Source organism: Dendrobates tinctorius, unplaced genomic scaffold (assembly GCF_039654945.1).
Source record: "Dendrobates tinctorius isolate UK_male_01 unplaced genomic scaffold, ASM3965494v1 ptg000045l, whole genome shotgun sequence".
Taxonomy (NCBI): domain Eukaryota; kingdom Metazoa; phylum Chordata; class Amphibia; order Anura; family Dendrobatidae; genus Dendrobates; species Dendrobates tinctorius.
The window spans coordinates 9,602,574-10,179,289 of NW_027361713.1; the positions used below are offsets into that span (position 1 = coordinate 9,602,574).

A 576,716-nucleotide genomic window follows, 5' to 3' on the forward strand; every position below is an offset into this window, starting at 1 on the left:
GTGCACATCCGCCGGTCGCCTGTACACTCCATTCGTATGCAGAAGCTGCAGCGATTGCTCCACCTTCCCAACCACCGCCTCATTATCGACATTGCAACAAGGTGGAACTCCACCCTGCACATGGTTGAGCGGCTGTGCGAGCAGAGGCAGGCCATAATGCATTTGTGGGAGGATACACGGCCAGGCACTTTGAGAGCAGACATGGAGTTGACAGGTGTGCAGTGGTCGAAGCTGAAAGACCTCTGTAAAGTCCTTCAGTGTTTTGAGGAATGCACACGGCTGGTAAGCGCAGACGACGCCATCCTAAGCATGAGCATCCCACTTATGCGTCTGCTCATGCAAACTTTGACGCACCTTAAGGAGCAGGCGTTTGCAGCCAATGTTGACGAGGAGGAAGAGGTAGAGGGAATCCTTGATGACATTCAGCCATTGTCTGCTCAGGGACCTCTCCTGGACGAGGTGGAGGAAAAAGAGGAGGAGGAGGATGATGATGGGGATTCATTACTTAGGGGAGGAGGATGCATCTCGTGGGGCAAGTGAAAATGTTGGCGTGGCAAGGTCTGGTACAGGGTTTGTGCGTGACTGGAGGGATGTGGATTTGCCAGAAAGTGCTCCTCCACCCAGCACTCGCAGTGCATCATTGACACCGGGAACATTGGCCCACATGTCAGATTATGCCTTGCAGATCCTAAAAAGGGACCCACGCATTGCCAAAATGATGAACGATGACGACTACTGGTTGGCCAGCGTCCTGGATCCACGCTATAAAGGCAAATTACAAAACATCATGCCACAGGAGAACCTTGACCTAATATTGGCTACTAAACAAGCAACTCTGGTTAACCAGTTGGTTGAGGCATTCCCAGCACACAGCAGCGGTGATGGTTCTCACACGAGCCGTACGGGCCGGGGGCAGCTTGGCAGAGGTGTTCGTGGTGCACACAGCAGAAGTGGCGTTGGAGACAGGGGTTTCATGACAATGTTGTGGACTGATTTTTCATGGACCGCTCACACAACTGGTAATACTGCATCGATGGAAAGCGACAGGAGACAGCAGTTGTCAACTATGGTTAACAACTACTTTTCCTCCGTTATCGATGTTCTCCCGCACAGGTCATTCCCCTTTGACTATTGGGCCGCTAAACTGGACACCTGGCCTGAATTGGCACAATATGCCTTACAGGAGCTCGCTTGCCCAGCTGCAAGTGTGCTATCAGAAAGAGTCTTCAGTGCAGCTGGATCAATCCTGACAGAAAAAAGGACCCGTCTGTCAACCCAAAATGTGGATGATCTAACCTTCATTAAAATGAACCATGCATGGGTTTCCAAGGATTTTGTCCCACCTTCCCTTGATGACACATAGGTTGCCAGAAAAATGGCTTGCTTTGGTCCTCCTCCTATTCCGTGAACTTGACCTATTTCGCCTTTTGCAGCAGCTGAATGACCCACATCTACATATGCCACTTTGTAAACCTCCCTAAGTGGGCGGCCCACCCCCATGGCCGGGGTCACCACCTAGCGCACAAAACCGTGCGAGTGCCGTTGCCCTGGACAGGTGGATAGGCCGACTCTTGGGCGCGGGCACTGGCATAGGGTCCCTCATAGTGCAATCAAGTGTCTCTGACAGTGGTGGTGCACACCCGCCGTCAGACACACCACCGTACTATGAGGGGCCCAGTGCCAGTACCGATGCCCACGAGTGTGCCCCCCTTGCTTGGGCAGGGCCCCAGCATTCGCAATGTTTACCTCTCCCTGCTCCTCCGCTGTGTAGTCTGGGCTGTCAAATCCTTCACTGGGACTGCCACTACAAATTGATTGAACTGAAAGATGATGGTTAAGATGTAGCTATGCCCTGTCCTGCTGGCCGGGCTCTAGCTCCAGATGATCAGTGGCTTCCATTTCTTATGGACGTCACAATTACATGCAGTGGTGGTTTATCATCAGCTTTCACAGTTTTCCTACTCACAAATGTGTGACATTCCGGCGCACATTTCAAAATGTGCCCTCTCATGCCAATCAAATAGAATCGCCTACGGCCTGTGGCTTCTGTCTTTTGCACTCCAAAGTTACGTGACAGATCATGATAGCCAGTGAGCACCATGTTTACATTGCTCCCTGTGATAAAAATTGGATTGAGATGAGTAACAGTGATGGAATCAACGGAAGTGCGATACAGCAAGACTTTATTCACAAAAAAATGTTTTCACTGTCTCAACACACAAATTAATTGAGGGTCAGCATCGCCTATGAGAATTGTGACGGAAGTTTTTCCCGTGAGTAATAATTCCTAGATTTCTGCAATCAATAGCCTTTATGTCACTAATTGTATGCATCTCATTTCCTATTGCGGAGAGGCTGGACTGTATTACTGAGACATATATATGAAGACTAGCTGAAGAGCCCGGCGCTGCCCGGGCATAGTAACTAACTGTGGTTAGTTATAGAAAATTATAATTATCCTCCATCCCATAGTCCCGTGCCCATATACCCATCATACATATCCTCCATCCCAGAGTTGAGTGCCCATATACCCATCACACATCCTCCATCCCATAGTCCCATGCCCATATACCCATCATACATATTTTCCATCCCATGCCCATATACCCATCATACATATTCTCCATCCCATAGTCCCATGCCCATATACCCATCATACATATTCGCCATCCCATAGTCGAGTGCCCATATACCCATCACACATCCTTCATCTCCTTGTCCCATGCCCATATACCCATCATACATATCCTCCATCCCATAGTTCCGTGCCCATATACCCATCATACATATCCACCATCTCATAGTCACGGCCCATATACCCATCATACATATCCTCCATCCCATAGTCCAGTGCCCATATACCCATCACACATCCTCCATCCCATAGTCCCGAGCCCATATACATATCCGCCATCCCATAGTCCCGTGCCCATATACCCATCAAACATATGCTCCATCCCATAGTCCAGTGCCCATATACCTATCACACATCCTCCATCCCATAGTCCCGTGCCCATATACATATCCGCCATCCCATAGTCCCGTGCCCATATACCCGTCATACATATCCGCCATCCCATAGTCCAGTGCCCATATACATATCCTCCATCCCATGGTCCCGTGCCCATATACCTGTCATACATATCCACCATCCCATAGTCCGGTGCCCATATACTCATCAGACATCCTCCATTCCATAGTCAACCATTATGACATCATAATGAGCGGCAGCAGGGCTTGCAACCTTTGATGACATCAGCGTCGCCATGGCAACCATTGTGACATCATAATGAGGGGCGGGGCTTGATACGCACACACTGCTTCCCCAGTATGCAAATAGGGGCATTGTGACATCACAATGAGGGGCGGGGCTTGACACACACACACTTTTGCCCCCAGTATGTAGATAGGGGCAAAATTGTTTGGTGAAATGGAACGCGCGGGGTTAAAATTTCGCCTCACAACATAGCTTAGGACGCTCTCGGGGTCCAGACGTGTGACTGTGCCAAATTTCGTGGCTGTAGCTGCGACGGTGCGGATGTCTATCCCGGACATACAAACATACACACACACATACACTCACTGGCCACTTTATTAGGTACACCATGCTAGTAAGGGGTTGGACCCCCTTTTGCCTTCAGAACTGCCTCAATTCTTCGTGGCAGAGATTCAACAAGGTGCTGGAAGCATTCCTCAGAGATTTTGGACCATATTGACATGATGGCATCACACAGTTGGCGCAGATTTGTCGGCTGCACATCCCTGATGCGAATCTCCCGTTCCACCACATCCCAAAGATGCTCTATTGGATTGAGATCTGGTGACTGAGGAGGCCATTTGAGTACAGTAAACTCATTGTCATGTTCAAGAAACCAATCTGAGATGATTCGAGCTTTATGACATGGCGCATTATCCTGCTGAAAGTAGCCATCAGATGTTGGGTACATTGTGGTCATAAAGGGATGGACATGGTCAGCAACAATACTCAGGTAGGCTGTGGCGTTGCAACGATGCTCAATTGGTACCAAGGGGCCCAAAGAGTGCCCAGAAAAAATTCCCCACACCATGACACCACCACCACCAGCCTGAACCGTTGATACAAGGCAGGATGGATCCATGCTTTCATGTTGTTTACGCCAAATTCTGACCCTACCATCCGAATGTCGCAGCAGAAATCGAGACTCATCAGACCAGGCAACGTTTTTCCAATCTTCTACTGTCCAATTTCGATGAGCTTGTGCAAATTGTAGCCTCAGTTTCCTGTTCTTAGCTGAGAGGAGTGGTACCCAGTGTGGTCTTCTGCTGCTGTAGCCCATCTGCCTCAAAGTTCGACGCACTGTGCGTTCAGAGATGCTCTTCTGCCTACCTTGGTTGTAACGGGTGGCAATTTGAGTCACTGTTGCCTTTCTATCAGCTCGAACCAGTCTGCCCATTCTCCTCTGACCTCTGGCATCAACATGGCATTTCCGGCCACAGAACTGCCGCTCACTGGATTTTTTTTCTTTTTCGGACCATTCTCTGTAAACCCTAGAGATGGTTGTGCGTGAAAATCCCAGTAGATCAGCAGTTTCTGAAATTCTCAGACCAGCCCTTCTGGCACCAACAATCATGCCACGTTCAAAGGCACTCAAATCACCTTTCTTCCCCATACTGATGCTCGGTTTGAACTGCAGGAGATTGTCTTGACCATGTCTACATGCCTAAATGCACTGAGTTGCCGCCATGTGATTGGCTGATTAGAAATTAAGTCTTAACACACAGTTGGACAGGTGTACCTAATAAAGTGGCCAGTGAGTGTACATACACACATACACACTTTGAGCTTTATATATTAGATTTAAAAATAACACCAAAAGTATATAGTTGTGTACGCCTCAAATGCATTTCCTTTTTTCCACTTTTTAGATTGCTGTGTAATCCATACTGAGAACACGGAGATTTTACATGTTTAAACTATGCTATATTTACCTGCTTTCCAGTGATAAAGTACCCTTTCTCAACTTTGTACAATCTGGTCAAATCCATACTGGGCCTGAGAACATCTGAGTCTGCCTCCTGATCTATAGACATATATTTTTAATGTGTAAACTAGGCTACATATATACGTGTTATCCGGTGAAACTGTACCCTTTATCAACTTTCTGCAATGTTGTTGAATCCATACTGGGCCTGAGAACGGCTGCCGAGCTGTTAAGCAAGCTACAGCACCTGTGGTTTGGACACGTAATTTTTTCAGGAATGACGGTTAGGCCTAACTCCGGAATTGCGGTTGACCTGAACTTACTGGGAAATCATCGTTCACGGGGAATAATCTGAATCCCAGATCCCCATTACTAACGGAGTTCAGCAGGTTATCTGCACCTGTAAGCGACAAAAGCTGGTCCTTTCAGTGTAGCGTGCATGCAGCCCCGGACATGTACTGGAATGCTAGACCTGTTATTGCTCGATCTCACGTGCCACAGCCTTGAGTATCCCTCTAGTAAGCTTGACGCGTACCGCGGGGCCATGCCGGAGTCTCGGTCATTAACAGAATAAAGCTGAGAAATCGCTAGCACAACTACAAACGGACATACCACACCACACACAGAATCGACAAAGCTTGCAATCTGTCCATCTTTTCTGTAGCTTGTATGGTAGTGGTTTCCCGGGTGCAGTCCAATTAAACCACAGGCTCCACTCCTGGTGGTGCCCTTTTGGAGATTCCTTTAAGGGTCAGCTTTGCAATCATACTGCCCCCGAAAGCCAGAAACTTTGCCTTCAGGGACGCTGTTTGGAGGTTCGTGGGAATAACGCCGCCCGATCAGCAGTCGGCATATGGGTCGCCCTCCCAGGGCTGTGGGGTACTCGGTACCGGGCCGGTGTCAGTGGGATGTGTCACAGCAGCGGTGACCCGGACGGTGGCCCTGGGCGCCCATGTAAATGGCGTGGTATAATGGTAAAGAGTTTATATAGATAGTTTGACGCCACCTGTGGTGTTCGGCAACATAGATGTTAGGCTGACGCTGCGTGCAGATCCTCTGGGACTGATGGTGTTGTGCAGCAAAGATGGTGAAGCTCCCCACAGGTGGAGCTGGAGTCCCAGGGAAGTGTAGATGTAGTGATGGGGGAAAGGGACAGGCGGTGTAGGTGCTGGTACCCAGATGTAGCGGTGCTGGAATAACTGTAGGACACCAGAGCGTGCAGTTCCAAAGCTTTACTCACAGTCTGCAGGTTACACAGATGCCTGCCTCCATGCTGTGTCCTCCGGGTCAGGACCTCTGCCAACCTCCGGGACCAGAATAGAAAGCTCCCTTCCAACACTCCGCCAACATGTACCTTCCTGAACGTCTCCTTTCTAGCGCTTGTGGGGGGAAGCACTCACAGGACCGTGGTTCACTGAAACGCCTCCTGTCTAACAGATGTTCCTCAGACTTTACTTGTATGGCAGACAGCTGTAGCCTTTTCCTTCTGCCTCGCACACGTCGATGCTGGGGCCTCCAAGCCTTAGTTGGTACAGAGCATTTATAGCTGCTACTTCCCCCAGTTTCTGCTGCAGGAACGTCAGTGTCCCTACAAACTCGGAGACCGGAATCCAGACCATGCGCTCCAGCTAGGAGTGAGCCTTAACTCTGCTCATCCTCCAGCTCCCCTTCTCACGTCCACACACTTCCCCTTCCCTGCACAGAGTGCCCTAACTTACCTCCTCCCGACCACAGAGAACAGCTCCTCAGCAGTCAGGTTCAGAGGTCTCCCTGCTGGCCTGGAGTGGGAAATGTGTTGTGTGCTGGTTTTACTGCTAGAGAGATCCTTCGTTGCTCCCAAGCTTGACAACACACTCCCTAGGAGGAAGGCAATGCCACAGTGGTGACCGTACTCTTGGGGACGCCACAAGTGCACTGAGGCCCAGCCACTACTGGATGATGCTGCTGGTACATTGACCCAGACCATTACATTCCCCTCGCACTCTACACAGCCAGAATCTGACCCAGAGGAAACTCAGGTTCCCCTTCCCGCATACTATACCACCTTACACGGTGACAAAGAGGAAGGTGCAGATGAAAGTGCAGGTTCCTTGAGCAGGTGGGGGGGCATACTCATGGGCGATGGCACTGGCACAGGGCACCGCATAGTACGCAAAAGTGTCTCTGCCGGTGGGAGTGCCTAAACAGCCAAGTGCAGTGAGATGGAAGTTGGGGACGACAAGGAGTTCAGAGTAGTGCAGGGAATCCCTAGCAAGGAGACTTATGTAATTGTTTTCAATGTTGGGACAGAAATTTTTGGGGAGCACTATACTCTGGTGAATGATATATGGGGCCCACCATACACTGGAGCATTCCAAAGGTGGACATCAGACACTGGAGCAGCATTTACAGGGCCTATTATACACTAGAGCAGTAGAAATGGGGCCCATTATACAGTGGGGAAAAAAAGTATTTAGTCAGTCAGCAATAGTGCAAGTTCCACCACTTAAAAAGATGAGAGGCGTCTGTAATTTACATCATAGGTAGACCTCAACTATGGGAGACAAACTGAGAAAAAAAAATCCAGAAAATCACATTGTCTGTTTTTTTTTCATTTTATTTGCATATTATGGTGGAAAATAAGTATTTGGTCAGAAACAAGCTATCAAGATTTCTGGCTCTCACAGACCTGTAACTTCTTCTTTAAGAGTCTCCTCTTTCCTCCACTCATTACCTGTAGTAATGGCACCTGTTTAAACTTGTTATCAGTATAAAAAGACACCTGTGCACACCCTCAAACAGTCTGACTCCAAATTCCACTATGGTGAGGACCAAAGAGCTGTCAAAGGACACCAGAAACAAAATTGTAGCCCTGCACCAGGCTGGGAAGACTGAATCTGCAATAGCCAACCAGCTTGGAGTGAAGAAATCAACTGTGGGAGCAATAATTAGAAAATGGAAGACATACAAGACCACTGATAATCTCCCTCGATCTGGTGCTCCACGCAAAAACCCACCCCGTGGGGTCAGAATGATCACAAGAACGGTGAGCAAAAATCCCAGAACCACGCGGGGGGACCTAGTGAATGAACTGCAGAGAGCTGGGACCAATGTAACAAGGCCTACCATAAGTAACACACTACACCACCATGGACTCAGATCCTGCAGTGCCAGACGTGTCCCACTGCTTAAGCCTGTACATGTCCGGGCCCGTCTGAAGTTTGCTAGAGAGCATTTGGATGATCCAGAGGAGTTTTGGGAGAATGTCCTATGGTCTGATGAAACCAAACTGGAACTGTTTGGTAGAAACACAACTTGTCGTGTTTGGAGGAAAAAGAATACTGAGTTGCATCCATCAAACACCATACCTACTGTAAAGCATGGTGGTGGAAACATCATGCTTTGGGGCTGTTTCTCTGCAAAGGGGCCAGGACGACTGATCCGGGTACATGAAAGAATGAATGGGGCCATGTATCGTGAGATTTTGAGTGCAAACCTCCTTCCATCAGCAAGGGCATTGAAGATGAAACGTGGCTGGGTCTTTCAACATGACAATGATCCAAAGCACACCGCCAGGGCAACGAAGGAGTGGCTTCGTAAGAAGCATTTCAAGGTCCTGGAGTGGCCTAGCCAGTCTCCAGATCTCAACCCTATAGAAAACCTTTGGAGGGAGTTGAAAGTCCGTGTTGCCAAGCGAAAAGCCAAAAACATCACTGCTCTAGAGGAGATCTGCATGGAGGAATGGGCCAACATACCAACAACAGTGTGTGGCAACCTTGTGAAGACTTACAGAAAACGTTTGACCTCTGTCATTGCCAACAAAGGATATATCACAAAGTATTGAGATGAAATTTTGTTTCTGACCAAATACTTATTTTCCACCATAATATGCAAATAAAATGAAAAAAAAAACAGACAATGTGATTTTCTGGATTTTTTTTTCTCAGTTTGTCTCCCATAGTTGAGGTCTACCTATGATGTAAATTACAGACGCCTCTCATCTTTTTAAGTGGTGGAACTTGCACTATTGCTGACTGACTAAATACTTTTTTTCCCCACTGTATATGGAGCATTATTTGGGCCCATAAGACAGTGGAGCTTCATCCATTGGGACCAACATATACTGTAGCATTTTGTGGAGCTCATCATATACGGTTTGAAACATTATATGGGAATAATGATTCCGTATGGAGAAATATATGGGCCTCATTACTCTGTATAGCGCACTAAGCGCTGGCCATAATACTGTATGGAGTTATATACTGTCCGTTTTTGGAGGTATTGGAGAATTTAAAATGGATATCAGTCATGAGATGTAAGAAGTGAAGTATTTTTCATTGCACTATACTGCTTTTTCTCTGCCGTATCGGAGCATCATGAGTTGTGGTATGTGTTAAAGGGGCGCTCTTTGGCCCTGGGCCCACAAAAACGTGGAGCCAGCCCTCCCCCCGCACAACTGAAGCCAAATAACCCCCATTTTTCAGTGCTTAACTAGTATTATGAAGTTAATTAAGGTTGACAAGCTTCAGTAACAAGAATTTATGCTTTTGGCATTCAAATGGGCACTGTTGGTGTGTTTCCTGTCCTCCTCTCACTGCCGACTTTAATTCTCCATTGACTTACATTGGGTTTCGTGTTTAGGGACGACCCCGACTTTTCCCTATAGTCTGCCGATTTTGCTCGACCCGACTTTTGGAAAAGTCGGGTTTCATGAAACGAAACTCGACCCTAAAAAAACAAAAGTCACTCAACACTAATTACCGGTAGAGTTGAGCGACTTTTGTTTTTTTATGGTCGAGTTTCGTTTCGTGAAACCCGACTTTTCCAAAAGTCGGGTCGAGCAAGATCGGCCGATTATAGGGAAAAGTCGGGGTCGTCCCGAAACACGAAACCCAATGTAAGTCAATGGGGAATAAAAGTCGGCAGTGAGAGGAGGACAGGAAACACACCTACAGTGCTCATTTGAATGCCAAAAGCATCAATTCTTCTTACTTAAGCTGGTCAACCTTAATTAACTTCATAATACAAGTTACGCACTGAAAAATGGGGGTTATTTGGCTAAAGTTGTGGGGGGGTAGGGCTGGCTCCAGGTTTTCATGTGCCCTGGGCGAAAGAGCGCCCCTTTAACACATAATACCACAACTCATCATGCTCCGATACGGCAGAGAAATAGCGGTATAGTACAATGAAAAATACTTCACTTTTTACATCTCATGACGAGGCCCATCTATTTCTCCATACAGAATCATTGGTCCCATATAATGTTTGAAACAGTATATGATGAGCTCCACATAACGCTACAGTATATGTTGGTCCCCATGGATGAAGCTCCACTGTCTTATGGGCCCAAATAATGCTCCAAACATAATGGGCCCCATTTCTAATGCTCTAGTGTATAATGGGCCCTGTAAATGCTGCTCCAGTGTCTGATGTCCACCTTTGGAATGTTCCAGTGTATGGTGGGCCCCATCTATCATTCTCCAGAGTATAGTTCTCCCCAAAAATTGCTGTCCCAACATTGAAAACAATGAAATAAGTCTCCTCGCTAGGGAATCCCTGTACTAGTCTGGACTCCTCGTCGTCCCCATCTTCCATCTCACTGCACAGTATTTCAACCTTGCAAGTGCTGTGATCCTGAGCAAGCAGGGGGGGCCCACTCGTTGGCGATGGCACTGGCACAGGGCCCCTGATAGTACGGTGGTGTGTCTGATGGCGGGTGGGCCGAACCTGCACTTTCATCTGCAGCTTCCTCTTTGTCACCGTGTAAGATGGAACTGTATATGGGAAGGGTAACCTGAGTTTCATCAGGGTCAGATTCAGGCCAGGTAGCGTGTGAGGGGAATGTAGTGGTCTGGGTCAATGTACCAGCAGATTCATCGAGCAGTGGCTGGGCATCAGTGCACTTGTGTCGCCCCCAGGAGTACGGTCGCCACAGTGGCATTACCTTCCTCCTAGGGAGTGTGATGTCATGCTTGGGAGCAACGAAGGATCTCTCTAGCAGGTTAACTGATTGGGCGGCGTTATTCCCACGAGTCATGACCCTCCAAACAGCGTTCATGAAGGCAAAGTGTTTGTTTTACGTGGGCAGTATGGTTGCAAAGCTGAACCTTAAAGGAATGTCCAGAAGGGCACCACCAGGAGTGGAGCCTACGGCGTAATTTGACTCAACACGGGCATCCTCAACCATGCCAGCTACAGAACAGATGCACACATTGCAAGCTTAATTCCGTTAACAAACGAGACTCCGTCATGCCCCGCGGTCCGAGTCTGGCTTACTAGAGGGACACGTGAGGCTCTGGCACATGAGATTGGCCAATAACTGGTGTGTCATGCCCTTACATGTCCGTGGCTGCATGTGCGCTACACTGAAAAGGCCAGCGTTTGTCGCTTACAGGTGCAGATAACCCGCTGAACAACGTTAGTGATGGGGATCACTGATTACAATTATTACTCACGAACGATGATTTCCCAGTAAGTGCAGGTCAACCGCAGTTCCGGAATTAGGCCTAACCGTCATTCCTGAAAAAAATGAAAAACTTACGTGTGCAAACCACAGGTGCTGTAGCTTGCTTAACAGCTCGCCAGCCGTTCTCACGCCCAGTATGGATTGCACAAAGGTGAGAAAGGGTACCGTATCCCCGGATAACATGTATGGATAGTATACACATTCAAAAGATATGTCTATACATCAGGAGGCAGGCTCAGACGGTGTTAGGCCCAGTATGGCTTGCAAGTGATTGCACAAAGGTGAGAAAGGGTACCGTATCCCTGGATAACATGTATGGATAGCGTACACATGCAAAAGATATGTCTATACATCAGGAGGCAGGCTCAGACGGTGTTAGGCCCAGTATGGCTTGCACGTGATTGCATAAAGGTGAGAAAGGGTACCGTTTCCCCGGATAACATGTATGGATAGCGTACACATTCAAAATATATGTCTATACATCAGGAGGCAGGCTCAGACGGTGTTAGACCTAGTATGGCTTGCAAGTGATTGCACAAAGGTGAGAAAGGGTACCGTATCCCCGGATAACATGTATGGATAGCGTACACATTCAAAATATATGTCTATACATCAGGAGGCAGGCTCAGACGGTGTTAGGCCCAGTATGGCTTGCACGTGATTGCACAAAGGTGAGAAAGGGTACCGTTTCCCCGGATAACATGTATGGATAGAGTACACATTCAAAATATATGTCTATACATCAGGAGGCAGGCTCAGACGGTGTTAGGCCCAGTATAGCTTGCACGTGATTGCACAAAGGTGAGAAAGGGTACCGTTTCCCCGGATAACATGTATGGATAGCGTACACATTCAAAATATATGTCTATACATCAGGAGGCAGGCTCAGACGGTGTTAGGCCTAGTATGGCTTGCAAGTGATTGCACAAAGGTGAGAAAGGGTACCGTATCCCCGGATAACATGTATGGATAGCGTACACATCCAAAAGATATGTCTATACATCAGGAGGCAGGCTCAGACGGTGTCAGGCACAGTATGGCTTGCAAGTGATTGCACAAAGGTGAGAAAGGGTACCGTATCCCCGGATAACATGTATGGATAGCGTACACATTAAAAATATATGTCTATACATCAGGAGGCAGGCTCAGACGGTGTTAGGCCCAGTATGGATTGCACGTGATTGCACAAAGGTGAGAAAGGGTACCGTATCCCCGGATAACATGTATGGATAGCGTACACATTCAAAAGATATGTCTATACATCAGGAGGCAGGCTCAGATGGTGTTAGGCCCAGTATGGCTTGCACGTGATTGCACAAAGGTGAGAAAGGGTACCGTATCCCCGGATAACATGTATGGATATCGTACACATTCAAAATATATGTCAATACACCAAGAGGCAGGCTCAGACGGTGTCAGGCACAGTATGGATTCGACGGCCCAGACTACACAGCGGAGGAGCAGGGAGAGGTAAAGATTGCAAATGCTGAGGCCCTGCCCAAGCAAGGGGGGCCCACTCGTGGGCGTCGGTACTAGCACTGGGCCCCTCATAGTACGGCGGTGTGTCTGACAGCGGGTGTGCACCACCACCGTCAGAGACACTTGATTGCACTATGAGGGACCCTGTGCCAGTGCCCGCGCCCAAGAGTTGGCCTACCCACCTGTCCAGGGCAACGGCACTCGCACGGTGTCGTGCGCTAGGTGGTGACCCCGGCCATGGGGGGGGGAGGCAGCACAGTTAGGGAGTTCTAGAAAGTGGCATATGCTGATGTTGGACATTCAGCTGATGCAAAAGGCGAAATAGGTCAAGTCCCAGGAAGAGGTGGACCAAAGCAAGCCATTTTTCTGTCACCCTATGTGTCATCAGGGGAAGGTGGGACAAAATCCTTGGAAACCCATGCATGGTTCATTTTAATGAAGGTTAGATCATCCACATTTTGGGTAGACAGATGGGTCCTTTTTTCTGTCAGGATTGATCCAGCTGCACTGAAGACTCTTTCCGATAGCACACTTGCAGCTGGGCAAGCGAGCTCCTGTAAGGCATATTGTGCCAATTCAGGCCAGGTGTCCAGTTTAGCAGCCCAATAGTCAAAGGGGAATGACCTGTGTGGGAGAACATCGATATGGGAGGAAAAGTAGTTTGTAACCATAGTTGACAACTGCTGTCTCCTGTCACTTTCCATCGATGCTGTATTACCAGTTGTGTGAGCGGTACTTGAAAAATCAGTCCACAACATTGTCATGAAACCCCTGTCTCCAACGCCACTTCTGCTGTGTGCACCATGAACACCTCTGCCAAGCTGCCCCCGGCCCGTACGGCTCGTGTGAGAACCATCACCGCTGCTGTGTGCTGAGAATGCCTCAAGCAACCGATTTACCAGAGTTGCTTGTTTATTAGCCAATATTAGGTCAAGGTTCTCCTGTGGCATGATGTTTTGTAATTTGGCTTTATAGCGTGGATCCAGGATGCTGGCCAACCAGTAGTCGTCATCGTTCATCATTTTGGCAATGCGTGGGTTCTTTTTAGGATCTGCAAGGCATAATCTGACATGTGGGCCAATGTTCCTGGTGTCAATGATAAGTGGGATGCTCATGCTTAGGATGGCGTCGTCTGCGCTTACCAGCCGTGTGCATTCCTCAAAACACTGAAGGACTTTACAGAGGTCTTTCAGCTTCGACCACTGCATACCTGTCAACTCCATGTCTGCTCTCAAAGTGCCTGGCCGTGTATCCTCCCACAAATGCATTATGGCCTGCCTCTGCTCGCACAGCCGCTCCACCATGTGCAGGGTGGAGTTCCACCTTGTTGCAATGTCGATAATGAGGCGGTGGTTGGGAAGGTTGAGCAATCGCTGCAGCTTCTGCATACGAACGGAGTGTACAGGCGACCGGCGGATGTGCACGCACAGTCTTCGCACCTTATGGAGCAGGGCTGTTAACTCCGGATAATTTTTGAGGAAGCACTGCACCACCAGGTTCAAGGTGTGAGCCAAGCATGGTATGTGGCTGAGTTTTGAAAGGGCTATGGCTGCCACAAAATTACGGCCGTTATCACTAACTACCTTGCCTGCCTCAAGATGTACACTGCCCAGCCATGACTCAGTTTGTCGCTTCAAGTACTCGGCCAGCACCTCGGCGGTGTGTCTGTCGCCCAAACACATCATCTGCAACACAGCCTGCTGACGCTTTCCACTAGCTGCTCGATAGGGGGACACCTCGTGGGCAACAGTGGCAGCTGCAGATGGAGTGCTCGTACGACTGCGCTCTGTGGACGAGCTTTCGCTTCTGGAGGAGGAGGAGGAGGAGGGTGGAACGCCTACAGCCAACTGTTTCCTATACCGTGGGCTAGGCAGCACTGTCCCACCACCGCTGTCCCCTGTGGACCCTGCATCCACCACATTAACCCAGTGCGCAGTGATGGACACGTAACGGCCCTGGCCATGCCGACTGGACCATGCATCAGTTGTGAGGTGCACCTTTCCACTCACTGACTGCTTGAGTGCATGGACAATGCGGTCTTTCACATTATGGTGGAGGGCTGGGATGGCTTTGCGAGAGAAGAAGTGGCGACTGGATAGGTCATAGCGTGGTACTGCATAGGCCATGAGTTCGCGGAAAGCTGCGCTTTCCACCAACCGATAGGGCATCATCTCAAACGAGATTAGTTTGGCAATGTGAGCGTTTAAACCCAGTGTACGCGGATGAGAGACTGAGTACTTTCTTGACCTACTCATAGTGTATGGGAGGGTGAGCTGGACTTGAGAGCTGCATATGGTAGAAGTAGCGGTGGACAGGGCGGACTGAGAGAGGGTTGATGATGGTGATGGAGTTGGTGTTCTTTCTGATGGCCTAGATTCAGTATTTCGTTGATATAACAGTGGGATTCCCTGACTGCTTTGGCCTTGCAACGACACCTCAACATTTGCTGCTGTGCTATCCGGTGGGCTTACAGTGGGGGAAACAATGTAACGCTGCTGACTACCTTCTTTGTGATCAGTTGCACATGTGGCACTTGAGGTTTGGTATTGTGTCCACGCTTGCAAGTGCATGCTGGTTAAATGTCTAAGCATGCAACTGGTATTCAAATTTTTCAGATTTTTCCCTCGGCTAAAGGTCTTTGCGCACTCATGAGGATTTTGTTCAAAAAAGTTCCACACTGCACTCTTCCTACTTTGGAAGACATTTTGCGGCCTAGCACGCTGTGATGTTTTGACCCTCTGGACAAGCTGTCCAGCAACTCTTTTGATTTTTGGAACCTGTCTTTGGAGTGCTCCAGGCCTGCCAGATAACAGCTGTTGCGATGTTGATGTCTGCTGTGGATGCTCCTCATCTGAGCTATTGGAAGCAGCACCCTCTTCCCCCAATGGATGCCAATCTGGGTCAACAACTGGGTCATCCATCACCTCCTCTTCAATGTCATGTGCACCTTCCTCTGTGTCACAGTGTATGGTGGTATAGTGTGCGGGAAGGGGCACCTGAGTCTCATCAGGGTCAGAATCTGGCTCTGTACACTGCGAGGACAATGTAGTGCTCTGAGTGAATGTACCAGCAGAATCATCTATCAGCGGCTGTGCATCAGTGCACTCCATGTCAGATTCATCTTGGCCTGGGTAATTCACCATTTCACTTGATAATCCAGGCATGGTATGTGAAAACAGCTCCATGGAGTAATCAGTAGTATGGCCTGCGTCATCCTTCAATCTTGGTTGTGGTGAAGGACACAAGGAAAGGTGTGGTTCATGAACATGAGCCTCCAATGACGACTCAGTGCTTTTACTTTTTACAACTTCAGAAGAGGAGGCGATAGAGCTGGAGGCTGAGTCAGCAATGTAAGACAAAACTTTTTCCTGATGCTCTGGCGTTAAAAGCGGTTTGCCAATTCCTAGAAAACTAAGCCTTCGAAGCCTTATGGAGCCAGACGATGACGCAGGCTCAACACCTCCTGCATTCGGTCCTATTTTGCTTTTGCCACTACCATCAGATCCACCACCAACACCATCATTACCAGCTGCCAACCCCCGCCCAATTCCACGGCCTCTTCCACCAGCCTTCCTCATTTTTGGTAGAAATGTAGACAAAATCCAACAAACTATATAGTAATGTAAAACAAGGTACAAGGTGTCTATAGGACAGGGGAGATTTAGATTTTCTGCACACACTAGTGGACACTGGACACTTTTGGATTGTGTGAGGCCCACTGAATATCAGAGCGCTATGTCACAGGCTCGATGGCACAGGTGTGAAAAAAGTGACTACAGGATAAGGGAGATTTTGCCGGGTAGCGTGTGAGGGGAATGTAGTGGTCTGGGTCAATGTACCAGCAGATTCATCGAGCAGTGGCTGGGCATCAGTGCACTTGTGTCGCCCCCAGGAGTACGGTCGCCACATTGGCATTACCTTCCTCCTAGGGCGTGTGATGTCATGCTTGGGAGCAACGAAGGATCTCTCTAGCAGGTTAACTGATTGGGCGGCGTTATTCCCACGAGTCATGACCCTCCAAACAGCGTTCATGAAGGCAAAGTGTTTGTTTTACGTGGGCAGTATGGTTGCAAAGCTGAACCTTAAAGGAATGTCCAGAAGGGCACCACCAGGAGTGGAGTCTACGGCGTAATTTGACTCAACACGGGCAACCTCAACCATGCCAGCTACAGAACAGATGCACACATTGCAAGCTTAATTCCGTTAACGAACGAGACTCCGTCATGCCCCGCGGTCCGAGTCTGGCTTACTAGAGGGACACGTGAGGCTCTGGCACATGAGATTGGCCAATAACTGGTGTGTCATGCCCTTACATGTCCGTGGCTGCATGTGCGCTACACTGAAAAGGTCAGCGTTTGTCGCTTACAGGTGCAGATAACCCGCTGAACAACGTTAGTGATGGGGATCACTGATTACAATTATTACTCGCGAACGATGATTTCCCAGTAAGTGCAGGTCAACCGCAGTTCCGGAATTAGACCTAACCGTCATTCCTGAAAAAAATGAAAAACTTACGTGTGCAAACCACAGGTGCTGTAGCTTGCTTAACAGCTCGCCAGCCGTTCTCACGCCCAGTATGGGTTACACGTGATTGCACAAAGGTGAGAAAGGGTACCGTATCCACGGATAACATGTATGGATTGCGTACACATTCAAAAGATATGTCTATACATCAGGAGGCAGGCTCAGACGGTGTTAGGCCCAGTATGGCTTGCAAGTGATTGCACAAAGGTGAGAAAGGGTACCGTATCCCCGGATAACATGTATGGATAGCGTACACATGCAAAAGATATGTCTATACATCAGGAGGCAGGCTCAGACGGTGTTAGGCCCAGTATGGCTTGCACGTGATTGCACAAAGGTGAGAAAGGGTACCGTTTCCCCGGATAACATGTATGGATAGCGTACACATTCAAAATATATGTCTATACATCAGGAGGCAGGCTCAGACGGTGTTAGGCCCAGTATGGCTTGCACGTGATTGCACAAAGGTGAGAAAGGGTACCATTTCCCCGGATAACATGTATGGATAGCGTACACATTCAAAAGATATGTCTATACATCAGGAGGCAGGCTCAGACGGTGTCAGGCACAGTATGGCTTGCAAGTGATTGCACAAAGGTGAGAAAGGGTACCGTTTCCCCGGATAACATGTATGGATAGCGTACACATTAAAAATATATGTCTATACATCAGGAGGCAGGCTCAGACGGTGTTAGGCCCAGTATGGATTGCACGTGATTGCACAAAGGTGAGAAAGGGTACCGTATCCCCGGATAACATGTAATAATATAATAATAATATAATAAATTTTATTTTTATAGCGCCGACATATTCCGCAGCACTTTACATTTCAGAGGGGATTTGTACAGACAATAGACATTACAGCATAACAATAATCACATAGATTATAACAAATACCAAGAGGAGTGAGGGCCCTGCTCGCAAGCTTACAGTCTATGAGGAAAGAGGTAGACACGAAAGGTTGGTGGTAACAGTTGCCCTGATTGTATGGATGGCGTACACATTCAAAAGATATGTCTATACATCAGGAGGCAGGCTCAGATGGTGTTAGGCCCAGTATGGCTTGCACGTGATTGCACAAAGGTGAGAAAGGGTACCGTATCCCCGGATAACATGTATGGATATCGTACACATTCAAAATATATGTCAATACACCAAGAGGCAGGCTCAGACGGTGTCAGGCACAGTATGGATTCGACGGCCCAGACTACACAGCGGAGGAGCAGGGAGAGGTAAAGATTGCAAATGCTGAGGCCCTGCCCAAGCAAGGGGGGCCCACTCGTGGGCGTCGGTACTGGCACTGGGCCCCTCATAGTACGGCGGTGTGTCTGACAGCGGGTGTGCACCACCACCATCAGAGACACTTGATTGCACTATGAGGGACCCTGTGCCAGTGCCCGCGCCCAAGAGTCGGCCTACCCACCTGTCCAGGGCAACGGCACTCGCACGGTGTCGTGCGCTAGGTGGTGACCCCGGCCATGGGGGGGGGAGGCAGCACAGTTAGGGAGTTCTAGAAAGTGGCATATGCTGATGTTGGACATTCAGCTGATGCAAAAGGCGAAATAGGTCAAGTCCCAGGAAGAGGTGGACCAAAGCAAGCCATTTTTCTGTCACCCTATGTATCATCAGGGGGAGGTGGGACAAAATCCTTGGAAACCCATGCATGGTTCATTTTAATGAAGGTTAGATCATCCACATTTTGGGTTGACAGACGGGTCCCTTTTTCTGTCAGGATTGATCCAGCTGCACTGAAGACTCTTTCCGATAGCACACTTGCAGCTGGGCAAGCGAGCTCCTGTAAGGCATATTGTGCCAATTCAGGCCAGGTGTCCAGTTTAGCAGCCCAATAGTCAAAGGGTAATGACCTGTGTGGGAGAACATCGATATGGGAGGAAAAGTAGTTTGTAACCATAGTTGACAACTGCTGTCTCCTGTCACTTTCCATCGATGCTGTATTACCAGTTGTGTGAGCGGTACTTGAAAGTCAGTCCACAACATTGTCATGAAACCCCTGTCTCCAACGCCACTTCTGCTGTGTGCACCATGAACACCTCTGCCAAGCTGCCCCCGGCCCGTACGGCTCGTGTGAGAACCATCACCGCTGCTGTGTGCTGGGAATGCCTCAAGCAACCGATTTACCAGAGTTGCTTATTAGCCAATATTAGGTCAAGGTTCTCCTGTGGCATGATGTTTTGTAATTTGCCTTTATAGCGTGGATCCAGGATGCTGGCCAACCAGTAGTCGTCATCGTTCATCATTTTGGCAATGCGGGGGTCCCTTTTTAGGATCCACAAGGCATAATCTGACATGTGGGCCAATGTTCCCGTGTCAATGATAAGTGGGATGCTCATGCTTAGGATGGCGTCGTCTGCGCTTACCAGCCGTGTGCATTCCTCAAAACACTGAAGGACTTTACAGAGGTCTTTCAGCTTCAACCACTGCACACCTGTCAACTCCATGTCTGCTCTCAAAGTGCCTGGCCGTGTATCCTCCCACAAATGCATTATGGCCTGCCTCTGCTCGCACAGTCGCTCCACCATGTGCAGGGTGGAGTTCCACCTTGTTGCAATGTCGATAATGAGGCGGTGGTTGGGAAGGTGGAGCAATCGCTGCAGCTTCTGCATACGAACGGAGTGTACAGGCGACTGGCGGATGTGCACGCACAGTCTTCGCACCTTATGGAGCAGGGCTGTTAACTCCGGATAATTTTTGAGGAAGCACTGCACCACCAGGTTCAAGGTGTGAGCCAAGCATGGTATGTGGCTGAGTTTTGAAAGGGCTATGGCTGCCACAAAATTACGGCCGTTATCACTAACTACCTTGCCTGCCTCATGATGTACACTGCCCAGCCATGACTCAGTTTGTTGCTTCAAGTACTCGGCCAGCACCTCGGCGGTGTGTCTGTCGCCCAAACACATCATCTGCAACACAGCCTGCTGACGCTTTCCACTAGCTGCTCGATAGGGGGACACCTCGTGTGCAACAGTGGCAGCTGCAGATGGAGTGCTCGTACGACTGCGCTCTGTGGACGAGCTTTCGCTTCTGGAGGAGGAGGAGGAGGGTGGAACGCCTACAGCCAACTGTTTCCTATACCGTGGGCTAGGCAGCACTATCCCACCACCGCTGTCCCCTGTGGACCCTGCATCCACCACATTAACCCAGTGCGCAGTGATGGACACGTAACGGCCCTGGCCATGCCGACTGGACCATGCATCAGTTGTGAGGTGCACCTTTCCACTCACTGACTGCTTGAGTGCATGGACAATGCGGTCTTTCACATGATGGTGGAGGGCTGGGATGGCTTTGCGAGAGAAGAAGTGGTGACTGGGTAGGTCATAGCATGGTACTGCATAGGCCATGAGTTCGCGGAAAGCTGCACTTTCCACAAACCGATAGGGCATCATCTCAAACGAGATTAGTTTGGCAATGTGAGCGTTTAAACCCAGTGTACGCGGATGAGAGACTGAGTACTTTCTTGACCTACTCATAGTGTCTGGGAGGGTGAGCTGGACTTGAGAGCTGCATATGGTAGAAGTAGCGGTGGACAGGGCGGACTGAGAGAGGGTTGATGATGGTGATGGAGTTGGTGTTCTTTCTGATGGCCTAGATTCAGTATTTCGTTGATATAACAGTGGGATTCCCTGACTGCTGTGGCCTTGCAACGACACCTCAACATTTGCTGCTGTGCTAACCGGTGGGCTTACAGTGAGGGAAACAATGTAGCGTTGCTGACTACCTTTTTTGTGATCAGTTGCACATGTGGTACTTGAGGTTTGGTGTTGTGTCCACGCTTGCAAGTGCATGCTGGTTAAATGTCTAAGCATGCAACTGGTATTCAAATTTTTCAGATTTTTCCCTCGGCTAAAGGTCTTTGCGCACTTCTTACAGATAACCTTGGCCTGATCATGAGGATTTTGTTCAAAAAAGTGCCACACTGCACTCTTCCTATTTTGGAGGACATTTTGCGGCCTAGCACGCTGTGATGTTTTGACCCTCTGGACAAGCTGTCCAGCAACTCTTTTGATTTTTGGAACCTGTCTTTGGAGTGCTCCAGGCCTGCCAGATAACAGCTGTTGCGATGTTGATGTCTGCTGTGGATGCTCCTCATCTGAGCTATTGGAAGCAGCACCCTCTTCCCCCAATGGATGCCAATCTGAGTCAACAACTGGGTCATCCATCACCTCCTCTTCAATGTCATGTGCACCTTCCTCTGTGTCACCGTGTATGGTGGTATAGTGTGCGGGAAGGGGCACCTGAGTCTCATCAGGGTCAGAATCTGGCTCTGTACACTGCGAGGACAATGTAGTGCTCTGAGTGAATGTACCAGCAGAATCATCTATCAGCGGCTGTGCATCAGTGCACTCCATGTCAGATTCATCTTGGCCTGGGTAATTCACCATTTCACTTGATAATCCAGGCATGGTATGTGAAAACAGCTCCATGGAGTAATCAGTAGTATGGCCTGCGTCATCCTTCAATCTTGGTTGTGGTGAAGGACACAAGGAAAGGTGTGGTTCATGAACATGAGCCTCCAATGACGACTCAGTGCTTTTACTTTTTACAACTTCAGAAGAGGAGGCGATAGAGCTGGAGGCTGAGTCAGCAATGTAAGACAAAACTTTTTCCTGATGCTCTGGCGTTAAAAGCGGTTTGCCAACTCCTAGAAAACTAAGCCTTCGAAGCCTTATGGAGCCAGACGATGACGCAGGCTCAACACCTCCTGCATTCGGTCCTATTTTGCTTTTGCCACTACCATCAGATCCACCACCAACACCATCATTACCAGCTGCCAACCCCCGCCCAATTCCACGGCCTCTTCCACCAGCCTTCCTCATTTTTGGTAGAAATGTAGACAAAATCCAACAAACTATATAGTAATGTAAAACAAGGTACAAGGTGTCTATAGGACAGGGGAGATTTAGATTTTCTGCATACACTAGTGGACACTGGACACTTTTGGATTGTGTGAGGCCCACTGAATATCAGAGCGCTATGTCACAGGCTCGATGGCACAGGTGTGAAAAAAGTGACTACAGGATAAGGGAGATTTTGAATTTCTGCAGACACTTGTGGACACTGGACACTTGGATTGTGTGAGGCCCACTGAATATCACAGCGCTATGTCACAGGCTCGATGCAGCAGGTGTGAAAAAAGTGACTACAGGATAAGGGAGATTTTGAATTTCTGCAGACACTTGTGGACACTGGACACTTGGATTGTGTGAGGCCCACTGAATATCACAGTGCTATGTCACAGGCTCGATGGCACAGGTGTGAAAAAAGTGACTACAGGATAAGGGAGATTTTGAATTTCTGTGAGATTTTGAATTTCTGCAGACACTTGTGGACACTGGACACTTGGATTGTGTGAGGCCCACTGAATATCACAGCGCTATGTCACAGGCTCCGATGCAGCAGGTGTGAAAAAAGTGACTACAGGATAAGGGAGATTTTGAATTTCTGCAGACACTTGTGGACACTGGACACTTGGATTGTGTGAGGCCCACTGAATATCACAGCGCTATGTCACAGGCTCGATGCAGCAGGTGTGAAAAAAGTGACTACAGGATAAGGGAGATTTTGAATTTCTCCAGACACTTGTGGACACTGGACACTTGGATTGTGTGAGGCCCACTGAATATCACAGTGCTATGTCACAGGCTCGATGGCACAGGTGTGAAAAAAGTGACTACAGGATAAGGGAGATTTTGAATTTCTGTGAGATTTTGAATTTCTGCAGACACTTGTGGACACTGGACACTTGGATTGTGTGAGGCCCACTGAATATCACAGCGCTATGTCACAGGCTCGATGCAGCAGGTGTGAAAAAAGTGACTACAGGATAAGGGAGATTTTGAATTTCTGCAGACACTTGTGGACACTGGACACTTGGATTGTGTGAGGCCCACTGAATATCACAGCGCTATGTCACAGGCTCGATGCAGCAGGTGTGAAAAAAGTGACTACAGGATAAGGGAGATTTTGAATTTCTGCAGACACTTGTGGACACTGGACACTTGGATTGTGTGAGGCCCACTGAATATCACAGTGCTATGTCACAGGCTCGATGGCACAGGTGTGAAAAAAGTGACTACAGGATAAGGGAGATTTTGAATTTCTGTGAGATTTTGAATTTCTGCAGACACTTGTGGACACTGGACACTTGGATTGTGTGAGGCCCACTGAATATCACAGTGCTATGTCACAGGCTCGATGGCACAGGTGTGAAAATAGTGACTACAGGATAAGGGAGATTTTGAATTTCTGCAGACACTTGTGGACACTGGACACTAGGATTGTGTGAGGCCCAATGAATATCAGAGCGCTATGTCACAGGCTCGATGCAACAGGTGTGAAAAAAGTGACTACAGGATAAGGGAGATTTTGAATTTCTGCACACACTTTTGGACACTGGACACTTGGATTGTGTGAGGCCCACTGAATATCACAGCGCTATGTCACAAGCTCGATGCAGCAGGTGTGAAAAAAGTGACTACAGGATAAGGGAGATTTTGAATTTCTGCAGACACTTGTGGACACTGGACACTTGGATTGTGTGAGGCCCACTGAATATCACAGCGCTATGTCACAGGCTCGATGCAGCAGGTGTGAAAAAAGTGACTACAGGATAAGGGAGATTTTGAATTTCTGCAGACACTTGTGGACACTGGACACTTGGATTGTGTGAGGCCCACTGAATATCACAGTGCTATGTCACAGGCTCGATGGCACAGGTGTGAAAAAAGTGACTACAGGATAAGGGAGATTTTGAATTTCTGTGAGATTTTGAATTTCTGCAGACACTTGTGGACACTGGACACTTGGATTGTGTGAGGCCCACTGAATATCACAGCGCTATGTCACAGGCTCGATGGCACAGGTGTGAAAAAAGTGACTACAGGATAAGGGAGATTTTGAATTTCTGCAGACACTTGTGGACACTGGACACTTTTGGATTGTGTGAGGCCCAATGAATATCAGAGCGCTATGTCACAGGCTCGATGCAGCAGGTGTGAAAAAAGTGACTACAGGATAAGGGAGATTTTGAATTTCTGCAGACACTGGACACTTTTGGATTGTGTGAGGCCCAATGAATATCAGAGCGCTATGTCACAGGCTCGATGCAACAGGTGTGAAAAAAGTGACTACAGGATAAGGGAGATTTTGAATTTCTGCACACACTTTTGGACACTGGACACTTGGATTGTGTGAGGCCCACTGAATATCACAGCGCTATGTCACAAGCTCGATGCAGCAGGTGTGAAAAAAGTGACTACAGGATAAGGGAGATTTTGAATTTCTGCAGACACTTGTGGACACTGGACACTTTTGGATTGTGTGAGGCCCACTGAATATCAGAGCGCTATGTCACAGGCTCGATGGCACAGGTGTGAAAAAAGTGAATTGTAGAATTGGGCAGAATAGGAATCTCCCTAGAGTGTAGGTCTGTAAGAACGGAACAAGTCCTCCACAGTGACACACAGATAGCTTCACTGTGGCTGTGATAACAGCCGTTACACGGTACTGTGTGAGGAGCGTACACCGCTGTATGGTGTGAATAAATGCACGCTCAGTACCTTAGCAGGACAAAAAAAAAATTGGGATTGCTTTTAAAAAAGCAGTTTGCAGAGCAGTGGGGAAACAGCAATGCAGCTGTCAGGAAGCCTTAGAAGGCAGCCTAACAACCAACACCGCTGATCCACCACAATATAGCCTCCCCTTGCACTGCACACACAGTGACTGGTGTGTTGCACAGGCAAAATCGCTAGCAGCAGAAGCAGTTTTTTTGTCTTCTTCCCTGCCTAACGCTCTCCCTACAGAATCAGCAACCTCTCCCTATGCTAAGATCGGCAGAAGTAAGATGGCGGTCGGCGTGCACGCCCTTTTATAACCCCTGTGACGCCCACCAAAGCAAGCCAATCACTTGCATGCCCTTCTGAAAGATGGTGGCGACCCCTGCCTATGTCATCACGTTGCCCACAGTGTCCGTGGATCCTGATTGGCTGAAAAAGAGCGCTAAACAAACTTTTGAAACGCGACTTTGGCGCGTAAGTCGCCGACCTCGTGGCCGACCTCATCCTAGGGTCGGGTTTCGTTTCATGAAACCCGACTTTGCCAAAAGTCGGCGACTTTTGAAATTGTTCGACCCGTTTCGCTCAACTCTAATTACCGGCTATTCTTCTATATATCTCTCTCTGCAAAATAAATACATATACTGTATGTATGATATTTAGAGCTATATGGTATAAAGTGCCATATGATAGGCCTTTACATTTGGTCATATGTCAGATTGACTGAAAATTAAGGAAAAACATAATGAAAATAGACCCCGGACAGCAGATTCATGTGTCTGGAAAAGTCAAGGAACATTGCTATTAACCCCTTAAGGACCAGGAGTATTTCGGTTTTTGCATTTCCATTTTTTGCTCCCCTTCTTCCCGCGCCATAACGTTTTTATTTTTCCGTCAATATGGCCATGTGAATGCATGTTTTTGGCAGGACAAGTTGTACTTTTGAATGGTATCATTGATTTTACCATATCATGCATGTAGTGGAAAACGATAAAAAAAAAATTCCAAATGCAGTGAAATTGCAAAAAAAGTGCAATTTCACAATTGTTTTTTGGATTTGTTTTTTACCATGTTCGCTAAATGCTAAAACTGACCTGCCATTATGATTCTCGAGGTCATTATGAGTTCATAGACACTAAACATGTCTAGGTTCTTTTTTGTTTAAGTGGTGAAAAAAAATTACAAAGTTTGTAAAAAAAAAAAATGTTGCCATTTTCCGAGACCCGCAGCGTATCCAGTTTTCGGGATCTTGGGCCAGTTGAGGGCTTATTTTTTGCGCGCCGATCTGGCGTTTTTACTGATACCATTTTGGTGCAGATACAATTGCATTTTATTGCAATGTTGCAACAACCAAAAAAATCGTAATTCTGGCTTTTCATTTCTTTCTCATTACGTTGTTTACCGATTAGATTAATTCTTTATATATATATTGCTAGATTGAGCGATTCTGAACATGGCAATACCAAATATGTGAATGTTTGATTTTTTTATTGCTTTATTTTGAATAGGGAAAAGGGGTGTGATTTGAACTTTTTGTTTTTTATTTTTTAATATTTTTACATCTTTTTACTTGCTTCAATAGTCTCCATGGGAGACTAGAAGCTGCGATCATCCGATCACTTGCGCTACATAGAACAGGGCTGCAGCCCTACTCTATGTAGCAGATATGCTCACTTGCTATGAGCGCCGACCGTTGGGCGCTCATAGCTATCTAGCTATGACAACTACATTGGCTACCCATGGTCATGTGACATGGGCGCCGATGGGAGGAGGTAAAGATGTGCTTCCTGCATGTGCATGTCAAATGCTACTGTCATAGTTTGAGTGGCATTTAACATGTTAAAAGCCACAGGTAGACCGCGATTCCAGCCGCGGCTGTCAGGGGCACATGCCAGCTGATCAGATCAGCTGTTATGTGCCGGAAAAGGTGCGGGCTCATCACCGGAGCCCGCACCAAACAGGGGGAGTCATCCAATGACGGATTCTGCCCGTCACTGGACGTTAAGGGGTTAAAAAAACAAAAACAATAGCAGTAATGCCCTAAACTAATATCAAATTATTCAAATAGTTTTATTTAAATTATTTCTTTCAGAGATGCAACCACCTTCTAAGCTCAAAGGGTCATGTATTCTTTCTGGGTGGTATGAGCGCTAAAAACTATTTTTTTTTTATCATCGCTGTCCCTATTGGGGCTCACAATCTAAATTCCCTATCAGTATGTCTTTGGAATGTGGGAGGAAACCGGAGTACCCAGAGGAAACCCACACAAACATGGGGAGAACATACAAACTCCTTGCAGATGTTGTCCTCGGTGGGATTCAAACTCAGGACTCCAGTGCTGCAATGCTAACCACTGAGCCACCGTGCTGCCCGTGCTGCAACTATGCTGTAACTCTAGATTCCCATGTAATAACAGGGCAGAATACTTTTTTTTTACAAGACTCAACGCATTATTAGGTATTGCGTAGACTAGTGTTCCCCAACTTCAGTCCTCAAAAGCCACCAACAGTTCATGTTTTTAGGATTTCCTTTGTATTGCACAGGTGATGGAATTCTTGGAATTCTTGCCTATCCAGGTGATCTAAGAAAATCATGAAGACATGAATGTTAGGATTCTAAGGAGGAACCCAATAGTGGACCCTCTGGGTTATGGCTCCAGAGCCCCCAAGAGCGAGCGGACCAGGTGAAGACCACCCCCTATACAGAGAGTGTTAGAGGCAGGTCAAAGGGAGATGGAACCACAATGGCCGGAATCAAAGGGGCGACTTAGGGTCTATAATGGAGAGACAAGGAGAAGGCCAGGGTGAGGACGGAGAGAAGCTATGGGTCAGTAGAAGGCGGAACAGAGGACTATGGGAGGCAAGATGGATTGGGAAGGCCTGATCAGGCAGGGGCCAGATGCTGAAAGAGAAGAAGGACACAATGAGAATGGGAGACACAGGGCTGGCAGACACAACAGGGTCACAGGACTGATGGAGAAGACAAGGAAGGAGGACGGACAGACACGATAAACAAGCAGGACGGGATAACAGAGGCAGAGGTACAGACTAAGACAGAGATGCCAAACGGTAGACAGGACAGAGACACAGAACACGCTGGCTATAGGATACAGGGGTCTGAAGGACAAAGAGTGACGCTGCACAGAGAATGCAGGCACCACTGCGTGTGACAAACAGGCGTCTTACCTGCAGAGACGCCGAACAGAAATACCCGGTGGGCGCCGCCATGATGGGGCGGAGCCACTGGGTCACAACCTCCCAAGATGCCCTGCAGCAGAGGAAGGGCAAGTGCGTATGCGCGGGCCACTGACGCGCCGAGACCCCGAGAAGGCAGACGGGGAGTGGCATGGGAGCAGACCGGGGATGCGCCGGGGGTGGAGACCCCCAGGTAAGGGTCCGCGGGCGTGACAATGACGTGTTGGTGGCTTTTGAAGACTGGAGTTGAGGAACACTGGTGTAGACCTTCCCAAACTCAGATAAGACTCTTATAGGAATGCAGCTTGAGGTGAAGATATGGCCTTTACTAGAAAATATTGTTACATCAAAGTGAAATACATTGGTTTTAATTGTTTATTAGCTAACTTTGAGGATTTCCTAAACATACATTTTATTTAGATTTCACAAAATCTAGATTTAGATTTCACAAAATTAACCCCTTTACCACTGAAGGTGGTTTGCACATTAATAACCAAGCCAAGTTTTACAATTCTGACCACTGTCACTTTATTTGGTTATAACTCTGGAACGCTTCAACGGATCCCAGTGATTCTGTATTTCATGTTAGTGGTAAAATTTATTCAATATGCATTTATTTGTTAAAAAAATGGAAATTTGGCAAAAATTTTAAAAATGTTGCAATTTTCAAACTATGAATTTTCATGCCCTTAAATCACAGAGATATGTCACACAAAATAGTTAATGAATAATATTTCCCACAGGTCTACTTTAAATCAGCATAATTTTGGAACCAAATTGGAAATTGAAACCAAATATTTTTTTGTAGGAAGTTATAAGGGTTAAGATTTGACCAGCGATTTTTCATTTTTCCAACGAAATATACAAAATCATTTTTTTAGGGACCATATCACATTTGAAGTCACTTTGAGGGATCTATATGACAGAAAATAACCAAAAGTGACACCATTCTAAAAACTGCACCCATCTAGGTGCTCAACACCACATTCAAGAAGTTTATAAACCTTTCAAGTGCTTCACAGGCATTTATGGAATGTGAAAAAAATGAACATTTAACTTTAATTCATAAAAAATTTAATTCAGATCTAAATTTTTTATTTTGACTAGGGTAACAGGAAAAAAATGGACCCCGAAATTTGTTGTGTAATTTCTCCTGAACATGCCGATACCCCATATGAGGAAGAAAAATATTGTATGGGAGCACAGCAGAGCTCGGAAGGGAAGGTGCATCATTTGACTTTTTGAATGTAAAATTTCCTGGAGTCATTAGCGGACATCATGTCCCGTTTGGAAAGCCCTGATGTGCCTAAACAATCCCCCACAAGTGACATCATTTTGGAAAGTAGACCCCTCAAGGAATGTATTTATATGTGTGGTGGTGAGCACCTTGAACCCCCGGTGTTTCACAGAAGTTTATAATGTTGAGCCGTGAAAATAAAAAAAATACTCCACAAATTTCTCCTGAGTATGCTGATACCCCATATGTGGTAGGATACTTCTTTTGAGGCACAGTGCAAAGCTCAGAAGGGAAGAGGCACTATACTAGAGTTCAGATTTTGCTGGAATGGTTTTAGGGTGCCATGTTACATTGGCAGAGCCCCTGAGGTGCCGGAACAACATAAACCCATATGTGTGAACTCATTTTACAAACGTCACCCCCAATAAATTCATATTGGGGTGTAGTGATCATATTGACACCACATGTGCCTCACATAATTTTTTACAATTGAGCGGTGAAGAAAGAATAAATTAATTTATTCTAGGGCTAATAGGTAATTTAATTTAATAATTAAATTTTAATAATTAATTTAATAATTAATTTAATTTAATAATAGGTAAATTAATTTATTCTAGGGCTAATAGGTAATTTTTTTAAGAACAAACTGAGGTCCATTTTCTCCTGACTGCGCCAATACCCTACATGTAATCGGGAAATATTTTTCAGGCACAGTGCACAGCAAAGAAGGCAAGGAGCGCCTTAACTTACTGTTATGGTTTGCAGGTGCCATTACCCACTGGGAGAGCCCATGAGGTGCCAGAACAGTAGAACCCCACCTCATAACTGATCCCATTTTACAAACTACGCCTCTCAATGAATTCCTCTAGGGGTGCAGTGATCATATTGACACCACAAGTGTGTCACAGAATTTTATACCATTGGGCAGCGAAGAAAAAATAACTACATGTTTACCACCAAGATTTTGTTTTAGCCCCAGACTTTCCATTTTCACACATGAAGTGGGTAAAAATAGCACCATATTTTATCCCAATATTTCTACTGAACGTGGCAATATCCCATATGTGGCTGTACAGTACTACTTAGCCATATGGAGAGACTCGGAAGGAACGGAGCACTATTTGCCTCCTGGAGCGCAGATTTTCCAAGAACAGTTTGCGGACTCCATACAGAGCCCCTAATGGCTAGAAGAGCAGAAGCCCCCCTCAAGTGAAACCATTTTGGAAATTATACCCCTTTGGGAATTTATCTACAGGTGTCACAGATGTATTGATGATTTTGACTCCATAGGTATTTTCCAGAAACAAGCAGCAATGAAAATTGTGAAAATTGCAAACTTCCATTGTAGTGACCAGTACGCTGTAGTGACCAGTATGTTGCTGTCACCAGTACATTATGCCCAGCCCATGCTTCTGGAGACATGCACCCGTAAGTTAGACTGGCTCTCATTGCTTCAGAATGGCCAAACATGTGGATGCTATATGTGGTTTAGGTACACTGTGGACCTCAGAAGGAAGAGGACATTTGGATTTGGGACTGGAGAATTAGCTTAATTTTTTTTGGAGGGTGAAGAGCCATTTCACTTTTCCAGAGCCTTTTGACTACCAGTAACATAGAAGCCCCCTATATTTCTGTTAACAGATGATGGACCTCAGTTGGGACTTCCTTTTTTTATGGATTGAGTTGAAGCTTTTATTGGGAACATTTTACATAATGTTTGGGATCACATTTATCCGTTGCTCTTCGCATTGGGGTTTCCATCAAAATCGCTGAATGACTTGATTCAGATGAAACCCCCAGAGGGATCCATTCACTATAATGAGGCAGCAGAGTTATGCTGGACTACATCTGGCCTTTGTTTAACTGTGTCCTTCTTTTCAGAAGTGCACAAAACTGTGGCCGATGGCACTTTTATGCAATCCTAAAAAGACGGACACTGACAGATCACAGGTATGACCGCATCCACAGTGCTTCCATCTGCCTCGTTAGAGGCAATCTTCTGTTGAGAGTTCTGTCTGAATCATGTATTTCAGAGATTTATACGGAAACCCTGGTGCAAGCGCTTAGTGCAGAGAGCAGGATAAATGTGCGCCGGGCCACCAGTTGAGCTGGAACCTTCTACCCTTTTGCTAGGAACCAGACCTTCCCAGCTTCCCAGAAATTTTCATAAAGTAGTAAACTATGTATGGCCACTAAAATCCACATTGCAGCAAGGAGGAAATCTCCCTTATTGTCAATAACTTTGGTAAAAGAAAAGATGAACGACAGTATGTTATATGAAGGAATAGAAGCAACTAGAACTGGACACATGTTACTCTTTCTTCAAGGTTTGGCATCCTTGGATGGAGTTTCTCTCAGATACTCAACTGGAACAGGCATTAAGGTTTTCTCCGTAGCCAAGTGAGAACTCATGGCAGTTTGGGATGGGATTTATATATGATTTTATAATTGTGGGTTGCATAAAAGCTTTAAATGCCCTAGACTGGTTATTGATGACACCATTGTAGACTATAGAAAATTGTATAATTAAAGGAAATCTGTCACCCTTTTTTTGCCCTATGAGCTGCCGGCATTGACATCAGGGGCTTATCTACAGCATTCTGTAATGCTGTAGATAAGCCCCTGATGTAACTTGAAAGAGAAGAAAAACACGTTAGATTATACTCACCGGAGGGGTCGGTCGGGTCCGATGGGTGTCGCGGTCCGGTCCGACGCCTCCCATCTTCATATGATGCCGTCCTCTTCTTCCCTTCCTGTAGTGGCTCCGACACAGGTGCACTGCTCTGCCCTGTTAAGGGCAGAGCAGAGTCCTGCAGTGCGCAGGCGTCGGGAGAGGTCTGGCGCCTACGCACTGCAGTATACTGCTCTGTCCTCAACAGGGCTGAGCAGTGCGCCTGCACCGGAGCTACTGCAGGAAGGAAAGAAGAGAACGGCATCATATGAAGATGGGAGACGTCGGACCGGACCGTGACACCCATCGGATAGGACCGCCCCCTCCGGTGAGTATAATATAACTCGTTTTTCTTATCTTTCAGGTTACATCGGGGGCTTATCTACAGCATTACAGAATGCTGTAGATAAGCCCCTGATGTCAATGCCGGCAGCTGATAGTCCAAAAAAAAGGTGACAGATTCCCTCTAAATCCCTTGTGCCTTTCCCTACCGTTGCCTATGTCCTGTCTTCCCCTATATTATTTGATGTTTACTGAATGTATGTTAAATTGCTGGCTTACGCTCCCTTGCATGGGAGTAAATAATTTGGAATAAGATTCTAAATAAAAATGTATTGAAACTAAATGTGTGCCGGGCCATACTGCGATCTTTGGGAGCCAGAATGAAAAAATCAACAGCAAGTGAAGAATTGTTTTTTTTTTTTATTTTCTAGCTGTTTCTTGTGTGGTATAAGTGAGTAGGCGGCTGTATTATTCAGGTTGGTGCGATTACAGCGATACCAGATTTATATCGGGTTTTTTTGTTTGGCTACTATCACATATTAAAACATGCTTTTTATTGCAAAAAATAGTTTTTTGCATCACCATATTTTGAGAGCTATAATTTTTCCATATTTTAGCCCACAGAGTCATGTGAAGGCTTGATTTTTGGGGGACGAGTTGACATTTTTATTGGCACAATTTTCGTCACATGACATTTTTTGATCGTTTTCTATGCCAATTTTTGGGAGTCAGACTGAACAAAAACCAGCAATTCAGGAATTTTTGGGGGAAGGTTTTGTTAGGGTTGGCGGAACGCACCAAATAAAATATAATAGTAAGATAGTAAGGTGCGTTCGCAACTCGGAGTCCACCGTGCAGTGGTATACTGCTGCTCGATAATGGCATACACTGACTGAACACCGGTGGGGTAACCGCTGACCCGGTGTGTACAGGAGAGAACTCTGTTACTGCACAGGGCCGCAGAACACAAGTGCCAGAGCCTGTTAACCTCATAGGGCTCGGCAAGGTGAACACTAGTTAAGAGTCACAGGACTCTGCCCCAAGGACGCAGGGTTAGAGTCCCTCTAGTCCCACTAGCGTTTGACACCACAACAGCGATGCCTAAACTAAATGATATAATTGCACCACGTGCGCACTGCACCAGTTCAGCGGACGCCACTAACCACCCAGAATGGGGAGGTAAGCGCTTGACTTGCGCATTGCACTGCTGTGAGGAACGCTGCTGCACATGCATTCCTGTGGTGCCTTGTGCTGACTAGCGCTATCTGGTGCTAACACTTGTGTGGAGAGTGGAATGCTCTGTGGCACATAGATTATACCACTACTGGCGCTGACTCTATCTCCTTAAACTCTATCTCATACACAGCCGAGCGTAGGGGTTTCATAATGAGTCAGTCACCAGTCTCATACATCCATCATCACACACACAACTAACCATCAGAGTCTATATTATCGCATGGCCGAGCGGCCATGCGAACCTTTTATAGCAACGTCCTTCCGGTACCTTCCTGATGGTCCAATCCGAGCAGCTTGAGGACCTGAGCATGTGACTTCCGACCTCCAATGAGGTCGTCCCACGGGCATGCTCAGTAGGCTGCAAAAAGGAATTAGCCTCTGGAGCTATTCGCTGCTGGCTAGTGCGGATTGCTAAAGCTGGACCAGAGGTGGCAGCAGCAACCAGCTTGACTGCACTAGCTTGAGCAAGACACCGGAACGATGCCTTTGCTAAGCAGCCTCCTCTGTGGTCGGGACTGAATGGAAGACTACAGAAGGCAAGGCTGGGTGTTCCTCCTGTGCAGAGGTCAGAATCTGACGCCTAACAGGTTTTATGTAATTCTGCATGTGGTAAAATTGATAAGGTGGTTTTATTCATTGGGTCAGTACTATTGCTGCTATACCTCATTTATATTGTATTTTTATGTTTTGACACTTTTACACAATAAACTGTTTTATAGAAAAAATAATATTTTTTGCATTGCTTCATTCTGAGAGCTATAACTTCTTCATTTTTCCACTGATGAAGCTGTATCGTATCTTTTTTATTGTCAGACAAGATGACGTTTTCAGCTATGCCATGTTTATTTATATCCTTTTTGATCTCGTTTTATTTCACTTTTTGTTCAGCGGTATGATGTGTGGTGCAGTGAAAGGGGTAGTGATCAGCTCATGTGATAAGTACCTCAAATGTGGGTGTGCTTATGGGGGATATAATGAGACTGTGGTGTGGTCACATGGTCTGTGCTGGAAGGTTCTGGCAGTGGACAGACTTCCTGGATAGAATGTGGTGAGACCGTGTACCTGGAGAGCCTGTGACGGCTTCTGTGTTAGTGAAGCCAGGACTGACAAGGAGTCAGTGTGTGGAGCGGAGCTCCTGGAAGCTAACTCCAGACAAGGGGGTTGTAATGTACGGCAGAGAGGTTTATCTGCTGCAATAACAGTCTGGTGGTCATGATATGTTCATGGATGTAACGAAATGGACTTTACGTTATGCGATTTACGTGGCGTTAATAAACCAAATAAGCCGGATTACTTACCGGTAATGCTCTTTTAATGAGTCCACGACAGCACCCACTGGAGGTATCGGATCCGCCCCATTTGGAACAGGAAACCCTACAGGAAAGATAAAAGGGGGCGGTCCGCCTTTCCTCCTCAGTTTTGCATTTCAGAGTACCAGGAGGACCGCCAAGGATTAGGCAATGTCTTGTACTTGTAACTTTACTTATCCAACTTTAGCAGATATACTTTTAATATTGATATTTCTAGCAGGGAGGGAAGTGAGCGGGTGCTGTCGTGGACTCATTAAAAGAGCATTACCGGTAAGTAATCCGGCTTTTTACCCTTCGCCACGACAGCACCCACTGGAGAGTCCAGACACCATCACCTGGGTGGGACCACCGTGCTAAGGACAGTCCTGCCAAAGCTTAGGTCAGAAGTAGACAAAAGGTCAAGTCTATAGTGTCTATAGAAGGTAGAAGGGGATGACCAAATTGCCGCCTTACATATGGTTTCAATTGGAACGTCTCCCCTCTCCGCCCAGGAGGCCGCCATTGCTCTGGTGGAATGTGCTCTGATGTCTTCCGGAGGTTCTTCATTTCTTGCAGAGTAGGCTAAACGAATGGCATCCCTGATCCATCGGGAAATGGTGCTCTTTGTGACTCCATACCCTTTTTTACAGCCCTGAAAAGAAATGAAGAGAGCCCTACACTGCCTCCAGCTCTCGGACCTTTCAATATACTTTAGGACAGTTCTTCTGACGTCCAAAGTGTGGAATTTCTGCTCTTCCGGAGTGGAGGGATCTTCAAAGAAGGTTGGGAGGAGTATCTCCTGAGACCTATGGTACTTTGTTGATACCTTAGGCAGGTATGAGGGGTCTGGCTTTAATATTAATCTATCCCGGTATACCTGCAAAAAGGGTGGATCTATGGACAGGGCCTGGATATCACCCACTCTCCTAGCGGATGTCAGTGCTACCAAGAGGGCTGTCTTAAATGATAAATATTTAAGGGATATCGTATCTATCGGTTCAAAAGGTTCTTCTGTCAGGGCATCTAACACCAAGTTTAAGTCCCATGTAGGGATTGTGGGTATGTGAACCGGAGTTATTCTTTCACATGCTGTAATGAATCGTGATATCCACTTATTCCCTGCTATATTATGGCCATACAGCGCCCCCAACGCAGACACCTGTACTTTCAGTGTGTTTACTGACAAGCCCAATTTCTTCCCTTTTTGTAGGAATTCTAAGATAGGAACTATCGGGACTTCTGCTGTATGAGATGCTGTATGAAACTGTAGGAATTTCTTCCATATTCTTTTATAAATTTGGGTTGTGGACTGCTTCCTGCTCTGTAGGAGCGTAGTAATTAATGATTCCGAAAACCCTCTTGATCTTAATAGGTGCCTTTCAAGTTCCACGCCGTCAAGTGTAAGTTGTCCACTTGAGGGTGGAAGAAAGGGCCTTGGGAGAGTAGGTTGGGGTTTGAGGGGAGAACCCAAGGATCTGTCACTGACATAGTTCGTAGCCACGAGAACCACGGTCTCTTGGGCCAGAATGGTGCTATCAGGATTACTCTCGCCTTTTCCTCTCTGATTTTCCGAATCACTTGTGGCAGGAGAATCAATGGAGGGAAGGCGTATGCCAGCTTGAATTTCCATGAGGCCTGGAGGGCATCCAGTATGTCTGGGTGATCTGCTGGAGACAGGGAAGCAAAGGTCTTTGTTTGTCTGTTTTCCCTTGTGGCGAAGAGGTCCACTTGAGGATGCCCCCATAGAGCTACTATGATCTGGAAGATTTGGTGATTGAGGCACCACTCCCCTTGCCGAAGTGTGTGTCGGCTTAAGAAATCTGCTTCTTGGTTGTCCTCTCCTCTGATATGAAGAGCTGAGAGGGACAACAAATTGCTTTCGGCTAAGCTTAAGATTCTTGCCGCAGAAGACATCAGAGTCTCTGATCGAGTACTTCCTTGTCTGTTTATGTAGGCCACTGTGGTGGTGTTGTCCGACAAGATCCTGACATGTTTCTGTTGGAGCTGTGGAAGGAAATGATGTAGAGCATAGTATACTGCTGTCAGTTCTTTTAAATTAGATGAGTATTCTCTTTCCTCTCTATTCCATCTTCCTTGACAAAAGCTATTCCCCATATGGGCTCCCCAGCCTTGGGGGCTAGCGTCGGTGGTTAGGATACCAGATGGTACTATGACCCATGGGACTCCTGAGGATAGATGGTCATCATCTAACCACCATTCCAGAGAAGTCAAGACCTCCTGAGTTAGAGTTATCTTGCTCTCGAGGTGACCACCATGTCGCCTCTCCTCCTGGAGGATCTGATGCTGAAGTGTGCGGACATGATAATGGGCCCACCGGACTGCAGGGGCACAGGAATCTAGCGACCCCAATAGCGACATTGCCCCTCTCAGAGACATGCGTGGTCTATCTATGGCTGCCTCTACTTTGTCTTTTGTTAGTGCAATCTTTACCTGAGGAAGTAGACATTTCTGGGTTATGGAGTTCAATTGGAACCCCAAAAACATCTGGAGGGATTGCGGAACGAGCCTGGACTTCTGTATATTGATGATCCAGCCTAGGTCCTGCAAAGATGAGATTGCATCAGCCACTCTTTCGGTACATTGGGTATCCGAGTTCCCGATTATTAGGAAGTCGTCTAAGTAAGGTACGATTAAAGTATCTTTTTGACGAACATAGGCCATCACCTCTGCCATCACCTTGGTGAAGATTCTTGGCGCTGTAGAGAGGCCGAAAGGCATGGCTGTGTACTGAAAATGACGGACCTTGCCATCGAACACCACTGCGACCCTTAGATATTTTTGGTATCTATTATGGATAGGAAGATGATAGTAAGCATCTTTTAAGTCAATTCCCGCCATCACACAATTTGGAAAGAGAAGCTTTATGGTGGATCTGATTGATTCCATCTTAAACTTATAATTTTTTATAAACGTATTAAGCTTCCTTAAATTAATAATTGTTCTAAACGTACCATCTGGTTTGGAAATTAAAAATAAAGGAGAGTAGAAGCCTCTACCTTCCTGTCCCTCTGGGACCTCCACTAAAACCCCCTTGCATAGTAGGCTCAGAATTTCTTCTTCGAGGGCCTTTTGTTGGGCCATAGAGTTAAGGCGGGTTAGGATAAAGAAATCATAAGGGTTTTGAAGGAATTCTATTTTCATTCCTTCTTTAATAATACCCAAGATCCATGGGTTTGAGGATATTTGTTCCCATTTTGGATAAAAGAACCGTAATCTACCCCCTACAGGTGGGTCTGATTTTTTAATTTCTATTTTCCCTTCGGAATGTTGGACCCCTGAACATGGTACCCTTTTGTTTCTCTTCTTTTGTGGCCCATCTATTTGATCTTTCCGTTTGCTTCCTTCTTCCAAACGGTCGCCTCTTAAAGGTTCTCCTATAGAAAGGGATAGAAGGGTCAGGGAGGGCCGACTTCCTCTCCTTTGCTTTGGCGAGTATGGTGTCTAACTCTTTCCCGAAGAGAAACTCACCCTTGCATGGGGTTGCACAAATCTTAGCCTTTGATTGCGCGTCCCCCTTCCAGCTCTTCATCCACAACGCCCTTATGGCGTTGTTCACAAGAGCTGCTGATCTTGCTGCCAGCCGTAGAGTGTCCGCCGACGCATTAGCCATAAAGGCAGCTGCACCTCTAATTAATGGGATAGCGGCCCGTAATTTTTCTCTGGACACCTTTTGCTCGATTTGTTGATCCAGCTGGTCCAACCACACGAGCATAGATCTAGTGGTGAATGTGCTGGCTACCGCTGGCTTAAAAATACCCGTGGTAGATTCCCAAGATCTCTTCAATGATGATTCTGCCTTGCGGTCTAACGGGTCTGCCAACAAGCCTGCATCCTCTACTGGAATAGCCGATTGTTTCGAGGTAGAGGATATAACGGCATCCACTTTTGGCACTTTGGTCCATTTTAATAGCTCCTCATCGCTAAATGGATACTTTATTTTTGAGGCTGATGGGAGAAAACTTCTTTGGTCATGTTTTTCCCATTCCCTCTTTATTAGGGCCTTAATTGCCGGTATTACCGGGAACGCTCTCCTTTTCTTTTCCGCCAATCCCGCAAACATTATGTCTTGTGCGGTTTGGGCACCCCTTGGTTCCTCACACCCCATAGTGCTTCTCACCGATTTGACTAGGTTGTCCACACTATCCAGGGGGAAACATGACCGTCTCTCCATGTCTGATGACGACGAGGATGTGAGTGAGGAGTCAGAGATTAACCCCCCTTCTTCCTCTGACTCTGAGCTGAGGGTTAACTGCTTTTTGCTGCCAGTATCTGAGGGAGTTTTGGCGCGGTTAATAGCCTGTATCTCCTCCCTGATTATAGCTCTAATGTCTTTTGTCGACAATGCGGCCCCCTGCTTTGTCTCTCTGGTGCACTGCTTACAGAGCTTCTTAGGGTAGGAGTCAGGGAGAGGTTCAGAGCATAACGCACATTCTTTATGCTTGGATTTATCCTTTTTCTTTGTCTAGAAGGGGACACCAAGGCGGGGGGGGGAGAGGTCAGCTTAGTAGGCAGAGTATATACTTTGCACACTCACCCAGTGAAGCCTTATATTACCGGATCAGATGGCTGAGATCCCGTCCTAGGCCTTGATTCTCCTGCTTCATTCCTGCGGCCGGTGTTGCGGTCCCTGGTGGAGCTACCTCCTGCAGAATCCCCCGCTGGAGCGTGCGCTTCCGTTGGGGACGACATTGCTGCATCGCCGCTCAGCTGCGCCGCTGTTTAAATAATTTGCCTCTTTTTTTTTTTTTTCTTCCTGCCGTCCCCCCGGAAGTTGCTCCTCCTCCCTGGGATCACCGCGCGCATGCCCCGACGCGCTCTCAGCCATCCCGCCCCGGAAGTTCAACCATTACTTCCGGGGGGTCAGGAGACTCTGCGCCGGCCGGCTACCGCGCCGCTTTGATGTGCGACCCCCGCTCTCCATGCGGTCCCTCTCTCTATGCACCGCCACCGTTGCTGGCGCTTTTTATTTAAAAAAAAAAACCTCTTCTTTTTTTTTTTTTTTTCTTTGTTCTGCGCCACTGGCGCTCTTACCACTCCCAGTAGCGGTGCACCCCGGTGCCTACCGGCGCTCTCCTGGGTGAGACGGGGCGGCCCTCCCCGGACCCCGTCATCACCCTTCGTTCACCAGACGAGGGGGGAGCCATCTAGCGGAATCTCCCCCGACGCTGCCTCCGGACCGCAGCCCCTGCCGTTCACATGGAGACTGCACAGGCGGCATGCCTGGCCCAGGTATTCTTTCCTGAAGGATATCGTGGCTCCGTTTGGAACAGGAAACCAAAACTGAGGAGGAAAGGCGGACCGCCCCCTTTTATCTTTCCTGTAGGGTTTCCTGTTCCAAATGGGGCGGATCCGATACCTCCAGTGGGTGCTGTCGTGGCGAAGGGTAAAAGACTGTTTTTTGTGAGAAACCATTCCTGTGTGCTTTAATCCCATTGCCAAGTGAGTGTCCCCCAACACACTCAGGGAGCGCTATCTCACAGATGATAAAGCATTGTTTTTTGCCTTGTTTTTTATGGTGTTCACTAAAGGGGTTAACTAGTCAGATTATTCCTGATATGACAATACCAAATATGTGTACTTTTTTTCATGCAAATATTTATTTATGGGTACAATATCTTATGATTTTTTTAGTTATATTTTTTATATTTTTACAAATATTTAAAAAAATGTTTCAGAATCCCTGTGCTATGAAAACTGTCAGCTCTGCCCTGACAGATAAAGTTGCTGATCATGCTCTGAGCATGATCTAGCAACTTTACTAGCTCTGGTTACCCAGCTGTCGTCATGACAACATCGGGTCACCATGGTAATGATCGAGACCCCGCGTCATGCTGCCAAGTCTCCGATCCAAGGGCAGAGGGGCTGTCAGAATCAGCTGACACCCGGCGGCAAACGCGTGCGCACAGCTTGTGTGCGTACACGATCGCCTTGACGTAATAATCTGTCCCCCGTCAATAAGTACCAGGGTGCGTGGTCGTATTATTACTATGTTCTAGGAATTTCACTTTCTAGTAGTGGGGAACTATAAAAGAACATATGTTGCTCTTATTACCTGACTTTTAAATCAAAAGTATTTTAAGGGAATCTTGGGAAAAGTATAATACACTGCTCAAAAAATAATGGGAACACTCAAATAACACATCCTAGATCTAAATTAATTAAATATTCTCATTGAGTACTTTGTTCTGTACAAAGTTGAATGTGCTGTCAACATAATCACACAAAAATCATCAATGGAAATCAAATTTTTGAACCAAACCAATGGAGGCCTGGAATTGGAGAGACCCCAAAATGAAAGTGGAAACAAGTCAAAATGAAAATCAAAACAAGACAAAATTAAAGTGGAAACAAGTCAAAATGATGCTCAGTATTGTGTGTGGCCTCCATGTGCCTGTATGACCTCCCTACAATGCTTGAGCATGCTCCTGATGAGGCTGCGGATGTTCTCCTGAGGGATCTCTTCCCAGACCTGGACTATAGCATCTGTCAACTCCTGGACAGTCTGTGGTGCAACGTGACGTTGGTGGATGGAGCGAGACATGCTGTACCAGATGTGCTCAATCGGATTCAGGTCTGGGGATCGGGCAGGCCAGTCTATAGCTTCAATGCCTTGATCTTGCAGGAACTGCTGCCACACTCCGGCCACATGAGGTCTAGCATTGTCCTGCATCAGAAGGAGGAACCCAGGGCCAACCGCACCAGCATATGGTCTCACAAGGGGTCTGAAGATCTTATCTCGGTACCTAATGACAGTCAGGCTATCTTTGGTGAGCACATGGAGAGCTGTGCGGCCCTCCAAAGAAATGCTACCCCACACCATTACTGACCCACTGCCAAACCGGTCATGTTGAAAGATGTTGCAGGCAGCAGATTGCTCTCAACGGAGTCTCCAGACTCTGTCACGTCTGTCACATGTTGCTGAGTGTGAACCTGCTCTCATCTGTGAAGCGCACAGGGCTCCAGTGACGAATTTGCCAATCCTGGTGTTCTATGGCAAATGCCAAGTGTCCTGCATGGTGTTGGGCTGTGAGCACAACCCCCATCTGTGGACATCGGGTGCTCAGGCCATCCTCATAGAGTTAGTTTCTAACCATTTGTGCAGACACATGCACATTTATGGCCTGCTGGAGGTAATTTTGCAGGGCTCTGGCAGTGCTCTTTCTGTTCCTCCTTGCACAAAGGCAGAGATAGCGGTTCTGATACTGGGTTGTTGCCCTCCTATGGTCCCCTACACGTCTCCTGGTGTACTGGCCTGTCTCCTGGTAGCGTCTCCATCCTCTGGACACTGCGCTGACAGACACAGCTACCTTTCTTGCTACAGCTTGCATTAATGTGCCATTCTGGATAAGCTACACTACATGAGCAACTTCTGTGGGTTGTAGTCACTGCCTCATGCTACTGTACAGTACCTCTAAGGATGAGAGCAATGGCAAAATGCAAAAGTGACCAAAGCAACAGCCAAAATGGATGAGAAAAGAGAAATGGTCTGTGGTCCCCACCTGCAGAACCACTCCTTTATAGGGGGTGTCTTTCTAATTGCCAATCATTTCTTCCGGCTGTCTGTTCCATTTGCACAACAGCAGGAAAAATTGATTCACAATCGGTGATGCTTCATAACTGGACATGTTGATTTCACACACGTGTAATTGACTTGGAGTTATATTGTGTTGTTTAAGTGTTCCCTATATTTTTTTGAGCAGTATATACATATATAGTGATAGAGTCACTGAGGGGAGATGTGTGTCTCACTGAGGGGAGATATGTGTCACTACTCATAATAGCATCAGTGATGTGAAACTAGGACATGTTTCCTCCAACACTATGTGTTGAGAGGGTTAAACTAAAGTTGCTTACACGGGCTGGATTTAGTTGGGCACCCATAGAGTGGGTGGGCAGGTGCTCACCATATTTCCACGGGCTTGTGTACTGATAGGACCTGCAATGATGTAACGAACATGTGATCATGTGGTTTAGGTTAAATAGCTGGACATGAGAGGGCCTGCAATAAGGCTCTCCTATTGTGAGTCTTATTGGACCAGTAGGTACTGCGGAATATCTTGGCGCTATAGAAATAAAATTATTATTATTAGTTGGTTGATTGTCACAGTGTTAAAGGTAAGCTATAACCAGGTTATTCCCATATAAAGAATCGCTAGCACCTGTAAGCCCTATGTGACAGGACTCTAGAATGTTTTCTATATGTCCCCAATGCGCTCTCCATAAAACAAAAACTAGCATTTATTATACTCATCTACGCAGCAGTCTGGTTCGATAGGCGTCGCTGGACTTGATCCGGTGCCTCCTCTCTTTAAGCTTTGTGTGGATGACTTGTTCTTTGTCATCCAATCAGTTTCCTAAGCACCGCGCTCCTGTGCAGGCGCACTTTTGGATGACGTAGAACATGTCATCCCCGACAAAGCAAGAAGAGAGGAAGTGCCAGATCAAGGCCAACTATGTCCATCGGACCGGACAACAACTGTAACTAACAACTGTAGCCCACTGTCATGAGTATTAATGAGGCCTTACAATATCTGGTTGTCATATACTCTATGATTTCATATTGCTTGAATTGTATGGTTATAGTCAAAGGATCATATAAACATCAAGCAGTTTCTGCAAATTTTTGTTTTACTTGAAACATTTACATTACAGCAAATATAAATATGATTAAAAAAGATTGGCTTCAATTTCTTACACACAAATATATGACAGGAAATCAAGTGAAATCTTCCTTCCCTATATAGAACTGGATCTTTGGCAGTAAGCTGGTGATCTGACTTTTGTCAACTTGTTCTCTTTCATTCTAGCACAGGAGTGAAAAATCTTCTACCAAAAATCTGTAGTGGGAAGAATTTGTCCAGTGTGAACACTATGTTTGTAGTATCATTAGATACACATATTATTTCAAAACATTACAATGACACAGAAGACCAGAATTAAATTAATACTGTTACATATAAAACATTATCAGATAATCTTTAAAAAAGACATTGCATGTTGTGTACAGTTATAAATGTACAGTAAATTTAAAAGGACATCTAAAGTAATACTGTTCAGACAGAAATGGACTGCTTTGTGTTATGTGATCTCTACCATGGTATGAAAAATAGTAGAAATGGTCAATTATAAATATCCTCTGATGTTACCCCTTCCATGCCTAATGATTTAAATATGTTTAGCTTTTTTTTCTCCTTTCTCCCTTCCTTTTAGGAAAGTGGGGAATTTAGCTGACCTTTGTTCTAGCACAGCAGTTTGATGATTTCTATATGTCAATCTCCCAATGACAACTGTATTTGGATGATTGTGTGGGTAGTCAGGTAAGGAAATGGATCACATGACAGGATCATATGACCAACTAACTTCTGTTCTCAGCTGAGTAACAACTGGTTTATGATCACTAAATTTAGAAATGGTTATGGTGTACACCACAACAGGTAAGATTTGGACAACACTAAATAAATACATTTTTAAGATTTTAGTTTCTGTTGGGTCAACCATTCTGCTACACCTAGCACCTGTCCTCTCAGCTTTGTACATGTGTTAAGACATAAGTGTAAATATCCAAAAAATAAAGTAAGAATAAAACATGTAAGTTTATTCAATGAATTGTTCTGCGTGTTAATCAAAGGCAGTGATACAAGAACAAAGATATAGCAAATCACTTCAAGGTTACTGACCAGCATAATGTATTTTTCTCTTTCTGTCAAGAGCCACAGCAAAAATTACTAACTAGCCCTCTTACATACTGGTTCTAATGATATCAGTACGATGATATCTAGGCCTGCATGTTGTGCAATATACCACATTAGAACACATTATTTGTGCAACATGGTAAAGTCGTCCAATGGCTTCATGTATATTGATCAAATGCTATCTATTTTGCCTATTTGACCTATCCCTTTAAACAAACTCATACTTTATATTATATATACAAAATAATTGAACTTTTTACAATTTACAGCTATTCAACAGATTATCATCAATGGCAATATTTTGCAGTTTTATTCCAACAACATTTACAATGGCTCAGTTCAGCATTGTGTCTTATTTTCAGTTTCTGACATTCCAGTTTTCATCGTAGTCTTCTAAAAGCATTCTGTGCGCACCTCATGAGCTTGTAGTTTCTCCAACAAATTAAGTAATGTCCTTTATCAACTTCAATCTCAATGTCATGTCTGGTTTATGAGACTGAGGTAGAACACTAAAGTCTTTAAACCACCTGAGAAGGAGACTGAAAATTACATACTTTCAAGGAGATTATAGAACATCCATCTCTAAAGTGTTCCCATCTTCTTCAGAGATTGCAACTCCCAACCATCCAGAATCTGAAATTGATCTAGAGTCAGTTCCACAGGGCAACATCACAACGTCCTAGATATTTTCTCCAAGATGTTCATGTAGCTATGTAGAAATCAAGATAAGTGCAACGGGATATTACCAAGCTTGCAAAGGACACTGCAAAGGGTAAAGAAAAAAATATTTTTTGAAACCGGTTTTAATTATGATAAATTACCCTAATTTAACAAAATTGTTTTATGGTATCTAGCAAATGAGGTTTATGACTCTGTAACTTGGCCATGGAATATGTACATTTACTCTTAACAATGCATAGCACTGAGACATATACATAGGTATGCATGCATGGGAAAGCATGGAAGAAAGATATGTGCAAGCATCAGGAAAGAACTTCCTAAAGAGGAAACACACTAAAAAGCTTTATTGCAGAAGTCTTGTGTGCAATATAAAGATCAAACATGGTGGCGAAATTGCCATCTTGCAAATGTTCTCTGCAAACATTGCTAAGATAAGTGACACCAGAATTCTATGAAAAAACTTTAAGGCTGGAGTCACACACAAGGTAGAAAAATACGGACCATATTTTACGTCCGTAATATGCATAAATGGTCCCTATTTTTCTCATGTAAGCATCCGTATGTAATCCGTATGGCATCCTTATACTGTTTTTTTCTCGCAGGCTTGCAAAACGGACATATAATGGAGTCCAATGACAGGTTTTCAAATCCAAATGAAAGAATAGATCTAAACACATAGAATACATATATATATATATATATATATATATATACATGTCATTGAGACACATATATATTTCTATTTCACAGAGTTCTTCATAGCAGAATAATTCAATTGCCGGCTTCTGTCAAATTATTCCCCAACCCGACATGAAATGACTCATGGTTTACATACAGTAAACCATTTAATTTCATGTATTTTTATATGTTCCTGACTAATAATTAGATGAGGGTTTGTGTGCAAAATTCGGGAGGTGTAGGTGTTAATTTAAGGGGTTAATTCGTTGTAAAAAAAAATGCGTGGGCTCCCGCGTTAATTTATCAACCAGAGAGGTAAAGCAGGTGAGTGAGGGCAGATTTTAATAGCCATGAGAGGGACCATTGTTTTTGGCCCCCCCCTGGCTACAAAAATCTGCCCCCAGACACCCCAGAACTGGCACATCTATAGGATGTGTCAATTCTGGCACTTATCCTCTCTATTCCCATTGCCCTTTAGCAGTGGCGAATGGGTTAATATAACAAAGGGTTAATGTCACCATTCGATCCTAAGGTGACATTAAGCCGATTAATAATGGAGAGGTGTCAATAAGACACAGATCCATTATTAACCCTATCGTGAGAAAGGGTTAAAAACCACACACAGACATTAATTAAAAAGTCTTTTAATCAAATAAATACACCAAGTTTTTGACAAATTTTTATTACTCTGGTAATCCCCAAAAAAACCATGACCTCCAAAAAAACAACCATAAAAAATCACCAATATCCTTACCTCTCCGCCGTTCAGTCATGTCCCACACTGCAATCCATCAGAAGGGGTTAAGTAGCTTACAATGAGGACCGGTGCTAATGCGAGCAGCCTCACTGTAATCTACTCCAAAATGAATTGATTCAGCTCTGCACAGCCTCCCTGGCTGCTTGGAGATGAACTAATTACCATGGGAAAGTTTCTGACTTTTTTCCCACGGTCATTAGTTCATTCACAGATCAGCCGGGGACTCCCCGCAGCCTCAGTGACATCAGCGGGAGTCCCCGGCTGATCTGTGAATGAACTAATGACCGTGGGAAAAAAGTCAGAAACTTTCCCACGGTAATTATTACATCTCCAGGCAATGTATTCAATGAACAAAGATTGTTACATTACTGAGATAGGAGATTTTATAAGATTCTATGTAGAAGGGAGGGAACTGCCTCTATCTCCTCCTTTCTCTTTATACCCCCGACATGTCAAACATGATGAGATGAGGAGACAGTGCTCCTCTGGGAAATATGCTGTCTCAGGGTTGTAACATTCTGTCTTCACTGAATACAGATTTTACCCACAAATTGAGAATATTCAGAACAAAAGATCAGTCCTCGAGGAGAAATAAGATTTCTCTGATAACTAGTGTTGAGCATTCCGATACTGCAAATATCGGGTATCGGCCAATATTCACTGTATCGGAGTTCCGATACCGAGTACCGATATTTTTACAATATCGAATACCGGAATCGTAAGTTCCCATAATGCAATGAGCCAGTTGTGTTAGCCATGTTAACTAATGGCATGGCTGTGATTGGCTGCAGAAATAATGTCATCATGATGCGCGGTCTGTGCGGGCCTGCCGGAGGTCTGTGCGGGCCTGCTGGGGGTCTGTGCGGGCCTGCCGGGGGTCTGTGCGGGCCTGCTGGGGGTCTGTGCGGGCTGCCGGGGGTATGTACGGGCCTGCCGGGGGTCTGTGCGGGCCTGCCGGGGGTCTGTGCGGGCTGCTGGGGGTCTGTGCGGGCCTGCCGGGGGTCTGTACGGGCCTGCCGGGGGTTTGTACAGGCTGCCGGGGGTCTGTGCGGGCCTGCCGGGGGTCTGTGTGGGCCTGCCGGGGGTCTGTGCGGGCTACCAGGGGTCTGTACGTGCCTGCCGGGGGTCTGTACGTGCCTGCCGGGGGTCTGTGCAGGCTTGCCAGGGGTCTGTGCTGGCTGCCGGGGGTCTGTGCGGGCCTGCCGGGGGTCTGTACGGGCCTGCCAGGGGTCTGTGCGGGCCTGCCGGGGGTTGCATGTGTGTGCAGGCATCGTCCGATGGGACTACAAGTCCCATCGGGCTATGCCTGCTACATTGACAGTGATTGACACATTAGCCAATGATGGGACAGTAGTAGTCCCATCATCCGGCTAATGTGTTGAAAGTAAAAAAAACAAAAACCATACATACTACATACATACTACATATATACTACATTCATACAAATACATACATACTACATAATACATACATACTACATATATACTACATTCATACAACATACATACATATATACATACATACTACATATACACTACATTCATACAACATACATAAATACTACATATATACTACATTCATACAACATACATACATACATACTACATACTTACTACATATATACTACATACATACAACATGCTACATACATACAACATACATACAACATACATATTACATACATACTACATACATACTACATACAATACATACATATAGACATACAGTACATATAACACAGTGTACATACTCACCATCACTTGTCACTTTGATCCCCAAAGCCAGTGTCATCTCACTGTAAAAATATTAAAATAACAAACAACCAATATAATCCCTGATCCACAGATATCCACGAGTGTCCCACGACGATCTCCTGCAGTGCATTACTGAGAGGTTACTATAGTTCACTGGTCTCACTTTATGGCAAAAGCTGAGTGGAACTTTCTCACACAGCAATGCCAAAAGTGAGACTAGGGACTATTTTTTACAGTGGCGGAGGAATACAGTGCGGAAGGATACCTACCTCCCGTCACTGTATTCCTGGTGCCCCTAGAGAGCGGTCGCATCAGCTGATGCTGCTGTTCTCCACGGGAGATCGTCGTGGGACACTCGTGGATTTCTGCGGATCAGGGAGTATATTGCTTGTTTGTTATTTTAATATTTTTTACAGACACTGGCTACGGGGATCAAAGTGACAAGTGATGGTGAGTATGTACTCTATGTTGTATGTACTGTATGTCTATATGTATGTATTGTATGACTGTATGAATGTATTGTATTAGAAACAAACCACTATGTATGGACCATCAAAAATAGAAAGACAATGGGACTGGAATATATATTAAAACAAAATATTTTTATTCTTTAATTAATTCAATACAGGCAATCATAGATAGTGTAAAAGCAAGTGCCAAGGGCAAACCTAAAAAAATTATTAATTACTCTATACAAATGTATGATCATTCATACGGACTGTCTGATAAAAGGTATCATAACATGATATAGTATATCTCCATACCACACAAAGATGTCAATAAAGAATTTAATATATATAAAATGTAAACAATATATAAACTAGCGAATATATCAAATTACCACATACCACAGCAGAATAATTCTGTCCACAATTGGGTTATAAACTAGTATATAAATCCATTTTAATCATATGTCATAGTAGTGAATAGACCTATAACACAGTGTGTGACCATGGAATGATGCTCAAACTATGTGAGCCAATATACATGTAACATACCCGTAATATGGAGACAGCCACAAGGTATTGCCCGGCAATACTACTATGACATATGATTAAAATGGATTTATATACTAGTTTATAACCCAATTGTGGACAGAATTATTCTGCTGTGGTATGTGGTAATTTGATATATTCGCTAGTTTATATATTGTTTACATTTTATATATATTAAATTCTTTATTGACATCTTTGTGTGGTATGGAGATATACTATATCATGTTATGATACCTTTTATCAGACAGTCCGTATGAATGATCATACATTTGTATAGAGTAATTAATAATTTTTTTAGGTTTGCCCTTGGCACTTGCTTTTACACTATCTATGATTGCCTGTATTGAATTAATTAAAGAATAAAAATATTTTGTTTTAATATATATTCCAGTCCCATTGTCTTTCTATTTTTGATGGTCCATACATAGTGGTTTGTTTCTATTACAGTATTGAATGGTTTCCATTCAAATTTATGACATACAAGGAATAATTTAATATGTACACTATTTTGATTTCATTATTGTTATTATAGGTAGATTGATACAATATTTTATTATTTTCCTATTGTGGTGTCTATTTTGTTATTAATCAATGAATGTATTGTATGTAGTTTGTATGTAGTATGTATGTTGTACGTCTGTAGCATGTTTTATGTATGTTGTATGTCTGTTGTATGTACTATGTATGTATGTATGTTGTATGAATGTAGTATATATGTAGTATGTATGTATGTTGTATGAATGTAGTATATATGTAGTATGTATGTATGTTGTATGAATGTAGTATATATGTAGTATGTACTATGTATGTATGTTGTATGAATGTAGTATATATGTAGAATGTATGTACTATGTATGTATGTTGTATGAATGTAGTATATATGAAGTATGTATGTAGTATGTATGTATGTTGTATGAATGTAGTATATATGTAGTATGTACTATGTATGTATGTATGTTGTATGAATGTAGTATATATGTAGAATGTATGTACTATGTATGTATGTATGTATGTTGTATGAATGTAGTATATATGTAGTATGTATGTATGTTGTATGAATGTAGTATATATTAAGTATGTATGTAGTATGTAGTATGTATGTTGTATATATGTAGTATGTATGTAGTATGTATGTTGTATGAATGTAGTATATATGTAGTATGTATGTATTATGTAGTATGTATGTATGTTGTATGAATGTAGTATATATGTAGTATGTATGTAGTAGGTATGCATGTTGTATGAATGTAGTATATGTGAAGTATGTATGTAGTATGTATGTATGTTGTATGAATGTAGTATATATGTAGTATGCATGTAGTATGTATGTATGTTGTATGAATGTAGTATATATGTAGTATGTATGTATGTTGTATGAATGTAGTATATATGTAGTATGTACTATGTATGTATGTATGTTGTATGAATGCAGTATATATGTAGTATGTATTTACTATGTATGTATGTTGTATGAATGTAGTATATATGTAGTATGTATGTAGTATGTATGTACGTTGTATGTATGTAGTATATATGTAGTATGTATGTATGTATGTTGTAGGAATGTACTATATATGAAGTATGTATGTAGTATGTAGTATGTATGTATGTTGTATATATGTAGTATGTATGTTGTATGTATGTATTATGTAGTATGTATGTATGTTGTATAAATGTAGTAGATATGTAGTATGTATGTAGTATGTATGTATGTTGTATGAATGTAGTATATGTGAAGTATGCATGTAGTATGTAGTATGTATGTATGTTGAATGAATGTAGTATATATGTAGTATGCATGTAGTATGTATGTATGTTGTATGAATGTAGTATGTATGTAGTATGTATGTATGTTGTATGTATGTTGCATGAATGTAGTAAATATGTAGTATGTATGTATGTTGTATGAATGTAGTATATATAAAGTATGTATTTAGTATGTAGTATGTATGTATGATGTATATATGTAGTATGTATGTAGTATGTATGTATGTTGTATGAATGTAGTATATATGTAGTATGTATGTATGTTTTATGACTGTAGTATATATGAAGTATGTACAGTTGTGGCCAAAAGTATTGACACCCCTGAAATTCTGTCAGATAATACTCAGTTTCTTCCTGAAAATGATTGCAAACACAAATTCTTTGGTATTATTATCTTCATTTATTTTGTCTTAAATGAAAAAACACAAAAAGAATTGTCCTAAAGCCAAATTAGATATAATTCCACACCAAACAAAAAAAAGAGGGTGGACAAAAGTATTGATACTGTTCGAAAAATCATGTGATGCTTCTCTAATTTGTGTAATTAACAGCACCTTTAACTTACCTGTGGCACCTAACAGGTGTTGGCAATAACTAAATCACACTTGCAGCCAGTTGACATGGATTAAAGTTGACTCAACCTCTGTCCTGTGTCCTTGTGTGTACCACATTGAGCATGGAGAAAAGAAAGTAGACCAAAGAACTGTCTGAGGACTTGAGAAACCAAATTGTGAGGAAGCATGAGCAATCTCAAGGCTACAAGTCCATCTCCAAAGACCTGAATGTTCCTGTGTCTACCATGTGCAGTGTCATCAAGACGATTAAAGCCCATGGCACTGTGGCTAACCTCCCTAGATGTGGACGGAAAAGAAAAATTGACAAGAGATTTCAACGCAAGATTGTGCGGATGTTGGATAAAGAACCTCGACTAACATCCAAACAAGTTCAAGCTGCCCTGCAGTCCGAGGGTACAACAGTGTCAACCCGTACTATCCATCGGCGTCTGAATGAAAAGGGACTGTATGGTAGGAGACCCAGGAAGACCCCACTTCTTACCCCGAGACATAAAAAAGCCAGGCTGGAGTTTGCCAAAACTTACCTTAAAAAGCCTAAAACGTTTTGGAAGAATGTTCTCTGGTCAGATGAGACAAAAGTAGAGCTTTTTGGGCAAAGGTATCAACATAGAGTTTACAGGAGATAAAAAGAGGCATTCAAAGAAAAGAACACGGTCCCTACAGTCAAACATGGCGGAGGTTCCCTGATGTTTTGGGGTTGCTTTGCTGCCTCTGGCACTGGACTGCTTGACCGTGTGCATGGCATTATGAAGTCAGAAAACTACCAACAAATTTTGCAGCATAATGTAGGGCTCAGTGTGAGAAAGCTGGGTCTCCCTCAGAGGTCATGGGTCTTCCAGCAGGACAATGACCCAAACACACTTCAAAAAGCACTAGAAAATGGTTTGAGAGAAAGCACTGGAGACTTCTAAGGTGGCCAGCAATGAGTCCAGACCTGAATCCCATAGAACACCTGTGGAGAGATCTAAAAATGGCAGTTTGGAGAAGGCACCCTTCAAATATCAGGGACTTGGAGCAGTTTGCCAAAGAAGAGTAGTCTAAAATTCCAGCAGAGCATTGTAAGAAACTCATTGATGGTTACCGGAAGCGGTTGGTCACAGTTATTTTGGCTAAAGGTTGTGCAACCAAGTATTAGGCTGAGGGTGCCAATACTTTTGTCTGGCCCATTTTTGGAGTTTTGTGTGAAATGATCAATGTTTTGCTTTCTGCTTCATTCTCTTTTGTGTTTTTTCATTTAAGACAAATTAAATGAAGATAATAATACCAAAGAATTTGTGTTTGCAATCATTTTCAGAAAGAAACGGAGTATTATCTGACAGAATTGCAGGGGTGTCAATACTTTTGGCCACAACTGTATGTAGTATGTAGTATGTATGTTGCATGAATGTAGCATATATGTAGTATGTATGTATGTTGTATGAATGTAGTATATATGTAGTATGTATGTTGTATATATGAAGTATGTATGTAGTATGTAGTATGTATGTATATTGCATGAATGTAGTATATCTGTAGTATGTACTATGTATGTATGTGTTATGAATGCAGGATATAGGTAGTATTTATGTACTATGTATGTATGTATGTTGTATGAATGTAGTATATATGTAGTATGTACTGTATGTATGTTGTATGAATGTAGTATATATGTAGTATGTATGTATGTTGTATGAATGTAGTATATATATGTAGTATGCATGTAGTATGTATGTATGTTGTATGAATGTAGTATATATGTAGTATGTATGTAGTATGTATGTATGTTGTATGAATGTAGTAAATATGTAGTATGTATGTATGTTGTATGAATGTAGTATATATGAAGTATGTATTAAGTATATATTATGTATGTATGTTGTATATATGTATTATGTATGTATGTGGTATGAATGTAGTATATATGTAGTATGTATGTAGTATGTATGTATGTTGTATGAATGTAGTAAATTTGTAGTATGTATGTTGTATGAATATAGTATATATGAAGTATGTATTTAGTATGTAGTATGTATGTATGTTGTATATATGTAGTAGGTATGTAGTATGTATGTTGTATGAATGTAGTATATATGTAGTATGTATGTTGCATAAATGTAGTATATATGTAGTATGTATGTAGTATGTATGTATGTTGTATGAATGTAGTATATATGTAGTATGTATGTAGTATGTATGTATGTTGTATGAATGTAGCATATGTGTAGTATGTATGTAGTTTGTATGTTGTATGAATGTAGTATATATGAAGTATGTAGTATGCAGTATGTATGTATGTTGTATGAATGTAGTATATATGTAGTATGTACTATGTATGTATGTTGTATAAATGTAGTATATGTAGTATGTATGTACTATGTATGTATGTATGTTGTATAAATGTAGTATATATGTAGTATGTATGTAGTATGTATGTATGTATGTTGTATGAATGTAGTATATATGTAGTATGAATGTATGTTGTATGAATGTAGTATGTATGAAGTATGTATGTAGTATGTAGCATGTATGTATGTATTTATGCAGTATGTATGTTGTATGAATGTAGTATATATGTAGTATGTATGCATTATGTATGTATGTTGTATGAATGTAGTATATATGTAGTATGTATGTAGTATGTATGTATGTAGTATATATGAAGTATGTATGTAGTATGTAGCATGTATGTATGTATGTAGTATTTATGCATTATGTATGTTGTATGAATGTAGTATATATGTAGTATGTATGTATTATGTATGTATGTTGTATGAATGTAGTATATATGTAGTATGTATGTAGTATGTATGTTGTATGAATGTAGTATATATGTAGTATATATGTAGTATGTATGTATGTTGTATGAATGTAGTATATGTGAAGTATGTATGTAGTATGTATGTATGTTGTATGAATGTAGTATATATGTAGTATGTATGTAGTATGTATGTATGTTGCATGAATGTAGTATATATGTAGTATGTATGTATGTTGTATGAATGTATTATATATGTAGTATGTATGTATGTTGTATGAATGTAGTATATATGTAGTATGTATGTATGTTGTATGAATGTAGTATATGTGTAGTATGTATGTTGTATGAATGTAGTATATATGAAGCATGTATGTAGTATGTAGTATGTATGTATGTTGTATGAATGTAGTATATATGTAGTATGTACTATGTATGTATGTATGTTGTATGAATGTAGTATATATGTATTATGTATGTAGTATGTATGTTGTATGAATGTAGTATACACTCACTGGCCACTTTATTAGGTACACCATGCTAGTAACGGGTTGGACCCCCTTTTGCCTTCAGAACTGCCTCAATTCTTCGTGGCAGAGATTCAACAAGGTGCTGGAAGCATTCCTCAGAGATTTTGGACCATATTGACATGATGGCATCACACAGTTGGCGCAGATTTGTCGGCTGCACATCCCTGATGCGAATCTCCCGTTCCACCACATCCCAAAGATGCTCTATTGGATTGAGATCTGGTGACTGAGGAGGCCATTTGAGTACAGTGAACTCATTGTCATGTTCAAGAAACCAATCTGAGATGATTCGAGCTTTATGACATGGCGCATTATCCTGCTGAAAGTAGCCATCAGATGTTGGGTACATTGTGGTCATAAAGGGATGGACATGGTCAGCAACAATACTCAGGTAGGCTGTGGCGTTGCAACGATGCTCAATTGGTACCAAGGGGCCCAAAGAGTGCCAAGAAAAAATTCCCCACACCATGACACCACCACCTCCAGCCTGAACCGTTGATACAAGGCAGGATGGATCCATGCTTTCATGTTGTTTACGCCAAATTCTGACCCTACCATCCGAATGTCGCAGCAGAAATCGAGACTCATCAGACCAGGCAACGTTTTTCCAATCTTCTACTGTCCAATTTCGATGAGCTTGTGCAAATTGTAGCCTCAGTTTCCTGTTCTTAGCTGAGAGGAGTGGTACCCAGTGTGGTCTTCTGCTGCTGTAGCCCATCTGCCTCAAAGTTCGACGCACTGTGCGTTCAGAGATGCTCTTCTGCCTACCTTGGTTGTAACGGGTGGCAATTTGAGTCACTGTTGCCTTTCTATCAGCTCGAACCAGTCTGCCCATTCTCCTCTGACCTCTGGCATCAACAAGGCATTTCCGGCCACAGAACTGCCGCTCACTGGATTTTTTTTCTTTTTCGGACCATTCTCTGTAAACCCTAGAGATGGTTGTGCGTGAAAATCCCAGTAGATCAGCAGTTTCTGAAATACTCAGACCAGCCCTTCTGGCACCAACAATCATGCCACGTTCAAAGGCACTCAAATCACCTTTCTTCCCCATACTGATGCTCGGTTTGAACTGCAGGAGATTGTCTTGACCATGTCTACATGCCTAAATGCACTGAGTTGCCGCCATGTGATTGGCTGATTAGAAATTAAGTCTTAACACACAGTTGGACAGGTGTACCTAATAAAGTGGCCAGTGAGTGTATATGTAGTATGTATGTTGTATGAATGTAGTATATATGAAGTATGTATGTAGTATGTATGTATGTTGTATATATGTAGTATTTATGTAGTATGTATGTTGTATGAATGTAGTATATATGTAGTATGTATGTATTATGTAGTATGTATGTATGTTGTATGAATGTAGGATATATGTAGTATGTATGTATGTTGTATGAATGTAGTATATGTGAAGTATGTATGTAGTATGCATGTATGTTGTATGAATGTAGTATATATGTAGTATGCATGTAGTATGTATGTATGTTGTATGAATGTAGTATATATGTAGTATGTATGTAGTATGCATGTATGTTGTATGAATGTAGTAAATATGTAGTATGTATGTTGTATGTATGTATGTTGTATGAATGTAGTATATATGAGGTATGTATGTAGTATGTATGTATGTTGTATATATGTAGTATGCATGTAGTATGTATGTATGTTGTATGAATGCAGTATATATGTAGTATGTATGTAGTATGTATGTTGTATGAATGTAGTATATATGAAGTATGTATGTAGTATGTATGTATGTTGCATGAATGTAGTATGTATGTATGTATGTTGTATGAATGTATTATATATGTAGTATGTATGTATGTTGTATGAATGTAGTATGTATGTAGTATGTATGTTGTATGAATGTAGTATATATGTAGTATGTATTATGTAGTATGTATGTATGTTGTATGAATGTAGGATATATGTAGTAAGTATGTATGTATGTTGTATGAATGTAGTATATGTGAAGTATGTATGTAGTATGCATGTATGTTGTATGAATGTAGTATATATGTAGTATGCATGTAGTATGTATGTATGTTGTATGAATGTAGTATATACAGTATGTAGTATGTATGTAGTATGCATGTATGTTGTATGAATGTAGTAAATATGTAGTATGTATGTTGTATGTATGTTGTATGAATGTAGTATATATGAGGTATGTATGTAGTATGTATGTATGTTGTATATATGTAGTATGCATGTAGTATGTATGTATGTTGTATGAATGCAGTATATATGTAGTATGTATGTAGTATGTATGTTGTATGAATGTAGTATATATGAAGTATGTATGTAGTATGTATGTATGTTGCATGAATGTGGTATGTATGTATGTATGTATGTTGTATGAATGTATTATATATGTAGTATGTATGTATGTTGTATGAATGTAGTATGTATGTAGTATGTATGTTTGTTTTTTTGTACTTTCAACACATTAGCCAGATGATGGGACTACTACTGTCCCATCATTGGCTAATGTGTCAATCACTGTCATTGTAGCAGGCATAGCCCGATGGGACGCCTGCACACACACACAACCTCCGGCAGGCCCGCACAGGCCCCCGGCAGCCCGCACAGACCCCCAGCAGGCCCGCATATACCCCCAGCAGGCCCGCACAGACCCCCGGCAGGCACGCACAGACCCCCGGCAGGCCCGCACAGACCCCCGAGAGGCCCGTACAGACCCCGCCCGCACACACACATGCACAGTGTCCGCCCACGCACCACCCACACTCTTCCCCCCTCCCAAACTGGATGTGCAAGTAAAGAAAGGGTTTATTTTCATTCTGATATTTATGCCCCATTGACTTGCATGGGTTTCCGGTATCGGAATCAGCGATACCCGATACTTTTTGGGTATCGGTCCGATCCAATCGATCCGATATTTCACGATATCGGATGGTATCGTTCAACACTACTGATAACTTATATTTTCATGTGAACTACTGTGATTTACAGTATAAAAATTAAAATGACGGCTGCTCTTTAAAGTTTCTTTCAGATGAGCGTAATATACATACGTGTGCTGACCAAGTAAATATCAGACAGAACACTGACTAATATAATTCAGAATGTCTGTTCAGTTGACACGTTTTTCACCAAGCTGAGTATCCATGGTAAAAAAAAATTGCAGCATGTACTATTCTTTTCTTTATTTCATGTGAGATTCGACTATACATGTCTATTTGTGCACACAAAAAAAAAACTGGATCCCATACTTATCATCCATATTGCATCTGATTTTAAGAATACATTGTCAGGAACTCTGTCAGCAGGTTTTTGCTATGCAGTCTGACAGGAACATGATATAGGGACAGACAGCCTGATTCCATTTAATTATCACCTAGTTCACTAAGTACAGTAGTTATGATAGAATCACTTTTCTCTGCTGCAGACTTGGCAGAGCTGTATAATCCACCCCTCACCATTGGTTAGCAGCTTTCTGTGAATATTTAGCAACAGAAAGTTGCTAATCAGTGCATGGTTGGACGACGAGGCCAGTTGTTATGTAGTGATAATCTCCTGTTGATAAAACACTGATTTTATTGAAACAGCCAGTAAGTGACACATCACTGTAATTGGGCTCTTTTCCACTACATCAAGCTGCTCTCAGATTACATAGATAACCAGCTGACATATTCCCTTTAACTGAAGAAACTGTATTTGATTACATTTTAAAGGGAAGGTGCCGTGATTTTAATTTTTGTATTAATAATTATTGATCATACAATCAATTATTTTTAAAACAAAATCAAATTAACTACTTTAATGGGGTTTTTTTATTGACGTTTATATTTTCCACTGAAGGCTACCATTTTCACTGGTGGGGGTGTAAGTGTCTGGGCACGACACTTGCATACCTCATTTACGGCAGCCAAGGCATAGGAGCCAATGGTCAGACTCTGACTGTATCTCTTGCATTGAGGCCACGCCTCTTGCCTCTCAGCTGTGACCTGGGCACCCCCTCCTGTGCTGTCCAGGTCATAGCTGTGGGAGGAGATCACGGCCATTTTGTTGTATTTCCCCTGTAATTGCAGACACTGCTCAGTGCGTGCGATGACAGGAGCTGCCGGTAAGACCGCTGCTCAGTGCGCTATGGGGTCATGTTGTTATATGTCAGCGTGACCCTGCAGCTGTGATTGTCACCAGCGGTAATGCTACCGCCGATACTGTTGGTGACAGCGCTGTGGAATCATGCTGGCAGATGTCAGCATTGACCTGCAGCTGTGACTGTCACCCACGGTAATGCTACCCCCGGTACTGTCAGTTACAGCGCTGCGGGATCATGCGGGCAGATGTCAACATGATTCCGCAGCTGAATGTCACCCACAGCCTGTGGTAAAAAAGCAGGAGTGGGCCAATGAGGCTACTGCTCCCATTGGGCTATGTCTGATGGGAGAGTAGTATCATCTGCTGGCACCTGTGCTCACAGTTAAAAAAAAGTTAAATGACATACATATTCACATAAAAATAAAAACCTATTATGCTCACCTCACACCAAATCCCTGAAACCCTCGTCTCCTAGAAATAATGTAAAATAATAAACCAACCTATACTCACCTTTCTGCAGTATTCCAGGTAATCCAGATTGTCCCATGGCGATCTCACGTGTAGAACAGTCACATCGGGAGATGTGACCACTCTACCCGGCTGCCGACGATACACTGACAGGAGCTAATCACTCCTGCACTGTATCACTGCGCAGCCATGAGAGTTCTCTGGCTCTCACTTACGGCACCGCTGTGTGAGAACGTTCCCATGCAGCAGTGGTGCCGTAAGTGAGAGCACCGAAGTTCCTGATGAACTCCGGTGAACTCTCACAGTAGCACAGTGATACATTGCAGGAGTGATTACCTCCTGTCAGTGTATCGCCGGCTGTCTTTGAGAGCAGTCATATCACTGATGTGACTGTTCTCAAAGTGATCAGGATTCGTTGTGGGACATTATGGATTATCTTCTCGGCAGACAGGTGAGGAATATTTGTGGTTTATTTTATTTTTGTTGCAGGAGATTGAGGGCATCGGTGGATTAGGCGTTTAGTAAGTATGGTTTAGTTGAGATTATTAAAGGACTCTAAATGTCATTATTTCAAATAAAGGATTTTATTATGGCTGTGTCTTTATTTACCATATAACTATAGGATTAGTAATGGAGAGGTGTCTTATAGACGCCTCTCCATTACTATGCCGTGGGCTTGATGTCACCGGACAATACAAAGGTGACATCAACCCCAAAAATAATACCGCACTTGCCACCGCCACAGGGCAAGTGGGGAAAAGCGAGGCAAAGAGCCAGATTTGACACATCTTATAGATTTGCCTTTTCTGGGGCAGCTGAGAGCTGATGTTTCTAGCCTTGGGGGCCAATATCCATGGCTCCTTCCTAGACTATTAATATCAGCCCACAGCTGTCTGCATAGCCTTTGCTGGTTATTAATTATAGGGGTACCCCACATCATTTTTTGGGGATCCCCCATTTTAATAGCCAGTAAAGGCTAAGTATACAGGTGTGAGCTGATATTAATAGCCTGGGAAGCTCCATGAGTATTACCCTCTTCCCAGGCTATAAACATATGCCCCCAGCCATCAGCTTTCCCTCTACTGGTTATTAAAATTACGAGGGAGCCCACGCAATTTGTTTTCATTTTTTTTTCATTGAAATTAACAGTTGCTCTCTGGTTACATCCTATGTACGTTCATTCTGTTAACACTCCTACATAAGCTGGTGACAATGTGTGCGTAGGTTTGTGTGTGTTTGTCTTTACTTATCGGCTAAGTAATGAGGGTGTCGGGTTGAGTGTGTATGTGAGCATCAGCGTGTGTGTGTGTCAGTGTGTGAGTGTGAGCATGAGTGAGTGTGTGAGCATCAGTGTGTGTGAGCATCAGCGTGTGAGTGTGAGCATGAGCGTCAGTGTGTGAGCATAAGCGTGAGTGTAAGCATGTGAGTGTGACCGTCAGCATCAACGTGTGAGCGTTAGCATGTGAGCGAAAGTGTGTGCGTGAGTTGAGCATGAGCATCAGCATGTGAGTGTCAGCGTGTGAGCATGAGTGTGAGCATGGGCGTCAGCATGTGAGCATAAGTGTGAGTGTGACCGTCAGCATGTGAGTGTGACCGTCAGCGTGTGAGCTTCAGTGTGTGAACATGAGTGTGTGCGTCAACATGTAAGCATGATACAGAAAACAGCACCAACTAACAGAATCTTTGTTGTCTGCTATCCTCGGTGACCATCTACTTTTCAGTATAACTTGTCACTAACAAGATGGCTCCGTACTGTGTTCCTAAATGTCTTCCTCTCTTATCCCTTAGCAAACACCCAGAAGGTGAAGAGAGGAGTGACATCACACACATGTGAGCAGATTCAGCCCATATTTACTGCAATGCAGTAATGTGAGCTAGTTGTACACTAGGTTTTGTGTCAAATTTCAGTAGCTGCCCTAGTGTTTAAAAGTGGAAATAACAAACTTTTTAAAAATATTTTTCATATTTTACTAAATTATAAACAAATGATAATTTTTTTAAAGAAAATTTTAACATTAATTCTTTATATTTTTTCCACTCCCGAAAAAATTTTTTTTAATGGCACCTTCCCTTTAAACTGTTGATATATACATATGGATGTCACATGGATGACATAAAGATTTAAAAATGGACAAATGGATAGAAAACACATGACAATATGTATGAAAGTTGTATGATTTTATGAAAAATGGGACAACTTTTCATATGCTCATCTGACCACTGGCTTAAAGATACAATATTTAGTGTTGTCATGTTGCGAAACAACTATACATACTTATAAAAATATAGGTCAAAATGGACAAAACTTATCTTTGCATTGAATTCTGTGTTTAGGTTTGACTTGAGTACTCATCTCACCAACAAGAGAAGTGGTAACGCCTACCATAATGACCCATGTGTCATTCATTCATTTTACACATCACCACCAAATATGATTGCCTTTTGTGATTGTAAATTTATATGCAATGAAAAGTTACATTTTACAGGAGGCATTGCTACCTAGTGCATGGTTCTCAGGTCCATTGCTAGGTAGTGATGTTTCTAACAAAGGGGTGGAGGCGTTTTCTCCCTTCTGGCAGTGATGATTGTTTTAATGGAAATGTCCTTCAGTTCAAAGCACTGACCATTTGCTGGTGCTTTGAAAAGTTATTCTGTGTAAAGGGACCTCAAGCATTTAAGTTATTCCTCCTATTACTAGAATTACAGAAAATGGTAATGAAAATATTTGGATATTGCATATTTTTCTCTTTTGGAAATTGAAGGGCCTAAAATCATAACAATTGCAATGCTAGCCAATTGCCTTTAAAATATTTATTAAGCTAGAAGAAGAAAAGAAGAGCAATAAAGAAATGACTTATTTAATGTACCCTTGTTTGAGAAAGTCAGTAATGAAAATGTAATTCTTTATATCCACGGTCAGTTCTTTTTCTGATTTCCCACTCTTTGTAGTCAGGAGAAAACATTTATCTAACCCCACAAATCATAATCAGTCAGGCAATCAAGCACATCATGGCTCCATGGAATACTATTTCCTTGAAAGGACTTATCAATCCATCTGGTGAGTACTCAGCCCTAACCAAACCTGATTAATTATTCATCTTGGCCAAGCAGACTTTGAAGCTTGTTGAAACAAGCCCTACAGATGCAGGACCTAATTATCTAATCCAAGTACATTAGGATTCTGCCTGTTTGGGTGTCAGATCTACCAATAACTACTGATCCATTAAAAGTACGGAGATTAAGCTTGAGTTTGATGCTGCATAGAATATTCTGCATAGAATATTTGTAAGCAAACGTTAAATGTACAATTCCACTGTTGTGCAACTGTCTATAAAAGAAGGATACTTTTAATGTATTACATTCTGTGCAATAGTATTTATATAATCTTTATGGATTATTCTATATTACCCAAACTGATTTCATGTCAAGGACCCCATAGAATATAGTCTTCCAAACTGTCAGGATTCGTTTTACCTGTTTGCTAGAGGACATGTTTGATAATGAGCTGATGCTGCCAGCATCTGTGACAACCATTGCTGATGGAAAGCGTGATGTGTGTGAATACTGGGGAGGTTCCTGTTTATGTGCATACACTGTAAATGAAAGAGAAACATAATAAGCATGGACATTAAACCAATATTTCATAACATGCAATGGAGAAATGTCATTAACTACTTGCTAGGATATCAATACTGACATATCTAATAAACACCTTCAGAATGTAAGAAATTTGCTATACCTGAATTAATTATTTGATCCAAGTCTTCCCATTGAATTTGACCTGTACATTTCCCAATGACATAATGCTATGGTACCCCAAGCACACTATCATGTGGTTGTGTAATGATCTGCTTACAAGCTTAGTCACACGTCAGTATTTTGCATTAGTATTTTGTGTGTCAAAACCAAGAGTGCAACTTACAGAGAAAAATTATGAGGCCGGAGTCACACTAAAGAGAAATACGGACAAGTGAGAGGCGTAAAAACCTTGCACCAAACACTGACCAATGATTCTCTATGTGGCAGCTCCCAACAGCCGTATACTTCTCAGCCGTATTTTACGGGCAGAGACAATCGCAGCATGCTGCGATTGTCAGCATATTCCGGCCGAAATAAGCCAATGCAAATCTATGGGGGCGCAAAAAATACGGATTACACATGGACCAGACGTGTGACTTGCAAGAAATACGCACCCGGTGTCCTTGAACAAAAACCGGCAATTCATTATGCGAGACAGTAAAATCACACTGACATGTTTAACAAAGAAACGAAAGAATAGATATATACACAAAGAATATATATACTATATATATATATATATATATATATATATTTATATTTCATAGCATTCTACATAGCATAAGAGCCGCTAATTCAGTTGCCGGCTTCTGTAAAATCAATCCCGAACCCGACATGAAATGAAATATGGTTTACAAACAGTAAGACATTTCACTTCATGTATTTTTCTATATGTCCCTGATTAATAACTATTTTAGGGCTTGTGTGTAAAATTTGGGACGTCTAGGTGTTAAATTAAGGGGTTAATTCGTTGTAAAAAAAATGCATGTGCTCACTCAGTAAAATCGCAACCAGCGAGCTAAAGCAGGTGAGTGAGGGCAGATTTTAATAGCCTAGAGAGGGACCATTGTTTTTGGCGCCCCACCTGGCTACAAAAATCTGCCCCCAGACACCCCAGAAAAGGCGCATCTATAAGATGCGCCTTTTCTGGCACTTATCCTCTGTATTCCCATTGCCCTGTAGCGGTGGCTAATGGGTTAATATTAATGGGTTAATGTCACCATGCAATTGGAAGATGACATTAAGCCGATTAATAATGGAGAGGTGTCAATAAGACACCGATCCATTATTAACCCTAGACTATTAAACGGTTAAAAAACACACACAGACATCAATGAAAAAATATTTTAATGAAATAAAGACACCTAGTTTTTGACCATATTTATTCCTCTGCTAATTCAAATAGAAGCCATCGACCTGTAATAAAAATAAAACAAAAAAGCAACCATATCCTTTCTTCTCCGCTGCTCAGTCACATCCCCCGCTGCAATCCATCAGAAAGGGTTAAGTGGTTTACACAGGGACCGGTGCTATTGTGACCAGCCCGATGTAAACCACTGCAAGAATGAATTATTTCATCTCTGTGCAGCCTCCCTGGCTGCCCGGAGATGAACTAATGAGCGTGGGATGTTGTGAATACTGAAAATAGTGGAGCTGGTCAGATTGAGAGTTCTCTTTCTGGGCTCCCTCTGGTGGTTGCTGGGGGTAGTGGAGCTGATCTGATTGACAGAGGCTTGCCACCTGATAATGAGGAAGACGATTGGAGATCTGGGGTTTCTGATTGGGATTTAAGACAGCTGACTCCCTCTATCCCTGCTGGTGATTTTTTTCCTGTGCTGCCTGAGGTCTGATGTCTCCTGCTCTTTCCCTGCATGTTCAGCTAAGTGGTTCATTTGCTATTCTGTTTGCATTTGATCTGGTTTTGTTTATCTCTGCTTTGTGCAGGTCAGCTAGCTCCGGCTGGGGCTGTGCTGAATCACCGCCCATATGTTACTGCATGTGCCAGGTTGTTTTGTCCCCTTTTATATTGGTCTCTTTTTGCTTTGCTTTCAGAATTTACCAGAGTGCTGATATAGTGGGGAGCGAAGTTGTGTGACTTCAGTGTTTTTTGCATCAGACGTGTTGGACTTTTGCAGGGTTTTTTGCGTGATTGCAGACAGTGTCTTTCCTTTCCTGTCCTGTCTAGTCAGTGTGGGCCCCATCGTTTGCTCAGTCTATTTTTCTGCCTTCGTTTGTGTTTTCATCTTGTCTCACTGACAATATATGTTTGGGGGCTATCTATTCCTTTGGGGTCTGCTCCGGGGCAGTTTAGATTTCCCCTTTCTTGCTTTAGGCTTAGTTAGCTCTCCGGCTGTGCCGAGGCGTCTAGGATCATCGTTGGTACGCTCCACGGCTACTGCTAGTTGTGTGGACAGGATCAGGGGTCTGCATCCACATAGATACCAACCTCTATGGTTTTCTGTGGCTTAGCCTGGGCCTGCTATCCTCCTCTGTGACCCATTCATAACAGTGGGAAAGTTTCTGCATTTTTTTCCCCACGCTCATTAGTTCACCTCAGGTCAGCCAGGGGACTCCGCGCAGCCTCACTGACGTCACTGGCTCACCTGAGGTGAACGAATGAGCATGGGAAAAAATGCAGAAACTTTCCCACACCTACCGGATCCCATGGCTATCACCTCATTGCAGGTCCTATTTCAGACACCCAGCCATACACACATATATACAGGCTTACTATGGGCGTCTAGACACACACTCCTGGGTGGGTTTGTAGGTGACTGGTCCCACCCGTTTCACCAGCCACCTGGAAGCTCTCCCTCATACACTGTAACAAAAACCTCAGCAGTACCTCTGCTGATTAACACACATTCAAGCTTCCATCCGAGGGCCACCCACCCTGGGATACATAACGGTCATCCTATCTCCATTACCACAATGGATATGCCTGTGTGCATGACCCATACAGCGCCCCCTAGCTGTCACAGCGGTGACTGCACCACAATATATATATATATATATATATGTATTCTATGTGTTTATATCTATTTTGTTTGGGTTTTAATCTGTCATTGGGCTCCATTATATGTCCATTTTGCAAGACTACGAGAAAATCTCGACATACGAATGCCATATGGATTACATACGGATGATTACATGCGCAAAATACGCGCCCACACCTTGACAACGGATGACATGCGGATCACTGTTCAGGGAACATTTCTGCGTATTACGACTGTACAATACGGTCCATATTTTTGTACGTTAAGTGTGACTTCAGCCTAAATGAAAGACTGACACCTGTTCTGTGTTCTGAAGACACTCCTGGTTTTGGCATAGAAATATTGATCAAGAATACTGATGTGTGAAAAAATCCTAAAAGGAACAAATTGTTATTGTAATTCTACAACACAAACATTTGTTATGAACTTGACAGGGATTTTTAACATGGATTTCACATCAAAATCACTATTAACCCCTTAGTGGCAGAGCCAATTTTGACCTTAATGACAGCCAAATTTTACAATTCTGACCACTGTCACTTTATGAGGTAATAAATGTGGACAACTCCAATGGATCCCACTGATTCTGAGGTTGATTTTTCATGACATATGGCACTTCATGATAGTGATAAAATTTATTTGATATAACTTGTGTTTACTAGTAAAAAAAATAGAAAATTTGGCAAAAATGTAGAAAATTATGCAATTTTCAAACTTTTATTTTTTTTGTCCTTAAATCAAAATAGTTAATAAATAACATTTCCCACATGTCTACTTTACAGGAGCACAATTTTGGAAACATAACATTTATTTTGTTAGTAAGTTAGAAGAGTTAAAAGTGGACCAACAATTTCTCATTTTTCCAACAACATTTACAAAAACATTTTTTTAGGGACCACATCACATTTGAAGTGACTTTGAGGGGCCTATATGACAGAAAGTGCCCAAAAGTGACACCATTCTAAAAACTGCACCCCAAGGTGTTCAAAATCCCATTCAAGAAGTTTATTAACATTTCAGTTGCTTCACGAGAACTGAAGCAGTGTGGAAGGAAAAAAATAACATTTAAGGTTTAAAAAAAAATACTTTAGACCCAAACTTTTTTATTTTTTACAAGGGTAACAATAGAAAATGGACGCCAAAATTTGTTGTGCAATTTATCTTGAGTATGCGCCATATGTAGGAAAAATCCACTGATTGGGCACACAGCTGGGCTTGGCAGGAATGGAGCACCGTTTGACTTTTTGAACGCAAAATTGGCTGGAATCATCAGCGAACGTCATGTCCCATTTGGAGAGAAATCAGTAGAAATCTCCCACAAGTGACGCACAACCCTGATGCAACACTGATGCTCAACACTACTAGTCATCTAGAAGAGGCCAGAGAGCGCTTTGCAGAGGACCGGATGGGGGCAGCAATTGTAAGACAGGTGAGCAGCAAAGCAAGTATTATATTATTTACAATTTTCACAGCCATCTACAAATCAGAAATGTAACCGTATATACACTCCTGAACATTGAAACTGCAACATCAAGAAGGAAAAGTCATAGAATTCACCAGACGAATAAACCTGATAATTATATGTAAATTAAGACAAAAATGGAAACAAAATTTTCAAAATATCTGAATGTATTCAGTATTAATTATACAGAATTGCATGCACTTACACGTTTTGACATGCTGTCAATGAGGCGATTAATGTCTGAGAAATGTACTGCCATGCTGAATGTACTGGGCACAGATATCAGCAAGATCAACTGCTGGCAGCTCACTTAGCAGTTGCTGAGTATTAACCCCTTCTTGACATGAGACGTACTATCCCGTCCATGGGACCCGGGCCCCTATGCCCATGGACGGGATAGTACGTCTACCGCGATCAGCGGCGCCTACGTGGTGAGCGCCGCTGATCGCGGCCTGGTGTCAGCTGATTATCACAGCTGACACCCGGCACAATGTGTCAGGGGCGGTCACGGACCGCTCCCGACACGTTAACCCCTTGCACACCGCGATCAAACATGATCGCGGTGTACCGGGGGTTACAAGGAAGCATCGGCAGGGAGGGGGCTCCCTCCGTGCTTCCCTGAGCCCCCCACGGCAGCGCAATGTGCAGCACTGCTGCCGGGGGCTCCTTTCCTGCAGGCCCCCGAATCCAAGATGGCGACAGGGGCCTTCGGGGGCCTGCAGGAAGCTGGCTTCCTCAGTGCCTGCAAAGCGCAGGCATGAGGAAGCCTTCTGCAGTGCCTGTGACAGATTGCTGATCTATCACAGTGATCTGCGATGTGACAGATCAGCGATCTGTCACAGGACAGTGATGTCCCACCTGGGACTATTTAATAAAGTAAAAAAAAAAATATTCCCCCAAATAAATCCATTTTTTAGAAATAAAAAAAAAAACAATAAAAGTACACATATTAGGTATCGCCGCGTCCGTAACGACCCGCCCTATAAAACTGTCCCATTAGTTAACCCCTTTAGCGAACCCCTTAAAAAATAAAAATAAAAAACTAAGCAAAAAATAATGATTTATTATCATACCGCCAAACAAAAAGTGTAACAACGCGCGATTAAAAAGGCGCATATAAATATCCATGGTACCGCTGAAAACGTCATCTTGTCCCGCAAAAAACGAGCTGCCACACAGCATCATCCGCAAAAAATTAAAAAAGTTATAGCTCGCAGAATAAAGCGATGCAAAAATAATTATTTTTTATATAAAATACTTTTCATTGCAAAAAGCGCCAAAACATAAAAAAATGAACTAAATGAGGTATCGCTGTAACCGTACTGACCCGAAGAATAAAACCGCTTTATCAATTTTATCGCACGCGGAACGGTGTAAACGCACCCCCCCAAAAGAAATTCATGAAACGCTGGTTTTTGTTCATTCTGCGTCACAAAAATCGGAATAAAAAGCGATCAAAAAATATCACGTGCCCGAAAATGGTACCAATAAAAACGTCAACTCGTCCCGCAAAAAATAAGACCTAACATGACTCGGTGGGTCAAAATATGGAAAAATTAGAGCTCTCAATATGTGGTGATGCAAAAACTATTTTTACAATAAAAAGCGTCTTTTAGCATGTGACAGCCGCCAAACATAAAAACCGCCATAAATAGTAAATCAAACCCCCCGTTATCATCCCCTTAGTTAGGTAAAAATAATAAAATAAAAAAAATGTATTTATTTCCATTTTTCCATTAGGGTTTTTTTATTTTCACGCCCGAGCGTTATAAACTTCTGTGAAGCACTTGGGGGTTCAAAGTGCTCACCACACATCTAGATAAGTTCCGTGGGGGGCCTAGTGTCGAAAACGGGGTCACTTGTGGGGAGTTTCAATAGTTTAGGTACATCAGGGGCTCACCAAACGCACATGACACCCGCAGACCATTCCATCAAAGTCTGCATTCCAAAATGTCACTGCTTCCCTTCCGAGCCCCGACGTGTGTCCATACAGTAGTTTTCTCCCACATATGGGGTGTCAGCGCACTCATGACAAATTGGACAACAACTTTTGTGGTCCAATTTCTCCTGTTACCCTTGGGAAAATGAAAATTGGGGACTAATTGATCATTTTTGTGGAAAAAATACGATTTTTTTATTTTCATGCCGGGGCATTATAAACTTCTGTGAAGCCCTTGGGGGTTCAAAGTGCTCACCACACATCTAGATAAGTTCCTTAGGGGTCTCGTTTCCAAACTGGGGTCATTTGTGGGGGTTTCCACTGTTTAGGTACAATAGGGGCTCTCCAAACGCACATGACACCCGCAGACCATTCCCTCAAAGTCTGCATTCCAAAACGTCACTACTTCCCTTCTGAGCCCCGACGTGTGTCCATACAGTAGTTTTCTCCCACATATGGGGCGTCAGCCTACTCAGGACAAATTGGACAACAACTTTTGAGGTTCAATTTCTCCTGTTACCCTTGGGAAAATAAAAAAATTGGCGACTAATTGATCATGTTTGTGGAAAAAATACGATTTTTTTATTTTCATGCCCGGGCATTATAAACTTCTGTGAAGCCCTTGGGGGTTCAAAGTGCTCACCACACATCTAGATAAGTTCCTTAGGGGTCTCGTTTCCAAAATGGGGTCATTTGTGGGGGTTTCCACTGTTTGGGTACAATAGGGGCTCTCCAAACGCACATGACACCCGCAGACCATTCCCTCAAAGTCTGCATTCCAAAACGTCACTACTTCCCTTCTGAGCCCCGACGTGTGTCCATACAGTAGTTTTCTCCCACATATGGGGCGTCAGCGTACTCAGGACAAATTGGACAACAACTTTTGAGGTTCAATTTCTCCTGTTACCCTTGGGAAAATAAAAAAATTGGCGACTAATTGATCATGTTTGTGGAAAAAATACGATTTTTTTATTTTCATGCCCTGGCATTATAAACTTCTGTGAAGCCTTTGGGGGTTCAAAGTGCTCACCTCACATCTAGATAAGTTCCTTAGGGGGTCTAGTTTTCAAAATGGGGTCATTTGTGGGGGGTTTCCACTGTTTAGGTACATTAGGGGCTCTCCAAAGGCAACATGACACCCGCAGACCATTCCATCAAAGTCTGCATTCCAAAACGTCACTACTTCCCTTCCGAGCCCCGACGTGTGCCCATACAGTAGTTTTCTCCCACATATGGGGCATCAGCATACTCAGGACAAATTGGATAACAACTTTTGGGAACCCTTGGGAAAATACAAAAAATGGTGACTAAAAGATCATGTTTGTGGAAAAAATACGAATTTTTTATTTTCACGCCCGGGCGTTATAAACTTCTGTGAAGCACTGGGGGGTTCAAAGTTCTCACCACACATCTAGATAAGTTCCGTAGGGGGTCTAGTTTCCAAAATGGTGTCATTTGTGGGGGGTTTCCACTGTTTTGGTACATCAGGGGTTTTCCAATCGCGACATGGTGTCCGATCTCAATTCCAGCCAAAAACGTCAAATGGCGCTGCTTCCCTTCCGAGCTCTGCCATGCGCCCAAATAGTGGTTTACCCCCACATGTGGGGTATCAGTGTACTCAGGACAAATTGCACAATAACTTTTAGGGTCCTGTTACCCTTGGAAAAATAAGAATTGAGGGTGAAAAGATCATTTTTGTGGAAAAAATATGATTTTTTAATTGTACGGCTGTATGTTATAAACTTCTGTAAAGCCCTTGTGGGTTCAAAGTTCTCACCACATATCTAGATAAGTTCCTTGGGGGGTCTAGTTTCCAAAATGGGGTCACTTGTAGGGGGTTTCCACTGTTTAGGTACATCAGGGACTCTCCAAACGTGACATGGCGTCCGATCTGAATTCCAGCCAAGTTTGCATTGAAAAAGTCAAACGGCGCTCCTTCCATTCTGAGCTCTGCCATGCGCCGAAACAGTCGTTCCCCCCCCCACATATCAGGTATCAGCGTACTCAGGACAAATTGCACAATAACTTTTGCAGTCCAATTTCTCCTGTTACCCTTGGTAAAATAAAAAAAATTTAACCTGAAGTATTTTTTTTGTGAAAAAAAGTTAGATGTTAATTTTTTTTTTTTAAATATTCAAAAAAATTCCTGTGACGCACCTAAAGGGTTAATAAACTTCTTGAATGTGGTTTTGAGCACCTTAAGGGGTGCAGTTTTTAGAATGGTGTCACTTTTGGGTATTTTCTATCATATAGACCCCTCAAAGTGACCTCAAATGTGATGTGGTCCTAAAAATAAAATGGTGTTGTAAAAATGAGAAATCGCTGGTCAACTTTTAACCCTTATAACTTCCTAACGAAAAAAAAATTTTGGTTCCAAAATTGTGCTGATTAGAGTTGAGCGAAACGGGTCAAAAAATTTCAAAAGTCGCCGACTTTTGGCAAAGTCGGGTTTCATGAAACGAAACCCGACCCTAGGATCGGGTTTCAAAAGTCGCTTTTCAAAAGTTTGTTTTGCGCTCTTTTTCAGCCAATCAGGATCCACGGACACTGTGGGCAACGTGATGACATAGGCACGGGTCACCACCATCTTTCAGAAGGGCATGCAAGTGATTGGCTTGCTTTGGGGGGCGTCACAGGGGGTACAAAAGGGCGTGCACGCTGACCGCCATGTTACTCATGCTGATCTCAGAATAGAGAGAGCTGCTGCTGCTGCTGATTTTGTAGGGAGAGCGTTAGGCAGGGAAGAAGACACCAAAAACTGCTTCTGCTGCTAGCGATTTTGCCTGTACAACACACCAGTCACTGTGTGTGCAGTGCAAGGGGAGGCTATATAGTGGTGTATCAGTGGTGTTGGTTGTTGGGCTGCCTTCTAAGGCTTCCTGACATTCCTGCATTGCTGTTTACCCACTGCTCCGCAAACTGCTTTTTTAAAAGCAATCCCAATTTTTTTTTTTTGTCCTGCTGAGAAGAAAAAAAAACTGCTTCTGCTGCTAGCGATTTTGCCTGTACAACACACTAGTCACTGTGTGTGCAGTGCAAGGGGAGGCTATATAGTGGTGTATCAGTGGTGTTGGTTGTTGGGCTGCCTTCTAAGGCTTCCTGACATTCCTGCATTGCTGTTTACCCACTGCTCCGCAAACTGCTTTTTTAAAAGCAATTCCAATTTTTTTTTTTTGTCCTGCTGAGAAGAAAAAAAAACTGCTTCTGCTGCTAGCGATTTTGCCTGTACAACACACCAGTCACTGTGTGTGCAGTGCAAGGGGAGGCTATATTGTGGTGTATCAGTGGTGTTGGCTGTTGGGCTGCCTTCTAAGGCTTCCTGACATTCCTGCATTGCTGTTTACCCACTGCTCCGCAAACTGCTTTTTTAAAAGCAATCCCAATTTTTTTTTTTTGTCCTGCTGAGGTACTGAGCGTGCATTTTTTCACACCATACAGCGGTGTACGCTCCTCACACAGTAACGTGTAATGGCTGTTATCTCAGCCACAGTGAAGCTATCAGTGTGTCACTCTGTGAGAATAAAACGAGGACATGTTCCGTTCTTACAGACCTGCACTCTAGGGAGATTCCTATTCTGCCCAATTCTACATACACCTTGTAGTTTGTGATACACTAGCCAATTTCTGCCTGTGACATAGCGCTGTGATATTCAGTGGGCCTCACATAATCCATAAGTGTCCAGTGTCCACAAGTTTGTGCAGAAATTCAAAATCTCCCTTATCCTCTAGTCACTTTGGTCACAGCTGTGCCATCGAGCCTGTGACAGAGCGCTCAGATATTCAGTGGGCCTCACACAATCCAAAAGTGTCCAGTGTCCACAAGTGTGTGCAGAAATTCAAAATCTCCCTTATCCTCTAGTCACTTTGGTCACAGCTGTGCCATCGAGCCTGTGACAGAGCGCTCAGATATTCAGTGGGCCTCACACAATCCATAAGTGTCCAGTGTCCACAAGTGTGTGCAGAAATTCAAAATCTCCCTTATCCTCTAGTCACTTTGGTCACAGCTGTGCCATCGAGCCTGTGACAGAGCGCTCAGATATTCAGTGGGCCTCACACAATCCATAAGTGTCCAGTGTCCACAAGTGTGTGCAGAAATTCAAAATCTCCCTTATCCTCTAGTCACTTTGGTCACAGCTGTGCCATCGAGCCTGTGACAGAGCGCTCAGATATTCAGTGGGGCTCACACAATCCAAAAGTGTCCAGTGTCCACAAGTGTGTGCAGAAATTCAAAATCTCCCTTATCCTCTAGTCACTTTGGTCACAGCTGTGCCATCGAGCCGGTGACAGAGCGCTCAGATACTCAGTGGGCCTCACACAATCTATAAGTGTCCAGTGTCCACAAGTGTGTACAGAAATTCAAAATCTCCCTTACCCTCTAGTCACTTTGGTCACAGCTGTGCCATCGAGCCTGTGACAGAGCGCTCAGATATTCAGTGGGCCTCACACAATCCATAAGTGTCCAGTGTCCACAAGTGTGTGCAGAAATTCAAAATCTCCCTTATCCTCTAGTCACTTTGGTCACAGCTGTGCCATCGAGCCTGTGACAGAGCACTCAGATATTCAGTGGGCCTCACACAATCCATAAGTGTCCAGTGTCCACAAGTGTGTGCAGAAATTCAAAATCTCCCTTATCCTCTAGTCACTTTGGTCACAGCTGTGCCATCGAGCCTGTGACAGAGCGCTCAGATATTCAGTGGGCCTCACACAATCCAAAAGTGTCCAGTGTCCACAAGTGTGTGCAGAAATTCAAAATCTCCCTTATCCTCTAGTCACTTTGGTCACAGCTGTGCCATCGAGCCGGTGACAGAGCGCTCAGATATTCAGTGGGCCTCACACAATCTAGAAGTGTCCAGTGTCCACAAGTGTGTGCAGAAATTCAAAATCTCCCTTATCCTCTAGTCACTTTGGTCACAGCTGTGCCATCGAGCCTGTGACAGAGCGCTCAGATATTCAGTGGGCCTCACACAATCCATAAGTGTCCAGTGTCCACAAGTGTGTGCAGAAATTCAAAATCTCCCTTATTCTCTAGTCACTTTGGTCACAGCTGTGCCATCGAGCCTTTGACAGAGCGCTCAGATATTCAGTGGGCCTCACACAATCCATAAGTGTCCAGTGTCCACAAGTGTGTGCAGAAATTCAAAATCTCCCTTATCCTCTAGTCACTTTGGTCACAGCTGTGCCATCGAGCCTGTGACAGAGCGCTCAGATATTCAGTGGGCCTCACACAATCCAAAAGTGTCCAGTGTCCACAAGTGTGTGCAGAAATTCAAAATCTCCCTTATCCTCTAGTCATTTTGGTCACAGTTGTGCCATCGAGCCTGTGACAGAGCGCTCAGATATTCAGTGGGCCTCACACAATCCAAAAGTGTCCAGTGTCCACAAGTGTCTGCAGAAATTCAAAATCTCCCTTATCCTCTAGTCACTTTGGTCACAGCTGTGCCATCGAGCCTGTGACAGAGCGCTCAGATATTCAGTGGGCCTCACACAATCCAAAAGTGTCCAGTGTCCACAAGTGTCTGCAGAAATTCAAAATCTCCCCTGTCCTATAGACACCTTGTACCTTGTTTTACATTACTATATAGTTTGTTGGATTTTGTCTACATTTCTACCAAAAATGAGGAAGGCTGGTGGAAGAGGCCGTGGAATTGGGCAGGGGTTGGCAGCTGGTAATGATGGTGTTGGTGGTGGATCTGATGGTAGTGGCAAGAGCAAAATAGGACTGAATGCAGGAGGTGTTGAGCCTGCGTCATCGTCTGGCTACATAAGGCCTCGAACGCTTAGTTTTCTAGGAGTTGGCAAACCGCTTTTAAAGCCAGAGCATCAGGAAAAAGTTTTGTCTTACATTGCTGACTCAGCCTCCAGCTCTATCGCCTCCTCTTCTTCAGTTGTAAAAAGTAAAAGCACTGAGTCGTCATTGGAGGCTCATGTTCATGAACCACACCTTTCCTTGTGTCCTTCACCCCAACCAAGATTGAAGGATGACGCAGGCCATACTACTGATTACTCTATGGAGCTGTTTTCACATACCATGCCTGGATTATCAAGTGAAATGGTGAATTACCCAGGCCAAGATGAATCTGACATGGAGTGCACTGATGCACAGCCGCTGATGGATGATTCTGCTGGTACATTCACTCAGAGCACTATATTGTCCTCGCAGTGTACAGAGCCAGATTCTGACCCTGATGAGATTCAGGTGCCCCTTCCCGCACACTATACCACCATACACGGTGACACAGAGGAAGGTGCACATGACATAAAAGAGGAGGTGATGGATGACCCAGTTGTTGACCCAGATTGGCATCCATTGGGGGAAGAGGGTGCTGCTTCCAATAGCTCAGATGAGGAGCATCCACAGCAGACATCGACATCGCAACAGCTGTTATCTGGCAGGCCCGGAGCACTCCAAAGACAGGTTCCAAACATCAAAAGAGTTGCTGGACAGCTTGTCCAGAGGGTCAAAAGATCACAGCGTGCTAGGCCGCAAAATGTCTGCCAAAGTAGGAAGAGTGCAGTGTGGCACTTTTTTGAACAAAATCCTCATGATCAGGCCAAGGTTATCTGTAAGAAGTGCGCAAAGACCTTTAGCCGAGGGAAAAATCTGAAAAATTTGAATACCAGTTGCATGCTTAGACATTTAACCAGCATGCACTTGCAAGCGTGGACACAACACCAAACCTCAAGTGCCACATGTGCAACTGATCACAACGAAGGTAGTCAGCAACGCTACATTGTTTCCCCCACTGTAAGCCCACCGGTTAGCACAGCAGCAAATGTTGAGGTGTCGTTGCAAGGCCACAGCAGTCAGGGAATCCCACTGTTATATCAACGAAAGACTGATTCTAGGCCATGAGAAAGAACAACAACTCCATCACCATCATCAACCCTCTCTCAGTCCGCCCTGTCCACCGCTACTTCCACCATATGCAGCTCTCAAGTCCAGCTCACCCTCCCAGACACTATGAGTAGGTCAAGAAAGTACTCAGTCTCTCATCCGCGTACACTGGGTTTGAACGCCCACATTGCCAAACTAATCTCGTTTGAGATGATGCCCTTTCGGTTGGTGGAAAGCACAGCTTTCCGCGAACTCATGGCCTATGCAGTACCACGCTATGACCTACCCAGTCGCCACTTCTTCTCTCGCAAAGCCATCCCAGCCCTCCACCATCATGTGAAATACCGGATTGTCCATGCACTCAAGCAGTCAGTGAGCGGAAAGGTGCACCTCACAACTGATGCATGGTCCAGTCGGCATGGCCAGGGCCGTTACGTGTCCATCACTGCGCACTGGGTTAATGTGGTGGATGCAGGGTCCACAGGGGACAGCGGTGGTGGGACACAGCTGCCTAGCCCACGGTATAGGAAACAGTTGGCTGTAGGCGTTCGACCCTCCTCCTCCTCCAGAAGCGAAAGCTCGTCCACAGAGCGCAGTCGTACGAGCACTCCATCTGCAGCTGCCACTGTTGCACACGATGTGTCGAGCAGCTAGTGGAAAGCGTCAGCAGGCTGTGTTGCAGATGATGTGTTTGGGCGACAGACACACCGCCGAGGTGCTGGCCGAGTACTTGAAGCGCCAAACTGAGTCATGGCTGGGCAGTGTACATCTTGAGGCAGGCAAGGTAGTTAGTGATAACGGCCGTAATTTTGTGGCAGCCATAGCCCTTTCAAAACTCAGCCACATACCTTGCTTGGCTCACACCTTGAACCTGGTGGTGCAGTGCTTCCTCAAAAATTATCCGGAGTTAACAGCCCTGCTCCAGAAGGTGTGAAGACTGTGCGCGCACATCCGCCGGTCGCCTGTACACTCCGTTCGTATGCAGAAGCTGCAGCGATTGCTCCACCTTCCCAACCACCGCCTCATTATCGACATTGCAACAAGGTGGAACTCCACCCTGCACATGGTGGAGCGGCTGTGCGAGCAGAGGCAGGCCATAATGCATTTGTGGGAGGATACACGGCCAGGCACTTTGAGAGCAGACATGGAGTTGACAGGTGTGCAGTGGTCGAAGCTGAAAGACCTCTGTAAAGTCCTTCAGTGTTTTGAGGAATGCACACGGCTGGTAAGCGCAGACGACGCCATCCTAAGCATGAGCATCCCACTTATGCGTCTGCTCATGCAAACTTTGACGCACCTTAAGGAGCAGGCATCTGCAGCCAATGTTGATGAGGAGGAAGAGGAGGAGGGAATCCTTGATGACATTCAGCCATTGTCTGCTCAGGGACCTCTCCTGGACGAGGTGGAGGAAGAAGAGGAGGAAGAGGATGATGGGGATTATTACTTAGGGGAGGAGGATGCATCTCGTGGGGCAAGTGAAAATGTTGGCGTGGCAAGGTCTGGTACAGGGTTTGTGCGTGACTGGAGGGATGTGGATTTGCCAGAAAGTGCTCCTCCAACCAGCACTCGCAGTGCATCATTGACACCGGGAACATTGGCCCACATGTCAGATTATGCCTTGCAGATCCTAAAAAGGGAACCACGCATTGCCAAAATGATGAACGATGACGACTACTGGTTGGCCAGCATCCTGGATCCACGCTATAAAGGCAAATTACAAAACATCATGCCACAGGAGAACCTTGACCTAATATTGGCTAATAAACAAGCAACTCTGGTAAATCGGTTGCTTGAGGCATTCCCAGCACACAGCAGCGGTGATGGTTCTCACACGAGCCGTACGGGCCGGGGGCAGCTTGGCAGAGGTGTTCGTGGTGCACACAGCAGAAGTGGCGTTGTAGACAGGGGTTTCATGACAATGTTGTGGACTGATTTTTCAAATACCGCTCACACAACTGGTAATACTGCATCAATGGAAAGTGACAGGAGACAGCAGTTGTCAACTATGGTTACAAACTACTTTTCCTCCCATATCGATGTTCTCCCACACAGGTCATTCCTCTTTGACTATTGGGCCGCTAAACTGGACACCTGGCCTGAATTGGCCCAATATGCCTTACAGGAGCTCGCTTGCCCAGCTGCAAGTGTGCTATCGGAAAGAGTCTTCAGTGCAGCTGGATCAATCCTGACAGAAAAAAGGACCCGTCTGTCAAACCAAAATGTGGATGATCTAACCTTCATTAAAATGAACCATGCATGGGTTTCCAAGGATTTTGTCCCACCTTCCCCTGATGACACATAGGGTGACAGAAAAATGGCTTGCTTTGGTCCACCTCTTCCTGGGACTTCACCTATTTTGCCTTTTGCATCAGCTGAATGTCCAACATCAACATATGCCACTTTCTAAAACTCCCTAACTGTGCTGCCTCCCCCACCCCATGGCCGGGGTCACCGCCTAGCGCATGACACCGTGCGAGTGCCGTTGCCCTGGACAGGTGGGTAGGCCGACTCTTGGGTGCGGGCACTGGCACAGGGTCCCTCATAGTGCAATCAAGTGTCTCTGACGGTGGTGGTGCACACCCGCCGTCAGACACACCGCTGTACTATGAGGGGCCCAGTGCCAGTACCGACGCCCACGAGTGGGCCCCCTTGCTTGGGCAGGGCCCCAGCATTTGCAATCTTTACCTCTCCATGCTCCTCCGCTGTGTAATCTGGGCCGTCAAATCCATACTGTGCCTGACACCGTCTGAGCCTGCCTCCTGATGTATAGACATATATTTTGAATGTGTACGCTATCCATACATGTTATCCGGGGATACGGTACCCTTTCTCACCTTTGTGCAATCACCTGCAAGCCATACTGGGCCTAACACCGTCTGAGCCTGCCTCCTGATGTATAGACATATATTTTGAATGTGTACGCTATCCATACATGTTATCCGGGGATACGGTACCCTTTCTCACCTTTGTGCAATCACCTGCAAGCCATACTGGGCCTAACACCGTCTGAGCCTGCCTCCTGATGTATAGACATATATTTTGAATGTGTACGCTATCCATACATGTTATCCGGGGATACGGTACCCTTTCTCACCTTTGTGCAATCACCTGCAAGCCATACTGGGCCTAACACCGTCTGAGCCTGCCTCCTGATGTATAGACATATATTTTGAATGTGTACGCTATCCATACATGTTATCCGGGGATACGGTACCCTTTCTCACCTTTGTGCAATCACCTGCAAGCCATACTGGGCCTAACACCGTCTGAGCCTGCCTCCTGATGTATAGACATATATTTTGAATGTGTACGCTATCCATACATGTTATCCGGGGATACGGTACCCTTTCTCACCTTTGTGCAATCACGTGTAATCCATACTGGGCCTGAGAACGGCTGGCGAGCTGTTAAGCAAGCTACAGCACCTGTGGTTTGCACTCGTAAGTTTTTCATTTTTTCAGGAATGACGGTTAGGCCTAATTCCGGAACTGCGGTTGACCTGCACTTACTGGTAAATTATCGTTCGCGGGTAATAATTGTAATCACAGATCCCCATCACTAACGTTCAGCGGGTTATCTTCACCTGTAAGCGACAAACGCTGGCCTTTTCAGTGTAGCGCACATGCAGCCACGGACATGTAAGGGCATGACACACCAGTTATTGGCCAATCTCATGTGCCAGAGCCTCACGTGTCCCTCTAGTAAGCCGGACTCGGACCACGGGGCATGACGGAGTCTCGTTCGTTAACGGAATTAAGCTTGCAATCTGTGCATCTTTTCTGTAGCTTGCATGGTTGAGGTTTCCCAGGTGGAGTCGAATTAAACCGTAGGCTCCACTCCTGGTGGTGCCCTTCTGGACATTCCTTTAAGGTTCAGCTTTGCAACCATACTGCCCACGTAAAACAAACACTTTGCCTTCATGAACGCTGTTTGGAGGGTCATGACTCATGGGAATAACGCCGCCCAATCAGTTAACCTGCTAGAGAGATCGTTCGTTGCTCCCAAGCATGACATCACACTCCCTAGGAGGAAGGTAATGCCACTGTGGCGACCGTACTCCTGGGGGCGACACAAGTGCACTGATGCCCAGCCACTGCTTGATGAATCTGCTGGTACATTGACCCAGACCACTACATTCCCCTCGCACTCTACACAGCCTGAATCTGACCCTGATGAAACTCAGGTTACCCTTCCCATATACAGTTCCATCTTACACGGTGACAAAGAGGAAGCTGCAGATGAAAGTGCAGGTTCGGCCCACCCGCCATTAGACACACCACCGTACTATCAGGGGCCCTGTGCCAGTGCCGTCGCCAACGAGTGGGCCTCCCCTGCTTGCTCAGGATCACAGCACTTGCAAGGTTGAAATACTGTGCAGTGAGATGGAAGATGGGGACGACGAGGAGTCCAGACTAGTACAGGGATTCCCTAGCGAGGAGACTTATTTCATTGTTTTCAATGTTGGGACAGCAATTTTTGGGGAGCACTATACTCTGGAGAATGATAGATGGGGCCCACCATACACTGGAACATTCCAAAGGTGGACATCAGACACTGGAGCAGCATTTACAGGGCCCATTATACACTAGAGCATTAGAAATGGGGCCCATTATGTTTGGAGCATTATTTGGGCCCATAAGACAGTGGAGCTTCATCCATGGGGACCAACATATACTGTAGCATTATGTGGAGCTCATCATATACTGTTTCAAACATTATATGGGACCAATGATTCTGTATGGAGAAATAGATGGGCCTCGTCATGAGATGTAAAAAGTGAAGTATTTTTCATTGTACTATACCGCTATTTCTCTGCCGTATCGGAGCATGATGAGTTGTGGTATGTGTTAAAGGGGTGCTCTTTCGCCCAGAGCACATGAAAACCTGGAGCCAGCCCTCCCCCCCACAACTTTAGCCAAATAACCCCCATTTTTCAGTGCGTAACTTGTATTATGAAGTTAATTAAGGTTGACAAGCTTAAGTAAGAAGAATTGATGCTTTTGGCATTCAAATGGGCACTGTAGGTGTGTTTCCTGTCCTCCTCACTGCCGACTTTTATTCCCCATTGACTTACATTGGGTTTCGTGTTTCGGGACGACCCCGACTTTTCCCTATAATCGGACGATCTTGCTCGACCCGACTTTTGGAAAAGTCGGGTTTCACGAAACGAAACTCGACCCTAAAAAACCAAAAGTCGCTCAACTCTAGTGCTGATGTAAAGTAAACATGTGGGAAATGTTAGTTATCAAGTTTTTTGTGTGCTGTATCTCTGTGATTTAAGGGCATAAAAATTCAAAGTTGGAAAATTGCGAAATTTTCAAAATTTTCGCCAAATTTCCGTTTTTCTCACAAATAAACGCAAGTTATTTGAATGAAATTTTACCACTAACATGAAGTACAATATTTCACGAGAAAACAATGTCAGAATCACCGGGATCCATGGAAGCGTTCCAGAGTTATGACCTCATAAAGGTACAGTGGTCAGAATTGTAAAAATTGGCCCGGTTATGAACCTGCAAACCACCCTTGGGGGTGAAGGGGTTAACATCCCAGATGTGCTTGATGAGAAATAAGTCCAGAGATGCTTCAGGCCATGGTAGCTAATTTAAATCACACAGACTGCTCATAGTAATATGAGCAAAACAGATGTAATATGTTTAAAGGGAACCTGTCATATGCAAAAATGATATTTACCTGCAGATATAGGTTTAATCAGCAGGTGAGTATTGTTAAAAAACTGCCTGATCATCTTACTAAAAGTAGAATTATAGGGAGGAAATGAACTTATTTCCTCAGAAGAGCTACTTGCCTTCATTCATAAGAGTGTGCTCAAATGGACAAATGCAATGAACAAATCCTTGGCAGGGGTGGAATGACATGATGACACAATTGCATAGGGACTGTGATGGAGTGTGCATGCCCATGTGCAATCACATTATCATCACATCAGTACACCCCCACCTTGCCGCTGTCTGACAATTGACTCACCAGGATCCAGGGTTGGGTGAGTATATGATATGATGCTCCTTTATATATACAGTGCATATATATATATATATATATATATATATATATATATATATACATACAGCTCTGGCAAAAATTGAGAGACCACTGCACAGTTTTATAAAAATCAGCTTCTCTACATGTCTGACAGCCATTCCATTCCAGTGTCAGTCGAATTCCAACCAGAGTACACCTCATTCTACTTAATGTCCATTTGATTAGGTGATCACCAGAAAGAAATATTATTTAATGATGGAAAGTATAAAAAACCCTGCTGTGGTGTTCACAATCCTCTTGCAATAGGACAAGCTGGATGGCAAAACAAGTGCTAGTAATATCTCAAAAGTAACAGGAATGAAAAATAACTTTTAACCATGCCAAAGGAGTTGAAAAGAGTAAGGAAAATAAGGGCTCAATTCTGACTTTACTAGCAGAGGGATACAGTGAGCGTCATGTTGCCTCCATCCTTAAAATTTCAAAGACGGCAGTCCATTACAACGAGGTCAAGCAGACATTGGGGACAACAAAGCTACAGACTGGCAGAGGGCGTAAACGACTCTCCACTGAACGGGATGACCGTCATCTTATTGGAATTTCACTCAGCAACCGCAGGATGACATCAAGTGACCTACAGAAGGAATGGTAAATGGCAGCTGGGTGAAGTGCATGGCAAGAACAGTTCGCAACAGGCTCCTAGAGGCAGGGCTCAAGTCATGTAAAGCTAGAAAAAAGCCTTTAATCAATGAGAAGCAAAGGAGAGCCAGGCTGAAGTTTGTCAAAGCCCATAAGGATTGGACCAGAGAGGACTGAAGTAAGGTAATCTTCTCTGATGAAGTCTAATTTTCAGCTTTGCCTAACACCTGGTCGTCTAATGGTTAGACGGAGACCTGGTGAGGCGTACAAGCCACAGTGTCTTGCACTCATTGTGAAATTTGGTGGAGGATTGGTGATGAACTGGGGATGCTTCAGCAAGGCTGGAATTGGGCAGGCTAATCTTTGTGAAGGATGTATGAATCAAGCCGCATACAAGGTCATCCTGGAAAAACAGTTGATTCCTTCTGCTCAGGCAATGTTCTTCAACTCTGAGGACTTGTTTTTCCAGCAGGACAATGTGCCATGCCACACAGCTAGGTCAATTAATGTGTGGATGAAGGACCACAACATCAAATCCCTGTCATGGCCAGCCCAATCTCCAGACCTAAACCCCATTGAAAACCTCTGGAATGTAATCAAGAGGAAGATAGATAGTCAGTCATAAGTCATCAAACAAAGAAGAACTGCAAATTTGTATACCAGGAGTGGTATAAGGTCACCCAAAAGCAGTGTGAAAGACTGGTGGAAAGCATGCCAAGACGCATGAAAACTGTGATTAAAAATCATGGTTATTCCACAAAATATTGATTTCTGAACTCTTCCTGAGTTAGTATTGTTGTTTCTAAATGATTATGAACTTGTTTTCTTAGCATTATTTGAGGTCTGCAAGCACTGCATTTTTTTGTTATTTTGACCATTTCTTATTTTCTGAAAATAAATACAAAATGTAGTGCTTTGAAATTCGAAGACATGTTGTCAGTAGTTTATAGAATAAAAGAGCGACATGCGACACTTGTCCTGGATATGCCTGTGTATAGTGACTCTTGAAGCAATGACCCCAGCAGCAGTTCACTCCTTGTGAATCTCCAAATTTTTGAACGGCCTTTTGTTAACAATCCTTTCACAGCTGCAGTTATCCTGGTTACTTGGGCACCTTATTCTTCCACACTTTTTCGCTCCACTCAACTTTCCATTAATATGCTTGGATACAGCACTCTGTGAACAGCCAGCTTCTTTAGCAATGACCTTTTGTGGCTTACCCTCCTTGTGGAGTGTGTCAATGACTGACTTATGGACATCTGTCAAGTCAGCCATTTTCCCCATGATTGTGGATCCTACTGAAACAGAGGAACCTATTTAAATGCGTAGGAAGCCTTTGCATGTGTTTTTTTTCTTAATTATTCTATTTGACTGAGATAATGACTTTTGGGTTTTCACTAGCTGTAAGCCATAATCATCAACGTTAACAGAAATAAACAATTTTTTGTTTGCAATGACTCTATACAGTATAATATATGAGTTTCATACTGTATATTCTAATTTTGGTAGAAGCACCTGTGCTTGTGCATGTGTGTGTATATATATATGCTTCTCACAAAGTTAGAATATCATCAAAAAGTTAATTTAAGTTCTTCAAAACAAAAGGTAAAACTCATATATTATATAAAGTCATTACAAATAGAGTGGTCTATTTCAAGTGTTTATTTCTGTTAATGTTGATGATTATGGCTTACTGACTTTTGGGTTTTTATTGGCTGTAAGCTATAATCATCAACATGCGCTGATGATTATATCTCATCTTATCTGCTGAGATCTTGGTACCGAGATCTCCATCTGCGCCTGCGCCACCTCTCAGCGGCCATTTTCACGGAGTCCACCGCACAGGAAACCATGGAAGAACTGCCGGGGGCTCTGGCCTTTCACAAAATGTCGGCAGAGCCCGCTGCAGCACCGGGGACACAGCGCTGCACCGCCACCCGAGACACAGCGCAGCACTGCCACTGGGACACAGCCCCCGGGACGCAGAGTAGCAGCGTGCTGATAAGGTTTATCCGCATTATAAGGCGGACCCCCATTTTCCCCCCAAATTTGGGAGAAAAAGTGCATTTTATAAATGCGTAAAATATGGTACATGAGAAAAACAAAGGAACAGAGAATCTCATATGTTAAAATATCTAAATATCTTTCATTGCATACACAGGAAGCAAGTATAATGACAAGCATAGTGCAAAGAATGCCTAAATGCATACAAAATAGCTAAGGCTTAGCAGAGTACTCACTGTGAGAATTCTGTAGTTGAGTCATGGTAGCCATAAATGGTTGTTGTACCATATGACCAGAAGACTGCTGCATTATAGCCTGTTGATGTGGACTGTGGAGCTGTGGTGAAAACTGCACCGACTGTAATGCTGCTAGATTTCCAGCAACACTGTTGATGACAGGAACACTCTGTGCCTGAGAGGTGTTTAAATCTAAAGGCACAAACAAAAAAGCATTACAACTTTTTCATCAATATTTGTTACTTTCATACCATACCATATTTTAATAGCAAGCAGTAAACTGCTACATATTCAAAAACAAATGTATCATTAAGATTGGATGTCTCCAGTTCTTAAAAGGTATGATTTTCTTAGGTTTACCCCTTAAAGGGGATGTGTGGTCTTAGAAGGAAAGTCTGCAGTCACTCTATGTGATGTGCACACTGTCACGATTCCTCTGTATTCACTATGCAGGTGGGCAGTGACTTGACCGCATATAGGCTCCATAAGATACCGGACATAAATTCTTGTTCCACATCGGTACAGAAGAGGATGATTTAGAGCATGCTCCTGCACACCACACTTTATAAAGGTACTGTTTAACCACTACTTAGGTACTGCTGAGCTATCAGATCCCTGTTGCCACTATACTAAATGTGAACTGTGAATAACCCTTATTGGGAGTCATAGCCCTGGTGTAAGTTACTATTAACATTATTTTATCTCTATTGTTTAGCATTCCAATAGGCTCAGTCAACGAGACAATATCAGCCTGCACTAAACCTCCCAGTGTATACATGCGCTTGCACTTTGGTATATGCAAGAGATACTCATGGTGATTTTTTTAAAGAAGACACCAGCAGGCTAAAAAACTTCTCTTTGTATCCCACATAAATTAGTTTTGTTTTGATATGTACTTTTCTATAAACACTATATGAAGAACGATTTAAGGTATTCCATCACCTCCTTCGAAGCGCAGGTTCACCTTTATAAACAACTAGCTGAAGAGCCCGGCGTTGCCTGGGCATAGTAACCTACTGTGGTTAGTTATAACAAATTATAATGATTATATTGCACATAAAAACATTTCACATCATATATTCAACACTACAGATTTGCAACACAAATTAACTAAACGATTACCCAAGTATTGACAGTATTTTATTTTCAACTCATTCAAGAGCCTTTTGATAAACAACATGTGTATCTGTGTATCTAACCCTATCCTGTGTGATAATGTCTACTGAGCTGTGTAACTAATCTTCTCCTGTGTGATACTTTCTGCTGAGCTGTGTATCTAATCCTATCGTGTGTTACTGACTGCTCAGCCGTGTATCTAATCCTATCCTGTGTGATACTGACTGCTGAGCAGTGTATCTAATCCTATCCTGCGTGATACCGTCTGCTGAGTCGTGTATCTAACCCTATCCTGTGTGATACTGACTGCTGAGCTGTGTATCTAATCCTATCCTGTGTGATACTGACTGCTGAGCCATGTGTCTAATCCTCTCCTGTGTGATACTGACTGCTGAGCTGTGTATCTATTCCTATCCTGTGTGATACTGTCTGCTGAGCCATGTATCTAATACTATTCTGTGTGATACTGTGTGCTGAGCTGTGTATCTAATCCTATCCTGTGTGATACTGACTGCTGAGCCATGTGTCTAATCCTCTCCTGTGTGATACTGACTGCTGAGCTATGTATCTAATCCTATCCTGTGTGATACTGTCTGCTGAGCCGTGTATCTAATCCTATCCTGTGTGATACTGTCTGCTGAGCCGTGTATCTAATACTATTCTGTGTGATACTGTGTGCTGAGCTGTGTATCTAATCCTATCCTGTGTGATACTGTCTGCTGAGCCGTGTATCTATTCCTATCCTGTGTGATACTGACTGCTGAGCTGTGTATCTAATCCTATCCTGTGTGATACTGACTGCTGAGCCGTGTATCTAATTCTATCCTGTGTGATACTGGGCTCCCCCTACAGTCTGTGTCAGAGGGTGGTCTATGTTGGCACGATAATAAATTGTGTTATTTCCAGCTTTACAGAAGGACGATAACACCATAGAAATGATAAAATAGGCAAAATTGTTTGGTGAATTGGAATGCATAGGGTTAAAATTTCGCCTCACAACATAGCCTATGATGCTCTCGGGGTCCAGACGTGTGACTGTGCAAAATTTTGTGGCTGTAGCTGCGACAGTGCAGATTCCAATCCCGGACATACACACATACATACATACATACATACAAACATACACGCACACACACATATTGAGCTTAATATATTAGATTTTATCTTTGCGACAAGTGGATTAGTCAGAATGCCTGCAGCTAGGCTAAGGGGAAAGTCAGGAGTGCCATTGTGGCAATATATAATCCAGTGTTCATACATTTTTCTTAACCAGAGGCGGAAACTCTGTTCAAGAAAAGTGTTTGGGCCTGCCCCTCTCCTTTTATGGCAACCAAGTTACTGTATATACTCGAGTATAAGCCGACCAGAGTATAAGCAGAGACACCTTAGTTTGCCACGGAAAACTAGGAAAGTTTATTGACTCGAGTATAAGCCGGGTATGCATTGTCCCCTCATCCCTGTCCTGGTATGTATGGCTCCCCCTGCTGTATGCATGGCTCCTCCGTCCTCCCCCTGTTGTATGCATGGCTCCCCTGTCCTCCCCCTGCTATATGCATGGCTCCTCTGTCCTCCCCCTGTTATATGCATGACTCCCCCGTCCTCCCCCTGTTATATGCATGGCTCCCCGTCCTCCCCCTGCTGTATGCATGGCTCCTCCATCCTCCTACTGTTGTATGCATGACTCCCCCTTCCTCCCCCTGTTGTATGTATGGCTTCCCCGTCCTCCCCCTGCTGTATGCATGGCTCCTCCGTCCTCCCCCTGTTGTATGCATCGCTCCCCCCGTCCTCCCCATAATACTCACCTCCTCCTGGCATGGTCTCTGCACTTCCCTGCTTCTCCGATGGTCTCCGGCTCCAGCAGCTTGTCCGTGTTCAGCGGTCACATGATACCGCTCATTAAAGTAGTGAATATGCGCTCCACGCCTATGTGAGTGGAGTTGCGTGCATATTCATTACTTTAATGAGCGGTACCACGTGACCGCTGAAACACAGGAACAAGCTGCTGGCATCGGAGACCATCAGAGAAGCAGGGAAGTGCAGAGAAGGCGCCAGGAGGCGGTGAGCATGATGTGACAGCTGCCGGCTCCTGCCGCTCCCCCTCCCCTGCTGACCCCTGGGACAATGACTCGAGTATAAGCCGAGAGGGGCACTTTCAGCCAAAAAAAATGGGTCTGAAAATCCCGGCTTATACTCGAGTATATACGGTATATGTATTTATTTTATCAGCATGTCTCTACTTCAAAGCATTCTCTATTGTTAGATATGAACTGATATGACTACTGCTGGAAAATGAGAAAGCTTCTTTTCTCATGTAGGAGTCTGATGGTCTCGTCTTTTGGTGAAATGTTTCTCCATCAGCAGTCATTTTACATCTAACAAGACTCTATGTAATAAAGAGAGGGCGCTGTTGACAAAAATAACTAAAATTCACTATGTAACAGACGGTTCTAAACATGACAAAAAAATCATTCAATGTGATAAAGGGACAGTTCTGTACATAACAGAGAAAGCTATGTAGTAAGGGACCACTCCATACATAACTAGAGAGGATGGTATGTTATAAGGGACAACTCTTCCAATAATAATATCCTTCATACTGAGCCCAATCCTGGGAACATGCCTCCCAAAAAGGTCACCTTCTTGGTGTAGTGTCCCCCATCAAAGTTTGCTTTCTGGTATAATATCCCTTGTCATGGCTCAGTTTCGGAATTCAATATGGTGACCTGTTGTGGCATGGTCTCTTCCTCTGTCTGCTGAGATATTGCCCTTTCTTGTCCAAATGCTGATGGTTTTTATTGTCTTTGTTTGCCGTCTTGGTTTGCTTCTCTCCAGGTGTTTCTCATTTTCTTGTTTTGGTCTGCCATATCATATTCTGAGTAGGGTTTTATATGTTTGTCCTTCACTGCATTTCATTGCAATATGAGCATATTTAGTTTCTCACCCTGGGTTTTCGTATTTTACGTCACACTTTCCTCTTCCCTTGTTTGCAATGTGTTGCGGCCTCCCCTCTAGTTTCTCAGGAAGTACGATGGCCTTTTAGGGACTTAAGTTCGAGGTAGTGTTTTAGTAGTGCCACTAGGGTCTTTCTAGTTTGTTCAGGGACCAGTTGTTGGGTGTAGGTGCAGCGTCTCCCTGTGGTTGAATGTCCCTTTTCCCATTATTTGAGTGTGAATGTGTGCACGTTAATAATACCCCCATCCTGTTCCCCTTCATGCTATAATCTCCTCCATCCTGGTCCCCTTCATGGTATAATGTGAATCATTCTGGTTCCCTTCCTAGTATAATGTTCCCCATCCTGGTCCCCTTCCCAATATAATGTGCCCAATAGTCCATTTCCAGGTATAATGCACCCCACCCTGGTCTATTTCCACATACAATGTTCCCCATGCTATACCTAGTCCTGGTATAATATGCCCCATCATGGTCCATTTCCAGGTATAATGTGCCCCATTCTTGGCCCCATCTTGGGATAATGTGCCCTGTTTTGTAATACATTAAATTAAAACTACATGGGCATTTCCTGAAGGAAATGCATGGTGCTTGAACAGCACTGCCAGCTTTACAGCAGTGTATCAGGTGTTGACTGTAAGAAAGTAAAGTTAGAATATAAATGTTGTGTATAGCCACTTTGGCACATTTGGCACCTCAGTAGCCCCTTTGGCCACTTGGTAGCCACTTTGGCATATTCGGCACCTCAGTAGCCACTTTGGCCATTTGGTAGCCACATTGGCACAATCGGCACCTCTGTAGCCACTTTGGCCACTTGGTAGCCACTTTGGCACATCCGGCACCTTGGTAGCCACTTTGGCCATTTGGTAGCCACTTTGGGACATTCGGCACCTCGGTAACCACTTTGGCCACTTGGTAGCCACTTTGGCACATTCGGCACCTCTGTAGCCACTTTGGCTACTTGGTAGCCACTTTGGCACATGCGGCCCCTCGGTAGCCACTTTGGCCACTTGGTAGCCACTTTGGCACATTCGGCACCTCAGTAGCCACTTTGGCCACTTGGTAGCCACTTTGGCACATTCAGCACCTCGGTAGCCACTTTGGCCATTTGGTAGCCACTTTGGCCACTTGGTAGCCACTTTGGCACATTCGGCACCTCGGTAGCCACTTTGGCCATTTGGTAGCCACTTTGGCCACTTGTTAGCCACTTTAGCACATTCGGCACCTCTGTAGCCACTTTGGCCACTTGGTAGCCACTTTGGCCACTTTAGCACATTCGGCACCTCTGTAGCCACTTTGGCCACTTGGTATCCACTTTGGCCACTTGGTAGCCACTTTGGCATATTCGGCACCTTGATAGCCACTTTAGCCACTTGGTAGCCACTTTCGCACATTTGGCACCTCGGTAGCCACTTTGGCCACTTGGTAACCACTTTGGCACATTCGGCACCTCTGTAGCCACTTTGGCCACTTGGTATCCACTTTGGCCACTTGGTAGCCACTTTGGCATATTCGGCACCTTGATAGCCACTTTAGCCACTTGGTAACCACTTTGGCACATTTGGCACCTCGGTAGCCACTTTGGCCACTTGGTAGCCACTTTGGCACATTCGGCACCTTATTATCTACTTTGGCCACTTGGTAGCCACTTTGGCGACTTGGTAGCCACTTTGGCACATTCGGCACCTCGGTAGCCACTTTGGCCACTTGGTAGTCACTTTGGCACATTCGGCACCTCATTAGCCACTTTGGCCACTTGGTAGCCAACTTTGGCACATTCGGCACCTCTGTAGCCACTTTGGCCACTTGGTAGCCACTTTGGCCACCTGGTAGCCACTTTGGCCACTCAGTAGCCACTTTAGCTTTGTTGACACATGCTGCCACTTTGCCTCGGGGGCCACGTTGGCGCTCCGGGCCCCTCAGGGGCCACTTTGGCACACTGGGCTTCTAAAGCCACTTTGGCGTCCAACTGCAGTGATGGCGAACCTTGGCACTCCAGCTGTTGAAGAACTACAACTCCCAGCATGCCTCAACTGCTGCCTCAACTGCTGCAGGTTGCAAGGGCATGCTGGGAGTTGTAGTTTTACAACAGCTGGAGTGCCAAGGTTAGCCATCACTGGGTGGGGCTTTTCAGAAGCCATTGGTGCGCTGCACCTTTAAGACCTTGAATCAGTGATCTGTCAGCTTCTATTAGCTAACACGGGTCATGTGTGGAAGCTGCATTTACATAGCTGCCATCTTTGTAAGGTCACTGCACCTGCGCTGTGGCTTCAATCCATGTCAGTTGGGGATCATGGAAAGGTCGACATTAATTCCTATGGGAAAATTTTTGCTTAAAATGCGATTTTTAAAAAAACTACAAATCAAATCGACTCCAAAAATACATAGCACACCTATCCCCACACCGAGGCCTTCGAAACGCCGCCTGAACGAGGTCTCTGCACCGAGCGGTTCGGGCCGCATTAATTGCAGAAAACGTGGAGAAGAAGTAGAATAATAATAAAATATAAGAATTTGGATTACCTAGAGGTTCAAGCACCATAACTATACTACTCACCTTTCCCCACGCTCACACGCCAGGTCACATCTTCTTCTACGGGCAGAGCAGGAACCGGCAGCTGACGCCAACGTCCCCGCCAAGGCACATGACGTCACTACCATGCATCGCCAGTCACAAGCACGTGGATATCGGCTGTTGGGCCCCGATTGACCGGAAGCATGTATTGCAGGGTAGGGAGCTGGTGTGTCCCCAGTGCCGCAATACATTTGTGTGTTTAGGATGTATATCCAGCTGAAATATTCACTGGGGTCAGCGGGCCCTCTTTACCTATGAGCCCTGGTGCAGCTGCACTACCTGCATCAGCGATATGTTCACCCTTGAACCTGATACTGAAGTTGGTAATGGAATATCTATACGTATAGTTTTATTATAACATTTAATTCACTGACATCATAGAATGAAAGTATTTATAAATGATGGGAACAATATGCATTTAAATAAATATAAATGTTTTTGCGTAGATAGACTACTGTAAAAAAGTATCCTGACAGAAAACATTATATGTTTTAATACGTCCTCCTGGCTACATATGGTTACATGCAGGCAGCAATTAATGGTGTGGCTAACCACCATGTTTAAAATAGCACTTATGCACTTCTTTTCTATAAAAAAGGAATGTCTAAATGCATCCAGAGAGTAAAGACTTACTTTGCGTTATTGCCATGACTCCAGAAATAGGTGCCATAATAAGGTTCTGTGATTGCTGAGAATTGTGGTGAACTGATTGTGATAAACTGTGAATGTTCGTCAAGGTGCTTACAGGTGGGAGACCTCCTCCAGACACCGGTATCTGGTTAAATAAAAAGTAAGAGATGTTATGCAAATCTACAATGTAGCAAAATAACCACAGACCATACATGTCTAAAAATCAATAAATTAAAAAAAAGGTCCATTCACAACAGTACTTGCGCTACAAGTTAGCTAAGAGTGTCTTGGTGTGATTGATGGGGTCTCAGACCTCGAACCACCAATAATCAAAGCTACTGGAACAGTGATATACATCACATGAAAACTTTTTTAATGTCTTAAGTACAGGGAAATTTTTTATTTTTTCCTCCTCTTATTCCAAGAGCCATAACTGTTATTTAGTTTTGATATAGCAATGTGAGGCCAAAAAAATTGCAATTCTAGGGTTTTTATTTTTTCTTGTTATGTTATTTATATATCAAATTAATTTATTTATTTTACATTTTAATAGATCAGACTTTTTCAAATACAGCCATACCAAATGTGTATTTTTTATTTCTTAATTTTTAATAGAGTAAAAGAGAGGTCATTTTATTTTATTTTTTCCTTTTTTTTTCTTTTTTTTTTTACTTTTTCCACTGTATTTGTTAGTCCCTTTGGTGAACTTAAACCTACGATCATCCGATCGCTTGTGCTATATACAGCAATGTCACAACATTGCTGTCTTTAGCGGAAATAACAGACTCCTATGCCATGATCGCATAGCAGACCCACGGTTGAAGGGTTAAAATGGTGTGCCCCACTGCCGACTCGCATTAAATGTCACTGTCACAGATAAACAGCGGCATTTAAAATGGTACCAGGCGCAGGAAGAGCTCTGCTCCACCCACGGCTGTTAGAGGCACATGATGGCTGACAATCACAGCCATCATTTACCAGGAAATACATTTCTGGCATTGGAAGCACTTGATGGTCCCACATTTGTTTTTTGGTTTATTGTTGAAAGATTACAACAATTACTATTTATGACCACCTTTAGAAAGATTCAAAAAAGGACTATCTACTACTACTAACAGTAAAAGAGTGTCAGACATTAAAGCATGGGAACACAGCTGATTCCTTTGGTGAGGTAAAACAAGTTTTTAAACAGGCAGGGAAAGGTTTTATGTTTAGCCACTAGAGTTGAGCGATACCGTCCGATACTTCAAAATATCGGATCGGAATGGATCGGCCGATCTTTAAAAAAAGTATCGGTATCGCCGATGCTGATACCGGAAGTCCCATTAAAGTCTATGAGACTTCCGGTATCGGAATTGGAAAAACCCTTTCCTGCCCTTGTACAGCCTCTCGGGGGTCTGTACGGGCCTTCCGGGGGTCTCTGCCGGCCTGCCGGGGGTCTGTGCCGGCCTGCCGGTGGGCTGTGCGGACTGCCCGGGGTCTGTGCACCCTGTGGGGGTCTGTACCGGCCTGCCGGGGGGCTGTGCCGGCCTGCCGGGGGGCTGTGCTGATGTCCGGGGGTCTGTGCACCCTGTGGGGGTCTGTACCGGCCTGCTGGGGGGCTGTGCTGATGTCCGGGGGTCTGTGCAGGCATCGTCCGATGGGACTTGTAGTCCCATCGGGCGATGCCTGCTACCATGACAGTGATTGACACATTAGCCAATGATGGGACAGTAGTAGTCCCATCATCCGGCTAATGTGTTAAATGTAAAAAAAAAAAAATACTACATACATACATACTACATGCATGCTACATACATACTACATACATAGTACATATATACTACATGCATGCTACATACATACTACATATATACTACATGCATGCTACATACATGCTACATGCTACATACATACTACATACATACTACATAATACTACATATATACTACATGCATGCTACATACATACTACATACATACTACATACATACTACATATATACTACATGCATGCTACATACATACTGCATGCATGCTACATACATACTGCATGCATGCTACATACATACTACATGCTACATACATACTACATACATACTACATGCATGCTACATACATACTGCATGCTACATACATACTACATGCATGCTACATACATACTACGTGCTACATATATACTACATACATACTACATACATACTACATAAATACTACATGCATGCTACATACATACTACATGCTACATACATACTACATACATACTACATGCATGCTACATACATACTACATGCATGCTACATACATACTACATGCTACATATATACTACATACATACTACATATACACTCACTGGCCACTTTATTAGGTACACCATGCTAGTAACGGGTTGGACCCCCTTTTGCCTTCAGAACTGCCTCAATTCTTCGTGGCAGAGATTCAACAAGGTGCTGGAAGCATTCCTCAGAGATTTTGGAATTCCCACACAGCTTTTACCATAAAGTGAGACTAGGGACTTTTTTTTTTAAGTGGCGGAGGAATACAGTGCGGAAGGATACCTACCTTCCGTCATTGGATTCCTGCAGCCCGTAGAGAGCGGCAGCATCAGCTGATGCTGCAGTTCTCTACCCAAGATCGTCGTGGGACACACTCGTGGACTGCTTCGGATCATGGGTGAGTATTTTTGTGGTTTGTTATGTTAATATTTATTCCGTAGACGACAATGGCTTCGGGGAACAATGTGACAAGTATTGGTAAGTATGTTACTCTATGTTATATGTACTGTATGTCTATGTATGTATTGTATGAATGTATTGTATGTAGCATGCATGTAGTATGTATGTGGTATGTATGTAGCATGTAGTATGTATTTAGCATGCATGTAGTATGTATGTAGTATGTATGTAGCATGTATGTAGCATGCATGTAGTATATATGTGGTATGTATGTAGCATGTAGTATGTATGTAGCATGCATGTAGTATGTATGTAGTATGTATGTATGTAGCATGTATGTAGCATGCATGTAGTATGTATGTTGTATGTATATAGCATGTAGTATATATGTGGTTTGTATGTAGCATGTAGTATGTAGCATGCATGTAGTATATATGTAGTATGCATGTAGTATGTATGTAGCATGCATGTAGTATGTATGTAGTATGTATGTAGTATGTATGTAGCATGTAGCATGTATGTAGCATGCATGTAGTATATATGTGGTATGTATGTAGCATGTAGTATGTATGTAGCATGCATGTAGTATGTATGTAGTATGTATGTAGTATTTTTTTTTTTTTTTTAAACATTTAACACATTAGCCGGATGATGGGACTACTACTGTCCCATCATTGGCTAATGTGTCAATCACTGTCATGGTAGCAGGCGTCGCCAGATGGGACTTGTAGTCCCATCGGACGATGCCTGCACAGACCCCCGGACATCAGCACAGCCCCCCGGCAGGCCGGTACAGACCCCCACAGGGTGCACAGACCACCGGCAGGCCGGCACAGCCCCCCGGCAGGCCGGTACAGACCCCGGGCAGTCCACACAGCCCCCTGGCAGGCCGGCACAGCCCCCCGGCAGGCCGGCAGAGACCCCCGGAAGGCCCGAAATGACGGCGCATCATGATGCGCACACACCGCGCATCATGATGACGTCATTTCGGCTGTCAATCAACTTTGAACTTCCGATTCCGATGCCCGATATTGAAAAATATCGGATGTCGGTATCGGAATTCCGATACAGCAAGTATCGGCCGATACCCGATACTTGCGGTATCGGAATGCTCAACACTATTAGCCACATAAAGTAGCATCTGTGATCCCACATTGTCCTATCTGTATACTTTTTTGCGTCCTTCCATGCCCAGGAGCTGTGGTATGATCAGATCATGTTCCTGTATGGTTGAGACATAGCCTTTAAGGTATGTGCACACGCTGCGGATTCTGCTGAGTTATACAGTACCTTTATTTCCTATGGAAAAAAAAAAACAGTGCACATGCAGCGGATTTTTCCACGCGGTTTTCCTGCGGGTTACAATCCGTAGCATGTCAATTCTTTGTGCGGTTTCCGCTGCGGTTTCACACCTTATCATTATGAGGTGTAAAACCGCAGGCTAATCCGCAGATAAACCGCAGGACTTTTGTCCTGTGGATTTACCTGCGGATTTTCCAACAACATCCGCACAACCTAAAAAGTACGTGTGCACTTACCCTAAAGGGGGTTTTACACATGGCGATATCGCTATAACATCACTGATTTTGTGACGTTATAGCGATATCGCTAGCGATACCGCTATGTGTGATACTTACCTCCGACCGGCTCTCCCGCTGTCCATCGCTGATCGCGCGAGAATGTCCGGCTCCATTTCTCGTCGTCAGCTTCCTGCTGGGCTTCCTGCTGTGATGACGAGCGACACGTGGAGGCGGGCGGGAGGACGTCAGGATCGCTGTGTGTGAAAGGTGAGTATCGTGCGCTGCGTCGCTGCTGCATCACTGTGAGGTCTGCCTGTGTGACAGCTCACTAGCGATCATTTAGCGATGCACCAGCGATCCTGACCGGGTTGGATCACTGGTCAGATCGCTGGTGCATCGCTAAATGTAAAAGGGCCTTAACACAGCACATATATAAGATTATCTCAGCACAGGAACATTTTTTTTAACACTTACAATTGTGGAACTTATTATTATTTGGAGATCTATTGAATAAAGTGTACTTTCTTTGTTTGTAGGAGAACCCCTTTAACAATTTAATGTTGACTTGAAAAAGAGTGTTAAGTTGTTACTAGATTATCATAACTTCTGGTTTGACTGACAACTGTTCACTGACAGCTTAAAGTGGTATTACCATCTCTAAGTTCCTATTCCAATATGTAATTGGCATAATAATAATAATAATAATAATAATAATAATAATAATAATAATAATAATATTAACAAATACCTCGAATTAGAAATGTAATATGGTTTTTCTGATTCACTGTCTTTTTACTCATGTGCAGGCATTGCAGGATCTTAGGTATCCATCGTTACGTTCACTGATATAACTACAATTAGTTAGCTAAATGCTAATGGTCGTAACCATGGATATCTAAGGTCCTGCAAAGCCCGCACATGAGTAAAGAGACATAGCAAATAAAAAAACTACTACACTTTGCATTTGTAATTGGAGGCATTTGCTAATATTATTATTATTATTACACCTACTACGTATTGGGATAGGATCTTGGAGATGAGAATACCTCTTTAAACAAAAAAAAGTTCTGAGTGCTGAATAAAGAAGCCAAAGGCTGGAAATGAAAAGGGAAAGTATTTTACTAAGTGAAAAAAATACTGAATCTGACCTACCACTTCAAAGAGTAGGCTTTTGGAGAGCCAGTTTTATCAATGTGCATGTCATCTGCAAGGAAAAACAAACACTGTTCCACCCACCTTTCTACTTTGTAAGGTATTTAATCAATAAAAAAGTGAACAGCTCTTTGTTACATTTATTGGTCATCTTCAAAAAGGCCTTAAAGTGGGTCAGAGAACTGTTTTTAGTGCAAACTGTCCATTCCAGATTTTTAGTCTACAATGCTTCTTTGTTTACCGCTGAACCCTGTGAGAACCTTAAAAAAAAGAATACTGTGTGTTTTGCTTGCTTGTCTCTCTTATCTTATCAGCACTGCAGCTACAATAGACCAGGTGTACTCACCAATTTACCATCAGGTGAAAGCATGTTATGGCCAGGATCCAAGCTCACTGGAGAAACCTGCTGGAGAACTGACTGACTGGTCAACATGGCATTGTTACTATGGTGATTAATAGTTGATGATGAAGTGACCTCTCCGTTTCCTTGTTGATTGTATCTTACGCCTGCAAAAATGATGCATGTACATTACTCTAATGTACAGTCTAGGAACACTGCCTAAATATATAAATGCAAACACAGGACAATTGCCAAGTGTATTAAAGATCATAGACTCAAATGTGATATTTTATACCAGAGATATGCTTTTAAGAATAAATATTTAAAGAGAACCTTTCACTTGCTTAAACTTTTTTAGTTAAATACATTGTAAAAATCCCTGTGCTCCGCTAATTCTTCCACTTTTCGGTTTTTCTCTGTGTTACACCAATACAGAGATATTCATACGAGTTTCTTATAGACCACAACATGGGAAATCTTAGTTCAATCGGGCCTTTCTTCAGAGTCTTCATTGGAGTGAGGGTGCTTTCACCCCTCCCTACAAACAATGCCAATCACAGCTCAGCAGTTGATAGACTGATACATTAGCTGCGGAGCTGTGATTGGCAATGTGTAGGGGTGGAGGTTTAAACTAAATCCCCCTGAGAAAGCTCTGAAGGAATGGCCAATTGAATTGCAACCAGAGATTTCACATGCTGCACTCCAGAAGAAATAAAGGTGAATATCTCTGCAATGGAGTAGCACAGTACAAAATAGAAAACGTGGCAAAATCAAAAGATTGCAAGGATTTTTTTGCAAAGTTTTAAGTACATTTTTTGAGCAATTGACAGGTTTCCCTTAAGAAATACTGTATCTGATGAACATGGTGTTTATTTTTTATCAAATTCATATGAAATCTTAATAATGTCTCTAGGTCAAAAAATAAGAAGGTACAGTAGGGTGTCATAAAAACCTAGAAACCCATGAGTACACTTGTGCACATGAGGCCATAAATCTTGTAAGTACTAATCTTAAAGGTCCTTATAGTGTGCTGGGTGTAATGATAGATAGATAGATAGATAGATACATAGATATGAGATAGATAGATAGATAGATAGCTACATAGATAGATATGAGATAGATAGATAGATAGATACACAGATAGATATAAGAGATAGATATGAGATAGATAGATAGATAGATAGATATGAGATAGATAGATAGACAGATAGCTACATAGATGTGAGATAGATAGCTACATAGATAGATATGAGATAGATAGATACACAGATAGATTAGATAGATAGATAGATCTATAGATAGATAGATCTATAGATAGATAGATAGATAGATAGATAGATAGATAGATAGATAGATAGATAGATAGATAGATAGATAGATTTGGTAGTGATCTCTTAATTTTTGCCAGAGCTGTAGATATGATATAGATATAAAATTGTATTAATATATTATATCTCTAAGTTCCTGAAGTTACTCAACTGAGTATAAAACAAGGTTATTTCTTTCTGCTAAAAGTAGTCTTTATAAAAGTTAGTAGACCGATAGAATTGCTAGAGCTTGTAACAGTGTAAACATTAATTAACCCAAGCAATGTTACACAGACATTCCTCGCGCTGTATTTTTAACCTCATGCATAGCTGAATAGTTATTGAGCTTGAAAAACTCAAGTCCATTGAGTTCAACCTTTCTGTATTACCCCAGTGTTCATCAAGAAAGGCAAACAATAATACTAATGTTAACCACTTTCAGTTTGTCACAGTGGGAAAATCTCTGCCTCCAAAACATGATGAGAGAGACAATATGGCTACTTTTAGAATAAACTTTTAAACATTAAAAGAAATTAAAAAAAACTAAAATACTAGAAAATCAACAAGAACATGTTTTTTATTATGAGCAATAGTATAGCTTTGCTTGTAACAATTTTAATAACTATATGCTAACAATAGATAGTTTTGTAGAGTAAATTTCCATTAGTCTATTTAAAGTTTGTAAAAACCTGTGGAAGCAGATGTTAAAGTAGGGCCTAATTACAAATGAGATGTACAAAGTCAAGACCTAATAACCTAGCTGCTTTCCTTTACCAGTAAAGATATCAGTCATATAAATGGTTGTAAAACCTAACCTATTCTATCCTGTAGCAGACAGCCAAGTAGCACTATCACTGCTTACACTGAATGGCGCAAAGCCCTTGAGATCACTGTTAACCCATTAGAGATCAGGATTTTTTTGTTTTTGCCTTTCCTCTTTGCAGAAGTCATAACTTTTTTATTGGCTTGGTTGTATAATTATAATAATTATAATCTAGGTAACAAAGTTAAAGGTGATACAATAATTAAAGCAAAAATAATGACAACACTGCTCATAAGATCTTAGAATCTACAATGAGGTGGGGGAGACACAAAGTACAGGTGATTATTTACAAAGATGGTCTAGCTATCTTAAGGAAATGGGTGGTAGATAAAGGCTGCATGAGATAGTCACCAGCAAGTTTGTGTGGTGCTTTTGGGCGCAGTGGAGTTTGATGGAGAGTTATGTTCAGAGAAGTAGTGCATGGGCTATATATAAAAGGAGTTGGATTAGGGAACGTCATAGGCTACCCTAAACAGATGTGTTTTTAGGGAGGACCTAAAACTGTGTAAGTTGTGGTTAGTACTAATTTCTTGGTAGAGCATTCCAGAGGATTGGTGCAACTCGGGAGAAGTCTTGTAGCCTGGAGTGGGAGGTACAGATTAGCGCAGGTGTTAGTTGAAAGTCACTTGTGGAGCATAATGAGCGGGTAGGCTGATAAACAGAAATGAGGGAGGAGATATAGGGAGATGTCGCACTGTGGAGAGCTTTGTGGGTGAGAACAAGCAGTTTAAATTAGATCCTATAATGAATGGGCAGCCAGTGACTGGCATAGAGTGGAGGAATCCAGTAACAATTAGCCAGTCAGATGATCTTGGCTGCTGCATTAAGTAGAGACTGGAGAGGATAAAGTCAAGTAAGTAGGAGACTAATTAATAGAGAATTACAGTAGTCAAGGCCGGAGTGAATCAGTGCAACAGTGAGGGTTTTAGTTGTTTCTATGGTGAGAAAGGGGCGGATTCTAGAGATGTTCTTTAGATGCAAGGGACAATAGTGGGCAAGAGATTGTTTATAGGAGGTGAAGGAGAGATTAGTGTCAAACATAACACACAGACAGCGCGTGTTGCATGGGGCTTTGTTTGAAGGACAAACTGTATTATATTTTTAGCACTGCTTTGGGGTGCATATAAATTACAATGCAATTTATATATTCTTTTTATGTAATGCAAGTATTAAAAAGTTATTTTTGGGTGTTGTTTTTCTTTTCCTGCAATTTCTACTGTTCATGTTTCATGACAAATAACTTGATTCACAATCTCACCAGGTTTTTATGGTGAATGTGGATACCTAATATGTATAGGGTTTTTGTTTTATGAATGTAATAAAATGTACCGTATATATTCGCGTATTAGCCAAGATTTTCCACCCATTTTTTTGGGCTGAAAGTCCCCCTCTCAGCTTATACGCGAGTCATATACCGTGGGTCAGCTGGGGAGGGGGAGCGGGGGGTGTCGGAGATCATACTCACCTCTCCCGCCATGTTTCTGCAGCCCCCCGTGCTTGCTCCATGTTCGGCGCGCTGTTCTTTCTGCCTTCAGCGGTCACGTGGCGCCGCTCATTAAAATCATGAATATGCACATATTCATGATTTTAATGAGCGGTACGACGTGACCGCTGAAGGCAGAAAGAACAGCGCACCGAACATGGAACAAGCACGGGGGGCTGCAGAAACTTGCCGGGAGAGGTGAGTATGACAGCGGGAGCTATATTCACCTGACCCCCGTTCCACCGCTACGCGTCGCTCTACTGTCTTGCATCCTCTGGCAGTGACATTCAGGTCAGGGGGCGCCATGATGTAGTTAGCAGGCGCCCTCTGCCTGAACATTCACTGCAGAGCAGCGGCAGCAGCGACAAGGTGAGTATATAGGTTTTTTTGCTTTGCTTTATTTGAGGCAGAGGCAGCAGCATAATAAGTGGCCACTCATCACTGTGCAGCATTATAAGGGGCCACTCACTGTGCAGCATTATCTGGGGCCACTAATCACTGTGTAGCATTATAAGGGGCCACTCACTGTGCAGCATTATCTGTGGCCACTCATCACTGTGCAGCATTATAAGGGCCACTCACTGTGAAGCATTATAAGGGACCACTCACTGTGCAGCATTATCTGGGGCCACTCATCACTGTGCAGCATTGTAAGGGGCCACTCACTGTGCAGCATTGTAAGGGGCCACTCACTGTGCAGCATTATCTGGGGCCACTCATCACTGTGCAGCATTATTTGGGGCAACTCATCACTGTGCAGCATTATAAGGGCCCACTCATCACTGTGCAGCATTATAAGGGCCCACTCATCACTGTGCAGCATTATAAGGGGCCACTCATAACTGTGCAGCATTATAAGGGGCCAGTCTTCACTGTGCAACATTATCTGAGGCTACTCATCACTGTGCAGCATTATAAGGGGCCACTCATAACTGTGCAGCATTATAAAGGGCCACTCATCACTGTGCAGCATTATAAGGGGCCACTCATCACTGTGCAACATTATAAGGGCCCACTCATCACTGTGCAGCATTATAAGGGGCCACTCATCACTGTGCAGCATTATCTGGGGCTACTCATCACTGTGCAGCATTATAAGGGGCCACTCATCACTGTGCAGCATTATAAAGGGCCACTCATCACTGTGCAGCATTATAAGGGGCCACTCATCACTGTGCAGCATTATTCGTATCTATTTTTATTTTTGAAATCTACCAGTAGCTTCGGCATTTTCCACCCTAGGGTTATACGTGAGTCAATAAGTTTTCCCTGTTTTTTTGTGACAAAATTAGGGGGGGTCGGCTTATACACGGGTCGGCTTATACACGAGTATATACGGCATGTTAATTGTAAAAAAAAATCTAATTTTTTTTCTTTTTTTGTTCATAGTAGATCTTTGTTGACCTTTTTTTTATTGTTCATTTTTTCATGGAGCATTTATAAAAGCCCAGCTACATTGAAACATTAACAGAAGTCAGTCGGCAGAGCTGATCTGAGTCTGCTAAGAACTAGTAAACAGCTCTGGCAAAAATTAAGAGACTACTGCTCAGTTTTATAAAAATCAGATTCTCTACATGTCTGACTGCCATTCCATTCCAGTGTCAGTTGAATTCCAACCAGAGTACACCTCATTCTACTTAATGTGCTTATGATTAGCTGATCACCTGAACCAAATCTTTTTTAATGAAGGAAAGTATAAACCAACCCTGCTGTGGGGTTCACAATCCTCTTGCAATAGGACAAGCAGGATGTCAAAACAAGTATCCCAAAAGTAATAGGAATGAAAAATTACTTTTAACCATGCCAAAGGAGGGCTCAATTCTGGCTTTACTAGCAGAGGGATACAGTGAGCGTCATGTTGCCTCCATCCTTAAAATTTCTGAGACGGCAGCCCATTACAACAAGGTCAAGCAGCAGACATTGGGGACAACAAAACTACAGACCGGCAGAGGGTGAAAACGACTCTACACTGACCGGGATGGCCGTCATCTTATTCGAATGTCACTTAGCAACCGCAGGATGACATCAAGTGACCTATAAAAGAAATGGCAAATGGCAGCTGGGGTGAAGTGCATGGCAAGAATGGTTTGCAGCAGGCTCCTAGAGGCAGGGCTCAAGTCATGTAAAGCTAGAAAAAAGCCTTTCATCAATGAGAAGGAAAGGAGAGCCAGTCTGAGTTTGCCAAAGACCATAAGGATTGGACCATAGAGGACTGGAGTAAGGTAATCTTCTCTGATGAGTCTTTAATTTTCAGCTTTGCCTAACACCTCGTCGTCTAATGTTTAGACGGAGACCTGGAGAGGTGTACAAGCCACAGTGTCTTGCTCCCACTGTGAAATTTGGTGGAGGATTGGTGATGATCTGGGGATGCGTCAGCAAGGCTGGAATTTGGCAGGATAATCTTTGTGAAGGACGTATGAATCTAGCCGCATACAAGGTTATCCTGGAAAAACAGTTGATTCCTGCTGCTCAACTGTGATGACTATTTTTTCCTGCAGGACAATGCACCATGCCACACAACTAGGTCAATCAATGTGGATGAAGGACCACCACATCAAATTCCTGTCATGGCCAGCCCAATCTCCAGACCTAAAACCCCATTGAAAACCTCTGGAATGTAATCAAGAGGAAGAGGCATAGTCACAAGCAATCAAACAAAGAACAACTGCTTAAATTTTTGTACCAGGAGTGGCTTAAGGGCACCCAAAAGCAGTGTGAAAGACAGGTGGAACGCATGCCAAGAGGCATGAAAGCTGTGATTAAAAATCATGGTTATTCCACAAAATATGGATTTCTGAACTCTTCATGAGTTAAAACATTAGTATTGTTTCTAAATGACCATGAACTTGTTTTCTTAGCATTATTTAAGGTCTGCAAGAACTGTATTTTTTTGTTCTTTTGACCATTTCTCATTTTCTAAAAATAAATACAAAATTTAGTGTTTGGAAATTCGAAGACATTTTGTGAGAAGTTTCTAGAATAAAAGAACAATTTACATTTTACTCAAAAATATACCTATGAAGAGAAAAATCAGACAAACTAAAAATTTGCCGTGGTCTCTTAATTTTTGCCAGAGCTGTATATGCTCAGATATGCTATGCCTGATCTGGAGATTACATGATTGTAAGGTCCTACAGAAGCATTAGCACTTATGATGCCCCTGTTCACTGCATAATGCTGACTGAGCACTTACGTAGAAGAAGCCAGGGACTGGACCTACTCCTACGTGCAGGAGCTTTAAACCTGTGTTGTAAATTTACAATGGTTAAAAGACTGAGGACAATCGCTATAAATTAACGCTGCTTGGACATTATTCAGTCTTTAATGGGTACCACTGAAAGTACCTGGGATAGCATTCCAGTAATAGTTATTAAGGTTGAAGGGAGACTTTAAGTCCATCTAGTTCAACCCATATCCTATCCTAACTTGCCCTAACATGTTGATCCAGAGGAAGGCAAAAAAACCCATGTGGCAAACAGTAAGCTTCGCATTGGGGAAAAAAATTCCTTCCCGACTCCACATACGGCAATCAGACTAGCTCCCTGGATCAACCCAATATTAAGGAAACTAGTGTATATACCCTGTAATATTATACTTTTCAAGAAAGGCATCCAGTCCCTTCTTAAATTTTAGTAGGGAATCACTCATTACAACATCATATGGCAGAGAGTTCCATAGTCTCACTGCTCTTACAGTAAAGAATCCGCGTCTGCGAGTATGCTTAAACCTTCTTTCCTCCAGACGTAGAGGATGCACCCTTGTCCCCGTCACAGGTCTAAGAGTAAAAAGATCATTAGAAAGGTCTTTGTACTGTCCCCGCATATATTTATACATTGTAATAAGATCACCTCTAAGCCTTCGATACTCCAAACTAAATAACGCCAAGTGTAATAACCTGTCTTGGTATTGCAGACCCCCTAGTTCCCTAATAACCTTAGTCGCTCTTCTCTGCACCCGCTCCAGTTCAGCTATGTCTTTCTTATACACCGGAGACCAGAACTGTACACAGTATTCTAAGTGTGGTCGCACTAGTGACTTATATAGAGGTAAAATTATGTTCTCCTCATGAGCATCTATGCCTCTTTTAATGCATCCCATTATTTTATTTGCCTTTGCAGCAGCTGCCTGACACTGGCCACTAAATGTGAGTTTGTCGTCCACCCGTACACCCAGGTCTTTTTCAGTGACTGTTTTGCCCAGTGTTTTACAATTAAGCACATAATTATACATCTTGTTCATTCTACCAAGTGCATGACCTTACATTTATCCCCATTAAAGCTCATTTGCCATTTCTCAGCCCAAGCTTCTAGTTTACATAAATCCTCCTGTAATATAAAATTGTCCTCCTCTGTATTGATTACCCTGCAGAGTTTAGTGTCATCTGCAAATATTGAAATTCTACTCTCTATGCCCCCTACAAGGTCATTAATAAATATGTTAAAAAGAAGCGGGCCCAAAACTGACCCCTGTGGTACCCCACTGCTAACCGTGACCCAGTCTGAGTGTGCTCCATTAATAACCACCCTTTGTTTCCTATCCCTGAGCCAGCTCTTAACCCACCTACACATATTTTCCCCTATCCCCATTGTTCTCATTTCATGTATCAACCTTTTGTGTGGCACTGTATCAAAAGCTTTTGAAAAGTCCATGTACACCACGTCCACTGCATTCCCTTGGTCCAGTCTGGAACTTACCTCTTCATAAAAGCTTATCAGATTAGTCTGACAGGAACGGTCCCTTGTAAACCCATGTTGATATTGGGTCATAAGGTTATTCTTCTCCAGATACTCCAGTATAGTATCTCTTAGAAAACCCTCCAGGATTTTACCCACAGTTGAGGTTAAACTTACTGGCCTATAATTTCCAAGTTCAGTTTTTGTCCCCTTTTTGAATATTGGCACCACATTTGCTATACGCCAGTCCTGTGGTACAGACCCTGTTATTATGGAATCTTTAAAGATTAAAAATAATGGTCTATCTATGACTGTGCTTAATTCCTGCAGAACTCGGGGGTGTATCCCATCTGGGCCCGGGGATTTGTCAATTTTAGTGATTTTTAGACGCCGCCGTACTTCCTGCTGGGTTAAGCAGGTGACATTTAATGGAGAATTTTCATCCCTGATCGTGTTATCCATCATGGGATGCAATTATGCAATTATTTTTTATTATTAATAATAATAATAATAATAATAATAATAATGCATATGATTTGTTTAAATAAGTAACTCTGTATAGATTATAACCAAGATGATCATATCAGAAATCAGACAATGTATTTAAAACTATTTTTCAAAGCTCTATATACACTGCTCAAAAAAATAAAGGGAATACTAAAATGCCACATCCTAGATATCACTGAATTAAATATTCCATTTGCAAATCTTTATTCATTAGATAGTGGAATGTGTTGAGAACAAGAAAACATAAAAATGGTCACTGTAAATCAAAATTAATATCTCATGGAGGTCTGGATGAGGATGCTACTCAAAATCAAAGTGGAAAATAAAATTACAGTCTGATCCAACTTCAGTGAAAATGCCTCAAGACAAGGAAATGAAGCTCAATAGTGTATGCCTCTACATGCTTCTATTACCTCCCTACAATGCCAGGGAATGGTCTTGATGAAGCGGCAAATGTTCTCCTGAGCGATCTCCTCCCAGAGCTAGATTAAATCATCAGTCAACTCTGGACAGTCTGTGGTGCAACATATCATTGGTGGATGGAACGAGACGTGATGTCTCAAATGAGCTTGATTGGATTCAGGTCTGGGGAACAGGCAGGGCAGTCCATAGCATCAATGCTTTCATCAAGCAGGAACTGCTGACACACTTCAGCCACATGAAGCCTAGCATTGTCATGCATCAGAAGGAACCCAGGGACAACTGCATATGAATATGGTCTCACAATGGGTCTGAGGATCTCATCATGGTTCCTAATGGCAGTCAGGGTACCTCTGGCTAACACATGGAGGGCTGTTCGGCCCTCCAAAGAAATGCCTCCCTACACTGTTACTGACCCACTGCCAAATCAGTCATACTGGAGGATGTTGCTGGCAGCGGAACATTCTCCACTGTGTCTCCAGACTCTGTCACGTCTATCACATGTGCTCAGTGTGAACCTGCAATGCAATCCGTGAATAACACAGGGCACCAATGTAAAATCTGACAATCTTGGTGTTCTCTACAAAGGAAAATCGCTCTGCATGGTGTTGGGCTGTAAGCACAACACCCACTTGTGGACATCAGGCCCTCATACCACCCTCATGAAGTTTGTTTCATACAGTTTGACCAGACACATGGATGTTAGTGGCTTGCTAGATATTATTTTGCAGGGCTCTGACACTGTTCCTCCTTGCACAAAGGAGGAGATAGTGGTCCTGCTGCTGGGTTGTTGCCCTCCTAAGCCCCCTCCATGTCTCCTGACCTGTTTCCTGGTATGTGCCCCATGCTCTGGACACTGCTGACAGACACAGCTTCCCTTCTTGCCACAACAACTATTGATGTGCCATCCTGGATGAGCTGTACTACCTGAGCAACGTCTGTAGGATCTAGACACCGCCTCATGCCTATCATTTTTACCTGTTGCTTGTTCAATTTGCACAACAGCAGGAGAAATTGAGTCACAATTGGTGTTGCTTCATAACTGTACATGTTGATTTCACTGAAGTGTGATTGACTTGGACTTACATTGTGTTGTTTAGGTGTTCCTTTTATTTTTTGAGCCATGTATAGGGCCAAACATACACTGCTCAAAAAAATAAAGGGAACACTCAAATAACACATCCTAGATCTAAATGAATGAAATATTCTCATTGAATACTTTGTTCTGTACAAAGTTGAATGTGCTGTCAACATAATCACACAAAAATCATCAATGGAAATCAAATTTTTGAACCAATGGAGGCCTGGATTTGGAGAGACCCCAAAATGAAAGTGGAAACAAGTCAAAATGAAAATCAAAACAAGACAAAATTAAAGTGGAAACAAGATGATGCTCATTATTGTGTGTGGCCACCACGTGCCTGTATGACTTCCCTACAATGCCTGGGCATGCTCCTGATGGTTTTGCGGATGTTCTCCTGAGGGATCTCCTCCCAGACCTGGACTAAAGCATCCGTCAACTCCTGGACTGTCTGTGGTGCAACGTGACGTTGGTGGATTTAGCGAGACATGCTGTCACATCTGTGTGCTCAATCGGATTCAGGTCTGGGGAACGGGCAGGCCAGTCCATAGCTTCAATGCCTTGATCTTGCAGGAACTGCTGACACACTCCAGCCACATGAGGTGTTGTGAATTCCCTGGCTCAGACTTCTGAGCCAAAGCTTCCCCTGCTCCCTCCGGTGGTTACTGGAGGTAGTGAAGCTGGCCAGATTGACAGAGGTCTGCCACCTGGTGATGATGATGATGATTGGAGATTGCAGGCAGCAGGTTCACACTCAGCACATGTGACAGATGTGACAGAGTCTGGAGACGCTGTGGAGAGCGATCTGCTGCCTGCAACATCCTTCAGCATGACCGGTTTGGCAGTGGGTCAGTAATGGTGTGGGGTGGCATTTCTTTCGAGGGCTACACAGCCCTCCATGTGCTCACCATAGGTAGCTTGACTGCCATTAGGTACCGAGATGAGATCCTCAGACCCCTTGTGAGACCATATGCTGGTGCGGTTGGCCCTGGGTTCCTCCTAATGCAGGACAATGCCAGACCTCATGTGGCTGGAGTGTGTCAGCAGTTCCTGCAAGATGAATGCATTGAAGCTATGGACTGGCCTGTCCGTTCACGGGACCTGAATTCGATTGAGCACATCTGGTACAGCATGTCTCGCTCCATCCACCAACGTCACATTGCACCACAGACTGTCCAGGTCTGGGAGGAGATCCTACAGGAGAACATCCGCAATCTCATCAGGAGCATGCCCAGGCGCAATAATGAGCATCATTTTGACTTGTTTACACTTTAATTTTGTCTTGTTTTGATTTTCATTTTGACTTGTTTCCACTTTCATTTTGGGGGTCTCTCCAACTCCAGGTTTCCATTGGTTCACAAATTTGATTTCCATTGATGATTTTTGTGTAATTATGTTGACAGCACATTCAACCTTGTACAGAACAAAGTATTCAATGAGAATATTTCATTAATTTAGATCAAGGATGTGTTATTTGAGTCTTCCCTTTATTTTTTTGAGCAGTGTATTTTGTGCAGTAGTCAAAGGGCCAAAATTTAGGCAGAATAGGTACCTAAAATTGTCTTAAAAACATATTAACCATCACTCTCAAGCGATTTAAGTGTGATGTTTAGTTAAAGCAAGAAATCACTTATCCAAAGGAGGTGATAACTTGCTGACTAGCGGGTGTCCGATCAGGTAGATCAGGTATATTTTATCTCAGATTGGGAACTTTAGTCCCCATTCAAAAAATGTTGACCAAAGAGTCATATCACACAAAATAGTTAATAAATAACATTTCCACATTTCTACTTTACATCAGCACAATTTTGGAACCAAAATTTTTTTTGTTAGGAAGTTATAAGGGTTGAAAGTTGACCAGCAATTTCTCATTTTTTTCAACAAATTTTACAAAACCATATTTTTTAGAGACCACATCACATTTGAAGTGACTTTAAGGGTGTACATGACAGAAAATACCTAAAAGTGATACCATTCTAAAAACTGCACCCCTCAAGGTGCGCAAAACCACATTAAAGTTTATTAACCCTTCAGGTGCTTCACAGGAATTTTTGGAATGTGGAAGGAAAAAATAAACATTTACTTTTCTTTCACAAAAATTTTCATTTAGACTTAATATTTTTTACTTTCGCAAGGGTGACAGGAGAAAATGGACCATACACTTTGTTGTGCAATTTCTCCTGAGCATGTCGATACCCCATATGTGGGAGATCTACTGTTTGGGCGTACGGCAGGGCTCAGAAGAGAAGGAGCGCCATTTGACTTTTTGAATGTAAAATTTGATGGAATAATTAGCGGATGCCATGTCGCATTTGAAGAGCCCCTGATGTGCCTAAACAGTGGAAAGCCCCTACAAGTGACACCATTTTGGAAACTATACTCCTTATGGAACCTATCTAGATGTGTATTGAGCACCTTGAACCCACAGGTGCTTCATAGAAGTTTATAGCGTAGAGCCGTGGAAATAAAAAAAATCACATTATTCCCAAATAAAACTTTTTTAACTCCATATTTTGCATTTTCATAAGGGTAACAGGAGAAATTGCAATTTCTCCTGAGTACGCCAATACCCCATCTGTGTGGGAATACTACTGTTTCGGCGCACGGCAGGGCTTATTACTGCAAAAACGCATCACCATATTTTGAGAGCTATAATTTTTCCATATTTCGGTCAACAGAGTCATGTTATGGCTTGTTTTTTGCGACATTTTTATTGGTACCATTTTCGAGCACATGACAATTTTTGATCGCCTTCTATTCTGGTTTTTGGGAGACAGAATGAACAAAAACCAGCAATTCAGGAACTGTTTTTTTTTTCTTTATACCGTTCCGCATGTGGTAAAATTGGTAAGGCAGCGTTATTCTTCGGGTCAGTACTATTACAGAGATACCTCATTTATATAATTTTTTTATGTTTTGACGCTTTTACACAATGAAAACTATTTTATAGAAAAAATTATTATTTTTGCATCGCTTTATTATGAGAGCTAAAACTTTTTTATTTTTCTGCTGATGGAGCTGTATGGTGGCTTGTGTTTTGAGGGACAAGATGACGTTGTCAGCAGTACCATTTTTATTTAATCTGTCTTTTTGATTGCGTGTTATTGCACTTTTTGTTCGGCGGTATGATGATAAAGCATTGTTTTTTGCCTCGTTTTTTATTAATTTTTTTACGGTATTCACTGAAGGGGTTAACTACTGGGACAGTTTTATACAGCGGGTCGTTACAGAAGCAGCAATACCAAATATGTGTGTAATTTTGTTTTTTCTTCATTTACATAAATAAACATATTTATTGGCATAATATTTAATTTTTTTTCTTTATTCGGGGATTTGTTTATTTTTTATATTTTTACACTTTATACTTTTTTTTAACTTTACTACATTGTCCCAGTATGGATCATCACTATATAATGTCAGATCGCTGATCTGACACTTGCCATTGCTGAGTATCAGATCAGTGATCTGACGGGCAGGGAAGGGGGTTTCTCAAGTCCTGCTCTCAGCAGGCGCTGAGAAGTCACCTCCCTGCGGGACCCTGTGGCCATCTTGGAGCCGGGGATCTCCATGGAGACCACCAGAACAACGCGATCACATTGTTGCAGTGGGAGCACGCAGGGAACCCCCTCCCTGTGCGATGCTTCTCTATGCCGCTGTCAGTACTGACAGCAACATCAGAGGGGTTAAATGCACACGATCAATGCTAGCATAGATCGTGGGCGCTGCTGTGGGGTGTCAGCTGTCACATACAGCTGACACCTGCACCCGATCACCGCGGTGCTCAGCGTGAGGCTGCGGTGATCGTGCCGTCCTACTAGTACTGCTGCGGGCAGAAATGCATTTTCTGCAGAGCAGTATTAGTACGGCAAGGGTCAGGAACGGTTTAATGATGCATAGGTCAGACATGTGCATTGTCTTTCCTTTCTAAGTGGGATAAAAGTTCCCAGTTCTGCCGATCGGTGCACATACTAGTGGTCAAACCCTCATCAACAAACAAGTGTCACCTATCAATCAACAAGCAATCACCTATTCTGTAGATAGGTGTTAAGGTACTGTCACACTAAGCGATATCGCTAGCAATATCGCTGTAAAGTCACCGATAAAGGCCCTCTCTCCCCTCTATATCAGTCTGTGATTGTTAGTTTGTTTACTGTAAGTGATATCTGTAACTTGAATGTAACCCCTTCTCATGTACAGCATCATGGAGCCAATGGTGCTTTATAAATAAATAATAATAATAACGTAGCACATTCGGATTCGTGTTTGCTTTCATGAGAGTTTTTACTCAAAGTACGCAAAATTCAGTCACAGTTCGGTAAATAATCGTGTTACCACTAATGCTTTTGTTATTACTTTGTCTAGGATAGCGGTGCTGTATTTTGAGCGTGGAGGGTGGCTGGGAGTGTTTGATGATCTTGCAGAAGTTAGAAAAGTGTGTGGAGAGGTTATAGGAACGGAACACTCTTTTTATGTTTTCCCGTAACTTTATGTGTGTTGATTCTGGCAGCCAATCAGGGCACAGAAATCATCCACAACGTCATGACACAAGGTCTTCTGTGATTGCCTGCCAAATTCACATGTCCCTGGCCTTATAACAAGCGAACATCTCTTTTTGCTGGCGCCATTGTCTCAGTGTCACAGTCCAGAGAGATCACTAGTGCTGTTGCTGAAAGTGAACTTGTCAGTTAATAATATAGGATCCTGTCCTGTGTGACAGAGGCTGGACAGACATCTGACTGGGATGATTTAGCGAATCCTGCTTTGAGCAGGGGGTTGGACCAGATGGCCCAGGAGGTCCCTTCCAACTCTACGATTCTATGATTCTACGATTCTATGAAATTGATTTTCCAGCATCAAACTAGATTGTGCAAAAACGGTGTGGCAGTCCCCAGGAAGCCTCATTTGCAACTCCAAATCATTTGTGCTAAAAGCGGGTTTCAGTGGCAAATCAGACAGCCATGTTTACACTTAAAAATAGTTAGGCCTAATATTGGGGTGCAGCCTGGTGGGCCAATTTGCTTCTGGAAATCGTTTGTGATAAAACTGTGTTTCAGTGGCAAATCAGAAGGCCAGATATCCACTTAAAAATTGTTAAGTATAACAGTGATGTTCAGGCACACTATCTAAGAAAATAAATATTGATTGTTCATTTAGTGACAGATGACTGACAGCTGTGGGACTAAGGTTGTGAAAGAGGGGAATGCTACTTACAACATGAGTGAAAAAGAGTGAGGTTGTGGTAGAAGGGGGAATAGGCTTGGTGTTCGACGTATATGTGGGTTAGGTGTTAATGTGAATGAAAGCTCCACTAAACAAAAACCATCTCATCCTATCCACAGACCACTGACAACATCTGATACTGGCTGGGATACTTGACTCCCTTTTTTGGCAACCGCACAGCGTTACACCTTGTAGATGAGGTTCAGAAAGAGCATGTACTATAGTGGATTGCAAGCCCTGTATCAAATGGCATCTCCTCTTCCTCCATCTGATCATCAGACACAGTACAATCCTCAGTGGTGGCACAACAATCACCCTTGTTTCCCCCGCATCAAACATTTCCAAATGCCCAAGTGACTGTGAGGAACCTCAGATGGGCCATTCTGCAGAGCTGCTCACACACTCTGTTTTGTGGGAATCAGAGGTCTCCTCTGAAGAATCACAGAATCCAGAGGAGGAAAGCATCTCCACTGATGCCCAACATTTTTTCATGTTGGATCAGGGGATGGACGAAGTAGGGTCTAAGCAGAAACCACACCCTCGTCACCAGGGGTGGAGGTGATCCTGATGAGACTCAGATACCAGAGGCATACACAGATTTTACTGTGGTGTCAGGGCAGGAAGAAGAGGAGGGTGACTCTCAGGGTGAAGAGTGAGAATAGAGAGGATGACGAGGTTGTAGATGCCACTTGGTGTGAACCCAGAGGTACAAGGCTGAGTAGCTCAGCAGAGGAGGTGGAGGAGGAGGAAAATGAGGTTGCATTTCAGCTTCCCACACAGACGCAAAGTGATGCAACCATGACAAGCACTACATCCTCAGCCCCAACTCCGGCTGTGGCCAGCACTGGTCACTAGTGTTGAGCATTCCGATACCGCAAGTATCTGGTATCGGCCGATATTAGCTGTATCGGAATTCCGATACTTAGTTCCGATACTTTTTTCATATCGAATACCGGAATCGGAAGTTCCCATAATGCTAGGAGCCCGCTCGATTTGATTCAGCCAATGGGGATCCTCAGAAGTGTGGGCACATCCTGTTAGGCATGTAGGCATGTTAACTACTGGCATGGCTGTGATTGGCTGCTGAAATGATGTCATGATGCACTATAAAAACAGCTGCAGCCGCCATTTCTGGTCACTCTGCTGTGAATTCAGTTAGGGACAGGCTGCTGTTGAAGACTGTGAGGGACAGTTAGAAATAGCGATCATCCAAAATATCTATTGCTCTACCCAGGCTACATAATCCACCACTGTAGCATTTTTGTAGCCCAGCAGCGCTGTTTTAATAGCTGTCTGCAAGGGCTGTGTGAGTGCAGACCCACGCTGTGTAGTGTGTCCTGCAGGCACGTCTGCTTGTAGGCCGCCCAGCGTGTGTCTCTGCCTCATACACATTTTTCTTTTATTGCTGCTTTTTTTTCTCCTGTATAGTGTGCTTCCATACGTAAGCATATACGTTGGTTGCAAACACTAAAGGAGTGGACAGCGGAGCCTTTCAGCAGCCTTTCAGTGCTATAGCCCATTTCTCTGCTCTGTTTTTGGCTGTCTGATAGGTCTCTCTGTGTGTGAGTGCAGCTCACGTTGCAGTGTTTTCTACAGCCACCGCTGGTTGTAGTCCGCTCAGCGTGCTTCACTGCCTCATACATAGTCCTTTTTTGCAGCTAATTTAGCCAGATTTTTGCTCCTATATTAGTGTGCTTCCAACCGCATCCATTGTCATTGATTGGTTGCAAACACTATATAGGATTAGATAGAGGAGCCTTTTTGCTGGCTTGTGCCCTTCAGGGCCAGCCAGACAGACTAGTATCACCCTATTTTTTGGAGCCTCATCAATTGCATTGTAGGTTAGCTTCCTGCATTGTAATCGCTCCAAAAAGTTTGTGATACTATAGCTTTCAAACTTTGGTCACATCCTTTTCTTCCCCCCCCCCCAAAAAAAAAGGAAATAAAGTTCACCAAACACTCCACTTTACAGTTGTCTAGGCCACATTAGATCATATTAAAGTGTAGTACACACACTCTTAGCCAAATTAGTGTTTCTTATACTGGTTAGCAGGTGTTCAGGAATAAGAACACTAAGCCACCCCTTTTTTACTTTTCTGCCTATCTATCAGTCTACCAAGATGAAGAAGGCAGGAAGTAAGGCACGTGGTCATGGCCGTGGAGTTTCAGCAGGGAGAGGACGGGGGGATTCAGCAGGGAGAGGATGTGGGGATTCGGTGTCTGCTGCGGCCACCAGTGACCCGCCATCCCCCACTTTTACCAGGCAACAGTCCTTCATGCGCAGCTTTGTAGGACCTCGCCGTACCCCACTGCTGCGTGACGAACAAATTGAAGCCGTTGTCGGATGGATGGCAGCTAACGCATCCACTTCAATGACTTCCGCATCCTCCCAAGGCCAGAGCACTGAAGAGCAACCATCTGTCTCTTCACCACCTGCCAAATTGCCCAGGCAGTCTGAGAGCCCTGGACAGGAGCCATCTCAATCTTTACTTCTGTTCTCAGAATCTGTTGGCTTGGAAAGAGGTGGCCAGCCAAGCAGCATTCTAGAGCGTGAAGAAGAGGGAGTATGCAGTGATGCGCAACTGCTTTGTCCCTCTGAATCTGAAGAGGCGGGTGGGCCAGTGCCTATTGTCAGCACACCTCAGTGCTCATCTGATGATGATGAGACTCAGTTGCCAATTTCTGGTGCGTATGGTGCTGGCGAGACAACCCAGGACCAGCCGGTGCTTGAAGAGGGGAGTGGAGATGATGAGGTCCTTGACCCATCATGGCGTCAGCCACAGGAATGTGGTGGGAGCAGCTCTGAGGAAGAGATTCCCCGAACGGCCAAAAGAGGAGGGGGAGGGCGGGGGCAGACTTGGTTGCCTGTAGCCTCCACTTTGGCACCTGTGAGGAGCAATCCTCTTCCAAAACACAAAACGGGCGCTCCCAGGACTTGCAGTGCGTGGTCTTTTTTTGACACAGTTGCAGATGACATTTGCTTTGTCAAATGCAAGCTGTGTCATCAGAAAGTGAAACGAGGGAAAAATGTGAGCAACCTCAATACCACAAATATGTGGAAACATGTGCGTACCAAGCACGAGGTGGAGTTACACAGACACACTGAAGATGTAGGCCAACCTTCAGCAGCACCTACCACCTCTTCAACTCGTGTTGGGGCCTCTTCCTCCAGCTCACACACAGCTGGTTCGGCTTCCTCACTGGAACGCCATGGAAGAACCACTGCCACTGTTGTCCAGAGACCCAGTGAAATTCCACCCACTGAACCACGTTCGCAGTCATCAGCACACTCCCAGGCCACTCACCAGCAATCGGTAGCACAGGCATGGGAGAAAAAGTGGCCATACTCGGAAAACCATCCCCGAGCACTGGCTCTGAATGCCGGCATTGCCAAACTACTGGCCCTTGAGATGCTGTCATTCAGGCTGGTGGAGACTGACACCTTCCGGAACTTTATGTCATTGGCAGTTCCACAATACAATGTGCCCAGGCGCTTTTATTTCAGCAGGCAAGCCGTCCCTGCCCTGCAAAAGCATGTGGAGGGAAAAATTAAAAATGCGCTACTAAATGCCATCAGTAGCAAGGTCCACCTGACCACCGATGCGTGGACCAGTAGCCATGGACAGGGAAGATACCTTTCCCTCACTGCCCATTGGGTCAATGTTGTGGAGCCGGGTACAGATCTGGAGAGTGGCTCTGTACGTATTCTGCCAACTCCAAGGATTGCAGGAATGCAGTCTGTACATATTGTGTCCTCCTCCTACTCTAGTTCCTCGGAATCAGCACTGCGTGAGCCTGTTAGGCCAGATATGAGCACAGGTGTGGCCAAACGTCAACAGGCCGTCCTTAAATTAATTTCTTTGGGGAATCGGAGCCACACAGCACAGGAGCTCTGCCATCAAGCAGGAGAGCGATGTGTGGTTTGTGCCAGCGAATCTCCAGCCAGGTTTGGTAGTGAGTGACAATGGACAAAATCTAGTGGCAGCTCTGGGCCTAGGCAACCTCACTCGCATACCATGTCTGGCACACGTGCTCAATTTGGTCGTGCAGAGCTTTCTGAGGGACTATCCGGATCTTGATGCACTGCTGCACAAGGTTCGCCTAGAGTGTGCTCACTTGCGGCGTTCCAGCATGGCAAGATCGCGCATTGCATCTCTGCAACGCCGATTCCGCCTGCCAGAACATCTCATCATATGTGACCTTCCCACCAGGTGGAATTCAACGTTACATATGTTGGAGCGGTTGTGTGAGCAGCAGGCAGCAGTAATGGAGTACCAGCTGCATCAGGCGCAAACAAGTCGCACTGTGCGCCGGACACACTTCACCACCACTGAGTGGGCCACTATGAGGGACATCTGCCAAGTTTTGCGTGCCTTCAATGACTCCACACGGATGGCCAGTGCAGATGATGCACTAATCAGCATGACTGTCCCCCTCATCTGTCTGCTTCAAAAAACCTTACAAGCACTAAGTGAGGAGGTTTTTGAAGAGGTCGAGGATGAGCAGTCAGAAATGCCATCTGCTTCTGGCAAGTCTGCGCAACGTGCTTCCACACAAACACCCAGGCAGGGGACACTTAGTGAGGAGGATGACGAGGAGTCAATGGAGGAGGAGGAACACATCTCTCCAGAGGAGGGAGGTACACAAGGCTCTAGTAGTCAGTGTGTACAGCGAGGGTGGGGTGATGCTGAGCAGGCAGAGATGCTGCCTCAAGCTGGGGACAGCGTTTCCGGTCCAGTTGGCAGTCTGCAGCACATGGTTGATTTCATGCTGCAGTGCTTGTTAAATGACCGCCGCATCGCCAACATTCTCCACACGGCTGATTATTGGGTGTACACCCTCCTAGATCCTCGCTACCAGGACAACTTACAAAGCCTCATACCACAGTTGAACCGGGAGCGAAAAATGCGGGAGTACCAAGAAACACTTGTGCAGGCCATCATGTTCTCCATTCCCCCCGCAAGTGTTGCTGGTAGTGCTTTTCAAAGCAGCCATGTGGGTAGAGGCAGTGGAGGAAGCTCTGCACAAAGAGGTAGCAGAGGCAGTGCCGCAGGACAAGGCAAGGCCAGTATGGCCCAAATGTGGAAAAGATTTGTGGGACCGCCACAAACGGCTACACCATCACAGACGGCTCCAGTCAGCAGGAGGCAACGTTTCCGTCAGATGGTGACAGACTACTTGTCTTGCCCTGTTAGTGTTCTCCCAGACGGCTCTTCCCCGTTCAAGTATTGGGTCTCTAAGCTGGATACATGGCCAGAGCTTAGCCAGTATGCATTGGAGGTGCTGGCTTGCCCTGCTGCCAGTGTATTATCGGAACGTGTCTTTAGTGCTGCAGGTGGTGTGGTAACAGACCGTCGCAGGCGACTATCCGCCGATAATGTTTACCGGCTTACTTTTCTGAAAATGAACAAGGCCTGGATCTCACCTGAATTTGCCAGTCCTCTTCCAGAATAAATAATTGGCTGGCAACAGGATCCAGGTCTCCTGTTGTGTTCATGTTTCTATGACCTGAACTTTATTTCCTGGGCTACAGCAACACCCGTTGTTGCTCAGAAGTGCTATCCACACAGACAAAACACTCGCTCATGTGTAAGTGGGGTTCGGTAACGTCAGCTGATCCCCTGCTGTGTGTACGGCAAAGTGTCCTGCTCCCTCCACAGTCTAACAACCTCAGATTTACACCTGGCTCCAAGTAGGCCTCGGTCACTACATGAATTTCCCTGGGCTCCGACACCGCCAGTTGGTGTTCAGAAGTGCTGTCCGCACAGACAAAACACTCGCTCATGTGTAAGTGGGGTTCGGTAACGTCAGCTGATCCCCTGCTGTGTGTACGGCAAACTCTCCTGCTGCCTACAACTTCTGACTACCTCTGATTTAATATGTTCTCTGATTTGCTCTCTGTCTCCACTCTGTTTTGAGTATTTCCTCCGGCCTACAACACCACCTGTTTCTGCTCTCAAGTGCTGTCTGCACAATCCACACTTGTTCCTGGGTTACCTGGGTCCTGTAACATCTGCTCATCTCCAGAGGTGAGCACGGCAATGTCTCCTGCTTTGTCTACATTCCCACTACTTGTAGTAGAAATGTGGACAGAGCAGGAGACATTGCCTGACTCACCTCTAGGGAGAAGCTGCTGTTACAGAACCCCAGTAACACAGGAACAAGTGTGGGTTGTGCAGACGGCATTTCAGAGCAGCAACTGGCGTGGTTGGAAGCCAGAGGAAATACTCGAAACAGAGTGAAGACAGAGGCCTAATTGGAGTACGTTGACAGTTAGTAGTAGTCTAGAAACAATCGCAAACTGCCACCAAGTAGGCCTCGGCCTACTACCTGATTTTCCCTGGGCTCCGACACCGCCAGTTGGTGCTCAGAAGTGCTGTCCGCACAGACAAAACACTCGCTCATGTGTAAGTGGGGTTCGGTAACGTCAGCTGATCCCCTGCTGTGTGTACGGCAAAGTGTCCTGCTCCCTCCACAGTCTAACAACCTCAGATTTACACCTGGCTCCAAGTAGGCCTCGGCCTACTACCTGATTTTCCCTGGGCTCCGACACCGCCAGTTGATGCTCAGAAGTGCTGTCCGCACAGACAAAACACTCGCTCATGTGTAAGTGGGGTTCGGTAACGTCAGCTGATCCCCTGCTGTGTGTACGGCAAACTCTCCTGCTGCCTACAACTTCTGACTACCTCTGATTTAATATGTTCTCTGATTTGCCCTCTGTCTCCACTCTGTTTTGAGTATTTCCTCCGGCCTACAACACCGCCTGTTTCTGCTCTCAAGTGCCGTTTGCACAATCCACACTTGCTCCTGTGTTACCTGGGTCCTGTAACATCTGCTCATCTCCAGAGGTGAGCACGGCAATGTCTCCTGCTTTGTCTACATTCCCACTACTTGTAGTGGAAATGTGGACAGAGCAGGAGACATTGCCTGACTCACCTCTAGGGAGAAGCTGCTGTTACAGAACCCCAGTAACACAGGAACAAGTGTGGGTTGTGCAGACGGCATTTCAGAGCAGCAACTGGCGTGGTTGGAAGCCAGAGGAAATACTCGAAACAGAGTGAAGACAGAGGCCTAATTGGAGTACGTTGACAGTTAGTAGTAGTCTAGAAACAATCGCAAACTGCCACCAAGTAGGCCTCGGCCTGCTCCCTGATTGTCCCTGGCTTCCAACAACGCTAGTTGGTGCTCGGAAGTGCTGTCCACACAGAAAAACACACTTGTTCATGTGAAAGTGGGGGTCAGTAACGTCAGCTGATCCCCTACTGTGTGTACGGCAAAGTGTCCTGCTCCCTCCACAGTCAAACAACCTCAGATTTACACCTGGCTCCTAGTAGGCCTCGACCTGCACCCTGATTGTCCCTGGCTTCCAACAACTCTAGTTGGTGCTCGGAAGTGCTGTCCACACAGAAAAACACACTTGTTCATGTGAAAGTGGGGGTCAGTAACGTCAGCTGATCCCCTGCTGTGTGTATGGCAAAGTGTCCTGCTCCCTCCACAATCAAACAACCTCAGATTTACACCTGGCTCCTAGTAGGCCTCGGCCTGCACCCTGATTGTCCCTGGCTTCCAACAACGCTAGTTGGTGCTCGGAAGTGCTGTCCACACAGAAAAACACACTTGTTCATGTGAAAGTGGGGGTCAGTAACGTCAGCTGATCCCCTGCTGTGTGGAGGGCAAACTGCTGCTTCCTCCAAATTCAAACAACGTCTTATCTTAAACTGCCTCCAAGTAGGCCTAAGCCTACAAAATGACTATCCCTGGGCTCCAACATCGTCAGTTGTTGCTCGGAAGTGCTGTCCACACAGAAATAAACACTCGTTCATGTGAAAGTGGGGGTCGGTAACGTCAGCTGATCCCCTGCTGTGTGGAGGGCAAACTGCTGCTTCCTCCAAATTCAAACAACTTCTTATCTTAAACTGCCTCCAAGTAGGCCTCAGCCTACAAAATGACTATCCCTGGGCTCCAACATCATCAGTTGTTGCTCGGAAGTGCTGTCCACACAGAAATAAACACTCGTTCATGTGAAAGTGGGGTTCGGTAACGTCAGCTGATCCCCTGCTGTGTGGAGGGCAAACTGCTGCTGCCTCCAAATTGTAACTACTTCAGATTTAAACATTCTCTGATTTGGCCTCTGTCTCCACTCTTCTCTAGTATTTCCCCTGACCTCCAACACCGCCAGTTCCTGCTCACAGTTGCCGTCCACGCATTCCACACTTGTTCCTGTGTTCCTGGTGTTCTGTTACGTGAGCAGATCCCCCAATGTGTGTCCGGCACTGTCTCCTGCGCTATCCACCTTTACACTACAAGTGGTGGGAATGTGGACAGAGCAGGAGACAGTGGCAGACACTCATCAGGGGATCTGCTGACATTACAGAACCCCAGTAACACAGGAACACGTGTGGATTGGGCAGACGGCTACTGTACGCATAAACTGGCGGTGTTGGTGGTCACGTGAAATCCTGGAAACAGAGTGGAGACAGATGCCTAATTGGAGCACGTTGACAGTCTTTTGTAGCCTACAAACAAGCTAAAACTGCCACCAAGTAGGCCTCGGCCTACACCATGATTGTCCCTGGGCTCCAACAATGCCAGTTGGTGCTCGGAAGTGCTGTCCACACAGAAAAAAACACTCGTTCATGTGAAAGTGGGGGTCGGTAACATCAGCTGATCCCCTGCTGTGTGGAGGGCAAACTGCTGCTTCCTCCAAATTCAAACAACGTCTTATCTTAAACTGCCTCCAAGTAGGCCTCAGCCTACAAAATGACTATCCCTGGGCTCCAACATCGTCAGTTGTTGCTCGGAAGTGCTGTCCACACTGAAATAAACACTCGTTCATGTGAAAGTGGGGTTCGGTAACGTCAGCTGATCCCCTGCTGTGTGGAGGGCAAACTGCTGCTGCCTCCAAATTGTAACTACTTCAGATTTAAACATTCTCTGATTTGGCCTCTGTCTCCACTCTGTCTCTAGTATTTCCCCTGACCTCCAACACCGCCAGTTCCTGCTCACAGTTGCCATCCACGCATTCCACACTTGTTCCTGTGTTCCTGGTGTTCTGTTACGTGAGCAGATCCCCAATGTGTGTCCGGCACTGTCTCCTAAGCTGTCCACCTTTACACTACAAGTGGTGGGAATGTGGACAGAGCAGGAGACAGTGGCAGACACACATCAGGGGATCTGCTGACATTACAGAACCCCAGTAACACAGGAACACGTGTGGATTGGGCAGACGGCTACTGTACGCATAAACTGGCGGTGTTGCTGGTCACGTGAAATCCTGGAAACAGAGTGGAGACAGATGCCTAATTGGAGCACATTGACAGTCTGTTGTAGCCTACAAACAAGCTAAAACTGCCACCAAGTAGGCCTCGGCCTACACCATGATTGTCCCTGGGCTCCAACAATGCCAGTTGGTGCTCGGCAGTGTCTTTGGCATGGGTACTCCCTGTTGCCCAGCCTGGTTCCAGCACGCCTGCTGTTTCCGGGTAGTGTCAAGGTCACTATGCCACCAATCCGTTGTCCTGTCGTCTTGCGGCCGGGTTAGCCGACTCTACGGTGCCTGCAGTTTAGGTGACTCCTATGTGGGCTGCGGGAACTGGCACTGAAGGCTGGATCCGTAGTGCCAGTGGGACATGGACCCCCTGTAGGACTGTGGGTTTCGGTAACTGCGGCCGGCTTGCGGCCTGGCTACTTTGCTTTGAATGGGTACCTTCTGCTACCCACCCGGGTTCCAGCACTGTCTGCTGGTTCTCGCCAGAGCCTTTGGCCTAGGTGCCTCCATCTCGGTATCCGAAGTCCAGCACCGTCAGCTGGTCCTTGGTAGTGCTTTCTAGCACAGGTACCTCCTGCCTAGTAACCGTGGTCCAGCACCGTCAGCTGTTCCTCGGTAGTGCCATTGGCTCTTGTAGCTTTTGCTACCCATCTGGGTTCCAGCACCGTCAGCTGGTTCTCGGCAGTGTCTTTGGCACGGGTACTCCCTGTTGCCCAGCCTGGTTCCAGCACGCCTGCTGTTTCCGGGTAGTGTCAAGGTCACTATGCCACCAATCCGTTGTCCTGTCGTCTTGCGGCCGGGTTAGCCGACTCTACGGTGCCTGCAGTTTAGGTGACTCCTATGTGGGCTGCGGGAACTGGCACTGAAGGCTGGATCCGTAGTGCCAATGGGACATGGACCCCCTGTAGGACTGTGGGTTTCGGTAACTGCGGCCGGCTTGCGTCCTGGCTACTTTGCTTTGAATGGGTACCTTCTGCTACCCACCCGGGTTCCAGCACTGTCTGCTGGTTCTCGCCAGAGCCTTTGGCCTAGGTGCCTCCATCTCGGTATCCGAAGTCCAGCACCGTCAGCTGGTCCTTGGTAGTGCTTTCTAGCACAGGTACCTCCTGCCTAGTAACCGTGGTCCAGCACCGTCAGCTGTTCCTCGGTAGTGCCATTGGCTCTTGTAGCTTTTGCTACCCATCTGGGTTCCAGCACCGTCAGCTGGTTCTCGGCAGTGTCTTTGGCACGGGTACTCCCTGTTGCCCAGCCTGGTTCCAGCACGCCAGCTGTTTCCGGGTAGTGTCAAGGTCACTATGCCACCAATCCGTTGTCCTGTCGTCTTGCGGCCGGGTTAGCCGACTCTATGGTGCCTGCAGTTTAGGTGACTCCTATGTGGGCTGCGGGAGCTGGCACTGAAGGCTGGATCCGTAGTGCCAGTGGGACATGGACCCCCTGTAGGACTGTGGGTTTCGGTAACTGCGGCCGGCTTGCGGCCTGGCTACTTTGCCTTGAATGGGTACCTTCTGCTACCCACCCGGGTTCCAGCACTGTCTGCTGGTTCTTGCCAGAGCCTTTGGCCTAGGTGCCTCCATCTCGGTATCCGAGGTCCAGCACCGTCTGCTGGTCCTTGGTAGTGCTTTTTAGCACAGGTACCTTCTGCTTAGTAACCGTGGTCCAGCACCTTCAGTTGGTCCTCGGTAGTGCCATTGGCTCTTGTTCCTTCTGCTACCCATCCGGGTGCCAGCACTGTCTGCTGGTTCTGGCCACAGCCTTTGGCCTAGGTGCCTCCATCTCGGTATCCGAGGTCCAGCACCGTCAGCTGGTCCTTGGTAGTGCTTTTTAGCACAGGTACCTTCTGCTTAGTAACCGTAGTCCAGCACCGTCAGTTGGTCCTCGGTAGTGCCATTGGCTCTTGTTCCTTCTGCTACCCATCCGGGTGCCAGCACTGTCTGCTGGTTCTCGCCACAGCCTTTGGCCTAGGTGCCTCCATCTCGGTATCCAAGGTCCAGCACCGTCAGCTGGTCCTTGGTAGTGCTTTTTAGCACAGGTACCTTCTGCTTAGTAACCGTCAGTTGGTCCTCGGTAGTGCCATTGGCTCTTGTTCCTTCTGCTACCCATCCGGGTGCCAGCACTGTCTGCTGGTTCTCGCCACAGCCTTTGGCCTAGGTGCCTCCATCTCGGTATCCGAGGTCCAGCACCGTCAGCTGGTCCTTGGTAGTGCTTTTTAGCACAGGTACCTTCTGCTTAGTAACCGTGGTCCAGCACCGTCAGTTGGTCCTCGGTAGTGCCATTGGCTCTTGTTCCTTCTGCTGCCACTACGGGTTCCAGTACTGTCAGCTGGTTCTCGCCAGTTTCTCAGCCTTCTTGTACCTTCTGCTACATTTCCAAGATCAAGCTTTTTGAAATTGTCTTTGGTAATCCTTATTGATCTCCATGACGACGACCCTGATGACGACGACGACCCTGAAGACCACACCAAAGAAGACCAGAAATATGACCCTAAATAATATGACCAAGAGGACAAAGAACATGAAGACAACCACCAAGATACAGAACAAAAGACAGAAGAACAAGAAGCAGAAGAAGCAAAAGCAGAAGAACAGAAAGCAGAAGAACATTAAGCATAAGACTAAAAATCAGCATAGAAGATATCAAAATTATAAGCAGAAGAAGACTAAGCAGTAAATGGGGGTGAGTCCATTCCTCCTCGTGGTGCCCCTGGAAAATGCCTGCTGCTGCAGGCCAAACTGAACGCGGACAAATCCTGTTGTAAATCTTTTGTGACAGGCAGAACGTAAGGTGTAATCTTATAACTTTTATAGATAAGTACTACAGGAATGCCTGTCACCATAAGAAAATGAAGAAAAAGAAGAATAGGAAGAAGATGAAGAAATAGCATATGAAAATTAATAATAGCTGAATAAGAAGAATATGAAGAATGGAAAAAAAAAATAATGGGAAGAAGGTGAAGAAGAAGATGAATAAGGTGAAGAAAAGTTGATAAAAAAAATGCTACTGCTGCGGATCATGAAGGAGAAAGTGTGGGAGAGTACAAAAGAAGGTGAAGAGCATGGAAGTTGTGAAACATACATATCTGACAAAATATAAAAAAGTTAACATAGTCAATATCTTTTTAACTCCGAACGTCTTGAAAAAAAAAATGGAATTAATGCTATGCCATGTGATTTGAATAAACCACTATGCCTTTAATGTCTCCTCCACCTCCCACAATACATTCTACATGATTCTTATTTGTTTTCAATTATGCAGAATTAGCCAACAAGGAAATAAAGGGCTTTTTTAAATTCTGATACCGGAAGTCCCATTGACTTGAATGGGACTTCCGGTATCGGAATCGGCGATACCCGATATTTTTTTCGTATCGGGCGATACCATCCGATACGATATTTTTGGGTATCGAACGGTATCGCTCAACACTACTGGTCACGAGTATTCAGTTCGCAGGGGCAGGAAGAATTGCCTGGGCCTTTTTTGAGATTGCAAAGGATGATGCAACACATGATATCTGTCAAATTTGGCAAAAAAACTCAGTAGAGGCAAAAATTGCAAATCATACCAGGATGTCATTAAAGAGAAATGAATATTTATCATCTCCCGCCTTGACTACTGCAATATCCTTTTCTGTGGCCTCCCTGCTAACACTCTCGCACCTCTCCAGTCCATCCTTAACTCTGATGCCTGACTAATTCATCATTCCCCTCTGCAAATCTCTTAACTGGCTCCCGTCCCCTCAGCGTATCCAGTTCAAATTACTATACTGATCTAAGAATATTTGGAATTGTGAGTCCTCAGTGGTTGATACCTTTTAATGGCTAACTGAAAAGATGGTAACACATTGCAAGCTTTCGAGACTACTCAGGTCTCTTCATCAGGCTAGACTAATACAACATTTGAAGAATCACATATTTATACACAAAACAGCACATAAATAACGGCAATAGATAAGACAAGTGATGTGAAGGAGAATTGTCATTATAGGAGAGGGATAAACATAAATATTGGAACGGTTCAAAGATAAAAAGTGTGAAGGTTTTATTGTCCTCTGATTGGGGTCTAGTACTGTGTTGTGTGATGACTCCAGAAGGTCTGAAGAGCATATTCCTTAATTGATGTAAAAATACATAAATACTGATCTACAAAGCCATCAATAACCTGTCTCCTCCATATATCTCTGAACTAATCTCCTGATATCTTCCCTCACGTAATCTCCGGTCCTCCCAAGACCTCCTTCTCGCCTTCACACTTATTCGCTCCCCACCTAATCACCTCCAAGACTTCTCCCGAATATCCCTCATCCTCTGGAGTTCTGTGCCCCAACACGTCCGACTATCAACCACATTCGGATCCTTCAGATGGAACCTGAAAACCCACCTTTTCAAGAAACCTTACAGCCTGCAATGAGCCCGCTGCCTGCTCACCACTACCTGGAGCTACCGCCTCACCAACACCCGAGCTGCTGCAACCCCCCCAACCTAATGTCTACTTCCCCACCATCCTGTAGAATGTAAGCCCGCAAGGGCAGGGTCCTCTCCCCTCTGTATCAGTCTGTAATTGTTAATTTGTTTACTGTAACTGATATCTGTAATTTGTATGTAACCCCCTTCTCATGTACAGCACCATGGAACCATTGGTGTTATATAAATAAATAATAAATAATAATACTTTGGCAACTACATGCATGAATCAGCACATGCGTGATCAACTTGCCTTCGTGAGGGAATCTCACTGCGCTAAAATGTGGACTTGCAGGCCTCGCCATCCATCGGCCGTCCATTCAACCCCATCTGCTGCTTCTTCCTCCTACATGACCATTCCAAGCCTTCTCACACAGGTTTAATACCGCAGAATTTACAAATGATTACCCACCACAGTCGGGGTGAATGAGAGCCGGTTAGCTGTTATGGAAGTAGACATGACTGCTGATTTTGTGTCATCTAGCACAACAAATCTTTTTCAATTCACCATAACATCTCCTCCTGCACCTCACTCACAGACCAGCAGTTTGTCCTGTTCGCCATACTCAGCCCTCTGTCAGCATAGCAGTCAGCCCTTGGTCCCGCAGTTATGGTCGCGTAAAAGAATGTTTCCTCCTATACATGGCAAAGCTAAGAACTTGAACTCCACCAGCTCCAATTTGTTGGCCACGGAAATGCTGTATTTCTGTCTGGTGGATACAGACAGTATAAGAAAGTTGATGGCTGTCGTAGTCTCCCAGCACCAGTTGCCCAGTCGCCATTACTTCTCTAAGAAAGCCGTGCCTAAGCTACACCAGAATGTTGCTGACAATATCACCCGCTCTCTGAAAATATCTATGTCTGCCAGGGTGCACTTCACTACTGACACCTGGATGAGCAAACATGGGCAGCAGTGTTTCATCTCGCTTACTGGGCACTGGGTGACTATGGTGGCTGTGGGGCAGTCTTTTTTGCTGTTTCACAAGTCTTGGAATCCCCAAGGCTTGCGGGACAAACCTCTGTAGCTAACAGTTCCTCCACTGCTTCTGCCTCCTCCAGCTACTCTAGGGCCTACACCTGTGCCCTCAACCTCTCCCTTAATCAGACACGTGTTCCAACAGTGCAAATGGAATCTCCCCAACCTCCATACTGCGCAGCTCACCGCAATCAGGCAGTGTTTAAATTAATATGCCTTGGAGATTGGAGTCACACAGCTCAAGAGTTATGGACAGGTATCCAGGACTAGTTAGAGTAATGGCTATCTCCACTAAACCTGGAGCAAGGGAAGGCCATGTGTGATCATAGGTGAAACCTGGTGGTGGCCCTGCACCGTGGCAACATCACACACGCGCCTTGCATGGCTCACATCCTCAGTCTGGTGGTGCAGCAATTTCTCCACCACTATCACAGCCTGGAAGCGCTGCTGCAGAAAGCACGGTCACTATGTGCTCAATTCTGACAATCTCACCCAGCAGGTCATCGCCTTGCATCGCTACAGAGGTCTTTCGGCCTTCCGGTTAACCATTTGATTAGCAATGTTCAGACAAGGTGAAATTCCACTCTGCACATGTTGCAGCAGCTGTGGCAGCAGCAACGAGCCCTGGTGCAGTATGTCCTTTTGCATAGCCTGGGCCAACGCACTATGGACGTGGTGCAAATCACGCTTGCGGAGTGGGCACAGGTGAAGGACCTCTGCACCCTTCTGCACAGTTTTGAAATGGCTATAAAGATGGTTAGTGTTGACAATGCTGTCATTAGCATCACTATTCAGGTCATCTACATGCTGGAGCACACTTTGAATAGTATGCATGAGGAGGTGATGGTCCAAGAGGAAGAGGTGGAAACAGAAGAGGATGCAGAAGGGATAACAATACCTCAAATTTCTGGACTGTTGTCGCACAGGCGGGTGCCATATTAGGGTGGCTTACAACGATCAAGGAGGACACACAGTATCCTGTTAATTACAGTAACTGTTAATTACAGTGCAGGAGCCAAAGAACAAATGGAGAAGGACGAGGTGATGGAGGCAAAACAGTCAGCAGATTAAGAGACTAATGATCCAATCTCTGTTGTCCGTGGTTGGCGGGAGGGTATGGAAAAAGCAACCTTGAGTGGTACCCCGCCACCAACACACCATGGACTTGGACCTCATGGAAGTGCCCGACTCATGAGTGCCTTCTTGCTACATTATCTTCAACATGATGTCTTAATTCTTAGGGTTACAAATAGTGCTGACAACTAGAGTAAATTTAGCCAGATGCTTTCCCCCCTGGAAACGGATATGCGCATGCTGGAATATCGAAACACGCTTGTAGAAAACCTTAAGAGTGGTTTTCCCCAACACAGCAGTGAGGCATACAGTGTGCATCCCAGTTCTAGATATCCAACCCCAGGAACGTCATGGTGTCATCGCAAAAACATTACCCGCAGCATAAGTGGCATAAGCAATTTCTGTGAGTCGTGTTACACACATTATTTAAACCAGCCCGTGCAACATTAGAACAGAGTACAAGTCTGACACGTTGTGAACGACTAGAGAAAATGGTGCAGGAGTATCTGGAGCTCAATATCAATGCAATCAGGGGGAGTTTGAACCCTTTTCCATTTTGGTCTTCAAAAATGGAACACTGGCTTGAGCTTGCCTGTCACTCTCAGAACGTGTCTTCAGCGCTGTTGGTGGTGTCCTGATGGTTAAGTGCATCCGGCTATCCCCTGAAAGTGTAGACCGCCTAACTTTCATCAAAATAAACAAGTAATGGATCTCGAATGACTTTTGTACACCAGACAAAGATTGGGCAGACTAGGTGATGGTGTCCTTTTTAGTGTCATGTATTAATTGTATTATTTTTTGAAATGTGGATATTCCATGATGTGTTTCCACCTGGTGTGTTGCCTGTAGTAGAAGGTGTGTCAAAGGCCTATTATACTGTTTCTATTCTGTGGAAATTGATGCCACTTTAGTGCTGTGTGACAATTATTTTTTGAAATGTGAAGAATCCAAGTTGGGTCTGCATCTTGTGCGTTGCCTGTGGTGGAAGGTGTGTCAGAGGCTTATTATACTGTTTGTACTCTGTGGAAATTGATGCCACTTTAGTGGTGTGTGACAAATATTTTTTGATATGTGGAGACTCCAAGTTGGGTCTCCATCTTGTGGGTTGCCTGTGTAAGTAGGGCTACCAGACAGACAGACCTGCACTCACTTTCAGTCAACTACCTGTGTTACTTTCCTTACATTTTTGTATCAATAAATAGTACTGTATGAAACTTTGTGCCATCTGAGAGTGGCTGGAAAAAAAAGGTGTTGCATGAGGTATCAGGGCTCCCACCACATCTTAACTGAAACTTTAATTCAAAGTTCTAAATGCTGGCCCAGACCTGGATACCTCATTCATGGCACATGGTTGATTTCTGCTGTGCCATTATCAAATTTTTATTGTAGGTAAATTGATGCCACATCCCCTGTTGTCTGCCACTAATTCTGGGAAATATTTGTACTCCCAAGTTGGGTTTCCTTCATGTGTTGTGTATGTTGCAGGCCTTCACTTACTTTTAGTCAACTACCAATAGTAGTCTGTAAAACTTTGTTTGTGCCATCTGAGTGCAGCTGGAATAAAAAAAAAATTGGAGGTGTTGCATGAGGTACAAGTTCTCCCAGCTAAGAAGGCTTACACTGCTCCCTTAACCACCAGGTCATCACTGAAACTTCAATTTCAAGCTGTAAATGCAGGGCCAAACCCTGATACCCCATGCATGGCCCATGGCTGACTGCTGTTGTGCCATTTGCAAATTTCTGCTGTGGGTCAATTGATGCCAGTTTTCATGGTGTCTACCTCTATTTTTAGCTGTTTGGGACGCTTTTTGTCACCACTTAAGGTGTTGTGAATACATTTGGCTTGGTTTGGCCTCCCATTGAATCTAATGGCGTTCAGGTACATTAATCGAACTGTTTGGCAAACATGTTCGACGAACGCCTAATTGTTCAGCGAACTGAACCAAACCTTCAAAGGTGCGCTGATCTCCACTGGGGACATTTTTAGCGTTATGCTGGTCTTTTAAGAGGCAAGGAGAGCAAATGCACCCATAGCTCAGGAGATCTGCCTGTCGTGCGCATTCCCTGGGAGGAAAAAGACGCCAAGGGAGCACGAACAGGTAAGTGAACATATCGGCGCTCCTGCTGAGAGGAAGAAATGGACACGTGCAGATGCTGCCATGCAGTTCTAACAGTACCCCCCTCTTCTTCAAGCCTGCAAGGAATTTCTGTAGAATGATTGGGGAATGAAACAAGAGAAAATAGCCAGCTCACCAGCTTTTTTTTCTATTAGAATGATTGGGGCATGAATATTTTCTTTGGGCTCCCAAGACCTCTCCTCAGAGCCAAATCCCTTCCAATGAACTAATTTTTTTTCTCACCTAATTCAAGCCTAGGATATTCTTTACTTCAAAAACATCTTCAGAGTTGATGGGAGCAAGTGTGACACCAGGAGCTTTGAAGGGACTAAAGATGACTGGCTTTAGGAGGGACACATTGAATGAATTAGGTATCCATAAGGAGGCTGCCAGTTTCAACCTATGGGATACGGTATGAATTTGCTTGATGGCTTCAAAAGGATCAATGAAGTGAGGACTCAACTTGTAGAATGGGATCTTAAGACAGATGTACTTAGATGATAACCACATCTTATCTCCTGGACGATAACAAGGTGGAACAAAGTGTCTGTTGTCCACTCATCTTTTCACACGCTCAGACGATTTCCCTCGAGCGGCTTTAGAGTCCTCCCATATCTCTGAGAAATCCTTTGTAAGAGCATCAGCTGCTGGTACAACAGAGGCGTCCGACACCGGAAGAGGGATACCTGGCTGTTGCCCAAAAATATTAAGGAAAAGGGAACTTGCAGATTACTCACTTGCTTGGTTGTTATAGAACTCTGTCCATGGCAAGAGCTTGACCAAATCGTCATGATATGCGCTTGTGAAGCGCTTCAGTAAATTGAACATAATCTGGTTGATTCTCTCTACTTGTTTGCTTTTATTGAGTATGCAGATGAAAACTCCAGCACTATGTTCAGAAGTTTGCACAAAGCTCACCAGAATTTGGACGTGAGCTGGACACCTTGGACACACAATATGGTGAGGGAATTCGTGAAGACGAAAGATCTGCTGGATGAATTTCTCTGCAAGTTCTCGAGTGGATGGAAGTTCTGGCAATGGGGTGAAATGTGCCATCTTCGAGAAGCAATCCACCACTATTCAGATGGTGGAACAGCTCGAGGACACAGGATGGTCTGTAATAAAGTCCATGGCAATATGCTGCCAAGGCACTGAGCTGAGGGAACAGGGAGTAGTAGGAGTCATCCGTGTGCATGAACCTATCCTTGACTTGAGATCCAGAGAGGTGCTTCATTTGGGTCAGTTTTGCCATGACATAAGAAGTGTCTAGTATCTATACGACCATTTCGAGTGCCGGTGGCACCATCTTCCCTTTCGGAATTACCATCTGCCTCCTGGTCGTATTCTGACATCTTCGACAAGAAGAAAGCAGACATGTTACCTCCACATGGGCCATACGACTGCCCGTTAGACCTGCTTCTAAGTTCCTCACCTCCGCAAGGCCCTATTTACCCCCTGTCCCAGGCAGAAACTCTAGCCATGTCCGAATATGTTAAAGAGCATTTGGCAAGGCGTAGTATGAGGTCAGATGAGGCAGCAGAGATAGCAGCCTTGTTCGTCAAATATTTCAGTTGGTTGAGCCATGCCAGAGCCTTAACTCCAAGATGTGATGTTAGAAAGGATACCTTCGCCCAATCGAAAGGGAACTGGTGAGCCAGCAATTCAAACCGCAATGAGCACTTGTTGATAAAACCTCGTCATTGCTTTGGATCTCCATCAAAACGTGGTGGTGCGAACAGATGGAGTCTAGGACTTGAAGCATGACTTGCAGACTGAATAGTCGCTGCAAGCTTTAACCAGAGTGGATGTGGTGGCAGATTTCAGAGTATCCACGCTGGTGTTAAGAGTCTATAGTTAAGAGAGAATCTTGTCTTGCTGATCTCTGGAGGGGTATGAGAGTCAGTGGGGTCTGTGGCCATAGCAAACTAGTAAGCATGGGGTTGTGGAACCACTGTGCCACGAGCTTCAAAGGGGAATGATTAAGCAAACACCTGGTTCTTCACTAAACCCCTTATGGTGTGGTTACACTTGGAAGCTAAGTGCTACTCTAGGATGGACTCCGGAGCCATGGCAGCTGACCCCTTAAAGGGCAGGGAAGCATGATGAGCCAGGAACTGGTTTAGCAGGAGGGATACGGCTGGTAGACAGATGTGGAATTAGGCACAGGCTGGACAGGTACAGGAACACGGGATGGCCAAATGTATGGAATCACAGGTACTGATTCAGACGGATCAGGAACTAGACTAGGTACTGGCAGCTCAGGTTTGGGTATAGGTACAGCAGGATGGAGAGGATAAGATTCAGACAGCACATGTTGCTGAAGTTACTAAGGAACCTCCCAATAGGGAAGGGTGCCTTAAATATCAGAAGTGTCCCAGCTACTTGGCCTGGGACAATTTTAGCAGCATGCGAGCTGGCTCTTTAAGATACAGGGAGCATGTGAATCCTAAGCATGCTCAGGAGACATGCCGTGTGCAGGTCGAGGAGGAGACAGACACTGAAGGTGCACAGATGGGTAAGTGAATACGCCAGCATCACTGTTGAGAAGGGGAAGGGGACATTGCAAGGGCACTGGTGCTGTTCTAACAATACCCCGTATGTGAAGAAAAACTTCTGTTTGGGTACATCGCAGAGCTCTTAAGGGAAGGAGCGCCATTTGACTTTTTAAAGGAAAATATTCTGGAATTGTTAGAGGATGCCATGTTGGGTTTAGAGAGTCCTTGATGTGTTTAAACAGTGGAAACCCCCCACAAGTAATAGCATTATGGAAACTAGACCCCTCAAGGAATTTATTTAGATGTGTGGTCAGAACATTGAACCCCCAGGTGCTTAACGTTGAACTGTGAAAATGAAAAGGAAATTCCCGAAAAAATGTTCATTTTGCCCCAAATTTTTCATTTTCTCAAGGGGAACATGAGAAAAATACACCATATAATTTGTTGTGCAATTTCTCCTCAGCACACAATTACCCCTTATGTGGTTGAAAACTACTTTGAGGCACAGTGCAAAGCTCAGAAGGGATGAAGCGCCGTACTGGAGTTTAGATTTTGCTGGAATGACGTGAAGGTTCCACGTCACATTATCACATTAGCAGAGCCCCTGAGGCGTCAGAACAGCAGAAACCCCCATGAATGATGTCATTTTACAAACTACACCTCTCAATTAATTCGTCTTAGGGTGCAATGATCATATTTGACACCACAGGTGTGTCACAGAATTTTATACCATTGGGCAGTGAAGAAAGAATAATTACAATTTTACCACAAAAAATTGTTTTAATCAAAGATTTTACATTTTCACAAGGAGAAATGGGTAAAAATGGCACTAAGTTTTGTTGACACACAATTTCTGTTGAATGTGGAAATACCCCATATGTGGCTGTGCATTGCTGCTTAGTCACACGGTTAGACTCCAAGAGATGAAGTGCTATTTCCCTCCTGGACATCTATTTGCCTCCTGAAGCTGAAATTTGTAGACTTCATATACAGATTCCCTAAGTACTGCAAGGTCAGTAGACCCCCTCTCAATTGACCCCATTTTGAAAATTATACCCCTTTGGGAATTTATCTACAGGTGTAGTGATGATTTGGCTGCATGGGTGTTTTCCAGAAACAAGCAGCAGTGAACACTGCTGAGTGAAAATGGTGCCCATACATTGTAGTGCCCATACATTGCAGTGCCCTGTACATTATATCCACCTTGTGCTTCTGGAGACATGTACCTGTAAATTAGGGGGAATATCATTGTTACAGAAATGGCAAACATGTGGGTGCTAAATGTGGTATAGGCACACTGTTGGTCTCAGAAGGGAGAGGAGCATTTGAATTTGGGAGAGCAGAATTTGCTGGATTTCTTTTGGGGAGTGAGCAGCCATAGTGCATTTCCAGAACCTTTGTGCAATCAGTAACGTGGAATCCCCCTATATTCAAGAGATGACGGACCTGAGAGGGGACTTGCTTTATTGTGGATTGAGGTTAAGCTTTTATTGGGAACATTGTACATAACATTTGGGATCACATTTATCTAGCGCTCAACGCTGAGCGCTTATATTGTAGTTTCCATCGAAATCTCGATTGATGTGATTCTGATGAAACACTGAGGGATCCCTTCGCTATATTGAGGCAGCAAAGTTACTCTGAATTCCATCTGGCCTCTGTTCAACTGTGTCCTTTTCACAAAGCTGTGGCCATTGCACTTATATGCACGTCTTAAAAGACTCCATCTGCCTCATAATCGGGAATCTTCCTCCAGGAGTTCCATCTGAATCTTATACTGTATATCAGAGATTTACAAGGAGATGAGACAGAGCTAAACCCCACTGCAGAGTGCATAATGAACAAATCAACAGCAGGTGAAGAATTGGTTTCATTTATTTTTTACACCGTTTCTCGTGTGCTATAAGTGATTAGACGGCTTTATTCTTCAGGTTGGTGGGATTATAGCTATACCAGATTTATATTGGGTTTTTATGTTTGGCTGCTGTCACATGTTAAAAAGATGCAGTTTTTTTTTTGCAAAAACTAGTTTTTACATTGCCATATTTTGAGAGCTATAATTTTTCTATATTTCTGCCAACAGTCATGTGAGGGTTTGTTTCTTTTGCTCGTTTTTGCTTGTCCAGAGTTGTAGTTTATATTGGTACAACTTTCAGTCACATGACATTTTTTGGTCGCTTTCTTTTCAAGGAAGAAAAAACAGCAATTCATTTATAAACATTGGGATTTTTTATGCTGGTCGGGGTTTGGTAAAATTGATAAAGCAGCTTTATTCTTCCGGTCAGTATGATTAAAGCGATACCATATTTATATTTTTTTATGTTTTGGTGTTTTACACAATAAAAACTATTTTATGGAAAAAAGAATTTTTTTTGCTTTGCTCTATTCTGAGAACTATAACTTTTTCACTTTCTCACTGCTGGAGCTGTATGTACGCTTGTTTTTTTTGTGGGGCAAGATGATGTTTTCATTGATACCATTTTTATTTATATTTGACTTTTTAATAATTGCGTTTTATTCAACTTTTTGTTGTTCTGCGCTTTGATGAAAAATGAAAACACATACTGAATGTAGCAATAGATACATATCCAATTATATGAGGTGTTATATCGGATCTCCTGTGGGGTGAGTGATATATATTTGCAGGGTGGATGAATGGTAGACCATTTGGAAGAATTGTGAAAACCAAAGAGAAAAAGCCGAACATGTGATCAAAAAAGGTTGGGACCATTGGTATAGAGATAAAATACGGTTTGTGCAATGTGTACAATGAGTGCATCCCTATTCTAAGCAGAAGGTGCTGTACCTTATAATAGCAATTTATAACACAAGGACTGAAACAACAAAAAATTAATTACCGTATAAACTCATACTATTTTCAGCCCATTTTTTTTTTAAGGCTGAAAGTCCCCCTCTCGGCTTATACGCGAGTCATATACTTGAGGTTGGCGGGGGAGGGGGAGCGGGGGTGTCAGAGACCATACTCACCCCCTCCTTGTGTGGTCTCTGCAGCCCCTGCTTCTCCATAGGTCTCCTGCGCCTCTGTTCAGGATTACATGGTACGGCTCATTAAAGTCATGAATATGCGCATATTCATGACTTTAATGAGCAGAACGTGACCCCTGAACGCAGGAAGATGACCGAGGGAGAAGCAGGGGCTGCAGAGAAGACCGTGCGCCAGGAGGGGGTGAGTATGATGTGGGGCAGAGCAATATTCACCTGTCCCCGATCCATCGCCGTGCACGGCTCTGTCTCCGGGTCCTCTGGCTGTGACGTTCAGCAGAGGGCGTGGCGATGTAGTCAGTGTGCGCCCTCTGCTGAACATCACTGCGGAGACACAGCGGTGCTCAGCAATGGATCGGGAACCGGTAAATATCGCCAGTGCCGGGGGCCTGAGCAAGTGGCGACACCAGCACCTGGCCCCCAGCGACGAAAGGTATGTCATTTTTTTTAATTGCAGCAGTGGCAGCATATGGGGGGGATTTATGGAGCATCTTCTTGGGCCAGCATTAACTCTTGTGCAGCAGCATATGGGGGTATTTATGGAGCATCTTCTTGGGCCAGCATTAACCCTTGTGCAGCAGCATATGGGGGTTTTGATCTATGGAGCATCTTCTTGGGCCAGCATTAACCCTTGTGCAGCATTTTATGGGGGGGTATTTATCTATGGAGCATCTTCTTGGACCACCATTAACCCTTGTGCAGCAATACAGTATATGGGGGTATTTATCTATGGAGCATCTTCTTGGGCCACTATTAGCCCTCGTGCAGAATTTAATGGGGGGTATTTATCTATGGAGCATCTTCTTTGACCACCATTAACACTTGTGCAGCACCACCCTTGGCTTATACATGAGTCAATAAGTTTTCTTAGTTTTTTGTGGCAAAATTAGGGGGATCGGCTTATATGCGGGTCAGCTTATACACGAGTATATACGGTAGCCAAATTTAGATATATATGCACACGTGGTCAAAATTGTTGGTAACCCTTGTTTAATGACAGAGAAACCCACAATGTTTACATAAATAACTTGAATTTGACAAAAGTAATAATAAATCAAAAATCTATGAAAATGAACAAATGAAAGTCAGACATTGCTTTTCAACCATGCTTCCACAGAATTTAAAAAATAAAACTCATAAAATAGGCCTGGACAGAAATGATGGTACCCTTCACTTAATAATTTGTTGCACAACGATTTGAGGCAATCAAACAATTCCTGTAACTGTCAATGAGACTTCTGCACCTTTCGACAGGTATTTTGGCCCACTCCTCAAGAGCAAACTTCTCCAGTTGTCTCATGTTTTAAGGTTGCCTTTTCCAGACTGCATGTTTCAGCTCTTTCCAAAGATGATCAATAGGATCTAGGTCAGGGCTCATAGAAGTCCACTTCAGAAAAGTACAGTGTTTTCCTCTGAGACCTTCTTGGGTGTTTTTAGGTGTGTGTTTTGGGTCATTATCCTGTTGCAAGAAACATGACATGTTACGGAGAAAAAGCTTTCTGACACTGGGCAGCACATTTCTCTCTAGAATCCCTTGGTAGTTTTGAGATTTCATTGTACCCTGCACAGATTCCTGACACCTTGTGCCAAATGCAGCAAAGCAGCCTCAGAACATAACAGCGCCTCCTCCATGTTTCACAGTAAGGACAATGTTCTTTTCTTGATATGCTTCATTTTTCTGCTTGTGAACATAGAACTGATGTGCCTTGCAAAAAAATTCCATTTTTGTCTCATCTGTCCATAGGACATTCTCCCAGAATCTTTGTGGCTTATCAACATGTAGTTTGGCAAATTCCAGTCTGGCTTTTTATGATTTTTTTTCAACAATGGTGTCCTCCTTGATAGTCTCACATGAAGTCCACTTGGCTCATCCAACGACAGATGGTGCGATCTGACACTGATGTTCCTTGAGTTTGAAATTCACCTGTATTCTGTTTAGAAGTTTTTCTGGGCTCTTTTGTTACTATTTGTATTATCTGTCTCTTTGATTTGTCATCAATTTTCCTCCTCTGGCCACGTCCAGGGAGGTTGGCTACAGTCCCATGTAGCTTGAATTTCTGAATAATATGTGCAACTTTAGTCACAGGAACATCAAGCTGCTTGGAGATGGTCCTATAACTTTTACGGTTAATATGTTTGCCTATAATTTTCTTTCTAATCTCCTGAGACAATTCTTTCCTTCGCTTCCTCTGGACCATGTTGAGTGTGATACACACCATGTCACCATACAGCACAGTGAGTATCTGTAGCCCTCTATACAGGCCCACTCACTGATTCCAAGATGGTAGACACTTGTGATGCTAATTAGTGGACAGGACACACCTTGATTTAACATGTCCCTTTTGTCACATTATTTTAAGGGGTACCATCATTTCTGTCCAGGCCTATTTCATGAGTTTTATTTTTTTTACAAATTATGTGGAAGCATGGTTGAAAAGCAATGTCTGACTTTCATTTGTTCATTTTCGTAGATTTTTGATTTATTATTAATTTTGTCAGATTCAAGTTATTTCTGTCACCTTTGTGGGTTTTAATGTAAAAAATGAGGGGTACCAACAATTTTGAAGATATGTGTATATATATATATGTATAGGGATCAAAGTAAATATATGCTCCTTAAAGGGGTTGTCCGGGCTTTTCACATAATTTCAGTACATATCTGGGCTGCAGAATTATGACAATAAGTAATTTACTTTCTGTCACTAGTTTGCACGGTTTTCTAGATATTCTGAACAGAACGTCCAAGGGAGAGGTGTGTTATGGCATTGAAATGAGAACTGGTCGTAACCTCCTACTCTACTCCAAACATGCCCTCTAAGCAACAACCCCACCCTCCATAGCTACAGGCCCTCCCCGTCCACATGAAGAAGCCCTCCTCACACAGTAACAAATCCTCCCCCTCTAGCAGCCTCACTGCAGAGAGCAGACCACCCAGCTGCTCCTCCCCCAGACACACGCTGAACTGTGATCTATGGAAAGTGAAACTAGTGAGGAGGGAAAATCGTCCTGTATTCTGGGCCACTCCATGATTACAATACCTAACTCATCAGTAATTCCTTCCCTCACTGTCCCAGGCTGCTGGCAGCAGTGAGAACAGACTGTGTGATGGCCAGTGATGGGGGTCTGCAGCTTCTAATCTGCACAGGAGATGGCAGTCACTGATGTAATCTGTTGTGTGACAAAGCCTCTGCAGTGTGAATGAGACAGCTCTGTGTCACTGATGTCTTCACATAGCAGCAGATTTGGTGCAGTGTATGTGTGAGCACTGTGTCTCTAATGACAAATACTGATGGGAGCAGCCTGTCCCAGAATACATGACGATTTTCCCTCCTCACTAGTTTCACTTTCCATAGATCACTGTTCAGCGTGTGTCTGGGGGAGGAGCAGCTGGGTGGTCTGCTCTCTGCAGTGAGGCTGCTAAAGGGGGAGGATTTGTTACTGTGTGAGGAGGGCTTCTTCATGTGGATGGGGAGGGCCTTTAGCTATGGAGGGTGGGGTTGTTGCTTAGAGGGCATGTTTGGAGTAGAGTAGGAGGTTACGACCAGTTCTCATTTCAATGCCATAACACCCCCCCTTGGACGTTCTGTTCAGAATATCTAGAAAACCATGCAAACTAGTGACAGAAAGTAAATTACTTATTGTCATAATTCTGCAGCCCAGATATGTACTGAGATTATGTGAAAAGCCCGGACAACCCCTTTAAATATGAGAGAATGACAATTGAATGGGAGTATCAGTAGTGTTGTGTCCAGAATATCAGAGGCAGTGGAATAGGGCTCATGAGTATAGCCAAGGAACACAGGTACTGATAGGCAAGGGATGCAATAAAGTAGGGGTGGGATGGATGGATTACCTGTGGTTCAAGTACGGTGCACATCCTGATGTGCCTTTCGGACTATGTCCTTTTGTTAAATAAAGGTATTTTATCTCTATACCAATGGTCCCAACCTTTTTTGATCTCATGTTCGGCTTCCTCTTTTTGGCTTTGATGAAAAAGTATAGGTTTTTTTTGCCTCGTTTTTTAGGTTTACTAGAGTGACAGTTTATATAGGTTGGGTCATTCCAGACACAGCAATATTAAATATGTGTACTTTTTTGGTTTATTTTTTTCATAAGAATACTTATTTATGAGTACAATATATATTTTTATTATTATTTTGTGATTATTTTATTTATTTTTTGCATTTTTTTTAACTGTTTTTACTCTCTCACACTATGGGACTTTCACTCTCTCCAGTCTGATCACTGTTATAAAGCATTGCAATGCTTTAGAACTGTCAGTTGTGCACTGACACAAGTTTGTTAGACCATGCTATGACCATGGTCTAACAAGCTCGCTAGTCTGGTGTCCTGAATGTCATCATGATGACATCGGGTCACCATGGCAACAATCGGGCCCTTGTGATGATATTGCGGGGGTGCCGATCTGAAGGGATAGGGAGTCCCATCCCAAAGTTTTTCCCCAGGTGGGGCCTGGGCCAAGCCAGATCAGTCTCTTATCACCGCTGTTGAACCCCCCTATCCCCCCAATCCCCCGACTCAACCTAACTAAGACCCTCTATTATACACAATATATACAACTCACAATATATCCAATACACTATATACTATATATACAGAAAACCAACATTACAGAACACAACCTATATACCACCCAAGGCTCGAGTTCGATGCCTGCAAACCTCCCATTTCAGGAGACAGAAATACAAATAAAAAATCTAGGGTGCAAAGACATCAGACCACCACCAGGATATAGGAGTACTACTGGACTATGGCACCCCGAAGGAGAAACCCATCCAGAGATGGGCCACCCTCCGGGCACACAATCTTTCATACTCCACAGAATGTAATTTCACCAGGGCACCTAGAATGCTGCTACAAACTTTGTCTACACGGAGGATTTTACTCTGCTTCGAAACTAAAACTTGTGCGTTCCACGTGAAGTACCTGACCACTGCGCTGACTATAAATAAAGTGGCTCGGTCCCTTCTCCTGAGGTCTCTGAATGCTCCATAGGCCCACTCGGCATAGGACAGAGCAGCCAACCGTGGCCAACCAATGGAAGCTCCCACCCTGTTGTCCACCTCTGTATCAAAGGGACAATGAAGCAGGAAGTGCTCCATGCTTTCCAGCATGTTAGCACAAGCCTCACGGGGGCAATCCCTTTCCTCAGAGCTCCTGTACTTCAGATTGTCCCTCACATACAATTTAACTTGGATGCAGCGCCAAGTCAAGTCCCAGTACTTCTTGAGGATCCTGTTAGAATTTAATAAACTCAACCCAACCTCTAGATCCCAACTTGGGCAGTACTTGAGGATTAATGGTCTCTGAAAATGCAAAAGCAAGACCTGCATGTCGAGGAGATTCTCGGGGAAGGACCTCATCTCCCACATTCCCAGACCTCATCATTTTCAGAACTGGGGTATCATAAGCCGGGAGATGCCCGTGCGATGTGTGAAGATCCTTCAATCTTCCCCCTGTCTTCCATTCCTGGAAGAAAGGCTGAAACCATCCCTTGCAGGAGAATACCCATGGAGGAGCCTTCTCTAACCAGAGTTTTGCCACTTTGACCTTCAAAATGGTGTTCACTAGGAACACCATAGGTTTCACCATATTCAACCCCCCTAGTCTCCTTGTGTGGTAAGTCACCTCCCACTTTACTAGGTTTAGTCTATTCCTCCATAACATCTGGAAGAAAAGACTGTAGACCCGAGTCCAGAGAGGCTCTGGAAAAACACGCACACTGCACAGGTAGCTTAGCAAGGGGAGCTTAGCAAGGGGTAGCTTAGCAAGGGTTGCACAGGCCAACCCTTTCCCTCAGGGCCAAAGACCAACCATTCCATTGGTCCACTCTTTGGGCGACACTCTTTGATTCTGCCTTCCCAGTTTTTCGTGGGGTAATCACCTTCGCCAAATTCGATGCCTAGGACTTTGTCATGTTCTTGGGGATCGGGGAGGGTGTACAAATATACTGATGTAAAATACCGTACTAACCAAATACTGAACATGAGAACATGGGGAAGAGTACAGGAAGAATAGCTGGAAAATGATATAGAAGATGCAGTCAGGGAGGTAGGAGGAAAACCAAGAGAGAGTATTGTCTTTCAGGCTGATAGAGGAGAAACTGGTGATCCAAATGCAGCAGAGAGATCCAGCATAATCAGCAGGGAGTAGTGACCATTGGTTAACAGCTGTTAGTAGATCATTAGAAGCTTTAGAGAGGGCAAATGAGTTAGACTATAAAGAGCTGAAACTGGATTGTAAAGAGTCAAGAAGATTGTTAAGCAAAAACCAAAAGAGAAAAGTCAGCTCACTATTAAATAGTCCAGTGTGCAAGGAATGACGTTCTGATCAAACATGGCAAATGGAGAGAAAGAGTAAGCTTTCCAGGATTTCAGAAATGATGGGAAGATGAGACAGGTCTGTTAGTTAGGAGAGCAGTTCAGGTCAAGGGTTGTTTTTTTACATAATGTACATATGTTATCATTTGTGTGTATATAGCAAAACATGACATTAGTTATTAAAAATATGATTGCAGCAATTAATCCTTATTTTTTCTTTACTAAAGTAATATTTTTTTCTATGAATATTCTGTATGCATGAATTTATATGAAAGAATTCTCATGTCTATCCTTTCAATATTATCTTAAGAATGTTGAAGGAATGTATGGAATATACAGGTGCTTCTCACAAAATTAGAATATCATCAAAAAGTTAATTTATTTATTTTTTAATACAAAAAATGAAACTCAAATATTATAGTCATTACAAACAGAATGATAGATAGATTTCAAATGTTTATTTCTGTTAATGTTGATGATTATGGCTTAAAGCCAGTGAGAACTCAAAAGTCATTATCTCAGTAAATTAGAATATTTGCAAAAATATCTGCAAAGGCATCCTAATCATTTAAAAAGGTCCCTTAGTCTGTTTCAGTAGGCTCTTGTTGTCAGCAGATTATTCAGGATACTCTCCAAGCGTGTGACAGCAGAGCTTCTTTATTCAGGAACAAACAGGAACAATATATGACAACCTTAATAGATCAGGAATAAATCATTTGTGTGTCTCTATCTGTGCATCATCTACAGCAGGCTGCTTCTCTCATACACAGACACAGGAAACAGGAAATACAGTCACAAGCTATCCCTGTATGAGCCTCTGGGAGTTTTTTTTACTTTATAAACAGCATACAAATTTAGCAACTAAACATTCATCAGGAATGGAGTTATTGCACCAAGCATATTGCAATATACCCACTCAACAACTACTTATCATGTAAGTCCCATTGCGGTTCTGAAGTCCATAAACTTGGCTCTTGATAATGGCTTTGTCATACCATCAGCTATCATCTTGTCAGACTCGCAATAAACAAATTAGAGTACACCACGTTACACTAAGTCAAATAAGTGGTGATATTTTACATCAATGTGCTTAGTTAGTCCTTGCACCAATCTTCTCACTGCTGGCAAGTTTAATGCATCCTTGGTTGTCCTCATAGATAACTGTTGTTTGAGCTATTGGCTTGCCAAAATCTTCCAAAAGTTGTTTCAACCAAATTACTTCTTGACTTGCATAAGTAGCAGACATATATTCTGCTTCTGTAGAAGATAATGCTACTGACACTTGTTTTCTGCTGGAAAAAGAAATTTAATTTTCTCCAAACTTGAGCAAGTAAGCACTTGTTGATTTCCGATCACATGAATCTCCAGCCCAATCTGCAGCCACATAACCTCTGAGAGTGAGATCTCCTGATGCAGATATCTTAAGATTTAGCCTTTAAGTTTCTTTAAGATATTGAAGAATTCTCTTAATTGCATTTCAGTCTCTTTGGCGTGGCATGCTTACACATCGGCAGAGAATTACGCCTGCGGTTGTGATATCCGGATGAGTTGTGGCTGCTATATACAGAAGCACCCCCACTGCTTGTCTGTAACTCTCATGGCTGGGTAGCAGCTCTTCTTCTCCTTCCAACTTCAAGTAGGGCAGATCCATTGGTATTGATGCACCTTTGGCTTCTGACATTCAAAACTGGTTTAGTATTGCAGAACTTTTTGAATTTTGGTTGATGAGAAAACTCCCATCTTCCTCTCTCTGGAATTGGATTCCCAAATAACATGTCACCTTTCCAAGATCCTTAGTCTCAAAGTACTGGTTGAGAATTTCACTTAGCTTTCAATTTCTTTTTCATTGTGGTAGCTCAGTAAGCTCCCATGTCTGGAGTTGGTGAAGGGACTCCATCTTTTCATTAGCAACATTTATCCACTTCTGCTTCTTGTGGGCAAGAAGTTTTTGCATCTCTTGTCTTGTGGCTCTGGTTCAGGAAGTGTTCTGACCATATAAGAAAGGCATCTAGCTGGGATACCTTTGTTTGGCCTTTCTGATCTCCTGATTGGAGGTTGACTTAATTCTTCTGTCTTCCTTGGTGGCTTCAGAGCTTATCCACACTTCAGTGTTTTCCTTTTCGACATTTGGGTTTGGTGATTGAGATTCTTGTTCTTGCTTCTTAGGTTGAATAACTGGTGTAGCTTCATGGAATTTGAGCGATATAGAGTTTTCATCAATCACTACATCTCTGCTAATTGTTACTGTGTTGGTATCTGGGTGCAGGATTCTGTATCCCTTTTGAGTTTCGCTATAGCCCACCAAGACTCCTTGATTTGCGTGTGATTCCCACTAGGAACGTTTTTCTTTGGGAACATACGCAAACGTTTTGCTTCCAAATATCCTGAGGTGCTTCAGATTAGGCTTCTCACACTTCCATAGCTCATATGTAGTTGTATTTGTGGCTTTACTTGGCACTCTGTTTTGAAGATAGAAAGCTGTCATGATGGCTCCTCCCCAATACGTTGTAGGTAGATTTGCATCAAGCAACATACTTCTTCCACTTTCACAGAGAGTACGGTTCTTTCTCTCTGCAATGCCATTTTGTTCTGGTTTGTATGAAATGGTAGTCTGGAAGACGATTGCAACCTTTTTCAAAATGGTTTGCACCTTACCACTTGTATATTTGGTTCCATTATCTGCACACAGGGCTTTTGGCATTCTTCCAAATTTGTTAAACACTACAGCAAGATATTCTTCAAGTTTCTGTGGAACTTCATCCTTACTCTGAAGCAGGTAGGCGACTGTATATCTGGAGTAGTCATCAATAAATATGAGAAAATATCTCTTCTTGCTAGAAGTTTGAACACTCATTGGACCGTGTTATGAATGGGTCACCGAGGAGGATGGCAGGAACCAGCTAAGCCACCAGAAAGCCAGAGAGGTTGGTAACTAAGAGAATTGCAGACCCCTAATCCTATTCACACATCTAGCAGTAGCCGTGGAGCGTACCTACGATGCCCTAGATGCCTTGGCACAGCCGGAGAGCTAACTAAGCCTAAAGCAAGAAAGGTGAAATCTAAACTGCCCCGGAGCAGACCCCAAAAGGAATAGATAGCCCCCAAATATATGTCGGTGAGACAAGATGAAACACAAACGCAGGCAGAAAAATTGACTGAGCAAATGATGGGGCCCAAACTGACTAGACAGGACAGGAAAGGAAAGACACTGTCTGCAATCATGCAAAAACCCTGAAAAATCCAACACGTCTGATGTACAAAAAAAAACTGAAGTCACACAACTTCGCCCCCACTATATCAGCACTCCGGTATGAACTGGGAGCAAAGCAAAAGAGACCAATATAACAGGGGACTGAACAAACCGACACAAGCTGTAACATATGGAGCAGTGGTCCAGCACAGCCCCCAGAGGAGCAAGCTGAATCAACACAACAAGCAGAGAAAGACAAAACCAGATCAGATGCAAAGGATTTGCAAATGAACCACTTAGCTGAACAATACAGGATCAATGCAGGAGACATCAGACCTCTGAATGCATAGGAAAGCAATCACCAGCAGGGATTGCAGGAAGTCTGAAGACTTAAATACTCCACTCAGAAACCCCAGATCTCCAATCGTCATCATCATCAGGTGGCAGATCTCTGTCAATCTGGCCAGCTCCACTACCTCCAGTAACCACTGGAGGGAGCAGGAGGAGCTTCGGCTCAGAAGTCTGAGCCAGGGAATTCACAACAGGACCGCATACATCTGTATGTATAAGATCCAGAGCCTGTGCAGATCTAGTGGTGCTTATTTTAGGAAAGGATTTTCAGGACATTTTCCCTTTAAGACATTTAGAGCACTTCATCATTTGACTACACTGGTTGATTTCAATACCATTTGCAATTTGAGCTAGCTTCCTTAGTGCTTCTGGGTCTCTGTGCCCAAGACATCTGTGCCATACATGGATATAGTTCTTATGCAGATCTTGTCTAGCACTATACACTCTTTCTTTGCCTTCTAGCTGATAAAGTTCATCTTGGATTTTTCCTTCTGCAAGAGTGTGACCCTTCTTTGAGAGGATGCAGTTGTTATCTTTAAAAGTAACTACATTCCCCTTTTGCGTGAGCTTCTTTACTGACAAAAGGTTGCTTTAAAGGCTGGGAACATAGAGAACATCCTTTATTGGGATCTTTCTGTTTTATGCTGAGGAAACTGGACAGTGGAGGTGGATGTCTCCTACTCCTTCTGAAGTTATATAGTGACCATTAGCTAAGATGACCTTTCCTGACTTGCTTTCATTAACCCTAGAATGCGTGACGTCACAAATCTACACCTTTACATAACAGGGGCCTTTTAGGCCCCCGTGCAAATCACATGGAGAAACTCACATAAATAACCTTTACAAGTTTATTTCAAAATTGCAAAATAAGATATGAATAATGCACATTTTAATTATAATTTTTTGCAGAAAACACCAAAACACATTTTTTTTTCCAAATTTCAAACAAAAATATCAAAAACACACAAAGGTACAGTATATAAATCTAGAGTAAACTAGCTGCAGCTACATTTCTTTTCTAACTTTTTCTTTTCAATTTTATTGGTCTTCCAAACAATTTACAATAACAGACTGGTACAGAGGGGAGAGGACCCTGTCCTTGCGGACTTACATTCTATGGAATGTAGAATGTAATGTTTTTACATAGTTCTACATATTCTACCCATCACTAAGCTTAGACTGATACAGCTTTTTCATGAGGTAAAGCTAATAGCTGAGATTTGATCTTTCATGCACTTTCTGTAACTCATCCCATATCTCCTTTGCAGTTGCACACTTGCATATATGCACAATCTGATTATCATCTGCACTGAGGAGATTGTGCTTTGTGCTTTCTGATACTTCACTAGCCAATCATCTTGTTATGGATGAGGCACTTGTTCCGGAGTATATTTCCACATACCTTCTCAAACTCGACTGTCCTTAACCCTATAGAGTATCTATAGAGTATTGTTAATAGGAAGAGAAGAGACACCAGATCCAACAATGCAGATGTGCTGAAGGCTGCTATCGAAGCAACCTGGGCTTCCATAACACCTCAGCAGTGCCACCCCGCATTGATGCAGTAATTGACACCGACTGTTGTGAACACTTTTGACCTGGCTTCTGAGTTTGGGCTCCCTCTGGTGGTTGCTGCTGCTAATGGAGCTGGTCTGACTGACAGAAGTCAATCACCAGAGGAGGATCATTGGAGGTCAGATGTTACAGACTGGAGAGATTTAAGTGAGCAACCTTCCCTCAGTGGTTGCTGGTGATTTGGTTTTCTTCCTGAGCATTTTGGAAGTCTGCTTGCCTCCTGCTTGGTCCTGCATCTTTCAGATAAGTTATTTGTCTGCTTGAATCTTTTTGCATTTGATCCAGTTTTTTCTTTCCTCTGATTTCTGCTTTGCTGGTGTGAGTTCAGCCTTGCTCCTTGCTGGGACCTGTGCTGAACTCTGATCCATATGCCACAGCTCATGTCAGTCTTTTCAGTATGTCTAATCCCCTGTTATATCAATATCTTTTGTTTTGCGTCCAGTTCACACCAGAGTTCTGATTTAGTGGGTGAGAGGTCGTATGGCCTCAGTATTTTTGCATATCAGACGTGCTGGATTTTTTCTTAGGGTTTTTTGTGTGATTGCAGACAGTATCCTTTCCTGTCCTGTTCTATCTAAGTTACCAACCTCTCTGGTTATCTGGTTGCCTAGTCTATTCCCCTGCTATCCTCCTCAGTTACCCAATCATAACACCCGACCAAGTATTGAGTGCATTTACTGGACATATATTTCATTGGGCCAACATTTTGGATTTTAAAATCATTTTTCAAGCTGGTGTTATAAATTATTCTAATTTACTGAGATAATGACTTTTGGGTTTTCATTGTCAGTAAGCCATAATCATCAACATTAACAGAAATAAACACTTGAAATAGATCACTCTGTAATGACTCTATATACTATGAGTTTCACTTTTGTATTGATGTACAATACAAAATAATATTGTGATACCGTATTAGCCAGAAAAATAGATGTAAATACTTATGTCCCCCAAAAAATTGAGAAAAGTATTCAAGGAGTGATACCTTTATTGGCTAACCAGAGAAATTATATTTGCAAGCTTTCAGGGCTCAGAAGGCCCCTTCATCAGGGCTTCATCATTCTTCTTACAAATGTAATTGAGCCTGATGAAGGGGCCTTCTGAGCCCTGAAAGCTTGCAAATATAATTTCTCTGGTTAGCCAATAAAGGTATCACTCCTTGGATACTTTTATCAATTTTTTGGGGGACATAAGTATTTACATCTACTTTTGTATTGAAGAACTGAAATAAATTAACTTTTTGATGATGAAGTCTTCAAACAGAGGCTGGACAGACATCTGACTGGGATGATTTAGCGAATCCTGCTTTGAGCAGGGGGTTGGACCAGATGGCCCAGGAGGTCCCTTCCAACTCTACGATTCTATGATTCTATGATATTCTAATTTTGTGAGAAGTACCTGTAGTAACATAATTACATGGTGAATTAGTTTTGAATTAAATGTGGAATTAATCCTGCAGTTTTGAAATGTATCTTAAATGAGCTGTCCATAACTTAGAAATGTTTTCAGTGGCCCCTGGCTGCTTTAAAAAAATTTACAGTCGCCAATACTTAACTACCAATACTGTTCCCTCTAAGCTGTACACTTTTACACTTTGAAAATTATAGAGCTAAGGGTCCCGTTACATTTAGCGATGCACCAGCGATCCCGACAACGATACGACCCGGTCAGAATCACTGGTGCATCACTAAATGGTCGCTAGAGAGCTGCCAAACAGGCAGATCTCACCAGCGACGCAGCAGCGTTAAGCGATCCATCGGTGGTCGCTCTTACCCGTCACACGGCAGCGATGATGACGACTTCCACCTGCATCCATGCATCGCTAGTCGGCGCCAGCAGGACGCCAACGAGGAAGAAAGGGTCCAGGATGTTCGAGCATGATCAACGATATCCAGTGGGGGGGCCGGTCGCAGGTACGTGTCACATGTAGAGAGATCGCTTGCGATATCGCTGTTGCGTCACAAAATCGGTGACGCTTTAGCGATACCGCTAGCGATCTCGCTATGTGAGAAGGGGGCTTTAGAAATATAACACACTGCAAATAGCAGTGTTACCTGTAATTGGGCTAATTTACCCCATCAGTAAATTGCTTTAACTCTTTCCTTTTCAGATTATTCTTCTTACACTGTCTACTAATCTTTTCCTTCCATTCTGCTGCCAGAGCTCCCCTCTGATTTCCTCCTCCAGTGAGCAGCATCACATGATTGGAAGAGGAAGCCAGCAGCCTGGTGCGTGACCCGAAATGCCAAATGGACGAGCCGCGCAAGTAGATGAATATAAGGAGCACTGGGAACTGTCTTACATGGAAAAATCGATCTTGAGTCTTGTCCTAACGACTAACAAATTAACATTTTTAACATAACCAACTTCTTTTATATAATGGTGATCCTCCAACAAGTAGCTAAAATATTCATCTGTTCTTAAATTTCACAGTGTGAGTGAGTGGTTGATACTGTTGATTTTGTACAACTTTAATGCATATGGCCAGTTTGTTTTCTTTCATTTTAAGGCCCCTCACACATAGCGATCTCGCTAGCGAGATCGCTGCTGAGTCACAATTTTTGTGACACAACAGCGATCTCACCAGCGAGATCGCTGTGTGTGACAGCGATCAGCGTCCAGCCCCCCTGCCGGTATCGCTGATCGCTGCAGGAAAGGCCAGGACTTTTTTTGGTCGCTGGTCTCCCACTGGCCACCACGCATCGCTGCGTGTGACAGGCGGGAGACCAGCGATCTGCTGGTAACTAATGTACACATTGGGTATCCAAGGGACGTGAGTCCCTTAGATACCCGATGTGTACGTTAGTTACCAGCGCGCTGATGCAGGGAGCTGGTGACTAACATACACATCGGGTATCTAGGGACGCATGTCCCTTGGATTCCCGATGTGTACGTTAGTTACCAGCTTCCTGCATCAGCGCGCTGGTTACTAACGTGCACAGCGACGCTGGGCGCTGGCGTCGCTGTGCTGATCGCTGGTGAAGCTGTCTGTTTGACAGCTCACCAGCGATCACATAGCGATTCACCAGCGATCCTGACACATTGATATCGTTGTCAGGATCGCTGGTGAGTCGCTATGTGTGACTCCAGCCTTACAAAAATGCTGTAAATGTATTAAGTTATCCCACCATTGTTCAGCAGTGCCTGTCAACCAAGTGTGTCCTTATCACTAAGTCAATAAAGATAAGAAGTCTGTGATGGGGGTGGGGAAGGTAGTTCAGCAACCATTTGCAAACCATACTGACATCTGTCAAAATAAGAACACAGTTCCAAACAAAGTAAGGCTTCTATCTGTAATACACAGCTATGGAACAAATACTTTAGCTATACTGAAAGAATATCAGAAGTGTGAGAGACATGTAACCACCTACTTGCTCCTGAACAGCATAACCCTTTAAGTATTTTGACATTCATGCTCCTTGAGAGTTATTATGTCACAAAAAGTTATAAAGTGTGTCTTTTATGTCCATCATAAACCTGTTTATTGCAACCAACCCAGCCCATTCAGCAGTGATTTCAAAGCAGTTATTACCCCAATAAAAGAAAAAAAAATTTCAGCATCAGAATGTAGTGGCATTATAGTGCAGTGAATACAACAATAAAATTTTACTTTTGTATTAATGTAAAGCATTTCAAGGTCAATGGCATTTCTTCTAAAATTCATGTTGACTATATATATATATATATATATACATACATATGTACATACATAAGCATATGTTTGCTTATATATGTGAAGCTCAGCATACAGTACGTGAATAGTAAATACTTGCCTTTGCAAAGTAAGATTTTAATCAATATTCCGCGGAAAACAACAGAAATTTCCAAAAATGGTTATTTATATCCGTGGTTATTTATATCCGTCTTTTTGATCGCATGTTATTGCACTTTTTGTTTGGCGGTATGATAATAAAGCATTGTTTTTTGCTTTGTTTTTTTTTAAGGGGTTCGCTAAAGGGGTCAACTAGTGGGATAATTTTATAGGGCAGGTCGTTACGGACACGGTGATACTAAATATGTGTACTTTTATTGTTTTTTTATTTAGAAAAAGCAGAATTTATTAGGGTTTTTTTTTTTTTTTTTTATTTTGTGATTTATTTTTTAAATTATTTTTACACGTGTTTTTTTTTTCTTTATTATATTGTCCTGGGGGGGGGGGGGGTCATCACTGCCTTTTGTCAGATCGCCGATCTGACACTTAGAACAGCGCTGTGTCAGATCGGCGCTCTGCAGGCTTCCTCCTGCCTGCACTCAGCAGACAGTGAGGAACACGCCTCCCTGTAGGACCCCGAAGGCCCCCGCGGCCATATTGGATCCGGGGACCTGCAGGGAGGAGGACTCTCGGAGCGACGCAGCACATTGCGTCGCTCCGGGGGTCGCAGGGAAGCACACAGGGAGCCCCCTCCCTGCGCGCTTCTCTCCTATGCCCCAGGTACACTGCGATTATGCTTGATCGCAGTGTGCCATGGGTTAATGTGCCGGGGGCAGTCCGTGACCACCCCTGACACATAGTGCCGGGTGTCAGCTGTGATAATCATCTGACACCCGGCCGCAATCAGCGGTGCTCCCCTCGTGAGCGCCGCTGATTGCCTGCGAAGTAATATTCCGTCCTTGGGACTTAGGTCCCAGGTCACATGGACGGAATATTACGTCCAATGTAGGAAAGGGGTTAGAAATGTAACAGTAATTTTTTTGGTTTTTCAAAGAAATTTGCAAATTTAGTTTTTTAGGGACCTATTAAGTTTTGAAGTGACTTTGGGGGTCCTATATATTGGAAATCCCCAAAAGTGATAAAAAACAGCACCCCTCAGCATATTCAAAATTGCTTTCAGGTAGTTTAATAACCTTTTAGGTGCTTTTCAGGAATTAATACAAAGTGGCATGACGGGAATGATGAAATTTATTTTTACCATCTTAATATTGAAAACTTGTGAACAGGCCACTGTAGCCAGCAGATTCTCTAAGGCCATTATTTGGCCAGAATTAGCATTGCAAACATCAGGACCACATGATCAAGATCTCAGTGTGCTGAGGGGATTAAAGAGGGAACCCCCCACACAATGTTAACCATCTAGATGCTGTAGTCATTACTGACAGCAGAATTTAAGGGGCTATTGTTGCCAACACTGATCGTGGCTGATGCATCAAGTTGTCAGCTATAGTGTACAGCCAACAGCTGCTGGATTGTCACCCGTCGGGTGATGCTAGACTCTAATATCGCAGGTCAGTAAAAAGACATATTGATGGTCACTAATGGGTTACAAAAGGTTCAGTTTTACACAAAATTAATGCAATGATGAATATACGCCACATGAAAAACAACTACATCTAGTATTTTGCATGACCTCCATGATTTTTATGACAGCACCAAGTCTTCTGGGAATGAAGTGAACAAGTTGGCAACATATTGCAACATCTTTTTCAATTATTTAAAGCCTGTTCCACATGAGCGTCTTTGTGCTCTGCGTTGGCAGTGCATCCATGCGCATGCATCATCCGCCCTATCTTCAACATGGGGGGCGCATGGACATGCGTATGTATGCGTTCGCATGCGTTTTTGAACGCATGCGTCGTCTGGGCGTATGCACCGGGGAGCGGCTAACGCAACATGCTGCATTTTTCTGGCGCCGAAGTTCCATCAAAAAACGCATGCGCACGCTTGCACACGGAATGCGTCAAAAGAACGCATTACAGTCTATGGGAACGCATATGTGCGCAAGCACATACGTTCGACTGCGTTCACAAGCGCAAGCATTGTCTGAGTAAACAAATCCAGGAACTTGTTTAAAGCCACCCCCCAAAAAAAGATATGTAAAAATATGGGGTGGCCATTGCTAGTTCACTTCTCTACAGACTATTGTGAGGCAAGCTGTAAGAGGAGACCAGAAGACTACATTTTGAAATGTGAGTATACAAGCTAATGGATGTCTGTCTGGTTTTTTCCCTGCAGTCTGTAATTATTTTTTTGTCTCTTTCTTGCAGAATTCATCACCAACAGGAGGATGGCATCCGACTCCAGTTCAAGTGGACATGAGAGTGAAGTAAGTACATTTTCTACTGTTGGTAAGTATTCACTGTCACGTCTACACATGTGGCAATTTTTTTTATTATTCACAGAAGTCTTCAAGTGGAGAGGAAGACCAGCAGGAGCAGGCAACTCAGGGCCAAGCGTCAGTGGCTACACGGTGTGTAAAGTAGGTTTTTTTTGTATTATTTTTTTTTTTCATAGCTGTTTTATCTTTCAAACATTAATGTGTTTCTTTCATTTCTAGGTTCACAACGGGACCAGGAGGAGGAGGTCAATAACGACCTCCTCATCACATCTGTCCAGGAAAGGGTTCCGTTGTGGGACACCCGGGATCCGCAGCACTCCGACAACGTGGTGATATGGCAGCTGTGGAATGAGGTGGCCAAAGCGATGTGGGATGGCTGGGACAACGTCCCAGCTAGGGGTCAAAAGGACTTTCGTAAGTATTGCAACTACGCACCAGTGAACCTGTAGGCCGGGATCACACAACTGTGTGTGATGCGATAATTTCCTGCGAGTTTATTGCATCACACACGGTTGTGTTATCCTGGCCTAAAGTGCATTATTTAAACTTTTTTTTTTTCCCTTTCACAGTGAAGAAAGTCAAAACTAGATGGCGTTCAATGAAGGACCGCTTCAATAGAGACCTGAGGCAGGAGGGCCAGTTTCGAAGCGGTGCTGGGGCAAGGACCAGGAAGTATAAGTACCATCGTCTCCTCAACTTCCTGAGACAGGTCCTTGCCCGTAGAACGTAAGTATTTCTTTGTTCTACTCCATTGTGTTGTGTTACCTAATCAGAATTTTTAAATTCCACAGGAGTTGGCGAATGTACAATTGTAATTGTGGGATACTAATGTTTTCCTTTTCTTTTCACAGAACCTGGAGCAGCACCGTACAACCTGGACCGGCCTCAGGAGCGGTCCTTCATCCAACGCCATCGGACCCATCCCAGCCATCCCACATCGAAGCGGTAAGTGGGCCTGCAGCACAGTCTGGAGAACCAGCAGCCGATCTACCAGGTTTTCCCCTGTCCCAGTCCTCTGCCGCAACTCTATTTGGCTCTTCCCGGCAGCAGGGCTCGGACAGGCCACTCATGCCAGAGTTCATTCATTTGAGCTCGGTTTTCCAGAATGGCTTCAAGGTGCTCGGTGACAGAATGAAAAGTGGGTTTTCCCAGATTACCTCACTTTTTCAGGATGTCAACCGACACTTTGACATCCTGGAAACCGAGCTCCAGAGACCGGCAAGACATATTTTTACTGCCACAGAGAAGGGCATGGCGGAAAACCTTACGCCGGAACTCCAGCTGTCTGTGATGCAGGCCTGCAACACTGCATATGTACAGGCTATGCAGCAGGCTCAGTATATGCAGACAATTCCAGTATCTGCATTTCCAACCATACCACCGCTTAAACAGTTTAGCATACCGAGTTCTGCTGCATATCCGTGTACGGCCACCACCATGCCCACAGCTGCCCAACACCAATCCACCACCACCACCAATCCACCTCATCCCCAACCACAACAAATGGCATTGGAGGTCCTTCAGTGTTGGAAAGAGGTCGTGGCTATGGCAAATTGAAATTATTCCCATATAAGCTTTGGGCCATGTCTGAGTCTTTAAATGTGCGGGAGTCATTACCACGGTCAAATGCTCCGATGTCCACGGCTACAAAGCTGCAGTCCGCACCTGCAATGGCCATGAGGACTGTAGAAAAATATTTCTTAAAATTAAAATACTCGGATCCAGTGTTAGCCGGTTTTGTAATCCTGATATGTTTGCCATCCACTGCTCCAATACAGTTGGGGAAATCACAAACTTCCTTGAATTTGGCAGCTTTTTCCTTCCATAATTCCGTGGTCGGTAGGGGTAAAAATTCCTCACGAAGAACGTCCCACAAAGCCCGGCAGGTGTCTGCAAGAATTCCGGAAAGTGTAGAAATTCCAATCCGTAACTGGAAATGCAGCCTTGTTAAGGTCTCTCAGGTAGCCAGGAATCTTGCAAACAGAGAAAGAAAAAAAAAATTAAGTACATTGTAGAACAATAATAATTATTAGACGCGTTTAGTTTGAAATATTACGTACCGTAGTGTGTCACCAGCAGACGTTCCTCAGCAGGAATCGCTCTCCGGAGCTGGGTGTCCTGCCTGCTGATGGCTCCTTCAGCGCGATGAAGCAGATAGTGGAAGCTGTCTTGAGACAGCCTCGTATAGTCAAAATATTTGTCCAGGTTGTCATTGAGCTCTGTGAATAAGGAATGGTAGGCTCCACGGCTCTCCCGGACTTCCACGATAGGGTGTCGCCAAAAGCGCCAATGCCGTCTTCTCTGTCTTTCTCTCTTCCATTCTTCATCACAAGCAACAGCAAAAGTAAGAAACAAGCCGACATCCAAATCCAGATTGCGGTACAAACTCCATCTTGACGCAGGACACAGGAACAAAATGGAAGGATTTCATCTCTGCAAGGGTATATATACAGAAATCCCATGAGACATGCCCACTTGCGTCCCATTGGTGGTGTTTGCTATCATTGAATTTCTTCTGGAATTTTTTTTTCCAATCGAACGCATGCGCATAAAAATGCAAACGCATGCAAAAATGCATGTAAACGCAGTGTTTTTATGCGCAAAAAAGTGTGCGTTTACATGCGTTTTTGCATGCGTTTTTAGGTGCGCACGAAACGCTGCGAACTTAGAAGCTAATGTGAACCTAGCCTAAGAACAACCTCTATTAGAGCCTGGATGCTGGATTGAGAGTGATGCTCAGCTTATCTCTTCAGAAGTCCCCATAGGTGTTTGATTGAGTTCAGATCAGGAGACATACTGGACCACTGAATCATTTTCACCCTGTTCATCTTCTAAAATACAATAGTGGCCTTAAATGTGTGTTTTAGATATTTGTCATATTGTAAAAGTACATGCTTACCAAGGACTCAGAGTGGTGGTAGCATCTTCTCTTTCAATATAGAGCAATACCACTGTGAATTCAGGATACCATCAATGAAATGTAGCTCCTTTAAACAACAGCACTTATGCAGCCCAAAATAAGGACACTGCCACCACCATGTTTCACTGTGGTTCCCGATCATTTTTCTTAGCACTCTTTATCTTTACAACACCATACAGTTTTTAAGCCATCAGTTCCAAAATCATTTATTTTGGTCTTCTCTTTCCAAAGTATACAGTCCCAGTGGTCTTCATATTTTTAAGCATTGTCCAAAGACATACTGATTGGGAATTTAGATTGTGAGCCCCATTGGAAACAGTGATGATAATGTGTGCGGTAAAGCACTGCGGAATATGTTGGTGCTATATAAAAATAAAGATTATTATTATTGGCCCTGGAAAAAGTTAGGCAGGCCGTTTTTGTGCACAGGTTTTAAGAGAGGCTCTTTTATGGAGGACACCCATGCTCCGCCATTCCTCTGCATTGTAAGCTATATTGTGTCACGCCTATCACTCAACCTAGTTTGGCTTTCTACTTCTTTAGCTAGCAGCACTGAACTTGCATGTATATTCTCTTCAACCCTTCTCATCAGATGATGCTCCTGTTTAATGTTGATTTTTGTGGTCAGCCTTGACATCTCTGTGAGATGGTTGAAACTTCATCTTTGTTAATTTTTTGTATCACTTTTGCTACAGTATTCTGACTGATAACTAAAGCTTTGGTGATCTTCTTGTAGGCTTCAACTCTCTTGTGTAAATACATGATTTTCTTTCTCTTTTATATCTTCATTTGATATTTCTCTTCCATGTCGTGATATTGCTGACAGCATGAAATGGGAAGAGGTTTTCTTTGTTAAGTACTAATGTCCCCTTTTATAGTTAATTGTCTGCTGCACACCAGTTTAATGAATGGACTTACCTGTGATTGAATTCCTATTAATTAGAATTTGTACTCTAAACTTTAGCTTTGCTCATAACACTTTCATAGCGAAAACGATTCAATGAAATTTCAACACACTTGTGATGCAAACATAACACCATTTGTAAAAAAAAGCTAAAGTTAAAGAGGATGACTTCTACAAATGGATAATGATCCTAAACACATGTCAAAAGGTGCAAGCTGAAGGTTTTACAATGACCCTCACAATCCCCTGATCTGAACAGCACTGAAAATTTGAGGCTAGAACTCAAAGTAGCAGTGCATTCAAAACGACCCAGGGATCTCACAAAACTGGAAGAATTTCCCAAAGAAGAATGGGTAAAAATCCCTCAAACAAGAATTGAAAGACTCTTGCTTGGCTACAAAAAGCATTTACAAGCTGTGATACATGCAAAAGGGGTGCAACTAAGTACTAATCATGCAGGGTGCCCAAACTTTTGCATAAGCCCATTTTCCTATTTATAATTTTAAAATGTAAAATATGAAAATACTGTAACTTTTTTTTCATACAATACAAAGAAAATGTTTAAATGTTTCATCTTTAACCCCTTCCTGACATCCGACGTACTATCCCATCCACGGGACCCGGGCCCCTATGCCCATGGACGGGATAGTACGTCTACCGCGATCAGCGGTGCCCATGTAGTGAGCGCCGCTGATCGCGGCCGGGTGTCAGCTGATTATCACAGCTGACACCCGGCACAATGTGTCAGGGGCGGCCACGGACCGCCCCCGACACGTTAACCCCTTGCACACCGTGATCAAACATGATCGCGGTGTACCGGGAGTTAAAGGGAAGCATCGGCAGGGAGGGGGCTCCCTCCGTGCTTCCCTGAGCCCCCCACGGCAGCGCAATGTGCAGCGCTGCTGCGGGGGGCTCCTTTCCTCCAGGCCCCCGAATCCAAGATGGCGACGGGGGCCTTCGGGGGCCTGGAGTAAGCTGGCTTTCTCAGTGCCTGCAAAGCGCAGGCAAGAGGAAGTCTTCTTCAATGCCTGTGACAGATTGCTGATCTGTCACAGTGATCTGTGATGTGACAGATCAGCGATCTGTCACAGGACAGTGATGTCCCACCTGGGACTATGTAATAAAGTAAAAAAAAATAAAAAAAAAGTGTAAAAATAATTTTAAAAAAATCGCCAAATAAATTAGTAAAAAAAAAAAAATATTCCCCAATAAATTCATTTTTTGAAAATAAAAAAAAACCAAAACAATAAAAGTACACATATTAGGTATCGCCGCGTCTGTAATGACCCGCCCTATAAAACTGTCCCATTAGTTAACCCCTTTAGCGAACCCCTTAAAAAATAAAAATAAAAAACGAAGCAAAAAATAATGATTTATTATCATACCGCCAAGCAAAAAGTGTAATAACGCGCGATCAAAAAGACGCATATAATTATCCATGGTACCGCTGAAAACGTCATCTTGTCCCGCAAAAAACGAGCTGCTACACAGCATCATCAGCGAAAAAATAAAAAAGTTATAGCTCACAGAATAAAGCGATGCAAAAATAATTATTTTTTTATATAAAATAGTTTTCATTGCATAAAACCGACAAAACATAAAAAAACGACCTAAATGAGGTATCGCTGTAACCGTACTGACCCGAAGAATAAAACCGCTTTATCAATTTTACCGCATGTGGAACGGTGTAAACGCACTCCCCCAAAAGAAATTCATGAAACGCTGGTTTTTGTTCATTCTGCGTCCCAAAAATCGGAATAAAAAGCAATCAAAAAATGTCACATGCCCAAAAATGGTACCAATAAAAACGTCAACTCGTCCCGCAAAAAATAAGACCTCACATGACTCGGTCGGTCAAAATACGGAAAAATTATAGCTCTCAATATGTGGTGATGCAAAAACTATTTTTACAATAAAAAGCGTCTTTTAGCGTGCGACAGCTGCCAAAAATAAAAACCGACATAAATAGTAAATCAAACCCCCCCCGTTATCACCCCCTTAGTTAGGGAAAAATAATAAAATTAAAAAAATGTATTTATTTCCATTTTTCCATTAGGGTTAGGGCTAGGGTTAGGGCTAGGGCTAGGGTTAGGGCTAGGGTTAGGGCTAGGGTTAGGGTTAGGGTTAGGGCTAGGGTTAGGGCTAGGGTTAGGGCTGAGATTAGGGTTAGGGGTGTGTTGGGGTTCGGGTTGGAGTTAGAATTGGGGGTTTCCACTGTTTGGGCACATCAGGGGCTCTCCAAATGCAACATTGCGTCTGATCTCAATTCCAGCCAATTCTGAGTTGAAAAAGTCATATGGTGCTCCTTCCCTTCCAAGCTCTGCCATGCGCCCAAACAGTGTTTTACCCCCACAAGTAGGGTATCAGCCTACTCAGGACAAATTGCAAAACAATTTTTGGGGTCCAATTTCTCCTGTTACCCTTAGGAAAATAAAAAATTGGGGGCAAAAATATCATTTTTGTGGAAAAAAATGATTTTTTTATTTTCACGTCCGAGCATTATAAGCTTCTGTGAAGCACTTGGGGGTTCAAAGTGCTCACCACACATCTAGATAAGTTCCGTGGGGGGTCTAGTGTCCAAAATGGGGTCACTTGTTGGGAGTTTCAATAGTTTAGGTACATCAGGGGCTCTCCAAACGCACATGACACCCGCAGACCATTCCATCAAAGTCTGCATTCCAAAATGGCACTGCTTCCCTTCCGAGCCCCGACGTGTGTCCATACAGTAGTTTTCTTCCACATATGGGGTGTCAGCGTACTCATGACAAATTGGACAACAACTTTTGCGGTCCAATTTCTCCTGTTACCCTTGGGAAAATGAAAAAATTGGGGACTAATTGATCATGTTTGTGGAAAAAATACGATTTTTTTATTTTCATGCCCGGGCATTATAAACTTCTGTGAAGCCCTTGGGGGTTCAAAGTGCTCACCACACATCTAGATAAGTTCCTTAGGGGTTCTCGTTTCCAAAATGGGGTCATTTGTGGGTGTTTCCACTGTTTAGGTACATTAGGGGCTCTCCAAAGGCAACATGACACCCGCAGACCATTCCATCAAAGTCTGCATTCCAAAACGTCACTACTTCCCTTCCGAGCCCTGACGTGTGTCCATACAGTAGTTTTCTCCCTCATATGGGGTGTCAGCGTACTCAGGACAAATTGGACAACAACTTTTGGGGTTCAATTTCTCCTGTTACCCTTGGGAAAATAAAAAAATTGGGGACTAATTGATCATGTTTGTGGAAAAAGTACGATTTTTTTATTTTCATGCCCTGGCATTATAAACTTCTGTGAAGCCCTTGGGGGTTCAAAGTGCTCACCTCACATCTAGATAAGTTCCTTAGGGGGTCTAGTTTTCAAAATGGGGTCATTTGTGGGGGGTTTCCACTGTTTAGGTACATTAGGGGCTCTCCAAAGGCAACATGACACCCGCAGACCATTCCATCAATGTCTGCATTCCAAAACGTCACTACTTCCCTTCCGATCCCCGACGTGTGCCCATACAGTAGTTTTCTCCCACATATGGGGTATCAGCATACTCAGGACAAATTGGACAACAACTTTTGGGGTCCAATTTCTCCTGTTACCCTTGGGAAAATAAAAAAAATGGTGACTAAAAGATCATGTTTGTGGAAAAAATACAAATTTTGTATTTTCACGCCCGGGCGTTATAAACTTCTGTGAAGCACTGGGGGGTTCAAAGTGCTCACCACACATCTAGATAAGTTCCTTGGGGGTCTAGTTTACAAAATGGTGTCATTTGTGGGGAGTTTCCACTGTTTAGGTACATCAGGGGTTTTCCAATCGCGACATGGTGTCCGATCTCAATTCCAGCCAAAAACGTCAAATGGCGCTGCTTCCCTTCCGACCTCTGCCATGCGCCCAAATAGTGGTTTACCCCCATATGTGGGGTATCAGCATACTCAGGACAAGTTGCACAATAACTTTTAGGGTGCTGTTACCCTTGGAAAAATAAGAATTGAGGGTGAAAAGATCATTTTTGTGGAAAAAATATGATTTTTTAATTGTACGGCTTTATGTTATAAACTTCTGTGAAGCCCTTGGGGGTTCAAAGTTCTCACCACACATCTAGATAAGTTCCTTAGGGGGTCTAGTTTCCAAAATGGTGTCATTTGTGGGGGGTTTCCACTGTTTTGGTACATCAGGGGTTTTCCAATCGCGACATGATGTCCGATCTCAATTCCAGCCAAAAACGTCAAATGGCGCTGCTTCCCTTCCGACCTCTGCCATGCGCCCAAATAGTGGTTTACCCCCACATGTGGGGTATCAGCATACTCAGGACAAATTCCACAATAACTTTTAGGGTCCTGTTACCCTTGGGAAAATAAAAATTGGGGTGAAAAGATAATTTTTGTGGAAAAAATATGATTTTTTAATTGTACCGCTGTACGTTATAAACTTCTGTAAAGCCCTTGTGGGTTCAAAGTTCTCACCACATATCTAGATAAGTTCCTTGGGGGGTCTAGTTTCCAAAATGGGGTCACTTGTAGGGGGTTTCCACTGTTTAGGTACATCAGGGACTCTCCAAACGTGACATGGCGTCCGATCTGAATTCCAGCCAATTTTGCATTGAAAAAGTCAAACGGCGCTCCTTCCATTCTGAGCTCTGCCATGCGCCGAAACAGTCGTTCCCCCCCACAAATCAGGTATCAGCGTACTCAGGACAAATTGCACAATAACTTTTGCAGTCCAATTTCTCCTGTTACCCTTGGTAAAATAAAAAAAATTGAACCTGAAGTATTTTTTTTGTGAAAAAAAGTTAGATGTTCATTTTTTTTTAAATATTCAAAAAAATTCCTGTGACGCACCTAAAGGGTTAATAAACTTCTTGAATGTGGTTTTGAGCACCTTAAGGGGTGCAGTTTTTAGAATGGTGTCACTTTTGGGTATTTTCTATCATATAGACCCCTCAAAGTGGCTTCAAATGTGATGTGGTCCTAAAAATAAAATGGTGTTGTAAAAATGAGAAATCGCTGGTCAACTTTTAACCCTTATAACTTCCTAACAAAAAAAAATTTTGGTTCCAAAATTGTGCTGATGTAAAGTAAACATGTGAGAAATGTTAGTTATCAAGTTTTTTGTGTGCCGTATCTCTGTGATTTAAGGGCATAAAAATTCAAAGTTGGAAAATTGCAAAATTTTCAAAATTGTTGCCAAATTTCCGTTTTTTTTCACAAATAAACGCAAGTTATTTTAATGAAATTTTACCACTAACATGAATTACAATATGTCACGAGAAAACAATGTCAGAATCACCGGGATCCATAGAAGCGTTCCAGAGTTATGACCTCATAAAGGTACAGTGGTCAGAATTGTAAAAATTGGCCCGGTCATGAACGTGCAAACCACCCTTGGGGGTGAAGGGGTTAAGCTTAGGCCTTTTAGAGACCATTTTATCTTCAGCTTGCTTAACTGTTCACAATAACAATAATTTTCACCAGAAGTGCCCAATCTTTTACATATATATATATATATATATATATATATATATATATATATATATTGTGATGTGACGGGTGGTCGCGTGGTTAATGGGAGGTATATGTCACATGAATGGATGCTCCCTGCGATGCAACCCGAAGTATTTTGTTGCTAGTGTACACAAGCACTAATATGGCGTTTAGTTCGCTGGGTCCGGGTTGCGGGTAGCTATGAGAGATGGGAGGGTCTGGCTACCCATATTGCCTCACCTTTGGGTGAGGGTGCGGACTGTACCCCATTTTGCCTGAAGATATGTGTATGTTCAGGACCTGTGGTGAGGCCCTGACCATGTGACCAGCTCATGTGATCCATACCTCACCTATAGGTGTGGTTACAGGGCTATGTAATTGAGGTGTTTAGCACATGTGAGAGAGTGTGAGGGAGTCTGTCAGTGTGTGGACAGACTTCCATGTGTCCAGGTCGAACAATACAGAGTGGTCTGTGTTCTCAGGAGGGAGAAGCCTTCCTGTGTCTGGCTGCAGATAGAGCTTTGCTATGGACATTGCCCTGGCCTGTGTGTGAACAGGGCCTGAGGGAACAAAGCCCAGCTAAGGACTGTTTATGTTGCTTTTGACTGCTGTGAAGGCTGGAAACCGTGTTTTGTTGCTGTGAGGTTTATGGAGCAAATAAACCAAATGGACTCATTTTAACCCTGAATGTGCCAGTGTTTACCTTCAAGACTTGCAAAGTGGGTAATCCCCGTCCACTCACATGGTGGAACGTTACTATATATATATATATATATATATATCTCTGTCCAACAGATTTAGACTGTTGAGATAAAAATGATGTAAAGTGATAATAAACTAAAATAAGTTTTACGTAGCAAAAGGAGAAAATGAATTGGGAATATGCTAAAATAAGATTAATTCCTTCATAACCTTTGACATGTAATTACATCAAAGGTCATGTCCCTACCTTTGATGAGGGCTCAGACACTGAGCCCACATTTTTCCCTCACTTGAAGGCTGATTTAATAAGCCATAAAGTGCCTTTAACTCCCCGTGAGTGGCCCTTAATCTACTAAATCCCAATGTCAATCACTGACATCGGGATTTAACATGAATCTGAAGGAAGCATATCACAAATCCCGCCCATCGGTGCCGCTGTCATGTGAGAAGACCCCGTGCCTGTCATTGTGAATGTCCTGTGAATGCTTGCTGATGGTCTGTGTTCAAAGGAGATTGTGATTTTTGCTATACATAGCACAGGTGATCGGACGATCGCAGCTTCAAGGCTCCTAAGGGGACTACAGAAGTCAGTAAAAATTGGGAAACAAAGGTTTAAAAAAAAAATGAAAAAAAGAAACCCAAAAAAGTTCAAATCACCCACTTTTGATCCCACTGAAAAAAACAAAAAAAATAAAAATACCGTACATATATTTGGTATTGCTGGGTTCAGATCCATCAAAATATAACAATAATTAATCAGATCGGTAAATGACGGAACAAAAAAAGAGGTGATCAAAATATCGTATCATCCTCACAATGGTATCAATAAAAATGTCTTCTCAAGCAACAAAAAACAAGCCTTCATCCAGCTCTGTATCCCAAAGAATAAAACACTGAGGGGCTTGGAAAACAGTGACATAAGCTAATTTTTTTTTTTCTTACTAATTTCAGAATTCTTTTTCATCACTTAAATTTTAACCCCTTTCCGACATCGGGCATATATTTACACCAAAGTCGGACTCCCTCCCTTTGATGTGGGCTCTGGCGATGAGTCTACATCTTTCCTGGGACATATCAGCTGTTTTGAACAGCTAACATTGCCCGCAATAGCCACAGGTGGAATCGCAATCCACCCGTGGCTATTAACTAGCTAAATGCTGCTGTCAAATGCTGATTGCGGCATTTAAATGGCGCTTCTGGCAATCTCGCCAGAAATACGCACACCGGTGACCTGCACAATGTTATCATGGGTCACCGGTGTGTCAGCATGACAACCCGAGGTCTCCTGGAGGCCTCTATGGTTGTCAATGCCGGATTACTGTGAGCACCACCCAGTGGTCGGCGCTCATAGCAAGTCAGCAATTCTACTACATAGAGGCAATCTAACCATCGCCTCTATGTAGCAGAGCTGATCGAGTTGTGGCAGCTTCTAGCCTCCTATGGAAACTATTGAAGGATGCCAAAAGTAAAAAAAAGTGTTTAAAAATATAAAAAAATATAAAAGTTCCAATCACCCCCCTTTCGCCCCATTCAAAATAAAATAAACATAAAATCAAACATATGCATATTTGGTATCGCCACATTCAGAATCGCCCAATCTATCAATAAAAAAAGGATTAACCGGATCGTTAAACGGCGTGGCGAGAAAAAAAGTCAAAACGCTAGAATTTGTTTTTTTTGTCGCTATGACACTGAATTAAAATGCAATAACGGGTGATAAAAAAAACTGTATCTGCACCAAAATGGTATAATTAAAACGTCAGCCAAGCCCGCAAAAAATAAGACCTCATCCAACCCCACATCATGAAAAATGGAGACGTTACGGGTCTTGGAAAATGGTGCAATTTTTTTTCTTTAGCAAATTTTGGAAATTTGTTTTCACCACTTAGATAAAAAAGAACCTAGATATGATTGGTGTCTGTGAACTTGTAATGACCTAGAGAATCATAATGGTAGGTCAGTTTTAGCATTTAGTAAACCTAGCAAAAAAGCCAAACAAAAAACAAGTGTGGGATTGCACTTTTTTTGCAATTTCACTGCACTTGTAATTTTTTTTCCCGTTTTTTAGTACATAAAATGGTAAAACCAATGGTGTCTTTCAAAAGTACAACTCGTTCTGCAAAAAATAAGCCCTCAGATGGCCATATTGATGGAAAAATAAAAAAGTTATGGCTCTGGGAAGGAGGGGAGCGAAAAACGAAAACGCAAAACCGAAAAAAGCTCTGGAGGTTAAGGGATTAAAAAACAATATGTGTTTGGTACCTGTGTACTTATACTGACCTGGGGAAGGGAATCATATTGCCAGGTCAGTTTTACCATACAGTAAACATGGTAAAAAAAAAAAAAATAGTGGAATTGCACTTTGTTTAAATTTCACCACATGTGAAATTTTTTCCTGCTTTCCAGTACATTATATGGTAAAATCAATGGCATCGTTCAAAAGTACAACTCATCAAGCAAAAAAACAAGACCTCATACGGCTATATTGATGGAAAAATAAAAAAATTTATAGCTGTTAGAAGAAGAGGGAAAAAAATATGCAAAAATGGAAACTTGCAAGATCATGAAGGGGTTAATGGTGTCCTCAATGCTGTGGGATACAGGCATATACATAACAACCATGCAATGTCATCTAATTGGCACCAAATTGGTTCAGCAACAGGACAAAGACAAACAGAGCGACATTGGAAGAAAGCACATTTGCACGACAACTTTACCGCATTCAAACAAGCAACACTCGCATCCAAATCAGCCCTCACCTCTGCTAAACAGGCCTACTTTACAACTCATAGCTTCCTTATCCTACGACCCCAAACAGTTATTCAACACTTTCAACTGCCTCCTCCGCCCACCACTGCCCCCTCAGACTTCCCTAATTTCTGCCAAGGACTATGCCAAGCACTTCAAAAATAAGATAGACCAAACAAGGCAAGTCTTTATTGTCCGACCACCACAACCCCTTTCTATACCAGACCAATGTCCTAACCCCATAACTTCCCTCTCCAAAATCACTGAAGGAGAGTTTACTCATCTCCTCTCCAAATCACACTTCATCACTTGTGCACTTAACCCCATCCCACCTCCTCCCCAACCTCACCAACACTTTTATCCCATCCCTAACCCATCTCTTCAACCTATCACTAACTTCTGGTACCTTCCCCTCTGCTTTCAAACATGCCACAATCACACCTATTTTCAAAAAGCCATCCTTGACCCAAGCGTTATGTCCATCTATTGACCCATATCGTTGCTCCCATTTGCTTACAAACTCCTCGAGCAGCATGTCGATGGTGAACTTTCCTCTCACTTTTCTTCTAACTCGCTCTTCAACAACCAACAATCTGGCTTCTGTCCCCACCATTCCACGGAAACTGCGCTGACCAAACACACTAACGACTTGCTTACAGCCAAAGCTAACAGACAATTCCCTATACCTCTCCTTCTAGACCTGTCCTCTGCCTTTGATACAGTTGACCACCACCTCCTACTATAGATCCTCTCTTCCTTTGGCATCAAAGACCTTGCCCTATCCTCCATCTCCTCATACCTTACCAACCACACATTTAGCGTTTCCTACTCCCACACTACCTCGTCATCTCGCCCTCTATCTGTTACTGTCCCTCAAAGCTCTGTCCTAGGACCCCTACTCTTCTCCATCTATACCATTGGCCTGGACAACTCATAAGGTCCTATGGCTTCCAGTACCATCCATATGATGATGACACTCAGATCTACCTATCTGGCCAATATGTCGCCTTTTTGCTGTAAAGAATCCTAAAGCGTCTATCAGTCATATCCTCCTTCTTCTCCTCTCCCTTCCTCAAGCTCAATGTGGGCAAATCTGAACTAATTATCTTTCGTCCACCTCGCATATCTTCCCTACCTGATCTATCTATCACAATTAAATACATCACACTTTCCACTCTGCCAGAAATCTGCTGCCTCGAAGTAACCCTTGACTCTGCCCTGTCCTTCAAACCGCACATTCAAGCCACCTTCTGTCGCCTCCAGCTCAAAAATATTTCCAGAATCAGTCCTTTCCTCAACCCTCGCTCTACCAAAATGCTTGTGCCTGCCCTAATCATCTCCTGCCTCAACTACTGCAACATCTTCCTCTATGGCCTACCTTCTAACACTCTCGCACCTCTCCAGTCCATCCTTAACTCTGTTGCCTTACTAATTAATCTCTCTCCTTGTTACACTCCTGCTTCCTCCTTTGCAAATCCCTTCACTAGTTCCCAATTTCCCAGCGTATCCAGTTCAAACTATTAACAATGACCTACAAAGCTATCCATAACCTATTTCCTCCATATATCTCTGAACTAATCTGCCAATATCTTCCCTCACATAATCTCTGGTACTCCCAAGACCTCCTTCTTTCCTCCACACTTATTTGCTCCTCATCCAATCGCCTCCAAGACTTCTTCCGAATATCCACCATCCTCTGGAATTCTGTGCCCAAGACACGTCCAACTATCAACCACATTTGGATCCTTCAAATGGAACCTGAAAACCCATCTCGCGCTGCCACCTCAACACCACCAAAGCAGATGTAACCCCTGACCTACTGTCTTCTTCCCTATCATCCTGTAGAATGTGAGCTCACAAAGGCAGAGTCCTCTTCCCTCTGTACCAGTCTACGTTTGTTAGTTTGTCTACTGTAAGTAATATTTGTATTTTTATGTAACTCCTTCTCATGTACCGCACCAAAGAATCAATGATGCTATATAAATAAAATAATAATAATAATAATAATAATAAAATACAGTCAATATAATTAAGAATTATATGTTTAGTGTAAAGAACATATCCTGTCAGTGATGATATTGTTCCCTTCATACCTTGACCATCAAATCTGTATAGGATTACATGATCACAAGGATTTGAGCATGCCTATGTTCACGGAAAATCTGTGTTTCCAAGATCTGTGGAACAACCTTCTTGCAGAGTTCCTTTAAAAACGGTGCACAATTGTGGCTGGAATAATTGAATTGATGCTTTGATGTTGTTTTAAAGGCAAAGTACAGTCACATCAAATATTGATTTGATATAGATTTACCTTTTGTTCATTCACTTTGCATTTTGTTAATTTATAAAAATAAACAATTAATTTGTCTGTTTTTCAAAGCATTCTTATTGTAGGAGTTTTTCAACATCTGCCTAAAACTTTATAGATAGACAGATTGTCTGCCAGATTTACCGAGTTTTCACGAAACAAGATTTGCCCAAAATCTCAGTGCTGCAAAGCCTCTAATTGTCTGGAAAACATGAAAGAGGTTGTTTAACACATGGATCATTTGTCAGCTTTGCCAAATTTTCCCAAAATAATTTTGTACTGAATATCAGTAATGTAAAGTCTACTGTGTAAAATAGGATAGAGCAGGTAAGAAGAAGAAAATAGATTTATTATCTTAGATTTATTGTCTTAGCTTAAACCTACACACATTAGTTTGGATGTGTTGGTCAGTTTTCCTCTTTGTGGCTGTGCAGAGCCAGCAACAGCAGGCCCAACAGCAGCAGTTCTACAGTATACATGACATGATGGACAGGGAGTAGATGCCTGGCTGTGCGCATACCATCAGGAATGTTTAGACAGAAAATGGACAGTCAGTTAAACATGGCCAACTTAACAATTGGCATCAGCCATAGGAGATTAAAGACAGCACTAATCAATGCCTGATTAATTTTGACAAATGTAAGGTTTTCCAAGCTTCCAGAGGGTAATCTGGTTTACTTGCATTTGACAAAGCCACTGGCAGTGCTGAATCCCCTTCTCTTGACAGTAGACTGGACATGACAGTAGCCCATAGCAAACTGGGCCAAAAGGCCATGGGATCTGGGCTCTGAGTCTCTGCCAGAGAAAGGACACTGTTGATGTGAATCGGGTTGATACAGTGGTAGATAAAACTGCTGGTCCATGGTGCCATATACTGTATAATGTAATTGCTGCTGCCTTCGTAATCTGCTGCAGCTATAGTACTGGCACAAAAAACAACCAGCACCTCCATACAGAATAAATCAAGTGTGAACAGCTGCAAGCTGGCCTGAATGCATAATATACAAACAAAACAATGCATTAGTACACTGCAAGCTCTAAGATTTATATAAACATTAGCTGAAGAGCCCGGCATTGCCCGGGCATAGTAACTAACTGTGGTTAGTTATAACAAATTATAATGATTATCCTCCATCCCAGAGTTCAGTACCCATATACCCATCACCCATCCTCCATCCCATAGTCTTGTGCCATTATGATGTCATAATGGTTGCCATGGCGACGCTGAAGTCATAATAGGTTGCAATGGCGAAGATGATATCATAATGGTTGCCACGGTGACGATGATGTCATAATGGGTGTATGGGCACGGGACTATGGGATGGAGGATGTGTGATGGGTAGAGTTGAGCGAAACGGGTCGAACAATTTCAAAAGTCGCCGACTTTTGGCAAAGTCGGGTTTCATGAAACGAAACCCGACCCTAGGATGAGGTCGGCCACGAGGTCGGCGACTTACGAGCCAAAGTCGCGTTTCAAAAGTTTGTTTAGCGCTCTTTTTCAGCCAATCAGGATCCACGGACACTGTGGGCAACGTGATGACATAGGCAGGGGTCGCCACCATCTTTCAGAAGGGCATGCAAGTGATTGGCTTGCTTTGGTGGGCGTCACAGGGGTTATAAAAGGGCGTGCACGCCGACCGCCATCTTACTTCTGCCGATCTTAGCATAGGGAGAGGTTGCTGATTCTGTAGGTAGAGCGTTAGGCAGGGAAGAAGACAAAAAAACTGCTTCTGCTGCTAGCGATTTTGCCTGTGCAACACACCAGTCACTGTGTGTGCAGTGCAAGGGGAGGCTATATTGTGGTGGATCAGCGGTGTTGGTTGTTAGGCTGCCTTCTAAGGCTTCCAGACAGCTGCATTGCTGTTTCCCCACTGCTCTGCAAACTGCTTTTTTAAAAGCAATCCCAATTTTTTTTTTGTCCTGCTAAGGTACTGAGCGTGCATTTATTCACACCATACAGCGGTGTACGCTCCTCACACAGTACCGTGTAACGGCTGTTATCACAGCCACAGTGAAGCTATCTGTGTGTCACTGTGGAAGGATAAGTGGAGGACTTGTTCCGTTCTTACAGACCTACACTCTAGGGAGATTCCTATTCTGCCCAATTCTACAATTCACTTTTTTCACACCTGTGCCATCGAGCCTGTGACATAGCGCTCTGATATTCAGTGGGCCTCACACAATCCAAAAGTGTACAGTGTCCACAAGTGTCTGCAGAAATTCAAAATCTCCCTTATCCTGTAGTCACTTTTTTCACACCTGCTGCATCGAGCCTGTGACATAGCGCTCTGATATTCATTGGGCCTCACACAATCCAAAAGTGTCCAGTGTCTGCAGAAATTCAAAATCTCCCTTATCCTGTAGTCACTTTTTTCACACCTGCTGCATCGAGCCTGTGACATAGCGCTCTGATATTCATTGGGCCTCACACAATCCAAAAGTGTCCAGTGTCCACAAGTGTCTGCAGAAATTCAAAATCTCCCTTATCCTGTAGTCACTTTTTTCACACCTGTGCCATCGAGCCTGTGACATAGCGCTGTGATATTCATTGGGCCTCACACAATCCAAAAGTGTCCAGTGTCCACAAGTGTCTGCAGAAATTCAAAATCTCCCTTATCCTGTAGTCACTTTTTTCACACCTGTGCCATCGAGCTTGTGACATAGCACTGTGATATTCAGTGGGCCTCACCCAATCCAAGTGTCCAGTGTCCACAAGTGTCTGCAGAAATTCAAAATCTCCCAGAAATTCAAAATCTCCCTTATCCTGTAGTCACTTTTTTCACACCTGTGCCATCGAGCCTGTGACATAGCACTGTGATATTCAGTGGGCCTCACACAATCCAAGTGTCCAGTGTCCACAAGTGTCTGCAGAAATTCAAAATCTCCCTTGTCCTGTAGTCACTTTTTTCACACCTGTGCCATCGAGCCTGTGACATAGCGCTGTGATATTCAGTGGGCCTCACACAATCCAAGTGTCCAGTGTCCACAAGTGTCTGCAGAAATTCAAAATCTCCCAGAAATTCAAAATCTCCCTTATCCTGTAGTCACTTTTTTCACACCTGTGCCATCGAGCCTGTGACATAGCGCTGTGATATTCAGTGGGCCTCACCCAATCCAAGTGTCCAGTGTCCACAAGTGTCTGCAGAAATTCAAAATCTCCCAGAAATTCAAAATCTCCCTTATCCTGTAGTCACTTTTTTCACACCTGCTGCATCGAGCCTGTGACATAGCGCTCTGATATTCATTGGGCCTCACACAATCCAAAAGTGTCCAGTGTCCACAAGTGTGTGCAGAAATTCAAAATCTCCCTTATCCTGTAGTCACTTTTTTCACACCTGTGCCATCGAGCCTGTGACATAGCGCTGTGATATTCAGTGGGCCTCACACAATCCAAGTGTCCAGTGTCCACAAGTGTCTGCAGAAATTTAAATTCTCCCTTATCCTGTAGTCACTTTTTTCACACCTGTGCCATCGAGCTTGTGACATAGCACTGTGATATTCAGTGGGCCTCACCCAATCCAAGTGTCCAGTGTCCACAAGTGTCTGCAGAAATTCAAAATCTCCCAGAAATTCAAAATCTCCCTTATCCTGTAGTCACTTTTTTCACACCTGTGCCATCGAGCCTGTGACATAGCGCTGTGATATTCAGTGGGCCTCACCCAATCCAAGTGTCCAGTGTCCACAAGTGTCTGCAGAAATTCAAAATCTCCCAGAAATTCAAAATCTCCCTTATCCTGTAGTCACTTTTTTCACACCTGTGCCATCGAGCCTGTGACATAGCACTGTGATATTCAGTGGGCCTCACACAATCCAAGTGTCCAGTGTCCACAAGTGTCTGCAGAAATTCAAAATCTCCCTTATCCTGTAGTCACTTTTTTCATACCTGTGCCATCGAGCCTGTGACATAGCGCTGTGATATTCAGTGGGCCTCACACAATCCAAGTGTCCAGTGTCCACAAGTGTCTGCAGAAATTCAAAATCTCCCTTATCCTGTAGTCACTTTTTTCACACCTGTGCCATCAAGCCTGTGACATAGCACTGTGATATTCAGTGGGCCTCACACAATCCAAGTGTCCAGTGTCCACAAGTGTCTGCAGAAATTCAAAATCTCCCTTATCCTGTAGTCACTTTTTTCACACCTGTGCCATCGAGCCTGTGACATAGCACTGTGATATTCAGTGGGCCTCACACAATCCAAGTGTCCAGTGTCCACAAGTGTCTGCAGAAATTCAAAATCTCCCAGAAATTCAAAATCTCCCTTATCCTGTAGTCACTTTTTTCACACCTGTGCCATCGAGCCTGTGACATAGCGCTGTGATATTCAGTGGGCCACACACAATCCAAGTGTCCAGTGTCCACAAGTGTCTGCAGAAATTCAAAATCTCCCAGAAATTCAAAATCTCCCTTATCCTGTAGTCACTTTTTTCACACCTGTGCCATCGAGCCTGTGACATAGCGCTGTGATATTCAGTGGGCCTCACACAATCCAAGTGTCCAGTGTCCACAAGTGTCGGCAGAAATTCAAAATCTCCCAGAAATTCAAAATCTCCCTTATCCTGTAGTCACTTTTTTCACACTTGTGCCATTGAGCCTGTGACATAGCACTGTGATATTCAGTGGGCCTCACACAATCCAAGTGTCCAGTGTCCACAAGTGTCTGCAGAAATTCAAAATCTCCCTTATCCTGTAGTCACTTTTTTCACACCTGTGCCATCGAGCCTGTGACATAGCGCTGTGATATTCAGTGGGCCTCACACAATCCAAGTGTCCAGTGTCCACAAGTGTCTGCAGAAATTCAAAATCTCCCAGAAATTCAAAATCTCCCTTATCCTGTAGTCACTTTTTTCACACCTGTGCCATCGAGCCAGTGACATAGCACTGTGATATTCAGTGGGCCTCACACAATCCAAGTGTCCAGTGTCCACAAGTGTCTGCAGAAATTCAAAATCTCCCTTATCCTGTAGTCACTTTTTTCACACCTGTGCCATCGAGCCTGTGACATAGCACTGTGATATTCAGTGGGCCTCACACAATCCAAGTGTCCAGTGTCCACAAGTGTCTGCAGAAATTCAAAATCTCCCTTATCCTGTAGTCACTTTTTTCACACCTGTGCCATGGAGCCTGTGACATAGCACTGTGATATTCAGTGGGCCTCACACAATCCAAGTGTCCAGTGTCCACAAGTGTCTGCAGAAATTCAAAATCTCCCAGAAATTCAAAATCTCCCTTATCCTGTAGTCACTTTTTTCACACCTGTGCCATCGAGCCTGTGACATAGCGCTGTGATATTCAGTGGGCCTCACACAATCCAAGTGTCCAGTGTCCACAAGTGTCTGCAGAAATTCAAAATCTCCCTTATCCTGTAGTCACTTTTTTCACACCTGTGCCATCGAGCCTGTGACATAGCGCTGTGATATTCAGTGGGCCTCACACAATCCAAGTGTCCAGTGTCCACAAGTGTCTGCAGAAAATCTAAATCTCCCCTGTCCTATAGACACCTTGTACCTTGTTTTACATTACTATATAGTTTGTAGGATTTTGTCTACATTTCTACCAAAAATGAGGAAGGCTGGTGGAAGAGGCCGTGGAATTGGGCGGGGGTTGGCAGCTGGTAATGATGGTGTTGGTGGTGGATCTGATGGTAGTGGCAAAAGCAAAATAGGACTGAATGCAGGAGGTGTTGAGCCTGCGTCATCGTCTGGCTCCATAAGGCTTCGAAGGCTTAGTTTTCTAGGAGTTGGCAAACCGCTTTTAACGCCAGAGCATCAGGAAAAAGTTTTGTCTTACATTGCTGACTCAGCCTCCAGCTCTATCGCCTCCTCTTCTGAAGTTGTAAAAAGTAAAAGCACTGAGTCGTCATTGGAGGCTCATGTTCATGAACCACACCTTTCCTTGTGTCCTTCACCACAACCAAGATTGAAGGATGACGCAGGCCATACTACTGATTACTCTATGGAGCTGTTTTCACATACCATGCCTGGATTATCAAGTGAAATAGTGAATTACCCAGGCCAAGATGAATCTGACATGGAGTGCACTGATGCACAGCCGCTGATAGATGATTCTGCTGGTACATTCACTCAGAGCACTACATTGTCCTCGCAGTGTACAGAGCCAGATTCTGACCCTGATGAGACTCAGGTGCCCCTTCCCGCACACTATACCACCATACACGGTGACACAGAGGAAGGTGCACATGACATTGAAGAGGAGGTGATGGATGACCCAGTTGTTGACCCAGATTGGCATCCATTGGGGGAAGAGGGTGCTGCTTCCAATAGCTCAGATGAGGAGCATCCACAGCAGACATCAACATCGCAACAGCTGTTATCTGGCAGGCCCGGAGCACTCCAAAGACAGGTTCCAAAAATCAAAAGAGTTGCTGGACTGCTTGTCCAGAGGGTCAAAACATCACAGCGTGCTAGGCCGCAAAATGTCTGCCAAAGTAGGAAGAGTGCAGTGTGGCACTTTTTTGAACAAAATCCTCATGATCAGGCCAAGGTTATCTGTAAGAAGTGCGCAAAGACCTTTAGCCGAGGGAAAAATCTGAAAAATTTGAATACCAGTTGCATGCTTAGGCATTTAACTAGCATGCACTTGCAAGCGTGGACACAACACCAAACCTCAAGTGCCACATGTGCAACTGATCACAAAGAAGGTAGTCAGCAACGCTACATTGTTTCCCCCTCTGTAAGCCCACCGGTTAGCACAGCAGCAAATGTTGAGGTGTCGTTGCAAGACCACAGCAGTCAGGGAATCCCACTGTTATATCAACGAAATACTGAATCTAGGCCATCAGAAAGAACACCAACTCCATCACCATCATCAACCCTCTCTCAGTCCGCCCTGTCCACCGCTACTTCCACCATATGCAGCTCTCAAGTCCAGCTCACCCTCCCAGACACTATGAGTAGGTCAAGAAAGTACTCAGTCTCTCATCCGCGTACACTGGGTTTGAACGCCCACATTGCCAAACTAATCTCGTTTGAGATGATGCCCTATCGGTTGGTGGAAAGCGCAGCTTTCCGCGAACTCATGGCCTATGCAGTACCACGCTATGACCTACCCAGTCGCCACTTCTTCTCTCGCAAAGCCATCCCAGCCCTCCACCATCATGTGAAAGACCGCTTTGTCCATGCACTCAAGCAGTCAGTGAGTGGAAAGGTGCACCTCACAACTGATGCATGGTCCAGTCGGCATGGCCAGGGCCGTTACGTGTCCATCACTGCGCACTGGGTTAATGTGGTGGATGCAGGGTCCACAGGGGACAGCGGTGGTGGGACAGTGCTGCCTAGCCCACGGTATAGGAAACAGTTGGCTGTAGGCGTTCCACCCTCCTCTTCCTCCTCCTCCAGAAGCGAAAGCTCGTCCACAGAGCGTAGTCGTACGAGCACTCCATCTGCAGCTGCCACTGTTGCACACGAGGTGTCCCCCTATCGAGCAGCTAGTGGAAAGCGTCAGCAGGCTGTGTTGCAGATGATGTGTTTGGGCGACAGACACACCGCCGAGGTGCTGGCCGAGTACTTGAAGCGACAAACTGAGTCATGGCTGGGCAGTGTACATCTTGAGGCAGGCAAGGTAGTTAGTGATAACGGCCGTAATTTTGTGGCAGCCATAGCCCTTTCAAAACTCAGCCACATACCTTGCTTGGCTCACACCTTGAACCTGGTGGTGCAGTGCTTCCTCAAAAATTATCCGGAGTTAACAGCCCTGCTCCATAAGGTGCGAAGACTGTGCGCGCACATCCGCCGGTCGCCTGTACACTCCGTTCGTATGCAGAAGCTGCAGCGATTGCTCCACCTTCCCAACCACGCCTCATTATCGACATTGCAACAAGGTGGAACTCCACCCTGCACATGGTGGAGCGGCTGTGCGAGCAGAGGCAGGCCATAATGCATTTGTGGGAGGATACACGGCCAGGCACTTTGAGAGCAGACATGGAGTTGACAGGTGTGCAGTGGTCGAAGCTGAAAGACCTCTGTAAAGTCCTTCAGTGTTTTGAGGAATGCACACGGCTGGTAAGCGCAGACGACGCCATCCTAAGCATGAGCATCCCACTTATGCGTCTGCTCATGCAAACTTTGACGCACCTTAAGGAGCAGGCGTCTGCAGCCAATGTTGACGAGGAGGAAGAGGTGGAGGGAATCCTTAATGACATTCAGCCATTGTCTGCTCAGGGACCTCTCCTGGACGAGTTGGAGGAAGAAGAGGAGGAGGAGGATGATGATGGGGATGATTACTTAGGGGAGGAGGATGCATCTCGTGGGGCAAGTGAAAATGTTGGCGTGGCAAGGTCTGGTACAGGGTTTGTGCGTGACTGGAGGGATGTGGATTTGCCAGAAAGTGCTCCTCCAACCAGCACTCGTAGTGCATCATTGACACCGGGAACATTGGCCCACATGTCAGATTATGCCTTGCGGATCCTAAAAAGGGACCCCCGCATTGCCAAAATGATGAACGATGACGACTACTGGTTGGCCAGCATCCTGGATCCACGCTATAAAGGCAAATTACAAAACATCATGCCACAGGAGAACCTTGACCTAATATTGGCTAATAAACAAGCAACTCTGGTAAATCGGTTGCTTGAGGCATTCCCAGCACACAGCAGCGGTGATGGTTCTCACACGAGCCGTACGGGCCGGGGGCAGCTTGGCAGAGGTGTTCATGGTGCACACAGCAGAAGTGGCGTTGGAGACAGGGGTTTCATGACAATGTTGTGGACTGATTTTTCAAGTACCGCTCACACAACTGGTAATACAGCATCGATGGAAAGTGACAGGAGACAGCAGTTGTCAACTATGGTTACAAACTACTTTTCCTCCCATATCGATGTTCTCCCACACAGGTCATTCCCCTTTGACTATTGGGCTGCTAAACTGGACACCTGGCCTGAATTGGCACAATATGCCTTACAGGAGCTCGCTTGCCCAGCTGCAAGTGTGCTATCGGAAAGAGTCTTCAGTGCAGCTGGATTAATCCTGACAGAAAAAAGGACCCGTCTGTCAACCCAAAATGTGGATGATCTAACCTTCATTAAAATGAACCATGCATGGGTTTCCAAGGATTTTGTCCCACCTTCCCCTGATGACACATAGGGTGACAGAAAAATGGCTTGCTTTGGTCCACCTCTTCCTGGGACTTGACCTATTTCGCCTTTTGCATCAGCTGAATGTCCAACATCAACATATGCCACTTTCTAAAACTCCCTAACTGTGCTGCCTCCCCCCCCATGGCCGGGGTCACCACCTAGCGCACGACACCGTGCGAGTGCCGTTGCCCTGGACAGGTGGGTAGGCCGACTCTTGGGTGCGGGCACTGGCACAGGGTCCCTCATAGTGCAATCAAGTGTCTCTGACGGTGGTGGTGCACACCCGCCGTCAGACACACCGCCGTACTATGAGGGGCCCAGTGCCAGTACCGACGCCCACGAGTGGGCCCCCCTTGCTTGGGCAGGGCCCCAGCATTTGCAATCTTTACCTCTCCCTGCTCCTCCGCTGTGTAGTCTGGGCCGTCAAATCCATATTGTGCCTGACACTGTCTGAGCCTGCCTCCTGATGTATAGACATATCTTTTGAATGTGTACGCTATCCATACATGTTATCCGGGGATACGGTACCCTTTCCACCTTTGTGCAATCACTTGCAAGCCATACTGGGCCTAACACCGTCTGAGCCTGCCTCCTGATGTATAGACATATCTTTTGAATGTGTACGCTATCCATACATGTTATCCGGGGATACGGTACCCTTTCTCACCTTTGTGCAATCACTTGCAAGCCATACTGTGCCTGACACCGTCTGAGCCTGCCTCCTGATGTATAGACATATCTTTTGAATGTGTACGCTATCCATATATGTTATCCGGGGATACGGTACCCTTTCTCACCTTTGTGCAATCACTTGCAAGCCATACTGGGCCTTACACCGTCTGAGCCTGCCTCCTGATGTATAGACATATCTTTTGAATGTGTACGCTATCCATACATGTTATCCAGGGATACGGTACCCTTTCTCACCTTTGTGCAATCACGTGCAAGCCATACTGGGCCTAACACCGTCTGAGCCTGCCTCCTGATGTATAGACATATCTTTTGAATGTGTACCCTATCCATACATGTTATCCGGGGATACGGTACCCTTTCTCACCTTTGTGCAATCACGTGTAACCCATACTGGGCGTGAGAACGGCTGGCGAGCTGTTAAGCAACCTACAGCACCTGTGTTTTGCACACGTAAGTTTTTCATTTTTTTCAGGAATGACGGTTAGGCCTAATTCCGGAACTGCGGTTGACCTGCACTTACTGGGAAATCATCGTACGCGAGTAATAATTGTAATCAGTGATCCCCATCACTAACGTTGTTCAGCGGGTTATCTGCACCTGTAAGCGACAAACGCTGGCCTTTTCAGTGTAGCGCACTTGCAGCCACGGACATGTAAGGGCATGACACACCAGTTATTGGCCAATCTCATGTGCCAGAGCCTCACGTGTCCCTCTAGTAAGCCAGACTCGGACCGCGGGGCATGACGGAGTCTCGTTCGTTAACGGAATTAAGCTTGCAATGTGTGCATCTGTTCTGTAGCTGGCATGGTTGAGGATGCCCGTGTTGAGTCAAATTACGCCGTAGGCTCCACTCCTGGTGGTGCCCTTCTGGACATTCCTTTAAGGTTCAGCTTTGCAACCATACTGCCCACGTAAAACAAACACTTTGCCTTCATGAACGCTGTTTGGAGGGTCATGACTCGTGGGAATAACGCCGCCCAATCATTTAACCTGCTAGAGAGATCCCTCGTTGCTCCCAAGCATGACATCACACTCCCTAGGAGGAAGGTAATGCCACTGTGGCGACCGTACTCCTGGGGGCGACACAAGTGCACTGATGCCCAGCCACTGCTCGATGAATCTGCTGGTACATTGACCCAGACCACTACATTCCCCTCGCACGCTACCCGGCCTGAATCTGACCCTGATGAAACTCAGGTTACCCTTCCCATATACAGTTCCATCTTACACGGTGACAAAGAGGAAGCTGCAGATGAAAGTGCAGGTTCGACCCACCCGCCATCAGACACACCACCGTACTATCAGGGGCCCTGTGCCAGTGCCGTCGCCAACGAGTGGGCCCCCCCTGCTTGCTCAGGATCACAGCACTTGCAAGGTTGAAATACTGTGCAGTGAGATGGAAGATGGGGACGACGAGGAGTCCAGACTAGTACAGGGATTCCCTAGCGAGGAGACTTATTTCAATGTTTTCAATGTTGGGACAGCAATTTTTGGGGAGCACTATACTCTGGAGAATGATAGATGGGGCCCACCATACACTGGAACATTCCAAAGGTGGACATCAGACACTGGTGCAGCATTTAAAGGGGCCCATTATACACTAGAGCATTAGAAATGGGGCCCATTATGTTTGGAGCATTATTTGGGCCCATAAGACAGTGGAGCTTCATCCATGGGGACCAACATATACTGTAGCATTATGTGGAGCTCATCATATACTGTTTCAAACATTATATGGGACCAATGATTCTGTATGGAGAAATAGATGGGCCTCGTCATGAGATGTAAAAAGTGAAGTATTTTTCATTGTACTATACCGCTATTTCTCTGCCGTATCGGAGCATGATGAGTTGTGGTATTATGTGTTAAAGGGGCGCTCTTTCGCCCAGGGCACATGAAAACCTGGAGCCAGCACTACCCCCCCACAACTTTAGCCAAATAACCCCCATTTTTCAGTGCGTAACTTGTATTATGAAGTTAATTAAGGTTGACCAGCTTAAGTAAGAAGAATTGATGCTTTTGGCATTCAAAGGAGCACTGTAGGTGTGTTTCCTGTCCTCCTCTCACTGCCGACTTTTATTCCCCATTGACTTACATTGGGTTTCGTGTTTCGGGACGACCCCGACTTTTCCCTATAATCGGCCGATCTTGCTCGACCCGACTTTTGGAAAAGTCGGGTTTCACGAAACGAAACTCGACCATAAAAAACCAAAAGTCGCTCAACTCTAGTGATGGGTATATGGGCACTGGCCTATGGGATGGAGGACATGTATGATGGATATATGTGCACAGGACTGTGGGATGGTGGATATGTATGATGGGTATATGGGCACGGGACTATGGGATGGAGGATATGTATGATGGGTATATGAACACGGGACTATGGGATGGAGGATATGTATGATGGGTATATGAACACGGGACTATGGGATGGAGGATGTGTGATGGGTATATGGGCACTGGCCTATGGGATGGAGGACATGTATGATGGATATATGTGCACAGGACTATGGGATGGTAGATATGTATGATGGGTATATGGGCATGGGACTACGGGATGGAGGATATGTATGATGGGTATATGGACACGGGACTATGGGATGGAGTATAATCATAATTTGTTATAACTAACCACAATTAGTTACTGGTTGCCATGGTGATGATGATGTCATAATGTATATGGGCACAGGACTATGGGATGGAGGATGTGTGATGGGTATATGGGCACTGGATTATGGGATAGTGGATATGTATGATGGGTATATGGGCACGGGACTATGGGATGGCGGATATGTAGGATGGGTATATGGTCACAGGACTATGGGATGGAGGATAATCATTATAATAATTTGTTATAACTAACCACAGTTAGCTACTATGCCTGGGCAACGCCGGGCTCTTCAGCTAGTTATGACATATCCGTCACCATTGCAACCCATTATGACATCACTGTCGCCATGGCAACCATTATGACATCATTTTCGCCATTGCAACCTATTATGACATCAGCGTCGCTATGGCAAACACTATGACATCATAGTGAGGGGCAGGGCTTGATACACACACACATACGCTCGTTTTTATATATATAGATATAAGTAATAATCATCCATAAATGTCATAAAAGGCCATGGCAATCCATTTGGTACACGATTAAATACATTAATAGCTATACCTCCATAAAAACAATAGGTAGGTAGCATAACTGAAGAGTTCATGCTATATATTCTGCCACTGCGGCTCCACACACCAACCGCATTTCATATGCTGATTCCTCAGGGAGTGAAACAACTTTCCCCATGGTGCACGCGCTTATGTCAGTTAGGAAAAGTGAATTTATTGGCTTTGAGCTCCCAGGACTTTTCTGACGGCACCACGAGCGTGTGAACTTTCTGTTTCACTTGCAATGATGTAAGCGACATCATATAAGTTCACCGCGAGACATTGAGCAGTGGTAGAACACGGTGCTCAGTGTCTGTGTTGGATGGCAGACTGCATAGTTGCATCATGCAAAAATGCAACCTGCCATCTAGATGTAGCAGAGCTAAACCTGTCGCTGGACAAGTGGATTATTATCATCTCAGCGGACAGGTGATAAACATTGTTGTTTATTATTTTAATTCTCTTACGGGGACATGAAATTTATTAAAATGGGCAATAATGTGAGTATGGTTTAATTAAGATTGATTAAAGGTGTCTGTCATTATTTCAATTAAGACTTCATTCTGTGTTGTTTATACAATATTACTTTGACATTAGTAATGGGAGTGTCTGTGCTTGAATGTCACCTGACAATACAAAGATGACATCTACCCCCCAACTATCACTCCACTTGCCACCGCTACAAGGCAAGTGGGAAGAGCGAGGCTAAGGGGCATAGATGTGCCTTTTCTGGGGTGGCTGAGAGATGATGCTTTTAGCCTGGGAGGGGGCCAATATCCATGGACCTTCCTAGGCTATTAATATCAGCCCACATCTATCCAACTAGCCTTTGCTGGAAATTAATTATAGAGGAACCCTACATAATTTTTTTGGGGGGTACACAACTTTAATAACCGGGAAATGCTGAGTAAACAGATGTAAGTTGATATTAATGGCCTGGGAACCACTATGGGTATTACCCCCTTCCTAGGCTATAAACATCGGCCCTCAGCTGTCGGCTTTCCCTCTGATGAGAAATTACATGGGAGCTCTTTTTTTGTTTTAGAAAAATACATGCAAGCTGCACACATAAAGCACTGATTATATATCTCACTCACATATTTATATATGTATTTTTCTATCTATCTATCTATCTACCTAGAAAAAGAAAACACAGCAGCAATCTTTGTAAGCCAAGATATATGAAAATGCTGAAGGCATTGAATCTAAACCGTGTTATTACTCAGTAAGATGTACTTACAAAAATGAATGCTCTTAGCACATAAATTGGCCAATTCATGTATGCCCATTAACCATGACAAGGTAACCTCCATCTGATGGGTCCTATTCTACTGTACATACCTCTTTTGAGCTATTTGCCTACAGTTAAATGGTCAAACATGTGTCTCCTGGGCTATGAGCCTACAATTTAAATGGGTAAGTAGAACAGATTAAAATCTCTGCTGGTTAATAGGAGGAGTGCATGATCAGGCTGGAGGCAGTCACACCTCCAATAGTAAAATATAGAGAAATGCTCATAGCCCAGGAGAGACATGTTTGTTCATTTAACAGTAGGCTGATAGCTCAAAATAGGTACAGTTGAAACAAAAAGTTATTATTATTTATTTATATAGCGCCATTAATTCCATGGTGCTGTACATGAGAAGGGGGGGTTACATACAAATCTATAGATATCGTTGACCGTAAACAAATTTACAATGACAGACTGGTACAGAGGGGAGGGGACCTTGTCCTTGCGGACTTACATTCTACGGGATAGTGGGGAAGGAGACAGAAGGTCGGGGGTGCAGCAGCTCTGGTGGTGATGAGGCGGCAGCTCAGGCGGTGGTGAGGCGGCAGAATAGTCATTGCAGGTTGAAAGCTTTCCTGAAAAGATGGGTTTTCAGGTTCCGTTTGAAGGATCCAAGGGTGGTGGATAATCGGAAGTGTTGAGGCATGGCATTCCAGAGGATAGGGGATATTCAGGAGAAATCTTGGAGGCAGTTGTGTGAGGAACGAATAAGTGTGGAGGAGAGTAGGAGGTCTTGGGAGGATCGAATATTACGTGAGGGAAGATATTGGGAGATTAGTTCATAGATATAGGGAGGGGAAAGGTTGTGGATGGCTTTGTAGGTCAGTGTTAGTAGTTTGAACTGGATTTGTTGGGGTATTGGGAGCCAATGGAGGGATTTGCAGAGGGAGGTGACAGGGGAGTAGCGAGGAGAGAGGTGGATTAGTTGGGCAGCAGAATTGAGGACAGACTGGAGTAGTGCAAGAGAGCAGGGAGGCCACAGAGGAGAGTGTTGCAGTAGTCAAGGCGGGAGATGATGAGGGCATGTACAAGAGTTTTAGTAGATTGAGGACTGAGGAAGGGACAGATTCTGGAAATATTTTTGAGTTGGAGGCGACATTAGGTGGCAAGAGATTGGACGTGTGGTTTGAAGGACAGGGGAGAGTCAAGAGTTACTCCGAGGCAGCGGATTTCAGGTGCGGGAGAGAGCGTGATGCCATTTACCATAATTAGATAGATTGGGTAGGGAAGATACAGGAGATGGAGGAAAAAAAAGTTTACATACACTATACAAAAAGACACATATGCATGTTTTTCTTAATAACTAACATGAAATCAGAATAAACATTTCTCGTTTTAGGTTGATTAGGATTACAATAATTATTAATATTTGCCAAATGCAAGAATAATGAGAGAGAGCGAGAGAGAGAGAGAGAGAGAGAGAGAATGTTTTAAGGCATTTTTATTACTTACTGCAAAGTCAAAATCTTACATACATTTCATTAGTATTTGTTACCATTACACTTAAACTGAATGACTTTGGACACATTTTGGGATATCCTTCCACAAGCTTCTCACAATACTTGGTTGGAATTTGGGCCCATTCCTCCAGACAAAAGTGGTGTAACTGATCCAGGTTTGTAGGTTGCCTTGCTTGCACCTGACTTTTCAGCTTTGCCCATACATTTTCAATAAGATTGAGATCAGGGCTTTTGTGATGGAAACTACAAAACCTTGACTTTGTTATCCTTAAGCTACTTTATTACCATTTTTGCAGCATGCTTCAGGTCATTGTCCATTTGGAAGACCCATTTCCACCAAGCTTTAACTTCCTGGCTGATGTCTTTAGATATTGCTTCAGTATTGCCACATAATCTTCTTTTCTCATGATGCCAACTATTTTGTCTAGTGCCCCTGTCCCTCCTGCAGCAAAACAACCCCACAACATGATGCTGCCACCCCTGTGTTTCACAGTTGGGATGGTGTTCTTGTGCTTCCAAGCTTCTCCCTTTTTCCTCCAAATGTAACGAAGGTCATTATGCAGAAAAAGTTCAATTTTAGTTTCATCAGACCACAGGGCTTGTCTCCAAAAATTAAGGTATTTGTTCCTGTGTGCATTTGCAAACAGTAATCTGGATTTTTTTATGCTTCTTTTGGAGTAATAGCTTCTTCCTGGCAGAGTGGCCTTTCAGCCCATGTTGATACAAAATTCTTTTCACTGTGGATATTGACACAATCTTACCAGCTTATATCATCATCTTTACAAGGTTTTTTGCTTTTGTCCTTGGGTTGATATGCACATGTTGGCAGAGCTGCCATCAGGGCATTACTGTCCTGACTGGCGTATGGGGCCCGGTGGGCAGAGGGGGCCCGCATCGGGTCCCGTCTCATCTACTCACTGGGCTCCTACCGGCAGGCTAAACGAGGCCCTTAGCAGCGCTGCGGCAGCTGAACGCTATTGACACGGCCCGCACGTCAATATTTAACAGCTGCCAGCCAATTGGAGGCTGGCAGCTGATGTCAGCCGCAGTGCGCTGACTGACTGACGTCACTGTCAGTTGCTGGCGAGTGTGCGCTTCAGCAGCATGGAGGAACGGAGCCTTGCCGCTGGAGCGCGGCCAGGTAAGAACATTTTTTTTTTATTTTAATTGAAAGCGGCAATCCGGGGGGCCCGGGGCAGAGTGCTGGACATGATGGGGGCAGAAGGTAGATGGCAGATATGGGGGCAGAATTCAGACATGAGGCAGAATTCAGACATGGGGGCAGAATGATGAACATGGGGGCAGATTGCTGGACATGATGGGGGCAGAATGCCGGACATGATGGGGGCAGAATGCTGGACATGATGGGGGCAGATTCAGGGCTGCCATCAGGGCATTACTGCCCTGACTGGCGTATGGGGCCCGGTGGGCAGAGGGGGCCCGCATTGGGCCAGGTCTCGTCTGCTCACCGGGCCCCTACCAGCAGATAAACCGGGCCCTTAGTGCGGCGCTGTGGGCAACAGCTAAATACTATTGACATGCGGGCTCGCTGGCCCACACGTCAATAGTTAACAGCTGCCAGCCAATCGGAGGCTGGCAACTGACGTCAGCTGCAGTGCGCACATCGCCAGCATCTGACATCACTGTCAGTCGCCGGCTAGAGCGCGCTTCAGCAGCTTGGAGGGACGGAGCCTTACCCGCCGCTGGAGCGCAGCCAGGTAAGGAAAACTTTTTTGTTTGTTTGTTTTTTACAGCGGCGATCTGGGGGGTCGGGGGCAGAGTGCTGGACATGGGGCAGAATGCTGGACTGGGGCAGAATGCTGGACATGGGGCAGAATGCTGGAGACTGGGGCAGAATGCTGGACATGGGTCAGAATTCTGGACATGGGGCAGAATGCTGGAGACTGGGGAGGAATGCTGGACACTGGGGCAGAATGCTGGACATGGGGCAGAATGCTGGAGACTGGGGAAGAATGCTGGACATGATGCAGAATGCTGGAGACTGGGGCAGAATGCTGGAGACTGGGGCAGAATGCTGGACTCTGGGGGCAGAATGCTGGACACTGGGGGCAGAATGCTTGACGCTGGGGGCAGAATGCTGGACATGGCGCAGAATGCTGGACATGGGGCAGAATGCGAGACACAGGGCATGATTGGAGAAACTGGGCAGAATGGACATACGGGGCATGATTGGAGACAGATGGGGCAGGGTTGGAGACAGATCGCACAGGATCATAGGGCAGGATGGATACGATGGAGATCATATGGGGAAGAATGGATACTCATGAGGGTGAGATGGGAGAACATATGGCTGAAGCCAGGAATGAGACACACGGGGATCAGGATAGGGGATATTATTACCATAGGGGATAATTAAGAGATATTATTACTGCAGTGATGTATTTAATTTTTTGAGGATACTGTTTTAAATGGGGGGCGGTCCTGTTACTGTGTAGAGTGATACTATGTTGCCTGTTTTTCTTCATGTGATGTAATATAGAAGTTGGGAAAAAAAATAAGTAATGTGTTCTGCAAGCGGAGCTCTAGATAACTGTGTTATTTCCTGCAGAGACGATTCCTGGCTAGAAGAAGTGATGGAGATCTGTGCTGGATGAAAGATGAAAAGCAAGGATGAAGGACTTCACCTAGAGACGTCACTGGTGAGTTAGTGTGTTACCAATACACTAACACTATACATTGTATACTACATACAGAGGTCCTGTGTATAAAGTCACCAGTGATCACTGTATTACCTGTACATTATATACAGAGCTCCTGTGTATAATGTCATTGATCACTGTATTACCTGTACACAGACACTGCATAGTAAGTACAGATCTCCTGTGTATAATGGCCCTTATGGTGATAGTATTGTGTATTTTTATTACTGATAAGTATTGTAGTATTCAGTCACTATGTGGTGGTAATATGTGGTCAGGACATGGTGTTGCGGTATTTATCCCTTCTATGTGCTGTTATTTGGTCACTTTGTGGTGGTAATATGTAGTCTGGTCATGGTGCGGTGGTATTTGTTCCTTGTATGTGATATTATTCAGTCACTATGGTAGTAATATGTGGTCTGGTCATGGTGTGGCAGTATTTGTTCCTTGTATGTGGTATTCTAGGTCACTATGTGGTGGTAATATGTGGTCTGGACATGGTACGGTGGTATTTGTCCCTTGTATGTGATATTATTGGTCATTTTAAAATTGAAAAATAAAAATATACCTAAATTGTATTGCATATTTTAACAAATATTTAATAAGTTAGCGTAGAGTAGAGCTCAGCCAAAAGTGTCTACAGTGTTGAGATGGCGGCTTAAAAAATCTTTTGACCACAACAAAAGCTGCCGGCTATATGTGTGATCTGGTGATGGGAACTGTTAATGTGTTATTGGTGAGAAGTGGAGTTTTTTCAAGAGAGGGCGGTGGGACTGTGAACAATTTGAGGGGTGGAGCCTGGGCGTAGTCTAAAGGGGGCCCCAAAAATGTTGCCAGTATGGGGCCCCGAAATTCCTAGTGGCAGCCCTGCATGTCAGACCAAAGTATATTCATCTCTGGGACACAGAACCCATCTCCTTCCTGAGCGGTATGATGGCTGGACATTCCCATATTGTTTGTACTTGCATGTAGTTGTTTGTACAGATAAACAAGGCGCCTTCAGGTATCTTGAAATTGTACCCGAGGATGAGCCAAACTTCTGCAAGTCCACAATTCTCTTCCTAATATCTTGGTTGATTTCTTTAGACTTTCCCATGATGCTACACAAAGAAGCAGTGTGGTTCAAGTGTGCATTAAAATACATCCACTGGTGTGTCTTTACTTAACTCAGATGCTTCCAAACTCATGACATCAACATATGGGCTTTCCATAATTGTTTAAAGGCATAGTAATCTTAGTGTATGTAAACATTTGACTGTGCAGTAATAATAAAAATGCCTTAAAACATTCTCTCTCATTAATTTGGCATTTGGAAAATATTAATAATTATGGTAATCCTAATTGACCTAAAACAGGAAATGTTCATTCTGATTTTCATGTCAGATATTAAGAAAACATGCATGTGTTTTTTTATATAGTCAATTTAAACTTCTAGTTTCAGCTGTATGTACAGTAGAATAGGACCCCCATCAGACGGAGGCCACCTTGCCGTGTTTGACGGGCATACATTAATTGGTCAATTTATGGTCTAAGAACCTTCAATTTTGTAAGTACATTTAACTGAGTAATAACAGTTTACAATCAATGTCTTTAGTGTTTGCATATACTGTATATTTGCTGGTCAGGTTTTTTTTCTCCATATCTATCTATCTATCTAATCTCTCTCTCTCTGTATGTATACAGGTGTTTTTCACAAAATTAGAATATCATCAAAAAGTTAATTTATTTCAGTTCTTCAATACAAAAAGTGAAAGTCACATATTATAAAGAGTCATTACAAACAGATTGATCTATTTCAAGTGTTTATTTCAGGTAATGTTGATGTTTACGGCTTACAGCCAATAAAAAACCCAACAGTAATTATCTCAGTAAACTAGAATACTTTATAACACCAGCTTGAAAAATGATTTTAATATCCAAAATGTTGACCTACTTAAATGTATGTTCAGTAAATGCACTCGTCTGCATTATTTAGTTTGGTGTCTCTCTCATCGTCCTCTTGACAATACCCCATAGATTCTCTAAGGGGTTAAGGTCAGGCGATACTGTTGGTTTTAAACCAGGTATTGTTATTTTTGCCAGTGTGGACAGGTGCCAAGTCCTGCTGGAGAATGGAATTTCCATCTCCAAAAAGCTTGTCGGCAGAGGGAAGCATGAATTCCTCTAAAATTTTCTGGTAGACGACAGCACTGTCTTTGGTCTTGATGAAACACAGTGGATCTACACCAGCAGATGGCATGGCTCCTCAAACCATCACTGAACACTAGACCTCAAGCAGCTTGGATTGTGTGCCTCTCCACTCTTCCTCCAGACTCTGGGACCTTGATATCCAAATGAAAAGCAAAATTTACTTTCATCTGAAAACAACACCTTGGACCACTGATCAACAGTCCAGTTCTTTTTCTCCTTGGCCCAGGTAAGATGCGTCTGGCTTTTTCTATTGGCCATGAGTGGCTTGACACAAGGAGTGCAACAGTTGTAGCCCATGTCCTGGATACGTCCGTGTGTGGTGGCCCTTAAAGCAATGACTCCAGCAGCAGTCCACTCCTTGTGAATCTCCCCTAAATTTTTGAATAGCTTTTTCTTAACAATCCTTTCAAGGCTGCGATTATCCTGACTTGTGGGGTACCTTTTTCTACCACACTTTTTTCTTCTACTCAACTTTCCATTAATATGCTTGGATAAAACACTCTGTAAACAGCCTGCTTCTTTAGCCATGACCTTTTGTAGCTTACACTCCTTGTGGAGTGTGTCAATGACCGCCTTCTGGACATCTGTTAAGTCAGCAGTCTTCCCCATGATTGTGGAGCCTACTGAAACAGACAAAGGGACCTTTTTAAATGCATAGGAAGCCTTTGCTGGTGTTTTTTTAATTATTCTAATTTACTGAGATAATAACATTTGGGTTTTTATTGACTGTAAGCCATAATCATTAACATTAATAGAAATAAAAGCTTGAAATAGATCACTCTGTTTGTAATGACTCTATATAATATATGAGTTTCACTTTTTGTATTGAACAACTGAAATAAATAAATTAACTTTTTGATGATATTCTAATTTTGTGAGAAGCAAAATTGGCTTGATAAAGACGGGTCACCGTTGAAACGTTGCCACTTGAGGATCAGTAAAGTATCCACTTTTTTTTCACATTTAATTTGAGTGCTGCCTATTTTTTTTACTTTTGTTAATTTGGCTGTTGGGACACTGCTGAATAGGTTTTGCACCAACTATTTAATTTTGGTAGTGCTGCCCTTTTTTTGATATATACAGTATATATATATATATATATATATATATATATATATATATATATAACCTTGAATATTTCCCTGGAAGACTATGTGTAAATTACATAGACTATTACCCTATGTTAAAGCTCATGTTAAAATCGCATTGCAATTGGATCGTATTCGCATTGCAATCGGATGTAAATTGAATGCTAGGGTGTTAAAAATCGGATTACACTCCTGTGGAAAAATGCATGACACTTCCATGACATTCGTCCAACTTTTCAGGAACAAAATTGGGACAATTTTAAAATCTCTAGTGTGTCTCCTTAGGGCTCATACCTACTTGCGATGATATTGGACGAATGCAATCCGATAAGAAAATTGGATTGCATTCGGACCAATGTTATTCTATTATTGTGTGTTCATCTGCGTTTTTTTCCAGCTTGGATCAGGATCGGATTAGAAAAAAATCACAGCATGCTGCAATTGTAATAGGAAATCGGATCGCATCCTGCAATAGAAGTCAATGGGTGTGAAAAAAGTCACACAGCATTTGGACTATTTTTTGAAAAGCCAGCAATTCATGTGTCATGTACTGTAAAATCACTGTAGGAGCCAACAGGATGGATTACATACAGTAAATACACATAGAATAGATAGTTATATAGATGTCAGTGACATATGCAATTAGTACAGTGTATGTGCAGCTTACTGTACATGTATTTAATGAATAAAAAATTATTTTTCTGAAAAAAATGTTGTGGGCTCTGTTGTGGGCTCCCACGTAATTTTGTTAACCAGCAGAGGGAAAGCGACGGTTGGGGCAGATGTTTATAGCTTGGTTAGGGGGTAATATGCATGGAGAGTCCCAGACTATTAATATCAGCTCACAACTGTATAACTAGCCTTTACTGGCTATTAAAATGGGGGACCCCTCAAAAAATGATGTAATTTTTCAAGCCAGCAGAGGGAAAGTCGACTGCTTAGGGTCGATGTTTATAGCCTAGGAAGGGGGTAGGAGAACGGTGTACATCAAGTGACAGCCAACCCTTTCCACTGAATGATGGAAAATGGGTGGATAGGCTGGCCTATGCCCCACCCTGGAAGGGGAGTGACCCTGGTGAAAAGGCTGAGTGCGGCTGTCTATCGCCATTGAGCTCCAGGACATCGGACATGATGAGACGCTGCAGCTGACGCGGCCTTGGATGGATAGAGTGGCAATGGCGGCGGGAGATCGAGGGCCGCCGAACTACCTGCACCTGGGAGTCACTGCCGGTGTACCGGACACTCACTGTGGAGGAAGACCGACCCGGGACCCCACTGAAGCTGCTGATGGCTGGACCTGCGGCGTTGGAGGTGATGGTGTGCTCACCGGCGGCACAGGCCGTGTTGGGGCAGCCGCTGGAGGAACCACTGCCGACTCTCCCTGCGGAACCATCGGGCCTGGAGGCTGGTCCTGCCGGACAGCAGGATGAAGAGCAGCGGTGCACTCCAGACGACGGGACTGGGAGCAACGGAGGAGCGACACTTCGGACCCTCCAGTCTCACAGATGCACCTACTCCTGGAAGGGCTGCGGGACAGCCTGAAGGGAACCGCAGTGCCAGGGAAGGTGAGCATTCTCCTGGCCCAGCCGGCGGCACCGCAGGCAGTTCCCGCCCCCCACCCCACGCCCCATACATGGGCCAGGCCCGAGGGCTCCGACACCGGCCCTCAGCCTCCTCGCTCAGCCTCCCCTTGTCCAGCGTCCCCGGCTCCCGATGGATCCGTGACCCATGCAGGGCCGATCGATGTCCGTGCTATCGACCTGAGCCGCCCCGCCTGGTGTCGCCCTGTCCTGTGTCCCTGGCGTGGAGTAGATCCGCGGCCCACCCACCGGTACCCGCGGCCGCCTCTACCTCACTCTCGGCTCCGGTTGCGGCCAGCTCACCGGTACCCGCGGTCACCTCTGCTCCACTCTCGGCCCCGGCTGCAGCCCACTTGCCAGGCTCCGCAGCCTATACCGGGCCCTCTGTCTGGATTGCTGATGTCATCTCGCAGAAGAAGGCCAAAGAGCGGGAGGTCTGGGCACTGCTGCATGAGAAGAGGGAGGCAGCCATGTCTGTCCCTCGGAGTACCGGGCAGCTCGTGTACACTAATGTCGAGCGGGGCAATGGTTTCATCAGAGAAAGAGAGACTGGCCGCAAAGTGTACCTGAACCCGGCCTTCGTTAAGCATGGTTGGGCCCTGTGGATGGGAGACAGGGTATCCTTTTACAAGGAATACTGCCCCCGTGGCTACTATGTCGTGGCAGTTATCGTGTACCCTGAAGAATGCGGAACCCTGTGAAGAGGGGTGGACTCCTGGGTCCAAGGACACTCGGGGCCTAGAAACAGTCAAGACATCCCGGGGCCCCACGGCTGTGGAGTTCCTTGCTGTTGGCGGAACATCGGTCATCAGGAGATGGCCCGGAACACCACTGAATACGGACTACCAGGACTGCTGTGCGCTGTTGCGCAGCATGGGGACTGTTCCGCATCCCCTCGGGGTAAAATGCTCCCAACTCTTGACATGGCAGGGTGCTTTCCGCAAAGGAAGGGGGAGCATTAATGTTTTGTTCTGAAAAATGATAACCAATGCCGAATGTTGAAGGAAATAGTTTAAATGTTATAATTATTAAAAGTAGTACATGTTGCAATTATGTATTGTTAGCTTAAAATGTTATACCAAAAAAAGTTCAAAAGGTCAAAGGTGCAAAACTAGAGAAAAATGCTTGCCATGCCTGATTATAACTGATGAGACAGGATGGTTCTTGAATTGAAACAGACAGTGGTCCATAGGTCAGGTCCTAGGTGGAAAAGATACCAAAAGTGAAGGAGGGGGGCACAGGATGACCTGGTAGGCTGGAGCCTCAGTCGTGTCACCCTAGAATGGAATGCAATTCTGAAGGTGAGAAAAGTGGGTGAAAGCACCCGTTGAAGAGTCCAGATGGTCCTACCCCAATAAAAGGGAATTGTCATAGAGGCGTACTTGCCTGCGAGTAGCCATGAGCTACTCAGAGCATGATTGCTCCCGGCTCTGTTCAGCATCCCGCGTAGAGCTACAAGGCTCCGGGCTCTGCTCGATAACCGGTCACACGGACAAAAGAGAGGGGCGAAGTTCAAAAAGGGAAAAATGAAGGGGACAAGATTGTCAGGGACGACAATGTTAAAAGGAAAGGGGTATGTAGGGAAGTGGACTGACCTATGGACCTTTTTGAAGAGGAACAGTGAATGTAAGATGGGCAGTAAAGATACTTGACGTGAATTTGAATATACGTATGGGGAAACAGCTGGCATTAGGAAGAGATGGTGTAGGACTGGGTTGTAGCCACTAGGGAGAGACAAAGAATAGCAGGAAAAGGAGATGTTGTAGTACTGAGGTTTGGCCACTAGAGGAAGACAAAAGAAAGCAGGGAAAGGACCTAACAGCAGCTAATGCTTAAGAAACCGCAAAGTCATGGTGAGCGGAGTTACGGGGATTCGGGAGGGAAATTCCCAGGCAGGGGGATGAAAAGAGAGGGAGAGAGCCCCAGGGAGGTCCAGTCCAGGAGGAGGAGTTCGGCTCAGGAGGAGACTGAAGGACGAGCTCCAGAAGGGACTGGAAGGAGAGACAGTCAGGGGGTGGCCCTGGAAGGATAGCCGCAAGACAGAGGACACCCGGGGTACCAGACGGACGAACTCAGCCAGGGGAAGTGCTGTGGTGGTGGGCCTAAGGCAGCCACAGTGAAAGAAACGCAAGGGACGTCGCTTTAGGGAAAAGCAGGAGGTGAAAGGTACCTGTGCGTAGAAGCTGTCGTAGTGCTGTGGTCGTCGGGAGGATGGCCAATAAAGAGGACCTGTTTGATCGCACATTGGTTTCTGTCTCCAGTCTGTTCACAGCGAAAAAGGACCACCCCTAGTCGGCGCACGTACCTACAACTACACAACAGACTCCCCATTGTGAACAGAGTCTGAAGCCCTCTACAAGGGACCCCAGGGTCCACAGGGCACCGCGGACCTGGTTTATCAGGGTGACAATGATGAAAAACAGCGACTAGTCAAGCAAGATGGATATCTGTCGCAGGCACCGAAGTCCTCTCCTCCGGACCATAACCACGCCAATTCACCAGATATTGTAGAGAACGATGAACGATACGAGAGTTAACAATCCTAGACACCTCAAACTCTAAAGCGCTGTCCACTAAGACTGGCGGCGGAGGAACGGGAGTCAAGTACCTCAAACCCTTAAAGTGCTTCAGAAGAGACTTATGAAAAACATTATAAATCCTGTACACGGCAGGTAAGTCCGATCGGAAGGCCAGTGGGTTGATGACTGACGAGATTCTGAGCGGACCAATAAAGCGGGGACCAAACTTAAGTGATGGTAACTTGAGTTTGATGTTCCTAATGGATAACCACACCAAATCACCCACATTCAGGTCCAGACCAGGCACAGGTCTACAGACAGCCATACTCTTATACCTAGAACCCATACTAAGTAAACTCTGCTTAACTTTCATGTAGAGGATAATGACGCACCTACCCGATCCTCCTCAGGGACCCCGGAAGAATACCCTTAACAAAGAATGCTGAACTGAGGATGCTGGCCATAAACACAGAAAAGGGGAACTTCCCAGAGGACTCATGACAATTTAATGACGAACTCCGCAAGAAGAAGGAAAGTCAACCACTTCTCCTGATTGACAGAGACAAAATAGCGCAAACACTATTCTAGATTTTGAATCATGCGCTCTGTTTGTCCATTCGACTGAGGATGGAAGCCGGCAAGGGAGACAACTTAATCCCCAAGCTAGAACAGAAAGCTTTCCAGAAATTAGCAACAAACTGGGTACCCCTATCAAACACAATGTCAGACGGAACCCCATGGAGTCTGACCACTTCACGTATGAATATCTGAGCCTGTGTCTTGGCATTGGGTAAGGATGGTAGTACAACAAAATGTGTCATTTTAGAAAAACGGTCGACCTCCACCAAAATAACAGTGTTACCAGCAGAGGAAGGTAGATCTGTAATAAAATCCATGGAAATATCTGTCCATGGTTTGCTAGGCACACTAAGCGGAAACAATGTACCAGAAGAACGAGAGTGCAAAGACTTGGAATGTGCACAAGTGGAACAGGCTGATACATAGGAGGCAACATCCCTCCAAATTTTGGGCCACCAAAATTGACGCAACAGAAGCTCCAACGTGCTCTTAAACCCTGGATGACCAGCCAGGACCGAATCATGATGCTCCCCCAACACCTTAAGACGAAGGTGCAAAGGAACAAAAGACCTGTTAATCGGAAGATCTGGCGGCACCTCCTCCTGAGCCCAGCTATCTCATCTTCTACCTCAGTACTTAGAGAAGGCACTACCACACCCTTCTGGAGGATAGGAACCAGCTCCTCACGTGGTTCTCCCCCAGGAAAACTTCTGGACAATGCATCAGCCTTTGTGTTTTTCGAACCCGATGGGTAAGTAACAAAGAAATTGAACCTGTTAAAGAATAGTGACCAGCGAGCCTGTCTAAGTGGCTGACTCCAGAAACAAGAGATTCTTGTGGTCAGTAATCACCATAACAGGATGAGCGGCTCCCTCCAAGAAATGATGCCATTCCTCAAAAGGCAGCTTAATGACTAGCAATTCCCAGTTACCTATGTCATAAAAAAGTCACAAGGGCGCAATTTACCAAGAAACGGGCCTTGAGACAACATTGCCCCCACTCCTACCTCAGAAGCATCCACCTCCACAGTGAAGGGAAAGGACACATTCGGCTGAACAAGGATGGGCACTGAAGTGAAGCTTCTCTTCATACAATCAAACAGCATTCTCAGACCAATTAGTATATTTGTACCTTTTTTAGTCATGTCAGTTAAAGATTTAGCAACCACAGAAATATTTTTGATGGACTTCCTGTAATAATTTGAGAGCCGCTGTAACCCCAATTTAACACAGCCTGCAACTTAGCAATAGAAAATGGTTTGAGAGAAAGCACTGGAGACTTCTAAGGTGGCCAGCAATGAGTCCAGACCTGAATCCCATAGAACACCTGTGGAGAGATCTAAAAATGGCAGTTTGGAGAAGGCACCCTTCAAATATCAGGGACCTGGAGCGGTTTGCCAAAGAAGAATGGTCTAAAATTCCAGCAGAGCATTGTAAGAAACTCATTGATGGTTACCGGAAGCGGTTGGTCGCAGTTATTTTGGCTAAAGGTTGTGCAACCAAGTATTAGGCTGAGGGTGCCAATACTTTTGTCTGGCGCATTTTTGGAGTTTTGTGTGAAATGATCAATGTTTTGCTTTTTGCTTCATTCTCTTTTGTGTTTTTTCATTTAAGACAAATTAAATGAAGATAATAGTACCAAAGAATTTGTGTTTGCAATCATTTTCAGGAAGAAACTGAGTATTATCTGTCAGAATTGCAGGGGTGTCAATACTTTTGGCCACAACTGTACCTTCTGCACTTAGGAAGTTTGGCCCCCGGTTTCAACCTTATAGTGCAGTCATAGGGCTGGTGCGGCGGCAACTCCTGACATCCCTTTTTAGAGAATACATCAGAATACTCCAGTAAAGGTTCATGGATACTAGGAAGCTCCGAATGTAAGATGCGGAATTTCAAATCCGGTACACACTCCATAAAAACCACTTGAAAGAGTGGAGATGCATCAATGGGCACAATCCGTATAGGACTAGGAAGTTTGTTGACTCTTATCCCACATGTGAGGGCGAAATGTTTGTCAATAATATTCGCCGCAGAAACACTATCCAAGAAAACCTCAATAGAAACCTCCTGACCCCTGATTATTAACCTTGCGGGTAGAATACACTGAGACAGGGGCGTATCTAGGGGGGCAGCCGGGGCAGTTGCCCCAGGCGCAGCCGGCAGGGGGCACAGTCGGGAGGCCTAATGCAGCGGTCCACAGTGTCCTTCCTGGCGGCTGCATTCTGCCGCCCCCCTGGCCTGAGAGTTGGCGGTTCTCTGTGTCAGCTGTCAAGCTGACAGGTGGCGCAAAGAAGGTACATCTGCCGGCTCCCAGAGAACAATTGTGCTGGCGTCTATACAGACGCCAGTACAATTGAAGCTCTGACCGCCGGGCCAGAGCAACGTCAGCAGCGTGATCAGGTCATGTGATCACGCGGCTGACGTCACTCCCCGGCGCCCAGAGCGAACGCTAGTGGTAAGTGCTTCACTGTGGAGCTGAAGAGACCGAAGATGGGGGTATTAATGTGGGGAAGGGGGTTAATGAGTGGGGATGGGATTAATGTGGGGATGGGGGTTAATGTGTGGGGGGTTAATGAGTGGGGATGGGGTTAATGTGTTGGGGGTTAATGAGTGGGGATGGGGGATACTTAATGTGTGGGGGGATTTGGAGTGGGGATGGGGTTAATGTGTGGGGATTTGGAGTGGGGGTACATAATGTGTGGGGGATTTGGGAGTAGGGATGGGGGTTATTGAGTGGGGATGGGGGTTATTTAATATGTTGGGGGGATTTGGAGTGGGGTTGGGGGGTTATTTAATGTGTGGGGGGGATTTGGAGTTGGGATAGGGGGTTATTTTATGTGTGGGGGGATTTGGAGTGGGGATGGGGGGTTATTTTATGTTTGTGGGGGATTTGGAGTGGGGATGGGGGGATTTGGAGTGGGGATGGGGGGTTATTTAATGTGTGTGAGGGATTTGGAGTGCGATGGGGGTTATTTAATGTGTAGGGGGATTTGGAGTGGGGTTGGGGGGTTATTTAATGCGTGTGAGGGATTTGGAGTGGGGATGGGGGGTTATTTATTGTGGGGGGATTTGGAGTGGGGATGGGGGTTATTTAATGTGTGTGAGGGATTTGGAGTGGGGATGGGGGTTATTTAATGTGTGGGGGGATTTGGAGTGGGGATGGGGGGTTATTTAATGTGTGTGAGGGATTTGGAGTGGGGATGGGGGATTTAATGTGTGTGGGGGATTTGGAGTGGGGATGGGGGGTCATTTAATGTGTGTGAGGGATGGGGATTTAATGTGTGTGGGGAGATTTGAGGACACAAAATGAAGAGTATGTATGAGGAAACAGTATGGGGGATGGGTGTAGACAGTATGGGGAGCGAACGGGTTAATGTAGGTGGACATAGTATGGAGAGTGAGGGTGATGGGATCTGTGCAGACACAGTATGGGGAGTCGGGGGTATGTGTGAGCAGACAGTATAGAGAGTGAGGGGGTAAATATATGAGGAGACAGTATGGTGAACAGAGGGGATGTTAGAGGAGACAGTATGAGGAAGGAGGGGAATAGTGTGAGGCGACAGTATATTGCAGACATTTTTATTTAGGAGCATTATAATGACACTTCTATCTTTAAGGGGATCAAGTGGAGATTTGCTGCAGAAGACCGGAGAAGATGGACGTCTACAGAGATAGCTGTGGATGAGAAAACTCATCATGGGGTCTGGGCAAGAAGAAGAAAAGGAGACCGACTGCAGAGACAACGTCATCTATAAGGTACCTGGATGTAAATATTATTTGTGATACTGACTAATTCTCATGTTTTTATTTGTTAGGAACATTAAAGGGGTTGTCCAGGTTTGTGATGAGTCTGCAGTCATTCTATGTGACTGCAGACTTCTGAATTCTCACAGTGCTCACTGAACGCTGTCAGGATTCTCTCGTGCCGGTAATTTACATACATGCGGTCACATGCTGACTAGACGTGTGTGGCCTCACTCAATGAAAATGAACAGAGCGAGGCCGGGCACGTCTAGTTGGAATGTGGCCAGAAGTATACAAATCACATACTTGTGCTGATATGACTGTATATCGGCAAGGGAGAATCCTAAAAGTGTGCAGTGCATTAGTTGTGAGAATTCAGAAGCTGCAATATCAGGATTCAGCTCTGCAGGTTCCAGTGCCATCACATAGACACTTCACTCATATACGATTTTCATAGTTATGGTCCTGTGACAACGAGCTTCTCTTCCTGCTTTCAGTTTTTTACTGAACATTGAGAGGAATAGGGAGAGCAGCTCGTTGGTACATGACTAACTGTGCAAGTCGCATATGTACTTGGGGGTGGGGGCACGCCGAACCAAATTCTTGCCCCGGGTGCCAGAAAGCCTAGATACGTCTCTGCACTGAGATGCCATCATGGGGGATATACGTAGGCTCAGGCGGGGATCCGCCAAACCCCTTGAGCCGGGGAGCTTGATGTTCCTGTGACTACAGTTGCACATATTATTCAGAAAATTGAGGTCCATGGGACTGTTCATGGCTGACCTTGTAAAGAATATCAAACCCACAAGGTTAAAAACAACAGCAGCCGCAGAAAAAAAATTCTCAGGGAGATGCAGCCGAACACCCAAACCATGAAAAACAATCCCCTGTCAAAGGGCAAACCAGGGCTCCCCAGGCGCACATCATTATTAATTAGTGGATTACCCATTTAGAGAGAGTAAAAAGAAGTACGGCCATTAAACTTTTATGAAAAACAATAAAGATGAGCCTGCACCAGTTAATATTTTTAAAGGAACATAAACAGTTTTCGAGGCCAAGTTTTGTGCTCTCAAGAAGAGAAAGTGAGAAAAATATAAAACGTTCAGTCCAAAAAATCAGCAAAGGCCCGATGTTCACCTCCCCTGCTACTCAGATGATCATTTTTTCTTTTCTGAGTCCAGACCAGAGGTGGGGGTGGACCCACAGGGGTAGGGATGTCCCAATCTACAATCATGGGTACCTGGATCTCTAGTTTCTCGCAGAAGGCTGGCAGATCTTCCAAGCAGCCTAGAGTCGCCGAAACACTTTCTCTACGGGCCGTTAAAGCAAAGGGACACCCTCACCTATAGGGAATTTTGAGATCTTTTAAGATGGACAACAAGGGTCTCAGGATCTCCTCTTTTGCAAAGTTATACGAGATAAGTCCGGGAATAACTGAATAGCAGTGTCCTGGTACATAATCTCCTTCAGGGACCTGGCCTTCACCATAATCCTCTCCTTAGTTTCAAAGTCATGTAGACAGCAAATAATGTCTCTTGGGAAAGGTGAAGGATCCTTTGGGCTGTAGGGTCCGGTGTGCCCGATCAAGTTTAGGGGGAGACTGGATCGTCCAAGATGGAGGAGAAGATTTCTTGCAGAATAAGCTTAACGTTTTCCTGGCCATCTGATTCTGGGACCCCCCTCACTCTGATGTTAGATCTCCTGCCCCTGTTGTCCAAGTCCTCTAAATGAACCTGCAGATCTCTGATCACTTTCTGCTGCATCATAGATGACTGGTGCAAGTCAGCCACATGTGATCTGGTTTCATCATGCTCCCCCTCCAAAGAGTCAATCCTGCCCACCAAAAACTGCAGATCCTGTTGCACACATGCAATTTCTGACCTGCATGTGTCTTTGACCTCTGTTATTAATGCTTTGAAGTCCTCTTTTGATAGGAAACAGGAGAAAAACTTCAGCCATTGTGGGGGAAGATAATCATCCAGGGGGTCACCTCAGAGGACCCCTCTAAATAGTTGCTCCCATCCTCAGTACCAGGGTTACTAGGGGTAAATTTAGGAGGGTTTTTATGGAGGACAAAGACCCCTTTTTCCCTTGGGTATCTATCTCCTCAATAGGGAATGCTGTGTGAGTTATCTGCGGCAAAGACTCCTTAGCTAAAGCCAGATCATGTTTGGGGGGAAGGAAGCTACTCCCTACAGCCTGCTTCAGGCCACCCAACTCAGGAGCATGTTGACCATGAGAAGCCGACTATTGAGATAATCCAGCAGGAGAGCGCAACTCAGAGGGATCAATCAGATGCGGTGCATCCCCTATATCCCCCAGGGGCTCAGATTCTGCACAGCCCAAAGGCCTCTCGCCGATCCCCTAAGTGTGTAGCAGTGTCCTCCGCCATTCTCCTGAGGAGAAAGGCGTCCAGGGCCATCTCGGGACCGGCAGATGCCGCTCCAGGTAGCGCCTGATTTCTGTTTTTTCTAGGACCCATCTGGGGGTGGATTAAAGCGCCAGTGCAGGTTGCTTATGCCGTAATCGGTTAAACCCGGTGGGAGCCCTGTAGCTGCACAACCACTCACGCCAGCATCTGGACACGCCCCCAGCCAAAATTTGATGTTTTTTGAGGGTTATATACCAACTAAATGTAATCCAAACCACAAAATAGTCTATGGCTGAGCAATATAATACCGATAAAATTTTGAACAAGTTTTTTTAGGCTTTTATACCAACGAAATGGACTCCAGACCATGGAATAGTCTATGGATGAGCAGCATAATGCCAGTACATTTTTTAACAAGTTTTTTGAGGGTTATATAGCAATGAAATGTACCCAAGAAGATATAATAGCCTATGGATGAGCAATATAATACAGAGAAATATTTTTAAACATTTTTTGAGGGTTATATACCAACAAAATGTACCCAAGAAGATGTAATACCCCATGGGTGAGCAACATAATACTGTTAAATTTTGAGCAAGTTTTTTAAGCTTCTATAACAACAAAATGTACCCAAGAAGATGCAATATCGTATGGGTGAGCAATATAATACCGCTAAATTTTGAACAAGTTTTTTCAGGCTTATATAGCATCGAAATGTAGCCAAGAAGATGTAATACCCTATGGGTGAAAAATATAATACTGATAAATTTTGAACAAGTTTTTTAAGGGATATATACCAACAAAAGGTACCCAAAGATATGTAATACTGTATGGCTGAGAAATATAGCCCAGCAAAATTTGTAAACGTTTGAGTATTATAAAGCACAAAAATATACTCAGAATGGAATAGTGTATGGATAAACGCTATTTTTCACTGACATGTACCACCAAAATGTGACAGAAAGCACATAATACTCTTTGGATGAGCAATCTAATCCCGAAATGTTTTTCTACACTTTTTGTAAGTTTTAAATGCCACCGTAATGCAACAATAACCGTGATAAACTGTATGGATGAGTCATTGAATCTATAGAAAGAATTTTGAACAAAAATATTTTGAAAGTGTAGTTGATGTACTTCTACAGTCATAAAGGTTTTGCAAAAAGTGTAAATTCAGACAGAAATTATTAGGAGGGTCATCCATAGACCCCTGAAAGGCAACAACTGGTGGGCCTCATTAAAATAATAAATATTACAAACACTTTATGTGCTGCTGTAATCTGGTTTTGTGGAAAGTGTGGGCTAGTCCAGGCTTTGTCCATTTTTATGAGAGTGAGCCTGTCTGCATTCTATGTTGACCGGCGAAAGCTTGCCCCTTGCAGCTAGCGCTGTCTGATGGGAATTTTTTCAACATATTTTTCACAATGGCTTTCTGATATAGCACCATTTTAGAAGACCTATCCACCTCAGGAAGAAGACATGCAAAGTTCTCCTTGTAGCATGGATCTAGCAGGTTGAACAACCAGTACTCTTTCTTTGGCCAAGATTAATGTACCATTAGGATCCCGGGAAATGCAATGGTACATAAAGTCAGCCATATGTGCCAAGCTTCATACAGCCAACACTTCTCTGTCTTCAACATGACAACTCTCCATTTCCTCCACCCTCTCTTCCTCCTATTGCTCTAGCCACCAACTCCTGTTCCAACTCATCCTCTTCAGTGTCCACCTCCTCAATGATTCCCAATTTGTACTGAGTAGATGAGATTAGACTGGGCTGGCTACAATCTCTCTGTGTTATGTCATCCTCCATCCCTACCTGGTCCACATGCAAAGCTTTATGTTTAATTGTGAGCAGTGACTGTATAAATAGGCACAAAAGCAGAATAATTGCGCTGACTATGACATCATCGCCGCTCACCATTTTTGTGGACTCAAAGTCTTGGAGAACCACACAATTGTCAGACATCCATTCCCACTCTTCAGTTGTCATGTGTGGAGGCTGACCATAATATCAACTGGTGTGTTGGAGCTGGTTCTCAAACACTGGCCTCTTCTGCTCACAAATCCTTGCCAGCATGTACAAGGTGGAGTTCCAGCATGTTGTGACATTGCACACCAGTTGGTGAGTTGGCACTTGCATACGTTGCTGCTGCACTGCCAGTTTGGCAGCAGCTGTAGCCAACTTGCAGAAATGGGCACTGACTATCGCACCTTGACCAAAAGCTCTGGCAAATCTGGGTATGTTTTTAGAAACCACAGAACTACAAAGCTCAGCAGATGTGTCAAGCATGGTACATGTGTGAGCTTGCCAAGCTTCACAACCACCACCAGGTTATGCCCATTATCACACACAACCATGTGTGGTTGGAGGTTGAGCAACAAAAACCACATGTCTGGGCTGTTATTTTCTTAAAGTAACTCTACTGTGGTGTGCGGTTTGTCTCCTAGACAAATTAGCTTCAGCAGAGCCTATTGTCGCTTTGCTGAGGCAGTGCTGCAGAGCTTCCAGCTTCCGGCTGATGTGGACGAAATGCTCTGAGATACCACATCGGAGATAGAGGATGAGGAGGAGCAAGAGGAGTGCAGGAACTGCTGTAGGAGGTGGAGGAAACCATGGTAAAAGTAGGGCTTTTAATCCTCGGCATCTAGCGCACATACACTCTGCCAGGGTGTGACTGCCCCAGCTTCCACAATGTTCACCCAGTGTGTCGTCAGGGAAATGGATCCCTGGCCACAAGCACTTGTCCACGTGTCGTGTGTCAAGTGGATAATGCCAGTAAGTGTGTTAGTAAGGGCATGGGTGATATTCCTGGACATGTGCTGATACAAGGCAGGTATGCCTTAAGAGCAAAAGGGGTGGCCGGAAACCGAGTACCGAGCGACGGCTGCTGCAATGAGTCAGCGGAAGTCCTCCGTGTCTATCAGCCTAAATGGCAACATTTCTATGGCAAGCTGCCTGTAAATGTGCCTGTTTAGCATCTGGGCATGTGGGTGGGAGGCTGGAAACTTTCTTTTTTGCTCCAAGACCTGTCTTAAGGACAGCTGAACGCTGTGCTGGGACAAGGATTTGGAAGTGTCTAATGATAAGTCAGAATGTGCAAGGACAGAGGGCAGGAGGCATCTGTGACAGTGTTTTGGACAGGGGATTGGGAAGCACCTAGCACAGTGGAAGAGGCAGTGGTGTCACCTGATGGCAACAATCATGGACGCAGGCATACGACCCACCAAGTCAGGTGCTTAGATGATATGTACCTAATCATGCTGGTGCTGGTTAGGTTCTTAGTGGTCAAGCCCCTACTGATTTTGACATGGCAAAGATTGCAAATGGCCATTTTGTTTATATCAAAACTCACTTTAAAAAAGTCCCAGACCGGGGAACACCTAACTCTTGGCGGAGAAATTCAGGAATGAGTCAGTCATCCACCAACTCATTTTCAACCACCACACCCTGGTCCTCCTAACTTTGTGACTTAACAACAGCAAAACTCAGCGGCAACTGCGTCTCATCATCATTTTCCTCCTCATCTCAAATTTGGTGTTCCCCACAATCATGATTTTGCAGCCGTGGCTGCATCACTAAACAGCATGTCCCCCTGTCCATCCAGGAGCATGCAGGTTGAGAGGCCACAATCAAGAAATGTGGTAAAGAGCTGTCCCAGTGGGGGAATCACTATTCTTCTGGACACAAATTGGTGGGAGGAAGGAGGATCAGGGTGAGGATTAAGTGATCCAGACTTTAGGCTGGTGAGGAAGGATCATGTGGAACACTATGTAGTGCTGCCAAGCCTGCTGGAAGCATTATCTGCTATCAAACCGGCCACCTATTTGCACTGCTCTGGCTTCAGAAGTGGTGTACCATGCCTCCCTGCAAAGTGGGATAGGAACCTATGTGTCATGGATTGTGGTGTTTCTTGTGCTCCAGCAACAGGCGTAGTTGCACCTGCCCTACTTCCGCGGCATCTGCGTGCAACATAATCAGGTCTTTTACTTCCCTGTCCCTTAACGCACGCCTTAAGGTACTGTCACACTTAGCGATGTACCAGCGATCCCGACCAGCGATATGACGCGGTCAGGATCGCTGGTACATCGCTAAGTGGTCGCTAGTGAGCTGCCACATAGGCAGATCTCACTAGCGACATCGCTGGGGACGGGGATCGCTACTTACCTGTCACACCAGGCGATCCTGCGTCCTCCCGCCCGGCTCCACGCGTCGCTCGTCCTCACAGCAGGAAGCGCCACAGGAAGCAGACGACGAGAAACAGTCCTGAACGCTCTCGCGCGATCAGCGATTACCAGCGGGGGAGCCGGTCGTAGGTAAGTATCAGACACAGAGATATCGCTAGCAATATCGCTATAACGTCACTAGTTATAGCGATATTGCTAGCGATATCTCTTAGTGTGACATGCCCTTTACACATTTTGTAATTGCTAGATTTCTTCAAACAAAGTTTATTTTTAAAAAAAGACAACAATTGCTCACCTGCAGCAATTAGAGTGGTTTTCGGGAGTTTACTCGACTGTAATGTAACAGAAAGAACACAAAACTGTATGGATGACAATCAAATTCAATCCAGAAAAATGCCGTAAAAAACCCTACATTTTTTAAAGTTTTTTTTCCACTTTTAGAGATTACAGAAATGTTCACAGTCCACATAACACTCTTTGGCTGACAAATTGAAGCCTACACAATTTTTAAAAGCTTTTCACTTCTAGAGATCACAGAAATGTTCACAGACCATATAAAACTGTATGGATAAGAAATGGAAGCATACACCATTTTTAAAAGCTTTTTTTTTAGTTTTAGAAATTACAGAATAGCTCACAGACCACATAACACTGTATGGCTGCCAAATGAAAACCTACAAAATTGTAAAAGTTTTTTTCAGTTTTGTAGATCACAGAAATGTTCACAGACCACTTAACACTGTAAGGCTGAGAAATGGAAGTCCACAAAAGTGTTAAAAGCTTTTTTTTCCAGTTTTAGGGATCACAGAAACATTCACAGACGACATAACACCTTACGGCTGAAAATTGGAATCCTACAACATTCTTAAAAGCTTTTTTTTCAGTTTTAGGGTATGTGCACACATTGCAGATTTGCCTGTGTAATTTTTATACGGATTTTCATGCGTTTTTTTATGCGGATTCACATGCATTTTTGTAAGATAAATAAAGATATATTATTTAACCAAAAAAATAATTGTGATGTCATTTCCTTGTCCAACCTCTTCTTTTACATACTCCATTGAAGAATAATGTTTACACACAGATAGATAGATTAGATAAATCTATAGATAGATAGATAGATCTATAGCTGGATTTATATATAGATAGATAACTGTATAGATAGATATACTGTATCTATCTATAGATAGATATATAGCTGGATATATCTATAGATATATAGATAGATATATCTATAGATAGATAAATAGATATATCTATAGATAGATGTATAGATAGATAGATAATACCAAGCCCGACGTTTAGTAATAAACATAATAAAATGGTACATAAAGAGTTAGATAAAGACACACACACACAAACACAAAATCTGCTTTAGGCCGGGGGTCACACTTGCGAGAAACTCACACGAGTCTCGCACCTCAATGCCCGGCACTGCCGCTGGCACTTGGCACCGGAGCGTGTGGCTGCATGTATGACCTTAAACAGATATTGGGAAGCAGGGTAACCTGATCGCAGGGCAGCGCAAAGGAAAGGGAGAATCTTGAAAGGTTTTCTTCTTTATTAAGTACCACCACGCGTTTCAACGGATAACCTCCATCTTCATCAGGTGGCAAGTGACTTAAACAGATATTGGCCTTAAGCGCAATATCCGTTTAATTAAAAAAAAATTTAAAAAAATGGTGTGGGCTCACGTGCAATTTTCTGCACCAGAGAGGGAAAGCCAGCGACTGGGGGCTGATGTTTATAGCCTATGAAGGAGTTAATACCCATGATTCTTCCTAGGCTATGAATATCATAACGCAGCTGTATATTTAGCCTTTACTGGCTATTAAAATGGGGGTCCCCCCTAAAAAAAAATGACGTGGGGTCCCCCTATAATTAATAGCCAGAAAAGGCTATGCAGACAGCTGCGGGCTGATATTAATAGGCTAGGAAGAGGCCATGGATATTGCCCCCCCGGTACAAACACCAGCTCACAGCCGGCCCAGAAATGGCATATCTCTAAAATGCCCCAATTCTGGCACTTAGCCTCTCTCTTCCCACTGCTCTGTAGCGGTGGCATATAGGGTATTACTTGTGGGGTTGATGTCACTTTTGTAGTGTAAGGTGACATCAAGCCCGGCTTAGTAATGGAGAGGTGTCAATAAGATACCTATCCATTAATAATCCTATAGTTGTTAAGTGGTTAAATAAACGCACAGCCAGAATAAAGTATTTTAATTAAATAAAATACTAAACAGTTTCCCATCTTTATTGTACTCCTAATTCCTGCGACAACCTCGATCACCTGTAAAAAATTTAATAAACCAACAGTATACTCCCTGTTCTGATGTAATCCATTTAATAATGAGTGACCCATGATGATCTCCCCTATTGCGCTGTCACATCAGGAGGTGTGACCACTCCACAGGGCCTCCAGTGACACACTGACAGGAGATAATGGCTCCTGCAGTGTTATCACTGAGGGTTCAAAGGAGTTCATGCTCTCATTTTACGGCACTGCTGCATGAAAATTTTCCCACACAGCGTTGCAGCAAGTGACAGCATGAACTCCAGTGACCTCTGACGTCATTGTATGATCTGAGGCCCCTGGAGAGCGGTCACATCTGCTGATGTGACAGCTCTCCACTGGAGATCATCGTGGGACACTCGCTATTAAATGGATTATGTGGGAAACAGGGCGTATACTATTGGTTTATTATTTTATTTTTTTACAGGTGATCGAGGGCGTCGGGGATTAGCTGTATGCTTTGTAGGTACTGTATATGTGTGTGTTTTTTTTACACTTTAATACAGTAGCCAGATGATGGGACTACTACTGTCCCATCATTGGCTAATGCTGTCACTGTAGCAGACTAGTAGTCCCATTGAATGATGCCTGCCTACACACAGACTCGCACACACACAGACTCGCAGACCCCCGCTGACCCCCGCACACACACAGACACACACAGACACCGCACACAGACCTGCACATATTCACCACACACACAGTCTCCACCCACACACTCTTCCTCCTCCCGATCTGCAGCGTTTCTCGCATGCAACTCTGAAGCAAAACCGCAGATCTTTCTAAATCTGTGGTGTTGCAGCAGATTTGCCTGTCTCAATGGTAGTCAATGGGTGCAGAAATGCTGCAGATACGCAAAAAGAATTGTGCACACCAATTCTAAATTTCCTATTGACTGACATTGGTGATGCACTACACTGCGGATTTGATGCAATTCTGTACGTTCAAAAACGCTGTGGAGACGGATCAAATTCCGCAACCTGAGCACATAGCTTTATAGACATCACAAGAACACAGAAATGTTCACAGACCAAGTGACACTGTATGGCTGACAAATGAAAGCCTACAACATTCTTAAAAGCTTTGTTTTTCAGTTGTAGAGATCACAAAAATGTTCACAGACCAGGTAACACTGTATGGCTAACAAATGGAAGCCTACAAAATTTTTAACAGCTTGATTTCAGTTTTAGAGATCACAAGATCACAGAAATGTTCACAGATCACGTAACACTGTAGGGTTGAGAAATGGAAGCCTATAAAATTTTTAAAAATATTTTTTTTACGTTTTAGAGATCTCAGAAATATTCAGAGATTTTATTACACTATTTGTTTAAGAAATGGAAGTCTGCATAATTTATAAAAACTTTAAGTTTTAGAGATCACAGAAATGATAATAGACCACGTAACACTTTATGGCTAACAAATGGAAGCCTAAAAAATTTTTAACAGCTTGTTTTCATTTTTAGAGATCACAAGATCACAGAAATGTTCACAGACCATGTAACACTGTAAGGCTGAGAAATGGAAGCCCACATAATTTTTAAAAGCTTTTTTTCAGTTTTAGGGATCACAGAAGTGTTCACAGACCACGTAACACCCTATGGCTGAGAAATAGAAGCCTACAAAATTTCGAAAGCTTTTTTAAATTTTTAGAGATCACAAGATCACAGAAATGTTCAAAGACCACTTAGCACTGTATGGCTGACAAAAGAAAGCCTACAACATTCATTAAAGCTTTTTTCAGTTTTAGAGATCACAGAAATGTACTCCACTCTACAGAATAAGTGTATGGGTGAGAAATGTAGCTCAGGAAAATGTTTTGTTGATTTTTGGGTATGCTCTATAACACAAAAAAGGACCTCAAAGCACGTAATATTTGATGGATCAAAATATACTAAATTGTTTAAGCCCCCACAGAAAAGCTGCAGTTATATATTTGCAATCAATAAATATAAAATACCTAACGGCGCTAAGCGCAAGACCTTAGAGTGCACAGCAGCAAGTAATAGGACAAAAAACCACTCAATTTGTCCAGAAACATAAAATAAAAATATATAGGGTTAACTTGCGCTAAAGTGTGCACAGGTTATATGCAAAATATCCAGCTAAAACAAGTACAATGACCCCATGAGAGGGCGAATTACCTTGAATAAACTTTAGTTGGCAAGGGAGGAATTATACCGAGGAAGAGAATCTTCAGGAGTGAATCCAAGGAAAAAGGTCCTATCCACTGATAATCAGTCGCTCTGAGATAACAGTTGTCTCTGTTGCAAACAAGGGGGTCTAATCTCCCTGCACGCCGCTGTCCCGGCCAGAAACTAGCGTGCGGCTTGAGATATGAAGCGCCGACCTATGCAGCTTACAGACACTGCATAAGGGGCAAGCCTGCAAGGTCCAAAAACACTGCAGGACCTTGCGTGACGTCACAGTCACGTGATTGATGTGTCACGTGACAGGCGGAGAATAGCTAAGGAGCGCTGTGTGAGCCAAAAACAGGCAGAAATCCTACGCGTTACGGAATTCTCGGATTCCTTCTTCAGGGTTGGCTCCAGAGAGTGAAAGTGCCCCTTATATAGCCAACAGAGACATATCATCACACATTAAAAGCGAACAATTCAATCTCACTATTGAGACCATTTGGAATCAGAGTGTCTAATTCAAAAATCCATTTACTTTCGGTCCTGGACAATTGATGAATAAAATTTCCCTTCCTCCAACTCCTTTTAACTACTTGAATGCCGGTAATTATAGTGTTCTTTATAGAACCCCCATGATGTATCAAATAATGATTAGAGAGGGGATGACCTGTAAATTTTTTGCAGATATTACGTAGGTGTTCACTAATCCGGACATTTAATGGACGTATTGTTCGTCCTATATATAATTTGCCGCAGGGACACGTGATGCTATATACCACACCCTTCGTGTCACACGTAATAAAATCATGAATTTGAATCTCTGTAGATTTATTCATGATTGTAAATTGTTTCCTACTGCTTAATTTCCTACAAGGTGCACATTTTCTGCAAGGAAAGAAACCCTTTAACTGCTGCTGTGACTGAAAGTTATCCCCTGTCATTGGTCTGGAGATGGAGGGGGCTATTAAATTCCCCAAGTTATTTGCCCTTCTAAAAACAAATCTTGGGCGTGCTGGCAAAACCGTACCAATAACCTTGTCATTCCTCAGAATTCTCCAGTATATATTCACAATCTTTTTGAGGATTTGACTATTAGGATTATACTGTCACAATGGGAACTTCCTCCATAATAGAATTTTCCTTATTTTTTATTTTATGTCTGAGGAGTTGTCCCCGTGGTATATTCCCAATACATTCTCTAGTTTCTCGCAAAGATTGGATATCGTACCCTTCTTGACCAAATTTATTAATAAGGGTATCAGCCTCAGTAATATAGTCTTGTGGCCTGGAACAATTTCTGTGAGCCCGTACAAATTGGCTCTTCGGAATGTTCAGAAGCCAACTCGGAAGGTGACAACTTTCTAGTGAAATATAATTGTTCATGCAGGGAGATTAGACCCCCTTGTTTGCAACAGAGACAACTGTTATCTCAGAGCGAAAAAAATGAGAAACTGGGTCTGAGCAGAAAAAGTAAATTAATGTGCATGCAAATTGTAATTGCATATGAACACATGACCTTTACACAGAGAAAACCAAAAACAAAACGCAAACAAATATCCTGGAATAAAAAAGTAAAAAATATATTGCAAAAATTGCATGAAGGTAGTAATAATAGTATTAATAAGGGTATTTAGTTAACATAATTTTGATCAAAATAATATAGAAGTCATCCCGCCACGTCAAGGCAACCCTTGTGGGACAGTCCTAACTCTTGTATTTAAAACCTTTCCACTTGTCAAGTGACGTAAATGTGAACAAGGACAGAGGGACTGAACCACCAGTAATAGTATAGGCCAGACAGGATGGATTTTCCAAGATATTTTATTCCAGGATATTTGTTGTGTGTTTTGTTTTTGGTTTTCTCTGTGTAAAGGTCATGTGTTCATATGCAATTACTATTTGTATGCACATTAATTTACTTTTTCTGCTCAGACCCAGTTTCTCATTTGTTTCATTGTGCATTCTGTGCATATAAGGGTGTGATTGCCCTGTTTCTGAGTTGGAAAATCCATCCTGTCTGGCCTATACTATTGGTGGTTCAGTCCCTCTGTCCTTGTTCACATTTACGTCACTTGACAAGTGGAAAGGTTTTAAATACAAGAGTTAGGACTGTCCTACAAGGGTTGCCTTGACGTGGCGGGATGGCTTCTACATTATTTTGATCAAAATTATGTTAACTCAATACCCTTATTATTTCTATTATTACTACCTCCATGCATTTTTTGCAATATATTTTTTACTTTTTTATTCCAGGATATTTGTTTTGTGTTTTGTTTTTGGTTTTCTCTGTTATCTCAGAGCGACTGATTATCAGTGGAAAGGACCTTTTTCCTTGGATTCACTCCTGAAGATTCTCTTCCTCGGTATAATTCCTCCCTTGCCAACTAAAGTTTATTCAAGGTAATTCGCCCCCTCTCATGGGGTCATTGTACTAGTTATATATTTGCCAATGGACTGCACAGGCCTAATCCCTGTTTACAGACTGGATTCTGTCAATCTCCCTGCTCCTGCTACTTTCTCTCTTTCCCTAGACTAAAAGCAGATTATGTGTGATACAATTGGCAAAGCAAACTAATAGCCCTTAGAAGGGCTGATAATAATATTAAATTTATTTCTATAGCGCCGATATATTCTGCAGCACTTTACATTTCAGAGGGGACTTGTACAGACAATAGACATTACAGCATAACAATAATCACATAGATCATAACAGATACCAAGAAGAATGAGGGCCCTGCTCGCAAGCTTACAATCTATGAGGAAAAAAAAGGAGACACGAAAGGTGGGTGGTAACAGTTGCCATGATTGTGTGGACCAGCCATAATGTTAAGTGTGTAACAGTACAGACACAGAGGGCTAATGGATGTATAAAGCATGTGGGAACATGATTCGGGGAACCTGGTTATGGTAAAAACTTTTGGCTGTGCCACACAGGGATAGATTAGGTTATTGTGTTGAGGTGGTAGGCCAGTCTGAATAACTGAGTTTTCAGGGCACGCTTAAAATTGTGGGGATTGGGGACTAATCGTATTGACCTGGGAAGTGCATTCCAAAGAATTGGCGCAGCACGTGTATAGTCTTGGAGACGGGAGTGGGAGGTTCTGATTATTGTGGATGCTAACCTCAGGTCATCAGCAGAACGGAGGGCACGGGTAGGATGGTATACTGAAACAAGGGAGGAGATGTAGGGTGGTGCTGAGCCATGGAGAGCTTTGTGGGTGAGGGTAATAAGTTTGTACTGGATTCTGGAGTAGATGGGTAGCCAGTGTAATGGCTGGCACAAGGTAGAGGCATCGGTGTAACGATTGGCGAGGAATATGATCCTGGCAGCAGCATTCAAGACAGATTGGGGAGTTTGGTAAGAGGGAGACCGATTAGAAGAGAGTTACAATAGTAGAGACGAGAATGAATAAGAGTTTTTGCGGAGTCAAAAGTAAGAAAAGGTCAAATTCTAGAAATGCTTTTGAGGTGCAGATAACAAGAGCGAGCCAATGATTGTATGTGGGGGACAAAGGAAAGCTCGGAATCAAGTATGACCCCAAGATAACGGTCATGTTGCTGAAGAGCAATAGTGGAAACACACACAGAAATGGCAATGTCGGGTATAGGTACATTGGTAGCGGGAGGAAACACAAGGAGTTCAGTGTTTGACAGGTTCAGTTTCAGATATAGTGAGGACATGATGTTAGACACAGCATTTAGACAATCGCTGGTGTTTTCTAGAAAGGCAGGCGTGATGTCAGGAGAAGAAGCATATAATTGGGTGTCATCAGTATAGAGATGGTACTGGAAACCAAATCTACTGATTGTTTGACCAATAGGGGCAGTGTACAAAGAGAAGAGGAGGGGGCGTAGGACTGATCCTTGAGGAACCCCAACAGTAAGGGGAAGATAAGAGGAGGAGGAGCCAGCAAAAGATAAAGTTAAGCTGGAGTCACACATAGCGACTCACCAGCGATTCCGACAACAATATCAACGTGTCAGGATCGCTGGTAAGTCGCTATGTGATCACTGGTGAGCTGTCACACAGACAGCTTCACCAGCGATCAGCACAGCGATGCCGAGCACGCGGCGTCGCTGTGTTCGTTAGTTACCAGCGCGCTGATGCAGGGAGCTGGTAACTAACGTACACATCGGGCATCCAAGGGACGTGCGTCCCTTAGATACCCAATGTGTATGTTAGTTACCAGCTCCTTGCATCAGCGTAACTAACGTACACATTGGGTATCTAAGGGACGCACGTCCCTTGGATACCCGATGTGTACATTAGTTACCAGCAGATTGCTGGTCTCCCACCTGTCACACGCAGCGATGCGTGCTGGCCAGCGGGAGACCAGCGACAAAATAAATGTCCAGCGGCTTCCTACAGCGATCAGCGATACCGGCAGGGGGGCCGGTCGCTGATCGCTGTCACACACAGCGGTCTCGCTGGTGAGATCGCTGTTGTGTCACAAAACTTGTGACTCAGCAGCGATCTTGCTAGTGAGATCGCTATGTGTGACGGGGCCTTAAAGGAGCGGTCAGAGAGATAGGAGGAGAACCAGGAGAGAACGGTGTCCTTGAGGCCAATGGAATGGAGCATAGTGAGGAGGAGCTGATGATCCAGTGTTGAATGCTGCAGAGAGATCCAAGAGGATTAGCATGGAGTAATGACCATTAGATTTAGCTGTTAGTAGATCAATAGAGACTTTAGTGAGGGCAGTTTCAGTAGAGTGTAAAGAGCGGAAACCGGATTGGAGAGGGTCGAGAAGAGAGTTATCAAAGAGATAGCGGATAAGACGGGAGTGGACCAGGCGTTCCCTGAGTTTAGAGATAAAGGGAAGATTAGAGACAGGTCTATAGTTAGCGGCACAGTTTTGGTCGAGGGATGGTTTTTTAAGTAGTGGATGTATGATGGCATGCTTAAATGAGGAGGGAAAGATACCAGAAGAGAGAGAGAGGTTAAATATTTTAGTTAGGTGAGGGGTGACAGCAGGGGAAAGGGACTGGAGATGTGACGGAAATGGGTCATTGGTGCAAGTGGTTGGGCGAAAAGATGCAATGAGCCTGCTTACTTCTTCTGTGACTGGTTCAAAATCAGAGAGTGAGCTAGATGCAGTGGAGGAGGGAGGGCAGTGCATGGTATGAGGTGATTGGGAGATAATTTCCTGTCGGATCTGGTCAATTTTTTCTTTGAAGTAATTGGCCAGATCGTCAGCTCGAAGCTCCCTGGTTGGGGCCTGTACTCTTGGGTTGAGTAGAGAATGAAAAGTGTCAAAGAGACGTTTAGGGTTATTGGACAGTGAGGTGATGAGGGTGTTGAAATCGGTTTGTTTTGAGAGGTGAAGGGCAGTGTTGTATGTTCGAAGCATAAACTTATAATGGATGGCTGATTCGTTATACTGTGCACACAGGCCTAGACCAGTATTCTCTCCTTCAAATGCGAAGTGTAACAGAGCTGTGCAATGGAATCAGTGTGCCGAGGCAGGTGGAACCTGTCTTTTTATAATCCCTGATAATGTCAGATGGCCAGCCAATCACAGTACTGCCATAAGAAAGATGGCTACAACATTACCGTGACTCACAGGCAATCCCTGCTTGCAAAGATACAGGGCGAGGATTCAAGTTTAACATTGAGCACGGCCAATTGCTCACCGAGTAACGAGTATATCTGAGCACCATTATAACCGAGTATCACAGAGCATGTTCGCTCATTTCTATTGTATACTGCCGCAGCTGCACCATTAAAACAACAGTCCTTGTAAGGACTTAACATTCTCCTTTTTGTAGTAAAACCGCTGTTACCTGAATTAAATGGAGGGAAAGTTTAAGATTAGAGCCATCTAGGTAGTGTGGCGCCCCCAGGAGTACGGTCGCCACACGCATTACCTCCCTCCTAGGGAGTGTGATGTCATGCTTGGAAGCAATGAAACATCTCTCTATCAGGTAAATCCAGCACACAGCACAGTTCCTGCTCCAGGCCAGCAGAGGGAGCTCTGAACCAAACTGCTGAAGAGCTGCTCTCTGTGGCCAGGAAAGGGAAGTTAGTCAGATCGTGCAAAGAGGGGGAAGTGTAGACATGGAGAGACGAGCTGGGATGGATTGAGCTGCAGTCCAGCTCTCTCCCAGCTGAAGCGCATTGACCGGACCCCGGCATCTGAGGTTGTGCGGATACTAAAGGTCCCACAGCAGAAACTGGAGGAACAAGAGGCTGTAAATGCTCTGTTCCCACCTAAGACTCGGAGTCACAGCAGCAACGCGTGTGAGCCAGAAAGAGACGGCTACAGCTGCCTGCCATACGAGTGGAGTTCTAAGTGAGAGCAAGAAGGAGAAACTTGAGTGTAATTCAGAACTGCAAGTACTTCAGATAAGCGCTAGAAAGAAGACTACACAACCCATCTGAATAGAGAGATTCCCAAGTTGCTTCCAGGCCGACCAATTCCTGTACCATCTGTGATCTGAATCTTGGACTGTACCTTCAGTAAAGGTAAAAGAAACTGTTCTTTGAATCCTTCCTGCAACCCCTTCAGCACTGCTACATCTCTGTGCCTAACACTACACCATCTACCTCAACACCTATTACTACTGCCCTGGGACTACATGTCTACATGTGGAGAGCTATTACATCTTTGCTGTCCCCCAAAATCTGTCCCAGAGGATCTGCACCGCAGCATCGGCTTAACACCTTCCTTGCCGAGTACCACAGGTGGCGTCACGAATTATCTACAAATAAACTTTATTCCATTCCACCTATTTTACATGGACACCCAGGGCCATGGACCGGGTCACTGCCACCGCGACCTATCCCTTTAAGACACCGGCCCGGTACTAAGTATCCCACTGCCCTGGGGGTGATCCAGTAGGATTTAATATTGCTATTGTAGTACTTGTGTATGGCTGTTGCTGAACCATTAATACTCCAGTCCTTGTCAAAGCTAAATATTTTCTTTTATAAAAATAATAATCTTTCATTTATATAGTGCCAACATATTCCGCAGCGCTTTACAGTTTGCACATATTATCACTGCTCTCCCCAGTGAGGCGCACAATCTAAATTCCCTATCAATATGACTTTGGAATGTGAGAGGAAACCAGAGAACCCAGAGGAAACCCACGCAAACACGGGAAGAACATACATACAAACTATTTGCAGATGTTGTCCTTGGTGGGATTTGAACTGAGGACTCCAGCGCTGCAAGGCTGCAGTGCTAACCACTGAGCCACTGTGCTGCCCTACTTTTCCCTATTAATGCCAGAAAGTTTGCAGACATATATATCTAATTTAAAATGAACAAGGCATGGGGTAAGGAACTGAGAAGTGGATGCGCCGCTGATGGTGTACAGAGGCCGAGGCCATGGGCCTAGTGAAATTGTGCCTGCTATGGGAGCACAAACAAGCATGCTCATCCACGAAACCTAGATTCATGTCCCACTTTGAAGGGGCTGCATGACACCATTCTTGAAACCAAAATAGTGCTCGGTTGGATGGCAGATAATGTTTCCAATATGTTTCCCAGCACCACACTGTCTTCCACATGGTCCAGTCTCACTAGCCAAGAGGTTTTGACCACTTAATCTTCAAACTGATGCTCCTTCTTCACACCATGGGAAGTCCCAGGAAACAAGTGATCCCACACTCAGATACTCCAAGGAATTCTTTAAATTTCTATCTATTGATTCTGACCTCTCTCCCTGCACGTTTCAAGAGAGACATGAGGAGCTTGTCTCCAGTGATGCCCAAATATTTGAGAAGCCACCGTCAGAAGAAGATGATGGTGGTGAACAGCAATTAGTGTCTCAAGAGGTAGATGATAATGAGACACAGTTGCCAACAAATGATGCTGTTAAGTCAACAAGTCAGGAGGACCAGAGTGTGGAAGTGGAAGACAAGGTGGTGGACGATGAATTCACTGACGTAACCTGAGAAGGTGCCATGCAGAGCAAAGCCAGCAGCACAGAGGAGAAGGGATCCACAACACCACAACCGGCAGAAATAGACAGTGGGGTGGCCAGAGGGACAAAGTGGGCAACTGTTCCCCAGAGCATCCACACGCAGCAAGTTCCCAGGCTAAATGTTATTTGTTCCCCATTATGGAACTTTTTTAAAGAAAATGTGTACAATAAAAGAATGGTCATTTGCAACCTGCACCATACCAAAATCAGAAGGGGCCCGACTTTACCAGCCTGACTACCACCAGCATGCTCAAGCACATGTCATCAAAGAAAGCACCCGACTAGGTGGGTCGAATGCCTAAGTCCACAATCAATGTCTGTGGTGACACCACTGCCTCTTCCCCCGTGCTATGGGCTTGCTAATCTCCTGTCCAGGACACAGGCGTGGATGCCTCCAGCCCCGCTCCTGTCATTGCACATTCACAAGCACCATCAGCAATCAAGTGAAATTCCTAGTCCCTGCACAGCATTAATCTGTCTCTGCCCCAGGCCTTGGAATGCAAAAGAAAATGCCCACCCACCCAGCTTGCCCTGGAAATGTTGATGTTTAGGCTTGTGGATGCTGAGGCTTGCCGCAACTTCATGGAGGGGCCATCCTTCGGTACTCGGTCCCCAGCCGCCACTATTTTTCCTGATGTGCCTTCCCCGCATTACACCAGCACGTGTCCAATTACATCACCTGTGTCATGATCAAAGTAGTTACTGGCAAGGTCCACTTAACAACCAGGCAAGCTATATTGCCTTGACAGCACAAAGAATGAACCCTGGTCTTATGCTGAGATGGCGCACATGCTACCAACACAAAGGATTGCGGGCCCTAATTTCATCAGGGTTTCCACCACCTCCCACACCAGTGCCATCACCCCCAACTCCTCCAACTCCAAATCGTCCATATCGGTCGCAAGCTGGGACCACTGCAGCACTGCCTCTGTGAAGCAGAAACAGGCTCTGCTGCAACAAATTTGTTTAAGTGACAAACAGCATACCACTGCAGAGTTGTTAAAAGGTATGAGACCAGACAGAACTGTGGCTCTTGCTGCTGAACCTTGAACCAGAATTGGTCGTGTGTGATACGGCCATAAACTTGTGGCAGCTCCGAAGCTTGTCAAGCTCGTACACGTACCATACCTTGCCCACGTGCTCAACTTAGTGGTTCAGTGGTTCCTGAAAGTCTACCCAGATTTGCACCAATTTCCCAAGTCAGCCACAGCTGCCGCCAGTGTGGTAGTGCTGCAGCAACACTTGAAAGTGCCAGATTACTGACTGATGTGCAACATGACCATGCACTGGAACTACACATTATAAGTGTTGGCAAGGCTTTGTGAGAAGCAGATGGCAGTAGTTGAATACCAGCTACAATATGCCTGTTTGTATTCCGTTCAGCTTCCATACATAACTATTGATGAGCGAGTATAGTCATTGCTCAGGTTTTCCCTAACAAACAGGCATTCTTCACATGTATTCAGCCTGTCCAGCAAGCTGCAAATCATGCAGCTGCGTTGACACAAACTAAATCTCCCAGCACGCCAAAATACTCGGACGACACCCGAGCATGCTCGGAAAAAACCCGAGCAACGAGTATACTCGCTCGTCATTAATAACAACCGACGAGGAAGGTATGGATGTATGACATCTGTGAGGTTCTACAAAACTTTGAGGAATCAGCAAAGATGGTGAGTAGCGATGATGCCATAATCAACATAACCATCCCACTTTTGCTCAGAATTAAAGAGGATCAGGTGGAGAAGGAGGAAGAAAGTACACAGGGTGATACCACTGTGCCCAGCCTAATCTCAACCTCTCAGCATGGGTTGGGTGATACTGAGGAGGAAGCTTAGGAAGAGGAACAGGAGATGGTTGCCTGCACTACAGAGGGTACTACCACACCAGCTTCATTCTGTCTGTTCAGCATGTATGGGCTGAAGAGGAGGAGATGGAGAGTCATCCTCCTGTTGAGGACAGGGATGTTTTGTGTGTTGGGAGTCTGGCAGATATTTCTGACTTTATGGCCTGCTACCTTTTTGGCCAACACTGATTACTGGTTGTTCACCCTTCTCAACTTTTCTCTCCTTCCTGCAGTGGAGAGGACTAGCAAAATGTTACAAAACCAGAAGGTCCTAGTCGAACAATTGGCAAAAAAAATTCCCATCTGATAACTCTGGAGGCAGAGGTCATATATCCTTATGAAACAAAGGAAGATAGATGAGGGAGATACACACCAGGTCCAACAGAGGCAGGAAAAAACTATCAAAGGTCTGGGACAGGTTCATTAGACCATTCTAGCGCCCAGACCCTGATGTGCGCAATAGTCTGACAAGGAGGGAAAAGTATTTGAAGAAGACGAACGTGTACCTAGCCAGCTGTACCAGTAACCTCCGTGATACCTCTTTGACGTGCAAAAACTAAAAAAAATTCATAGGGTGATCAGGAGGCCCCATTCAGAATTTTAAGAAGGTCATCATGTCACCCTTGGACTTCATTTTTCGGGGTGTGTATGATGCCCTCCTTCATAATTATTACAGGATGTGTATGAGGCCCTAATTTTCTAACATATATCGTTACAAAGACACTGGTGAAGTGATGGAGGGGATGCATGATGACGTCAGTGATGTAAAACCAGAGTAGGTTCCTCCAACACACTACGTGTTGGGAGGATTAAATGAAAGTTATGTTATGGGCTGGTTTTAGTGGACATTCATAAAGCGGGTGGGAGGATGTCCATCGTATCTGCACCTGCAGAGTCGTAACAGGACCTGTGTGATATCAGGATCATGGGATCAGTCACATGATGGATAAGTCACATGGTCCGGGCTTAAATGGTTGATGGGCTGAGCTTTCAGTGTTCAGTGTGTGCCTGGAGAGGTAGCACTCTAGGAAGGTGTGTGCTAAACGTGAACCGTGGACATTGCTACTGGTGAGCAGGCTGATCCCCACTAGGAAAAGGACTGTTTCTTTTTGTTTTGCTATTTTTCCCAGAGGGCAGTGTTTATTTTCCCAGCTTGGTTTATGCTGTTTTCAATAAATCATACTTTTTCTTAAAGAGACAGTGTTCTGGTTATACCTCTGTGTCCAGTCGATTGAGCTGCTCTACTACAGGTGGTGTTAGAAGTGCGGGCAGCATTCCCAGTGAACACGTGTGATGGCCACAAGCCAGCATAGATGTCAGGCAAGATGGAGGACCTGCTCAAATATCTGCTACAAGCACAGCAGCAACAGCAACTACAACACCAGCAGCAATTACAGCAGCAACATCAACTACAACACCAGCAACAGATGGCACAAGAGACCAGTAGGTTGCTTATACAACAAAGTCAAGCAGCAGCAGCAACACCAGCAGCAGATTGACTTGCTTACAGAGGCGGTTCGTGGAAGGCTGACAATCCCTCCCCCAAGTCCAGGTGATCACACGTACGTCCAGAAGAGGGTAAGACGAGCAACGCAGAAAATGATCCCGGGTGATAATGTGGAGGCATTTTTGACTGTGCTGGCCCCCTATTTGATTGGTAAGCCCCAGAAGGCCTATTATAATTTGGCATTACAGGATGTGCAGGAGTATGCAAAGTTAAAAATGAAATTCTGGCATGTGCAGGAATGACTGCCAGTGAGAGCACAAAGGGTTCACCACTGGGCATAATATGGGGATAAACCGCCTCGATCCCAAATGTTTGACCTACTGCATCTGGTGCAAAAATGGCTACAGCCCATTTTGTGAGATAGATAGTTGTGTTTAAATTTCTAGATCATGGTGATTTTACTTATGTCTTTAACCCATTCAAAACCAGGCGATTTTCCATTTTTTCGCTTTCATTTTTTCCTCCTGTTTTTCCAAGAGCCATAACTTTTTCATTTCTCCATCTACGTAGCCATGTGAGGGCTTGGTTTTTTTTGCAGGATGAGTTGTACTTTGAATGACACCATTCATTTTATCATTTAATGCACTACAAAGTGGGAAAAAATTCCAAGTGTGCAGAAAAGTGCAATTTCATAATTGTTTTTTTTATTTACAACTAGCTGAAGAGCCCGGCGCTGCCCGGGCATAGTAACTACGGTTAGTTATAACAAATTATAATGATTATATCTATATACATATATAGCTGAGTGTAGAGCCCCGCCCATTCTGCATAGCCACATTCACTATAATATCCCACATCATCCCGTCAGCCAGAGCCCCCGGACTACTACCCCTAATATCCCACATTATCCCATCACCCAGAGCCACCGGACTACTACCCCTAATATTGCACATCATCCCGTCAGAGCCACTGGACTACTACCCCTAATATCCCACATCATCTCGTCAGCCAGGGCCACCAGACAACTACCACTAATATCCCACATCATCCCGTCACAGACGCCGGACTACTCCCCCTAATATCCCACATCATCCCATCAGCCAGAGCCATCGGACTACTACCACTAATACCCCACATCATCCCGTCAGCCAGAGCCACCGGACTACTACCACTAATATCCCACATCATCCCGTCAGCCAGAGCCACCGGACTACTCCCCCTAAAATCCCACATCATCCCATCAGCCAGAGCCACCGGACTACTACCCCTAATATCCCACATCATCCCGTCAGCCTGGGGTCAGAACCAGAGCGCTGATTGGAACGGTCCTAACTTCCATACCGGGGATCCAGAACCAGAGCGCTGAGTGGATTTGTCCTGACTTCCATACCAATGATCCTTTTATTAGAAGCCTGAGGTGAGAATCAGAGCGCTGAGGGATTTACCCTAACTTCCATACCGAAGATCCCTTTAAGAGAGGCCTGGGGTCAGTACCAAAGCGCAGAGTGGATTTGCCCTCACTTCCATACCAGGGATCCATTTATGAGAGACTGGGATCAGAACCAGAGCGCTAAGTGGATTTGCCGTGACTTGCATACCAATGATCCCTTTAATAGAACCCTGGGGTCAGAACCAAAGCACTGGATGGATTTGCCCTGACTTCCATAATGGAGATCCCTTTAAGAAAGCCTGGGGTCAGTACCAAAGCGCAGAGAGGATTTGCCCTAACTTCCATACCAATGATCCCTTTAAGAGACCCTGGGGTCAGAACCACAGAGCTGAGTGGAACGGTCCTAACTTCCATACCAGGGATCCCCTTAAGAGAGGCCTCGGGTCAAAACCAAAGCCCTGGATGGATTTGCTCCATATCAATGATCCCTTTAAGAAGGACATGTGCCTATGGGATGGAGGATGTGTGATGGGGATATGGGCAGGGAGGTGGGGATTCATTTCTGTCAGGCAGCGCACGGCACCGCTAAGCCCCGCCCCCTGCCCGCCCCGTCTGGTCCTTTCCTCCTACTATCGTGCACGGCTGCATGCGATCTGCGCACCCTATCTTTAGCATAGGGTGCGCAGACCGTGCACTGGCCATGCGCTAATAGGATTTTTGCGTGCACTGCGCACTTTTTTAAAGGTGCGCCGAGCATGCCAAAATGCAACATGGTGCATTCAGCGCACACCAGCGCACCTTCAAAAGTGCACAGCGCACGTAAAACTCCTACTAGCGCAGTTCTGCGCAACCTATGCTAAAGATAGGGTGCGCAGATGGCATGCAGCAGTGTGCGATAGTAGGAGGAAATGACCGGACGGGGCAGGCAGGGGGCGGGGCTTAGCGGCGCCATGCGCTGCATGTAAAATGCACTAGTCTGTACCCAGCCTTAGTGATTGGTTGCAAGGAAAACTGGTGCTCATAGCAACCAATCACAGCTCAGCTTCTTTTGAACAGCTCTGGTAAAATGAAAGATGCTTCGTGATTGGTTGGTGATACACACACACAAACACATACATACATACATTAACTTTTATATATAGAGATGTTCACTATACGCCTAGGACCCACGCGACTCCTGGATACCCGCTGTTTACCTTGAAAACCAGCGTGTACGCCGGTTTCCAAGGTAAACAGTGGGTATCCAGGAGTCCCGGCTCCTGGATACTCGACGTTTACATTAGAAACCAGCGTCCAGCATCGATGATCGCTGGTCTCTCACTGCCACATGCAGCGATGCGTGCTGGGCAGTGGGAGACCAGCGATGGAAAAACGGCCCAGGCCGCCCGTCACACACACCGATCTCGCTGGCGATATCGCTGTGGCATCACAAAATCAGCGATCTCACTAGCGAGATCGCTGTTTGTGACGGGACCCTTAGGGTGAGTGCACACAGTGAGGATTCACCTGCGGATTTTTCCGTGCTGATTTGCAGGTAAAACCACAGGTAAAGTGACCTGCGGTTTTCCTGCGGATTTGCCAGCAGTTTTCCCCTGCGGTTTGACACCTGGACAATGGAACAGGTGTCAAACCGCAGTGGAATCCGCAGAAAGAATTGACATGCTGCGGATTTAAAACCGCAGCAAATCCGCGCGGAAAAATCCGCAACATGTGCACTCCGGTTTGGATAACCCATTGAATTGCATTGTACTGTACAATGCCTGTGGATCTGCAGCGGATCTGCAGAGGCAAATCTGCTGCAGATCCGCAGTAAAATCTGCACCATGTGCACATACCCGAACCTTTAAATTACTAAAATGAAGCTGTGTGGCCATCATCTGTTATACTGGCTGTGATAGTCTGGTTTCACATTTGCGTCTGTTTGTGCAGCGTTTCATCCACAGCAATCCGTATGGGTCATGTTTCCCTATCTTTAACATGGTGTGCAGGGGCATGCATTTGCATCAGTTTGCATGCGTCAGCATACGCATGCGTTGTTTTTCGGTGTGCGGCAGGGTCCGGTGAACGCATCATGTTGGATTTTTGGAAGCGGCAAAAATCTGTAAATTTTGCGCATTCATGCACATGCAGATGAGTGCATCAAATAAACGCATTACTGTCTATGGGAACGCATGCATATGCAAGGACATGCGTATGCACATGCGTTCTATATGCATGCGTTTTTTAAATGAGTTGGTCCAGGAAGTGATTCAACCACCTGATAAATGGGAGCTCTATAAAAGGAAGTGTGGACACAGTAAGGCCATAAATCTCTGGACTCTGGACGGTACCACAACATTGGCTATGTAAGTATAGAACCTAAGAAAATGTCATCCTCTCTCACTGCTGTTTGTACTAAATTTTTTTTCTGTTTACTTTTAGACATGTCGAGTGGCCTGGTACAGTGGTTGGCTTCTGGTTGGCTCCTGGTGCAGCGGGTTTCTCCAGTTCGTCTCCTGGTGCTGCTTTCAGTCGTGGTGAGGACAACACTGTCTATGTAAGTATATAAACTTTGGAAATGTCTGTCTCTCTGAATGCTTTTTCTGTTCCTTGTAGACTGGCTGATTCTCTCTGGCGCAGGGGGTATCTCCTGGTGCAGCGGTTTTCTCCATTTCGTCCCCTGGTGCTGCTTTCTGTCGTGGTGAGGACAACACTGCCTATGTAAGTATAGAAACTTTGGAAATGTCTGTCTCTCTGAATGCTTTTTCTGTTCCTTGTAGAATGGCCGATTCACTCTGGCGCAGTGGGTGTCTTCTGGTGCAGCGATTTTCTCCATTTCGTCTCCTGTTGCTGCCGTCTGTCCCTGGCCTGTGCTAACTGCTGTGGTGTTGGACTACTGCCTGTAATGTAAGTGTTGATGTCCTTTTTTTTTGGTCTACATTGTTTTTGGATCTTTACAAGTTTAATTTTTCTTCTGTTCTTTTCTGTAGTGTTTCACTTGACTGCTGCCTGCTTTTCAAAATGTCCTCAATTGAAGAACAGACTTCTTCCCAGGGTGGACCGGACAAAGATTATGTAATCACATTTGCTATACTGCTTGGTATGTATTGACTGGCAATACTACACATGTGTTAAATCATTTAATTTCTTTACAGGTACCTGGCAGTGATGAAGAGCAGGAGCAGTCCAGTGGAGAGGATTCTTCCCAGGGTCGTCGGGCTCATGTGTCTCAGGAGGAAAGATGGGGTGTAAGTATTCCTTTCATCAGAGTTGTAATACAATTTTTTTTCAGTTTTACCTAAAATTCTTTTTTTCTATTTCATCTATAGGTTTCACAACGGGAAGAAGCCACACTTGACATGGACAATGAGCAACTTATTCATCTTGTGCAAGAGTGAGTACCATTGTGGGACACCCGAGACCATCAGCACTCCGACAATGTGATGATTTGACGGCTCTGGGGAGAAGTGGCAACATCGCTGCTCCCTGGTTGGGACTATACCACGCCGCGAGCCAGAACTGATTTTGGTAAGTATTGCAATGTGGTCTGAACCGGCAGTTAACCTGTGTATGGATGTGCATTGTTTTCTAATATTTTTTTTCTCCCCTTCACAGTGAAGCGAATCAAAATCCGTTGGTGCTCAATGGTAGACCACCTCAACAAGGACATGAGAGAGGAGCTTCGGTTTCGAAGTGGTTCTGCTGCAAGGTTCAGCAAATACAAGTACCACCGGGAGGTTGCCTTTCTGAGGCCTGCTCTTGCTCAGCGAACGTAAGTATATATATATATTTTTTTTTTTTCTTTTTACTAATGTTTGTTTTTTTTCCACATACAGAACCAAGAGCAGCACAACACAACCTTGACTTTTGCACTAATGTTTTTCTCTTTTCCAGACAGAACCTGGTGCAGCACCACACAACCCGGATCATCCTCGGTTGAAGCGGCCCCATATCTACCAGCCACTGAAGAGATGCAGTCCCAGTCATCCAACAGCGATGGAGCAACCTTGCAGGCTTCCCAGGCTGGGGAAGAGGCATCTGGTCCATCAGGTTTTCCTCTCTCCCAGCCCTCTGCCTCTGCTTTTGCTGGGTCTTCTCGTCAGCGGTAGAGGGCCTGGGAGAGGTCAGGCATGCCCGAGTTTCTGCAATTAAGCTCAAACTTCCAGGATGGGATTAGGTTGATTGCTGACAGAGTCAACAGTGGGTTCAAGGAAGTCAACAATCGCCTTGACCGCCTGGAAGCCGACCTTAATAGACCGGCGCAACATTTTTTTTTCTGCATTTGAGGGGAGCGTGTCGGAAAACCTTACGCCTCAACTCCAGCTGAACGTCATGCAGGCCAGCCAGGTTGCTTACAGCCACACATTACAGCAGCAGCAGTCACAATCCTACAATCAACAGACCAGAGGATACTACCAGCAGACAATCTACTATCCAGCTCCCACAGCACCGAAACATCCGCCACCACCACCGCCTCCAGTTCACTGAGCGACCACGCTGCCAAATGCTTCAATCCTGCAGCCGGCAGCATCCACCATGCTCCAGAGTTCAGCACCCATGCAGCCAGCAGGATCAACGATGCTGCCCAATCCACCACCCCTGCCCGCTACAGCATCCCTGCCCATTCCAGCACCCCTGCCCACTACAGCACCCCTGCAGTCAGCAGTATGCACAATGTGGCCCAGTCCAGCACCATGCCAGATGACTGCTACAGAGCCCAGCACTCCCACTCGGCCAAAAAAAAGCGAGGTCCAAAAAAAAAAATCGTGACATCAGGACTAAAACCAGGAGCCAAAAAAATATTCCCACCTTGAGCCCACCACCTCCACCCTCACCTACCAGTTTGTCACTACCTTCCCTTGTGTCTCTGTCTGTTCCTTCCAGTTTGTCTAAAAATTCCCATGATTCCACTTTGTCATCTGTCCCCAATGTCTCCACTGCCATCCCTGATCCAATCCTTCAATTTGTTGCCCCTTCCTCTGTAGACCCTTCCCCTGTAAAGGTACTGTCACACTTAGCGATGCACCAGCGATCCCGACCAGCGATATAACACGGTCAGGATCGCTGGTGCATCGCTAAGTGGTCGCTAGTGAGCTGCCACACAGGCAGATCTCACCAGCGACATCGCAGGAGTCGGGGGTCGCTACTTACCTGTCAGACGAGGTGATCCTGACGTCCTCCCGCCCGCGTCCACGCGTCGCTCGTCTCCACAGCAGGAAGCCAAGCAGGAAGCTGATGACGAGAAACGGCCCAGGACGTTCTCGCGCGATCAGCGATAACCAGCGGGGGAGCGGTCGGAGGTAAGTATCAGACATAGCGATATCGCTAGCAATATCGCTATAACGTCACAAAAACCAGTGACGTTATAGTGATATTGCTAGCGATATCGCTTAGTGTGACAGGCCCTTAACCCCTTCCTCATCAACTACTACCCAATCCTCACAGCTCCACACCCCCAAGGTCCTCCCCATTTCACCCTCACGTAAACCCCAAAGAAAAACAAATCATCTGAACCTTAACCATTTTTTTTTTAAAAAGTGCTGAAATTAAAAGTTGAAAAATTGTTGAAAATAAAAGTTGTATTTTGTTAGCACTATATCTTGTGGGTTTTTTTATCTTTATGCGCCGACGATGACACAAACACACTTGATTTTTGAGGTAAGGTACGACACAAACACACTTTTTTTTTAGGGAAGGTAGTTTATATTAAACTCAGCAAACATTAGGGGTAAAATTTACATTACATGTACATGTTAACATCACAGGTACATTTAACCAAAACAGGTATTTAATATTTGACATTACAGGTATGTTTTAAACATAACAGGTACATTTAACTTAGCGTCTTAAATCATTTCGTCTTGCCATACCACATGTCCATTATCTGAAACAAAGTAAGCAACAAACTTATCCCTCATTTGGGCAACTTCCACTGTGGTTCCCAGAAAGTGAAATTGGTAATCATGCAATGTAACAGGTTCCTCAGGTTGTAAGCTTGGTCGCTCTTTTACAATGATGTAGTTGTGCAGAACAACACATGCTTTCACAACCTCATCAATACTGTCAATTATTAGATTAATGGATGTGCACAAAATGCGCCATTTCAATACCAGCAATCCAAATGCACACTCCACGGTTCTTCGTGCCCTTGTCAGTCTGTAGTTGAAAATTTTTTTTGTGTGATTTAAGTTTCGACTAGAGTATGGTTTAATGAGGTTGGCACACATTTGAAAGCCTCATCACCAACAACAAATGGCATTGGCGGTCCATTAGTGTTGGGCAATGTTCATGATGGTGGAAAATTAAAATCATTCCCATACAGACGTTGGCCCATGTCTGAATTTTTCAACGTCTGCGAGTCATTGCCTCATCCAAATGAGCCAACGTCCATGGCAACAAATCTACAATCGGCATCTGCAATAGTCATTAGGACAATGGAAAAATATTTTTTAGATTTGAAGTACTCTGTTCCACTTCCAGCTGGATTCATAATCCTAATGTGTTTGCCACAGCCCCCACACAGTTAGGAAAATTGCAAATTTCCTGAAATTTGGAAGCATTTTCAATCCAGAGTTCACTTGTGGGTTGGGGGAGGAATTCTTCCTACAGAATGCCAACTAAAGCATGAGAAGTGTCTACAATAATCCCAGAAAGGGTGGATACCCCAATCTGGAAATGGAAATGTAACGATGACAATGTCTCTCCAGTAGACAGGAGTCTGCAGAAAAGAAAATGAAAAACAAAAATCAGTACACTGCTCAGGGTTAGGGATAGAATTAGGTATACGGTTAGGGATAGGGTTACAGAGAGGGTAGAGATAAGGTTATATGGTTATTTGTGAAAGGAGTTTCTTTTTCAACACTAAGTACTTCAGGGTGACCAAGAGACGTTCCTCAGCAGGAATTGCTCGACGGAGCTGTGTGTCCTGCCTGGCGATGGATCTTTGGACACGTAGCAGCAAGTCATGGAAGCTCTATTGCGACATCCTCGTGAAGTTAAAAAACTTCTCTGGGTTTTGCTGCAGCTCGCTGTACAAAGAGTGGTAGGCTCTATGGCTTTATCGGAGTTCAAGAATGGGGTGTTGCCAATAGCGATGACAACGTCTTCTCAGTCTTTCTCTTCTGTGTTCTTGACAAGCAAAAGCAAAGGCAGCAGCCAACTTCAATTGTAAATCCAGATCTTCTAGGAAGCTGTCCAGGTCAAGATCCATCTTGCAGCTAGATACAGCAGCCAAAGACGAGGATTTCCTCAGTGCAGTGTGTCTATATATATATATATATATATATATATAAATCCCATGAGATACGCCTACTGGGTGTCTCATGTCAAGGAAAAGCTAATGGAAAAAATTGGAAATTTTTAATGCACGAGCATAAAAAATGCAAATGCATGCAAAAATGCATACACATGCTTGTAAACGCAGTTTTTTTTGCGTCATGCGTAAGATGATGTGAATAAAAAACGCTGTGTAAACATGCATTTGCTTGCATGCGTTTTGGGAATGCGGATGATACGCTGCGGAATCAAATGCAAATGTGAACCTAGCCATAGCCTCTTTGATTGGCTGATAGACCCTGTGATGTGAAAGCTGCAGGGCATTATGGTGAAACCTAGGTGGTAGCCCTGATATCATTAGCTCGCTCTCTGAGTCTTCAGCAGTGTGTGAAATGATGCTGAACATTTTCCTTTTGTGATCCTTGAAAAATTTAACCCAAAGTCAATTCTCTGTGGATTAGGGTGTCCCTAATGTCTGGAGGAATAAGAATTCTCATGAACTATAATTTTAATTAATTTGATAAACTATAATAGAATTTTGCAAAGCGTAGTAACCGTTGCATCACAAAATGATGGAAATTATATTGAAAAAGTTATTTAATATTCCAATTTAACAAAATGTTGTTAATAAAATAATACATTTCATTTCCTGAAAATATGTATTATGCCGATACGTCCAGATTTTAGGGGCACACTATAGATTTATTGCCATTATGTTCTAAAACATTTAAACATCTTTTCAGATACTAGTGGGTCATCAATGTAGGCATGGGAAAAACACCTCTAGCAAAATCTTTTAGGTCACGTTCACATGTTCATTATGTGGTCATTATTTTACATCAGTATTTATAAGCCAAAATCAAGAGTGGAACAAATAGGGTATGTGCTCATAATCCTGAATAGCAGCGTTTTGGACTTGGCTCACCTGCGCTACGTCGAAAACAATGTGTTCTGCATTAGAAGCACAGTGGATGGGGTTTGCATAAATCCCATGCCCACTGTGCTTCTATTTGATGCTGTGTAAACTCACCCACAGTGCAGGATTACGAGCCACAGTTTGTCAATTTCTGTTCTGAAGACGCTAGTCTATGCAACAGAAATTTCCACAATACAATATATTGGATGTGGTAAATCCGCATTGTTCAGTGAACACATACAGATTTACCTGCGTGAATAAAATGCAGCATTTTAGACGCAGTGAAAATACGCTGCATCCAAAACACTGCTACATCCTGATCATGGGGACGTAGCCTAAGGCCAGGACTACACAAGCGAGGAATATGGCCGAGTCTCGCATGTTAATACCAGGCACTGCCGCCGGCACTCGGGAGTGGAGTGTGCGCCTCCACGTATTACTATGCAGCCGCATGCTCCGATCCGAGTGCTGGCGGCAGTGGCGAGTATTAAGATGCAAGACTCGGCCGTATTCCTCGCATTAGTGATCCCGGCCTAAGCGGAAAAGTATAATAGAAACACCAGCGCATTTTTCTCCCACTCTCTTGTGTTTACGAATTCTGATGTAAAATACGGACCAAATACTAAACGAGTGAACGTGGCCTTACTACCCTTTACATATGTATGTGAGTTACCATAATTTCCTCAACTAGTGTATCTTTTTTACTGTGTGGTGTATGCCATGGACATTGAGTTTTCTTGCTATTCATTAATTCAATTCTACTAGATTGCCACTTTAACAACTAAATTGTGCAGCCCGTAAATAGAGAAGCATTTCATTACCAGGGATTTTACGGAGACTATTCACACTTGGTTTTGCCCTAGGCATTGTGTGTGTGTGTGTGTGAATACACTTTTAACTAGAAATAGTGCCTCAAAAGTAATTACCGTATATACTTGTGTATACGTAAGCTGATTCGTGTATAAGCCGACCCCCCTAATTTTGTCGCAAAAAACTGGAAAAACGTATTGACTCGCATATAAGTCTAGGATGCACAGTGAGTGGCCCCAGTTTTGCTGCACAGTGAGTGGCCCCAGTTTCGCTGCACAGTGAGTGGCCCTAGATAATGCTGCACAGTGAGTGCCTCCAGTTTTGCTGCACAGTGTGTGGCCCTAGATAATGAGGATAGTGAGTGGCCCCAGATAATGCTGCACAGTGAGTGGCCCCAGTTTTGCTGCACAGTGTGTGGCCCCAGATAATGAGGACAGTGAGTGGCCCCATCATGTTGCTGCTGCTGCCTCCATTACAATACAAAAAAAAACTGTATACTTACCTCCTGCTGCCCACTGCTCATCAGCACTGCCGGCTCTGGAACAGCTGAATATGGCTCCCCCCATTCATGCTCATCCCCTCCTGGCGCTCGTCTCTGCAGCGCAGCCCCTGCTTGTTCCATGTTCTCGGTGCTGCTGCTCTTCCTGCTTCAGTGGTCACGTGGTACCACTCATTAAAGTCATAAATATGCACATATTCATGAGTTTAATGAGCGGTACCATGTGACCGCTGAAGCAGGAAGAGCAGGGGCGCTGAGAACATGGAGCAAGCAGGGGGGCTGCAGAGAAGAGCCAGGAGGGGGTGAGTATGATCTCTGAAACACCCGATCCCCCTCCCCCACCGACCCCCCGGTATATGACTAGTGTATAAGCCGAGAGGGGGACTTTCAGCCCCAAAAAATGGGCTGAAAATCTCAGCTTATACACGAGTATATATGGTAAGTCACAAATAAAGCCCTGTAAGCAAAATTGACCAGTTTAGAACACAATCACTGAGGCATTAAAATTAAAATCCTAAAACGATAATAAAAATTTCACCAATTTGTAAAATATTAAATAATACTAATCACAATAACTAGAAATTTATAGTAAAGCTGTCACTTTCTCTGAGAGGCATCACCAATTTATGTCTGATATACATTTCTTTGTACAGGGAAACGGGTATTTGACAGGTTGTCATAAACATTGATTAGCCCTGCACTATACTCTATTGCTAACTCAAAAACAATGCAGAAATCTACAAAAATGTAGTGCAATGATTAATTTTGCCCTGAACAACTATCAGTTGCAGATCTCAGCACTTACTGGTATGTAAAATATAGCAGCAACTTTATTGCTAGAGGCAGCTTTTCCTTTTATTTTCTCTTTTGCTTTTACTCCAACATTGATATTGAGCAGCTGCAGTCTTTTTATTCATTAAAGTATAGAAATCTTTTATCTAATTTGTTTTTACACATTTTTCCTTCTATAGCACCCCCAACTAGTTCTGGCTAGTCACATTCAAGTGAACTGCAAGTATCATTTTGTATTTATTTATTTTTTATTTGTTGTACATACCCTTAGTATATTCTGACCAGTTATTATGTGAATCATTCAGTCATGTCTAAGTAATTCCAATCACACTGTATTTCTGATTTACTGCAATAGCCTCCAGCTTTCCCGTTTTACAATCTTTATCCATTATCAAGGTATAACAATAACCACTATAACGTCTGTGACTGTTATGTGGCCCAGAACCAAATTTGAACATTTTCATTTTCTAATCAATAATAAAAGAAAAGGACATATTAATTAGTAATCTACACACTATTGATACTTTTGCTAACAGAGTATTAAAATGAAAGAAATTTCAATTCAATTTTTGACTCAATAAGACTATGAAAGTAACTTACAATGAATTATATTTAACCCTACATTTATTTTATACTTAAATGTAGTAATTTGCTTTTGATATACAACATTAAAAGCATTTGTCACGCTGCTGCTATGCAGGTAGATGCAAGCTCCACTAGAATGCAATAGAGTGGAGGGAGGACTACACACAGCAAGAGCAGACCTGCAGCGCAGCAGCAAGGCCACCACCAGGTGGCAGCAGAATAGTCAAACAAACCGGGTCGATATTAGTCTGTAGTACAGTACCAAAGGAATAAACAAACAGAGAGTCAGAAACAAGCCAAATGGGTCAGTACCGGTCAGGAGAAGATATGCCAAAGACAAGAGACAAACAGCAGGTCACGGTCCAAGCCAAGTCAAATACATGAAAGGGGGAACACAGAGTCGGGATGGGAAGAGGGGAACAAACAGACACGGGCAAAGTCAGGAACAGCAGAAGGACAAATCAAGGTATACACTGAGTCAGCTACTCATGCCGTAAGAAGAACCTATGACTGACACTGCCTGCAGTGAAGAGAAATAGCCAGCCTGGCACCAGAACGAGGCAGAGAAAAGTTAACCCTTGACATGATCAGATCGGAAAAGAGAGACAGGACACAAAACCCAGCCTGGATCATGACAGTACCCTCCTCTCAAGTGGGGGCCACGGACCCCCAGGCTTCCCAAGATAATGAGCATGAAAGGCCCAAACCAAGCGATCAGCATGGACAGATCGCGTCGGGACCCATGATCAATCCTCAGGACCGTAACCCCTCCAATGAACCAAATACTGAAATGAACAGCGGTCCATGCGAAAATCCACAATCCTTTCCTCTTCATACTCAGTCTGACCATCCATAGAGACAGGTGGCGGAAGGGATAGTGACCCAACAGAGGAAGGTACAAATGACTTCAGGAGGGACTTATGGAACACATTGGGGATCCAAAGTGACAGAAGAAGGCGCAAGCGAAAGGCAACTGGGTTGAATACCTCCATGATCTCGTAAGTGATAATAAACTTGGGACACAGCTTAACAAAAGGAACCTTCAACCATATGTTTTTGGTAGTCTACCATACCTTATCTCCTACTAGAAATACTGGCCCTAAAGACCGTCGCTTGTCAGCAAAATGTTTATGCTTGCCCTGAGCCTCCCCAATGTTCCTCTGGACCTCCCTCCACACCTTCCCCAAACGAATTGCCAAATCAGCCCCTGGACACCCGGAATCCAGCCTGGAAAATTCAAAATGGAGGTGAAAACCGTAGTTAAAAAGAATAGAGAGTTGCCAGTTGACTGATTAATCCGATTAGTAAATGCAAACTCAGCCACAGGCGACAAAGAGCACCAATCATCCTGCTGAGACATGGCAAGACACCGCAAAATTTGATCAAGTGACTGATTGGTCCTCTCTGTCTGAACGTTGGTCTCGGGATGGAAGGACGAGTAGAAAGTCAAGCTAATACCCAACCTTTTACAAAAAGCCCTTCAAAATTTGGACACAAATTGTACCCCTCTATCAGAAACCATGCTCAGAGGCATGCCATGTAACTGCACCATGTGCTCAACAAACAACTTAGATAGTGTTTCTGCATTAGGCAGACCTGCCAAAGCTACAAAATGCACCTGTTTACTGAATCTGTCAACCACCACCCAGACCACAGCTTTGCCATTGGAAGGAGAGAGATCAGTGATAAAGTCCATGGAAAAATGAGTCCAAGGTCTATCCGGAATTGACAATGGCACCAATTCCCCGGCTGGCCGGTTATGGGAAGCTTTAGCATGGGCACACGTATCACAAGAGGATACAAACATGGCGACATCAGAGGCCATAGAGGACCACAAAAACAGCCTAGCAATAGCTCTTCGAGTAGCCGAGATTCCAGGATGCCCAGTAAGAGCAGAATCGTAGAACTCCCGGAGCACCCTCAACCGGTGCTGAACAGGAACAAAGAGCTGGCTATCAGGCAATGACGGAGGAGCAAGAGTCTGAGCCTGACAAATCTCCCGCTCCAATTCTGTGGACACCCCTGCCATGACCACCCGGTGCTGAAGAATGGAGGAAGGCAGTTCGGGAGGTGATATCGGACCCAAGCTACGAGATAAGGCATCAGCCTTGACATTCTTGAAACCAGGTTGAAAGGAGATGTAAAAATGAAAGCATGAAAAAAAAAGCATCCACCTCACCTGTCTAGGAGTCAAACATTTGGCAGACTCAATGTAGGACAGGTTCTTGTGGTCCGTAATCATCGTGATCCGATGAACAGCCCCCTCCAAAAAGTGCCTCCATTCTTCAAAAGCCAACTTGATGGCTAATAACTCTCGATTTCCAACATCATAATTTCTCTCAGCAGGAGAAAATGTCTTAGAGAAGCCACAAGGTTTTAAGTTAGTTAAAGTGATGGGTCCTTGGGACAACACTGCCCCCACACCCACCTCTGATGCATCCACCTCAACAATGAACAGTTCAGACAGATCGGGTTGGACCAAAACAGGGGCAGACATAAAACATTCCTTTAATGAAGAAAACGCCGCCACTGCTGGAGCTGACCAGTTTTTAAGTTCAGTACCCTTACGCGTAAGATCCGTGAGGGGCTTGACCACCTGCGAAAACCCCTTAATGAATTTCCTGTAATAATTGGCAAACCCCAAAAAATGCTGAAGATCCTTAAGGTCTCTGGGTTGCACCCAATCCACAATGGCCCGTACCTTCCCAGGGTCCATACAAAACCTATTGGCTGACAAGATGAACCCCAGAAAGGACAGCACTTGGTGAAAAATGAGCAGGTTTCAGGCTTAGCAAAAAGAGAGTTCTCCCGTAACCTCTGGAGAACTGCACGTAGATGACCCATGTGATCTTGTTTGTCAGATGAAAATACAAGGATTTCATCTAAATAAACCATGATAAAGCACCCAATGAAATCAGAAAATACATGGTTAATAAAATTCTGAAAAACTGCTGGCACATTAGTGAGAACAACGGGCATGACCAAATTCTCAAACAAACCTTCAGAGGTGAGAAATGCCATTTTCCACTCATCCCCCCCCCAAATATGGATAAGGTTATATGCTCCCCTGAGGGCCAATTTAGAGTACCACTTGGCCCCAGATGATAGTTGGACAGATCAGGGATGAGCGGGAGGGGATAAGTATTTCTCACCGTAATCTTATTTAATTCCCGAAAATCGTGGCATGAGTGCAAACCACCATCTTTTTTTTACAAAAAAGAATCCAGCCACCACAGGAGGGAAGAATGTGACCTTTATGTAGGCTTTCTGACATATACTCCTTCATCGCAATTCACTTCGGGCCGGAAAGGTTGTACAGACGGGCCTCAGGGAATTTAGCACCCGGAATCAGATTGATAGTACAATCCTAAGGGTGGTGTGGTGGTAATACATCGACCTCCTTTTCGGAAAAGACATCCTCAAAATCCTTCAAGTACTCCGGAATACCCTCCAGATTAACAGATGACACAAGTACAGTAGCAAGACAACCCTTAGAACAATTAGGACACCATTTAACAATATCCTGAGATTCCCGGTCTGTAACAGGATTATGTAACTGTAACCATGGAAATTCCAACACCAGTCCTGCAGGAAGATTGTCCAGAACTAAACATGAAATACGTTCCTGATGCAAGGAACCCACCTTGAGGAGAAACTCCTCCGAGACAAATTTAATAACATTCTTAGCCAGCGGTGTTTTGTCAATGGCCACAATATGAATTGGAATCTCAAGCCTAACTGTCCCTAACTTACACTTGGTAACCAAGTTAGAGTCAAAGTTCATGGACGACCCACAGTCCACCAAAGCTGAAGTGGGTGTGTAGCAATTCCCACAACAAAGTTCCACTTCCAGCAATATCTTATGAAATGAGGAAAAAGGTACCCGAGAGTCTGCGTGACCTCCTCGACTATCACCCAGACTCAGTAGCTTGTTAGTCGGTGGGCAAGAGGGGCAGTCCTTTTTCCAATGTCCGGGATATCCACAGTAAAAGCATAACCTTCCTTCACGTCACCATCTTCTCTCCTTCTCCTTGAGGTTGGTGGCCCCCACCTCCATAGGTTCAGAATGTGGCATAACATCAGGACTAGTAGGAAGCAAAGGAACCTCTTGCTGCATTATATCTCTGTCCGCAGCCTCTGATCCATACGGATGGCCAGAGTCACAGCCTCCTCCAAGGAGCTGTGTGGTGGATGGAGGGCCAGAACGTCCTTCAGATGATCCGACAGTCCCGTCCTGAAATTACATCTAAGAGCAGAGTCGTTCCCGGACACCTCAGTGGACCATCGTCTGAACTCGGAGCAATACCATTCAGCAGAGAGCTTACCCTGGAAGAGACCCATGATTGTGTCCTCTGCCACCCTGACCCGGTCTGGTTCATCAAAAATAAGTCCTAAGGCCTCAAAGAACCTATCCACAGACACATGTTCAGGGGCAGTTGCAGGTAAAATGAAAGCCCACGATTGAGGACCCTCTCGCAGTAAGGAAATAATTATCCACACCAGCTGACTCTCATCTCCAGAGGATCGGGGTCTATGAGAGAACAGCAGCTTACAACTCTCCATGAACCTACAGAATTTCTCCGGAGAAGGTATCTAGGAGCCTGACAGTAGGTTCAGGAGAGTGCCAGCGAAACATCAACAGTGTCAGAGTGTCAAAGTGCTTACAGACAGGTTGGGAAATAGAACCCTGAAAAGATTTAACCATCTCAAAAAGCTTCCTCTGCAGTTGGTTATGAGATGTGGCCAGAGCCCTATGTTCTACAGACAAGTCCTGCATCATTTGCGATAAACTAGACATCTGATCCGTACAAAGCAGAGCCATAGAAAGGGGAGCAAAAAAAAAAACTGTCTGCGGTCAGTTATAATGTCACGCTGCTGCAATGCAGGTAGATGCACACTTCACTATATGGCAATAGAGTGAAGGGAGGACTACACACAGCAAGAGCAGACCTGCAGCGCAGCAATGAGGCTACCAGCGGGAGGCAGCCGAATCGTCACCAAGCCGGGTCGAAATTAGTCTGTAGTGCAGTGCCAAAGGAATAAACAAACAGAGAGTCAGAAACAAGCCAAATGGGTCAGTACCGGTCAGGAGCAGATATGCCAAAGACAAGAGACAAACAGCAGGTCAGGGTCCAAGCCAAGTCAAATACCAGGGAGTCCATAACATGACACCGCCTGCAGGATGCAGTGAAGAGAAATAGCCAACCTAGTGCCAGAACGAGGCAGAGAAACGTTAACCCTTGACATGATCAGATGGGGAAAGGGAGACAGAATTCAAAATCCGGCCTGGATCATGACAGCATTGCTATAAAGATAGATGTAATATCTATCTAAAAGATATTTCTCATATAGATATTTTGCTGCAGAAAAATAGCAGAATCATCATCTGGTCAACAGCAAACTTGACTTCCTAATCAATTTATCAATACATTTGTTCCAGCCAAACCAAAAACAGTCAAATACAACCAGCGCAATATTTTTCACCAAGGGCCAGCAATAAAAGGGAGTCTAAGAGCCCCCTAAACATAAAACTGTCAGTGCTGGATATACACTGGGCACATCTGGGAGTTCTTTTCATGCTCATTTCCTGATAATCAGGCAATGTGAACAGGCTTATCACCTGATACTTTAACTAATTACACCGCCAGAAGAAACGGTGTTAGGGTGTGGGAGATTCATGTCCACTGGAGCATAAAACCATATTGATGGAGGGTTTTTTTACTATTTGCTCAAATTATCAGATATTTTCAATGTGAAAACTTTGCACTTGCACTTTATTGTTTTGTATTTTCTAGCAGTGAGATGTTGTTCTCTTAAAAGGAATCTGTCACCTTATTTTTTGCATATAAGCTGCGGCCACCTCCATTAGGGGCTTATCTACAGCATTCTGTAATGCTGTAGATAAGCCCCCGATGTAACCTGAAAGATAAGAAAAACAAGTTTGATTATACTCACCTGGAGGGGCGGTCCGGCCCAATGGGTATCACAGGTCCGGGTCTGGCGCCTCCCATCTTTATGCAATGACGTCCTCTTCCTTGCTTCTGTCGCGGCTCCTGTGCAGGCGTAATTCTCTGCCCAGGTGAGAGCAGAGCAAAGTACTGCAGTGCGCTGGTGCCGGGAAAGGTCAGAGAGGCCCAGCTCCTGCGCACTGCAGTACTTTACTCTGCCCTCAACAGGGCAAATCAGTACACCTGCGCAGGAGCCGCAACAGAAGCAAGTAAGAGGCATCATCGCATGAAGATGGGAGGCACCGGACCCGGACCTGCAACGCCCAACGGATCAGACAGCCCCCCGGGTGAGTATAATCTAACTTGTTTTTCTTATCTTTCAGGTTACATCAGGGGCTTATCTACAGCATTACAGAATGCTGTTGATAAGCACATAATGGCGGTGGCCGCAGCTTATATGTGAAAAATGAGGTGACAAGATTCCCTTTAAGCCTTAGGGCCCCGTCACACATAGCGACTCACCAGCGATCCTGACAACGATATCATCTTGTCAGGATCGCTGGTGAGTCGCTACATGATCGCTGGTGAGCTGTCAAACAGACAGCTTCACCAGCGATCAACACCAGCGACGCCGAGAGTGCGGCGTCGCTGTGTACTTTAGTTATCAGCGCGCTGATGCAGGGAGCTGGTAACTAAGCTACACATCGGGTTTCTAAGGGGTGTGCGTCACTTAGAAACCTGATGTGTACCTTGGTTACCAGCTCCCTGCATCAGCGCCCTGGTAACTAAGGTACACATCGGGTTTCTAAGCACCGCCCGGTGCTTAGAAACCCTGCGTTTACCTTAGTTACCAGCGCGCTGATCTCCCGCCTGTCACACGCAGCGATGCATGCTGGCCAGCGGGAGACCAGCGTTCAAAAAAATGTCCTGGCTATTCCAGGACGATCAGCGATAACCGGCAGGGGGGCCGGTCACTGGTCAGTGTCACACACGGCGATCTCGCTGGTGAGATCGCTGTTGCGTCACAAAACTTGTGACTCAGCAGCGATCTCGCTAGCGAGATCGCTATGTGTGACGGGGGCTTAACTTTGCCAAAAACGTCACCTTTTTTGATTCATTATTATCATGTAATGGATGTGTATTCTCTGACTATTTATAATCATTAGTGGTCATTAATAATGACTCATCATCTATAAAATATTCTTCAGCTCCATTCATTCATATATTTTCCCTTTTTTATCATTATACAGGGTTATCCCTGTTTTTTAATTTTTTTAGTATTCTTTAATAAAATAATATATTTTAACATTAAGCATATTTCTCTTTTTTATCCTGAGGCTATATACATACCCAGGTTATGTTTATATTATCACCTGACAAACTAGCAAACCACTGGTCAGGTGAAATTATTTTTAAGCAGGCTTAAAAATCATCTTCTTGGCAGTCTTTTGTGAATACTGGTAGTCTATGCGCACAGACCTGGCAGCCTATGGGCACAAATCTGTGTGCATTGGAAACTGTATAATCATTCTATTAAGTGATCACCAATCAGCAAACAAGTTGCTCCTTGGCGATCATTTAAAAACCCCTTAATGACCGTCAATATGTCTTTTAACTGACCTGAGATATAAGACAATAGCATCCGCATACAGGTGACAATCCAGCAGATGTCAGCTGTACACTATGGCTGACAACTTACTGTATCAGCCAAGATCAGTGTTGTCACCGTCCAAATCTGTTTAACCCCTTAGATGCTGCTCTCAATAGTGACTATATCATATAAATGTTTAAAAGAGTGTGAGGGCTCCCTCTTTATCCCCATCAGCACCCTGAGATCATGATTGTGTGGTCCTGATGTCTGCCATGGCAATTCACAACCAAATAGCGGCCTTAATGTCTGCCGGCTATAGTGGCATTTTCAGAAGTTAGCGACACTTAGGTGGTAAAAATCAACTTTTTCATTCATGTCATGTCACTTTGTATTAATTCCTGAAACGCATCTAAAGGGTTAATAAACTACCTGACAGCAGTTTTCAATATGTCAGGGGTGCTGTTTTTAAAATGGCATCACCTTTGGGGGTTTTCCAATACATACGACCCCCAAAGGCACTTCAAAACTGGACAGGTCCCTAAAAAAAATAATTTTGTAAATTTCCATGAAAAATTACTGCTACATTTTTAAACCTCCTAAAATGCTAACAAAATTAAAAAACTTTTTACAAATGGTGCTGATGTAAAGCAGACATGTGGAAAATATTATTTATTAAGGTTTTTCTATGGTATAAATATGTGGATTAAAGGGATAATCATTCAAAGTTTGAAAATTGCTATTTTTTTAATATTTTTATCAAATTTCTGATATTTTTTATAAATAAATACAAAACATATCAACCTAAATTTACCATTATCATAACGTATAATGTGTCACGAAAAAACAAATTTCAAAATCACTGGAATTTGTCAAAGCGTTCCAGAGTTATTACCACATAAAGTGACACTGGACAGATTTTTAAAATTTGGCTGTCACTAAGGGGTTAAAGACACATGTCAAGTGTTATATTACCCATAACACAAAAAGTTGCTTTCTCAAAAAAGAAAAAAATTGCAATGTGCTTAATCATCTTCTCATTAAGTTATCTCCCTGAGAAGCACAGCCTCTAGGGAAGAACACAGGGTCTTATAATGAAGCCATGATACCACACCATTGTCTTACTGCCTGTGCTAAATGGATTTTAAGTATTGAAAAAAGTATCTAAAATTTAGACATTTTACAATGTGTCTTGTTGGCCAACTGACAGTAGGTAATTGACTTCTGAACTTCTCTAGAGTCACCTGTGAATGAACTCCTATGGTGCATTTCAATAACCTTTAGTGCATTGGCTGGTTTGTTCATATGAACATGAAGCCTGCTGTGTATAGAACAAATTTTAATTTGTATCCCCAAATACTATCTAGTACAATATGCTAATATTCAGTAATGTAGTCCATTTATACGCTTTTCTTTTTTGTCTATTAATAAAGTTTTGTTAAATAAAAATATACTACAAAAATATGGACAAGTTCATGTACCCTAAAAATCACATGATGATTATGATGACAACTGGAAAGATAACGCGCGCAATAACGTCATATCCTGGATAAAAACAAAAAAGTTCAGCAAAGAATATGCTCACCTTCAAAGGTTGTGAAAGGCACAACCCTTGTAATCACTGGAGAAATTAGCTGCTGCAAATCCAGAAAGAGATACCATGTGCAACTGGAGAAAGTGGAGATAAACCCTCAATGCCAACAGTAAAAGATGCAGTAGAACAAACATGAAGGTATAAATTTGTTTTTTTATTTGTCTATCAACGCGTTTTGAAGCACACCTGCTTTTTCATCAGGAAAAACCACAGGAGTCTTTCTCCATTCTCTCTAGTGCACATAAAAAAGAATATGATGGCACAATTTTTGTATGCATCTGTGATGCCAACATTTTTATGTTATTTTTCATTATAACTTATCTATTTAGACATTGTTTTTTAACTTTCAAATTGCCTGCATTTTGCTATTCTGCATGGTTTGTTGTCAGGAATGATTTTTATGCCCTATTCTGATTAAAATCCTCATTTATACAGGTATGTACTAATGTCACCTAAAGTAAATGTCCTGTGCAAATTTCCTTTCTTTATGGAATCTAATCAATGTACGCACCAGTCTCCAGCTTATTCAATCAATTTTCACACCGACCTTATGTGACCTTTGCTTCTATAAGCACATTATAAAGGTAACCATCAGTCCTATCTGGTGAAAAAGAGTCACAGAATAGGCTGCCACTATATCTCCTGTACCCTGGGACAGCTCCTGTTGTCTCAGTCTAGTGCCAGTAAAATAAACTATGACTTATAGAGGCCTTCTGGGTAAAGATAAATGAACACTAGTACAGTAATTGCAAACCCTTTAAGAGAAAAAAAACCAAAGGGTGTCATGGTGTGACTGAGTATGAAATGGAAGGATGAGGGCACATCAAAGACTACAAGACTTGTACAAAGCCACAATTTAAATGTCTTAAGTATGCATAAAGGCTACAATACCATGACAACAGTAGGCAACATGCTGTTGTATTATAGCACAGCCAGTGAACAACACTGAAAACAGCTGACTCTGCTGACAGTGTTAAGTTTTGGGGCATCCTCTGAGCTATCTGTCTCAGTGAGCAGAACTTCTGTCATTCTTTTATTTAGGACATTCCTGATTTAGGGTCATATTTTGGTCATCCTATGATGGTGATAGTGTAGCACATATGCTTTCCGCTTTTCAATACATTTTGTGTTTTTTATAATATCACAAATATGTTGTCCTCATTTTGTGGTCATGGTTACAGACATATTTTTATAATCGGACTATTAGTACATTAAAGTGAACCTTATTGTGTTAAGCAACATGCATTCAGTGTCAGGCTGGCACTGTTATACTAATTAAAATGATACCTTCGTTGATGAAATCCATCTTGTCAATGTTATTTAATCTTTATTTGTAGTTTTCAGTTAAGGGGGTTTTACACATATCGATATCGCTAGCAATATCGCTAAAGCATCACCGATTTGGTGACGCAGCAGCGATATCGCTAGTGATATCGCTATGTGTGATACTTACCTCCGACCGGCTCACCCGCTGACTGTCGTTGATCACGCAGCTCCATTTCTTGTCGGGCACTTCCTGCTAGGCTTCTTGTGGCGCCGACGAGCGACGTGTGGAGGCGGGCGGGAGGACGTCAGGATCGCCGCGTCTGAAAGGTAAGTATCGTCCGCTGTATCGCTGGTGCATCGCTGTGAGATCTGCCTGTGTGGCAGCTCAATAGCGATCATTTAGCAATGCACCAGCGATCCTGACCGGGTCGTATCGTGGTCGGGATTGCTGGTGCATCGCTAAATGTAAAAGGGCCTTTAGTGATATGCTCATGCTCTGGGGCGGCCTGTAGTCATGACTTTATGTGGTGTTCTGCTTATATACGTATCCTTATGGGCTTATGACAGGTCACTGATCCCTCAATGGCCCGCCCTCTATTTTACATACTGCATAGAATTATGGTTTGAAAAATTCAAATTCATTAGGCAGGCGGTGGCGGCGCCTGTGCTGTAGAATTATAAGGTGAATAATATGCTTGTTTTCATGTTATTTAGACAAACAGTTTGGTTGTAAAAAATAAAAAAATTCTTAATCAAAATGGTGCCAGCAGCATCTATCGCGCTCCGATATATAATTATGATATACAGTGGCTTGCAAAGGTATTCACCCCCTTGTCTTTTTATCTATCTTTTTACATTACAACCTGTGTTTAAATATTTTTGTGATGATTTGTGTGTAATGCCTCAGCAGTAAATAGTCTACATTTGTGAAGTGAAATGAGAAAAATATAAGCATAAATTAAATTTCTGGGATCAAATAATTAAACGCGCAGCAAGCACTAAAGTCATGGTGGCATACGCACGCTGCGCTTTTACACCCTATTCCCTGGACATCTCTCCATATGCAAGTTAAATTGTAAGATAACCAGGATAATTTGAACCCAAAGAAAGCTAAGTCCTCTTAATAATTATATTTTTGTTCTGCGAGTGTTCAAAACGTACGAACAGATTAATGGAACAGAAAAGTGAAAATCATCATCCTTAGACAATATATCTCTGCAAACAATGATGTGGGGCAGGGGTGGGCAAACTGCGTTCCACAGGCCACTTAAAGCCCTCAGGTTGTTCCAGTCCGGCCTGCGGACTGAGACAGACGAAGGTCTGAAAAAGTGGCCAAAAGGCTGCACTGTGCTCTCCTTCGCCCACAGTCCATCCGCCGCTGCCTTCACCACTATAAGCATCCTAGGGATGCAGACAGAAGGAATACACTGGTGGAGGAGGTGCCGCTGACTGCTTCTTCCATCTATCAGCATGTGAGACAGCTGACAAGATGACAATTTCATTGCGTCAGCTGTGCACTGTGGAGAATCAGTGCTCCGGAGACAAGAGCAGAGGCAGAGTGCAGGTGGGATGGGAGAGAGGTGAGTATGTGGTGGTTTTTTTCAAGGGTATGGGATGTTTGTATGTATATAGAGAAGCTATGTGTGGCTCATGCTGTATATAGTAGGTTATGTTGCACTCATCTAATATATAAAGCTCAAGTGTGTGTATGTATGTATGTGTGTGTGCATGTATGTGTGTGTGTGTGTGTGTGTGTATGTCTGGGATAGGCATCCGCACCGTCGCAGCTAGAGCCACAAAATTTGGCACAGTCACACGTCTGGACCCCGAGAGCGTCCTAGGCTATGTTGTGAGGTGAAATTTTAACCCCGCACGTTCCAATTCACCAAACAATTTTGCCCCTGTCTACATACTGGGGAAAAAGTGTGTGCGTGTCAAGCCCCGCCCCTCATTATGATGTCATAATACCCCTATCTACATACTGGGGAAACAGTGTGTGCATGTCAAGCCCCTCCCCTCATTATGATGTCACAATGGTTGCCATGGCGACGCTGATTTTATCATAGGTTGCAAGCCCCACTGTTATGATTGAGTCACCGTAGGAGGCAAAAACAGAAATGCTAGCTAAGTCCAGAAAACCAGAGAGGTTGGCAGCTATCGGATTGCAGACCCCTGATCCTATCCACAACAACTAACAGTAGCCGTGGGGGGTTCCTACGATGCCCTAGACCCCTCGATCACAGCCGGAGAATTAAATAGGCCTAAAGAAAGAAAGGGGAAATCTAAACTGCCCCAGAGCAGACCCCAAAGCAATAGGCAGCCCCCAACATATAATGACGGTGAAGCAAGATGAAAACACTAACACAGACAGAAAGATAGACTGAGCAAAGACGGGGCAAAGCTAACTAGATAGGAAAGGACAGGAAGGCTGCTGTCTGCAATTCGTGAAAAACCCTATGAAAATAAGAGCCAACAGACTGACAGTGAAAAAGGCCCTGAAGACGCTAGGCTTCAAAAAAGCTATGTCAGTACTCAGGAATAATCTGAAGACAGAGCAACCGGCAAAAGGAGATTCAGCTCACCCCAGCAGGGAATGGCAGAATCCAGAAAAGCAAGGAAAACAAAAACAAAAATGCTAACAGGCAAAGCAGAAAACTTAGCTTTAGAGGAGCAGGAATCAGACTGGTGTCCTAGAAGTCCACAGAGAAATCACCTGCAGGGCAGAAGGGCGTCGGCAGCCTTATATCCAGTCCGTGACTCCACTCAGCCAGTCATCCTCATTAGGCTCAGGTGCCTGATAATCAGGCTCATTACCTTCCTTTACCAGAATAGGGAGTTCACCAGACCTCAGTGACGAAGGGGAAAATGAACTCACAACAGTACCTCCCCCTTGAGGAGGGGTCACCGAACCCTCAACCACGCCACCAGGACGATCAGGGTGAGCCCGATGAAAGGCACGCACCAATCTTTTGGCATGAATATCAGAGGCAGAGACCCAGGAATTATCCTCCTGACCATAACCCTTCCACTTAACCAAATACTGGAGTCTCCGTCTAGCCAGACGGGAATCCAGTATTTTCTCTACCTCATATTCCATGTTACCTTCAACCAATACAGGGTCTGGAGGTGCCACCCCAGGAACAACTGGTTCAACAAACCTCTTCAACAAGGACTTATGGAACACATTATGGATTTTAAATGTGACAGGAAGAGCCAAGCGAAAAGAGACCGGATTAATAATCTCCAAAATCTTGTAAGGTCCAATAAATCTAGGCTTAAACTTAGGAGAAGCCACCTTCATAGCAATATTTTTTGATGATAACAACACCATATCACCAATCTTAAACTGGGGACCAATGGTCCTATGTCGATTGGAAAACCGCTGGGCCTTTTCCTGGGAGAGAGATAACTTATCCACCACTTGGTCCCAGATCTGGTGCATTCTCTCCACCACAGTGTCAACACCTGGGCAGGCAGAAGGCTCCACCTGCCCTGAAGAAAATCGAGGATGAAACCCAAAGTTACAAAAAAAAGGTGACATCAAAGTGGCAGAACTAGCTCTATTATTTAAAGCAAATTCGGCCAAGGGCAAAAATGAAACCCAATCATCCTGATCAGCGGAAATAAAACATCTCAAATACGACTCCAAGGTCTGGCTTGTTCTCTCTGTCTGCCCATTGGTCTGGGGGTGAAAAGCAGAGGAGAAGGACAACTGAATTCCCAGCTTGGAACAGAAAGTCCTCCAAAAACTAGACACAAACTGAACTCCTCTGTCAGATACAATGTTCTCAGGAATCCCGTGTAAGCGAACCACCTGTTGCAAAAACAGGGGCACCAACTCAGAGGAAGATAGCAACTTCGGGAGTGGTACAAGATGAACCATCTTAGAGAACCTATCACAAATCACCCAAATAACAGTCAATCTTTGAGAGACCGGCATATCAGAGATGAAATCCATTGAAATATGGGTCCATGGCCTCCTGGGGACCGGCAAGGGCATCAACAACCCACTAGAGCGAGAACAAGATTTAGACCGGGAGCAAGTCCCACAGGACTGCACAAAATTCCTGACATCATGAGACAAGGTGGGCCACCAAAAAGAGCGACTCACCAGATCTCTAGTACCAAAAATACCTGGATGACCAGCCAATGCAGAGCAATGAACTTCAGACATCACTCTCTTCTTCCACTGGTCAGGAACATACAACTTTCCACTGGGACAACGCTCAGGTTTGTCCTCCTGGAACTCTTGCAGAGCAAGTCTCAAATCGGGCGAGATGGCAGAAAGAACTACCCCTTCGCCTAAGATGGTAGCAGGCTTGGTCACCACAGGAGAATCAGCAAAGAAACTCCTAGAGAGGGCGTCTGCCTTGACATTCTTAGTTCCAGGAAGAAAGGAGACCACAAAATCAAAACATGTAAAAAACAAGGCCCACCTAGCCTGTCTAGGGTTCAAGCGTTTAGCCGATTCTAGGTAAATCAAATTCTTGTGGTCAGTGAGGACCACAACTTGATGTTTAGCTCCCTCCAACCAATGTCTCCACTCCTCAAATGCCCATTTCATGGCCAACAGTTCCCGATTCCCCACATCATAGTTACGTTCAGATGGAGAGAACTTTCGGGAAAAGAAAGCACAGGGATTCATTTTAGATGTTACAGGATCCTTTTGGGACAAAACAGCTCCTGCACCAATCTCAGAAGCATCCACCTCTACCTGGAACGGGAGTGAGACATCAGGTTGCCGCAAAACCGGGGCGGAGGTAAATCTTCGCTTCAGCTCCTGAAAGGAAGCAACAGCCTCTGGAGACCAATTCAACACATCAGCACCCTTCTTAGTCAGATCAGTCAATGGCTTGGCAATACTAGAAAATTTTGCTATAAATTTCCGATAAAAATTAGCAAAACCCAAAAACTTCTGGAGGGCCTTCAAAGAAGTGGGCTGAACCCAATCATAAATGGCCTGTACCTTGGCCGGGTCCATTTCAATAGTTGACGGAGACAAAATAAATCCCAAAAATAAAATCCTCTGTACTCCAAAAAGGCATTTCGATCCTTTGACATACAGGGAATTCTCCCTCAAGATCCGGAACACAGTCCGAATATGTTCCACATGAGAATCCCAATCCTTGGAGAAGATCAAAATATCATCCAGATAGATAATCAAAAATTTATCGACAGTCTCGGAAAATATCGTTCATGAAGCACTGGAAGACAGAAGGAGCATTAGTGAGCCCAAAAGGCATCACCAGGTACTCAAAATGTCCCTCCGGAGTATTAAACGCCGTCTTCCATTCATCCCCCTGCTTAATGCGGATAAGATTATACGCCCCCTGAGGTCAAGCTTGGTAAACCAGCAAGCACCTCTAACTCTAGAGAATAGATCCGAAATCAGGGGTAACGGATACTGATATTTAATAGTAATTTTATTGAGGGCACGATAATCAATACAAGGCCTTAAAGAACCATCCTTTTTGGCCACAAAAAAAACGGCACCTAAGGGTGAAGAGGATGGTCTAATATGACCCTTCTCCAACGCCTCCTTAACATAGGACCGCATAGCCTCGTGCTCGGGTACAGATAAATTGAAGAGCCGACCCTTGGGAAATTTACACCCCGGGCTTAGTTCAATTGCACAGTCATAACTCCTATGAGGAGGCAAGGACGCAGACTCATTCTCACTAAATACATCATAAAAGTCTGCCAAATAGTCAGGAACATCATGCGACTGAGGAGAGGTGGAAAAAACCGGAGCCTCACTAAAGGCACACCGACAACCCCAACTCACCACAGACATAGATTTCCAATCCAAAACTGGATTATGAATTTGCAACCAGGGAAACCCCAGAACAACGGCATCATGCAGACCATGCAACACCAAAAATCTGCAATTTTCTTGATGGTCTGGGGCGACCCGCATGACCACCTGGGTCCAAAACTGAGGTTTATTTTTAGCCAAAGGAGTAGCCTCAATCCCCCTCAAAGGGATAGGCGTCTGCAGAGGTGTCATCGGAAATCCACAACGTTTAGCAAAATCCAAGTCCATTAGGTTTAGCGCTGCTCCCGAATCCACAAAAGCCTTGGCGGAAAATGTGGACAGGGAGCAGATCAGAGTAATTGCCAGAAGAAACTTAGGTTGAACACCACCAACAGAAAACGTGTGTGCAAAGCGTTTCTCTCGTTTAGGACAAACAGAAATAATATGCGAGGCATCCCCACAGAAAAAACACAGCCTATTACGCCTTCTGAACTCCTGACGTTGCGCCTTAGACAAAACTCTATCACATTGCATAGGTTCAGACGTCTGTTCAACCGGTGGCAACACCTCTCGTGCGTTCACGTAAACGCCGATCAACCTGAATGGCTAATGACATAGAATCGTCCAGACCAGAGGGAACAGGAAATCCCACCATAGTATCTTTTACGGCTTCTGACAAACCCTTCTGAAAGAGAGCAGCCAAGGCATTATCATTCCAGGTAGTAAGGACCGCCCACTTTCTGAACTTTTGACAGTACAACTCTGCAGAATCTCGACCCTGGTTCAATGCCAACAGGGTCTTTTCAGCCTGATCAATAGCATTAGGTTCGTCGTACAACAACCCCAAAGCTTGAAAGAATGTGTTCACTTTAGTCAGAATAAGATCATCTGGTTTCAAAGAAAACGCCCAATCCTGGGGGTCGCCACGCAGTAAAGAGATGACAATTTTAACCTGCTGCGCGGAGCTCCCTGACGAGTTAGGCTTCAAGGCAAAAAATAATTTACAATTATTTTTGAAACTCAAAAATTTAGATCGATCCCCAAAAAATACATCAGGTGTAGGGATCTTTGGTTCAACAGCATGCGAACGAGCAAGGTAGGCGGAAATTCCCCGCACTTCTGCAGCGAGCTGCTCCACACGATCAGACAATTGCTTTATCTCCATTGAGAGAAAAAAAATTCCCCCTACGGCCTCAGAGATATAGAGGAAAGAATATACACACACTTTTTTTTTTTAAACACAATTCTTTCCTGCTATTGAGTACCCTAGGATCTGCGGTATGGCGGGTGATTCTGTTATGATTGAGTCACCATAGGAGGCAAAAACAGAAATGCTAGCTAAGTCCAGAAAACCAGAGAGGTTGGCAGCTATCGGATTGCAGACCCCTGATCCTATCCACAACAACTAACAGTAGCCGTAGGGGGTTCCTACGATGCCCTAGACCCCTCGATCACAGCCGGAGAATTAAATAGGCCTAAAGAAAGAAAGGGGAAATCTAAACTGCCCCAGAGCAGACCCCAAAGCAATAGGCAGCCCCCAACATATAATGACGGTGAAGCAAGATGAAAACACAAACACAGACAGAAAGATAGACTGAGCAAAGACAGGGCCAAGCTAACTAGATAGGAAAGGACAGGAAGGCTGCTGTCTGCAATCCGTGAAAAACCCTATGAAAATAAGAGCCAACAGACTGACAGTGAAAAAGGCCCTGAAGACGCTAGGCTTCAAAAAAGCTATGTCAGTACTCAGGAATATTCTGAAGACAGAGCACCCGGCAAAAGGAGATTCAGCTCACCCCAGCAGGGAATGGCAGAATCCAGAAAAGCAAGGAAAACAAAAACAAAAACAAAAATGCTAACAGGCAAAGCAGAAAACTTAGCTTTAGAGGAGCAGGAATCAGACTGGTGTCCTAGAAGTCCACAGAGAAATCACCCGCAGGGCAGAAGGGCGTCGGCAGCCTTATATCCAGTCTGTGACTCCACTCAGCCAGTCATCCTCATTAGGCTCAGGTGCCTGGTAATCAGGCTCATTACCTTCCTTTACCAGAATAGGGAGTTCACCAGACCTCAGTGACGAAGGGGAAAATGAACTCACAACACCCCACCTGTTATGAATGAGTCACCGAGGAGGAAAAAACAAAAAGCAAGCTAAGCCCAGAAAAACGGAGAGGTTGGTAACGAGCGGATTGCAGACCCCTGATCCTATCCACAACAACTAGCAGTAGCCGTGGAGCATGCCAATGGTAGTCCTAGACGCCTCGTCACGGCCGGAGAACTAAATAAGCCTAAAGAAGGAAAGGGAAAATCTAAACTGCCCCAGAGCAGACCCCAAAGCAATAGACAGCCGCCAACATGTATTGACGGTGAAACAAGATGAAAACACAAACGCAGATAGAAAGATAGGCTCAGCAAACGATGGGGCCCTCACTAACTAGAAAGGACAGAAAAGAAAAGCTGCTGTCTGCAATCACGCAAAAAACCCTGCCAAAAATGACCAACACGTCTGATAGGAAAAGGCCCTCAAATCCCTATATCAGCACTCAGGTATATTCTGAAGACAGAGCAAAAGAGATCAACTGATCAGAGACAAAAATGGGAATTCAGCCCAGACCCAGCCAGGGCTGGCTGAACACAAAAACCAGTAAACCAGACAAAAACTCATATGAACAATAGCAGAGAAAACTTAGCTTTAGGAAGGCAGGAACCAAACTGAAAACCAGAAGCCACAGTCAGGAAAAATCACCAGCAAGAAACTAGGGAGTCGGCTGCCTTAAATCCAATCAGAAACTCCTGATGTCCAATCGCAGTCCTCTTCCTCAGGTGGCCGGTCTCTGCCATTTAGATCAGCTTCATTACCTCCCTTCACCAACAGAAGAAGTCCAGATAGAGAACTCACTACTCCTCTGTGAGCGCAGCCAGCTCCATAACCCTCACCAGAAGCCAGAGGCAAACCCGAAAATGAGCTCACAACACCCGCCGCTCATTATGATGTCATAATGGTTGACTATGGAATGGAGGATGTGTGATGGGTATAAGGGCACTGGACTATGGGCTGGAGGATATGTATGACGGGTATATGGGCACGGGACTATGGGATGGGGGATATGTATGATGGGTATATGGGCATGGGATTATGGGATGGCGGATATGAATGATGGGTATATGGGCACGGAACTATGGGATGGAGGATGTGTGATGGGTATATTGGCACTGGACTATGGGATGGAGGATATGTATGACAGGTATATGGGCACGGGACTATGGGATGGCGGATATGTATGATGGGTATATGGGCACGGGATTATGGGATGGCGGATATGTATGATGGGTATATGGGCACGGGACTATGGGATGGAGGATATGTATGATGGGTATATGGGCATGGGCCTATGGGATGGAGGACGTGTGATGGGTATATGGGCACAGGACTATGGGATGGAGGATGTGTGATGGGTATATGGGCACGGGACTATGGGATGGAGGATATGTAAGATGGGTATATGGGCACGGAACTATGGGATGGAGGATGTGTGATGGATATATGGGCATGGGACTATGGGATGGAGGATATGTATGATGGGTATATGGGCATGGGACTATGAGATGAAGGATGTGTGATGGGTATATGGGCACTCGACTATGGGATGGAGGATATGTATGATGGGTATATGGGCACGGGCCTATGGGATTGTGGATATGTATGATGGGTATATGGGCACGGGACTATGGGACGGAGGATAATTATAATTTGCTATATCTAACCACAGTTAGTTACTATGCCCGGGCAGCGCCAGGCTCTTCAGCTAGTACTGTATATAGGAGGTTATGTTGGGCTCATACTGTATATAGAAGGTTATGTGAGTATCACACTATATACAGTGGGTAGGGAAAGTATTCAGACCCCTTTAAAATTTTCACTCTTTGTTTCATTGCAACCATTTGGTAAATTCAAAAAAGTTCTTTTTTTTCTCATTAATGCACCCCATCTTGACTGAAAAAAAAATGTAGAAATTTTTACTAATTTATTAAAAAAGAAAAAACGAAATATCACATGGTCATAAGTATTCAGACACTCATATTTAAGTCACATGCTGTCCATTTCCTTGTGATCCTCCTTGAGATGGTTCTACTCCTTCATTGGATTCCAGCGGTGTTTAATTAAACTGATAGAACTTGATTTGGAAAGGCACATGTGGTGCCCTGCGTCTTTACCGCCACAAAAGGGTTAAATGTTATGAATGGGTAACCGAGGAGGAAAAACAAGACAACAAGCTAAGTCTCAGAAAACCAGAGAAGTTGGTAACTATGCATATTGCAGATCCCTGATCTTAACCGCACAACTAGCAGCAGTCGTGGAGCGTTCCTACGTTGGTCCTAGACGCCTCGTCACAACCGGAGAACTACATAAGCCTAAAGCAGGAAAAGAGGAAAACTAACTGCCCCAGAGCAGACCCCAAAGGAAAGACAGCCCCCCACATGTATTGACGGTGAAGCAAGATGAAAATACAAGCAAAGGCAGGAAAATAGGCTGAGCAAACAATGGGGCCCGGCTAACTAAAAAAGACAGAAAAGGAAAGACACTGTCTGCAATCTGCCCAAAAACAACCTACAAAAATATTGTCCAACACTTCTGATAGCAAAATTAACCCTGAAGTCACTAGACTTCTAAACCTATATCAGCACTCTGAAATATTCTGAGACAGAGCAAAAAAAAGAGGCCAATCTAAAGAGGGACAAAAAGCAGATTGGCAAATACTGATTAATAGGAGTGGAATTTCAGCATAGCCCCAGGGGGCAGGCTGATTACACAACAAACTGAATTGACCAACAAGCGCAAGTGTGAACATTAGCAAAAAACAAACTTAACTTGAGAAGACTAGAAGAGAGCTGAAGTCCAGGACCTGAGAAGCAGACTGAATCACCAGCACCCGGATAGGGCGTCGGCTGTCTTATATCCAGTCTGATACTCCAGAGATCCAATCGTTATCTTCCTCATCAGGTGGCAGATCACTACCACTTAAACCAACCGCACTACCATCTGTCACCACCAGAGGGAGAACGGAAGGGGAACTCTCAACTGGTGGAGCAGAAAATGAGTTCATGACAGTTAAATATGTACTGTTTTGTATGTGTTTTGTGAGCAATGGGAGTTATGCTTTCTCTGCTAGAGACCACAACACACAATTTACCTCACTCCCTTACTTGTCTGAAGCTTAGAGCTTTGCAGACAACTGGGAGGGGGAGGAGTTGAGTTTTTGTTTTCAGTGGAGAAGAAGGTGGAGGAAAGATGGAGAACGCTCTTGGAAGCCATGCCATGTGCTCCCTCCAGGAGAAAAGCTAAGAAGCATCAGGGAGTCAGCTCCTAGGCCATCCATGCTTTCAGAGCAGGGTGGTAAGCTGAGAGACTGTGTGAGTTTATACAACCAACAGCAGAGTGTTTTCCCCTGGAAGACTGCAGCAAACTTGGATCAGTGAAGGATTGTGCAAGAAGGAACTCGAGCTTCACACAGGATCCAAGCTGCAAGTTATCAGAGGAGGAATATACAGTAAGGGTTATACTGGAAGTTCTAGACTCCGGGAAGCCTTGGTCCCAGAAGGGATTAGAATAGCAGGAAGCTTACACTGAGTCACAGCAGAGTGAAGGATAACTCCCATTCTGCAGAGCAGACTGTAACCTGGTGAGAGTTGTAATATCTCCTCTGAACTGCACCTGAACTACAGTAAATGATAATGTGACTTTCCTTGTCTCCTGCCTGATTACTCTGTGCCCTGGTTGGAGAGGGTTAAACATCTGCACTGCCATCACCATCTACTCCCCCAGGGATCATTTGCAGTGTCGGCTATACTACAGTCGAACACTCCAACTGGCGTCACGAGTCACTACATAAACTTTATCCCTAATCAATACTTCCTTTTTACATGACCACCTGGGGCCATGGATCACTGCCACTGTGACACATCCCTTTAAGATGACCGGCCCGGTACCGAGTATACCATGGCCTCTGGGACGCGTCACACACACCTGTCTATATAAGACCTCACAGCTCACAGAGCACTACCAGCCTTCTCTTAGCTCACAGAGCATGTCAGACCATTGAGAATCATGAGGTCAAAGGAACTGGCCAAGGAACTCAGAAGCAGAATTGTGGCAAGACACAGATTTGGCCAAGGTTACAAAAAAATTTCTGCAGTACTCAAGGTTCCTAAGAGCACAGTGGCCTCCATAATCCTTAAATGGAAGAAGTTTGGGACCACCAGAAGTCTTCCTAGGCCTGGCTGTCCAGCCAAGCTGAGCAATCGTGGGAGAAGAGCCTTGTTGAGAGAGGTAAAGAAGAACCCCAAGATCACTGTGGATGAGCTCCACAGATGCAGCAGGGAGAAAGTTCCACAAAGTCACTGCAGCCCTCCACCAGTCGGGCATTTATGGCAGAGTGGCCAGACGGAAGGCTCTCCTCAGTGCAAGACATATGAAAGCCCTCATAGAGTTTGCAAAAAAACACATGAAGGACTCCCACACTATGAGAAATAAGATTCTCTGGTCTGATGAGATGAAAATAGACCTTTTTGGTGATAATTCTAAGCGGTATATGTGCAGAAAACCAGGCACTGCTCATCACCTGCCCAATACAATCTCAACAGTGAAGCATGGTAGTGGCAGCATCATGCTATGGGGGTGTTTTACAGCTGCATGGACAGTACAACTGGTTGCCATTGAAGGAAACAAGAATGCGGCCAAGTACAGAGATATCCTGGATGAAAACCTCTTCTTGAGTCCTCTGGATCTCAGACTTGGCCGAAGGTTCACGTTCCAACAAGCACACAGCTAAAATAACAAAAGAGTGGCTTCGAAACAATACTTTGATCATTCTTGACTGGCCCTTACCTAAACCCAATTGAGCATCTCTGGAGAGACCTGAAAATGGCTGACCCCCAAAGTTCACCATCCAACCTGAAGGAACTGGAGAGGATCTGCAAGGAAGAATGGCAGAGGATCCCCATATCCAGGTGTGAAAAACTTGCAGCATCATTCCCAAGAAGACTCATGGCTGTACTAGCTCAAAAGGGTGCTTCTACTCAATACTGAGCAAAGGGTTTGAATACTTATGACCATGTGATATTTCAGTTTTTCTTTTTTAATAAATTTGCAAAAATTTCTACATTTCTCATTTTTTTTTCAGTCAAGATGGGATGCAGAGTGTACATTAACCCCTTTCTGCCATATGATGTACTATCCGGTTCATGTGCCCTGGGACTTAATTCCCAAGAACAGGATAGTCACATGACAGTGATGTCCCCCCTGGGACAGTATAATAAAGTTAAAAAAAAAGTGTAAAAATAATTTATAAAAAAAAAATCGCAAAATAAATTAAAAAAAAAAAAATATTCCCTAATAAATTCATTTTTTGGAAATAAAAAAAAACAAAAAACAATAAAAGTACACATATTTACTATCGCTGCATCTGTAACGACCCGCCCTATAAAACTGTCCCATTAGTTAACCCCTTTAGCGAACCCCTTAAAAAATAAAAATAAAAAACAAAGCAAAAAAATAATGCTTTATTATCATACCGCCGAACAAAAAGTGCAATAACGTGCGATCAAAAAGACGGATATAAATATCTATGGTACCGTTGAAAACTTCATCTCGTCACGCAAAAAACGAGCCACCACACAGCATCATCACCAAAAAGTAAAAAAGTTATAGCTCGCAGAATAATGCGATGCAAAAATAATTATTTTTTATATAAAATTGTTTTCATTGTATAAAAGCACCAAAACATAAAAAAACGACATAAATGAGGTATCGCTGTAATCATACTGACCCGAAGAATAAAACTACCTTATCAATTTTACTGCACGCAGAAAGGTGTAAACGCACCCCCCAAAAGAAGTTCTTGAAATGCTGGTTTTTGGTCATTCTGCGTCCCAAAAATCGGAATAAAAGCAATCAAAAAATGTCACGTGCCTGAAAATGGTACCAATAGAAATGTCAACTCGTCCCGCAAAAAATAAGACCTCACATGACTCGGAGGGTCAAAATATGGAAAAATTATAGCTCTCAAAATGTGGTGATGCAAAAACTATTTTTACAATAAAAAGCGTCTTTTAGCGTGCGACAGCTGGCAAACATAAAAACCTGCTACAAATACTAAATCAAACCCCCCTTTATCACCCCCTTAGTTAGGGAAAAATAATAAAATTTAAAAAATATGTATTTACTTCCATTTTCCCATTAGGGTTAGGGCTAGGGTTAGGGGTGTGTTGGGGTTAGGATGGGAGATAGAATTGGGGGGTTTCCACTGTTTTGGCACATCAGGTGCTCTCCAAACGCAACATGGCGTCTGATCTCAATTCCAGCCAATCCTGAGTTGAAAATATCAAATGGTGCTCCTTCCCTTCCAAGCTCTGCCATGCGCCCAAACAGTGTTTTACCCCCACATATGGGGTATCAGACTACTCAGGACAAATTACAAAACAACTTTTGGGGTCCAATTTCTCCTGTTACCCTTAGGAAAATAAAAAAATTGGGGCAAAAATATCATTTTTGTGTAAAAAATATGATTTTTTTATTTTCACGCCCGGGCGTTATAAACTTCTGTGAAGCACTGGGGGGGTTCAAAGTGCTTACCACACATCTAGATAAGTTCCTTAGGGGGTCTAGTTTCCAAAATGGGGTCACTTCTGGGGGGTTTCCACTGTTTAGGTACATCAGGGGCTCTCCAAAGGCAACATGACACCAGCAGACCATTCCATCAAAGTTTGCATTCCAAAACGTCACTACTTCCCTTTCGAGCCCCAACGTGTGCCCATACAGTAGTTTTCTCCCACATATGGGTTATCAGCGTACTCAGGACAAATTGGACAACAACTTTTGGGGTCCATTTTCTCCTGTTACCCTTGGGAAAATAAAAAAATTGGGGACTAAAGATCATGTATGTGGAAAAAATATGATTTTTTTATTTTCACGCCCTGGCGTTATAATCTTCTGTGAAGCCCTTGGGGGTTCAAAATGCTCACCACACATCTAGATAAGTTCCTTTGGGGGTCTAGTTTCCAAAATGGTGTCATTTGTGGGGGCTTCCACTGTTTAGGCACATCAGGGGCTTTCCAAACACGGCATGGCGTCCAATCCCAATTCCAGCCAAAAAAGTCAAATGGCGCTGCTTCCCTTCCGAGCTCTGCCATGCGCCCAAATAGTGGTTTACCCCCACATGTGGGGTATCAGCGTACTCAGGACACATTGCACAATAAATTTTGGGGTCCTTTTACCCTTGGGAAAATAAAAATTTGGGGTGAAAAGATCTTTTTTGTGGAAAAAAATGTGATTTTTTTTAATTTTACAACTGCAGACTGTATGTTATAAACTTCTGTGAAGCCCTGGGAGGTTCAAAGTTCTCACCACACATCTAGATGAGTTCCTTGGGGGGTCTAGTTTCCAAATTGGTGTCATTTGTGGGGGGTTTCCACTGTTTTGTCACATCAGGGGGCTTTCCAAACGCGACATGGCGTCCGATCTCAATTCCAGCCATGAAAGTCAAATGGCGCTGCTTCCCTTCCGAGCTCTGCCATGCGCCCAAATAGTGGTTTACCCCCACAAATGGGGTATCAGCATACTCAGGACAAATTTCACAATAACTTTTGGGGTCTTGTTAACCTTGGAAAAATAAAAATAGAGGGTGAAAAGATCATTTTTGTGGAAAAAAATATGATGTTTTAATTGTACGGCTGTATGTTATAAACTTTTGTGTAGCCCTTGGGGGGTTCAAAGTTCTCACCACACATCTAGATAAGTTCCTTGGGGGGTCTAGTTTCCAAAATGGTGTCATTTGTGAGGGGTTTCCACTGTTTTAGTACATCAGGGGCTTTCCAAACGCGACATGGTGTCCGACCTCAATTCCAGCCAATTTTGCATTGAAAAAGTCAAACGGCGCTCCTTCCCTTCTGAGCCCTTCCATGCGCCGAAACAGTGGTTCCCACCCACATATCAAGTATCAGCGTACTCAGGACAAATTGCACAATAACTTTTGCAGTCCAATTTCTCCTGTTACCCTTGGTAAAATAAAAAAAATTGGACCTGAAGTAATTTGTTTGTGAAAAAAAGTGAAGGGTTAATAAACTTTTTGATTATGGTTTTGAGCACCTTGAGGGGTGCAGTTTTTAGAATGGTGTCACTTTTGGGTATTTTCTATCATATAGACCCCTCAAAGTGACTTCAAATGTGATGTGGTCCGTAAAAATAAAATGAGAATTCGCTGGTCAACTTTTAACCCTTAGAACTTCCTAACAAAAAAAGTTTTGGTTCCAAAATTGTGCTGATGTAAAGTAAACATATGTGGAATGTTGTTTATTAAGTTTTTTTGTGTGCCATATCTTTGTGATTTAAGGGCATAAAAATTCAAAGTTGGAAAATTGCAAAATTTTCTAAATTTTCGCCAGATTTCTGTTTTTTTCACAAATAACTTTTTTGAATGTATCAAATGGCTGCAATGAAACAGAGTAAAAAATTTAAAGGGGTTTGAATACTTTTCATACCCACTGTATAAGAATATAAGAGGCTATGTGGGGCTCACACTGTATAGGAGACTATGTGAGGTCTCATGCTATATATGGGAGGCTATGTGAGGTCTCATGCTATATATGGAATGCTATGTGGGGGCTCATGCTATATATGGAAGGCTATGTGTCACGCTGCGCTCATCTGGGGGCGGGACCTCGGTCCCGACGTCATCTCTTCCGGAGCCACGGTCACTCCGGGGGTCCCGCCGGGTGCGCACGCGCACCTCTCGTACCTAGGTCCCTGTCTCCTCCATGTTATGTCTGCGCTTGCGCACTTTTCTCAGTTCAGTCTCCAGGTCAGTCCTCTCTATGGTACTGGAGGACTTGACCCGGAAGCTCTCGTGATCATGTGCTATATCAGGCTACCTCTTCCTAGGGGAGGTGCCTGATTATTGTTGTGCTTCCTGGCTTGGTCTGCCGTGTCCCTGCCTGGCTGTGCACTATATTCGGGTCCTCTACCTTGCACTCTGTTGTGCCTCTTGGCCCACGCTCTGAACCTGCACTCTGCCTTGTACTCGGTTGTGCCTCCTGGCACACGCTCTGACCCTGTACTCTATCTCATACTCAGTTGTGCCTCCTGGCACACACTCTGATCCTGTGCTCCGTCTTACATTCAGCTGTGCCTCCTGGCACATACTCTGATCCTGTGCTCTGTCTTGTACTCAGTTGTGCCTCCTGGCACACATTCTGATCCTGTGCTCTGCCTTGTACTCAGTTGTGCCTCCTGGCACACACTCTGATCCTGTGCTCTGTGTTGTACTTAGTTGTGCCTCCTGGCACACACTCTGATCCTGTGCTCTGTCTTATACTCAATTGTGCTTCCTGGCACACACTCGGACCCTGTGCCTTGTCTCATACTCAGTTGTGCCTCCTGGCACAAGCTCTGATCCTGTACTCTGTCTCTTACTCAGTTGTGCCTCCTGGCACACGTTCCAATCCTGCACTCTGTGGTATGCTCAGTTGTGCCCTCTGACACACACCCTGCTCCTGTACTCTGTTACACCTCCTGGCACACCTGCTGCCTTACTCAGTGCTCTGACGTGCTCCTTGCACGCATCCTGCTTCACTCACACCCGGACGTACAAAGTCTCTGTATGCCATGTGTTCCCGTGTCCACGTTTAAACGTTCCTGCAGACACACTCACCCACTTGTGTCTCCTGTGAGCCGGCCGCCTGGTGCCAGCAGTCGTGGCACCTCACCCCCTGGGGCTTGCCCCTGGCACTCCCTGTATAGGGGTGATCTCCACTAGGTCAGCTCACCCTGGGAGGGTTGGTGCCACGACCCAGAGGGTCCACTCCAGGAGTCGTCACAGTATGCAGGGGCTCATACTGTGAATGGGAGGTGATGTAGGGTCTAATGCTGTATATAGGGGATATGTCGTGTGCATGCTGCATATGAGAGGCTATGTGGAACTCATACTGTATATAAGAAGCTATGAGTGGGCTCATGCTGTATATTGGAGAATATGTGGGTGCTTATGCTATATATAAGAGGCTATGAGGGGGCTCCTGCTGTATATAGGAGGCTATGTGGGGGCTCATACTACATATAGGAGGCTATGTGGGGGATCATACTGCTCTTACTGTATATAGGGGCTGTGTGTGGGCTCATAGGGTATATAGGGAGCTGTGTGCAGGTTCATGCTGTATTTATTAGGCTATATGGGGCTCATACAGTATATAGGGGCTTTGTGTGGGCCCTTACAGTATATAGGGAGCTGTGTGGGGGCTCATATGGTATATAGGGGACTGTGTACAAGCTCATACGGTTTATAGGGGGCGGTGTGTGGGTTCATACGGTATATAGGGGATGTCAGCATACTTAATTCTACTCAATATTAAGTGAGATTAATATAAAATAATTATAATTAATGTTAATATTAAGATTGAGTAGCATTAATTTCAACCTATTGGTATGGCCCTCCACCACAGATACAGTCTTTCGTGTGGCCCCTTGGGAAAAATAATTGTTCACCACTGATGTAAGACATAAATATATTGTGTTTTATGTAGTATAATAAGGCAAGTCCTTACAGATCTGTTTGTGTCTATGAAACTGATGTTACCTAAATAAAACCAAGAGCACATTTTATAGCACTTTCTTTACATATGCCAATACATGTCCCTTCTGACAATAAGGGAAATTTCCCTGGATCCACAATATAGTTTTATGTTGTGGTGTAGTCACTCTACTGGGGATATGTCACTAATGCCTAAACTGAGAATAAACATTTGAAGCATATTCTAACAGTTTTAGGATAAGCCATCACTGGGCTATGCCATCATTTTATGTTTGCAGTGGTCTGATCAGTTTCAGGAACCTGCACTGTTCATGAAAATAAAGGAACCACAACGCTGAATGTTTTAATAGGAAAAAGGGACTAAAGTACATTGTAAGAGATGGAAATAAAGGATCGACTATGCTTGGTTTTGATATCTGCTTTGGGGCAAAATCTGGTGACCCCCAGTTACCTATTATATCTATTATATATAGTCAAGGCCAAAAGTTTTGAGAATGACACAAATATTAATTTTTACAAAGTCTACTGCTTCATTTTTTCTAATGGCAATTTGCATATACTCCAGAATATAATAAAGAGTGATCAGCTTAACAGCAATTACTTGCAAAGTCAATATTTGCCTAGAAAATTAACCTTATCCCCCAAAACACATTTCAACATCATTGCAGCCCTGCCTTAAAAGGACCAGCTAACATCGTTTCAGTGATTGCTCCATTAACACAGGTGTGGGTGTTGATGAGGACAGGGCTGGAGATCAATCTGTCATGATTAAGTAAGAATGACACCACTGGACACTTTAAAAGGAGGCTGGTGCTTGGCATCATTGTTTCTCTTCTGTTAACCATGGTTATCTCTAAAGAAATACGTGCAGTCATCATTGCACTGCACAAAAATGGCCTAACAGGGAAGAGTATCGCAGCTAGAAAGATTGCACCTCAGTCAACAATCTATCGCATCATCAAGAACTTCAAGGAGAGAGGTTCCCTTGATGCCAAAAAGGCTCCAGGGCGCCCAAGAAAGACCAGCAAGCGCCAGGACCGTCTCTTAAAAGTGTTTCAGCTGCGGGATCGGGCTACCAGCAGTGCAGAGCTTGCTCAGGAATGGCAGCAGGCAGGTGTGAGTGTATCTGCACGCACTGTGAGGCGGAGACTCTTAGAGCAAGGCCTGGTCTCAAGGAGGGCAGCAAAGAAGCCACTTCTCTCCAGAAAAAACATCATGGACAGACTGATATTCTGCAAGAGGTACAGGGAGTGGACTGCTGAGGACTGGGGTAAAGTCATTTTCTCTGATGAATCCCCTTTTCGATTGTTTGGGACATCTGGAAAACGGCTTATTCGGAGAAGACCAGGTGAGCGCTACCCCCAGTCTTGTCTCATGCCAACTGTCAAGCATCCTGAAACCATTCATGTGTGGGGTGGCTTCTCAGCCAAGGGAATGGGCTCTCTCTCAGTCTTGCCTAAAAACACAGCCATGAATAAAGAATGGTACCAGAATGTCCTCCAATAGCAACTTCTCCCAACCGTCCAAGAGCAGTTTGGCGATCAACAATGCCTTTTTCAACATGATGGAGCACCTTGCCATAAAGCAAAGGTGATAACTAAATGGCTCAGGGAACAAAACATAGAGATTTTGGGACCATGGCCTGGAAACTCCCCAGATCTTAATCCCATTGAGAACTTGTGGTCAATCATCAAGAGACGGGTGGACAAACAAAAACCTTCAAATTCAGACAAAATAAAAGCATTGATTTTGCAAGAATGGACTGCTATCAGTCAGGATTTGATCCAGAAGTTGATTGAGAGCATGCCAGGGAGAATTGCTGAGGTCCTGAAGAAGAAGGGTCAACACTGCAAATATTGACTTGCTGCATTAACTCATTCTAACTGTCAATATAACCTTTTGTTACTCATAATATGATTGCAATTATATTTCTGTATGTGATAAAAACATCTGACAAACACACATAAAAACCAGAGGGCAGCAGATCATGTGAAAATATAATATTTGTGTCATTCTCAAAACTTTTGGCCATGACTGTAACGCTCAAGTGTGTGTATGTATGTATGTATGTATCCGCACCGTCGCAGCTACAGCCACAAAATTTGGCACAGTCACACGTCTGGACCCCAAGAGCGTCCTAGGCTATGTTGTGAGGCGAAATTTTAGCCCCGCGCGTTCCAATTCACCAAACAATTTTGCCCCTATCTACATAATGGGGAAAAAGTGTGTGTATCAAGCCCCGCCCCTCATTATGATGTCACAATGGTTGCCATCGCGACGCTGATGTCATCATAGGTTGCAAGCCCCGCCGCTCTTTATGATGTCATAATGGTTGACTATGGGATGGAGGATGTGTGATGGGTATATGGGCACTGGACTATGGGATGGAGGATATGTATGATGGGTATATGGGCACAGGACTATGGGATGGAGGATATGTATGATGGGTATATGGGCATGGGACTATGAGATGAAGGATGTGTGATGGGTAAATGGGCACTCAACTATGGGATGGCGAATATGTATGATGGGTATATGGGCATGGGACTATGGGATGGAGGATATGTATGATGGGTATATGGGTATGGGACTATGAGATGAAGGATGTGTGATGGGTATATGGGCACTCAACTATGGGATGGCGAATATGTATGATGGGTATATGGGGACAGGACTATGGGATGGAGGATATGTATGATGGGTATATAGGCATGGGACTATGGGATGGAGGATGTATGATGGGTATATGGGCACTCGACTATGGGATGGAGGATGTATGATGGGTATATGGGCACTCGACTATGGGATGGAGGATATGTATGATGGGTATATGGGCACGGGACTATGGGATGGAGGATATGTATGATGGGTATATGGGCATGGGACTATGAGATGAAGGATGTGTGATGGGTATATGGGCACTCGACTATGGGATGGAGGATGTATGATGGGTATATGGGCACTCGACTATGGGATGGCGAATATGTATGATGGGTATATGGGCATGGGACTATGGGATGGAGGATATGTATGATGGGTATATGGATATGGGACTATGAGATGAAGGATGTGTGATGGGTATATGGGCACTCGACTATGGGATGGCAAATATGTATGATGAGTATATGGGCACGGGACTATGGGATGGAGGATATGTATGATGGGTATATGGGCATGGGACTATGGGATGGAGGATGTGTGATGGGTATATGGGCACTCGACTATGGGATGGAGGATGTATGATGGGTATATGGGCACTCGACTATGGGATGGAGGATATGTATGATGGGTATATGGGCACGGGACTATGGGATGGAGGATATGTATGATGGGTATATGTGCATGGGACTATGAGATGAAGGATGTGTGATGGGTATATAAGCACTCGACTATGGGATGGCGAATATGTATGATGGGTATACGGGCATGGGACTATGGGATAGAGAATATGTATGATGGGTATATGGGCATGGGACTATTGGATGGAGGATGTGTGATGGGTATATAGGCACGGGACAATGGGATGGAGGATAGCTATGTTGGGTATATGGGCACGGGACTATGGGATGGAGGATAATTATAATTTGTTATAACTATCCACAGTTGGTTACTATGCCCAGGCAGCGCCGGGCTGTTCAGCTAGTGTGTTATATAAAGACACTAATGATGCTGTACACTTTGAGGATTATTGTAATCTTGCACATTTTATTATTATTATCATTTATTGATATAGCACCATTGATTCCATGGTGCGTACATGATATGCCGTAAATGTATAGAAAGTGAAGATATCACAAATAGGATTTCAATCTACTTTATCTCTGTCAGTGGAGAGGTGGTTGGAAATTCTTGTCATTTGTATGGGATTGCAACAATTACACCACTTATGTATGCATCAGGGCCCATTTTTTCCCCGATTTATGCAGGTCCCATTGGTGGGATCCGCTTTTACTATGCACTGATTTCCTATTTATTTATTTTACTCACTTATATAGCGCCATTAATTCCATAGCACTTTACAAACATTGTCATCACTGTCACCAATGGGGCTCACAATCTAAATTCCCTATCAGTATGTCTTTGGAGTGTGGGAGGAAACCAGAGTACCTGGAGTAAACCCAGGCAAACACAGGGAGAACATACAAACGCCTTGCTGATGTTATCCTTGTTGTGATACAGATATGCTATAAATGTACAGTAGCAATCAATGTCAGGCAGTATTTACCAAGGCAATGGTAGAACTTAAAGGAAATTATCATTTCCCCGTGTATCATTTCCCCATGGGTTAATCTGCAGGTTAATGGTGTTAGGCTATGTGCACACGTATGAAGAAAATTTCTGCATGAAAACCGAATTCCTTCCCAGAAATCGAGCGTTTTTTTCCGTGCGTTTTTTGCGCAAAAAACGCACATTTTTTATGCGCTTTTTTCCGGAGCGGTCCCAGCCACATAGAAAATAGCTAGAAATGCGGAATTTTCTGCAAAATTAATGAGCATGCTGCGTTTTTTTCCGCAATGCGTTTTTTTCGCGGAAAAAAAACATCAATATGCACAGAAAGTGCGGAATTCATTAAAATGAATGGGAAGATTCTTTTAAGTGTTTTATTTGGTAAAACAGTGAAAAAAACGCGACAAAAAACCGCAACGTGTGAACGCAGCCTTAGAAAACTGTCGGGATGAAACTAAAACTGAGGCTACTGAGATAAAATTAACTTTATTCCTCCTGTAAGCCACAAACTTTCAGTCATAGGGACATTCATGGAGCAGCTACAGTCACCGCTTACAGTATTGTAAGCGGCGTTTGTTTGCAAGCCCCATCACTTTGATTGCACAGATTCTTTGTAGAGTGAGCATGCTTGCATTTGCCAATCACTGTTTACTGAGTGGTGACCACAGACACTATAACATCATGCATCTATAACTGAGAGCTCGTGGCTTCTGTAAAGAATAACCTTCATTTTCTCCTGGTAGCTGCACTTTGAGTAAGGTATCCATTGTGACAACTCCTGGAGTGGACCCTCTGGGTCATGGCACCAACCCTCCCAGGGCGAGCTGACCTAGTGAGGACCACCCCCTATGCAGGGAGTGTCAGGGGCAAGCCCAAGGAGGTGAGGTACCACGTCGGCTGGCACCAGGCGGCCAGCTCACAGGAGAAACGAGTGAGTGTGTCTGCAGGAACGTGCAAAGCGTGTACACAGGGACTCGGAGGGTAGAGGACGGTACTGAGCGAGTGTACGGAGTCACAGAGAGTACCGGACAGTACAAGGCGTGTACACGGGAGTGCGCCAGATACAGGATAGTGCAAGGCGGGTACACGAGAGCACGTATGGCGTGCACAATCAAGCACGCCCGGGTGCGAGCAAAACAGGGCGCGTGTGAAGGAGCACGCCAGAGTACAGAGTCAGATAGGGCATGCGCAGAGAAGCACGTCAGAGTGCAAGGCTAGGCAGAAGGTGTGCCAGGAGGCACAACAGAGTATAGAACAGAGTGTGTGCCGGGAGGCACGAATGAGTCACAGTGCAGGAGCAGAGCACTAGGCGGAGTAAAGGAGCAGAGCGTGTGCCAGGAGGCACGATAGAGCACAAGGCAGAATATAGGAATGGAGCATGTGCCAGGAGGCACAACAGAGCACAAGGCAGAATATAGGAACGGAGCATGTGCCAGTAGGCACAACAGAGCACAAGGCAGAGGACCCGAATACAGCACACAGCCAGGCAAGGACAAGGCAGACCAAGCCAGGAAGCACAACAATAATCAAGCGCCTCCCATTGGAAGAGGCAGCCTGATATAGCACATGATCACTAGGACTTCTGGGTCAGGTCCTCCAGGACCATAGAGAGGACATGGCTACAGCTAGAGCAGGAAAGAGCGTGTATGCGCACTAGCAACATAGAGCAACCATGGAACTAAGTGCTGGAGGTGACCCGACGGGACCCCCGGAGCAACCGCTGCCCCGGAAGTGGTGACATCGGGCACAGGGTCCCGCCCCCAGGTGAGCGCAGCATAACAAGAGGTGTGCCAGTACCCCCCCTTTATGCCTCCTCTTTCTAGGGCTGGAAAACCACACCTTATCATTAGGGAAAAAGGACCAGGTGCCTTTTATCTGCATATGGTTTCATTTGATCCAGAGATTTTTCCAGCGAATATTTGGTCTCCTGCCATACCCTGGAAAACTCCATGGACAGAGAGTCAGGGACAGGTACGCCTGAGACAGGAAGTACCAGCAGAGAGAGACACACTGGGATGCTCTCCGGAGACAATGAAGAAGGAAGACTTGAAGGGCGATTCGCTGGTGTGGTTACTATATACAAACTCAGCCCAAGGAAGCAAGCTGCCAGAGGATAGTTGCTTGGGTACTTTAATCTTGGCACAGAATGGACAAGAAGCCACAAAGTCTAGTCTTTGACATCCTGAGAAAAAGATGGCCACCAATAGTAACGGGATAGCCAGGAGAGAGTCTTCTTGACACCAACATGGCCGGCAACCTGGGATGATTGTCCCCAGCATAGCACTCAGTTTTGGTTATTCTCAGCCACAAAGGTCTCTCCCGGGGGCCGAGACGTCAAGTTGACGGGGGCCACGGTGATTATCTTGGACGAGTTGCTTGGTTGATGTGGATGGATGGACAGTAAGCACTTCTTCAGACAGGATGGGTCCCAACAGAGTACATCGCCGGATCGCCAGTCCAGAGTCGGCTCATGAGTCCATAACCAAGGGAGACCAAAAAGAAGCGTGTGAGACATAGTCGGCAAGACGTGGAAGGAGATCTCATGATGACAGGTTCCAATCTGCAGCTCTACTTCTTCAGTGACCTGGGTAACAGTCTCCTGCAAGGACCTACCGTCGACCAAAACTATCAGCCTAGGAGTCTCCAGGGATCTGACAGGAATCCAAAATTTTTAACTGCCTCGAGACTAATAAAGTTCCTTGCCGCGCCTGAGTCCATAACAGCCTCCTCAGAAAAACTCTTGGAACCAAAATTCAGCAAAACAGACATGGTCAGAGGAGAAGAGGAATCACATACACCTGGGGTGGCGTCTCCTACCAGACCCAAGCGGAAGCGATTCCCCGGCCTCTAGGGGCAAGCACGAAGAAAATGGGAGGCATTCCCACAGTAAATATTGAGTCCTTGTGCAAGCCTCTTCTCATGGCGCTGTTGAGCCATCTTGAGACGATCCACCTGCATAGGCTCAGGTACAGGGTCGACAGAAGAAAACTCGGGTAACGGGTGATAAGGACGGTGAGTCAATGAGGAGAGATCAGAGGGTCCTCTCTCTCTGGCTGACTCACGGGTGCGCTCCTGGAAGCGCAAATAAATGCGTGTCGTGAGAGAGATGAGGTCCTCTAAAGTGGTAGGGGTATCCCGGACCACCAGTTCAGCTTTGATCCGACCGGACAGGCCATGCCAAAAGGCCCCTATGAGGGCCTCATTGCTCCAACCAAGTTCGGAGGACAAGGTACGAAAACAGATGGCATATTGTCCAACCGATAGAGTACCTTGTTGGAGATTGAAGAGGGACTTGTTGGTGGAATCCAGGGACCCAGCTCGTCGAACACCTTGCGGAAGGTGTCCAAAAAGATGGAAAGCTGAGAGACGAGTGGATCATCACGCCCCCAGAGGGGATTCACCCATGCTAACGCCTTCCCCTCTAAGTGAGAAGCTATAAAGGCAATTTTAGCGCGATCAGTGGGATAGTGCTGCGGCAGAAACTCAAAATGTAACCGACATTGGTTCAAAATCCCCCCGACACAACTTGGGATCTCCACTATATCGGGGTGGTTTGCATAAGCAGGGCAACGAGTACGAGGCAACAGATTGTAGGGAAAGGAGACGGTTATCTACCGATGCCATTTAATTGAGAATATAAGCCTGGGTGTCGCGATGCTGAATGAGCTCTTGTTGGAGACTGGCCAACTGGGAAGCATTCCCAGGGTCAGGGGACTGTAAAGGCCCTTTTACATTTAGCGATGCACCAGCGATCCGACCAGCGATCCCAACCGGTCAGGATCGCTGGTGCATCGCTAAATGATCGCTAGTGAGCTTTCATACAGAAAGACCTCACAGCGATTCAGCAGCGACGCAGCGCACGATACTTACCATTCACACGCAGCGATCCTGGCGTCCTCCCGCCCGCGTCCAGCGTCGCTCGTCTCACACAGCAGGAAGTCTCAGCAGGAAGCGCCCGACGAGAAATGGAGCCGGACATTCTCGCGCGATCAGCGATGGACAGCGGGGGAGCCGGTCGGAGGTAAGTATCACACATAGCGATATCGCTATAACGTCACAAAACCAGTGACGTTTTAGCGATATTGCTAGCGATATCGCTTAGTGTAAAACCCCCTTAAGGCTGACAGACGGGACTCCATGGATTTAAAAAAGGACATAATCCTAGTCTGGTTTGCCCGTAGGAACAGCAGCTCCTTTTGGGCGGAAGCCGTAGTACCAGCGGAGTCCATGGCCTGATAATACTGTGACAACTCCTGGAGTGGACCCTCTGGGTCATGGTACCAACCCTCCCAGGGCGAGCTGACTTAGTGAGGACCACTCCCTATACAGGGAGTATTAGGGGCAAGCCCAAGGGGGTGAGGTACTACAACTGCTGGCACCCGGTGACACGAGTGAGTGACAGGAGACACGAGTTAGTGTGTCTGCAGGAACGTGCAAAGCATGGACACAGGGACTCGCAGGGTACAGGACGGTACTGAGCGAGTGTACAGAGGCACAGAGAGTACCGGACAGTACAAGGCATGTACACGGGTGTGCGCTAGATACAGGATAGTGCAAAACGGGTACATGAGAGCACGTATGGCGGGCACAGACAAGCACGCCTGGGTGCAAGCAAAACAGGGCACATGCGAAGGAGCACGCCAGAGTACAGAGTCAGACAGGGCGTGCGCAGAGAAGCACATCAGAGTCCAAGGCTAGGCAGAAGGTGTGCCAGGAGGCACAACAGGGCATAGAACAGAGCATGTGCCGGAAGGCACAAATGAGTCACAGTGCAGGAGCAGAGCACTAGGCGGAGTACAGGAACAGAGCGTGTGCCAGGAGGCATGATAGAGCACAAGGCAGAATATAGGAATGGAGCATGTGCCAGAAGGCACAACAGAGCACAAGGCAGAGGACCCAAATACAGCACACAGCCAGGCAAGGACAAGGCAGACCAAGCCAGGAAGCACAACAATAATCAGGTGCCTCCCATAGGAAGAGGTAGCATGATATAGCACATGATCACTAGGACTTCCGGGTCAGGCCCTCCAGGACCATAGAGAAGACATGGCTGCAGCTAGAGCAGGAAAGAGCGTGCCTGCGCACTAGCAACATATAGCAGCCATGGAGCTAAGTGCTGGAGGTGCGCGTGCGTGTCCGTCAGTACCCCCGGAGCAACCGCGACACCGGAAGTGGTGATGTCGGGTGCAGGGTCCCGTCCCCAGGTGAGCGCAGCATAACAGGCGGCGTAACATCCGTATTGCATTATAGTTATTAACCTGAGGATTAACCCTACACCTGCAGATTAATTGAATTTGGAGACATGACAGGCTCAGTTTAAGCTCCATCAAAAGAGGCATAAATGTACATGAACGTTTTAACAAGCCATAAATCTTTAGTCCATGCATGGGATATTGAGTGCTAAATGGAGCACATATACAAATATTTAAACAAATAAATGTCTTCACTTACAAGATTGTATTTAGATGCTACTGAAAATAACTGAAAGTCAAGCAGTGCCTTGGGACTGTGGGTACTAACCTGGTCACTAGAACTAGGGGCGCCCCAGTCTATCCCTGTGCGCCGGATTACTCTGGAAGGTGTAGACGCCGGGTTCACTTGCCTTGCTATGTTCCTATATCAACCCTTATCTGTCGCTTCCCCCACCCAGGGAGGAGGGAAGTTGAAGTGTACAGGACTACACTATCCAGACAAACAAGGGAAGACAGACAGGGATAAATGAAAATAACAATCATGCAAAATACACTCACCAAAATAACAATCATGCAAAATACACTCACCAAACAGAGTTAAACAGGGGAGTTAAAGGAAGGAGAAAACAAATAGAATTGGATGAGGATATGCACATAAACAAAACTTCAAGCAACAATCCCCTGAAAAAATCTCCAAACACCAACTCTAACCGGGAATTACACCTCCAACTCCTGAACAGGCAGTAAGACCTAACATTGGCAATTCCTAAGTGCCACTAAGTGCCAGAGGCAGGCATATAAAGCAGGGAGGAGTGGCCAACATTGAACAAATGAGGCAATCCAGGTAGGAAAGCTCCAGGATCTTCAACTAAACAGACTAACCTTTGAAAGGAAAAAAATTGGACTGTTTAATAAGATGGTGAAGTACTTCTAACCAGTGCAGGAGTTTGTGAAACGATATGCCGCGATCTTCTGGCCCTTCTCTGTTGCGATATCCCTGTTACACTGAATTTGTATAAAGAAATCTGATGTATGGTATATAGAAGCTTTATTATTCACTTCTCCTTATTATGAAGGGTGACTCAAAATTCTCCCATGAGGAAATATATTGGGAGAGAGAAGAATCTGGTATATTGAATTTTGACACCAGATTTTTTCTTTCTTCCTGGAGATAAGCCACCACACCAATGTGTCTAAAGGGGGTTTTACACATAGCGCTATCGCTAGCGATATCGCTATAACGTCACCGATTTTGTGACGTTATAGCGATGTCGCTAGCGATATCGTTATGTGTGATACTTACCTCCGACCGGCTCCCCCGCTGTCCATCGCTGATCGCGCGAGAATGTCCGGCTCCATTTCTCGTCGTCTGCTTCCTGCTGGGCTTCCTGCTGTGACGACGAGCGAAGCGTGGAGGCAGGCGGGAGGACGTCTGGATCGCTGAGTGTGAAAGGTGAGTATCATGCGCTGCATCGCTGTGAGATCTTTCTGTGTGGAAGCTCACTAGCGATCATTTAGCGATGCACCAGCGATCCTGACCGGGTCGTATCGCTCGTCGGATCGCTGGTGCATCGCTAAATGTAAAAGGGCCTTAATTGTGGCTCAGTATCAGGTTCACATTGAAAACACAAATGCTCAGTGAGAGATAGCTGATGGTGAAACAATGCATTCAGCCAATAGATATCTAAGGTTTGTGCACACCCACCCCTTGAATCAAAATGTTACATTTGCAAGTATTTCTGATTATAGACAGGAGCACAATGTAGAAATGATACTGTAAAATTCAATTTGATATCAATTACAAGGTTCATGAATCTACTGCATTATACTAACAGTCTACATTTGTTCACCTCATTTGTCATCCTCATTTGCATTTCATTGAAAGCCCACCTAGGAGCAGAGAAGTTAAATTAGCACACAAATGTTTGAATAAATGGGGGCGCTCTATAGAAAGAGATGTGAGTTTTAACCCTACCCTGACCCGTTGTTAACCTTTGTGCTTGTCAAAGTCAGCTTTCTTTTGTTTGACTTTTGAGTTGGTTTGTGTTAAGATTACAGGTAGACAACAATGGATGCTATCATACTATACCTCCTGCCCAGAGTTTTCATTTTACTTCTTGTGGTCTCAAAGTCTGGAATCTTATCTGCTAGACACACAACAATGGGACAGAGATATATTCTACCTAGAAAAATAACTAATTGTATGGAAACAATATACAGCAAATGTATCATGGAAGTTATTGGTAAACCGCAAATGATAATTGTACTAAAGATGATATATAAATATATAGCTAGGTATAAATGGCCATAATGTCCTCATCATTAACTAAAAAAAAATAATTCTCAAAATCTGACAAAAATTTGAAACTAACATTGAATTATGTTTGAATTCCGCCAGTGACTAACAAAAATGTTGATACAAATGTGTTCTTTAAATTTCTGTGATGGTTGCTTGAAATTACAGACAGCATCTGACATTTAAATTTTAATGTATTGCAATGTCAAGCAATTCCAAAACTATTTGATGATTTTGTGTCTATGAAAAATACACTGTGCACATTTATTAGGCAACTGAGTAACGTATTTTGACCATACCATCACTTTTATTAACATTTTGCAACTTCAAGCTGTATAAACCTGAATGCTTATTCACTGACAAAGATTTGAGACCAATCAAAGTTGAAGCAACTAGGAACCCATTATCGTTCATCTATTTTCCAGGAACCCATTATTCTCCAGTGCTGTGATATTCCAAAACTACAACCTCCATGGTGTGCCTCGTAGCATAACGTGTTCAGAGCACAGACATACCCAAGGTAAAGAAGGCTGAAAAAGGACCACCTCTGAACAAGACAAAGGAGTCAAAACATTATGACTAGGTCAAGAAATATCTGAAGGTAAATGGATTATTGAGATGGGAGTAAAGCGCCCGTCACACACAGCGAGATCGCTGCTCAGTCACAAGTTTTGTGACGCAACAGTGATTTTACCAGCGATATCGCTGTGTGTGACAGGTATCAGCGACCGACCCCCCCGCCGGGTATCGCTGATCGTTCTGGAAAGCCCTGGACATTTTTTTGATCGAGACAAGCGATCAGCGAGCTGGAGCTGGTATCCAAGGTAAACAGCAGGATTCTAAGCACCGCGCGTCGCTTAGAAACCCACTGTGTACCTTAGATACCAGCGCGCTGATGCAGGGAGCTGGTAACCAAGGTAAACAGCGGGTTTCTAAGCGACGCGCGTTGCTTAGAATCCCGCTGCTTACCTTGGTTACCAGCACCCTGCACCAGCACGCTGGTATCTAAGGTACACAGCGGGTTTCTAAGCAACGCCCTCACTTGTTACCTGCGTCGTCGCTGGTCCTCATCGCTGGTCAGATCTGCCTGTTTGGCAGCTCACCAGAGATCATGTAGCGACAAACCAGCGATCCTGACAAGGTCAAATCGTTGTCGGGATCGCTGGTGCGTCGCTATGTATGACAGGGGCTTTACTCTTGTCTGACCAGATAGATGGGCCCGTGACTGAATCAGCAATAGCCAGAAATCTCAACTACAACTCATGCCAGCAATATGTGGGACGCCCTCCCAGGGCTGTGGGGTACTCGGTACCTGACCGGTTTCTCAGAGGGGAATGTCACAGCAGCGGTGACCTGGTCCATGGCCCTGGGCGCCCATGTAAAAGGGGTAGAGTGATGGGGATAAAGTCATTGAGATGAATGATTCGTGACGCCACCTGTGGTGTTCGGCAATGAAGGTGTTAAGCCGATGCTGCAGACAGATCCTCTGGGACAGATGGTGTGGTGCAGCAATGATGGTGTAGCCCTCCACAGGCAGGGCTGTAGTCCCAGGGCAGTGTAGATGGGGAGAGAGTGAGGAGACGTAGATAGTGCCGTGTTAGCACCAAGATGTAGCAGTGCCGGGTGGGTTGGCGCAGGAATAAGCGGAGGACACCAGGGCATGTAGTTCCAAAGCTTTACTCACAGTCTGTTGAGCATACAGGTGCCCGTATCCGTGCCGTGTCCTCCGGGTCAGGAGCTCAGCCAACTTCCAGGGAAGATGAAGTACTCCGTTCCAACACTCCGCTAACATATGTGCCTTTTCTGAACGTCTCCCTTTTGCGCCTATCGTGAAGTACTCACAGTACTGAGTTACACTGGAGTTCCTCCTGTCAGATGTTCCTATGAACTTTACTTGTACGGCAGACAGCTGTAGCCTGCTTCAGGGACTCCTTGCTACCAAGTCCCGGCTCACTCACGTTGCTGTTGTGCCCCCAAGTCTTGTGTGGGAATAAAGTGGTGACAACTTCTATTCCTCCGGTGTCTGTCGCAGGACCATTAGTATCCATACAACCTCGGGGACCGGACCCCGGCCATGCGCTGTAAACTTGGGAAGGGTTCTGCTCTAACCCTAATCCTTAGTCCTCCTCTCCTTACGTTCCGTTCAAATCTATCTTTCCTATGAAGAGTTAGGCTTTCCATCAATATCTCTTTCCTGTGCCAGTAGACCCAGGTCACCGAGGTCTGCTGCAGCACTTCCTTCATCCATCCCACTCAGGGGATCCTCTCTCTGACTCCTCGTCAGACTGACTGCCTGACTGACCAAATCCTAAACTTTTCTGCTCTTTTTGTGCAACTAAACTCCACCCGCCTCCCAGCACTCTTCTTGTTCCAAGCAGGGAGCCACCAAAGGGTGCTTTGCTACACTACTGTGTCATGTGGGATGCAGGTGTTGGAGTGTGGTCAGGTGTCTCCACCTTACCTGAATGGTGGGATACCACACCTCAGGAGGAGGTGCAGTACCTCTGTGGCGACTGAACCCTCAGGGGTGCCACATATGGACGTGGGGTACTGCTATGGGTTGGTATTACTAAAAATAAACTCCAAAACTTACTGCCAGTTATTAGAAAACACTTTCTGTAAGCAAAGGAAAGTCTGCATCTTTCAAGAAAACCATGATTTTTTTGTAGGAGAATGCTCCATCGCATGTATCAAAGTACTCCACTGCTTGGCTAGCCTGTAAAGGCCATAAGGATGAAAGAATAATGACATTCCTCACTTCCTCACCTGACTTAAATCCTATTGAGAAATTTTGGGCCCTTCTTAAAGGGGAAATTTACAGAAAAGGAAAACAGTACACCTCTTTGAACAAGATCCGTGAGGCTGTGGTTGGTGCTACCACAAATTTGATGAACATCACAATGGCTCAGAGGTTAGCACTCTAGCCTTACAGCTATTGGGTCCTGGGTTCAAATCCCACCAAGGACATCTGCAAGGAGATTGTATGTTCTCCCTGTATTTGGGTTTCCTCCAGGTACTCTGATTTCTTCCCACACTCCAAATACATGGAATCTAGATTGTGAGCCCTGATGGGGATAGTGCTGATAATATCTGTCAATAGCTGCTAAATATGATGTCACTATATAACTGTGTAAAATAAATAAATCTTCAACAGTTTAAGAAACTGACAAACTCCAAGGATGGAAGGCTGGTAGTGAAAAGAAGAGTAGACACTCTTATATACACATATTGCTCACGGATTTTTTTTAAATGAAAGAAGAGTATTTTTGGACATTTTGAGTTGCTTAGTTATCCTCACTTTAACAAATAAAAATAAACCATTGAGATGGGAACATTTACATTTTTCATATAGTTGAATAATAATGCTGCAGCCTAATACTTGCCCGATAATTATGCACACATAGATAGTCTCCTAAGACAAAACCTCACTTTCTCAAATATTCCTGTTTCCGGTTTATTAACCTGTTAGATTGACAGACAGCAATGTACGTGTAGTTGGTCAATCATAAAATTCATAATCAAAAATATATATTGCCTAATAATTCTTCACACAGTGAATGCAACAGAAACCTCAGCGAGAATCAATAATATTACAAACTATTCCTTCCTCAAATTTTATATATCAGAATGCCACACAGCATCAGGATAATGCTCCTTTATAGAAATTATAAAAAGTGTACATGCAGAATTGTAGCTGATAAATCAATGTGTCTTCATGTCCGTACTGTCTCATTAATACTTTGTAACCTAACTATGTGCTAACAGATGCAGTTGGGTGTGATAAAAGTCCCTCTAAAAACAGATAAATATATATACAGTATATAAAAACATGCTACCTATTTTAACACTGTTTTCTGAGAAGAATGCACATTATTATGAGATTCTCAGTCTCAATTGTGGACTCAGAAAGAGGAAGTATGAAGATCTAGATCTAGCCAATGGCCAAGTCAATTCACAAGAAAGGGTTAAGGTAGGTTCTCATTAGCACTTCTAAAGAGCCTAGAGGAAATGTCTGAGCATTTGTTTTATAGACACAAATCTCTAGGAGATAGGCTCAAGTGCATGGACTTTTAGAATAGTTATTTAATGAGAACAACAATGTGCATATGTGTAGAAAGAGGTACAAATTATGGTACCCAGAATCATGTAATCTACTCCCAATTTCCATTCATTCAAGATTTCTCTTCACAGAACACAAGATTATTTGACATTGATGAACAAATTGTTTACTTTAATGAATGAAGTAAAGATTAAATTCAATTTGAATTCTTTGTTGACTGGCTACAGACATTTTTACATACTCGTTTGAAGTGTGATGTTTCTCATATATCTAACTAAGCAAATTAATGACCATACAAAAATGGTTGAAAAATTAATAAGCATTTCCATGGTATCAACACAAGAATCTGCACTGATGTTTTGGCAAAATATATGGTCATTCTACTTTAAATAAGAAATTACCCATCTTTAGACAGAATGGTTAAAGAGAACCTGTCAGTACGATTATGCAAGTTAGAGTTAACTTGCAAAATCATGCTGACAGGTTCAGTTTAAATGACATCTCACTGTGCACATACATGCTTCAGAACATGCTGTGATAAAAAAGTACTAGGGAGTAATTAATGCCGCCTCTCATAGTATTGTGAGCAGTGACTGTAATCGCTCTGTGCTTGCCACTATGACTGAAAGCAAAAGGCTCACAGGAAGATATAACCTCATTTCCTCCCAGCAGGCATACTATCATTAGGGCCTCTTTGACATGTCAGTGTCTCCATTAGGTGTGTTGACAGTTTTCACACGTACCGGAGACACTGACACATGTAGACCCATTCAAATGAATGGGTCTGTGCACATATCTGTGTTGTCTCATGGACCGTATGTCCGAGTGACCCATATATCGATACGTCTGTCTTTGTGCAGCTGCACGCATCACACGGACCCATACAAGTCAATGAGTCTGTGTAAACACGTACCGCACACGGATGCCATCCGTGTGCCACATCAGTGCCAGACGGACAGCCACCGGGGAAGAAGCGCTACAGTAAGCGCTGTTCCCCGGCGCCAGGTGCTGAAGACGGTTCTTATCATTCTCCCCTGCTCTGCCGGCGAGCATGAAGGGCCTATATCAATGGGCCCTTACCAGCCTGAGAATACCAGCCCCCAGCTGTGAGCTTTAGCAACGCTGGTTGTCAAAAATGGGGGGGGGGACCCCACACCGTTTTTTTAAAAATTATTATTTAAATAATTAAGAGAAAACAGCACTGGGATCCCTCGGTTCTTGATAACCAACCTTGCTGAAGCTGACAGCTGAGGGTTGCAGCCCCTAGCTGTGAGTTTTGCCTGGTTGGTTAAAGAAAATAGTGGGGAACCTAAGTCGGGTTTTCCATTCATTTATTTAGTTAGATCACAGGCGGCAGGGGAGGAATACCTCCAATCATCCACTCCTGCTGTCACTGTTATTAGCGGTAGCAGGTCTTGGATGATGGAAGTAACAGTCCTAAAAGCCCCCACCTGCTGTTATCATTCTGACTTTAATTTAACTCTCATCATTCTCTTCTGCTCGCGCCGATCACCGGCATAGCAGAATGATGAAAGCTATCTTCAGCACCCGCCGCCAAAGAACAGCACTTAATGTAGGGCTTCTTCCCTGGCGGCCGTCTGTGTGGTACTAATGTGGCACACGGGCGGCACACGGTTGCCACACATGTTCCGTAAGTAGACACACGGACATGGATATCTTCGGTACCGTTTTTTCCGGTACTGGAAATATCAGGACGTGTGAAACCGGCCTTAGACAGCCAGGCAGAATTTTAACACTATTTACCTGCAGATTAACCTTAAATATGCATGTAAATAGCATTTTTGCACACTGCAGGTTCTCTTAACTGGTAAAAATAATTCCCATTTACTAGTGCAGAAAACAAAGTTGTTTAAACATTCAGACTTCCTAGTCCAATCCATGACATCATTCACATTCCATTGCAAAGTATGCAGTATGGGATCACTAAGGCCCCCTGGTAGAGGCAGCATGCCATAACAGAATTTATATGTAGCAGCACTTAAAAGGTTAAACACCGTTAAACAAATTACATATTTGACAAGAGACAAAACAAACTGCATATATGTTCCGTTCTGTAACTTGCATATTTTAAAAAACATAAAAGTGGAAGGCATAAATGAATGTAGACCCTCTTGAGGTTTACCAAGTTTGGATGAATGTTATGGGTCCAAGCAATCATGTCCATCAGCTCTATAATCCTTAATATAAATTTGCACAGAACTTACTGTATTTTCTTACCTTGCAATTTGCTCGGTGGAGAAGAACTTGACTGTGTATGATGTGGAGACCCATGTGACATAAGTGGATTAATGTTGTGTGGATGAGATGACCCTGTGCTGTAGGCATCCATGGCTAATTTCTGTCGAAAAGCTTCTTCTTTCCGCCTGTTCGCAAACCAATTGTAAACACGAACTTCTGTCACTAAATTTGATCCCAAGCCATGAGCCTTTGATGGAGATACTCCTCGTTGTAGACATTCTGCTCTGTAAAACATAAATCACAAGTATTGTAAGAAAAAAAAAAGATAAGAAGAAATGTTTTCCTCTATGGTACTTCTTTGGATCTTTTGTGGTACTAGCCAACCATTTGTACAAACGCAAATTAAAAGTGTGTTAAGTGTTAGATATGTGTTATTATTCATATTTATAAAAAAAACTATATATTTATTTGCTGGTTTCAATTAGAATTAAAACATAAGAAAAATCAAAGCCATTTTAACTCCTTCACCCTCAAGCCTTTTTTCACCTTCATGACGAGGCCATATTTTACAATTCTGTCAATTTACTCTGGAATGTTTCTATTGATCCCACTGATTCTGTGACTTTTTTCATGACATATTGTACTTCATAATAGTTCTAAATTTTCTTTGATATGACTTGCGTTTATCAGTGAAAAATGGGAAATTTGGTAAAAATGTAGCAATTTTCAAATTTTTTATTATTATACAGTTAAATCAGAGAGTTATGTCACAGAAAATAGTTAATAAATAATATTTCCCATATGTCTACTTTACATCAGCACAATTTTTGTAACATAACTTTTTTTGTTAGAAAGTTAGATTTAAAATTTCACCAGCAATTTCTCATTTTTAAGACAAAATGTAAAAAAAACATTTTTTTAGAGACTACATTACATTTGAAGTGACTTTGAGAGGTCTATATGACAGAAAATACCCAAAAGTGACATCATTCTAAAAAGTGCACCCCCCTCTGTGTGTTTGAAACCACATGAAGCTTATTAACCCTTCAGGTGCTTCACAGGAATTAATGAAATTTTACTTTAGACCCACATTTTTTATTTTCACAAGGGTAGCAGGACAAAAGTTTTTTATGTTTTGGCACTTAAAAACAATAAAAACTATTTTATAGAAAAAATAATTATTTTTGCATCGCTTTATTTTGAGAGCTATAACTTTTTATTTTTCCCCTGAGGGAGCTGATGGCAGCTTGCTTTTGCAGGACAAGATAATGTTTTCATCGATACCATTTTTATTTAAATTTGATTTTTTTTTTTATCGCATGCTAGTCCACATTTTCTTCGGTGGTATGATGATAAAGAATCGTTTTTTTCCTCGTTTTTTTACGGTGTTCACTGAAGGGAGTTAACTAGTGAGACAGTTTTATAAGTTCATTTTTATGGATACAATATTTTTATCATTATTATTTTGTGGGGGTGCTAAAAGTTTTACTTTTTTTTTTTTTTACTTTTTAACTTAGGGCCCCTTTACATTTAGCGATGCACCAGCGATCCCGACCAGCGATATGACCCGGTCAGGATCGCTGGTGCATCGCTAAATGATCGCTAGTGAGCTACCACACAGGAAGATCTCACAGCGACGCAGCAGCGATACAATGGACGATACTTACCTTTCAGACGCGGCGATCCGGACGTCCTCCGTCCGCGTCCACGCGTCGCTCGTCGGCGCCAGCAGGAAGCGCCTGACGAGAAATGGAGCTGCGCGATCTCACGCGATCAGCGATGGACAGCGGGGGAGCCGGTCGGAGGTAAGTATCACACATAGCGATATAGCTGCTGCATCACCAAATCGATGATGCTTTAGCGATATTGTTAGCGATATTGCTATGTGTAAAACCCCCTTTAATCCCTCTGTGGGACTTTCACTTTTTTCACACTGATCGCTTCTGACTGCTTTTAAAGCAAAGCGAAGGAGCATTTCTATGCTTTATAAATTGTCAGTGATACACTGACATACAAGCTTCATGCACCATGCTCTGAGCATGGCGTAACAAGTTTGCTAGCTCTGGTGACCTGGATGTTGTCATGACGACATCAGGTCACCATTGCAACGATTGACCCCACACGATGATATCGCGGGGGTGGTGATCGGAGAGCAGAGAGGGCTCCCTCTCTCTGCCTTACTAATGCAGCAAACAATGTCGAACACCCGGCGACGATCGCCTGTTTCCGGGTGATCACCATGACGTATGTATACTGCATTGGTCGGGCAGTACTTACAACCATGACGTATATAAACTGTAAATGTCGGGAAGGAATTAAACAATTTTTCCTGAAATTGTCAGGGAATAATGACACAGATGCAGGGAAGAAGCTATACATAGTAGGATTGAGGTATGTGATCAGTGGTTACAGTACACCAGCCACATGTGAATTCCCTGGGTTATAAGCGATTTGTCCATACACACATTTGAATATGGAGGTTCAGAGACTGCAGCAGTCTGTGTGCTTCATAAGCTTGATTCTTGGTCATTACTGTATTTCATGGAACTATGGACCTAAATTAATTAATTAAACCTCCATATATATACGGCACATGCACACATTTAGTATATGCAGCAGATTTTTCAGCTGCAATAACCAGTGTTGGCAGAAAAAACGCTGCTTAAAATATGGATGTTTTTTGTGTGTGTTTATTATGTGGTCTTACATGCGTTTTTTTCTCATTCATTTCAATGGGTGACAAACACTACAAAAACAATGACAGAAACGACATGGTGCAGCTTGGAAGGTTCATGGAAAGCTTGGAAGGTTCAAATCTGGAAGGAAACAATAAGAAGCATGTGCATGAGATATCACTAATCTCATTCACCTTGCTGGTACTGCAAAACACTTCACTTTTTCAGCTGCAAAAATGAGCTAAAACTCCCAGTCAAAAACACAAGATGTGAACAAGACCTTAAACTCCTTGCTGGGTTATGAGTAGGCAAGAATATAAGAGTAACAAATAGTTGCAAGATAGCACAAATACATAGTAAAACATACTACTGTTGGCTGTTTTTTTTCTCTAGTTATCTTTTTAGCATGTTTTAGATTAAAAAAAGATGATGGATCATTATTTATATTATATTAAATGACCGGTAACTCAACTTCTTCTGGTAATTAAGTTAGGTTTGAAATAACAATGGGTCAAAATGCTTTGGTCTGATAGTCTCCGTAAAATTCATACTGCTTTAAAGGGAAGGTGCCGCAACGTTACTTACTTTTTTTTGCAAATTATATAACAAAACATGTTGTTCAGCAAATGTTTTACTAACCTGGATTTATATATTTTTTTGGAATAATGTTTTAATGTAGCCACTGGGCGCTGCCATTTTGCTTTGCAGGTCTGTAATGGTCACTGCACGGCACATACAGTCTGCAAATATGGCTGCCCTGGGCAGAGCAGACAGTGGTCGGACACCGACCCTATCTGTAAGGCTACGTGCACACGCTGCGGAATGGGGTGCGGATTTGCCGCGCGGATTTTGTAAAATCCGCAGGTAAATCTGCAGGTCAAAAGACCTGCGGTTTTACCTGCAGATTGCTCTGCGGTTTTTCATCTCCACAATGGAGGAGATGGCAAACCACAGCGGAATCCGCAGAAAGAATTGACATATCAATTCTTTCTGCGGTTTCAAAACCGCAGGAAAACCGCGCGGAAAAATCTGCACCGTCTGCACTGTGTTTTTGTATTCCCATAGGGAATAATGGTACTGTACACCGCAGCAAAAACTGTTGCGGACCCGCAGCGGCCAAATCCGCTGCGGAACCGCAGCAGAACCCGCAGAGTGTGCACATGGGTCGCCCTCCCAGGGCCGTGGGGTACTCGGTACTGGACCGGTGTCAGGGGGATGTGTCACAGCAGCAGTGACCCGGTCCATGGCCCTGGGAGCCCAAGTAATCAGGGGTGTTGAATGGTGGTTTGTAGTTAATGGAATAGTTCGTGACGCCACCTGTGGTGTTCGGCAAGTGGGGTGATGGGCCGACGCTGCATGCCGATCCTCTGGGGCTGGTGGTGTGTTGCAGCCAAGATGGTGAAGCTCCCCACAGGTGGAGCTGTAGCCCCAGGGCAGTGTAGATGTAGGGGCAGAGGAGAGGTGCAAGCGGTGTAGAAGCTGATACCCAGATGTAGTGGTACAGGGTGTGTTAGCGCAAGAATAATTGGAGGACACCAGGGCGTGCAGTTCCAAAGCTTTACTCAGTCTGTAGCACACACAGATGACTGCCTCCGTGCTGTGTCCTCCGGGTCAGGGACTCAGTCAACCTCCAGATCAGATGGTATGCTCCCTTCCAACACTCCACCAACATGTGCCTTTCTGAACGTCTCCTCTTATAGCGCCTTTAAGTGTGAAGTACTCCTAGTACTGAGTTACACTGGAGCGCCTCCTGACAGATGTTCCCAAGAACTCTACTTGTACGGCAGACAGTTGTACCCTGCTGCGGGGACTCCTCTCTCCTGAGTCCCAGCTCACTATTCACGTTGCTGTTGTGCCCCCAAGTCTTATATGGGAGTAGTGCATTTACAGCCCACTACTCCACCGGTGTCTGCTGCAGGACCTTCAGTATCCATACAACCTCGGGGACCGGGCCCCGGCCTTGCGCTTAGAACTTCTAGGCAGGGTTCTCCTCTAACCCACATCCTCTCTGTTCCCTTTTACTCCTTTGTTCCATACTAATCCCTCTGTCTCATAGAAGATCAGGTTTCAGTCCAATGTCTTTCTCCTTCTTTCCTTTCCTGTGCCAGCTGGCTCAGATCACTGAGGCAGCTGCAGCACTCCTTCCTCTATCCCTCTTCCAGGGATCCTCACTCCTCTCTGAGTGACTATCTCTCACTCACTGACTGACTGACTACCTAAACCTTCCCGCTCCTTATGTATTCTAAACTCAACACGTTTCGTGTTCCAAGCAGGGAGCCACCAAAGGTGCTCTGCTACACTCCAAGCAGGGAGCCGCAATGTGGCTTTGCTGAACTACCATGTTGTGTGGGATGCGAGTGTTGGAGCGTGGTTAGGAGCCTCCAACTCACTCAGGAGGAGGTGCAGTACCTCTGTGGCAACTGAATCCTCAGGGGCACCACACACACACCCTAACATTGCAGCCGCATTAGCAGTGAACTGGACACGCCCCTGTGGGCTGCACAATTTACTGCTGTAGGTGTGGCTGGGCGCCATTTTACTTTAGCCAAGTGCTATCCGCTGAGCTCCACTTATCCTCTATCACAGTACCTGAGAAGCTGTACTGTTCACTTCTAGCATAATAGGTCTTGTGTTGTGAAGACTGAGGACAGGCTGTAGATGCAGGTGACTTGCGATTGAGTGCGGGTGACTTACCTCCATGCTCCTGTGTCCTGCTACTCCAGGCACTGCACTGTGCGTTCTGAGCAGACATCCTCTGCTCCTCACACACTGCCCTGCTCCACTGTGTCTTTCTCCTGCTCTGTCTCCGCCTCCCCACTCACACACAGTCTCAGTGATATCCGGTAAGCTGGCACCTTTATTTGGCTTTTATGGCCGTCTGGGGAGGACAGTGACATACAGATTGATCTGTGTATCCAATCCTTTCCTGTGGCATACTGTCTGCTGAGCCATGTATCCAATCCTTGCCAATGAGAGATTCTCTGCTGAGCCATGTATCCAGTCCTCTCCTGTGTGATACTGTCTGCTGAGCTGTGTATCTAATCCTTTCCTGTCTAACACTGTCTAATGAGCCGTGTATCTAATCCTCTCCTGTGTGATACGGTTTGCTGAGCCATGTATCTAATCCTCTCCTGTGTGATACTGTTTGCTGAGCCGTGTATCTAATCCTCTCTTGTGTGATACTGTCTGCTGAACCCTGTATCTAATCCTCTCCTGTGTGATACTGTCTGCGGAGCCGTGTATCTAACCCTATCCTGTGTGTTACTGTCTGCTGAGCTGTGTATCTAATCCTCTCCTGTGTGATACCGTCTGCTGAACTGTGTATCCAATCCTCTCTTGTGTCATACTGTCTGCTGAGCCATGTATCAAATCCTTGCCAATGAGAGACTGTCTGCTGAGCCGTGTATCCAATCCTATCCTGTGTGTTATTGTCTGCCAGGCCGTGTATCTAATCCTCTCCTGTGTGATACAGTCTGCTGAGCGGTGTATCTAATCCTCTCCTGTGTGTAATTGCTGAGTGGTGTATCTAATCCTTTCCTGTGTGTTATTGTTTGCTGAGCTGTGTATCTAATCCTCTCCTGTGTGACACTGTCTGCTGAGCCGTGTATCTAATCCTTGCCAATGTGAGACTGTCTGCTGAGCCGTGTATCTAATCCTCTCCTGTGTGATACTGTCTTAGGCCGGTTTCACACATCAGTGGCTCCGGTATGTGTAGTAACAGTTATCTCACAAACCGGAGACACTGACACACGTAGACTCATTCAAAAGAATGGGTCTATGCACATGTCAGCGTGTTTTCACGGACACACAGTCCGTGTGCAAAACACGCTGACATGTCAGTGTTTGTGGGAGCGCACGGTCCGCAAAATGTGCTGAACACGGCACACGGACAACAGTTCACACTGTCCTCCATGTTCACGGACAGCCGCCGGGGAAGAAGCGATGTTATTATTTTACAATATCAATGTGACATTAACCCCTTATCAACCCCACTTGCCACCACTACAGGGCAAGTGGGAAGAACCCGACAAATCTCCAGAATAGGCGCATCTAATAGATGCGCCTTTTCTGTTCAGTTGCGGGCTGTGGTGGGCCAAGATCAATGGCCCCTTACCAGCCTGAGAGTAGCAGCCCCCAGCTGTGAGTTTTGCCGGGTTGGTTAACAAACAAAGGGGGACCCCACGTCGGGTTTTCATTCATTCTTTCTCTCCTGCTCACTGATGCCGGCAGAGCAGGAGAGAAGAATGACAGCCGCGTTCAGCACCAGCCGCCAGGGAACAACGCTTACTGTAGCGCTTCTTCCCCGTCAGCCGTCGTGTGGTCCTGATGTGGCACACGGTTGCCACACGGATGAACCACGTATCCACACAGACATGGATAGCTCCGGTACCGGAATTATCTGGACGTGTGAGACTGCCCTAATGAGCCGTGTATCCAATCCTTGCCAATGAGAGACTGTCTGATGAGCTGTGTATCCAATCCTCTCCTGTGTGATATTGTCTGCTGAGCCGTGTATCTGAGCCGTGTATCTAATCCTCTCCTGTGTGATACTGTCTTCTGAGCCACGTATCTAATTATGTGCGAACTATATGGCGGTATTATGTGTGAACTATATGGCGATATTATGTGTGATCTATATAGAGGTATTAGGTGTGATCTATATGGTGGTATTGGGTGTGATCTATATGTCGGCATTAGGTGTGATCTATATGGAGGTATTATGTGTGATCTACATGGCGGCATTAGGTGTGATCTATATGGCGGCATTAGGTGTGATCTATATGACGGTATTATGTGTGATCTATATGACGGTATTAGATGTGATTTATATGGCGGTATTAGGTGTGATCTATATGGCAGAATTAGGTGTGAACTATATGGCGGCCTTATGTGTGATCTATATGGTGGCATTAGGTGTGATGTATATGGCAGCATTAGGTGTGATCTATATGGCGGCATTATGTGTGATCTATATGGCAGCATTATGTGTGATTTATATGGAGGCATTAGGTGTAAGCTATATGGCGACATTAGGTGTAATCTATATGGCGGTATTAGGTGTGAACTATATGGTGGCATTAGGTGTGAACTATATGGCGGCATTAGGTGTGATCTATATGGCAGCATTAGGTGTGATCTATATGGCAGCATTAGGTGAGATCTATATGGCGGCATTAGGTGTGATCTATATGGCGGCATTAGGTGTGGTCTTTATGGCGGCATTATGTGTGATCTGTATGGCGGAATTAGATGTGAACTATATGGCGACATTAGGTGTGATCTAAATGGTGGCATTAGGTGTGATCTATATGGTGGCATTAGGTGTGATCTATATGGCGGCATTAGGTGTGATCTATATGGCGGCATTAAATGTGATCTATATGGCGGCATTAGGTGTTAACTATATGGCGGTATTAGGTGTGATCTATGTGGCGGTGTTAGGTGGGTTCTATTTGGCGGTATTAGGTGTGATCTATATGGCGGTATTAGGTGTGAACTATATGGCAGAATTTGGGGTGATCTATATGGCGGTATTAGGTGTGAACTATATGGCGGTATTAGGTGGGATCTATATGGTGTTATTAGGTGTGTTCTATATGGCGGTACTATGTGAGAACACTATGGCAGTATTATCTGTAGAAAGGGGACCCATTATAGGTCTGTTCTGGCTGAGCACCTACAAGGGTCTGGGGGCAGCATAACCTCCAGTTAGGTGCAGTCAGGGGAGGGCTGGTGAGGCAGCTGAAGAAAGGGGTCTCATTTTTTATCGTTACTATATGGCTACATTTCCCCCCAGCCTGGTTCCCAGCGTCAACCTGACTGTGGTCATTGCATGCAAAGTCTGGAAAAGAACAGGCCATCAATCAGCAGAAATGTTTCCTGGATTTCTGTGGAGCAGGCGGTCCATCCATATGTATAAAAGACAGCGCTCTATGTACAATCCCTGGCTGCTCCACGCACCGAACAGGGTGCCCCCCCATAGACCAGCACACTGCTCTCCTGAAATACTCTGTGCTGCTGTCACCTGCTCCTTCTATCATACATCTCCCTCTGTGAACCCCCATGGACCAGCACACTCCTCTCCTGAAATACTCTGTGCTGCTGTCACCCTGCTCCCTCCACCATATTTCTCCCAGATTCCTTGCTGCCTGCCATCCTCGGTGACTGTCTACTTGTCAGTATAACTTTGCAGTCACCAACAAAATCGCTGCTCACTGTATTCCTAATCTCATCCTCTCTTATCCCTTAGCAAACACCCAGGAGGTGAGGAGAGGCGTGACATCACACCCATGTCAGCAGACTCAGCACATATTTACTGCAGGGCAGTAATGTGAGCTAGTTGTACACTTGATTTTTGTCAAATTTCAGTAACTGCTCTCCCTAGTGTTTAAAAGTGGAAATACCAAAACTTTTAAAATTATTTTTCATATTTTACTAAATTATTAACAAATGATAATATTTTTTTAAAAAAACTTAAACTTTAATTCTTTACATTTTTTCAATTGCTGGAAATTTTTTTTTTTTTTGGATGGCACCTTCCCTTTAAGCGTTTTATAGGCAAATGACTTTTCTCCACTATTACCTGTTACACTCTTCAACTAATGCCTCTCTTTCTTCTTTGCTGGGGTTCTTTTGTCTTTCATATGCTTGGTAAAGAATATGCTGGGAAGCTGGTCCCCATTTGAAGCGATTTCGTCTCATTTTCTTGTTGGCCGGTTCTGAGCAAGAATCGTCAGATTGCCCTGTGATTTGGGTTTGTTGGTTAAACTCTGGAAAGAGAAACAGCAGCTGTTCCTGACTGCTTTTGTCTGTGATATTTCCAGAACCCTGGACTGTTTGACTGAATTCTGTAAAGAAAAAGGGGAAAATAAATCTAGCCATGGAAAACAACTATAATGCAACACAAAATGAGAATATGTAACTGGTTTCTCTTTGGTAAACCCCTTTATACCCCAAGAGTGTTTTCATCTCCAGGACCAGGCCAAATTTGACATTTCTGACCACTATCACTTTATGAGGTAATAACTCTGGAATGTTTCAATGTATCAAACTGATTCTAAGACTGCAATCTCTGTGACATATTGTACTTCATGAAGGTGGTAAAATTTATTCGATATGAGTAGAGATGAGCGAATTTGTTCAGAAAATGATCACCAAACATAAATTCAGCACGAATATAGCACATTCAAATTCGTGATCGCAAACCCGAGCAAAAATTTTATAAAATTGGTAACATTCGGTAAAAGTGCGGGAAAATATTTGCGTTGCCACAAAAATATTTTCAGCACTTTAGCAATGATAATGGTGGTGTATCATGAGCATTTGATGAGGGGAGGGGGATTGCAGAGCTCAGAGGCGCGGCGTTTTTGTAAGCACAGCACAGCAGGTTTTTTTTTCCTAACTTTATGTGTGCACATTGCGGCTAGCCAAGTAGGGCACAGGAAACACCCAAAAAGTCGTGACTCAAGGGCTTGCCTCATTGGCTGCTGAAATCACATGTCCCTCTGCATATAAATAGCAGACATCTTGTTTTAGCACCATTTTGACACTGATACAGCGCAGAGAGACTGCTCCTGAGGCTGCCACTGTTACTAGCAAGATTTCAGCTATTTAGTTAGGCGATTGTATATCAGTCAGATAGTGTAGCTAGATAGTGTCCTTTGTGGCTGTAAAATTTACCTTCCGGAATTTTTTTTTTTTTTGGGGGGGGGGGGGCATTACTGGGGATCTCAAACAAAGCCGGCAGGGCACATGTCCTACAAGTGTGTTGTGCACTGCTTCTGCTCTGCTCCATGCATGAGTATAGCATTCTAAATAATATTATTTCAGTAGGTAAATGTGAAAAAGGCTGCTGTATCCCACATTTTAGCTAGTTAGATAGGTAGTTGTTTATCAGTCAGATACTGTAGGTAGCTAGTGTCCAGTGTGGCTGTGAAATTTACCTTCCAGTCCTTTTTTTGGCCATACTGAGGTACACAAACAAATCCAGCAGGGCACATGCTGCTTCTATTGTGATCCATGCATGAGTATAGCTTTCTAATTCACGTGTAGCTTGTGACAAAATATTAAACAGCCTGATGTATCCCACCTTGTAATTTAGTGCTGTGGTGATATGAAACTGTCTGCAGACCTAAGGCACATTAAAAAAAAGTTATAATTTTTTCTGTTCTAATTGTGAAACAGCCTGCTGTATCCCACAGTCATTTTGTGGCGGTGAAATGAACCTGTCTGCAGACCTAAGATATATTAAAAAAATATATAATTTTTCAGTTGCAAAAAGTTAGACAACCTGCTGTATCACACTTTGTCTTTTGTTTGGGCTGATATTAAACTGTAGAAGCCTGATCCAGAGGCCACAAACAAATTCTTGTGTTATTAACATCATACAGTAAGGGACCTGACTTGAAAAATAGTTTGAAGCATGTAGTGTGTTATAGAGGCCTGATCCTTGGTCCAAAAAATAATTCTTCTGTTAATAACGTCCTACAGTAAGGGACCTGAGTTTAAAAATAGTTTGTAGCATCTAGCACCTTGGTCGCCTCAGAAAAACCTTTTTGAATCAGGGCTACCATCCAAGAACAATTGAAAACCAAATTACAAGGGCCACCAGAATATCAAGGAATCACCTGCTACATTATGAAGCTCAAGAAAATAACTGGGTGCCTCTAGTAGTCACCTACAATCCAAATCTGGAGGTGCTAAGGGAGCTGCATGGAAATTACAACCTTTACTGCAAAAAGATGCCCGATTTTAATCCATATTTCCAGACCCCCCACTGCTGTGTTTTAGGCAGCCCCCAAATTTAAGAAGCATAATTGTCAGAAGCTCCCTGTCCTCTCCAACAGCTGCAGGAACCTTTCCTTGTAACCAGAAAAAATGTAAAACCTGTCCATTTATAATGACCACGGACAAGATAAAGATCCCCAACTCACATCAGGACTACAAGATCCCAGGTACTTTCAGCTGCATCACATCTATTGTGGTGTGCTTCATTTTTTGTACTAAATGTCCAACTGGGGGTCTGTATGTGGGTGAGATAGGGCAAAAACTGAGAACAAGGATGAATTCTCATTGTCACACAATAAGAGAAAAAAGAATGGATCTACCTATGGCAAAACATTTTTGTATCCCTGGTCATAGCATGATGGACATTAAATTACTTGTATTAAAAAGTAACTTCAAGTCTCAGAGAGAGAGAAGAATCTCGGAGAACAAATTTATGAAAACTTTCGACACATTCAGTGCAGGAATGAATGTGTCGCATGGATTTATGTCTTTTTACATCAATTAAGGAATTTGCTCCTCAGACCTTCTGGAGTCATCACAACACAGAACCAAACCGCAATCAGAGGGCAATAAAACCTTTACACTGCTTATCTATGAACTACTCCAATATTTATGCTTATCCCTCTCCCATAATGACTATTCCGCTTCACATCACTTGTCTTAGCTATTGCATTATTTCTGTGCTGTCTTGTGGATAAATATGTGATTCTTCAGATTTTGTATTAGTCTAGCCTGATGAAGAGATCTGCATAGTCTCGAAAGCTTGCAATTTGTTACCATCTTTTCAGTTAGCCATTAAAAGGTATCAACCACTGAGGACTCTACATTCTAAATATTCATCTATCTACTGGCTAACACGGTACAAAGATATATATCTTTCCTGATGGATAAACTCATACATCTGTCTCCTGAAAGTGTTGACTGCCTGTGATACTTATGTGATATGAATGATGTATGATTGATATTAGAAAAGGTATCCAGATGGTAGGTAGGTGATCACGGGTCTTATTATTCCTTTTCAAAAGTATTCAGTACAACATTACCAGAGACTGGGGATTTGACCGCTGAATGACCTCTTTGAGTACATGATGAGAACATGCATAAGGAATGTGAAAAACAACCATACAGCGCTTGCGTAACACGAGCAGAGCACGAGTTGAAATGTTCACTGCACAGCTGTACAGCTTGTGTAAACATTACTTGTAGAAGTTGTAGTGTGCAGGACTAGATTCATATCTAGGAACAGTTTGTATATAACCGAGGGAATTTCCACTGGCGAGTAGGGATGTTCCAGGAGACTTATGGACGCATATCTTCTGTGATGGAGTTTTTCGGGATATTTCCTCCTCGCCAATCGAGTCCCCTGATAGAGGAGTAATGCTACAATATCCGGTAATATATTGATGCTTACTTTCTCTATGAATAGATGATGTATTGATCATGTAATGTTAGACTAGTGCTGCTAAAATTCATGTGCAAATTTATATGTTAATTCATTAATATCTCTGATTTTAATAAAATACTATTGTTTTACTGAGCACAGACTTCTTGTCTCTTGCCTAATTAGTATATTAGTGAGCGCTACATATGTAAGGACCATAAGTCCATCATATTGACTCGGTAAGACATAAATTGGCGTAGTCGGCAGGATTTTTCTTTAAACACAGTTTTGTTATCACAAATATATAGTTGGCACTTTTTTTTTTTGCCAATAATAGTGACAATGTTTAGGAAACGAAAAGAAAAACAAGATGATGTTGTAGAGGTGCCTGGCTGGACCACAGCACCCTATGATACACTGGCACATGAATTGAGTAGCTCTGGGCTAGCAGAACAATGGTCGAGTAAGCTCAAAGGTAGTGAACCCACTGATGTTGTTGAAGTACTCAGGGGGTGCCCGCAAAGGTGGGTGATGTAGTGTCGCTTGGGCGACGAACCTGGATCCTGCTCAGTGCATATCGCGCGATGCATGAGAGGAATCAACAGATGCAGAGAAAATGTTCTCAGTTGGAACAAAAAGTGATAGAGTTAGGTGGGCAGAAAGTGGTGCTGGATTGTAATACCCGTCTGCTTAAAGATAAGTTGGAACACTATCAGAATGTAGCAGAAAAAGCTGCTATAAAGGTTGCTCAAAATAAATATCATAAGCGGAAAGGAAAAATCAACAAAGAAAAAGTTTATAAAAGCATAGCCACTGCATCTGTAAATTGGGACACGGATAAATGGGATGGGGATGTGTGGGATACCTCTTCTTCAGATGACTGGGAGAACCCACCAGCCCCTGTTATTGATCCCCCAAAAGGTTCATCAAAAGTAAAAGCTAATCCAATTCAAAGGCGTATGGAACGCACGGAAAATGAAATAATCCAGGAACAAGCCCGTGATGCAGCTGGCCAGCTTCAATTTGAGGCTGACGGACAACCCCTTATGGTAGACCGAAGTGTTCCCCATACCCGAACCAGAGTCTCCACCGAAGATTATACTCAAAATGAGGTAGACAGTATTCTAACTCAGTTTAAACAAAGGCCAGGAGAGTCAGAAATTGCTTGGTTAGTTAGGATGCATGATTTTGGAGGAACAGGGATAAAACTAGATTTTCAGGACATCACTAAATTTGTTACTCTTTCCCGGGATCCTGTGATCCAGAGATATTTCAAAAACTATTTCAAGGAGAATCAAGGACAATTGCAAAATATTGTAATTATTGTAGCCAGAGCTATAATGGATAAATATCCTACGGAGGCTGACATACCAGTCAATGATAAACCATGGTATACTCTCCGTGATGGTATTGAAAGATTGAAAGAAGCTATGCGGAGTGCAGTTTCAGTGTTAGCTGTAGAAGAATATACAGAGTATCCAATGACTACAAGCATGAGGAGTCGGTTGGTAAAGACTGCTCCTCCTGCATATAAAGCTGTGATATTGACCTTAACAGTGGCAATGACAGGAGAACCAGTGAGTAGAGTGATTACTCGAATGAGGGAGTTGCAGGATATGGGTGACTGGAAAGCTGCAGCCCAGGCATCCTCTCCTCAAAATCCCTCCCAAACACACCCAGGTAATAGTAAACCCTATAATTCAGAATGGAAGAAAGAAGGGAACCCCTCTAATCCGGATCGGGTATCCCGGAGGGAAATGTTCCAGGCATTATTGAAAGCTGGAATGAGTAAAGAATCTATAGATGGAAAACAGACAGGTGAATTGTGGAGATTATATAAGCAGAAAGTGTTGTCTGCTAAAAAGGTGGATGCTAAAAAAGAAGTTGGTCAAGAGAAGGAGAAAGCTGTTAAAATTCCAACAGTACCTGACAAAGTGTCATGGGAAGACTTTAAAACAGTCTATCCTTGGGAGGAACTGGCTGCAGCAGTAGCTACTCGGGTAACTGATGGCTGGGACAGGAATGCCTATGAGGCAGCCACGGGAAAAAATTCTGATGAAGAGATATCATAGGTAGCCAGCCGAGCCCCCGTATGGATAAAAAGTGATCAACGTCCATACGTAAATTTAAGTATCCATTGGAAAGGGGGCAATGTACAAAGGGTTCCCGCATTAATTGATACTGGGGCGGAGGCTACCTTAATTTATGGAAATCCAAACAAATTCAAAGGTCTGAAAATTAAAATTGCAGGATTAGGAGGACAAGTTATCACTGGGGTCCAAACACAAGTTGCCCTGAAAATAGGTAATTTACCAATAAGGAATTATCGAGTTTTAGTAGTACCTATACCAGAATATATTTTGGGAATAGATGTTTTGAAAGGGATGACGCTAAATTTGGCTGAGGGAAAATTTTCCTTCGGAGTCAGAACAGGTGAAATCCAAATGAGACCTGTGGTAGTTGGAAAAGTGAAAATGCCACCTATACATGTTCCCCCGGCTACAAAAATGGTAGCTATGAAACAATACCGAATTCCGGGAGGACATAAGGAAATTACTGAAACAATCAAAAATTTGGTTGATGCTGGAATAATGCGTACAACCACCACTGCTTGGAACAATCCTGTCTGGCCAGTGAAAAAGAGTGATGGCTCCTGGCGTATGACTGTGGATTATAGAGAATTGAACAAATATACTCCCCCACTAACAGCTGCAGTACCGGACACTATTACTATAGTAGAAAATGTGCAAAGTCATAGCGGTACGTGGTATGCAGTGATTGATTTGGCTAATGCGTTCTTTACAATTCCCATAGAGGAAAAACCTCAAGATGAATTCACATTTACCTGGTTGGGAAGACAATACACTTTTACCAGGTTGCCACAAGGATGGCTACACAGTCCTACTATTTGTCACCGGACGGTGGCAGAACACCTGGATGAGTTTCCTTTACCCTCTGAAATGCAATTTTCACATTACAGTATATCAATGATATAATGATACAGGGTAATGATGAACAGTCAGTGAAGGAACAGTTGTATAAATTGATATCTCACATGCGAAACAAGGGATGGGAGATTAATGATGCTAAGGTCCAAGGACCGTCTCAAGTTGTAAAATTTTTAGGAATTCAGTGGAACAAAGGACATAGGGAAATCTTGCCAAAAGCTAAACAGAAAATCATCAATTTCCCTACTCCTAAATCTAAGCATGAAACTCAATCATATATTGGATTGTTTGGATTTTGGAGACAACATATACCTCAATTTCATTGGGGAGAGGAACAACAAACTGCATTTGAAATGGTAAAAGAAGCCATACAACAGGCTGTGGATTTGTGGCCAATGATGACGGGGAGTGTAGAATTACATGTATCAGTGCAGAATTTGTATGCCAATTGGTCACTTTGGCAGAAACAAGGGGGAAAAAGAGTCCCCTTAGGATAAGTGCACACGTACCGGAACTCTTGAGGAAATTACCGCGAGAATTCCGGAATTCCATTCCGCGGGAAAATCGCATTTTAAATTCCTGCGATTTTCCCACGGAAAAACTAGCATTTTGCAAGCGTAATTAGCTTGCAAAATGCTAGCGTTTTCCAAGCGATCTGTAGCATCGCTTGGAGAACTGATTGACAGGTTGGTCACACTCGTCAAACATAGTGTTTGACGAGTGTGACCAACTTTTTTACTACTGAGGCCGCCTATGCGGCATCAGTAGTAAAAGATAGAATGTAAAAAAAAATAAAAAATAGTGTTATTCTCACCTTCCGACGTCTCGCGCATCCGTTCCCAGTAATCCTTTGCGAAAATGCCCGCAATGACTTCGCGATCCCGCGAGAACGGACGCCATCGCGGGCATTTTCGCAAAGGCTTACTGGGATCGGGAGCGCGGAGAGAGGCGGGAATGCTGTGCGGGACGCCGGAAGGTAAGAATAACAATATTTTTTTATTTTATATTCTATTTTTTACAGGGATATGGTACCCAAAGCCCGGAGGACAGTCTCCTCTCCTCCGGACCGTGGGTACCATCCGCAATTGTTCTGCTTACTTTCCGCATGGTGTGCACAGCCACATGCGGGAAGTAAGCGGAACAATGCATTCCTATGGGTGCGGGATCGCCGCAATTCCGCAAATTAATGAGCATGCTGCGTTTTTTACCGCAAAGCGATTCCGCCGCGGTAAAAACCGCAGCATTAGCACAGCATTGCGGAAACCCATAGGAATGCATGGGATGCTTATTTTTAGCGGCAAAATCGCGCGGTTAAAACCGCGGCGGAAACGCGAAAAAAACGCCACGTGTGAACTCAGCCTTAGGGTTTTGGAATCGAAAACTCCCCGATGCTGGAGAAAAATATACTCCATTTGAACAACAATTGTTGGCCTGCTATTGGTCATTAGTGGAAACTGAACAATTGACTTTAGGACATGAGGTTCTTTTAAGACCAGCAATACCCATCATGCAATGGGTATTATCTAACCCTAAAACAAATAGGGTAGGACACGCACAAAAACAAAGTATCATAAAATGGAAATGGTATATTTCTGAAAGAGCAAAGAAAGGTGAAGGCGGGATCGCCTCCCTTCATGAGAAAATAGCTGAGATAGGGGAGGGAGTGAAGTCCCCTTTACAATCTACTATGTTAGAGGAATCTCCTGTCAAATGGGGAAAATCGTATGAAGATCTAACTGAGCAGCAACAGCAACATGCTTGGTTTACAGACAGATCAGCCCGATATGTCAATGGAAAACGACATTGGAAAAGTGTGGCTTATAACCCCAGATTGGAAAAACATCTGGTCATGGAAGGTCATGGTAAAAGTAGTTAATATGCAGAATTGTATGCTATCTTCTTGGCATTAAGTTTTGAGCAAGGAAGGGAATGACATCTCTTCACAGACTCATGGTCTGTAGCTAATGGACTTGCAACTTGGATGATGGGATGGAAAAAGTATAATTGGCTCATCCATGGTAAGGAAGTGTGGGAGTTTATAGAAGAAATGGTACAAGCCACACCTTCTACTGTTTTTCATGTTGATGCACATATGCCTGCTGACTCACTTGACCGTTTGTTTAATTCTGAAGCAGATAAAGCCGCCGCCATTAGGCAAACTTCGGAAGTTGATCAAGATAAAGAAAAATGGCTGCACGGTACAGCTGTTTGGGCGCACAACAAAGGTGGACACCTGGGAGAAAAGGCCACTTACAGGTGGGCCCAAGAAAGAGGTGTCCCCTTAACCATGGACATAATTAAGCAAGTCATTATACAATGTCCAATATGCCAACATTCACAGAAACGAGAAGTACCACACACAGTTATGGGACACATAGCAAGGGGTCAATAACCTGTACAAATTTGGCAGATGGATTTTATTGGTCCACTCAGTGAAAGCAGGGGATGTAAATACATTTGTACTGCTGTAGATACATATTCAGGACTACTGATTGGTTTCCCCTGCAAAGCAGCTACACAATGGAGTACACTTAGGACTTTAGAGATTATTACCCAATATTATGGTGTTCCATTACAAATACAAACTGACAATGGGTCACACTTCACTGGCCAACAAGTAAAAGATTATGCTAATGAGCATAATATTCAATGGGTATATCACATGCCATACTATCCACAAGCTGCAGGGTTAGTGGAGAGAATGAATGGGATCTTGAAATCCACATTAAAGAAAATGCACGGTGTAGAAGGAGAATATGGCCAGTGGAGAGACAATTTAAGTGAGGCATTACAAATCATTAACAACAGGCCTATTACTGATTCCATGACACCACTAATGAGGACGCTGACACCAAACCTTACAGTACATGAGGCACATGTGGTACATACAATTACCTGGTGGAAGATAACACAAGACGCCAAAATCCCTGAGAGGGCAACTTCTTTGTCTGCGGGATTAGATCTCAGTGCAATAGAAGCGATTGTTGTACCTCCAGGTAAGACTGTTCCAATCTCAATGGGATTAGGGTGTCAGATACCCAAGGGACATTATGGTAAGTTGGCCACTCGCTCTAGTTTTGCTCTAAAAGGGGCAGTAGTGGTAGGAGGAGTCATTGATGCTGACTATCAAGGGGAAATTAAAGTCCTCATAATAAATTTGGGAATAGAGCCATTGGTTATTGCTAGAAAATGGCTCAAATGTTGGTGATTCCAATTGATCTTGCTCAATCAATTGAAGGACAAGCTTCTCTAGAACTGTCTATGAGGGGGGATAAAGGATTTGGGTCATCTGATGTGACCAATGTTGGAGCAAAAATTTGGGTACAAAATAGGCAAGGACCGCCATCTGCGGCGGAGGTTATTGCCATTGGGAAAGACCGTACCCTATTGATCATGAGACCAGGGCAGGAAAAGTGGGAATACATCCCACAAGAAAAATGTTACTTGCGAGAATAACTCTCTTTATTTAAATTTTAGATGCTTGTACAGTGGTGCCTTGGAATACTTGGAGGGCTGTGTTGGGTCGTTGATACATGGACCCCCGGAGTTAAGTTGACTATAGAACAGGTGCCTCCCTTGCCAAGGCCTGGAGATTGGAATGTTTATAATGTATCAAATAATGGAACATTGGTCATTGGTATTCAACGTGAACTTGACGCTAATAAACACAACAGCATCGTGGATGTATGGGCCGCTATATGAAGAACCCCCACCCTATGACTATCCAGGACGACGACCATGGCCTTTTACAGTGCTAACGAATGGCACTGGAACCGTACAAGTTGCAGCAGAAGAAAATATTGCTTGCTGGGAGGAAGACATAGACAAACTGTTAATGAAACCTCCAAATGTTGGAATAAATTGGACAGTATTTGCTAATTATTCTGATAAAGGACTAAATGCTACGAATTTTAGTTTTCAGCTAAATAGAACTAAACTAATAGTATGTGCCAATATGACAAATAGGGTAATAGCTATTAACCCTAAGCCAAATAGGACGGATGGTGGTGTATGGGGAGGAGTATCTAGCTTAAGACGGTACTTAAGAATAATTCAAACAAATGCTTCAAAGATTGATCCGGAACATATGAAAAGAATCCCAACATCCTGTATAAAAACTGGTACCCAATCTCGGAAAACCGTTGTTTCAGTTGTAGTTACCTTTCCTCCCACACACCCATGCCCCATTCGAAAGAAGCGAGCATGGTATGATACATTAATGGGAGCATATGGTACAGTAACTGGAACTTTAAATGGTTTTGATATAGAGGCTCTGGCCAATCGAATGAGTAATGCAGGGAAGGATATACAGAATGCTTTGACTTTACAAGGAAAATGGATGCCTACTATATGGCAGCCATGGACTCAAGCCACCGGAGTAGATCAGTTTTTATTAGCTATGCAGAATGCTTCAAATAATTTTAACTTTGAAGCAGGGTCTAATATAAGTAAAGCTTTGAATTGGACCACTTGTACATTGCAGACCATATATCAAATGCAGCAGAAAACTACAATGCAAACTCAATTAATGACAGGGAATGAAAAAGTTTGGAGGACCGTATTTAATAATACAATTTCAAAAACTTCATGGTTAAAAATTGAAGTCCCTAAAATGATTTGCAGTGATACAAGTTGTCAAGGTATATTATATATATACAATGTAACAAATCAACAAATAATGTGTAGGTATGTTGTATTACCATTATTATTGGGGCCCCCAGGGTCACAATGGTTTTGGATGCCTACCATGTATGGTATGTATATTGATGTTAACAATAGAACACATGATTTAAGTTTATGTGAGGATACTTTGGACGGAAAGATTTACAGATTAGACCTCTTTCACACTTCAGTTTTTTGTGTCAGTTAAAATCCGCCAAAAAAGCGGAAAAGTGGATCCATTCCTAACTCATGTGAACTGATGCCACTGGATCCGTTTTTTGACGGATCCGCCGAATGCAGAATTTTAAAGGAACCGCTGCCCGGGAAGGAGAGAGAGAGAGAAAAAACGGACCCAACGGATGGCCATCCGTCAAGATCCGCCAGTAAAGCAACTCAATGGGGAAAAAAACGGATCCGCCAAAAAAAATGGCGGATCCGTTTTTTTCAAAAACTGGGGGATTTTGACTGATGGTCAAAAACGGAAGTGTGAAAGAGGCCTTACATTCTACAGTATATGAACCTTGTCTATTGCAAAATACCGTTAATATCTGTGAATTCACAGTTTTACCTTTAACATTCAAATTGTTAGTAGAAATAGCTTCACAAGAAGTTTGTGTGGTAACAGATACCCCTATAATACCAGATATGCAAACTCCCTTTGTGGGATGTTTGAAGGATGTATCCACAATACGATGGGAAAATCAGACATTCTTACTAACTCCTGATCAAGTTATACAAGAAACGGTTCAGTGGAACCCTAAACTTTTAGAAGAAAACAATTGGGAATTAAATATGACTAAATTAAGAGATGTTATTACGCATTCAGAAGAGGGTATGAAGATGCTTTCTGCTTTAAATAAAACAATACAACAGCATATAATTAGAACTACCATAGTTGTAGGAAAAATTGTAAAAATGGGGTCTATAATAGCTGATGCTACTTCTCATCATTGGTATGATATATTCATGGGTCATTCTCCCTCAGCTCAAAAGATGCTAAATTGGATCATTCACCCTGTGTTGGTACTTGCCATAATAGTAATGCTCCTTTCAATGTGGAATTGCTATATGACATACAAAATATTCTGTAGGAAACCAAAAGTACTGATGGTGTCCTATGGAAGTGGAAAATAATTCCCGTGCTCAAGGGCCGATTGTGATACTTATGTGATATGAATGATGTATGATTGATATTAGAAAAGGTATCCAGATGGTAGGTAGGTGATCACGGGTCTTATTATTCCTTTTCAAAAGTATTCAGTACAACATTACCAGAGACTGGGGATTTGACCGCTAAATGACCTCTTTGAGTACATGATGAGAACATGCATAAGGAATGTGAAAAACAACCATACAGTGCTTGCGTAACACGAGCAGAGCACGAGTTGAAATGTTCACTGCGCAGCTGTACAGCTTGTGTAAACATTACTTGTAGAAGTTGTAGTGCGCAGGACTAGATTCATATCTAGAAACAGTTTGTATATAACCGAGGGAATATCCACTGGCGAGTAGCGACGTTCCAGGAGACTTATGGACGCATATCTTCTGTGATGGAGTTTTACGGGATATTTCCTCCTCGCCAATCGAGTCCCCCGATAGAGGAGTGATGCTACAATATCTGGTAGTATATTGATTCTTACTTTCTCTATGAATAGATGATGTATTGATCATGTAATGTTAGACTAGTGCTGCTAAAATTCATGTGCAAATTTATATGTTAATTCATTAATATCTCTGATTTTAATAGAATAAAATACTATTGTTTTACTGAGCACAGACTTCTTGTCTCTTGCCTAATTAGTATATTAGTGAGCGCTACGTATGTAAGGACCATAAGTCCATCATATTGACTCGGTAAGACACTGCCTAACTTTCATTAAGATGAAAAAGTCATGTATCTCCAAGGACTTTAACACCCCAATTGCAGACTGTACAGACTAGGTGATATTGCATTTTTTAGTGTGATACATTAATGTCACGTAACTGCACTCTGTGATATCTTTAGTGTCCGTTCTGTGGCTGCTGCTAACACAAATTTGTGGAAATGTGAACAGTCATAGTTAGTCTACTTCTGCTGTGTTAGCTGTAGTGGAAGATGTGTCAGTCCCAATTATACTATTTCTATTCTCGTGAAAGTTATTCCACTTCGGTGGTGTCAGGCACTCATTTTTTAAAATGTGAACACTCCTGGTTGGATGTCCATCTGCTGGATTGGGTGTAGTAAAAGACCTATCGGTCCCTATATGACTATTTGTACTGTGGTGAAATTGACCACTTCTGTGGTGTAAGGCCCTCATTTCTTTAAATGTGGACACTCCTTGTAGGATGTTCATCTGCTGGATTTTGTGTAGTGTGGTCCCTATCCTACTATTTCTACTGTGGTGAAATTTATGCCACTTTGGTGGTATTTGCCAATAATTTTGGGCAATGTGAACACTCCTGGTTAGGTCTCCTTCATGCATGTTGCCTGTTGCAGTAGGTCTCTGAGACCGTCAGGCCTCCACTTCCTTGTACTCAACTACCCATGTTACTATCCTTAAAATTTTCTTTCAATTGTAGTCTAGAAAACTGATTTGTGTGACTTGAGTGTGGCTCAGCATGAAAGCAGGTAGAGGTGTTGCATGTGATGTCAGGGCTCCCAGCAAAGGGGTCCTACAACGATGCATCACCCACCTCGTCTTACTGTGACGTTCATTGGAAAGCTTTAAATGCTGTCCCAAACCCTGATACCTCATGCATGGCTGATTGCTGCAGATTCATGCTGTAATTTGTACTGTGGATGAATTGAGGCCACTTCCCTGGTGTCTGTATCTCATTTGATGTGTTTTGGCAGCATTTGGGGCCATTCTAAGGTGTTGTGCATGCGTTTGTTTTTGCCTTCCATTGACGTGAAAGGTGTTCGGTAATGTTCGGCGAATATTCAACAAATTAATTGGTGAATATTGCAAATTCGGCGAACGTAATCTGCATCGAACATTGAAAAAAATGGAAATTTGTCAAAAAAATTTAAAATGTTGTAATTATCACATTTTAATTTATATGCCCTTAAATCAGAGAGTTGTCGCACGCAAAATAGTTAATAAGGCTGGTTTCACACTTGCGTTTTTTTGCTCTGCGTTTTTGCGCATAAATGCGCATGCGGTTTTTCCCCTATACTTAACATGGGTGCGCATAGTCATGCGTTTGTACGCGCATGCGTTTTTTTGTAGTGTGCGCCCGGGCGCACAAAATGCATCCTGTTGCATTTTTTGTGTGCCCGACCTGTCTCAAAAAAACATATGCGCACGCAATGCACATGAAATTCACCCAAAAACACATTATAGTCTATGGGTGCGCTGACGTGCGCATGGTCATGCGCATGTCAGCGCAATAAAAGCATGCTTTTTTGTAAAAAAAAACATGCGCAAAAAACAATTAAACGCATAAAAGCGCATCATGCGTTTTATTATGCGCGTTTGCCCTGCGCACGCAGGGCAGCACAAAAAATGCAAGTGTGAAAGTAGCCTAAATAAAATTTACCACATTTCTACTTTACATCAGCACAAATTTTGAAACTTCTTTTTTGTTAGGAAGTTATAAGGGTTAAAATTTGAACAGAGATTTCTGTTTTTTCCAACAAAATTTACAAAACTAATTTTTTAAGGGACATTACATTTGAAGTGACATTGAGGGGACTATATGACAGAAAATACCCAAAAGTGACACAATTCTACAAACTGCACCCCTCAAGGTACTCAAAATCACATTCAAAAAGTGTATTAACCCTTTAGGTGCTTCACAGGAATTTTTGGAATATGTAAGGAAAAACTGAATATTAACTTTTTTTCACAAAAATGTTAATTTAGATCCCAAATTTTTTTATTTTTGCAAGAGCAAGGCTAGTTTCACACTAGTGTTTTTTAGCTCTGCGCTTTGTGCACAATAGAAACGCATGCAAAAAATGCATCATGCGCTTTGCATGCGTTTTAACCAGTTTCTAGCCATGTTAACTCTTACAACGCATGCGATTTTAAATGCAGGCGTGCACATGTCTATGCGCACGCCTGCGTTCCCATAGACTGTAATGTGATTTTTTTTGCGCATTCCGAGCGCAAGTGTGCGCATGCATTTTTTTGACACAGGTCTGACGGACCAAAAATGCAACAGGTTGCGTCCAGCGCGCCTAGGCGCGCACTATAGCGCACGAAAACACATACGAACGCGTGCAAACGCTAGACCATGCGCCCCCATGTTAAAGATAGGGGCGCAGGACGCATGCGCATGGACGCGCACGAAGCGCAGCGCTAGAAAACGCTAGTGTGAAACCAGCCTAACAGGAAAAAATGGACCTGAAAATTTGTTACACAATTTTTCTTGAGCATGTTGATAATCAATATTTTGAGGAAAACCACTGTTTGGGTGCACGCCAGGGCTCAGAAGAGAAAGAGTGCCATTCGACATTTTGAATGTAATATTTGCTGGAATAATTAGTGGAGGTTATGTCCCATTTGGAGAGACCTTGATGTGCCTAATAAGAGGAAACTGGGGACAAGTGGCACCATTTTTTAAACTATATCCCTCAGGGAACTTACTTAAATGTGTGGTGAGCACCTTGTTCCCCCAGGTGCGTCACAGAAGTTCCTAACATTGAGCTGTGAAAATTAAAAAAAACAATAACATTTTTGCCACTAAACTGGTTTTTTTTAGACCCTAATTTTGAATTTTCCCAAGGGTAACAGGAGAAATTAGACCATACAATTTGTTGTGCAGTTTCTCCTAAATATGCCAATACCTAATATGTGGGGGTAAACTACTGTTTGGGCACAGAATAGGACTTGGAAGGGAAGGAGCATAATTTTACTTTAGGAATGCAAAATTTGCTGTAATAATTAGCGGACGCCATGTCATGTTTGAAGTGCCACTGATGTTCCTAAAAAATGGAACCCCCCAACAAGTGACACCTTTTTGAAAACTAGACCCCTCAGGAAACTTATCTAGATATGTGCTGAGCACCTTGAACCCTCAAAGTTTATAATGTAGAGCAGTAAAAATAAGAAAAATCTAATTTTTCCAGCAAAAATGTTGTTTTAGCAACGGAATTTTTTCATTTTCACAAAGATAGCAGGAGAAAATGGACCCCAAAATTTGTTGTGCAATTTCTCCTGAGTACACCGACACATCATATGTGGTTGGACACTACTTCTGAGGTACAATACAAAGCTCAGAGGGGAAGAGATGCCATATTGGAGTTTAGATTTTGCTGGACTGGTTTAAGGGTGCACCTGTGGTGCCAGAACAGCAGAACCCCTCATAAGGGAACCCATTTTACAAACTACACCTCTAAATAAATTAATCTAGGGGTTCGGTGATCATATTGACACCACAGGTGGTTCACAGTATTTTATACCATTGAGCAGTGAAGAAAAAAATTAAATTTTTACCACCCAGATTTTTTTAGCCACAGATTTTACATTTTTACACTGAAAAATAGGTAAAAATGGCAGCAAAATGTGTCCCAGAATTTCTGCTGAATGTAGAAATACAGTATATATGGCTGTACAGTACTGCTTACCCAGACGGGGAGACTTGGTAGGGACTGAGCTCTATTTACCTCCTGGAGTACAGATTTTCCTTGAAAAGTTTGACTCCATGTAAAGAGCCCCTAAGAGCTAGAAGAGCAGAATCCCCCTACAAGTAGTAACGAATTTGACTTGTGAATGTTTTCCAGAAACAAGTAGCAGTGGATGATGCTGAGTGAAGATTGCAAACGGCCCTTAAAGTGACCATTGCAGTGACCACTATATTGTAGTGCCCATTATGGTGTAGTGACCCGTACTTTGTAGAGACTAGTATGTTGTAGTGTCCAGCTCAAGCTTCTGGAGACATGATACAGAAATCCCAAACATATGGATGCTAAATTTGAATTAGGCACACTGGGGCTCAGAAGGGAGGGGGCATTTGGATTGGGAAGCACAGGATTTGCTGAATTTCTTTTGGGGACAAGGGTCATTTCGCTTTTCCAGAGCCTTTTTACTAACAGTAACATGTAAGCCCCTATATTTCCGTTAGCAGGTGATGGACCTGAGTGGGGACTTGCTTTTTTTTGTGGATTGAGTTGAAGCTTTTATTGGGAACATTTGGGATCACATTTATCTTGTGCTCTATGCGGACTATTGAAGGGCGAGCACCGAAATGCTAAGGTGCTCGTTGCTCGGGTCAAGCATATTGGAATGCTCTGGTGGTCGAGCAACAAACCCAATGTATGTCTATGGGAAACTCGAGCATCTTTACCACGGCCCCCCTCCCCCCGGCATACATTAGAGGGACTATAAATTGCGGAGAACGTTTTTGATTCCTTTTTCAACTCTAGCATTGCTTTCAACCAAGACAAATACATTCACTGGGAAATATAATTTTAACATTTTACAACCTTATCTGCTTCTGGCCATGTGGTATGTGACACATCATCAGACACATCCTGTTTCATTTATGAAGGTGGGACTCTGAAAGACACAAAGCCTATTTTTATAGGGCCACCAGGCGGCCTTTACAATTCATCCATCAGCCGGCTATGCTTTGTTGTTCCCATTATTAAACAGTGGGTCTCCTATACTGTTATTGCCTATACAGTGAGTGGCAGGGCTGCCAACAATTTGTACTCACCCCAATAACCCTTTGAAGACACCTACAGGAGAGGCATATGAAAGCAATATTTCAATTATTAAGAAGTTGGTACTCCCATACTGTTTGCCTATGCATTGAATGCAAGGCCTGCCCTGCACCAAATTTAGATGCACCCAAATAACCCTTTGAAGACACGTAAAGGAGGGCCACCTGAAAGCAATGGTCCAATTATTAGGAAGTTGCTACTCCCATCTGTTTGCCTATGAAGTGAATGCAACACCTGCCCCATATTTGGACGCACCCCAATAACCCTTTGAAAACACATACAGGAGAGTCCCCTGAAAGCAATGTTCCCATTATTAGGAAGTTGGTACTCCCACACTGTTTGCCTATGCAGTGAATTGCAATTTTAAGGCTGAAGAATCAGCCGTTGAGAATTGCAGTTTTGAGACTGAATAACCTACAGTGGAGAATTGCAATATTGAAGCTAAAGAACCTGTAATGGATTGCAGTGTTGATGCTGAAGAACCGGCAGTGGAGAATTGCAATATTGAAGCTGAAGGACCTGCAGTCAATTGCAGTGTTGAGGCTGAAGAACCAGCAGTGGAGAATAGCAGTGTTTATGCTGAAGAATCTGCAGTGGAGAATTGCATTGTTGAAGCTGAAGAACGTGCAGTGGAGAACTGCATTGTTGAGGCTGAAGAATCTACAATGGAGAATTGCAATGTTGATGCTTTCCTGACGGTGTTTGAAAGGGTTACCGAGAGGGAGAAACTCCTGCCAGAGCAGTGGGCACAGGTACTGGGTGCCATACTTGACAGGGGAACCCCAGGAAGCATACAATGATTTAGCATTGCAGGACGCTAAAGAATATGGCAAGCTAAAGATGGAGATTCTTGCATGCATGGGGGTAACAATGACTCTCAGGGCCTAGCGGGGTTCACCGTTGGGCATATCACCGGGACAAACCACTGCGCTCCCAAATGTTTGACCTGTTGCACCTGGTCCAGAAGTGGCTGCCACCAGAGTCCTCTACGCCTGCACAGATGGTAGAATGGGTGGTGTTGGACTGGTTTGTGCACTCCTTGCCGAGGCCCGTACAGACCTGGGTTGCCCAGAGTGATCCCCGGAATACCGATGAACTGGTCGGACTGGTCGAGATACCAGGGGATGGAAGGTTCCATGGGAAAGCAGCCCACTTTATACTGGGGATCCCAACAGAGGGCGGAGGCCCAAAAGGGTGTGGGTCTCCCATACTGTTTGCCTATGCAGTGAATGCTTGAGCTGGCACAAATTTGGGGACACCACAATACCCCTTGCAAGAGACATGGAGGAGGGCCTCATAAAACAATTTTCCCATTATTAAAAAGTGGGTCTCCCATACTGTTTGCCTATGCAGTGAATGCAAGGGCTGGTAAAAATTTGGGCGCACCTCAATACCCCTTAGATGAGACGTGGGGGAGGGCCTCATAAAAAATGTTCCCATTAGAAAGGTGAAGGTCTCCTATACTTGTAATGCCCATACATTAAGTGTATGGGCTTGACAAACATTTACCCCTGGGGGGTATACATGAACATACTGAATAACCATTTTTTTTGGTACAGGCATCATAAACACCCTTTAAAAAAATAATGTGGGTGTTGCATCACTAACCACGGTCACCCTGGTGATCTGATGGTGTAGGATGAGGAGAAGGAGGAGGACAACAGCAAGTAGCCAAAATCAGGTAGCGTATACCCATGTGTGGGTGTGAAGAGGTGCATGGGAATAAACCTCCTCAAAAAAAACACTGGATTTCAGTTTATGTTACGCTGCTATCGTTCGGTGGTGTAGAGAAGTCTGGCCCAATTCAGCCCTTGTTCATTTTTATAAGAGTCAGCCTGTCTGCATTTTCAGTTGACATGCAGATGCGTTTATCAGTTATAATTCCACCAGCGGCACTAAAAACCCACTCTGACAAAACGCTAGCGGTAGGGCAGGCCAAGACCTCCAAGGTGTAGAGAGACAGTTCATGCCACATGTCCAGTTTGGATACCCAATAATTATAAGGTACAGAGGAATCACAAAAGACATTGGTATGGTCAGGAAGGTACTCCCTCAGCATCTTCCCAAACTTTGCACTCCTTGTGAGAGTACCCCGGTCCTCGGGGCCTGTGCGATGGGAGGGTCTGAGAAAACTCTCCCAGAACTTTGCCAGTGTTCCCCTGCCTCTGCTGAATTTGAGTTGTGTCTCTCTCACCTGTACTCGCTGTTTGTCCAACAAACTGTGACCTCTGCCGCCAGCGTTTTCAGATGGGAATTTTTTAATAATTCCGCAACAAGGGCCTTCTGGTACTGCCCCATTTTAATAGACCTGTCTGCCTCAGGAATAAGAGATAGAAAGTTCTCCTTGTAGCGTGGTTCTAGAAGTGTCACCAACCGGTAATGAATGTTCCCCAAAATTTTCAGAAGGTGAGGGTCATGGGAAAGGCAGCGTAACATAAACTCTGCCATGCGTGCCAGACTGCTAACAGGCAAAACTTCCATGTCCTCACCAAGAGGATGACTGACCATGCTCTCCTCCTCCTCCCTGTCCTCAGGCCATCCACGCTGAACAGACAGTATGACAGTTGTGCAGGTATTACCGTCAATAGCGCATGAAACTAGCTCCTGTTCTTCCTCCTCCTCCTTATTGTCACCCAATCCACATTGGGATTAGATGAGGCCGGGCTGTGTGTAATAACCCTGTATGGTTCCTTGCTCCATCTCATTGTGCTCTGCCTGCAATGCATCCTCTTTGAATGTGAGCAGAGAGCATTTCAGAACACAGACAAGTGAGATGGTGATGCTAATTATGGCGTCATCACGCCTCATTATCTTGGTGGAGTCCTCAAAGTTTTGGAGGATGGTACATATGTCTGACATCCATGTCCACTCCTGAGGTCTTATGTGTGGAGTCTAAAATGAATACCGACGGCCTTGTTGATGCTGGTAGTCAACTTCCCTCTTTTGCTCACAAATCTTTTCCAAAATTTGCAGTGTAGAGTTCCAATGCGTGTGGGCATTACACACCAGTCGATGAGCCGGAAGCTACGAACGCTGTTGAAGCACTGCAAGGGTGGCGGAAGCGGTAGTTGTCTTTCTAAAAGGGGCACATAGGCAGTATACTTTGACAAGCAGATCCAGCAGCTCCGGGTAGGTTGTGAGAAACTGCTGAACCATGAGGTTAAGCACATGGGCCAGTCATGGTACATGTGTGAGCTCGCTTCTCCTCAGAGCCGCCACCAGGTTCTGGCCATTGTCACACATGAGCGGTGTCAGCCACAGATCTGCCTGCTCTTTCAGAGCTGTCCACAACTCTTCAGCATTGTGCGGTTCGTCACTTAAACATATTAGCTTCATGACATCCTGTTGCTGCTTGTCAGAGGCAGTGCTGCGGTGCTTCCAGCTTGTGACTGATGTGGTCATTTTGGAGATGGAGGATGAGGAGGAGGAGGAGGATGAGGTGCAGGATCTGTAGACTGTGGGGGCAACCCTGATTGACCTTGGGCCCGCAATCCTCGGCGTCAGGAGGACATGTTCCATGCCAAGGTCTGACGGGGTCCCGGCTTAAACTATCTTAACCCAGTCTACCATCATCAAGATGTACCGTCCCTGCCCACAAGCACTTGTCCATGTGTCCGTGGTTAGGTGGACTTTCCCAGTAACTATTGTTGAGGGCACGGCTAATGTTGTGGGACGAGCGCTTGTGTAATGCTGGGGTGGCAAATGGGGAGAAATAGTGTCAGCTAGGGACCGAGTACCGAGGGAAGGCCGCCGCCATCAGGTTGCGGAAAGCTTCTGTCTCCACGAGCCTAAAAGGCAAGATTTCGAGATCAAGCAGTCGCGAAATGTGTGAATTTAGTAGTGTGGCCTGTGGGTCTTTGGCTGTGTATTTGCGCTTGCATTCCAAGGAATGGGGAATGGACAACTGAAAGCTGTGCTAGGACAAGGACGTGGACGTGCTTGCTGATGGTGCTAGTTGAGTGTGTGCAATGACAGGTGCAGGGCAGGAGGCATCTTTGCATGCACCATGGACAGGGATTTGGCTTGCACACACAACAGTGGAAGAAGCAGAGGTGTCACCCGCAGACACTATTCCTGGAGACATGAAGAGAGAAGGAAGATCCGGCACTGGAGACTTGATAAAATCCACGATAAGTTTTATTCACATAATAATAATAAAACCATAAAGGGGAAAACAGACCCCCACGCCTGACGCGTTTCGAACCTTACACCAGGTTCTTCCTCAGAGACATGAAACAAAACAGTTCACAAAATGATTATAAACATTCCTAATCAGGGTTTTTTTGTTTTTTTGGGGTTTTTTTTTTTTTTTTTTTTTGGGGGGGGTTTTGTCATTTGATAGTTGCTATGTATTTATGCATTTATACGTGTGTATTGCACATGTTTTTATATATTCTATGTCTTGTCCATTGTTGTTTAGGTCTTTTCCTTTTTTTTTCTTTCTTCTTGCAAGGGAGTGACTCCACCAGTGATTTGAGGGCTTAGTTGTCTGCCTCTTTGATTGTACACATGTGTGGAGTCCCTCTGCTGATTAGGAATGTTTATAATCATTTTGTGAACTGTTTTGTTTCATGTCTCTGAGGAAGAACCTGGTGTAAGGTTCGAAACGCGTCAGGCGTGGGGGTCTGTTTTCCCCTTTATGGTTTTATCATTATTATGTGAATAAAACTTATCGTGGATTTTATCAAGTCTCCAGTGCCGGATCTTCCTTCTCTCTTCATGTTTGCAACACATGGTGGTCAGCCATTTGATCCCTAGGCACGACCGGCTTACAGGACTATTTTGGTGAGCACAAATTTCCCTTTCCCCTTCCTAATTTTCTAACTATTCCTGGAGCACTTGGTTCGACCCACAAAGTCGGGTGCTTTGCTGCCATGTGCCTGATCATGCTGGTGGTGGTCAGGCTGGTAGTTTTGCTACCCCTGCTGATGCTGGCCTGGCAGGTGGTGTAAATGGCCTTTTTGGGGTAATCGGCAGAGTTTTTAAAAACAACCAGACTCGGGAAGGCTAACAATGGGATTGGCAACTTCTGTCATGTTGGTGTTACGGGGAATGTTTGCCCGCCTTCTGTCTGCGGCCACCACACTGCTTCTTCCTGTCTGTTGGGGTGCTACGCCTCCCTCCCCATATGTGCTGCTTTTCTCATGCTGCATGTCCTCCGTCCAGCTTGAGTCAGTTACTATGTCATCCATCACCTCGTTTTCCACTTCCGCACCCTGGTTCTCCTTCTGACTTTATGGCAATTGTGTCTCATCATCGTCCACCTCTTGTGACACTTTCCTACTTTCGCCTTTGTGTGACCGTGGCTACTCAATTATTTAGGAATCGCTACGTGCCATCTCCTCTTGCCCCGCTTCAAGTGGACCAGGCGAGAGACCCAAATCTATAAATGGAAAAGTGAACAGCTCTTCAGAGTGTCCAAGTGTGGAATCAGTTGTCTCCGGTCACTCGGCATGGTGGGAGGAAGGAGGATCAAAGTGGGGAATATGCGGTCCAAACTCACAGATACTGAGACTTGACCGTGTGGAAGATAGGGTGGTGGTGGCAAAGTCACTGGAAGCATTATCCGCTATCCAACCAACAACCTTTTGACACTGCTCTGGGTTAAATAGTGGTGTGCTGCAGTCCCCTAGTAATTGGGACAGGAAGGTCAGGCGAGAAGATGTGAGTTGTTTGTTGTGGCACAATTTCAGCTTGCTCATGGCCTCGGCCTCTGCATGCACCATCACCATCATGTCCAGTTCCCCGTCCCTTGCCACGTGTCTTGCCCATTTTAAATGGAGAACATTTTCCATGTTCACTACAAATGCTGAATTTGGAGCGAATTTATATGTGACAAACCACAGTTTTAATAGCTGGCCTGTAGGTAACTATTTTTACCAGCAAACTGGTGTCAATAACTTCGCTAACTCACTGCAACAAAATTTAAAAGGAGGCCAGAAATGGCAGAATTTTGAGCGCACTTTTAAGATGTGATCCGTGTGATGGACAAACCACAATTTAAAATAGCTGGCCTGTAGGTAACTATGTAACTATTTTTACCAGCAAACTAGTGTCAATAACTTCGCTAACACACTGCAACAAAATTTAATTAGAGGCCAGAATTTTGAGCGCACTTTTTAGATGTGATCTGTGTGACGGACAAACCACAGTTTTAAATAACTGGATTTTTAGTGCTTTAACCCCTTTCTGTCATGTGACGTACTATCCCGTCCATGTGCCCTGGGACTTAATTCCCAGGGACGGGATAGTACATCACAGCGATCAGCGGCACCCACGTGGTGAGCGCAGCTGATCGTGGCCGGGTGTCAGCTGATTATCACAGCTGACACCCGGCACAATGTGTCAGGGGCGGTCACGGACCGCCCCCAACACGTTAACCCCTCGCACACCGCGATCAAACACGATTGCGGTGTACTGGGGGTTAAAGGGAAGCATCGACAGGGAAGGGGCTCCCTCTGTGCTTCCCTGAGTCCCCCACAGCAGCGCAATGTGCAGCGCTGCTGCGGGGGGCTCCATCCCTGTAGGTTTCCGAATCCAAGATGGCAACGGGGACCTTCGGGGGCCTGCAGGGAGCTGGCTTCCTCAGTGCCTGCAAAGCGCAGGCATGAGGAAAGCCTATGCAGTGCCTGTAACAGATCGCTGATCTGTCACAGTGATCTGTGATGTGACAGATCAGCGATCTGTCACATGACAGGTATGTCCCCCCGGGACAATGTAATAAAGTTTAAAAAAAAAAAAGGTGTAAAAATATTTTTTTAAAAATCGCTAAATAAATTTAAAAAAAAAAATATTCCCTAATAAATTCATTTTTTGGAAATAAAAAAAAATCATACTGCCAAACAAAAAGTGTAATAACGCGCGATCAAAAAGACGCATATAAATATCCATGGTACCGCTGAAAACGTCATCTTGTCCCGCAAAAAACGAGCCACCACACAGTATCATCAGCAAAAAATAAAAAAGTTATAGCTCGCAGAATAAAGCGATGCAAAAATAATTATTTTTTATATAAAATTGTTTTCATTGCATAAAAGCGCCAAAACATAAAAAAAAGACCTAAATGAGGTATCGCTGTAACTGTACTGACCCGAAGAATAAAACCGCTTTATCAATTTTACCGCAGGCGGAACGGTGTAAACGCACCCTCCAAAAGAAATTCATGAAACGCTTATTTTTGTTCATTCTGCGTCCCAAAAATCAGAATAAAAAGCGATCAAAAGATGTTACGTGTCCGAAAATTCTACCAATAAAAACATCAACTCATCCCGCAAAAAATAAGACCTCACATGACTCGGTGGGTCAAAATATGGAAAAATTATAGCTCTCAATATGTGGTGATGCAAAAACTATTTTTACACTAAAAAGCGTCTTTTAGCGTGTGACAGCTGCCAAAAATAAAAACCTGCTATAAATAGTAAATCAAACCCCACTTTATCACCCCCTTAGTTAGGGAAAAATAATAAAATTAAAAGAAAATGTATTTATTTCTGTTTTCCCGCTAGGGTTAGGGCTAGAGTTAGGGCTGAGATTAGGGTTAGTGGTGTGTTGGGGTTAGGGTTGGAGTTATAATTGGGGGGTTTCCACTGTTTGGGCACATCAGGTGCTCTCCAAAAGCAACATGGCATCTGATCTCAATTCCAGCCAATTCTGCGTTGAAAAAGTCAAATGGTGCTCTGCCATACACCCAAACAGTGTTTTACCCCCACATATGGGGTATCAGCCTACTCAGGACAAATTGCAAAACAAATTTTGGGATCCAATTTCTCCTGTTACCATTAGGAAAATAAAAAATTGGGGGCAAAAATATCATTTTTGTGGAAAAAAATGATTTTTTTATTTTCACGCCCGGGCGTTATAAACTTCTTTGAAGCACTTGGGGGTTCAAAGTGCTCACCACACATCTAGATAAGTTCCGTGGGGGGTCTAGTTTCCAAAATGGGGTCACTTGTGGGGAGTTTCAATAGTTTAGGTACATCAGGGGCTCTCCAAACGCACATGACACCCGCAGACCATTCCATCAAAGTCTGCATTCCAAAACGTCACTACTTCCCTTCCGAGCCCCGACGTGTGCCCATACATATGAGGTATCAGCGTACTCAGGACAAATTGGAAAACAACTTTTGGGGTCCAATTTCTCTTGTTACCCTTGAGAAAATAAAAAAATTGGGGACTAAATGATCATGTTTGTGGAAAAAATACGATTTATTTATGTTCACGCCCGGGTGTTATAAACTTCTGTGAAGCCCTTGGGGGTTCAAAGTGCTCACCAAATATCTAGATAAGTTCCTTAGGGAGTCTAGCTTCCAAAATGGTGTCATTTGTGGGGGGTTTCCACTGTTTAGGTACATTAGGGGCTCTCACATTTTGTGGCTGCCAAGCGAGTGATCCCCTACTTAAATGACAGTGCTACCTCACAATTGTTTCGCACTGAAAAGCGCTTCTACGGGTCATTTCAATTGACCCGTAAAAGCGCTATTCGGCGCGAAACGGCCTTCGTCAGTTTTTCCTCACTCCTGTCCTCACTTTCCTGGCCATGATGTTTTAAACATTTGCCAATAAAGAGCGCATCTTCTTCATAAGATCGGTGAGTGCTATCTGTTTTCTTCTTGGTGGACAAGCAAATCTCTCCCTAGCTCAGCATCAACTTTCCCTACACTGCCTGATTCCGTAGTAGACTGTGACAAGCAAGGCGGTGCTAGGTCTGATATAGACCTGATGACGCTGTGCGGCCAGCCAGTCACTGTAATGCCACAACCAACATGGCTGCGGCATTACAGTGGCAGACAATACCTGCATGTTAATTGGCTCTCTAAAGAGCACCAAATATGCAGGGCAGGGACTCGAGCTCCCACCGAGCAACCCCAGAAATACTCTGCGAGCTCCGAGCATCTCGACCAGTGAGATGCTTGGCCGAGCACCGAGTAGTGGCGAGCATGCTCACTCATCACTAGTGAAGTAGTATTATATGGAGGCACACTGGAGGATCATTACCACTATAGTGGAAGCACAGAAAGCATTATTATTAACAGGGAGATCTTATTACTGTATGGTGCTGTACAGCTGTAACGAGGCATAGGGGAGCACTATTACTTTTAAGGGGTACAAGGGTAGTATAGTATTGCTCTCCATGGCACAGAAGGGTCATTATTACTGTTTTTTGGCAGTGATCATAACACTATATGATTTCTGTAGAGATGGTGGAATTTGAGCAGATGGCAGAAAGCAATAAACCAAAGATGTCTGTGTGCTACATTTTGCGTGTACGAGATATAGATAGGAGGAGAGGTCATGGTGGTCTAGGCTGAATGGAAAAGAATCGGGAAAATGAATGACAACAATCAATCGAGAATATCATTGCTAAGAACCTGTACAGTACACACATATATGGTCTGGAGAGCACTGATGTATTATCCCCTTAGTGACAGAGCCAATTTGCTACTTAATAACCAAACCAATTTTTACAATTTTGGCCACTGTCACTTTATGAGGTTATAACTCTGGAACCCTTTAATGGATCCTGCTGATTCTGTATTGTTTTGTCGTGACATATTGTACTTCATGTTAGTGGTAAAATTTCTTCACTATGACTTGCATTTATTTATGAAAAAAAAAAACAGAAATATGGCGAAAATTTTTACAATTTTGCAATTTTCAAACGTTTAATTTTTATGCCCTGACATGTCACACAAAATACTTAATAAAAAACATTTCTCACATGTCTACTTTACATCAGCACAATTTTAGAAACAAAATTTTTTTGTTAGGAAGTTATAAAGGTAAAAAGTTGACCAGCGATTTCTCATTTTACAACAAAATTTACAAAACCATTTTTTTAGGGACCACATCATATTTAAAGTCACTTTTAGAGATGTACATGACAGAAAATACCCCAAAGTGACACCTCTCTAAAAACTGCACCCCCCCAAGGTGCTCAAAACCACATTCAAGAAGTTTATTAACCTTTTACATACTTCACAGGAACTGATGCAATGTGGAAGAAAAAAATGAACATTTTACTTTTTTTCACAAACATTTACTTCAGAACCAATTTTTTTATTTTCACAAGTGTAAAAAGAGAAATTGAACCACAAAATTTGTTTTGCAATTTCTCCTGAATACGTCATTACCCCATATGTGGGGGTAAACCACTGTTTGGGTGCACGGCAGGGCTTGGAACGAGAGGAGCGTCATTTGACTTTTTCAATGCAGAATTGGCTGGAATTGAAATCGGACATCGTATCGCGTTTGGAGAGTCCCTGATGTGCCTAAACAGTGGACCCCCCACAAGTGACCAAGTGACACCATTTTGGAAACTGGACCCCAAGGAACTTATCTAGATGTGTGGTGAGCACCTTGAACCCCTAAGTACTTCGCAGAAGTTTATAATGTAACATAGTAACATTGTTATTAAGGTTGAAGAAAGACTTTAAGTCCATCTAGTTCAACACATATCCTACCCTAACTTGCCCTAACATGTTGATCCAGAGGAAGGCAAAAAAAACCCATCTAGCAAACAGTGAGCTTCACATTGGGGAAAAAAAATCCTTCCCGACTCCACATACGGCAATCAGACTAGCTCCCTGGATCAACACAATATTAAGGAAACTAGTGTATATACCCTGTAATATTATACTTTTCAAGAAAGGCATCCAGGCCCTTCTTAAATTTTAGTAGGGAATCACTCATTACAACATCATATGGCAGAGAGTTCCATAGTCTCACTGCTCTTACAGTAAAGAATCCACGTCTGTGAGTATGCTTAAACCTTCTTTCCTCCAGACGCAGAGGATGCCCCCTTGTCCCCGTCACAGGTCTAAGAGTAAAAAGATCATTAGAAACGTCTTTGTATTGTCCCTGCATATATTTATACATTGTAATAAGATCACCCCTAAGCCTTCGATTTCCCAAACTAAATAACCCCAAGTGTAATAACCTGTCTTGGTATTGCAGACCTCCCAGTTCCCTAATAACCTTGGTCATTCTCCTCTGCACCCGCTCCAGTTCAGCTATGTCTTTCTTATACACCGGAGACCAGAACTGTACGCAGTATTCTAAGTGTGATCGTACTAGTGACTTATATAGAGGTAAAATTATGTTCTCCTCGTGAGCATCTATGCCTCTTTTAATGCATCCCATTATTTTATTTGCCTTTGCAGCAGCTGCCTGACACTGGCCACTAAATGTGAGTTTGTCGTCCACCCATACACCCAAGTCTTTTTCAGTGACAGTTTTTCCCAGTGTTTTACAATTAAGCACATAATTAAGCATCTTGTTTGTTCTACCCAAGTGCATGACCTTACAATTATCACTTAAAGCTCATTTGCCATTTATCAGCCCAAGCTTCTAGTTTACATAAATCCTCCTGTAATATAAAATTGTCCTCCTCTGTATTGATTACCCTGCAGAGTTTAGTGTCATCTGCAAATATTGAAATTCTACTCTCTATGCCTCCTTCAAGGTCATTAATAAATATGTTAAAAAGAAGCGGGCCCAAAACTGACCCCTGTGGTACCCCACTGCTAACCGTGACCCAGTCCCAGTGTGCTCCATTAATAACCTCCCTTTGTTTCCTATCCCTGAGCCAGCTCTTAACCCACTTACACATATTTTCCCCTATCCCCATTGTTCTCATTTTATGTATTAACCTTTTGTATGGCACCGTATCAAAAGCTTTTGAAAAGTCCATGTACACCTTGTCCACTGCATTCCCTTGGTCCAGTCCGGAACTTACGTCTTCATTAAAGCTTATCAGATTAGTCTGACAGGAACGGTTCCTCGTAAACCCATGTTGATATTGGGTCATGAGGTTATTCGTCTCCAGATACTCCAGTAGAGTGTCTCTTAGAAAACCCTCCAGGATTTTACCCACAGTTGAGGTTAAACTTACTGGCCTATAATTTCCAAGTTCCGTTTTTGTCCCCTTTTTGAATATTGGCACCACATTTGCTATACGTCAGTCCTGTGGTACAGACCCTGTTATTATGGAATCTTTAAAGATTAAAAATAATGGTCTATCTATGACTGTACTTAATTCCTGCAGTACTCGGGGGTGTATCCCATCCGGGCCCGGGGATTTGTCAATTTTATTGATTTTTAGATGCCGCCGTACTTCCTGTAGAGCCGTGAAAATAAAAAATCATATTTTTTCCACAAAAATTATCTTTTTGCCCCAAGATTTTTATTTTCCCAAGGGTACCTGGAGAAATTAGACACCAAAAGTTGTTGTGCAATTTGTCCTGAGTACGCCGATACCCCATATGTCGGAGTAAACCACTGTTTGGGCGCATGGCAGAGCTCGGAAGGGAAGGAGCGCCATTTGACTTTTTCAACGCAGAATTGGCTGGAATTGAAATCGGACGCCATGTCGCATTTGGAGAGCCCCTGAACAGTGCCTAAACAGTGGAAACTCCCCAATTCTAACTCCAACCCTAACCCCAACACACCCCTAACCCTAATCTCAACTCTAACCCTAATCCCAACCCTAAGGCTGTGTGCCCACGTTGCATTTTTTTAAGCATTTCCACTGCGATTTTGCCGCTGCGGAAACACTAAAAAAAGCTAACAAAACGCATCCTATGCAATCCTATGGGATTCCGCAGTTGCTGTGCCAATGCTGCAGATTTTTCCGCTGCAGAATCGCATAGCGGAAAAATCTGCAGGATGTCGATTACTTTTGCGGAATTGCGGCGATTCTGCCACCATAGAATTGCATTGAAATGCTCACTTTACGCATGTGGCTATGCCCACCATGCGTAAAGTGAGCGCTTCATATGCAGATGGTACCCAGGGTCTGGAGGAGAGGAGACTCTCCTCCAGGCCCTGGGTACCATATTCCTGTAAAAAAATAGGATTAAAATAAAAAATAGGGATATACTTACCCTCTGTCGGCCACCGGAGTCCTCAGCAGCTCTGCAGGCAAGTTCCGTTCCCAAGCGTGCTTTGCGAGAATGACCTCTGATGACGTAGCGGTCACGCGACCGTGACGTCACAAAGGTCATTCTCGCAAAGCACGCCTGAGAACGTAACTAGCCGGCAGCGCCGTTGAAGACCGGGATCACCACTGAGGAGATCGGGGGCCTCCAGGAGGTGAGTATATCCATATTTTTTTATTATTTTTAACATTCTATCTTTTACTATAGATGCTGCATAGGCAGCATGAATAGTAAAAAGTTGGTCACACTTGTCAAGCACTATGCTTGACAAGTGTGACCAACCTGTCAATCACTTTTCCAAGCGATGCTTCAAATCACTTGTAAAAGCGCTAGCATTCTGCAGGCTAAAAATGCTTGCAAAACACTTGTGTTTTGCGGGAAAATGCAGGCGAATTCCGCATGCGTTTTACCTGCGGCGGGGAGTTGCGGAAATGCGGACAATTCCACCGCATTTCTGCAGCGTGGGCACATAGCCTAACCGTAATCCCAACCCTAGCCCCAACGGTAACCCTAACATTAGCCCCAACCCTAACCCTAACTTTAGCCTCACCCTTTACCCTAACTTTATCCCCAACCCTAGCTTTAGCCCAGCTCACTTTAGCCCAACTCTAACCCTAATTTATTTTTTATTATTTTTCCCTAACTAAGGGGGTGATAAAGGGGGGTTGAATTACTACTTTTTTTTATTTTGATCACTGTGATAGGGTCTATCACAGTGACCAAAATTAACCAATAGGAAAAATCTCCTATTGCTGCTGGGTGCCAACCGGCAAATCTTGGCGAGCGCACTGCCCATGCGCCCGCCATTTTCTTCCCGGAAGAAGATGCCAGTGGCCGTGGGGGGAAGCAGGAGGGTCCAGGGACACCAAGAGATACTGAGGGGGGTATCAAGGGACCCTATTTTTCTCTACTCTAATGTGCGATCACATTAGAGGAGAGAGAAATTAAATGAAAAATCAGACTCTTTTTTTTTTTAGGTCACCGTTATACTGTTAGTAACGGCAATCACAACACCGTGGTCGGTAATAAACGACCCGAATCATGTTCTCTGGGGTCTCGGCTACCCCCAGTAGCCGAGACCCCAGATAAATTTCACCTCTGGGGGGGCGCTATATCCTTATTCCTCAGCGCCGTAAATTAACGGCACTGTGGTTTAAGTACCCTTAACTGCCGCCGATTAAAGGCGTATCTGCGGTCGTTGAGGGGTTAATATAAATATGGCAACTGTATGTTGATTATATCATTGTAGTGGAGTGGGTTTGGTTAAAGGGATTGTGTAGGCTTGAGATCAAAGTCGGCCTTCACTCTATGTAAATCTACTCAGTACATGCAACTGTCTGGATTCTACAGCGGCAGGAGCAGGTCGTCTTCTGACTGCAAGCATTTGATTTGCTTACTTCAGACCACCTTCAACTAGACATGCCCTACCTTGCTTAATTCACTTGTATTAAGTGAGGTCACGCTTGTCTATTTGGCATGTGATCGCCTCTATGTAAATTGCATATTTGAGATCACGTCTGCTCGCTTCCAGTGATGGAGAATCCTGACAGTGCACGATACTCATGTTGGGAGGGTACACAAGTCTGCAGTCACATAGAGTATCTGCACACTTTTACCTCAAGCCTGGAGAAGGTGTTATTATCATTGCTGTATATGCTGGTAATATTTGGTTCTGGGTTATTAATATATTTCTGTTATATTGCAACATTATCATTATGGTATTATGTATTATTAGTTTGTATTATTATTAGCATTAGTAGTAGTAGTAGTATTAAATCTTATGGTTATGCTGTACCAATAACAATATATATTGGCCTTGAAAATCTTGTTTTCTCCAGGCAGGGTTAGATTGGTAATACAAAGTCCAATCTGGGGCTCTGTGGCAGACACAGCATGGACCTTTGTGCTTTCAAATGCCAGGGCTGAATTCCAGTTCCAGTCTGTCAATGGCCGGGGCAGATATCTATTGGGCATTTCAGTCTGCCGTTTGTATTGAGATAACCCTCCCACAGCTTTGACATGGAGATCACAGGAGTACTTAGCCGAACAAACGCTCCTGTGTATGGTAAATTTGGCTTAAATAACTGTCAGAATGGCCAAAGCATCATTTGGCCGAGAGCTCTCTAATGTGTATGGGGTCCTTTACTCAAATCCATCTGTTTCTTCATGTAATCACAGACAGACATACTAATTTTGAAATCAGGGCTCTGTGGGGGCCTTATAATAACTTTCAAGACTCCTTCAATAGAATATGTCAATCAATTAACACTGCCCAAACCACGGGCAGCATGGATCATCATTCATGTGTCAATAATCCCAATTACACAGTGTGACTTTGAAAGTTCATTTTCAGAAACAGCCAAGATTCTCTCTTTAAAAGCCAAATCTATTACCCATATTAGCTACTAACTCTGGAAGGCCTGGTGTGTCAGTGCATTACATATACAGCTCATAGATTTTTCTTAGGAGCAAAGTAATGTTTTGGTTTCTTTAGGACAAAGTTTCAAGAAAATTTAACACATGGGAATGGGTTTCCCTAACTTACAGCTGATTACTAGGAATTAGTGATGAGCGAATGTGCTCGGCTAACGTGTTATCCGAGAATGCTGGGGTGCTATCCGAGTATCTTGGGTGTCCTGGAATAATATGTTCAAGTCCCTTAAACACATGCTGGGATTGCCTAACAAACAGGCAATAACACTTTATCAGAGCACATTCGCTCATCACTACAAGAGATACCAACAGGAAAACACTCTGATAAGATAATTAGGTGTGTTAAGCCATAACAATAGCTTGGAAATATTTGGATCCATATCTAATAAATCTTGAAGAGTGTGGGCTTTGAACTTTAATACTTACGTCTTAGAATCTCTCTTTGTTTCCTGACATACCAGGTATATAGAGCAGCGCGTTTTTGGGTTTTCATGGGAGTCCCTTTGTTAAGATGCTGAGAAAGATGTGATTGGTTTAGTCCAGTAATATCAACGACTTCTCTTTGGGGAATGTTATGTTGCTGCATGTATCCTTTAATCATCTTTGCAGCTCTCCACGGATCTTCACTGTAAAAAAACATGCACATCACATTAATTCTACTGTAATCATTATAATGTATTTAATATTATGCACACGGAAGTGGAAGTCAGTTGTCCTCAAAACTGATCAAGATGGCAAACTTGATTTGTTTTTGTATTTTGATTCAAGTTTTTTATATAAATGTTATCATCCTTTCCATTTCATAAGGCTTAACTAAGTGGCCAGCAGTCTTGCCTTGACATGCTTGCGTGTGTTAAGTACAGTGGGAAAAATACGTATTTGATACACTGCTGATTTTGCAAGTTTTCCCATCTACATAGAATGGAGAGGTCTGTAATTTTTTTTGCGTAGGTACACTTCAACTGTGAGAAACTAAATCTGAAAAAAAATCCAGAAAATCACATTTTATGATTTTTACATAATAAATTTGCATTTTTTTTGCAAGAAATAAATATTTGATACAATAAAAAAACAGAACTTAATATTTAGTCCAGAAACCTTTGTTTGCAATTACAGAAGTCAGATGTTTCCTGTAATTCTTGACCAAAGTTTTCACACACTGCAGCAGAATTTTGACCCAGGGCTGTCATGGTCAACATTGAGTTTCAGCTCCCTTCAAAGGTTTTTCTATTGGGTTCAAGTCTGGCGGCTGTGGCTAGGATCTTGACATGCTTCTTACGGTGCCACTCCTTAGTTGCCCTGGCTCAATGTTTCAGGTTATTGTCAAGCTGGAAGACCCAGCCATGACTCATCTTCAATGCTCTTAAAGGGAACCTGTCACCCCCCCCCCAGGTGTTTTTAACTAAAAGAGCTACCTTGTGCAGAACTAATGCTGCATTCTGTCAAGGTGGCTCTTTTAGTTGGGGTCCCTTCCACCGCTGAAAGAATCTTTTTTAGAATTTGTCACTCATACCTATAGTTTGTCCGGGGGGCAGGTCTTTCCCCCCGGACACAAGTCGCCTCACAGCCATCAGTCATTTCCTCCATTCTTCTGGGTGCCGCCTCCTCAGCGTTCAGTTATTTACCTGCCAACTGCGCTGTAATCTTGTTTCTTGGGCATGCGCAGTTAGCACTGTCCGTCCACTGACATCACATGATGTCTTTCTTCTCACGCCTGCATGGATGCGCGGCCAGAGATCCCGTCCCGCAGTCTCTTCTGATTTATTCACACTGCGGGGCGGGATCTTGGGCCACACATCCACGCAGGCGCAAGAAGGAAGACATCATGTGATGTCAGTGGACAGGCAGCGCTAACTGCGCATGCCCAAGAAACAAGATTACAGGGCAGGCACCGGGTAAATAACTGAACACTGAGGAGGCGGCGCCCAGAAGAACGGAGGAAATGACTGATGGCTGTGAGGCGTCTGTGTCCGGGGGGAAAGACCTGCCCCCGGACAAACTAGAGGTATGAGTGACAAATTATAAAAACAATTTTTTCAGCGGTGGAAGGGACCCCAAATAAAAGAGCCACCTTGACAGAATGCAACATTAGTGCTGCACAAGGTGGCTCTTTTAGTTTAAAAATGCCTGGGGGGTGATAGGTTCACTTTAATAGGGAAGGAGGTTGTTGGCAAAAATCTTGCGATACCTGACCCCATCCATCCATCCATCCATCCTTTGGGGGTGCTTTTCTGCAAAGGGAACAGTACGACTGCACCGTATAGAAGGGAGCTTCAATACGGTGCAGTCGTACTGTTCCCTTTGCAGAAAAGCACCCCCAAAGTATGATGTTTAACTCACCATGCTTCACAGTTGGGATGATGTTCTTGGGGTTGTACTCATCCTTATTTTTCTTCCAAATATGGTGAATAGAGTTGATACCAAAAAGTTCTATTTTTTCACATCTGACCACATGAACCTTCTCCCATACCTCCTCGCGATCATCCAGATGGTCACTGGCCATCTTCAAATGGGCCAGGACATGTGCTGTCATGAGCAGGAGGACCTTGTGTTCCTACCTTTAGTGTGCTACTTAAGGTAATGTTTTAAACTATTGTACCAGCTCTCTTCAGGTCATCAACCAGGTCCTCCAATGTACTTCTATGCTGTCTCCTGACCTTTCTCGGAATCATCCTTACCTCACGAGGCTAGATTTTGAGAGGAAGTTTGACAGTCACCTTGTGTTTCTTCCACTTTCTAATAATTGTACCAACCGTTGTTGCCTTCTCACCAAGCTGCTGGCCTATTGTTCTGTACCCCACTCCTGCCTTGTATAGGTCTACAATTTTGTCCTTAGTGTCACAAGAAAGCTCTTTGGTTTTGGCCATGGTGGAGAGGTTGGAGTGTGTTTGATAGAGTGTGTGGACAGGTGCCTTTTATACAGGTAACAAGGTCAAACAGGTGCAATTAATACAGTAATGAGTGCAGAGTATGAGAGCATCTTAAAGAAAAACTAACAGCTCTGTGAGTTACAGAATTCTTGCTGGTTGGTAGGTGATCAAATACTTATTTCATGCAATAAAATGCAATTTAGTTATTTAAAAATCATACAATGTCTCTCACAGTTGAAGTGAACCTATGATAAAAATTACAGACTACTCTATTCCTTGTAGGTAGAAAAACTTTCAAAATTGGCAGGCTATCAAATGCTTATTTTCCCAACTGTAGATGAATGAAATCATACAAACCACAGACTATTTAAAGTATACTAAAGGAACAATTAATTTAATTACACCGTATAATCTTCAAATAGAGAAGAGATTCTGTATTCTAAATGATACCACTTTAATATTAGAAGTGAATTATTTCAAGGCTTTTATAAAGTGTATGTATGCCGCTGCATCCTTCATGAAGTAGGAATGCAGGTTACAGGCGTAGCAATTTAAGAACATAAGTGCTGAAAGCACCAGTTAATACAGGCTGTTTCCTTAGACATTCCATTGATATCAGATGAATAAATATTTTGTTAACAGGGTGAGCACAAAACTTCCCTTTATCAGATGTATATATGGTGGCTCAGTGTATAGCTCTGTAACCTCACAGCACTAGGGTCCAGGTACAATTCCCACAAGAAGGATATCTGCAAGAATATTTTATGATCCCTATGTTTATGTGGATTTTACCTAGGTACTCCACTTTCCAAAGACATACTAATAGGGGATGTAGACTGGAAGCTCCAACGGAACCATATTGGTGAGGTCTGCAAAGCACTGTGGACACTAATTACACTATAATAAGTGTGTAAAATAGATATTTATTACTTTACTTTTTATAGCGATAATCTTCAGGTTCATGCAAATGATAGCATACATTCAACCTAAGGAGAGTAATCTCATCAGCCACTGGTTAACATGATACAATATTTTTCTTGCAACAAATTCTTCTACAAAATTCATTTTAAAAATAACCGGTAAATACAATCATCATTAGTTGCATATGAAAGTAAGTGAAGTGTCTAAGAACAAATGAGAAAGACAGGTCCAGGTATTACCCCATAAGCTGACATTTCAATGAACAAAAATAAAAAAAACTTCTTTACAGAATTAAGAACAGAAACCTTTTAGAAAATAATCAGCATCCCTCAAGAATTGTCACCACCTAAAGCCTGATTCACCCTGGCGCAATAAGGAAGCACAATTATAGAACTGGCGCAATTCACAGTAAATAATAATTTAATCAAGCAATTTAGATGAGCTGTGTAGCCACGCAAATCCACTTCCAAATGAGTCATTAGTGCATTAAAACTGATAGCCACAGCATCCCGCACAGACAGGTTACTGCTAGAAACCTAATGCCAGTCTAGTTGTGTATTTTATGACGTCCTGCATATGTGAGCGGTCATCCATGCTCCACATGCAAACATTCCTCTGTCATGAGATAATATACATGCCCAGTAATATAGATCTATATCTACAAATTATATGGATGTAAATAAAATCCATGCTGAAACAGGGAATAATCTTGAAAATTACAAATGAAAAAACAATACATTTTCTCTAACTCCATGAAAGTTTAGTCTTCATATAATGTGCTATTCTTAAAACTAATATTGTACGTAAAAAATATCTTACAAAACCACTATTGTACATTTACTATTAATACAATTGTATAAAAGATGTAACCTACAGTAATATTCCATGTTTATTTTTGCACTGTATTTCTGCACCTCAGTTAGTAAAAACTTAGCAAATTATAATGGTGATTAGATGAAAGCTCAGTGTAAACGTTAACCGTCAAGGTCTGCTTAGTATAAAACATATACAGCTTCTTTTATGCCATTTAAATAAATATACACATGTATTTATAGCCACATCTCCAATTGAAGTAGTTATTTGCTAAAGCCTCCCACTAATAATAGTAAGGTAAATCCAGAGCTAGCATTGATACTCAGCCTAAACTCAGCACTTTGAGATGTAATGTAAGGAAAGACCATTGGAAAAAAATAAATATTTAAACATATTAAACATCAAAATCTTTTGTGCTGAAATGTGACATGTTGTTACTTTGGTTAAGGTATATTCATATCATGCCATTTATGTCTTTAGGCTGCTATACACCAAATTTAGCGATAGCATGGCAAACATTTGGTTAGGCTTTTAAAATAGACTCAAAATGCACCTGTACAATATTGTATTTAAGAGCAAATTATATACTAGTCTTTGCAAAGGACATTAAACCAAACTGCAATATATTGTTGTAGACGAAATACAACTTTTTATTTGTTTTACTTTTTTTTTTTTTTTTTTTAAATATAAGCAGTCAATTAAATGAACAAACATATTGCGAGCATGTGTGGACTTAATACAGCATGAACTAAGTGATAATAAAAAAAAGTCCAGATTAATATTTATGAAATGTTCTTTTAACTGTCATAAATAATATATAATTATTATTATTTATACATTAGTTACATTACTTAAAAATCTATTTTATGCACAATAATATAGTTAATTGTTTAGCATGTTTAATTGGACAAGAAGATGTCATCACATTAATATAGTTCCATCAGCTGTCTTAATAAAATGAATGAAAATCTTACATTAAATCTTTGCTTTATAGCTTATTAGAATACTGTGGCAAGCAAAAAAAGATTTATGTAAACAACTTACTAGAGTAAGAAGTAACTCTGTCCCAAATTTTTAATTCTCTTATGGCATTGTTATTTTCTGAAAATGTGAAATACCTAATTTAGGACATGTACACACTCATGGGGTTTACATGGGATTTTTGGCTCAGGTAGAATGCACAGTAGAGCACAGAAAATAAAAACCAGGACTATTAATGGAGCATTGTTGGGTGATTAAGGTGTGCACTGCATTGTTGTAATATGTTCTGCCGCCTCCTTTCTTCACATCTACTATGCATCTGAACAATATATTACAGCAGTGTGACATTTTAGATGGTAAGAAAAATGAATTACAGTACATTAGAAAAGTTATATCGAAGTTTAACTTTTCCATTGTGAAATTCATTAGTTTAAAAAGTCATCCTGTGATCTATTTTACTAATGCACATTGCACAGGTATAAAAATAGACAGCAGATGGTATTAGACGGTGCTCTAGCTTCAACTTGAGTAAAGTGGCAATAACCAAAAAAATACAATTATCTCTATATTTTTAGAGCAAGTGAGGAGAGAAAAAGCAAAGAAAGGGAGAAATAAAATATATCTATAGCTAAAGAATTCCCTGTAAGGTGTAATTTGGGAAACTATGTAGCAGGACTGCTTGTCCACAAACATGGGGACAACATACAAACTCCTTCCAAACACACACACACATATATACGTGTACCATATATACTATATTTATACAGCATTTAGGCTAAATTTATTTACATATACTGTATACAGGTGTGTGTATATATATATGGACTTAATTACTTCTTCATGTACCTATAATTCAGTGAATATTTTTTTCACTACTGTGCTCTACATCAAGTAGTTCAAAGTGTTGAAATATATATTTGTTATCTCAGCTATGTGGTATAAAGGTTACAGATGTGCAAAGCAGATTTACCACTTTAACAATAGTGAATAATAATAGTCATAGAAATAATACTAGTAATAGCACTAGCAATAATATGATTTGTGATAAACATGACATTTTACAAAGGTGCAAGCCAGAACAACTGATGATTCCGAGTAGTGAAAGTGCTGCTTCCAACCCAGGAACAGGGGAGGCCGGGAAGACAAAAGGGCTTCATGTGTACAATGGCCCCTTACAGGGTGGGACACCCATTCTGCCCACATGACCTAGTATTAGGGCGCACGGAGAGTGCTAAACTCTGGGGTGCGGAGGAAGGAGAGCGAGAACAGGACGACCGGCCATGGAGGAATTGTGGAAGGCATGTGCCCTATCTATGGGGCAGCAGTGAGTATGGCAGGACACATAGCAGAGATTAGGGAGAGAGCTAGAGAATAGGAGACCTGAAATAATAGAGAGAGCTATAATACAAGAGATGGATAATAGGAGACAGCTAGAGAATATGAGACCTGAAATAATAGAGAGAGCTATAATACAAGAGATGGATAATAGGAGAGAGCTAGAGAATATGAGACCAGAAATAATAGAGAGAGCTATAATACAAGAGATGGATAATAGGAGAGAGCTAGAGAATATGAGACCTGAAATAATAGAGAGAGCTATAATACAAGAGATGGATAATAGGAGAGAGCTAGAGAATATGAGACCAGAAATAATAGAGAGAGCTATAATACAAGAGATGGATAATAGGAGAGAGCTAGAGAATATGAGACCTGAAATAATAGAGAGCTATAATACAAGAGATGGATAATAGGAGACAGCTAGAGAATATGAGACCAGAAATAATAGAGAGAGCTATAATACAAGAGATGGATAATAGGAGAGAGCTAGAGAATATGAGACCTGAAATAATAGAGAGAGCTATAATACAAGAGATGGATAATAGGAGAGAGCTAGAGAATATGAGACCAGAAATAATAGAGAGAGCTATAATACAAGAGATGGATAATAGGAGAGAGCTAGAGAATATGAGACCTGAAATAATAGAGAGAGCTATAATACAAGAGATGGATAATAGGAGACAGCTAGAGAATATGAGACCTGAAATAATAGAGAGAGCTATAATACAAGAGATGGATAATAGGAGACAGCTAGAGAATATGAGACCTGAAATAATAGAGAGAGCTATAATACAAGAGATGGATAATAGGAGAGAGCTAGAGAATATGAGACCTGAAATAATAGAGAGAGCTATAATAGAAGAGATGGATAATAGGAGAGAGCTAGAGACTATGAGACCAGAAATAATAGAGAGAGCTATAATACAAGAGATGGATAATAGGAGAGAGCTAGAGAATATGAGACCTGAAATAATAGAGAGAGCTATAATACAAGAGATGGATAATAGGAGACAGCTAGAGAATATGAGACCTGAAATAATAGAGAGAGCTATAATACAAGAGATGGATAATAGGAGAGAGCTAGAGAATATGAGACCAGAAATAATAGAGAGAGCTATAATACAAGAGATGGATAATAGGAGAGAGCTAGAGAATATGAGACCTGAAATAATAGAGAGAGCTATAATACAAGAGATGGATAATAGGAGAGAGCTAGAGAATATGAGACCAGAAATAATAGAGAGAGCTATAATACAAGAGATGGATAATAGGAGAGAGCAAGAGAATATGAGACCTGAAATAATAGAGAGAGCTATAATACAAGAGATGGATAATAGGAGAGAGCTGGAGAATATGAGACCTGAAATAATAGAGAGAGCTATAATACAAGAGATGGATAATAGGAGAGAGCTAGAGAATATGAGACCTGAAATAATAGAGAGAGCTATAATACAAGAGATGGATAATAGGAGAGAGCTAGAGAATATGAGACCTGAAATAATAGAGAGAGCTATAATACAAGAGATGGATAATAGGAGAGAGCTAGAGAATATGAGACCAGAAATAATAGAGAGAGCTATAATACAAGAGATGGATAATAGGAGAGAGCTAGAGAATATGAGACCTGAAATAATAGAGAGAGCTATAATACAAGAGATGGATAATAGGAGACAGCTAGAGAATATGAGACCTGAAATAATAGAGAGAGCTATAATACAAGAGATGGATAATAGGAGACAGCTAGAGAATATGAGACCTGAAATAATAGAGAGAGCTATAATACAAGAGATGGATAATAGGAGACAGCTAGAGAATATGAGACCTGAAATAATAGAGAGAGCTATAATACAAGAGATGGATAATAGGAGAGAGCTAGAGAATATGAGACCAGAAATAATAGAGAGAGCTATAATACAAGAGATGGATAATAGGAGAGAGCTAGAGAATATGAGACCTGAAATAATAGAGAGAGCTATAATACAAGAGATGGATAATAGGAGAGAGCTAGAGAATATGAGACCAGAAATAATAGAGAGAGCTATAATACAAGAGATGGATAATAGGAGAGAGCTGGAGAATATGAGACCTGAAATAATAGAGAGAGCTATAATACAAGAGATGGATAATAGGAGAGAGCTGGAGAATATGAGACCTGAAATAATAGAGAGAGCTATAATACAAGAGATGGATAATAGGAGAGAGCTAGAGAATATGAGACCTGAAATAATAGAGAGAGCTATAATACAAGAGATGGATAATAGGAGAGAGCTAGAGAATATGAGACCTGAAATAATAGAGAGAGCTATAATACAAGAGATGGATAATAGGAGAGAGCTAGAGAATATGAGACCTGAAATAATAGAGAGAGCTATAATACAAGAGATGGATAATAGGAGAGAGCTAGAGAATATGAGACCTGAAATAATAGAGAGAGCTATAATACAAGAGATGGATAATAGGAGAGAGCTAGAGAATATGAGACCTGAAATAATAGAGAGAGCTATAATACAAGAGATGGATAATAGGAGAGAGCTAGAGAATATGAGACCTGAAATAATAGAGAGAGCTATAATACAAGAGATGGATAATAGGAGAGAGCTAGAGAATATGAGACCTGAAATAATAGAGAGAGCTATAATACAAGAGATGGATAATAGGAGAGAGCTAGAGAATATGAGAACTGAAATAATAGAGAGAGCTATAATACAAGAGATGGATAATAGGAGAGAGCTAGAGAATATGAGACCTGAAATAATAGAGAGAGCTATAATACAAGAGATGGATAATAGGAGAGAGCTAGAGAATATGAGACCTGAAATAATAGAGAGAGCTATAATACAAGAGATGGATAATAGGAGAGAGCTAGAGAATATGAGACCTGAAATAATAGAGAGAGCTATAATACAAGAGATGGATAATAGGAGAGAGCTAGAGAATATGAGACCTGAAATAATAGAGAGAGCTATAATACAAGAGATGGATAATAGGAGAGAGCTAGAGAATATGAGACCTGAAATAATAGAGAGAGCTATAATACAAGAGATGGATAATAGGAGAGAGCTAGAGAATATGAGACCTGAAATAATAGAGAGAGCTATAATACAAGAGATGGATAATAGGAGAGAGCTAGAGAATATGAGACCAGAAATAATAGAGAGAGCTATAATACAAGAGATGGATAATAGGAGAGAGCTAGAGAATATGAGACCTGAAATAATAGAGAGAGCTATAATACAAGAGATGGATAATAGGAGAGAGCTAGAGAATATGAGACCAGAAATAATAGAGAGAGCTATAATACAAGAGATGGATAATAGGAGAGAGCTAGAGAATATGAGACCTGAAATAATAGAGAGAGCTATAATACAAGAGATGGATAATAGGAGAGAGCTAGAGAATATGAGACCTGAAATAATAGAGAGAGCTATAATACAAGAGATGGATAATAGGAGAGAGCTAGAGAATAGACCGATGATAGATAGATGGCTGGATGATAGCTTCTGCACCGGCACACTGGCTAACATCGCACAGCCCTCGTATTCCTCCCAGGACCTGATCGCTGGCTGACCCCAGTAGGGTGAGCTCCACCTCAGCCGCCCCTCCTGTGTAGACCCCGTGCCTCGCTGGAATGTGCCCAGCAGAGCGGTGTCGGGGTCACCCGATGTCTCCCACAGGTACGGGGCACCTTCAGCAACACGTCAGGTAACTCGGCACAACATGGCGCCTGCTCCCTCACCGCGCTCTGGTGAGGTGATTAGTTCCTCCAGGCATCTTGTAGCTTCCGAAATTTTTCTCTTAACCCGTTAATGTAGGAATAGAGAATTTACAGAGCTGTGACCAGAATGTGGTTTATTTAGCGCCCAATGATTTACTTTCCTCAGTCTGCCCGGTGTGTGAGTGCGGCAAATGCCGCCAATACTTCTTCCAAGTGATACCGGCAAACGCCCACCTACTGCCCTGTGTGCTCTGAGCCGGCGACATAGTCTTATTCCCTTTCAAAGTCACGATGTTATGCAGTTCAATCACGATTCCACTGATCTCGAGTCCAGGAGAGAAACTCCGTGACATGGCCGGTGTCACCTGGCACAAGCGGGGAGTATCGCCAGAGAGGTGTGTGTCACGATAATACACACTACATACCGCCATGTACGTGTGATATATGCTGTATAATTATATACGTGTATCACGTGTATGTATTTATAAGTAAATGCATTCTATTATTTATTATTCTAGAATGATTTGTTTTCGCAGTATTTCTGTCTATTTTTCTTCTTTCTATTATTTTCGTATTAGTCCTTTTTATATTTCTACCGATTCTTATTATAACACGTCTATTTTTACCTGTCTCGCTATATGTAGTGTCTGCCAAATGATCAGTTTCTCTGTAAATCTAGAACAACTAGCACTGGATGTATGTACAGTATGTAATAGAGTCACACAGGGGGGAAAACGTGGGGAGGGTTACACCTTCACAATCATAAGACAAATGATGATTAATCATACACTTGTAAGCATACAATATATGAGCATGTGTATGCAATTATATATATACACACACGTATATGTATTCATATATATATACATAAATATACACATTATATATATAATATATACACATATAAATATATATAATATATATGCACACAAATATGTATACTTTATATATATATACACACATATATATACACACGTATATGTATTCATATATATATATATACATAAATACACACATTATATATATAATATATACACATATAAATATATATAATATATATGCACACAAATATGTATACTTTATATATATATACACACATATATACACACACGTATATGTATTCATATATATATATATATACACACATAAATACACACATTATATATATAATATATATGCAGACAAATATGTATACTTTATATATATATATATACACACACACATATATATACACACGTATATGTATTCATATATATATATACATACATAAATACACACATTATATATATATAATATATATGCACACAAATATATATACACTTTATATATATATACACATATATATACGCACGTATATGTATTTATATATATACATAAATACACACATAATATATATACACACACATATAAATATATATTATATGTGCACAAACATGTATGTACACATAAATATACTGCTCAAAAAACAAAGGGAACACATCCTAGATATCACTGAATGACAAATTCCAGTTGCAAATCTTTCATTTCATTACACATGTAATGTATTGAGAGCAATAAAACATAAAAATGATTATTGTAAATTAAAATTAATATTCCATGAAGTGTGATTGACTTGGAATTACAATTTGTTGTTTAAGTGTTCCCTTTATTTTTTTGAGCAGTGTATATATATATATATATAAATCTATATGTACACACAAATATGTATATACTTATTTATACAGATACACACGTGTATTTATATATACACATCCACACATATGTAGTTATGTGTATACATACACACATAAATCTATATCTATATACACACACACATACACCTATAAATACACATATATATACAGCCACATACACTGGGTGCATTAATCCATCTCTCTGGCCACTGTCTAGAGATCATGAAGCAGTGGCTGAGTTACCATGTCGGTATGAAGCATGTAGCCCCAGGTCTCACCTCAGCATTCTGTCCACCTCGGCTCTCTGCTCTGCCGCTTCTTCTGTGTTGAGGGACTGCAGCTCTTTGAGGATTGGCGGGGTGTCAAAGTCCTCCCCATCCTCTGAGCCCTCATCTCCAGAAAGTTTGCCCTTGTGGTGCCCATTAGTGAGAGTGTGGAAGACAGGCTTGGTGTCAGGGTCTTGCCCAGGAGACATGTGTAAGTTCTCCAGCTTCACTCCAAAGCTGGGTGTGGGGATGAGGTCCTCAAGGGCTTGAATGAGCAAGTCTTTGGTTATTCCGGAGTTCAGGAGAGCATTGAGTAGTTCCTGCTGCAAAGACGATAATTTGGAGACCATTTTACAGGGGAGAGACGGAGAAAGCGAAGAAAAAATGCTTCAATCCCCTGGCACTGAGCACCTGTTCTCCTGGTGCCTGCAGAAAACTCTCAGGAAACTCCTACACAGGGCCAGCTTCTTCTTCTAAGCAGACATGCTCTCCTCCATGGGACCTCATAACACATGCAAATGAGTGGGAAGGCTGCACCATTATCCAAGGGTGCCAGGAGAGGAGGGGAATGGAGGCTGGGCTCATTTTCCCTTTTTTTTCTGCTAGTGACAACACACTCATTTATTGGCTCTGTTTATCGCTCAAACACTGGGTGAACTTTGGACTTGTTAAGCAAGAAGCCACCAAGTGCAAAAAAGAATGGAAGATAAAAACTTCATTGGTTTCAGCAACCAACAGATAGTCCTTGTAGGAGGTCGGTGTGTACAAGGCAGATGTAGTGTACAAACTGCTACTTGTACTGCCATGCCACATATTGAACCAACAATGTCATTTTAATATACTACATTATATGAAAAATAACATATTTTAAGTGAACTGGTCAATTAATAAAAATAAAAACATTCTGCTCCTTTCATAGGATATCCTAGGACGGAAGACACTCCAACATTGTCTTCTCAATCATTCACGCTGGTTTGATCAGGTTAGGTGTAATGTTGTTATCTCATATACACCATGTTCAAACAAAGTGCAAAGACAATAGCCCCCAGGACATCAATTCTAAGTGTTCATAGAGTGTACCAGTGCATGGGCTAATGTTAGTGACCTCTGCAGAGCCCACATGTGTTCGTAGAATCATCTGCAACAGTGTACATTGATTTTTGTTCCTTGCAAACAACTGATAACTTGAAGAGAGTGGCAATGTTATTATCTAAATTAGGGTTCCTATAGGTAATGGTATATTTTCACCTGCATTGTAGTTACCTGCATAAAACTGCAAATTGTATAGATTTTCACTTTTCTAAGGCTATATTCACATTTTCACTAGTTATTTTCATTTGCATCTATTTTGGGATGGCAATAGTGGTACATCCAGTTCAGGATCCATTCATTTAAATGGGGAAGGAAATCTATGTTTTTGTCCTGCCAAAAACATAGATGGCAACTAGATCCCATTTTTACCTGATCAAAGCATGATGTGTGTGTCTGATATCTAGATCCAAGAAGTATCATTTCTCCTTGCGGAGAATGACATGCTAAGCATGTCGAGGTGAGGAGACTTAAAGCCGCAATGCTCCTCTGGGAAATATGCTAATTATGCAAATTGTTTCTTCAGAGAGGAAGAGAACTAGAACTCTAGTGCCACCTATTGGAGGTAGCAATCCTAAAAGTCAATGTTGACCCTTTAACGAGCCTAGTTCCATGACTTAGGATAAAAGCCAAGCCAGAATCTCCATTTGCAGACACTGTGTTTCGGGGTACTGCCCTCTTCTTCCACTTTGCACTGATGAGGGGCAGTACCCCGAAACACAGTGTCTGCAAATGGAGATTCTGGCTTGGCTTTTATCCTAAGTCATGGAACTAGGCTCGTTAAAGGGTCAACATTGACTTTTAGGATTGCTACCTCCAATAGGTGGCACTAGAGTTCTAGTTCTCTTCCTCTCTGAAGAGACAATTTGCATAATTAGCATATTTCCCAGAGGAGCATTGCGGCTTTAAGTCTCCTCACCTCGACATGCTTAGCATGTCATTCTCCGCAAGGAGAAATGATACTTCTTGGATGTCGGTCAGACGCCTCTCTCACAGCCAAACCAGATCTTCTCCCACTTTGTACTGATGAGGGGCAGTACCCCGAAACACAGTGTCTGCAAATGGAGATTCTGGCTTGGCTTTTATCCTAAGTCATGTAACTATGCTCGTTAAAGGGTCAACATTGACTTTTAGGATTGCTACCTCCAATAGGTGGCACTAGAGTTCTAGTTCTCTTCCTCTCTGAAGAGACATTGTGATATCTAGATCTGACATTTTATAAAAGGACCCAACAAAATGCTTTTGTTATATATCTCAGTTATTATGCATATGTGGTCATCTAGACAAGGATGTAATTTATAACTATCACAGCATTTTTGTGGCTTTTGGTGTTTTTATTCCAGTCCCAGTGAGAGGAGAGAGGTACTGGAATGGGGTGTGAAAAACTACACCTAGCAAATTCATCACAATTTATACCACCTTGGTGGCTGAAATTATACCAGAAATGGCTTGAGCATAATTTTTGGCAGAGGTTCTTGTCAGTTGTAAATCCTCCTAATTTATTAAGAGGCAGTTATTAATAATTTAGGCATATTTTACTACAGTTTTCCATTCATTAAGACAGCTGAAGAAAATGGGCCAAAGTTTATGGTTATCATGTCTACTGAAAAGAAATAAAAAATGTGGATTGGAGAAGAAACTTGTCTCCTATTATTGTGACACCTAACTTATATTTTCATATCTGATTCTGATTGTGGTAAATTATGTCAATTGGCATCAAATCCAATTTTAAGGGAAATCAGGCTTTTTTGTGAAATTTATTTTTTTATTTGTGATTTTTTTTCCACTTTACAATCTATATTAACAATAATCAAATAGAAATTTTGCAAATTTTCACACTGGCCACTGCACTGGGGCTTTTTTATATTCTGACTTCCAGTTGTTTCAGGATGCAACTCTTGTACATTAGCAACAATGAATATATTCTGACTTTATTTTTGGTATTGAAGAGCCTAATAAGTGTGTGTAAGGCCATATGCACACTTTGAGTATTTGGTGAGTTTTTTATCTCAGTATTTGTAAGCCAAAACCAGAAGTACCAGAAGTGGAACAATCAGAGTGAAAGTATAATAGAAACATGTAACACTTCTGCATTATTTACTTACTCCTAGTTTTTGCTAACAAATACTGATGTAAAAACTCACCAAATACTCAAGTATGTAAGTGGCCTAAAAGTCATTGTGAAAGGAGGGGAAACAGGGTCAACTGCGATATCACTCATTGTCAATCCTGTGTTAGGCCTCTTTCACACGTCCCTTTATTTCCGGTACCGGAAGAAACTGGTACTGGAGATATCCGTGTCCGTGTGTGTACTACGTGTGGCTCACATGTGGCAACCGTGTGCCGCATCAGTACCACACGCACAGCCGCCGGGGAAGAAGCGCTACATTAAGCGCTGTTCCCCGGCGGCAGGTGCTGAAGCTGGCTTTCATCATTCTCCCCTGCTCAGCCAGCGAGCAGAGGAGAATGATGAGAGTTATATTAAAGTCTTAAAAACAGCAGGTGGGGGCTGTGGAATACCCCGATCATCCGCATATGCTGTTACTGTTATTAGTGACAGCAGGTGTCGGATGATGGGGGTAAGAGTCTCAAAAGTCCCCACCTGCTGTCATTCGGACTTTAATGTAAGGCTCATCATTCTCCTCTGCTCGCTGGCAGAGCAGGGGAAAATGAGAGCCATCTTCAGCACCTGCGGCCGGGGAAGAGCGCTTACTGTAGTGCTTCTTTCCCGGTGTCGATGCGTGAAACATGGAGGACATCAATGTGTGTTCTCCGTGTGCACGTGTGCGAGATGTTTTGCCATCCGTGCTGACGGCAAAAATCGGACATGTCAGCGTGTTTTGCCCACGGACACATGGTCCATGGAAACACACTGAAATGTGCACAGATCAATTCATTTGAATGGGTCTACATAAGTATGTGTCTCCGGTACGTGTTAAAACTGTCACCACACGTACCAGAGACGAGGATGTTTGAAAGAGGCCTTACATGTATATACAGGAGTTAACTGTCATTGCAATCCTGCAGGTAATGATAAGGAGCCTGCTGAAAACTTCTTAAAAAGACAATAAGTATGAATGTAAAAAGCTCCAGGAATCAGTGTGAAAAACTGCAAGATTACTAATTTTGTCTTTATAATACAGACCATAACATGAAAAATAAATGTTGCCAATAATTTTATTTTCCCTTCAACCCCTTAAACTCCGCTGATATGCATTAAAGTGGAGGCCCCTTTACATTTAGCAATGCACCAGCAATCTGCCCCGGTCAGGATCACTGGTGCATCGCTAAATGATCGCTAGTGAGCTGTCACACAGGCAGACCTCACAGCGATGCAGCAGCGACGCAGCGCACGATACTCACCTTTCACACACAGCGATCCTGACGTCCTCCCGCCCGTCTCCACGCGTCGCTCGTCATCACAGCAGGAAGCCCAGCAGGAAGCCCAGCAGGAAGCTGACGACGAGAAATGGAGCCGGACATTCTCGCGCGATCAGCTATGGACAGCGGGGGAGCCGGTCGGAGGTAAGTATCACACATAGCGATATCACTAGCGATATCGCTATGTGTAAAACCCCCTTTATTCATCATCACTGTTTTAAAATGGTGATAAAAAATAAGTAAATAGTGCCCCCTGTGGACAAAAATCCCACAGGAGACAACTATATATGACAGCTGACACCCTGCATCATTGTCCCTGACTGGTTTTGGATCGGGGCCAATTAATCACCGTAAATACAGCTATCAATTGTGGCGCATTCTTGGAGGAGGAATTTTTTTTTCTTTAGCAAGATAGCGCCGCCGGCGTCTGCGCAGTAGCAGCTATCGGCGCACCAATAACTGCTACTGCGCAGACACGGCCAGCGCCATTTTCAAACAGAATTTTTTTAAATGAATATTAGGAATACATCAAACAAATTAATTATATACATCTTACATGGTTGATCATGGTGCAACACAGGCACCACCACTGGCGCCTGCCCGCAGAAGGTTTTTATTTTTCAAAGCAATATAATAATAATAATAATCTCTATTTATATAGCGCCAAAATATTCCGCAGCGCTTTACAGTTTAACAGTTTCAAAACAACGTTAAAAATACAATAATTAAAGTAAAATAAGATGACCCTGCTCGTGAGAGCTTACAGTCTACAAAAGTGGGGGAGATACAAAGTACAGGTGTGTATTTACAATGATGTATTTACAATGATGGTCCAGCCATCTTGAGAAGGTAGGGGATAGAGATAGTGAATGGGCTACACACACACACTTACACATAAAATGACTTTGATTAGTGAACGTGATAGGCTGCTCTGAACAGATGTGTTTTGAGGGAGCGCCTAAGGCTGTGTGCACGCGCCTAAGGCTGTGTGCACACGATGCAGATTTGCTGCGGTTCCGCAGTGGATTTTACCGCGCAGAAACGTTGCATATCTGCATTGTGATGTACAGTAGCCTTAAAATCAATGGAAAAAAAAAACCGCTGTGCTGACGCTGCGGATTTTTCCGTGCGGTTTTCCCGAGGTACAAAATCAGCAGCATGTTGCTTCTTTTGTGCGGTTTTCCATCTCCCCTGTCACCAAATCCGCAGGGGGAAAACCGCGATGGAAAACCGCACAAAAAACGCATGAAAACCGCATGAAAAATGGAAGAAATCCGCAGGAAAATGCAGGTCATTTGACCTGCGGATTTCTTACATTCCGCAGGGCCAAAAAGTACATCTGCACTCAGCCTCAAACTGTGCAAACTGTGGATAGTCCTAATTTCTTGGGGTAGAGCTTTCCAGAGGATTGGCGCAGCGCGGGAGAAGTCTTGAGGCCCCGTCGCACTAAGCGAGATCGCTAGAGATATTGCTTAAGCGTCACCGATTTTGTGACGCGGCAGCGATATTGCTAGCGATATCGCTATGTGTGATACCTCCGACTGGCTCCCCCGTTGTCTATCGCTGATCGCACGAGAATGTCCTGGGCCGTTTCTCATCGGCTGCTTCCTGCTGTGCTTCCTGCTGGCGCCGACAAGCGACGCGTGGACGCAGGCGGGAGGACGTCTTCATCGCCGCGTCTGACAGATAAGTAACTACCGGCGACCGCTGCTGCATCGCTGTTGAGATCTGCCTGTTTGGCAGCTCACTAGCGACCATTTAGCGATGCACCAGCGATCCTCACCACGTCATATCGTTGTCGGGATCACTGGTGCATCGTTAAATGTGACGGTACCCTTGGAGTCGGGAGTAGGAGGTGCGGATTAGTGCAGAGGTTAGTCGAAAGTCTTTTGCAGAGCGCAGCTGGCGGCTAGGCCGATAGAAATGAGGGAGGAGATGTAGGGGGGTGCCGCACTGTGGAGAGCTTTGTGGGTGAGAACAAGTACTTTGAATTGGATCCTATAATGAATGGGCAGCCAGTGTAACGATTGGCGAAGAGCGGACGCGTCCGAGTACCGATTAGCCAGATGGATGACCCTGGCTGCTGCATTAAGTATGGACTGGAGAGGGGAAAGTCAAGTAATGGGGAGGCCAATTAATAGAGCGTAAATATATTTAATATTTATTATGTAAACTAGGGGGCAGGTCACTGAGGGATCAGTGACCTGTCAGAAGCCATATTGGTGAATACCTAAGCAGAGCACCACATGAAGACCACCCCACAAGCCATCCAGAAGCACCAGAAAATCATTAACTGAAAAGTGAAAATAAAGATTAAACAACCGCCACTGGATTTCATCAACCAAGGTATGATTTTAATGAGTATAATGCTGATCTGACACAATCTCTAGGTTACTCAGCACAATCCTGCTGGCACGTTCCCTTTAAGGCCTCTTTCACACATCAGTTTTTTGCCATCAGTCACAATCCGTCAAATTTTGAAAAAAACGGATCTGGCGACTGATGCCGCTGGATCCGTTTTTTTCTCATAGACTTGTATTAGCGACAGATTGCGACGGATGGCTGCACATTTTATCCATCGTTCGACGGATCCGTCAGAAATTCTTTGTCCGTCGGATGGAAACAACGGACATAGGACCATTTTTTGCCTACGTCGAAAAATACGCCGCTGTCCGATTTTTGCTAGAATGGAAGCCTATGGGCGATGGATCCATCACTGTCCGACAAATGACGGAATACGGCGACGGATACCATTTTTTTTAACCGTATTCTCCAACACTGTGTGCATGTATGGTGTGTACGAGCTATGCGTGTGTGCGTGTGTGTGGGAGGGTCTGCGGGACTGTGCATGGGTCTGCGAGGCTGTGCGCCGGTCTGTGTGGGGGTATGTGGGGCTGTGTGGGGGTCTGCGGGGCTGTGCGGGGGTATGCGGGGCTGTGCGCCGGTCTGTGTGGGGGTATGTGGGTCTGTGCAGGGGTCTGCGTGGGGCTGTGCGGAGGTCTGTGCGGGAGTATGCAGGGGTCTGTGGGGCTGTGCGAGGGTATGCGGGGCTGTGCGGGGGTCTGTGTGGGGGCCTGTGTGTGTTTGTGTGTGTGTATGCAGTCCCATCGGGCTATGCCTGCTACAGTGACAGTGATTGATTGACACATTAGCCAATGATGGGACAGTAGAAGTCTAATGTTGTAGTAGGCTAATGAGTTGAATGTAAAAAAAAAATACACATATATAGCCCATACTCACCATCTACACCTAATCCCAGAAACCCTCGATCACCTGTAAAAAAATTAAAATAATAAACCAACAATATACTCCCTGTGTCCGACATAATCCAATTAATACGATTGTCCCACGATGATCTCCTGTGGAGAGCTGTCACGTCAGCTGATGCGACTGCTCTACAGGGGCTCCAGTGATACAATGACGACAGATAATCCTCCACATTGTATCACTCCGCTGCCGATAGATAACCTGTCACTTTGCAGCACAACAGCATGAGAATTTTCTCACGCTGTAGTGCCGTAAAGCGAGCGGCTTATCTCCGATGACACACTGAGGGAGGGTTATCTCCAGTCAGTGTGTCATCGGAGGCCTATAGAGAGGTCACATCTGCTGATGTGACAGCTCTATAGGGGAGATCGTCGTGGGACAATCGTTATTAATGGGATTACATTGGATAGGGAGTTGGCTTGTTTTTTTATTTTTTTTGCAAGTGATCGATGGCTTCGACAGTAAAAATTTTGAAAAAATGTGTCGTGTTTTATTTAATTAAAATACTTTATTCTTATGTGTTTTTTTAACCCTTTATTAATATAAGATTAATAATGGATAGGTGTCTTATTGACGCCTCTCCATTATTAACTGGGCTTAATGTTACCTTACAATAGCAAGAAACACCTAAGCATATCCCTCATATAAGGCCATAAAGCAAGAATATATCAGAAAACTGACAAAAAAGCTTCACACAGGGCCATATCATAATACACAACATGATCTTTATTAGAAAAACAATAAAGCAATAAAAGCAAAATGTAGATACCACATACAGTAAAAAAGAAGGTGGGTATACCCAGGAGACGACCCTCAAAATAGAATGTACAAAAAATATATCAACAAGATTGTTTTTTTTTACTATTATGCACATCAGATTTTGGCACTATCCATCAAGATAATATACATAATAATTCACCTGTTACATGCAACAAGGGGCACATAGTGAGTAAAATAGTTAAGTATAAAAGCACAAGATGCTAAACTAACATAAATGACAGTATATGAAAAAAAAGTGCTCCCAGTTGCAAGGAGCAAATAGAAATATCAAGGAATACACAATGGTGGTTCAAATACTAATGCCAAACAGAAGAAAATGCATTCACCGGTCAAATATACATACATATAAGAAGGTATAGTTACCTAGAGGTGACACCCGGGGAACCCACCACACCCGACGCGCGTTTCGCTTTGAAATGCTTTGTCCAAATATTGGCCCCCGGCCATCGGCTTTCCCTCTCTCGCGCAGAAAATTGCACGTGAGCCCACGCCATTTTTTTTCCCTTTTTTTTTCAAAATTAAAGATGCCGGGGGCCAATATTTGTAGCCTGGGAAGGAGGAAATACCCATGGCCCCTTCCCAGGCTATGAATATCAGCCCGCAGCTGTCTGCCTAGCCTTTACTAGCTATTAAAATAGCTACGCAGAAAGGCTACGCAGACATCTGCGGGCTGATATTCATAGCTTAGGAAGGGGCCATGGTTATTGGCTCCCCTGGCTACAAATACCAGCCCACAGCCACCCCAGAAATGGCACATCTGTACGATGCGCCAATTCTGGCACTTAGCCTCTCTCATCCCACTGCCGTGTAGCGGTAGCATATGGGGTAATAAGGGGTTAATGTCACCTTGCTATTGTATGGTGACATTTAGCCCGGTTAATAATGGAGAGGCGTCAATAAGACACCTATCCATTATTAATCTTTCATTATTTTTATTACACGCCTAAATCCATTTGAAGCCATCGTGTCCTGGAAAATAAAATAAAAAAACAAACCAACAGTATACTACTCGTCCGAAGCAGTCCCTCTTTAATAAGGATTGTCCCACAACGACTACTACTCCTGTCCCATCATTGGCTAATGTGTCACTCATTGTCACTGTAGCAGGCATAGCCGGATGGGACTTGTAGTCCCATCGGACAATGCCTGCATATACACACACACAGCCCCCAGATCCCCACAGACCCCGCACACAGCCCTGCCGACACCGCACACAGTCCCGCCGACCCGTCACACAGCCCCGCAGACCCACACACAGATTCACGCAGACACCGACACACACATACACGCTGACCCCGCCTGAACACAAACACGCACACATTCTCCGCCCACACACTTCACTCCTTCCGATCCGCAGCATTTCTCACATCCGCAGCAAAACCGCAGATCTTTTTTACATCTGCAGTTTTGCTGCGGATGTGTCTGACTCAATGCAAGTCAATGGGTGCAGAAACACTGCAGATCCGCACAAAAAATTGACATACTGCGGAAAATAAACACAGATTTTTCCGCAGCATGTGCACAGCATTTTTGGATTTCCCATTGATTAAAATTGTGTGCACTCTACACTGCGGATTTGATGCAATTCCACGCTTCCAAAAACGTTGCAGAAACGCATCAAAATCTGCAACGTGTGCACATACCCTTATTGTCAAGCTACTGTGTTTTCACTTTTTAACTCCTTCACCCCAAAACCTGTTTTCTCCTTCCTGACCAGGTCAATTTTTACAATTCTGACCAGTGTCATTTTATGAGGTCATAACTCTAGAATGCTTCAACGGATCCTGGTGATTCTGAGACTGTTTTCTCGTGACATATTGTACTTTATGATATTGGTAAAAATTTATTTGATATGGCTTACGTTTATTTGTTAAAAAAATGGAAATTTGGCAAAAATTTTGAAAATGTCGCAATTTTCAAACTTTTAAATTTTATGCCCTTAAATCAGAGAGTCATATAGCACAAAATAGTTAATAAATAACATTTCCCACATGTCTACTTTACATCAGCACAATTTTGGAAAAATATTTTTTTTGTTAGAAAGTTTTACGGGTTAAAAGTTGACCAACGATTTCTCACTTTTACAACAAAATTTTCAAAACCTTTTTTTAGGGACCACCTCACATTTAAACTGACTTTGAGGGGCCTATATGAAAGAAAATACTAAAAACTGCACCCCTCAAGGAACTCAAAACCACATTCAAGAAGTTTATTAACCCTTCAGGTGCGTCACAGGAATTTTTGGACTTTTCTTTCACAAAAATTTTCCTTTAGACCAAATTTTTTTTATTTTTGCAAGGGTAACGGGAGAAAATGGACCATAGATGTTGTTGTGCAATTTCTCCTGAACATGCTAATACTCCATATGTGGGTTAAATCTACTGTTTGGGCGCATGGCAGGGCTCAAAAGGGAAGGAGCTCCACTTCACTTTTTGAATGTAAAATTTGCTGGCATAATTAGCAGTCACCATGTCGCATTTGGAGAACCCTTAATGTGCCTAAACAGTGGAAACTCCCAACAAGTGACAACATTTTGGAAACTAGACCCCTTAGGGAACTTATCTTGATGTGTACTGAGCACATTGAACCCCCAGGTGCTTCACAGAAGTTTATAACATTAAGCCATGAAAATAATTTTCCACAAAAATATTTTTTAGCTACAAATTTTGTAAATTGCTCTATATAATTTGTTGTGCAATTTCTCTTGAGTGCAAAGATACCCAATATGTGGAGGAGAACAACTGTTTGGGTGCACGGAAGGGCTTGGCAAGAAAGGAGCGCCATTTGACTTTTTGAATGTAAAATATGCTGGAATAATTAGTGGTTGCCATGTCGCATTTGAAGCGCCCCTGATGTGCCTAAACAGTGGAAACCCCGTAAAAGTTACACCAATTTGGAAACTAGACCCCTCAGGGAATTTATCTAGATGTGTATTGAGCACCTTGAACCCATAGATGCTTCACAGAAGTTGATAACATAGGGCCGTGGAAATAAAAAAAATCTTATTTTCCAAAATAATTTTTTTTTTAGCTCCATATTTTGCATTTTCATAAGGGTAACAGGAGAAATTGCTTCATAGTATTTGTTATACAATTTATCCTGAGTACACCGATACCACATATGTGGAGGAATACTACTGTATGGGCACATGGCAGGGCTTAGAAAGAGCGCCATTTGACTTTTTGAATGTAATAATCAGCAGATACCATGTCGTCTTTGCAGAGTCCCTTATGTGCCTAGGAAACACCCCACAAGAGACACCATTTTGGATATTAGATCCCTTTGAGACCTTATCTAGAAGTGTATTGAGCACCTTGAACCCCCAGGTGCCTCACAGAAGTTTATAACGTTAAGTCATGAAAATAAAAAAAATCACACTTTTTCCCACAAAAATCTTTTTTAGCTAAAAATTTTGTATTTTCATAAGGGCAAAAGGAAAATGGACCCCAAAGTTTGTTGTGCAATTTCTCCTGAGTTCACATATACCCCATATGTGGTCGAAAACTACTTTTGAGACAGTGCAAAGCTCAGAAGGGAAGAAACTCTATGTTAGGGCTCATACTCACTTGCGAGAAACTCGCACGATTCTTATGCGAGTCTCTCGCATGAAAACCTGGCACTGCCGCCGGCACTGGGACCAGAGTGTGCGGCTGCATAGAAATACATGTAGCTGCACACTCCGGTCCGAGTGCCGATGGCAGTGCCAGATTTTCATGCGAGAGACTCACATGAGAATCGTGCGAGTCTCTCGCAAGTGAGGATGAGCCCTTACAGTGCAGATTTTGCTGCACTTGTTTGAGGGGGCCATGTTACATTGACAGAGCCACTGAGGTGCCAGAACAGCAGCGTCCCCCATAAGTGACCCGATTTTACGAACTAAACCTCAATGAATTCATCTAGGGGTGGTTATATTGACGCCACAGTGATTATATTGACGCCACAGGTGTGTTACAGACTTTATACAATTGGGCAGTGAGGAAAAAAAAATTACATTTTTACTACCAAGATTGTGTGTTAGCTCCAAATTTTACATTTTAATACTGGGAAATGGGTATAAATGACACCAAAACTTGCCCCACAATTTCTGCTGAATGTAGAAATACCCCATATGTGGCTGCACAGTACTACTTTGCCATACGGAGAGACTCTGGAGGGAAGGAGCACTTTTTGCCTTCTGGAGCGCAGATTTTCCTAGACTAGTTTGTAGATTCCATATAAAGAGCCCCTAAGTGGTAGAAAAGCAGAATCCAACCTCGAGTAACCCCATTTTGGAAATTATAACCCTTTGGGAATTTATCTACAGTTGTAGTGACGAGTTTGACTCCATGGGTGTTTTCGAGAAACAAACAGCAGTGGATGTTGCTGAGTGAAAATTGCAAACTGACGTTGTAGTGGGCAATACACTGTAGGAACCAGTACATTGCAGTCACCACTACATTATGCCCAGCCCGTGCTTCTGGAGACATGCACCTGTAAACTATGCTGACTCTCATCACTACAGAAATGCCAAACATGAGGGTGCTAAATGTTGTTTAATATGAAAATTGTCTCTTCAGAGAGGAAGAGGACTAGAACTCTAGTGCCACCTATTGGAAGTAGCAATCCTTGTTACATGACTTAGGATAAAAGCCAAGCCAGAATCTCAATTTACAGACACTGTGTTTCAGGGTACTGCCCCTTGTCAGTGCAAAGTGTGAGGTCTGGTTTGGCTGTGAGAGAGGCGTCTGACCGGGTACCTGGTGGCTGCAGTGATGCGGATGAACTTTGCTCTTTTTGTTGGCTCTTGAGAACAAAGTGAAGGTTCTGGAGTGGCCATCTCAGTCTCCTGACCTCAATATCATTGAGCCACTCTGGGGAGATCTCAAGTGTGCAGTTCATGCTAGACAGCCCAGGAATTTACAGGAACTGGATGCTTTTTGCCAAGAGTGGGCAGCTTTACCATCTAAGAAAATAAAGAACTTCATCCACAACTACCACAAAAGATTTAAAGCTGTCATTGATGTTAGATGGGGCAATGCACGGTATTAAGAAATGAGGTATGTGAACTTTTGATCAGGGTCATGTGGATGTTGGGACTGTCATCATGATTTAAAAAGAGAAAACACAGTAATTTGACAATAAATGGCTTCAACCAATCACTAACCATCACTAACCAGGCAGCAGAGTTACTCTGAACTTCATCTGGCCTCTGTTCAGCAGTGTCCTTCTTTTCAGAGGTGCACAAAACCGGCTGACTGCACTTTTATGTATGACTAAAAAGACGGACACCGTCAGATCACAGGTCTTATGGCATCCACAGTGCCTCCATCTGGCTCATTTTGGGGAATATTACACCTGGGGTTCCATCTAAGTCACCTATTTCAGAGATTTACATGGAAACCCTGGTGTAAGCGCTCAGCGCAGTGCGCAGGATAAATGTGCGCCAAGCCTTTCTGAAATCTTTGGGAGGCAGAATGGAAAAATCAACAGCATGTGAAGAATTGGTTTTATTTATTTTTTACGCCGTTCATCATGCAGTATAAGTGACTAGATGACTTTATTCTTTGGGTCGATGCGATTACAGCGATAGCAGATTTATATCGGGTTTTTATGTTTGGCAGCTGCCACACACTAAAAGACGCTTTTTGCATCACTATATTTTGAGAGTGTGACGCTAGTCACTTGTCACGGCCAAGTCGTAAGTCAGAGTGGTCAAGGAGTCCAAGGGCAGAAGCCAGGAGGGTTTGTCATAAATAGAAGGGAGAGACAAAAGCATAGTCGGGTAACATTCTAAGGTCAGGCTACCGGGAGAATAACAGATCAGAGCTGAAAGGATTAAACAGGCAGATTGTCAGTACAAAGTCCAAGGTCAGGCAACAGATCAAGCATATAGAACTCAAGGCACAGGTAGCACTCAGCACAAACCTCACAAGATGAATGTATGTCTTGCAGTGGTCTGGGAGAAGCTGTTCGGTTAAGTAGGCATCGCCATTACCCGGGATAATGAACACCTGAGACAGCCGATGCCTCCCAATCACAGATTGGCTAGTCGAACCGTCTACAAACACACTGACAGCTCAGCATGCACCTGAAGCAGACTGGATGGCCATGCTGTCAATCAATGTACTGACAGCTTCAGCACACCCTTGTACGGGATTGGACTGCTGAGCTGTCAGTAACTGCATCCCAGACACCCTGAGGGGTGGAACCGGGACGGAGAGCTATAATGTTTCCTTATTTTGGCCGACAGAGTCATGTGAAGGCTTGGTATTTGCAGGTTGACCTGACTTTTTTATTGGTACCATTTTCGGGGACATGACATTTTTTGATCGCTTTCTATTCTGATTTTTGTGAGACAGAATGATCAAATACCAGGACTTCAGGAATATATATATATTGTGGTACAGTAAAGGGTGTTTTACTGGATGGGAGATATGTTTCTCCCAGCAGATTAATGTTTGGCCGTGTTTTTCCCTAAAGACAGGACCTGCGATGATGTCAGGGTCACGTGATCAGCCCATGTGATGTCTATCTCACTGGTGGGAGGGGTTGGGACCTATGTAATGGAGGTTGGTAATTGCCACAAGGAGAGTGTGTTTCTGGAAGCTACAGGAACTTGTCTGACTCATCCTGAAACTTGTATACAGGACCCCGGGAATGGCACCTGGCGGATGCCGCAGGACCTGGCAGCCGCTTAGTTAAGCCTGTCCTGTGCAAGGGGTGAGTCTGGGACCAGTGGTTCTCCAAGCTGGAGTATGTGTATGTTTTTTTTCCTTATGTTCTGTTAACCGGCTGGTTACTAAGTGACATTAAAACTAGTGCTGAGCGACTTTTGGTTTTTTAGGGTCGAGTTTCGTTTCATGAAACCCAACTTTTCCAAAAGTCGGGTCGAGCAAAATCGGCCGACTATAGGGAAAAGTCGGTGTCGTCCCGAAACACGAAACCCAATGTAAGTCAATGGAGAATTAAAGTCGGCAGTGAGAGGAGGACAGGAAACACCAACAGTGCCCATTTGAATGCCAAAAGCATAAATTCTTGTTACAGAAGCTTGTCAACCTTAATTGACTTCATAATACTAGTTACGCACTGAAAAATGGGGGTTATTTGGCTACAGTTGTGGGGGGAGGGCAGGCTCCAGGTTTTCGTGGGCCCAGGGCCAAAGAGCGCCCCTTTAACACATACCACAACTCATGATGCTCCGATATGGCAGAGAAATAGCAGTATAGTACAATGAAAAATACTTGACTTCTTACATCTCATGACTGATATCCATTTTAAATTCTCCAATACCTCCAAAAACGGACAGTATATAACTCCATACAGTATTATGGCCAGCGCTTAGTGCGCTATACAGAGTAATGAGGCCCATATATTTCTCCATACGGAATCATTATTCCCATATAATGTTTCATACCGTATATGATGAGCTCCACATAATGCTACAGTATATGTTGGTCCCAATGGATGAAGCTCCACTGTCTTATGGGCCCAAATAATGCTCCATATATAATGGGCCCCATTTCTACTGCTCTAGTGTATAATGGGCCCTGTAAATGCTGCTCCAGTGTCTGATGTCCACCTTTGGAATGCTCCAGTGTATGGTGGGCCCCATATATCATTCTCCAGAGTATAGTGCTCCCCAAAAATTGCTGTCCCAACATTGAAAACAATTACATAAGTCTCCTTGCTAGGGAATCCCTGCACTACTCTGAACTCCTTGTCGTCCCCATCTTCCATCTCACTGCACTTGGCTGTTTAGGCCCTCCCACCGGCAGAGACACTTTTTCGTACTATGCGGTGCCCTGTGCCAGTGCCATCACCCATGAGTATGCCCCCCCACCTGCTCAAGAAACCTGCACTTTCATCTGCACCTTCCTCTTTGTCACCGTGTAAGGTGGTATAGTATGCGGGAAGGGGAACCTGAGTTTCCTCTGGGTCAGATTCTGGCTGTGTAGAGTGCGAGGGGAATGTAGTGGTCTGGGTCAATGTACCAGCAGCATCATCCAGCAGTGGCTGGGCCTCAGTGCACTTGTGGTGTCCCCAAGAGTACGGTCGCCACTGTGGCATTGCCTTCCTCCTAGGGAGTGTGTTGTCAAGCTTGGGAGCAACGAAGGATCTCTCTAGCAGTGAAACCAACACACAACACATTTCCCACTCCAGGCCAGCAGGGAGACCTCTGAACCTGACTGCTGAGGAGCTGCTCTCTGTGGTCGGGAGGAGGTAAGTTAGGGCACTCTGTGCAGGGAAGGGGAAGTGTGTGGATATGAGAAGGGGAGCTGGAGGATGAGCAGAGTTAAGGCTCACTCCTAGCTGGAGCGCATGGTCCGGATTCCGGTCTCCGAGTATGTAGGGACACTGACGTTCCTGCAGCAGAAACCGGGGGAAGTAGCAGCTATAAATGCTCTGTACCCAACTAAGGCTCGGAGGCCCCAGCATCGACGTGTGCGAGGCAGAAGGAAAAGGCAACAGCTGTCTGCCATACAAGTAAAGTCTGAGGAACATCTGTTAGACAGGAGGCGTTTCAGTGAACCACGGTCCTGTGAGTGCTTCCCCCACAAGCGCTAGAAAGGAGACGTTCAGGAAGGTACATGTTGGCGGAGTGTTGGAAGGGAGCTTTCCATTCTGGTCCCGGAGGTTGGCAGAGGTCCTGACCCGGAGGACACAGCACGGAGGCAGGCATCTGTGTAACCTGCAGACTGTGAGTAAAGCTTTGGAACTGCACGCTCTGGTGTCCTACAGTTATTCCAGCACCGCTACATCTGGGTACCAGCACCTACACCGCCTGTGCCTTTCCCCCATCACTACATCTACATTTCCCTGGGACTCCAGCTCCACCTGTGGGGAGCTTCACCATCTTTGCTGCACAACACCATCAGTCTCAGAGGATCTGCATGCAGCGTCGGCCTAACATCTATGTTGCCGAACACCACAGGTGGCGTCAAAATATCTATATAAACTCTTTACCATTATACCACGCCATTTACATGGGCACCCAGGGCCACCGTCCGGGTCACCGCTGCTGTGACACATCCCACTGACACCGACCCGGTACCGAGTACCCCACAGCCCTAGGAGGGCGACCCATATGCCGACTGCTGATCGGGCGGCGTTATTCCCACGAACCTCCAAACAGCGTCCCTGAAGGCAAAGTTTTTGGTTTCCGGGGGCAGTATGATTGCAAAGCTGAACCTTAAAGGAATGTCCAAAAGGGCACCACCAGGAGTGGAGCCTGTGGCTTAATTGGACTGCACCCGGGAAACCACTACCATACAAGCTACAGAAAAGATGGACAGATTGCAAGCTTTGTTGATTCTGTGTGTGGTGTGGTATGTCCGTTTGTAGTTGTGCTAGCGATTTCTCAGCTTTATTCCGTTAACGACCGAGACTCCGGCATGGCCCCGCGGTACGCGACAAGCTTACTAGAGGGATACACGAGGCTGTGGCACGTGGGATCGAGCAATAACAGGTCTAGCATTCCAGTACATGTCCGGGGCTGCATGCACGCTACACTGAAAGGACCAGCTTTTGTCGCTTACAGGTGCAGATAACCTGCTGAACTCTGTTAGTGATGGGGATCTGGGATTCAGATTATTCCCCGTGAACGATGATTTCCCAGTAAGTTCAGGTCAACCGCAATTGCGGAGTTAGGCCGAACCGTCATTCCTGAAAATATTACGTGTCCAAGCCACAGGTGCTGTAGCTTGCTTAACAGCTCGGCAGCCGTTCTCAGGCCCAGTATGGATTCAACAACATTGTAGAAAGTTGATAAAGGGTACAGTTTCACCGGATAACACGTATATATGTAGCCTAGTTTACACATTAAAAATATATGTCTATAGATCAGGAGGCAGACTCAGATGTTCTCAGGCCCAGTATGGATTTGACCAGATTGTACAAAGTTGAGAAAGGGTACTTTATCACTGGATAGCAGGTATATATAGCATAGTTTAAACATGTAAAATCTCCGTGTTCTCAGTATGGATTACACAGCAATCTAAAAAGTGGAAAAAAGGAAATGCATTTGAGGCGTACACAACTATATACTTTTGGTGTTATTTTTAAATCTTCATATATATTTCTGTCTCAGTAATACAGTCCAGCCTCTCCGCAATAGGAAATGAGATGCATACAATTAGTGACATAAAGACTATTGATTGCAGAAATCTAGGAATTATTATTCACGGGAAAAACTTCCGTCACAATTCTCATAGGCGATGCTGACCCTCAATTAATTTGTGTGTTGAGACAGTGAAAACATTTTTTTGTGAATAAAGTCTTGCTGTATCGCACTTCCGTTGATTCCATCACTGTTACTCATCTCAATCCAATTTTTATCACAGGGAGCGATGTAAACATGGTGCTCACTGGCTATCATGATCTGTCACGTAACTTTGGAGTGCAAAAGACAGAAGCCACAGGCCGTAGGCGATTCTATTTGATTGGCATGAGAGGGCACATTTTGAAATGTGCGCCGGAATGTCACACATTTGTGAGTAGGAAAACTGTGAAAGCTGATGATAAACCACCACTGCATGTAATTGTGACGTCCATAAGAAATGGAAGCCACTTATCATCTGGAGCTAGAGCCCGGCCAGCAGGACAGGGCATAGCTACATTTTAACCATCATCTTTTAGTTCAATCAATTTGTAGTGGCAGTCCCAGTGACGGATTTGACAGCCCAGACTACACAGCGGAGGAGCAGGGAGAGGTAAACATTGCAAATGCTGAGGCCCTGCCCAAGCAAGGGGGGCACACTCGTGGGCGTCGTACTGGCACTGGGCCCCTCATAGTACGGCGGTGTGTCTGACGGCGGGTGTGCACCACCACTGTCAGAGACACTTGATTGCACTATGAGGGACCCTATGCCAGTGCCCGCGCCCAAGAGTCGGCCTACCCACCTGTCCAGGGCAACGGCACTCGCACGGTTTTGTGCGCTAGGTGGTGACCCCGGCCATGGGGTGGGGCGCCCACTTAGGGAGATTTACAAAGTGGCATATGTAGATGTGGGTCATTCAGCTGCTGCAAAAGGCGAAATAGGTCAAGTTCGCGGAATAGGAGGAGGACCAAAGCAAGCCATTTTTCTGGCAACCTATGTGTCATCAAGGGAAGGTGGGACAAAATCCTTGGAAACCCATGCATTGTTCATTTTAATGAAGGTTAGATCATCCACATTTTGGGTTGACAGACGGGTCCTTTTTTCTGTCAGGATTGATCCAGCTACACTGAAGACTCTTTCCGATAGCACACTTGCAGCTGGGCAAGCGAGCTCCTGTAAGGCATATTGTGCCAATTCAGGCCAGGTGTCCAGTTTAGCGGCCCAATAGTCAAAGGGGAATGACCTGTGCAGGAGAACATCGATATGGGAGGAAAAGTAGTTGTTAACCATAGTTGACAACTGCTGTCTCCTGTCACTTTCCATCGATGCAGTATTACCAGTTGTGTGAGCCGTCCGTGAAAAATCAGTCCACAACATTGTCATGAAACCCCTGTCTCCAACGCCACTTCTGCTGTGTGCACCACGAACACCTCTGCCAAGCTGCCCCCGGCCCGTACGGCTCGTGTGAGAACCATCACCGCTGCTGTGTGCTGGGAATGCCTCAACCAACCGGTTAACCAGAGTTGCTTGTTTAGTAGCCAATATTAGGTCAAGGTTCTCCTGTGGCATGATGTTTTGTAATTTGCCTTTATAGCGTGGATCCAGGATGCTGGCCAACCAGTAGTCATCATCGTTCATCATTTTGGCAATGCGTGGGTCCCTTTTTAGGATCTGCAAGACATAATCTGACATGTGGGCCAATGTTCCCGGTGTCAATGATGCACTGCGAGTGCTGGGTGGAGGAGCACTTTCTGGCAAATCCACATCCCTCCAGTCACACACAAACCCTGTACCAGACCTTGCCACGCCAACATTTTCACTTGCCCTATGAGATGCATCCTCCTCCCCTAAGTAATCATCCTCATCATCATCCTCCTCCTCTTCTTCCTCCACCTCGTCCAGGAGAGGTCCCTGAGCAGACAATGGCTGAATGTCATCAAGGATTCCCTCCACCTCTTCCTCCTCGTCAACATTGGCTGCAGACGCCTGCTCCTTAAGGTGCGTCAAAGTTTGCATGAGCAGATGCATAAGTGGGATGCTCATGCTTAGGATGGCGTCGTCTGCGCTTACCAGCCGTGTGCATTCCTCAAAACACTGAAGGACTTTACAGAGGTCTTTCAGCTTCGACCACTGCACACCTGTCAACTCCATGTCTGCTCTCAAAGTGCCTGGCCGTGTATCCTCCCACAAATGCATTATGGCCTGCCTCTGCTCGCACAGCTGCTCAACCATGTGCAGGGTGGAGTTCCACCTTGTTGCAATGTCGATAATGAGGCGGTGGTTGGGAAGGTGGAGCAATCGCTGCAGCTTCTGCATACGAATGGAGTGTACAGGCGATCGGCGGATGTGCGCGCACAGTCTTCGCACCTTCTGGAGCAGGGCTGTTAACTCCGGATAATTATTGAGGAAGCACTGCACCACCAGGTTCAAGGTGTGAGCCAAGCAAGGTATGTGGCTGAGTTTTGAAAGGGCTATGGCTGCCACAAAATTACGGCCGTTATCAGTAACTACCTTGCCTGCCTCAAGATGTACACTGCCCAGCCATGACTCAGTTTGTCGCTGAAAGTACTCGGCCAGCACCTCGGCGGTGTGTCTGTCGCCCAAACACATCATCTGCAACACAGCCTGCTGACGCTTTCCACTAGCTGCTCGATAGGGGGACACCTCGTGTGCAACAGTGGCAGCTGCAGATGAAGTGCTCGTACGACTGCGCTCTGTGGACGAGCTTTCGCTTCTGGAGGAGGAGGAGGAGGAGGGTCGAATGCCTACAGCCAACTGTTTCCTATACCGTGGGCTAGGCAGCACTGTCCCACCACTGCTGTCCCCTGTGGACCCTGCATCCACCACATTAACCCAGTGTGCAGTGATGGACACGTAACGGCCCTGGTCATGCCGACTGGACCATGCATCAGTTGTGAGGTGCACCTTTCCACTCACTGACTGCTTGAGTGCATGGACAATGCGGTCTTTCACATGATGGTGGAGGGCTGGGATGGCTTTACGAGAGAAGTGGCGACTGGGTAGGTCATAGCGTGGTACTGCATAGGCCATCAGTTCGCGGAAAGCTGTGCTTTCCACCAACCGATAGGGCATCATCTCTAACGCGATTAGTTTGGCAATGTGGGCGTTCAAACCCAGTGTACGCGGATGAGAGACTGAGTACTTTCTTGACCTACTCATAGTGTCTGGGAGGGTGAGCTGGACTTGAGAGTTGCATATGGTGGAAGTAGCGGTGGACAGGGCGGACTGAGAGAGGGTTGATGATGGTGATGGAGTTGGTGTTCTTTCTGATGGCCTAGATTCAGTCTTTCGTTGATATAACAGTGGGATTCCCTGACTGCTGTGGCCTTGCAACGACACCTCAACATTCGCTGCTGTGCTAACCGGTGGGCTTACAGTGGGGGAAACAATGTAGCGTTGCTGACTACCTTCTTTGTGATCAGTTGCACTTGTGGTACTTGAGGTTTGGTGTTGTGTCCACGCTTGCAAGTGCATGCTGGTTAAATGTCTAAGCATGCAACTGGTATTCAAATTTTTCAGATTTTTCCCTCGGCTAAAGGTCTTTGCGCACTTCTTACAGATAACCTTGGCCTGATCATGAGGATTTTGTTCAAAAAAGTGCCACACTGCACTCTTCCTACTTTGGCAGACATTTTGCGGCCTAGCACGCTGTGATATTTTGACCCTCTGGACAAGCTGTCCAGCAACTCTTTTGATGTTTGGAACCTGTCTTTGGAGTGCTCCGGGCCTGCCAGATAACAGCTGTTGCGATGTCGATGTCTGCTGTGGATGCTCCTCCTCCTCATCTGAGCTATTGGAAGCAGCACCCTCTTCCTCCAATGGATGCCAATCTGGGTCAACAACTGGGTCATCCATCACCTCCTCTTCAATGTCATGTGCACCTTCCTCTGTGTCACCGTGTATGGTGGTATAGTGTGCAGGAAGGGGCACCTGAGTCTCATCAGGGTCAGAATCTGGCTCTGTACACTGCGAGGACAATGTAGTGCTCTGAGTGAATGTACCAGCAGAATCATCTATCAGTGGCTGTGCATCAGTGCACTCCATGCCAGATTCATCTTGCCCTGGGTAATTCACCATTTCACTTGATAATCCAGGCATGGTATGTGAAAACAGCTCCATGGAGTAATCATTAGTGTGGCCTGCGTCATCCTTCAATCTTGGTTGGGGTGAAGGACACAAGGAAAGGTGTGGTTCATGAACATGAGCCTCCAATGACGACTCAGTGCTTTTATTTTTTACAACTTAAGAAGAGGAGGCGATAGAGCTGGAGGCTGAGTCAGCAATGTAAGACAAAACTTTTTCCTGAAGCTCTGGCTTTAAAAGCGGTTTGCCAACTCCTAGAAAACTAAGCCTTCGAGGCCTTGTGGAGCCAGACGATGACGCAGGCTCAAACCTCCTGCATTCGGTCCTATTTTGCTTTTGCCACTACCATCAGATCCACCACCAGCACCATCATTACCAGCTGCCAACCCCCGCCCAATTCCATGGCCTCTTCCACCAGCCTTCCTCATTTTTGGTAGAAATGTAGACAAAATCCAACAAACTATATAGTAATGTAAAACAAGGTACAAGGTGTCTATAGGACAGGGGAGATTTTGAATTTCTGCACACACTTGTGGACACTGGACACTTTTGGATTGTGTGAGGCCCACTGAATATCACAGCGCTATGTCACAGGCTCGATGTCGCAGGTGGGAAAAATGTCACTAGAGGATAATGGAGATTTTGAATTTCTGCACACACTTGTGGACACTGGACACTTTTGGATTGTGTGAGGCCCACTGAATATCACAGCGCTATGTCACAGGCTCGATGTCGCAGGTGTGAAAAATGTCACTAGAGGATAACGGAGATTTTGAATTTCTGCACACACTTGTGGACACTGGACACTTTTGGATTGTGTGAGGCCCACTGAATATCACAGCGCTATGTCACAGGCTCGATGTCGCAGGTGTGAAAAATGTCACTAGAGGATAACGGAGATTTTGAATTTCTGCACACACTTGTGGACACTGGACACTTTTGGATTGTGTGAGGCCCACTGAATATCACAGTGCTATGTCACAGGCTCGATGTTGCAGGTGTGAAAAATGTCACTAGAGGATAACGGAGATTTTGAATTTCTGCACACACTTGTGGACACTGGACACTTTTGGATTGTGTGAGGCCCACTGAATATCACAGCGCTATGTCACAGGCTCGATGTCGCAGGTGGGAAAAATGTCACTAGAGGATAATGGAGATTTTGAATTTCTGCACACACTTGTGGACACTGGACACTTTTGGATTGTGTGAGGCCCACTGAATATCACAGCGCTATGTCACAGGCTCGATGTCGCAGGTGTGAAAAATGTCACTAGAGGATAACGGAGATTTTGAATTTCTGCACACACTTGTGGACACTGGACACTTTTGGATTGTGTGAGGCCCACTGAATATCACAGCGCTATGTAACAGGCTCGATGTCGCAGGTGTGAAAAATGTCACTAGAGGATAACGGAGATTTTGAATTTCTGCACACACTTGTGGACACTGGACACTTTTGGATTGTGTGAGGCCCACTGAATATCACAGCGCTATGTCACAGGCTTGATGTCGCAGGTGTGAAAAATGTGACTAGAGGATAAAGGAGATTTTGAATTTCAGCACACACTTGTGGACACTGGACACTTTGGGATTGTGTGAGGCCCAGTGAATATCACAGCGCTATCTCACAGGCAGAAATTGGCTAGTGTATGACAAACTACAAGGTGTATATAGAATTGGGCAGAATAGGAATCTCCCTAGAGTGTAGGTCTGTAAGAACGGAACAAGTCCTCGACTTATCCTTACAGAGCGACACACAGATAACTTCACTGTGGCCGTGATAACAGCCGTTACATGGTACTGAGAGAGGAGCGTGCACGTACACGGCTGTCCGGTGTACGTAAAATTGTCAAGCTCCATGTTTTTTAAGTATACGGACTGACACACGCTGTCTCTCTATAGTTTTGAATGTGATCAAACAGCAAATATATTTAACTGTTTGAAAACTAGACAAAACTAGAAGGTGCAGGTCTGTAAGAACGGAACATGTCCTCGACTTATCCTTACAGAGCGACACACAGATAGCTTCACTGTGGCCGTGATAACAGCCGTTACATGGTACTGAGAGAGGAGCATGCACGTACACGGCTGTCTGGTGTACGTAAAATTGTCAAGCTCCGTGTTTTTTAAGTATACGGACTGACACACGCTGTCTCTCTATAGTTTTGAATGTGATCAAACAGCAAATATATTTAACTGTTTGAAAACTAGACAAAACTAGAAGGTGCAGGTCTGTAAGAATGGAAAATGTCCTCGACTTATCCTTACAGAGCGACACACAGATAGCTTCACTGTGGCCGTGATAACAGCCGTTACATGGTACTGAGAGAGGAGCGTGCACGTACACGGCTGTCCGGTGTACGTAAAATTGTCAAGCTCCGTGTTTTTTAAATATACGGACTGACACACGCTGTCTCTCTATAGTTTTGAATGTGATCAAACAGCAAATATATTTAACTGTTTGAAAACTAGACAAAACTAGAAGGTGCAGGTCTGTAAGAACGGAACATGTCCTCGACTTATCCTTACAGAGCGACACACAGATAGCTTCACTGTGGCCGTGATAACAGCCGTTACATGGTACTGAAAGAGGAGCGTGCACGTACACGTCTGTCCGGTGTATGTAAAATTGTCAAGCTCCGTGTTTTTTAAGTATACGGACTGACACACGCTGTCTCTCTATAGTTTTGAATGTGATCAAACAGCAAATATATTTAACTGTTTGAAAACTAGACAAAACTAGAAGGTGCAGGTCTGTAAGAATGGAACATGTCCTTGACTTACCCTTACAGAGCGACACACAGATAGCTTCACTGTGGCCGTGATAACAGCTGTTACATGGTACTGAGAGAGGAGCGTGCACGTACACGGCTGTCCGGTGTACGTAAAATTGTCAAGCTCCGTGTTTTTTAAGTATACGGACTGACACGCTGTCTCTCTATAGTTTTGAATGTGATCAAACAGCAAATATATTTAACTGTTTGAAAACTAGACAAAACTAGAAGGTGCAGGTCTGTAAGAACGGAACATGTCCTCGACTTATCCTTACAGAGCGACACACAGATAGCTTCACTGTGGCCGTGATAACAGCCGTTACACGGTACTGAGAGAGGAGCGTGCATGTACACGGCTGTCCGGTGTACGTAAAATTGTCAAGCTCCGTGTTTTTTAAGTATACGGACTGACACACGCTGTCTCTCTATAGTTTTGAATGTGATCAAACAGCAAATATATTTAACTGTTTGAAAACTAGACAAAACTAGAAGGTGCAGGTCTGTAAGAACGGAACATGTCCTCGACTTATCCTTACAGAGCGACACACAGATAGCTTCACTGTGGCCGTGATAACAGCCGTTACACGGTACTGAGAGAGGAGCGTGCATGTACACGGCTGTCCGGTGTACGTAAAATTGTCAAGCTCCGTGTTTTTTAAGTATATGGTCTGACACGCTGTCTCTCTATAGTTTTGAATGTGATCAAACAGCAAATATATTTAACTGTTTGAAAGCTAGACAAAACTAGAACGTGCAGGTCTGTAAGAGCAGAACATGTCCTCGACTTATCCTTACAGAGTGACACACAGATAGCTTCACTGTGTCTGTGATAACAGCCGTTAAACGGTACTGTGTGAGAAGTGTGCACCGCTGTATGGTGTGAAAAAATGCACGCTCAGTACCTCACCAGGACAAAAAAAATAATTGTGATTGCTTTTAAAAAAGCAGTTTGCAGAGCAGTGGGTAAACAGCAATGCAGCCGTCAGGAAGCCTTAGAAGGCAGCCTAACAACCAACACCGCTGATCCAGCAAAATATAGCCTCCACTTGCACTGCACACACAGTGACTGGTGTGTTGTACAGGCAAAATCGCTAGCAGCAGAAGCAGTTGGTGTCTTCTTCCCTGCCTAACGCTCTCCCTACAAAATCATCAGCAGCAGCAGCTCTCCCTATTCTGAGATCAGCATGAGTAACATGGCGGTCGGCGTGCACGCCCTTTTATACCCCACTGTGACGCCCACCAAAGCAAGCCAATCACTTGGTAGGTGTAGAACCGCTGCTAGAGGGTAGCAGAGCACTATGGCGGAAATGTGCACAGGGTTCAATATCACCTAGGTGCAACACGCAGTCTCTGTTGTAGGCACAGAGCTGCTAAAACCAAAAATGAATAAAGTAACGCTGAGCCTGTTAGCAGCACAGAGACTCAGCGACACACACACGGTAGTTGGTCACCGGAGTAGTTAAATATACAGGCACTATCTCCGAAGGACCTACCATAGTACTTGTGTGCGAAGCATCGCTGCCGCGGACGCACTAATAGGCTGCAACTGCAGCACGGCGAAGAAGATGCCGCAGAGAGGCACCGCTAACAACGCAGACGCGGTGACAGGTGCTAGCAGGTGTTGCTGTGGAGCAAGGCGCGCTGGCACAAATACTGGCTAAAGCACATTCCCTCACACATGCGTATTATCAGAGGATAGCGGTTTCCAATGAATCATTCACCAGATCATGCATCCATCAACAAACACCCAGCAGCAAGTAAGACCATACTAGCGCATGGCGGAACAGCCATGCGCACTTTTTATAGCGAACGGGACCTTCCAGAAGTCCCCAGAACCCTGAGCAGAACCAATGGAATCAGGAGCAGGACCTGAGCACCTGACTCCTGAACTGCAATGGGAGATCGTCCCAGGAGCATGCTCAGAGAACGGAATGAAGGACTTAGCCTCCGGAGAGAGTTGCTGCAAAGCAATCTCCTCTGCAATCTCTTCTGCAGTGGACAAAGAGCAGGAGACTGCAGAATGTGAGGGTCTAGATTCCTGCAAAGTCAGGGCAGAAATCTGACTCCTAACAAGACCTCATAGAAAGGTATGGGGCTACCAAAGAGCTACAAGGAGGGACCCCCCGGAAGGTAACAGGAAGGTTCCCTGTCCCCACCCCTGGTTCAGCGAGTGGAGCCCAGGAAGGCCGCTCAGGACTTATCTGGGGAAGTAAGGAGCCCCATAATCTGCTGGCAGTGCCAGGAACCAGGTCACAGGAGAGCTGATTGCTCCCACCTGACTGAGCGCATGGACACAAATTTTGGGTACCGCCAGTCCCACTATGCTGAACCGATGTGTGCAATGGGTACCCCGAAAGGTCCCAATATGGAACATTTATGTCGGGTTGAAGTGGAGGGTACCCCGGCTGTGGCCCTATTGGACTCAGGGAGTCTTGTAACCCTGGTACGAGCCAGCTGGATACACACCAGCGAGTATACGGGTCAGAAAATTTGGGTGTTGTGTATACATGGAGACTTAAAAGACTATCCCACCGCACTAGTGGTAATCAGCACCCTAGCGGGGAGGCGGTGCCACGAGGTGGGGGTTCTGACTAATTTACATTATGGAGTGATAATTGGACGAGACTTTCCATTGTTTTCTGTGCTGTGGCTGTCTGTTATCCCACCCACTGAGCAACTGCCGGCACCAGAGGCAACCAGGTTACATTCTCCAGAAGTGGGGAATGAACCTGGTGGCCCGGAGGAAGAAGTGCTGGCTGTAGGAATAACCTTCCCTTCGGTGGAGGAGGGGGAAAATTCTCCCAGGGAAGTATTGGCTGGAGAGGTGGAAGACTTGCCGCCGGGACCTGAGTTGTCAGACTTGAATGTATCAGGTGACAATTTTGGTACAGCGCAACTCCGAGACCTTACTTTAGCCCGGGCCAGAGAAAATGTACTGTTTGTCAATGGGGAACCCCAACAACCAGGGACAGGTACGGTGTTGCCATGCTTTGAGCTAAACCAGGATTTGTTGTACCGAGTGGAGAAAATACGCGGGGAAATGGTAGAACAATTACTGGTACCTCAGACGTATCGGAGGCTGGTAATGGTTTTAGCGCATGCGCATGTATTGGGGGGCATTTGGGCCAAAAGAAAACCCTCGACCGAATTCTGCAGCGATTTTACTGGCCAGGGGTCCATGAAGAAGTTAAACGGTACTGTAGCTCCTGTCCAGTGTGCCAGGTAACCAGTCCCCAGCCTCACTTTCGGAGCCCTTTGGTGCCTTTGCCAATTATAGAGGTGCCCTTCGAGAGAGTGGCTATGGACCTGGTAGGGCCTTTCAATAAGTCAGCAAGGGGACAGCAACACATTCTTGTAGTTGTAGATTATGCTACCTGATATCCTGAGGCCATTCCTCTGCGCCACACATCAGCTAAGCTTATAGCAAAGGAACTCATGGGTATGTTTTCACGGGTGGGAATTCCACAAGTGATTTTAACAAACCAGGGAACCCCCTTTATGTCAAAAATTATGAAGGAACTCTGCCGGTTGTTAAATGTTAAACAGTTGCGCAGATCGGTCTATCATCCCCAAACAGACGGTCTGGTAGAAAGGTTCAATAAGATGCTGAAGAGCATGTTAAAAAAGGCAGTTTCCAAAGATGGGAAGGACTGGGATCTCTTATTGCCATATTTGTTGTTTGCAGTACGGGAGGTGCCTCAGGCATCTATGGGGTTCTCGCTCTTTGAACTGTTGTACGGCAGACATCCACGGAGCTTACTCGATATAGCCAAAGAGGCCTGGGAGAACCCCACAAAAGTGTGATAGAACATGTTGCAAAAATGCAAGAAAGAATGGAGACAGTCCTAACTTTGGTCCGGGAACATATGGAGGCAGCACAACGGTCACAGAGTCGGGTCTATAACCGGCAGACGCGGGTAAGAACCTTTAGCCCTGGGGATCGGGTGTTGGTGCTTGTGCCTACCGTAGATAGCAAATTTCTCGCAAGGTGGCAGGGACCCTACGAGATCATGGAGAAGGTGGGGCCAGTAGACTACAAGGTACACCAGCCAGGACGGAGGAAGCCAGAACAGGTTTGCCATATTAATTTGCTTAAACCCTGGAAAGATAGAGACCACCTTGGTGGGGATAGTCCGCTGCCAGCATTTCAGATTGAAAAGGCTCCGTTACCTCGGGGCGAGGCAGGAGAAGCCCAACCCGCGGTCAAAATTGCAGATACTTTGTCTCCTAGACAGTTTCAGGAGGTCCGGGAGTTCATTAGCCGAAATACAGATGTTTTTTTGGAGCTCCCTGGATGCACCTCCCTAATCCAACATGACATTGTCACAGAGCTACAGGCCAAGGTCCAACTAAAGCCTTATCGGGTGCCTGAGGCCCGGCGACAAGCCATCTCGGAAGAGGTAAAAGCTATGCTACAGTCAGGGGTCATCGAAGAGTCTCAAAGTGAGTGGGCCAGCCCAATAGTCCTAATACCCAAGCCTGATGGGTCTCTAATATTCTGTAAGATTTTAGAAAACTCAGTGACATTTCAAAGTTTGATGCCTACCCCATGCCCCGGGTTGACGAGTTGATAGAGCGCTTTGGGCAAGCACGGTATTTTACAACTCTGGACCTCACAAAAGGTTATTGGCAGGTACCCCTAACAGAGGCGGCGAAGGAAAAAACAGCTTTTGTAACACCTGAGGGGCTGTTCCAGTATAAGGTGTTACCCTTTGGGTTGCATGGCGCTCCAGCAACGTTCCAGCGGTTAATGGATATTGTGCTCCGTCCCCATTGCCGCTATGCCTCAGCCTATCTAGAAGATATCATTGTGTACAGCACCGACTGGGAAAGCCACTAAGCAAAAGTACAGGCAGTGATAGACTTTCTGCAACAAGCAGGGCTAACTGTCAACCCAAAAAAGTATTAAAAAAGGGAGACAGAAGCGCACAATAGGGTCTTATCCAATGATATAAACGTTTCACAGATATGGATCCACTCACCTGGTTCAGTTGTGTGGAACACAACAACAATAAGCACAAATGGGTAGGATCCGATGAACTGCAGCAATCAGCCGGTCACTAGAATTGCATATATAGGAAGGAGAGATGTCCGGCTTTCAGGATCGCGCTGTTCCAGTCCAAAGTTCACAAGGAGTTAATCCAAGGACCAAGAGTGATTATAACTTTCTTTTTATTCCATAAACTCTACGCGTTTCGTGTACACACTGTACACTTCCTCAGGAGCAAAGTTACACTGGCATCACATTCCATTCTCCTTATATACTAACTCCCCCAGGAAGTGAGGTAGGTGCTCATTGCACTTAAAAAAATTCACACATAACTATCAACATAATGTAAAATCACAAAAATCACTAAAATTCATCTATAAAACACACTTCTATAAAAACACACATATGTAAAACTTCACACTAGAAAAAATGTAAAACATTATAATAAAATTATGATTATACTCAATAAAAATCTAAAATTCTTGGTACATCATATCAATTAGCAGAACAACATACACAAATCTCTTATATAACAGCACTTATATTTTCCTTTCAGTATTAACCCTTCATTCAACATATTATACTTTTACTTTACTTATATTTCAGGCAGATGATCATATACTAAATAATGTATGTACTCCTATGCGGATTCGATCCTGCACAGCAGACCCATGCTCTGCACTCAAGAAACGTTTCTGTTCTCTCAGCCAAAGGCTCCACATCTCCAGAGCTGTCAGTTCCTTTTCAAGGCACCAGCCAACTAGTCCAATCATAGTAAAATACTGCCGATTGTATCTCTTTATATGTTAGCGATATGATCATTCCCTTGCTGTAATGTTATAGCATGGACATCACACAATTATCAGATGCCAATACTACTCTAATCCTTAGCAGACAAATATGCAGAGCACCAAAATTATTTAAAGATGTCAGATATTTCATTTAAACCATATGGTTGCAGAGTCTGCAACCTATGAATCCAGTAAATTTCCTTTCTCATCAGAATGACACTCCTGTTCACAGTGTCTTCTGAAACATAATCAATTGGGGCCACTTTAATACATGGTTTCTTCCCATGTTTTATAGTGCAATGTTTTGATACTCCATGGAACATAAAACCTTCAATTATATTGTGTCTGTGCGAATTCATGCGGTTATGCAGTTCTTGTGTGGTTTTACCCACATACAGTACTGTAAACCACATTCGCATTCTATCAGATATATCACAAAACTACTTTTACAATTCAGGGAAAACTTTATATCAAACACCTTATTATTCTGAATTGATCTGAATGTGGTCATATTATGCATAATCATGCCACAACACAGACACCGAGCGGTATTACATTTAAAGACTCCTGGTTTTTTGCATTGTTCATCCCTAATTTTTTCTTTTTTCAGGCAACTGGGGGCCAGTATATTTCTAAGAGTAGAGGATCTTTTAAAGGTTAGTCCTGGTTTATTTGGTAGCATACTCCCCAACACTGGATCATTAAGAAGAACAGACCAATGATCCTGTAAAATATTCCTAATTTTGTTATTTTGTTTAGTAAAATTAGTTAAAAAGTTTAAGGAGAAACTATCATTCTCTTTTTCTTTTTTCTTAGGATTTACTTGGTCCATCTGTTCCAAACCTGCGCACTCATTATATGCTTTTTCTAGCAGTTTTTTTGGGTAGTTTTTCTCAATAAACCTATTTTTCAATTCCTTGGCTTGTGATACAAAATCTGACTCTAAACTACAATTTTTCTTAATCCTTTTATACTGGTTCTTCGGGACATTGATTAACCATTTATGATAATGGCCACTATTAAAATCTAACAAACTATTTGCATCACACTTCTTAAAAAAAGTTTTAGTAAAAATCTTCCCTTCTGAATGGAAAATGGTCAGATCCAAATAATCTATACTCTCCATATCATATACCCATGAAAAGGTGAGACCCCAATCATTCCTCTGAATGCTCTCCAGAAATTATTCTATGTTATTACATTTATTATCAAAGACTATCATTAGGTCATCTATGTACCGTTTAAAAAATATAATATGCTCTGAAAAAATGGAATTTTCTATATAAATGAATTCAAAAATGGCCATAAATAGGTTAGCGAAAGTTGGCGCTACTTTCGAACCCATTGCGGTTCCGACTTGTTGGTGATATAGTTTTCCCTGAAAGTCAAAAAAATTATTGTGCAGTATAAACTTCATGCTATCCATTAAAAAGGCTTTCTGATTCAATGGTAAACGGGCATCTTCTTTCACATATCTCCCAAAACAATACAATCCTAGATCATGTCTAATATTTGAATAGAGGGATGCAACATCTATAGTCAGAAACATGTATGAATCTTTCCACACTATATCCTTCATCAAATGAATCAGCTGGGCAGAATCCCTAAGAAAACTTTTCACAGACATCACATGGAAATACATTATATTATCTACATACGCTGCCAATCCTGACGTGAGAGAACCTATGCCAGAAATGATGGGCCTCCCTGGGGGGTTGTTTTGATCCTTATGAATCTTAGGAAGATGATAAAAAAAAGCCCTAGGGGGATTTTTCATAGTCAGAAAATTATATTCATTTTTATTTAAAATCCCCTCCTTTTTCCCAGTTGCAATTAATTTATTATATTCAGTTACCGCACTCTTATAAATATCCATTGTGACCACTTTATATGTATTCTCATCATTTAATATTCTATATGCCTCTTTCAAATATTCCTTCCTATCTTGGATTACAACTCCCCCCCCTTATCAGCTGGTCTAATAACCACCTCTGTGTTCTCTTTCAGACTTTTAACAGCCTCCCTTTCTGCTTTAGTCATATTTCTTTCATTTTTATAATCTGCAGGATTTATATTCTCAAAATCCTTCAGTACTAAATCAGAAAATGTTTTTAAATGGTGTCCCTGGTTCTGTATCGGGTAAAAATTAGATTTATTCCTCAATGTAGTGTGTAATATTCCATTTTCAGTCTGCTGTAATGAAACTTCCTCATCTAAAGTCACTTTTTTGCTATCCTGTATCAGGAAGTGTCTTTATACCGTTAATTTTCTGATAAAAGTTTGCAAATCAATAAAAAGATCCAGTTCCTATGAATTCGTGACAGGACAAAAGGATAATCCTTTTTGCAACGCAGAAATTTCTGCTGTATTTAATATGATAGATGATAAATTTAAAATATTATTTGTTATTTTGTTTTCTGGTGTCGGTATCTTTATTGTTTCGCTGGTAAGTCGCTTAGTGAGACGGGGCCTTTAGTTGAATACCTCCCCTCATTTATCCTTGACACAGGTGACTTCCTGAAGATAATTGACTGACTACATCTAGGCAATAATGCATCTTTAGGGCCCCGTCACATAGCGACTCACCAGCGATCCCGACAACGATATGAACTTGTCAGGATCGCTGGTGTGTCGCTACATGATCGCTGGTGAGCTGTCAAACAGGCAGCTTCACCAGCGATCAGGACAGCGACACGCAGGTAACAAGCGAGGCACGTCGCTTAGTTACCCACTGTGTACCTTAGTTACCAGCGTGCTGGTGCAGGGTGCTGGTAAACAAGTTACACATCGGGTTTCTAAGCATCGCGCGGTGCTTAGACACCCGATGTTTACCTTGGTTACCAGCTCCAGCTCGCTGATTGCTGGTCTCCCGCCTGCCACACGCAGCGATGCGTGTTGGCAAGCGGGAGACCAGCGATCAAAAAATGTTCTGGCCATTCCAGGACGATCATCGATACCCGGCAGGGGGGGCGGTCGCTGGTAAGTGTCACACACAGCGATCTCGCTGGTGAAATCGCTGGTGCGTCACAAAACTTATGACTCAGCAGCAATCTCGCTAGCGAGATCGCTGTGTGCGATGGGGACTTTAGTCCTGTGCAACGTTGAATCACTATATATGCTCATTAAACACAGGCGGAATTCATACGTCTAAAGCCTTACTGATAATATCTGATTCCCCTCCTGTAATTATCGACTTTATCATGTAAATTTTGGAATCTAGTCTGACTCACAATTTTTTTAATCTTTAAAAGGTCCTTCTACCTGCGGCTCCAGGGTACCGCCATGGGCAAGTTGTTTTTACCATTGTACGCCAATTCATTCCTGGAGCTGTGGGAGAGGGACCTTTTTCTTTCTGACCAGTGTCAATGGATGCAACGCGTCCTATTCAATTATATTTTCTTCATTTGGCATGGAACATTAGAGTCATTGGATGAATTTATGGCTTGCCTCAATACCAATGATTTAAGAGTTCATGTCACATACCATGATGATGACCATCGTGAGTAAGACTGCTTAGTGCAGTCAAAACGCGTCAACTGGGTCATGTCGACAATGTAAATTTTTCTTTTGCATGTGGGTCGCCCTCCCAGGCCTGTGGGGTACTCGGTACCGGGCTGGTCTCTCAGAGGGGAAAGTCACAGCAGCGGTGACCCAGTCCATGGCCTTGGGTGCCCATGTAAAAGGGGAAGAGTGGAGGAATAAAGTTTATGAGTGATTCGTGACGCCACCTGTGGTATTCGGCAATGAAGATGTTAAGCCGATGCTGCAGACAGATTCTCTGGGACAGATGGTGTCGTGCAGCAATGATGATGCAGCCCTCCACAGGCAGGGCTGTAGTCCCAGGGCAGTGTAGATCGGTGTTGGGGAAGAGGGTGCAGTGTCTGGCACAGAGATGTAGCAGTGCTGGAGAAGTTGCAGAAAGAAGGCAAGGACACAGCGGAATGTAGTTTCTTTACCTTTACTTTGCAAGTGCAGTCCAGGGTCCAGATTACAGATGGCACAGGAGCTGATTAGCCTAGAAGCAACTCAGGAATCTCTCTATGCAGATAGGTTGTGTAGTCTCCTTCCTAGCGCTTACTTGAGGTACATCCAGTACTGTGTTACACTGAAGTTCCTCCTTCTTGTTCCCTCTCAGATCTACCTCATATGGCAGACAGCTGTAGCCTTCTATCTCTTCTCTTGGCTCACCCGTTGCTGTTGTGCCTCCGAGTCTTATGTGGGAATAGAGCATTTACAGCTTCCTATTCCTCTGGTTTCTGTTGCAGGACCATTAGTATCCATACAACCGTGGAGACCAGGCTCCAGATCATGCGCTCCAGCTGGGAACGAGCTCTCAACTCTGCTCAGTCTCCAAGCTTCTCTCTCCACATCTACACACTTCGGCCTCCTCACACTAACTCCTCATTTCCCTTCCTGGCCCTCAGAGAGCACTCCTCCCCCAATTCTGGTTCAGAGCTCCCTCTGCTGGCTCGGAGTGGGAACTGTGTTGCATGTTATGGTTAACTGCTAGAGAGACCCTTCATTGCTTCCAAGACTGACATCACCCTCCGTGGAGGAAGGCAATGCCACGGTGGCGACCATACTCCTGGGGGCGCCAAATTCCCCCTAGTGCAATTCAGTACTCCTGGACTGATAAAAAAAAACATCTGAACATATTAACACATTAACACTGAACATATTAACACATTAACACATTAAGATATTAACACATTAACACATTAACACTAAATACAAAAACCAAAAGCTCCAAAAATAGTCCTGTGACGATTAGTCCATGCGTCAATGTCCATGGTCCATTCCTGGGCAAATGGTGAACTATGTACAAAAGAAGTTTTTGACCACACCTAGTCCCAATTGTCCATCAAAACTAAATGGAAAATTCAAAAAGGGGATTTCATACAGAGTCTCTGTAGGCACAAAACTTAAACGTTACATATATACATATAATTTATCATTTACATTAACGGATTTATACACGATATCTGAGGGGTGGAATACCTTGGGTACTATGGACAGACCTACGTAGCTCTGGTGTGGGTAAACTGGGTAGTAGCCATCTACGGACTCTTAGACTCACCATGGGTATGACAGAATCACCACTGGCAAGGCGAGGATTCTCTGGCTCCACTGCTGGTGTGGCATCTGCTACCTGAACTTCCTGATTTTCAGAGTTCTCTTGAGTCACTTCTTGTACTACCAGTTGGGGAAAGGTCAAAACTGGCACCACTATGGCATTATTTGCTCGAGTCCAATTTGCAGGGAATTCTCCAAGTACAGTGCTATCCTTTTCTTCTTCCTCTATGGGTTGGATGTTGTTTTTCTCTTTGATTCTTTCTTTTAACTGGTCAGGGCACAATTTCAAATGATCCCTTGATACTGCTGCTGAGGTTTCTCCCCCATCCTTACTGATAAGGCACACCTTGGTGTTATCGAAGTTTGATGGTAAGATGGTGTAGTGTTCAGCTTCCCATAGGTCATCTAATTTATGCATCCTCCTCTTCCTTTTTAGGACTTGTTCTCCTGGTGACAAGGGAACTGCAGGTGCATGGTGATTGTAGTGCCTTTCTTGCTTTTGTCTTGCCTGAGCTAGACTCTTTTCTACACACTCTTGTACTCTTTGATACTGTTGCTGCCGTTCTGTATCCCAGTCAGCATCTGGTGATGTTACCTCAGGTGTAAGGACTCCCATATCCAAATCAATAGGCAGCTTACCAGGCCTCACTCTCATTAGGTAGGCTGGAGTGCAGTTGGTGGAATTCACAGGAATGTGGTTGTAGAGGTCTACCCGATCTGGCATCTTTTCTGGCCACAGATTCCTCTCTTCCAAAGGCAAGGTCTTCAGTAGGTCGATCACCACCTGGTTCATCTTTTCACACATGCCATTGGTCTGTGGATGGTACGGTGTTATGATTGAGTCACCGTAGGAGGCAAAAAAAGAAATGCTAGCTAAGTCCAGAAAACCAGAGAAGTTGGCAGCTATCGGATTGCAGACCCCTGAACCTATCAACACAACTAACAGTAGCCGTGGGGGGTTCCTACGATGCCCTAGACCCCTTGATCACAGCCGGAGAATTAAATAGGCCTAAAGAAAGAAAGGGGAAATCTAAACTGCCTCAGAGCAGACCCCAAAGCAATAGGCAGCCCCCAACATATAATGACGGAGAAGCAAGATGAAAATACTAACACAGACAGAAAGATAGACTGAGCAAAGAGGGGCCCAAGCTAACTAAATAGAAAAGGACAGGAAGGCTGCTGTCTGCAATCTGTGAAAAACCCTATGAAAATAAGAGCCAACAGACTGACAGTGAAAAAGGCCCTGAAGACGCTAGGCTTCAAAAAAGCTATGTCAGTACTCAGGAATATACTGAAGACAGAGCTACAGGCAAAAGGAGATACAGCTCACCCCAGTAGGGAAGGGCAGAATACTGAAAAGCAAGGAAAACAAAAAACAAAACAAAAAGCTAACAGGCAAAACAGAAACTTAGCTTTAGAGGAGCAGGAATCAGACTGGTGTCCTAGAAGTCCACAGAGAAATCACCCGCAGGGCAGAAGGGCGTCGGCAGCCTTATATCCAGTCCGTGACTCCACTCAGCCAGTCATCCTCATTAGACTCAGGTGCCTGATAATCAGGCTCATTACCTTCCTTTACCAGAATAGGGAGTTCACCAGACCCCAGTGACGAAGGGGAAAATGAACTCACAACAGTACCTCCCCCTTGAGGAGGGGTCACCGAACCCTCAACCACGCCACCAGGGTGATCAGGGTGAGCCCGATGAAATGCACGCACCAATCTTTTGGCATGAATATCAGAGGCAGAGACCCAGGAATTATCCTCCTGACCATAACCCTTCCACTTAACCAAATACTGGAGTCTCCGTCTAGCCAGACGGGAATCCAGTATTTTCTCTACCTCATATTCCATGTTACCTTCAACCAATACAGGGTCTGGAGGTGCCACCCCAGGAACAACTGGTTCAACAAACCTCTTCAACAAGGCCTTATGGAACACATTATGGATTTTAAATGTGACAGGAAGAGCCAAACGAAAAGGGACCGGATTAATAATCTCCAAAATCTTGTAAGGTCCAATAAATCTAGGCTTAAACTTAGGAGAAGCCACCTTCATAGCAATATTTTTTGATGATAACCACACCATATCACCAATCTTAAACTGGGGACCAATGGTCCTATGTCGATTGGAAAACCGCTGGGCCTTTTCCTGGGAGAGAGATAACTTATCCACCACTTGGTCCCAGATCTGGTGCATTCTCTCCACCACAGTGTCAACACCTGGGCAGGCAGAAGGCTCCACCTGCCCTGAAGAAAATCGAGGATGAAACCCAAAGTTACAAAAAAAAGGTGACATCAAAGTGGCAGAACTAGCTCTATTATTTAAAGCAAATTCGGCCAAGGGCAAAAACGAAACCCAATCATCCTGATCAGCGGAAATAAAACATCTCAAATACGACTCCAAGGTCTGGTTTGTTCTCTCTGTCTGCCCATTGGTCTGAGGGTGAAAAGCAGAGGAGAAGGACAACTGAATTCCCAGCTTGGAAAAGAAAGTCCTCCAAAATCTAGACACAAACTGAACTCCTCTGTCAGACACAATGTTCTCAGGAATCCCGTGTAAGCGAACCACCTGTTGCAAAAACAGGGGCACCAACTCAGCGGAAGATGGCAACTTAGGGAGTGGTACAAGATGAACCATCTTAGAGAACCTATCACAAATCACCCAAATAACAGTCATTCTTTGAGAGACCGGCATATCAGAGATGAAATCCATTGAAATATGGGTCCATGGCCTCCTGGGGACCGGCAAAGGCATCAACAACCCACTAGAGCGAGAACAAGATTTAGACCGGGAGCAAGTCCCATAGGACTGCACAAAATTCCTGACATCATGAGACAAGGTGGGCCACCAAAAAGAGCGACTCACCAGATCTCTAGTACCAAAAATACCTGGATGACCAGCCAATGCAGAGCAATGAACTTCAGACATCACTCTCTTCTTCCACAGGTCAGGAACATACAACTTTCCACTGGGACAACGCTCAGGTTTGTCCTCCTGGAACTCTTGCAGAGCAAGTCTCAAATCGGGCGAAATGGCAGAAAGAACTACCCCTTCGCTTAAGATGGTAGCAGGCTTGGTCACCACAGGAGAATCAGCAAAGAAACTCCTAGAGAGGGCGTCTGCCTTGACATTCTTAGTTCCAGGAAGAAAAGAGACCACAAAATCAAAATGTGTAAAAAACAAGGCCCACCTAGCCTGTCTAGGGTTCAAGCGTTTAGCCGACTCTAGGTAAATCAAATTCTTGTGGTCAGTGAGGACCACAACTTGATGTTTAGCTCCCTCCAACCAATGTCTCCACTCCTCAAATGCCCATTTCATGGCCAACAGTTCCCGATTCCCCACATCATAGTTACGTTCAGATGGAGAGAACTTTCGGGAAAAGAAAGCACAGGGATTCTTTTTAGATGTTACAGGATCCTTTTGGGACAAAACAGCTCCTGCACCAATCTCAGAAGCATTCACCTCTACCTGGAACGGGAGTGAGACATCAGGTTGCCGCAAAACCGGGGCGGAGGTAAATTTTCGCTTCAGCTCCTGAAAGGAAGCAACAGCCTCAGGAGACCAATTCAACACATCAGCACCCTTCTTAGTCAGATCAGTCAATGGCTTGGCAATACTAGAAAATTTTGCTATAAATTTCAGATAAAAATTAGCAAAACCCAAAAACTTCTGGAGGGCCTTCAAAGAAGTGGGCTGAACCCAATCATAAATGGCCTATACCTTGGCCGGGTCCATTTCAATAGTCGACGGAGACAAAATAAATCCCAAAAATGAAATCCTCTGTACTCCAAAAAGGCATTTCGATCCTTTGACATACAGGGAATTCTCCCTCAAGATCCGGAACACAGTCCGAATATGTTCCACATGAGAATCCCAATCCTTGGCGAAGATCAAAATATCATCCAGATAGATAATCAAAAATTTATCGACAAAGTCTCGGAAAATATCGTTCATGAAGCACTGGAAGACAGAAGGGGCATTAGTGAGCCCAAAAGGCATCACCAGGTACTCAAAATGTCCCTCCGGAGTATTAAACGCCGTCTTCCATTCATCCCCCTCAAAGGGATAGGCGTCTGCAGAGGTGTCATCGGAAATCCACAACGTTTAGCAAAATCCAAGTCCATTAGGTTTAGCGCTGCTCCCGAATCCACAAAAGCCTTGGCGGAAAATGTGGACAGGGAGCAGATCAGAGTAATTGCCAGAAGAAACTTAGGTTGAACACCACCAACAGAAAACGTGTGTGCAAAGCGTTTCTCTCGTTTAGGACAAACAGAAATAATATGCGAGGCATCTCCACAGAAAAAACACAGCTTATTACGCCTTCTGAACTCCTGATGTTGCGCCCTAGACAAAACTCTATCACATTGCATAGGTTCAGACGTCTGTTCAACCGGTGGCAACACCTCTCGTGCAATCCTGCGTTCACGTAAACGCCGATCAACCTGAATGGCTAATGACATAGAATCGTCCAGACCAGAGGGAACAGGAAATCCCACCATAGTATCTTTTACGGCTTCTGACAAACCCTTCCGAAAGAGAGCAGCCAAGGCATTATCATTCCAGGTAGGAAGGACCGCCCACTTTCGGAACTTTTGACAGTACAACTCTGCAGAATCTCGACCCTGGTTCAATGCCAACAGGGTCTTTTCAGCCTGATCAATAGCATAGGTTCGTCATACAACAACCCCAAAGCTTGAAAGAATGCGTTCACATTAGTCAGAATAGGATCATCTGGTTTCAAAGAAAACGCACAATCCTGGGGATTGCCACGCAGCAAAGAGATGACAATTTTAACCTGCTGCGTGGAGCTCCCTGACGAGTTAGGCTTCAAGGCAAAAAATAATTTACAATTATTTTTGAAACTCAAAAATTTAGATCGATCCCCAAAAAATACATCAGGTGTAGGGATCTTTGGTTCAACAGCATGCGAACGAGCAAGGTAGGAGGAAATTCCCCGCACTTCCGCAGCGAGCTGCTCCACACGATCAGACAATTGCTTTATCTCCATTGAGAGAGAAAAAAAAAAATTCCCCCTACGGCCTCAGAGATATAGAGGAAAAAATATACACATTTTTTTTTTTTTAAACACAATTCTTTCCTGCTATTGAGTACCCTAGGATCTGCGGTAAGGCGGGTGATTCTGTTATGATTGAGTCACCGTAGGAGGCAAAAACAGAAATGCTAGCTAAGTCCAGAAAACCAGAGAAGTTGGCAGCTATCGGATTGCAGACCCCTGAACCTATCAACACAACTAACAGTAGCCGTGGGGGGTTCCTACGATGCCCTAGACCCCTCGATCACAGTCGGAGAATTAAATAGGCCTAAAGAAAGAAAGGGGAAATCTAAACTGCCCCAGAGCAGACCCCAAAGCAATAGGCAGCCCCCAACATATAATGACGGTGAAGCAAGGTGAAAATACTAACACAGACAGAAAGATAGACTGAGCAAAGAGGGGCCCAAGCTAAGAAAAGGACAGGAAGGCTGCTGTCTGCAATCCGTGAAAAACCCTATGAAAATAAGAGCCAACAGACTGACAGTGAAAAAGGCCCTGAAGACGCTAGGCTTCAAAAAAGCTATGTCAGTACTCAGGAATATACTGAAGACAGAGCTACAGGCAAAAGAAGATTCAGCTAACCCCAGCAGGGAAGGGCAGAATACTGAAAAGCAAGGAAAACAAAAAAAAAAAAAAGAAGCTAACAGGCAAAACAGAAACTTAGCTTTAGAGGAGCAGGAATCAGACTGGTGTCCTAGAAGTCCACAGAGAAATCACCCGCAGGGGAAAAAGGGCGTCGGCAGCCTTATATCCAGTCCGTGACTCCACTCAGCCAGTCATCCTCATTAGACTCAGGTGCCTGATAATCAGGCTCATTACCTTCCTTTACCAGAATAGGGAGTTCACCAGACCCCAGTGACGAAGGGGAAAATGAACTCACAAAAGTACGGTGTTGTCCTGATCTTCTTGCAACCGTACAAGTTACAGAATTCCAGGAACACTTCTGCCTCAAAAGCTGGACCTTGATCTGTAAGCACTTGCTCGGGATATCCGTGTGGTCGACAAAAGTGCTGCTGCATGGCTCTGGCTGCTGTCCTGGCTGTTTCATCCTTGACAGGCACAACTACCAAGAATCTTGAGTAGTGGTCAACGATGGTAAGAGCATAAATGTAGCCTGAACGGCTTGGGACCAGCTTCACATGGTCCAGGGCTACCAACTCAAGTGGCTGTTTGGTTATGATTGGCTGCAAAGGAGCTCACTGGCTGTTACGGTCCTTTCTTGCCAGGTTACATTGTCCACACTCCCGACACCAATTTTCAATGGCTTTCCTCATACCAGCCCAGTAGAATCTCTCTTGGAGGAAGGCCTCCAACTTCTTCCATCCGAAGTGTTCAGCTCCATTGTGGTATGCTTCCAAGACCATTGATGCTTCCCTCTTTGGGACTACCATTTGCCAAACCAACTCATGAGTGCGGGCATTGATACTCCTCCAACACAGCTTTCCTTCATAGATGAACAGCTGGCCTCTTTCCTTCCACAACTGCTGGGTTTCTTCAGGAGCATCCGGCTCTTGGCGGGAGTCAGCTTGTGACAGTAGTTCCTTCACCAGGCGGACTGCGGGGTCGCTATCCTGCGTTTCTGCCCAGTCATGGTGAGGCAATGGATGTAGGGTGGCTTCTTTCAAGCCAGTCCGTCTGTTTCTCACTCCTTGGACACGTTGGACCGCAATTGGCCGGTGGAAGGCAGGTAATTTGATTTCTTCAAGTGCCTCAGGGTCTTCTCCTGCATCTGGCAGATTAGGCATTCTGGACAGTGCATCAGCATTGGCATTCTTGTGCCCTGCTCGGTACTTGATGGTGAATTCATAGTTAGACACCCGAGCCATCCATCGCTGCTCCAGTGCACCTAGCTTGGCAGTTTCCAAGTGAGTCAACGGGTTGTTGTCCGTGAAGATGGTAAACTTGGCCGAAGCTAGGTAATCCTTGAATCGTTCAGTCACAGCCCAGACTATGGTGAGGAACTCCAGCTTGAAGGAACTGTAGTTGTCAGGGTTCCTTTCAGTAGGACGAAGCTTCCTGCTGGCGTAGGAGATCACTCTTTCTTTGCCATTCTGTACCTGTGACAGTACTGCTCCAAGTCCCACGTTGCTGGCATCAGTATACAGCACAAAGGGTTGGTCATAATCTGGGTAGGCCAGAACTTCATCTCCTGTGAGAGCCATCTTCAGTCGAGTGAAGGACCTCTCCAGCTCCTCATTCCATTCGAATGTAGGACTCTGCTTTCTGGCCTTCTTGGGCTGACCCACCAGAAGATTTTGCATAGGAGTGGCTATCTCAGTGAAGCCTTTGATGAACCTTCGGTAGTAGCCTACCAGCCCGAGGAATTGGCGTACCTCATGGAGATTGCTGGGCTTCTGCCAGTCCCGGATGACTGTGACTTTGTCAGGATCTGGTGCCACACCTTTTGCACTCACTACATGACCGAGGTACTGAACCTTGGGCTTCAGGAGGTGGCATTTGGAAGGCTTCACCTTCAGGCCAAAGTTGGACAATGCTTCAAACAGCTCAGCTAGGTGCTTCAGATGGTCTTCATAAGTCTTGGAGAAAACAATGACATCATTAAGGTACAACAGGACTGTCTCAAAGTTCTTGTGCCCAAGATAGCATTCCATTAGCTGTTGGAATGTCCCTGGAGCGGTGCAGAGCCCGAATGGCATGTAGTTGAACTCACAGAGACCCATTGGGATGGTAAACACTGTTTTCTCCTTGTCTGCCTCTGCCACGGGAACCTGCCAATATCCACTAGTGAGATCTAAGGTGGAAAAATAGTTAGCAGTTTTAAGTGCAGCTAAAGACTCCTCAATTCTGGGTAATGGGTAGGCATCTTTATGTGAAATGCTGTTAATTTTTCTGTAATCAACACACATTCTCATGGTACCATCCTTCTTTTTCACAAAGACTATTGGGGCTGCCCACGGGCTACAACTGTCTCTGATCACCCCAGCCTCCTTCATTTCCCGCAACATACCTTTGGCACATTGATATTGTGTTGGGGGTATAGGCCGGTACCTTTCTTTTATGGGTGGATGATCTCCAGTGGGGATATGGTGTTGAACCCCTTTTGCCTTCCCAAAGTCTAGGGGGTGTTTACTGAATACCGGCTCATATTCCTGAGTCACTCTGTAAACCCCACTCTTTTAGTATGAAGGGGTAGAGTCAGCTCCCACCTGCAGTTGTTGGCACCATTCCTCCAGCTGCTTTGCAGAGCCATTGTCCTCCATCTGGTCTTATGAGACCAAGGGCTCTGCTGCCTGCATTGCATTGTTACTGACAGTAAGCAGCTTAGCAACTGTGGCATACCGAGGTATTGCGGCCTCCTCCTCCCCACAATTCAAGAGGTGTACAGGTACTCTCCCTTTGCGAACATCTGTGGCGCCCCCAGGGGTATGGTCGCCACACTGGCTTTGCCTTCCTCCAGGGGAGGGTAATGTCAGGCTTGGAAGCAGTGATGGGTCTCTCCAGCAGTTAACCTAATGCATGCAACACAGCTCCACTCCGGGCCACCATGGGGAACTCTGAACCAGGATTGAGGAGCAGAGTACTCTCTGAGGGTCAGGAGACAGGAGTGGGCAGATAGTGTGAGGAGGTCCACGTGTGCAGACATGTGGAGCGGGGTGGAGGTGGGGCTCCGGGAGGAGAGCTCCCTCACCGCTAGAGCGCAAAGACTGGAGCCTGGTCTCCACGGTGGTACGGATACTAACGGTCCTGCCACAGATACCAGAGGAGTAGGAGGCTGTAAATGCCGTGCACTCACCAAAGACTTGGGACACAACAGCAATTGAATAGAGAGCCAGGACTCTGAGAGGAGTCCCCGATAGAGGCTACAGCTGTCTGTCATACAAGTAAAGTTCTAGGAACATCTGAGGAGAGGCATTTCAGAGTAACTAAGTACTGTAGTGCTTCACACTACAAAGCGCTAGGAAGGAGACTGCACAGCCCTTCTGCTGAGAGAGAATCCTGATCTGCTTCCAGGCTAACCTGCTCCAATACCATCTGTAATCAGGACTCTGGACTGCATATACTCAGTAAAGGTACAGAAACTACAACCGCTGTGTCCTGTCTGTTCCCTACGCTTTCGGCACTGCTACATCCCCGTGCCAGCTACATCTACACTGCCCTGGGACTACAGCTCCACCTGTGGGGAGCTTTACCATCTAAGATGCACATACCATCTGTCCCAGCGGATCTGTATGCAGCGTTGGCCTAACACCATATTTGCCAAACACCACGGGTGGCATCACGAACTACTCTAATAAACTTTAACATTATTAACATCACCGCCATTGATATTGGGGGCCCAGGGCCACGGACCGGGTCACTGCTGCTGTGACACATCCCCCTGACACCGGCCCAGTACCGAGTACCCCGCTGTCCTGGGTGTTAGGGCGACCCAATTATGGCATGACGAACAGGATAACAGAGCCCGGTATCCCCGGGTCCTGTGTGCCATAGACTCTGTTTGTGAACTGTGTGAATTTGGTGCCATTTGCCGCCATTGCTGCGCTGCTTGGCGAGCGTGGGAAGAAAGAGGCGGGCCTTTGTGGGCGAAGCCTGCCGCTGAGCGCGAAGAAGAGAAGTGCCGCGCTGGAAGAGAGGACAGCGCGTGAGAGGGGGAGGAGCTGAGGCCTACAGCCTGGAGCATCGGGCCTGTGAAGCGGCCGCCGGAGAGCTCACCCCAATTCCCCAGCCTAGCTAACGTTAACTAGGGGGGAAAGAAGATGTCTGATGATAACGCCGATGGAACGGGGGCGCTCCCGCTAACCCCGCAGCGGTTGCCATAATGCCGCTGTCTATGCCCTACATACCGGGAGCGGCCTGGCTACCGCAGTACTCGGGTGAGTCACATACCCTGAGTGAATATAAGGAAAGACTGTGCAGCTTGTTTAAAGTTTCCCCTCTGTCTGAAGACCAGAAAGTGAATATCCTGATTGGACAGGTAACGGGTGCAGCGCAGAGAGAAGTGAAAGCCTGGCAGGACACCGATAAAGACACTGAAGCAAAGATCCTGGCCAAATTGAGAAGCACTTTTGACACCTGCACTGCAGCTGAAATTAAGATGCGGTTCTTTGGCTGTAAACAGAGGGCACTGGACAGTATCAGGGACTATGCCCTCAATCTGCAGGAGGCGCTGAGAGCAGTTAAGCAAGTTAACTCTGATAGTGTGAAAGAAGAAGCAGTTCATCGAAGGACTCCTGTCCAGTACCCACAGAGGACAGTTACGCATCATTACCCTGCAAAACCTTGATTTGAACTTTGCTGAGTTTAAGGACAGGGCTATCCGGGTACTGCAGGAATCCTCTGACAGCCATCCAGCACCCCCTAGGCGCCCAGCGATCACCTACCATCAGGAAGCTACATCCTTTCCTTCCATCCCTGTGGAGGCTGATGCCCAGACCCTGGATAAAGATCCAACAGAGGAGCTGCGTCTTCAGGTCCAGGAGCTTACCAAAGGAATGGCTGCACTCACCAGAACCGTGCAGTCCCTGCAGGATTCCTCCAAAGACAAGGTCCAGCTTGCTTCCAGTCCATAGAATGTCCCGTGGCTCCGGAGGATGAGAACCCCGCCACTTCGAGGAAGGAACAACGATCGCTATGACCAGGACGGATGTCCCATCTGTCACCGCTGTTACAAGGCAGGTCATCTTGCAAGGTACTGTCCTTTAAGGCGAAATAGATCTGACAGGCACACAGTAATTAGTTTCACTTCTCTCTCCTTGCCCACTTATCAGAAAACCCCACCCCTCCTAGTAATCTCCTGACTCTACAGGCTCTGTGAAACCTGATATCACAGTGACTCAGCAGACCTTCTAGTGAGCAGATATCAACACTTTGGCTTCTCAGGCACATTGCGCCTGATTTCAACACAAATTGAAAGGTTAGTATTTTCTTTTTTTATTCATCACGATTGTGTATTTAGCTTGTTTTATGAAGGATTAATGCTAAGTTAGTGTACATAAGTACTGTTTTCTTAGACAAAAGGAGGGTGGCTTCTAAGGCACATTGCGCCCTAACACATACTCTTTCTCTCTTGCTTCAGATTTTCTGCTGCAATGGCCAGAAAACAGTATGATTCATCTAAACCCCTTCATTTAGAAGAAATGAAGATTTTTTTGTTAGAAGATGATGAGGAAGAACCAGCAGTAACTGAGGATTTAGAGGAATCTAGTGACATTTCATCTGAAGATGAGGTAGCAGAATGTAACACTGATTCTGGAACAGAGCAGGATGGTGATGACACTGATACAGAGGAAACAGACACAGATCTAGCTTATTATTTGGGCAAAGATAAAAATACAAAGGACGTCCCAAGGACGTTCCAGAACAAACACCGACTCTACCACCTTCTAAAAGACGCAGTTGTACTACCTGCTCATTTGTATCTGGTTTCAGAAGGCTTTCTAAATATGACTGCAAAATATGTAAAGAATCAATCTGCCTTTCCCATGCAACTTTCGTCTGCCAGCCTTGCTTTTCTAAGTGTACCTGTGCTGCTTCTGCTGCAATTGAAACCACTGAAGATGAGTAGAAAATAATTAAGTAACATCTAAGTGCAATATCCTTTAAGTTTTTTTCCATAATTTTATATTTAAGCAATAGTTAAGTAAAGATAACTGGAGCCTATTTGGCGGTACTACCGAAAAGTGGTACTTTTAGTTTTAATAAGTTTATGGTTAATAAATGTTTTTTTTTGCATCTGATTTGGTGTAATCTCTTTTAATACATTCCTATGAAGGTCACTGACTACTTCTATAGTCCTGAAATTGAAATATGTAGCTACTATAGGTGGTTTTCTGACCTGTGCTTGTCAGGCACATTGCGCATGAACTGAGGAGAATCTATATTGCGCCTGACGGAGGGTTAAACGAGCAACCCCTGGGGCAGAGGGCCAACCCCCAGGAGTAGGATCACCAGACCCAAGGAACTGGAGAGCCAAGTATGTGGGAGGGAGACCGATCCTTCCTGTGGTGATTGACGGCATCCCCATGAATGCTTTGCTGGACACTGGCTCCCAGGTGACCACTATGCCGTATATTTTGTTCAAGAGGTACTGGGCTGATTCTGAACTCACCCGTGGCCCCACTGATGAACTAACTGTAGTTGCTAGTAATGGTCATACCTTGCCGCAGATTGGATGCAAGGAAATTTCTGTTAAAGTGGGGCGGGTGGAGCTAAAATCACAAGGTCTGATAGTTGTTGATATTGACCGAAGTGAATGTAATCCCATAATGACTCTTGGTACAAATGTAATTGAAAACTGTCAGTCCGAGGTTATTGTCTTGTTACAACAGGTGGCTGAGACTGCTGGTTCCGGTGAACAACGAGTCCTGCAGAAGGAGATCCGAGCCCTGATGCAAAGGCAACAGGTAGAACTCTCTGGCAGAGAGATTGGCAGCGTCAGAGTGAGTGATGCTTTTCCCATTGTAATACCCCCCAGATGTGAAATGTTGGTTTGGTGTCGGGCAGCCATAGGGCTCAGAGGGCAGGATTACCAGGCATTGGTAGACCAAGTATATTCAGATAGCAGGCCCACTGTCCTGACAGCCAGAGGGGTGGTTGATGTACGAAAGGGGAGAGTACCTGTACGCCTTCTGAATTGTGGGGAGGAGGAAGCCACAATACCTCGGTACGCCACAGTTGCTAAACTGCTCACTGTTAATAACAACTCATTGCAGGCAGCAGAGCCTTTGGTCTCATCCGATCCGGTGGAGGACAATGGCCCTGTGAAGCAGCTAGAAGAGTGGTGCCAGCAACTGCAGGTGGGAACTGACTCTACACCTTCATACCAGAGAAATGGGGTTTACAGAGTGACACAAGAGTGTGAGCGGGTATTCAGCAAACACTCACTAGATTTTGGGCAGGCAAAAGGGGTGCAACATCACTGGAGACCATCCACCCATAAAGAAGAGGTACAGACCTATACCCCCAACACAGTACCAATGTGCTAAGAGTATGTTGAAAGAGATGATGGAAGCTGGGGTCATTAGGGACAGTTGTAGCCCATGGGCAGCTCCAATAGTGTTTGTAAAGAAAAAGGATGGTACTATGAGAATGTGTGTTGATTACAGGAAAATTAACAGTATCACACATAAAGATGCCTACCCATTGCCTAGAATTGAAGAGTCATTAGCTGCACTTAAAACTGCTAACTACTTTTCCACCTTGGATCTCACCAGTGGATATTGGCAGGTTCCCGTGGCAGAGGCAGACAAGGAGAAAACCGCATTTACCACTCCAATGGGTCTCTGTGAGTTCAATTATATGCCATTTGGACTCTGCACTGCTCCAGGAACATTTCAACAGCTGATGGAGTGTTGCCTGGGACACATGAACTTTGAGACAGTCCTGTTATACCTGGATGATGTCATCGTTTTCTCCAAGACCTATGAAGAGCATCTGGAACACCTGGCCAAAGTGTTTGAAGCTTTGTCCAATTTTGGCCTGAAAGTGAAGCCTTCAAAATGCCACCTCCTGAAGCCTAAGGTACAGTACCTCGGTCATGTGGTCAGTGCAGAAGGTGTGGCACCAGATCCTGACAAGGTCACTGTCATCCGGGACTGGACGAAGCCCAGCAACCTCCATAAGGTACGCCAATTCCTTGGACTGGTAGGCTACTACCGGAGATTCATCAAAGGCTTTAATGAAATAGCCACCCCGATGCAAAACCTTCTGGCGGGGCAGTCCAAGAAAGGCCAGCAGAAGATTTCCACATTTGAATGGACTGAAGAGTTGGAGAGGTCTTTCACCAGATTGAAGATGGCTCTCTAAGGTGACGAAGTTCTGGCCTACCCAGATTATGACAAACCCTTTGTGCTGTACACGGATGCCAGCAACGTGGGATTAGGAGCAGTACTGTCGCAGGTACAGAATGGAAAAGAGAGAGTGATCTCCTACACCAGCAGGAAGCTGCGTCCCACTGAGAGGAACACTGATAATTACAGTTCTTTCAAGCTGGAGTTCCTTGCCATAGTCTGGGCTGTCACCGAAAGGTTCAAGCATTACCTAGCTTCGGCCAAATTTACAATCTTCACGGACAACAACCCATTGTCCCACTTGGACACTGCCAAGCTAGGAGCACTGGAGCAGCGATTGATGGCTCGGTTATCCAATTATGAGTTTACCATCAAGTACCGAGCAGGGCACAAGAATGCCAATGCTGATGTGCTATCCTGGATGCCTAATCTGCCAGATGCAGGGGAAGACCCTGAGGCTCTGGAAGAGGTAGAATTACCTCCCTTCCACCGGCCACTGGCGGCCCAACGTGCTCAAGGAGTGAGAAACAGGCCCCCTGGCTTGAAGGAAGTCACTCTGAATCCGTTGCCCCATCATGATTGGGAGAAGCGCAAGATAATGACCCTGCAGTCCGCCTGGTGAAAGAGCTGCTGACACAAGGTGACTCACGCCCAGAGTTGAATGCTCCTGAAGAAACTCATCAGTTGTGGAAGGAAAGAGGTCGGCTGTTCATTTATGAAGGGAAGCTGTGTCGGAGGAGTATCAATGCCCGCACACATGAGCTGGTCTGGCAGGTGGTGGTCCCAAAGAGAGATGCATCAATGGTCCTAGGAGCATACCACAATGGAGCTGGACACTTTGGATGGAAAAAGTTGGAAACATTGCTCCGAGAGAGGTTCTACTGGACTGGCATGCGGAGGGCCATTGAGAGGTGGTGCTGGGAGTGTGGACAGTGTAACCTACGCAGAAAGGATCGAGACAGCCAAAGAGCTCCCTTACGGCCAATCATCACCAAACAGTATCCCTGGACCATGTGAAGCTGGTTCTAAACCGGTCAGGCTACCTCTATGCCCTTACCATTGTGGACCACTATTCAAGATTTCTGGTGGTTGTGCCCGTCAAAGATCTAACGGCCAGGACAGCGGCCAGAGCATTCCAACAGCACTTCTGTTGACCACATGGTTATCCTGAGAGGGTGCTGACAGACCAAGGTCCAGCTTTCGAGGCAGAAGTGTTCCATGAATTTTGCAACTTATATGGGTGTAAGAAGATCCGGACAACACCTTATCACCCACAGACCAACGGCATGTGCGAGAAGATGAACCAGGTAGTGATTGATTTACTGAAGACATTGCCCTTGGAGGAGAGAAATCTGTGGCCAGAAAAGTTGCCCGATCTGGTGGACCTCTACAACCATATCCCAGTGAACTCTAGCAACTGTACTCCAGCGTACCTGATGAGAGCAAGGCCTGGTAAGCTGCCTATTGACTTGGACATGGGAGTCCTGACGCCTGAAGTTACGTCACCAGATGCTGACTGGGACAAGGAGAGGCAGCAGCAGTACAGAAGGGTACAGGAGTGTGTAGAGAAGAGTCTGGCTCAGGCAAGGCAGAAGCAGGAGAGACTTTATAACCAAAATGCACCTGCTGTTCCTTTTTTGCTGGGAGAACAAGTTCTCAAGAGAAAAAGAAGAGTGCATAAGCTGGATGATCAATGGGAAGAGGAGCCCTATACAATTCTGCCCTCGAACTTTGATAATGCCAAAGTATGCCTTGTTAGCAAAGATGGAGGAGAGACCTCAGCAGCGGTATCCAGGGATCACTTGAAGTTATGCCCTGACCAGTTGAAAGAAAAAGTGGGAGGATCAGATAACATCCCACCTACAGAGGAAGAAAAGACAGTCAGTACCATGCTGGGAGAGTTCCCTGCGAATTGGACTAGAGTTAATGATGCAATCGTGGTGCCGGTGTTGTTATTTCCCCAAGTAGAAGCACAGGAGAATAGGACTCAAGAAGACCTTGAAGATCGAGAAAATCAGGCAACAGAGGCCACACCAGCAGTGGAGTCAGAGAACCCTCGCCCTGCCAGTGGTGAACCTGTAGAGCCCGTGGTGAGTCCAAGAGTTCACAGACCAGTTAGTGTCCCAGTGCCATGTAGAACTACTAGGAGCATATCTAGAACATTTCACACCACACCGGTAGTTAGAACCAGACAAACAGTAAGGCCCACTACAGTACCAGTGTTACGCAGATCCACTCATACCACACAGGGTGTACTACCAGTTAGGTTCCGTATCTAAAGTAAATGTAAATATTGAAATTGAATGTAAATATGTAACTGTTTTCTAAGTTTTGTACCTACAGGTAACCTGTAAGAGTTCCTTGGCGTTTTCTTGTTTTCTTTATGGACACTGAACCAAAGGTCTTGCGTGTGGTCAAAAACTTTCACCATTTGCCCAGGAATGGACCATGGACATTGCTGCTGGACTTATCATCATAGGACCATTTTTGAGCTCTTGGTTTTTGTACATTTTTCTCTTTTTCAAATCTTGTACAATTATTGTTGTTTAAATGTTTATATGTTGTTTTTCATGTTTTTTGTTCAGCCCAGGAGTGCTGACTTGCACTAGGGGGGAATGTGGCGCCCCCAAGGGTATGGTCGCCACACTGGCTTTGCCTTCCGCCAGGGGAGGGTAATGCCAGGCTTGGAAGCAGTGATGGGTCTCTCCAGCAGTTAACCTAATGCATGCAACACAGTTCCACTCCGGGCCACCAGGGCGAACTCTGAACCAGGATTGAGGAGCAGAGTAAGCTCTGAGGGTCAGGAGACAGGCGTGGGCAGATAGTGTGAGGAGGTCCACGTGTGCAGATGTGTGGAACGGGGTGGAGATTGAGCTCCGGGAGGAGAGCTCCCTCACCGCTAGAGCGCAAAGACTGGAGCCTGGTCTCCACGGTGGTATGGATACTAACGGTCCTGCCACAGATACCAGAGGAGTAGGAGGCTGTAAATGCCCTGCTCTCACCAAAGACTTGGGACACAACAGCAATTGAATAGAGAGCCCGGACTCTGAGAGGAGTCCCCGATAGATGCTACAGCTGTATGTCATACAAGTAAAGTTCTAGGAATATCTGAGGAGAGGCATTTCAGAGTAACTAAGTACTGTAGTGCTTCACACTACAAAGCGCTAGGAAGGAGACTGCACAGCCCTTCTGCTGAAAGAGAATCCTGATCTGCTTCCAGGCTAACCTGCTCCAATACCATCTGTAATCAGGACTCTGGACTGCATATGGGTCGCCCCTCACACCCAGGGCAGCACCAGGGGGATCCGTTTCCCCGCGCTCTGCAGGCCTCCTTCCCTCACTCTCTAAAATGGCGTTCTGGTGTTCTACTTGCTCCACCCTTCTGCTCGCCACTGGCTTCCTCTGCCCCTCCTTCCGGGGGCGGCGTCTTCTTTCAGCGCCTCCATACCAAGCCAGTATACGAACCCCTCGGGGGGTGGGCCATGCATCTGTCACATAGTATTTCAGGCAGGGAAGACCCAAGACTCTTCGCGGTCTTTTCTTAGGACCTCCCATCTCCTCACGCCCTTCTTCTCCGCACCAGCGGCCATTTCTAATGTCCATTTTACAGTCTATTAAATTTGGTCTTCTGCACATTTTCAAAAGTTGTAAATCCAAGGCACACAGAACCCGATGGCATCGGGTCTCGTCATCCTGTTCGTGATGCCAAAATTGGGTCGCCCCTCACACCCAGGGCAGCGGGGTACTTGGAACCGGACCGGTGTCAGGGGGATGAATGTGTCACAGCAGCGGTGACCCGGTCCGTGGCCCTGGGCGCCCAATATCAATGGCGGTGATGTTTGTAATATAGTTTATGTGGAAAGTTTGTGACGCCACCAGTGGTGCTCGGCAAGTGTGATGTTAGGCCGACGCTGCGAGCAGATCCTCTGGGACTGATGGTATGCGCAGCTTAGATGGTAAAGCTCCCCACAGGCGGAGCTGTAGTCCCAGGGCAGTGTAGATGAAGTAATGGCGGGAAGGCGCAGTGGTGTAGATGCAGGTACCCAGGTGTAGCGGTGCTGGAATATCTGGAGGACACCAGAGTATGCGGTTCCAAAGCTTTACTTACTGTTTGCAGTTCACACAACTGCCTGCCTCCGCACTGTGTTCTTCGGGTCTGGGCCCCAGCCAACCTCCAGGCAGGATAGGATTCTCCCCTCCACACTCCGCCAATATGTACCTTTCTGAACGACTCCTCCATTGCGCCTTTAGGTGCGAAGCACTCCAGTACTTAGTTACCCTGGAATACCTCTCTCTAGGTGTTCCTAGTCTCTACTTGTATGACAGACAGCAGTAGCCTGCTTCGGGGACTCCTCTCTGCGTCCCGGCTCTCTATCCAAGTGCTGTTGTGTCCCAAGTCTATGATGGGAGTAATGTTGTGAGTTCATTCTCCCCTTCACCTTTGATGTCTGATGAACTCCCTCTGCTGGTGAAGAGAGGTAGTGAAATTGATTGGGATGGGAAGAACCTGTCATCTGAACAGGCGGAGTGTGATTGGACATCTGGAATTTCTGAGTGGATATAAGGCAGCCGACGCCCTGCAGGGCTGCTGGTGATCCTTTCTGCTCTGAGCTCTTGCATCCAGCTTAGTTCCTGTCTACTAAAAGCTAAGTTTTTGCCCAGCTATTATTCCATGAGATTTTGTCTGGTTTCCTTAGTGTTTGTATTCAGCCAGTCCTGGTTGGGACTGGCTGAATTCCATTTTTGTCTCAGATCAGTTGATCTCTTTGCTCTGTTTTCAGAATATACAGTGGGGAAAAAAAGTATTTAGTCAGTCAGCAATAGTGCAAGTTCCACCACTTAAAAAGATGAGAGGCGTCTGTAATTTACATCATAGGTAGACCTCAACTATGGGAGACAAACTGAGAAAAAAAAATCCAGAAAATCACATTGTCTGTTTTTTTTTCATTTTATTTGCATATTATGGTGGAAAATAAGTATTTGGTCAGAAACAAGCAATCAAGATTTCTGGCTCTCACAGACCTGTAACTTCTTCTTTAAGAGTCTCCTCTTTCCTCCACTCATTACCTGTAGTAATGGCACCTGTTTAAACTTGTTATCAGTATAAAAAGACACCTGTGCACACCCTCAAACAGTCTGACTCCAAACTCCACTATGGTGAAGACCAAAGAGCTGTCAATGGACACCAGAAACAAAATTGTAGCCCTGCACCAGGCTGGGAAGACTGAATCTGCAATAGCCAACCAGCTTGGAGTGAAGAAATCAACTGTGGGAGCAATAATTAGAAAATGGAAGACATACAAGACCACTGATAATCTCCCTCGATCTGGTGCTCCACGCAAAATTCCACCCCGTGGGGTCAGAATGATCACAAGAACGGTGAGCAAAAATCCCAGAACCACGCGGGGGGACCTAGTGAATGAACTGCAGAGAGCTGGGACCAATGTAACAAGGCCTACCATAAGTAACACACTACGCCACCATGGACTCAGATCCTGCTGTGCCAGACGTGTCCCACTGCTTAAGCCTGTACATGTCCGGGCCCGTCTGAAGTTTGCTAGAGAGCATTTGGATGATCCAGAGGAGTTTTGGGAGAATGTCCTATGGTCTGATGAAACCAAACTGGAACTGTTTGGTAGAAACCCAACTTGTCGTGTTTGGAGGAAAAAGAATACTGAGTTGCATCCATCAAACACCATACCTACTGTAAAGCATGGTGGTGGAAACATCATGCTTTGGGGCTGTTTCTCTGCAAAGGGGCCAGGACGACTGATCCGGGTACATGAAAGAATGAATGGGGCCATGTATCGTGAGATTTTGAGTGCAAACCTCCTTCCATCAGCAAGGGCATTGAAGATGAAACGTGGCTGGGTCTTTCAACATGACAATGATCCAAAGCACACCGCCAGGGCAACGAAGGAGTGGCTTCGTAAGAAGCATTTCAAGGTCCTGGAGTGGCCTAGCCAGTCTCCAGATCTCAACCCTATAGAAAACCTTTGGAGGGAGTTGAAAGTCCGTGTTGCCAAGCGAAAAGCCAAAAACATCACTGCTCTAGAGGAGATCTGCATGGAGGAATGGGCCAACATACCAACAACAGTGTGTGGCAACCTTGTGAAGACTTACAGAAAACGTTTGACCTCTGTCATTGCCAACAAAGGATATATCACAAAGTATTGAGATGAAATTTTGTTTCTGACCAAATACTTATTTTCCACCATAATATGCAAATAAAATGAAAAAAAAAACAGACAATGTGATTTTCTGGATTTTTTTTTCTCAGTTTGTCTCCCATAGTTGAGGTCTACCTATGATGTAAATTACAGACGCCTCTCATCTTTTTAAGTGGTGGAACTTGCACTATTGCTGACTGACTAAATACTTTTTTTCCCCACTGTACCTGACTGCTGATATAGTGATTTTGAAGTCTAGCGACTTCAGGGCCTTTTTCCCTATCAGACGGTTGGGACATTTTTGGTAGGGTTTTTTGTGGATTGCAGCCAGCATTTCTTTCTGTCCTGTCCTATCTAGTTAGTTGGGCCCCATCGTTTGCTCAGCCTGTCTTTCTGTCTGTGTTTGTGTTTTCATCTGTTTTTCACCGACAATACATGTTGGGGGCTGTCTATTGCTTTGGGGTCTGCTCTGGGGCAGTTTAGATTTCCCCTTTCCTTCTTTAGGCTTATGTAGTTCTCCAGCTGTGACGAGGGGTCAGGGCACTGTAGGAACCCCCCACGGCTACTGTTAGTTGTGGTGTATAGGATCAGGGGTCTGCAATCCGACAGCCACCAACCTCTCCGGTTTTCTGGACTTAGCTTGTATTTTTGTTTTCTCCTCCTCCGGTGACTCATTCATAACAGAGTAAGGCGTTAACGGCTCACTACTCCTCCGGTGTCTGTTGCCAGACATAAAGATCCAATCAACCTCGGGGACCGGGCCCCGGCCTTTGCGCTCTGGACTGGAAGGGTTATCTCTCTTTCTCAACCTGCTTCCCACCGTCCTTCTATTCTCCTTCGTTCCGATCTGTTCTGTCTCTCTGATGGAATCTGCAGTCTCCAGTCTACGTCTCTTTCTCCTTCTCTTCCTTCCTGTGCCAGCTGGCCCAGTTCACTGGGGCAGCTGCAGCACTCCTTCCTCCATCCCTTCTTCCAGGGATCCTCACTCCTGTCTGAGTGACTTCCTACTCCTCTGACCTTCTGTCAGACTGACCTCAAATCCTACACCTTCCCTCTCTTTTATATCTAACTCCACCCGCCTCCCCAGCACCTCTCGTGTTACGAAGCCAGGGACCACAAAAGGCACCCTATGACCTTTCCAGCATAAAGTATGGATGGGTACCTGCTGAACTATCCTGTGTGTGGGGTGCAGGTGTTGGAATGTGGAAAGGGAGCTCCCACCCTACCTGGATGGTGGGGTACCACACCTTAGGAGAAGGTGCAGTACCTCTGTGGCGACTGAAGCCTCAGGGGCACCACATACCCCCCGTTAAACACAGCATGCCCACGGGCTGCAAGACAACAAAACTACAATACAGGAACACACAAAAATTTTAAATGCTGTTTAACAATACTTATCTAATCTTCCTAATGTAGGAGGCACATTTCTTAAACGTTACAAACAGGCTAACTTCCTATCTTAGTATCAAAAATTTTCTTTAAGTGCAATTCCCAGTTCAAAGTGCAATTATTCTTTCTCTCTCTTTCTACTGGATGCAAGACACTGACCATCTGTCCTTGGCCTGTCACCTGTCACTTTCAATTCTTTATTCTTTATTCAATTCTCACGTTCTATCTCAAAACTTTTCTAATTTTCTGTATCAAACATGCTATAAAAGACATTTACTTTTCATAAGACACAACATTATCAAATACGTTATCATAAAACATTCAAAGATTCTTGCAAAGTGCTGAACACTGCTCCCAGCCGGGATTTCTTGCAGTGTCCCTTGAGGTAGACATCTTTCTTCGAAAAGTTTCCATGCAAAACATTATCTTCGCAAAAAGTCTCTTTATATGTAAAACCAAGAAAGGGCACCTAAAGAGGTGCAAAACTATTTGCAATAAAAGTTTTGGATCAATCAGCGCCTAAGATCTCTACAGTTCCATTTAAAAAAACAACGCTGCCAATCAAAAACTGGGCAACATGATGAACAAAAAGGCACAGGCACAACTGTTACAACAAACCCTCCTGGATAACGAGATTTGGAAAAGTATTTTTCTTCTACTGGTGGTCCCTCCTGGGGTTCTGGAAGCTGAACTGGAACTGTTCTCAGATTCAAAGTAGTCATTGGCAATCTTTAAGTACTCCTCTTCCTCCCGCCTGGTATGGTACTGCGGCGCCACCTTCAGGGGTTCCGGTGTTCCCCCCCAGGGACTGGTATCCGGGTCCCAGACCAGATCTAGCATGACCTGGCCAGCCGCTGCAACCGTGGTGCACCCCAGGGCCTTCCCAGTTGTCGGACATCAGATGTACCTGGGGCCTCCTGGCGGTGTGGTCTCTGCTCCGGTGCAGCGGCGGCAGTCACCGCAGATGTAGGCTCCTCCTGGGCGCGCTGCCGGCTCAGTCTCTCCAAGGCCTCCTGCCTCAGCCGCAGTCGGGTGGTCAGCTCAGCAATTCATCTTCTAGCTGCTGGCGGTTCATTCCGGAGTTCGGGTTGGAGCCGTCAGCCATGGCGCCAGGGGGATCCGTTTCCCCGCGCTCTGCAGGTGTCCTTCCTTCACTCTCTAAAATGGCGTTCTGGCGTTCTACTTGCTCCACCCTTCTGCTCGCCACTGGCTTCCTCTGCCCCTCCTTCCGGGGGCGGCGTCTTCTTTCAGCGCCTCCATACCAAGCCAGTATACGAACCCCTCGGTGGGTGGGCCATGCATCTGTCACATAGTATTTCAGGCAGGGAAGGCCCAAGACTCTTCGCGGTCTTTTCTTAGGACCTCCCATCTCCTCACGCCCTTCTTCTCCGCGCCAGCGGCCATTTCTAATGTCCATTTTACAGTCTATTAAATTTGGTCTTCTGCACATTTTCAAAAGTTGTAAATCCAAGGCACACAGAACCCGATGGCATCGGGTCTCGTCATCCTGTTCATGACGCCAAAATTGGGTCGCCCCTCACACCCAGGGCAGCGGGGTACTCAGAACCGGGCCGGTGTCAGGGGGATGAATGTGTCACAGTAGCGGTGACCCGGTCCGTGGCCCTGGGCGCCCAATATCAATGGCGGTGATGTTTGTAATATAGTTTATATGGAAAGTTTGTGACGCCACCTGTGGTGCTCGGCAAGTGTGATGTTAGGCCGACGCTGCGGGCAAATCCTCTGGGACTGATGGTATGCGCAGCTTAGATGGTAAAGCTCCCCACAGGTGGAGCTGTAGTCCCAGGGCATTGTAGATGAAGTAATGGCGGGGAGGCGCAGGTGTAGGTGCAGGTACCCAGGTGTAGTGGTGCTGGAATAACTGGAGGACACCAGAGTATGCGGTTCCAAAGCTTTACTCACTGTTTGCAGTTCACACAACTGCCTGCCTCCGCACTGTGTTCTTTGGGTCTGGGCCCCAGCCAACCTCCAGGCAGGATAGGATTCTCCCCTCCACACTCCGACAATATGTACCTTACTGAACGACTCCTCCAATGCGCCTTTAGGTGCGAAGCACTCCAGTACTTAGTTACCCTGGAATGCCTCTCTATAGGTGTTCCTAGTCTCTACTTGTATGACAGACAGCTGTAGCTTGCTTCGGGGACTCCTCTCTGCGTCCTGGCTCTCTATCCAAGTGCTGTTGTGTCCCAAGTCTATGATGGGAGTAAGGCGTTAGCAGCTCACTACTCCTCCGGTGTCTGTTGCCGGACATCAAGATCCAATCAACCTCGGGGACCGGGCCCCGGCCTTTGCACTCTGGACTGGAAGGGTCATCTCTCTTTCTCAACCTGCTTCCCACCGTCCTTCTATTCTCCTTCGTTCCGATCTGTTCTATCTCTCTTATGGAATCTGTAGTCTCCAGTCTACATCTCTTTCTCCTTCTCTTCCTTCCCTAGGGAGCTCGTTCCACTAAGACCAGTCCTCAGCCTCTCCTGACTGACTGCCTTCCTCCGCCTTGAGCTCCTCTCAGGCTGACTTGCTGTCAGCCTGCTCTCTCTCTCTCAGACCCTCGTCTGACTGACCTCCTTCTCTGGGACTCACCCCAGACTGACCTGAAATCCTACACCTTCCCTCTCTTTTATATTTAACTCCACCCACCTCCCCAGCACCTCTTGTGTTACGAAGCCAGGGACCACAAAAGGCACCCTCTGACCTTTCCAGCATAAAGCATGGATGGGTCCCTGCTGAACTATCCAGTGTGTGAGGTGCAGGTGTTGGAATGCGGAAAGGAGTTCCCAGCCTACCTGGATGGTGGGGCACTACACCTTAGGAGAAGGTGCAGTACCTCTGTGGTGACTGAAGCCTCAGGGGCGCCACAGTAGCATCTGTAATGTCTCTCTGAAGCATCCAACAGTAGTCTGCCATCATTGTAATGCTCCATCTTCCCTGGTATCTTCTTTCCATCTCTTTAATGTCCTGGTGGAATCGTTCACCTTGCTCTTCACTCACAGCTCCCAAATTTTCAGGAAAGTTGTCAAGGTGGGAATGGAGGAAATGCACTTTCAAACTCATCAGGCAACCTAAAGCTTGAAATGCTTTCAGCATTCGTCCGACGATTTTTTTGTAGTCAGGGTCTTTGTTATTGCCTAAAAATTTCTCTACGACCTCTTTAAATGCAATCCACCCTTCTTTTTGAGGATGCAACATGGTATTGATAAACTCTTGATCAGCTATAAGCCTTCTAATGTCTGGTCCGACGAACACACCTTCCTTCAATTTTGCCTCCGAGAGGCCTGGAAACTTGGTGAAGCATTCTCCATCTTTTGGAAGTGATTTTACGAATTGCTTCATCAATCCCAATTTGATGTGGAGAGGTGGTAGAAGAACTTAATGGGGAGGAACCAAAGTTTCTCGGAGGACATTTTTTTTCACCAACTGTGAGCACCCTCGGCTGCCAATTCTTCTTGGTCCAGTGATTTTGTCGGTCTCGACTGTCCCATAGACACAGTAAACAAGGGTATTTGGTATACCCAGCTTGTTGCCCGAGCAGCATGCACAAGACTTTCAAATCCCCGCACACTTGCCAACCGTGTGGTCTTCATATTTAAGTTTACGAAGAACCAATTCCAAGTTTTCATAGGTTTCCTTGAGGTGTACGGAATGACCTACAGGGATGGAAGCATAAAAACCGCCGTTGTGGAGTAAAACTGCTTTGAGACTTCTTTTAGAAGAATCTATAAAAAGACACCATTGCGCTGAATCATATTGGATTTTGAATTGACCCATCAAACCTTCGACATCGATGCAATAAACCAACTTATCTTCCTGGGCAAAGTAAGGAACGAACTCGTCTTCACGATGTCTGAACCATGAAAAAGACACTCCTGGCAACAATAAATTCTTGCTTTTGAGCCTTGATCTGAGTAACTCTGCAGCATCTTTGGGAAGATTCAAGTCTCTTACCAAATCATTCATCTCCTCCTGGGAAAACAATTTTGGTCTTGTATCATCTTCAAAGTCAGAACTTGATTCATCATCTGGTTCAGGTATGACTCCACCTTCATCGGAGCTAGTTATCTTTTCCAAGGTAGCAGGGGCCTTTGGTACTGGTATATCTGTGCCATGGGGGATGGGACGAATTGCTGAGTGAATATTGGGGTATGAAATGGAATGCTTCCATTTTGAATTATACCCTTTCACATCGCATGAACAAAAGTAACAATCGTCACTATGGTTCTTTTGCTCTCGCCATACCATAGTAATCCCATAACGGAAAGCTTTTTTCTTACCCTTGAACCAATTTCGGAGGTCTTCAACACACCGTTTGCACACTTTATGAGGGGCCCAAGCTTTATCTTGATTTCCAAGCTTTAGTCCGAAATATGCGAAGTATACTTTTTTCACAAAGTCTGTAATATTCAGCTGTTGCTTCAACACTGTATATTCACCAAAAATGTAACAGAAACTGTGAGGCGAATTACGCTGAGCCATAATGCTAATTTTGGGAAACACGGTTGAATATGACGAGCTAACACGAACTGAGATTAAAAAGTGTGAACAGGTGAGAACCAAGATAAAACAATTGAAACAAGCCAGGGCATGTCAGAGCTCACTCGTTCAGCTTGCAACATGTTGATGCTGGTTTCATTAGCTCACTCTGCAAGTTCTTTTCTTTGAAAGTTATATTTTTTTGGCATTGTATATCTTCAATGCATTGATGTCTTTTAATTAATAGTAATTTTGACTTTCAAAACCCTAAGATAAAAAAAAAACAAAAATTGAGAAAAATTTACTAAATTTGAAGAGAATTTTGCATCTTGTGGCAAATCCTGATGTCCAGGATTTTTTTCAAAATTTTTTTCTTTTTCAGCACACCAAAATACATGGAAATTAAATGAAAATAATCAAACAGCTTTTAGTCTTACCCAGAGAAAGCACTCTGCTGAGTGGTAATGTTCCGAGTACAGGCGATGGGCACCCCAGGTTTCCTGGAACGACTCGGCACTCAGTAGAAAATTCCAATGGGGACTCTCCGAGCATTTAAAGGATGCCTTGGCCCTGCACCCATCTCCCGACTTTCTGGAGAAGGCCATGACCCTGGCCGTCCATATGGACTGTAGGCTGAGAGAGAGAGAGGTGTTGTGCAAAGAGATGCTCCTCTGTTACCAGTGAAACTGGAGCCTTCATCGTCAGTTGAGCCCATGGAGGTGGGGGCTGTCTCCATGAAGGAAATGAAAGAAGATGTCGCAGAGAGAAAAAACTCTGCTATTGTAGAGAGCCGGGTCATTGGATAAAAGACTGTCCATCCTGTCCCCCGAATTCCAAGGTCTCGGGAATGACTAGGTCTGGGTAACCGCCGAGGAGGTTACCTAGACCCACAGGTACTTTTTTCGTCAGTCTTCAAACTATTGTTAAAAGTGGATTGTTTTTTTCCCTCTTCTGCTTTTGTGGACTGTGGGTCTTCAGTAAACTTGATTGACTCGAGGTTGGTGGCCCACTGTGAGATAAGGACAGTCGGGTTGGACAAACCCATGTGACTGGTGGCTATTGACTCAACCCCATTCACCAAGGATGGGATCCGCTTTGTTACTAAAGAATTCGTCCTTAAGGTGGGGTCTGTTCATCTGGAGCATATAGCTTCTTTTGTTCTGGACAACCTCCCTACTGGTTTGGTTTTGGGGTTTCCTTGGCTGCAATGTCATAATCCAGTCATTAATAATAAGAGGGTGAATGACGTGCACTCTGTAGATGTCTCAGGTGCTAGTTGGACTTGGACTGGGTCCAAAAAAGCATAACCAAGAGAAAAAAAGCTGCACTCATAAAAATGAAAAGCATGTTGTCAAGTTAACAAGGTAATGTTTCGACCCTGTCTTGGGTCTTTGTCAGACCTCACTGTAAGGTAAACATACGAAAATTAGCATACAAGATTAAGCATAACCAAAATAACACACAGAAAATATATGGAATGAATAAATAAAAATTAATATAGAACAAAGTTGTTGTGCGACAGTTAATATACTGTAAATACCTATGTACATACATATAAGCATATGTGGGCATAGTACCATCAAATAATAATAGAAATAACAATCCCTTAGGACATGACTGTTTGTACATATAATACCATAGTAATAAGAATTCAAAGAATTACAAAAAAAATTTACATAAAAGAGAAGTTTGGGAAATTATAGTCAATATATGATGATACACAGAACATTGGTGGGTGTGGTGGAGACATGATGGAGGAGAAAATACTGACCTTGAAAGTTAGAGAACCACCATGAGACTAAATAGAAGCAAATGGAAGAATAGAAGTCCCAACTGGGGCTGTGGAAATAGAGTGTAATTTAATTAGAAGTTGGTAGAAACAATGGATCAAAGAACGGAAAGTCCTCAGTAAAAAGTACTGTGGTGCCACCTGTAGTATGGAAAAATGACCTGCAGGTGGCACCACAGTACCCCAAACCACACTACCACAAAGCTGCTTCTCCTGACGAAGAAGCGAAACGCGCGTTGGGGCGACAGGGAAGCCAGTGCCATTCACTTTAACTATGTAAGTCCCTTGGTTTATATACCTTTCATCTACTAAATTTTGGCTCATATCATTATGCTATATGGTCGAGGTACTTAGTGATAGCTGAGTTGTAGAATATGTATACCTGGAATCCATATGAATCTGTTGATTGGTTATGCCTGTTTCCACTGTGGAAAGTCTTTTTCAGTTCAGATGTATTTTCCATGGTTGTAACCTCTGTTTAGTATATGTATGAAGTCCTCATGTACTTATTTCATCAAGTATATATTGTCTTGGGCAATTGTGCAATATAGGCTCCCTATTTGGATAGCAGTGTTCCTTTTTTATTCATGTTCTTTAGTGAGTGATGTATATCATGCTATGGCATTTAATAAAATTTATACATTTGGCAATTTAGACTCATGTCTTTTGGTGTATGATATATAAATACCTGTCTGTGTTCATCATCTCATGAAATACATTTACATTTGACCAGCTTGCTTCTTCTGAAATTGCCTGCGCCCCCGATGTCCAATGTGCGAAAATTTTGCATGGGCCAAGCTAGTTTCCATGTTAATTTTATATCCAATTTCCTCCTTTACCTCATATTCTCAACAACCCATGGCTTCCTCTGTGCTTAAAACAAGCTCCGTTACATTTATAACTATCCGTCTGGCCTTTCTTGGTGTCTATTACTCCATGCATGCCTCGTACAACCAACTACCCACAGAACATACGATTTAGACTGTGTGCGTTCCAAGCCTCAGTCTGGGCACACTACTAACACTACTGCGCATGCGCACGTGGTCCCGGCGATTCTCATATTCAAGCCTTTCTCTCATCACCCTGGGACAGTTTCTGTGCATGCCCCCACAGCGCTTCTAACCCAAGTCTCTCTCTCATCATTTTGTCCACACACTTCCTGGTCCCAGGATATTTAAACCACACTACCACCAATGCATAGTCCCACCACCACAGACGGCGCCATACTACAGGGTGGGCCATGTATATGGATAGGCCTAAATAAAATGGGAATGGCTGGTGATATCAAATTCCTGTTTGTGGCACATTAGCATAAGGAAGGGGAAAAATTTTTCAAGATGGGTGGTGACCATGGTGGCCATTTTGAAGTCGGCCACTTTTGATCCAACTTTATTTTTTCTAATGGAAAAGAGGGTCATGTGACACATCAAACTTATTAAGAATTTCACAAGGAAAACAATGATGTGCTTGGTTTTAACATAACTTTATATTTTCATGAGTTATTTACAAGTTTATCTTTGTTTACAGTCATTGACATGTCACAGAGGTTAACACATGAGAAGCGGATAGAAATTGTGTTGACGTCTGGTGAACGTAGTACCCGGGTCATTGCAGCAGATTTCAATGCAAGACACCCTACGCAAGAAAACGGTCACCATTCCCATTTTATTTAGGTGTATCCATATAAATGGCCCACCCAAAAAAGTTTGCCTAGTCACTGAAAATAATGTTCTGTGTAAACTGAGGGTCCTGTTCCAATTTTTGTTTTGTCCATTGTGCAAATTCAGCACGCCGATCTGGCATCAGTCGAATAACCCTTCGGCGGATGTTAGCTACTCACAAATGGCACCCTTACAAAATCCAGCTGCTGTAGTATCTCAACGAGGATGACCCAGGTCGGCGCGTTGAATTTGCAGCCTATCTCCTTAATAAACTGTGATCTAAAAATATTCTCTAAAATCCTGGTGGCCAGAATGTCAGTTCTTCCCTCTCTGATAGTACCTGACCAGGTTGGGTTTGTCCCTGGAAGACAGGCCAAGGATGGCACTAGAAGAGTAATAGATCTGTTGGAGATAATGGAGACTAGTAAACTCTCTGGTATACTGTTGTCACTTGACGCCGAGAAGGTGTTTGATAGAATGCACTGAGGTTATATGGGAGAGGTTCTTGATAAGTTTGGATTTGTGGGAGGTATTAAAAAAGCTATATTGGCCCTATATTCTAATCTGAATGTGGTGGTGAGTGTGTCTGGCTTCACCTTTGTGGTGTCTAATGGCACCCGGCAGGACTGACCTCTTTCATCGGTTATCTTTGCTTTGCTAATGGAGGCACTGGCAGAGGCTCTTAGAACTAATCCAAGCATACATGGTGTCCGTGTGGGAGATATGGACCATGTAGTGGGATTGTATGCAGATTATGTGATATTATCTCTCACCGGCGTGGAGGGGTCACTGGTGGGCATGGACACCCTAACTGAATTCTCCAGAATCTCATATTATAAATTAAATGCCACAAAGTCTATTATATTCCCCATATATATTACACGTTTGGAAAATACAAATGGTAAAAATGATGTTGCTGCCTAAGATTACCTACTTGTTTAGAAGTCTCCCCCTCAAACTCCCATCTAGAATGATAGGGCGCCTACAATCCCTACTGGGTAATTTTATTTGGAAAAACAAAAAAACAAGGGTGGCGGTCGGGGCTCCGCATTTCCAATATTCCCGTGGTGGCACTTGTCTACCAAATCTATCTTTGTACCATAAGGCAGCCATACTCAAGGCTGCAAATGATTGGTGGGCTGGGGATCTTAATTATAGATGGCTCCAAATAGAAAGACAGTTTGCTCCCCACAGGTCTAGACTTTTGCTAGAGATTGAACTACTAAGCCCTGAATTAGAATTTTCCCTTACATATGACGTCCTCATTGATTTCTTATTGGAGTAACCTTGATAGAACATTGACAAAATCCCTATGTACATTCATTTCTGTAAAAGCAATGGAGGCACACATCTCTGGGTTGTCGCTAGACCTGTGGGTACAGTCAGGTTTAAGTACCCTGGACAAACTCTTTGGTGTCTCCCCCTCCTTTCCAGATTTGTCCCAACTTTATAAGATTCCCAAAAAGTGCTTTTATCAGTACCTCCAAATTCGTCATTTTATCCATTAATGTACATTTCCACCTTGGTGAAGCCCTGATCTATCAAACACGATGCAGAAATACTTTAAAGTAGAATATCCAAATAAACATGGATTGTCTCTGTTTTATAGCACTCTTAATTTGCCAGTGTAGTCGGTCAAACTCCCCTATATGAATGTCTGGGAGAAAGCACTCACTTTCTCATCCACCCCTGAACACTGGTGGACTGCTGCCACTTTCACTCAAAGGTACTCCTGCATTAGTCATCTTGAACAACTAAAGAAGCTACATATGAACTGGTATCTGACCCCTTATAAAATTTCCAAATGTAGCAAATCATATTCCTCATTATGCTGGAAGGTATGTGGAAAAGAAGGGGATCTGGGTCATGTGTGGTGTGGTGCCCCAAGATAAGAGGATTCTGGAATCAAGTGGCAGACTTAAGGGCCTGTCACACTAAGCGATATCGCTAGCAATATCGCTATAACGTCACTGGACAGTGAAGGACAGTGAAGAACAGTTGATGTTACATTTCCTTTCTGAGAGAAAACAGATGCAAAATAGGAATTTAAAAGTTCAGCCTTCTCAACATCCTGTCTTACCATTTCATCATTTTCATCCTGTAAAAATCCTATAGCATCTTTGACTTTTCTTTTACTTTTGACATATCCCCAAAATCCTTTATTATTGCTTTTGACATCTCTTGCAAGCCTCAATTCATTTTCAGCTTTAGATAATCTGATTTGTGCCCTGCAGTTTCTGCAGACAGCATTATATTCTTCTTTAGATATGCCTCCCTCTTTCCATTTTATAAACATTTTTTCTTCCTTTTTAGCATGTGCTTAAGTTCCTTGTTTATCCATCCTGGTTTCCTTAAATGCTTCCTATTCTTCCCTCTTTTCGGAATTGTTAACAATTGTGCTTTGAGAATTTCATTTTTCAAGATTTCCCATCCTTCCTGGACATTTTTGTCTTTAAGGATATCCAGCCATTGGATCCCTCCAATTCTCTTTCTGAATCCCTTAAAATCTGCCTTTCTGAAATCTAACCTTGACGTCTGAGTCTTCACAGGTCTTCCTCCTCTAGTTATCCAAAATTCTAATATAGCATGGTCGCTACCTCCTAGGGTCCCAGCCACTTTTACCTCCTCAACCATTTCCTCCCTGTTTATAAGATGGCGACCGGGACCTTCAGGGGCCTGCAGGGAGCCGGCTTCCTCAGTGCCAGCAAAGCACAGGCACGAGGAAGCCTGCTGCACTGCCTGTGACAGATCGCTGATCTGTCACAGTGATCTGTGATGTGACAGATCAGCGTTCTGTCACAAGACAGTGATGTCCCACCAGGGACAATGTAATAAAGTTAAAAAAAAAAGTGTTTACATAAGTTTAAAAAAATCGCCAAATAAATTAGAAAAAAAAAAAATTCCCCCAATAAATTCATTTTTTGGAAATAAAAAAACCCCAAAACAATAAAAGTACACATATTTGGTGTCCTATAAAACTGTCCCATTAGTTAACCCTTTTAGCGAACACCTTAAAAAATAAAAAACGAAGCAAAAAATAATGATTTATTATCATACCGCCGAGCAAAAAGTGCAATAACGCGCGATCAAAAAGACGCATATAAATATCCATGGTACCGCTGAAAACGTCATCTTGTCCCGCAAAAACGAGGTGCCATACAGCATCATCAGCGAAAAAATAAAAAAGTTATAGCTCGCAGACTAAAGCGATGCAAAAATAATTATTTTTTATATAAAATAGTTTTCATTGCATAAAACCGACAAAACATAAAAAAAGACATGAATGAGGTATCGCTGTAACCGTACTGACCCAAAGAACAAAAGGGCTTTATCAATATTACCGCACGCGGAACGGTGTAAACGCACCCCCCAAAAGAAATTCATGAAACGCTGGTTTTTGTTCATTCTGCGTCCCAAAAATTGGAATAAAAAGCGATCAAAGAATGTCACATGACCCAAAAATGGTACCAATAAAAACGTCAACTCGTCCTGCCAAAAAATAAGACCTCACATGACTCGGTGGGTCAAAATACGGAAAAATTATAGATCTCAATATGTGGTGATGCAAAAACTATTTTTCAAGAAAAAGCGCCTTTTAGCGTGTGACAGCTGCCAAATAAAAAAACCTGCTATAAATAGTAAATCAAACCCCCCGTCATCACTCCCTTAGTTAGGGAAAAATAATAAAATTAAAAGAAAATGTATTTATGTCCATTTTCCCATTAGGGTTAGGGCTAGGGTCAGGGCTAGGGTTAGGGCTAGGGTTAGGGTTAGGGCTAGGGTTAGGGCTAGGGTTAGGGCTGAGATTAGGGTTAGGGGTGTGTTGGGGTTAGGGTTGGAGTTAGAATTGGGGGTTTCCACTGTTTGGGCACATCAGGTGCTCTCCAAATGCAACATGGCGTCTGATCTCAATTCCAGCCAATTCTGAGTTGAAAAAGTCAAACGGTGGTCCTTCCCTTCCAAGCTCTGCCATGCGCCCAAACAGTGTTTTACCCCCACATATGGAGTATCAGCCTACTCAGGACAAATTGCAAAACAACTTTTGGGTCCAATTTCTCCTGTTACCCTTAGGAAAAAAAAAAATAGGGAGCAAAAATATAATTTTTGTGGAAAAAAATGATTTTTTTATTTTCACGCCCAGGCGTTATAAACTTCTGTGAAGCACTTGGGGGTTCAAAGTGCTCACCACACATCTAGATAAGTTCCGGGGGGGGGTCTAGTTTCCAAAATGGGGTCACTTGTGAGGAGTTTCAATAGTTTAGGTACATCAGGGGCTCTCCAAATGCACATGACACCCGCAGACTATTCCATCAAAGTCTGTATTCCAAAACGTCACTACTTCCCTTCCGAGCCCCGACGTGTGCCCATACAGTAGTTTTCTCCCACATATGGGGTGTCAGCGTACTCAGGACAAATTGGACAATAACTTTTGGGGTCCAATTTCTCCTGTTACCCTTGGGAAAATAAAAAAAATGGGGACTAAAAGATCATGTTTGTGGAAAAAATACAGTTTTTTATTTTCACGCCCGGTCGTTATAAACTACTGTGAAGCACTGGGGGGTTCAAAGTGCTCACCACACAACTAGATAAGTTCCTTAGGGGGTCTAGTTTCCAAAATGGGGTCACTTGTGGGGGGTTTCCACTGTTTAGGTACATCAGGGGCTCCCCAAAAGCAACATGACACCAGCAGACCATGCCATCAAAGTCTGCATTCCAAAATGTCACTACTTCCCTTCCGAGCCCCGACGTGTGCCCATACAGTAGTTTTCTCCCACATATGGGGTATCAGCGTACTCAGGACAAATTGGACAACAATTTTTGGGGTCCAATTTCTCCTGGTACCCTTGGGAAAATAAAAAAATTGGTGACTAAAAGATCATGTTTGTGGAGAAAATACGATTTTGTTATTTTCACGCCCGGGCGTTATAAACTTCTGTGAAGCACTGGGGGGTTCAAAGAGATCACCACACATCTAGATAAGTTCCTTGGGGGGGTCTAGTTTACAAAATGGTGTAACTTGTGGGGGTTTCCACTGTTTTGGTACATCAGGGGCTCTCCAAACGCGACATGGTGTCCGATCTCAATTCCAGCCAAAAACGTCAAATGGCGCTGCTTTCCTTTCGAGCTCTGCCATGCGCCCATATAGTGGTCTACCCCCACATATGGGGTATCAGCGTACTCAGGACAAATTGCACAATAACTTTTAGGGTCCTGTTACCCTTGAAAAAATAAGAATTGAGGGTGAAAAGATCATTTTTGTGGAAAAAATATGATTTTTTAATTGTACCGCTGTACGTTATAAACTTCTGTGAAGCCCTTGTGGGTTCAAAGTTCTCACCACATATCTAGATAAATTCCTTGGGGGGTCTAGTTTCCAAAATGGGGTCACTTGTGGGGGGTTTCCACTGTTTAGGTACATCAGGGGCTCTCCAAACGTGACATGGCGTCCGATCTGAATTCCAGCCAATTTTGCATTGAAAAAAATTAAAAAACGGCGCTCCTTCCCTTCTGAGCTCAGCCATGCACCAAAACAGTGGTTCCCCCCACATATCAGGTATCAGTGTACTCAGGACAAATTGCACAATAAATTTTGCAGTCCAATTTCTCCTGTTACCCTTGGTAAAATAAAAAAATTGAACCTGAATTATTTTTTTTGTGAAAAAAAGTTAAATGTTCATTTTTTATAAATATTCAAAAATTCATGTGACGCACCTAAAGGGTTAATAAACTTCTTGAATGTGGTTTTGAGCACCTTAAGGCCGGTTTCACATTAGCGCTTTTTCAGCGCACGCACGGCCGGGGGTAGCTCCGCCCCCGAGCCGGCTCTCTGCCCGGCGTGCCCGCCCCTTGCTTGTAGCGCCGCCTACTAGCGGACAGCGGCGCCTGCGATCGGCGCACCCTATCTTTAGCATAGGGTGCGCAGATCGTGCGCAGGCCGTGCGCTAGTTGCGCTTTGACCTGCGCTGCGCACTTTTGACGGTGCGCCGTGCGCGCCAAAATCCGAAAAGTTTGATTTTGGCGCGCACGGCGCACCGTCGAAAGTGCGCAGCGCAGGTCAAAGCGCAACTAGCGCACGGCCTGCGCACGATCTGCGCACCCTATGCTAAAGATAGGGTGCGCCGATCGCAGGCGCCGCTGTCCGCTAGTAGGCGGCGCTACAAGCAAGGGGCGGGCACGCCGGGCAGAGAGCCGGCTCGGGGGCGGAGCTACCCCCGGCCGTGCGCGCGCTGAAAATGCGCTAATGTGAAACCAGCCTAAGGGGTGCAGTTTTTAGAATGGTGTCACTTTTGGGTATTTTCTATCATATAGACCCCTCAAAGTGGCTTCAAATGTGATGTTGTCCGTAAAAATAAAATGGTGTTACAAAAATGAGAAATCGTTGGTCAATTTTTAACCCTTATAACTTCCTAACAAAAAAAAATTTTGGTTCCAAAATTGTGCTGATGTAAAGTAAACATGTGGGAAATGTTACTTATAAAGTTTTTTGTGTGCCGTATCTCTGTGATTTAAGGGCATAAAATTTCAAAGTTGGAAAATTGCGAAATTTTCGCCAAATTTCCGTTTTTTTCACAAATAAACGCAAGTTATTTGAATGAAATTTTACCACTAACATGAAGTACAATATGTCACGAGAAAACTATGTCAGAATCACCGGGATCCATGGAAGCGTTTCAGAGTTATTACCTCATAAAGGGACAGTGGTCAGAATTGTAAAAATTGGCCTGGTCATGAACGTGCAAACCACCCTTGGGGCTTAAGGGGTTAATATTTTCCCTGTTTTATCTGGTCTTCTCATAATCAGATTGGCCAGATTGGTATTCAAAAATGTTTAAAATAAAGCTCCTAAAGCTCATTCCCCCCCTCCCTACTATCCATTAATTTACCTTCTGTGTCCAATCTTGGCGCCCTTTCCTTCTGTATGATCCTTTCTTTTCCTTCCCTCTCCTATAATATCCAATTTGGAATTGGTTTATACTAGTGGTGATTATTTGGACATGACTGCTATATTGATGTAATTGTGTAAACAAGTTATTACTGTTATAAGATTTAATTCAATAAAAAGTTTGCTGTTGAAAAAAAAATATATATAACAGAGATTGATGATTCGTAAGATAGCAGTAAGCAATGTCTCAACCCAATCCTGAGTCTTAATTAAGCATTGCTACAAGAAAGCAAACCGAGGCTTCGATACGTTGTAAGTAGTGTTGAGCATTCCGATACTGCAAATATCGGGTATCGGCCGATATTCGCTGTATCGGAGTTCCGATACCGAGTACAGATATTTTTACAATATCGAATACTGGAATCGGAAGTTCCCATAATGCAATGAGCCAGTTGTGTTAGCCATGTTAACTAATGGCATGTCTGTGATTGGCTGCTGAAATGATGTCATCATGATGCGCGGTCTGTGCGGGCCTGCCGGTTGTCTGTGCAGGCCTGCCGGGGGTCTGTACGGGCCTGCCGGGGGTCTGTGCGGGCTGCCGGGGGTCTGTGCGGGCCTGCTGGGGGTTTGTGCGGGCTGCCGGGGGTCAGTACGGGCCAGCCGGGGGTCTGTGCGGGCCTGCCGGGGGTCTGTGCGGGGCTGCCGGGGGTCTGTGTGGGCCTGCCGGGGGTCTGTACGGGCTTGCCGGGGGTCTGTACGGGCTGCCGGGAGTCTGTGTGGGCCTGCCGGGGGTCTGTACGGGCCTGCCGGGGGTCTGTACGGGCTGCCAGGGGTCTGTGCGGGCCTGCCAGGGGGCTGTGCGGGCTGCCGGGGGGTCTGTACGGGCCTGCCGGGGGTCTGTGCGGGGCTGCCGGGGGTCTGTGCGGGGCTGCCGGGGGTCTGTGTGGGCCTGCCGGGGGTCTGTACGGGCTTGCTGGGGGTCTGTACGGGCTGCCGGGAGTCTGTGTGGGCCTGCCGGGGGTCTGTACGGGCCTGCCGGGGGTCTGTGTGGGCTGCCGAGGGTCTGTACGGGCCTGCCAGGGGTCTGTATGGGCCTGCCGGGGTCTGTACGGGCTGCCGGGAGTCTGTGCGGGCCTGCCGGGGGTCTGTTCGGGCCTGCCGGGGGTCTGTTCGGGCCTGCCGGGGGTCTGTGCGGGCCTGCCGGGGGTCTGTGCGGGCTGCCGGGGGTCTGTGCGAGCCTGCCGGGGGTCTGTACGGGCCTGCCGGGGGTTGTGTGTGTGTGCAGGCGTCGTCCGATGGGACTACAAGTCCCATTGGGCTATGCCTGCTACAATGACAGTGATTGACACATTAGCCAATGATGGGACAGTAGTAGTCCCATCATCTGGCTGATGTGTTGAAAGTAAAAAAAACCAAAAACATACATACTACATATATACATACTACATACTACATATATACTACATTCATACAACATACATACATACTACATACTACATACATCTAATATATAAAGCTCAAAGTGTGTATGTGTGTATGTATGTATGTATGTATGTGTGTGTGTGTGTATGTTTGTATGTCCGGGATAGGCATCCGCACCGTCGCAGCTACAGCCACAAAATTTGGCACAGTCACACGTCTGGACCCCGAGAGCGTCCTAAGCTATGTTGTGAGGCGAAATTTTAACCCCGCACGTTCCAATTCACCAAACAATTTTGCCCCTATCTACATACTGGGGGGAAAAGTGTGTGCGCGTCAAGCCCCGCCCCTCACTATGATGTCATAATGCCCCTATTTGCATACTGGGGAAGCAGTGTGTGCGTGTCAAGCCCCGCCCCTCATTATGATGTCACAATGGTTGCCATGGCGACGCTGATGTCATCAAAGGTTGCAAGCCCCGCCGCCGCTCATTACAATGTCATAATGGTTGATTATGGATTGGAGGATGTGTGATGGGTATATGGGCACCGGACTATGGGATGGAGGATATGCATGATGGGTATATGGGAACGGGACTATGGGATGGAGGATGTGTGATGGGTATATTTTTGCACTGGACTATGGGATGGAGGATATGTATGACAGGTATATGGGCACGGGACTATGGGATGGCGGATATGTATATGGGCACGGGACTATGGGATGGAGGATGTGTGATGGGTATATGGGCATTGGACTATGGGATGGAGGATATGTTTGATGGGTATATGGGCACGGGACTATGGGATGGCGGATATGTATATGGTCATGGGACTATGGGATGGAGGATGTGTGATGGGTATACGGTCACTGGACTATAGGATGGAGGATATGTATGACGGGTATATGGGCACGGGACTATGGGATGGCGGATATGTATGATGGGTATATGGGCACAAGACTATGGGATGGAGGATATGTATGATGGGTATATGGGCATGGGACTATGGGATGGAGGATATGTATGATGGGTATATAGGTACGGGACTATGGGATGGAGGATATGTATGATGGGTTTATGGGCATGGGACTATGGGATGGAGGATGTGTGATAGGTATATGGGCATGGGACTATGAGATGAAGGATATGTATGATGGGTATATGGGCATGGGACTATGGGATGAAGAATATGTATGATGGGTATATGGGCATGGGACTATGATATGGAGGATATGTTTGATGGGTATATGGGAACGGGACTATGGGATGGCGGATATGTATGATGGGTATATGGGCATGGGACTATGGGATGGAGGATAATTATAATTTGTTATAACTAACCACAGTTAGTTACTATGCCCGGGCATCGCGGGCTCTTCAGCTAGTACTTCATATATGCTACATTCATACAACATACATACATACTACATAATACATACATACTACATATATACTACATTCATACAACATACATACATACTACATACTACATACATACTTCATATATACTGCATTCATACAACATACATACATACTACATATATACATACTACATACTACATATATACTACATTCATACAACATACATACATACTACATAATACATACCTACTACATATATACTACATTCATACAACATACATACATACTACATACATACTTCATATATACTACATTCATACAACATACATACATACTACATACATACTACATATATACTAGATTCATACAACATACATACATACATACTACATACTTACTACATACATACAACATACATACAACATGCTACATACATACAACATACATACAACATACATACTATATACATACTACATGCAATACATTCATACATTCATACAATACATACATATAGACATACAGTACATATAACATAGAGTACATACTCACCATCACTTGTCACTTTGATCCCCGAAGCCAGTGTCAGCTCACTGTAAAAAATATTAAAATAACAAACAACCAATATACTCCCTGACCCGCAGAAATCCACGAGTGTTCCACGACAATCTTCTGCAGTGCATCACTGAGAGGTTACTATAGTTCACTGGTCTCACTTTATGGCCAAAGCTGCGTGGGAACTTTTTCACACAGCAATGCCAAAAGTGAGACTAGGGACTATTTTTTTACAGTGGCGGAGAAATACAATGCGGAAGGATACCAACCTCCAGTCATTGTATTCCTGAGAGAGCGGTCACATCAGCTGATGTTGCTGTTCTCCACGGGAGATCATCGTGGGGCACACGTGGATTTATGCAGATCAGGGAGTATATCACTTGTTTGCTATTTTAATATTTTTTACAGATGACACTGGCTTCGGGGATCAAAGTGACAAGTGATGGTGAGTATGTACTCTATGTTGTATGTACTGTATGTCTATATGTATGTATTGTATGAATGTATGAATGTATTGTATGTAGTATGTAGTATGTATGTAGTATATATGTTGTATGTCTGTAGCATGTTTTATGTATGTTGTATGTCTGTAGTATGTATGTAGTATGTACTATGTATGTATGTTGTATGAATGTAGTATATATGTAGTATGTATGTAGTATGTATGTATGTTGTATGAATGTAGTATATATGTAGTATGTATGTATGTTGTATGAATGTAGTATATATGTAGTATGTATGTATGTTGTATGAATGTAGTATATATGTAGTATGTATATAGTATGTATGTATGTTGTATGAATGTAGTATTTATGAAGTATGTATGTAGTATGTATGTATGTATATTGTATGAATGTAGTATATATGTAGTATGTATGTAGTATGTATGTATGTATGTTGGCAGAGGAATACAGTGCGGAAGTATACCTACCTCCCGTCATTGTATTCCTGGGGCCCCTAGAGAGCGGTCGCATGAGCTGATGCTGCTGATCGTCGTGGGACACTCGTGGATTTCTGCAGATCAGGGAGTATATTGCTTGTTTGGTTTTTTCATATTCTTTATAGATGACACTGGCTTCGGGGAACAAAGTGACAAGTGATGGTGAGTATGTACTCTATGTTATATGTACTGTATGTCTATATGTATGTATTGTATGAATGTATGAATGTATTGTATGCAGTATGTATGTAGTATGTATGTAGTATGTATTTTGTATGTCTGTAGCATGTTGTATGTATGTAGTATGTACTATGTATGTATGTATGTTGTATGAATGTAGTATGTATGTAGTATGTAGTATGCATGTATGTATGTTGTATGAATGTAGTATATATGTAGTATGTATGTAGTATGCATGTATGTTGCATGAATGTAGTATATATGAAGTATGTATGTAGTATGTATGTATGTTGTATGAATGTAGTATATATGTAGTATGTATGTATGTATGTTGTATGAATGTAGTATATATGTAGTATGTACTATGTATATAAGTATGTTGTATGAATGTTGTATATATGTAGTATGTATGTAGTATGTATGTATGTTGTATGAATGTTGTATATATGTAGTATGTATGTAGTATGTATGTATGTTGTATGAATGTTGTATATATGTAGTATGTATGTATGCTGTATGAATGTAGTATATATGTAGTATGTATGTAGTATGTATGTATGTTGTATGAATGTAGTATATATTGTGAGAATAATGTGGGAATAGTGGATGAGGGCAGGTATATCTCGCCCAGATTCCTTTCCTATGTGGCCTAGTCTGGTCAGTATCGCACCTGCTTGCTAATGAATAATGGGAGGTGGATATAAAAGGATGTCAGGTGGTTGTGTGAGTGTCTCAGCCTGGGAACACAGAGAGCCTGTCTGTGTGAGAGACACACGTGAGTGGAAGCAGTGCCCACTGCAACTGTGGTTTGGCTGGACGGGAGAAGCCCGCCAGTTGGTAGTTAGGTTGTCCATTGTTTAGTTAGTGCCGGACAGGCAAGGATTTGTTTTATGTTTTATTTCTTTATGCATTGCTTTCACCGTTAATAAACCTGACCCAGTGTCAGTTACACCCGAATCCCAGCTCTGCGCCTGAGTTTCATGCTGAACGCACGTGACCTTTGACCCCAGCAAAGCCGATCCCAGAGTGTTTTATCACATTGTGGTGGAGAACGCGGGCATCACGTTGCAAGCATGAGCATGGAGGACGTGGTGAAAGCGCTGGTACAGTCCACCGCCGTCCAGCAAGAAGCTAATCGGGTGATGATGGCCCAGCTGAAGGAGTTGCTGGACATGACAGTTACCGATCGTTCGCTTCTCCAGCAGGTGGCGCAGCGCTTGGCAGGCTTACCTGAGCTTAACCTGGAAGCCGAGTCGAGAGTGATTCACGTGAGTCGGTACTGGCAGAAAATGACGACCGAAGATGACGTCGAGGCATACCTGACCACGTTTGAACGGACGGCGGTGCGAGAAAAATGGCTGAAGGCACGATGGGCCGGCCTGATTGCCCCGTTTCTTTCCGGTGAGGCCCAAAAGGCTTATTATGACTTAGAGCCTGAAGCCGCGCAGGACTTTGACAAATTGAAAGCCGAGATCTTGGCCCGGCTGGGAGTGACGACCGCTGTCCGTGCACAGAGAGTGCATCAATGGACTTATCAGCCGGATAAACCACCGCGGTCACAGATGTTCGACCTGATCCACGTGACGAAGAAGTGGCTACAACCCGAGGTCCTGACAGCGCCAGAGATAATCCAGAGAGTCGTCATGGACAAGTACCTGAGAGCTCTACCGCCAGCCCTGAGGAAGTGGGTAAGCCATGGAAATCCTACGACGGCAGATCAACTGGTGGATCTGGTTGAACGTTACTCCGTGGCGGAAGGACTCCGAGACGACGCTACCCCACCTCGTTCTTCATCATCTCCACGTGGAACCGGTAAGACTGTTCCAGGGAGTAGGGGAGAAGGAAAAATCCCTAAGACAGTGGGGGAGGAAAACGGGACAGCCTGCACTGCGAGGCCGAGAGTAACGAACTATGGTCTAAGCAAGGGGCCCGTTAGGTGTTTCCGCTGCCAAGAGATGGGACATATTGCTGCGAACTGTCCGGTCACTACTGAACCCATGCAGTGCGACCTCACAGACTCTAAAAACCGCATGTCTATGGTTGCATGGGTAGTGAGTGTGAATGCCGGTCAAAAGGATGTGGAAAAACACTTGTGTGATTTAACTGTTGATGGCAAAAAGGTGGTGGCATTGTTAGACTCGGGAAGTGTGGTGACTCTGGTGAAGGCCAGTCTGGTGTCAGCCCCGACTGGACCATCAGACAAATTTTCTGTAACGTGTGTGCATGGAGACACCTGTTCGTACCTCACCACGGTCATATGCATTACTACTTCCTATGGGTCTGTGCAACATAAAGTGGGACTCGTCCCGGCGTTATTGCATGATGTTATCCTGGGCCGGGATTTTCCCCACTTCTGGCAATTGTGGGAGAATCAGTTGATACCCCAGGGTAATAGTGTACATGATTCTTCTCCCAGGGCGCGTGTGGGTCCCGAACCCCTGGAAGAGGTCTCCCCGGAAGACTCTGGGGAAGAGTCTGCGGGAAATGACCTGCAGTTCCCGTTTTCAGTCATGGCGGGTGATACAGAGGAGACCGGGGAAGAGGAGGAGGCCGACCGCCGTCCACCTCCCCGTTTGCCGGATTTAGAAGTTCAGAAAGATGACTTCCAAAGCGAACAAATAAAGGATCCTACCCCTTCTCAGGCTAGGACAAATGTAAAAGTGATAAATGGGGTACCCGTAGAACCTGGCTCTAGGCTGGCATATCCTTACATGGCTCTGGAGAATGATTTACTCTATCAGATAGAGAAAAAGGGGGAAGATACGGTGCAACTATTAGTCGTGCCAAAACCCTACCGGCGGCAGGTGCTGGACCTGGCCCACGGACATGTGATGGGAGGTCACCTGGGAGTCCAGAAAACCACCGAAAGGATATTATACTGTTTTGTTTGGCCAGGCATGCATCACGATATTCGAGTATATTGTGAGTCTTGTCCTGACTGCCAAGCCTCTGCACCTAAGCCCCGGTTCTGTAGCCCTTTGGTACCCCTACCTATTATTGAAGTCCCGTTTGAGAGGATTGGGATGGATTTAGTTGGGCCCCTTCCACGGTCTGCACGTGGACACCAACATATCCTGGTCATCTTGGATTATGCCACTCGTTACCCGGAGGCCATCCCTTTGCGTAACACGGCCACCAAGACGATTGCCAAGGAACTGGTGCATGTGTTTAGTCGGGTCGGTATACCAAAACAGATATTCACCGACCAGGGGACCCCCTTTATGTCCAGGGTAATGAAGGAGCTCTGCCGATTGTTACAAATCGAACCGTTACGCACATCCGTGTATCACCCTCAAACAGACGGGTTGGTCGAACGGTTCAATAAAACTCTGAAGCAGATGCTGAGAAAGGTGATAGACAAGGATGGGAAGAACTGGGACTATTTACTTCCGTATTTGCTTTTTGCCATCAGGGAAGTACCCCAGTCTTCCACGGGATTCTCGCCTTTCGAGTTATTGTACGCCCGACGTCCTCGCGGACTGTTAGACGTTGCAAAAGAAACCTGGGAGGGTCAGGTCACTCCGTTTAAAACAGTGATAGATCACGTCACACAAATGCAGGACCGTATTGCGGCTGTTATGCCTATCGTCAAAGAACACATGATACAGGCTCAAGGAGCCCAAAAAAGAATCTATGATAGGGGCGCCAAGATCCGTACGTTTGCACCCGGAGATAGGGTGTTGATCCTGGTCCCCACGGTGGACAGTAAGTTCCTGGCAAAGTGGCAGGGCCCCTTTGAGATCAAGGAAAGAGTTGGTGAAGTAAACTACAAAGTATATCAGGCAGGTAAACGGAAACCTGAACAGATTTATCATGTAAATCTGATAAAGCCCTGTAAGGATCGGTCTGCCTTGTCAGCGGAGCTGGCCCGTCCTGTCTTCTCGCATACCGTACCGGAGGTACGGGTTGCAGAGACTCTCTCGGAGCGGCAAAAGACTGAGGTCAGGCAGTTTCTACTTCACAACCAAGAGTTTTTCTCAGAAAAACCCGGGCAGACTATGCTAATGAAACATGACATCGTAACGGAACCTGGTGTCACAGTTCACGTAAAGCCCTACCGAATCCCGGAAGCGCGCCGTGAAGCCGTTTCCCGAGAAGTGAAGGCAATGTTAGAGTTAGGAGTCATTGAGGAATCGCACAGTGCGTGGTCCAGCCCGATTGTGCTAATTCCTAAACCGGACGGCACCATCCGGTTCTGCAATGACTTCAGGAAACTGAATGCGGTCTCAAAATTTGATGCCTATCCTATGCCCCGGGTCGACGAGTTAATAGATCGGTTAGGAAAAGCCCGGTATATTACGACCCTAGATCTAACAAAGGGGTATTGGCAGATCCCTCTGGCTGAGGCTGCCAGAGAAAAGACGGCATTTGCTACGCCGGAAGGTTTATTTCAGTATGTGTATATGCCGTTTGGACTGCACGGGGCACCGGCGACCTTCCAGAGACTGATGGATCGAGTCCTGAGGCCACATAGGCGGTACGCTTCGGCCTATTTGGATGACATTGTCATTTACAGCTTGAACTGGGAGACTCATCTCCAGAAAGTACAAGCTGTGATTGATGACCTGTGGGAGGCAGGTCTAACCGCGAACCCCAAGAAATGTCACCGGGCTAGAAGAAGCTAGAAGAAGAAGTATTTGGGGTATGTAATTGGGAGGGGTGTTGTTAAACCCCAGGTTGATAAGATTCAGGCGGTTCAGGACTGGCCACAACCTGTCAACAAGAAGCAGGTGCAAGCCTTCCTGGGGATCGCCGGCTATTATCGCCGGTTCATACCCAATTTTGCAGCCATCGCTACCCCCCTGACGGATCTTACAAAAGGGAAAGACTCCATCATGATTAAATGGAGTTTAGTGGCTGAAGAAGCCTTCCATAGCCTAAAACGGGCACTTTGCTCTCAGCCCGTACTGGTGACTCCGGACTTCCGCAGCGAGTTTGTGGTACAAACGGATGCCTCTGATACCGGTATCGGGGCCGTACTCTCACAAGTGAGGAACGGAGTGGAACACCCAGTCCTCTATCTCAGCAGGAAGCTGAATAAACACGAGCAAAGGTATGCAGTCGTAGAAAAAGAGTGCCTTGCCATTAAGTGGGCTCTAGAGGCCCTCAAATATTACCTGGTGGGCCGAAAGTTCAGGCTGATCACTGACCATGCCCCTCTCAAGTGGATGCACTTGAACAAAGAACGGAATAGCCGGGTGACCCGGTGGTTCCTTGCCCTGCAGGCCTACACTTTTACGGTGGAGCACCGCCCAGGGGTACAGATGGGAAATGCAGATGCCCTGTCCCGAGTGCACTGTTTGGCGGGTGTCATTGCTCGACCGAAGTGGTCTGAGCAGAGGGGGGGGATATGTGAGAATAATGTGGGAATAGTGGATGAGGGCAGGTATATCTCGCCCAGATTCCTTTCCTATGTGGCCTAGTCTGGTCAGTATCGCACCTGCTTGCTAATGAATAATGGGAGGTGGATATAAAAGGATGTCAGGTGGTTGTGTGAGTGTCTCAGCCTGGGAACACAGAGAGCCTGTCTGTGTGAGAGACACACGTGAGTGGAAGCAGTGCCCACTGCAACTGTGGTTTGGCTGGACGGGAGAAGCCCGCCAGTTGGTAGTTAGGTTGTCCATTGTTTAGTTAGTGCCGGACAGGCAAGGATTTGTTTTATGTTTTATTTCTTTATGCATTGCTTTCACCGTTAATAAACCTGACCCAGTGTCAGTTACACCCGAATCCCAGCTCTGCACCTGAGTTTCATGCTGAACGCACGTGACCTTTGACCCCAGCAAAGCCGATCCCAGAGTGTTTTATCACAATATGAAGTATGTATGTAGTATGTATGTATGTTGTATGAATGTTGTATATATGTAGTATGTATATATATATATATATATATATATATATATATTTTTACATTCAACACATTAGGCGGATGATGGGACTACTACTGTCCCATCATTGGCTAATGTGTCAATCACTGTCATTGTAGCAGGCATAGCCCTATGGGACTTGTAGTCCCATTGGACGATGCCTGCACACACACACAACCCCCGACAGGCCCGCACAGACCCCCAGCAGTCAGCACAGACCCCCGGCAAGCCCGTACAGACCCCCGGCAGTCCGCACAGACCCCCGGCAGCCGACACAGACCCCGACAGGCCCGTACAGACCCCCGGCAGGCCCACACAGACCACCGGCAGTCCGCACAGACCCCCGGCAGCCGGAACAGACCCCCGGCAGGCCCGTTCAGACCCCCGGCAGTCCGCACAGACCCCCAGCATCCAGCACAGACCCCCAGCAGGCCCATACAGACCCCCGGCAGGCCCGTACAGACCCCCAGCAGTCCGCACAGACCCCCGGCAGGCCTGTACAGACCCCCGGCAGGCCCGCACAGACCGCGCATCATGATGCGCACAGACCGCGCATCATGATGACATCATTTCAGCAGCCAATCACAGCCACAACAGTGGCTCATTGCATTATGGGAACTTCCGATTCCGGTATCGATATTGTAAAAATATCGGTACTCGGTATCGGAATTCCGATACAGCGAAAATATCAGCCGATACCCAATATTTGCAGTATCGGAATGCTCAACACTAAATATAAGGGGAAATTGATAAATTGAAAATAAGACTGGTATTAAAAAAGGGTTGATATCAGTCAGTAATAATATTATAATCAGAGTAACACTCAAAATGCACATGAATACGTAACCTAGGAAACTGGAAAAAATGAAAATAAAAATAAAAGTAAAAATGAAATATGGATAGATAATAATAGTGTTTTGGAAAATAAATTTAACATCGCAGGAATAAAATAGATGGTGAGCCAAAAGGAAGGAAATGATATTAAGACTAAGCAGGGGAAAAATAAATAAAACTACAAATGAAAATAAAAATATCAGCCGATACCCAATATTTGCAGTATCGGCATGCTCAACACTAAATATAAGGGGAAATTGATAAATTGAAAATAAGACTGGTATTAAAAAAGGGTTGATATCAGTCAGTAATAATATTATAATCAGAGTAACACTCAAAATGCACATGAATACGTAACCTAGGAAACTGGAAAAAATGAAAATAAAAATAAAAGTAAAAATGAAATATGGATAGATATAATAGTGTTTTGGAAAATAAATGTAACATCGTAGGAATAAAATAGATGGTGAGCCAAAAGGAAGGAAATGATATTAAGACTAAGCAGGGGAAAAATAAATAAAACTATAAATGAAAATAAAAATAAAAGATACAACTGAAAATTAAAATGTAGTAGGGAGAAAAAAAGGGTGAGTAATAAAAATGATGGAAAAAATGCAAAAATAGGGAGATAAAAAAGGGAAGTGGTGATTGTAATCCTATTTATGCTTACCCCCAAAGAAGTATACAAAAGTCTGGGTCTGTAAGAAGGGGAAGGGGGTAGAAAAAGGGAAAAATATAGTTAAATACATAGTATGTAACAAACAAAGAACTACGAGCTGCGCTAGAAAGAGGAGAAAAATGTCAATGGGTTGAAAAGTCCAATTCCCTATTCAAACCTTTAGGTGCGAAAGTCTGTAGTGTATGTGTCCAATAAGATTCTCTCTCATTTAATAGTCTGATAGAGTTTCCTCCGTGTCTGGGTCTGGGAAGCTGCTCAAGTATCTGGTACCTAAGTTGTGCTATCATGCGTTTTGCTGCCACGAAGTGGTGAGGTAGGGGGAGTCAGGTATTTTTACATTTGATGGTAGACTTACTTTATGACAGGCAATCCTGTCCCTGACATGTTGTGTAGTCTCACCGAAGCATAAGAGCCCACATGGGCATTTAATGACATAGATTGAAAACTTGGTATCACAGGTGAAGAAACCTCGAATGGGGTATTTTTTACCTGAATGTGTATGGGTGACTTCACTGGATTTCACAATGTAGAAACAGGCGGCACAGTTTAGACATGGGAAAGTACCCATTCCTTTGGAGTCCAAAAATGTTTGTACAGGTTCCCTTAGAAAGCTTCCCACGTTGGCTTTTATGAAGTGATCTCTAATGTTCCAGGGTCTTCTAGTACACATCAATGCTGGATTTGTGAAGGTGTCTATCTGTGGGTATGCCTTTGTTAAAAGTGACCAGTGTCTTCTGATGCAGTTGTAGATCTTAGGCATAATTGGATTATGCGTGTGTACGAACACAATGCATTCTTTTTGGGGGGTCAGTGAGGAATATATCTATACACTGAGAGTTCTGTGTTTCTCATGTTTGAGGATTTGTGGTGGGTAATGTTTTTCAATTAATTTTTGTGTCATTTTATTCAGTCATGTGGTTTAATAGGCTTTTGTCTGACATTGTCCTATAGACCCGTTGGAATTGGGAATGATGTAACGAGGTATACTGTTTTTTGTGCCTTTTGGGTGGCAGCTGGAATAGTGAAGAAGGTTTTTCCAATCTGTTGGTTTTGTATAGATATCGGTGATGAGGGAACCTTCACTGTTCTTGTATATTAGTTTGCCGAGGAAAGACACTTGAGTAGTGTTAGAGTGGAGCTGGAATTTCAGGTCTTGATAGATGGAATTCAGGTTATTGAAAAAAGTGTGTCGAGTTTAAGGTGTCCCATCCCAGATGCACAATATTTTGTGTATATATCTCAACCAACATTTGGAATATCTTAGAATAATGGGTTGGTGTAGACAAAGTCCCCTTTGAAGGCATCCATACAAGTGGTGTATGCCGGAGCCACGTTTGATCCCATTGTAGTCCCGCAAATCTGCATAAAGAATTGGTTACCAAACAAGAAGTAGTTTTCTTGTAGGACTAGTGTCAGAAGTTCTATGCAGAGTTCTTTTGAGTTGTGGGAAAGGTCAGAGGTGGTCAACAAGTCCCCCACAGCTGTAAGGCATAGATTGTGTTCTATGCATGTACTATATAAACTATTGACATCTAGTGTGACAAGTAAAGTGTTGGTAGGAACCTTGGGTATTTGTTTAATGATGTTAAGTACATGGCTAGTGTCTAAAATGAAAGAGCACAAGGTCTTGGCTAATGGGGTCAGAAATGTTTCCAAAAATAGGGACAGAGGGGATAAGATGTAATCTGTTGAGGCAACAATGGGACAACCTGGAGGATTGTTGAAGGATTTATGAAACTTGGGTAAAATATAAAAAACTGGGGTTATGGGGTTCAGATTGGTGAGGAATGAAGCGGTTTTCTTGTCAATAGTATCCAATGATAGGTTTAGTAGTTATCATGTTAATTTTATTTCTGATGGAAAAAGATGGATCACTAGGGATAGGCTTAAGTAGTGATGAGCGAACGTGCTCACCACTACTAGTTACTTGCCCGAGTATCACTGTACTCGGTGTACTCAGCAAGCACCGAACATTTCCGAGATTACTTGCCGGTAACTCGGGTCTCCACACAGCATTTTTGGCGGTCTTTAGAGACCCAATCACCATGCAGGGATTGTCTGCCAGACACTGTAACGTCGCAGCCATCTTTGTTGTGGTCTTGCAGTGATAGGCTGGCCGCACAGTATCATCAGGGGTATAAGAGACCAGACGCCGCCCTGCTTGGCACATTCAGCTCCGGATTGAGATAGTGTAGGGAGAGCTGCTGCCGAGATATGGTCAGATTTGGGGATTTATTAGTCAGTGTGGGGTCTACCATCCTAAACTACTCAAATCCAGCTAAACCCACAGTCCTTCTAAGGACTAACTCTGGAGTATATAAGTTGCAGTGTTAGTGTTAGGCGTCAGATTCCTGGGTCTGCACAACAGGAATCCAGAGCCGTACATCCAGCGGTCTCCCATTCCCCTCCGACTGCTCAGGGACCTGCTCAGCAATCCCGGCGATCCAGGCGTCCTGCTCAGACTCGCTCTGTGAGCCTGGATGTTGCTGCCACCTCTGGTGCAGCAATGGTAGCGCAACCTGGTCTGCAGGGAACTGCTCCAGAGGCTAAGTCCTCTCGCTATGCTGCTTGGCATGCCCGCAAGATGACCTCTTAGTGGAGAGCAGGGGTCACATGCTTAGGTCCTGTGTCGGATCTGATGGGTCCTTCCCAGAGTATTGGAAGGTCCCGGAAGCGCATGGCTATAAAAAGCCTGCATGGCGGCTCGGCCATGCGCAAGTGTAAACTTATTATGCTATGTGTGAATGGTGATGGATGCACGTGTCTGGTGACTGACTTATTTGAAACCCCTACCCTCGGATATTGCGAATGGTGACAGAGTGTTGGTTTAGTCAGCGCCAGGTAGTGGCTAGCTATGTGCCACTGAGCTACCATACCATACACTAGCGTCCATCAGTGACCGCTTCTCCGGCACTGACGTTAAGCAGCCTCAGTTTACGTCGCGCTGCATTCAGCAGCATCTCTTGGCGTTCACGGCTGCGACGCCACACGCCGGCAGCCTGTGAGGTTAACAGGTCCGGCGCTTATGCCTTATTTCCTCTAGGGCGTCTCTGTGCCTGTAACAGAGCCGCGCCTAGCACCTCGGGTGACGCTAACCCGAGTGTAGTGCTCCACCTCCTAGCTAGTCTGCCATTGTCCAGCAGCGGTCTTATCACCTACCGCACGGTGGACCCCGGGCGGCGAACGCACCTCCTATTATTTATATTTGGTGCGTTCCGCCGTCCATAACATTACACTACTGCCAGGGTCTGGCTGGTAATGGCAGACCTGCAGCAGCTGCAGCGCTACATTCGGCAGCTGGAGAGCAGGTTGGCGGCTATTGAGAGCGCCAACTCAGCTGCGAATGCTGCGCTAGCTGCTGCCCAGACAGTCGCTGAGGCTGTCTCACGTGTTCCCGCACTTTTGCCCACGCCGACAATCTCTCGCCTCCCGCTTCCCGACAAGTTGTCAGGTGACAGCGCCACCTGTAGGGGATTCGTGAGCCAGTGCTCTATTCAGCTTAAGTTACTGGCTGCGCGGTTCCCTACAGAGTGGGCTAAGGTGGGGTGTATCGTCTCATTGCTGTCTGGCAGGGCATTACAGTGGGCTACACCATTGTGGGAACGTAATGATCCCGTGGTTCAGGGTGCTGCTCAGTTCCTCGCGGCCCTGAAGCAGGTCTTTTTGGGACCACGGATCACGCACGATACCTCACTCCAATTATTATCCCTAACACAGGGGTCGCTCTCGGTTAGCCATTATGCCGTCCGGTTCCGGACATTGGCTTCCGAATTAGAGTGGCCGGACAAAGCATTAGTCCCGGTATTTTTGAGTGGGTTGGCTGAGCACGTCAAAGATGCTCTAGCTACCAGAGAGGTTCCCACAAGTCTGGAGGAACTGATTGCCGTCTCCACTCGCATTGACCTCCGATTTACGTAGCGTGGGCTGGAACGTGCACAATCCAGACGTAGGGTTAATTTGGCTCCCACCTTCACCGAGCCGCTAAGAGATCCCGCACAGGAGCTCTCATCCTCCGAACCTATGGAGGTGCCTCACACCGGTCCCAAGCCACGTCCGATGCGAAGCTCCATAAGTTGCTATCAATGCCGACAGTTTGGTCATTCGGCTAGCACGTGTCCACAGCGCTCGAAAAAACGACCATGTCCAGTGGCCGTAGGTGGTGGTCAGTCCAATAGGCAACCCTTTTCCCCTAAACCGGTATTCCAGGGCACTTTAGATAGTGGGGCGTCCACCTGGGAGGCAGAGGTTACCGTGGACTCCGGGGCCGAAGGGAACTTTATGTCCTCGACCTTCGCCCAGAAATATGCTATTCCACTGGTGTTATTGCCTCAACCTCTGACCATTAGGGTGGTTAACGGTGCACCTTTACCATCTCAGGTGACCCACCAGACAGCTCCACTCGGGCTCTCTATCTCACCCTCTCATCGTGAGGTCCTGTCCTTGCTCATTTTGCCTTATGGCATCGATCAGGTGCTTCACGGGGTTCACTGGCTCCGTTGCCACTCCCCTCATATTGATTGGGCTTCAGGGAGTATACTGGGTTGGAGCAAGGACTGTGAGGGAAGGTGCCTGGGGGGCAGTGTTCAGGTAGCTTCCACGGAAGTGCCTGCGGATCTTTCCGCACTTCCGAAGCCCTACCACCAGTACGCGGACGTCTTCTCTATGAAGTCTGTGGAGACGCTCCCGCCGCACCATCCTTACGATTGCCCGATAGATCTCCTGCCAGGCACAGAACCTCCTAGAGGCTGTGTGTATCCTTTATCACTCCCTGAGACAGAGGCTATGTCGCAATATATCCGGGAGAACCTGGCTAGAGGTTTTATCAGAAAATCGTGTCGCCGGCAGGTGCAGGGTTCTTCTTCGTACAGAAGAAGAACGGAGAGTTACGTCCCTGCATTGACTACAGAGGTCTCAATGCTATCACGGTCAAAAACAAATACCCCCTCCCGTTGATCTCTGAGTTATTTGACAGGTTGCGAGGGGCCCGGATCTTTACAAAATTAGATCTACGGGGGGCGTACAACCTGATCCACATTCGCGAAGGAGACGAGTGGAAGACAGCTTTTAATACTAGGGATGGCCATTACGAATATCTGGTCATGCCCTTTGGCCTTTGTAATGCGCCTGCTGTCTTCCAGGATTTCGTTAATGACGTCTTCCGCGACATACTCTCTACCTCGGTGGTGGTCTATCTGGATGACATACTCATCTTCTCGCCAGATTTGACCACCCACCGGAGAGACGTCTGCGGGCGAACTCTCTCTTTGCCAAGCTGGAGAAGTGCCAGTTTGAGCAGGAGACCTTGCCGTTCCTGGGCTATATCATCTCGGCCCAGGATCCTGCCAAACTGCAGGCGGTGATGGATTGGCAGGAACCCCATTCACTCAAAGCGCGTGCAGCGCTTTTTGGGGTTCGTGAATTATTACCGCCAGTTTATACCGCACTTTTCCACACTTTTCCACACTGGTGGCTCCTTTGGTTGCTCTCACTAAAAAAGGAGCTAACCCCAATGCTTGGTCTGAGCAAGTTTCCAAGGCCTTCACATCTATAAAATCTCATTTTGCTGGCGCTCTCATCTTACATCATCCCGATGTAGATAAGCCATTTATTCTGGAGGTTGATGCCTCTTCCGTCGGTGCAGGAGCAGTCCTTTTCCAGAAGGATGCTCAAGGTTGGAAGCATCCATGCTTCTTTTTCTCAAAGACCTTCTCACCGGCGGAGAAGAATTACTCCATCGGTGACAGGGAGTTGCTAGCCATGAAGTTGGCCTTTTCCGAGTGGAGACACCTCCTGGAGGGAGCTCGGTTTCCCTTCCAGGTATATACGGACCATAAAAATCTGGTCTATTTACAGACGGCCCAGCGCCTGAAGTCTCGTCAGGCTAGGTGGTCGCTCTTCTTTTCCCGCTTCCGCTTCACCCTGCATTATCTCTCAGGGGAAAAGAACGTCCATGCGGATGCTCTCTCACACTCGGTAGTTTCCACGGAAGAAGGAGAGGCTGAGCCTCGGCTAATTTTCCCGCCGGAGAGTTTTACGACCGTAGCTCCAGTTGCTTTCGAGTCAGTGCCACCGGGCAAGACCTTGGTGCCTCCCCAGCTACGGCCAGAAGTTCTTGCTTGAGCACATGCCTCCAGGGTAGGTGGTCACTTTGGCAATAAGCGGACCACTGAACTCCTGGCAAGGTCATATTGGTGGCCACATATGGCTCGAGATGTTAAGGAATACGTACAAGCATGCGTCTCGTATGCACGGAACAGACCCTCTAGACAGAGGCTGGCGGGGCTTTTGTATCCTCTGCCAGTGGCAGATAGACCTTGGGAGATGGTTGGCATGGACTTCGTGGTTGGCCTGCCCAAGTCTGGTGGCAGTACGGTCATCTGGGTGGTCACCGACCATTTTTCCAAAATGGTGCATCTGGTGCCATTCGCACTGTTGCCTTCCGCTCGTGGTCTTGCCACTCTGTTCATAAAGCACGTATTCCGTTTACATCATGCCGGACAAAATTGTTAGTGATCGAGGTCCCTGTTATGAATGAGTCACCGTAGGAGGCAAAAACAGAAATACTAGCACAGTCCAGAAAACCAGAGAAGTTGGCAGCTATCGGATTGCAGACCCCTGAACCTATCAACAACAACTAGCAGTAGCCGTGGGGGGTTCCTACGGTGCCCTAGACCCCTCAATCACAGCCGGAGAACTAAATAGCCTAAAGACAGAAAGGGAAATCTAAACTGCCCCAGAGCAGACCCCAAAGCAATAGGCAGTCCCCAACATATAATGACGGTAAAGCAAGATGAAAAAACACTCACACAGATAGAAAGATAGGCTGAGCAAATGATGGGGCCCAAGCTAACTAAATAGGACAGGATAGAAAAGCTGCTGTCTGCAATCCGCCAAAACCCTATCAAAACAAGAGCCAACAGACTGATAGGGAAAAAAGCCCTGAAGACGCTAGGCTTCAAAAAGACTTTATCAGTACTCAGGTATTTTCTGAAGACAGAGCAAAAAGGAATTCAGCTCACCCAGCAGGGAATGTGAATGTGGACAGAGCAGGAGACCTTGCCGGACACACATCAGGGGATCAACTGACGGGACTGAGCCACAGTAACTCAGGAACAAGTGTGGATTGTGCAGACACCACTTCACAGCTGTAACTGGCATGGTTGTTGGCCAGGGGAAATACTAGAGACAGTGGAGCCAGAGGCCTAAGTTGACCAAAGTTACAAATCTGTAGTAGTTTGCATGTGGATGGAGCAGGAGACATTGCCGTCTATACAGCAGGGGAACAGCTGGCATTACTGAAACCCACAGACACAGTAGCGAGTGTGTTTTTCTCTGTGAAGACGGCACTTCTGAACACCAACTGGTGTTGTTGGAGCCCAGGATGAGACATGGAGCAGGCTGAGGCCTGATGGTGTTGGCATGTGGAGGCAGCACTAGACTTTGCCGTCTACACAGCAGGGGAACAGCTGGCATTACTGAACCCCACAGACACAGTAGCGAGTGTGTTTTTCTCTGTGAAGACAGCACTTCTGAACACCAACTAGTCTTGTTGGAGCCCAGGATGAGGCATGGAGCAGGCTGAGGCCTGATGGTGTTGGCATGTGGAGGCAGCAGGAGACTTTGCCGTCTACACAGTAGGGGAACAGCTGGCATTACTGAACCCCACAGACACAGTAGCGAGTGTGTTTTTCTATGTGAAGACAGCACTTCTGAACACCAACTGGCGTTGTTGGAGCCCAGGATGAGGCATGGAGCAGGCTGAGGCCTGATGGTGTTGGCATGTGGAGGCAGCACTAGACTTTGCCATCTACACAGCAGGGGAACAGCTGGCATTACTGAACCCCACAGACACAGTAGCGAGTGTGTTTTTCTCTGTGAAGATGGCACTTCTGAACACCAACTAGTCTTGTTGGAGCCCAGGATGAGGCATGGAGCAGGCTGAGGCCTGATGGTGTTGGCATGTGGAGGCAGCAGGAGACTTTGCCGTCTACACAGTAGGGGAACAGCTGGCATTACTGAACCCCACAGACACAGTAGCGAGTGTGTTTTTCTATGTGAAGACAGCACTTCTGAACACCAACTGGCGTTGTTGGAGCCCAGGATGAGGCATGGAGCAGGCTGAGGCCTGATGGTGTTGGCATGTGGAGGCAGCACTAGACTTTGCCATCTACACAGCAGGGGAACAGCTGGCATTACTGAACCCCACAGACACAGTACCGAGTGTGTTTTTCTCTGTGAAGATGGCACTTCTGAACACCAACTGGCGTTGCTGGAGCCCAGGATGAGGCATGGAGCAGGCTGAGGCCTGATGGTGTTGGCATGTGGAGGCAGCACTAGACTTTGCCGTCTACACAGCAGGGGAACAGTTGGCATTACTGAACCCCACAGACACAGTAGCGAGTGTGTTTTTCTCTGTGAAGACAGCAATTCTGGACACCAACTGGCGTTGTTGGAGCCCAGGATGAGGCATGGAGCAGGCTGAGGCCTGATGGTGCTGGCATGTGGAGGCAGCAGGAGACTTTGCCGTCTACACAGCAGGGGAACAGCTGGCATTACTGAACCCCACAAACACAGTAGCGAGTGTGTTTTTCTCTGTGAAGACGGCACTTCTGAACACCAACTGGCGTTGTTGGAGCCCAGGATGAGGCATGGAGCAGGCTGAGGCCTGATGGTGTTGGCATGTGGAGGCAGCAGGAGACTTTGCCGTCTACACAGCAGGGGAACAGCTGGCATTACTGAACCCCACAGACACAGTAGCGAGTGTTTTTCTCTGTGAAGACGGCACTTCTGAACACCAACTGGCATTGTTCGAGCCCAGGATGAGGCATGGAGCAGGCTGAGGCCTGATGGTGTTGGCATGTGGAGGCAGCACTAGACTTTGCCGTCTACACAGCAGGGGAACAGCTGGCATTACTGAACCCCACAGACACAGTAGCGAGTGTGTTTTTCTCTGTGAAGACAGCACTTCTGAACACCAACTGGCGTTGTTGGAGCCCAGGATGAGGCATGGAGCAGGCTGAGGCCTGCTGGTGTTGGCATGTGGAGGCAGCAGGAGACTTTGCCATCTACACAGCAGGGGAACAGCTGGCATTACTGAACCCCACAGACACACTAGCGAGTGTGTTTTTCTCTGTGAAGACGGCACTTCTGAACATCAACTGGCGTTGTTGGAGCCCAGGATGAGGCATGGAGCAGGCTGAGGCCTGATGGTGTTGGCATGTGGAGGCAGCAGGAGACTTTGCTGTCTACACAGCAGGGGAACAGCTGGCATTACTGAACCCCACAGACACAGTAGCGAGTGTGTTTTTCTCTGTGAAGACGGCACTTCTGAACACCAACTGACGTTGTTGGAGCCCAGGATGAGGCATGGAGCTGGCTGAGGCCAAGTTGCAGCACGTTTTATAGAGGTAGTAGATTACAACTGATTGTAACCGTGCTCCACTATGGCCTCCGGCTCCACTGTCTCTAGTATATCCCCTGGCCTCCAACCCCGCCAGTGACAGCTCTGAAGTGGCGTCAGCACAATCCACACTTGTTCCTGTGTTACTTGGGCTCAGTCCCGTCTGTTGATCCCCTGATGTGTGTCCGGCAAGGTCTCCTGCTCTGTCCTCATTCACACTACTAGTAATGGGAATGTGGACAGAGCAGGAGACCTTGCCGGACACACATCAGGGGGTCAACTGACATGTCTGAGGCCAAGTAACACTGGAACAAGTGTGGATTATGCAGACGCCACTTAAGAGCTGTCACTGGTGGGGTTGGAGGCCAGGGGAAATACTAGAGACAGTGGAGCCAGAGGCCTAAGTGGAGCACGGTTAAAAATCAGTAGTAGTTTCAATGTGGATGGAGCAGGAGACTTTGCCTTCCACACAGCAGGGGAGCAGCTGGCGATACTGAACCCCACTAACACAGGAGCTAGTGTTTTTCTCTGTGCAGATGACACATCTGAGCGACAACTGGCTGTGTTGAAGCCCAGGGATTATAGTTCAGGTGGTAGAAACATGAACACAACAGGAGACCTGGATACAGTTGCCAACCAATTATTTAGTCGGGAAGAGGACTGGCAAATTCTGGGGAGATCAGACCTTGTTCATTTTCAGAAAAGTAAGCCGGTCGACGTTATCGGAAGAAAGTCGCGTGCGACGGTCTGTTAGTACACCACCTGCGGCACTAAAGACGCGTTCCGATAATACACTGGCAGCAGGGCAAGCCAGCACCTCCAATGCATACTGGCTAAGCTCTGGCCATGTATCCAGCTTAGAGACCCAAAACTTGAAGGGGGAAGAGCCATCTGGGAGTACACTCACAGGGCAAGACATGTAGTCTGTCACCATCTGACAGAAACGTTGCCTCCTGCTGACTGGAGCCGTCAGTGATGGTGTAGACAATTGTGGCGGACACAAAACTTAGCCACATTTGGGCCATAGTGGTCTTGCCTTGTGCTGAGGCGCTGCCTCTGCTCCCTCTTTGTGCCGAGTTTCCTCCACTGGCTCGACGCACAGAGGTGCTTTGTAAAGCACTAGCACCACTGCTGTCGGGTAGAATGGAAAACATGATGGACTGCACCAGTGTGTCTTGGTACTCCCGCAGTTTACGCTCCCGGTTCAACGTTGGTATGAGGGTTTGCAAGTTGTCCCTGTAGCGAGGATCTAGGAGGGTGTACACCCAATACTCAGCCGTGTAGAGAATGTGGGCGATGCGGCGGTCGTTTCTCAGGCACTGCAGCATGAAGTCAACCATGTGCTGCAGACTCCCAACTGCCAAAGAACCGCTGTCCCCTGCTTGAGGCGTGATCTCTGCCTGCTCTGCATCACCCCACCCCACATACTGACTAGAGCTTTGTGTACCTCCCTCCTGTGGAGAGATGTCTTCCTCCTCCATCGACTCCTCCTCATCCTCCTCACAAAGTGTCCCCTGCCTAGGCCTTTGTGAGGAAGCCCGTAGCGCAGACAGTCCAGAAGCAGATGGCATTTGGGACTCCTCATCCTCTACCTCTTCCAAAACCTCATCCCTTAGTGCTTGCAGTGTTTTTTGAAGCATGCAGATAAGGGGGACAGTCATGCTGACTAGTGCATCATCTGCACTCGCCATCCACGTGGAATCATCGAAGCACGCAAAACGAAGCAGATGTCCTTCATAGAGGCCCACTCAGTGGTGCTGAAGTGTGACCGGCGCACATTGCGGCTTGTTTGCGCCTGATGCAGCTGGTACTCCATGACTGCTGCCTGCTGCTCACACAACCGCTCCAACATATGTAACGTTGAATTCCACCTGGTGGGTAGGTCACATATGATGCGTTGTTCCAGAAGGCGTAATCGGCGCTGCAGAGCAGCAAGGCGTGATCTTGCCGTGCTGGAACGACGCAAGTGAGCGCACTCTATGCGGACCTTGTGCAGCAGTGCATCAAGATCCGAATAGTCCCTCAGAAAGCTCTGCACGACCAAGTTGAGCACATGTGCCAGACATGGGATGTGAGTGAGGTTGCCTAGGCCAAGAGCTGCCACCAGATTTCGGCCATTGTCACACACTACCAAGCCCGGCTGGAGATTCTCTGGCACAAACCACACGTCGCTCTCCTGCTTGATGGCATTCCAGAGCTCCTGCGCTGTGTGGCTTCGATTCCCCAATGAAATTAATTTCAGTACGGCCTGTTGACGTTTGGCCACGGCTGTGCTCATATCGGTCATAACAGGCTCTAGCTGCGCTGTTTCAGAGGAACTGGAGTAGGAGGAGGACTCAATATGTACAGACTGGATTCCTGCAATCCGTGGAGTTGGCAGAACACATAGAGCGCCACTCTCCAGATCTGTACCCGGTTCCACAACATTGACCCAATGGGCAGTGAGGGAAAGGTATCGTCCCTGTCCATGGTTACTGGTCCACGCATCAGTGGTCAGGTGGACCTTGCTACTGACGGCGTTTAGTAGCGCATGTTTTATGGTTGCCTCCACATGTTTCTGCAGGGCAGGGACGGCTCGCCTGCTGAAATAAAAGCGGCTGGGCACGGTGTATTGTGGGACTGCCAATGCCATGAAGTCCCGGAAGGTGTCAGTCTCCATCAGCCTGAATGACAGCATTTCAAGGGCCAGTAGTTTGGCAATGCCAGCATTCAGAGCCTGTGCTCGGGGATGGGTGCCGAGTATGGCCGCGTTTTCTCCCATGCCTGTGCTACCGATGGCTGCCGAGTGGCCTGGGAGTGTGAGGATGACTTGGAACGTGGTGCTGTGGGTGGAATGTCACAGGGTCTCCGGACAACAGTGCCAGAGGTTCTTCCTTTGCGATCCTGTGAGGAAGCCGAACCAGCTGTTTGTGAGCTGGAGGAAGAGGCCCCAACACGAGCTGAAGAGGTGGTAGGTGGTGCTGTACGTTGGTCTACGTCTTCAGTGTGTCTGTATAACTCCAGCTTGTGCTTGGTCCGCACATGTTTCCACATATTAGTGGTATTGAGGTTGCTGACATTTTTCCATCTTTTGACTCTCTGATGACACAGCTTGCATTTGACAAAGCAAATGTCATCTGCAACTGTGTCAAAAAAGGACCACGCACTGCAAGTCTTGGGAGCGCCCGTTTTGCCTTTTGAAAGTGGAATGCTCCTAACGGGTGCCGAAGTGGAGGCTACAGGCAACCAAGTCTGCCCCCTCCCTCTCCCTCCAGTTTTGGCTGTTCGGGGAATCTCTTCCTCAGAGCTGCTCCCACCACCTTCCTGTTCCTCATGCCATGATGGGTCAAGGACCTCATCATCTACACTCCCCTCTTCAAACACCTGCTTCTCCTGGGTTGTCTCACCAGCACCGTACGCACCAGAAAGTGGTAACTGAGTCTCGTCATCATCTGATGCGTACTGAGGTGTGCTGACCATAGGCACTGGCCCACCCGCCTCTTCAGATTCAGAGGGACAAAGAAGTTGCGCATCACTGCATACTCCCTCTTCTTCACATTCTGGAATGCTGCTTGGCTGGCCCACTCTTTCCAAACCAACAGATTCCGAGAACAGAAGTAGAGACTGTGATGGCTCCTGTCCAGGGCTCTCTGACTGCCTGGGCACTTTGGCAGGTGGTGAAGAGACAGATGGTTGCTCTTCGGTGCTCTGGCCCTGAGAGGATGTGGAAGTAATTGAAGTTGATTCGTTAGCTGCCATCCATCCGACAACGGCTTCAATTTGTTCCTCCCGCAGCAGTGGGGTACGGTGAGGTCCTACAAAGCTGCGCATAAGGGACTGTTGCCTGCTAAAACTGGGGTATGCTGACTCACTGGTGCCTACAGCAGGCACAGAATCCCCACGTCCTCTCCCTGCAGAATCCCCACGTCCTCTCCCTGCAGAATCCCCACGTCCTCTCCCTGCTGAAACTCCATGCCCACGGCCACGTGCCTTACTCCCTGTCTTCTTCATCTTGCTAGACTGAGAAAGATATGCAGAAAAGTACAAAGGGGGCCTTAGTGTGCTTATTCCTGAACAGCTGGTTACAGGTATAAGAAACACAGATTTTATGAAGTGTGTGTGTTGACTACACTTTAATGGGAGCTAATGTGGCCTACACAACTTTCAAATGTAGTGTTTGGTGAACTTTGTTGTTTTTTTTGGGGGGAAAAAAAACTAAAAGGATGTGACCAAAGATTTGAAAGTCAGAGTACCACCAACTTTCTGGAGCTATTACAATGCAGGCAGGTAACCTACAATGCAAAAGATGAGGCTCCAAAAAAATTGGGTAATACTAATCTGGCTGCAGCTGAAGGGCACAAGCCAGAAAAAAGGCTCCTCTATCTACTCCTATATAGTGTTTGTAACCAACCAATGTAGATGGATATGGATGGATGCACACTAATAGGAGAAGAAAAAATGAGCTGCAATTAAAGAAAAATATGTGTGAGGCATTGACGCATGCTGAGCAGCCTACAACCAGACGTAGCTGCAGGACACACTACTCAGCGTGAGCTGCACTCACACACAGTCAGAGACCTCTTAGACAGCCGTGAACAGTGCAGCTAAGTGGGCACTAGCACTGACAGGCTGCAGAAAGGCTCCGCTGTGTACTCCTAGAGTGTTTGCAACCACCGTATATGAATACGGATGGATGCACACTAATAGGAGAAAAAATGAGCTGCAATAAAAGAAAAATGTGTGAGGCAGTGACACGCTGAGCGGCCTACAACCAGACGTAGCTTCAGGACACACTACTCAGCGTGAGCTACACTCACACACAGTCAGAGACCTCTCAGACAGCCGTGAACAGTGCAGCTAAGTGGGCACTAGCACTGAAAGGCTGCAGAAAGGCTCCGCTGTCTACTACTAGTGTTTGCAACCAACGTATATGGATACGGATAGAAGCACACTAGATAGAATGTTTTAAAAATAAGCAGCTCAAAAAGAAAAATATGTATGAGGCAGCAGTGAGACACACTGGGCGGCCTACAACCAGACGTGGCTGCAGGACCCACTCCACAGCGTGAGCTGCACTCACACAGCCCTTGCAGACAGCTGTGAACACTGCTGCTAGGGAAAAGCAAGCTACAGTGGTGGTTTATGTAGCCTGGGTAAAGCACAATATTGTTTTGAGAATCGCTGTTTCTAACTGTCCCTCACAGTTTTCAACAGCAGCCTGTCCCTAACTGAATTCACAGCAGAGTGACCAGAAATGGCGGCGGCAGTGGCTTTTATAGTGCATCATGACATCATTTCAGCAGCCAATCACAGCCATGCCAATAGTTAACATGCCTACATGCCTAACAGGATGTGCCCACACTTCTGAGGATTCCCATTGGCTGAATCAAAGCGAGCGGGCTGATAGCATTATGGGAACTTCCGATTCCGGTATCCGATATGAAAAAAGTATCGGAAGTCAGTATCGGAATTCCGATACAGCTAATATCGGCCGATACCCGATACTTGTGGTATCGAAAAGCTCAGCACTAGTCCCTGCCACTTTTTCCTCCTCAACCATTTCCTCCCTGTTTATAAGGATTAGATCCAAGGTAGCAGTTCCTCTTGTTTTCTCCTCTACCTTTTGGAAGATAAAGTTGTCAGCAAGAGAGGATAAGAATTTCCTTGACCTGTTAGTTTTGCCTGAGAGAGATTCCCAACAAATGTCTGAATAGTTGAAATCTCCCATGACAACTATCTCATATTTTTTGGAGAACTCGGCCATTTGATGCATAAAAGTTCATCCATATCTTCAGCTTGCACAGGCGGCCTGTAGTAAATGCCTACAATGGTGTCCTTTCCATTGTTCTGTCCTTGTATTCTTACCCAAACAGTTTCCACAGAATTCCCAGTCTCTGAAGCTTCAATCTCTGTGCAGATATACGCATTTCTAACTTACAATGCGACACCTCCTCCTCGTTTATCAAGTCTGTTTCTTGCAAATATGTTGTATCCTTCTAGCTTGTATTCCAATCATGTGTATTGTCCCACCAAGTCTTAGTGATTCCAATGACATCATAGTTCTTTTCCTGCGTTAGTAGTTCCAATTCTCCTTGTTTGTTGCCCATGCTTTGTGCATTAGTAAAAAAACATTTTAGTTTGTGATTGGTTTCTCTTTCTCCAATATTTTTATTATTTAGATTCTTTTGTCTTTGCTCTTCCTTTCCACTTCTAATAGCAGAGTTATCAACAGCATTTGTCAGGTGTATGGCTTTTTCTGGCCTTTTGCTTCCCTTCCCGCATTGTTCTAGTTTAAAGCTCTCCTGATGAGTGTAGCAAGGCGACTTCCAAATACATGTTTTCCAGTCTTCGTAAGGTGCACCCCATCTCTAGCAAGTAGTCCATCGTATAGGTAATTCACTCCGTGATCCAGAAATCCAAATCCTTGCTGATGGTGTGGCGCCCCTGAGGCTTCAGTCGCCACAGAGGTACTGCACCTTCTCCTAAGGTGTAGTGCCCCACCATCCAGGTAAGGTGGGAACTCCTGACCACACTCCACACCTGCATTCCACACACAAGATAGTTCAGTGGGGCCACCTAACAGCTTTAGGCTGGGGGTTAGCAGAGCACCCCTCGTGGAACCCTGCTTTGTAACACGAGATGTGCTGGGAGGCGGGTGGAGTGAGCTGATACAAAAGAGTGGGAAGAGTGAGAGTTAGTTGGTTAGTTGGTTAGAGGAGAGAGAAGAGAGAAGATGGATGTCTGAGGGACGTGCTGCAGCAAGTCCCAGTGATCTGGGCTGCTGGCACGAGAAAGACAGAGAAAGAGACTGATAAGATTGATAACCTAACCTTCCATAAGAGAGTGATAGAACAGATTGGAACGAAGGAGCATAGAAGGACGGTGGGAAGCTAGTTGAAGAAAGATAGAGAACCCTTCCAGTCCAGAGAGCGCAAAGGCCAGGGCCCGGTCCCCGAGGTTGATTGGATCTTTATGTCTGGCAACAGACATCGGAGGAGTAGTGAGCCACTAACGCCTTGCTCCCATCATAGACTTGGGACACAACAGCAACCGAATAGAGAGCCGGGACGCAGAGTGGAGTCCCCGAAGCAGGCTACAGCTGTCTGTCATACAAGTAAAGACTAGGAACACCTAGAGAGAGGCATTCCAGGGTAACTAAGTACTGGAGTTCTTCACATCTTAAGGTGCATTGGAGGAGTCGTTCAGTAAGGTACATGTTGGCGGAGTGTGGAAGGGAGAATCCTATCCTGCCTGGAGGTTGGCTGGAGCCCTGACCTGGAGAACACAGTATGGAGGCAGGCAGTTGTGTGAACTGCAAACAGTGAGTAAAGCTTTGGAACCGCATACTCCAGTTATTCCCGCACCGTTACACCTGAGTACCAGCATCCATACCATTCTGCGCCTCTCCTCATCCATTGCACCTACACTGCCCTGGGACTACAGCTCCACCTGTGGGGAGCTATACCATCTCTGCTGCACCACACCATCAGTCCCAGCGGATCTGTATGCAGCGTTGGCTTACCATCTCCCTTGCCAAACATCATGGGTGGCGTCACGAACTATTCCTATAAACTTTAACACCATTAACATCACCGCCATTGATATTGGGCGCACAGGGCCACGGACCGGGTCACAGCTGCTTTGAAGCTTTCCCTTCCTGACACCGGCCCAGTACCAAGTAACCCGCTGCCCTGGGCGAGCGAGGGCGACCCAATTTTGGCGTCACGAACAGGATGACGAGACCCGATGCCATCGGGTTCTGTGTGCCTTGGATTTACAACTTTTGAAAATGTGCAAAAGACCAAATTTAATAGACTGTAAAATGGACATTAGAAATGGCCGCTGGTGCGGAGAAGAAGGTCGTGAAGAGATGGGAGGTCCTAGAAAAGACCGCAAAGAGAATTGGGCCGTCCCTGCCTGAATTACTATGTGACCGATGCATGGCCCACCCCCCCGAGGAGTTCGTATACTGGCTTGGTATGGAGGCGTGGGAAGAAGACGCCGCCCCCCAGAAGGAAGGGCAGAGGAAGCCAGTGGCGAGCAGAAGGGTGGAGCAAGAAGAAGAACGCCAGAACGCCATGATGGAAGGAACGCGGAGGCCAGAAGAAGATGACGGGGGAAAACCACCCTCCCCCAGGCAGCGCTCGCAGAGCGTACCACCGCTTCAGTATCCTTCACAACGACCATCGCTGCATCCAGGCCGGTGCTGTCATTGGACGCGTCCTGCTAGACGAAGGTACATGAGAGCCCCAGAGGTTGGGGGGCGGGAGCGGAGTCCTAGTCCGGATCCAGCGCAGCCGCGCAGACTCCTACCGGCTTGTCCGGGCCTTGAACCGGGACGGATGCAGTTACCGGCTGTACCGCAGATGACCCCGGGGGTTGTGACTGCCATCATTCGCCATCTGGTGCCGCCGCAGGAGCCGGAGCAGCCCCGGGAGGTAGCTGGTATGATGACTGCCCCTGCTATGATTCTAATGTTGGGAACTACACCCGTAGGCAGAAGCGGCCTGACTTCTGAGGGTGGCCACCGATTAGCCTTGTACCCGCCACCGCCGACTGTAGTCTCCTTCATGGTGATACCCTCTGCAATTGCAGAACACCATCTATTGGTACCTGCTGCCGCTCTGGCTGAACCCCTGACTGCGGAGATACCGGCTGCCGCCCCCGCAGAACAACCAACAACAGACCCATTAGTACTCGAACAAGCCGGAGAAGCCGCTACATCTGGTAACAGTTCCAGTTCAGCTACCAGAACCCCAGGAGGGGACCACAGTTAAAATAATTTACATAATCTCGTTACCCAGGAAGGTTTTGTTTGCACCAGTTGTGCCTTATTTTGCTATCATGTTTTTACGGTAGCACTTTTGTTGCCTGCTTTTGATTGGCAGTGTTTTTCTACAAATGGAACTGTGGAGATCATGAACGCTGTATGGTCCAAAAACTTTCTTGTAAATAGTTTGCACCCCTTTGGGTGCTCTTTCTTGGTTTTACATATAAAGACTCTTTGCGAAGATGATGTTTTCGAATGGACACTTTTCGAAAAATTGCAAATAGAAACACCAGCAAAAATCTCAAATGTCCATGCTTTAAGGCGACTCAATATCATACTTCAATCAAGGAGGAACAAAGAGTATATGTAGCCAAAAATACAGAGAAAAATTGTATCTATCAAAAATTATGTTTTAATAAATATATATGGTACAAACATTATGTAATAACAAACATGCATGGGCATATATCAATGTCATGTGACTAGCTCCATGGGTCAATATAATGACCAGGAAAAGCGGGACCCAAATGTATAACAACACATGAACCATTCAAAAAAAGGTCACATAGAAGGTTAGTAGTTATTTCAAGACACGTGTTTTTAGCGATAAGGAGAGAGTAAATGAATAAAATTACATAGTACTAAGTTCCCTAATATATATCAATCACTATACCGCTAGGTGAACATTATATAGTAAGGGTAAATAAACATACCAATACTATGAATACCTCCCATTGACACAACATAGCGCCTTTACATATACATAATCCAGTGCATGGTAAAGGAGGGATTAGTGAGAGATTGGTAAAGAATAGTTACCCATAGTGGTGTATGTGACGTCCCGTCTGGACCCAGGTCATGTACCCCGACGCGCGTTTCGTGTACACAGGATGTCGCTTCCTCAGGGGGCCCCGGACCACGGGTGGCGTCACGAACTATTCCTATAAACTTTAACACGATTAACATCACCGCCATTGATATTGGGCGCCCAGGGCCACGGACCGGGTCACAGCTGCCGTGAAGCTTTCCCCTCCTGACACCTGCCCGGTACCGAGTAACCTGCTGCCCTGGGCGAGCGAGGGCGACCCAATGGCACCATCGACGTAGCCAGTTGTTCACCTGCAGAATCTTATTCCACCTCCTTGTTCCATGGCCATCCACTGGGAGGATGGAAGAGAAGACCACCTGCGCTCCCAGTTCTTTCACTTTCTTACCTAAGTTTTCAAAGTCACTGCAGATGGTTTCCAGGTCGTTTCTTGCCGTGTCATTTGTCCCCACATGTGTTAGCAGGAATGGGTAATCATCTGTAGGTCTGAAGAGTTCTGATATCGTGTCAGACACATCTTTAATTTTTGCACCTGGAAGACAGCACATTTCTCTTGAGGTTATATCCGGTCTGCAGATAGCGGTCTCTGTTCCTCTCAACAAGGAATCCCCCATGACCACCACTCTCCGTTTCTTCTTCACAATATTTTTCTTTCTCCATCCAGAACGACTCTGATGGCGTGCAAGGTTGCTGTTTGTGGGCAAAGTCTTATCCTGATGTATTTCTTCATTGTTCTCCTGCGTAAGAGCCTGGTACTGGTTTCTGTGCCATATGGGTGCTGACTGCCTCCCGATCCTCTTGCTTCTCTGTGTTACATGTTTCCATTCCTCTGTTTCTTCAGGTGCACTTTGAATTTCTTCTCTTTCTGTAACATGAAGAGATAATTCTGCTCTGTCTAAGAACTCCTCACCTTCCTTAATGATTTTCAATGTAGCTAACCTCTCTTCGAGATTTTGCAACTTTTCCTCCAACAGGGACACAAGCTTGCATTTGTGGCATGTGAAGTTTGGCTTTTCCAATGGTAAGTCTGTGAATATGTAGCAAGAAATGCAACTCACCAAATGGCTCCTGGCCTCTTCCATGTTGCTATTATTAAAGAGATTTCAAAGCAATAAAAAATGAGCCAAAATATCGGCGCGCAGTTTACCGATTTCCTCTTTTCAGCTGCAACGACCACAATCCAGTGATCGTTGAGCTCGCGGAGACTCTTCACTTATCCCAGAAGGCACTGGGAATTAATTTTGCATTGCTTTATTCTGCGAGCTATAACTTTTTTATTTTTTCACTGATGGCGCTGTGTGGCAGCTCGCTTTTTGTGGGACAAGATGACGTTTTCAGCAGTATTATGGTTATTTATATCTGTCTTTTTGATTGCGGGTTATTGCACTTTTTGTTCGGTGGTATGATGATAAAGCATTATTTTTTGCTTTGATTTTAATTTTTATTTTTTAAGGGGTTCACTAAAGAGATTAACTAGTGGGACAGTTTTATAGGGCGGGTTGTTACGGACGCAGCGATACTAAATATGTGTATTTTTATTGTTTTTTTTTAATTTCCAAAACATGAATTTATTAGGGATTATTTTTTTTTTTATTTATTTAGTGATTTTTTTATAAATTATTTTTACACTTTTTTTTTTTTTTAACTTTATTACTTTGTCCCGGGGGAGGGGGGAGACATCACTGTCTTGTCTCAGATCGCTGATCTGACACAACACACAGCTCTGTGTCAGATCAGCGATCTGACAGGCGCTGCAGCAGGCTTCCTCATGCCCTTGGGGTGCTGCTGATCGCGATGACATACTATCCCATTCCCCGGTCATAGAGGTCTGGGTACCGTAGATGGGATAGTACGTCAGATGTTAGAAAGGGGTTAATAATGGCCCTTTAAGAAGCTGCAGCAGGCTTCCTCATGCCCTTGGGGTGCTGCTGATCGCGATGACATACTATCCCATTCCCCGGTCATAGAGGTCTGGGTACCGTAGATGGGATAGTACGTCAGATGTTAGAAAGGGGTTAATAATGGCCCTTTAAGAAGATTGATGCTGCCTGATGCCCCTATAAAATAGGCTCTGTGACTTTAAGAGTCCCTCCTTCATAAATGAAACAACATATGTCTGCTTATGTGTCACACACCACATGGCCAGCTAGGGTTGTTAAATGTTACAATGACATTTCCCAGTGAATGCATTTGTATTGGTTGAAAGCAATGTTAAAGTTGAAAAACACTTCTTCAAAAACACTGCATCTGAACATAGCCCAAGTGTGGGAGGAACATTTTGGTGAGAGTTTACTTATTTTAACCTATATGCAAGTCATTAACCTGGAAAGGATGTACGTTAACATATTTCCCAGCAAAATTCATTTTGGTTTAGTTTTTGTAGGTTTTTTGGTGCGCCTGTAAAAAGGTCGTGAAACCCTGACAACATTGTTTAGAGCTGTGACCTAGGAGTGAGAAATGCTTCCACGGGCAGTTGCCATGATGTTTCCGTGTCATTTTAGCAGTGTTTCCATCATTTTCTGACATGTTTAGATCTTTAACCCTCCAGCGACCAAGCCATTTTGTAGGTTAATGACCAGGCCTCAATTTTGAAATCAGACCACTGTCACTTTATGTGCTTATAACTCTGGAACGCTTCGACGGATCCCGCTGATTCTGACATTGTTTTTTCGTGACATACTGTACGTCATGTTAGTGGTAAAATTTATTCGATATAGCATGCATTTATTTATGAAAAAAATGGAAATATGGTGAAAATTTTTAAAATTTTGCAATTTTCAAACTTTTAATTTTTAGACCCTTAAATCAGAGAGATATGTAAAAAAAATAGTTAATAAATAACATTTCCCACATGTCTACTTTACATCAGCACAATTTTGGAACCAAAATTTTTTTTGTTAGGAAGTTATAAGGGTTAAAAGTTGACCACCTCATATTTGAAGTCACTTTGAGGGGTCAATATGACAGAAAATATCCAAAAGTGACACCATTCTAAAAACTGCACCCCTCATGGTGTTCAAAACCACATTCAAGATGTTTATTAACCCTTTAGGTACTTCACAAGAAAAAATTAACATTTAACTTTTTTTCCCCAAAATGTTTCTTTGGACACAATTTTTTTTATTTTATCAAGGGTTTCAGGAGAAAATGAATCACAATATTTGTTGTGCAATTTCTCCTGAGTAAATCAATACCCCATGTGTGGAGGAAGACCAATCTTTAGGCGCACTGCAGTGGTCAGAAAGGAAGGAGCATCATTTGAAATTTTGAATGTCAAATTGGCTGGAATCGAGAGTGGACGCCATGTCGCGTTTGGAGAGGCCCTGATGTACCTAAACAGTGGACACCCCCATAAGTGATCCCATTTTGGAAACTAGACCCCCCCAAGGAATTTATCTAAATGTGTGGTGAGCACTTTGAACCCCCAAGGGCTTCACAGAAGTTTATAACATAGAGCCGTAAAATTAAAAAAATTATATTTTTTCCACAAAAATTATCTTTTCATCCCCAATTTTTATTTTCCCAAGTGTAAAAGGACCCCAAAAGTTGTTGTGCAATTTGTCCTGCGTACGCAGATACCCCATATGTGGGGGTAAACCACTGTGTGGGTGCATGGCAGAGCTCAAAAGAATTGAGATCGGACGCCATGTCACATTTGGGGAGACCATGATGTGCCTAAACAGTGAAAACCCCCCATGAGGGACACCATTTTGGAAAATAGACCCCCCATGGAGCTTACCTAGATGTGTGGTGAGCACGTTGAACTCCCAAGTGCTTCACAGAAGTTTATAACGTAGAGCAGTGAAAATAAAATAATCATGTTTTTTTCCACAAAAACAATATTTTTGCCCACAAATTTTTATTTTCACAAGGGTAAAAGGAGAAATAGGACCCCTAACGGTGTTGTGCAATTTGTCCTGAGTACGATGATACCCCATATGTTGGGTGGAACTACTGTTTGGGTGCATGTCAAAGCTCAGAAGGGAAGGAGCACCGTTTTGGAATGCAGACTTTGATGGAATGGTCTGTGGGTGTCATGTTGCGTTTGCAGAGACCCTAATATGCCTAAACAGTGGAAACCACCCACAAGTGACCCCATTTTGGAAACTAGACCCCCCAAGGAGCTTATCTAGATGTGTGGTGAGCACTTTGAACCCCCAAGTGCTTCACAGAAATTTATAATGTAGAGCCGTGAAAATAAAAAAATCATATTTTTTTCCACAAAAATTATATTTTTGCCCCAAAATTTTTATTTTCACAAGAGTAACAGGAGAAATTAGACCCCAAAAGTTGTTGTGCAATTTGTCTTGAGTACGCTGATACCCCATATGTGGGCCTTACTGCGATCCTTGGGAGGCAGAATGCACAAATCCACAAAAGGTGAAGAATTGGTTTTATTTTTTAGGCCGGGGTCACACTAACCAGCGCAAAATACGGTCTGTAGTTTACAGGCGTAATATGGATGAATGACCTCTAAATAGTGCTCCGTAGGTCATCCGTAAGCAAGGTGCGGTCGCGTAATTTGCGCATGTGAGCATCCGTATGTAATCCATATGGCATCCGTATGCAATCCGTATGGCAACATTTTCTTGCAGCCTTGCAAAATGGACATTTAACAGTTTTGAGGCCTGCAAACTATTTAAATCATTAGCCTGCACCCTATTTATTGCCTCAGGAACAGGTGGCTGCCTCCATTCTGTCCATTTGTGACCTTGCCTTCACTAGGTGTGTTGCTGTTGTATGTCCAACATGGCAGAGGGTCTGAGTTTCAATACAACTGAGCAGGTTCTCTTCAACTGGCTTTTGTCACGGCACTTTGGGCAACCATACCCAGTGATAGTGGATCCGCGGAGGAGACGCATGTGGGTACATCCACTTTTGAGGCAACGACTCACAAGAGGTCATTTTCACCGCCTCTATTCTTCTATGCGGGAGCATCCTGTTAAATTTTATCAATACTGTCGCATGAGCATTGCCACATTTGATCTACTCTTGGAGACATTGCGCCCTGGGATAACCTTTCAGGACACAAGGATGCGCAAAGCTATATCTGCAGAGGAGTGACTTCTACTCACATTACGGTATGTACTACAAACCCATATTCTCTATGTTCATAATGTGTGGGGCAAAGTATGTATTTTTGGCTTATTGGACTAAGTTTAATGCCCTCATTTTATTCCACATATGTTTAAACTTACAGACCAGAATGTTACGTCTAATATGTACTGAATATCACATTCTCATTGTGCAACCAAATATGTGTGTGCTAGTCTATCTCAATTCCTACCAAGTTTGGTAGGCATGTAAATGATTTTTTTTTTCTTTCTGCATTCTAAAATTATCCATTTCTGTCGTTCTTCAGATTCCTGTCCACTGGCCTGTCTTATGCCGCCCTCCACCATGAGTTTCTCATTGGAAGAACTACCATTTCTGGCATAGTCAGGTCAACATGTATAGAAATATGGACAAGACTCCATCAAGTCGTCATGCCCGAGTCCAGGATGGAAGACTGGTTGAGGATATCAAGGGACTTTGAGGAGGAATGCCAGTTTCCAAATTGTATTGGGGCCCTTGATGGAAAACATATCCGGGTGCGTAAGCCGCCGAACTCTGGCTCCCAATTCTTCAATTATAAACAATACTTTTCTGTTGTATTGTTGGCTCTGGCAGACCCTCAATACAAGTTTATAATTGTTGACATTGGGGCCTATGGAAGGAGGGGAGACTCTAGAGTCTTCAATACTTCCATAATGGCTCTGCGGCTACGCACCAACCAGTTGGATCTACCAACACCACGCCAGCTACCAGGTTCCACTGAAGAATCTGTCCCTTATGTCATTGTGGCAGATGAGGCGTTTCAGTTGACGCGCAATGTCATGAGGCCATATCCCTGCCGCAACCTTGACCACAGGCACAGAATTTTTAACTTGCGCCTATCACGTGCTAGGCGACTGGTGGAGTCTTCCATTGGCATTCTTTGTGCCAAATGGCGGGTACTCCAGTCAGCCATTCAGCTGAGTGAGCAAAATGTTAATTAAGTTGTTAAAGCGTGTGTGGTTCTTCATAACTTCACCAGGATACATGATTGTTCCTCCTCTGCTGGTGTTGTGCGTAGGCCGGACAATGTGCGTAGGGTGAGACCACCTATCTACCCTCAACGTAGACCGCTTTCTGGGCTGAAAGTGCGTGATATTTTCACAAATTACTTTATCTCACCTGAGGGGGAAACTTCTTGGCAAGAGCATGCTGTGTCAATGTTATAATTTTGTTTTTTCTGTGTGTCTAAATATATATATTTATACCCCTTCGGATACTATGACTGTTTCATTGCATTGGTAAGCGTATGTTAGTATGCTGACACTGTTTTAGAGAAATCACACAGATACGTAAAGTGTAGTAGACAAATTTTTACTTTTGCCTTTTTTTTTTTTTTTTTTTTAAAGGCAAACATAATATTGCCATATGCAAACTATGGCAATGGGCCAAATTGCCCTTTTTGCAAAGTAAAACTTTTTTGAAAAGTAAAATTTTCAAACAAACCAATATGCAATATCAACATTGCTACATGAGAAAATTTCCCTACAAAGGAAAAAAGAGGTAGTCTCCAGCTCCAAAATTATTACTAAAACATAACACTCACATTTCTTCAGAATGTTTTCCAATCATATTAATATTCCACCATGACAGGCAAGGCTACCTTACGCCTTTCAGACAGATATTACATGTCTGTACAAAAGAGAATATTTCACGGCGCTATACTGTAAAGTGAAAGGATGACAATACTGTACACTACTCACTTGCTAATGCCTAGGAAATGCGTGCTGGCCTTAGTGAAGTAGTCACCTTTTTAGCCAGCTATGTATAGTAAGAAATCAAGGCGACCAGCCTTAATAACATCACGCTCTCTCTATGTCTTAACAAGTGAGTAGTGTATTTTGATCCTTTCACTTGACCAGTATAGCATGGTTAAATATTCTCTTTTCTACACACATGTAATATCTGTCTGAAAGGCGTAAGGTAGCCATGCCTGTCATGGTGGATTATTAATCTGATTAGAAAACATTCTGCAAATATGTGACTTTTCACATTTTTAACAAACTTTGGTGATGGAGACCACCTGTTTTTTCCTTTTGATTGGTATTTGTAGCATCAGTGAAACCGCACTGGACATCTCCTGGCATCAGACTGATTGTGGACAGAGAATTATAAATTCTCATACGTTGGGGAAGGAGAATGCGGAAGAGCACCCTATGGTTGCTGCTGGCTACTCTGCCCAACATCGCCCTGTGTGGGGCCATACTGATGCCCATGATGTGGGAAGTGTCCAGCCTCCTGTGAATGTTGGGGGTACTGGCCAGAGTAATAATGGGGAGGGGCATCTTGTTGGCTGTGGTAGGCACGTGTCTCATACCCCCCAACATAGCTATATCGTCCCCAACCAGATTGGGACCAGCCTCCAACACTTGGTGGTAACAAGTGGCCATATTGGTGGGGTTGGCTAGAGGCAAGAGGCAGACATTTGTGGCTGCTGTATTGAAGGTTGGGTAGTGGGAGGAAGGGGGTGAGGTGTAGGTCCATGTATTTGAGGATCCTCAGATCCTGCTTGAGCATGCATTTGTGGGGAGTGCCTAAGGCGCATGAGATTTCTTGGGGAAAGCTGCCACCTCTCAATATATTCAAATAATTCGTAGTGCGTATTGGGGTATGTGCACGCATCAAGCAGGATCTGAAAACATCCTCTAATACGGAGCCTGACCTCACGGGAAAGGGCACGGAGATAATTGGCCAAGCTGCGTGAGTATGCCTCCTCCCCATCATCACTATTTAATCTGGCTAAATAATTTAGGACCCCAGTGTCCACATTAGTGCGGGCATAAGTGGCAGGTATTTGCCGCCTTCAGCTTCTTCCTCACCGGGATGTGGCAGCAGGCTGTGGGGAGCCCCGGATGTGGCCAGTTGGGCTGCTGCTGATGTTGCCCTGCTCCTCTGCTCTTGCTGATGCTGCAGCAGCACCAGATGGTCCTGGTGGTGGGCTTTGGGGTGCAGGCAATGGCACATCCTGACTCGAATCTTCACCGCTGCTCCTAGTAGGGGGAGAAGATGGGCCAGCCACCTCTTCCCCTGCAGACCCAGGATCGATGATGGGGTCTGTTTCTGAGCCAGTTCCTCTGTCCGTAAGGTTGGACTGAGTTCTGTTATGAAATAGAACAGAGCCAAAAATAACTACATATTTTTGGCCCTGTAACGTATCTGTGTAATGTGGTGTGAGGTATCTACTTACGGTCTGAGATCCAGAATTGGGGTGAGGAAGGAGAGTAGTAGATGTACTTTCTCTTCACATAGCCCGCATCCCCACTCCTGGACCGCTGCTGACGTTCCCGGCGGTATTGGTCCCGGATGCTTCGCCAGCGTCTCATGACATCTTCCACTGCAATGTGACAGGAAATATTGTCAATTTCACATATTTGATAGGTCACATTTGCTCCCAGTAGTCTAGGCATGGGGCCTTCTGGGGTGTGCTTTCTACCTATGGTGGCATATGTAATTGGGGCATACAGGCCAGATACACAGGGTCACATTAGTTTATGTATCAAGTAACTACACTTAAAATAACTTGTTTGGCTAGGAGGATGAGGAGCTTGTGGCCTGGCCCAAATTATGGCAGTGTCAAACCACGTGTCACATCAAAATCTAACGGCCTCATGAGGAAAAAAGTTCAAGCACAGGAAGGGGGGTGCTGAATCTATATTCATTTTTTGTTCTGCGCTAATTTTACTCATTTTTTGGCTTGTACTTACTAATTTTCTGCTGCTCCTCACATGGCCGATCACAAAAATCATGGAACATCTGCCTACATATGCGCCTCCATGACGCCTCCTTTCATGCCCGGTTGGCATAATGGGCATCACGTTGGTCCCATAGTTCGAGCCGCTCCTGCACCAGGACAATTAGCATTTCCACATTAAGATAAGTGGACACCATGATGCTGCTGTACTCCGTGGAGGCGTACTTCCTGGATGTCTGGAGCGTTTTTTGAGCTCATTTGCATGTCTCAGCTTCCTGATGATGGATTGGGCCATTTCCTGGCAGCAGCCAAAAGACCTGCGCATTTCTCGCTGGTCACACGTGTGCTCCGTGTGTAACCCGTATTTTTTGCGCACCCATAGACTTGCATTGGCGTACTACGGCCATAGTACGCTGACAATCGCAGCATGCTGCGATTGGCACGGACCGTAGAATACGGATGAGAAATATACGACTGGTGCGAGGTACCCCATAGAGAATCATTTGTCCGTGTCTAATGCGTGCTTTTTACACCTCTCACTCGTCCATATTCCTCTCTAGTGTGACCCCGGCCTTACACTGTTCCTCATGCGGTATTAGTGATATGGCAACTTTATTTCTCAGGTCAGTACAATTACAGTGATACCAGATTTATATCCTTTTTTCATGTTTAGCTTCTGTCACACACTAAAAGACGCTTTTCTTGGAAGAATTTTTTGCAAGAAATTTTTGCATTGCCGTATTTTGAGAGCTATAATTTTTCTGTATTCCGGCTGACAGAATCATGTGCGTGCTTGTTTTTTGTGGGACAAGTTGACGTTTTTATTGGTACCATTTACGGACACATAACTTTTTTAATCGCTTTCTATTCCAATTTTTGTGGTGGCAGAATGAACAAAAACTAAAAAATTCAGGAATTGTTTTTTTTTCCCTCCGTTCATTTATATTGTTTTTTATGTATTGGTGTTTTTTACACAATAAAAACTTTTATAGAAAAAATAATTATTTTTGCATCACTTTATTCTGCGAGCTATAACTTTTTTATTTTTCCGGTGATGGAGCTGTATGGCAGCTCATTTTTTGCAGGACAAGATGACATTTTCAGTGGTACCATGTTTATTTATATCCATCTTTTTGATCGCTTGTTATTGCACTTTTTGCAAGCGGTATGATGATACTGCTTGAAAAAAGTATAATGTGCTACTTTTTTGTGGGTTTTTTTACAGCGTTCACTGAAGGAGTTAACTAGGGTGACACTTTTATAGATGGGATTTTTACGGACGCGGCGATACCAAACATGTGGATTTTTTTGTTTATTTTATTTTTTTTTTTTACATAAAAATGTGAAGTGTTAGGGGAATTTTTAGGGGATTTTTTTATTTTTTAATATTTTTTTAAATTTTTTTTTACCTTATCATGGGACTTTCACTTTCGCTTTAGGTATAATACATTACAATGCTCCAGCATTGAGCTGTGAGCATGGTATCAACAGCTTTCCGTAGGTGGATGACCCGGAGGTTGTCATGACACCTCCGGGTCATCATGGCACAGGTCGGGCCCTGCGATTACATCGTGGGGATGCCGACCTGAGGGAGAGGGAGCCCCCTACCCTCTGCCTCCCAATCTGAACGCTGCAACCGTGCTTGATCGCAGCACTCAGGGGGTTAACTCCAGGGGGCGGTGGGCACGCCGCTCCCAGCTGTCAGTGCAGAAGCTCAACCACTGCAATGCTGAGCTCCTGCACTGAGATCGGGCAGGAGAAGCTGAAATTTCAGCCTCTCCTGCCCTATCGCTGCTGTGTTTGGTCGGTCAGATTGACTGACCAATCACAGCGCTTGGGGTGCAGGGACCGACTGCAAGGGTCCCTGCACCCCCTTGCCGTGCCTGTAAGCTGTCATAGACAGCTGTCAGCACTGAACTGTCACTGCATGTTTACACGCAGTGACAGTTTAAAAGCAGCACGTGCACAGTCCGTCCTGGTGCGGGAAGTTACCTCCTGCCATGACGGACTGTGCACGTCCATAGACATTAAGGTGTTAAAGGACCCCAGTGGGGAATCACGGTACAAATGCTCGGGTCTCCCATAGACTTACATTGGGCTCGTGTTCTGTCCGAGTACCCGAGTATTCCAATTTGCTCGACCCGAACAACGAGCACCAGAGCATTTTAGTGCTCGCTCATCACTATTTATAAGTTGAACTGTCTGAGAGCTGGTGTGAAATTTCGTTAAGGTATTGGATACGATCCATAACAACGACAGTCCCTCTTTTATTTGCAGGTTTTATTGTAATGTTTTTATTGGTTTTAAGAGACTCAATGGCTTGCCTTTCAATTTTAGGTAGGTTATTGTGAGTGGGGTAAGCTCGTCTGTCATGTTCTCTCAGTATGTTATCAGTCTCTTTGTGGCTAAGATCTATGCATGCCTCAGTGGCATGACAAGTCTTTGGTGGACAGAATGTACTTACATTACGAAGACCAAATTGTGATATTGATAAGACACAAGGCCACGTTTCAGAATCTAAATAATTTCTGCTAATTGTGTGGGCCATACACCCGGCCACATTTCATAATCTAAATTGTTTGAGTTAATAGTGTAGACCAGACACCAGGCCACCTTTCATAATCTAAATTGTTTGTGCTAAGAGTGTAGGCCATACTTCAGGCTACGTTTCAGAATCTAAGTCGTTTGTGCTAATAGTGGGCAAGAGACCAGGCCACATTTCAGAATCTAAATTGTTTGTGTTAATAGTGGAGACCAGAGACCAGGCAACATTTCATAACCTAAATCGTTTGTGCTAATAGTGTGGGCCAGAGACCAGGCCACATTTCAGAATCTAATTTTTTTGTCCTAATATTGTGGGCCAGACACCAGGCCACATTCCTGAATCTAAATACTAGATATGAACCTGCATGTGCCTGTGCCTATCTGCATACCAGCTGTACCAGCCTGCACCTGCCAGTGCTTATCTGTATACCAACCGTATCAGCCTGCACTTGCCAGTGCCTATCTGCATACCAGCCGTACCAACATCTGTGATTCCTGTTTTCCTGATGTGCCTGTTTGTATCAGCTGTACTCTCCTACTGAGCTGCTATGTGTCCAAGGTCTGTCCTAGTGTAGCACCTGGTGTCAGTTGGGAGCCAAGTCTAACCTCACCATTAGGGGCTCTAGTGAAGAGTCAGATGCTCACCTAGTCACGCCCCTTCAGACTCTCCTCAGACGATGGCACAGTGGATCCACCACTTCCATTGCAATCTGTTTGCTATCATTTTTTTCATGCACCACTTGACTTAAATGGGCAAGTTTGATCTTTGATTCAGATAAAAATGGACATTTATTTGTGGTCACTTGGCCTGTACAAAAATGGACATGTAAACAGTTCAATAAACTATGATGGTTGCATGTTCTATCTGTATAAAACAGAGTGCTGCAAAAAAAGCACCCACAACGCGTTTGGGGCTACCTTTAAAGGCGGTAACAATGGATACTTCCTTCATTTCACCTGAGGAAGACGGCTGTGACCGTGGAAACGCGTTGTGGGTATTGGAGGAAGATTAAAAGCTGAGTTTTAAACTTTTTTTTTGGTCTTTGCCTCTCCTTTAGCGCTCCTATAGACTGCTTTTTTGCAGCACTTTGCTAAATTTCCTCTTTCTGAGGACTAGTGGCAGGAGCAGCTTGGAGGGCAGTTGTGAGTGAGAGGACTTGCGGTTGCTGGGCGACATTTAAATCTCCAGGATCTCTGGTATTGTACCTACGGCTGGGGCCGGCTACAGGATCACGTCCGGAAGCCGGCGAGAGACGGACCGAACAGGAGAACGAAGTTTGCTGACAGCCACGTGCAGTGCCCTCCCTAGGTGAGAGGAGACGTTTCCCACCCACCACTAACGTTTACACCGGAGTTGTGCAAGGGTGGCACTACCCTCCAAGGTGAGCACCCTGTTTATTTAGTTAGGGAAGCCAATGTTAACACTGGTACACTCATTGCGCCTCTCTTTCCATTTTTTTTCCATGCATAAAACACAGGACACATGTCATGATCCAGGCCGGGTTTTGTATCCTGTCTCTCTTTCCCGGTCTGATTATGGCAAGGGTTAACTTTCCTCTTCCTTATTCTGGCTTCAGGCCGCTATTTCTCTCCACTGCACCCTGCAGGCGGTGTCAGTTATGGTTTCTGCCTATGGCGTGTATAGCTGACTTTGCTTGCCCTGATTTGTCCTGCTGCTTTTGCTGACTGTACCCATGTTTGTTTATTCCCCTCCTCCCGTCCTGACTCGGTGTTCCCCTTTTTGTGTTTGGACTTCCTGGTATTTGACTTGGCTGCTAATCTCTTGTCTTTGGCATATCTGCTCCTATTGACCCATTTGGCTTGTTTCTGACTCTGTGCTTGTTTATTCCTTTGGTACTGCGCTACAGACTATGTCGACCCGGCTTGTTTTACTATTCTGCTGCCACCTGGTGGTAACCTCAATGCTGCGCTGCAGGTCTGCTCATGCTGTGCGCAGTCCTCCCTCCACTTTATTGCCATCTAGTGGAGCTTGCATCTACCTGCATAGCAGCAGCGTGACAACACATGAGAAAAACAGATATGTATATGTGGTGTAATATTGGAAATTTCTTGTGCTTAACGAATACTGCTGTGCTATTTAACTCAGTGAAAGTTTTTTGTGTACTGTATTTAACTGAAACCCTGAAATAATATTTCATTGAGTATTATACTTTATTTTTCAAATATTTGTTTTTTTTACTAATTTAGAGTTTCATGGTCTTAACTATGCAAATGAATCTTTGCTGCCTGTAAGGATTGAAGTAATGAATAACGACAATAAAATAAATTCTTGTTATGCCTGAATAAATAACAAAGTTCAGCACTTCTATCCTGGAACTTAAGGAGACTGGAAGGAGCATCAGATGTCAATTATTAGTGACTTGTGACTCTGTATTTTGCAAATGTGTTGCAAAGATTTCTTCAGAATGCACACACTATTTTAGAATGAGAATATATGGTAATTTTATAATTTATCAAACTATCTTCACAGTCTCCAAAAAGATAATGTTGAAAGAAATATAACATACGATAAATGGCGTCATTTTTATATAGTACATAAAGATAACCCATACCCCCCAACTTCTAGTGAGGTCACATATAGCAGTACAAAGGGCGGCCATAATCACACAATGGGTGATATTCATCAAGCTAAATATTTGTCCAAAATTCTTATGACTTGCACCATATTTATTATATATTTCTTGATCAGCAACAGTAATGTTGTGATTGAAATTCTGCATGACTTGGTGTGAAAGACCCCTTTAATAATGTCTAACAAAAAATGTGACTACATTTTGAGTCAACTAACAGGTTGTATAAACTTAGACTAGTCTGCATGAACCACTATTATAAATCCTTTTAACAATGTCTGGTTCAAAGTTTTACTGTCTAGTACAGGGGTCCCCAACCTGTAGCTCGGGAGACACATGTGGCTCGGGGGTTCATAAATTGTGGCTCGCGGTGGTCTGCCAGCTTGGGGCATTAGGTCCAGGTCTAGTAAACAGGTAAGAGTACATCTCAAAATGGTGAATTTTTTGAGTAGCCCTGCACAGAAGAGCAGATCTGGATGCACATTTACTGGTCTAAGGGGTTTCGAGATGATTTAGATATGGTACGCTGGAGGATGATACTACTTGTTAGAGGAGGTGCTCAAAGCTGGATGTTACAGTGTGTTGGGAGTCCTTGATGGGAGAATACTGAATTGGGGCATTGTGGGAACCCCTGGATCTCATTGTACTGCTTTGGAATGATTTCTGTGGAAAAGCTTTGGTTATCATTATACCTGTAATGGGGGCTTTGGTTGACACTACTTTTAAGGGGGTGGGAGCTGGATGTGGCTCGCGACCCTCTCTCTAAGCTGAATGTGTCTCTCAAGGTCAGAAAGGTTGGGGACCACTGGTCTAAAATGAGACAGCATTAATCAATATGCCATGGTGTGTTTTTATTGTCCAGCTTTTACAGGAGACGCATATTCAGTAAAACTGCACAATGAAAGGTCATGTTATAAAACTGCTGATATTCACTTTTTAATAGGATTTTCAGTTAACATTTTTTTTTAAACTCAGTGTTGGCAGCCATACTCAAACGTCCAACCAAACACCACCACATTGTTCCATAAAAATGACTTTGATCTTTACTTATAGAATATGTATGCAATTACCAAACATTTTTCTAAACAGTGCACACACTTTGGTAGGTAAACAGTTATGTTTTAACTATCTGGATAATGGAGATATCGCTTTAAAAAAAATAGTGGATCTAAAAATACAGAGAACGTACTTTCATTTACAAATAGAAACAAGCCTTGAATTCAGAATTTGGATCTAGTTGGAAAATCTACAATATGGTCCCTTACTTTCTGGCACTGTGAATAGACAAGCAGCTATTAAGGTGCGCTTGCTGCTGTATGTCACAGACATATTAATTCACGGTCTCACACTGAGTAATGATGATGAGGCGCTACAACACTTCACTGCATATCGCTTGTATCTTGGATTTGTATTCACAGACTGAGACTATCACTCCCATTTTCAATGTGGTACATCAGCACTTAAGTTGCACACCAAAATCGCATTTGGCCTTTTTTCTATCCCTATATTGTATGTTCTGTGCACTCATATCCCTATGCAGTACAGGCATAAAATGGCCTTCTTTGCCTGCCCGCTATGTAATAACCCCCTGATTGCCTATGCTAGACCATGGGATCAGAGTGCTGTACAGCAGTATGGAGAAGCCTGCGCTGCTGCGCCTAAAGCCATTAGCTTGCTCACTGAGTGGGCGGAATGTGTGAAAAGATGTGGGTCTTTTTTTTTTTTTTTTCAAACTTCGAGATTGTTTGAATCTGCATGGAACAGCAGATTTCAGGAAATTCAATTTGAATTTCAATCCACTCATCTCTAAGGGTTAACAAACAGGCAGTTTGATTATTTGTTATCTATTCTACAAATGTCTTGTTTCACCAAATAGATATATTTCTGTATTATTCTTATTAGGGAGGAATACTTTGGTTTATTAGTGTACCTGTTTAGACTTTTGTGCAATAATAGATATTGAAGTATACTAATGCTACATTGTATCAAATCATTAGAATTATTAGAATTATGCAAATAGATTTGAATATAGGAAGAAGGGAGCAGGCGTCTCCCAGTTCTCTGCGGGCCGCAGGAAACCATTTGGCAATCAGCATCCTGCCCATGGTCCATATGTTGTGCAAGCCCGTGGGCCGCATGCGGACCATGTCATTTTTACCACAAAATGAACACAGTAAAAACAAACCTGTAAAAACCATGGAAGGGTCAAATTCTTTTTCACAATATCACCGCATGTGGACATTTTTTTCCCATCTTGTAGTTCATTGTTTGTTAAATTGAGTTGTATTATTCAAAACTACAACTTTTCCCACAAAATAATAAAACTTTCATAAAGCTATGTTGATTAAAAAATAAGAAATTTATTGCTCTTGGAAAAAGGGGAATAAAAAAAACGAATGAACAAAAATTAAAATTCAACCAGTCTTTAAGGGGTTAAAGAACAAATTGATTATCAAGCAGCTTATTAAGTGAATGAGATGCTGAGTTTTCGATGTAATAATAATCAATTTCCTTTTGATATTATTACATATTTATACTTTTTGATAAAAAAATCATAAATCATAAAAGTACCTCACATTTTTTTTTCATGTATAGCAGAAGGAGTCAACCATAGAAAAAAAAACTGTGTGGTTCCAGCTGCGTAAAAAACTTTTTCTTCTTTATTGAGTCATATTAAAGTGGACATATGTCAAATGTCAAAATGCTCTCCAGAGAAGCTGCCTGACACACAAGCTGCCAGACTTTGTCCATTATTTAAATTCCAATGATTACAACATCAAATTTACACATAAATATGATGGTGAAAAAATATCATTTCTGGATTTCTAATCAAATCATGTCTACCAAGACCCACCATAAACCACTTAGTGGTAATACCATCCTACATGCTACCAGCAGCTATAATATACATACCATTAAGTCAATTCCGCTGGGTGAACACATCAGAATTAAGTGCAATTGTAGCCAAGATTCAGACTTAATAAATGAATTTAAACATGGCTCAGATAAATGAAAAAATCACAAGTATCCACATTGGACACTAAATAGAGCGCAAAATATTGTGCAGAAAAAAGTCGCGCTGAATTAATTATGCTCTGTGCTAGGAACAAAAATCAAAGTCAAAACTTGAGCAACAAACCATATATTTGTTTCCAATATAGCCCACAATTTACACAAATTAAGGGAATTGTGAATAAATATTTACAGATATTGTACGAGGATGAAAAATTAGCCAAAGTTTTGGATCCAGGTATCAATGTAGTATCCAGACGGGCGCCTGCTCTCGGAAATAAACTATCACCTAGTATGTTTTTCTTAAATAATAAAAAAACCGCAAAAGAATTGGCTCAATTGTACAGGATTTTTCAAGTGCAGCTCTAATAGCTGAAAAACCTGCAGACATGCGATTGTTACAAAAGATTTTTCCAGTACCAATAACGAGACTAATTTCAAAAGTAAAAGCTATATTAATTGAAATTTCACTAATATTGTATACAAGATAAATTGTAAAATCTGCAAACTCTCATATGTTAGATGTACGTCCAGAAAATTAAAAGCTCGTATTAGAGAGCACTTGTATGACATTACTAATACAAATAATTTGGATAGAAATGTATCAGCAGCTTCTAAACATTTTATTGTCCATCATGCCAGAGGCACAACACATTTTCAGGTGCAGGGCATAGAACATGTTGCTATACCTTTTCGTGGAGGTGATGCTAGGCGGCGTCTTCTCACTAGAGAAGCTTATTGGATATACCATCTCAATACTAGATTCTCGAGTGGTCTCAATAAGCGCAATGATTTAATGTTACATTACTGTTAAAATGATTGCCTTTTTTATGTGGCCCTTATGTGTAATGTTTTTATTTCACAGGATTTCTGGTAGATTTTTCTTTTCTCCTCCTTTTCAACCCATATTTTTTCTCTCTCTCTGCAGTATGTCATGTGACTTTAAAATGCCTTTTCATTGGTGAATTTTGCCTATATAGAGAGGCATATGGAGGTATTAGTATGGCTTTGACAGAGATCATTCAGATCGAAACGCGTAGCCAATCCTGTGTGTCAGGCAGCTTCTCTGGAAAGCATTTTGACATTTGACATATGTCCATTTTAATATGACTCAATAAAGAAGAAAAGGTTTTTTACACAGCTGGAACTACACAGCTTTTTTTTCTATGGTCGATTCCACGTCTGTCTACACGGAGTTCCGAGGTTCTGCGGTGCTTGCTGGTGAGCTGGCTTTTCCCTTTTGTCTATAGCTGAAGGAGTACAATTAATGGCAATGTTGACATATGTCTGTATTTTGTCCACAAAATGTAAAAATGTGCAGTAATTTTTTTTTAAATGTATTCTGAGATTTCAATCAATATTAATCGGCACAAAAGACATACCTATATCTGCGGAATGAATAGTAAAAATCATCATTATTTTTTCACTGCTGGCATGTCTTGGTGTTCCTATATATACCATCAAATGTATCCCCTAAACTGAACAAACTGGAGCAAAATCCAACTGTCTTTCTAACAGATCTTATTATGTAGGAGCAGATATGCCAGAGATTACAGAGAAGGGATTATCCAAGCTGGATTTTAAACTGAGCTAAACACATTGCCAGTGGAAAATACAGAAAAGAGTTACACGGGTTTTCCCATAAACATTGTAGATTTTAATCAATAGAGTTATATAGTTCCACAATTGGATGTGTTAAAAAAATGTTCCTGGGCTTAGATAATCTTATACATACCAAAAAGGTCTTATATAATTTTATGAGGTACACAGTGTGTAAAATAAATAAAAAGTAGTTACAAACCAAATCATCGCGGTTGGCACTGCAACGTTGAAAAAAATGTGTTTGGTATATAAAAGTGCTGTATTTTGCAGACTATAAGACACACTTTTTTCCCCAAAATTTTGGTGGAAAGTGGGGGTGGCAGTGGAGCGGGGTCAGAGGAGGCAGGACATAAAACCAAACAAAAAAAACAAAAACCCTATAAAATTTAACTTTTAATTATTCAGTTAAGAGTAATAATACAATTATAAGATAAAAAATCTAGAAAAAACACCTCCCAAGCCTTTTTTACAGGGGGAAATGTCAAGAGGCAATTATCAAGCAGGGATTAGTATCAATCCTATACTAACCCTAATAGGTCCTTTTTGCTGTTATCCTACCTACCAGCGGAGGTTGGCACCCTAGAATTCGATATGGCGCCATATCATTTTGCATCAGTGTTTGTACGCCAAAGCAAAATCAGGAGTGAAACTTAGGAAAGCTATAATTGAAACACTAACACCTGTTCTGTGGTTTGGAGAAACTCCTGGTTTTGTCATTCTAATGAAATTCTGATAAAAAATACTGATGTGTGAGTAAAGCCTAAATCGGCTAGCACACGGATAGCGCACTGACCAATCTAATTCAATAGAGCTGTTCAGATGACAGTTTTCTCTTTCACAGACCGTGCGTGTGTGAAAAAATCACAGCATGTGCTATTCTCTTCCATATTTTGGATGAGACTCACCCTTTTAATTCTATGGGTGCGCAAAAAAATAATTGATCCTATAAGGATCATTTGTATTGATTCCTATTTTTATGGATCTATACATAAATAACGCAGGAAGCTTGGTATTGTCCCAGGAAGATGTTACGTGAAAAAAAGAGAGAAGAGAACTTCAAAAGTATGCAGTAGTCATACCAAAGTCATTTGATGTCGAGCGACTGGTGTGTTTGATGGAATGTCCATGAACCCTTCTACGCCAACAAGCACAAAAAGGAAGCTGCTTGGGGCAAAATTTGCCACCACCTCTACCCTGATCATGGCAGCAGCAATTCTGACAAAAAAAAACTTGAAATGTAACCTATCAAGCTGTGTCAACCTTTACATCCCATACATTTTGTATTGCAAATGATCCTTTTTTTTGCCCTGCATCTCAAGGAAAAATGTTTAGATTCTAGATGTCTACTAATTTTTTATTTTTACATTTCCTCATTTAAAGGACTATGATTATAGCAGCTGCCATGATCAGTATCGAAGAGAGAAGCAACAGCAAAGCAAGAGCGCGACAAAAAGAGGTCTTACATTTACATGCAGCAGCTTAGTTTTCACTCTCAATTTATGGACCTGGATTTGTAAGTTTCAAAGTTCAAACCAACTCGGGGTTGCTCCTACTTGTTATGGTCACCAAAGTGTTTCCTTATGCACATATTTATTTTGTGTTGATCTTATATTTGTATTAAAATGCCAGGTTTTGTCATGTAAAAAAATCATACTAGGAAGAATAACTTCAGAACATTTTACATCTTTAATGTCACCCATAACAAATTCATTGAGAAACAAGCAAATCATTTTGTTGGAAAAATAAAAATAACAAAACAAAACTAATGTGTAAACACTTGTAGCTGTTCTAGTAGCATTTTCCTGACATTTTCTGTAGGTGTACTGCACAAGTGAGATTAGACCCACAGCAATTATCTTTTCATTGTTGTGTGAAAAAGATTTATTACAGATTATTTTGATTCAGTTGCTCAGGTTTTTGATTCTGCCTTTCAATTATTGAATTATGACCAAATGTGTTATTTTCATGTTATTTGATGGTGTTTGTAAAGCACTGTGGAATTAATGATACTATGTGAGTAAAATAAATAAAAATAAATAACATTTTCACATTTGTTTGTCAACACGCTACAAGTCTTGCACACAGCTGTATTATTAGCAGCCAAGGTGACAGCCAAAAGGATGCACAGTATATTGAGTTTATACTATTGCTGTACATTGAAGATTACAGTACAGGACGGTGTAAATAAAGGATTGCATTCTAAGTAGTTTATGTATTTTAGAACTGAGACAAATCTGCCATCAGAGCTGGCCACAACAGACACAGATATTTCGAACCTTACTGAAATCCCTGTGAATGAAAATAGACACCAGTTTTAAGTGATTAGTGTGTCATTGCTGGGCCTAGTACTGCATCTGATTCCTGAGTCTTTACAAAGTCACATTTGCCACCTCTATCATGCCAAAAAGAATGCTGAAAGGAGGTGAATAATCCAGCACCTGGTATGGACGTGTTACAATATCTCAGAAAAATTGCTGAAGAAGGTGAAGACATACTTGCACATAGTTTGGGGATATATGTATGCAAGGTTCCAGAAAATACTCCACACACAAAGGGCAACACTCATATACTCGAATCAGCTACCCCACTCAGTGGTCTATACCAGTGTTTCCAAACTTCACTTGTTGGCAGTGGATTACTCACGATACTCTCTAAGTGTGTGACAACAAAGCTTCTTTATTCAGGAACAATCAGGAACAATATATGATAAGATTAATAGATCAGGAATAAATCATTTGTGTGTCTCTATCTGTGCAGCAGCTACAGCAGGCTGCTTCTCTCATACACATGTAGGAGGAAGGGCCCCCGCCACGTGTACGGACCGTCACCAAGGTTCCTAGGGGGTCTGTTTCCGGAGGACAGAATTAAAGGACGGAAGGCAGAGACTTCCAGAACGGTTGGGGGAGGAGCTAATAAAAGGGGGCGGAGGACGCTAGCGAGTGTGAGTCAACAGAGGAGGAGCAGGAGACCTCAAGCGTGCCAGAGAGCAAGAGCCTCCGGCAGCCACCTCAGAGGAAGACAGCGGCAGGAGAGACGAGAGGGAGACTCGCTGTGGACCACAGGGAGACGGCACCGAGCCGTCCAACAAAGAACACCGCTTCACTCCAGTCCGCGGCTGCGGCCTGCCCGCTGCCGCCCGCGGCTGTTGCCGCTCTACTCCAGCTCGCGGCTGCGGCCTGCCTGCTGCCACCTGCGGCCGTTGCTGCTTCATTCCAGCCCGCGGCTGCGGCTTGTCCTTTGCCGCCCGCGGCTGCCTCATCTCAGCTCACGGCTGCGGCCTGCCCGTTGCCGCCCGCAGCCACCACCGCCCCACTTCAGCCTGCAGCTGGGGCCTGCCCCTTGCTATCCATGGGACTCTCAGCACAGCCCCAGGCTGTGCCAGCAGCCTACCAGTCGCCACTCCTCTTCACTGCGGCTCGTCCCTGCCCGGGGGCTGCAGCCTCCATCCTCCCGCTAACAGGCGGTATCCTGCTGCCTCTGCAGGGTGTTACCCCGCCAAAGGACTTTCCTAGGGCCTGTTGTGCCCTGCCTCGCCTGGGCGTAGGAACGCCCGAAGCCTCCGCCAGATCCTCAGAGGCTGGGCCCAGCGGCTGCGACGCTGAAGCATCATCGGACAGCACGCCATGGGACGTCAGGATGGCTAAGTGACTCATAGTAACTAAGGACCCGTAGTTGGCCATACCGCGGCCCTATAGTGACCGACCTTCGCCAGGTCATTACTCGTGTTTCTTTGTGTTTGGTCCCTGCGAGGACAATTGTTGTTATCGTGTTTGGTTGCTCAGGATAGCCCCATCGGCTTCCATATATATAAAAGCCACCACCAAAAGTTACCCCCATCTCGTGTCTCGTCACTGCATCCCGCGTACCTGCTGTACCTACATTTGGCGTAGTCAGCAGGATGCAGTCTCCAAGCACAGACGACAGTGCCGCAGAACAGAGCGGGGCCGCAAACCCAGCAAGCAACAAGGGCCCCTGGTCTAGTATTTCCTTGGGGACTATGCTGAGCAACCTGCCCAGGTTCTCCGGCACTAACACCATGCTGTGGAGCTGGACAGAGGGGATGCGAGGGCTCTTTCGTATGCATCCGATGACCCCTGACCTGGAGGCCAAGGTAGCTCTCATGGCATTGGGTGGGGAGGCCCGGGATTCAGTAATGTTGAGGCCCAGGGACACCGCAACACCTTTGGTAGGGTCCTGCGGATCCTGGAGGAGACCCATGGAGATCCGAAGAATGTGGGGGAGTTGAGGACCAGGTTGTTCAGTCGCATGCAGGGGGGGAAGGGGGAAACCATAACCCAGTATATGAATGTCCTTCAGGAGCTATACACCGCCATCGAGCGGAAGGACGGCGTAGGTGTAGGACCCAGCGGCATTACCCTACGCGACCTTCTAGTGACTGGACTGTGAGACCCCGTGACGAAGCAGGCGTTATGAGAGCAAGCCGGGTGAACCCGCGTATGGCTTTCTCCGAGGTGGGACGTCATGCGCGCGCTCGAGAGCAGGAACAGGGGTTAACAGTCCCCACGGGGAAGGTCCAGAACGTGGAGGCCTCCGTGAATGCTATCAGGGAGCCCCAGTGGATAGAAGAGATGAAGAAAGAGTTGAAGAGCATCAGGGGCGAGTAGGCCGAAGTAAAGAGAAGGGCTGAGATGAACCCAGGGCCCTGGGGGCCTCGCAATGCCCGGAGTGGCCGGCTCCCGCAACCCCGGTGTTAAGAGTGCGGGGAGCTGGGCCACTTCACACAAGAGTGTCCGCGGCGTGGGAGATGCCCACCCCAGCGGCAATTAAACTAGAGGGCTCCGGGCTGTGGGGCAACGCTCGGAGCCAGAAGCCACGACATGGAGTGGTGGAAGTCCCGAAGACCTGGTCGCAAGGTATCCGGTGGTATGAGCGGAGGTTGAGGGCCGTGCCGTATGGTGCCTAGTAGACATGGGCTCGCAAGTGACAACCATTCCTGCAGCTTATTTTTGCCAGCATTTTCCCGATGCAGTGAGACCCTAGTGGGGGCCATGATAAGACTGGTAGCCGCCAACCAACTGCCGGTTCCTGTCGCTGGAGTGGTTTGGATGCAGATGACGCTGTGCGGCAAATTCCTCAGCCGCCGGGGAGTGATCCTAACCCAGGGGGAAACCAACAACAAACACCCAGTCACCCTGGGTATGAATATACTGCGGGAATTCGGCAATCTACTCCTTAATGACCCCACGCAAGAGATCCTGAACCAGTGGGGCTCCCACACACCCCAAGGGCAGGTCTTCCAGCAGTTGGTGCGGGGGGGCGCATGTTCTCCAGGAGTGCCAGGAGGGTGAGGTACTGGGAAAAGTGATCACGCCGGCAGCTCCTCCACTCATGCTGCCGCCTGGGCAGACGGTAGTGGACCTACCTATACGGGCTCCAGTGCCTCTGGAGGGCGTGGAGATGCAGATGGAGCCATGCTTCTCAGAACGCCTGCACCCTGGCATATTGGTGAACCGCACCCTGGCCACCGTACGGAGGGGGACAGTCCTGGTGCGCTGCGTCAACCTTGAAGACCAAGACATCGTCCTAAAGCCCCGGGCCGAAATGGCAAAGCTTGTGAGGCCTTTGGAAGAGGTGCTGCCAGCCTCTGGGATCCAAATAAAGGCACAGCCCGAGGACCCGTGGGCGGTAACTATTCGTTCTCTGCAGACTGCCGGGTCCTCGGCCCAAGAAAAGGGCAGAACCATCCTGGAGAGAATACGGGCCGAACTCTCTGGACTGACTCCAGCCCATTCCTCCAGGTGTAAATGCTACTCGGGCAGTACCAGGAGGTATTCGCCAGCCATGACGACGATTTTGGATGTACCACCGCCATCACGCACGGTATTCCCACAGCAAGGACGGCTTCCATCAGGGAGTGATATCGGCAGATCCCTCCTCAACTATACCAGGAGGTGAAAACATTACTGGGCTAAATGCTGCGGAAGGGAGTCATCCGAGAAAGCCAGAGCCCCTGGGCGGCCCCTATCGTGTTGGTTTGAAAAAAGGACGGCACCCTACGGTTCTGTGTGGACTATCAGAAATTGAACACCTGCACCATCAAAGACTCGTACCCACTGCCCCGTATAGAAGAGTCCCTGTCCACATTGGGGAAAGCAACGTACTTCTCAACTTTGGATCTGGCCATCGGATACTGGCAAGTGCCAATGTCGGAGGAAGACAGGGCCAAGTCTGCGTTAATCCTCCCCATGGGACTGTTCGAGTTCAATCGGATGCCGTTCAGGCTGGCCAACGCCCCGGTAACTTTCCAATGGCTGATGGAGCGGTGCTTTGGAGATCTCAACTTTGAGGCCATGCTGATATATCTGGATGACATCATCATCTACGCCGCCACATTCGAGGACCACCCGCGGCAGTTGGGACAGGTGCTCGGCCGGCTGCAGAAGTACGGGTTGAAGGTAAAACCCCAGAAATGCCACCTGTTTTGCCCCCAGATCTAATATCTGGGGAACACCGTCTCTGCTGAAGGCGATAGACCGTCCCAGGAAAAGGTTGCCGCAATCCAGGGGTGGCCTACCCCCGAGACGGTAAAAGACGTGCGGGCCTTCCTGGGGTTGGCCGGATACTACCGTTGTTACATAAAGAATTTTGCATGTCGTGCCCGGGCCCTGCAAGACCTGCTGAAGGGGGCTCCTGATGGGGCAAATGGGTGGAAGATTCAGTGGCAAGAACTGCAAGAAGCAGCATTCCAAGACCTTAAGGCCGCACTCTCGGGTGCCCTGGTGTTAGCTTATGCGGATTTCTCGCAGCCATTCATACTGCACACTGACGGGAGCCTTCACAGGCTGGGAGCTGTATTGTCACAAGTTCAAGATGGTCGGGAGAGAATGATCGCCTAGGGCAGCCAATCACTTCATGACTCCGAATGTAATCCTGACAATTACAGCTCCTTTAAGCTTGAGCTCCTCGTGGTCGTGTGGGCCATGACGGAGCTGTTCGCAGAGTACCTTGCGGGCTCCAAGGTGGTGATACGAACTGACAACAGCTGGCCCACCTTGAGAATGCCAAACTAGGGGCCCTGGAGCAGCAATGGGTGCCCGGATGGCCAAGTTCAATTGCAAGATCATTTACAAGAGAGGAGCAGAGAATGTACACGCTGACGCCCTCTCCAGGATCCGGCAAGCAACTCCAGGGCAGAACAGAGATGACTAACTAGGAGAAGAAACGCCGTTCACTCTGGCCCCCGTCATACTCACAGCTACCACCCAAGAGCAAACTCATCTAGGACCTCCCAGGGGTTTGCTAGAACAGTCTCGTGACACATGGATTCAGCAGCAGCAAGAAGACAGGGAAATTGGGGCCCTACGCCGATGGGTATTCACCTGCAAACTACCTACCGACATCCAGAGGCAAACCTTGACTCAGGACATGTTGCTAATGCTATGCCAGTGGGAAAAGTTAGTCATCAAGAAAGGACTATTATATCACAAGGCGGTATCACGGACAACATCGACAACCAATTGGCAGGTAGGCGTGCCCGGAACCCAACTCAGTGAACTGGCTCGGGAAGCCCATGAAAAGGGGGCCCATTTTGGAGCTCAAAAGACGTTCCAGTGGTTGCAGGAAGTGGTCTACCACCCTCGCCTACAAACGGCAGTGGAAGAAGCCTGCCGGGTGTGCCGCCTGTGCGAGCTGGTCAAACCACCCGCACAACGGGCCCCGGTACAGACAATAGTAACATCGGCTCCCCTCGAACTCTTGATGGTGGACTATTTAACCATTGGCCCCGCACACCAGGGGTATGAACATTGTCTCGTCATGGTGGATTATTTCACCAAATTCGCCGTGGTAACCCCCACCCAAGATCAAACTGTGGAGTCCGCTGCCTATGCGATTTGCAAAAACTTCATCCAAGTGTACGGCTGCCCCAATGGATACAATCCGATCAAGGAGCATGTTTCCTAGGGAAAGTCATGGAGGAATTACACCATCTCTATTGCATCACCGTACCACCCACAGGGAAATGGGGCCTGCGAACGATTTAATTGAACGCTCATCCAAATGTTGTGCACCCTGGAGAGCGACCAGAAGGCACGCTAGCCTGAGTACGTTCCTGAACTTGTGTGGGTTTATAACAACCGGGTTCACAGAGTCACCGGCTATACCCCCTACTCGCTGCTATTTGGACGAGCAGGCAAAGGGATTATGGAGGTATAACTGAACCCAGAAGAACCACAACCCTGGACAGGGGTTTCGTCCTGGGTGCGGAACCACGGGCACCGACTACAAATCCTCCACCGAATCGTCCATACCAAGCTCCAGAACCTAGAGCATTCAGGGGGGATTCTGCCTCCACCCATCAACCTCCAAGCTGGAGATCGAGTACTCGTGCTGGACCAACGCCCTCAGAACAATTTCGGACCCCGGTGGGAAGAGGGTCCCTATCCAGTATTGCTCCGAATAAGCCCCGACGTGCCCATGTATGAGATATAACCTGAAAAAGACAGAGCTCTCCCTACTGGCACTGTGCACCGTAATATGTTACGGCCCTGCATGTCCACTGACCCCATACGACCTGAGACCCCGGCCCCCGAACCCCTGCCAACAGTTTGGGACCTGGACGATGAGGAAGACTTCCCAGCAGTACAAACGGGTCCTCCAAGGACTGATATCTCCGCAGGCCCCGTCGAACCTCCAGGATCAACCAGCCCACCACCTTCCACCACTCCAGAAAGCTCCACCACAGTCGAAACAAGACACTCCGAGTGGTCAACAGCCGGTAAACCCCCCGAACGTTACAAGAAATATCAGTTCGTATGGCAATGAAAACTTTCATCTCAAAAAGCCAACCAAGGCCCGCTCAAGGTCTCAGCCGAGGACTGGCGAGCATACAGGATGGGGAATGTAGGATGAAGTGCCCCCACCATGTGTCTGGGCCAGAACCAAGGGGACCGTCACCAAGGTTCCTAGGGGGTCTGTTTCCAGGGGACAGAATTAGAGGACGATGGCAGAGACTTCCAGAACGGTTGGGCAGGAGCTAATAAAAAAGGGGTGGAGGACGCTAGCGAGAGTGAGTCAGCAAATCGGCAGACGAGGAGCAGGAGACCTCAAGCGTGCCAGAGAGCAAGAGCCTCCGGCAGCCACCAGAGAGGAAGAAAGTGGCAGGAAAGACGAGAGGGAAACTCACTGTGGACCGCAGGGAGATAGCACTGAGCCGCCCGACCAAAGAACACCGCTTCACTCCAGTCCGCGGCTGCGGCCTGTCCGCTGCCGCCTGCGGCCGTTGCCACTCCACTACAGCTCAAGCAAAAAGCAAAAAACACAAATATCCTGAACTAAAAAGTAAAAAATATACTGCAAATAATGCATAAGGTAGTAATAAAAATAAGGGTATTTAGTAAACATAATTTTGATCAAAATAATGTACAAGCCATCCCGCCACGTCACAGCAACCCTTGTGCTGCAGCAGGTGGCCATTGCTGCTTCACTCCAGCCCACGACTGCGGCCTGTCCGCTGTCGCCCGCGGCCGCCTCATCTCAGGCCGCCCACAGCCGCCATCACCCCTCTTCAGCCCGCAGCTGTTATCTTGTTCGGTTGCTCAGGATAGCCCCATTGGCTTCCATATAAAGTATATAAAAGCCACCACCAAAAGTTACCTCCGTTTCGTGTCTCGTCACTGCATCCCGCGTACCTGCTGTACCTAAACACAGACACAGGAAAAACAGGAAATACAGTCACATGCTATCCCTGTGTGACCCTCTAGGAGTTTTATTGCTCTAACTTTATGAACAGCATACAAATTTAGCACGTAAACACTCATAGACGGGAATGAAGTTGTAGCACTAAACGTATTCCAACACCCCCACTCAATAACTACCTATCCTGTTAGTCCCATTGCGGTTCTGAAGTCCACAAACTTGGCTCTTGATAATGGCTTTGTCATACCATCAGCTATTATCTTGTCAGATTCGCAATAAACAAACTCGAGTACACCACGTTCCACTAAGTCACGTAAGTGGTGATGTTTTACAATGTACAATGTGCTTAGTCCTTGCACTAATCTTCTCACTGCTGGCAAGTTTAGCGCATCCTTGGTTGTCCTCATAGATAATTGTTGGATGAGCTAATGGCTTGCCAAAATCTTCCAAAAGTTGTTTCAACCAAATTACTTCTTGACTTGCATAAGCAACAGACATATATTCTGCTTCTGTAGAAGCTAATGCTACTGACACTTGTTTTCTGCTGGAAAAAGAAATTGAAATTTCTCCAAACTTGAACAAGTATCCACTAGAGATGAGTGACTTTGCCTTTTTTAGGGTCGAGTCTGGTTTCATGAAACCTGACTTTCTCAAAAGTCGAGTCGAACGAAATCGGCTGACTATAGGGAAAAGTCGGGAAAAGTCGGGAAACACGAAACCCAATGCAAGTCAAAGGGGAGAAAAGTCGGCAGTGAGTGGAGGACTGTAAACACACCTGGCATGAGTTTTAACCCTAGAGACGGCAAAATCTCTCTCTCTTCTCTCTCTCCCTCTCTCTCTCTCCCCCACTCCAGCTACACTCCCGCTACGCTCCACTTCTCTCATTGGCTGAAAAAAGTAACGTGCAAGCATTCGGCGAAACCCGACTTTGACGCTTGGGTCGCCGACCGCATGGCCAACTTCACACTGTGGTCGGGTTTCGTTTCACGAAACCCGACTTTGGCAAAAGTCGGCGACTTTTGAATCTGACCGACCTGTTTCGCTCAACTCTAGTAACCACTTGTTGATTTCCGATCACTTGAATCTCCAGCCCAATCTGCATCCACATTACCTTTGAAAGTGAGATCTCCTATTGCAGATATCTTGAGATTTAGCCTTTGAGTTTCTTTAAGATATTGAAGAATTCTCTTAATTGCATCCCAGCCTCTTTGGCGTGGCTTGCTTATACGTCGGCAGAGAATTCCAACTGTGGCTGTGATATCCGGATGAGTTGTGGTTGCTATGTACAGAAGAACCCCCACTGCTTGTCTGTTACTCTCATTGCTGAGTAGCAGATCTTCTTCTTCCAACTTTAAGTAGAATCGATCCATTGGTCTTGATGCACCTTTGGCTTCTGATATTCCAAATTGGTTTAGGATTGCAGAAATTTCAGAACTTTGGTTGAGAAAAAAACTCCCATCTTCCTCTCTCTGGATTTGGATTCCAAATAATATGTCACATTTCCAAGGTCCTTAGTCTCAAAGTACTGGTTGAGAATTTCACCTAGCTTTGTAATTTCTTTTTCATGTTGATGACACATGATGACATTGTCTACATATAAGAGAAGATACATCCACTCCTTTGCTACATTTTTCGTATACGAACATGGATCAGCTTGAGATATTTTAAATCCTTCATCCGTCAAAACTTTGTTAATTTTCGAGTTCCAAGCTCTTGCTGACGCGCCCAAGGGGCTGTGGGATACTCGGTACCGGGCCCGTTAACTTCAATGGGAAATGTCACAGTGGCAGTGACCCGGTCCATGGCCCCAGGCGGTCATGTAAATTTGGTGTGTAATTAAATGAGAATAAAGTTTATATGTGATTCGTGATGCCACCTGTGGTATTCTGGTCAGAGGCGACCAGCGCTGCAATGCCGTTCCATTGGGACTGTTGGTATGACGCAGCTGAGGTGAAAATGGCTCTCCACAGGTAAAGCAGTAGTCCCAGGGCCGTTGAGAGTAGTTTTAGAGGCGGTGATGTAATGTGGAGTGAAAATGGAAGCAGTGCCGCGTTGATGACGCAGGAAGGAAACAGATGATGCAGTTGAATGTACTTCCAAGACTTTACTCACAGTTCTGTTCTGAAGTACAGATGCCCACCTCAGTGCTGTGTCCTTTAGGTGAGGGGTCCAGTCAACTCCCAGACAAATGAGTACATCCTTCCAACACTCCCTGTCAGTATGTACCTTCCAAGGCCATCTCCACAATGCTGCTTTCCACTTTCCTTCCTTTCAGCATCTCACAGTCAGTGTCCCAGGCCAGTGTCCCGTTTCTTTGATCCTATGTAACTGCTTTTCTAACAAAGATAACTGCGGCAATTCGCTGTGGCCCATAAAGTAGCCACAGCTGTCGGCTTGCTAGTTAAGTCATGATGTCTGCTCCACTAGGCTAGGGGCTGAGACCCTTCTGCGACCTGGATTCTTCCCCCACCTGACGGCTATCAGCGTGGGACGAGCCTCACAGGGAGCAATCTCCACCCGTGCCTCTAGAAGAACCACACTTTCCTTCAGGGAGCTTTACTTCAAAGCCAATCCGTTCAGCAGCTCCCAAACACGTCCTTTCACTTCTGACTACAAATCTCACACTCTTTTCCTAAGCTCCGCCCACCTCCCAAAACTCTTTATGAACCAAGCAGGGGCCATAGAGGGTGTTTAAAGTGTGTGGGATGCGGGTGTGGAGTGTGTTCAGGTGTCCCCATCTTAACTGGTCGTGAGATACCACACCTCTGGATGAGGTGCAGTACCTCTGTGGCGACTGAACTCTCAGGGGCGTCAGCCCCCCTGTTGAACCCAGCACGTCTGCGGGCTGAAAATAAAGCACAAGATGTTACAAAGGAACATACAAAAACATTTTTTATTTCTTTTTAAAGCATTACTACAGGTAGATAACAATATAGACAATGCTATAAAAACTTCTTCTCCTGCAAGAGGTACCTTTACTTTTAATGTTACAAACTAACTTTAGTTATATTACCTTTGTCTATACTATTCCTACATCATATCTGTCACATCGCCATCAGACTCAGGACCTGCTGTCTCGGCCTTGGCAACTAGGAGGCGCCGGACTGTCACATCACGGTTTGACTCAGGGTCTGCTATCCCGGCCTCGGTCACTAGGAGGCAACGGACTGTCCCATCACCGGCTGACTCACGGCCTGCTGTTCCTGCCTCGGTCACTGGGAGGCGCTGTGCTTCACCCCTGAGTAATGGCTCCTTCAGGGAGCTTTCATTCAAAGCCAATCCGTCCAGCAGCTCCTCCTAACAGGAGCTGCTCCCAAACACATCTTTTCACTTCCCCTCCCTCTGAGGGAGCTTTCCAACTGACTATAAATCTCACGCTCTTTTCCTAAGCTCTGCCCACCTCCCAGCACTCTTTATGAGCGAAGCAGGGGCCATAGAGGGTGTTCTGCTGTTCAAAGTGTGTGGGATGTGGGTGTGAAGTGTGGTCAGGTGTCCCCATCTTAGATACCACACCTCTGGGTGAAGTGCAGTACCTCTGTGGTGACTGAACCCTCAGGTGCGCCACATTGCCAACTGCTTACGTCCAAAGAGAGATTTTTGCATTTTGCAAACAAGGTGATCTTCACCCTTTTTAATTTATCCCTCGGGTTGGCTCAACACTTCTTCCATGTCACCATGTAGGAAGGCTGTTTTGATGTAAAAATGTCTCACTGTCATCTGTTGAACTGCAGCTACGAATAATAGTGGAATGGTGTGCACTCAGGTCTCTCAAGAGGCAAGGTGTTGGTGAATTGGACCGCAAAGGCCCCAAATACAAGTAGAAAATATAATTCACCGCACACTCTAGTTGATTGGGTGTCTAAGCAGTATATATTTTTCTGTTATAGCACATTTCTTTTGGACTGGATGTCTTTAAATAAATTTAGAATTTTGTGCAAAGTATCAACTAGAGTGTGTGGTGAATTATATTTTCGAACTGCAGCTACGGACATATGATGCAACTGGAGAAAATGTTGTATCAACTAGAGAAAATGTTGCATCATAATCTTCACCATACTGTTGCGAGTACCCTTTTGCAACCAATCTTGCCGTAAACCGGTGAACTTTACCTTCTGAGTCATATTTGTTGTTGAAGACCCACTTAAGGGGGTTTTACACTAAGCGATATCGCTAGCAATATGCGATATCGCTAGCAATATCGCTAAAACATCACCGGTGTGTGATACTTACCTCCGACCAGCTCCCCCGCTGTCCATCGCTGATCGCGCGAGATCGGGCGGCTCCATTGCTCGTCGGGCACTTCCTGCTGGGCTTTCTGCTGTGTGAGACGAGCGACGCTGGACGCGGGCGGGAGGACGCCTTCATCGCTGTGTGTGAAAGGTGAGTATCGTGCGCTGCATCGCTGCTGCATCGCTGTGAGATCTTTCTGTGTGAAAGCTCACTAGTGATCATTTAGCGATGCACCAGCGATCCTGACCGGGTCGTATCGCTGGTCGGATCGCTGGTGCATCGCTAAATGTAAAAGGGCCTTTATATCCGATAGCTCTTTTTCCTTGTGATAGCTCAGTAAGCTCCCATGTCTGGAGATGGTGAAGGGACCTTATCTCCTCATTAGCAGCATTTATCCACTTCTGCTTCTCGTGAACAGTTTTTGCATCTCTTGCCATGACTATGGCTCTGGTTCAGGAAGTGTTTTAACCATATAAGAAAGGTATCTAGCTGGGATACCTTTGTTTGGCCTTTCTGATCTCCTGACTGGAGGTTGACTTGGTTCTTCTGTGTCTTCCTTGGTGGCTTCAGAGCTTATCCACACTTCAGTGTTTTCTTTTTTGGCATTTGAGTTTGGTGATTGAGATTCTTGTTCTTGCTTCTTAGGTTGAATAACTGGTGTAACTTCTTGGAATTTGAGCGATACAGAGTTTTCATCAATCAATACATCTTTGCTGATTGTTACTCTGTTTGTCTCTGGGTGCAGGATTCTGTATCCCTTTTGAGTTTCGCTATAGCCCATCAGGACTCCTTGCTTTGTGTGTGATTCCCACTTAGAACGCTTTTCTTTGGGAACATACATAAACGTTTTGCTCCCAAATATCCTGAGGTGCTTCAGGTTAGGCTTCTCGCAGTTCCATAGCTCATATGGAGTTGTATTTGTGGCTTTACCTGGCACTCTGTTTTGAAGATAACAAGCTGTCATGATGGCTTCTCCCCAATATGTTGTAGGTAGATTAGCATCAAACAACATATTTCTTCCACTTTCACAGGGAGTACTGTTCTTTCTCTCTGCAATGCCATTTTTTTCTGGGTTGTATGGAATGGTACTATAAAGCAATAAGCACTCAGTCAATAATTGACATGTGCTGAATTCACCAAAGAAAATTACATAATATAAAGCAATCAGTGAATTTAAAACGTAACTTTTACTGGTATAAAATATAAAATAACACAATGTGTGTCACCAAAGTACATAAAATTGATCGGTCAAATAAGGAACCTGATAATATAACATTTAGATCAGGCCCAAACTGACCATTAAGGAGATTAAAGTTACCTAAATACAATTAGACAACAAGGAAAAATATTAAAAAGACGAATTATTAATTCAAATTTAGACGCCTTAACCAAAACTTTGCATATAAATACAGATGTTCAAAAGCCCATAATGTCGGCTACACAAATATACATCATGCGAGTGAGATCATAAGTATAATAAAAAATGGAGTGATCTCACCCAAAGTTGAAAGCAGGATGGGAGTCTTCAATGATCAAATCAAGACCATGTTTCCTAAATCAAAGAAGTTGGGAGGACAATACCCTGTCAGTCCCTAGGGGGCTAGCAATCGTCTAATCCCCAAAACTCCCGCCCTGACAAGGGCAGTCCACAACTAACCCTATTAACATGCCCTGCACTTTCCCTAAAACGGGGGGTATCCTTGTCCCAACGCGTTTCATCCAAGTGAACTCCTCAGGGGACTAGCTTGTCCTAAAGTGCCACAGTGCTAAAGCTGGAGAGACATTATAACCTACTACTCTCAATGCTGTCTGCATTGTATCACACATGTGTTGATATTGATCCACACCCAGGACAACAACATTGCCCCCCTTGTCAGAGGGTTTAATCACAATGCTCTTGTCCCGTTCTAACCTGCTAATGGCTGCCATTTCATCTCTAGAACAGTTAAATTGACAATGAATCTGTTTATTTGAGAGCTCAATCAGATCCTGGGTAACCAGATTTGAAAAGATATCAATTGCTGACAGGTCGCCAGTAAATGGTGGCATTCTGGTACTTTTCCCCTTTAACTCAGTGAAAGGGCCAAGGCTCATAATATTGGGATTTACCTCAGAAATGGAATTTAGCAATCTGACATCAGATAACATATCTTCTGGAATACCCAAATCTGAACTGATACGTAGATCTTGTTTGTGAAAAAACATTTGAAGGTGATTACAATCAGGTATGATACTGCGAGACCACCTTATTATTAATGGGTACCACAGCTGATAGGATTATAGAAACACATGTTATCCATCTTGGTGATTATATAGAAAGTATATTCTTTATTAATATGCCCGTTTTCCTTCACTCTCTGCAGACAGCATTGAGAGTAGTAGGTTATAATGTCTCTCCAGCTTTAGCACTGTGGCACTTTAGGACAAGCTAGTCCCCTGAGGAGTTCGCTTGGATGAAACGCGTTGGGACAAGGATACCCCCCGTTTTAGGGAAAGTGCAGGGCATGTTAATAGGGTTAGTTGTGGACTGCCCTTGTCAGGGCGGGAGGTTTGGGGATTAGACGATTGCTAGCCCCCTAGGGACTGACAGGGTATTGTCCTCCCAACTTCTTTGATTTAGGAAACATGGTCTTGATTTGATCATTGAAGACTCCCATCCTGCTTTCAACTTTGGGTGAGATCACTCCATTTTTTATTATACTTATGATCTCACTCGCATGATGTATATTTGTGTAGCCGACATTATGGGCTTTTGAACATCTGTATTTATATGCAAAGTTTTGGTTAAGGCGTCTAAATTTGAATTAATAATTCGTCTTTTCCATATTTTCCTTGTTGTCTAATTGTATTTAGTTAACTTTAATCTCCTTAATGGTCAGTTTGGGCCTGATCTAAATGTTATATTATCAGGTTCCTTATTTGACCGATCAATTTTATGTACTTTGGTGACACACATTGTGTTATTTTATATTTTATACCAGTAAAAGTTACGTTGTATGGAATGGTAGTCTGGAACATGATTCCATCCTTTTTCAAAATGGTTTGCACCTTCCCACTTGTATATTCCATTATCTGCATGCAGAGCTTTGGGCATTCTTCCAAATTTGTTAAACACTACAGCAGGATATTCTTCAAGTTTCTGTGGAACTTCATCTTTACTGTGAAGCAGGTAGGCGACTGTATATCTGGAGTAGTCATCAATAAATGTGAGAAAATATCTCGTCTTGCTAGGAATTTGAACACTCATTGAACCACATACATCTGTATGTATCAGATCCAGCGGCTGTGCAGATCTAGTGGTGCTTATTTTAGGAAAGTATTTTCTGGACATTTTCCCTTTAAGACAGCTTGTGCACTTCATCATTTGACTACACTGGTTGATTACAATTCTATTTGCAAGTTGAGCTAACTTCCTTACTGATTCTGGGACTCTGTGCCCAAGACATCTGTGCCATACATGGATACAGTTCTTATGCAGATCTTGTCTAGCACTGTACACTCTTTCTTTGCATTTTAGCTGATAAAGTTCATCTTGGATTTTTCCTTCTGCAAGAGTGTGACCCTTCTTTGAGATCATGCAGCTGTTATTTTTAAAAGTGACTACATTCCCCTTTTGTGTGAGCTTCTTTAATGACAGAAGATTGCTTTCAAGGCTGGGAACATAGAGAGCATCCTTTATTGGAATCTTTCTACTTTGAGCTGAGGAAACTGAACAGTGTAGGTACCGTCTCCTACTCCTTCTGATGTCATATAGTGACCATAAGCTAAGATGACCTTTTCTGACTTGCTTTCATTAAGGTCAGTGAAGAAATCCTTGTTATTTATCATATGACTGCTTGCACCAGAATCTATACATCATATATGCTTTGCAGATGGGACTGTACTGGCATTAAATGCAGCTTCAACACATGCAGAATCTTCTTTTAGAGCTGTTTTAACCCTTTGATGACTGTTCTGCTTTTTAAGATGACTCATTATTGCTTTCCAAATTCTGCAGTCTGCTTTAAGGTGGGCAGGTTTTTTACAGACAAAACATTCACGAGTTTCTCTTAGATTGCTCTTATATTTTGGGAAATCCTGTGTCTTTTGTTATGAATGAGTCACTGAAGGAGGAAAAAACTAAAATACAAGCTAAGTCCAGAAAACCGGAGAGGTTGGTAGCTATCGGATTGCAGACCCCTGATCCTATCCACAACAACTAACAGTAGCCGTGGGGGGTTCCTACGATGCCCTAGACCCCTCGAACACAGTCGGAGAACTAAATAGGCCTAAAGAAAGAAAGGGGAAATCTAAACTGCCCCAGAGCAGACCCCAAAGCAATAGGCAGCCCCCAACATATAATGACGGTGAAGCAAGATGAAAACACAAACACAGATAGAAAGATAGGTTGAGCAAATGATGGGGCCCAAGCTAACTAAAAAGGACAGGATAGAAAAGCTGCTGTCTGCAATCCGTAAAAAACCCTACCAAAAAATGTCCCAACCGTCTGATAGGAAAAACAGGCCCTGAAGTCGCTAGGACTTCAAAAAGACTATATCAGCACTCAGGTAAATTCTGAAGACAGAGCAAAGAGACAAACTGATCAGAGACAAAAATGGAACTCAGCACACAACAGACAGGGGATGGCTGAACTCCGAAAAACAAGGTAAACTAAACAAAACTAATAAGTTCAATAGCAGAGCAAAAACTTATCTTTGGGAAGCAGGAATCAGACTGGTCTCCAAGAATCCAGCAGAGAAATCACCAGCGACTCAGAAGGGCGTCGGCTGCCTTATATCCAGTCAGAATTTCCTGTTACCCAGTCATCATCTACCAGATGAGGTGTTTGGTAATCAGCCTCACTGCCTTCCTTCACCAGAAGAGGGAGTTCATCAGACATCGACGGTGAAGGGGAAAATGAACTCACAACAGTACCTCCCCGTTCAGGAGGGGTCACCGAACCCTCATCCATGCCACCAGGGCGATCAGGATGGGCCCAATGAAAGGCACGAACCAATCTTTCGGCATGAATATCGGATGCAGGGACCCAAGAATTATCCTCCTGGCCATAACCCTTCCATTTAACCAAATACTGGAGTCTCCGTCTAGCCAGGCGAGAATCCAGTATCTTCTCAACCTCATATTCCACATTACCTTCAACCAATACCGGGTCAGGAGGTGCCACCACAGGAACTACTGGCTCAACAAACCTCTTTAACAGAGACTTATAAAACACGTTATGGATCTTAAATGTAACAGGAAGAGCCAATCGAAAAGAGACTGGATTAAGAATCTCCAAAATCTTGTAAGGTCCAATAAATCTAGGTTTAAACTTAGGAGAAGCCACCTTCATAGCGATATTCTTTGATGACAACCAAACCACATCACCCACCTTAAACTGGGTACCAATGGTCCTATACCGGTTGGAAAACCGCTGGGCCTTTTCCTGGGAGAGAGACAACTTATCCACCACTTGGTCCCAGATCTGGTGCATTCTCTCCACCACAGTGTCAACACCTGGGCAGGCAGAAGGCTCCACATGCCCTGAAGGGAATCGAGGATGAAACCCAAAGTTACAAAAAAAAGGTGACATCAAAGTGGCAGAACTAGCTCTATTAATTAAAGCAAATTCGGCCAAGGGCAAAAATGAAACCCAATCATCCTGATCAGCAGAAATAAAACATCTCAAATACGACTCCAAAGTCTGGTTTGTTCTCTCCGTCTGCCCATTGGTCTGAGGGTGAAACACAGAGGAGAAGGACAACTGAATTCCCAGCTTGGAACAGAAAGTCCTCCAAAATCTAGACACAAACTGAACTCTATCAAAAATCACCCAAATAACAGTCATTCTCTGAGAGACAGGCATATCAGAGATAACATCCATTGAAATATGGGTCCATGGCCTCCTGGGCACCGGCAAAGGCATCAACAACCCACTAGAGCGAGACCCACAGGACTGCACAAAATTCCTGACATCACGAGACAAGGCGGGCCACCAAAAAGACTGACTCACCAAATCTCTAGTACCAAAAATACCTGGATGACCAGCCAATGCAGAGCAATGAACTTCAGACATCACTCTCTTCCTCCACTGGTCAGGAACATACAATTTTCCAATGGGACAATGCTCAGGTTTGTCCTCCTGAAACTCTTCCAGAGCACGTCTCAAATTGGGCGAGATGGCAGAAAGAACTACCCCCTCACCTAAGATGGTAGCAGGCTTGGTCACAACAGGAGAATCAGCAAAGAAACTCCTAGAGAGGGCGTCTGCCTTGACATTCTTAGTGCCCGGAAGAAAAGAGACCACAAAATCAAAACATGTGAAAAACAAGGCCCACCTAGCCTGTCTAGGATTCAAGCGTTTGGCCGACTCCTGGTAAATCAAATTCTTGTGGTCAGTAAGGACCACGACTTGATGTTTAGCTCCCTCCAACCAATGTCTCCACTCCTCAAATGCCCATTTCATGGCTAACAGTTCCCGATTTCCCACATCATAGTTACGTTCGGATGGGGAGAACTTTCGGGAAAAGAAAGCACAGGGATTCATTTTAGATGTTACAGGATCTTTTTGGGACAAAATAGCTCCTGCACCTATCTCAGAAGCGTCCACCTCTACCTGAAACGGGAGTGAGACATCAGGTTGCCGCAAAACCAGAGCAGAAGTGAACCTTCGCTTCAGCTCCTGAAAGGAAGAAACAGCCTCCGGAGACCAATTCAGCACATCAGCACCCTTCTTAGTCAAATCAGTCAATGGTTTAGCAATACCAGAAAAATTAGCTATAAATTTCCGATAAAAGTTAGCAAAACCCAAAAACTTCTGGAGGGCCTTCAAAGAAGTGGGCTGAACCCAATCATAAATGGCCTGTACCTTGGCCGGGTCCATTTCAATAGCTGACGGAGACAAAATAAATCCCAAAAATGAAATCCTCTGTACACCAAAAAGGCATTTCGATCCCTTGACATACAGGGAATTCTCCCTCAAAATCCGGAACACAGTCCGAACATGTTCCACATGAGAGTCCCTATCCTTGGAAAAGATCAAAATATCATCCAGATAGATGATCAAAAATTTATCCACCAAATCTCGGAAAATATCATTCATGAAGGATTGGAAGACAGAAGGGGCATTAGTGAGCCCAAAAGGCATCACCAGGTACTCAAAATGTCCCTCCGGAGTATTAAACGCCGTCTTCCATTCATCCCCATGCTTAATGCGAATAAGATTATACGCCCCCCTGAGGTCAAGCTTTGTAAACCAGGAAGCACCTTTAACTCTGGAGAATAGATCAGAAATCAGGGGTAACGGATACTGATATTTAACAGTAATTTTGTTGAGGGAACGATAGTCAATACAAGGCCTTAATGACCCATCTTTCTTAGCCACGAAAAAAACCCAGCACCTAAGGGTGAAGAGGATGGTCTAATATGACCCTTCTCCAACGACTCCTTAATATAGGACCGCATAGCCTTGTGCTCGGGTACAGATAACTTGAAAAATCGACCTGTTATGATGAGTCACCGAAGGAGGAAAAAACAAAATACTAGCTAAGTCCAGAAAAACCAGAGAGGTTGGCAGCTATCGGATTGCAGACCCCTGAACCTATCCACAACAACTAGCAGTAGCCGTGGGGGGTTCCTACGGTGCCCTAGACCCCTCGATCACAGCCGGAGAACTACATAGCCTAAAGACAGAAAGGGAAAAAACTAAACTGCCCCAGAGCAGACCCCAAAGCAATGGGCAGCCCCCAACATATAATGACGGTGAAGAAAGATGAAAACACTAACACAGATAGAAAGATAAGTTGAGCAAATGATGGGGCCCAAGCTAACTAAAATAGGACAGGATAAGAAAGCTGCTGTCTGCCATCCGCAAAAACCCTATCCAAAATGTGCCAACCGACTGATAGGAAAAACAGGCCCTGAAGTCGCTAGGCTTCAAAAGACTAAATCAGCACTCAGGTATATTCTGAAGACAGAGCAAAAGATCAACACATCAGAGACAAAAATGGAATTCAGCTCACCCCCGGCCGGGGATGGCAGAACTCCCAAAAAACAAGGCAAAACAAAAACAAAACTGAAGTGTACAAAGCAGAGCAGAAAAACTTAGCTTTGAGACGCAGGAATCAGACTTGTCTCCAAGAATCCAGCAGGATCACCAGCAAGACAGAAGGGCGTCGGCTGCCTTATATCCAGTCCTCAATTCCAGCCACCCAGTCATCATCTAGCTGCCCAGGTGTTTGGTAATCAGCCTCACTACCTTCCTTCACCAGAGGAGGGAGTTCATCAGGCCTCAACGGTGAAGGGAAAAATGAACTCACAACATCGACCCTTGGGAAATTTACACCCAGGGCTCAGCTCAATTGCACAGTCATAACTCCTATGAGGAGGCAAAGACGCAGACTCATTCTCACTAAATACATCATAATAATCAGCCAAATAGTCAGGAACATCATGCGACTGGGGAGAGGTGGAGAAAACAGGAGCATCACTAAGGGCACACCGACAACCCCAACTCACCACAGACACAGATTTCCAATCCAAAACTGGATTATGGATTTGCAACCAGGGAAACCCCAGAACAATGGTGTCATGCAAATTGTGCAACACCAAAAATCTGCAATTCTCTTGATGGTCTGGGGCGACCCGCATTACCACCTGGGTCCAAAACTGAGGTTTATTCTTCGCCAAAGGAGTAGCATCAATACCCCTCAAAGGGATAGGCGTCCGCAGAGGTGTCATAGGAAATCCACAACGTTTAGCAAAATCCAAGTCCATCAGGTTCAGAGCTGCTCCTGAATCCACAAAAGCCTTAGCGGAAAATGTGGACAGGGAGCAGATCAGAGTAATTGCCAGAAGAAACCTAGGTTGAACACCACCCACAGCAAATGTGTGTGCAAAACGTTTCTCTCGTTTAGGGCAGACAGAAATAATATGCGAGGCATCACCACAGAAGAAACACAGCTTATTACGCCTTCTGAACTCCTGACGTTGCGCCCTAGACAAAACTCTATCACATTGCATAGGTTCAGACATTTGTTCAACAGGTGGCAACACCTCTCGTGCGGTTTTGCATTCACGCAAACGCCGATCAACCTGAATGGCTAATGACATAGAATCGTCAAGACCAGAGGGAACAGGAAATCCCACCATAGTATCTTTTACGGTTTCTGACAAACCCTTCCGAAAGAGAGCTGCCAAGGCACCATCATTCCAGGTAGTAAGGACCGCCCACTTTCGGAATTTTTGACAGTACAACTCTGCAGAATCCCGACCCTGGCTCAATGCCAACAGGGCCTTTTCAGCCTGATCAGTAGCATTAGGTTCATCATACAACAACCCCAAGGCTTGAAAAAATGCGTTCACATTAGTCAGAATAGGATCATCAGGTTTCAAAGAAAACGCCCAATCCTGGGGATCGCTGCGCAGCAAAGAGATGACAATTTTAAATCTAAAACAGAAATTTGCGCTAGTGATACCCACATAAAACCACTCTCTCTAAAGAAAGTAAAATAAATGCCAAAAAAATTTTTTTTTTTTTTTTTTGTACACGTCTATATGCAATAATAATAATACCCCTTAATAGCTGTAGGGGTATATTATAAATATATATCTCGCTATAAAAACTGTATAACAATTTAAAAAATACAATCAATCTCAATGTCCAATATACATAAATGCGTCTATCACCAAGGAAAAGACATCATACTGACCATCCAGGTTACTGTTCATACCATGGGCGATAATGGTGGTCTTGGATTCAAAACATAGCAACTCCTCTCCTGATAAGTTTTGATGAAATCCAGTGGTGGTATATTTCTCAGTCCAAAAAATGCACGATCCGAAAGAATGCAGGCTAGTGCTGGGTAAAATCCAAAGAGGGTCACCTCTATTATAATACCAGGAGATGCTCCGGCCGGTAGCAATCGCCTAATTCCCCCGTAGTTGCGCTACCCGTTAGTAGTGGGACATGCAGCGGTATAAGGTACATTGAGATTGATTGTATTTTTTAAATTGTTATACAGTTTTTATAGCGAGATATATATTTATAATATACCCCTACTGCTATTAAGGGGTATTATTATTATTGCATATAGATGTGTACAAAAAAAAAAATAATAATTTGGGGGGCATTTATTTTACTTTCTTTAGAGAGAGTGGTTTTATGTGGGTATCACTAGCGCAAATTTCTGTTTTATTTCTAATTGCTTTAATATTCAGACAAATAGGTGGCATAGTCTGTTAATTTGCAGCTGTCATACCCTCACTCAGCGCCGTTGGTTGTTAAAAAATATTTTTTTCATAGATGACAATTTTAACCTGCTGCGCAGAGCTCCCCGACAAGTTAGGCTTCAAGGCAAAAAATAATTTACAATTATTCTTAAAATTCAAAAATTTAGATCGATCCCCCAAAAACACATCAGGAGTAGGGATCTTTGGTTCAGCAGCATGTGATTGAGCAAGATAGGTGGAAATTCCCCGCACTTCAGCAGTGAGCTGCTCCACACGATCAGACAATTGCTTCATCTCCATTGAGAAAGGGAAAAAAAAAAATTCCCCCTACGGCCTCAGAGACATAGAGGAAAAAATATACACACACAAAAAAAAAAAATTCTGACAAACTCTTTTTTTTTTTTTACAATTCTTTCCTGCTATTGAGTACCCTAGGATCTGCGGTATGGCTGGTGATTCTGTTATGAATGAGTCACTGAAGGAGGAAAAAACAAAAATACAAGCTAAGTCCAGAAAACCGGAGAGGTTGGTAGCTATCGGATTGCAGACCCCTGATCCTATCCACAACAACTAACAGTAGCCGTGGGGGGTTCCTACGATGCCCTAGACCCCTCGAACACAGCCAGAGAACTAAATAGGCCTAAAGAAAGAAAGGGGAAATCTAAACTGCCCCAGAGCAGACCCCAAAGCAATAGGCAGCCCCCAACATATAATGACGGTGAAGCAAGATGAAAACACAAACACAGATAGAAAGATAGGTTGAGCAAACGATGGGTCCCAAGCTAACTAAAAAGGACAGGATAGAAAAGCTGCTGTCTGCGGTCCGTAAAAAACCCTACCAAAAAATGTCCCAACCGTCTGATAGGAAAAACAGGCCCTGAAGTCGCTAGGACTTCAAAAACACTATATCAGCACTCAGGTAAATTCTGAAGACAGAGCAAAGAGACAAACTGATCAGAGACAAAAATGGAACTCAGCACACCCCCGACCGGGGATGGCTGAACTCCATAAAACAAGGTAAACCAAACAAAACTAATGAGTTCAATAGCAGAGCAAAAACTTATCATTGGGAATCAGGAATCAGACTGGTCTCCAAGAATCCAGCAGAGAAATCACCAGCGACTCAGAAGGGCGTCGGCTGCCTTATATCCAGTCAGAATTTCCTGTTACCCAGTCATCATCTACCAGATCAGGTGTTTGGTAATCAGCCTCACTACCTTCCTTCACCAGAAGAGGGAGTTCATCAGACATCGACGGTGAAGGGGAAAATGAACTCACAACAGTCTTTAATGCTGTTTCTGCTCTGGATTCATTACTGCTGCTTGCTTACTGTGTTTTTCTCTTGAATTCATCCACAAGTTTGCCTTTAACATACTCTAGTGCTGGCTCATTATCTGGCCGTGCATCTAGTGCAGTCACGAGTGTGTCATAACTTTCTGGAAGACCACTTACTAGAAGTGCAGCAACATGAAAATCTTTAATTTTTACTCCAATAGTCTTGAGATGTTCCACAATCTCTAGGTTGTTTCTTATATAGTCCTGCATATTCTGTCCATCATTTAGCTTAGACTGATACATCTTTCTCATGAGATAAAGCTTATTGCTGAGATTTGATTTTTCATGCACTTTCTGTAACTCATCCCACATCTCCTTTGCAGTTGTACACTTGCATATATGCATGATCTGATTATCATCTACACTGAGGGAGATCGTGCCAATAATCTGGTAATGGATGAGGCACTTGTTCCTGAGTATATTTCTATGTACCTTCTCTTATGAGCAGCACCTTCACCTTGAATTTCCTGGTGAACTGGTAGTTCTGGTTTAGTGAGATTTGGCACTAAAAACTTGACACGATTGCTGCTAGTTGACATCTTCTCTGTTGCTCTGTTCTGCTTTTGCTTTGGGCTTCTCTTGCTGTGTTACTCTGGGGTGCTGTGCCACTCTGGGCCCATAACCTGTTGGCAGCGGATTATTCAGGATACTCTCCAATCGTGTGACAACAGAGCTTCTTTATTCAGGAACAATATATGATAAGATTAATAGATCAGGAATAAATTATTTGTGTGTATCTATCTGTGCATCATCTACAGCAGGCTGCTTCTCTCATACACAAACACAGGAAAACAAGAAATACAGTGACATCATGCTATCCCTGTGTGAGCCTCTAGTAGTTTTTTTTGTTCTAACTTTTATGAACAGCATACAGTTTTAGCAACTAAACACTTATAGACAGGAATGGAGTTGTTACACCAAACATATTCCAACACCAGTCCTCACTGCCCCCCAAATGTCATGTTTTCAGGATTTCCATAGTATTGCCCAAGTAAGAGAATTCCTGATGCCTTTATGATCCTTCTACCACCTGTGCAATACTAAGGAAATCCTGAAAACATGATCTGTTGAGGACTGGAGGAATGGAGTTTTGGAAACACTGGTCTACACAATTGCTTCACCGCTTTAGAACATTGACGTCACAATATATGGCCCTAGCCATGAATGTTCCTCTTTCTTTCATGTACAGCTCTGATCCCTATTATGCCACCCTTAATCCTTCATCCTCCAACCAATCTGCCATTAACGTATGGTGGACATTCAAATTTCCCTTAACATGAGACTTTGGAACATTCTGGCTCACCCAACAGAATAAAAATGTCTCCGTCATCCCCATCTAGATTTTTAATTTTAGGTATTATGCATTGTTATGCTTTTAGTTTATTTATTGTTAATGCTGCAAGAGTCTGATATTTTTTAAATATATTGTCCAAAATGTTTTTTTTATATATTTGTATCAAAAAAAAATTTTTTAGATTGCTATATAATGCTCAATGCTCAACAAACTCCACAAATAAAACCCAAACCCAGCAGAAATATTTACTTTAAAAAAAATGAATCACAACTTATTCTTGATCTGAAATTATGGCACCCTGCCATGGAGCAGTGTCTTCAGTTGTACTAAAGTAATTGCCATACAAGTTTTGAACCCTTAAACCCAATGTTCCAAGTCTAGCGTTGTTTACAGACTGTAGATATCTTACTGTAGTAGCTTTGTGGACCTTAATTTATTTAACAAATGATGTATCATACACCTGGATAAAGTTGTGTAAAATCCCATAGGCTTGGATGACAGAGTTGACAACTTGTTCTTCCATCTGGTTAGAACTTAAAAAACCCAGCCAAAGGCACACTCCAAAAATCTCCAGGCTATTATGAGCCTATAGTTAAAAATGCCCTTAAAATATTCCAAGTGTCTCTGTGTGAAAGGTCAAAGCACAGTCAAAACCAAGCCAAAGGTCTCATAACCTACTTTAACAAAGGGAGCAGATGGTCTGAGATCCCAGGCAGTTAATGATATTTAGGGATGGCCAGTTGGTTGTTAAGAAACCTCTGGCCAATTATGGAACACCTGAAGATTCTTGAATCAGCAGAGCTTCCATAGACCCCAATATCTACAAGTATAAAACGCTGATTGTTGTCCACCAAAGCTAACAGCACTGAAAAAAAAATATTTTTGCATTATCGAGAACCAGAATGGCAACAATGCATTTGGGAAACTTGCAATTTGCACAGAAAACTCCATCAGTCTCCATCCATTGCTGTTCGGTTGGCTCTATTTCAAGGGCATTCTTCAGTTGTGCCCAGATGAAGTCACATGTTGACAGAACAGTAGTTGTTGAAATTGTGGATTTCCCCACAAAAAAAAATTAAAATGACGGGCTGCAAAAGGGTTCCCAGTTGCCAGGAATTGGTAAAATTGAATATTATGAAATTATAACAGTTTAACCCTTTCCCGACATGCGCCATACATGTATGGCATTGGTGGAACTGCGATCCCACAAAGCACAGTACATGCATGGCGCCATGATCATGGGGGCTCACGCTGAGTACCACCATGATCGGGTGCAGGTGTCACCTCTGTGTGAGTGCTGACACTCTGCAGCAACACCCACAGTTGGCGCTAGCACCAGTCGTGGGCGTTTAAACGCTCTGATGCCACTGGCAATAGTGACAACGACATTGAGGAGATTGCACAGGAAGGGAGCGCTTTGTCTGATTCCATCAGCACAATGCGATGCTGATGGTCTCCATGGTAACCCCCGGCCACAAGATGGCCGCGGGGTCCTTCATGGAAGGTAGCCTGTGAGTGCCTGCAAAAAGCAAGAGTTGACATGCCTCCTTCCCTGCCTGTCAGACGTCACTCCGATGCTCTGCAGTGCATAAACATTGCAGAGAATCAGATCAGCGATCTGTCACAATACATTGACGTCCCATCCCTGGGACAATGTAAAACAGTAAAATAAAAATCATTAAAACATGTAAAAATGTATATAAAAAAACCTCAAATAAAGAACAAGAAAAAAAGAAAAAATATTATTCCAATAAAAACATTTATTTATGTAAAAACAAATTAACAAAAAAATACACATATTTGGTATTGCTGTGTCTGGAACGACCCGCTCTATAAAAATTTCCCATTAGTGAACAATGTAAAATAAATAAATACAAAATCAGGCAAAAAAACAATGCTTTATCAACATACTGCCGAATAAAAAGCACAATATAACACAATAAAAAAGACAACTGCAAATAAATTTGGTGCTGCTGGAAATGTCATTTTCCCGCTAAAAAAACGAGCTATCCAATGGCTCCATCAGCGTAAAAATAAAAAAAGTTATAGCTCTCAGAGTAAAACGGTGCAAAAAATTTTTTTTTTTCTGTAAAATAGTTTTTATTGTGTAAAAGTGCCAAACATAAAAAAAAGATTTAAGTGGGGTATCGCTGTAATCATACTGACCCACAGAATAAAGCTTCCTTATCAATAGTACCACACGAGGACCGATATAAAAAAGCAAAAAAAATACCAACTCCTAAATTGCTGGTTTTTGTTCATTATATCTCCAAAAAATCGGAACAGAAAGCGATCAAAAACTGTCAAGTGCCCAACAATGGTACCAATAAAAATGTCAACTTGTCCAGCAAAAAGCAAGCCATACCTGTCAGCTGAAATATGGAGAAATTATAGCTGTCTAAATATGGGGATGCAAAAACTAGTTTTAGCAATAAAAAGCGTCCTTTAGTGCAGGGTTACCCAACTCCAGTCCTCAAGGCCCACGAACAGGTCATGTTTTCAGGATTTCCTTAGTATTGCCCAGGTGATAATTGCATCACCTGTACAATAAAAGGGAAATCCTGAAAACATGACCTGTTGGTGGGCCTTGAGGACTGGAGTTGGGGAACCCTGCTTTAGTGTGTGACAGCAGCCAAACATAAAAACACGATTTAAATCTGGTATCGCTTTAATCGCACTAACCCAAAAGATAAAGTAGTCTAATCATTTACACCGCACGAGGAACAACATAAAAAATAAATAAAACCAATTTGTCACCTGCTGTTGATTTTTTCATTCTGTCTCCCTAAGATCGCAGTAAGGCTTAGTGCACATTTATCCTGCACTCTGCACTGAGCGCTTACACTGGGGTTTCCATGAATATCTCTATCCAAGAAGTATCGTTTCTCCTTGCAGAGAATGACATGCTAAGCATGCTGAGATGAGGAGACTTAAAACCGCAATGCTCCTTTGGGAAATATGCAAATTGTCTCTTCAGAGAGAAAGAGGACTAGAACTCATATTTCCCAGAGGAGCATTGCGACTTTAAGTCTCCTCATCTTGGCATGTCGACATTGACTTTTAGGATTTCTACTTCCAATAGGTGGCACTAGAGTTGTAGTCCTCTTCCTTTTCCTCTTCCACATTTAGCGCCCACATGTTAGGCATTTATGTAGTGATGAGAGCCTGCCTAATTTACAGATGCGTGCCTCCAGAAGCATGAGCTGGGCTTAATATACTGGTCACTACAATGGCAGTTTGAAATTTTCCCTCAGCAACATCCAATATTGCTAGTTTCTGGAAAACACCCATGAAGTCAAAACTGTCGCTACACCTGTAGATAAATTCCCAAAGGAGTATAATTTCCAAAATGGGTTCACTTGAGGAGGGATTCTACTTTTCTAGAACTTAGGGACTCTTTATATGGAGTCTGCAAACTATTCTAGGAAAATCTATGCTCCAGGAGGCAAATAGCACTTCGTCCCTCTCGAGTCTCACTGTGTGGCTAAGCAGTACTGTACATTCACATATAGGGTATTTCTACATTCGGCAGAAATTGAGTAATAAAGATTGGTGCCATTTTTCCCCATTTCTCAGTGTCAAAATGTAAAACTTAGGGCTAACACACAGTCTTGGTGGTAAAAATGTAAATTATTTTTTCTTCACTGCCCAGTAAAATTCTATGACACACTTGTGGTGTCAATATAATCACTGCACACCTAGATGAATTCATTGAGAGCTTTAGTTTGTAAAATAGTGTCAGTTATTGGGGGTTCCGCTGTTCTGGTACCTCAGAGGCTCAACCAAATTAACATGGCACTCTCAAACCAGTGCAGCAAATCTGCACTGTAATATGGCGATCCTTCCCTCCTGAGCTTTGCACTGTACCTCAAAAGTAGTTTTCAACCACATATGGGGTATCAGTGAAATCAGGAGAAATTGCACAACAAATTTTGGGGTCCATTTTCTTCTGTTACCCTTGTGAAAACTGAAAATTTTGAGCTAAAAAAGATTTTTGTGGGAAAAATGTGATTTTTTTTTATTTTCACTGCTCAACGTTATATACAGGTACTTCTCACAAAATTAGAATATCATCAAAAAGTTAATTTATTTCAGTTCTTCAATACAAAAAGTGAAAGCCATATACAATATCGAGTCATTACAATCAGAGTGATCTATTTCAAGTGTTTATTTCTGTTAATGTTGATGATTATGGCATACAGCCAATGAAAACCCAAAGGTCATTATCTCAAAAAATTAGAATAACTAAGAAAAAACACCTGCAAAGGCTTCTGAATCATTTAGAAAAGTCCCTTAGCTGTTTCAGTAGGCTTCACAATCATGGGGAAGACTGCTGACTTGGCAGATGTCCAGAAGGCAGTCATTGACACACTCCACAAGGATGATAAGCTACAAAAGGTCGTTGATAAAGAAGCTGGCTGTTCACAGAGTGTTGTATCCAAGCATATTAATGGAAAGGTGAGTGGAAGGAAAAAGTGGGGTAGAAAAAGGTGCACAAGCATTCGGGATAACCGCAGCCTTGAAGGATTGTTAAGAAAGGGCCAATCAAAAATTTGAAGGAGATTCACAAGGCGTAGACTGCTGCTGTAGTCATTGCTTCAAGATCCACCAAACGTACCAGACGTATTCAGGACGTGTTCCTTGTGTCAAGACTCTCATGACCAATAGACAATACCAGAAGCGTCTCACCTGGGCAAACTGATTATATTTGCTTATTAGACAAAGCTTGGAGGGATAGCTAATACTAGAGAAGAGAGAGAGAGAGGATTAAAAAAAAATATAAATAAACTGGAGCAGTGGGCAGCAACTAACAGAATGGTTTTTAACAGGAAAAATGCAAAGTACTACATCTGTGTAATAAAAATAAAAAAAGCATATACAGAATGGGTGGAATAGGGCTAAGCAACAGCACATGTGAAAAAAACTTGGGTATATTAATAGATCACAGACTGAATATGAGTCAACAGTGTGATGCAGCAGCAAAAAAGGCAAATGCAATTCTAGGATGTATTAACAGAAGCATACAGTCTAGATCACATGAAGTCATTATTGCCCTCTACTCCTCTTTGGTCAGACCTCGTCTGGAATACTGTGTCCAGTTTTAGGCACCACATTTTAAAAAAATACATCAACAAACTGGAGAAAGGTGAGAAAAGAGCGACCAAAATGGTGACCGGTCTGCAAACCCTGTCTTATGAGGAAAGGTGGCAGGATTTGGGAATGTTTAGCTTGCAGAAGAGAAGACTGAGAGGAGACTTAATAGCTGTCAACAAATATCTCAAGGGCAGTCACATTGTAGAAGGATCATCTTTATTCTCATTTGCACAAGGAAAGACTAGAAGCAATGGGATGAAACTGAATGGGAGGAGACACAGATTAGATATTAGAAAAAACTTTTTGACAGTTAGAGTGATCAATGAGTGGAACAGGCTGCCACGAGAGGTGGTGAGTTCTCCTTCAATAGAAGTCTTCAAACAGAGGCTGGACAGACATCTGTCTGGGATGATTTAGCGAATCCTACTTTGAGCAGGGGGTTGGACCAGATGGCCCAGGAGGTCCCTTCCAACTCTACGATTCTACGATTCTATGATTCTATGGGCCAAGAATAAAAATACCTGGACTGTTGTTCAGTGTTCCAAGGTGTTATTTTCAGATGAAAGTAACTTTTGCATTTAATTTGGAAATCAAGGTCCCTGAGTCTGGGGGAAGAGTGGAGAGGCACACAATCCAAGCTGCTTGAGGTCTAGTGTGAAGTTCCCACAATCAGTGATGCTTTGGGGAGCTATATCATCTGCTGGTGTAGGGCCACTGTATTTTATCAAGACCAAAGTCAGCGCAACCGTCTACCAGGAAATTTTAGAGAACTTCATCCTTCCCTCTGTCTACAAACTTTTTGGAGATAGAAATTTTATTCTCCAGCAGGACTTGGCACCTGTCCACACTGCCAAAAGTATATATGCCTGGTTTAAAATCAATCAACAGTATCACTGTGCTTGATTGGCCAGCAAACTCGCCTGACCTTAATCCCATAGATCTATGGGGTATTGTCAAGAGGAAGATGAGAGACACCAGACCCAACAATGCAGACAAGCTGAAGGCTGCTATCAAAGCAACCTTGCCTTCCATAACACCTCAGCAGTGCCACAGGCTGATCACCTCCATGCCATGCTACATTGATACACATCATTGGATACAGATGATTGGAATACAAGGCTAGAAGGATACAACTTATATGCAAGAAACAGACTTGATAAACGAGGAGAAGATGTCACATTGTGTGTTAGAAAAGTGTATATCTCCACAGAGATTGACTGGGACTGGGAGTTCTCTGGAAACTGGGTAAGAATACAAGGAGAGAACAATGGAAAGGACGCCATTGTAGGCATTTACTACAGGCCGCCTGTGCAAGCTGAAGATATGGATGAACTCTTTATGCATCAAATGGGCAAGTTCGCCAAAAAATATGATATAGTGGTCATGATAGATTTCAGCTATCCAGATATTTGTTAGGAATCTCTCTCAGGCAAAACTAACAGGTCAAGGAAATTCTTATCTTCTCTTGCAAATTTAATGAAGAGTGCCTAGAGAAGACTACTTCCAAAAATATCAAAATCATCAAAAAAAGAGGAAAGAAGATAGTTTAAAATATATCAAATTTTATTTGATCCATTTAAAAGAACAATAAATGAACCATGAAAAATCACAAGAATAAAAGTGCAGACACTATGACAATACAGGCCAAACCCTGATAGTAAGGTGCAAAAAATCGGTAGAAAGCATGCCTAAAAAGCGAGCATTTGAGAAAAGTGCATATTAACATATGTAGAGGTGGACATGCAAGGGGTTAATAAATAGCCTCCTATTTAGTGTCCAAAAAAGAGTCATACATTTATCAATGAATCAGTGTTATAAGAGTAAATGACATTCAGGTCAAAATACATAGAAATTAGTTATTTAAAATGATGCAGCATTCTAATAAATTAATACAAAGTTTGTGCAAAAGTGCAATTAAACAGTATTAATATAAGCTATCCATAGATATTGAGTGGGAGGTATGCCCAGAGTGCGCACCCCTTGAGAAAGCTAACGCGAAACGCGCGTCAGGGTTCCCAGCCTGTACCCTAAGGTACACTGATTATTTACTTGCCTTCTATAGAATGAGCTGCATATTTTTTCCATGAGATACCATCGTTCCCTGCCTGCCCAGGTCGTTCTTGTGCGATCAGCGATAATCATCGGGGGAGCCGGTCAGCGGTAAGTATCACACATAGCAATATCGCTAGCGATATCGCTGCTGCATCACAAAACCAGTGATGTTATAGCGATATTGCTAGTGATATTGCTTAGTGTGATGGGGCCTTTAGACTAGCTTCTATCCTCTTTTTTTGGTGATTCTTATCTTCTCTTGCTGACAACTTTATCTTCCAAAAGGTAAAGAAGAAAACAAGGGGATCTGCTACTTTGGATCTAATCCTTTTAAACAGGGAGGAAATGGTTGAGGAGGTAAGAGTGGCTGGGAACCTAGTAGGTAGCGACCATGCTATTTTAGAATTTTGGCTAACTAGAGGATGAAGACCTGTGAAGACTCAGGCGTCAAGGTTAGATTTCAGAAAGGCAGATTTTAAGAGACTCAGAAAGAGAATTGGAGGGATCCAATGGCTGGATATCCTTAAGGAAAAAAATGTCCAGGAAGGATGGGAAATCTTGAAAAATTAGATTCTCAAAGGAGAATCACTAACAATTCAAAAAAGAGGGAAGAACAGGAAGCATTTAAAGAAACCAGGATGGATGAACACAGAACTTAAACACATGTTAAAAGGAAGAAATAAATGTTTATCAAATGGATAGAGGGAGGCATATCTAAAGAAGAATATAATGTTGTCTGCAGAACCTGCTGGGTACAAATCAGATTATCTAAAGCTGACAATGAATTAAGGCTTGCAAGAGACATCAAAAGCAATAAAAAGCAATTTGGGGATATGTCAAAAGTAAAAGAAAAGTCAAAGATGATTATAGGATTTTTACAGGATGAAAATGATGAAATGGTACAAAAGGATGTTGAGAAGACGAAACTTTTAAATTGCTATTTGCATGTTTTCTCTCATAAAGGACATGTAACATCAACTGATCTTCACTGTCCTATTAAAGGAATAGAAGAATCTAGGATATCTGTAAACAGAAAGATAGCGGGGAAACACGTAGCTAGCATAAATTAATTCAAGTGTCCAGATAGCAGAAGAAATTGTTGAACCACTCTCCACAATCTTTGAAAATTCTTGGAGAACAGGAGAAGTCTCAGAAGACTGGAGAAGAGCAAATGTTGTTCCTATCTACAAAAAGGGGAAGAAGGTTGACCCAGGGAACTATAGGTCAGTGTAAGGATTCTGGACTTTCCTTTGTGCTTGTTTTGCCCTGATCCAAGATGGAGTCTTGTATCTCACCCTGTCATGGAACTTATTGTCTGTCCTGATTATTTAAGTCTGGGTCGTGTGCTCCTCTTTGCCTAAGTATTTTGGTGCTGTTGGCTCCTGAGCTCCTGCCTGTCTGCTGGTGGACTCCATGCTGCTGCTGCTCTTTACTCGGTGCTCTTTCTCTCCATGTTCTGCTGCCTACAGTCTTCTGTGCGTATCCCTGATGCTGTCTGTGCTTAACTACTGTCTGGACTGCTAGTTGGAGCTATTCGACCCTGGAACTGCTATGGCCAGTAAGGAATCCTGACATCATTATCTTCTCTAGGTCTGTCTTTGTCTGGGCAGCGGTACTGGACTTGTGCGGGCCTTTCAGCCCAAAAGGTACACATAGTGACCTTCTCTGGTTAATGCAACTTCTACATAATGCTGGACTTTAATGTTTAAGTGCCATGTGCATTTCCACTCTTATAATTGCTGGACTTCTGTGTGCATGCTCATTCTTAAAGGGAATCTGTCACTCCATTTTAGCCCTATCAGCTACCGGCACCGCCATCAGGGGCTTTTCTACAGCATTCTGTAATGCTGTAAATAAGCCCCCGATGAAACCTGAAAGACAAGAAAAACACGTTAGATTATACTTACGGGGGGCGCGGTCGGGTGTCGCGGTCTGGTTCGGCGCCTCCCATCTTCTAACGATGCCGTCCTCCTTCTTGCTTCTGCCACGGCTCCTGTACAGGCGTACTTTATCTGCCCTGTTGAGGGCAGAGTAAAGTACTGCAGTGCGCAGGCGCCGGGAAAAGTCAGAGAGGTCCGGCGCTTGTGCACTGCAGTACTCTGCTCTGCAATCAACAGGGCAGATAAAGTACCCCTGTGCTGGAGCCACGGCAGAAGTAAGAAGGAGGACGGCATCGCTGCAATTTGGGAGGCGCAGGACCGGACCGCGACAACCATCGGACCAGACGCCCGGGTGAGTATAATCTAACTTGTTTTTCCTATCTTTCAGGTTACAGAATGCTGTAGATAAGCCCCTGATTGCGGTGCCAACAGCTGATAGGGCTAAAAATAGGTGACAGATTCCTTTTAAATATTGCTGGACTGCCTCATTAAAAGCGATGTGCTTACTCTCATTCTTTCTGCTGGACTTCTACGTTTAGTGCCTTGTACACACCTGCATTATATTACTGTTGGACTGGTTATATTAGCGGTTGCTCTAGACATTTCTATATTGAGCTGTGCATTCATTACTATTGCAGGAAGTGCTTTGAAATTTTGACATTACTTGCATCATTCCATATTGTGCTGTGTTTTCGTTACAATTGTGACGTGCCCCAGAGGCCATGGGATACTTGGTACCATTTTCAAACATGCTGCGCTGCTTCTCTTTAAAGTCACTTAAGGTGTGCGATTCGCCTGTGTACTGTGGCAGCCATACCGCACCCAGTAAATAAGGCATGGTGAGAGGTTATAAGGGAGCTGCAGCTGCTTCACCCTGAGCGTCATCGGGATTAGACATCTTCCCTCCCTAGTTAACCCTTGCAGGGGTACGACTCACCGCTTCAGTTGCTGCAGGTCGATGCTCCTGTAGGACTCTAGGCACACACGGAATCCTGTGCGTGATGCTAAAATGACGCACCCCAGAGGCCGTGGGATACTCAGTACCAGGCCGTTCGTCTTAAAGGGATGTGTCACAGTGGCAGTGACCCGGTCCATGACCCAAGGCGGTCATGTAAAAGGGGAGTATTGAATAGGGTTAAAGTATATGTAGTGATTCGTGACATCAATTGGAGTGTTCGACTGTAGCATAGCCGGCACTGCAGACGATCCGTGGGGGAGTAGATGGTGATGGCAGAGCAGATGTTTAACTCTCTCCAACCAGGGCTGGCCCCCAGAGACTGTGATGGAAGTAGAAGGCATAGAGTAATAAGGCAGGAGACAAGGAAAGTCACTTTATCATTTACTGTAGTTCAGATGCAGTTCAGAGGAGATATTACAACTCTCACCAGGTTGCAGTCTGCTTTGCAAAATGGGAGTTATCCTTCACTCTGCTGTGACTAGGTGTAAGCTTCCTGCTATTCTAATCCCTTCTGGGACCAAGGCTTCCCAGAGTTTAGAACTTCCATTATGACCACTACTCACTGTGTATTCCTCCTCTGGCAACTAGTAGCTTGGATCCTGTGTGAAGCTCAAGTTTCTTCTTGCACAATCCTTCACTGATCCTAGTTTGCTGCAGTCTTCCCAGGTAAAACACTCTGCTGTTGGTTGTATAAACTCACACAGTCTCTCAACTTACCACCCTGCTCTGAAAGCATGGATGGTCTAGGGGCTGACTCCCTGATTCTTCTTAGCTTTGCTCTTGGAGGAGGCGCATGTCATGGCTTCCAAGAGAGTTCTCCATTCTCTCCTTCTTCACTAAAAACAACATCTCTGCTCCTCCCCCTCCCAGTAAGGGTTTGTCTGCAAAGCTCTAAGCTTCAGACAAGTAAGGGACTGAGGTAAATTGTGTGTGTGTTGTGGTCTCTAGCAGAGAAAGCATAACTCCCATTGCTTATAAAACACATACAAAACAGTACATATTTAACCATTTTGTGGTGGCAAAGATGTAGGGCGCCACATTCCCCCCTAGTTAAAGGTAGCACATCCTCATGCTACACAAGGAACATAAGCATATAACAAAATGACAACATTTAACCTGAGCTGAGTTGTGGATTACAGCCCAAAACCACTTCTGATTGGTGGGATCGTCCCTGAGTGTAGCTGCAGGGCACACAGACCATAATATGAAATTCACTGCACTGGCTGTTTTAGATGGCTTCCTGCCAAGGCACAATGAACGGTTTTTCTTCTCAAGTATAAGAGTCTTTACATGAGTTCTTGTAGTAGAATAAGGTTTAATAACTACTGAGATCTCACATTAGTCCATGTGGGCACAACTTCTTCAACATTTTTAGTAACGTTACCTAAGGCAAAGTTCAATAATAGTACAACTGAAAACTAACTTATTAATCTTAGACTATTTTATGAAAATATTTTACAAATCATTTCTATAGTGAGAAGGGGTTTGGCCCTGTGAGCTACGCTGTGATCTGCGCAAGATGGGAATACTAGATGACTTTCTTCAAATCTTTGAACTTACCATGGGTGCAACAGGTTCACTGCTGACTGTGGGCAAGTTTTCTGATTCTTCCTCATGCAAAGCGTTAGTGGTTGGCATTAGCGACTCATCGCTTCAAGAACAATTTGGAATCTTTGTTAAAGACCTTTGTGGGAACACCATCACTGGAACTACCACTGCGTTGTTAACTTGTAGCCAAAAACTAGGGAATTCACCTAGAACAGTGCGAATCTGGGTATTAGTCTTTTCCATCAGCTGAGGATCATTCTTATTCTCAACTCTTTCATGCAATTGTGCTAGACATACTTTCAGGTTGTCTCTGTATACAGTAGTACACATTTTTCCGCCGTCTTTGGAGATAGTACTCACTTTGCTGTTGTCATAGCTAGATGGTTGAATAGTGTAAGGCTGATGTCATGAGTTATTTAGGATTCTGGACAGATGGTGCAGGGGTTAATAGGGAGAGCCTCTCTTTGATGCCAGGGAGGGTTTTTATAGCCTTAGGTGAGCACCCCTCCCTGTCGTTTATACTCATAACTAGAGTGTGCCCGACCCTGCATCGCTAGTGCCTCTCGCCTGTTCTCGTACGTTGGTTGGTGTATGATCTGTTCTGGACTTGGTTTACGTCTCTTGGTTTCTGATTTGGTACTGTACTGCTCGACCCGTGTATGACCCTCTGCTTCCCCTGACTGCTCTCTATCATCCTGATTCTGTACTGCGTTTCCTGACCCGTGTCTGACCCTCTGCTGCACCTGACGATCCTCTGCCATTCTGAGTCTGTACTGCGTTGCTAGATTTGTGTATGACCCCCTGCTTTATCTGACTATCGCCGCTGCTCAGCCCCTGTGTGACTTATTCTCCTGCCTGTCACCGCTGCGTCCCGGGGGTAAGCCCCGCCCCTCCTCTGACAAGCGGTCACATGGTGGAAGGTCCTGCGGGTACTGAGTGCCTCTCCATCGCTCCTCCCCTCCCGCAGGTCCTGTGACCATTTTCCTGATCTCAGATACTGCGCCCCTGCCTGGCCACCAAGAGTTACCTTCCCCTGCAGTCTCAGCATCTTCAGGGCCCGCTGACGCTCGCCTGTCATGCCATCACGCCACTCCTGACAGCTACAACAGGTGAGCGTGACATTATAAACGACCGCTTCAGGTTTTTTTTTTCCTCTGAAGAGGAAAAAAAAAAAAGAGAAGTGTGTGTTATCCTCATGGATCCAATGCAGGCTCTATCCGAGCAAGTTAAGCAGCTTTCACAAATGTTCCAAAAAATGAACGTGGAACAACGCAGTCTGGCCAACACTCAGCAGCAGGTGGTCAGTACTGTGCAAGGGGCTATGGCTCCTGAGAGTAGGGATGTGTCCCTCACGTCCCCTGAATCTCCAGTTAAATTACCTGATTTCTTTTCCGGAGACAAAAAGGAGTTCAGGGCTTTTCGGGAGGGATGCAAATTATTCTTCTCTCTGAGGCCCCGTTCGTCTGGGGGAGAATTTCGAAGGGTGGGGGTAGTGATTTCCTTGCTACGGAGTGCCCCTCAAGCTTGGGCATTTTCACTAGCACATACAGCACCCGAACGTATTACTGTAGATGCGTTCTTTGAGGCCTTGGGCTGTATTTACGACGAGCCTGACAGAGTACGCCTGGCGGAGGACATGGTGATGAGTGCATGTCAGGGTCGGCACTCTGAGGAGTGGTTTTGCTCGGCGTTTCGGCGGTGGTCAGCCGAAGTCAATTGGGATGATGCTGCACTCCGGGGACTGTTTCGTAGAGGTCTGTCGGAACGCCTTCAGGACGCTCTGGCCCTGCACCCGCCTCCCTATACTCTGGACGAGGCTATGACCCAGGCGGTATGGATGGATCGCTGGCTGAGAGCCAGAGGAGTGATGCACTCCGAAACATCTTTGTTCTCCGGAAGCAAGGAGGTGAAGGCCAGTTCTATGCCCATGGAAATTGGCGCCACCTCGATCCGAGAAAAGGAGAGGAGACGTCGGCGTGATAAACAACTGTGTTTCTACTGCGGGGAATCAGGACACTGGAGGAGAGACCGCCTGTCTTGTCCGGCACCTGCCAAGCCGTCGGGAAACTACTAGGTCTGGGTAGTGATCGAGGAGGCTACCCAGACCCCCAGGTACTTTTTTCCTCATGCCCTAAATTTTTGCTTAATATCGAACTGGTGGTGGACAATAATCGTTTTATTTCTACAGCCTTGGTGGACTGCGGTTCATCCCTGAACTTGGTCAGTTCCAGCACCGTCTCCAGGGTCAAGATAGGGACAGTCAGGTTGGAGACCCCCCTGAAAATCGTAGCCATTGACCCTTCCCCTCTCACCCGTTCGGGTATCTGTTATGTGACCAATAATTTCATTTTACAGGTTGGTTCCTCCCATGTTGAGGACATAAGATGTTTTGTGATGGACAATCTGCCCGAAGGGCTGGTATTGGGCATGCCGTGGCTTCAACGGCACAACCCGGTAATTGATTGGGAGAAAAGAATAATTGTTAAATGGGGCCCGAATTGTATTGACTGTTCCTATAAAACTGTGTGTTGTGTTTCCTCTGCAAAACCTGTCTTTGAGTCTTCTATTTGTCCGGAGGGTATTCCGGAATACCTGAAGGAGTTTGAGGACGTGTTCTCCGAAAACGAGGCCGAGGCATTACCCCCACACAGGCCCTACGACTGCACCATTGACCTGATCCCTGGGGCCAAATTACCCAAAGCCCGTCTATTTAATTTGTCAGGGCCCGAGCGTCTGGCAATGAAAGATTATATTGCAGAAAGTCTCCGTAAAGGACATATTAGACCTTCAGTTTCCCTGATAGCAGCGGGGTTCTTCTTTGTCAAAAAGAAAGATGGTGGCCTGCGTCCCTGCCTCGACTTTCACAAACTCAACAAAATTACCATCAAGAATGCATATCCCTTACATTTGATTCCAGATCTGTGCAACCAACTCTTGGGAGCAAAGTGGTTCTCCAAATTAGATCTTAGGGGGGCGTATAATTTGATGCGAATAAAAAAGGGAGACGAATGGAAAACTGCTTTCCTCACCACTGAGGGGTTATTTGAAAACCTTGTGATGCCATTTGGCCTCGCTAATGCTCCAGCAGTTTTTCAAAACTTTATCAATGTAATATTTGCGGACCTAATTGGCCACTTTGTTGTCATTTATTTAGACGATATTTTGATTTATTCAACTGACGAGCACTCTCATTTATCACATGTGAAAACCGTTCTTCAGAGACTCAGGGAGAATCAATTGTTTGTCAAATTGGAAAAGTGTACATTCTTTGTTCAGGAACTAACCTTCTTAGGGCTTATAATTTCTCCACAGGGGTTTCGGATGGATCCCAAAAAGGTGCAGGCCATTGCAGATTGGGTTCAACCCCAGGAATTAAAGGGCCTTCAGCGCTTTTTGGGATTCGCAAATTATTATCGGAGATTTATTAGAGGCTTTTCACAGATAGTGAAACCCCTCTCCGACCTCACATGTAAAGGGGCCGATATCAAAGATTGGTCTCTCTCGGCCAAACAATCCTTTTTGATTCTGAAAAATTGTTTTATGTCCGCTCCAATACTGGTACAGCCTGATCCATCCCTGACTTTTGTTGTGGAGGTCGATGCTTCCGAGGTGGGGGTGGGGGCTGTTTTGTCTCAGGGACCAGCTACTCTGACTAATCTCAGACCCTGTGCATTTTTCTCCAAAAAATTCTCTCCGGCGGAGAGAAATTACGATGTGGGAAATAGGGAGCGCCTGGCAATAAAGCTGGCGTTTGAAGAATGGAGGCATTTTTTGGAGGGGTAGAACATTCAATTACGGTCATCACTGACCACAAAAATCTGTAGTACATTAAAACAGCGAAAAGATTGACTCCCAGACAGGCCCGATGGTCACTTTTTTTCTTGGTTTCAGTTCTCTATTACCTTCCGGCCTGGATCTAAGAACGTGAAGGCGGATGCTTTGTCACGAAGTTTTGAACCAGTGTCTGCCCCCGAGCCACCGTCATCCATTCTTCAACCCGGGGTGGTTATAGCAGAGCTATCGTCAGAATTGGAGCGGGAGATTGTGGGGGCTCAATCTTTTGCTCCAAGGGCCAAGCCTCCTCATAGATTGTTTGTACCGCAGCATCTACGTTCTGAGTTGTTACAGGAATTTCGTGACTCTAAGTTGGGTGTTCACCCAGGTATTGTGGCCACATGTGAGGCAGTAAAAAGAGTGTTTTGGTGGCCATCTATGTCTGCAGAAATTAAGGAGCATGTCACAGCCTGTGGGGTTTGCGCCCATTTTAAGAGCTCTCATTTCTGGCCGGCCGGGGAATTGGTACCTTTACCAATTCCGAGAAGACCATGGACTCATCTGTCCATGGACTTCATCACCAATCTCCCTCCATCCCAGGGTAACACGGTGATCTGGGTAGTGATGGAAAGATTCTCAAAAATGGCACATTTCGTACCAATGGCCAAACTACCCTCAGCCGAGGTTCTTTCTAAGCATTTTCTTTCCAAATCATTCGTCTCCATGGGGTACCTACTAATATTGTGTCCGATACGGGGACACAATTTATAGCAAAATTTTGGCAAGCTTTTTGTAGGAAGTTGGGGATTTCTCTGTCTTTCTCCTCAGCATACCACCCGGAGAGCAATGGACAAATGGAGCGCACCAATCAGTCATTGGAACAAATCCTCCTGTGTTTGACTTCAACATTGCAAGATGACTGGTGTGACGCATTGCCCTTGGCTGAGTTCGCTTTTAATAATTGGATTAATCAATCCACTGGTAGGTCACCTTTTTTTTTATTAATCTGGGATTAAACCTGCATTTTGGTGAGTTTTCACGTTTGGATTCAAACTGTCCGGGGGCCGAAGATTCGGTCAGACAGATTGGTGATCTGTGGGCTAAGGTTCGAGCAAGTATTGGGAAGGCACAGGAAAAGTACAAACACTTTGCTGATAAGAGGGATCCGGGTCAAACCCTACACTGTGGGGATAAGGTATGGCTCTCGACACGAAACATAACTTTAAAACTGCCATCCGCGAAGCTGGGCCCCAAATTCATTGGTCCCTATGTGATTACGGAAGTGATTAACCCGGTGGCTTATCGCTTGCTCCTTCCGTCTTCTTTGAAATTGCATAACGTTTTTCATAGATCCTTACTCAAACCGGTAGGGTCGGTGAGGGAAGAACCCACACCGTTACCGCCCCCAATATCGGGGGAAGGTCATCTGGAATTTGAGGTACAAAACATTGTGCAGTCTCGATGGGTTTGTGGTTCTCTGCAGTATCTCGTCCATTGGAAGGGGTATGGTCCAGAGGATTGATCATGGGTACCGGCCAGGTCAGTGCACGCAGATCGTCTGGTCAGGGTGTATCATGCGCGATACCCGGGGAGGCCTGGGGGTCCGGAGGCCCCCCGTTGAAGGAGGGGTACTGTCATGAGTTATTCAGGATTCTGGACAGATGGTGCAGGGGTTAATAGGGAGAGCCTCTCTTTGACGCCAGGGAGGGTTTTTATAGCTTTAGGTGAGCACCCCTCCCTGTCGTTTATACTCCTAACTAGAGTGTGCCCGACCCTGCATCGCTAGTGCCTCTCTCCTGTTCTCGCACGTTGTTTGGTGTATGATCTGTTCTGGACTTGGTTTACGTCTCTTGGTTTCTGATTTGGTACTGTACTGCTCGACCCGTGTGTGACCCTCTGCTTCCCCTGACTGCTCTCTGTCGTCCTGATTCTGTACTGCGTTGCCCGACCCGTGTCTGACCCTCTGCTGCACCTGACGATCCTCTGCCATTCTGAGTCTGTACTGCATTGCTAGATTTGTGTATGACCCCCTGCTTTATCTGACTATCGCCGCTGCTCAGCCCCTGTGTGACTTAGTCTCCTGCCTGTCACTGCTGCGTCCTGGGGATAAGCCCCGCCCCCTCCTCTGACAATCGGTCACATGGTGGAAGGTCCTGCGGGTACTGAGTCCCTCTCCATCACTCATCCCCTCCCGCAGGTCATGTGACCGTTTTCCTGATCTCAGATACTGCACTCCTGCCCGGCCACCAAGAGTTACCTTCCCCTGGAGTCTCAGCATCTTCAGGGCCCACTGACGCTCGCCTGTCACGCCACTCCTGACAGCTACAACAGGTGAGCGTGACAGCTGAGCCTCCCATTCGTCATCTAACTTGTGGTTTCTTCTCTTATTCTTCAGCAATTGTTCACCTGTTGGTAAGTGGGTTGCCACAGCATGTCTATTAAAATTCCTTTCCTGTTTTTGCTTAGCTTAAGCAAGACTTTCCTCTACACATTGTTGAACTTTTTATACTGCAGTTGTCTTTCTGTATTCCAATCCGTGTCCAATTGGCTGGATATGGTTTCAGGAGTTATGACTCCCATTTCCAGGTCGATGGGGAGTTTACCTGGATGTGCACGCATCAAGTAAGCTGGGGCATATCCTGTTGCGCTGGTTGGGATATGGTTGTACATTTCAATCAAATCAGGTAATTTCTCAGGCTATTGGTTCCTTTCTTCCAGTGGTAGGATCTGCAATAAATTGATCATCAGATGATTTAGTTTTTTGCCAAGACCATTGCCTTGTGGATGGTATGGTGTAGTTCTGATCTTTTTACATCCATAGAGGGAGCAAAATTCTTGGAAGACCTCTGTTTCGAAGACTGGACCTCTGTCTGTCTGCACTTGATCTGGGTAGCCATGGGGTCTTCAGAAATATTCTTGGAATGCCTTTTCAGCTGTTCTTACGGTTTGGTCTTTCACTGGAACAACAACTAGGAAATGGGAATAGTGATTCACGATTGTTAAGGCATAGGAATACCCTGATCGGCTTGGGGTTAGTTGCATGTGGTCTAAGGCCACCAGTTCCAAAGGTTGTTTAGTGATGATGGGCTTTAAGGGGGATCTTTGATTGGCAGAATTCTTCTGAGATTACATGGGCCACATCCCCTTCACCACTGTTCAATGGACCGTCTCATACCGGTCCAGAAGAAGTGGTCGCGGATGACTACTTCCAGCTTTTTCCAACCAAAGTGTCCAGCTTGATTGTGGTAAGTTTCCAAGACCAAGGGCACATCCTTTTTGGGGACCACGGTCTGCCATACCAGTTCATGCGTACGTGGGTTGATAGCTCTTCGGACCAACTTGCCTTCAAAAAGGAACAGCTTCTTTCTCTCTTTCCACAACTGTTGGACATCTGCAGGCGCATCAGGAGCTGGAGATGAATCTGCTTCTCCAAGAAGTTCTTTGACCATACATATAGCCGGGTCACTGTTCTGCGTCTCTGCCCAACTATGGTGAGGTAGTGGATTAAGGGAAACTTTGTGAACGGCAAGACTTCTCCCTGACATGTGCTTAGAGTCTTGGGAGGCACAGTGGTGGTGGAATGCTGGCATCTCTATTTCTTCCAGGTCTTCTAGATCTTCTGCTGGATCAGGAGCTTTTGGCATATGGGACAAAGCATCAGCATTGGGGTTTTTAGTGCCAGCTCGGTATTTAATGGCAAACTCATAATTGGACAACTGAGCCATCCATCTTTGTTCCAAGGCACCGAGCCTGGTGGTCTCCAGATGGGTTAACGGATTGTTGTCTGTATAGATGGTAAATTTAGATGAGGCCAAATAGTGTTTGAACCTCTCGGTCACTGCCCAAACGATAGCCAAGAATTCTAGCTTGAAGGAGCTATAGTTGGTATGGTTCCTCTCAGTAGGACGAAGGTTCTGACTGGAATAAGCAATGACTTTCTCCTTACCCTGCTGCACTTGAGATAGGACAGCTCCTAACCCAACATTGCTGGCATCGGTGTGCAGGATAAATGGCTGATCATAGTCTGGATACACTAAGATCTCTTCTCCAGTAAGTGCTTGCTTAAAGCTGTTGAATGACGCATCCAACCTAGCATTCCACTCTATCAGCGGACTCTTGCCTCTGGCCTTTTTGGGTTGGCCAACTAGGAGATCTTAAAGGGGGGCTGCCAATTTAGTAAAGTCTTTAATAAAGCGTCTGTAGTATCCCACTAGGCCTAGGAATTGTCTGACCTCTTGGATGTTAGTGGGTACCTTCCAGTCTCTGAAGACAGCCACTTTGTCTGAGTCGGGTGCTACTCCTTCTGAACTCACGACATAGCCTAAATACTGTACTTTGGGCTTTAGGACATGACACTTAGATGGTTTTACCTTTAAGACGAAGTAGGACAACGCCTCCAAGACCTCAGCCAGGTGTTGCAGTTGTTCCTCATAGGTCCTGGAATATACAATCACATCGTCCGAGTACAATAGCACAGTCTCAAAGTTCATATGTCCCAGGCAACATTCCATAATTCTCTGAAAGGTCCCATGAGCACTGCTCAATCTGAACGGCATGTAGTTAAATTCACATAGCCCCATAGGAGTAGTGAACGCAATTTTTTCTTTGTCTGCCTCAGCAACAGGAACCTGCCAGTACCCGCTGGTTAAGTCCAAAGTGGAGAAGTACCTAGCCGATTTTAACGCTGCTAGAGACTCCCCTATGCGTGGTAAGGGGTATGCATCTTTGTGAGTAATTTTGTTAAGATGTCTGTAATCTACACACATGTGCATTGTACCATCTTTCTTTTTGACTAACACAGGGGTTGCTGTTCAAGGACTGTAGCTATCCCTGATTACCCCTGCTTGTTTCATTTCTTTTAGCATACCTTTTGCACACTGATAATGAGCTGGAGGTACAGGACGATACCTTTCTTTGATAGGTGGGTGATCTCCTGTGGGGATGTTTTGCTGAAACCCTTTTACCTGCCCAAAATTCAAGGGATGCTTACTGAAAACCCTCTCGTATTCTTGTACCACTCGCTGCACTCCTTTTTTCTGATGTACACGAGTTGAGTCGGTGCCAACATGTATCTTTTGGAACCATTCCTCCATCTGAACAGAAGAGCCATTGCCATCCTTCACTTCTGACGGATCCAAGGGTCCTATAGCCTGAATATCATTGTTGCTGACTGTGAATAGTTTGACTACGGTTGCATAACGGGGCAAGCAAGCTTCCTCCTCTCCACAGTTCAGAACACGTAACGAAACCCTGCCCCTGCCCCTTTTAACATCAGCAATTCCCCTGGCCGTCAGCACAGTAGGTCTGCTATCTGAGTAGACCGGTTCAAGGAGAGCTTGGTAGTCCCGTCCTCTGATGCTTATCGCTGCTCTGCACCAGATGAGAGTCTCACTCCTAGGGGGAAGCAAAATGAAGTGGGGATCACTCACCCTTACACTATCGATCTCTCCATCTGTTAACACCACCTGCTGTTGCTGCACAAGGGCCTTGATTTCTCTGTTGAGGGCATGCTGTTCTTTGTACGGGGCCGACTCAGCTATGTCCTGCAAAATGGTGATGATCTCACTTAAGCAATTTTCAATCACATTTGTGCCCAATGTTATGAAAGGTTGACACTCTCATCTGTCCACCTCTACCACCACAGGACCTTGAGCTCTAAGCTCCACCTTCCCCACTTTAATGACAACCTCCTTGTACCCCACCATCAGGAGGTTGGATGAAATCAGCATCAGTCCAATATTTCTGGTACAGTGTGTTTAGGCATTGTGGTTACCTGTGATCCAGTGTCCATGAGGGCGGGGAAGAGGATACCATCCACTACCATGGGTATAAGTAGACTGTCATGTCGGACGCTGTTCACACCACAGCATCCGGCAGGCAGAGGTAGTTCCACCTCCAGCCACTATAGCCTCAGTGGCGCCGGCCTGATCTTCAGGCTCTCGGGGGTTAATCCTGCTGGAGACCAGGTTGGATGGTTAGTCACGCCCACGGTCTTTAAATAGTCATGCTGGCCTATGGGCGTCGCCGATTATAGCTTGTGTTTCATACCAAGTGGTTCCGGTCTGGAGTGGAGGTGTTCAAGAGAGAGAGATTCATATCTGGTGTCGTATGATCCGTCGTTATCCTTTCTCCTTCCCATATTTGTGTTTAGTTGTTCCCTGTTCACATTACTGTTTATTCCTGTGTGTGTGCGGCGCAGTGCAGTTTAAGTTCTCCCTGTCTGTCATTATTTGTGTGGGAGCTTTGGTGGTGACTTCTCACTGGGTGGAGGGTGGAGGGTTAAGTGCAGGGCTGAGCAGGAGATAAGGAAAGGTCGGAGGCTCAGGCATTTGCACCTTCAGCAAAAACCCTGGGTTGAGGGTCAGACAGGGTTTCCCCTAGTAAAGGGACACCACAGGGGCCCCGGGTATTTCAGCCTTAGTTGAACTAAGCCCCCGTGACATTATAATCGGCCCACATTTTTTCAGGAGTCCATGGATCCATTAGATTCCATAACCCGCCAGTTGGCGGCGCTGTCCATTCAGGTCTCCGAGTTGAATGGGGCAGTTCAGCAGCAGGGCCTGGTAGTAGCAAAGGTGCAAACGGCATCTGCAGGTATCGGTGCAGAGCCGAAGTTTCCGCTGCCAGAACGATTTTCAGGCGATCGCAGCAAATTTGTCGTATTTCGGGAGGCCTGCAAATTATACTTCCGCATGCGGCCAATATCCTCAGGTAATGAGGCCCAGCGAGTAGGGCTGGTGTTGTCATTACTGAGTGGTGACCCCCAAGCATGGGCATTTTCCTTACCACCTGACTCTGCTACATTTCATTCGGTCGATAATGTTTTTTCTGCCCTTGGGCTCATTAACGATGACCCTGACCGACTGGCTCTAGCGGAATCTAAAATCCGCGCCCTCCGCCAGGGGGAGCGCTTGGCAGAAGACTATTGTTCGGAATTTCGCCGCTGGGCTGTAGACACACAGTGGAATGACCCAGCACTGCGGAGCCAGTTTATTCATGGGGTATCAGGGAGGGTGAAACAAGCCCTCCTGATGTATGAGACTCCGGCATCATTGGAGTCTGCCATGAGTTTGGTGATACGTATTGATCGCCGTTTTCGTCAGGGGGCACAGGAGACGCTACCTCTGGGGGAAAACAGAGGTGCAGGTGTGGTTGAAGTAGATGAGTCCCCTGAACCTATGCAGATTGCTGGCGTGGCACAGGTTCAGCCTCGCGCTCCGGGAGTCCGGAAGTCCGGAGCATGTTTCTACTGTGGTAAAGGAGGTCATTATGTTAACGTTTGCCCGGTACTACCTAAGAGGGTCACACCGGCGGAAAACTGTTAAGCTCAGAGGGTATGGAGGAGACCCAACTGAGCGTATGCATATCCTCCATGATGGTATCTCAATGTATGCTCCCTGCCAAGGTTATTGTCGCCGGCAGAGAGCTACCTATATCAGTGTTTGTGGATAGCGGTTCCGCCACCAATCTCATAGATGAGGAGTTTGCACACACCGCCGGGTTTAAGATTGAAAAACTTCCTCACCCCATACAGGTGGTGACCATTAATGCTGTTCCCCTCCCTCAAGGGGAGATTACTGAGTTTGTGGCAGAGGTGAAACTCCACATTGGGGTCCTACATTCTGAGTCGGTTACATGTAGGGTCCTCCGTAATCTCCCAGCTCAAATGGTCCTGGGTTTTCCATGGCTGTCCAGGCACAACCCGGTAATTGATTGGAAAACTCAGGACATAGTACAATGGAGTGGTTTCTGCCAAGACAATTGCTTGGCCACATGTGTGTCCGCCGTGACGCCCAGCCTGCCGGAGGCTTTGCAGGATTTCGCGGATGTTTTCTCTGAGAAGGGTTGCTCAGAACTGCCTCCACATAGAGCCTATGACTGTGCTATTAGGTTAAAACCCAGGGCCAAATTACCTAAGGCCAGGATGTTTAATATTTCTGGTCCTGAGAGACAAGCTCTGAAAGACTACATCGCGGAGAGTCTGAGCAAAGGTCACATCCGGCCTTCGTCCTCGCCTGTAGCCGCGGGGTTTTTCTTCATTAAGAAGAAAGATGGGGGGTTACGCCCGTGTCTGGATTTCCGAGAGTTAAACCAGATTACTATCCGTGATCCCTACCCAATGCCGTTGATCCCGGATTTGTTCAACCAGGTAGCGGGGGCAAAATGGTTTTCCAAGCTGGACCTCAGGGGGGCGTATAACCTCATAAGGGTCCGTCAGGGGGATGAGTGGAAGACGGCGTTTAACACTCCTGAGGGTCATTTTGAGAGTCTGGTTATGCCGTTTGGGTTGACCACCGCGCCTGCCGTTTTCCAACATTTTATTAATGATGTCTTTGCTCATGTCCTGGGGAGATTTGTGATTGTATACCTGGATGATATCCTCATTTATTCTAGCGATCGGGACACTCATTTGCAGCATGTTAGGCAGGTGTTACAGTTGCTCCGGGAGAACCAGCTCTATGCTAAGCTGGAAAAATGTTTATTTTTTGTCCAGGAGTTGCCCTTTTTGGGATATATTGTGTCCGCAGCTGGTTTTAAAATGGACACCGCTAAGGTGCAAGCGGTGTTGCAATGGGAGAGGCCGGAGAGTCTGAAAGCACTCCAGCGGTTCCTTGGGTTTGCGAATTATTATAGGAAATTTATAAAACACTTTTCGACTGTCGCCAAACCGCTCACGGACATGACAAAAAAGGGTGCCGATCTGGCGAACTGGCCTGAGGTGGCTATACGTGCATTTGAGCGTCTGAAGAATAGTTTTGCTTCAGCCCCCATTCTGGTGCAACCAGACGTGTCTAAACCTTTTGTGGTAGAGGTTGATGCGTCGGAGGTGGGAGTGGGGGCAGTACTGTCTCAAGGCTCGTCCTTGAGCGAGATGCATCCATGCGCCTACTTCTCCAAGAAGCTGTCGCCGGCCGAACGGAATTATGATATCGGCAACAGGGAGTTGTTGGCCATCAAACTGGCTTTTGAGGAATGGCGACACTTCTTGGAGGGGGCGGCTCACCAGGTCACAGTTATCACCGACCATAAGAATCTGCTCTACCTGGAGTCGGCCAAGCGTCTGTCTCCTAGGCAGGCTCGCTGGGCATTGTTTTTTACTCGTTTCAATTTTCTTGTGACGTACCGTCCCGGGGCTAAAAACACCAAGGCGGATGCTTTGTCTAGGTGTTTTCCGGGGGGAGAACCTCGGGAAGAGCCGGTACCCATCCTCCAGAAAGGGGTAGTGGTCTCGGCTCTCACGACTGAGGTAGAGGCGGAGATTGCCGAGGCCCAAGAGGAGGTACCACCAGGACTTCCCGCCAACAAATCATTTGTACCCCTGCATCTTCGGCCTAAGGTGTTGAAGGAACACCACGATTCGGTACTGACTGGTCACCCAGGGGTGAAGGGCACCTTAGAGCTGGTATCGCGTCGTTTCTGGTGGCCCAAAATCCGGCAGGACGTGGTCTCGTACGTGGCAGCTTGCATCACGTGCGCTAGGGCTAAGTCACCCCGAACCTGTCCTGCTGGCACGCTACAGCCTCTGGGGGTACCCAATAGGCCATGGACAGAAATCTCCATGGATTTTATCACTGACTTGCCAGCCTCGGCAGGGAACACGGTCATCCTGGTGGTGGTTGACCGTTTTTCAAAGATGGCGCATTTTGTGGCGTTGTCCTCTTTGCCCAATGCTAAGACGTTGGCTCAGGTATTTGTGAAGGAGGTGGTCAGACTCCACGGAGTACCGTCTGACATAGTATCTGATAGGGGTACGCAATTTGTGGCGAGGTTTTGGAAAGCTTTTTGCTCAAGGTTGGGGATCAAGTTGTCACATTCATCGGCGTTTCATCCACAGTCTAATGGACAAACTGAGCGCATGAACCAAAATCTAGAACAGTATTTACGATGCTTTGTGTCCGACAACCAGGAGGAGTGGTCTACTTTCCTTCCTCTGGCCGAATTCGCATTAAATAATCACCGCCAAGAGTCATCAGGAGAGTCTCCATTCTTTTGTGTGTACGGTCAACATCCTCAGTTTTGTACCTTACGTCAGGGTGACTCCGGGGGTGTCCCGGAGGAGGATCAGCTAGGAGCCCAATTGTCATCAGTCTGGAGGCGGGTGAAACAGCGTTTGTTGAGCATGAGTGCCAGGTACAAACGGGTGGCTGACAGTAGACGCGTGCCAGGTCCGGACCTGTGTGTGGGTGAATGGGTGTGGTTAGCTACGAAGAACATAAAACTCAAAATCCCTTCTTTAAAACTGGGTCCAAGGTTTATTGGGCCTTTTAGGATTTCTGCCATCATTAACCCAGTAGCTTATCGGTTGGAACTTCCCGCGGTGTACAAGATACACAACGTGTTTCACAGGGCTTTATTGAAAAAGGTGGTAGGCTTGGTGGACACGACGCCGATGCCACCTCCAGTCATGGTGGATGGCGAGTTAGAGTTCGAGGTCGCCAAGGTAGTGGACTCTCGAGTAGTACGCCGTACTCTTCAGTATTTGGTGCACTGGCGGGGGTATGGTCCAGAGGAGAGGTCTTGGGTTCCAGCCTCAGACATACATGCGGATCGGCTGGTCAGTTCTTTTCACCGTCGTCATCCGGACAAGCCGGGTCCTATGAGTCTTGAGGGCCCTGGGGTCCCTCGTAGAAGACGGGGTACTGTCATGTCGGACGCTGTTCACACCACAGCATCCGGCAGGCAGAGGTAGTTCCACCTCCAGCCACTATAGCCTCAGTGGCGCCGGCCTGATCTTCAGGCTCTCGGGGGTTAATCCTGCTGGAGACCAGGTTGGATGGTTAGTCACGCCCACGGTCTTTAAATAGTCATGCTGGCCTATGGGCGTCGCCGATTATAGCTTGTGTTTCATACCAAGTGGTTCCGGTCTGGAGTGGAGGTGTTCAAGAGAGAGAGATTCATATCTGGTGTCGTATGATCCGTCGTTATCCTTTCTCCTTCCCATATTTGTGTTTAGTTGTGCCCTGTTCACATTACTGTTTATTCCTGTGTGTGTGCGGCGCAGTGCAGTTTAAGTTCTCCCTGTCTGTCATTATTTGTGTGGGAGCTTTGGTGGTGACTTCTCACTGGGTGGAGGGTGGAGGGTTAAGTGCAGGGCTGAGCAGGACATAAGGAAAGGTCGGAGGCTCAGGCATTTGCACCTTCAGCAAAAACCCTGGGTTGAGGGTCAGACAGGGTTTCCCCTAGTAAAGGGACACCACAGGGGCCCCGGGTATTTCAGCCTTAGTTGAACTAAGCCCCCGTGACATAGACGTCCTCCAACATACCTGTTTCTCCAGATAGCTGGGCCAGATTGTCTTACTCCTGGGGGTTGGTCCTCTGCCCCAGGGGTCGCCCATTTAAAGGACATTCCCTTTCAATATGATCAACCTTATGGAACCGTCTGCAGATGGGCCTTCCAGAAGAGTCAAATCGGTCCGTTGTTCTCCTGTTCTCCTGCCTGTGCGAGTCAGTCGTCATTGATGTTGTGGCATCCTCTTTGGCCGTCACCATGGGAGATCATCCGGGCTTGATGCTAGTTGGATCCTCTCTGTGGAGGAACAAGTCTGGAGAGTCTGAACAGTTTTACATAGAGCAGCCATATTTTTAGTCAGTTCCTTTACTTGCAGTCGTAAATCTGCAGTAGAATCATTAACTGGAATCTGCACATGCTGTACTGCAGGCACCTGGGGTGACAATACTGCCCCCTGGTGGTATGTAACTGCTGGGTGTTTAACTGGCCCAGTGCAGACATAGATAGATTCTCTACGGATGGATCTGTCCTTAAACTGAACAAAGTCCATGTCAGGGTTCTGCAATGACATCATGCGCAGTTGTGCCTTACTGGAATCAGACAAAAGACCTTCAATGAACTGCTCTTCAGCATTTTGTTCTCATCTCTTACACTGTCTGGATCAATTTGTTTAATGACCCGCAGCGCCTCCTGCAGGTTAAGGGCATAGTCTCTAATAGTGTCCTGTGCTTTTTGTCTGCAGCTGAAAAATCGCATCTTTATTTCTGAAGCAGTACGGGTGTCAAAAGTATCCTTTAATTTAGCAAAAATGTCTTTTACAGTCTTTTTATCAGTCGCTGGCCAAGATTTAACTTCTCTCTGAGCAGCGCCACTGAGCTGACTTGTAAGTATACTGACTTTCTGCTCCTCTAACATAGGATAAATTTCAAACATGCTGCGCAGCTTCTCTTTAAAGTCACTTAAGGTGTGCGATTTGCCTGTGTACTGTGGCAGCCATGCTGCACCTGGTAAATAAGGCATGGTGAGAGGCAATATGGGAGCTGCTGCTGCTGCACCCTGAGCGTCGTTGGGATTAGACATCTTCCCCCCCAGTTAACCCTTGCAGGGGTGAGACTCACCGCTTCAGTTGCTGTAGGACTCTAGGCACGCACAGAATACTGTTCGTGACAGCAAAATGATGCGCCCCAGAGGCTGTGGGATACTTGGTACCGGGCCGGTCGTCTTAAAGGGATGTGTCACAGTGGCAGTGACCCAGTCTGTGGCCCCAGGCGTTCATGTAAAAGGGGAGCATTGATTAGGGATAAAGTTTATGTAGTGATTCATGACGCCAGTTGGAGTGTTCAACTGCAGTATAGCCGCACTGCAGATGATCCCTGGGGGAGTAGATAGTGATGGCATTGCAGATGTTTAACTCTCTCCAACCAGGGCTGACCCCCAGAGATTGTGATGGAAGTAGAAGGCACAGAGTAATAAGGCAGGAGACAAGGAAATTCACTTTATCATTTACCGTAGTTCAGATGCAGTTCAGAGGAGATATTTAAAATCTCACCAGGTTACAGTCTGCTTTGCAAAATGGGAGTTATCCTTCACTCTGCTGTGACTTGGTGTAAGCTTCCTGCTATTCTAATCACTTCTGGGACCAAGGCTTCCCGGTTCCCAGAGTTTAGAACTTCCAGTATAACCACTACTCACTGTGTATTCCTCCTGTGGCAACTTGTAGCTTGGATCCTGTGTGAAGCTCAAGTTTCTTCTTGCACAATCCTTCACTGATCCTAGTTTGCTGCAGTCTTCCCAGGGAAAACACTCTGCTGTTGGTTGTATAAACTCACACAGTCTCTCAGCTTACCACCCTGCTCTGAAAGCATGGATGGCCTAGGGGCTGACTCCCTGATTATTCTTAGCTTTTCTCCTGAAGGAAGCGCATGTCATGGCTTCCAAGAGCGTTCTCCATTCTCTCGTTCTTCTTCACTCAAAACAACAACTCTGATCCTTCCCCTCCCAGTTAGGGTATGTCTGCAAAGCTCTAAGCTTCAGACAAGTAAGGGAGTGAGGTAAATTGTGAGTGTGTGTTGTGTACTCTCTAGCAGAGAAGGCATAACTCCCATTGCTTACAAACCAGTAAATATTTAACCATTTTGTGGCAGCAAAGACGTAGGGCACCACATTTGCAAGAAGTGCTCTGTTAATTTTGCTTTACTTGCATCATTCTATATCGTGCTGTTATGAATGAGTCACCAAAGGAGGAAAAAACAAAAATACAAGCTAAGTCCAGAAAACCGGAGAGGTTGGCAGCTAACGGATTGCAGACCCCTGATCCTATCCACAACAACTAACAGTAGCCGTGGGGGGTTCCTACGATGCCCTAGACCCCTCGATCACAGCCGGAGAACTAAATAGGCCTAAAGAAAGATAAATATTAGATAAATTTAGATAGAAGATAGAAGATTAGATAGAAGATAAATTTTAGAATTAAAACCAGAAGGATGTATACAGACTGTGCCCTGCTACCTGCCACCATCGCACTCTAACAAGCATCTCTATTCTTCCGACAGGTATGTTCATCCACCCAGCTCTCCTGCTCTCCTGCTGTTTGTCTATGAAGAGCACATAGTCCATCACCCAGCTTTGCACATAGACTTGCCTCTGCACCTAGCATTCACATGGTATGTTCATCCACCCAGCTCTCCTGCTCTCCTGCTGTCTGTCTATGAAGAGCACATAGTCCATCACCCAGCTTTGCACATAGACTTGCCTCTGCACCTAGCATTCACATGGTATGTTCATCCACCCAGCTCTCCTGCTCTCCTGCTGTCTGTCTATGAAGAGCACATAGTCCATCACCCAGCTTTGCACATAGACTTGCCTCTGCACCTAGCATTCACATGGTATGCCTTTCAGCTAACCCCAGCTTACCCCAGAGTTATTTATGACCTTGTTTACTCTGGCTTGATCATATGCATCTGGTCCACTCTTAATGGTGCGACCAAGATGAGCAGAGACCACTCCTCTCTGCTTCACACCTGACTGCACTTAGTTGTACATATATTGCATAGCTCAAGTCTGCATAGACTTCAGTCTGCAGTGATTCCTATAAGTGTGTCCTAGAAGTGTGAAGATAAATTTTAGAATTAGAACCAGAAGGGAACTGAAGGTAACTGTACACAGTCACTGTAAACAATGTTTCTGTTTGTTTTCACTTTCACCCCAATAATCCTACACTTTCTGCTAATTCCCCTAATCCCTACTCCTAGTAAGGAACTGTTCATCTCTTCTTCCATCCTTCCCATCCACCTCGCCTCCTCCTCAAAACTGTTCCTTAACATACAATCCTCTGTCTCCAAACACAGACAGCCCCCTCATGCCCTCTCCTGCTCCCACCTGCTAACACTTTCTCTGCTCCTTCTCACTGCTGGTGATATCTCTCCAAATCCTGGTCCTCCTCACCACATTCCCACAGTCATTTCTACTTCCCATCCACGCTCTATCACAACCTTCCGTAACCACTCCAACCTTATACCCATTCACCCAGCCCCCGCTTCCCCAGTCCCACTAACAGGAGCTCTGTGGAACGCTCGCTCTGTCTGCAACAAGCTTTCCTACATCCATGATCTTTTTGTTACTACCAAACTCTCCTTCCTCGCCATCACCGAAACCTGGCTCACCCCTTCTGACACAGTCTCTCCTGCTGCACTCTCATATGGTGGCTTCCACCTTTCTCACACCTCCCGCCCCACCAGCAAACATGGCGGAGGAGTTGGTCTTCTCCTGTCAGATACCTGCTCCTTCACCCCAATCCCACTGCCACCCTCTGTTACCCTCCCTCCCTTTGAGGTGCACTCTGTGCGCATCTACTCCCCCTCCAACCTCCAACTGGCTGTCATCTACCGGCCCCCAGGGCCTGCCACCACCTTCTTTGACCACTTCACCACCTGGCTACTTCATTTCCTTTCCGCGGACATCCCTACTATCATCATGGGCGACTTCAATATCCCCATTGACACTTCCCTCTCAGCTGCCACTAAACTTCTATCTCTCACTTCCTCCTTCGGCCTCACTCAATGGTCTTCTACAGCCACCCACAAAGATGGCCACACACTGGACCTCATCTTCACCCGCCTCTGCTCCCTATCTAACCTCTCTAACTCACCTCTTCCTCTCTCTGACCACAACCTTCTCACATTCTCTTCCCTCTCCACTCCATGTCTATTATCCCCACCCCACAAACTTTCACACCCTCCCAGAAATCTTAAACACCTTGACCTACACTCATTCTCTGAATCCCTCCTCCCTCTCACAGATATAAGTTCCTTACACAATGCGGATGACGCTGCTGCTCTATATAACACCACAATAGCTGTAGCTTTGGAATCTGCTGCCCCACTTACACATACCAAAGCTCGCAAAATCAACAGACAGCCCTGGCACACCAGCCTGACCAAAGAACTGAGGCGAGCTTCCAGGGCTGCTGAGCGCAGATAGAAAAGATCCCACTCCAACGAGCACTTCATCGCATTCAAACAGTCTCTCACTACTTTCAAGACCACTCTCGCCACAGCTAAACAAACCTACTTCTCATCACTCATATCCGCCCTGTCTCACAACCCTAAACAGTTATTCAACACCTTCAATTCTCTCCTCCGTCCCCCAGCACCTCCTCCCTCCCCACTCATCTCAGCTGAAGACTTTGCCTCATTTTTCAAGCAGAAGATTGATAACATCAGAGACAGTTTTGGTCAACAACCCCCAGAGCCCCTTCTCCCGACTTCCCAGCCCTCCACCTCCAAAACCAACTTCTCCACCATTACAGAAGATCGACTCTCCACTCTACTCTCAAGATCACATCTCACCACTTGTGCACTTGACCCGATCCCTTCCCACTTCATCCCAAACCTCACCACAGTCTTCATCCCAACCCTAACCCATCTCTTCAACCTATCACTAACAACTGGTGTTTTCCCCTCAAGCTTTAAACATGCCTCAATCACACCTATCCTCAAAAAGCCCTCTCTTGACCCATCCTCTGTATCTAGCTATCGCCCTATATCACTTCTCCCCTATGCCTCCAAGCTACTGGAACAACACGTCTACCTTGAACTGTCCTCCCATCTCTCTTCTTGCTCCCTCTTCGACCGCTTACAATCTGGCTTCCGGTCACACCACTCCACCGAAACTGCCCTTACTAAGGTCACCAATGACCTCTTAACCGCCAAGAGCAAGCGACACTACTCTGTCCTCCTCCTCCTGGACCTGTCGGCTGCCTTTGACACAGTGGACCATTCCCTACTATTACAGACCCTCTCATGCCTTGGCATCACAGACTTGGCCTTGTCCTGGATCTCATCATACCTAACAGACCGGACATTCAGCGTCTCCCACTCACACACCACCTCCTCACCTCGCCCCCTATCTGTCGGAGTCCCACAAGGTTCAGTCCTAGGACCCCTGCTCTTCTCCATTTACACCTTTGGCCTGGGACAGCTTATAGAATCTCATGGCTTCCAGTATCATCTCTATGCTGATGACACACAGATCTACATCTCTGGACCAGATATCACCTCCCTGCTAACCAGAATCCCTCAATGTCTGTCCACTATTTCATCCTTCTTCTCTACCAGATTTCTGAAACTTAACATGGACAAAACAGAATTCATCATCTTTCCCCCATCTCACGTGACCCCCCCAATGAACTTATCCATTACAGTAAATGGCTGCCCACTCTCCCCAGTCCCACAAGCTCGCTGCCTCGGGGTAATCCTTGATGCTGATCTCTCCTTCAAACCACATATCCAAGCCCTTTCCACTTCCTGCCGACTTCAACTCAAAAATATTTCACGAATCCGTTCATTCCTCAACCAAGAATCTGCAAAAACCCTAGTCCATGCCCTCATTATCTCTCGCCTTGACTACTGCAACCTCCTGCTCAGTGGCCTCCCCTCGAACACTCTCGCACCCCTCCAATCTATTCTAAACTCCGCTGCCCGACTAATACACCTGTCCCCCCGCTATTCCCCAGCTTCTCCCCTCTGTCAATCCCTTCACTGGCTCCCCATTGCCCAGAGACTCCAGTACAAAACCCTAACCATGACATACAAAGCCATCCACAACCTGTCTCCTCCATACATCTGTGACCTCGTCTCCCGGTACTTTCCTGCACGCAACCTCCGATCCTCACAAGATCTCCTTCTCTACTCCCCTCTTATCTCCTCTTCCCACAATCGCATACAAGATTTCTCTCGCGCATCACCCCTACTCTGGAACTCTCTACCACAACACATCAGACTCTCACCTACCATCGAAACCTTCAAAAAGAGCCTGAAGACCCACCTCTGCCGACAAGCCTATAACCTGCAGTAACCACCGATCGACCAAACCGCTGCATGACCAGCTCTACCCTCGCCTACTGTATTTTCACCCATCCCTTGTAGATTGTGAGCCTTCGCGGGCAGGGTCCTCTCTCCTCCTGTACCAGTTATGACTTGTATTGTTCAACATTATTGTACTTGTTTTTATGTATTCCCCTCCCTACATGTAAAGCGCCATGGAATAAATGGCGCTATAACAATAAATAATAATAATAATAATAATAAAGAAAGAAAGGGGAAATCTAAACTGCCCCAGAGCAGAACCCAAATCAATAGGCAGCCCCCAACATATAATGATGGTGAAGCAAGATGAAAACACTAACAGATAGAAAGATAGGTTGAGCAAACAATAGGGCCCAAGCTAACTAAAAAGGACAGGATAGAAAACCTGCTGTCTGCAAGGCGTAAAAAACCCTACCAAAAAAATGTCCCAACCATCTGATAGGAAAAACAGGCCCTGAAGTTGCTAGGACTTCAAAAAGACTATATCAGCACTCAGGTAAATTCTGAAGGCAGAGCAAAGAGACAAAACTGATCAGAGACAAAAATGGAACTCAGCACACTACAGACAGGGGATGGCTGAACTCCAAAAAACAAGGAAAACAAAACAAAACTAATAAGTTCAATAGCAGAGTAAAAACTTATCTTTGGGAATCAGGAATCAGACTGGTCTCCAAGAATCCAGCAGAGAAATCACCAGCGACTCAGAAGGGCGTCGGCTGCCTTATATCCAGTCAGAATTTCCTGTTACCCAGTCATCATCTACCAGATCAGGTGTTTGGTAATCAGCCTCACTACCTTCCTTCACCAGAAGAGCGAGTTCACCAGACATCGACGGTGAAGGGGAAAATGAACTCACAACAGTACCTCCCCCTTGAGGAGGGGTCACCGAACCCTCATCCACGCCACCAGGGAGATCAGGATGGGCCCGATGAAAGGCACGAACCAATCTTTCGGCATGAATATCGGATGCAGGGACCCAAGAATTATCCTCCTGGCCATAACCCTTCCATTTAACCAAATACTGGAGTCTCCGTCTAGCCAGGCGAGAATCCAGTATCTTCTCAACCTCATATTCCACATTACCTTCAACCAATACTGGGTCAGGGGGTGCCACCACAGGAACTACTGGCTCAACAAACCTCTTTAACAGAGACTTATGAAACACATTATGGATCTTAAATGTACAAGGAAGAGCCAATCTAAAAGAGACTGGATTAAGAATCTCCAAAATCTTGTAAGGTCCAATAAATCTAGGTTTAAACTTTGGAGAAGCCACCTTCATAGCGATATTCTTTGATGACAACCAAACCATATCACCCACCTTAAACTGGGGACCAATGGTCCTATACCGGTTGGAAAACCGCTGGGCCTTTTCCTGGGAGAGAGACAACTTATCAACCAATTGGTCCCAGATCTGGAGCATTCTCTCCACCACAGTGGAAGAGAAGGCTCCACCTGCCCTGAAGAGAATCGAGGATGAAACCCAAAGTTACAAAAAAAAGGTGACATCAAAGTGGCAGAACTAGCTCTATTATTTAAAGCAAATTCAGCCAAGGGCAAAATGAAACCCAATCATCCTGATCAGCAGAAATAAAACATCTCAAATACGACTCCAAAGTCTGGTTTGTTCTCTCCGTCTGCCCATTGGTCTAAGGGTGAAAAGCAGAGGAGAAAGACAACTGAATTCCCAGCTTGGAACAGAAAGTCCTCCAAAATCTAGACACAAACTGAACTCCTCTGTCAGATACAATGTTCTCAGGAATCCCGTGCAAGCGAACCACCTGTTGCAAAAACAAGGGCACCAACTCTGAGGAAGATGGCAACTTAGGGAGTGGTACAAGATGGACCATCTTAGAGAATCTATCACAAATCACCCAAATAACAGTCATTCTCTGAGAGACAGGCATATCAGAGATAAAATCCATTGAAATATGGGTCCATGGCCTCCTGGGCACCGGCAAAGACATCAACAACCCACTAGAGCAAGCAAGAACAAGGTTTAGACCGAGAGTAAGTCCCACAGGACTGCACAAAATTCCTAACATCATGAGACAAGGCGGGCCACCAAAAAGACCGACTCACCAAATCTCTAGTACCAAAAATACCTGGATGACCAGCCAATGCAGAGCAATGAACTTCAGACATCACTCTCTTCCTCCACTGGTCAGGAACATACAATTTTCCAATGGGACAACGCTCAGGTTTGTCCTCCTGAAACTCTTCCAGAGCACGTCTCAAATTGGGCGAGATGGCAGAAAGAACTACCCCCTCACCTAAGATGGTAGCAGGCTTGGTCACAACAGGAGAATCAGCAAAGAAACTCCTAGAGAGGGCGTCTGCCTTGACATTCTTAGTGCCCGGAAGAAAAGAGACCACAAAATCAAAACGTGTGAAAAACAAGGCCCACCTAGCCTGTCTAGGATTCAAACGTTTGGCCGACTCCAGGTAAATCAAATTCTTGTTGTCAGTAAGGACCACGACTTGATGTTTAGCTCCCTCCAACCAATGTCTCCACTCCTCAAATGCCCATTTCATGGCTAACAGTTCCCGATTCCCCACATTATAGTTACGTTCGGATGGGGAGAACTTTCGGGAAAAGAAAGCACAGGGATTCATTTTAGATGTTACAGGATCTTTTTGGGACAAAACAGCTCCTGCACCAATCTCAGAAGCGTCCACCTCTACCTGAAACAGGAGTGAGACATCAGGTTGCCGCAAAACCGGAGCAGAAGTGAACCTTCGCTTCAGCTCCTGAAAGGACGAAACAGCCTCCGGTGACCAATTCAGCACATCAGCACCCTTCTTAGTCAAATCAGTCAATAGTTTGGCAATACCAGAAAAATTAGCTATAAATTTACGATAAAAATTAGCAAAACCCAAAAATTTCTGGAGGGCCTTCAAAGAAGTGGGCTGAACCCAATCAAAAATGGCCTGTACCTTGGCCGGGTCCATTTCAATAGTTGACGGAGACAAAATAAATCCCAAAAATGAAATCCTCTGTACACCAAAAAGGCATTTCGATCCCTTGACATACAGGGAATTCTCCCTCAAAATCCGGAACACAGTCCGAACATGTTCCACATGAGAGTCCCAATTGTTATGAATGAGTCACCGTAAGAGGCAAAAACAGAAATACTAGCTAAGTCCAGAAAACCAGAGAAGTTGGCAGCTGTCGGATTGCAGACCCCTGAACCTGTGGGGGGTTCCTACGGTGCCCTAGACCCCTCGATCACAGCCGGAGAACTACATAGCCTAAAGACAGAAAGGGAAATCTAAACTGCCCCAGTGCAGACCCCAAAGCAATAAGCAGCCCCCAACATATATTGACGGTGAAGCAAGATGAAAAAACACTCACACAGATAGAAAGATAGGCTGAGCAAATGATGGGGCCCAAGCTAACTAGATAGGACAGGATAGAAAAGCTGCTGTCTGTAATCCGCCAAAACCCTATCAAAACAAGAGCCAACAGCTGATAGGGAAAAAAGCCCTGAAGACGCTAGGCTTCAAAAAGACTATATCAGCACTCAGGTATTTTCTGAAGACAGAGCAAAAAGGAATTCAGCTCACCCCAGCAGGGAATGGCAGAAATCAAGGAAAACAATGCAAAACAAAACCAAAACACAAATGCAAAAAGTAGAGCAGAAAACTTAGCTTTAGGGGAGCAGGAATCAGACTGGTCTCCTAGAATCCCTCAGAGAGATCACCAGCAAGGCAGAAGGGCGTCGACTGCCATATATACAGTCAGTAATTCCCGTCACCCAGTCATCATCATCCTGCCCAGGTGCTTGGTAATCAGCCTCACTACCTTCCTTCACCAGAAGAGGGAGTTCATCAGACCTCAATGGTGAAGGGGAAAATGAACTCACAACACCCAATCCTTGGAAAAGATCAAAATATCATCCAGATAGATGATCAAAAATTTATCCACCAAGTCTCGGAAAATATCATTCATGAAGCACTGGAAGACAGAAGGGGCATTAGTGAGCCCAAAAGGCATCACCAGGTACTCAAAATGTCCCTCCGGAGTATTAAACGCCGTCTTCCATTCATCCCCATGCTTAATGCGAATAAGATTATACGCCCCCCTGAGGTCAAGCTTTGTAAACCAGCAAGCACCTTTAACTCTGGAGAATAGATCAGAAATCAGGGGTAACGGATACTGAAATTTAACAGTAATTTTGTTGAGGGAACGATAGTCAATACAAGGCCTTAATGACCCATCTTTCTTAGCCACGAAAAAAACCCCAGCACCTAAGGGTGAAGAGGATGGTCTAATATGACCCTTCTCCAACGACTCCTTAATATAGGATCGCATAGCCTCGTGTTCGGGTACAGATAAATTGAAAAGTCGACCCTTGGGAAATTTACACCCCGAGCTCAGTTCAGTTGCACAGTCATAACTCCTATGAGGAGGCAAAGACGCAGACTCATTCCCACCAAATACATCATAAAAGTCCGCCAAATAGTCAGGAACATCATGCGATTGAGGAGAGGTGGAAAAAAACGGAGCCTCACTAAGGGCACACCGACAACAACAACTCACCACAGACACAGATTTCCAATCCAAAACTGGATTATGAATTTGCAACCAGGGAAACCCCAGAACAATGGTATCATGCAAACTATGCAACACCAAAAATCTGCAATTTTCTTGATGGTCTGGGGCGACCCGCATTACCACCTGGGTCCAAAAGTGAGGTTTATTTTTCGCCAAAGGAGTAGCATCAATCCCCCTCAAAGGGATAGGCATCCGCAGAGGTGTCATCGGAAATCCACAACGTTTAGCAAAATCCAAGTCCATTAGGTTCAGGGCTGCTCCCGAATCCACAAAAGCCTTGGCAGAAAATGTGGACAGGCAGCAGATCAGAGTAACTGCCAGAAGAAACTTAGGTTGAACACCACCCACAGAAAACGTGTGTGCAAAACTTTTCTCTCGTTTAGGACAGACAGAAATAATATGCGAGGCATCTCCACAAAAAAAACACAGCTTATTACGCCTTCTGAACTCCTGACGTTGCTCCCTGGACAAAACTCTATCACATTGCATAGGTTCAGACACTTGTTCAACAGGTGGCAACACCTCTCGTGCAGTCCTGCGTTTCTGTAAACGCCGATCAACCTGAATGGCTAATGACATAGAATCGTCAAGACCAGAGGGAACAGGAAATCCCACCATAGTATCTTTTACGGTTTCTGACAAACCCTTCCGAAGGAGAGCTGCCAAGGCACCATCATTCCAGGTAGTAAGGACCGCCCACTTTCAGAATTTTTGACAGTACAACTCTGCAGAATCCCGACCCTGGCTCAATGCCAACAGGGCCTTTTCAGCCTGATCAATAGCATTAGGTTCATCATACAACAACCCCAAGGCTTGAAAAAACGCATTCACATCAGTCAGAATAGGATCATCAGGTTTCAAAGAAAACGCCCAATCCTGGGGATCGCCGAGCAGCAAAGAGATGTCAATTTTAACCTGCTGCGCGGAGCTCCCCGACGAGTTAGGCTTCAAGGCAAAAAATAATTTACAATTATTCTTAAAATTCAAAAATTTAGACCGATCCCCAAAAAAGACATCAGGAGTAGGGATCTTTGGTTCAGCAGCATGTGAATGAGCAAGGTAGGCGGAAATTCCCCGCACTTCCGCAGCGAGCTGCTCCACACGATCAGACAATTGCTTTATCTCCATTGAGAAAAAAAAATTCCCCCTACGGCCTCAGAGATATAGAGGAAAAAATATACACTCTTTTTTTTTTACAATTCTTTCCTGCTATAGAGTACCCTAGGATCTGCGGTATGGCTGGTGATTCTGTTATGAATGAGTCACCGAAGGAGGAAAAAACAAAAACACAAGCTAAGTCTAGAAAACCAGAGAGGTTGGCAGCTATCGGATTGCAGACCCCTGATCCTATCCACAACAACTAACAGTAGCCGTGGGGGTTCCTATGATGCCCTAGACCCCTCGATCACAGCCGGAGAACTAAATAGGCCTAAAGAAAGAAAGGGGAAATCTAAACTGCCCCAGAGCAGACCCCAAAGCAATAGGCAGCCCCCAACATATAATGATGGTGAAGCAAGATGAAAACACTAACACAGATAGAAAGATAGGTTGAGCAAACGATGGGACCCAAGCTAACTAAAAAGGACAGGATAGAAAAGCTGCTGTCTGCAATCCGTAAAAAACCCTACCAAAAAAAGTCCCAACCGTCTGATACGAAAAACAGGCCCTGAAGTTGCTAGGACTTCAAAAAGACTATATCAGCACTCAGGTAAATTCTGAAGATAGAGCAAAGAGACAAAACTGATCAGAGACAAAAATGGAACTCAGCACACCACAGACAGGGGATGGCTGAACTCCAAAAAACAAGGATAACAAAACAAAACTAATAAGTTCAATAGCAGAGCAAAAACTTATCTTTGGGAATCAGGAATCAGACTGGTCTTCAAGAATCCAGCAGAGAAATCACCAGCGACTCAGAAGGGCGTCAGCTGCCTTATATCCAGTCAGAATTTCCTGTTACCCAGTCATCATCTACCAGATCAGGTGTTTGGTAATCAGCCTCACTAACCTCCTTCACCAGAAGAGGGAGTTCACCAGACATCGACGGTGAAGGGGTAAATGAACTCACAACATCGTGCTGTTTAACTAGCAATAACTAAACAACTTTTAATCTGTGTTTTTCCTATGTCCTAAATAAAAAATTCAGTTGTTGCATATTTAAAGTAAATAAACGCATGTTTTTACATCACTCAATAGACTGAAGAGATAGTTTACATTTATCATCTTTGGAGCACATCACACTCCTGGACTAGAAATCATATAGGTACTGTGTAATTGGTTTTAAAGCGCCACTTGGATTCCCATTTATTTTCTCTTTTTGTAACTATTTGACAATAGGTGGTTATTGTCCTCCAAGCAGGCTGCTTAAAACCACTATTCATTTGAGTATTAGCACTAGTGGACACCTTTTCTTTCTGATTTTCTATATCATGCTGTGTTTTTGTTACTATTGCAGGAAGTGCTCTGTTAGTTTTGTCACACTTGTTAAATATACTTATTTGCATAAACCTTGGTCTCAGTTTCATATTTTCCCATTCAATCAGATTCCGTAGTACCCATATAATTGTTACAGCCGGTGAGTCTGACTTCTATACCAGGAAACATCTTTGAACAAATTATTAAATAAAATGTATGTAAGTACGTGGATAAGCATGAAATGAACAAGAGTCGGCATGGATTTGTAACTAATAAGTCATGTCAGACTAACTTAATTTCCTTCTATGACAGAATCACTGACTGGATGGATCAGGGAAATGCTGTAGATACAGTGGGGAAAAAAGTATTTAGTCAGCCACCAATTGTGCAAGTTCTCCCGCTTAGAAAGATGAGAGAGGCCTGTAATTGACATAGGTAGACCACAACTATGAGAGTCAAAATGAGGAAAGAAATCCAGAAAATCACCTTGTCTGATTTGGCAAGATTTATTTTGCAAATTATGGTGGAAAATAAGTATTTGGTTACTTAACAACATGCCAGATTTCTGGCTCTCACAGACCTGTAACTACTTCTTTAAGAGGCTCCTCTGTCTTCCACTCATTACCTGTAGTCATGGCACCTGTTTGATCAGTATAAAAAACACCTGTCCATAACCTCAAACAGTCACACTCCAAACTCCACTATGGTGAAGATCAAAGAGCTATCGAAGGACACCAGAAACAAAATTCTAGCCCTGCACCAGGCTGGGAAGACTGAATCTGCAATAGGCAAGCAGCTTGGTGTGATGAAATCAACTGTGGGAGCAATGATAAGAAAATGGAAGATACAAAAGACCACTGATAATCTCTCTCGATCTCCTTTTCTGGATTTGTTTTCTCATTTTGACTCTCATAGTTGTGGTCTACCTATGATGTCATTTACAGGCCTCTATCATCTTTTTAAGTGGGAGAACTTGCACAATTGGTGGCTGACTAAATACTTTTTTCCCCACTGTATAGTATATCTTGACTTCAGCAAAGCTTTTGACGAAATATCTCACACAATCCGTATTGAAAAAATGACTAAGTATGGAATGCAGAAGGCAACTGTTATGTGGATTCATAACTGGCTTAGTGATCGGACCCAAAGAGTGGTCATAAATGGCTGCACATCAGGTTGGAAGCATGTCTCAAGAGGGGGTACCACAGGGCTCTGACCTGGGCCCTGTATTGTTCAACATCTTTATCAATGAATTACATGAAGAAATTGAGTGTAAACTGTTTAAATTTGCTGATGACACAAAGTTAGCAGGGATAGCTAATACTAGAGAAGAGAGAGAGGATTCAAAAATATATAAATAAGCTGGAGCAGTGGGCAGCAACTAACAGAATAGTTTTTAACAGGAAAAATGCAAAGTACTACATCTGGGCAATAAAAATGAAAAAGCATATACAGAATGGGAGGAATAGGGCTAAGCAACAGCACATGTGAAAAAGACTTGAGTATACTAAGGGTATGTGCACACGTTGCAGATTCTGCTGTGGAATTTTCCGTGCAGATTTTGCTAAATCCGCAGGTAAAATGACCTGCGTTTTACCTGCGGCTTTAGTGCAGCCTTAGTGCAGATTTACTGCAGTTTTTGTGTGGATTTCCCCTGCAGTTTTACACTTGCGGATTTCTATAATGGAGCAGGTGTAAAACTGCAGCAGAACTGCACAAAAGAAGTGACATGCTGCAGTTTTAAATCTGCACCAAATCTGTGCAGAAAAATCAGCAGCATGTGCACTGCGCTTTTTGTTTTACATAGCCTTAAATGGTACTGTACATCACTTGCAGTTCTGCTGCAGTTCCGCAGGGCCAAATCTGCTGCAGAACTGCAGCAAAATCTGCACCGTGTGCACATACCCTAATAGATCACAGACTGAACATGAGTCAACAGTGTGGTGCAGCAGAAAAAAAGGCTAACACAAAGCTAGGATGTAATAACAGAAGCATACAGTCTAGATCATGTGAAATCATTATTGCCCTCTACTCCTCATTGGTCAGACCTCATCTGGAGTACTGTGCCCAGTTTTGGGCACCATATTTTAAAATATCCATCAACAAACTGGAGCAAGTTCAGAGAAGAGCAACCAGAATGGTGACCAGTCTGCAAACCATGTCCTATGAGGAATGGTTAGAAGATTAGGGAATGTTTAGCTTGCAAAAAAGAAGACTGAGAGGAGACTTAATAGCTGTCTACAAATATCTCAAGGGTTGTCAGTATTGTAGAAGGATCATCTTTATTCTCATTTGCACAAGAAAAGACTGAAAGCAATGGAATGAAAGTGAATGGGAGGAGACAATGATTAGGCTGGTTTCACATTTGCGTTAAAACAACGCTGCGCCCTGCGTCGTTAAGCCCCGCCCCAAGCCGGCTCCCTGCCCGCCCCATCCGGGATCACCGCCTACTTTCGCATTTGCACGCATGCGATCGGCGCACCCTATCTTTAGCATAGGGTGCGCAGATCATGCGCTGCCAGTGTGAAAGTAGCGTGCTGCGCACTTTTGACGGTGCGCCGTGCGCGCCGAAATGCAGCATGTTGCATTTCGGCGCGCACGGCGCACCATCAAAAGTGCGCAGCACGCTACTTTCACACTGGCAGCGCATGATCTGCGCACCCTATGCTAAAGATAGGGTGCACCGATCGCATGCGTGCAAATGCGAAAGTAGGCGGTGATCCCGGATGGGGCGGGCAGGGAGCCGGCTCGGGGCGGGGCTTAACGACGCAGGGCGCAGCGTTGTTTTAACGCAAATGTGAAACCAGCCTTAGATATTAGAAAAAACTTTTTGACAATTAAGGTGATCAATGAGTGGAACAGGCTGCCACGAGAGGTGGTGAGTTCTCCTTCAATGGAAGTCTTCAAACAGAGGCTGGACAGACATCTGTCTGGGATGATTTAGTGAATCCTGCTTTGAGCAGGGGGTTGGACCAGATCGCTCAGGAGGTCCCTTCCAACTCTACCATTCTATTATTCTATGATTCTGTGATGCAGTAATTGATGCAAAAGCCACGACCAAATATTGAGTGCATTTACTGAACATATATTTCAGCAGGTCAACATTTTGGATTTTAAAATCATTTTTTTGAAGCTGGTGTTATATATTATTCTAATTTACTGAGATAATGACTTTTGGGTTTTCATTGGCTATAAGCCATAATCATCAACATAAACAAAAATAAACATTTGAAATCGATCACTCTGTTTGTAATGACTCTAAATAGTATGAATTATAATGGGATGTGGGACAATTGTACTATGAGGGAAGTTTATTACTGCAAGGGTCTAGGTAATTGTGACAGTGGGGTGCCTGAAACCGTAGCATCTTTCTATCTAAAATTAGAAATCTAGTGCAAATTGTTTATTATTAGTTGCTGCCTAAATTTATTTACATTTTGCAGCTATTAACAATAAGTTAACAATTTTTGATTCATCTCTAGCTGAGCAGTACATGAGATTCAAGCCAAAGACAGGCCACACCACTCATGGGCTAGTGTATTGGGTTTGTCCTCCAAGCCAAAAATTGTCAGCCAGCCCCTGAGGCAGGGGGGCATCTGTAATATACAGTACAATTGACAGTCACTCAGCTGGCATTCACTGGGAATTGAAGCACCATAACAAAGTGGTGTTGAAGAATAAGGCCTATTAAAGGCTGATATACAAATGCTTAATGATGGTAAATTTTGCAAATATATAATTATACTGGACCCATGGACCAAAAATTAATGAAAACCTGACCCAGCACAGTGATGAAATGCAGTCTGCTTTTACTTGTGATATATGTCATATTGCTCTGCAAGCGAGGCCTCTTAAGGTTATTTATACCGCTATATACTAGGATCAGTGCCTGATCAGCTTCTCTGGATGTTCTTATTTAACTATAAAGATACTTTGATTGGATTGTTTGTTAGCTGGGTACTCTGTAAAACCGGTAGCATGTAAGCAGGGGCAGATTAAGAGTAGCCAGGACTCAGGGCAGTTTAGAGGGCATGAGCAACCCCAGCACATGTCATATGATTTCCCTTGAAAGATCATGTGATAGGTCTCATGATTAACACACAGGTACTCTGGTGCACACCTGCAGATGCCGAGAGCAGCACGCGTAGTGTAGCGTGCAATTTTTTTTCCCTATACATAACATAGCGCTATGCATAATAGGAGATAATATGTATTATGAAATGGTGCTATATATAACAATAGGACACTATATAATATGAGATGGTGCTATATATAATAAAAGGGAATGCTATGTTAAAACGGACAGTGCTATGTATGGTAAGAGGGGAAAGTGTACAGCATAATATGGGACAGATCAGTCATTGGGCATCGTTTAATAGCCTGTTTAAATTGACAGACCGCGGTTCACCTATTGGTGGTCATTTATTGCCACAGGTCGGTCCATGTAAATGTACACAGAATGAATATTTACATCGAGTAACTTAGCGCTGACATCTCACATCACATCTGACAGCCTTCAAACCTTCATGTTGATGTCCTTACCTCGGGACTCCATCAAGGCAGAGTTTTCTGCATTGATCACCGCATCCCTGGAAATAGAAAAGGTCACATACATGTACACAATTGTTTCCTGAATAAGAAATCTCCTACCCTGTGCCCCTGAATACAGACATGGACCCATCATTAAGGAATAATTATCTATTATGCAACATAACTTTGTAGGGGAGGGCCAGGGCCGTAGTCGTGAGCCACAATGATGGCTGCTTTGGCGCAAACTGGCATCCTGCCACATGCATACAATGTCCCTTTTGTAGCTTACCTTCTTTATCGCCTTCTGTGCCATTGGGATCCCCTCTGATTTGCTGAGTGGTCACTTCTTTTTGTTTCGCATTAAATGAGTCCAGTTTCAACTTGTAACAGACAACTTTACTTGAATCTTTTCACGGTACATCCAGTTCAGTTACAGCAACTTCACAGGGAACATCACAGTATACATCCTGGTCTATTCCTGTGCTTTTCCCTATTTATTCTAGAATGCTCCTGGGTCATACCGTTTTGTTTGATACCACAGCGTTCCATCGACTTTCCAGCTTCACTACTTTCAGGAGTTCCCCTGTCCGTTTCACTCCAGACTTAAGGGTATCTGCCCATGTAGTAAGCTGCCACATCTTGGTGCTGCCCTGCATTCCACTGCTGCTGAATCTTCCAGTATTCAAGCTATGGACGATTGGACTCTATCTTAAATGTTTCGGCATCACTGTGCTATCCCAGACTCTAAAGCCTTACTGGACGGTCAGGGCTCCCTGGCCCTACTGACTACAATCAGGAAATGTTTCTATCTTACCAACAGCAGACTCCTCCTATGTTAACTATTTAGAATACTAATGTGTCCCCATCTAGAGGACTACCTTAGGCACTGCACTCTCCCTGAACAATATTGTGCACATAGCAGCAATCAGGTATAAAACTTTATATACACAGTAAAACATTTAAACATTGGTTTACCGGGATGAGTGTGGGGGGAATAATACCATCTTTGAATCCCCTTGCACCATTACAAATGTAAATTGATAATCCTCCACTGTGATCCCTGTTAACTATAATTAGCCACTTTTCCCTGCCCAATAAATATATAAATGATTTAGCCACCAAACTCTTTCCTCAATTCATACTAGCGACTTTACTGCATCCTCAACACCACTGTGCTCCTCCTCCTGCCCTGATTCATTAATATTTCATGCACCCCTACCCCAAAATTCAATAGGTCATATCCTCTTTCCCAATCCCCAACCTCAATTCATTATAATTTTCTCCCACCCTCATCTCATTATAATGTCCTCTCTCCCAACTACATTTTATTCACTTTATTAAAAAAAAAAGTTGTTTGTAATACTTATCTCTCCATACAGTGTCCAGCAGCTCCATTTCCTCTTGTGGCCGGCACATGCATGCCAGCTGAATAATGTCACAGTGAAAGTTATGGAAACTCCCATGTAGTTTTGCTGAATTTCTCTACTGCTGGCAGTGGAGCATTAGGTAAGCTCTAAGTCCAATGTTAAGCACCCCCGAATCTGGCACACATATTATAATGAGGGCAATCTTGCCATGGGCTGCCCGGAGACCTTGCCTTTGGGGGGTAGTCCAGATTGTCTTCATTATAATCTGCCTGTGCATGTAAGTCCTTCTCTTACATTTCTTACATATAAATCCACCTATGACCACAAAGGGCAACATTACAAAGGAAACAACTATGATCTGTTGTGTGGAATTGAATTTTAAATAATAGTTGTGTATTGCAAATATTCCAAAAGGGAGGCTGTCACCCCCAAAACACTACCAAAACCATCAATTCGGTTATCTAGGCGACTTGCCTGCTATTAAAATTGTATCTGTAGTACAGCTTTTAGTTACCACAAAAAAAAATATTTTCTGTGCAAGTGAGGGGTCTTAGGAGCGCTCTTGGCGTACCCATGGGCTCACTACATGATTAGGTCACCTCAATTTGTATACAGGCCACTGTCATATGTCATATCTTCAATTAACTCAATTATCCTTTGGATTCTGTTGATAGCAGAGTACCAAGTCACACAGGAGTCAGTGATGAGAGCACAGCTTCATGCCACTCACACAGTGTCTGTGTGTAATTTCTTTGCTTGCTCCTGTCTGCAGCTACCACTAAGTATTCTGCAGAGAGGAGCCAGTGATGAGAGCTGGCAATAAGGCTATGTGCATGCAACTGAAGTGCCCATATGGAGGTGTAGAGCCACTTATTATCATATTTTTATTGACAGTGCTGAACTCCTTCCACACAGAGACTTCAGCCACACTGATATAGTGTCATTGCCAGCTTTCATCACTGTATCCTGTTTGCAGACATACAGTAGCTTCTTAAAAGGGTGCTCTGAACCTAATTTAATTTTAACTCATTTAATCCTATATCTCTATTTAATATAATAGTCACGAGCATATATTGACAGAGAGGGGGGAGAAGAGGGCATTGTCTGGTTTCAGGCACTTCTGCACTCATTACACCTACATTACCATCTTATTAAACAGTGCAGGTTTTTTTGTTGCTACTAATGCAATGGTTAATCTGTTGAGTAGAAGCTACTGGAGCTATCCTACTTGGATTGTCTCAGCGTTGTCAACTCCCCTCAGCTATAGATGCTCGCCTCTGGCACTTAGGGATTGCCAGTGTTAGTTCTTACTCCCTGGTTCTGGAGTTGGAGGTGTAATTCGTGGTTGGAGTTGGCTTTTGGAGATTGTTCAGGAGATTGTTGTTTGGAGTTTTGTCTGTGTGCAGATCCTCATCCTCTCCTATTTGGTTTCTCCTTCCTTTAACTACTCTGTTTCTCATTCTATTGTATGGCTTGTGTATTTTGTATGGTTAGTGTTTTCATTTATCCCTGTCCATCTTCCTTTGTTTGTCTGTTTAGTGTGTTGCTATTCACTTCAGCTTCCTACTACCCTTGATGAGGGAGGGGACAGATGAAGGTAGATATAGAGTAGGAATATAGCAAAACACAAGAACCCGGCATCTCCACCTTCAGTAGTAATCTGGAGTCAGGGATGGATAGACTCGGGAGACCTTAGTTCTAGGGGCCAGATTAGTTCCCATAGTCCCAACACCACCATGACAACAATAATCTAGTGCCTTTTTAATGTATTCTAATTAAAAAAGTCCCCTTCGTTCCCTCTAACAGCTTTATCTACTTTTTTTTATCAAATTCCTGTATGATGATGCTTCATTCGTGTATCCTGAGTGCATTCTAGAATACTGAAACATGACGTTGATCTCACAGCCTCTGTTCCCACCCTGAAATGAAGCATCATCACTCATTTCAGGGGCTAGGCTAGTCCCAGCTTTACTAAGCAAGCTTCAGTTGTTGATTTTGTCACTGTGCAGTGTTTTTTTCAATGTGCAGTGACAGTGTAATCCCTTGCAGGCTCTGATGAGACGTAACAAGCCGGCAAGAGAGTGTGCTATCAGCATGCATTGTAAGGAGGCAAGCAGGTGGGAGAGGTCCAGGAGTCAATAGGCAAGCAGGCAGGATGTTGGAAACTGCTAGCAGGCAGAAAGACATCCAGTAGACCACATGCAAGTAGGTTGAAGGCATCCAGGAGACCCCAGGCAGGTGTGCAGGATGCAGGAAATTGCGGGCAGGCAGGACATGTCCAGAAGATCACAAGCAAGCAGGTGGGAGATGTCCTGGAGACCGTAGGCAGGTAAGCAGGATGCAGGAAACCACAGGCAGGCGGGAGACATCCAGGACACTGCAGACAGCAGCTTAACAACTTAGTACGTCAAGGTGTATAGTATAGAGCAAGCCAGAATCTAGCAACACTGAAGCCTTAATATCAAGAACCATGTGTGTGTCTTCAGAGGCCTCATATAGGCCCAGGGTGATGGTCACATGGGAGTCTGCCATGCAATCTATAAAGGATGAAGTGAACATTCCAGCTCCTTAAAAATCTTCAAACTTTATTTATCCATGTTAGAACAGTACAGTAGTAGTAGTAGTTAGTTAGTACAGCAGTAAAAACTCCAAACCAGTGTGAATATCTATAAATCCCAACGTAGAGCACCACAGAGTTTAGCGGACGAGGCTGATGGAAGACAGGTGCATAACAATGGTCCATTTGTTCTGAGCAGCTTATTTGCAAGAAAGAACACCATGGATTTCTCTGGAATAAAACATCAGATTGCAGATATCAAGGTATCATTTTATTCAGCTTCCTATGACCTGCATGCCCATATAGACAGCTTAGGGTTAATCCTAAAGACAGATTCTCTTTAAATATGCAAACATATGACCAATGATCATGTACTGTATTTGCCCCAGCATGGCTCTCTGTTGCTGAACAATAAGAAATGGCCGTGGGCAACAAGCAGTACATTGGTGCTTTGTAAAGTCTATCTGTGTTAATAAGTCTTAGCCTTTACTGTCAGCTTCCTGTAAGGTGTGAGAAAACTTAAGCAGCAGTATATTTGTCAAATTGACATATTGAGAGGCCTAAGCGCTGACCCACATCCTCACTCCTCAGTGACTGCTCAATGCTCTCATCAGTATTGCAACAAGTAGAGAAAATGTCAATTTGCAGATTTAAAACTTACTTCAACTTTGCATTAGCTTGACATAACTGCCAATTGTCTCTAGTAGCACAATTGTTTTATTTCTATCATTGCTCATGCTTGTTGTACATAATAAACTAATGCATCACTTCTACCTTGTGCTGAAACAAGTTTAGTGACACTGCTAAGAAAAGAATTATGAGTTATACTTTGTTTCCATTTCATAAAGGACTAAATTCCACCCTAATTTCTTAAGCAAATCTCAAACTTCTTTGATCACTTGTCTACCTTGACGTATAATAATCAATATAGTTTTCACAAAATCAAAGAGTCACTCTACAAACTAAGATTTATTTATTTTACTCGCTTGTATAGCACCATTAATCTCTTCATGACTGGACAATTGTCCGTTTTTTTGTTTTTGTTTTTTCCTCCCATTCTTCCAAGAGCCATACCTTTTTATTTTTCTATCTGCATAACCATATTAGGGCTTGTTTCTTGGGGGACAAGTTTCACTTTTTAATGACGCCATTCATTTTATCATGTGATGCACTAGAACGCAGGAAAAAAATTAAAAGTGAGTTGAAATTGCAACCAAAAAAAGTGCAATGCCAGAATTTCTTTTGTTAGTTTTTACTTACCATGTTTACTATATGGTAAAACTAACCTGGCACTATGATTCTCCATGTCAGTATGATTATGCAGATACCAAACATGTTTAGTTATTTTTTTAATTTAAAGGGTGAAGAAAAAAATTGGAAATTTGTACATTTCTTTTGCTTGTGCTGACAGTTTCCAAGACCAGTAATGTATTACATTTTTTGGATATGAGGCTATGTGGTAGCTTATTTTTAGTGCCCTTGAGCTAATGTTTTGATCACCTCTTATTGAATTTCATTGCAATGTTGCAACAGTCAAAAAAACTTAATTCTGGTGTTGCAAATGTTTTTTGGTTTACTAATCTGATTCATTTATTTTATATTTTGATAGATGATACTTTTACGAATGCAGCGATACCAAATATTTTAATGCGTAATTTTTAAGTGGTGTGATTTGAACTTTTTTATTTTTTTTTACATTTTTAAAACTTTCTTTTCTTTTTTAACTGTATTTGTTCGTCCCTTTAGAGGGCTTGAAGCTGTGATCATTCGTTTGCTGGTACTATGCATAGCAGTGCATCAGCAATGCTATGTATAGCAAAAATTGCGGTCTCCTATGAACGCCAGGTAAACACTGCCTTTTACAAGAGATTCATCATGACCAGCACAGAGGACTTCAGTAGATTCCATGTCTTGGCAACCCATCAGCGCCCCGCGATCATATCACGAGCGTGGAATGACATGCCCACCTGCTGGATGTTAAATTCCACTTTCAGTGATTGACCGCAGCATTCCACTGTCAGAGATGGATGGCAATATTTAACACGTTAACAGTCACGAGCTGAGATCTGCAAAAGACTGTTAAATGCAGATGATGGCTAAATAACACAGCCATCATCTGCCAGGAAAGATATGGGCTCACAAATTGGGTTGTAGTTTTGTGTCAAATGTTGGGAAGGAGTTAATTTGCACAGTGCTTTACATCTTCACTCTCCACACTGGGGCTCACAATTTAAATTTCCCACCAATACAACACTGGCAAAAATTAAGAGACCACTTCCAAATGTTCAGTTTGTCTGATTTTTCTCTTTATAGGTATATTTTTGAGTTAAATATAAATTGTTCTTTTAGTCTACAAACTTCTGACATGTCTCTGAATTTCCAAGCACTAAATTTTGTATTTTTTTTTTCTGAAAAAGAGAAAAAGGTCAAAAATAAAAAAAACAGTGCTTTCAGACCTCAAATAATGCTAAGAAAACAAGTTCATAATCATTTAGAAACAACAATACTAATGTTTTAGCTCAGGAAGAGTTCAGAAATCAATATTTTGTGGAATTACCATGATTTTTAAAAACAGCTTTCATGCGTTTTGGCATGCTTGCCACTAGTCTTTCACAATGATTCCAGTGCAAAAATTTAAGCAGTTCTTTGTTTGATGGCTTGTGACTATCCATCAACCTCTTGATTGCATTCCAGAGGTTTTCAATGGGGTTCAGGTCTGGAGATTGGGCTGCCCATGACAGGGTTTTGATGTGGTGGTCTCTTAATTTTTGCCAGAGCTGTATGTCTTTGGAGTGTGGGAGGAAACCTATACAAACTCGCAGGGAATATACAAGCTCTTTGCAGATATGGAATCGTTGGTGGGATTTGAACCAAGGACAGCAAAGCAACAATGCTAACCACTGAGTCTTTGTGCTGCCCTAGCATAAGTTAGTGTGTACTAAGTAAAGATGTTTTATATTTTTCCCTTATAAATTAATAACACCTATACTCACCACCGGTGTGTCATGATCCAGTCCAGAGTTTGTTTTCAGCTGTCTTCTCTCTGGACTGGTCATGCAGAGGTTAATCACTCATGCCTCGTTTTGGAGCTGGCTGAGCTATTACAGTCCTCTACAGCCTGCGGGCCAGTGTCAGCTATAGTTCATGCTTCCAGGCTAGAACCGCTGACCCATATACCCTAGTGATCCTTCTGCCTCTAACTTCCCATATTTGTGTATGACTTGGCTTGATCTCTGGACTCCGCCTCTTGTTTCCCATCTCAGATACCATGCTCCCCGACTGGCTTTGACTCTGGCTTGTACCCCGACTATGTCTTACTTCTCATGTTTTGGATACTTCGTTCTTGGTAGGCTTTGACTTTTGACTATGTGCATTGCTGTGACCTCTGGTACTTCGTCTTCCTGTGAACAATAATCACTGGCTTCACTCTCCCAACCTTTGAATGAATCACATATATCTGGAGGATGTGAGTGACCAGTAAAATGTATGTGATTTGTTTGAAGGCACGGAGAGTAAAGCTAGCTCTGATTGGTGGGACACTGCTGAAACAGCAGCGGCACTGCAGGTGAGTATTGTTATTATTTTTTACCTGTGACCCCTGTGCTGCTGCTCTGTGTTACTACGCTGTGTTTGTGCAACCTCTCTTCCCTCACCAGCATCCCCTGGTGGAGGTTGCGCTGTGCTGCACTGCAGCCACACATTACATTATAGCTGACCCACACATTTAAAGGGGATTGTGCATTTTTTTTCTGGTCATGGATCCGCTTAGTAACTTGGTGGATTAAGTGTCCAGGTTGACACAGAAGATGCGGGTTTTTTCAGTGGAACATCAGGCCCTTGCCACATCTCATACTCTCTTACAGAAAAAACTGACAGAGACTGTTAAGACTGCAGGAAACCACCCATCATGCTGTGAGTCGACCTGGTGATTCAGTTGATGTTGTTTTGCACTCTCCCGAACCTTTGGTTAAGCTTCCTGACACCTTTTCTGGCGAAAAAGATAAATTTTGTATGTTCAGGGAGAGTTCTAAATTATTGTTTTCTCTCAGACCTTGATCATCTTGGGATGAGACTCAGCGGGTTGGGATTATTACCTCCTTACTGAGGGAGGGTCCCCAATCTTGGACTTTCCTGCTACCCCCTATTGCCCCTGAATGGATGTCGGTAGCTTGGTTCTTTGAGGCCCTAGGAATTATCTATGATGAACCTGACCGCGTATTATGGGTCTGGTTCAGGGAAAGCGCTCAGCCAAGTGGTACAGCTCAGAGTTCCGTCGATGGTCCACTGAAATGTCCTGGGATGACTCAGCTCTGAGATGTCAGTTCAGGTGTGGACTGGCAGATTATCTGAATGACGCTCTGGCTCTCCATCGACCTCCCAGCTCATTGGAGGAAGCTATGATTCAGGTTCTCCGTATGGGTCAGAGGCTGTGGGAGAGAGGTGTTGTACACCAAGAGGTTCCATTACTCCCTGCTAATCCAGTTGTTTTGCCTCCGTCTGAACCTATGGAGGTGGGGGCCGCTAACCTAGAGGAGTTGGAGAAAAGACGGCGGCGTGAAGGAAAGCTGTGTTTTCATTGCGGAGATCACGGACATTGGAAAAAGGACTTCTCCTCTCCAACCAACAAGCGGCTGAGTCTGGGTGATTGTTGTGGAAGTCACCCAGACTCTCAGGTACCTTTTTCTGCATTTTGTTGGAAGTGGAACTTTGTGGTGGGAGTGGCGCCGCATCCACTTCTGCTTTTGTGAATTGCGGGTCGTCCATGAACTTTATTAACTCTGACTTGGTGTCCAGGTGTAAGTTAGGGACCATTAGGTTGGAGACTCCTATTCATGTTGTTGCCATTGACAAAACACTACTGGCTAAGAATGTTTCTCCTTAAAGTGGGTTCCTTGCACCAGGAACGTATTTCATATTTTGTTGTGGACAATCTGCCTGCGGGACTGGTTTTGGGGTTCCCCTAGTTGCAATTACATAATCCTGTGATAAACTGGGAATCTCAGGACATTGTCAAATGGGGCCACAATTGTTCTAAGAAATGTCTTGTTACTGTATCTGTGTCATCCGTCAGCCTGGTGGGTATTTCGGAGTAACTGAAGGACTTTGAGGATGTGTTCTGCGAAAAGGAGTCTGAGGTTCTACCACCACACCGTGTTAGGCTGGAGGAACGCACCAAATAATAAAAATGATAATGAGGTGCGTTTGCAGCCTGGGGTCCACCATGCAGAGATGGAATACTGCTGCTAAGTAATGGTGGAGACTATGCGGCAAATAATAAATGAACACACCCGGGTTAACGTCACCTGGTGTGTACAGGAGCGAGTTCTGTTAATTCACAGAACCGTGGTGCCGCACAATGTAGATACCGAAGCCTGTTAAATTCACAGAGCTCAGCTGGATGAGCGCTAGTATACAGACACAGGACTCCGTCCCAAGGACATGGGGTTATAGTCCCTCTAGTCCACTAGCGCTCGGTGCCGCTGCAGCGGAGCCAGCAAGAGACCAAACGAGAGATAACGCACCAGTGTGCACAGCACCGCTCTGGCGGATGCCAATAACCATCCAGAGTGGGAGGAAAGCGCTAGAGTTGTGCACAGCGCCGCATTGGCGGCTACTGCTTCCTAGCACGGTACGACAGTGCCCTGAGCGGGGAGGCACAGTCGGACGCTTGCAAGTGCAGAGGACTGAGATGCACTGTGGCATATAGCCTAGCCACTGACAGGCGCTGACTCTAACCACTAGACCCTAACAACATACACAACCAAGGGTAGGGGTTTCATAATGAGTCATTCGCGATAACAAGCATCTATCATCATACACACCATAAGCCACAAGAGTCTATACTAGCGCATGGCCAAGCAGCCATGTGACTCATTTATAGCAGGGTCCTTCCGGGACCTTCCCAGTAGTGGACCAATCAGAGCAGAAACGGGACCTGCTCATGTGACCTCTGACCTCCAATGAGAGGTCGTCTCACGGGCATGCTCAATAGGCAAAATACAGGACTTAGTCCATGGAGCATCTGCTTGCTGCTGACTCAATCATGGTCTTACAGCAGAGCCTGAAGGAGCAACCAGACACCTAGCATTAGCCTGGGCAAGACGCCTGGACCGACATCTCTGCTGAGCAGGAATCTCTGCGGCCGCAGAGGAATGGGAGACTGCAGAGGTCATGGCGTGAGATTCCCCCTGTGCAGTGGGGGAAACTCGACGCCTAACACACTGCCCTTTTGATTGTGCTGTTGATCTTGTTCCTGGTGCCAAATTGCCCAAAGCCTGTCTGTACATTCTCTCCGTCCCTGAGCGAGCTGCTATGAAGGAGTATATCTCCGATAGCCTCCGTAAAGGGCACATTCGGCCATCTGTCTCTCCTGTGGCGGTGGGGTTCTTTTTCGTGAAGAAAAAGGATGGTGGTTTATGCCCATGCCTCGATTTTCAAGAACTTAATAAAATCACTATAAAAAACACTTATACCCGATTTGTACAATCAATTGTCGGGGGCCAGGTGGTTCTGTAAGTTGGACCTCAGGGGGGCATACAATCTCATCTGTATACCGGACGCGGATGAATGGAAGACTGTATTTCTCACTTCTGAGAGTCTGTTTGAGAATTTGGCTATACCTTTTGGCCTGACTAACACTCCAGCAGTTTTTCAGAATTTCATGAATCATGTTTCTCATATTTTATTGGGCATTTCATGGTAATTTATATGGATGACATTCTCATATATTCTTCTGACAAACAGAGTCACATGGGCCACCTCCGTGCAGTTCTTCTGAGGCTTAGGGAGAACTTACTATTTGCTAAACCAGAGAAATATTCATTTTTTGCTCAGGAATTGTCCTTTCTAGGGGTCATTTTGTCTGTTGAGGGGTTTTGTATGGACCCTAGGAAGGTTCAGGCTATTGCGGATTGGGTGTAACCCAGAGATGTCAAGGGTCTTCAGCATTTTCTGGGTTTCGCCAATTATTATAGAAAATTCATTAAGGGGTTTTCTCAGTTCGTCTAACCCCTCACTGATTTAACTCGGAAGGGGGCTGATCTCAAAAACTGGTCATGTCCAGCTCTGGCAGCATTTTCTTCTTTGAAGAACTGTTTCATGACTGCTCCTGTACTGGTTCAACCTGATTTGTCTAAACCATTTATCGTAGAGGTAAATGCCTCGGAGGTGGGAGTCGGGGCTGTGTTGTCCCAGGGGCCCACCACGCTGACTAACTTAAGACCCTGTGACACTGTGCCTTCTTTTCGAGAAAATGTTCCTCTGCGGAGAGGAATTATGATGTGGGTAACTGGGAGCTATTGGCCATTAATTTGGCATTTGAAGAATGGAGGAATTTTTGGAGGGGTCTGTCCATTGTTTCACTGTCATTATGGATCACAAGAACCTGTCTTACATCGAGTTCGCCAAGCGTTTGACTCCGAGGCAGGCAAGGTGGTCACTTTTTTTTCCGCGATTTCAGTATTCTATTACTTTCAGACCGGGGTCCAATAATGTGAAGGCTGATGCTTTATCTCATAGCTTAGATCCAGTTTCACATCCTACCTCCATTCTTCAGCGCAGAGTGGTGGTGGCTGCGGTGTCCTCGGCATTGGAACTAGAGATTCATGACGCCAATTATCTTTCTCCTTTGTCCGTACCTGATAATAAGCTCTTTGTGCCTATTCAGTATCGGTTAAGGGTGCTTTGGGAGCTCCGTGACTCGATTCTGAGTGGGCATCCTGGAATCTTGGCCACGCGTAAAGCCATCACTACGCTGTTTTGGTGGCCTTCATTGGTTTCTGAGGTCACTGGGTTTGTGTCTTCCTGTGAAACTTGTGCTCGTGCTTAAACCTCCCGTAACCATCCGGCAGAGGAATTGGTGCCACTGCCAATTCCAGATAGACCGTGGACTCATCTGTCCATGGATTTTATCACCGATCTTCCCCCTCTAATGGCAAAACCATGATCTGGGTAGTTGTTGATGGGTTCAGTAAACAGGCACATTTTGTACCTTTGGCGGGCCTCCCTAATGCTGAGACTCTATCAAAACTATTCATTGAGCATGTGGTTCGATTGCATGGTGTGCCTATCAGTGTGGTGTCTGATGGTGGGTGAAATTTGTGGCAAAATTCTGGAGAGCCTTTTGTAAAAGGCTGGGTATCAGTCTGACCTTTTCATCAGCCTACCATCCTGAGACCAACTGTCAGATTGATAGGACTAATCAGTCTTTGGAGCAGATATTGCAATGTCTTGCTACATCCAGACAGGATTATTGGTGCTCTGCGGTACCCATGGCGGAATTTGCTTTCAATAATTATGCCAATCAGTCCACTGGTACTTCCCCGTTCTTCTGCCACTATGGGTTTCACTCTAACTTTGGTGAGTTTTCCCAGCTGGATTCGTGGTATCCAGGGGCAGAGTCGGCCTTTCTGCGGTTGGGGGAGATCTGGAAGGAGGTTCAGAGAAACTTTGGGGATGCTCAGGGCACACATAATTTTTTTGCAGATAAATGACGTTCTGTGGGGCGGCTTACCAGGTGGGGGTTAAGGTATAATTATCCACTAAGAATATTAGATTGAGGATTCCCTCTGCTAAGTTGGGTCCCAAGTTTATTGGCCCTTATGAAATTTTAGAGGTGGTTAATCCTATGGCCTTTCGCCTGCGCTTGCCTCCATTGTTGCGGATCCCCAATGTATTCCATAAGGCGCTTCTGAAGCCATCGGTGCCTTCCTCAGGTGAGTTTCCCTTGTACCCGCCACCTGCTGTGGTGGTTGGACAGACCGAGTATGAGGTGGAACGGGTGTTGGATTCTCGTATGCTCTGCCGTTCACTGCAGTACTTGGTTCATTGGAAAGGTTATGGTCCTGAGGACCAGTCGTGGGTGCCGGCGTGTTCGGTCCATGTGGATCGGTTGGTCCGGGCATTTCATGCTCATTATCCAGGGTAGCCTGGGGGTCCGGTGGCCCCATATTGAGAGGAGGTTACTGTCATGATCCAGTCCAGATTTTGTTTTCAGCTGTCTCTCTCTGGACTGGCCATGTGGGGGTTAATCCCCTCTGCCTCATTTTGGAGCTGGCTGGGCTATTTCAGTCCTCTGCAGCCTGTGGGCCAGTGTTAACGAAAGTTCATGCTTCCAGGCTAGACCCGTATACCCTAGTGATCCTTCTGCCACTGACTTCGCATATTTGTGCATGACTCTTGTTTCCTGTCTCTGATACCACACTCCCTGACTGGCTTTGACTCTGGCTTGTACCCCGACTATGTCTTACTTCTCACGTTTTGGATACTTCGTTCTCGGTAGGCTTTGACTTTTGACGTCTCTCTGACTACGTGCATTGCTGTGACCTCTGGTACTTTGTCTTCCTGTTTGTTGCTGACCATTCTTTCGTTACCTGTGACACCTGTGCTGCTGCTCTGTTACTACCCTGTGTGTGTTCAACCTCTCTTCCCTCACCTGCACCCCCTGGTGGAGGTTGCGCTGTACTGCACTGCAGCAGCACATTACATTGTGCTTGCGTCCTTCAGCAGTGTTGGCACTGGCTATTCAGGGGATCAATGTGAACAATCATCACTGGCTTCACTTTCCCAAACTTAGAATGAATCACATATTTCTGGGGGATGTGAGTGACCAGCAAAACGTATGTGATTTGTTTGAAGGCACGGAGAGTGAAGCTAGCCCTGATTGGTGGGACACTGCTGAAACAGCACCGGCACCACAGGTGAGTATTGTTATTATTTTCAAGGGTGAAACATATGGATTAAGAAGGGTTGTCCTAGTAGTGAACAACCCCTTTAAGGGCATTATTTGTTTCTGCATATTCCCTCCCTTTGTTCCAAAAACTATGTTTTTTATTTTATCATTGACATAGCTGTATGTAGGTTTGTTTTTGCAGGACAAGTTTTATTTTTTAATTACATTGTTAATTTCACCATGTAATGCACAGAAAAATTGGATAAAAAAGTCCAAGTTTTTTTTTGGTTTTGCTTTTGCCATGTTTATTAGGCTAGGTTCAAATAGCGTTTAAGGGGTGCGTTTAACGCATCCGTTACATAACGGCATAAACGCTATGTAACGGATGCGTTAGCGCTCCCATAGACTGCTATAGACGAGGGCATCGCTAACACATGCCATAATCGGGATGCGTTAGCGATGTGCCGCCATTCTGTGATGGACCCTCGGATGCGGTCTGAATTGTCCGAGGGTCTGCCACTGCTAGCGCAGATGAAGCATCTGCGCTAGCGGGATGACATAACACAATCACATTATGGGAGTAGCGTTAATGCAGTCCGTCAACGCTATGCATTGAACGGAATGCATTAACGCTATGTGAACCTGGCCTAAACCAGTAAAAATGGCAATATCATTCTCCCGGCCAGTACAATTTCAGTGATACCAAACATATACGTTTATCTATTTTAGTGGTGTAAGGTAGCGCTGTCATTCGGGTAGGGGATACTCGCTTGGCAGCCGATAAATCACATCCGGCACAGGTTTTCCATAAAAACAGTCACAGTCCTTGCGGTTTCTTTAGGCATCATAAACCATGACCAGCAACATAAAGTTCATATTAACAGCATAGCGTCCATGACAGAGCTTCCCTCTGTTATCCCTGTGGTCACACAGGTTATGCCATACGCAGGCTCTCTTAGCCTCACAGTTATATCTCCTCTCCGGGTTTACCTCATTGCCGCTTCACCACGCTGCAGACGTCCATTCCCTCAAGGAAACTATCAGGCACGTGCAGCCATTAAACACAGCGTTCACTTGCTACCAGGAAGACAGCCCCATCTCTCTCAGATGGGACCTTCCAAAATGGACCAACCGGGTCCCTGCATTCACTCCATGTGACCTACCCTGGCCACCTTATATGGTCCGTAGCCACGCCCACCGGGTCACATGGCTATGACCTCATCACAGGTCCTTCAACCACTCATGCACACTTTACAATAGCGTTCTTAAACACACCCCTGGGTGGGTTTGTAGGTAACTGGTTCCGCCCGTCTCACCAGCTACCTGGAGACTTCCCAAAACACATTGAAACAGCACCTCAGCAGTATCACTGCTGATCAACACACACATAAGTCTCCATCCCAAGGCCACCAACCTTGAGATACATAACGGTCATTCAGTATTCTGCCACTCATCCTCTCTTTGGGACATCCACACAGTGCCCCCTAGCGGACACAGTGGTTACTACACCACAGTGGTTAAAAAAATTCTGAATTTGTAAATAAAAAATGTTGTTTGCAATTTTCTGAGACTTGATACTTTTTTAATTTACTATCCAATGAACTGGATGTTGGCTTTTTGTTTTCTAAACTTAAGTTTTTACTGATGCTGTTTTGTACATGTGACATTTTTATCACTTTTTATTGTATTATTTCAGGCTAGGATGAGAACTACAAAATTGCAATTCTGGCATTTCAATTTTGCTTTTATTTTAGGCATTTAACATACAGTTTAAATAATTTTTTAACTTTCTTACAAACAGTAGTGGATTGTGAATGATAAAAGTGACAATAATTAATAATGATAAAATCATGCCTGTGATGTAAGCCAATGCCACCTCTTGTTTTAAGGGGGGCAAATATCCAGAATGCTTCACGACTAAGGCCTCATTCACACATAAGTATTTGGTCAGTATTTTGCATTAGTGTTTGTGTGTCAAAATCAGGAATGGAACATACAGAGAAAAACTATTGGGCCGGCGTCACACTAAACATATGGAAAATACAAGTGTTCTTCGTATGGTCATCCGTGTATAATGCATTTGCAATGCGATGATGCAATTGTCTCTCATCCATGTATCCATGTGGCATCCGTATGACATCCATATGGCTTTACATTTCTCACTGATTTTCCCCATTGAATTAAATGGCTCAATGGACTGAAATGAGTGAAATATCTGTATATTTGTCGCAAGCTAGATGGATGGTCCATGTGGCGTCCGAGTTTTTCTCGCACCCATAGACTTGCATTGGCAAGTCTCGGACGATATACGTGTACAATCACAGCATGCTGCGATTTTACATGCACGTCGAATATGCCTTAGGAAAAATATGGTGATGTGAGCTGCACCATAGATTAACACTGGTCTGAGTGCTATGCAATGTTTTCTCACATAGCACAGGTGAATTCTACGGTAGTGTGACTCTGGCCTAATAGAAAGACTGACACCTGTTCTGTGTTTTGGAGATAATCCTGGTTTAGGTAAAGAAATACTAAGGAAATACTGATCAAAAATACTGATGTGCAAATACAGCCTCACCAAGGCAGGGCTGAACTGTGGTGACTAGAGTTGAGAGACTTTTGGTTTTTTAGGGTCGCGTTTCGTTTCGTGAAACCCGACTTTTCCAAAAATCGGGTCGAGCAAGATCGTCCGATTATAGGGAAAAGTCGGGGACGTCCCGAAACACGAAACCCAATGTAAGTCAATGGGGAATAAAAGTCGGCAGTGAGAAGAGGACAGGAAACACACCTACAGTGCCCATTTGAATGCCAAAAGCATCAATTCTTCTTACTTAAGCTTGTCAACCTTAATTAACTTCATAATACAAGTTAGGCTGGTTTCACATTTGCGTTTTTTAGCGCTGGAAAAAAACGCATACGTGTGCATGCGTTTTTTCCCCTATATTTAACATGGGTGCGCATACCTGCGCGCTGGCATGCGCACGTATGCGATTTTCATGCGCTGCGTTTTTTTGGGGTGTGCGTTGGTATTTTCCAGACGCAGCATGTTGCATTTTTTGGCCCTGCAAAAAAGCGCATGCGCACGTATGCGCACGTTTTGCGCTAAAAATGGCCATTACAGCCTATGGGTGCGCATATGTGCGCATTGGCATGCTTATGTATGCGTTTTTTTGCACATGCGTTTTTTTTTGTTAACCATGGAATTTAGGGGTTTGGGTTAGAGTTAGGGTTAGTTAAAGGGGTTTAGGGTTAGGGTTAGGGTCAGGGTCAGGGTTAGGGTTGGGGTTAGGGTTAAGTATGGTTTGGTTAAGGGTTAGGGTCAGGGTTAGGGTTAGGGTTAGGGTTAGGGTCAGGGTTAGGGTTAAGTATGGTTTGGTTAAGGGTTAGGGTCAGGGTTAGGGTTAGAATTAGGGTCAGGGTTAGGGTTAAGTATGGTTTGGTTAAGGGTTAGGGTCAGGGTTAGGGTTAGGGTTAGGGTTAGGGTCAGGGTTAGGGTTAAGTATGGTTTGGTTAAGGGTTAGGGTCAGGGTTAGGGTTAGGGTTAGGGTCAGGGTTAGGGTTAGTAAAGTCATGGTTTGGGTTAGTGTGAGGGGCCACCTAATGTTGGGAAAAAACGCAAACGCGGTAAAAACGCACTAAAAACGCATACAAACACATAAAAACGCTGCGTTTTTTTCATGCATGCTCATAAAAATGCTTGAAAAAAACGCAGCAGTTGTATGCTTTTGTATGCGTTTTTTCAATGCGTTTTTTTGCGGGAAAAACGCGCTGCAAAAAAAAGCAAGTGTGAAACTAGCCTTACGCACTGAAAAATGGGGGTTATTTGGCTAAAGTTGTGGGGGGGAGGGCTGGCTGCAGGTTTTCATGTGCCCTGGGCGAAAGAGCGCCCCTTTAACACATACCACAACTCATCATGCTCCGATACGGCAGAGAAATAGCGGTATAGTACAATGAAAAATACCTCACTTTTTACATCTCATGAAGAGGCCCATCTATTTCTCCATACAAAATCATTGGTCCCATATAATGTTTGAAACAGTATATGATGAGCTCCACATAATGCTACAGTATATTTTGGTCCCCATGGATGAAGCTCCACTGTCTTATGGGCCCAAATAATGCTCCAAACATAATGGGCCCCATTTCTAATGCTCTAGTGTATAATGGGCCCTGTAAATGCTGCTCCAGTGTCTGATGTCCACCTTTGGAATGTTCCAGTGTATGGTGGGCCCCATCTATCATTCTCCAGAGTATAGTGCTCCCCAAAAATTGTTGTCCCAACATTGAAAACAATCAAATAAGTCTCCTCGCTAGGGAATCCCTGTACTAGTCTGGACTCCTCGTCGTCCCCATCTTCCATCTCACTGCACAGTATTTCAACTTTGCAAGTGCTGTGATCCTGAGCAAGCAGGGGGGGCCCACTCGTTGGCGACGGCACTGGCACAGGGCCCCTGATAGTACGGTGGTGTGTCTGATGGCGGGTGGGCCGAACCTGCACTTTCATCTGCAGCTTCCTCTTTGTCACCGTGTAAGATGGAACTGTATATGGGAAGGGTAACCTGAGTTTCATCAGGGTCAGATTCAGGTCGTGTAGCGTGCGAGGGGAATGTAGTGGTCTGGGTCAATGTACCAGCAGATTAATCGAGCAGTGGCTGGGCATCAGTCCACTTGTGTCGCCCCCAGGAGTACGGTCGCCACAGTGGCATTACCTTCTTCCTAGGGAGTGTGATGTCATGCTTGGGAGCAACGAACGATCTCTCTAGCAGGTTAACTGATTGGGCGGCGTTATTCCCACGAGTCATGACCCTCCAAACAGCGTTCATGAAGGCAAAGTGTTTGTTTTACGTGGGCAGTATGGTTGCAAAGCTGAACCTTAAAGGAATGTAAAGAAGGGCACCACCAGGAGTGGAGCCTACGGTTAAATTCGACTCCACCTGGGAAACCTCAACCATGCCAGCTACAGAACAGATGCACACATTGCAAGCTTAATTCCGAACGAGACTCCGTCATGCCCCGCGGTCCGAGTCCGGCTTACTAGAGGGACACGTGAGGCTCTGGCACATGAGATTGGCCAATAACTGGTGTGTCATGCCCTTACATGTCCGTGGCTGCATGTGCGCTACACTGAAAAGGCCAGCGTTTGTCGCTTACAGGTGCAGATAACCCGCTGAACAACGTTAGTGATGGGGATCACTGATTACAATTATTACCCGCGAACAATGATTTCCCAGTAAGTGCAGGTCAACCGCAGTTCCGGAATTAGGCCTAACCGTCATTCCTGAAAAAATGAAAAACTTACGTGTGCAAACCACAGGTGCTGTAGCTTGCTTAACAGCTCGCCAGCCTTTCTCACGCCCAGTATGGATTACACGTGATTGCACAAAGGTGAGAAAGGGTACCGTATCCCCAGATAACATGTATGGATAGCGTACACATTCAAAATATATGTCTATACATCAGGAGGCAGGCTCAGATGGTGTTAGGCCCAGTATGGATTGCACGTGATTGCACAAAGGTTAGAAAGGGTACCGTATCCCCGCATAACATGTATGGATAGCGTACACATTCAAAATATATGTCTATACATCAGGAGGCAGGCTCAGACGGTGTAAGGCCAAGTATGGCTTGCAAGTGATTGCACAAAGGTTAGAAAGGGTACCGTATCCCCAGATAACATGTATGGATAGCGTACACATTCAAAATATATGTCTATACATCAGGAGGCAGGCTCAGACGGTGTTAGGCCCAGTATGGATTGCACGTGATTGCACAAAGGTTAGAAAGGGTACCGTTTCCCCGGATAACATGTATGGATAGCGTACACATTCAAAATATATGTCTATAAATCAGGAGGCAGGCTCAGACGGTGTTAGGCCCAGTATGGATTGCACGTGATTGCACAAAGGTTAGAAAGGGTACCGTATCCCCAGATAACATGTATGGATAGCGTACACATTCAAAATATATGTCTATACATCAGGAGGCAGGAAGACGGTGTTAGGCCCAGTATGGATTGCACGTGATTGCACAAAGGTTAGAAAGGGTACTGTTTCCCCGGATAACATGTATGGATAGCGTACACATTCAAAATATATGTCTATACATCAGGAGGCAGGCTCAGACGGTGTTAGGCCCAGTATGGATTGCACGTGATTGCACAAAGGTTAGAAAGGGTACCGTATCCCCAGATAACATGTATGGATAGCGTACACATTCAAAATATATGTCTATACATCAGGAGGCAGGCTCAGACGGTGTCAGGCACAGTATGGATTTGACGGCCCAGACTACACAGCGGAGGAGCAGGGAGAGGTAAAGATTGCAAATGCTGGGGCCCTGCCCAAGCAAGGGGGGCCCACTCGTGGGCGTCGGTACTGGCACTGGGCCCCTCATAGTACGGCGGTGTGTCTGACGGCGGGTGTGCACCACCACTGTCAGAGACACTTGATTGCACAATGAAGGACCCTGTGCCAGTGCCCGCGCCCAAGAGTCGGCCTACCCACCTGTCCAGGGCAACGGCACTCGCACGGTGTCGTGCGCTAGGTGGTGACCCCGGCCATGGGGGGGAGGCAGCACAGTTAGGGAGTTTTAGAAAGTGGCATATGTTGATGTTGGACATTCAGCTGATGCAAAAGGTGAAATAGGTCAAGTCCCAGGAAGAGGTGGACCAAAGCAAGCCATTTTTCTGTCACCCTATGTGTCATCAGGGGAAGGTGGGACAAAATCCTTGGAAACCCATGCGTGGTTCATTTTAATGAAGGTTAGATCATCCACATTTTGGGTTGATAGACGGGTCCTTTTTTCTGTCAGGATTGATCCAGCTGCACTGAAGACTCTTTCCGATAGCACACTTGCAGCTGGGCAAGCGAGCTCCTGTAAGGCATATTGTGCCAATTCAGGCCAGGTGTCCAGTTTAGCGGCCCAATAGTCAAAGGGGAATGACCTGTGTGGGAGAACATCGATATGGGAGGAAAAGTAGTTTGTAACCATAGTTGACAACTGCTGTCTCCTGTCACTTTCCATCGATGCAGTATTACCAGTTGTGTGAGCGGTACTTGAAAAATCAGTCCACAACATTGTCATGAAACCCCTGTCTCCAACGCCACTTCTGCTGTGTGCACCACGAACACCTCTGCCAAGCTGCCCCCGGCCCGTACGGCTCGTGTGAGAACCATCACCGCTGCTGTGTGCTGGGAATGCCTCAAGCAACCGATTTACCAGAGTTGCTTGTTTATTAGCCAATATTAGGTCAAGGTTCTCCTGTGGCATGATGTTTTGTAATTTGCCTTTATAGCGTGGATCCAGGAAGCTGGCCAACCAGTAGTCGTCATCGTTCATCATTTTGGCAATGCGTGGGTCCCTTTTTAGGATCTGCAAGGCATAATCTGACATGTGGGCCAATGTTCCCGGTGTCAATGATGCACTGCGAGTGCTGGTTGGAGGAGCACTTTCTGGCAAATCCACATCCCTCCAGTCACGCACAAACCCTGTACCAGACCTTGCCACGCCAACATTTTCACTTGCCCCACGAGATGCATCCTCCTCCCCTAAGTAATCATCCCCATCATCCTCCTCCTCCTCTTCTTCTTCCTCCACCTCGTCCAGGAGAGGTCCCTGAGCAGACAATGGCTGAATGTCATCAAGGATTCCCTCCTCCTCTTCCTCCTCATCAACATTGGCTGCAGACGCCTGCTCCTTAAGGTGCGTCAAAGTTTGCATGAGCAGACGCATAAGTGGGATGCTCATGCTTAGGATGGCGTCGTCTGCGCTTACCAGCCGTGTGCATTCCTCAAAACACTGAAGGACTTTACAGAGGTCTTTCAGCTTCGACCACTGCACACCTGTCAACTCCATGTCTGCTCTCAAAGTGCCTGGCCGTGTATCCTCCCACAAATGCATTATGGCCTGCCTCTGCTCGCACAGCCGCTCCACCATGTGCAGGGTGGAGTTCCACCTTGTTGCAATGTCGATAATGAGGCGGTGGTTGGGAAGGTGGAGCAATCGCTGCAGCTTCTGCATACGAACGGAGTGTACAGGCGACCGGCGGATGTGCGCGCACAGTCTTCGCACCTTCTGGAGCAGGGCTGTTAACTCCGGATAATTTTTGAGGAAGCACTGCACCACCAGGTTCAAGGTGTGAGCCAAGCAAGGTATATGGCTGAGTTTTGAAAGGGCTATGGCTGCCACAAAATTACGGCCGTTATCACTAACTACCTTGCCTGCCTCAAGATGTACACTGCCCAGCCATGACTCAGTTTGTCGCTGAAAGTACTCGGCCAGCACCTCGGCGGTGTGTCTGTTGCCCAAACACATTATCTGCAACACAGCCTGCTGACGCTTTCCACTAGCTGCTCGATAGGGGGACACATCGTGTGCAACAGTGGCAGCTGCAGATGGAGTGCTCGTACGACTGCGCTCTGTGGACGAGCTTTCGCTTCTGGAGGAGGAGGAGGGTCGAACGCCTACAGCCAACTGTTTCCTATACCGTGGGCTAGGCAGCACTGTCCCACCACCGCTGTCCCCTGTGGACCCTGCATCCACCACATTAACCCAGTGCGCAGTGATGGACACGTAACGGCCCTGGCCATGCCGACTGGACCATGCATCAGTTGTGAGGTGCACCTTTCCGCTCACTGACTGCTTGAGTGCATGGACAATGCGGTCTTTCACATGATGGTGGAGGGCTGGGATGGCTTTGCGAGAGAAGAAGTGGCGACTGGGTAGGTCATAGCGTGGTACTGCATAGGCCATGAGTTCGCGGAAAGCTGTGCTTTCCACCAACCGAAAGGGCATCATCTCAAACGAGATTAGTTTGGCAATGTGGGCGTTCAAACCCAGTGTACGCGGATGAGAGACTGAGTACTTTCTTGACCTACTCATAGTGTCTGGGAGGGTGAGCTGGACTTGAGAGCTGCATATGGTGGAAGTAGCGGTGGACAGGGCGGACTGAGAGAGGGTTGATGATGGTGATGGAGTTGGTGTTCTTTCTGATGGCCTAGAATCAGTCTTTCGTTGATATAACAGTGGGATTCCCTGACTGCTGTGGCCTTGCAACGACACCTCAACATTTGCTGCTGTGCTAACCGGTGGGCTTACAGTGGGGGAAACAATGTAGCGTTGCTGACTACCTTCGTTGTGATTAGTTGCACATGTGGCACTTGAGGTTTGGTGTTGTGTCCACGCTTGCAAGTGCATGCTGGTTAAATGTCTAAGCATGCAACTGGTATTCAAATTTTTCAGATTTTTCCCTGGCTAAAGGTCTTTGCGCACTTCTTACAGATAACCTTGGCCTGATCATGAGGATTTTGGTCAAAAAAGTGCCACACTGCACTCTTCCTACTTTGGCAGACATTTTGCGGCCTAGCACGCTGTGATCTTTTGACCCTCTGGACAAGCTGTCCAGCAACTCTTTTGATGTTTGGAACCTGTCTTTGGAGTGCTCCGGGCCTGCCAGATAACAGCTGTTGCGATGTCGATGTCTGCTGTGGATGCTCCTCATCTGAGCTATTGGAAGCAGCACCCTCTTCCCCCAATGGACGCCAATCTGGGTCAACAACTGGGTCATCCATCACCTCCTCTTCTATGTCATGTGCACCTTCCTCTGTGTCACCGTGTATGGTGGTATAGTGTGCGGGAAGGGGCACCTGAGTCTCATCAGGGTCAGAATCTGGCTCTGTACACTGCGAGGACAATGTAGTGCTCTGAGTGAATGTACCAGCAGAATCATCCATCAGCGGCTGTGCATCAGTGCACTCCATGTCAGATTCATCTTGGCCTCGGTAATTCACCATTTGACTTGATAATCCAGGCATGGTATGTGAAAACAGCTCCATGGAGTAATCAGTAGTATGGCCTGCGTCATCCTTCAATCTTGGTTGGGGTGAAGGACACAAGGAAAGGTGTGGTTCATGAACATGAGCCTCCAATGACGACTCAGTGCTTTTACTTTTTACAACTGAAGAAGAGGAGGCGATAGAGCTGGAGGCTGAGTCAGCAATGTAAGACAAAACTTTTTCCTGATGCTCTGGCTTTAAAAGCGGTTTGCCAACTCCTAGAAAATTAAGCGTTCGAGGACTTATGTAGCCAGACGATGACGCAGGCTCAACACCTCCTACATTCGGTCCTATTTTGCTCTTGCCACTACCATCAGATCCACCACCAACACCATCATTACCAGCTGCCAACCCCCGCCCAATTCCACGGCCTCTTCCACCAGCCTTCCACATTTTTGGTAGAAATGTAGACAAAATCCAACAAACTATATAGTAATGTAAAACAAGGTACAAGGTGTCTATAGGACAGGGGAGATTTTGAATTTCTGCAGACACTTGTGGACACTGGACACTTTTGGATTGTGTGAGGCCCACTGATATCTGAGCGCTATGTCACAGGCTCGATGGCACAGCTGTGACAAAAGTGACGAGAGGATAAGGGAGATTTTGAATTTCTGCAGACACTTGTGGACACTGGACACTTTTGGATTGTGTGAGGGCCACTGATATCTGAGCGCTATGTCACAGGCTCGATGGCACAGCTGTGACAAAAGTGACGAGAGGATAAGGGAGATTTTGAATTTCTGCAGACACTTGTGGACACTGGACACTTTTGGATTGTGTGAGGCCCACTGATATCTGAGCGCTATGTCACAGGCTCGATGGCACAGCTGTGACAAAAGTGACGAGAGGATAAGGGAGATTTTGAATTTCTGCAGACACTTGTTGACACTGGACACTTTTGGATTGTGTGAGGGCCACTGATATCTGAGCGCTATGTCACAGGCTCGATGGCACAGCTGTGACAAAAGTGACGAGAGGATAAGGGAGATTTTGAATTTCTGCACACACTTGTGGACACTGGACACTTTTGGATTGTGTGAGACCCAATGAATATCTGAGCGCTATGTGACAGGCTCGATGGCACAGCTGTGACCGAAGTGACTAGAGGATAAGGGAGATTTTGAATTTCTGCACACACTTGTGGACACTGGACACTTTTGGATTGTGTGAGGCCCAATGAATATCTGAGCGCTATGTGACAGGCTCGATGGCACAGCTGTGACCAAAGTGACTAGAGGATAAGGGAGATTTTGAATTTCTGCACACACTTGTGGACACTGGACACTTTTGGATTGTGTGAGGCCCAATGAATATCTGAGCGCTATGTGACAGGCTCGATGGCACAGCTGTGACCAAAGTGACTAGAGGATAAGGGAGATTTTGAATTTCTGCAGACACTTGTGGACACTGGACACTTTTGGATTGTGTGAGGGCCACTGATATCTGAGCGCTATGTCACAGGCTCGATGGCACAGCTGTGACAAAAGTGACGAGAGGATAAGGGAGATTTTGAATTTCTGCAGACACTTGTGGACACTGGACACTTTTGGATTGTGTGAGGCCCACTGATATCTGAGCGCTATGTCACAGGCTCGATGGCACAGCTGTGACAAAATTGACTAGAGGATAATGGAGATTGGATTGCTTTTAAAAAAGCAGTTTGCAGAGCAGTGGGTAAACAGCAATGCCAGCCTGTCAGGAAGCCTTAAAAGGCAGCCCAACAACCAACACCACTGATACACCACAATATAGCCTCCCCTTGCACTGTACACACAGTGACTGGTGTGTTGTGAAGGCCAAATCGCTAGCAGCAGAAGCAGTTTTTTTTTCTTCTCAGCAGGACAAAAAAAAAAATTGGGATTGCTTTTAAAAAAGCAGTTTGCGGAGCAGTGGGTAAACAGCAATGCAGGAATGTCAGGAAGCCTTAGAAGGCAGCCCAACAACCAACACCACTGATACACCACTATATAGCCTCCCCTTGCACTGCACACACAGTGACTGGTGTGTTGTACAGGCCAAATCGCTAGCAGCAGAAGCAGTTTTTTTTTCTTCTCAGCAGGACAAAAAAAAAAAATTGGGATTGCTTTTAAAAAAGCAGTTTGCGGAGCAGTGGGTAAACAGCAATGCAGGAATGTCAGGAAGCCTTAGAAGGCAGCCCAACAACCAACACCACTGATACACCACTATATAGCCTCCCCTTGCAGTGCACACACAGTGACTGGTGTGTTGTGCAGGCCAAATTGCTAGCAGCAGAAGCAGTTTTTTTGTCTTCTTCCCTGCCTAACACTCTCCCTACAGAATCAGCAGCAACCTCTCCCTATACTGAGATCGGCAGAAGTAAGATGGCGGTCGGCGTGCACGCCCTTTTATACCCCCTGTGACGCCCACCAAAGCAAGCCAATCACTTGCATGCCCTTCTGAAAGATGGTGGTGACCCCTGCCTATGTCATCACGTTGCCCACAGTGTCCGTGGATCCTGATTGGCTGAAAAAGAGCGCAAAACAAACTTTTGAAACGCGACTTTGGCGCGTAAGTCACCGACCTCGTGGCCGACCTCATCCTAGGGTCGGGTTTCGTTTCATGAAACCCGACTTTGCCAAAAGTCGGCGACTTTTGAAATTTTTCGACCCGTTTCGCTCAACTCTAGTGGTGACCTCGGGACCATGGGAAAATGCCAGTGATTATGTCATTACTGGTGTGTGATGCTGCGCTCTCAGCAGCTCATTCACCAGTGGCTTTCAGCCGGGACGGTCGCATCTTGGCACAGTCCAGGTTGAAAACTATTTAGCCCCCAGACATGGATTACGGCGTGGAACATAATGACAGACAGGTTTGGTATATTGTTATTTTTTTATTTTATTTTTATTACAGGAGATCGAGGGCTTCGCTTGGATTAGACGATGCAGTAAGTATGGTTTAATTGAGATTAATAAAGCATTTTGTGTCATTTTTTCAAATAAAGGAATTTATTCAGGCTGTGTCTTTATTTAACATATAACTATAGGATTATTAATGGAGAGGTGTCTTATAGACCTCTCCATTACTAAGCCATGGACTTGTTGTCACCTAACAATACAAAGGTGACATCAACCCCCAGGGCCGGACTGGGACTAAAATTCAGCCCTGGTATTTGAAGTTACACAGGCCCACTAGTCACATGGTGACTATATAATATCTTTGTACAATTGTAGGTTACAAGAAGTGAGAGGAGATTAACACGACTATATAACATGTAGTCACAGCTGTGCCCAGTATTTCAGCTCAGTCCTATTTATTGCTTTTAGGTACAGTACTCCTCCCAAAGCTCTGTCCCCTTTTGTACACACGGTGACAGAATTCCTGGCAGATCTGCTATCCATTGGGCGACCAGACTCCATGGTCATAGCCGCCCTTATCATACCTCCAAAGTTTTGAAGAAGGGAAAGAGGGAGAAAGACAGCAGCACGCACAGCGCGCCGCTGCAAATTTTAGGCAAGCCCCGGCCACATCTATTTCGTAACTAGTCACACCCATGTTCACGCCCAACTGCACCCATTTAGCACTGCTGATCACACTGACTCGTACTGAGGGTACAGTGGCTGGAATTATGGGCACACTGACTGGCACTTAAGGAAGAGAGAAAACAGAGAGAGAGAAAAAAGAAAACAGATAGCGAGAGAGAAAGAAAGGAGAGCGAGAGAGAAAGAAAGAACAGAGAGAGAAAGAAGAAAGAACAGAGAGAGAAAGAAAGAGGGGAAAGAAAGAAAGAACAGAGACAGAGAAAGAACAGAGAGAGAAAGCAAGAAGTAAAGAAAAGAAAGAAAGAACAGAGAAACAAAGAGAGGAAAGAAAAAGAAAGAAAGAGGGGAAAGAAAGAACAGAGAGAGAGAAAGAAAAAAGAAAGATTAGAGAGAGAAAGAAAGAACAGAGAGAGAGAAATAAAATAAGGGAAAGACAGAACAGAGAATGAGAAAGAAAAAGAGAGAAAGAAATAAAGAAAGATTCTATAAAGATACTATAGCTACCCGGCTCCCATTGTAGTGCCCACCTGAGCCTCCCGATGCAGGACAAATCATGATCTGCTCACATGGCCGGCATCCCCGATTCCAAGGCGATCCTGCTGTCTGCGCTGTCGGAGGAGGACATGGTGATGGAACTGAAGCTTTCCTAGTTCCGTCACAATCGCCTCATGAAATTATCTAATTTCCGGTCAGCTTCCAGCATATCACTTCCAGTGGAACGTCATGTGTGAGTTTTAAAATACTCCTTGGGGCTCCGCCGTGTACTCCTGTGTCCGTGGGAAAAGCCCGCTTTGTATGCTTCGTACACACTTGGCTCCGCTCCGTACATCCCGTACACATATGGCTCCACTCCGAACACACACGGCTCCGCTCCATATACCCCATACACACGCGGCTCCGCTCTGTACACCAAGTACACACACGGCTCCGGTCCGTACACCTCGTACATGCGCGGCTCCTCTCCGTACACCCCGTACACACACGGCTCCGCTCCGTGCACGCGCGGCTCCTCTCCATACACCTCGTACACGCGCGGCTCCTCTCCGTACACCTCATACATGCGCGGCTCCGCTCCGTACACCTCGTACACACGGCTCCGTTCTGTACACCTCATACACGCGGCTCCGCTCCGTACACCTCGTACATGCGGCTCCGCTCCGTACACCTCGCACACACACGGCTACTCTCCGTACACATACAGCTCCGCTCCGTACACCTCGTACACACACGGCTCCGCTCCGTACACCTCGTACACACACGGCTCCGCTCCGTACACCTCGTACACACACGGCTCCGCTCCGTACACCTTGTACACACACAGCTCCACTCTGTACACCTCAAACACACACAGCTCTGCTACATCTACCCTGTAAACCCCTCCTGACCCCACACATACTTACCTCATCCAGCACCATGACAACCAGCACAGCAGAGTCTGGCAGACACCAAGAGGCAGGGCTGTGCACACAGGACCTGTGATGAGGTCACAGGAGGGGTGGAGTCAGGGGTCACATGATCAGGGGTCTGGACAAAGGCTCCTGATCATGTGACCCCTGACCCCTCCCCTCCTCTGACCTCATCACAGGTCCTGTGTACAGAGAAGAGAACAGGCAAGCGATGCTGTAAGTGGCTGCGGGGCGGGGGGAAGGTCTCAAGCTAGGGCGAGGATGGGAGGGGCATGGCGGCTTATCTCCCTGCAGTGCAGGATATTAAAATCCCAGGAGGGTTGGAAACTATAACCGCCATGCCCAGAGAGGGCCGGCGGCAGGAACAACAGCCAGGCCAGTGGCCTCATCAGCTGGCAAGCGGCCAGATGAGCGGGTGCTGCCGCCTGCGGCTCACATGACAGCGGCCCAGCGGGAAAATGCCGGGTTGGGCATATTACCAATCCGGGCCTGTCAACCCCACAAATATTATCCCCACTTGCCACCGCTACAAGGCAAGTGGGAAGAGCTGAGCAAAGCGCCAGAATTGGCACATCTAATAGATGTACATTTTCTGCGCAGCTGCGGGCTGCTAATTTTAGGCTGGGGGGGTCAATAGCCTTCGCACCTTACCAGCCTGAGAATACTAGCCCCCAGTTGTCTGCTTTAGCAAGGCTGGTTGTCAAAAATGGGGGAGACCCAACACCATTTTTTAAAATTATTTATTTAAATAATTAAAAAAACATTGTGGGGACCCCTCTATTCTTGATAACCAGCCTTGCTGAAGCTGACAGCTAAGGATTTCAGCCCCTAGCTTTGAGTTTGCCTGGTTGGTTGAAGAAAATAGGGGGGAACATTGGGTTTTTCATTCATTTATTTCATTAGATTGCAGGCAGAGGCTGAGGAGTAACCCGACCATCCACTCCTGCTGTCACTCTTAGACATTGACAGGTGATGGGAGTAATTGCCTCAAGCCCCCACCTGCTGTAATCATTCTGACTTTATTATCGTAACTCTCATCATTCTCCTCTGCTTGCGCCAATCGCTGGCAGAGCAGGGGAGAATGATGAGTGCCATCTTCAGCACCTGCTGCCGGGGAACAGCGCTTACTGTAGCGCTTCTTCCCCAGAGGCAGTCCGTGTGGTACTGATGTGACACACAAGCGGCACACATTTGCCACACGTGTGCTGTACATATTACACACACGGACATCTCCGGTACCATTTTTTCCGGTACTGGAAATATCAGGACGTGTGAAACCGGCCTAAGGAGTCTTTTGCAGGCACCTCCTTTACTAGTTAAATTAACTATTTTTTAAAGATACTCCTGAAAGCCACTGTACAACGTGTTGCCATTGCGAAAACATTTTTACATTTTGTTTCTGTCTGTCAGATATATGTCCACAAACTGTTACTTTTAGTTCATACAACCCACACAGGGCTTTGTTACATAAAACACAACTGACTAAATATATCACAAATGAGAAGCCACATTGAATGTATGACTGAATATATAAAAATATCTATTGTCATCTATAGATGAGAAAATTTGGGTTCCCCCCATATGTTTACATACTGTAGATATGACATGCCCTCATCTATTACATCCTCTAGTTTGTAATCATGTTGACTTTCTAGTTTGTCAGTTTTCAAAAAGACTGCGTGATCTTTTTTGTGCAAGCTTTTGAGCTATTTTTGCCACCTCGCTGACACCATATTGATGATATCATCTCTTATTCTATCTTACCTTAATACTGGTAACAATTCTAAAAAATGTCTTTAATATGAGTAAACTCCATGCTATAAGTAGTTAAAAAATATGTCTGACTGTTTATTTCCCTTCAGTTTAGGTGTTAATAATTCCTTTCTATTCTTCATGTTAACTCTGTGTTTTGCTTTATTAATCATCCACTCAGAATAACCTCTTTGTGATAATCTTTGACATATTTTATCCTGTTCTTGATGCCATACTTACTCATCCGAGTAGTTTCTCCTTGCTCTGGTGAGTTCAGCTATACAGGATTGCGTTTTTCACATGACTTGGATAGCATTACACTGCATGAAGCTGCGTGTTGCCATATATTGGTTTTCTATAAATATAATTGAATCAATAATACCAGTTTCAGGATTAGATGTAAAGTTTAGATCTAAATAATTTTTGGAATATCCAACTTCCATAGTAAATTAAAGATTGACAGAATTCTCATTAGAATATTTAAAGAAACAGTCATCCCATCAAAGTTTTTACCCTCATAATATATTGCAGTCATCATATTATATGGCACAGTGCACTTAAAATTGCAAATTTTGGCCTTCTATCCAGCTAATTCTTTTCTTTCATGTGAATAAGAACAGACTAGCTGAACCCTTCTAAGCTCTATGTAGAAAAAAGAAGTCTCTTTTCCCTGCATGAGTCATCATTAGAGCTACACTTCTTCATCCTTGCAAAGTTCCTGGCAGCCTATCTCCACCTCCTTTTCAACTTCTGACCCAGTTACTCTGCTCCTATCCTCTGCCAAGGACTTTGGAGTGATGTAGGATTATAGTTCTCATGATGACTCATGCAGGGAAAATAGACTTCCTGTCTCTACTAGTTTAGAAGAATTCATCTAGTCTATTTTTAATCACAGGATGTCACAGACCTAGTGGAAAAGAGAAAAAATAACAGGTTAGAAGTTAAGCATGAGCAATTTAAACCCCTTTACTCCCAAGGGAGGTTTGCACGTTAATGAGTGGGCCAATTTTTTACAATTCTGACCACTGCCCCTTTATGAGGTAATAACTCGGGAACCCTTCCATTGATCCCAGTGATTCTGACATTGTTTTCTAGTGACATATTGTACTTCATGCTAGTGGTAAAATTTAATTGATATAACTTGCGTTTATTTGTGAAAATATGAAAATTTGGCGAAAATTTTGAAAATGTTGCAATTTTCAAACTTTGAATTTTTATGCCCTTAAATCACATAGATATGGCACACAAAAAACTTAAGTAACATTTCTAACATGTTTACTTTACATCAGCACAATTTTGGAACCAAAATTTTTTTTTTTAGGAAGTTATAAGGGTTAAAAGTTGACCAGCAATTTATCATCATTTTTTTTTAGGGACCACATCACATTTGAAGTCACTTTGAGGGGTCTATATGATAGAAAATACCCAAAAGTGACACCATTCTAAAAACTACACCCCTGACGGTACTCAAAACCACATTCAAGAAGTTTATTAACCCAAATGCTTCACAGGAATTTTTTGAATGTTTAAAAAAAATGAACATTTAACTTTTTGTCACAAAAAAATTACATCATGTCCATTTTTTTTATTTTACCAAGGGTAACAGGAGAAATTGGACTGCAAAAGTTATTGTGCAATTTATCCTGAGTATGCTGATATCTGATATGTGGGGGGAACCACTGATTCGGCGCATTGCAGAGCTCGAAAGGGGAGGAGCGCCATTTGACTTTAACCCCTTCACCCCCAAGGGTGGTTTACACGTTCATGACCGGGCCAATTTTTACAATTCTGACCACTGTTCCTTTATGAGGTAATAACTCTGGAACACTTCCATGGATCCTGGTGATTCTGACACTGTTTTCTCGTGACATATTGTACTTCATGTTAGTGGTAAAATTTCATTCAAATAACTTGCATTTATTTGTGAAAAAACGGAAATTTGGCGAAAATGTTGAAAATGTCGCAATTCTCCAACTTTGAATTTTTATGCCCTTAAATCACAGAGATACGGCACACAAAAAACTTAAGTAACATTTCCCACATGTTTACTTTACATCTGCATAATTTTGGAACCAAAATTTTTTTTTTTGTTAGGAAGTTATGTTAGGAAGTTTTGTTAGGGTTAAAAGTTGACCAGCGATTTCTCATTTTTGCAACACCATTTTATTTTTACGGACCACATCACATTTGAAGCCACTTTGAGGAGTCTATATGATAGAAAATACCCAAAAGTGACACCATTATAAAAACTGCACCCCTTAAGGTGCTCAAAACCACATTCAAGAAGTTTATTAACCCTTCAGGTGCGTCACAGGAATTTTTTGAATATTTAAAAAATAACGAACATTTAACTTTTTTTCACAAAAAAAAAATTCAGGTTTAATTTTTTTTATTTTACCAAGGGTAACAGGAGAAATTGGACTGCAAAATTTATTGTGTAATTTGTCCTGAATACGCTGATACCTGATATGTGGGGGGGAACCTCTGTTTCGGCGCATGGCAGAGCTCAGAAGGGAAGGAGCGCCATTTGACTTTTTCAATGCAAAATTGGCTGGCATTCAGATCGGACGCCATGTCATGTTTGGAGAGCCCCTGATGTACCTAAACATTGGAAACCCCCCACAAGTGACCCCATTTTGGAACCTAAACCCCACAAGGAACTTATCTAGTTATGTGGTGAGAACTTTGAACCCACAAGGGCTTCACAGAAGTTTATAACGTACAGCGGTACAATTAAAAAATCATATTGTTTCCAAAAAAGGTTTTTTCACCCCCAATTTTTATTTTCCCAAGGGTAACAGGACCCTAAAAGTTATTGTGCAATTTGTCCTGAGTACGCTGATACCCCATATGTGGGTGTAAATTACTATTTGGGCGCATGGCAGAGCTCAAAAGGGAAGCAGCGCCATTTGACTTTTTTGGCTGGAATTGAGATCGGACACCATGTCGCGGTTGGAAAACCCCTGATGTGCCTAAACAGTGGAAACCCCCACAAATGACACCATTTTGGAAACTAGACCCCCCAAGGAACTTATCTAGATATGTGGTGAGCTCTTTGAACCCCCAAGGGCTTCACAGAAGTTTATAACGTACAGCCGTACAATTAAAAAATCATATTTTTTCCACAAAAATGATCTTTTCACCCTCAATTCTTATTTTTCCAAGGGTAACAGGACCCTCAAAGTTATTGTGCAATTTGTCCTGAGTACGCTGATAGCCCACATGTGGGGGTAAACCACTATTTGGGCGCATGGCAGAGCTCGGAAGGGAAGCAGCGCCATTTGACGTTTTTGGCTGGAATTGAGATAGGACACCATGTCGCGTTTGGAAAGACCCTGATGTGCCAAAACAGTGAAAACCCCCCACAAATGACACCATTTTGGAAACTAGACCCCCCAAGGAACTTATCTAGATGTGTGGTGAGCTCTTTGAACCCCCCAGTGCTTCACATAAGTTTATAACGACCGGGCGTGAAAATAAAAAAATCGTATTTTTTCAACAAACATGATCATTTAGTCCCCAATTTTTTTATTTTCCCAACGGTACCAGGAGAAATAGGACCCCAAAAGTTGTTGTGCAATTTGTCCTGAGTACGCTGAAACCCCATATGTGGGAGAAAACTACTGTATCGGCACACGTCGGGGCTCGGAAGGGAAGTAGTGACGTTTTGGAATGCAGATTTTGATGTAATGCTCTGCGGGTGTCATGTTGCCTTTGGAGAGCCCCTAATGTACCTAAACAGTGGAAACCCCCCACAAATGACATCATTTTTGAAACTAGACCCCCTAAGGAACTTATCTAGATGTGTGGTGAGCACTTTGAACCCTCAAGGGCTTCACAGAAGCTTATAATGCCCGGGCATGAAAATAAAAAAATCGTATTTTTTCCACAAACATGATCATTTAGTCCCCAATTTTTTTATTTTCTCAAGGGTATCAGGAGAAAATGAACACCAAAAGTTGTTGCACAATTTGTCCTGAGTATGCTGATACCTCATATGTGGGAGAAAACTACTGTATGGGCACACGACGGGGCTCGGAAGGGAAGTAGTGACGTTTTGGAATGCAGACATTGATGGAATGGTCTGCAGGTGTCATGTGCGTTTGGAGAGCCCCTGATGTGCCTAAACTATTGAAACTCCCCACAAGTGACCCCATTTTGGAAACTAGACCCCCCAAGGAACTTATCTAGATGTGTGGTGAGCACTTTGAACCCCCAAGTGCTTCAGAGAAGTTTATAACGCCCGGGCGTGAAAATAAAAAAATCATTTTTTTCCACAAAAATGATATTTTTGCCCCCAATTTTTTATTTTCCTAAGGGTAACAGGAGAAATTGGACCCCAAAAGTTGTTTTTCAATTTGTCCTGAGTAGGCTGATTCCCTATATGAGGGGGTAAAACACTGTTTGGGCGCATGGCAGAGCTTGGAAGGGAAGGAGCACCATTTGACTTTTTCAACGCAGAATTGGCTGGAATTGAGATCAGACGCCATGTTGTATTTGGAGAGCACCTGGTGTGCCCAAACAGTGGAAACCCCCCAATTATAACTCCAACCCTAACCCCAACACACCCCTAACCCTAATCTCAGCCCTAACACTAGCCCTAGCCCTAGTCCTAACCCTAGCCCTAATGGGAAAATGGAAATAAATACATTTTCTTTTAATTTTATTATTTTTCCCTAACTAAGGGGATGATAACGGGTGGTTTGATTTACTATTTATGGCGGTTTTTATGTTTGGCAGCTGTCACACGGTAAAAGACGCTTTTTATTGTAAAAATAGTTTTTGCATCACCACATATTGAGAGCTATAATTTTTCCATATTTTGACCCACCGAGTCATGTGAGGTCTTATTTTTTGCGGGACGAGTTGACGTTTTTATTGGTATCATTTTCAGGCACGTGACATCTTTTGATCGCTTTTTATTCTGATTTTTGGGACGCAGAATGAACAAAAACCAGCGTTTCATGAATTTCTTTTGGGGGGTGTGTTTACACCGTTCCGCGTGTGGTGAAATTGATAAGACGGTTTTATTCTATGGGTCGGTACGGTTACAGCAATACCTCATTTAGGTCTTTTTTTATGTTTTGGTGCTTTCATGCAATGAAAACAATTTTATATAAAAAATAATTATTTTTGCATCGCTTTATTCTGCGAGTTATAACTTTGTTATTTTTTTGCTGATGCAGCTCGTTTTTTGCGGGATGAGATGACGTTTTCAGCAGTACCATGGATATTTATATGCGTCTTTTTGATCGCGCGTTATTGCACGTTTTGTTCAGCGGTATGATAATAAATCATTATTTTTTGCTTTGTTTTTTATTTTTATTTTTTAAGGGATTCACTAAAGGGGTTAACTAATGGGACAGTTTTAAAGGGCGGCTCGTTACCAAATATGTGTACTTTTGCTGTTTTTTTTATTTCCAAAAAATGAATTTATTAGGGAATATTTTTTTTTTTTTAATTTATTTAGTGCCTGTGACAGATCAGCGATTTGTCACAGGCACTGCACTTGGCTTCCTCGTGCCTGCGCTTTGCAGGCACTCAGGAAGTCAGCTCCCTGCAGGCCCCCGAAGGTCCCCGTCGCCATCTTGGATTCAGGGACCTGCAGGGATGGAGCCCCCCGCAGCAGCTCTGCACATTGCGCTGCTGTGGGGGGCTCAGGGAAGCCCGGAGGGAGCCTCCTCCCTGCCGATGCTTCCCTTTAACCCCCGGTACACCGCGATCAAGTTTGATCGCGGTATGCAAGGGGTTAACGTGTCGGGGGTGGTCCATGACCGCCCCTGACACATTGTTCCGGGTGTCAGCTGTGATAATCAGCTGACACCAGGCCGCGATCAGCAGCGCTCACCACATGAGCGCCGCTGATCGCGCTAGATGTACTATCCTGTCCATGGGCATAGGGGCCCGGGTCCCATGGACGGAATAGTACGTCTGATGTCAGAAAGGGGTTAACAACGCAAAATTGGCTGGAATTAAGATCGGACGCCATGTCACATTTGGAGAGCCCCTGATGTGCCTAAACAGTGGAAACCCCCCACAAGTGACCCCACTTTGTAAACTAGACCTCCCAGGGAACTTTCAACCCCAATTTTTATTTTTCCAAGGGAAACAAGACCCTAAAAGTTATTGTGCAATTTGTCCTTAGTACGCCGATACCCCATATGTGGGGGTAAACCACTGTTTGGGCACATGGCAGAGCTCGGAAGGGAATGAGCAGTGTTTGACTTTTTGAACACAGAATTTGCTTGATGCCATATAGCATTTGGAGAGCCTCTGATGTGGCTAAACAGTGGAAACTTCCCACAAATGACACCATTTTGGAAACTAGACCCCCTAAGGAACTTATCTAGATGTGTGGTGAGAAAGTTGAACCCCCATGGGCTTCACATAAGTTTATAACGTACAGCTGTAAAAATAAAAAAAATATTTTTTCCACAAATTGATCTTTTCACCCACAATTTTTATTTTTCCAAGGGAAACAGGACCCCAAAGGTTATTGTGCAATTTGTCTTGAGAACGCCAATACCCCATATGTTGGGGTAAACCACCTTTGGGCGCATGGCAGTGCTCGGAAGGGAAGGAGCGTTGTTTGATGCAAAATTTTATTTTCCCAAGGGTAACAGGTTAAATTGGACCTCAAAGGTTGTTGTGCAATTTGTCCTGAGTAGGGAGATACCCCATATGTGGGGGTAAACTACTGTTTGGGCACATGGCATAGCTTGGAAGGGAAGTAGCACCGTTTGACTTTGCAGAATTGGCTGGAATTGAGATCAGACACCATGTTGCATTTGGAGAGCCCCTGATGTGCCTAAACAGTGGAAACCCCCCAATTTTAACTCCAACCCTAACCACAACACACCCCTAACCCTAATCTCAGCCCTGACCCTAATCCTAGCCCAGCCCTAATGGGAAAATGGAAATAAATACATTTTTTTAATTTTATTATTTTTCCCTAACTAAAGGGGTGATAAAGGGGGTTTGATTTACTATTTGTGGCGGTTTTTATGTTTGGCAGCTGTCACACGCTAAAAGACGCTTTTTATTTGCATCACCACATTTTGAGAGCTATAATTTTTCCATATTTTGACCCACAGAGTCATTTGATGTCTTATTTTTTGCGGGACAAGTTGACATTTTTATTGGTACCATTTTTGGGCACGTGAAATTTTTTGATCGCTTTTTATTCCGATTTTTGGGACGCAGAATGAACAAAATCCAGCATTTCATGAAGATTCTTTTAGGGGTGTCGTTTACACCGTTCCGTGTGTGGTAAAATTGATAAAGCAGTTTTATTCTTTGGGTCAGTACGATTACAGCGATACCTCATTTATGTATTTTTATGTTTTGGCGCTTTTATACATTAAAAACCATTTTCTTTAAAAAATTATTTTTGGATCGCTTTATTCTACGAGCTATAACTTTTTTATTTTTTTGCTGATGGCGCTGTATGGTGGCTCATTTTTTGCGAGACAAGATGACGTTTTCAGCGGTACCATGATTATTTATATTCGTCTTTTTGATCAAGTGTTATTGCACTTTTTGATCGGCAGTATGATAATAAAGCATTGTTTTTTGCCTTTTTTTTGAAGGGGTTCACTAAAGGGGTTAACTAGTGGGACAGTTTTATAGGGCGGGTTGTTACGGACGTGGCGATACTAAATATGTATGCTTTTATTTTTTTATTTATTTGCAAATAAAAGAATTTATTAGGGAATATTTTTTTAATTTATTTATTTAGGAATTTGTAAAAAATTATTTTTACACTTTTTTTTTTACTTTATTATACTGTCCCAGGTGTCAGATAAAAAAGAAAAAATTAGATTGGCACTAAGAAACAGTCTACTTACTGTTGGAGTGTCCTTTATTTTAGAAAAGTATACATGGACAAGGTTTGTGAGGGCAGGACAAGTGCAGGCATGCAAACAAGAGACAGGACTACGGCCGTTTCGCGTTTAACATGCTTCCACGGGAGGAGGCCCTCAGAACAGGCCACTGTTCTGAGGGGCTCAGGGAAGCATGCAGGGAGCACCCTCCCTGCCTGATGCTTTCCTAAGCCCCCGATACACTGCAATCATGTTTTATCGCAGTGTGCCAGGGGTTAATGTGCCGGGGGCGGTCCGTGACCGTTCCTGGCACACAGTGCCGGGTGTCAGCTGTGAGCGCAGCTGATCGCGTATGGCGTACTATTCCGTCCATGGGACTTAAGTCCCAGGTCACATCGATGGAATAGTATGTCCAATGTAAGGAAGGGGTTAAGTACACAGTGCTATATAATATGATATTTGCAATATTTTAAGATGATAAAAAGTAATGTGCTGAAATTAGGAAAAAAATCCAAGTGGGGTGAAAAGGTGAAAAAACCCAAACTTATACTTTTTAAATACTTTATATACATACAGTGGGGAAAAAAGTATTTGATACGCTGCCAATTTTGCAAGTTCTCCCATCTACAAAGAATGCATTGACGAAACTGTTTGGAGAGATCAGCGCAAATACGGTCTTATCCGATGTGCAGCGAGATAAAAAAAATATGGATTATACTCAGCAGATGAAGCTATTGTAGTAGCATGTGCATATATCGGCTGCAGCAGATCCACATGTCAGCTATTGACCGTACTATAGATAGATGAAGGGGGTCTATTCAATGCGTTTCACCAGTGGTATTTCCTGATGAAGAAGTCACTAAGACTTTGAAACGCGTTGAATAAACCACCATTCTCTATAGGAAACATCTTTGGATTTACTATTTATCTGCAGCGCGGACCATGTCCACCTTAACCCCTTCATCTATCTACAAAGAATGGGGAAGTCTGTAATTTTTATCGTTGGCACACAGCAACTGTAAGAGATAGAATCTTAAAAAAAATCAGAAAATCACATTGTATGATTTTTACATAATGAATTTTGAACTTTATGGCATGAAATAAGTATTTAATACATTAAAGAAACAGCACTTAATATGTGGTACATACAGTAAACCTTTATTTGCAATTACAGAGGTCAAATTGTTAGGATTGGCAGAACGCACCAAATAAGAAATTATAATAAGGTGCGTTCGCAACCCGGGATCCATCGTGCGGCACTGGAGAAACCGCAGGTAGCACAATGGCGGAGCAAAGCTGCGAGAAAACAATTTCAGCACATTGAGTTGAATGTCACTCAGTGTGCACAGAGCGCAAAGTAACAAGCTCTGTTACACCACAGAGCCATACTATGAAGCGAAGCAAAAAGGACTATACCCTGTTAGACTGCAAAGGCATATACAGTAGAAAAATACTAATTGGGGCCCCTTTAACTTAACCCCCCAGGAAGACTAAGCTGGTGATTGAACCTGCTCTGACACATGGTGTGCTATAGCACTCGTGCCTGAGGACGCCCGGTGCAGATGCTAAGTTCAAGCGGGAGTTCCCGCCTGTCTAAGCAAACACTCGTAGTGCTATTAGCGGCACATGTGCACACAGGGTGGTAAAGTAGCCACCAACACACCAAACACACATGATACTAGTGCACTCTGAGAACCTTTTATATGTTAGGCTCATGTACAGACAGACAGGACCTTGCCTGTGGACCAATCTGAAGCTGCCACATCACTTTTCAATGAACTCATGCAACATGTCAATGATTTGTATCGATACAGAGGTCTTTCGGCCTACCAGTTAACTGTTTGATTTTCAATGTTCCAACATGGTGGAATTCCATTCTGCACATGTTGCAGTGATTGTGGCAGCAGCGACGAGCCCTGGTGCAGCATATCCTTTTGCATAGCCTGGGCCAACACAGTGCTTGCGGAGTGGGCACAGATGAAGGACCTCTGCACCCTTCTCCACAGTTTCGAAAAGGCTACTAAAATGGTTGGCGCTGATGATGCCATCATCAATATCACTATTCCGCTAATGTACATTCTGTAGCACACTATGAATAGTCTGCGGGAGGAGGAGGTGGTCCCAGAGGAAAAGGAGGAAGCAGAGGAGGATGCAGAAGGGATAACAATATCTCTAAGCTCCTGACTGTCATTGCACAGGAGCCATGGGAGGATGTATTACAGTCACCAAGGGGGCTAATGGTATCAGACAAACTGTTAGCAATGGTGCAGGAGCCGAGGACAAATGGAGGAGGGTGAGGAGGAAGAGGTGATGGACTTTGACCACATGGAAACTACCAGACACATGAGCACCTTCTATTGGGTTGACACTCTGTTAGATACAAGAGTAAATTTTGCCAGATGCTTTCCCCCGGGAAAGGGACATAAGCATGCTGGAGTATCGAAATATGCTTGTAGACAATCTTATGAATGGTTTTCCCTAAGACAGCAGTGAGGCTCACAGTGTGCATTGCACTTATAGACTTCCAACCCAGTGTAAGGCTGGTTTCACATTAGCGCTTTTTAAGCGCACGCACGGCCGGGGGTAGCTCCGCCCCCGAGCCGGCTCTCTGCCCGGCGTGCCCGCCCCTTGCTTGTAGCGCCGCCTCCTAGCGGACAGCGGCGCCTGCGATCGGCGCACCCTATCTTTAGCATAGGGTGCGCAGATCGTGCGCAGGCCGTGCGCTAGTTGCACTTTGACCTGCGCTGCGCACTTTTGACGGTGCGCCGTGCGCGCCAAAATTGAACTTTTCGGATTTTGGCGCACACGGCGCACCGTCAAAAGTGCGCAGCGCAGGTCAAAGCGCAACTAGCGCACGGCCTGCGCACGATCTGCGCACCCTATGCTAAAGATAGGGTGCGCCGATCGCAGGCGCCGCTGTCCGCTAGGAGGCGGCTCTACAAGCAAGGGGCGGGCACGCCGGGCAGAGAGCCGGCTCGGGGGCGGAGCTACCCCCGGCCGTGCGTGCGCTTAAAAAGCGCTAATGTGAAACCAGCCTTAGTGGTTTGCACTGCAGCACTGGGGTCCTGTGTTCAAACCCCACCAAGGACAACATCTGAAAAGAGTTTGTATGTTCTTCCTAAGTTTGCATGGGTTTCCTTCAGGTACTCCATTTTTCTCACACACTCCAAAGACATGCTAATAGGAATTTTAGATTGTGAGCCCCACTGGCGACAGTGTTAAAAATGTGTGTGAAGCGCTGTGTGCTTTATAAATGGTGCTTGATGCTTTATAAATGAGTTATAAATATTTTTGAAAAATATAAATAAAAAAATAATATATAAAATATAAATATATTTTTTAAATATTATTTTTATTTTATTTATTATTATTATATTTATTTTTAAATATATTTTATAAATATAAAATATAAATATTTTTGAAAAAGGTGAGGCAATTCTGAGACTTAGTGAACGACTGGAAAATATGGTGCAGGAGTATCTCGAGCTCAATATCAATGCTATCAGGGGTTTTAATCCCTTTTGCATTTTGGTCTTCAAAAATGGAAGAGTGGCTTGAGATCGCTTGTCACGCCTTGGAGGTTTTATCATTCCCGATAGCCAGCGTTCTCTCAGAACGTGTCTTCAGGGCTGCTGGTGGTGTCCTGACGGCTGTCCTCTGAAAGTGTAGACCACCTAACTTTCATCAATATGAACAAGTCATGGATCTCCAATTACTTTTGCACCACAGTCATAATCTGGGCAGACTAGGTGATGGTGTAGCTTTTAGTGCGCTGCACTGAATTCGCATTATTGTAGTCTGTCGCACTTTTGTCGTGGCTTCTGTGCCTACTGTTGCTACTGCTGCTGATGTTACTAACAATTTTATGAAATGTGGAGACTACAAGTTGGGTCTCCCTCTGGTTGGTTACCTGTAGTGGGAGAGCTCCATTATATTATTTATACTCACACTTTTTGCTGTTTTGCTTTCTCAAGGGGACTCAAAGGATACTGATTAGATTCAGGTAATATATATAAAATAAATAATGACTCCACTTGAGAAAGCAAAACAGCAAAACTCGCATTGGGGCATCTGTGGTATAGTGAATGATCTATTGACTTCAGTATGGCAAAGCATTACATTGCATTATTCTCCATATGGACTGATTAACCTCTCTTTCATATATTTGTCTTATATGTATTACCTAAATTGAATCAGTATCCTTTGATTTGACAAATATATAAATGCTATTTTTACCCTTTGCCTGACCTCACTCTACCACTTCTCTTTACACTTGATTAATTTCCTTCTATGAATCCTACAACATGTATCAGCTATTTTTTGGTTAATATTTTTTAATAGTAATTCTTTTGTAATAAATATGTATTCAAATATGTATTCAATTTAATATTTTCATAAGTGGTGTTTTTGGATACTCTGTATCCTTTGTGACAAAGTCACTGGTAATGTAATAGAGGGGAGACATGTGTCACTGCGCTTAATTGTGTCAGTTAGGGATGAGCGAAACAGGTCGAAAAATTTCAAAAGTCTCCGACTTTTGGCAAAGTCGGGTTTCATGAAACGAAACCCGACCCTAGGATGAGGTCGGCCACGAGGTCGTCGACTTACGCGCCAAAGTCGCGTTTCAAAAGTTTGTTTTGCGCTCTTTTTCAGCCAATCAGGATCCACGGACACTGTGGGCAACGTGATGACATAGGCACGGGTCACCACCATCTTTCAGAAGGGCATGCAAGTGATTGGCTTGCTTTGGTGGGCGTCACAGGGGGTATAAAAGGGCGTGCACGCCGACCGCCATCTTACTTCTGCCGATCTCAGTATAGGGAGAGGTTGCTGCTGATTCTGTAGGGAGAGCGTTAGGCAGGGAAGAAGACAAAAAAACTGCTTCTGCTGCTAGCGATTTGGCCTGCACAACACACCAGTCACTGTGTGTGCAGTGCAAGGGGAGGCTATATTGTGGTGTATCAGTGGTGTTGGTTGTTGGGCTGCCTTTTAAGGCTTCCTGACAGGCTGGCATTGCTGTTTACCCACTGCTCTGCAAACTGCTTTTTTAAAAGCAATCCAATCTCCCTTATCCTCTAGTCACTTTTGTCACAGCTGTGCCATCGAGCCTGTGACATAGCGCTCAGATATCAGTGGGCATCACACAATCCAAAAGTGTCCAGTGTCCACAAGTGTCTGCAGAAATTCAAAATCTCCCTTATCCTCTAGTCACTTTTGTCACAGCTGTGCCATCGAGCCTGTGACATAGCGCTCAGATATCAGTGGGCCTCACACAATCCAAAAGTGTCCAGTGTCCACAAGTGTCTGCAGAAATTCAAAATCTCCCTTATCCTCTCGTCACTTTTGTCACAGCTGTGCCATCGAGCCTGTGACATAGCGCTCAGATATCAGTGGGCCTCACACAATCCAAAAGTGTCCAGTGTCCACAAGTGTCTGCAGAAATTCAAAATCTCCCTTATCCTCTAGTCACTTTTGTCACAGCTGTGCCATCGAGCCTGTGACATAGCGCTCAGATATTCAGTGGGCCTCACACAATCCAAAAGTGTCCAGTGTCCACAAGTGTGTGCAGAAATTCAAAATCTCCCTTATCCTCTAGTCACTTTTGTCACAGCTGTGCCATCGAGCCTGTGACATAGCGCTCAGATATCAGTGGGCCTCACACAATCCAAAAGTGTCCAGTGTCCACAAGTGTCTGCAGAAATTCAAAATCTCCCTTATCCTCTCGTCACTTTTGTCACAGCTGTGCCATCGAGCCTGTGACATAGCGCTCAGATATCAGTGGGCCTCACACAATCCAAAAGTGTCCAGTGTCCACAAGTGTCTGCAGAAATTCAAAATCTCCCTTATCCTCTCGTCACTTTTGTCACAGCTGTGCCATCGAGCCTGTGACATAGCGCTCAGATATTCAGTGGGCCTCACACAATCCAAAAGTGTCCAGTGTCCACAAGTGTCTGCAGAAATTCAAAATCTCCCTTATCCTCTCGTCACTTTTGTCACAGCTGTGCCATCGAGCCTGTGACATAGCGCTCAGATATCAGTGGGCCTCACACAATCCAAAAGTGTCCAGTGTCCACAAGTGTCTGCAGAAATTCAAAATCTCCCTTATCCTCTCGTCACTTTTGTCACAGCTGTGCCATTGAGCCTGTGACATAGCGCTCAGATATCAGTGGGCCTCACACAATCCAAAAGTGTCCAGTGTCCACAAGTGTCTGCAGAAATTCAAAATCTCCCTTATCCTCTCGTCACTTTTGTCACAGCTGTGCCATCGAGCCTGTGACATAGCACTCAGATATCAGTGGGCCTCACACAATCCAAAAGTGTCCAGTGTCCACAAGTGTCTGCTGAAATTCAAAATCTCACTTATCCTCTAGTCACCTTGGTCACAGCTGTGCCATCGAGCCTGTCACATAGCGCTCAGATATTCATTGGGCCTCACACAATCCAAAAGTGTCCAGTGTCCACAAGTGTCTGCTGAAATTCAAAATCTCACTTATCCTCTAGTCACTTTGGTCACAGCTGTGCCATCGAGCCTGTCACATAGCGCTCAGATATTCATTGGGCCTCACACAATCCAAAAGTGTCCAGTGTCCACAAGTGTCTGCTGAAATTCAAAATCTCACTTATCCTCTAGTCACTTTGGTCACAGCTGTGCCATCGAGCCTGTCACATAGCGCTCAGATATTCATTGGGCCTCACACAATCCAAAAGTGTCCAGTGTCCACAAGTGTCTGCTGAAATTCAAAATCTCACTTATCCTCTAGTCACTTTGGTCACAGCTGTGCCATCGAGCCTGTCACATAGCGCTCAGATATTCATTGGGCCTCACACAATCCAAAAGTGTCCAGTGTCCACAAGTGTCTGCTGAAATTCAAAATCTCACTTATCCTCTAGTCACTTTGGTCACAGCTGTGCCATCGAGCCTGTCACATAGCGCTCAGATATTCATTGGGCCTCACACAATCCAAAAGTGTCCAGTGTCCACTAGTGTGAGCAGAAATTCAAAATCTCCCCTGTCCTATAGACGCCTTGTACCTTGTTTTACATTACTATATAGTTTGTTGGATTTTGTCTACATTTTTACCAAAAATGAGGAAGGCTGGTGGAAGAGGCAGTGGAATTGGGTGGGGGTTGGCAGCTGGTAATGATGGTGTTGGTGGTGGATCTGATGGTAGTGGCAAGAGCAAAATAGGACCGAATGCAGGAGGTGTTGAGCCTGCGTCATCGTCTGGCTACATAAGGCCTCGAAGGCTTAGTTTTCTAGGAGTTGGCAAACCGCTTTTAAAGCCAGAGCATCAGGAAAAAGTTTTGTCTTACATTGCTGACTCAGCCTCCAGCTCTATCGCCTCCTCTTCTTCAGTTGTAAAAAGTAAAAGCACTGAGTCGTCATTGGAGGCTCATGTTCATGAACCACACCTTTCCTTGTGTCCTTCACCCCAACCAAGATTGAAGGATGACGCAGGCCATACTACTGATTACTCCATGGAGCTGTTTTCACATACCATGCCTGGATTATCAAGTCAAATGGTGAATTACCCAGGCCAAGATGAATCTGACATGGAGTGCACTGATGCACAGCCGCTGATGGATGATTCTGCTGGTACATTCACTCAGAGCACTACATTGTCCTCGCAGTGTACAGAGCCATATTCTGACCCTGATGAGACTCAGGTGCCCCTTCCCGCACACTATACCACCATACACGGTGACACAGAGGAAGGTGCACATGACATTGAAGAGGAGGTGATGGATGACCCAGGTCTTGACCCAGATTGGCATCCATTGGGGGAAGAGGGTGCCGCTGCCAATAGCTCAGAAGAGGAGGAGGAGCATCCGCCGCAGACATCGACATCGCAACAGCTCTTATCTGGCAGGCACGGAGCAGTCCAAAAACGGGTTACAAAAAGCCGAAAAGTTGCTGGACTGCTTGGCCAGACGGTCAAAATAGCACAGAGTGCAAGGACGCAAAATGTCTTCCATAGTAGAAAGAGTGCAGTGTGGCACTTTTTTGAACAAAATCCTAATGAACAGGCCAAGGTTATCTGTAAGAAGTGCGCAAAGACCTTTAGCCGAGGGAAAAATCTGAAAAATTTGAATACCAGTTGCATGCTTAGACATTTAACCACCATGCACTTGCAAGCGTGGACACAACACCAAACCTCATGTGCAACTGATCACAACGAAGGTAGTCAGCAACACTACATTGTTTCCCCCACTGTAAGCCCACCGGTTAGCACAGCAGCAAATGTTGAGGTGTCGTTGCAAGGCCACAGCAGTCAGGGAATCCCACTGTTATATCAACGAAAGACTGATTCTAGGCCATCAGAAAGAACACCAACTTCATCACCATCATCAACCCTCTCTCAGTCCGCCCTGTCCACCATATGCAGCTCTCAAGTCCAGCTCACCATCCCAGACACTATGAGTAGGTCAAGAAAGTGCTCAGTCTCTCATCCGCGTACACTGGGTTTGAACGCCCACATTGCCAAACTAATCTCGTTTGAGATGATGCCCTTTCGGTTTGTGGAAAGCGCAGCTTTCCGCGAACTCATGGCCTATGCAGTACCACGCTATGACCTACCCAGTCGCCACTTCTTCTCTCGCAAAGCCATCCCAGCCCTCCACCATCATGTGAAAGACCGCATTGTCCATGCACTCAAGCAGTCAGTGAGCGGAAAGGTGCACCTCACAACTGATGCATGGTCCAGTCGGCATGGCCAGGGCCGTTACGTGTCCATCACTGCGCACTGGGTTAATGTGGTGGATGCAGGGTCCACAGGGGACAGCGGTGGTGGGACAGTGCTGCCTAGCCCACGGTATAGGAAACAGTTGGCTGTAGGCGTTCGACCCTCCTCCTCCTCCTTCAGAAGCGAAAGCTCGTCCACAAAGCGCAGTCGTACGAGCACTCCATCTGCAGCTGCCACTGTTGCACACGAGGTGTCCCCCTATCGAGCAGCTAGTGGAAAGCGTCAGCAGGCTGTGTTGCAGATGATGTGTTTGGGCGACAGACACACCGCCGAGGTGCTGGCCGAGTACTTTCAGCGACAAACTGAGTCATGGCTGGGCAGTGTACATCTTGAGGCAGGCAAGGTAGTTAGTGATAGCGGGCGTAATTTTGTGGCAGCCATAGCCCTTTCAAAACTCAGCCACATACCTTGCTTGGCTCACACCTTGAACCTGGTGGTGCAGTGCTTTCTCAAAAATTATCCGGAGTTAACAGCCCTGCTCCAGAAGGTGCGAAGACTGTGCGCGCACATCCGCCGGTCGCCTGTACACTCCGTTCGTATGTAGAAGCTGCAGCGATTGCTCCACCTTCCCAACCACCGCCTCATTATCGACATTGCAACAAGGTGGAACTCCACCCTGCACATGGTGGAGCGGCTGTGCGAGCAGAGGCAGGCCATAATGCATTTGTGGGAGGATACACGGCCAGGCACTTTGAGAGCAGACATGGAGTTGACCGGTGTGCAGTGGTCGAAGCTGAAAGACCTCTGTAAAGTCCTTCAGTGTTTTGAGGAATGCACACGGCTGGTAAGTGCAGACGACGCCATCCTAAGCATGAGCATCCCACTTATGCGTCTGCTCATGCAAACTTTGATGCACCATAAGGAGCAGGCTTCTGCAGCCAATGTTGATGAGGAGGAAGAGGAGGAGGGAATCCTTGATGACATTCAGCCATTGTCTGCTCAGGGACCTCTCCTGGACGAGGTGGAGGAAGAAGAGGAGGAGGAGGAGGAGGATGATGGGGATGATTACTTAGGGGAGGAGGATGCATCTCGTGGGGCAAGTGAAAATGTTGGCGTGGCAAGGTCTGGTACAGGATTTTTGCGTGACTGGAGGGATATGGATTTGCCAGAAAGTGCTCCTCCAA

At 44.6% G+C, this 576,716-nt stretch overlaps 1 protein-coding gene across 1 annotated transcript; it reads right to left on the reverse strand.

The window, feature by feature from the left end:
• Window positions 1-43,520: 43,520 nt before the first annotated feature.
• On the reverse strand, window positions 43,521-336,503 carry HNF1B (HNF1 homeobox B). The gene is made up of 9 exons (XM_073575611.1): window positions 335,975-336,503; window positions 323,812-324,011; window positions 290,174-290,438; window positions 280,955-281,199; window positions 98,237-98,397; window positions 92,570-92,711; window positions 85,297-85,488; window positions 63,081-63,199; window positions 43,521-45,365 (listed from the first exon to the last, which is right to left on the reverse strand). Exons 1-9 carry the CDS (start codon window positions 336,310-336,312, stop codon window positions 45,345-45,347), a joined length of 1,683 nt encoding a protein of 560 aa, XP_073431712.1. The 5' UTR covers window positions 336,313-336,503; the 3' UTR covers window positions 43,521-45,344.
• Window positions 336,504-576,716: the final 240,213 nt, after the last annotated feature.

What these genes read in the sequence shown, in the direction of transcription:
- HNF1B (XM_073575611.1), bottom strand. Translation starts at nt 336,312, where the DNA reads ATGGTCTCCAAATTATCGTCTTTGCAGCAGGAACTACTCAATGCTCTC. An exon ending in GAGGTGGACAGAATGCTGAG is followed by an intron (nt 324,012 to 335,974) that starts GTGAGACCTGGG and finishes GTTTTTTTACAG; the next exon opens with TGAAGATCCGTGGAGAGCTG. An exon ending in ACATGTCCTCTAGCAAACAG is followed by an intron (nt 45,366 to 63,080) that starts GTAAAACGAATC and finishes TACCCTTTGCAG; the next exon opens with TGTCCTTTGCAAGCTTGGTA.